The sequence below is a fragment of the Capra hircus genome, chromosome 16, assembly GCF_001704415.2.
Source record: "Capra hircus breed San Clemente chromosome 16, ASM170441v1, whole genome shotgun sequence".
NCBI classification, from domain to species: Eukaryota; Metazoa; Chordata; class Mammalia; order Artiodactyla; family Bovidae; genus Capra; species Capra hircus.
Window position 1 is genome coordinate 28,396,117 of NC_030823.1, and position 556,171 is coordinate 28,952,287.

At 40.9% G+C, this 556,171-nt stretch overlaps 4 protein-coding genes across 8 annotated transcripts; 2 read left to right on the forward strand and 2 right to left on the reverse strand.

Moving 5' to 3' along the window:
- PSEN2 (presenilin 2) lies at positions 8,319 to 34,729 on the forward strand. 5 transcript variants are annotated; one of them, XM_018060234.1, is made up of 14 exons: positions 8,319 to 8,417; positions 13,675 to 13,759; positions 14,291 to 14,327; positions 14,485 to 14,626; positions 19,199 to 19,359; positions 21,343 to 21,560; positions 22,789 to 22,930; positions 24,945 to 25,012; positions 25,698 to 25,918; positions 27,167 to 27,265; positions 28,000 to 28,083; positions 28,418 to 28,519; positions 32,395 to 32,513; positions 34,006 to 34,729. In XM_018060234.1, exons 5-14 carry the CDS (start codon positions 19,219 to 19,221, stop codon positions 34,159 to 34,161), a joined length of 1,350 nt encoding a protein of 449 aa, XP_017915723.1. In that variant the 5' UTR covers positions 8,319 to 8,417; positions 13,675 to 13,759; positions 14,291 to 14,327; positions 14,485 to 14,626; positions 19,199 to 19,218; the 3' UTR covers positions 34,162 to 34,729. The 5 variants fall into 5 exon arrangements, with proteins under 5 accessions (XP_017915723.1, XP_017915726.1, XP_017915724.1 ...); XM_018060237.1 differs by having other exon boundaries at positions 28,421 to 28,519; XM_018060235.1 differs by having other exon boundaries at positions 14,296 to 14,327.
- On the forward strand, positions 71,522 to 118,641 carry COQ8A (coenzyme Q8A). The gene is made up of 15 exons (XM_018060238.1): positions 71,522 to 71,671; positions 93,895 to 94,080; positions 98,308 to 98,718; positions 98,962 to 99,028; positions 109,703 to 109,777; positions 113,035 to 113,157; positions 113,824 to 113,909; positions 114,022 to 114,162; positions 114,654 to 114,735; positions 114,830 to 114,923; positions 115,166 to 115,307; positions 115,534 to 115,641; positions 115,779 to 115,844; positions 116,292 to 116,378; positions 117,210 to 118,641. Exons 2-15 carry the CDS (start codon positions 93,904 to 93,906, stop codon positions 117,495 to 117,497), a joined length of 1,947 nt encoding a protein of 648 aa, XP_017915727.1. The 5' UTR covers positions 71,522 to 71,671; positions 93,895 to 93,903; the 3' UTR covers positions 117,498 to 118,641.
- On the reverse strand, positions 119,230 to 423,782 carry CDC42BPA (CDC42 binding protein kinase alpha). The gene is given in 38 exon segments (XM_005690541.3): positions 119,230 to 123,704; positions 124,329 to 124,486; positions 126,745 to 126,862; positions 135,178 to 135,295; positions 135,961 to 136,084; positions 139,028 to 139,112; positions 141,590 to 141,687; positions 143,521 to 144,114; positions 145,344 to 145,406; positions 146,270 to 146,486; positions 148,283 to 148,364; positions 149,650 to 149,789; positions 150,479 to 150,615; positions 156,040 to 156,145; positions 158,992 to 159,029; positions 159,032 to 159,074; positions 170,591 to 170,629; positions 182,322 to 182,398; positions 184,645 to 184,736; positions 186,258 to 186,406; positions 186,820 to 186,925; positions 190,118 to 190,242; positions 202,951 to 203,056; positions 208,920 to 209,167; positions 221,819 to 221,929; positions 222,180 to 222,422; positions 228,029 to 228,162; positions 243,336 to 243,458; positions 259,655 to 259,821; positions 262,899 to 262,978; positions 263,536 to 263,784; positions 266,153 to 266,353; positions 279,279 to 279,372; positions 301,867 to 302,015; positions 319,282 to 319,377; positions 329,573 to 329,656; positions 374,706 to 374,797; positions 423,605 to 423,782. Coding segments are annotated over 38 exon segments (5,196 nt in total). The 3' UTR covers positions 119,230 to 123,572.
- LOC108637769 (52 kDa repressor of the inhibitor of the protein kinase-like) lies at positions 252,205 to 254,197 on the reverse strand. Its single transcript, XM_018060239.1, has 2 exons — positions 253,733 to 254,197; positions 252,205 to 253,637 (listed from the first exon to the last, which is right to left on the reverse strand). Exons 1-2 carry the CDS (start codon positions 253,940 to 253,942, stop codon positions 252,285 to 252,287), a joined length of 1,563 nt encoding a protein of 520 aa, XP_017915728.1. The 5' UTR covers positions 253,943 to 254,197; the 3' UTR covers positions 252,205 to 252,284.

A 556,171-nucleotide genomic window follows, 5' to 3' on the forward strand; every position in this document is an offset into this window, starting at 1 on the left:
GACATGAGAATTCTAGAAAACTTTTATCTGCCATAGGGACTTGAAGAGCCTCCCAGCTATTTTAGAGAAGACTACTGGTGATATTAAAATTTTGTATTTTTATATCATATAATGAAGAATGTCAACATTTGGAAGAGTTGCATAGTTCAGTGAATCAATGTTTTTCTAGACACTCAATATATGATGTTATAAAATCATGCATGGGTAAAAAGATCCATTAAAGTGCAAGAGAGATCAATGGATTTTAATGTAATGGATATGAAAAGTTCATTGATATCATTTCGGGCTCCATTCTGCAACTAACAATTAGGAAATTACAACTGTTAAATTTAGTGTAGTATCAGAATGATCCCCAGTGATCTGAGAAGGCTACTGAAGCTCTCTTACATTTTCCAACTTTAACAATACACAAGGCCAAATTTTCTTTATATACTTCAACCAAAGCATCATATCACAAAAGACTGAATGTAGAAGCAGATGTGAATATCCAATGGTCTTCTTAGAAGCTGGACATTAAAGAAATCTGCCAAAATGTTATGTTAGTTATCTCTTGATGTTATTAAAACAAAAACAAAAACCAACACAGTCACTTAACAACACACACTGCCTTACAGTTCCCCAGGGCAGAAGTCCAATACACCTCTTATGGGGCGAACATCAAGGTGTCAGAGGGCTGTGCTCCTTTCTCAAGGTTCTAATGAAGACTGTTTCTTCGCCTTTTCTAGCTTCTAGAGGCCACATGCTCTCCTTGGTTTGAGGTCTCTTTCCTCTCTATTCAAAGACAGAAAAACTACATTCCCCTCTGACTCTTCTTTAGTGGCTGCATCTCCTTTCAACCACAGCCAGGAAAGGTTCCACACTTTTAAGGATTCATGTAACTAAATCCACCTGGACAATCTAGGAAGATTCCCCATCTCAGGGTCCTTAACCCCAATCACATTCACATATCCCTTTTGTCATTTAAAGTCACATATTCACAGGTCCTAGGGAATAGGGTTTAGACGTTTTTGAGGGACATTATTCTGCCTACCACAAATGTAAAACAGTGTCACTTTCCTCACTAATTCTTTTAGGTAAAATACAGTTATTTTCATTAAAATGTTAACATATCACTGGTTGTTATTACTTTAAAATGAAAACATTTTTTAACTTTCTCAGTTTTAATTTCTAATGTGATAAATATTGATAGATACAATTCACATAAACAAAAGCTTTTTTGGAATTCTCAGTTTTAAGAGCATAAATTAAACTTTCAGCAAAAAAAAAAAAAAAAAAAAAAAACCTTTTAGTAAAACTCAAAATGGATTAAAGACTTAAACATAAGACCTAAACCATAGGTTTTAGGAAATCATAAAACTCCTAGAAGAAAACATTGGCAGTATGCTTTTCGACATTGGTCTTAACAATAATATTTTGCATCTATTTAAGCAAGGGAAACAAAAGCAAAAATAAACAAATAGGACTACATCAAACTAAAAAGCTTTTGCACAGCAAAGGAAATGATCAATAAAATGAAAAGGACACCTACTGAATGGGAGAAGGTATTTGCAAAAAATACATCTGATAAGGAGTTAATATACAAAATATTTGAATATAATATATCCAAAATAAACAATTCAACATTAAAAAGAAACCTAATTAGAAAACAAGCAGAGGAATTAAACACACATTTTCCCAAAGAAGATATACAGATGACCAACACACGTGAAAAGCTGCTCATCATTAATCATTAGGAAAATGCAAAGCAAAACCACAATGAGGTATCATCTCACACCTGTCAGAATGGCTGTCATCAAAAAGATAAGAAATAACAAGTGTTAGCAAGGATGTGGAGAAAGGGGAACCCTTGTGCATTAGTGGTAGCAATGCAAATTAGTGCAGCCACTATGGAAAACAGTATGCAGGTTCCTCAAAAAATTAAAAATTATTTACACTTAGGCTGCTTCCCTATCTTGGCTATTGTAAATAATAGTACAGTGAACACAGGCGTGTGTATTTGGAGTGTGTAGACCTCTTTGAAGTTGTGCTGTCATTTTCTTTGGATAAATAGCAGGATTGGATTTGCTGGATCACATGGTAGTTCTATTTTTAATTTTTTGAGGAAGCTTCAAGTCCCCTGAACAACAAAACCTGAAGCAGAAGCCATCCCTTACTGAACTGAGGTCAGGCTCAGAAAGGCGCTTACTCATCCTTCACAAACCAGCATGCGAAAAGCAGCTGAGAATGAGTCTCAAAGGAGAAGCATGAAGGGAATTAATTCATCAAAGATCATGCAGCCACAGCCCAGCCAATGCTCTGATGTGGAACCTTCTAGGTGGGCTAGAGTGGGCTTACGCATCAGGCCAGACACACTTGAGGTTCTCACTTAATTCTGCCCCTCGTTATCCATGCACATTTGGGAAACCAGTTTTTTCCCTGTCAACTTCCATTTCTCCACATAAAAGAGCAATAATGTTCCACCTCTCACAGGGCTGCTCTAACAGTTAAAATAAGATAGATAAAACGTAAAGCACATAAAAATGGGATCCAAGAACATCCACTCCCTATCCCTCTTTTTCTTGCCTTAAGGAAGTTGACCACATGGCAGGAACCTAAGAAATGTACAGGCCCTGCTCTAGAGGCGGTCACAGGGAGAGACGAAGAGAAGCCACTAGGCCTCTATAATCCCTTGCAGTAGGTGCTGTGCAGAGGGATGCTAGCAGTGACAGCTGCGTGTGCTTTAGCGCAGCCAGTGGGGCAATGGTGTAAGAGGAATAGGGCTGGAAGCATCTTGTGTATTAAGCAAACTTTGGTTTAGTTCCATCTGAGGGACTCACAAATAACAAGATAAAATTGCTTTTCCTCCCTAAGACAGAGTGTTAGTTGCCCAGTCATGTCTGAATCTTTGTGACCCTATGGACTGTAGCCTGCCAGGCTCCTCTGTCCACAGAATTCTCCAGGCAAGAATACTGGAGTGGGTTGCCATTCCCTTCTCCAGGGATCTTCCCGACCCATGGATGGATACCCAGTCTTCCATACTGCAGGCAGTCTCTTCACTGTCTGAGCCACCAGAGCAGCTTGAGACAGAGTAAGGAGGTAAGCAATTTTAAGCTAGTGGCTCCACAATTATCAAAGACACAGCTCCTTCCATTTTACTGATTCTCTATCCCCATGGTTGACATGGTCCAAGGTGGCTGCTTGAGCTCCAGCTATCACTACCATGTTCCAGATAGCAAGAAGAATGAGAATAAGGATGAACCCCTTCTCCTTCCAACCTATTAGCCAGAACTTTCTCACCCAGCTTCACCTAGAGTGATCTGTGGGATTTCTGAGTGGAGTGGTTCATGGACGGTGGTCCCCATGTCTGGGGCTCTGAGGAGAGGACTAAGTTGGAGATTCATCAACACAGAGGTGACAGCTTGGGTCATGGCTGGATTCCCCAAGAAGAGTGTGCACGGTGAGAACAGAACCCCACTGACACCCGGAAGCAAAAAAAGGGCAGAGGAGGAGAAGTTCACCATGAAGGAGGGAAACAGGAGAGCATGGCTTCAAGGAGAAAACTGTTCAATCAATAGTGTCCACTGGTAAAACTGAGGCTATTTAGGAATGATGTTATGGCAAATGACAGACAAGGAGCTTCAAGAATCAGTCCCTCCACTTAAGCAACCATTGGGCTTATAAAAACTGGCAGAACCAGCTTTTTTGGACTCTGGAATCTAAAAAAAAAGAAAAAAAAATTAGAACCACCAGAGGAGTGACTCATGAAGAAAGAGGCTGCTAAATTTCAGTAAGAAATTGTTGCAGTATTTTTGCTTACCTACCCACCATCTCCCATTCTCCCAGCAGCAGCCAGGAGGACAAACAGCCTGAATCCTTGCTGTGGCTTGCTGGTGCCAGACTGGGCTACACAGACCTTGTTCTCAAAAATGTGGTTTTCCATTGCGGCCCAGCTGGCAGTCCCCTGAGGCACTGGTACAGAGGCTGACCTTTGCTTCACTTCCCTCAGTCTAGAGTAGCTTCCCAAGGAGCATCTTTTGAAAGGACTTAAAAGACATACAGCAGGTTCCCTGGTGGCTCAGACAGTCAAGAATCCACCTTCAATGCAGGAACCCCAGGTTCGATCTCGCTGGGTCATGAAGATCTCCTGGAGAAGGGAACAGCAGCCCACTCCAGTAATCTTGCCTGGAGAATTCCATGGACAGAGGAGCCTGGTGGGCTACAGTCCATGAGGCAGCAAAGAGTCAGATAAGACTGAGCAGCTAACACATACAGGACCCATAGCTGTCTGCGGCAAGAGGCAGCAGATAGGTTAAGCAGCAGATCAACCAAAAAGTCTGGAAGGGGGAGGCTAAGGAGGAAGATACTGGAAGCAAAAAGGCTTTGAAGTGCCACCTCTTTTACCAGGGAGTCCAGACTGCAACACACAAGTCCAGGGCTAGACACAGGCTCAGAAAAGATCCAAGAGGACCCTAGGCTTGCACTTTTGGCTGACCTTCCACGCAAGCAGAAAGTAAAGAGTAAGGCAGAATTCAGGTGGCCTGGTTAAGCACAGCAGGAGTACCCAGTTCAGGACCAATCTATAAAGACCAGGAGAGGTTTCTTCTCACTTTGGGAGTGGGAGGAGTTGGCTCCAGGTGTTTAAGGAGATCTATGTCAAGTCAGTGGCTGACCAATGAGATAGTGGAACGGTAGCCTCAGTGATTACATGTGACAGGAATACAGTCTGCACATGGACTCTACTGAAATGTCCATCAACGGAGAAATGGATAAAGAAGATGTGGTACATATATATACAATGAAACATTACTTAGCCATAAAAAAGAATGAACTAATGCCATTTGCAACAACGTGGATGGACTTAGAGATTATCATACTAAATGAAGTAAATCAGACAGAGAAAAACAAATATCATATGATATCACTTACATGTGGAATCTAAAAAAATGATACAAATGAACTTATTTACAAAACAGAAACAGACTTACAGACTTTGAAAACAAATTTATGGTTATCAAATGACCAACCTAGGCAGCATAGGTTGGAAAAGCAGAGACACTACTTTGCCAACAAAGGTCCGTCTAGTCAAGGCTATGGTTTTTCCAGTGTTCATGTATGGATGTGAGAGTTGGACTGTAAAGAAAGCTGAGCACCGAAAATTGATGCTTTTGAACTGTGGTGTTGGAGAAGACTCTTGAGAGTCCCTTGGACTGCAAGGAGATCCAACCAGTCCATTCTGAAGGAGATCAGCCCTGGGATTTCTTTGGAGGGAATGATGCTAAAGCTGAAACTCCAGTACTTTGGCCACCTCATGAGAAGAGTTGACTCATTGGAAAAGACTTTGATGCTGGGAGGGATTGGGGGCAGGAGGAGAAGGGGACGACCAAGGATGAGATGGCTGGATGGCATCACCGACTCCACGGATGTGAGTTTGAGTGAACTCAGGGAGTTGGTGATGGACAGGGAGGCCTGGCGTGCTGCGATTCATGGGGTCGCAAAGAGTCCGACACGACTGAGCAACTGAACTGAACTGAAGTGAACTGAAAGGGGAAAAGTGGTGGCGGGAGGGATAAATTAGGAGCTTGGGATTAACATATGTACACTGCTTGTGTAGTTGGTAAATCGTGTCTGACTCTTTGGGACCCCATGGACTGTAGCCTGCCAGGCTCCTCTGTCCATGGAATTTTCCAGGCAAGAATACTGGAATATGTTGCCATTTGTTACTCCAGCTGGGGGGTGGGGGTGGGTACCACCGTGCCACCTGGGAAGCTCACATTACAATACTGAAAGTTCCCAAAATAAGAAATATGCCTGGGCAGTCCTTTCTTGGGGATTCTGCAGAGATGGTTCATACATCAGTTAGAGTTGCAGTTTGTGTCCCTTGAGGATCCTTATACTTTTAAGAACCTATTACTTAATAATTCTTTGTTACTTGTAATTAATTTCTCTAATTCATCAATGGTTATTCCTTGGATCATTATTTTGTCTGTCAAAATGCTGACTTGCCCCATTTTCATCTTGGACTAATTTCCATTTAAATAGCTCTTTTTAAAATTTGGATTTTTTCCCATTTATCTATAGCCCATTGATTTCTGACAAGGAGGCCAAGACCATTCACCAGAGGAAAGAACAGTCTCTTCAACAAATGGTGTTAGGACAATTAACCACATGCCTAAGAATGAAGCTGGACCTAGACCTCATACCATATACAATAATTAACTCAAAATGTATCAATAATCTAAATGCAAGTTCTAAAACCATAACACTCTTGGAAGAAACACAGCGGTAAATTTTAATGACTCTGGATTTGGCAATAGATTCTTAAATATGACACCAAATGCATAAGTAATAAAAGAAAAAACTGATAAACCAGACTCCATCAAAATTAAAGGCTTATGTACATTAAAGGGCTCCCCATGTGGCACAGTGGTAGAGAATCCATATGTTAACGCAGGAGATGTGGGTTCGATCCTTGGGTCAGGAAGATCCTCTGAAGGAAATGGCAACCCACTCCAGTATTTTCGCCTTGGAAATCCCATGTTCAGGCTCAGTGGTTGTGCCGGGTGGTTGCAGTCCACAGGGTTGCAAAAGAGTTAGACGTGACTGAGCAACTGAGCACGCATATACATGTGCATTAAAAGACATTATCAGAAAGTGAGAAGAGCCTACAAAATGGGAGAAAATATTTGCAAATCATGTATCTGACAGGAGTCTGATATAGAGCAAATATATATAGAACACTTATAACTCAGCAGCAAAAAGATAACCTGATTAAAAATGGGCAAAGGACTTGAATAGATATTCCTCCAAAGATATATAAATGGCCAGCAAATGCAGGATGCTCAACATCACCAATTAACAGGGAGATGCAAAACAAAACCTTTATACCCCTAGGAAGGCAACAACAACAATAGTAATAAATTTAATGGAAAATAACAAGTGACGAATGATGTAGAGAAACTGGAACCCTCTGTTCATTGCTGGTAGGAGTGTAAAATGGCTCAGCTTTATGGAGAGCAGTTTGACGGTGCCTCAAAAAGTTAAAAATAGAATTTCCATATGATCTAGCAATTCAGCTCCTAGAACTGAAATTCAACTAGAACAATTCAACTCCTAGTACCCCCAAAGAATTGAAAACAGGTACTCAGACAGATATATGTACACATATGTTTGTAGCAGCACCACTGACAATTGCCAAAAGGTGGAAACAGCACAAAGGCCCATCAGTGGAAGATCAGATAAACTGTGATAGACATGTAACTGAATATTGTCCAGTCTTAAAAAAGGAATGAAGTGCTGATCCACGCCACAATGTGGCTGAACCTTGAAAACACTTATGCTAAGTGCCAGAAGTCAGTTACAAAAAGTCACATACCCTATGATTTCATTTATATGAAATATCCAAAATAGGTCAATAAGCTGCCAGGGACTGAGGAGAGAAGAGGATGTGAAGAAAACATTTCAGTGGGTGGGAGGTTTTATTTTGGATTGATGGAGATGTTTTGGAAATAGATCAAGGTGGCTGGGATTGAACCACCTACATATCAAGTGAAGTCACTCATTCGTGTCCAACTCTTTGGGACCCCGTGGACTGTAGTCCACCAGGCTCCTCTGTCCATGGGATTCTCCAGGCAAGAATACTGGAGTGGGTTGCCATTTCCTTCTCCAGGAGATCTTCCCGACCCAGGGATGGAACCCAGGTCTCCTGCATTGCAGGCAGACGCTTTAACCCCTGAGCCACCAGGGACGCCCACCCTACATACCAGGAATGTATAAATGCCATTGAATCATACACTTTACATGGTTAATTTTACGTTACATGGATTTCCCCTTAATTTTTTAATTGAACCTACTCAGAAATATCAGATTACTGACCGACCATCTCAACTCACCCCATGGACCCCAAATCCTGGAAACAACTTAGGTCAATTCTCAGGGCATGGGTAGCAATTTCATCCATGCTTAATTTGATCTAGTGCTCCTGGTAGTTTGGAAGCTCTAGAAAATAGACCAGGAAAATTCTCAAGATGTTAGCTCACACCAGTCTCTAGCGCTCCCTTTTAAATCCTGGGGGTGGGAGGAGGTAGGGGGATGCCGGAACCTAAAACTGCAAGACAGGAGACTGTCCACGAAGCAAACGCACTACCGCCCCATGGTGCGCAAAGCCCTCTCACATTACAGGTGCGGCCTCCACTCCCTCTCAGGTCAGTGCCCAGTCCAACGCCAGGTTCATGCCCCAGTCCCTGCGGCTCACGGTGGGAAGCCCGGCCCCTCGCCTACGCGGTGCCCGGGCTCCAGTGCGGCCGGACGTGGACAGGAGAGCGTGGCGTCGCCGACGGGGCGGGGCCGGGGCGGGCTGGGGGCGGGGCCTGCGCCGGCACCGGGTCTGCCGGGCGCTCGGCCAGCCGCGTAAACACCGCTGGAGCGGCGCGGCGGAGCAGGTGAGCCGGCTGGATGCGGCGCGCGGGTGGGGGCCCGATCGCCCGCCGCTCGTAGGGCGCGAGGTGGAGCTGCACTCCGCAGGCGGGGCCCTGCCCTCCGCACGTCCCTCGCCGCGGCTGGTCGCGCCTCGGGGCGGTTCCGGGGAAGCGGCCCCAGCGGCTGGGGAGGGGAGGGCGCCGGGACCGCTGCGGTGGGGGCTGGCCCGGAACTGGCGACTGGAAGGAGCGCGGAGAGCGGCTCCAGGCCTTGGGCCTTCAGCGGGGCCGAGTTCTCCCCGCTGCCGGAGCCCCCGCCGGAGTGGGCGCGGTGCGATCTGTTAAAGGGCCGGGACATTTAAAGGAGCAGCGCACGTGGGTCTCAAAGGCGTGCGGACGCGGCACTGTGTTCCTCCCTCCTGGCTGGATGGGCGCCCAGTCCTGCCGGCCTGCGACACGCGGCCCCGGGCTCTGCTTGGCAGTGGCAGGAGGGGAGGCGGAGGTCTTTCCCCCGGCGTGAGGAACAGGACCTAAGGACGGGCCTGGAGCCCCTAGTTTCGTTGTCTGCGATGTTTAGCTGTTTTTTGACCAGGCATTTACAGCTCTGAGGACACTCCCAGAACTAGCTTTTGAAAAGCTGAATGAACCCGAAACAGGAGCTAATTCCCATCCCAAATTTTATCAATGAAGAAACTCAGCCCTCAAAGCTAAAGTGACTTTGTTCAAGGTCACGCAGGTAGGATATATGAGAGCCAGGCTTCGAACCTGTTGTTCTGGACTCTAGTTCTCGTGTCCAGACCTGGGACTAGAGCTCAGCCCTTGGACAGCTGGATGGAATGCCCCAGTCTGTGACTTAATGAGTGTTCCCTTTTGACGGTGTGAACTGTGGAGTGTTGCAGCAGCTGCATCCTCATTTCCAGATGGGGAGCCTGAGAGGCGGTTCCATCCAGAGCAATCGCAGAGCCGCGTTGACCCAAAATTGACAGCGTGGGTTACCAGTCTGTCTTGAGAGTAACTGATCATTATGGACTGGAGCTCTTCGCACATGGATGGCCCTCAGTCAACATAGCCCCTTCTGTAGACACCTGAGTCTCCAGGGACTTAGGCTAAGACCTTTGGTAGTAATTAAAGGCTTTGTATAAGCTGCTGCAGGTGTGTGAGCCTCAGGTTCCCCTCTGGGTGAATGTGGCTGTGTGGGGGCAGGAAAGTGTTTTAGCAGCTATGTTTTCTGGGCCCAGCTGGTGAAGGGGCCTGAAGTCCTGTCTTCAGCTCAAAGCTTCAGCTTCAGCCACTCATGAGGCAGGCCATCCAGGTTCTTGCCTTGGGTGAATGTGGGAGCATTCAGGGCAGAGGCTGGAGGTGGAGGACTTCGTGGGATGTTACTGTGGAGTGGGATGATGGTGCCTTGGGTTTTTAGGAAAAATTCTGTATCATTTGGTGTTGAAGTATTTATGTACCAAGAGTCTGATGTATGCAGGGTTGGGAGGTGATTGCTTTGAGCCTGTCTGTTTGAGGAAGAGGAGGACAAGGAACAGCCTGGCCAGAGGCCGCTGCTCAACTGTGCCTCGGGGCCCTTCGCCCCGCCCTCCCCACCCAGCTCCTCTGTGCCTACTCACAGCCCCTCTGCACACATGCACACAGGCTTTGCCAGAACGAGAGGTTCCACCTACCTTGGCCCCTCTCTTACGTCATTGATGGTAATAATGACAATAACGTCACTTATAAGTTTGTTATATACAAGAAAAAGCCATTTTGTACAGTGGTTGTCACAGTTATCTAAAGAGTTTCCATCACACTGAAGTGGAAAGGGGAAGCTAAGGTTTACAGAAGGGGAAACTAAGGTTCGGGGAATTAAGGACCTTGTCCTGTCTGTGGCTTCTGTGACTGTGAGTGCCAGCATTTGAACCCAGCTGGCTGTGTCTTCTGCATCTTTTGAGTTTTTGCTTGGGAGACCTCCCACTCTCACACCCCACCCATGTGCCTGCATGACTGCCCAGGACATTGCTGTGGGATCTCTGTTAGAACCTACTTGGCAAAGCCAAAAAAAAATTTTTTTTTAAAGAAACTAAAGCATTGTGTGTATAGGTCACCTTATGTTTCTATTGAAGACACATTCGGCTGTTTTTCAGCTGTTGATTTGACTTTTAGACACTGTTTAGTTGGTAAGACTGGCAAGGCAACAAATGTTTCTACAAATATTTCCACCTGTCCCTGGACTCCAGCAGCTGGGGGTGGGGCTGGGGGGTGGAAGGCAAAGGGCTCTGAGGTTGGCATACCCTCCATGTTGCCCCTGGCCAGGGCCTAGGGGTTTCTCCTCACCTTGAGCTGGCCACATCTGACCTGGCCTTCAAGCCTTGTAGAATCAGCGTTGGCTTCTTGACCAGGAGGTGGTGATGCTGCTGTGTGATTACAGTCTGGGCAGAAGTAGTTTCAAAGTGATCCTCAGTGAACACCGGATGTCTAGGAGGGGGATGATTACTGTCCATTCTTTCCATTGCCTGGGAGAATGGGTTGCTCATTTGTCTTGGCTAAAATACAGTCTTCTGGAACAATGGGAAGGAAAGTTTAAAGGGCACTCACTTTCTGCTGTACCTTAACCAGAAACTTTCTGACTTTTTAAAAATGAAAGCAATATGTGTTCACTCTAGAAAATTTGGGAAGCTTTTTTCTTCAAGTCATCTGTTAGCCCCTAGTCCAAAGAACCACTCTTAACATGAACTTCCTTACAGTACTTTATGCACATACCTGTATTCGTGTATTAAAATATCAGAAGTAGGAAACTGAAAGTGAAGTTTTGTATCCTGCTTTTTGTGTTAATATCTTATGCCTTCAGAATTTTCCCTTCATTGAGTGTTCTTGGAAATCCACTGAGTATGTGACCCTCTCAAGTACTCGGAGCAGCAGGGAAGAGCTCCTCAATGGAAGTTTGGAGACCTGAGCCGAAACTGTGGCTTCTGGTCATGGGCCCTTGTCCTTTCGTCCCTCTGGGCTTCAGTTTTCCCAAGTATGAAATGGGGTGCTGACTGGATGGCCCGGAAGGTTCTTGCCAGCTCTGACCTCAGTCTACGGACGTGCCCTTTTGTTTGGCAAAATGTTCATGTTGCCAGCATGCCCTGGGCTGGGACTGAAGAGGAAAACACCCAGGGCCTGAGTGAGGCGTGACCTTGGTACTCAACTCATGTTTGATGGTTTAGCATTTTTGTAGCTTTCCAAGGGGGCTGTCAACAGGCTTCTGTTGTCCGCTCTCACTGTGTCTCTGCCTTTATTTCAGTATAATTACCACTTATTGAACATCTACTCTGTGCTGGACACATTACACATTAGCTCTAGTTTTTACAGTCATCTTGCAAAGTGTGCCTATCTTACTTTTTACACAAGAGGAGGTGGGTCGTGTGAAGTTAAATTGTCCGAGTATGTGGTTCAGATCCATTGGCTAGCTGATTCAAACTCTGTCCATTTCTAAGGCTCAGCTTTTTGGCTGCTGTCTTGGTGCCTTTCATTGAAAGCAAAACCACAATTTATGGGAGGCTGCTCAAAGGTGGCTCGGTAGCGCACGGCCAGTGTGGCTAGCTTTGCAGCATCCCTCTGTCACTTCCAAACTGCCCCTTTTCCAGGCTCCTTCAGGAAGTGAGAGAAAACGTTTACTGAGCGCTTTTGAGTAGGAAAGGGCAGACAGAGGGAAATCTAGAGCCTGGGTCAAGGTTCAGGAGGCCCCAGAGGGTCACCTGGGGCTTATGACTCAGGAGAGTGGAGCGGTACTTCAGGGCCTCCCTGGGGGACGTGGGCCCCTGCTCCAGCTGAGGCCGCCTCCCTGTTCTGGGGAAAACCATCCAGCAAGTGATGTGCATCACATTATGGGCTGGATGGATGGACAGATGGGTGACGGTCAGCCAGGCCCATACATGGTCAGGTGCCTGGGCCAGGGGAAATAGGCCAGCAGGCAAGCTGTGGGAATTTCTAAGGGAATTTCCTCACCCCATATAAGGGAAGGCTGGGAACGCAGGAGTCGTGGGAGCTCTGTGAAGTAGCCATGTGACCATAGAAAGTGACCTTTTTAAAACCATTGCTGCCCTCTTTGAGGGAGCACTGAAAATTAAAATGAACAAACAAGACAAAACAGAAACAGATTCATGTTGATGTTTGGCAGAAGCCAACACAGTGCTATAAAGTGATTATCCTTCAATTAAAGATAAATTAATAAAAACAAAAAAGTAATGCTGCAATGAATATGGGGGTGCATATATATTTTTTTGATTTAGTAGTTTTGTTTTCCTTCAATAAATATCATAAGGAGAATTGAAAAAAAAAAAAAGCAAAAATAGACCAGCAGATCATGGTTACCAAGGGGGAGGTGCAAAATAAAAGAGGATTAAGAGGGACAAACAACCATGTATAAAATAAATGATACAAGAATGTAATGTATAGCGCAGGGAGTATAGCCAGTGTTTTACAGTAACCTTATATGCAATGTAAATCTGTAAAAAATTTTAAGTCACTATGTTGTACACCTGAAACTACTGTAATGTTGTAAGTCAACTGTACTTCAATACTGCAAGAAAGGAGTACTGTTAGGCCTGTGGAGACAAAGAAAGCAAGTACTCGGATCTAAGCCTTTCTCTTTGCCCCCCCGCTGTTGACTCCCAATTTTCTTTTGGAACCGAAATTTCCATGTTTTTCCTTGAGGCACTCTTGTTTACGATGGAATTTAAAAATCGATTTCCTACTTAGGTAGGAATCTGTTTCCTAGTTGGGTCCATTGGCCTTAAATTTTAAGGTGAAAACCTTTGCATTTTTCTGAAATGAAAATCAGGTTGAGGAAATTGGGTCACCAGGGTTCCATAATAATTGCAGGGACTGCTGACACAGGCAAGGTTGGGGAAATTCCCTGGGTCAGACTCCCTTGGCTTGGCTCATTCAGCATTTGGATCCCATTCAGCTGATTAATGGGAGTGAATGGTGGCTTCGTTGGATGTTTGGTTTTACATCCTAATCCAAGGAGTTTTCAGCCACAGTGCCTTGTTGTGGGAAGGGTTTCCAGGGTGTAGTCTGGGGCACCTGTTCCTCCCAGTGGCCTCTCTGCATTATCCTGTTGCTTCCTCGGAGAGAGTGGAGAGCTGGTTGCTATGGGGTTGATAGGATTTGACATCAGCAGGAGGAGAGTCGCCCAGCCCCACCCCCACCGGCCTGAGTCAGCCTCCCGGCGGGAGTTCTTGGCGTCACTAGTGCTCTGATGTGGACAAACATCTAGCAAGACTGTTTATCTGCGTTTTTTCCCTCCAAGGATTGCAGAGTACCTTCAGGCTTCGGTTCCAACTTAGAAGCCAGAGGAATCCATCCCAGCTGCTCTGTTCTCCTTCAGGAGCCAGGTAATAAGAGGGGTTAGGAGAAGGTGTGAAAGCGGCTTCCCAAGGTCCCCTGGGTCCAGTGAGAGGGGATGTGGGAGAAGGCAGCATGGAAGAAAATCTGCCTAAATGTTGATACTTGTTATTTCCCTTTTAAAAATTAATAGCTTTACAAAAAACAGCAGACACAATTCATGTTTTGTTATAGAAGTTTTAAAAAATGCAGAAAAATATCATGTGTCACCCGCAATCTCACTATCCAAAGATAAGCCCCTTTAATGTTGTATAATATTTCTTGCCAGTCCTTCATATATATATATACATTTTCTAAGAAAAATCAGATGGTTATATCTGTGGTTTTAAATCTACTAAATTTAGCATCTTGGGTTTTTTTTCATGTTAGTAAATATTATTTGAAGTAAGATTTTTATTAGTCATATATCGGATGGATATATTAACATACAAAGTCAGACATCTTAGTCATTTTCACTTAAAAAAAATTATAAATGACTGCAACAACCATGTTTTCAGATAAATCTTTTATTATTTTTGTAGAACAGATTCCGAGAAGTTAGCATTTCAGGATCAAAAGGTATGAATGTTTTTAAAGCTCTTGATGTTTACTGCCTTCAGAAAGGCTGGTGCACTTTGTACCAGGGATGCTTGAGACCCAGTTTTTCACACCCTCCTTCCAGGTGGGCATTGCATGCGTACATTGTCAGTCAGATCACTGCATTCTCCCCCTGCAGCTCTCCTAGTCCGAGAAAGCTCCTGTTGCTCTTCCTCCCCAGTGGATCTCAGCCCAACCACAGGATATTCAGGAGAAAGGACTGCTCTTCTTTCACGCCTGCATTCAGCGAGCAAGTTGTGCAGAGCAGCAGGTGTGCTAAGGTGAGTGAGGCCCTGCCCTTGCAACAAGGAGGTGAACTGTTACTGGGCACTTTCAGTACCAAGTTTGGGCCCAGGCTGGGGCATCTCATTACTTGGCAGGAGCAGCTCCAGGGAGGGTTTAACACCAGCCTAAGAATCGCCCAGGGACTGTCTCAAAATGCAGATCCCTGGACCTTTGGCCAGAATGATACTTAGGATCTGCATTTTAAGTAAGCACCCTAACGTAGTGTTTAAGAGCACAGAACTTGACCACCTCAGTCCAAGGATGACTTTGAACTTACCACTTTTAAAATCTTTTTCCTCATCTGTAAAATGAGGAATAACGGTAGCACAGTAAGTGCCCTGCATCGAACAAGTTCTGTTCCAAGAGGCCATAAATCCAATTTGTTTGTAAGTCCAACAAAGTTAGCCTAGGTACCCATCTAACAAAATCGGCTATATAGTACTATACTGTAAGAGATTTATAATACTTTTCACACAAATAATACATAAAAAGCAAACAAAATTTTTAATCTTACAGTACAGTACCTTGAAAAGTACGCCAGACACGTGAACTCACGCTACTGGCATGCAAACTCATGTTCGAATCTCTAAAAGTGTGCAGGTTGAAGGTTCATATGTAGGGGACTGACTGTATCTTGTTCCTGACTTGTGTTTAGTACACAGTGAGGGCTCAGCAGCTGCTCTGCCACCACCCTTCAGGTGGCCTGGGCCATGTTGAGAAATAGTATCTCCAGCATCTTACAGCTTTCTGAAAGTCCTAAGCCATGCCCTCAGATGCTGGGAGCCCCAGGAAGCACCTCCAGCTGTCCCCACCTCCTCCAGGCCCAGAGGGCTGTGATTAGGATGCCCTTGCTCCAACAGCCAAGACCAGCTCTTCCTGGCCGCAACCTCTCCATGCCCTGCTTTTCTGGGAGTCCTGGGCAGCATCCACGGAGGGAAGGAATCTGCTCAGGGAGCATTTGTTTTCTGGTGAGGAGGCCATGCATTACATGTGGTGGATGGCAGAGCATGTTTTATAGTTTTCTGACTTTCTCCCTCTGCAATGCAGTTTCACATGGAAGGGATATAGTCTGTTTTTAAACATGCTCTCCCTGGGTGTGTCCGCAGACTTTGGGAGGCAGACGTGTTTTCCTGAGATTTGGTGTCTGGCTGAAGAAATGGAAATTGGAAAGGACTTAACTCCTACTTGATCGTGGGTCCCCTGCTTTTCTCTCCCCACCTGCCCTGTGGCTCCCTTTCTCCTTTAAGAAGCATCTTAGCCTCTTATTTGTCCAGTCCCCTCATGCTTTGCTCCAGGGACTGAGGCAGCCTGGCTGCCGGCAGCTGTGGTTCTGAAGGGTGAGCTCGCCTCTTCCCTGGGGGCTGCAGCCCTGGCGTTTAGATGCAGGAACTCCTGATCCGCTCCTCCAGTCACTGTGAAGATAAATCCTAGGGCCTCTAAAGGCGTGGGAAGAACAGAAGGAGGGAGATGGTAACTAAATTATTAATTCATAGCCCAGACAAAACAAAGTATTGAAAGAGCCGCTACACTGTTCAAGATAGAATGTCCTAATTTAGCTTGAGGTGAAGCCAGCTCTGTGTTCCCTGTCGCTCTTTGAGTAAGAATGGACTCAGCGTTGCCACAGGGTCAGTGAGGGCATCTCCTGGGCCCCGGGCAGGTGTATGTTTAGGATTTATCTAGCGGGGCCCACCCTTGCAGAGGAGCACTTTAAAGTTTTTCTGCCTGGGTCTCTATTAGGTAATTTTTTTCATTACTGTTAGCATAGATGAAGGATGCTAAGAGCTTCCCAGCGTCCCAGCCCAGTCCCCTCTAATGGGGCTCTTAGGTAGACTCTGCTGGTCCCAAGGTCTGGGTGCTGAGGAGCAGATCCTCCTCCTGGGTCCTGGGCGGCACCGCTCCTAGGGACTCCGGGGAAGAGGCAGGAGGGCTCAGGCGGCCCTCTGCTCCCACCCAGCACACTCTGGTCACATCCCTCCTTAATTCAGAAACCTTGGCTGCTCCCTCCCCTGGCTAGCTTCAGCCTTCCTCCCCTGGCCAGGCCCCCACGCCCCTCCCTCGGATGGTCCCACCTCCCATCACTGCCTCCGTGGTCCCCACGCTTCAGCCACCTCAGCCTGCTGGGTGTTTCAGAATTTCAGTCAAGGCCCCCATCCCGCCATCTGTTTACGAGGCTGCTTCCAGGTGCCCCACCTACTTCAGCCTCTGCCTGGCAAGATATTCCTAACCTTGTGTCTCATCTCATGTCCCTCTTCCTCCTAAAGACTTGAGACGTCTACTCCCCGCCGTGGATAGATTGCACCCCCCACCCCAAGTCTTAACTCCAGTGGCACAGCGTCCTGTCACCTCTCCTGGATGTTACCTTATTCTGCTTCCTACGGATGTGACTACTGCTGTCGCTCCTATACTTGTTCCTCTGCTGAACCCAGGGGAGCTGAGCTTGCTCATTTCGAATTCCCTGTAAGAGCTAGGGAAAGCCTTCTGTAAGGGCCTGAGTTGGTGAGCAGGATCAGGCTCTGCCGTGGGCCTGGACTTGGGGATGGAGCTGAAGTCCAGCTGGGAGTAATGCAGGCGATGGCCTGGGACACTGTCTTCAAAACAAAGCAGCAGCCTCAGAGCCTCTGCCGAGATGAACAGAACTGGCTGCGTCGGTGGAAGGAACCTGCCTGCCTTCTCCACTTGAAAATCATAGGGACTTCCCTGGTGGTCCAGTGGTTAAGACTTAGCCTTCCAGCGCAGGGGATGTGGGTTTGATCCCTGGTTGGGGAACTAAGATCCCCAACCTAGTGGCCCCCTCCCCCAAAAAAACCCAAAACACAAAACAGAAGCAATATTGTAACAAATCCAATAAAGCCTTTAAAAATGGTCCATATATTAAAAAAAAGACACTGTAGAAATAGAATAAAAATGATCATAAATTCTGAGGGCCACTGACACGGAGATGAGCTTTAGACGAGAGCAGACCTGACCGTTCCTACTGGCGTGAGTGTCCCCAGGGTCCCAGGAGGCAGGTGATGGGGGAGCTGGCCCTGCTGGCGGCTCAGCTGACCTGCCCAGGGTGTTGGTAGGTGTTCGGGCTGCCCCAGCATCCACACGGTGCTGCTGGGTCCACACGCCACTCAGGGCAGCACAGCAGTGTCGAGGGGACAGGCTCCCTCCTCTGTGGCCCTTTCAGCTTTGGTTTTTCCTGTGGGTCCTGTCCTCAGCTATACTTCCCCAACACACACACACACATGCACGCTCCTCTCTTGTGGTCTCAGCTCACTGCTCCCGTGGCCACAGCATCTAAACCTATGATTCTCATCTCCCTCCCCTCCAGCTCAGACCCTGGCCCTCAGCTGCCTCCCAGTCAGCTCCCCACTTTCAACCATTTACATACAGCAGATTTCCTGACACCTTGTTCTCCCACATTCTCCATCCTACCCCCTGCCTGGTCATTGTCCTGGACTCTGTCCTGTTGTGTCCCCAACATCTTGTCTGTATGGATTCTCTCCCCTCACTCCCATCCATCTTGCTGCTACCTTAGGCCCTGTTCACGACCCATCATTGTCTCCAGGGAGGTCACCTTTCCTTCTTTTTACTCTTTTTTCAATCAGTGACCAGACTGAGATTTCTAACCAGAGATCTGATCTGTCACTGTGTCCTCAGGGGACAAAGCACACCTCCTTAGCATGGCGCTGGAGACCCTTCATTTGTCCACAGCAGCGCCCCCCTCCCCAGCCCTGGCAGTGCCAGGCTCGGGCTGAGACGCTCTTCACGCCCTCTGTCCTTCCCTGCCACCTGGGAGAATCTGTGTCCATCACAGGATGGTATCTTCTCCAGAAAACACTCCTGATCTCTGAGATTTAGTCCCTTCTGTTCCTTTTAGTGAACGCTTGGATTATAGAATTCGCCGCATTGGATTGGTTTTTCTTCTTTTAGGACAGACATGTCCGTGGCACATGATAGATGGTGGTCAGATATTTGTTGATTGAACGCATGAGCGTGCTGAGAGTTTAGAGAGGCCCTGATGTTTCCGGTTGGTAGTTTCGCCCCCATGGCCTGGATCCTCTCTAGCCAGTCCCTCTCAAGACTGCTGCAGCCTCAGTTGTGGCTCCTGGGGACTGTGCTTTTTTCTTAAATGTTTATTTATTTATGGCTGTGTTGGGTCTTCATTGCTGCTTAGGCTTTGCTCTAGCTGCAGAGAGCCGGGGCTCCTCTCGTTGCGGTGCACGGGCTTCTCATTGCAGTGACTTCTGTTTTGGAGCGTGGGCTCTAGGGCACGCGGGCTTCAGTAGTTGCAGTTTCCAGGCTCTAGAGCACAGGCTCAGTAGTCGCAACACATGGGCTTCATTGCTCCTCGGCATGTGGGGTCTTCCTGGATCAGGGATCGAACCCGTGTCTCCTGCATTGGCAGGTGGATTCTTTACCACCAAGCCACTCGGGAAGCCCTATAGCAGCCCTTTGACAAATGCATCCTGGATGGTCACCTGTGGGCAGGACCTGTGTCCAGGTTTTAAAGTCACCTCTCACTCTCCACTGCCTTTGCCTCTCAGGAAAGTGGCATGAAGACCCCTGTGCTCCTTTTCCAGGCATTTCTGGAGGCAGGGCCATGCTCACATTCATGGCCTCTGACAGCGAGGAAGAAGTGTGTGATGAGCGGACGTCCCTGATGTCAGCCGAGAGCCCCACGCCGCGCTCCTGCCAGGACGGCCGGCAGGGCCTGGAAGACGGAGAGAGTGCTGCCCAATGGGTAGGTTCCTGCAAGCAGCCGTGGTCTCCTGACAGGCCGCTGGCGTCCCATATCTCATGGATGGAAACCAGGCCTTCCCTGATGTGGGAGGGAGGGGAAGTGAAGGTGAGAACTGGCCAAAGGGGCGGGTGGCCCACCATGGTGGATCCTAGGTCTGCGAGGGCTTGATCGTGGATTCTGCACGTGCATGGCCTGTCATAGACCGACTAGTAGACTGCGTGATCCACCCCGGGCCTGCCCGTTCGGTTCACCTTCCTGAGCAGGCTACTGTTCCCACAGGAACCTGAGAGTGAGTAGATGCTGGGGCAGGCAGCACAGAGGCTGGAGGGAACCTTTTTTGGCAGATGCTGGAGATGGGAACCGAGAGATTAGCTGATTTCGTGTTTGACTTTTGAGCTGGGGATGTGTTTTAGTTCGTTCAGGCTGCCATAACAAAAATACCATAGACTGGGTGGCTTATAAAGAGCAGAAGTGTATTTTTCATTGCTCTGGAGGTTGGGAGGTCAAGGTCAAGGCGCTGGCAGATCTGGTGTCTGATGAGGGCCCACTTCCCGGTTCATAGGCAGCTGTGTTCCCTCTGTTGTCCTCACAAGGCAGAAGGGTTAGGGAGCTCTCTTAGACCCCTTTTATAAGGGTGCAAATGCCATTCTTGAGGGCTCCACTCTCGTGACCTAATCGCCTCCCAAAGCCTGTATCTCCAACACCATCATGTTGGGCATTAGGCTTCAACATGTGAATTTGGGGGTCACAAACATGCAGCCCATAGCAGAAGGGGTGTGCTGCACCGTGAGCTTGCCTCTGCAGCCCGAAAGCCAGGAGATTATAACAGTATGAAGTGGAGCGCGTACTTGGGAGAGTCACTTAGTCAAGCTACCTCCCTCCTCATCAGGGTAAAACAGCATCTGAATTTGCCTAAATCCTATTCTCTATTTTGCCCATTCTAGTATTTTTCTTTCTTCCAGCCAGCCTCATTCCCCTTTGCTGTAACTTGAACGCACTCCTTCTCCTGTCCTCCCCTGGCCTCCAAGAGAGATCTCAGCAGCTCAAGGCCACAGCCCTGCTGCTCCTTAGCCAGTTCTTGCTCGTTGTTTTGTCTTTCATCTCCTGGACTTTTTGTGCATTTCAGTTGTTTCAGTTCCTGTTCATTAACAGTTTTCCTTTCCTTCTCAGTTGAAAATCTAGATGGAATTCTCTCTGCAAAAAACTGATACCAAAGAGCAGTCCCTTTTGATTTCTGTTTCACTTGGCTTTGTCTTGGCTGTTACTGTAATTAACAAGGCAGCCAGTGATCCTGAACTGTCACAATTCTGAAACACATTCTTGAAGATCAGTGTATGTCAGTGTCTGGCAGGCATCCTAAATGCTGCCTCCTCATTTATACTCTCCCACTTTCCCTAACCTGGATCCTCCCACATGCTCAGTGCCTAGTTAGCCTCCGATTCAAAGCTGCAAAGTTTGCATGCTTGATTTTGGCGGGGGCAAAAATTTCAAAGTAATTTCTTTCTCTGCAAATTCCCAGTGCCTTATTTGTTAATACAATCAAAGAGAGTCCCCATGTGTGCTGACCATTCTGGTTTGTGATTTTTGAACCAAAAATGTTTAGTCTCTGCCTTCCTCCCGTCACCTGGCCTAGCTCCTTCCAAACTAGTATGGCCATGCGACCAGAACTGAGTCCCTTCACTGACGGAGGGGACAGATCTGCAGACCCATTCTGCAGACTGTCCTCGTCCACGGCCACCGTGGCCTCCCTTCCTGCATCTGTGGTGGCTAGTGCCAAGTCTCAATCTCTAGTTGTCCTCATAAACTTCTCAATGTCCTGGAATGCCACCACTCCCACATCTAAACTACAGCCCACAGACTGGTTCTTACATCTGAAAAGCGACATTCAAACTTCGTGTTTCCAGGTCACACACACCCTTGCTCTGTGTCGGTAGGCCTCCTCTGGGGGGTATTCCGTGATCCTCACAGCATGGTTTCCCACAGAGAAGCCAGGAGAGTGAGGAGGACCGTGAGGAGGAGGACCCTGACCGCTACGTCTGCAGTGGGGTTCCCGGGAGGCCGCCGGGCCTGGAGGAGGAGCTGACTCTCAAATACGGGGCAAAGCATGTGATCATGTTATTTGTGCCTGTCACACTGTGCATGATCGTGGTGGTGGCCACCATCAAGTCCGTGCGCTTCTACACAGAGAAGAATGGACAGCTGTGAGTTGGGGGCCGGGGGTGGGTGGGGGAGCGGGACTTGGGGAGGAGGGTGTAGCCTGTGTTGGCCACTGTACCTGCGGCCCCATGGCAGCCACAGCAAAGAGCAGGGGTGGGGAGCTGCCCGAGTCCCCACCCTGGTTCGTCCAGAGCCTCCTGGTTGTGTGACCTGCCAGGCACCTTCCTAACCGCCCTCGGCCTCAGTCTCCTCATCTGTATGATGGGTTTGATAGCAAGGTTACCAGGAGAACCTAGAGAGTTAATCCACGTGCAGTGGCCCTGCACCCTCACTGCAGGAGGCAGGTTCTCTGCTCCATCCCAGGTGTGACGGTGCCACCCGTCTTGCATGACCACGGACAAGTCTCTTTCTCTCTGGGGCTCTCATTTATACTCCCGTGAATGTAAAACTAAAGAGGACCACACGATTTCTGAGCTCACTCCCAGACTCACAAGGGAGATTTTGTTTATCTTAATAAAGAGAATCCAGGAAGAAGCAGCAGCCTGGGAAAATGGGAAGCTTCCCTCTGCTCCCTCCCCCAGCCTCCCATGGTATCACTGCTGAGTACCTTCTTGAAACCTTTTTTTTTAAAAGGGAGTTTTTGTTATATTTTGTTTATGATGTTGATAATGAAAGGAGTAGAGAAAGAAGCCCTCACCCTCAGGAAGCATATAGTCTGTTGGGGACTCAGAGCAGCTTAGGCAAAAAGCATTGAGACCTTGAGAACTTGGCAAGCAGTTTGCTTCCCTAAGAGTATGGGATTAATGAATTGCCTCCTGAGTTTATAGCTGCCGTGCTGTGATTCATGGGGTCACAAAGAGTTGGACACGACTGAGCAACTGAACTGAACTGTGCAGCTACTGGGCTACATTGGGTGTGGGTAGGGGTAGCAGTTGGGGTGAAGGCATCCTAGGCTTGATGGGGAAGTGGGTACAGAGCTGGGGAATGGGGTCAGCTGTTATAAGCACTTCCGGGAGAGGTTTCAGTTAGTATGGGGGCCCAGGAGGCTGTGGTAAAGACCAGTCAGGCCCTCCCGTGTGGCTGCATCAGCTCAGTTAGAAGCTGGAGTTAGGTGCCAGGGAGGCAGGACAGCTGGTGAGGATGGTGGGCAGCACTCACCAGGGCAGCCAGAGTGCTGTGCTGAGGGCTGGGGGTGCCCAGGATGCCTGCATCTCCCTGGGTTGGGGGGTGCAAGCCGGCCGGGTGCAGAGTTCCAGCCCTTGTCTCCTTCAGCATCTACACACCCTTCTCTGAGGACACGCCCTCAGTGGGCCAGCGGCTCCTCAACTCCGTGCTCAACACCCTCATCATGATCAGCGTCATTGTCACCATGACGATCTTCCTGGTCGTGCTCTACAAGTACCGCTGCTACAAGGTGAGCCGGTCTGCCTGCTCCCTGCCTCCTGCCTGCCTGCCACGCCTCAGGGCCTCTCATGCAGCAACCTAGGCTTTCATGCTTCAGGGCCTCTTAGAAGCAACCCTGGATTTCATGCCTCAGGGCCTCTTACGCAGCAACCCTGGATTTTTTTTTTAAACAGAGTTCCTTTTTTCCTGTAAAATAGACCTTGCGTTTTAGAGCAATACCCCATTTTATTGTGTTTCACAGATACTGTGGTTTTTTTTTTTCTTTTCACAAATTGAAGGTTTGTGGCAAACCTACATTGAGCAAGTCTGTTGGTGCCATTTTTGCAACAGCATTATTTTCTAATTAATGTTGTTTTTAACATTTTTTTTAGATATAATGCTATTGCACACTTAATTGACCTCAGTATAAGCATTAACTTTTGCATGAGGTGGGAGACCAAAAAATTTGCCTCTCTTTCATGTGATACTCACTTTATTGTGATCTGAAACTGAACCCGAATATCCCTGAGGTTTGCCTGTACTTTCTCCCACCCGACTCCTGCCCCACCACGGGTTATCCGATACTCCTGTGCTTACCACTTACACTTAATCCCACTTAACTGAGTTCCTCCTTGCTGTGTTCATAGGGTCACTTCTCATATTCAGAAGTTAATTTTATTTTGCCTCTCCTTCTGAAGAAGTCAGATTTTCTATTTTAGGCTCCTTTCAACATATACTTCCCTTCCAAGCTTATTTTTATTTTCCCATTTGCCTTTCAGCTGGGGGTGTACAACTGCTATACCGAGGTCTTCCAGCTCCCAGAGACCTTTGGGTGGGCCCTGCTCTGCAGAGCAGCTCTGGGGAGAAACAGGGGAGTTGAGCCCCACCTAGCCCAAATCGTTCACAGAGATCTATAGCTTTTAGGCACGAGTTTCAGGCTTTTCTCCCGAGGAAGGCTTTGAAGCCATGAGGACTGAAAGGAAATTGAACAAGACGTTACTGATTTTTAAACTGTTCACACGCAGGCGTGTGCAGCACTGGATATTCAGGCTGCTGGCGTCTGTGGAGCAGGTAGAGAGAGATGGAGAGCCTCAAATAGAGGGACTGGCTGGGGGTGAGCAGTGGGAGGGGCGTGTCCAGGAGCTGGAGCTGCCTGTGTTACCGAGGCAGAGTTTGTGATCGGGGCAGAGGTGGCCGTGGATGGTGGAAGTAGGGTGGAGGGCTTTTGTTGGGAGCAGAGGCTGCGGTGTGCATGAGGACAAGCCAGGAGCGGGGCCGGGGAGAGCTGGCAGTGCCGTGGTCAGCAGCTGTCACGTGACCACGCTGGGATCTGCTGGGAGGCCGCTGAGCCTCCATTCAGTCAGATTTACTCCACGACATGGACAAGAGGTGATGGTGGTCTGGGCAGGCTCGGGTGGGATGAGGAGGATCAGCACATACCAGCGTGCCCCTTCCGCTTTGAGCAGACAACCAGGTGGCCGCTGCGGTCCCCAGTGGCCCAAGCTGGTGACTGATGGGTCTGTCCTATGAGGAGGCAGGTTGCAGTGACACCCCCCCTCACCTTTGACCCTCCCTTATTTGGGCCAGGAGAGGAGGAGCCTGCCCTGAGCACACTGTCTAAAATAGAAGCACCCCGCAGGTCTCTTGTCACTTTGCCCAGCCAGTTTTTTTTCACAGCCCTTATCTCTTCCTGCTAGTGTGTGTCTGTGTCTGTTGTCTCACTGCCCACACCTGGGGACATAGCACGTGGGAGCAGAGACCCGGCCAGCTCTCTCTCTAGAGCCTGGAATGTGCCAAGCATGTTCTTTCCAGGTGAACAAGTAGAGAGCTAGGTGTTTAGGCATGAAGGATTTCCAGCTCCTTTGTATGCTTGCTGGGTTACCTGGAGAGAACACCTTGAATGTCTGTGCCCTCCTTACCTGTAAAACAGCCACCTTCCAGCATAGTCAGGCGGAGCCTAATGAGGAAGGGTTTCCAGGCTTGGGAGTCAGTCCCGAGGACCAGGGGCCTGGGGGCCTGCAGTCATGATGCCTGTTTCCACCCAGTTCATCCACGGTTGGCTGATCATGTCCTCTCTGATGCTGCTCTTCCTCTTCACCTATATCTACCTCGGGTGAGTGGCTGCTGGAGGGCAGCAGGACCTTGGGTGAGTGGCTGCCAGGGCCAGCAGGTCCCCCGAGACCCCTTCCCAGTGGCATGGATGGCTCTGAAGGACCCGGGAGGGAAGGGCTTCCCTCGGGCTCCATGCTTGCCCCTTGTTGCTGCTCCAGGAGCCTGGCCTCCTTGACACTGGAGTGGAGGGCCACACGTCTCCTTCTGGTTCCTGATTTAAAACAAAGACTCAGAGTCATCACAGAGAAGGCTGTGAACCCCAGCAGAGGCAGGGATCAGAAAGGCCTCAAAATTTACATTCCAATCTTTGGGCTGGGACTGGGTCCCTCCTAGTTTTGGGGGAAGGTGGTCTCTCTTGCCCTGGATTTAGGACATCAGCCTAACCCCGGGGCCCCAAAAGACTTGCAGGCACAGGAGAAAACACTTTTCCAAAGATCTTTTCCTCGGGCAGAGGGTCGTCCAGCCCAAGGACAAGATGTCGGTGTAATCCCCACCTTGTTTCAGAAAGTATTTCAAGGGGTTACCTGTAGGGTTCATGGAAATGGGGAAGGCGATGTTAATAAATGAGCCCAAGATTGGGAAAACCCAGGCTGGGACTTGATGATTGAGGGTGTTGGACTGCCTGCCTCTGGGCCTGACGTCTCCGGTGAGTGTCCCAGCCCCCGGGCTCCACTTTGGTCCCACAGGGAAGTGCTCAAGACCTACAATGTGGCCATGGACTACCCCACCCTGTTCCTGACCGTCTGGAACTTCGGGGCGGTGGGCATGGTGTGCATCCACTGGAAGGGCCCCCTGGTGCTGCAGCAGGCCTACCTCATCATGATCAGCGCGCTCATGGCCTTGGTGTTCATCAAGTACCTCCCGGAGTGGTCCGCCTGGGTCATCCTGGGCGCCATCTCCGTGTATGGTAGGTGGGCCACTGGCCTGGTGGGAGGCCGTGGAGTGACATCCAGGGCTGAGTCCTGACTGCTGGACAGGCTTGGTGGATGCTGAGACGTGCCCCCCCCCTTCCCTTCAACCCCCTAGGGAGGCCTGGATGGTCTCCCTTCTGAGAAGTTCACCTCCATAAAAAACAAACCGGGTCCTATGGAATCATGACTGTTGACATGATTACTCATGACAGCAAATGTTTGCTGAGCACTCACGCCCTTATGCACTTTGCACTACAGGTCATTTACTCCTCAGAACAACCCTGAGGCTGGGCACAGTACCAGTAAATAATGAGTAGCCCAGATGCGAGCTGCTCTTTAATTAGTGTAATCTTGCCTCGGTATCCTTGGGGGATTGGTTCCGGAATCCCCTGAGGTACCAAAATCCAAGGATGCTCAAATCTCTTACGTAAAATGACATAGGATTTGTATATAACTTATGTACATCCTCCCAAATACTGTATGTTCAAGATTTTTTTTTTATGTAGACCATTTTTAGTCTTTATTGAATTTGTTACAGTATTGTTTCTGTTTTATGTTTTGACCTGTTTTGGCTGTGAGGCATGTGGGATCTTAGCTACCCTACCAGGGATCAAACCCACACCCCCTGCATTGGAAGGGGAAGTCTTTACCACTGGGCCAGGGAAGTCCTCTCCCAAATATTATAAATTATCTCTAGATTACATATGTAGTACAACATAAGCGATATATAAATAGCTGTTAATAAAATGTAAATGACATTTGTAATTGCCAGTGTGCAGCAAATACTGGTTTGGGGAACTTGCTGGAATTATTTTCTGAAATTTTTGATCCACGGCTGGTTGAATCTATGGATAACAGAACCCAGAGATCTGGAAAGCCGACTGTATTAGTGAGATTACCATCACCAGTACTGCTTCTTACATTCTTAGGATAAGGAATTTGGGGCTCAGAGAAATGGGACTTCAAGCCCATCCTCTGGGTCTCTGAGCCGCAACAACAGCAGTCCCTGTTTGCAGTTAGCCCGCTCAGACCCCACCATGGGCTCCAGCCAGTGTAGGCTCTAGGGACTGAGGGTGAAACCCAAGGGTGGGGTTGCTGAAACAGAGGGGCATGGTTGGAGAGCCTTGCCCTGAGGTTCCAGGATACACTCACCGTGCCTGGTGTTAGAGCGCTGGCTCCTGTCTGGGGGCTGGCTGGGAATGAACGTCTTTCTTAACGTGCCAGGGATGACTTTGCTTTCTCAGATCTTGTGGCTGTGCTGTGCCCCAAAGGGCCACTGAGGATGCTGGTGGAAACCGCCCAGGAGAGAAATGAGCCCATTTTCCCTGCCCTCATATACTCATGTGAGTGACCCCCGTGCTTCCTTCAGATGTGGGAACCAGGGTTTGCATTGGCCTTGGCTTTCAGAGTTGATGGGGAGACAGTTAACCTTCTTCCTGACCAAAGGAGGGGAGGTAGCCTTGGTGATCCCAAGAGGGGTCCACCTTCCCGAGATGAAGGTAGGCTGCGTCCTGCTGTGGCTCAGGAAGAAGCTTGGACATTTAGAGCAGGAAGAGGGCTTCCAGGAGTATGGCCTTCCCGCAGTTGCATCTCACCCAGGCTCACGCAGTGGGCCTGGGCCACATTCCCATGAGCCTGAGGTCACCCATTCAGCCCTCCAGGCCCCTGGAAAGGGACTTTGGGGAGGGACTGTTCAGGGAAGGGGTCTGGGAAGGCGGGTGGCAGGATGCCTGCCTTTCCCTGGGCTTTCTCAACAACTGAAGTTCAGTCTCTAAAGAAGGGTTCTCGGGGTTGCTGCTGGACTCAGGGCCAGTGTGCAGGGATCTCTATTTATAAAAACATCAGCAAGCATGCCCTGACGGTGGGCATTTTGTGGTGGGCACTGTGCTGGGCGTTGCATGTGCAGCGGAGTCTGGACCCCCAGAGGCCCCATAACAGAGGCCATAAGCAAATACCCACAGGGATGAGGGTCCCATGCAGGCTTTCTGGGGACACAGACTATCCCACTTGCCTCCCAGGCCCCGGGGGCAGCCATAGTTAGTAGTGTCTGAGGCTGGACCCTTTTCTCCTTCCCCAGCTGCCATGGTGTGGACCGTAGGCATGGCCAAGCTGGACCCTTCCTCTCAGGGAGCCCTTCAGCTCCCCTACGACCCAGAGATGGGTGAGCATCAGGGGACTGACAGCCCGTCGTCACGGGGGGTGCTTTTCACTGCACCCCGCCCAGCCTGCCTGGCCTCTCTGGGAGGCACAAGGACAGGAAGGGCGGGGAAGACTGTCTCTGGGCACGCACACCCTGGGGATCGGGTGCAGGTGGAACTTCACTCCTCTGCCTCGGCCCCGCTTTTCTCCCTTCCCTTCCCTTGCTGTGTGGTCTGGAGAACCTTCTTTGTGTCGGGCTGGGCGTGGTGCGAGGTGGGGCAAGGAAGCCCTGGGCTCAGAGAACCCTCTGACCATCTCTTGTCTCTCTCCCTCCTCACCTGACAACGGACACCCAGAAGAAGACTCCTATGACAGTTTTGGGGAGCCCTCGTACCCTGACGTCTTTGAGCCCCCACTGCCTGGCTACCCAGGGGAAGAGCTGGAGGAAGAGGAGGAAAGTAAGGCGTCCAGATGGACGGTTTGCGTCGGCCTGGGGTAGGGCTCCCTGAGGTCAGGGAGGAGCCTGTTTGACATCAGAGATGCTTCACAGTCAGAGAGAAGCCTGCCAAGGCGCAGTCCTATGGGCAGGCCACGGGGACTTAATGCCCAGGCTATCTCATGTGTGGCAGACGCTGGCTGCATGCCCACTCTGCACCAGGGCGTGATTGTACAGGTACTGCTATGTGGACCTGGGCACTTACCACTCTCCGGAGCTGGGAGGACTGCACAGAAGAACATAGGGTGGTAGGGCCACTGACAAGGCTGTTGACCTGCTTGAGGGGGTCAGAGGAAGTCTCTTGAGGAAGTAACTTCTGAGCTGAGCTCCAGAGGCTGAGGACGCAGAGGGGGACACACAGTGCAGGGGCGTTCGGTTTCCAGCCGAGGGTGCCTTGGGAGCAGTGACCCTGGGGCTGACTTAGAGGAAGCGGAAGCAGGATACTGAGACCCAAGTGCAGAGATAGGGCCGGGAGACAGACAGGGGCTCCAGGGGCCTTCTGGATCAAGATGGGGGCTCTCGTCTGTGTCCTGTGAGCGGTGGGAGCTGTGGGAGGGGGAGGGGTTTGAGCTGTGCAGGAGGAGGGAGACGATGGGCAGGGCCAGGGCTGTGGCTGGTAGAGTGTGTGCTCGAGTAGCCTGAGGCCCTCCCAGTGCAGCCGTGGGGTCGCAGGCGTGGGCCCTGTGTTCTGGGGGTGAGCTGGGCTGCGCAGACCCGCACTGCTCCACACTGGGGCTGTGGAGGGTAAGACGGGCAGAGTTGGGATGCAGGCTTCCCCCAGGCAGAGCCCCGAGTGGCTGGGAGCAGAAGGAGCAGGTGTGGAGGACCATCTTGAAGACACGCCCAAAGACCTTCTGACACATGGTTGTTTCCAAGCGGATTAAAATAACCGGCCAGCACACGCATATGGACCACGAGCGTGTGCCAGGAGGCTCATGGGGCCAGGGAGATGCTGCTGCGTTAACACAGCTGCTGCCCTTGAGAAGTTCCCCGCGGAGCAGCCCGAGTCAGGGGAGGCTGGGTAAAAAGTACTCAGGATGGGTGTGGGGAAGGCAGTAGGCTGGAGGCTGGCCTGGAAGGACAAGTCAGCAGTCACCCAGTACACAGGCAGTGGGCCAGAGGCAGGCCTGGCGCTGAGCCTCTGCCCGAATCAGCATGGGTCCCACGTGGGCACCATCCCCACATGACCACCCACCTTTCACATGCCAGCCACAAGCTCTGGGGGTCTCCAGGCCACCCACACTTCTGACTGACTGGCTACAAATCTGGGGATTCTCACAACTCCATCAGGTTGGAAAATTTACTAGAATGACTCTCAGAACTCAGAAAATGTCTATACTTACTGTTACAGTTTTATTGATATTACAAAAGATACAAATGAGGACCAGCCGGCCAAATGAAGAACACGTCACATAGGGTGAGGTCTGGGAAGGTGCTCTCTGCCCCTGGGACCCGGGAGTCACCCCTACCCCTGCACATGGATGTGTGTATTGAGTTTCAGTGTCCAGAGTTTTTACTGGGGTCTCACTACACAGGCATAATGGACTGAGTCCTTGCTCATGACACTGGACTTCCTCTCCAGGCTGCCTCTCGCCAGACTCAGCCTAGCCTGGAGTCCCAACCTCCTTATCACATGGTTGGTCTTTCTGGTGACCAGTGGAAATGGCAACCCATTCCAGTGTTCTTGCCTGGAGAATCCCAGGGACAGAGGAGCCTGGTGGGCTGCCGTCTGTGGGGTCGCACAGAGTCGGACACGACTGAAGCGACTTAGCAGCAGCAGCAGCAGCAGCGCCATCCTCTCGTTTGCATAAATGATCCAAGGGGCTGCTGGACAATAAAGACTCTCCCATCACTGGGGAAATTCCAAGGATTTGGTCTTCCTCCCAGAATGAAGGACAAAGGCTGGTTAGAGTCTGTTCCACAACAGCACCGGCAAAGGCTCAGATGAGAGGCGAGGAAGCCATCTGGGAGCTCTGGGATGTTTGGTGGCCAGAGAAGCTGGGGGCCGGACCTTCAAGGGTGAGCGGTACTCGTGGGAGCGCAGGCTTCATCCTGGAGGCTACGGGGATCATTAGGGGTTTGTTGCGGGGAATTAAAGTGAGCAGAGCTGCATCCCAGGCAGATCCCGGGCAGCTACGGGAACATAGACTGCTGGAGGATTGGGTGAAGGAAGAGCCAGAAGGGCCGACTCGGGCACCACCACCTGCATGGGATGCACCGGGGGACCTGGCTGGACAAGGGATGGGCAGGGAGGCGGGGAGAGGGATGAGAGGAGGGGCCAGCAGGTGGGAGACTTTGGGGGACCTCAGGTGGAGAAGCCAGAGACACACGAGGGGGAGTAGTGCTCAGGAAGGTCAGGGTTCCAGGCCCGAGGAGTCACCAGGATATACTTGCTGTCAAAACCGTGGGTCCCCAGAAGGTACCCAGGAAGGGTGCAGGGTCAGAGTGGAGACCAGACGGCCCGCGTGGGCGATGTTAAGGGGATGAAGGGAAGGTCGCTTGTGGAAGATCCTGGGGAGTAGACAGGGCAGGGTGCTGAGATAGACAGCATAGGGGGTGTCCACAGGGCTGGGTGGTGGCCTTGCCTGAGCACATTGATTGGGGGATGTGGAACTTGCTGCCTCAGGTCTCTGAAGTGCATGTGAGGTGAGCTCAGTTCCTTTGAGAAAGAGCTGATTGAAAACGGAGAGAGAAGAGAGCAGGCAGAATAGGCAGGCAGGAGTGGGGGTGGTATCAAGAGACCCACAAAAGCAGTCCTCTCTGTAAGAGGGCAGAGCTTACATGCTTGCCAAAGTGAGGAAGTTGGGAGTGGTGGGGGGGTGAAGGAAGGGACAGACTTAAGGTGAGCTGCTTCTTGCTTGGAGCCCAGAGAGGAGAGAGGAGTGGGATCAGACGGGGCAGAGCATGTTTCCTTGATGCAGACCCACTCAATTCCTGTCTGTCTCATAAGCATTTTTATTGTCCATGATGAATGAAATTATCCTATAAGAAGGTGTACAGGGCAATTGTACTGAAGGAAACAAAACATTCTAGAAGCTCGTTTCCTAGAAGGTGTACAGGGCAGTTGTACTGAAGGAAACAAAACATTCTAGAAGCTTGTTTCCTTTTCAGTAATGGATACACTAGTTACAAGTTACGTTTAGCTTCGCTGGTGGCTCAGTGGTAAAGAATCTTCCGACAGTGTGGGAGAGTGGGTCTGATCCCTGGGTCAGGAAGATCCCCTGGAGAAGGAAATAGCAACCCACTCCAGTACTGTTGCCTGGGAAATTTCCATGGGGCTGAAAGGGTCGGACACGACTTAGCGACTACACCACAACAGAGTTGATTGACAATATACATTTACCTCTTTTAAAGAGACATTAGTCTCCAGAGGACCTCAGGTATCATATATGTTCTTAAAAGCAATGAAATTAAATTTCCTAAAAAGCATTTATAATTCATACTCAGCGCTCAGTTGGTAACTTCCCACCAGCTCTGGACAATGGATTTTATTCACTCTTGTCTTTACTCAGACCAAGTACCAAGCACCAGTTTTGCATGAATTATCAGAAATGCTGGCTTTGCACAGCTCAGAATGCAAATCAGCCAGACCACAGGTTTCCCCCTTTTCCCCACTGGCTGCTGTTTTTCTGAGACAGCTAATCCTTGTCCCAGAGTCCAGGTGAGGTGGGCTAGGCAGTGACACCACCCATCAGCCCTCTGAGGTCCCCAGCCTCTGGGCCCTGGGTCCCCTGGGCTGAGCCAAGTGCCTGGGCTGTTCGGCTGGGGTCAGCCTTCTCTGCTGCTTCCTCCAGGGGCTTCTGAGACCTATGGGTTCCCTCTCTCTCCACCACACAGGGGGCGTGAAGCTGGGCCTTGGAGACTTCATCTTCTACAGCGTGCTGGTGGGCAAGGCGGCCGCCACGGGCAGCGGGGACTGGAACACCACACTGGCCTGCTTTGTGGCGATCCTCATTGTGAGTGGGCCCGGGGTGCTCCCCACCGCCCCTGGGCAGTGGGGGTCTTCCTGGGGGACCCAGGGAGTTTTCAGATGCTGCTGTCCCTCGGAAGGGCTGGGCAGGGTTGACAGAAAGATCCTCAGGATGAGACCAAGGTTCACAGGAGGATCTGGTTGTCAGTAGGTGCAGGCACAGTGCAGGGAGGGTGACCAGGAGCTCTGGTGTTACCGAGTGTGCGTGCTGGGTGCCAAGGTCTTGGCTAACTCTGTGTGTTTGTCTCACCGCACCTGTGAGGTAGGAATGGTGACCTGAGATGTTTGGAAGATGGAGCAGGGTAAGGGCCTGGCCATGGGCACAAAGCTGCGAGGCCCAAGCTGTGATTTGAACTCGGGTCTCTGACTCCAGGGCTGTGTGTTTTCCCTCCAGAGCACCCAGACATCATGCAGTTTTGAGTCCCCATGGGATCTCTTGGGGCTTGAGAGGGGGCCCCTCACTTTGAACCCCAGCGGTGAAATTTGAAGGCCCCTGTCTTCACTTAGGGGCTTCCCAGGTGGCGCTAGTGATAAAAGAACCCACCTGCCAATGCAGGAGACACAAGAGACGCAGGTTCAATCCCTGGGTCAGGAAGATCCCCTGGAGGAGGAAATGGCAATCCACTCCAGTATTCTCCCCTGGGAAATCCCATGGACAGAGGAGCTCAGCGGACTACAGTCCATAGGGTCACAGAGTCGGACACGACTGCAGAGACCTAGCACACATGGTCGCTTATCATGATCAGGTACATGTACTGGGGACACATCCTGGGATGATTGGTGGAGGTGGAGGCCCTGAACGGCCTCAGTGCTTTGCCTGGTGAACCTTGGGCATCACGTGGCATGTTAGGACCAAGGCTCCAGTTCTTTGGACATTTCTATTTGCCCACAGTGTATGTCAAGGACCGGGTTGGGGACACCCAGGCTCCTCCACTTCCAGAATGTCCCTGAAGCCCTGCTCTCCCTGGGGAGAGGACAGGCACTCTAGGTCCCTGTCCCCACCTTGGCCCACTGCGTGCATCGGCTGGGGCAGGGACAGGACAGGCAACCACCACGCCTGCTTGTGGCAGGGGGCAGGGGAGGTGTCACTTGGCATCTTGGTTCCCTTGGTGTCTGCTGAGAACACTGGTGCCTTTCAGTCAGACCCGTCCAGTTCTTGTGTAAATACATGTCCCCTGGGGGAAGGCTTCATGCCGTCAGGTCACACGTCACACGTCACACGGCCAGGGGAGGTGGTCTGGTAGCAGCGGCCCAGTTCAGGAGGCCTGCTTGCTGGTTCATCCACTCGTGTGCAAGGCGTTGGTACTGGCTGAGAGCCTCTGCCCCCACGCACCTCGCAGAGCTGCCGAGAGGACCAGGGCAGATGCTGGGGTGTCAGGGCTCCTGAGCCCACGCCCTGGGCTGTCACTGAGTGCTCCCCTCCCCCATCCACACCGGTGGTCACCTCCTCCCGCTCCCCCCGCCTCTGTGTCCTGCAGGGTTTGTGTCTGACCCTCCTGCTGCTTGCCGTGTTCAAGAAGGCGCTGCCCGCCCTCCCCATCTCCATCACATTCGGGCTCATCTTCTACTTCTCCACGGACAACCTGGTGCGGCCTTTCATGGATACCCTGGCCTCCCATCAGCTCTACATCTGAGGGGACGTGGGCACCATGGCCTGGAAGCTGTAGGAAGCGGTGACTGGAGGCAGCTGTCTGATTTTACACTCTAGTGCCATATATTTTTAAGACTTCTTTCCTTTAAAAGAAAGTGAGAATGAAAAAGGCTTGTGTTAACTTCGTGAAGAGGAAGGGCCAGCTTTGTGGTGCTAGTGGTCTTGTCACTACGCCTGGTTCACCCCGTCATGAGCACTCGCTTCACCGACAGGAAACCCGGGAAGTTGGGCCAGAGGAGCTGAGGATGGTTCCGAGACGTGGGGGGCGCGGGGAAGGCCCCCTACTCTCACCCCCACAAGCCTGGCGTCCTCGGAGAAGGGCCCAGACGGAGGACGAGGCAAGGATGTCTGGGACCAGGAGGCCATGCCTGGGATGGCGCGAAGAGCCGATCACTCTGGAGAGGAAAAGCCGATTTTCTCTGCAAGGAATGTTCCCGATGCTTTGTCTATGATGTCATCATTATTTGATTACCTTTAGAGTCCTTGTCACAGCAGTCGTTGCTGGGAAGTGTCTTAATATTACCATCAATAAATAGCTGAATCCTGTCACAGTGCTGGAGTCTGTTTGTCAAGTGTGGGCCCTCTCCCTGCCTCTCCTGGGAGAACGTGTGTGCCCTGGCCATGGAAGGGAAGAGATCTGCCCAGTTGTGAAGGAGAGAGGCTTAAATGCCCCTCTTTCTGCATCGTCTTCTTGAACTAGGTTTCCTAAGCAGAGGCATGCTGGCTGGCAGCTGGGCAGGTGCCGGGCCGGCTGTCGTCCGAAACACTGCAAGGCTGTTGCCAAAACACCGGAGGAACGCGCAGTGCTGGTTCTCAGCCGTGGCTGCAGGGGGTGGGGAGGGGGCCGGGGGAGCCCAGGAACCCGCTCTCCCTTCCTTCTGTGGTCATATCTCTGGGCACTCCATGGGGCGAGGTGGGGGTGCAGATTGGTTTCCCCTTTTTCTTTCTTTTTTTTCCCAGATGGATCATTTTGAAAGTTTCTATTGAATTTGTTACAGTGCTGCTTTCTGTTTTTTGTTTTGCCCTTGAGGACTGTTAGGGTCTTAGCTCCCAGACCAGGGATGGAGCCCACACCTCCTGCACTGGGAGGCAAAGTCTTAACCACTGGATCACCAGAGAGTCCCTTTTTTTTTTCCTCTACATCACTCACAGGCTGCAAAGAGAATCTCACTCTCCTACCAGGACTTGAGCCCCTGGAGGCTTCACAGAGCAAGTCCCTGGGAGTGGGAAGCATGGCTGTCAGACTCCTGAGAAAGCACAGGTGCTGAGACTGCTGCTCAATCTGGAAGCGCTGTCTGCTGTCCCAGAAGCGCCGCGAGAGCCGCAAAGCTGGCTACCTATCACGAGGAGATGAAAGAACTGTATTTTGGTGTTGTGACATAGCTTCCTTTCCCTCCTGGGCTGGGAGATAGACGTGGAAGCCGAGAGGGCAGACTCGCTTGGCCCGGGAGTGGCAGTTCAATCTGGTTTGTCCCTGGCTTGGGACTCAGGGACTGCTGTGAAAGCCAAAAGTAGGGAGAATTTTAAGACGATGAGGGCTGGTGTGTGAGAGTAAAAGCTCCCTGGAGATTAAAAGGGAAGAGAAACTGGGGGAAAACTCATTCAGTTTGGCAAGTAGGGCGATGTTTATCTTTGATAGAGTAGTTTCAGGGTAGGGCTTCTGAAGAGGAGGTATGACAACTGCTTTGACTTGTTAGGCTTAGAAGGCCTTTGTCAAAGCCCTGACCTGGATGTTGGGAGAGAAGCCACATTTTGAGGCTAAAGCAGAAGGTGGATACTCTTGCCTGGAAAATCCCATGGATGGTGGAGCCTGGTAGGCTGCGGTCTATGGGGTCACACAGAGTCGGACATGACTGAAGTGACTTAGCAGCAGCAGCAGCAGAAGGTGAAAGTGAACAGTGAGGGGAGGAGAGGTGAGCGGTGCCCTGGTTAGATGTTAAGATTAATGTGAAAAGTGAAAGTTAGTTGCACAGTCATGTCCGACTGTAGCCTGCCTAGCTCCTCTGTCCATGGAATTCTCCAGGCAAGAATACTGGAGTGAGTTGCCATTTCCTTTGGGGATCTTCACGACCCTGGGATCAAACCTGGGTCTCCTGCATTGCAGACAGATTCTTTACCAGCTGAGTCCAAAGGGAAGCCTAGTGAAGACTGGGAAGAAACAAGTGTGAGAAGGCAAAAGGGCGAGAACCCTTGGAGAGAAAACAGAGATGCTTGAGCAGACTCTGTGTGGGGAAGCTTGGTCCCTGAGTAGCTGGGAGACGGGGGAACCCAGCAACTAATTGGAAGAGATGAAAAAAAATAACCCAGACATGCTGAGAAGAACAGAGAAGTGGTATGCAAACACCTCTGCCCCAACCTTACCAAGCCAGCCAATCGCGGTCCAACCCAAGCGCCGGCTTTCCCTCCGTGCCGTCCAGCACCGTGGGAATGAGGCTGCCAGGTGTGCGGTGAGGCTTGTCTGCGTTCTCTGCTCTCTGCGCCTCTTGCTGCTTCTGCTTTCTCCATCACATGCTTACCTGGCTTCTTGTTGGCCCCCCCTCGCCAGAGCTCATTAGTGCAGCCCCTTGTGCTGTGTCTCCTCTGTGAGGCCTCGAGATGGGGTAAATCCTGCTTTCCTGAGTTTCCTTATGGGCTCTGGAATAAAATGATCAGCATTCAAATTTTGGCTCTGCCAGGTACTTACTGTGTGACCTGAGGGACATCTTTGAAGCCTCCTGAGAATAGGATTAGGTTAAACTGTATATAACGAAAATAGCAGCGATTTAAACAAGATGGCTGTTGTTCTCTCACAAACAAGCAGCTCACGGAGGTCATGATAGCTTGACCTATACCATTATAGGTATCAGGGGTCAGGCTTCTATCTTCTTGTTCAGTGTCCTCAGTAGGTAGCTTTCACCTCATGGTCCAAATTGGCTGCCAGGCTCTAGTCATCAAGTCAACACTCCATCTGGCATAAAAGGAGGATAAGAAAAGGATGCACTTTCTCCTCTTAAAGTTGCCCACAGCACTTCTGCTTATATTCTGTGACCTTGCTACAAGGGAGACTGGGAAATATCTTTATTTCAAATTACTATATATCCATCTAAAGAGGATAAGGAAGTATGTGGCTATGGTGTATCTTCTGGTTCATCAACATAGATCTTGAAGTTAGCAATATAGTATGAGAGAACAAGGTCATGAAGGAGTGTGGACCACAGGGTGGTGTCTTCAAAGGTGGAAATGGGAGATGACAGATGACAGCCAGGGATTAAGGTAGATGGTCTCTTAGGATTTTTAAAATTTTTCTAGTTTTGCTTTTTTGAGACTTCAGTTCAGTTCAGTTGCTCAGTCGTGTCCGACTCTTTGCAACCCCATGAATCACAGCATGCCAGGCCTCCCTGTCCATCACCAACTCCTGGAGTTCACTCAGATTCACGTCCATCGAGTCAGTGATGCCATCCAGCCATCTCATCCTCGGTCGTCCCCTTCTCCTGCCCCAATCCCTCCCAGCATCAAAGTTTTTTCCAATGAGTCAGCTCTTCGCATGAGGTGGCCAAAGTACTGGAGTTTCAGCTTTAGCATCATTCCTTCCAAAGAAATCCCAGAGCTGATCTCCTTCAGAATGGACTGGTTGGATCTCCTTGCAGTCCAAGGGACTCTCAAGAGTCTTCTCCAACACCACAGTTCAAAAGCATCAATTCTTTGGCACTCAGCTTTCTTCACAGTCCAACTCTCACATCCATACATGACTACTGGAAAAACCATAGCCTTGACTAGACGGACCTTAGTCGGCAAAGTAATGTCTCTGCTTTTGAATATACTGTCTAGGTTGGTCATAACTTTTCTTCCAAGGAGTAAGTGTGTTTTAATTTCATGGCTGCAGTCACCATCTGCAGTGATTTTGGAGCCCCCAAAAATAAAGTCTGACACTGTTTCCACTGTTTCCCCATCTATTTCCCATGAAGTGATGCGACTGGATGCCATGGTCTTTGTTTTCTGAATGTTGAGCTTTAAGTCAACTTTTTCACTCTCCTCTTTCACTTTCATCAAGAGGCTTTTTAGTTCCTCTTCACTTTCTGCTATAATGGTGGTGTCGTCTGCATATCTGAGGTTATTGATATTTCTCCCGGCAATCTGGATTCCAGCTTATGTTTCTTCCAGTCCAGTGTTTGTTATTTTTTCTAAACTATTTTCTTGTGCTTTCTCTTTGTCTCTCTACCCATCCATATTCTAATTTATCTCTCAGCCTTCCAACGCTTGATTTTTTGGCAATCACATTTTTAAAAATTTAGATTAATTGACATATATTAGTTTCAGATGTACAACATAATGATTTGATATTAGTATTTTTTTTAATTTTTTATCTTTTTTAAAATTTATTTTTTAATTGAAGGTTAATTGCTTTACAGAATTCTGTTGTTTTCTGTCAAACATCAACATGAATCAGCCATAGGTATACATATGTCCCCTCCCTTTTGAGCCTCCCTCTCATCTCCCTCCCCATCCCACCCCTCTAGGTTGTTACAGAGCCCCTGTTTGAGTTCCCTGAGTCATACAGCAAACTCCCATTGGCTATCTATTTTACATATAGTAATGTAAGTTTCCATGTGACTCTCCATACGTCCCACACTCTCCTTCCCCCCAGCCCCCCTACCCCGTCCCACTATGTCTGTTCTCTATTGTTCTCTATTTGTATTCAAACAAATTCAGCTAAAGTAAATGTAAAGATCTAATTGGCTTTATTCAATGATTTATAAATCAGGCAGCATCCTATCTTGCAGATAGAAAGGAGCTCTGAATTGCTGTACAAAATGGAAGACTTTTATTGGCAGAACGAGTCAGGACAAGGAAGTTAAAAAAGAGTAGATTCTTTCAGGGAAGATCACCTGCCTTTGGGGGATGGCAGGGGTCTAGCTGGCAGATGACCTCACTAGTACCGACCAGGAAATTCCGGATGGGCAGGTTAAGATTACAATTCTGGACACACTGTAATTAGATAGTAAGTCTTGGTTTGGCAATGTGGATTTAGCACAAGTGACTCTATCTGGGGCCTGTTGTCTCTTTGTTAAGAGTATATATTATGAAATGATCACCGCAGTGAGCCTAGTTAACATCCGTCACCACACACAGTCAACAGAAGTGTGTGTGTGTGTGTGTGTGTGTGTGTGTGTGTGTGTGATGAATGGCACATTTTTAAACATTTCCCCAAAGTGTTCACCTCCGCATGTTCCTTTCTCACAGCTGATCTACTAATGTTTTGATAAAGATAATATCATCTCAGATCTCTCTGGAAAAACTAATTGTTTTAAAAAGTGTTCTACTCTGAATCCTCTCAGGTTTTCTCTAGGGTCATCTTTTTCTTCATCTGCCCATCCTTTTCTTTTTTATACCTGTTCTAAAGTGGCCGATGATTCTTGCTTGACGGTTCATATTTAGCGATGAAGAACTAGAAGGATCTGGGAGTGTGGGTTCGGGGTGGGCTGGGGAGCTGTTCAGTCGACACTCCTTGCCTCCTGTACGGGCCTCCATGTGAGGGGCCTGAGAGGCCTTGACCTGCTGCCTCCCTTGGCGCTGCCCTCAATCCCATCTTCCCCACATCCCCACCCTCCGTAGTGGAATCCCCTCCATGGTGCACAGGAGCTGCCTGTTCTCAATCCTTGGCTCAAGTCAGCTGCTGCTGCTGCTAAGTCACTTCAGTCGTGTCCGACTCTGTACGACCCCGTAGATGGCAGCCCACTAGGCTCCTCTGTCCCTGGGATTCTCCTGGCAAGAACACTGGAGTGGGTTGCCATTTCCTTCTCCAATGCAGGAAAGTGAAAAGTGAAAAATGACGTTTGTGCCCAACTCTTAGCGACCCCATGGACTGCAGCCTACCAGGCTCCTCCGTCCATGGGATTTTCCAGGCAAGAGTACTGGAGTGGGGTGCCATTGCCTTCTCTGAAGTCGGCTGCTAGGGGAGCCAAATTGCAACAAGACCTGCTTGAGTATAACCTGTGTCTCCCTCTACCTTCTCATTACTCTAAAAAAATTGTATCTCCCTAAAGGAAATATACATGGAATTCCTCTGTAGTCACAGCTTCCTGATGAGACTGTGTTACAATAAAAGGTGTGGTTCTTTGGTGCCTAGAAAGTCAGTTTATAATCAGCTACCCATAGCCACGGCCAGCTGCCCAATTTACCTCTCTGGATATCAGTTTTGCACATTTATAAGAGAAAGGTTTAAAACATTAGTGATCCCCAAATTAGTGATCTGAAGAGTAGTCAAGGTGATCCAAATTGTACTTTAAGTTTTTTAAGAAGCTATGGTGTAAGTGGGGCGTCCCAAGTGGCGCTAGAGGTGAAGAACCCACCTGCCAGTACAGGAGAAGCAAGAGACATGGGTTTGAGACCTGGGCCAGGAAGATCCCGTAGGGAAAGAAATGACAACCTGCTCCAGTGTTTTTCCCTGGAGAATTCCATGGACAGAGGAGCCTGGTGGGCTATAGTCCATGGGGTCACAAGAAGAGTCAGACACGACTGAGCGACTGAGCTCACACGTGCGTGGCATGAGTACGTGACTAGCTTTGCTTCCCATTTTGCAGTGTTGTCGAGCCCAAATAAATAATGATCATCAAAGCATGTGAAAAATCATAGTGTACTTTATAACCGGAAGCATGATTCTAAACTAGCAACAGTAATTATTAATGTTACAGTGGGACCTGAGTTTCCCACCTCATTTCCACTGATGTAGGAAGCCTCTTGAATATGTTATTTTAATGATTCTCTGAAGAAACATTTACATAGTAAAATGTGGCACCCTAAACAGTTTGGCGGTTCCTTAATAAGTTAAACATAAGATTGTCATATGACCGAACATTTCTACTCAAAAGAATTGAGGACAAGTGTTCAAATACTTGTACGAAATGTTGATACATCACTAGTCACAATAGCCAAAACTTGGATAAGTAAAATGGGTATATCCTTACAAGGGAATATTCAGCCATAAAGAGGAATGAAGCATTGATTCCTGCTACAACATAGATGAAGCTTGAAAACACTAGGATCAGTAAAAGATGCCAGATACCAAAAGCCACACATTATATGATACCATTTATATGAACTCTCCCAATATGAACTCTCCAGAAAAGGCAAACCACATAGACAGGATGGAGACTGGTGGCTGCCAGGGACCAGGGGGAGGGGGCAGTGGGAAACGACTGCTCATGGGCATGGGTTCCTTTTGGGGTGATGAAAACGTTCCAGGGCCAGACCGTGGTGATGTTTGTGTAACATTGTGAGTGTACTAAATGCCGCTAAATTACATGCTTTAAAATGTTCAAAATGGTAATTTTATGTTATATGTATCATACCACCATTCCTAAATTTTCTATTAAAAAAACAGAACTTCCTTAAAAACAAACAAACAAACAAAAAAAAACCAAAGTGCATGAAGGGACTTTCCTGGTGGTCCAGTGGCTAAGACTATTTGTTCCCAATGCAGCGGTCCAGGTTATATCTCTGGTCAGGGAACTGGATCCCACATGCCACAACTAAGACCCAGTGTAGCCAGATTAAAAAAAAAAAAAAAAGAATGCATGAAAAATAAAGCAAGTGAAGTTGTCTCTTAAAAATCTTATCTCTGAAGGGGAAAGAGGGAAACAGTGATTCAGTCAATATAATTCCCATCTTCTCTGTCTTACAAAAGTTCAGCTCTGTTAAACATAAAAGAAAAAAAAATGTGAAGACCTTACTACATGTTTCTGTGGATGTTTCCTCTTGGAGTAGAGGCCACCTAGGGTGCTTCCCTTCCCAGCTTCCCAAACATGGGCTCTTGAGCTGGGAGAGGAGGACTCTGAGTCAGGATTAGTTCTCAGAATGTGGTCCCGGGGAGACAACAAAGTCAAAACTATTTCATAATAATACAAAGATACTCTGCCTTTTTTCATGCTTCTCTCATGAATGTACACAGGAATTTTCTAGAAGCAATTGAATGCAAAAGAAATGAGGGTCTCGCTGTCTTCTATTGAAATATTGTATTCTGTCAAAAAGAATTGCAAAAATGCAATAATTGCTGCTCTTTTATTAACGTTTCTTTTTCCCTTGCAAAATAGTTTTTTACCTAAATATGTATGTTAACATGAAATGTTTAAAGAATTGCTATGTCAATATTTTAAATAGTTTCTCAGTTGTAATTTCTAAATGGAGAATCAATCCATCTGGGGTCTTCAATAATTTTTATGAGTGTAAAGAGAACGGGGACCGAAAAGTTGGAGCACCACTGGACCCCTAAGTCTGCTACTTTGACCAGGTCACTCAGTTCAACTGTCTTTCCCTGGCTTCTCAAGGGCCCGTTTGCCTTCAATTTTCCTTCAGTTAGTGCTGAGCCAGGATGGCCACACGAGGGCAGCAGACTCCACCTGGAGCCGCAGGGAGGCCCTCAAGCCCTGATGTTCAGGCTTCAGCCTGCAGCACTGAGTTCCTGTCGGATCTGGAGAAGCAAAGGTGATAAACCCAAGTCCCTTGCCTGCAGAAAGTGCTCCCTCCCAGTGAGCTGAGGAGCCAGGAGAGGACTAGACTTAATTCAGTTACAGGCCCAGGCCAGAGGCTGACCACACTTCAGGGGTTGACATGCTTGGGAATGAAAATGACCTTGATGTCAAGCTGAGTTAAGAAGCCCACTTTTCATGTTCTTAGCTTTAATCTGGATGTGCTTCTTCTCATCAGCATAGCCCATGAGGAAGGGGCATCTGGTCTTCTTACTGTTAAGTAGCGTGTAGTTATCATAGTAATGGGGTAAGCACGGCAAGAGAGGAAGCCAAGAAATTCCTCTGCCCTTTGATCTCATCTTGGATGAAGATAGAAAAGGCATATGTTGTGAAGGGCCTCATTTCTCAGCCGTGGAAACTCTACCAAAGGAAAAAACATCTCCTGGTCATTTAACACAGACAGTCCTCTCACTCCCCGGTAGTTAGTGGTTCCAATGACCTCACCGATAACCTTAAAGCAAACTGGCATGAATAGTTGGCTTGAATGCTGGTCAGTAGAAAGGGCATGGGATCTAAATTTGTAAGATAAGGCTTCACCTCCCAAGTCTCCTGGCTCCTGGACTGTCTTTTCTCCCTTTTCTTATAATGTCAACCCCACATTGTTTTCTTCCCCTAAATATACATCATCATATTTATACTGATACGTAAAAAATCAGCAGCTTCTGCTAAAGCATGGTCTAGCAGTTAAGAGCAGGGTTTTGAAGAGTAGGCAGGGTTGTATTCCTGGTTCCATCATGTGTTAGCTGTGTGAACTTGGGCAAACTGCTTAACCTCTCTGAGTCTCAATCTTAGCTGTAAAAAGAGGCTGATGAAATGTTAAATCATGTGACGTATCTAAAATGCTCAAATCAGTGCATGGCTCATAGTTAGTGCTCCATAAACAGGAGCTGTAAACATCACTGCATTTGCAGTTCACAACTTTCTCAGATGCCAGAGTCAGAAAGAATCTCAGAAATCATCTAACTCAATATTTCCTAAAATGTGTTCAAAACACTCCCTTCCCTCAAGATATTCTATGAAAAGGGTTCTGTGGCCAAATGTGATAGGAATTTAAACATCAGGGTAGTAACAGGGCTCAGCAATGGCTCAGTGGTAAAGAATCACCCTGTGACATGGGAGACCTAGGTGCAATCCCTGGGTTGGCAAGATCCCCTGGAGGAGGAAATGGCAACCCACTCCAGTATCCTTGCCTGGAAAATCCCATGGACAGAAGAGCCTGGAGGGCTACAGCCCAATGGGTTGATAAGAGTCAGACATGACTGAAGCGACTGAGGAAACGAGTGATATTAAAGGCTCAGAGAAGTCACAGAGGAAAGAGAGCTGTTGAATTTTGATTATTCCAGCACTTGTCAACTGATCTGACCACAGAACCCTTTTCCTACACCACCTCTTAAGTTCTAGGTTGGTAGTATCGGTACAATACATCCTAACCATCTACCAATGCAGTGCAGAAATCCATCCTATGATTCTCCCAACCAGTGATCCAGGAGGTCTGCTGGAACATTCAGAGGCAAGGAGCTTACACAAATCATAAGCAATAGGTAACACTGATGGAGGGTTTGGCATGTGCCAGGAGCTACAGTAAGCACTAGGCATGTACTAGTTTATTTAATTCTTATAATAACATTAAGAGTTATTATCTCCTTTTACAGGTGAAGAAACTGAGGCTTAGAAGAGTTAAGTAACTTGGCCTGAGGTCACATGGCTAGAAAGTACCAGGCACAAACTCAGGTTGGCCCTTTACCTGGCCCTCCCACCCCCCACCCCCATCCGATACCGCTTCCTGCAGCTGCTGTCTCACCTTTGACTGTCGGAAGTTCCTTCCTTGTATCAAACTAAGATTCAGTTCCCATCACTTCCCTTTCTACATGTGTCCACACAGCAGTTTCAGCTCCACATATCTTCTGTTGCTTTTGTTTTTAGAACTTAATCCTTTTTCTCTTGACTTGCTTAAGTAATCCAGCATCTCTTTTGGACCAAAATACTCAAAGTTGAAGACAATTGTGTCTGCTCCACTGTATAAAATACGATAGTTGCATTTGGGGGAAATCACACATTATCAAAAAACAACTTTGTTTAGAGACGTTCTTATCCAATGTAAGAACTATTTTAAGACAAGGTTAGGAATAAAAAAGAAGCAAGTATAGGGACTTCCCTGGGAGTCCAGTGGATAAGACTCCATATTTCTAATGTTAAGGGACATGAGTTCAATCCCTGGCTGAGGAACTAAGATCCCAATACCGTGTGTGGCTTAAAAAAAAAAAAAAAATCAGGACGAGGTTAGGAATAGAAAGTTTTAGATGTACAGTAACATAATTAATCTCTCTGCAAGTGGTTTGATAACAAAGCTGTTTTCATAGCTCTGTTGGATTGCTATTAACCCTTAAATGTCCTTGATTACCTCTGGCTTTTGCTGTAGGGTATTAGTCTTGGTTCTCTCTTTCTCTCCCCACACCAGCACCATGTTAATGCAATTTCTCACCAGCCTCACCACTTCTATTACCTGTATGGCTAATTACCTCATTGTTTACCAAACCAAACACAAAGCCACTAAAACCCAGTAGCTGGACTGTTCTTAACAGTCTTTTTTTCCCCCTCATATGCTGTGCTGGTTTCCAGTTTCCATCCACTTATAACCAACAGCAGTCTCAAGTGATGCAAACTACTTTTTGTATTTAATCAGTTTCATTCTGGCCAATTCTAGTTCTGAAAACACCACTGATGGAAAAACACTTGAATTCTCAGTGTAGTTTGACCAACATAGCTTGGAACTATCACTTTCTTGTCCTGAACTTCATTAATTCAACTCAAGAGTTCATATTTTGGTTTAGTTACATTATCTCACAGGTACATATGGAGTTTGTCTTCAACAAAAATTAATACCCCTCCCCCCATCCCCAGGGACTTCCGTGATGGTCCAGTGGTGGATGTCATGCCTAGAACTGTTCAGGTTCATCTGATTAGACCTGGCTCATTGTGCCAGCCTTTGGTAATCACCTGAGAGGCTGACTTTCCTTCAGCCTGGTGTGCTCTGTGAAGCTGATCATCATTACCCCAACATCAACACTTTCCAACAGAATGTTCTAGAATGATGGGCATGCTGTATATCTAAGCTGTACAATACAGTGGTCACTAGCCATGTGTGCCTACTGAACACTTAAAATGAGGCTAGTGCAACTGAGGGACTGAATTTTAAAGCACATTTAATTTTAGTTACTGAGATTTTGGGGCGGGGGTACTGTTTGCTTGTTTTTGGCGACGTGGCATGTGGGATCTTAGTTCCTTGACCAGGGATCCAACCCGGGCTCCCTGCAGCAGAAGCACAGAGTTTTAACCCCTGGACCACTAGGGAATTCCCCTAAATTGCATTTAATTGGATTAATTTAGAACCAATTATTCGCACATGGTTAGTGGATAGCATGTTGGACAGTGCAGATGTTCACCTGAGACTAGGGTAAAAGTGTTGAACAGGACAAAGCCTATTCCTGCCTCTGCAGACCTAAGTCTGGATTGGGGATGGATGGTCATTCAGTGATCAACAACCACCTATATTCATAATAACTGAGTCACAATTTTATCTATGAGTGCGGTGGATAGCATTGAAATTCTTTTTCAAATACCTTGTGGAATAATGATGTCCTATTTGTATGTGTGGTGGCCCTGCTCTATCAGCTTGGTGATTTTTTTTTTTCTTTTTCAACGAATAGGTTTTTTTCTCTTTTTGTGGAAGTCACATGCTCACTGTGGCAAAATATAGGGAAGTACATGAAGGAAATTAACAACGACCAATAATTCTGCCATCTGAGATAACTACTGTTAACATTTCTGCCTATTTTATTCATCATTTTTCTATGCTGATATTTTTCACATCACTGAGAGCATACATTCTGATATTTGCATCCCAATTTATCATTGACAGTATTTCATATATATTTTCTTATATCATTATTACTCTTCAAAAAACAGTTTTAAAGTCTGTACAATAGTTTATTGTGGAACTGAGCTGCAGGAGTTGCTTGTATATTTTTGAGATTAGTTGTTTGTCAGTTGCTTCAGCAACTCCTGCAGCTCAATTCCAGAAAAATAAATGACCCAATCAAAAAATGGGCCAAAGAACTAAGTAGACATTTCTCCAAAGAAGACATACAGATGGCTAAGAAACACATGAAAAGATGCTCAACATCACTCATTATCAGAGAAATGCAAATCAAAACCACAATGAGGTACCATTTCACACCAGTTGGAATGGCTGCGATCCAAGTCTTCAAGCAATAAATTCTGGAGAGAGTATGGAGAAAACGGAACCCTCTTACACTGTTGGTGGGAATGCAAACTAGTACAGCCACTATGGAGAACAGTGTGGAGATTCCTTAAAAAACTGAAAATAGAACTGCCTTATGACCCAGCAATCCCACTGCTGGGCATACACACTGAGGAAACCAGAATTGAAAGAGACACGTGTACCCCAGTGTTTATCGCAGCACCGTTTACAATAGCCAGGACATGGAAGCAACCTAGATGTCCATCAGCAGATGAATGGATAAGAAAGCTGTGGTACATATACACAATGGAGTATTACTCAGCCATTAAAAAGAATACGTTTGAATCAGTTCTAATGAGGTGGATGAAACTGGAGCCGATTATATAGAGTGAAGTAAGCCAGAAAGAAAAACACCAGTACAGTATACTAACGCATATACATGGAATTTAAAAGATGGTAACGATAACCCTGTATGCGAGATAGCAAAAGAGACACAGATGTATAGAACAGTCTTTTGGACTCTGTGGGAGAGGGAGAGGGTGGGATGATTTGGGAGAATGGCATTGAAACATGTATAATATCATATAAGAAACGAATTGCCAGTCTAGGTTCGGTGCAGGATACAGGATGCTTGGGGCTGGTGCACTGGGATGACCCAGAGAGATGGTATGGGGAGGGAGGTGGGAGAGGGGTTCAGGATTGGGAACACGTGTACACCTGTGGCGGATTCATGTTGATGTATGGCAAAACCAATACAGTTTTGTAAAGTAAAACAAAGTAAAAAAAAAATAGTTCATTGTATTAATGATTAATGATTTACATAACCATTCCCCTATTGCTGTACTTTTAGATCATATATAACTTTTTGCTATTATAATAAAATAGTGAGAGTTCCCTGCTGGTCCAGTGGTTAGGTCTTGGTTCTCTCACTGCCAGGGGCTCAAGTTCAATCCCTGGTCAGGAAACTAAGATTCTCCAAGTAACATGGTATAGCCAAAAATAAAATAAAATAAAAATAGTGACAATATCATTTTGTGCAAAATAAGTTTGTCCATAATTTGCATTGATTCCATAGCACAAACTTCCTGAAGGAGTATTATGAAGACTAAAGACACAAACATTATTAAAGATAATCCTCTCAAAAGAGAAAATGAGGTTAGCTGACTACATGCTGGCTCTTCATGGTCATTGCTTTCCTTCTCAATGTTCAAGGCCACCCATCTGACTATCTCTTTGAGCCACTCATCCTGTATTCATGTCAAGTTCATCACTGTGTACTTTCTAGATTCCAGTTTCTTAGTCTTTATAAATGTCGGGATGATAGTGCCTGTCTCTTCAGCCTTCCAGTAGCTCTCCTGGGGCATCAAGGTGCTGTCTTTCTATCTGCTTCCATATCCTCTAACTGATACTGTTCCTCAACTTTGCACACTTGATAAGGAAATTGAAGAAGTATGTGGCAGAGACTGCTACCTGCTGGGCGACACCTTGCTGTTGCCTTCGGGCTCTTCTGAGAGCCCACTTAGACTCCATTCCCACATTCCCCTGCAGGAGGTGTGACCACATGATCAGTGGAGGGAGTGTGGGCAGAAGTCTGTGTGCCACTGCTGGGCCAGGCCCACTGATCTCCCACAGGAGTGGAGAAGGTCCCCAGGGCAACCTTCAAGTCATGTGATGAAGATGCTGGAGCTCTTGTTGGCCAGTGCAGAAACACCCTGCTGACCCATTCACCTACCTGTGGGTGTATTTGACTGTGGAGCTGTTTTATCTTTTCCCCCAGGGGATCATTTGTAACAGGACCACTCAGTCCTACTTGAGCTGTCTTTCCTTTATTCTTGGATCACAAAATCAATCACACCTAACTTTTTTCCGAATACCATAGGAGTCTCCTTCCTGAGAGTTGGACCGTAAAGAAGGCTGAGTGCCAAAGAATTGATGCTTTCAAGTTGTGGTGCTGGAGAAGACTCGAGAGTCCTTTGGACTGCAAGGAGATCAATCCTAAAGGATTGATTCCAGTCAATCCTAAAAGAAATCAACCCTGAACATTCATTGGAAGGATTGATGCTAAAGCTCCAATACTCTGGCCACCTGATGCAAAGAGCCAATTCATTGGGAAAGATCCTGATGCTGGGAAAAGATTGAAAGCAGGAGGAGAAGGGGACAACAGAGGACGAGATGGTTGGATAGTATCACCGACTCAATGGACATGAGTTTGAGCAGACTCTGGGAAATAGTGAAGGACAGGGAAGCCTGGCGTGCTGCAGATCCCCCCGGGCATGGGGTCGCAACGAGTCAGACACAACTGAGCAACTGAACAACTCCTTCTTGAGTCTTGGCACACACTGGACCATCTAGCAGGCCTTCCCCACGGTCATACACTCCTGGGTGACAGTGAGATTTCTGTCATTTTCCCCTGATGAGCAAACTCCCCTGGTTGTGCAGAATTAGAACCGAAATGCTGGTCCTCTTTATTTTCTCTGCTTTCTAAGGAATGGAATTGTCATTTAAGCAAGAATTTAGCAGAAGCTGTATCACAGTTTTAATAAAGTGATAAAAAAAAACACTTATACCCCCAATTGCCTGGTACATAAGGACGGTTGATCTTGCTGTATTATTTCACACCTTGATTAGTTTGAAAGGCTGAGTTTGGCAGAAGGAATGGTAAAGAAATAAACGACTCCACAGAATACAGTAAGAAGCATTTGGAGTTCTGGAGGCAGTCTCAAAGAGAAGGGATAAGGGGAAAGCTAAGAAAGAAAGTGAAGCCACTCAGTCATGTCCTACTCTGCGATCCCATGGACTGTAGCTTACCAGGCTCCTTAGTCCATGGAATTTTCCAGGCAAGAGTACTGGAGTGGGTTGCCGTTTCCTTCTCCAGAGGATCTTCTCGAACCAGGGGTCGAACCCAGGTCTCCTACATTGCAGGCAGACGCTTTATCATCTGAGCCACCAACAGAGCCCTAGAGCCCTAGAGATGGGAAAGTGAAGGAGAGAAAAAAAATCCACTAACTGGAAACTCAGTTAGTGAGGCAATCAGCTAATAGAACTCCTCACAGAATGGAACAGCTAAAAGACTTTCAAGGACAGCGGTGTCTACTCTTTCGTCCGACGTCACGTAGATCCCTTTCATTCCCCAAAGGGGTCAGCACAGCTCTGCCTAGGGACGGTACACAGATGGTGAGACCGTCCACAAATCAGTGGACCGCAGCACTTTCAGGGACTCAGGGCCAGAGGTGACTGTGTACACAAGCCTTCTCCCACCTTCCACCCTGGCCTCCTGGGAATTGGTCAAATTTGAGGGGCAGGATTTTAGGCTTCCATAGCATGTGGAATGGATGTTTGAACCAATCTTATTCAGGGAGGCTTCAGCTGACATCTGAGTCACATAATAAACATGGTCATTGCTAAAAAGGAAAAAAAATAGTGGTAATATCACAAGATTAAATTAAGAATTAAGTAGGTAGCTCAGGTATTTGGCACCTTAGAACACTGAGGCCCAGAGAGGTTACGTAAGGTACCCAAGAGACCTACCTGATGTAATGGTAGAGTCCTGTTCTGTTCTCAAGTTCTCTGGCTCCTGGTCATTCGTTCTTGCTCCATGCCCGAGAGGAGAGAGCGATGCCGCAGGGCTAGAAGCAGGACAGCTCCTCAGGCACTGTGTGCTCCTAGTACCTCCTGAGCCAGCCCTTCCCTGAGCTGTTTGGGATCCATCAGTGACTAGTTCCGCCCCTGAGCTGAGCTTAGGACTATACCCGGTGGGAGTGAGGGAGAGGTTCCTTCTACTTGGGAGACACATTTTCCCTAATAAAGGCAGGGCTTCCCTGGTGGCTCAGAAAGTAAAGAGTCTGCATGAAATATAGGAGACCTGGGTTCAATCTCTGGGTCAGGAAGATCCTCTGGAGAAGGGAGTGTCTACCCACTCCAGTATTCTTGTCTGGGGAATCCCATGGATAGAGGAGCCTGGCAAGGTACAGGCCATGGGGTCAGAACAAGTCGGACAGGACTGAATGACTAACGTGGGCTTCCCAGGTGGTGCTGGGTGTAAAGAACCCACCTGCCAATGCAGGAGGCATAATTGACCCAGGTTCAATCCCTGGGCAGGGAAGCTCCCCTGGAGGAGAGCATGCAACCCACTCCCCTATTCTTGCCTGGAGAATCCCATGGACAGAGGAGCCTGGCAGGCTACAGTCCATAGGGTCACAAGGAGTTGGACACGACTGAAGCAACTTAGCACGCAAAGCATGAGTGACTAACACTAACACACTAAGGGGATGCATGTAAGAAATTCATCAACAGTCTCATCAGTGTTCATAAAGATATTTTATCTGAATGTCAGAAGGTTTTCTTTGTTCCCATAAAAGGATTTGGGCCCCCGAACAAGAGGAATGAACCAAAGGCAGAGAGACACTGGGGCCAGCTGGGTAGAGAGAAAGAGAGTGAAGAAAGAGAGTTTGTTTATCGCCCCACTGTTCTCTTCTCTAGATAAGGACGTGTGTTGACTGGTGAGGAGGGGCGGAAGTTTCTTGAGTGCAAAGTGCCAAGGCACAAACCCTGAGATAAAAAGTCATAAATAGACCACAGGCCTGACCCAGAGCCAGGCTCAGTGTCCTTGGGCTGTAGGACTTGCAGGCCAGGGCCCAGGTGGGGGGGCCAGGGCTGGGCAGCTGCTGTGGAAATTTCCATGGGCCATCCACCAGCGTTTGGGAAGCTCTAGAACTCCTCATGGCAGGAGGAAGACACAGGTTATGAAAGAGGCACAAGATGTGGTCCCAGGTCACAAGCAGCTAAGCCCCTAGAGAGGAGACTTAAGGATGATGCTTGCCAAGAAAGCAAGTGAACCAGCAGACTAGAAAACCTTAACGTTGTAAATAAGGTCAAGGCATGGAACCTTGACCAAGAAAAAGTCAAGATCGCCTTCCAATTATTCAAACCCTATTTCACCTTCTAAGAAAGATGTTGAAAGTACAAATTTCACAAAAAGCTAAAAGCTGATTTTATTACTCTAAGTACTGTTACAGAGTCCCAAACAGTACATGATTTTTTTTTAAGAAAAAAAATGTGTAGTTTACCAGTTGTTAGAGTCTGAGATATTCTTAAAAATTTAGGTTACAATTGCAAATTATTTTTAATACAGAAATTAGTTAAAACTTATCAAAAACATCAGTTCCATGTTGTGGTAATTATTCGCAAAAGCTTTAAAATGTGCAATTTTATAACCAGATGTTGCCCTCATCCCAGGAACTGGAGATGTGTATGTTTTTCCCTCTCCCTAGGAAGATTCAGGCTGAGGGGTGTGGTAGGGGGAGGTTTGTGCACACTCTGTACACACCACATATATGAACCTACAATGTTCACAGTAGGGCTGCCTTCCCGATGCACTGGCTAGGATGCTTTGGGTTGCAAGTAGGAGAAACCATGAAGAGAATTTATTAGTTCAGATGACTAAAGAGTTAAGTTAGGGAAGCCTTCTAAAATGGTTTAATCAGGGGTCTGGCTCCATCTCTGACTCTCTCTGCCCTGCCCACCTTTGTGGGCCCAATTCCTTTTTAGGCTGACTTTCTTGCTGGGTTCAAGATGCCTGTGAATAGCAGTCCAGTTGGAATTGAACAGCTCAGTCAAAATTTCTTGACAATTAGTCTAGGGAGAGAAAGACTACTGCTGCCTGTAGCCATTGTGGGGGAGTTCCATGCTTCGTTCTGATTGAATCACCCTAAGGAGCAATCACTATTCAGTTCAGTTCAGTTCAGTTGCTCAGTCGTGTCCGATTCTTTGTGACCCCATGAATCGCAGCACGCCAGGCCTCCCTGTTCATCACCATCTCCCGGAGTTCACTCAGACTCACGTCCATCGAGTACGTGATGCCATCCAGCCATCTCATCCTCTGTTGTCCCCTTCTCCTCCTGCCCCCAATCTCTCCCAACATCAGAGTCTTTTCCAATGAGTCAACTCTTCGCATGAGGTGGCCAAAGTACTGGAGTTTCAGCTTTAGCATCATTCCTTCCAAAGAAATCACAGGGCTGATCTCCTTCAGAATGGACTGGTTGGATCTCCTTGCAGTCCAAGGGACCCTCAAGAGTCTTCTCCAACACCACAGTTCAAACACATCAATTCTTCGGCGCTCAGCCTTCTTCACAGTCCAACTCTCACTTCCATACATGACCACAGGAAAAACCATAGCCTTGACTAGACGGACCTTAGTCGGTGAAATAATATCTCTGCTTTTGAATATACTATCTAGGTTGGTCATAACTTTTCTTCCAAGGAGTAAGTGTCTTTTAATTTCATGGCTGCAGTCACCATCTGCAGTGATTTTGGAGCCCCAAAAAATAAAGTCTGACACTGTTTCCACTGTTTCCCCATCTATTTCCCATGAAGTGATGGGACCAGATGCCATGATCTTCGTATTCTGAATGTTGAGCTTTAAGCCAACTTTTTCACTCTCCACTTTCACTTTCATCAAGAGGCTTTTTAGCTCCTCTTCACTTTCTGCCATAAGGGTGGTGTCATCTGCGTATCTGAGGTTATTGATATTTCTCCCGGCAATCTTGATTCCAGCTTGTGCTTCTTCCAGCCCAGCAATCACTATGGGCGTGCCATATACTGTCTGGCTCAGGCTCAAAAACCTATCACTTTGGCAAGTGTGTTGGAATTGGCATACACCACAAGGGACTGCCCCTGGAATTGGATAAGGTCAATCCCACTCACCAATAGTAATTACACAGTGGGGAGGGGGACAAGAGGTGTGGGAAAGACACTCTCAATGTCTACCAGAACTTGGTAGCAATTTAAATATATATTTTTTTAAATATAAGGACTACTTGCTAGGCACAAGGCACTATAGGAGGTATTAAGATATGCAGTTTACAATTTATTAGGTATAAAAAGACAAGATGAAAGAGGTATGCAAATGCTAAAACAAAGTACTAGAAAGGTAATGGAGAAGGTAAAGGAGAGAGTCAGACTGTTTCTGCGTGAGGTGGTCAGAAGAGTATCATGTAGAAAATCACACTGGAATTAGGTCTTAAAGAATAAGCAGCATTTTAGAGATTACAGGTAGGAAGGGAGGACATTGGAAGCAAGGCAACAGTTGGAGCACAAGTTCTAAGAGCTGCTGCAAAGCCAGGACGTTACCCCACTACAAAAAGATCTTGGAGTCCAGATGATACCTGAGTAAATAGGATGACCACCCCACAAAGTTAGGGTGCAAAACAAACCTTTTCTTTTTCTCCTGTAAAGAAAATTAATTAATTAATCAATTCCCCATTTGCATGGTTGGCAGGAACTTCAGAGTCTCCTCCATGGGGTTACTTCACCTGATCTTCTTCAAACCCAAAGGCTTACGCAGTCCAAGGCAGTGGGTGGGGTTGGTCTGACTTTCACGCATAAGCAAGGACTACTGGTCTCTGGCCAGTCTAGTGGCCATATGAGTCCCCAGGTCTCTGTGGCTCCCCAGGAAAGACAATCCCAGTCCTGTCACCTTGAGTTTGGGGAACAGCACTCCCCACCGGTGGTCCAGGACCATGATCTTGGAGCTCTGCCCCTCAGTTAAATTCCTGCCTCCTCCACCCTCCCAGGGACTCTGGGTAAGAGGTGGTTTGGGGTCTCCATGTGGATGCATAACTCCCATCTGCTATGCTTCCCTGGGGTCCGCGGCACCAGGAGGCAGGAATTTTTCCTTCTCAGCTACACCTGCCTTGTAACATTACAGCTTTCTGCACTCCCTTTTATGATTGCCTCCCTGCATACATTTCCCTACCACACACAGTCACTCCTGGGATCCTTGGGGTAGGGACAACTATGTGAGATGCTTTACCATGACCACAGTAACTGTCTGACACCTCTGTCATTGGCACAGAGAAAGAAAATAAAACCCAAAGTTCATTTGCCAGTGGGACCTGCTGCCCTACCCAGACTTGCAGGTTGACTGACACCTTAGTCTCTTCCACAGATTGTTTATTTCACCCATCAGAAGCAGCCCTCCTGCACTCTTACTGGAAGTTCACGTTGACTTTCAGCCTTCTTGGTCATTGGCAAAACGGAGCCCTGTGTGTGCCCTTGGTCTGTCCTCTCCTTTAGGTTGGGATTTTTTTTCTTGCAGCCCTCCTACCTGCCTTGATTGACATTCCTGCCTGTAGACAGCTCTTTCTGTTTGGGGGCACTCTGTTCCTCTCCTTTCTAACTTGCCCTCCACAGCTTCACTCTCTTAAACACCGACCCTGGAAAGCTCAGAAGGACCTGGTGTAAGAGGTTGACACACAAGCAGGCTCTGCTCCTGGTTCTCAGCTTCCAATGTGTTTGTTGCTGCTCTAGTCCGCAAACTTGGCCCTGAATCTGGAAACTACTCCTAAACTTAAGTGAATTTTTTAGAAGTTTTAAAAAAGTATTCAGTGGCTATTTGAAGGAGAACAAAGTAAAGTACATGTTGAGCGACTAGGATGGCTGCCCAGACCCACTCGCGAATTTAAGGACAAGTGAATGAATTACATACTCTTTTCAATTCAGAGGGTGCTCTTTCCCAATTCATGTCACATAACCAGTTATTTCTTCCTAAGAACATTAACTTAAAATCACAACGGGGGGTGGGGTTGGCCTGACTTTCACATGCAAACAACAGTTGCCTGGAGCAAGGTAGGGGGTGATGGAAAGAAGGGCATGAAGGACTTTTTGGAGGGAACAAATTCTCCTATATTTTAATTGGGGTGTTGGTTACATGACATATTCATTTATAAAATTGATAAACTACAGACTTAAGATCGGTGCATTGTACTGCATATAAATTTTTTTTGGCTACTTCTTATAGCTTGTGGGATCTTAATTCCTTGACTAGGGATTGAACCCAGGCCCCTGGCAGTGAAAGCACCGAGTCCTAGTCACTGGACTGCCAAGGAATTCTATATTTTAGCTTTAAAATAGAAAAATTTAACTGATGATTAGGCACATTTGGCTGATGTCCGTATGCGGGAGTATGTTGAAAAGAAACTAATATGGAAAAGAAAAATAATACCCCTACTGTGAGAGTAGACATGTGCTACAAGTATAGCCTAAGAAAACAGAGAGAAAAGCAGAAAAACTTTTAAGCTGGCCGCGCTGGAATGCTTCCAGCTGTGGGGATCTGAGCCTCTTCTATAATAGGTTTAATCACTTCTAATTGTGCAGTCAGCTAATTACAGTCATTAGTCTTGCCTTAGTGGAAAAGGCTTGGGAATCCCTTCCATTTATTCCCTTAGTGGACTGGGTTGGACTTTTCTGAGTCCGGTGACCTCCTCAGGTTGCGGCCTGTGATGGTGCATCCCTGGTGCTCCAGAGATGATCCATTTTCACCCTGGGGTGTCTGGGCTTACGTGACTAATCTTGGAGCCAGTGAGTCATGGTGTCAGGCCTCAGAGCACAGCGAGGGCACTTGTGGCCTCTGCACTGGCACTGCTCTCTTGGTGTGCCAACCCAGCTTTGCTTAGGCCCAAATTAATCACATTTTGAAAACAGGATTATTCACTGTAGCGCTGTTTGAAATAGCACAAGGACTGTAACAGTCTGCATGACCATCAGTAGGAGACTGGATAAATAAATTACAGTTCATGCACGTAACGTAATACTGGAAAAAGAATGAGGACGCTTCTCCGTGTACTAATTTGGAAAGAGCTTCAAGCTATACATAATCTTAAATGAAAAAAGAGAATGTAGTGTAGAGTGTGACCGTTAGTATAAAATATGAGGCTTTATGTTTGTATTTGCTTATATATGTCTAAAGAAATTTTGGAAAGAGAAAAAATCTTAATAAAAGTGGTTGCATTTGAGTGAGGAGGTTGTAGGGGTGTGGGGGCATTGGGTTGGGGAGTGGTTGGGAGAGACATGGAATAGGGGGAGAATTTTCACAGCAAACCTTTTCAAATAGTTTTTTAAAAAATCATGTGAGTGCATTTCACTGGTGGTAAAGAACCTGCTTGCAATGCAGGAGAAGCAGTTTCAATCTCTGGGTGGAGAAGATCCCCTGGAAAAGGAAATAACCCACTTCAGTATTCGTACCTGGGAAATCCCATGGACAGAGAGCCTGGTGGGCTACAGTTCATAGGGTCACAAAGAGTTGGACGTGACAGAGGTGACTTAGCATGCTCAGTGGAAGACTAATCTATTAAAATGTTCATAAGTTTATAAAAATAGGAAAAAGTTTTCACCTTATCCAGCATTCCCACACAGTAGTTTGAGAAGGTGTCCTCATGTACTTAAAAAAGAGTGGAATTTGTTTTAATTCCTACTTTGTTACAGCTAAGGAATAAAATAGATACTAAGTGATTGATTTCCTGTAATAGAACCCTGGGATGTGTGGGTCTGCAACCAGGGCAGCCTGTGGAGAGTGGTGTGCAGCCTGTGACCCAGTTGCTCAGGCATCTTCTCACTCCTCCTGAGTGGGTGGTTTTGACCATCACACAGTTATGAGCTGTTTTCACTCTTAACCACGTGTGGTTTAAAATAAATGTGAAATGGCCCAGGAATTGATGAAGATGCTTGCTTGACCAAACTTTAGTCAGGCTCCTGAATATTCTCCTAGGCCCATCTGTGTATTTCCTTGTAAAATCCAGTTTTATCAAGAACCCAGCTAAGTCAGTTTAGTAAGAACCCCCATCTTCCCTATCTGATCACTCTTGATATCTGATCAGGCTGCTCATCTGCCACTATCCCCCAGGTGTGCATTGATAACCGGGGCCCGCCTTCAGCAAGAATCCTTTTAGGTTAATTTAGCTAGAATCGCCTTTACCCTTCATGTTTCCTCTTAGTGATTTTCCATACACTGAGAACGTCCTACTCCAACCCCCAACCCTGCTTCTTGGCTATAAACTCCCGTTTGTCCATGCTGTATTCAGAGTTGAGCCCAGTCTCTCTTCCCTCTTCAAATTCCTACTGCAATGGTCCCGTACCTACAGCAATGGCCCTGAATGATGTCTGCTTTACCATCTTTAAACAAGTATCATAAATTCTTTTTTCTTTTACAGAATCAAAAATAAATACTGATGTTGAACACTACTAGGTAATGTAGAGCAAGAAAATAATAATTCCACAAATATGTCTCAGAATCTTTTCTCCAGGCCTGAAAGTTATGATTTATTAACTTCTTAGAAAATTAAGCTTTTTTACTTTAAAATCTAGTGTTAAAGAGAAAATACTGCAACGCGTATACAAATTAATTTTCTGGGTATTATCAATAAAGACTAAACTTTGACTTATTTAGAAATAAAGATGTAATTATTAAGTAAACTAGCTGATTTTTACTATGGGTTAGTAATACCAAGATGGTCTATGGAGTAGAAACACCATAGCTAATAAATTAGACGAAATTTCAGAAAATGTGGTCCTTTTAAATTTTTTTCATTTCAAAATCTAGCAGTGATTTTCAGGTTATGTATGATAGCAATTTAGAAAAAAAATTGATATCAATGCACTATCTTGCCAAATACATATTACAATGTTGGGTTTATCAATCATTTATTAAGTAAAAATAATAACTAAAATTATATAATGTGTACTACATGGTAGGCACCATATTATGCACTTTACATATATTAATTCATTGATCCTTAACAACTCTATTACATATAAATACTAGTATTATCTTCATTTTACAAAGGAGGGAACTGAGGCTCAGAAAAGTTTAGTAACTAACTCAGGTTCACAAGTAAGTAGCAGAGTGGGGATTCTAACCCAAACATTCTGGATCCAGGGTCAATGTTCTTAACCATAAATATTCATTGAGCATTTACTATTTGCCAGGAACTGTTCTAGGTTCTGGAGGTACAACGGTGAACTAAAGAAACAAAGATTTTGCTCTCTAAAACTTACATTCCAATTGGGGGATACAGACAAATAGATAATATGTTTAGTTCAGTTCAACTTAGTAGCTCAGTCATGTCCAACTCTTTGCGACTCCATGGATGCAAAAAGCAGCACGCCAGGCTTCTCTGCCCATCACTAACTCCCGGAGCTTACTCAAACTCATGTTCATCGAGTCAGTGATGCCATCCAACCATCTCATCCTCTGTCATCCCCTTCTCCTCCTGCCCTCAATCTTTCCCAGCATCAGGGTCTTTTCAAATGAGTCATTTGTTTGCATTAGGTGGCAAGAGTATTGGAGTTTCAGTTTCAGTACCAGTCCTTCCAATGAATATTGAAGACTGATTTCCTTTAGGATGGACTGGTTGGATCTCCTTGCAGTGCAAGGGACTCTCAAGAGTCTTCTCCAACACCACAGTTCAAAAGCATCAATTCTTCGGTGCTTAGCCTTCTTTATGGTCCAACTCTCACATCCATACATGACTACCGGAAAAACCACAGCTTTGACTAGATGGAACTTTGTTGGCAAAGTAATGTCTCTGCTTTTTAATATGCTGTCTAGGTTTGTCATAGCTTTTCTTTCAAGGAGCAAACGTCTTTTATTTATTTTTTACTTTTTATTTTTTTTTTTCAAACGTCTTTTAATTTCAGGGCTGCAGTTATCATCTGCAGTGATTTTGGAGCCTCCTAAAATAAAGTCTCTCACTGTTGCCATTGTTTCCCCATCTATTTGCCATGAAGTGATGGGACTGGATGCCATGATCTTAGTTTTCTGAATGTTGGGTTTTAAGCCAACTTCTTCACTCTCCTCTTTCTCTTTCATCAAGAGGCTCTTTAGTTCTTCTTTGCTTTCTGCCATAAGGGTGTTGTTATCTGCATATCTGAGGTTATTGATATTTCTCTTGGCAATCTTGATTCCAGCTTGTGCTTCATCCAGCCCGGCATTTCACATGATGTACTCTGCATATAAGTTAAAGATAAGGTGGTATGGTATTCCCATCTCCTGAAGAATTTTCCACAGTTTGTTGTGATCCACAGAGTCAAAGGCTTTGGCACAGTCAATAAAGCAGAAGTAGATGTTTTTCTGGAACCCTCTTGCTTTTTTGATGATCCAACATATGTTGGCATAATATGTTAGGTGATAAAAAAAGTTCTAGGAAGAACTAGAAAGCAAGATAAGGGACTAGAGAGTCCTTTTAGAACAAGTTAAGGAATAGGATGGGTCATATTTTGGTAGGATGATTAGGAAAGCACTCCCCAATGACATTTTGTCAGAGAACCCCATAAAGCATAGGAGTGAGCCAAGAGGATGTCTGTGGGATGAGCATTCCAGGCAAAGTGCAATGTCTCACATGGGACTGTTCTTGGGATGTTAGGAGAATGCTGAAAGAAAGCCTTTTTTGGTTGGAATAAAATTAGAGGAGAGGGCAGTTCAAAATAACATCTGAGGTGCTTTCCTGGTGGTTCAGTAGTAAAGAATCGACTTGCCAACGCAGAAGACACAGGTTTTGATCCCTGATCTGGGAAGATCCCATGTACCTCGGAGCAGCTAAGCCTGTGTGCCACAACTATTGAGCCTGTGCTCTAGAGCCCGGGAACTGCGGCTACTGGGCCCATGTGCTGCAACGACTGAAGCCTGAGTGCCCTAGAGCCTGGGCTCTGCAACAAGAGGAGCTATTGCAATGAGAAGCCCACACATCACAACAAAGAGTAGCCGCTGCTGGGGACTAGAGAGAAGTCTGGCAGCAATGAAGAGCTAGCACAGCCAAAAACAAACAAACGAAATGATTTTTTAAAAACTCCATAAATGTTTAAAAGATACCTGGCGGTAGGATCATGTTGGGTCTTGTAAAGCAATGCAATGATTTTGGATTTCATTCTGAGTGAGATGAGAAACCATCAGAGGAGTTTGAGTTTAGAAATAACATGATCTGACTTTTCCTTTCCAACAAAGAGACAAACAGAAAAGGATCACTGTAAGGGGATTTTTGGAAACAACACCAGTTCATTGGCTATTTAGAATAATTCAGGTGAAAAAATATGTTGGTTTGAACTAGGATGGCAGTGATACTGAGGCAAAAATTGGCTGATTCAGGGTGTATTTTGTAGACAGAGTAGAAGAATATGCTCATGGATTTGATGTGAGGTATGAAAGAAAGAGTGGAGATGGAGAATGCCAGGGTTTTGGGTCTGAGCACTGAATGAAGGTCATTTATTTGAGGCAGGGTCTTAAGGAAGGAGCAGGAATGGGGTGGTAGATCAAGGGTTCAGTTTTGGACACTCTTTTGAGTTTGTTACCTAGTGGACACCATAGTGAAGATCCTTATAGTATGAAAAAGAGGTCAATGCCTGAGATTACAAATTTGGAAGTTTTCAGGTTATGGGAAGTGGATGAGCTTCACTCAGAGAGTGGGTGTAGACAGAGAAGGGGGTATAAGAATTGAGTCCTGAGGCCCTCCAACATTTACAAGTTAAGATGATGAGGAAGAGCAGCAATTGCAATTGAGGCTAAAAGGCTGGTTCTCAGAAAGATAGACAGGAGAGTATAACGTTCCAGGGGCTAAACTGACAAAACTTTCAAGAGTGAGTGGAAATGGCAAAGGAAGGGCATTTGAGAATTCTGTCCTCCACAAAAAAAATTACAAAACTGGCAAAAATATTCAAAATCTTCTTTTCAGAACTCTGCAGGAGTGTTTACTAAAGAAAATGGCTGAACTAGGGAGTCGTTTGAAATATAACAGTTGACATTCCGGGTTCAAACTGGCTAAGGGAGCATAATAGAGCTGGAACTTTTCAAAGCCAGTTCTCAGAGAATTGTCATTATTCTACTTGTCTGGTATTCTCTGGAAAACACCACTTGCAAGGCTGTCTGTGACCTGACTCGAGCTTATTCAGTATGAAAAGCACTTTTTTCCTAAGAAGCATTTGTCCAAAAAAAAAAAAAAAAATTACAGACATGTGTTTTATCTTTGCAGCTGCCTGAGATAGTGGATCACAGTTGAGACAAATAATGGACTATCTAAAAAGCTTAAGGAGAGCTGAGGAATGAGATATCCACAGGGACTGTGAAAAACTGACCTATTCTTGGAACTCTAGAAGGCCACACACATGGCAGGGCTGGGCACATGCTTAGGGAAGGCCCTAAGATCTCACCTGTGACTGTGAGACTCTGCACAAGCAGGAAGTTAGATTGAGGAAGCATTGTCAACTGCCTGGTTGAGTGTTGAAAGCATGTCCCAACATGCACACCGAGTCTCTCAACAAACACTGGATGATTTATTAGTTCCAGGCATTTAAGGAAATCTGTCTTATCATTAGTTGACCTTAAGTTAACTGAGTAGAGACATCAGTGGCCATACACAACAAAATCGGACTTTTTAGAATTAGTTCAGGAAAATCACTAAACAAAGAACAATAAGCAGCAACAATAACAAACCCTGGGTTTATATGCAAATAATGTCTCACCAAATAAGGACTATAAAAAGATAGAAATTATAAAGAAAATAGTCAAACAGAAGCTTTAGAGTTGAAAAATATAATAACTAAAATGAAAAACTTACTACAGGAGCTCAACATAGGATGTGTACAGGCAAGAGAAAGAATCAATGGACTTGAAAACAAGAACCAATTCAGATGATCCAGTTTGAAGAAAAGAAAGAGAGAGAGAAAAAAGAATTTTTTTAAAAGTAGCAGAGCCTCAGAAATCTGTGGGATGTCATCAAATATAGCTTCATACATAGAGTGGGAGTTCTAGAAGGTAAAGAGAGAAAAGGGGAACAGAAAAAGTGTTTAGAGGAAATAATGGCAGAAAACTTCCCAATTTTGAGAAAAAAACCATTAGTCTATATGTCCAAAAAGCACACTGAACTCCACATAAATCCACACTAAACTCAAATAGGATAAACACAGGGCTTCCCTGAGGGTCAGATGGTAAAGAATCTGTCTGCAATACAGGGGACCCGGTTCGATCCCTGGGTTGGGAAGATCCCCTGAAGGAGGGCATGGCAACCCACTCCAGTATTCTTGCCTGGAGAATTCCATGGGCAGAGGAGCCTTGTGAGCTACAGTCCACGGTCTTTCAAAGAGCTGGGCATGACTGAGGGATGAACACACACACACACACAATAAACACCTAGACACATGATAATCAAACTGTTAAAAGAGAGAGAATCTTGAAAATAGCAAGAAAAAAGCAACTCACAGAGCATCAAGCACAAAGATCCTTAATAAGATTAACATCTCATTTCTCATCAGACGCATGGAAGACAGAAGGCTGTGGCATGATATATTTAAAGTATTGAAGGAAGAAAACCCTGCCAGTCCAACATTCTATATAAATAAACAAAACCACGGTCATTCATCACTAGTTTATACACTCTGTAAGAAACAGCGTCCATCAGGCAGAGATAAAAGAACAATAACTCAAATCCACATGGTGAAATATAGAAAATGGTGAAAGAAACTATACAGGTAAACATAAAAAGGGCAGCAAAAGTCTATTTCTGTTGGTAATTTCACATGATTTTTAAAAATCACTGCAGGGACTTCCCTGATGATCCAGTGGTTGAGAGTGTTCTTTGCAATTCAGGGGCATGGGTTTGACCCCTGGTAGGAGAACTAGGACCCCACACGCTGTGGAGCAACTGGGACCATGCATGACCACTGGAGAGCCCACATGGGACAACTAGAGAGTACAACTAGAAAGTACAACTAGAGAGCTTCCGGCAACGGAAGCTCCCACACGACTTGACGAAGATCCTGAGTGCTGCAACTGAGACCAGTGCAGCCAAATAAAATAAAGTAACTGCATAAAGCAACAATGATAAATCTGTGGGGGTGGGCATACCATGAACAGAGATATAACTTGTATGATAACAGCACAAAAGAAGGGGGAGAATGAGCCATATGTATGTGTGTGTATATATATATATAATATACAAAGTTTTTGTATATTATTGAAATTATATTTTTGAAATTATTATTGAAATTAAGTTAGAATTAATTTGAACTAGAGCATTATGTTAATTATACCTCAGGCAATGGCTAAGAAAAAAAGCAGGGAGTGATCAATTGTGTCAAATGCTGCTGATAGAGATCTAGCTATGATGAAATCTGAGGACTGACTGCTTGATTTGGCAACATGATGGTCACTGGTGAGCAGGGTGGGGCGTAAAGCAGACTAGATTGGTCCAAGTAGAATGGAAGAAAAGGAGGGGGAGAAAATTATTTTTTCTTAAAAAAGAAAAAGGTAATTCTTTCATGAGTTTGCTGAAAATGGGGAGAAGAGAAATGGAAGTGGGATGAAGAGTGAGAGATAGTTAATGGGTTTGTGTGCTGATAACAATAATCTAGCAGAGTGAGAAAAATTGATAATTGCCTTCTCTGTCACTGTTATTAAGGAAGAAATTTTGAGATCAGAAGGGAATTATTATAGCACCTTGCTTCTTACCCAAATGTCCCAGGAATTGGCATCTTTGGTTATTGAGAGAATATGTCTATATATACGGGTGTATGTATGTATACACATATTTATGTGTATTGAATAACACTGTATGAATATATTATGCCCACTAGAAAAGATAAAAATTGAATTTTTAGAGGTTTAAGATAAATTTGGGAAAAAAAGTCAATAAATAAGATGGTGTATCATATAATCACTAACACCTCAGGCACTCAGAGCAAGGTACATAGTGAATAAAATCCATGCTTCAATTGACTTTTTGCTAATTTTGAATTTTCTGGCTGTCTTTTTATCAGCTACAGTTGGATATTCATCCTTGCTCTTACTTTGTAGTGAGTTTATACCCAGAAGAGTAGTAATGATCTTTCTTTGTTTTCTTGTTTATTCTGCCTGCATTAGCATTATCTTCCAACTGGTTTTTTTTTTTTTTGGCCCAATTTCTTTTTTAACTTTTTTATGGAGAATTTCAAACAAACACAGCATACGAACCCTAATATATCCATCATTCTCCTTCTTCACTGATCAACTCATGACCTCTCAGCCCTGTAGTATTTTGTAGTATTTTGAAGCTAATCCCACATATTGCATGATTTCACCTGGAAATAATTCAGTGTGTATATCTAAAACACAAGGACTCTTTAAAAAAAAAAGAAAGAAAAAACCACCTAACTACCATGCCGCTAGCGTAACTAAGAAATAATTTGAAGGAATCTTTAACTTGAAGTAATGGAGGAATCTTGGCAATAAAAAATCAGGTCAGGAAAGAAATGTGTTTTTAGCATAAAAAGCTGAGGCCATTAATTCACAAGGAGTAAGATCGAAATAATATCAATCTGATGAAGATTCCTTCTTTGCATAAACTAGTTGGGGGTTACTTCTCCAGTAAACTAGAGTAGTGGTCTCTGATGAAAAACTAATGTTTGTGGTAGTGGATTATGCTGGTCTTCAGGTACTCTGTGTGTGCTAAGTTATTCACTAGTCACTCTTTGCGACCCCGTGGACTGTAGCCTGCCAGGCTCCTCTGTCCATGGGATTCTCCAGGCAAGAATACTGGAGTGGGTTGCCATGCCCTCCTCCAGGGGATCTTCCCTACCCAGGGATCCAAGCCTGTCTTGACTTCTGTATTGGAAGGCAGGTTTTTTGTTTTGTTTTGTTTTTTACCTCTAGTGCCACCTGGGAAGAGAGAAGTTAACCCTGGCATTGCTAGCAGAATGAGACTGATTTGGCCTGGAAGCAACCAATTCCCTCCCACAAGGAACCACATCCTCTCTCCACTTTCAAAGGCAGAAGCTGGAGCTGATGAAAATCACATCCTCATCCAAGTGAAGTCTGATGGAGGTAGGGTCTGTATTGAACATTACAGGAAGGGATGAACCAGGGACTCCACCATCCCATGGGCAATGATGGAGGGTCACTAAGCTGGCAGGAGTTGAAGGAACGTAGGTGGCCGGGAGGAGCAACCCGACCTCCAAGGAGCGGTGGCTGCGTGGGTGCAGGAGGGCCTAGAGGAGCTATCCCATGTTGAAGGTCAGGAAGGGCAGCGGTGAGGAGATACCCCTCGTCCAAGGTAAGGAGCAGTGGCTGTGCTTTGCTGGAGCAGCCGTGAAGAGATACCCCACGCCCAAGGTAAGAGAAACCCGAAGAAGACGGCAGGTGTTGCAAGAGGGCATCAGAGGGCAGACACACTGAAAACATATTCACAGAAAACTAGTCAATCTAATCACACTAGGACCACAGCCTTGTCTAACTCAATGAAACTAAGCCATGCCCGCGGGGCAACCCAAGCCAGGCGGGTCATGGTGGAGAGGTCTGACAGAATGTGGTACTGGAGAAGGGAATGGCAAACCACTTCAGTATTCTTGCCTTGAGAACCCCATGAACAGTATGAAGAGGCAAAATGATAGGTTACTGAAACAGGAACTCCCCAGGTCAGTAGGTGCCCAATATGCTACTGGAGATCAGTGGAGAAATAATTCCAGAAAGAATGAAGGGATGGAACCAAAGCAAACACAATACCCAGCTGTGGATGTGATTGGTGATAGAAGCAAGGTCTGATGCTGTAAAGAGCAATATTGCATAGGAACCTGGAATGTCAGGTCCATGAATCAAGGCAAATTGGAAGTGGTCAAACAAGAGATGGCAAGAGTGAACGTCGACATTCTAGGTATCAGCGAACTAAAATGGACTGGAATGGTTGAATTTAACTCAGATGACCATTATATCTACTACTGCGGGCAGGAATCCCTCAGAAGAAATGGAGTAGCCATCATGGTCAACAAAAGAGTCCAAAATGCAGTACTTGGATGCAATCTCAAAAACGACAGAATAATCTCTGTTTGTTTCCAAGGCAAACCATTCAATATCACAGTTATCCAAGTCTATGCCCCAACCAGTAACACTGAAGAAGCTGAAGTTGAACAGTTCTATGAAGACCTACAAGACCTTTTAGAACTAACACCCAAAAGCGATGTCCTTTTCACTATAGGGGAATGGAATGCAAAAGTAGGAAGTCAAGAAACACCTGGAGTAACAGGCAAATTTGGCCTTGGAATGTGGAATGAAGCAGGGCAAAGACTAACAGAGCTTTCCCAAGAAAATGCACTGGTCATAGCAAACACCCTCTTCCAACAACACAAAAGAAGACTCTACACATGGACATCACCAGATGGTCAACACTGAAATCAGATTGATTATATTCTTTGCAGCCAAAGATGGAGACGCTCTATACAGTCAACAAAAACAAGACCAGGAGCTGACTGTGGCTCAGATCATGAACTCCTTATTACCAAATTCAGACTGAAATTGAAGAAAGTAGGGAAAACCACTAGACCATTCAGGCATGACCTAAATCAAATCCCTTATGATTATACAGTGGAAGTGAGAAATAGATTTAAGGGCCTAGATCTGATAGATAGAGTGCCTGATGAACTATGGACGGAGGTTCGTGACATTGTACAGGAGACAGGGATCAAGACCATGCCCATGGAAAAGAAATGCAAAAAAGCAAAATGGCTATCTGGGGAAGCCTTACAAATAGCTGTGAAAAGAAGAGAGGCAAAAAGCCAAGGAGAAAAGGAAAGATACAAGCATCTGAATGCAGAGTTCCAGAGAATAGCAAGAAGAGATAAGAAAGCCTTCCTCAGCAATCAATGCAAAGAAATAGAGGAAAACAACAGAATGGGAAAGACTAGAAATCTCTTCAAGAAAATTAGAGATACCAAGGGAACATTTCATGCAAAGATGGGCTCAATAAAGGACAGAAATGGTATGGACCTAACAGAAGCAGAAGATATCAAGAAGAGGTGGCAAGAATACACAGAAGAACTATACAAAAAAGATCTTCACGACCCAGATAATCACGATGGTGTGATCACTCACCTAGAGCCAGACATCCTGGAATGTGAAGTCAAGTGGGCCTTAGAAAGCATCACTATGAACAAAGCTAGTGGAGGTGATGGAATTCCAATTGAGCTATTTCAAATCCTGAAAGATGATGCTGTGAAAGTGCTGCACTCAATATGCCAGCAAATTTGGAAAACTCAGCAGTGACCACAGGACTGGAAAAGGTCAGTTTTCATTCCAATCCCAAAGAAAGGCAATGCCAAAGAATGCTCAAACTACCGCACAATTGTACTCATCTCACATGCTAGTAAAGTAATGCTCAAAATTCTCCAAGCCAGGCTTCAGCAGTATGTGAACTGTGGACTTTCTGATGTTCAAGCTGATTTTAGAAAAGGCAGAGGAACCAGAGATCAAATTGCCAACATCCGCTGGATCATGGAAAAAGCAAGAGAGTTCCAGAAAAACATCTATTTCTGCTTTATTGACTATGCAAAGCCTTTGACTGTGTAGATCACAATCAACTGTGGAAAATTGTGAAAGAGATGGGAATACCAGACCACCTGACCTGCCTCTTGAGAAATCTGTATGCAGATCAGGAAGCAACAGTTAGAACTGGACATGGAACAACAGATTGGTTCCAATAGGAAAAGGAGTGCGTCAAGGCGGTATATTGTCACCCTGCTTATTTCACTTATATGCAGAGTACATCATGAGAAACGCTGGACTGAAGAAACACAAGCTGGAATCAAGATTGCCAGGAGAAATATCAATAACCTCAGATATGCAGATGACACCACCCTTATGGCAGAAAGTGAAGAGGAATTAAAAAGCCTTTTGATGAAAGTGAAAGAGGAGAGTGAAAAAGTTGGCTTAAAGCTCAACATTCAGAAAACGAAGATCATGGCATCTGGTCCCATCACTTCATGGGAAATAGATGGGGAAACAGTAGAAACAGTGTCAGATTTTATTTTTGGGGCTCCAAAATCACTGCAGATGGTGATTGCAGCCATGAAATTAAAAGACGCTTACTCCTTGGAAGAAAAGATGACCAACCTAGATAGTATATTCAAAAGCAGAGACATTACTTTGCCAACTAAGGTCCGTCTAGTCAAGGCTATGGTTTTTTCTGTGGTCACGTATGGATGTGAGAGTTGGACTGTGAAGAAGGCTGAGCGCCGAAGAATTGATGGTTTTGAACTGTGGTGTTGGAGAAGACCCTTGAGAGTCCCTTAGACTGCAAGGAGATCCAACCAGTCCATTCTGAAGGAGATCAGCTCTGGGATTTCTTTGGAAGGAATGATGCTGAAGCTGAAACTCCAATACTTTGGCCACCTCATGCGAAGAGTTGACTCACTGGAAAAGACTCTGATGCTGGGAGGGATTGGGGGCGGGAGCAGAAGGGAACCACAGAGGATGAGATGGCTGGATGGCATCACTGACTCAATGGACATGAGTCTGAGTGAACTCCGGGAATTGGTGCTGGACAGGGAGGCCTGGCATGCTGCAATTCATGGGGTCGCAAAGAGTCGGACACGACTAAGCGACTGAACTCAACTGAGGCAGTTAAGAGAACAGTTAGGAGGGAGCAATGAATACCCTTTGAAGCCCTAAATAGGGGCTGGAAGTTTCTCTTTAGTGTGCTAAAAGGGAGCCACTTTCCTATTCAAGGCAAGGTCCCTATTAGCCCTGTACTATTTGTGGCAGTTCCTTGAAACTTGTCAAAAACTCCTTAATTATCTCTCAAAAGAGTATGTTGTATTTTGTGTGGAGAAGATTGGGGGGTTGGGGCAGCAGAACTTGGACTGGCAAGAGAGTATATGAATGTTCCTGCAGAGGAGATCCAGCACCCTAATGATCAGGCCATGGAAATTCACAGTTCCCCCACGCAGGACCCGCAGGCTCTGTTCTGCCCTGCAGGGCACATGTTGCCACAGCTCTGGTCCAAACTGTGAAGTTAGGTTCACATCTGTATTCTGTTATTTTTAATACCTAGCCCCCCATTTCTTGCTTGGAAAATTTCATGGACAGAGGAGCCTGGTGGGCTCCATGGGGTGTGAAGAGTTGGACACAACTGAGGGACTAACACACTTCACACTTCTTTTTTTCACTTCTCCCCCTCCTTCGTTTCAGGCGTCAGCATACAATGGCTTTCAAGTTTTCTGACTAACAATAAAAATAAACCAGTTTCATTAGGAGGTTGAGATTAATATATACAGACTACTATATATAATCAACAAGGACCTACTATGTAGCATAGGGAAGTCTACTCAATACTCTATAATGACCTATAATGGAAAAGAATCTGAACACAACATGGTAAATCAACTATTCAGTTCAGTTCAGTTGCTCAGTTGTGTTTGACTCTTTGTGACCCCATGAACCGCAGCATGCCAGGCCTCCCTGTCCATCACCAACTCCCAGAGTCCACCCAAACCCATGTCCATTGTGTCGGTGATGCCTTCCACCCGTCTCATCCTCTGCCATCCCCTTCTCCTGCTGCCCTCAATCTTTCCCAGCATCAGGGTCTTTTCAAATGAGTCAGTTCTTTACATCAAGTGGTCAAAGTATCGGAGTTTCAGCTTCAACATCAGTCCCTCCAATGAACACCCAGGACTGATCTCCTTTAGGATGGACTGGTTGGATCTCCTTGCAGTCCAAGGGACAAGGGACTCTCAAGAGTCTTCTCCAACACCACAGTTCAAAAACATCAATTCTTCGGCACTCAGCTTTCTTTATAGTCCAACTCTCACATCCATATACGACTTCTGGAAAAACCATATCCTTGACTAGACCTTTGTTGGCAAAGCAATGTTTCTGCTTTTTAATATGCTGTCTAGTTTGGTCATAACTTTCCTTACAAGGAGCAAGTGTCTTTTAATTTCATGGCTGCAATTACCATCTGCAGTGATTTTGGAGCCCAGAAAAATAAAGTCAGCCACGGTTTCCACTGTTTCCCCATCTATTTGCCATGAAGTGATGGGACCGGATGCCATGATCTTCGTTTTCTGAATGTTGAGCTTTAAGCCAACTTTTTCACTCTCTTCTTTCACTCAACTATATTTCAATATAAAACTTTAAAAAATAAACTAGCTTGCATAATGTTATATTTTAATTCCTCAAAATCGGCTCAGCATAAAGGACAATGCTTTGACTTAATATTTCTCTTTATGATCAGGGAGTGGAAACTGTCAGTTGGGGCTCGGGTCTGAAACACTGGTTGACGCGGAGACTTGGGGCCACTCCGCTTCAGTCCACGCACTTCCTTCCGGGGTAGCTCCGAGTGGCCCGCGGGGTCCCCTCCAGCTCCTTCCACGTGCTGGTGGGGCCCCGCTACCTAGGGCCCCCTAGAGGACACAGGCAAATAACCCCAAACACTGCTAGGGCCACTGCTAGGGCGAGCCGGCCTGAGGCGTGGGAGGCCGGCCAACGCTGCCAGCCCAAAGCGAAACGCAAGTGGGCGGGGCCGGGCGCCGGAGGCGGACGTGCATTCTGCAGGCCCGCAAGGCTTCCCAGCTCTGTGAGTCCCTTCTGGGGAACCGGGAGAGGGCTCCTCTCCTCATTACATAACGGCCTGCGCGGAGCGGGCCCGCTGTAGTCGCGACGGCTCCTTCCTCCGCCTCTAGAAAGCCCGGGGAGTACCAGCCCGGGACAAGACAGCCGACAGCGGTCACCGCAGCTGCGTTTGCCGTCCCGTCTGGAGAAGGCAGAGGTCTCCGGGCACACGCGAGATGTCTCTCTAAACCCAAACGCGTGGTCCTCAGTCCGGCTTTTTCAACTAGGGGAGAGGGCAGCAGCGAGGGGGAAGAATGGGAGGGGCCCTGCTTGCTGAGGAGGTCTCCCATTGGCTCCTCTCTCTCCGCTCTCAGACCCCATTGGCCGCGGGTCGAGCGCACGGGCCGAGCACGCTGCCCCGCGACGCGCGGCGTTGGGCTGAGGCGGCGGCGCAGCCAATGGGAGTGGCCCGCGGGGCAGGGCTGAGGGCTCTGGGTCTCCGGGCGCGGGCGAGTTGGTAAACAGATCCGGAGCGCGTGCCGGGCGCCAGCGCTGAGGCGAGCGCGCGGAGGTTGCGCGAAGGTGACCGCGGATCCTAGCTTCCTGCAGCCGGGTAAGGCTGCTGCCCGCCGGCCGCCGCGTGCCCTGGGCGCCGCCTGCCTGAGGCCAGAGCAGGGCTAACCTCCCGCTTGGGCCCTTCTTGCATCCTCAAGTGACAGCGCGGCTTCCCCTTTGCGAGTTTCATTTGCCCCGAGTTCCGGGCCACGGCGCGGTGGGCGCGCTTCAGAGTGCAGGGTGGGCGCCTACGGCTGTCTGCTACCCCCGTTCCCACAGCCCATATCTGTCTCGGGGAGGGTGCGAAGGCTGCCTGCCAAAGCCTTGGGTCCTCGGAACTCGCCTAGCAGCCCTGGTGACCTGATGCCTTGTTTCTTGGTCGCCAGTACTGCTTTCCTGCCTCGCTTTCTTACGACATTTCTCTTCACGCCTAGACCCCTTTGCACTGTCTCAGGGGCGCTAATTGTCCCTGGCCTGAGGTTTGTGTCAGAACGTTGACGCCCTTGGTCCTAGCCAGCTGTTGGGTTTCACTGGTGAGGGTTTTGTATGAACATGGGAATGAGGGTCCTTTTTGGTTCTGTTCTCTGTTGGCTTTTCTTTGGCCCGTCCTCCTGCTTCTTCAAACACTGGGGTTCTTGTCAATGGTCGTGCCTTTCCCCAGTGCCTGCCCCTCTGCCAAACGGAGGCCGGTCCTCCCATGTACCTTGTGGGATGGGGAATGCTGCTGGGGGGGCAGGTCTGGATGCTGGAACTCTCCATTTGGATGACAGGTGCCAGTCCTCTGAAGGCTGAGCGGCTTCTGTGCAGCCTTTCATCCTGGGTAGGGCCTGCAGCCCATTGGGAAACTCATCTATGCTCAGTTGGGCCTTGGGTGTGCGTGACAGAAGACTGAAGAGTTGGACCTGCCAGGCCTAACTTGTTGTTAAAGGATTTGAGGGTGCATGATGCCAGCTTGCCAGCTGTTATGCTGGCAGGAGGGCCCATCTCTGGAGAAGGTACAAAGCAGGAGGGTGGGGGGGGGAACTGGTGATTCTCAGGGGAAACACCTTTATGATTGATGATGGCTTTGGGTATTTTCAACTTTGCAAATGATGCAGACAAAACAGGGTTATGATTTTGGGCCTGACCTTGGACAACTCAAAGGAAAAGTGAACCAAGGTGGTCTGAATGCTTCCCTGTGTGTCGCATAAGCCAGGGTTTCTCAATTTTCAGCAGCATCCCTGGCCTCTATCCATTAGATGCTAGTAGTACCCCGCTCATCTTCCCCCACTAGTTGTGACAACCAAAAGTGTCTCCACACACTGCCAGATGTCTCCTGGAGGACTCAGTCAACCTTGGTTGAGAACCACAGAGATAAAACTGTAAGAGTCTTCCTGTGCTGCCAGAGGCCCCCTGGGACCTGTCCCTGAGGAGCTGAGAAGTTTAGGTAGCAGATAGCATTGTGCTCTCTGTCCTAAACCAATGATAGAAGCCATGTTGGTTGGCCTTCAAGGGAATTTCCTTACCCCCTTCTCCATACCTGGGGGGATAGGAGTGAGATAGGAGGTTAGAAACCTATGGGCATTAGCTGAATGCATGGCAGAGACTGAATCCAGAATACAAAAGAAGTGGGGATGCATACTAAGTCGCTTCAGTCGTGTCCGACTCTTTTCGACCCTATGCACTGTAGCCTCCTCTGTCCATGGGATTCTCCAGGTAGGACTACTGGAATGGGTTGCCATGCCCTTCTCCAGGGGATCTTCCCAACCCAAGGATCCAGCCCAGGTCTCATGTCTCCTGCGTTGGCAGGTGGGTTCTTTACCACTAGTGCCACCTGGGAAGTCCAAAAGAACTGGGAGACTTGTGGTTTCTGTCTTTGGGGACTTTGCAAGACTGTGGGATATATGCATGTGAAATAACCATGGGGTGGTTTGTAAACCGTGAGCAAAGAAGTTTAAGCTGTCAGTGCTGACTGAAAGGCCAATTCAGTTTTCCATAAGTGGCTTTTGCAAAGGGATGCTTTGCTCATCCTCACTTATTTACTAAGACATCTATTACGTTTTATGATGTGAGAGGGGGCTAGGCCCATGTCTGCAGAGAGAAAGTGTCTGCATTTCAAACATATATGTGGGTGTATTTACTTGTACCGTGTACACCTCCAGAAAGAGGCTACCCAGAAGTGTACTGGTGCAGAATGGACACATGGACCATTTGTAGAGTGCTTTTCCAGTTGATTAAAGCATCAGAGACAGTGTCAGAGACAATGAGCCATTTGTTTTTGCAGGGAAAGTCATTTTACTTCTGAGTCTAGAGTTTGTCTTCACTTTAACCCAGAATTTATGCCCCAAATTCCAAAGTCCCAAACTGATGAGGATGCAGAAAAGTGAAGAAACAATGATTATTGGACAGGAAAAACACCCCAAGTCCCTATCGTGGATTTCCTTTTCTTGTCGTTGATTGGTCCTATGGGGATGTATCAGGATTTTCCCATAACACTCCTTGGTTTATTAGGGGGTCTTTTGGGTACCCTTTCTTGCCTGTAGAACAGAATCTGGACAAGGAGGTCAGTCTTCCTTTCTCAAAAAGAAGTTTAGAGAAGCTTATTATTGGGAAGCTCCAAACTCGACAGGATGATTTTCCATCAAGAGCTGTGGACACTGAGTCATTATCTTTGTCAGTTGAAACAAGAGCTGTGTGCAAAATTAGACAGGAATATTTAGAGAGTTGTCTTGATCTGACAGTGGCATCTGGAAATAGTTCCAGCATTCTTGCTAAACAACAGCCAGGAACTTGGGAGAGCCAGAGAAAGAAGAGCGGGTGGGAGGGGGGAATGTGAGGGTCCTGCTCCATTAGGAGTTGTGCCCATGCAGGGAGAGGGAATAGTGGGAATGGGGTCCGCTGACTCTGAAGCAGGGTCAGGACCCTGAGTGGGGTGCATCTGGGTGGGCTTCTCCCCACAACTTTCAAACCTGAGTGGTGTGTTAACAAGCATGTTGTTCATTGTGGGGTTATAGGCTCCTGAGCTCTTGACCTTTTTGCTTTGAGGTCATGGGCCTACAGTATATTTAAAGTTGGAAATGATCCTGAAAAAAATCTTTTTATTCTTCATACTTGAATATGATTTATTTTTTTTGTTCTGTCCATGCAGAGAAGGATTCATGAGAAAGTTGAGAGTTTTTCGCTCAACTTGCCGTTTCAGAGTATTGTAGATTCTCTTGTAGTGAATAGTGACTGAGTTCTTGTCTCCAGAGCCCTCAGCTTGCTTTCACAAACATTGTCCCATTTCCTTCTGGGTGGAGGGAGAGGGGCTGCGTTTGGTCCAAACCTGGGAAATCATGTGTACCCTAAGGGTTGGTGCCCCTCCATGTCCTGCCCTGAAGAAAAGCCCTCTGTGACATTGTGGGTGGGCTTCCCAGGGGGCACTAGTGGTAAAGAACCCACCTGTCAACGCAGGAGATGTAAGAGACGTGGGTTCGATCCCTGGATTGGGAAGATCCCTTGGAGGAGGGCCTGGCAACCCACTCTAGTATCCTTGCCTGGAGAATCCCATGGACAGAGGAGCCTGGTGGGCTACAGTCCATGGGGTTACAAAGAGTCGGACATGACTGTAGCGCTTTAGCAGCAACAGCAGCAGCTGGTTATTTACTCCTTGTTGAACAAGTATCAGTTGATTGTATGCCTTGAGTGTGGCATTGGAAATATAAAACTGAACAGTTCTCTGGGTCCCTGGCCTCTGGGAATTGTAATAAAGGGTATGCAGATACCACCTAAACACCCTTAGTGTGGTTTGGACTAGGGACTCGGAGTGAGACCACTTCTGGCTAGTGACTCTTGGAGAAGGCATAGTAACTGGGACACTGAGGATGAGCAGGATTTTAGCAGAAAGAGGCAGGAGTGTAGAGGAGTGAGGGGCCAGTGCTTCCCAGACTCTATGCTGAAGGCCAGGTTTTATTTTTTCCCAATTTGCTGCAGACCAGTACTTTTGTAAAACACACTAAAAGTGTCATCAGTTTAGTTCAGTCGCTCAGTCGTGTCCAATTCTTTGAGACCCCATGGACCACAGCATGCCAGGCTTCCCTGTCCTTCACCAACTCCTGGAGTTCACTCAGACTCACGTCCATCGAGTTGATGATGCCATCCAACCATCTCATCCTCTGTTGTCCCCTTCTCCTCCCACCTTCAATCTTTCCCAGCATCAGGGTCTTTTCCAGCGAGTCAGTTCTTCACATCATGGCAGTGCTAAATTGCTGTAAGGGTTTCTGGGTGCTTGTGCTTAGTCACTCAGTCATATCCGACTCTTTGCAACCCCATGGACTTCTTTGTCTATGGGGATTCTCCAGGCAAGAATACTGGAGTCAGTTGCCATGCCCTCCTCCAGGGAATCTTCCCAACCTAGGGATCGAACTCAGGTCTTCCACATTGCAAGCGAATTCTTGACCATCTCAACCACCACCAGGGAAGCCCAAGAATGCTGGAGTGGGTAGCCTGTCCCTTCTCCAGGGGAACTTCCTGATCCAGGAATCTAACTGGGGTCTCCTGCATTGCAGGCAGATTCTTTACCAGCTGAGCTACCAGGGAAGCCTTTCTAAGTGCTTACTCCTGTTATTTCATCAAGGATGACACCTTTAGTCCCAGGACCGTTCTTTGAGTGGCATCTGTCCAGGCAGTGGGCTCTTTGAGCAGAAGCCTTGGGGCCGGGGACTGCCTGGTGGGGGTGAGTGCAGCTTGGTAGGAGGGTCAGGAGTTGAAGGGGAGCGGTGGGGGCCTGAGCTAGGGAGTGGATGGGGTGAGTCCCTATTTCCTGTTGAAGTAGCCTGTGCAATCACCCTTAGGAGTTTAGGATAGTCCACTAATACTTCTGTTGTGGCATTTTATCTCAGCAGTGGGGTCAGGGGGCCAGGCAGGCTTGGCCTAGCCCTCCTACTTTTCAGCTGACAGTTCAGGCTGGAAAGGGTTCCCTGAGCGCCCACAGCTCAGCTGCAGCCAGAGGGTCCCTGACAGAGAGGGAGGTGCTCCCTGCCCTGGCTCATGTGCAGTGGGCGTGGGTATCCGAGGGCACTGGGCAGACTGTGCAGGACTGGGGGCTGTGGGGAGTGGGGGCGGCCCTCTGCTCTGGGAACCCAGGGTGCAGTGCTACTGGTTCTGTTGGGAGAGGGCTAACAAAATGGGTTCCTGTGCTGGGAGGCCTAGGAGCTGGGGCCTGAAGGGTGCCTGGGTTTCTGTGGGAGAGAAAGGAACCAAAGCTGAGGCCCGAGCAGGAAGGGGCAAAAGTGGATGCCACTATGGGGAGGGGAGGGCACTCAGTAGGCGAACTGTGCAGAATGGGGACTGGATGATGGTGGAGGGCTCAGGGTAGATGGAGGGGAGGCTAGTGAGGTGGCCTGTGAGAAGTGAGGGCGGCCTGAGTCCCACATGGCAGGCCTTGGGGAGATGGAATGAAAGCGTAGATTCCAGAGAGTGTAACTCTGTGCAGGTGGAATCTCTTAAGTGACTGCTTAACCTGGGCTGAGATGTCTAGTGGGGGGAGCACTGTTTGGGGTGGATGGTGGTATCAGTGCTGAAAACAGGGTCAGGCGAGGAGGAGCTGGACTGGCGGAAGGAAGATGGTGATCGTTTTAGAAGCAAAGGGGTCGAGGTGCCTTGTGGGACTTTCCCCTGTATTCTTTTGTTATTACGGTACAGCTTGCATACAGTAGGTTCACACTTTCTGGTGTGCAGTTGGGTGGTTTGGTAAATGCATAGAATGATGTAACCATTATCACAGTCAAGGTCTAGAACTGTTCCGTTCCCCCCTGGACCCTTTCATTGGTGTCTGTAGGACTTGGAGGGAGAGATGTCATGTATGTATAACTGGTTTGGTTCTAGAATTGATTCAGTGGTTGGGATGGCCTGCCCCAGCTGGGAATGGCCTGCACAGTCCTGGGGGAGCCGCCAGCCCATGGGGAGGCTGAAGCCTGTCCCCAGGGGACAGTGTAGGGAGCCGGGAGGAGAGGCTGGGGACCAGGCCTGGGGACACCTGTGCTGTGGGGATGAGGAGCTGGTGAAAGAAGCTGAGCTGAGGGGCTGAGAGTAAGTGATGGAAACCCAGGTCAGGATTTCCCAAGAGAGTGTGGGGCCAGCAGGAAAGGCTGAGGAGGATGGTGTTGGGGTAGCTTAGGTGGATGAAGCCATCAAGTGGCCATTGTGAGTGTCATGGTGTCGGGGGTGGTGGTGGTGAAGAGCTTGGGATCTGGGCCAGGCAGCCTGTGCTGAGGGAGAAGGAAGGACAAGACGGGAGGTGCCCTCTGTCCCTAGAGGCATTGGCAGGGGTGAAGCTGAAGGAGAGACAGAATCAACAGGAGGTTTTTTCATATTTGGTGCATGAAAGCTGAGAGCAGGTTTGTGGGCTTGAGAGGGGAAGCTTTTGTGGAAGGAGAGATTGAAGGCAAAACAAAAACTAGGTCAGAGGCAAGGTCCTAGAGGAGGAGGGAGAGGGAAGAATGGGGGGAGATGGGATGAGGAGATAGGACATGGGGGAGGCTGGGGGAGGGCTGAGGCCTGGACCAGGGCTTGAGGGCGAGCACAGCTGATTGCCTCTGTTTTAGGGAAGCAAGATGTCAGCTAGATGTGAGTGAGGCCCTCTGCTTGATGTGAGAGGGGAGACTGGTCTAGGGTGGTGCTCAAAGGGGAAATCAGGCTCCTGGAAGCTGCTGGGGAGGGACGGAGGGTGTGTGTGTGTGTGTTTGTGTGTAAGTAGGGCAGGAAAGTGTTTCCTGGTGTGTGTGTGTGTGTGTGTGTGTGTGTGTGTGTGTGTGTGTGTGTGTGTGTAAGTGGGGCAGGAAAGTGTTTCCTGGTGTGTGTGTGTAAGTGGGGCAGGAAAGTGTTTCCTGGTGTGTGTGTGTGTGTGTGTGTGTGTGTATGTAAGTGGGCAAGGAAGTGTTTCCTGGTTCTCTGAGAAGGGGCCCAAATCCCTTCCCTGCTCCCTGCCTCTCCTACTGGACTTTCCCAGAGATGTTGCCTGAAAGAGGTTATGGTCCCCACCTCTCCACCCCTGAGAAGCAAGTCTGCCCACCCCCGCCCCACCCCCACCACACACACACACGCTTGCTATTTTCATAGAGTGTCTAGAAGGGTTAGCACTCAGATTCTTTTGAGTGTGAAAATCTGTGTGTGTGTGTGTGTGTTTGCACGTGAAAGTTGCTTCAGTCATTTCCGATTCTTTGTGACCCCATGGACTGTAGTCGCCAGGCTCCTCTGTCCATGGGATTCTCCAGGCAAGAATACTGGAGTGGGTAGCCATGCCCTCCTCCAGGGGATCTTCCCTACTTCGGGATCAGACTCGGGTCTCTTATGCCTCCTGCATTGGCAAAAAAGTTCTTTACCACTCACGCCACTTGGGAAGCCTGTGATTCTCTCTGAAAGTGAAAGTGAAGTCGCTCAGTCATGTCCGACTCTTTGCGACCCCATGGACTGTAGCCTACCAGGCTCCTTGGTCCATGGGATTTTCCAGGCATGAATACTGGAGTGGGTTGCCATTGCCTTCTCCAGCAGATCTTCCCAACCCCGGGATCGAACCCGGGTCTCCCGCATTGTAGGCAGCCGCTTTACTGTCTGAGCTACCAGGGATGACTCTAGACCCTGTTAAATCCCAATTTTTACCACAGCCCTGGGTAATCCTGATCCGCTCAGGGGATAAAAGGCCATGACCTAATCTCAAATCTTGAGGTCATCTAGGTCAGTCTCAGCTTCTTATACACGAGGAAATGAGGAAGCTCAGCCCAAGGGAGAGCAAGAGTGCCCAGTGTCACATGTGGCTGGTGCCCAGAGTGGGCTTCGAACCTGGGTCTGGCTGGCCACAGAGGGTTCCTGCGATCTGCTGGGCGAGATGCGAGGTCCTGGGGATTGTTTACACACACAAAACTTTTACGTTAAACCCAGATCCTGGGGTTAAGCCTGGTTTGCTTTCTGCCTGGCACATTTTCTCTGTTTGGCACCAGGCCTGGCTCAGGGGAGGGTGAAGGTAAGAATAGGTTGCCCTGTGACCCACAAGTGGTTACTGTTTGACAGATTCTGGAGCAAACATCTCCCATCTGTGTGAGATCGAAAAAGCAGTTTGTGGCTCTTGCTCCCTGCTGTGTTTATAGCCAACATTTGCTAAAGCTGAGGGCTGGGTACCATGTATGGGTCACGCCTGCTATGCCCCTGTTGCAGCCCACATGAACTCACTGTTAGTGGGCCAGACCTGCTCTCTTTCCCCCTCTTCCCTCCTACTCTTCTTCTAAGGAGGGAGTGGGGCCGAATAGGGTATCGCAGGTGGGCCACACCACTCCCTCTGTGTCTGCGTGTCTGCATGCGCATAGGAGCAGGCTCCCAAATGTCCCCTTACGAATGTTCTTCCCTGGCTTCTCCCTCTTCTGCCTGTTAAAACACTGGGGTGCTGATCCTACTGCTGTGTCTCTGCCTCTGCATTGGGGGTGGTTCACAGTGATTGTGGACAGAAAGCGTTTCCCAGGTACTTAGCATCCCTGGGGTCACTTGAGTTCTGGGTTCAAAAGATGGAGCTTGAGAAGCTAGGGAGCCCCTGGGTGCCCATGGGTGTGACACTCCTGGTGAGGGTGTAGAGCAGTGCCTGCCCTCAGCAGGAGTCGGGGTCTGGGTAAGAGAGTCCCCTCTCCAGGAAGGCACCATGCAACCCCGGGAGACGGGATGGGTACATAAAGAGTCACACAGGGCATGGCAAGATGACCTTAGACCATTAAGAGATGAGGGACTTTAGAGGAAGAGAGGTGGCTTTAGGATGGAGCAGGGGGCTGCTATGGAGCGTCTAATGTTTCATGAGGATGAGTAGGACTTTGGCAGAGGAAAGGGTGTTCTGGGGAGGCAGAGGGCACAGCATGTGGAAGCAGGAAGATGTGTGAGTGTGTGTGTGGGGGGTGGGGGTATGTCCGTGTGTGTATTGGGGATGAGCCATTCTGGCTGAAGCCCTGGTGTGGGGGAGATAGTGGGAAATAAGCACTGGAAAGATGTCTTGTGGTCCACAGTGAAGAACCTTGAGGGCCAGGCCTGGGCCCATGGCCTTAGTTCTTCCAGCAAAGAAGAGTGGAGGTCAGGGAGGAGGCAGCCGCCTCGCCCTCTGTCTGCCCTTTTCTCATTCTCTTCCTGTGTACAGTCATCTGTCTAGAGTTGTCCCTTATAGGTTAACTCACTGGTTTTAAAAACTCTTGGGGTTTTGTGTACACTTCCTGCTGGCTCAGATGGTAAAGAATCCACCTACAATACGGGAGATCTGGGTTTGATCCCTGGGTTGGGAAGATCCCCTGGAGGAGGGCATGGCAACCCACTCCAGTATTCTTGCCTGGAGAATCGCCACGGGCAGAGGAGCCTGGTGGGCTACAGTCCATGGGGTCTCAAAGAGTCAGACACAACTGAGCAACTGAGCACAGCACACAGTGCCAAAGGGCTGCATGGGCTCTCTGCGGCAGGAGTCATTAATTTAGCCTTTATACCAGTGACATGCCCAAGTGTCTGTCTGGCCTGCATGTGGTGTTTGGAAGTGCTGCTGATGAAGGTTGGTACATGGTAGGACTGGGGCCACGTACCCAGTGGAGTGCACACCCAGAGTGGACCCAGTGTGAGGCTCCTGCCTCTTTCTCCCACCATGTCTGAGACACAACCAGGGTGGGATTGCTGGTGCTGAGAAGCCCGACACCCTCAGTCTGGTAGCTGAGCAACTTTCCAGTAAGGCAGTTTGGCCAGGTGGCGCTTGAGAGCCCAGCCAGCTTCTGGATTTTTATGACTCATAATTTTCTGCAACCAGCTGGATACTTTCCAAGGCATGAACTTTGTTGTGTTTCTGGGAGAGTGACTACTGATTTAAAAACATGTTTCTGACCGGGGTGCAGTTTTATTATTTGCTCTCACTTCCTAGGCCACAAGAGGAAAGGGCTGAGGGAGCCTGGGGTCAGGCAGGTGTCAATCGGCCAGCTCTTGACAGTGTTGGGACTAGAGTTCTCTTTACCGTGTGGAGCTCTGCCTCATCAGCAAGTCGAGACCGTAATTCCATACAGGGTTGTTGTAAGATGAAAGTGAAGTGAAGGTTGCTCAGTCATGTCTGAGTCTTGATGACCCCATGGACTATAGCCCACCAGGCTCCTCTGTCCTTGGGGATTCTCCAGGCAAGAATACTAGAGTGGGTTGCCATGTCCTCCTCCAGGGGATTTTTCCGACCCAGGGATCCAACCCAGGTCTCCCACATTCCAGGCAGATTCTTTACCATCTGAACCAGCAGGGAAGCCCTGGTTGTAAGATTAGGAGTAACACAAAGTGACGTATGCAGGCAGAAGGGGAATAATGACTGTTAGCTGTTCTTATTATTAATATTATTTAATTGAAATGTTTACTCTGCATTGAATGTTTTAAAAGGTTAAGAATATAAGTACTGAGAGCGTTTTGAGGGTGGGGGCTCTTACTTGGTGCGGGGCCCCACGCTGTGCAGTGCCTGGCAGGTAACACAGGTGCTCCGTGATGTTTTCAGTGTTGAACCGAGGCTGGTAGACAAATGGGGCATGTTTATACTGAACGCAAGCAGGACTCTGTCATCAGGAGCAGGAATGTGTCTCAAGCGGCCCACGGGACATGCCAGCACCCAGCACAGCCTCAGACGCTAGCTGGCACTCAGTGCCGCTTGTGGAGTGACCACACTAAGTTATTTTAGAGGAATGATCTCGAAATTATTCTAGAATACAGCCCTTCTTCCCAACCCAGCAATTTACCTTTGAAAAAATAGCCACTGCATTAGTTTCCTATTGTTGTTGTAAGAAATGACCACAAACTCAGTGACTTAAAACACTACCGATTTATTATCTTAACATTCTGGAGGTCAGCAGTCTGGTGTGGGTCTCACCTGGCCAAAACCAAGGAGTCAGCAGACTCCCTGGGGGCCCAAGGACAGAACCGCTCCCCTCCTCTTTCCACTTCTGAGAGCCGCCTGCCTCCCTAGGCCGTGCCTCTGTCTTCACAACCGCATCGCTCCCACCTCTGCCTCTCTCGCATCTCCCTCTCTGACTTGCGTCCTCCTGCCTCGCTCATAAGGACCCCTGATTACGCTGGGCCCAGGTGGATAGCCCTCCATCGCAAGTTCTTTAATTAATCACACCTGCAAAATCCCTGTCACCACATAAGATGACTTAGTCACAGATTCTGGGGATTAGAATATGTGTGTTCATCTGTGTGAACATGTCTGGGTGGCCATCATTCAGCCGGCCACAGCCACCCACAGTATTTTGGCCAGATTTACACAACCTTATAAATACCTGATTTTAGTTTAAGAGAAACTCCTCAACTACAGCACCAGGGTCCTTACTCACCTCTGTGTGACACTGCAGATGACCTTTGTGTTTGTGTGGCCTGTGTGTATGTCGGGGGGAGTGGGGGTGGAAAGAGTCATCGATGTGTGAGATGTGAGCCTCCCTCAAGAAGCTTATTATTGAAAAGACTTCTGTGTGCTAAAGGTAACTTACAAATGGGGCAGAATCTGACCAGAGCTGGATTGGTCAATCAATGGAAAGTCTTAAATTCATAAGCGCTGAGAAAAAATGAGGGCCCGATTTAGACATATGTCCTTGAATATATTCAAGGAATGTTGAACATTTTCGTACATTTCAAAGTACTTCTGTCTCTCTTATTTAGATTGGACTTAGGCCATCGTTAGTATCCAGGTGAGGTTATAGGAAGCAGGTTCCGGGACCTGGAGCATTCTGGCTTGTCGGAGCAGAGCTGATGCCCAGACCCAGAGGCTGGGATCATGCAGACAGTCTGCATGGGTGATGGGTGCATAGGTGAAGTGCGCAGGTGAAGGAGTAGGTGCGTGCATGTGTGTGTATGTGTGTGGTGGGGATGCATAGGTGTGAGTAGAGATTGGACGGGAGGCCTGGGTCCTGACTTCAGCCTCCACCTTCAGGCTCAGGAGTTAGGGGTTTATTCTGTAGAAAACTAGGAGCCATTTGAGCCGAGGGTGAATCGTGATGCAAAAGGCTTTGAGGATTAATTTGGCGGCAGATGGGCTGTAGGATGGAGCCAGGGAACTTGTGGGCGTCAGAGGGGTTTCCCTGCACTGTCCCTCCCTGAAAATACCTAGCGAAAGCCTCCCGTGCAGTTATCTTCTCTGAGAGTGGCATCGGCCGTGCTGAGGATTACCAGCGGTATTTTTATCCTGCTTGTCCTTGGCACTGGATGCGGGCTGCCAGCACGCCGGACTGCCTTTCCTGAGTAATGCCTCACATCACAGCCGTAGACGCCACACTGGTCCCCAGGAGAGGGTGAGTCTGCCCTCCCTGAGTCACATCTGGTACCATACGTGGCCCGGCTGCTGGGAGTGTAAATCAGTAAGAGGGTTGTCCACACTGGTCTCATTCATGCTCTCTCTGGTCTCACTCATTCCAGAGTGTCTGTGTGGTCTTAATAATGATCATCAACTAGCAGGTTCTGAGCACCTTCTGTGTGTGCCAGGCATTCGGGCTCCTAAGTACTATTATATGGATTATCTAACCCACTCCTCTTGAGAACAGATGAGGGAAACTCAGGTGCAAAGATGAGCTTAAATGACTACTTAGGTCAGCAGCAGAGTCAGAATTTTAACCGGAAGTACCCAACTCCAGAGCATCTTGACTGCTTCATCAGTATCACTTCCTGAACCAAATCTTTTTTAATCTTTTAAGCAGAATACGTTGGTTCATAATCAGACAGTGAGACTGCACTCAGGACCCCATGCTTGGCATGTTGGTGTTTGTAACCAGTTGCGTTTGCTCCCCAGTGAGAGGAAAGGTCACCTGGGGCCCCCTGAGGTACCCACCTGTGCTCTGGAGGCCTGGGCCGTGCAGGTTCATTCGTGGCCTGAGTTTCTCTCTGGATTGTCATTAGAGGCTGGAGCTTCTCCTGCTGCTGTTTTTTCGATTCCCTCCCGCTGCCCCCAGCCCGTTGTCCACTTTGGGGCAACATACCAGGGAGTCCTAAGAATATCTTAATTTCCCAGTGGGTGAAGATTGGAGGCTTGCCATCGAGGATATCACTCTTTTCTCCTTTTACCTGTTAAATGGTTGCCGGGCTCCTGAGCCATGATAGATTCGAGTTCTAGCTCTTATTTTGACTTTGGGCAAGTGGTATGACTTGTTGTATGACTTTGGGCAAGTTACTTAACCTCTCTCTGCTTTAGTTCCTTCACTGTACGATGGACATAATAGTAGTACTTCCTTGAGTGAGGGGACTTCCCTGGCAGTCCAGTGGTTAAAACTCCAGGCTTCTAATGCAGGGGTTGAGGGTTCAATCCCTGGTCAGGGAAGAAAGAAAAGTAAGTGAGGTAGTACACATAGAACACTTAGCACACAGCCTGGCATATAATAAACTCTCAGTAAATAAGAGAAGCTACAGTTATCATTATGCTGGTCTTCTGCTCCAGATGTTTGGGGAACCCGTGAAATTCACTGGAGAATGTCAGAGTGCCCGCTATGCAACAAGCTCCTGAGTGTGTTAGCATAAGGGTCTATACTTTTAAAATGGTTTCCAAAAAAATCCCTGTAGTCTGGAAATGGCTTTTGAAGGAACATGAAGTTCTTAGTGTAGGAGACAACTTGAGGCCCAGAAATAAACTTCTTTCCTTACAGGGGACAGTTCCACTGTGCCAGCCAAGGGCTGCGTCTTCAGCCCCGCGTGGAGTCTGTGGTGAGCAGCCTGGACCTGGGCAGGAGGCTGCCCTGTCCTGCAGCTGGGGGCCCAGTGGGCGGCTGAGGGTGGGAGTGGCAGTGGGCATCCTGTCTGCCTGGCTCTCCCCTCCCAGGCACACACTGGTGCTTGCCTGGCAGAGGGGGCCCCTGTTAGGGATATGGTGAAAGTTCTGGAATGGAGGACTAGATGATGGAGGTTAAGTGATGATGGATTTATAGCCATTCAGTCTCAAGCAGTGGACCGAGAGTGCACTGGTCATCTTAATGTGAGATGAGGAAACGCGGGAGGCAGCTGTATGGCTGAAAACCTTGGGAAAGGCAGGAGGAAGGAGAACAGGAAGTCGGCATCTGACCCCACCCCACCCCTGGCCTGACCCCTTCATTAGCAGCCCTCAGATCATCCTGTTCTGGGCAAGCCAGTACAGGACCTCAGAGCCCCTCCTCTGTTCAGCCCCTGCCTGGGGCCTCTGGGTAGTGGGCAGCTCTATGCCGGGGAAGGTGCCCAACTCGGGGTCAGGAGCAGAGCTCTACTGAGGTGTGCTCACCCCAGTGCCAGCTTTGGTGGACTATTCTAACTCCAGTGACCTTTCCAGATTTCCTGGGACAGTTGAGGTTATGTTTTACTCTGTTGCCCTAGAATCGGGGTCAACACGCTTCCCTGAAAGAACCAGATAAGGGGATATTTTAAGCTTTGTGAGCCATAGTTCTCACTTGCAACTACTCAGCTTCGTGTTATAGCTTAAAACCAAATCAAACTAAAAAACCCCAAACAGCCGTAGGTAAGACATATCAATGAGCTATTGACAATACCTAAAGGAATGAGCAGTAATCTGTGTTCTAGCAAATGCTTATTTAAAAAAACAGGCAGCAGGACTGGCTTTGTCCCCTTGGTTTGCTGACCCCTGATCTAGAAGGGCACCAGTCATATTACATCTCTTAACTTCTGGTTCAGAAAACTGTGATCACTGCACTGACTACATTATTCTAAACTAGGATCCTGTTTCTGGGGAAAGTACCCATTCATCGTTCCTGTCTTCTAACACAGGGCCAGCATTAGGCCTGCCTGTGCCAAGTGATTTTCTCACCACTTCCTGAGAAGGGCAGTTGAGCTTCTTTCCCGAAAGAGGGAGGGCCATGTTCCATCTTCCGGGTGGCCTGGTAGGGGCAGTTGTCTTCTGATGAAGGACAGTGGCTAAACGAGGGTGTGGAGAGGCCTTATTTATAGTTTTCTGATCTGCCATCCAGCCCTCTGCCCATCGCACCCAGGACAGACACTTGAGGGACGTGGGATAGTTCCTTTAAATCACACCTCTGTGTGCTTGCTTTATTTTTCATCTTAACAGTAGATATTGAAGGTTATTTTTTTGTAACTTATTTTCTGTTATAGGAGTAGTGTATGTTCTTTGTTGAAAACTTTAGGAAATAAAGCAAATGAAGAAAGTAAAAAGAATTTTATTACCCCACCACCCAGAGAAGGCCTGTTTTGCATGTTTGCTATCTATCACCCATCACCCTTCTTTCAAACTTCTTTCCTCCTCCTTCTATCCTTCCAAAACAAAGGATAATATTGTTGTGTAACCTGCTTCCTTCCTACGTGGGAATATATGGTAAACTTTCTTATTTGCCAATGAACACCTTTCATAGTGTCACTTTAAGTGGCTGCACAGCAGTCCGTCTGTGGGTGTACCACTATTTATGCAGCCAGCCTTAGTGTTGTGATTTATGTTCTTGTGGCTGAATTATCACACAGTCAATATTAAGGAAATGCAGTTTGACAGAATTTGGCAGGATGCTTGGATAACTCCCAGAAAGGATGGCCTGGGAGGGCGACAGGGAAGGGGGACTTTGTAGTAGACACTCAGGTTGGGGTATTCCAGAGGTCGCTTGTAGCTGTGGGGCATGAATGACCCTAGTAGCCCGTTCCCCATTGTGGAAGCTTGGCTCACCAGGTCTGGCTGGGACTGACTGAGAGTGGAGGGGTGGGTACGAGGTGGGGCTGGAGCGGGGCACAGGCTCTTTTTCTCTGTCTCTTTTCCTGGATTCTTCTTCCTGTTTTCAGTTGGCTTTGAAAATTGATGTGTGTAGGATATTTCTGAACCTGCTGATGAATGGGCCCTCAGGCTGGACCTCATTAGGGCCAGTCTGAGATACTGGCCCCTGGGGTGTGATTTTAAAGGCCGACATGAAGGGCACATCTACAGAAGTTCATGGATTTGGGCTTCAGAGGTTTAAGTCTTTTCTGTAACACATACACTCTTATCAGTCCTTGGAGGAAACAGTCCCCTGGTGTTTTCATTTTCTAAGAGGGAAAGCAAGAAGGAAAAATTTCAAGCATGTAAAGGAACTTTCCAGTGTCCATGCAGACTAAAAACTGTTCATGCCCAAAGTAAAAAAAGATTACCCTTGGCCACCTGTGAGCCCCCATCCCGGGCCTCCTGGAGGTCACTCAACGGTCTTTTCCCAGGAACACTAAGTTACAGTCTTGAGATTCCTTTGGTGGCTGTCTCCTTTTTCAGTTTCTTGAGGAAGAGGAATGGGGAAGGAAGGGGCAGTGGAAGGTTTCCACTTAGGGACAAAGCCAGACTTTTAGGGAGCAGCAGGGAGAAGCTTTGAGGAAAGGGTCTCTGTTTAGACTTCTGTCTGGCCTTGAGTGTGGGCCACCTTGGTTCCTTTTTCCCTAGTCTTCCAGGACAGGATTCTTAAGGTAAGTTTCCAGGACCAACAGCAGCAACAGGTGGGAATCTATTAGAAAGGTAGGTTTCCAGGTTCCATTTCAGACCTAGAGAATCAGAAACCTGGGGTTGGGGAGCAGCAAGCTATGTTTTAGTGAGTCTCCTGGGTGATTTCTGATGCCCCGCTAAAGTATGAGAACTCTACCTCAGACAAGGCTCCTAGGAGACCTTTGATTCCATGTGTAGATTAAAAGCTGCAAGGAGGTGTGAGCTTGTCCCAGAAATGGCAGGCTTTCTTAAATCTTGGGGGGACCAGCTGAGTTCATTTCTGTCTGCTCTGTGTCAATGTGGTGTGAGTTGCTGGCGACATGGAGAGGAGACCACAGGTGTGGTCTGTGCCCTCCTTTGGCTCACAGCTCAGTGTGGGGGACCCGCAGGAGATTTAGAGCATAGTCACTGCTACCTGGGGATGGAACAAGGAGCTGTGGAGGGACGTGGGTGGGCTTTGGGGATGGGACATGTTGGGGAGAACATCCTAGAAGAGGTGCTGTTTGCACTGAGGTCTGGTGAGAAGGAAAGACATGCATTCTTGCACAAGAAAGCGGGGGTTGGGGGGGCAGAGAGATCAGTTAGGGGCTGCTGTGGTTGCCCAGCTGGGAGCACCTGGGGAGGTTAGGAGAGGTGGTCGCAGTCCTCAGGATGGGGATCCTGGGTGGGTGGGTAAGGGGAGTGAAATCAGTTCCGGATGTGCTGAGCTTGATATCCGTGGGCCACTGGGTGACGTGCATGCAGCAGCCAAGGCTTGAAGCCTGTTCGGGAAGGCTTGTCAGTGAGCTTCACACACACTCCCCAAGACAAAGGGCTTGCTGTGCAGCTTGCTTTAGGGTCCTTACACCAGGCATCCCATGGCTTCCAGGCCAGCTCAGGATGGGAAGAGATCATAGGAGGGTGTGCTCGCTTTTAGAGAGACAGACTCTGGGGCTCTCCTTGGATGGGAGCTGGTCTGTCTTGTCACACTTCATACTTGCAGAGGGGATTGAACAGTGGCTGAATAAATTTATTCTCTGTCCCTGGCTTACTGTCATCTTGTGAGAAGAGACAGGTGACGGATTGTGAATTCTGGCAGTGAAGGGGGGGCTTGGGGATGCATATGGGAACCCTCCCCCCAAATAAAATTCTCCCATGTGGGTCCGGATGGAAAAATTTATGGTGACCTTCTTTGTCTAATGCTTGTCAGGATTGTCTGTTTTATGTAGGTATGTATTTTGTATCCCCGCATGGGGTATGTATCCCCGCATGGGGATACACCACGCGGCTTGTGAGATCTTAGTTCCCTGAACAGGGCTTGAACCCAGGCCACTGCAGTGGAAGCGCTGAGCCCTAACCACTGGACAGCCGGAGAAGTCCCATTTATTTTTAAAAAGAACACAGCTCATTGTCCTGCTGATACATCTTACTGTAACTGGCCAGGTAGGCATCACTTGGTGGACTTTTTTTTTTTTCAGTTCTGGAGGCTAGATTTGAAGGCCTTCACACCACAGGTAATTTCCAGCTAAAGGATCTCAGAGTCTGTTTTTCAGCGTGAATGAAGGCTCGTGGGGAAGGTCAGAGAGTGAAGGTTCAGCAGGAAGATTTCCTCTCGGAGCGTGAGGATTCTCATGTCAGGGGACGCTGGCTGTGCTTCTTTCTGTGTCTGCCCCTGGGGAGTGGTGAGCTGCATTTGTTCCAGTTCTTTCTCTCTAGACAACAACTTTGTTTACTTCCTTTATAGCCCATTAGCATGTTAGACCGGAAAAGGGGCCTGGAGACCCCCTCCCGGCCCCCACCCACCTGCAGCGCCCTCCTGCTGGGGAGGCGGGCAGTGCGCTGCTGTGTCCGTGGCTGGGCTGGCTGGGCTCCCTGGCTTTGCCGCTGCTCAGCTGCCTCCCCTGCACCTGATCCTCGCGTGTTAGTCTCAGTTGGCCTCTGGTTGTCGCCGTGGTGGCCGTGCCCATTATAGATGTGTGTGTGTGCCACTGCAGCTGTGAGCACTGGGGCCAAGGGCAGGTTCATCCGAGGACCTGCGCAGACTAGTCCAGAGCACCAGGGGGGAACTGTGTTGAGAAAATAGACCGAATGACTTTTTTTTAGTGCTGGTGCCTTAGTGGGCGCCCCTGAATGTGAGTGCCCACCCTCCACCCCCACTGCTATATTCACTGGTGCTCGCTCAGAGGAGAGCGGGCGGCGCCCAGGTTGTCTGGGTGCATGGTGCCAAGTGGGTGAGGAGCCTGAAAATACCCTTCATCCCTGTATTGTTCCTCAGCAAGGTCCCCCAAACCTATTTAAGAACCAGCAGGGTGAAGTGGGCTGGGGTGAGGGCTGTAATACTTGAAGCTGAAATCGTGATGAGGATAAGATTTGAAACTTGTGGTTAATGTGCTTTCGGGGCTTTTGATTTTATTTACCTAAGATCCTGATGAAAGTGCCTGCTGGTGTAGCTGAGTGCCTGGTGCCTGTGCATTCCTGCAGGGGTTTTGCACCAACATTCAGGATAGCTGAATTCTGAGTCACGTTGGGGTTCTGGTGTATTAGAAGTAGGATTTATGAGAGCCAATTTTTGAAAATCAGAAGGTGAACACAGTTCTGGAAAGGTATTTCCTCTGGCAGTTGTCCACCTTCCCATCCCTGCTCCTTGAGGGTAGACATTCCTTTGTCAAAAAATACCCGGTATTGACTAAGGTTTGAATGTTTCACTTTGTACTCAGCAGAGCAGCATGTGGGGAGGTTTGGGGGCAGTGGTCCCTGCACGTTGGATAAATAATCCTCAAGGGGGCTGGCATGGGCTGCGATTTTGAAATATGCGTCTACCTACGAATCTGTTCACGAGGCCAGACTGTTTATGAACAGCATCTGTTAACGTGAGAAGAGGCAGTATTGCCCCACAGTAGTGGGACGGTGTATTTCCGTGATGTCATTGCCATGTGGATGGAAGCTGCCTTCCCAGGGGACTGGCTCTAGTCCTTCTCCATGACGGCACTCGCTGTCCAGGGTGAGACAGGCACCCATGGAAAGTTCTCCGGTATGAGGATTCAACCATGCAGGCAAGAAATAAGGCATAGCTAATTAATTTTTCATGTGTACTTTTTAAAGATGACATATTTATTTGCCACTTTGAAAGTGGAATATGTGAACTAAAAGTTAATGAAATACAGTTAGGAAAATAGTGAAGGAGACTGTTATTACTTATATTTCCCAAATGCAGGAATTTAATTAAAAAAAAATGGTCAGTTTATTTAACATTTTTTTCCTCTTTTGAATTTTTAAAAAATCATCATTGTAATGTAGGTGTCATCCTGGCCCATAAGGTACTATGCTCAGGGCTGACATACTTAGAAACCGAAAGAGTTAGGACTGGACTCTGGTGGTTCCAGACCTGCCTCTTCAGAGTGCAGGACCATACCTGGGTATTTCACAGTGGGGCCATTCAAGCTAGGCAGGGGAAATTGGCCAAAAAACCCACTTATCTGCTTTGCTCTAGCAAAACTTTAGTTATGTGGTTATGATAACTTGGATGAGAAATTTAGTAGAATTAGTTTTAAGCCTAAAAACAGAATGAAATAGGTCTATCAGTTAGCAGACAAGGTGAGGTTTTGGACTTATTGAGGCTTGTGGCCTGTGAGGTGCTTCCCCGGTGGCTCAGTGGTAAAGAATCTGCCTGCAATGCAGAAGCCACAGGAGACGCGGGCAGATCCTGTGGAGGAGGGCATGGCAACCCACTCTGATATTCTTGGCTGGAGAATCCCATGGACAGACGAGCCTGGCGGGCTACAGTCCATGGGGTCCCAAAGAGTCGGACACAATTGAAGCGACTTAGCATGTGTGCACATGGCCTACGAGAGTCTCCTGCTTGGTTATCTGGATTGGATTTAGGGGTGAGCAAGGGGAAGATCTGTTTCTGGGGACTGCTGCAGCAGTGGGGTATGGTGGATGGTCCTGGGACCACCTGCAAGGGTCCTTCTGAACAGATGGGGCTGGGGCCCCGGCCTCTGCCATTGAGTGTCCCTGATGTCTCTTTCAAAACCTCTCTCTTTGTGAGTGAAATGTGTCATGGGTGGGACTGGGGGCAGGGCAGCTGTTGAGCGCTGGCACCAGCTGCATTTGAGCTGTGATTACGTGATCTTTTCCCAGTCCTGGACATTCGGTCTGTGGGGCTCACACTTGTTTATTGCCATAGGAGCAGGAGCCTAGAGTGGAGCCCTGGGTGTGAAATAGCACTGGGTGATGGGCAGGGCTAGCTTCCCCCCTCCTTCCCGTCTCCCTCAAGGGTATGGTCACCTTCCAGAAACCTCCTTGGCTGTGATTAGGGTACAGGAGGTTCATTTGTGTCTAATCAGTGCCTCCCTGTGGGAGTGCCTTGGTGTCTGTGGACTGAGCGTTTGGAGCTGAATGGCCTTAGCCAGTTCCTTAACGCCTCTGACTTTGGTTTTCTCCTTTGTGAAATGGGGGCAATAATATCCATGTCATTAGGTAGCTTATAAAGATTAAAAGGAGATGGAGTATGGAAAGCACCCCAGCCTAGTGTCTGGCAGCTGTCTTCCTATGAAGGTGAAGGGGTCTTTGAGGGCAGGTTAGGTGGGTCATCTTAACTTTCCAGGCTCCTGTGTGTTTGTGGGTTTCTCTTCTTTTAAGTAAAAGTAGCTGTGCCCATGCTTAGAAGCTGAGCGGATCCCTGCAGGTGTCTCTGGACTGACGGCTGCTTCCCCGTGAAGGGCGGACAGGAGCGAGCCTGCGTCTTTGAAGTCCCAAGGGTTCTGATTGAGATCCTTGTCAGTGCTCTGGCCTGACCTTCCCGTCTGCACTTCTGTTAATTAATCTGATGGGAATCCTGAAGGTGTCTCTGGGACGGTCCCCTCCCTCTTGCTGGCCCAGCCCTGCGTCCAGGGTATAGCTGCACTTCTGGGCCTCCTTGTGTTTGTTCCCAGGTTTGTTCCTGTGGGTCTCCTGCCCACTGTACCTTCACACTGATCCTCTTGTCTCTGGGACTCCTGGTGGATCCCAGCTCCTCCCTGCCCCCTGGCCAGAGTGCTCCTTCCCACCCTGGAGTCTCCAGCTCTTTTCTTTTTCCTGTTTTTTCTTCAGCGGCACCCCCTCATTTTAGCTTATCTTACCCTTCCTAGCAGCACAGCCCCAGGTAGGTCTTGAGCAATGCCTGGGAGATTGCCAGCACCGCCCCACCCTGTGAGGCATGCTGTGTGCACTGGCTTTCCACTTCTTCACTGCTGACATAAAGAAACGCGCTTTATGCTGCGACCCAGTAGAAAGGAGAGAACAGCCCGCACGCGCGTGGAGGGGACCCAGGTTTCAGGCCAGGCCCTGCCGGCCTTGTTCCTGCACAGTGTCCTATATCATGTTGCTGGTTTTTAATGCTGGTTAGGATTTTCCAAGAGCATTGCCTGAGTATGGGGAGGGATTGTGGCTGTCCCTTGGTGGGCGTCTTCAGAGGCTTCAGGGCAGAGCAAGAGTGCCTGGGCACGGACAGACAGCCCCTGAGGATTGGGGTTGAGGGCCCCAGAGCCCTGCAGGGAGGAGTTCCCTCCCCAACCTACAGTCTAAATCAGGGACTCCCAGATTCAAGTCCTAGTTCTGCCACTTGGTGGCTGAGCAGCTTTAGTTAAATCCCTTCACCGTGTGCCATGAGGTGAGGAAACATGGGCCTGGTGCACGGCCCCAACTCCACAGACCCTCTCTCTGCTCAGCGCCCTGCAGCGTGGGGAGCCACTCAGTCTGCCCTGAGCCCTGGGCCCTCCCTGCCTCTTTCTCTCAGTCAACCCAGAAGGGGAGGTCACTGGAAAAACCAAACAGCCAGAGTTTGGGGTAGAGGGGGTCCGTGTGAGTGTGACCCTGTGTGGGGCGTGAGCCCCCACCCTGACTTGGCCCACCCCACTCTCTTCCAGCCCTGAAGGATGGCTGCCATGTTGGGGGACGCCATCATGTTGGTCAAAGGCTTTGCCAAGCTGACCCAGGCGGCCGTGGAGACCTACCTGCAGCACCTGGGCCTCGGCGGGGAGCTCCTCGTGGCGGTCAGGGCCATGCAGTCCACCGCCGCAGAGCAGGTCGGCATGGTCTTTGGGCAGGTGCAGGTAAGGAGGCCACTTGGCGGTGGGAGGGGCCCTGGACTTGGAGGTCTTGGTGAAACCAGGGGGTGAGCCAGGACACCTCCAGGATGGCCGTCTCCTTGTGGCCAGGGCCAGACAGCCCAGTGTTTAGCGTAGCCCATGTCCTTCTGGGTGTGAGGGGGAGGCTGCTGCCGTGTGACTGGAGTTTCAGTTATAGGAAGCTTCACAGATCTGGGAAGAACCCTAGGAACATGAAGCCCAGCACGCTCTCCAGTCTGACCAGTAACTCACCAGCCCTTACCCTGTGCCTACTGGTGCCAGGCACGGGGCGCAGAGGGGAGAGCCAGGCCCCGCCCTGCCGGGGCTGCCTGTGGTTCGCTCTGTTCACTCTGCCTGGCCTGGGTTCAGTTCCTGGGCCTGTCCTCAAGGTACTGAAGAGAGGCCTTTTTAATTTGGGGAATTAAAAAATGCCACAAAGATGAAACTCACGGTCCCCTGTGTTCTTAGGAGAGGCAGCTGGAAGGATCCCAGTGTATCTGGAAGGCCAGATACCCTTCCTTCTCTGAAGCAAACAAGTACTTTATAAGACAGAGCACCTTCTGCCTGTCCCTCTGGCTTCCGTTAGTGTTTCTTTGTTGGGTCAGCTTTGTAAAGCGACGCGAGGTCTCCCATGTGTGGGTGGGTGGGGCAGGCACATGTTGCTGGACGTTGTGCCTCAGCATCAGTGTCACAGGGTCGAGTGTCAGCAGGTCTTCCGGGACTTCGAAACCCTTGCCCCTCCCTGCCCCCCACCCCACCCCTCCCGGCCGGGCTGGGGTCTCGGGAGCTGACTCGGGAGCCCTGCCGCTTTCCAGGGCAGCAGCCTCACCTCCCGCCTCACTCTCGTCCCTCCTGTTGTCTCGTGCTGAGACCTCGACACTTTACTGTCCAAGGGGAGGGCTGTAAGCAGAATGGAGCACTGGAGCCGTGGTGGTCAACAGGGTTGCTGTGGCAGAGCGCCGCCCACCGCGGCGTCACCCGCCTAGTCCACACCCCGTTCCTGACAGTCTGAGGGCGTGGGGAGGGTCTGCGTGTGCTTGCATGGACGTGTGTGCATTCACGTGTGCCTGGGCACGTGTGTGTTGGGAGCCGTGCTGTGAGGGAGCCCCGCTGCCGCTCCTCTTCCATCTCTGCCCTGTCCTTCTAGACAAGGACACGCACGCTCCTCCAGGCTCTGGGCCTCCCCTCTGGCCAGTCTCAGGTTAGGATTGCCAGCCTCCCCTCCTGCTCTCTGAGGTCCAGTGGTGATACCGTGTCTCTGTCTACACAGACGCCTTCACCTCGCAGAGGTCTTCACTCCTGTGGTCTCTTACGAGCCTCACCGTTGTCCTGGGAAGGGTGCAGGCCCAGGTGCTTACCCCCCTTTTCAGATGGGGAAACTGAGTCTCAGCAGTCTGATGCGGTCATTGATTGGCAGGACCGGAATCCTGTGTCCTCTTCACACGCTGTCTCTGCCCGCGCTCCCTCTGCTGAGGCGGGGCTGTGCCCAGGCTGCCTCGCTTGGTGCCCTGGCTAGTGAGGAGCCATCGCCTTCCTGTTGGGCGTTCGCCTGTGGAAGTTGTCCGACTCACTTGGGCCTCCTAGGAGCGAGGAGCGTGTAAGGTGTGGGCAGGCCTCCCTGAGAGGCGAGGGAGCCCTGGCTCCCCGCCCGCCCCTGCTCCCCTCGGACAGGCCGGTTCCTGGTCCTGGGAGGAGAGCAGGCCACGCGCCGGCACAGGCACTCGGCGGTAGGAGGGAGTGATGGTCCCCCGCCTGGAAGGAGGCGCTGTGCGGCAGTCTCCAGCGCGCTCCACTTTGCCTCTGCACACTAGGAGGGTGGAGGCATTTACCCCAGAAGCCGCTCTCCCTCTGCTTCCTCAGGGGGTTTGCTCACTGACTCATTCAGCAGGCACTCACTGAGCCTGGTCCCCTTGAGACGCTCAGGTCCCTTGACTTCCGCATAATCAGGTCATGGTAACGCAGGGCTGGTGGCCAGCAGGGGAGTTACAGGAGTTACGTGGCTCGTGGGACCCTGCCCCAGACTCCCTCTTTCCAGGGCCTCCCTGGCCACTTTGAGAGGTGCCTCTTGATTCCAAATACAGCTCATTTCTTCTCTGAGGGAGGTGCTGCCAGGTGGCCTTGGGGCAGCCGGTGGGGCCAGCCTTGGCTCCAGGTCCTTGCTCTGCCTGCTAGGCCATGACCAGGTTATTTCAGCTCTCTCAGCCTCAGTTTCTCACTTAGAAAGAGGACAATTCTGAAAGAGATGGGAATACCAGAGCACCTGACCTGCCTCTTGAGAAACCTGCATGCAGGTCAGGAAGCAACAGTTAGAACTGGACATGCAACAACAGACTGGTTCCAAATAGGAAAAGGAGTACGTCAAGGCTGTATATTGTCACCCTGCTTATTTAACTTCAATGCAGAGTACATCATGAGAAACGCTGGGTTGGAAGAAGCACAAGCTGAAATCAAGATTGCCGGGAGAAAGATCAATAACCTCAGATATGCAGATGACACCACCCTTATGGCAGAAAGTGAAGAGGAACTAAAAAGCCTCTTGATGAAAGTGAAAGAGGAGAGTGAAAAAGTTGGCTTAAAGCTCAACATTCAGAAAATGAAGATCATGGCATCTGGTCCCATCATTTCATGGGAAATAGATGGGGAAACAGTGGAAACAATGTCAGACTATTTTTGAGGGCTCCAAAATCACTGCAGATGGTGACTGCAGCCATGAAATTAAAAGACGCTTACTCTTTGGAAGAAAAGGTATGACCAACCTAGATAACATATTGAAAAGCAGAGACATTACGTTGCCAACAAAGGTCTGTCTAGTCAAGGCTATGGTTTTTTCTGTGGTCACGTATGGATGTGAGAGTTGGACTGTGAAGAAAGCTGAGCGCCAAAGAATTGATGCTTTTGAACTATGGTGTTGGAGAAGACTCTTGAGAGTCCCTTGGACTGCAAGGAGATCCAACCAGTCCATTCTGAAGATCAGCCCTGGGATTTCTTTGGAGGGAATGATGCTGAAGCTGAAACTCCAATACTTTGGCCACCTCATGTGAAGAGTGGACTCATTGGAAAAGACTCTGATGCTGGGAGGGATTGGGGGCAGGAGGAGAAGGGGACGACAGAGGATGAGCTGGCTGGATGGCATCACTGACTCGATGGACGTGAGTCTGAGTAAACTCCGGGAGATGGTGATGGACAGGGAGGCCTGGCATGCTGCGATTCACGGGGTCGCAAAGAGTCGGACACGACTGAGCGACTGAACTGAACTTTCTTCCACTGGTGGGCATGTCTTATCTTCTAGATCCCACAGTATCTTACCAAGCTGGGAGTGAGAAGGCTTTGGGGTCTGCTGCTGTTTCTGCAGGATGTACAGGCAATGCTCTGTGTGATGAATCCATTTCAGAGAATCCTGGATTCAGGGAATCCAGGCCACTGACCTCCCTTCAGGAGTTGGTGCTGTTCTAATTATAGCCTTCTCAGCACTGTTCTCTTGGCCCTGTCTGTGCCTCACGTAACTCTGTGACTGGGGGGAGCCCTGTTTTCAGAGAAGGAAGCGGCAGAGAGGGGTCAGGAACTCGCCAGGCCGCTAGGGGTTCAGAAATGGAAAGACCCCGGGCCTGAAGCTCAAGTCTCAGCAACTGTTAACAGGGAGACCTGGTGTGTCACCCTCCTTGCCTGCGCTGTGTGCCCCCGGCTTCAGGAAGAGCCGGGCCTGGTTCTGGCTGGGACAAGCCCTCTGGCGAGAGCCCCTGAGGGGGCGCCCAAGGCTGACTGGTGGAGATGCAGCAAGGCGCTGGCCTTGGGAGGCAGGGTGGGCCTACCTGTGTGCAGCCCTCCCCTCTGCTGGTCAATGGTCACGCTTTTACTTTGCAAAGCTTTCCCCATCTTTTGCCCTGGCTTGCCCTCTCCAAAGCCCCTGGTAGCCTCTCCTTAGTCCAGATTTGCAGGTGAGGCGCGTGCTCCAGGTTGGTGGTCACTCACATGGTCTGGTCTGGGCACCCAGCAGGGGCTACATGCGACTGGCTTGCCTGGCCCACAAGATGGGAGCTTGTGTGGAATTTGGTCCTCCTGGATCCAGGCTGCTGCTCACCTCTAGAATGGGCCATGGGGTGACACGGTAGAACCCTCTGGAGGGTGTGCTGTCCTGGGTGGAACAGGGCGCACACAGGGATTTGCTCCTGGCTGCCCTCTTGCTCCTCTCACGCCAGCTTTTGTTTCCTGCAGGGTCAGGAGAAGCCTGAAGACTATTACTCCGAGAGCCTCGATGACCCTGAAGGAGCATTCCACTTCTCAGGGATGAGGGCCGAGAGCACCTCTGAGGATGTCTCTGCAGCCTCCTCCCCGGAGCAGTCACCTCCGCCCTGGGCTCATGCCGCAGGCAGCGAGGGCCCTGCTCCTGCCTATGCTGCCAGCGGACCCTTTCGGGAAGGCGGGGTCCCGGGCCAGGCCGCCTCCCCTCTGGGCAGGGTAATTGGGAGGCTCTTCGCAAGTCCCAGAGACCCATTCTCTGCCTCGGGCCTTCAGCGGAGGGTCTACCACCAGGACCAGTCATCCATGGGCGGCCTCACGGCTGAGGACATTGAGAAGGCCCGGCAGGCCAAGGCTCGCCCCGAGAGCAAGCCTCACAAGCAGACAGTGCGTGCAGGAGGCCCCTGGGGTGGGGCTGGAGTGGTTCCCACAGTCCCGCTGTGTCAGGCGCAGCCTCTGGGGACACTGTCCAGGTCTGTGGCCTGGAGTTTCAGGCACACAGAGGCCTCTTGTGGGTGGAGTGTGCTGCTCTTGGGGTGGAGAGGGGCTGTGGGGGCAGCATGGACCCTGAAGGTTGGTCCTGTCTCTGGTCACTGATGCCATGAAGGGCTCTTTCTCTTCTCCCTCTAGCTCAGTGAGCATGCTCGCGAGCGGAAGGTACCAGTTACACGGATTGGGCGGCTGGCTAACTTTGGAGGTAAGGTGCCAGTCCTGGTGAGAGGAGCTGAGGTTGCCTTGGGCCTGCATGAGGCGGGAAGGATGGGGACCCAGGGGCGTCCTGGGGAGGGTGGTAGCTCCTGTGTTCGCCATTCTTGGATGTTTTCCATGAATGTGAAAACATTCATGGGATCCAATGTGATTGTGAGTGATCCAGTTGCTACCTCAGCTCACCCCTGGGGATCAGTGGGGTGTGGCTGATGCTGTGCTGTGACTGCGGCTTTGCTTCTTGGGGGGCAGCGTCTGCAGCATCAGCTTCTCACTCAGGCCTCTGGAGGCCCTGCAGAGAGGAGGCGGGACAGTGGGGCTGCTTGGCTCCTGGACACAGTAGTTTTGCCCAGTCCTTTGGGGAGCCATTTGCTGATTCCCACGGGGCTGCGGGCTCCAGTAGAATGGTATCAGGGTGTATTGACCCTGAGCTGCTGCTGTCCATTTTAATACACTGTAGAATTGTGAGTTTGTCCTTTCCTTTGGGAGTTTGTGTGCAGTACACTTGTGCTCTCTTTGTCCATATAGGAGGATCATCTTATAATGAAGATTCACAGCAGTTGTATCTGCTTTTGTGATGTGGTGTTGTCTATCTGGTGCTTATTTGATGAACGAAATATTTCTGTGGAAAGTGCCATCCTTTGCGATGGTTCTACTTGGAGATGGAATGACTTCTCTAGAGCCTGCTTGTCCTTAGTAGGTTCTCCATTCACACTGTAATGGAAGTATGGTACTAGTATGGCAGTCAGCTGTGGCAGCTTGATTGGCATACCCTCGCTGGGCAGGTGCAAGGCTGTGTGTGGCAGAGGCCTCCTTGGCTCCTGTCGATGCCCGTGCTGACTAGTCATGAAGGCCCACTCACCTGTCTGAGCTGTTACTGCCTGCCTTTTGCTTTCTCGGTCTGTACATCTCCCCTCCTGTGGACTGTACATCAGGCTCTTCTCCCTGGCTGCTCTTCTCTTTTGAAAACCCATCTTCCTCCTCGTTCACAATTGGCTCTGTGTTCCTGGCCCTCTGGGAGCTGGCCTGATGGGCCAGTGGGCTTTAGCACTGAACAATGGCTGGCTGTCCACCTTATGTTCAGAGCAGACCAGGTTAGTTGGATAGAATTATCTCAACTCTGAGGTTTTCTTCCATAACTATTATCTTAAAATTTGACATCTGCTGCTACTTATCTTTTCCAGAATCTGGCATCCAGTGTCATCTGAGTTTTAGTACAAAATTATTGCTTCATTTCACATTCATGGGCTAGCAGTTCCTCATAGAACATTGCACCCCCCTGGGGTGCCGCTACCAGAATGGGTTTGAGAGTCACTGCTCTGATGGTGTCCAGCGGTCCTCATGCCCAGAAGACACGGCACTTCCCTGCTTTGCTCAGCGGCTGTTAGTTGGGATGTTTATTATCATTCATATTGAGTGGAGGTTCTGTTCTCTCCTCCATGAGTCTGAGGGCAGGAACCGTTCTCTTCTTGCTCTGTAGTTTTTCTCTGTAACCTGTAATCCACTTCCCCTCACTCCAGACCAGAGCGCATCACAGAACCCTGTTGCCAGAAGGCTGAGTTTGACTAACATAGTCTAGAATGGGCGTAAGCCTCTCTTTCTCTCTCTTCTCTCTCTCTCTCTCTCTCTCTCTCTCTCTCTCTCTCTCGTCTTTGCAGGGGTGGAGTAGTAGAGGACCTGTTTGGGAAAGTGGTCAGGATGAATGTCGTGATGGCCGATTAGAATTTGATGGAAATCGTGGAGAAGCCAGAAAAAGTCAAGCCCTTTTGGGTGGTGGGTTAAGGACAGCAGACTGAAGTGAAAGCAGTGGTAGAGGAAGGTGTGTAGGACAGAAAGACAACTTCCTTCAAATCGGGTGCAGGGCTTCCCTCAGGGTGTGGGAGACATGGCCACCAGAGGGGGCTGGGGTTGGGTGAGCAGAGGCCCTGGTCTCTGTAGGGGCTTTGCACCCTCCGGAGCCTCCTGAGCCCTTGCTGACAGCTGCCTGGTGCCCACAGCCCTCCTTCAGAGTCTCTGCTGAAGATTTGCTCACAGCTGCGAGTTGCTCATGCTGTCCATGCAGTTGGCAGCTCATGTTTCAGGACTGGAGGGGGCAGGATGGGAGCAAAGAGAAGCCAGGTCTGGAAAGAATGTGCTGTTCTGGCCCCAGAGGTAAATTCTGGACCTTCTGTCCTATCCAGAGGTTTTCAAACTGTGGGTTATGACCCTTAAGTGAGTGTGAAATCAGTTTAGTGGGTCAGGACCAGTGTTTTTAAAAACAAGTAAATAGAATGAAATTGAAGAGAAAAGGATCAGAGTTAGTATCATAGATCCTGAGAACTTAGAACATTGCAAAAATATTTGTTTCAGATATGTTTATGCTATTGATCCATGTTCTTCATTGCATTGTACATGGCTTACTGGTGGGTCATTGTCTAAACAATTTGAAGTGACACCGGTTTACTTTCTTCTCCTAGAAAACACTTTGAAACTTCTTTCTCCTCACAAGGGTGAGATGTTTTGAGGTGGAGAGTAACAGACTTTAGGAAGTTTTGTGAGGGGTATGAAGGAAGGCAGTTGCTCTCAACCTCAGGGAGATAGGGTTGTGTTTGGGAATGTCAGCAGCAGGTATTCAGCTATATGGAGGCAGAGGCAGGGGCTTTCCAGTTGGGATGGCACATTTTGATGCCGAGATGGGGCAGGAACTCTAGGTCCGGTTTGGCCGTAGGATGTCATGGCTGTGATGCTGTGGGCATGGTGATCTGTACTTTTGTTCTCTACGTTTAGAATTTTCTTTTTGCTTTTGGTTTTCAGCAGTGTGACTGTGCCATGCTTGGGTGTGATTTACTTTGTTTTTATCCTGCTTGGGATTGCAGAGCTTCTTGAATCTGTGGCTTGATGTCTTTCATCAATTTTGGAAAATAACGGTCATTTCTTAACATATTGTTTCTGGCCTGTTCTCTTTCTCCTTTCTTTCTGAGACTCCTTACACATATGTTAGTTCTTTCCTTCTGTCCTATGTGTCACTTCTGCTCTTTTCTGTATTTTTCATTTGTGCCTCAATCTTACAGGTTCAGAGAGATGTCTTATCATCTCTCCTGCACCTACAAATAGAGAGAGAGCTGGATGATTATAGAAATGAGACTAACAGATAAAGTGAGCACTAAGGAAACTTGTTTCTCTGGTGGCTCAGTGGTAAAGAATCTGCCTGTCAGTGTAAGAGACATGAGATGTGGGTTCTTTCCCTGAGTTGGGAAGGTCCCCTCGAGAAGGAAATGACAACCTACTCCAGTATTCTTGCCTGGGAAATCCCATGGACAGAGGAGCCTGGTGGCGGGTGGGGGTTGCAAGAGTCAGACATGACTGAAGCAAATAAACAACAAGAGAAAACTTACCAAAAGGAGCTGAGCACTGTGTGCATAGCACTTTGCTGATCACTAGGACCTTCACTTAGGAATTTATAGTCCACATCATTAAGGCAGAAGGGAGAAGAATACTAAGTAAGAGAACTAGAAAGAGGAACAACAAGTGAAGAAGTAGGAAGCAATAAGGATATTTAGGTTCTGCGTGGAAAGGATTTTGAAATACGATGCATGAAAACAGAGTTCAGTCTGAGAAAACAGTGGGCCAGGAATGAAGAGTACAGGGAACGGACTCTCAGAAATCCTCTTATTTTTAAAAGGTAAAAGGTTAAGGACTCTTACTCCCAGAAAAATACATTGCTTTAAAAAATAGTTCCCAAGACACCATTGAATTTCCTCAGTGATTTTGTAAGAACAGTGTTCTCACTCATGTTAGAAAATCGGTGAATGCAAACTGATCGCCATGGCTGCTTAATTTCGTAAAGATTCTGATAACCCTAGGCGTCCTATTAATATGTCAGCAACAAAGCTCTCTCTGAGCTTGTTCGCCCCCTTTCCCACAAAGCTTTTGTGCCATTCCAGCATCTCGCTTGGTGCAGTAGTAACACTGAAAACAGAAGATTTTGGGATAAGTGGGCATAGTTTGGTGATTTTTAAATTTTGCTAAGTAAGAACATTTAAAACAAAACAAAACCTATCATCAACTATGAACATCATTTAATTTACACTTTTTTTGAAATTAATTTTTATTTTTAAAATTATAGAACATATCGTTATAGACAATATATATTCTTTCTTTCTTTCTTTTTTTTAAACTTTACAATATTGTATTGGTTTTGCCGTACATCTACATGAATCCGCCATGGGTGTACACGTGTTCCCCATCCTCAACCCCCCTCCCACCTCCTTCCCTGTACCATCCCTCTGGGTCATCCCAGTGCACCAGCCCCAAGCATCCTGTATCCTGCATTGAACCTGGACTGGCAGTTCGTTTCATATATGATATTATACATGTTTCAATGCCATTCTCCCAAATCATCCCACCCTCTCCCTCTCCCACAGAGTCCAAAAGACTGTTCTATACATCTATGTCTCTTTTGCTGTCTCGCATACAGGGTTATTGTTACCATCTTTCTAAATTCCATATATATGCGTTAGTATACTGTATAGGTGTTTTTCTTTCTGGCTTACTTCACTCTGTATAATCGACTCCAGTTTCATCCACCTCATTAGAACTGATTCAAATGTCAATTTATACTTTTAAAGGCCATTTAACAACATAAAAGTACAAAGGACATGCTTCCAAGATAAAGGATGGTAAATTGAGTAACTGAGTTTTGTTGGCGGCCTCATTCTGTCTTCTTTGTTTTCAGATGTAGACCCTGCTGTGTCTTGCCAGGGGCCTTGCTGAGCTGGTTCAGCAGTGGGGATGCCAGTGGACCCCTAGGCTGCGGTGGAGGGTGCAGCTCTGTAGGGGTGGGAGTGTTCACACCTCCTGCAGTAGGACTGTGTGTTCTGAGCTCCTGGCATGAAGCCCTGTGTTGACTTGTCTGAAGTCAGGCTTCCCCCACTAGCATTTATTGATAGGACACTTGATTTTCATTGAGGGTGTGGAGATCTGAGGTCCTGGTGTCGACAGGGGCTGCCCTGGTGTCCCTCGTTGGGTGGCACTCAGTGATGCCAGCTTTGCTGCCTGACTTCCCGAGGACGCACGCTGCGCGTGTGCTGTCCCTCTAAGCAGCTGGCGCTCCTCTGTGCCTCTGAGGTTGCAAGGCTGATGCCCCGTAAGTCCAAGAGAAGTTAGCAACCTTGGCAAGGGTGAGGGAAGATGGTTTCCTGCATTTCCCAGGAGCATATAACTTCAAAGGCACTTTGAATCTGGGTCTGTCACCCTTGAACTCGTCCCTTCTCCCTGATCCAGCAGAGGGGCCATCAGTTCTTCCCCCCACACCCTGGCCCAGTTCTGAGAACCAAGGAGAACACTCACCCTGCAGGGAACTTCCTCCACCGCTCCTTCCTGTTTGCCTTCCTCCCAGGCCTGGAGCTGGCATGGTGTGGAGGATGCAGGAGATGAGAGAGAAGGTGGAAGTACCAAGGGTTCCAGAGCGCCTTGAAGCAAAGGAAATTTCCTTGTCCACTGCCTTTTCTGTGGACTTTCTTGTTCTAAGAGATCAGAAGGACCGTGGGATGTGTTGATAAAAGTGAGGCCCCAGAGCAGTGCCTGGCACGTGGGTGGTGCAGTGTGAGTGAAGCTGTTTTTCCCTTAGGTTTGCCCCTCACCGCTGCAGGAAATCTCTGGCCAGCCTTGCTCAGTAAACATGCCTGGGGGTTCTGGCAGGTAAATGCGGAACATTTCCTCACTTCTTTCTGCTCTCAGGCACCTCTCACCAAGCCTCCTCACAAACACCGCTGTTTACTAGAAGGTGTTTTATTTTTACTTTTTCCTTGACGTCTGTGCCTGTGTGGGCGGAAGCCCAGTGGTTGCTCAGAGGGGACATATTTCTCTCTTGAGGACCTGCAGAGGGCCTCTGGGGCCTGGGCTTCCTGGTCACAAGGAACAGGCCCAATTCCCTGGGAAGCAGCCCACTGCTCCCAACTCCTCTAGGGAGAACCCTGCTCCCTGCAGCTACTTACTCCTTCCGTGTTTCTAGCTTGAAAAACCTCCTCTGGTGAGAGAAATGTAGGAACCTTCTTGAAAAGGGTTGGCGCCTTCTCACAGCCTAGGGTGGTGGCCAGGCTGCTGACAGTGGCCGTGGGGCTGCTGACCTGGATCTGTGGCAGGTCTCCTCTGGGACCTCTGAGCAGCCTATGTGGTCCAGGCCAGGGCTGCCTGTGGGTCAGGGGATGGATGGCGCTGCCCTGAGGGCTGGGGGGCTGGGTGTGGGTGGGGATAAAGGTGACACACAGAGAGTGAGCGAGCCTGGGCTCAGGGTGTCCTTACCAACTCGGGGGATCTGAGACAGAGGTGCCACCTGGCTCTGTGGGAAGAAGGAACCTGGCTGCACCCTGCCCTTCTCTCTCCACGAGGCTCTGAGAGTCCTTTAAATCAGCCGTGTTGGGGACTGGCAGGAGGGCCAGTCTATTCCTGGTTCAGTAGAGCAGGAGCTCTGAGGTCAAGGTCAGGGCTGGCTGGCTGGCGGGGCTGCTCACCTCCCGGGCCGCAGTGGGGAGCCTGTCTGTTGGCAGTTCTGCAGGCCTGGCACCAGACTGGTCCTGAGGGAGTTTGCGGGGCCAGAGGAGGAGCCTGCGGCCTCCTTTGCAGAATGTTCCCTCCGTGATTCAGTGTTCAGTGACATGTCCTTGGCTTGGAGAGCTTTGGCTCTGTCCCACAGCCTAGAAGTGGCCAGAGAAGAGTCTGAGGGGCCCAGCAGGAGGCGTGGGGGGCTCTGCAGAGGGAGGGGTGCGGCGTCTGCTCGCAGTGGCCAGGCTGGGTAGCCTTTGGTGCGTCTGCCTCTCTCGTAGGCTTCTCTTTGGATTTGATCTACCCAGAGAAAAATCTTGGGGCAGAGAGACACTGGTGAAGGTCATTGGGATTTGAAGGTTAACGTTCCCATTATCATTATTTTGCTAAGTCAGATAGTGTGATGAGTGGGGTGGGGATGGGCAAGCAGCAGGGAGTTAATATTTGACCAGAGACGCAGCTCCAGCTCTGTGCTCAGTGTCCCCTGGGGCTGGGTTGGGGTGTCAGAGGGAAACAGGTCACAGCATCTCCATTCAGCACACCAGGGTGTCCTTGGCATCTCCAGACGACTGTGGCCTCTTCCTGTGGCTGCCAGAACTTGGCTTATGCTTGGCATGTGCTGCTAGGCGCTTGAAATGTGGCTGGTCCAAGTTGAGATGTGCTCTGAGAGTAGAACACACCTTGGGTTTGAGGGCTGAGTGTAAGAAAAGAGTAATATATCTTTTTAACAACGTTTATATAGAGTACTTGTAAGGGATGATATGTTGAGTTGCTGTTGTTCAGTTGCTCAGTCATGTCTGACTATTTGCGACCTCATGGAGTATATAGCACACCAGGCTTCCCTGTCCTTCACCATCTCCTGGAGCTTCTAAAACTCATGTCCATTGAGTTGATGATGCCATTCAACCATCTCATCCTCTGTTGACCCTTTCTTCTGCCTTCAGTCTTTCCAGTATCAGGGTCTTTGCATCAGGCCAAAGTATTAGAGCTTCAGTTTCAACATCAGTCCTTCCAGTGAATATTCAAGATTAATTTCCTTTAGGGTTGATTGGTTTGATCTCCTTGCTGTCCAAGGGACTCTCAAGAGTCTTCTCCAACACAACAGTTCAAAAGAATCAATTCTTCAGCACTCAGCCTTCTTTATGGTCCAACTTTCACATCCATTCATTCCTGCTGGAAAAACCATAGCTTTGACTAGATGGACCTTTCTTGGCAAAGTAATGTCTCTGCTTTTTAATATGCTGTCTAGGTTTGTCATAGTTTTTCTTCCAAAGAGCAAGTGTCTTTTAATTTCATGGCTGTAGTTACCATCTGCAGTGATTTTGGAGCCCAAGAAAGTAAATTCTGTCATTGTTTCCATTGTCTCCCCATCTATTTGCCATGAAGTAAGTGATGGGACCGAATGCCGTGATCTTAGTTTTTTGAATGTTGAGTTTTAAGCCAGCTTTTTCACTTTCCCCTTTCACTTTGATCAAGAGGTTTTTTAGTTCTTCTTCACTTTCTGCCATAAGGGTGGTGTCACCTGCATACCTGAGGTTATTGATATTTCTCCTGGCAATCTTGATTCCAGATTGTGCTTCATCTAGCCCGCCTTTTCTCATGATGTACTCTGCATATAAGTTAAATAAGCAGGGTGACAATATACAGCCTTGACATACTCCTTTCCCAATTTGGAACCAGTGAATTTTTTCATATCCAGTTCTAACTGTTGCTTCTTGAGTTGCATACAGGTTTCACAGGAGGCAGGTAAGGTGGTCGGGTAATCCCATCTCTTTAAGAATTTTCCACAGTTTGTTGTGATTCACAGTCAAAGGCTTTAGCTCAGTCAATGAAGCAGAAGTAATTGTTTTTTTTCTGGAGTTCTCTTGCTTTTTCTGTGATCTGGTGGATGTTGGTAATTTGATCTGTGATTCCTCTGCCTTTTCTAAATCCAGCTTGAACATCTGGAACTTCTCGGTTCATGTACTGTTGAAGCCTAGCTTGGAGAATTTTGAGCATTACTTTGCTAGCATGTGAAATGAGTGCAATTGTGTGGTAGTTTGAACATTCTTTGGCATTGCCTTTCTTTGAGATTGGAGTGAAAACTGACCTTTTCCCATTCTGTGGCCACTACTGAGTTTTCCAAATTTGCTGGCGTTCTGAGTGTAGCACTTTCACAGCATCATCTTTTAGGATTTGAAATAACTCAGCTGGAATTCCATCACTTCCACTAGCTTTGTTCATAGTAATGCTTCCTAAGGCCCACTTGACTTCACATTCCAAGATGTCTGGCTTGAGGCGAGTGATCACAACATCATGATTATCTGTGTCATTAAGATCTTTTTTGTATAGTTCTTCTGTGTATTCTTGCCACCTCTTAATATCTTCTGCTTCTTTTAGGTCCATATCATTTCTGCCCTTTATTGTGCCCATCTTTGCATGAACTGTTCCCTTTGTATCTCTCGTTTTCTTGAAGAGATCTCTAGTCTTTCCCATTCTATTGTTTTCCTCTGAGGAGGCCTTAGAAATAGCTGAAAAAAGAAGAGAAGTGAAAGGCAAAGGAAAAGGAAAGATATACCCATCTGAATGCAGAGTTCCAGAGAATAGAGATAAAAAAGCCTTCCTAAGTGAACAATGCAAAGAAATAGAGGAAATATGTTGAGTACTTTGGGTTAAGTAAAATATACGATCAGAATTCGTTTCATATGCTTCTTTTTGCCTTTTTAATGTGGTCACGAGAAAATTAAAAATATCCGTGGCTGGCATTCTATTTGCTGGGCAGCACTGGTCTACCCTTTGAATAGGAGAAAGGACAGTAATAGCGAACATCTTTAAACAGTGTTGGGCTATGACTGCCCCTCCTGGGAGCGCTTCAGTCTTACTCCACTGTTTAATCCTCACACCGATGGAAGAGGCAGGAGCTGCCTTTACAGCTGACAAAGTGGGGGCTGCGCATTTGCCTAATGGTGGGTAAAGTGTATTCCAAAAGTACATATTTTTTAATTTGGTTATCTTTTTTGATTTTTAAAATTTATCTTCATTAAGTAGCTTTCTCAGTAAATGCAATAGGATTTCTCATAGAAGTAACACATAATCGTAGAAAATTTGGAAAATGTAGAAGCACGTGCGGGTTTCCTCGCCCGGTGTGCGCCCACAGGGCCTGGAGGGAAGCTGTTCCATCAACCTCCCCGCCCCCAGGACCGTGCTCACCAGCGCCGGCTGTTCTCGGGCCTCTTTGGCATCTTCCCCGGGTCACTGCTGTCCCGTCTGCTGTGGTCAGTGTCCTCCTCCACGTGCTCTTCACTCTCTCGGCTAACTGTGCTCCTGCCCCTAAGCCAGCCGGATCTGTGTTTGAAGTAGAGGAGATGGGCCCTGGGCCAGGCTCCTGGGCTTTCTTTCTGTGTGGGCTGAGTGGCACCTGCTGGGCTCCTCGGGCCTCTCCTGGACAGTTGGGATCATCCAGTACCAACCTCTGGACAAATGAGGTGTTAAGAAACCTTGATTTCAAACGTCGATGAAGGGAGAAAGTGGGCCTGATACCCCACCATCCTTAAACCCCTGTGCGTGTCTGTGGGGCCTTCCTTGAGTGAGAGCTGCGGTCTGCGCACCAGTAAGTCCCCATTGCTTTTGCAAAATGTTCCAACCCTACCAATGACTGCTGTATGTTATGGTGGTAATATGTCTCCTTGCAGCTGCAGTGAACTAGATCAGAGAGTTCTAGGGTGTTGAGACTCACTGCACACACTGTGAAGTGGGTGACTGTGTCCCGAAGGGTGGCCTGTGTTGTCCTTGGCCTGCAGCCATTCCTGGTTTATTTTCCATTTGTGCTGTGCCTCCCCGTGTGTTTTTCATTGTATGTTGTCTCGGGCGTGCGTGTGTGTCACGTGAGCATATAGCAAAGACGATGGGAGTGCGGGTAGAGGAGACTTTTCCACCAGCGTGCTCGTCTTGATCCAGGTGTTCTCTGGAAACAGTCACTGTGTATTTCCTACCTTTTCACAATGTCTGCAGTGTCAGCGGGGGTCCCTGGGGAGTGAGGTCCACAGTGTCAGTGGGGGTCCCTGGGGAGTGAGGTCCTTGTCTGCCTGGAGCTCCGGGGCTCATGGGGAAGGGCAGTGCGCAGCTCCTGAGCGAGTGCCCAGAACCCTCAACCTCCTCTTTGCAGGTCTGGCCGTAGGTCTGGGCTTTGGGGCCCTGGCCGAGGTTGCCAAGAAGAGCCTCCGCCCTGAGGACCCCTCAGGTGAGCTGGGCCCTTGACCAGGAGGGTAGGGTGGGCCCTGGGAGGTGGGCGTGTCAGCTCCGAGCTCCTGTCTGTGTTCCCCGAGGGTTGGCCTCCATGGGCACCCTGCACCTTGTGTTTGCGTAAATGGCAGCCCTGGAGTTTGGGACCTGAAGGCCGCTGTGCACCCGTCCCGGCCCATGTTGACTCACCCACCCTCCTGGCTCCTCCAGAGGGTGAAGAGGAGTTCACTTGCTCTCTCCTGACAGGAGTGTCGGGTTCCGTTGGGGCCCCGGGTCTGCTAGGCCAGCTGCCCAGGGCTCCCCATTTGGCTGTGGCTGAGGGATGTGGGAGCTGCTGGAGCTATGGGGCCTCCATCCCCCTGCTTCGTACCCTGGGGTGGCCATCTCCTCTCCAGCCTCAGACCCTTTGTCTCTGAGGCGAAGGTCATGACTCTCCTGTGATCCCAGGGTCAGCCTGGGGTCAGGTCAGAATGCCCAATTCCCCCTGGTCTGGGTGGCCAGCTGTGGGCAGCACCCCATGGAGAAAGTTCTCCAGACTGGCTGCTGGAACCTGGGTGTTTATGGTGCTGTGTTAGTGGGTCAGGGGGCAACTCCCCCCGCCTCCCACTTGTGGGGGTGCCCAGCCAGGGCCTGTCCCCCAAGCTTGTCCCGGCATGGGAGTGGGTTGGGTAGATGCAGAGAACTTTCCCTTTAATGGAATTCTGGTGGCCATTAAGGGCAGCCCTGCTAAAGCCGTCTGCTTGTGGATTTCTCAACGTGTACTTGATGTTCTGGGCTGAGTGCCCCCTGTCCCTATTCAGGGCTCATCAGCTCATTCCAGGGCCTGACACCTCCTCCTCCCATCGCTGGGGACCCTGAGTGGTCCCCACAGTCCGGCTGCGCTGTGGTCCCTGAGCCCTGGCTACAGCCCCGGGGCTGGCTCCCCTGGTGGCCTGCCGGCCACCTGGATGGCCCTGCTGCACCTGCAGGACCCTCTCAAGGGGACGAGAGTCCTCTCGGGGGAGATAGCACTAGCCCGTCCCACCAGCCCCTGAGCATGTATGTCCTTGGAAGGGGCCAGAGAACAGAGAGGATTAGGGAGGTATTTTTAGTGTTGGTGCTGAGGCTCCGGGAAGTGAAGCCTGACTCTGGAGTGAGAAGCCAGCCTTCCCCAGGCACAGATCCTCCCATCCTCCGCTCCAAAATTGGCGGCTCTCCATCCTGCCTTGTCCAAGCAGGGAAGAGGCAACCCCAGCTCCTAGGTTACAGCTGGTGTCCTTTGTCAGGGAAGCGGTGGCCTGGCTGGGGGTCAAGGCACCTGGGTGCCACCAGACTGGGAGCAGGACATGGGGCTCAGGCCAGAGGGTGTGCTCCCCCTTCCTGAGCAGCGCCTGGAGTGCTGGGCCTGGAGGGCGCCCACCAGCCCACCCCGCCCTCCCCAGGGAGCCTCTTCTGGCTGGGGGCCAGCCCACCATGCCCTTGGGCTCCCTGACTTCCCCATATTGTTCTCAGACCACCCTTGCCCAGGCTGTGGAGACTGGCCAGCTGTGAGGAGGGGCTGCCTAGAAATCTCAGGGGGCCAGGCCCTGTCTCTCAATGTCAGAGTCACTGTGTCACTCGGGGCGAAAGCACCCTCCTCCTGCCTGGGGCGGGGTCTTCTTCCTCCCCTGCCTCCTCAGGGACACGACCCAGGTCCCCCGCCCACAGGGCCCAGGGGCTGAGCAGCTGGGAAGGGCAGAGGGGACTTAGAGGTCTGCCAGGAACTCCTCTTGGCCCAGCCACCTTGGAGTGGCCCCGCTCAGGGGCTGTGGCTTCCTTGACGTTCAGCTGCTGGCCTCTTCCTGTGGAGCTTAACTCTCTCCCTTTTCTGGGACCCTGTCCTGATATCTGGTTCCCTGAGAGTGAGCCTGACCCTGTGTAGGCCTAACAGCTACCCTCAGATGCTGGCCTTCAGACTCACACCCTGCTTTAGCCCCTTGGCCCTGCTATATCAGAGGCCAGGCTGATAGAGCCCTGGGCAGAGGGCAGTGGCATGATGTCACCTCCCCTGGTCCCCCCATGGGGATCAGGCTCAGACCTGCTCTGAGTGCTGGACCAGGCCAGCAGGGATGCAGGCTGAGGAAAGTGCCAGGCGCAGTGGGGGCAGCCTGGGGAGTTTCTGGTCTAACTGGGCTCACAGGACAGAGGGCAGGACCACTGGGTGACCCCCTCCTCGTCACCTTGAGTCACCACCCTGTACCCTCCCACCCCTGAGTATTCTGCTCCACTGAGGTTCCTATACTTTCTCCCTGGGCCAGATGGCTGCAGGGCCTCTGTGGGGAGAGGGGAGAGGTGGGCACCCACCTGGTGAGGCTGTCTTTGACCCTTCACTCCCCCTACTGGAGGACCGCACTCTCACCTTGGCCAGCGGGCCCCGGGTGACTGTGCAGGGACTCCGGGGGTGCTGGTGGCCTTTGTCCAGGACACTGAGGGGCAGTGACTTCCCTGGTGGCTCAGACGGTAAAGCATCTGTCTACAATGCGGGAGGCCAGGGTTCAATCCCTGGGTTGGGAAGATCCCCTGGAGAAGGAAATGGCAACCCACTCCAGGACTATTGCCTGGAAAAGCCCATGGACGGAGGAGCCTGGTAGGCTACAGCCCATGGGGTCGCAAAGAGTCGGACGCGACTGAGCGACTTTGCTTTCACTTTTTTCAGTTTCACTTTCTGAGGGGCAAGGGACTGTCACTTGGCCGGGGCTGACATGGAGAGAGAGGCCCCATGGGCCAGCCCGTGTGTGTGTGTGTGTGTGTGTGTGTGTGTGTGTGCTGACATGGAGGGAGAGGCCCCATGGGCCAGCCCGTGTGTGTGTATGTGTGTGTGTGCTGACATGGAGGGAGAGGCCCCATGGGCCAGCCTGTGTGTGTGTGTGTGTTGGGAGGGTGCTGGGGGCACCCCTGGCCTGGGGAGACCTAGGGGGCCCTGGAGGGCCTTCCTCAGCGTCTAGGGGGCAAGTGTGAGATGTGGAGTTAAAACTGCACTGCCAGTTTTGTGGCGCCCCAGGAGGGAAGCCCTTGGTGTCAGGCTCTCTGCTGGGCTCTATTCCACCGCCCTTAAAACGTGTTAAACCCTGACATTTCGGTATTGTTCCTGTTTTTACTGGGAGAACCAGTGATTTGCCAAGACTCACAACCAGGGGCTGGTGGGCTGGGTTGTACTCAGTCTTGAGTGGGGGGGTGGGGGTCCCAGGTCTGGCAGCCCCGCCTGAGGAGCATCATGGTGGCTTTGCTCCCCTGCAGGGAGGAAGGCCGTGTTGGACTCCAGCCCCTTCCTGTCGGAGGCCAACGCGGAGCGCATCGTGCGCACGCTGTGCAAGGTGCGCGGGGCAGCGCTCAAGCTGGGCCAGATGCTGAGCATCCAGGGTGAGTGTGGCCGGCGGGGGGCGGGGCAGAGAGAGGGCATGGGTTTTGGCCCCACTGGGACGACGAGGGAGGGAGGTTTTCTGCTCACTGGCTTCTCTTGTTTGCGTCCTTGCTGTTAACCAACCTGGGATGTTTAAAAAACAATCTTAAAGAAGAGCCCCCGGTTGTTTTTTGGCTTCTTCTGAGTGTCCTGGCATATCCAAAAGTCCTGGCATCTCAAAAATTGACGAGAGTCAGGCTGATGGACCTAGGGTGCTGTGGGGGAGCTCACGGGCTGCAGTGCCGTGACATCGGGGCGTGAGGGGTGTGGTCCAGGGAAGGAAGGCTGGGGAAGACGCTGTGGCTGAGCAGGAGGCAGGCTCGGTGTAGCGCTGAGAGTGGAGCTTGGGTTCAGGGGAGCCTCAGGGCTTCTGATGGAGCCCCCCCAGGGCAGAGCAGCTCAGAGGCTGGTGTCCTGAGTGGGAGCAAAGCCAGTTCCCCTCAAGCAGGAGGAACCTGAGGCTGGGCCTGTGCCTCGGCTTCTCTGAACAGGGGCTCAGTGTGTGGAAGGGTGGAGCAGCACTGGGCCTCCTCTGAGGAGGCTGCACTGGGCAGGGTGATGGAGGTGGCCTGCGCACCCTCTTTTCGAGGGGTCAGCTCTCTGCTGTCTGCTCTGCTGCCTTCCAGATGATGCCTTCATCAACCCCCATCTGGCCAAGATCTTCGATCGGGTCAGGCAGAGTGCAGACTTCATGCCGCTGAAGCAAATGATGGTGAGGCCGGGGCTTCTTGGCTGGGGCACGGCAGCCCTGTGGGAGGGGATGGGGGGCCTCCTCAGGGTGTCCCCGGCTGTGCTCACAGCCCCTCCCTGGCCTCTCTCTCCAGAAAACTCTCAACAACGACCTGGGCCCCAACTGGCGGGACAAGCTGGAGTACTTCGAGGAGCGGCCCTTCGCCGCTGCCTCCATCGGGCAGGTGCACCTGGCCCGCTTGAAGGGGGGCCGCGAGGTGGCCATGAAGATCCAGGTAGGTGCCCAGGGTGTGTGCTCATGTCTTCAGGAGCTGCTCAGGGCAGAGCCGGGGCCTGTGGTGTGGAGGCCTCTGCACCCACATGCCCAGTGTGTCCCCGTGCCCAGGGTAGAGTGCGTGTCTCCTTGCTTCTGTCCCTAGCACCAGATCAGCGCTCGGTGCAGAGAAGTATTTGCGGAGTGACTGGGAGGGTTAGCAGCCTCCCGCAAGCTTGGTTCGAGTGGGGTGGGGACGGGGGCGAGTGACGGTCTGCCTGGGGGCCTGAGCTGGAGGGGTGGGGTGGCTGTCTCTGCATGGGCGTGGGGGTGTGGTAGGTGGAGTAGAATAGGTCATGGTGGGTCCGAGGGTTACAGCAGCATCGTGGGGTCTTGGTTCCGCCCTGGAGCTGTGGGGTCTGGGAGAGACACAGCTGGGAAGCTGATGGGCGGCAGGAGGGTGGGCCCGCAGGGCCGTGCTCTGAGTGCCTGGTGCCCCTCTGCTCCCCGCAGTACCCTGGCGTGGCCCAGAGCATCAACAGTGATGTCAACAACCTCATGACTGTGCTGAACATGAGCAACATGCTTCCAGAAGGTCTGAGGCTGCTGCTGGGCAAGGGCAGGCGTCGAGGGTGGGGTGCTGACTCGGGGAGCCCCTGGCCACCCTGACACCCTCCTCCCCCGCCCAGGCCTGTTCCCCGAACACCTGATCGAAGTGCTGCGGCGGGAGCTGGCCCTTGAGTGCGACTACCAGCGGGAGGCCGCTTGCGCCCGCAGGTTCAGGTGCGTCTCCAGCCTCGGGCCCTCGCCCACTGCTCCCGCTGCGGGGACAGAAGAGGTGGAAGCCCCTCCAACTCCGAGGGGCGGAAGACCGTGGTTGGGGCCTGGAGTCGGAGCCCCGTCCCCCACCAGCTGGAGGCAGGGCCCTCGGCCTGGAGGGTTCAGCCCCTTGCTGTCCTGTGTGTCGTCTCCAGGGTGGGGGTGGGAGGATCAGGGCAAACGGTGTGATCTCTCGACCCTGCCAGGGAGCTACTGAAGGACCACCCCTTCTTCTACGTGCCCGAGATCGTGGACGAGCTCTGCAGCCCCCACGTGCTGACCACAGAGCTGGTGTCTGGCTTCCCCCTGGACCAGGCCGAGGGGCTGAGCCAGGAGATTCGAAATGAGGTATGTCACTTGGTGACCCTAGAGTCCCCAGCACTTCCTGTGGGGGCAGGGACAAGAGCGCTTCATCATCTCCCTACCCGGTGATACACCTGGAATCAAAGTTGGCTGTGGGCGGGAGGTGGGGTGAGGTGGGTGATGAGAGGAGAGCAGGGGGCAGGCGTCCAGGTCTGGGTCTAGGAGGGGCCAGGCGGCCTGGCGCGGTGTGACTGGACCCACCGACCCCCAGATCTGCTACAACATCCTGGTACTGTGCCTGCGGGAGCTGTTCGAGTTCCACTTCATGCAGACAGACCCCAACTGGTCCAACTTCTTCTACGACCCTGAGCTGCACAAGGTGAGCACCCGGTGGGCTCCCACAGGGGCCCTGAGCTCTGCTGCACCAGGGCTCCACGATCCGGGGGTCTCAGCCCCCCGTTGCCCTGTCCCTCCACCCCACGAGGGCAAATCTTCCCTGGTATCGCCCATCCTCAGGTGGCTCTTCTGGACTTCGGGGCAACTCGGGAATTTGACAGATCCTTCACCGACCTCTACATCCAGGTAGAGGAGTGTGGGGGGCTGGCCTTGGCGGGTGCCCTTCTGGGGCCTGGAGGGAGGGTGGACTCCCGTCCACATGTCCGTCTGTTCTGGTGTTTGGTGACAGTGGAGGAGGTCATAGCCACCTGAGGCGCAGAGGAAAGTAAAAGTCACTCAGTTGTGTCTGACTTTGTGACACCGTGGACTGGAGCCACCCAGGCTCCTTTGTCCATAGGATTCTCTGGGCGAGAATACTAGAGTGGGTAGCCATTCCCTTCTCCAGGGGATCTTCCCAACTCAGGGAACCCTGGTCTCCTGCACTGCAGGCAGATTCTTTACTGTCTGAGCCACCAGGGAAACCCAAGTAAAGGGTAAAAGTGGATGTGCTGGCATGTGAGGGGAGGGGAGGGTGCCAGCCCCTGGACCCCCAGGATCTCCTCTCTACGTGCCACCCATGGTGCCTCTGTCCAGATCATCAGGGCTGCTGCTAACCAGGACAGGGAGGCTGTACTGAAGAAATCCATAGAGATGAAGTTCCTCACCGGCTACGAGGTCAAGGTGAGCTCTCTTGACTCTGGAGGTGCACCAGGCCTGCTGAGTCACATGCAGCCACCGGGCCAATTTTGGTGTTTGTGGGAAGGGTGGGACGTGGACTGCTTTTCCTGTGAAATCTGAAGGGTATCTCAGTTTGTAAGTGGATGAAATCAGAGTTGGTACGGCAGGTTGGGCAGGCCCTGTCCCAGCCGGTGGGCTGAGGTCCTCAGAATACCAGGGCTGGTCATGAAGCCCTTGTGTCCCGCCCCAGCCCATGTTGAGATCCTAGTCATTGGGCTCATTGTGGGCGCTCAGGGCCTGGGTGAGCAGGTGGGATGGCAAAACCCAGCCCCCACTTCCTGTGGCCTCACTGGGGAAGGGGTGAGGGGCACGCTGGAAGAGATCTTAGTAGCCTCTTAAATGAAGGAGTGACCGTGTTGGGGTCCTGTCGCCAGACAGCAGCACTGTCCTCTCCCGACAGGGGAAGGGTTGCGGACCCCAGGTGGTCTTGGGCCTACCGCCCAGGAGTGCAGAGGCTCACCTCAGCTCAGGCCTGTGGCTCTTTCGGGATTGACAGGCATTTTATAAAACCTCTGGATTTGAGTGCCCTCAGGCTGGGTCACACCTGGCATTCTGCCACAGATCTGCCAAGCTCCCTTTCTTCTTACCTGGAAGAAAGGTCACACAGGAGGTGGTTTGAGTTCATGCCCTGGATACCATGATTCAATCTGGGTGAAGCACTCACTACCCGCCCTGCCCTCAGGGAGCGCTCAGTCTAGCCCCTGGGGGGGGTGTGTGGGAGGAGCCCTGGGCTTGACGCCCCAGCCCTTCAGTCTCCCCTCCCGCTTCCTCCAGGCCATGGAGGACGCCCACTTGGATGCCATCCTCATCCTGGGGGAGGCCTTTGCCTCGGAGGAGCCCTTTGACTTTGGCACCCAGAGCACCACCGAGAAGATCCACAACCTGATCCCCATCATGCTGAGGCACCGGCTGGTCCCGCCGCCCGAGGAGACCTACTCCCTGCACAGGAAGATGGGCGGCTCCTTCCTCATCTGCTCGAAGCTGAAGGCCCGGTTCCCCTGCAAGGCCATGTTTGAGGAGGCCTACAGCAACTACTGCAGGAGGCAGGCCGAGCCGCAGTAGCAGGCCCCTCCGTCCTCGGTCCTTGAGCCGCTGAAGCTAGTGGGGAGCTGGTAGTGCCGCGCTGCATTTAAACTTCACCCGGTGGGAGAGGGCGGCCGGGCTGATGGGGCGACGCTGCTCGGAGCCTGTTGCCCGCGCTTATACATGGTTTTTTGCTAAGTGGCTGTGGGGTAAGCGGAGCAAGGATGAAAATGCAGCCCCACTACTGTCTGTCAGAATTTGCTTATTGTTTAGTAATCCTCTGAAATGGCTCTCGATAAAAAGACAATTCTATTTCCTCTTCCTTTTTGTAACAGGGGTTTTTTGCTAATGTGAATGTTAACCAGAAGATAAGAGTTCTTCCTTTGAATCCCTGCCACCAAAAACAAAAACAAAACACCAAAACCAGAAAAGCCTTTTTGGATTTTATTGAGTGTGTAATATCAGGTGTGTGTGTGTGTGTGTGTTTCTAGAATGAGATTTGTATTTTCTGCCTTTTCCTCTGTGGCCTGGATCTAGAAGTGCTGACCTGAGCAGTGCCAACAAGTACCACTTTGCCAAGCCAGGCCCACCCACACCTGCTCTCTGGCTGGTTGCTAGAGGCTTTCTTGAGAGCGGAGGTTTCCAGAGAACTGCCGCCTCCTACAAGGAGGACAGGAGCCACAGAAGGAGAGAGGGCCACACGCGCTGTCCCTGGGCTCCAAGAGAGGTGTGCGGGGGTCCTTCCTCCCGCCCCAGGCCCCTGGTCTTGATGTGCACATATTACCTGCTTGGACCCAAGGGGTCATCTCAGGCTGTGTTAATATTCCTACAATTCTTGTAATTGTCTGTACTTGTTTCAATTAAAAAAAAAAAAAACAAAACCCTAGCATTCTGGCATTAATTCTTTCACTTGCAAAGGCTTCTGAGCTGATGGTGATGAGCCCGAGGTCAACGTCACACCCTTTCCTGCCTCCAGATGCTTCTGCAAGGTTTGGCCCTGTTCCCACCACGAGGCTCTCCGTACCTGAACCCAGAAGGCTTAGCCCATATTCATCATCAGAGAAAGATGGCAGAGTTGAGTCGGAGCAGGAGACAAGTCTTGCAAAGCCGAGAGTATTTCTTCACTGGTCCTTTACAGATGTTTGCCAACCTCTGCACAGCTCCTGCCTCTAAAGCATGGTTTCAAACAGTGAACCAACAGCTAACAGAAAAGTCCATTACATGTGAAATGGAACAGGGTGGGCTCTCAGAATAATTATTCAGCTGCAGCCAATTTAAGATCTCCTTTGTTAAGACCACCCAGGCCTTCCTGAGCGTCCTCCGCTGTGACATTCTAACTCGAGCACAAGTTGTGGGCCGTGTCTGCTGCTTCTCTGCAGGTAGAAGATGGAGGAGCAAGCAGTCGCCACGTTCAGTCGGCGGTGGCACGGGTCGGGAAGCCAGGCTGGGAGTGGGGCAGGCCTCGTGTGGTAGGCTCCCTGTGGCAAGTGCACACAGCAGGGCGGCCCACAGATGTGCTGGCAGAGCCTGGCCTTGCAGACTGGGCACCAGGGGAGTTCGGACCAGAGAGTGGAGAGAGAGTCAAACACTGTTCTCACCTGAGCTATGGGAGGAACTAAGAAGAGGCCCAGATTAACTCCCCATCCTTCCAGTGTCACGAGGAAGCTGGCTGAGGGGGGAGACAGGCAGAAATCGGGGTTCAGAGATGAAGAGTCAGTCACCTTTTCGCCATTCCTCAGACTTCTTAATCAGGGGAAAAGAGACAAAATACTCAGTTCTAACAGTTCTCTGTTTTATTGCAATACATCAGAGTCTGGTTAATATTAAGTGATACCAACATAAAATATCGGCGAGGAGTCTTGTTATATTTTTGACTGTCCCACCTTAAATATTTCTGTGCAAAAGAATCCACACCATTGTTTGGTAGCAGAGAATCTCCTTATAAAGTTCCCTAAGACACTGAGGGGGTAAAACCAAACAAAATAAAGAGTGATCAGAGGCCAAAGCAGTTATCTTTTCCCCTTCCATACACACTTATTTGTCAGCATTATATTCTAAACAAAAAAATGATTACACCCAGGCCATGCAAAACTGTACAATAATATTACAATGAGAAAAAACCCTAAAAAATTTATAAAATAAATGATATTACACTATCAAATAAAAAGGCAGGTCATTTTGTTTTCATGAAATTTCAAGGCTGATTTGTTTTCATCAATTTCCCCCCATAAATGAAATGGTTTGTGTGTGTAACGGTCATCCCTGCGAAGGGAGAGGAGCGCCTGGCCTGCTGACCAGCGCTGAGACTCGAGGCAGAGCTCCAGCTGAAGTGAGGGCCCCTTTGGAGCAGGGCTCTGCAGAGGACGCTGGACTTGTCATAATGAAGTCATAACAGGGAAAGAGGTTTTTAAGATGGGCCCAATGAAATGCCGTGTGGCTTATCTAATGAATGCAGGGGCTGGGCCAGCGAGAGGAGGGGAGCGGGGGGCCTGGTCATTTCCCAACTGTGCCCAGCAGACTGGGGCAGTGGTGAAGCCTGGCCGCTGCTGAGAACGCTCCTCTGTCCCGAGAGTGGATGCTGAGCTTGACAGGGCTCCGCTGAGCTGGGAGACCACAGAGCTTGGGGACAAAGGCCAGTAAACAGCCCTGTTCTGCCTGGGGGTCAGGGATGTCTGCCCACCTCTACTCTGGCTTTTCTTTAACGATACCTGAGAGTCCATAGAAATGCAACTGGTCTTTCACAGAAGTAGATGTGGCCACTGAGAAACAAAATGATGCGACTCTAACCATACGGAAGGCAGAGGGAGGCTGAGAACCAGCTGGGGAATGACAGAATGCTGCTGTAAACAAAACAGGGATTTCAGATTCTTCCCTGAAGCTTGGGTACAAGCTCTGCTTGGAAAATTAAATAGATGGGCCCTTTTTAGTTGTGTTTCACAGCCTTAAAACTATGCTCCCTCAGAAAGAAGATTAAATCACTAAGTGTAGGTGTGTGTGCACACACATAACTAAAAAAGGTGCTTTAGCAATTATTTGACAAGGAGGAAGGCTTCTGTTTTTGGCAAAAAGATATATATATATGTGTGTGTGTGTGTATGTATGTATATATGTAATTTTATACACCCAAAGCACATAGCAAGATTAAAGTAGAATTCAAGAGTAGACAACAAATTGGCTGAATATAGATAGCACCAAATATCAACACATCTAGACTATGCCAGAAATGCCTCTTACTTTTCCTTTCTACTGAGAAATAAGCTCCTGCTTCCACGTTTCTTTGAATGTCCTGCTTGAAAACAAAGGACGAATGCAGACAGCAGCATCACATCTGTTCCGTAATCTTTGTTACTGATCCATTTCAGCGATCATTATGCTTTTTGTTTCTCTAGAATCCATTCCCCATCTTCCCAAATCATTCTTTTCAAGAACCTTCAGAAGGTAACTGCTTCATATTGGAGAATGGGGATAAACCCAGTTGAATGATCACTATCTTGGGAAAATAACCCCCAGATTACCACCCTTGGCAGTGTTTCTTCCCCAAGGCTCCTCCTATTGGACACGAATCACATTTGGGACTGCTCTCTTGCTACTGCTAAGACCGTTTCAGATTACTGGAGTATAATCTACTGGGTTAGTATTACACCTCCCAGTGAGTCCGAAAGCCAGGACAAGCCCTTATCTGCCCTGTATGGGGGCTACAGGGTATGACTCACTATACTGGTGTCCATACTTCAGATATGGTTATTATTTTGATCCTAAAAGCATCTGAAAGAAATAAGCACCTATAGGCAACAGAAACTTAGTTGTCAAAGCTATAAACTAATGGCTTAGTGTGGAGTCCAGTGAATCTCAGCTGGATCTGCCTCCGCTCAGAGGTGAAAAGGGGGCCAGGAAGAGGTGAGGGGAAAGCAAAGAAGAGGGTGGGAGGGTCTGAAGGGGACTGGGCCACAGACGCTCAGCAGTCGGCTGGCAGGTTCCCTCTCCTCCTGGGAAGTGCCAAACGTAAGGAGTGATTGGAGTCATGGCAGTAACCAGACTCAACGTTTGACTCTTGAAATCTAAATGCACAAAAGTACTTCCACATAACACTTCTCTTCCAAAAGCAAAGGATTTAGAAGGTTAGAATTGTGCAGTCATTTATGCCCATCCCAAGTTAAACATAAATCTGAGCAAGCGCCAAGTTCAGGATGTTTAAATGCCAAAACTCTTGTTATTTTAAAATTCTCTACTGTAATATTTCACAATATAATGCCCACACAGGACCCTTTCTTCCCTCCCTGAACCTCAGTGACTTCCTCCTGAGAGTGGCATCTTCTGGGAATAGTCCGGTTCCCTGTGGCCTGCGGTGGGAAGTGGAATGGCTGTGGTGGGGGTGTGTGTGTGTGTGGGTGTGGGTGTGGAGGTGGTTCTGGGTGGGTAAGACGTCAGTGCTCACACACCAAGATGCGGACAAGTAATGGCAGGAATGCTCTTCCATTTCAGCTGAATTTTAAGAAGACAGCAGAAAATCTGTTGGTACTTCTCAGGGAAATTTAGATAAAAAGTAAGAGAGGCAGATTCTCTGTATGACCGTCAGATATTTTTATTTCTATCTTTCTCTACTCATGTGCTTAACTGGTGAAATGACTCTGGAGAAATAAATTCCTGGTTCTGCATCTCTTTCCTTATGGCAATTAAAATAGCAGGAATCCAAATGGAAACGGGACTAACACAATATAGCTAGGAGGGAGGCAAAGCTTACCCGCTCAGGAAGGCCACGCTGGGTTGACTTCCTGTGTGCGGCAGGGATGAGCTGTCTGCTTCCTGCTCCGTGTGGGAAAGAGTATTTGGTTAAGGCTGTTCAAGTCCTTGCATTTGAGGTTTTACATTATTTGGTAATTAAACCCCTTTCCCAGGCTTATCTGAGGATGCTGACACCCCTCCCTCAAAACAGATCCCTCTCTGAAGAGAAGCTGGCTCAGCTGGGGACATAGGCCTCACTGCAAGGTGGGGAGGAGATCAGCCAAGGGAAAAAAGCACTCTGCTGAACCTTTTTATGGCCCTTCAGAAACTACGCCATTCCTTGTATCCTTTCAGATGGAAGGGATCCAGAAGGTGACAAAACTGCGTTTCTACATTCATCTGCAGAAGATACCAAAATATAATAACAGATGAGAAGTGCGGTTCAAATTCTACTGCTAGAAATAGAAATGTCTTTTGGATAGAAGTAAATCTGCCTTTTAATGATGCTGCTGAAGAGGCTTTAAATGTTACAAGTCTGGTTCCCAATTTACACTCCAAACCGATGAAACCAAAGCCTTGGAGCATCTCCTAAAGCTCGCAGGTGCCCGGGTCCAGCGTGAGAGACGCAGGTTCCCCTGCCCAGTGGGAGAGCTGGCGGTAAGGGGATGCTTGCTCCTCCCACCCTCCCTCTTCACACATCAGTGCCAGGCCTTTCTACCCTTTCATTTTTTAGGTGGAAAACAGACAGGAAACAACACAGTTCTTTAAATTAAATGATCTCTCATATATGCATCCAGTTTTTGTTGAATACAAGATGCTTCTTTTTACTATATACATTCAGTACTTAACCTCTACATTTGTGTATTTATTTAAACTCTGTTTTGTAGTAAAATATGCATCGTTTTAGTGATAAGGGATTTACTGGCAACGATCAGGTCGACATTCACTGTGGTGCTGAAGGGGCTTGGCGCGCGCCCGGGGCCCACTAGCGAGCCCCACGTGCTGTCTCAGGGCTACATGAGACTCTACTGTGAAAACAAGGTCTGCTTAATCTTATTCTTATCGCTTACATGTGTGGAATCTGTCTACTTAAGCTACCTTTTAGGGGAAGGGTGAAATAGTCTGGAAAGCAATGCTAAGTGTATGAAATGAAATCAGTATTCATCTAAGCTGCTCAATGAAAGTCTGCCTTTATGGTTGTTGCTGTTAAGTCGAGGAGGGCATGGATGAAAGTCCTAGAGGCAGAATTCCTGAACCCCCGCCTTGCTACTGCAGTTGGCCCTGGCGTTTTCAGGCAGAGGTTGGGGAAGAGATGACAGTGGGAGGAGGGGGGCAGTGGAGGGGAGCCCAGAGCGTCTAAGCGCGGAGGCTGCTCATGGTCCCAGCTCCCGCTCACGGGTCCCAGCTCCCGCGGTCCGTGCTCTCCAGAGATAGGCTCTTGGTCTTCCGGGGCGACACCGGGCTGGGAGGACTGCTCAGATTGGAACTGTTGGAAGCCGTGGAATGCCGTGGAGAATCAGAGTCCTGGGAGGCCAGAGGAAGACATCAGGGAGCAGCAGAGGGTCAGGAGGGGCTCAGGCCACCATGGGTCCTCTCCAGCCACCCTGGCCAATGACTGGACATGACTTTTCTACAACCCGTTTGCCAGTGCAGGAGACATAAGAGACTTGGGTTCGCTCCTCCTCCCTGGGGAAGATCCCCTGGAGGAGGGCACGGCAACCCCCTCCAGTATTCTTCCCTGGAGAATCTCATGGACAGAGGACCCTGGCAGGGTATGGTCTATAGGATCACAGAGAGCTGGACACGGCTGAAGTGACTTAGCACGCATGCATAACTTCTTTACTGTGGGTAGAAAGCACCTTTTCTGAGCTGAGTAAGAGGCACAGAGTATAACAAATTCTCCTAGTCCTTTCTGCAGGTCTTTGGAAATGTAGGCTATTTTCATACGAAAGCTAGAAGTCTGAACACCTTCAGGATAGCTGCAGCTTGCAACCCAAGTGACTGGCTCTGCCGCCCCTGCTGGAGCATGTGGCCAATCCCTGCTGCAGTCCAGGTGGCAGAACAGCTTCAAGAAATACATTCACCTGTCTGGTTCAGGACCTCTCTAGACCCTGTCCCCAGGCGGAGCTGCTCCCCACAGGCACTCACCTCTCCGTCATAGTCCCGCGCTGGGGCGTCGCTTCCCTGGTCCATGCCTCCCGAGGACAGCGAGCCCTCCGATGGGGAGGGCATGGGCTGCCGCTTTGCACTGTAGCTGCCTCCAGAGAATTCTCTCTTTAACGCACTGCCATTCTGTGCAGATGACCCTACGGCACATGGGTCAGGTAAAACTTCACACATGTAGAAGGGGACGACCCTCTAGACAGCACACAGACAGCTGAAGTGGGGAGCCCTCCTTCCTGCTTAAAGCAAACTGATGGACCGTGAGTCCGGCTACACTGAAGCGCACCCTGGAGCCCAGCCACTGGGGCTGCTGGATGAGTGGGCAGCACTTGCCAGGCCTCCAGGCTCTGCTCTCACTGGCTGTGCCCGGGCTGCCCTGCTTGCTAGGCGATTCCGCAGAATCAATGCCTCAAGTCTCCACCCATGTACTACTGTCTCAGTGAGTCTTTCCTGCTCCCTGGGGCTCCTACAGTACTTCTCATCATGTCTTTCATAGCACCTGGACATTAGGTTGGAATTATGTGCCTGCCATTCTTTTACTGGATGGTCCTTGCCTTTGGAGGCCCCTGACAAGAACGGGGCAAGCAGATGTTCGAAACACACATGCTGAACGTGAAGCCGAGGAGAACAGAGCTCAGAAAAATGAAGACCACACCACCTGATGATGCAGAACTGTCACTTAGCTTCTAGAGAGTTTTCATTAAAGACACAAAGGAACATAACAGAAGCATTTTCATTCCACAGGGCAAAACGCCACAGATTAAAAAAACACGGTGTGTTTCTTTAAACTCACCCTCTGCTTTGATTTTAGGGTTGGGACACATCAAAGGAGGACTGGCAACCACCCAGAGGAGGAAAGGGGATGACCAGAAAATTCTCGGAAATATTGGGGTACTGTTAGCACCTATATATGTTCAACTCTTAGCACTCCCTACTATTTTTTAGTTTTTAACCTAAACATTTTAATTCTGTTGAGCTTCAATATTAAGATCGCCATTCAAGAAAGACTGAGATTGTGTTGAGGCTTTAGCACAACTACAAGGTATTGATGGTTTTGAGTTTCTGCTAGTTTAACAAATCCCTAAAATTGAGTTATGTTACATTCAGAATTCAATGAAATGTCAAGAGGTGACTGGTCAAAGGATATGTACTTAATGATCACCCACATTCAGATGTCTTCAGAGACTGAACAGGAGCCTGCCTGCTGAAACCCTGTCCTTGGCGATCTGACAGCTTCTTTTCAGTTTCTTTCCTGAGCCCCTCAAATGTGTCACCATAATCTACTTACTGCAGAAGTTACCAGTGCTGAGTGTATGCTGCATATTATACTATGGAGCTTTAAAAATACCAGTGCCTGGGTCCCATCCCAGACCAACAAAAGCAGAATTCCCAACTGAACTTTTAAAAGCCCTTCTGATGATTCTAGAATGCATCTCAGGTTGAGAACCACTGACTCAGCCTTACTCCCTAGGAGATCTGCTCCCTCCCAACACTCCATCCTATTTCTAGAGGTGTCTGTCACTAGACATGTGCTGATTTTCATTTGTTGAAGTGTTTCTTTGGATGGGTACTCTTTACTTTTTTGTTGCCGATCTTCTCTGTCTTAGATTATAACCTAATTGAAGGCATAAATCATTTTTTTAAGATTTCTCTTCCAATTCCATGCCTAGTATAGTCCTCAATTTAACAAAAGCTGTAATGTGAAGTTACTGTTTTAAAAATTTTGTCCTTCTGAATAAAAAACCCAAACCACCATAGAGTTCTGCTGCTCTGCTTACTAACCTGTGTGATCTTAAGCAAGTTATCTTGTCGGAGTTTCAGTTTTCTTCATTTGTAAATAAGAAAATGAATTCTACCTTATGGGCGTCTTGTGGGAACTGAGCTCTCAATACACAGAGAATAAAATGTCAGAAAGACGGAGTCTGATGGGGCTGCCTAGTGCTTAGTATGTTCTTCCTGGGGTCCTTTCCTCCATGCTAGTGATCATTTATAGAACCTCACCTCTGTGATTTACACTTTTTCTTTTTAAGTCTGGAAAAATTCCTTTCAGAGAAAAATTACACTCAAACCACCCTAATCTTAAGAAACTGAGATGGGCTGTTTTGACTGAACAGCAAAGGGGACAATCTGAAAACTGTGGTCCTAGGCAGGGTCTCTTCCCAAAAGTTCTAGATGGTGATTTGGGAGGTTGGGCACTTCTCATTACGGTTTGTAGTATTACCTGTCTGTCTCCCAGATGGACTGCGACCTCTAGAGGGACCCCGTGATGACTTTCGTAACAGCTGCACTTGCGCCTGCAAGGCGCTGCCCAGCCGGCTCTGAGACACTGGCAGCTGGTGATGCCTGAGCGCACGGCTGCTGCTTTGCTAAGCATGTGTCTCCTGCAGCCCAGGCTACTTACTTGCTGACAGGCCACTGCTGGCGCTCATGGAGCGACCGGGTTCAGGGCGGGATTTGGTGATAGACGGAATACTGACCGAGCCACTGAATGCTGTCCGACTTTCCTGAGGCCGAGGGTTCTAAGATCAAAAGAGAAAGAAAAATTCTTCATCCAGAGAGAAACTGATTTTCAACAGACAGGCCTATTTTTCACCCTAATCTCAGGAAATAAAATTGTTTAGACTATAGTGATACAGAACATGAAACAGATTCTATAATCCCTCCCACCCACAAAGGCGCTAAAGCCCTAACAGGAACAGACCCCAGGCCAATCAAACGCAAGTGCTTATTCTTGTACTCACCGAAATACTTCTCAGTAAATAAGAATTTGTTGTTGTCGTGAGAACAGTAAGTGAAAGTTATATGGTTAGAAGTGACAGTGAAACGTAGAATTACATGGACATCTGCAGATAACAGAAGCAAAGCTTTTACTATGTCTGACATTTTTATTTCCTTAGGGAAACTCAAAAGCTGACTGGGCCTGTTGAGGAGAGAGTCGCCTAAAAGCATGCTCTTCTCACACACTCCTACTATCCTGATACCAAAAGGGCCACTTGCACGTTCCCGTCCTGGCTGCCAGGCAGCCTCCCCGCCTCACAGACAAAGCAGCGCGAGTCCTAACTATGGCGCCTGTGACCATCGCCGCCTGGGGGAGGCGGCTTAACTTGGCAACGCTGGGGGAAAAGCTCTCCATCTAATACTGAATGATTCTGGGGCCCAATGTAGGAGAATGAGCCACGGAATGCTTTGAAAGGTACAGACGCCTAGACAGGTGGGGTGTGGGTCCAGCCTTCTGAACGGCTCCTCCATGGCCCCAAACTTTTCAGACCAGAAGGGGTGTCGGGGCTGGCTGGTGCCTGAGAGAAGGTTACGACGACACAATTAATGCAGGGCCCCAGCAACCAGGAAAACATGCACTAATATACCTCTCGAAAAACTCCAACTCATACAGTTTAAAGAATCACACACATTGAAAGTTGGCAGGCTGGCTGCCTTTAAATACCACCACCGCCATTTTGGTTCATATATAAAATTTGCAAAGTCCATGTAATTCTTATTGCGTTATTTGTTTAAAGCAAATGTTTTACCTTTTTTTTTTTTCTCTCTAACAAAATACAAAGTTTAAAATGGAAACACTCAGTGCTAGCATTTCAACATCCACTCACAGGAGCCACTGTGAGGCCCCAGTGACATGCGTGCGCACGATGCCGCAGAGGAAAGCTCAAGAGAGACAGGGGTATCAGCTGAAACCTTTCCACTTTTATTGGTTTTGCTATGAACCTTAAGGTACCTTGCTGTTGTCCTGTTCTATAAAACAAACCTACTCTAGAAAAAATGGCAAAAATGAAGGCCTATAACAATACCAGTGGTTTACGTAACACTGAATATTGAAGTAATAAAGAATGACACACAGAAGATGTGCTCTGGAAAAATTTAAAAAACCCACAAATCCAACAGTTTTATCATTCATCCAGCTGAAGTTCAACTTCATTATAAAGTAACATGAAACTTAATCTGATGGTCCTCTCACAAATATGCTTAAGATTAGGGTGAAATGTCCACTAATAGCAGTGTTTCTCTTTATAGATGACTAACTTGAATAACATTTCCACCATCTTTTATATCAAAAATTCTTGACTGATTAGTTTATACAACCTCCTCTAGAATCCACTCACTGTAATCTGTTACCAAGCAAACAAACTAAGGCTTAGTTTATCATACGTAATCTTATGTCATCAAATATATAACATTACAGTTTAATGTCAGTGACAATGGCATTTAAAACATACTTTAGGATAATTTTATAATACAAGCAAAAATAGAAAAACAAACTCCCCCTACACATAGTTTTCTGATTGGAAAATGACTAAATATCCAAATAAAGAATGGATGCTATTTTTTTCTAAGTCACAGGAAATGGGTTTGCATGATGTAATAAATATTATCTGCAAGACAAACTTGAGAAAATGCCCCCATGAAGTACATATTTCTTGATGGAAATAAGGATATTCAGCTTGAATCGCTGCCAGCTCTCTGTCCCACTGCAGAGCTGCTGGTTACAAGGATGCGAGGCTGCATGGACCCAGGCCACGGTCCCCCAGAATGCAGCACACTCCGCTTTTCTGTCGTGTTAATTTACTTCTCTTATTTTGGATCCTGACTAGCATTAAAAGTGCATCAGCAACTCAAATATTAATAAGACTACCTCCTTTTGGCAATTTTTCCTGTTATTCACTGATACTGTTATACTTTATATTTTTAAGAATTGTGACCTCTTTGGAAGGGGGTTTATTGTAGATAAAAGGCCTCTAGACAGGCCTACTACAGACTTCATTAAATATTAAAAATTTCTCTGAACTGCACTGGTTAATGAGCTAATGAGCTATAAAGAATTCAGAAATTCTAGGACCTGTTTTTCGTTTGTTTTAACAGAATAAAGACTTACTCGGGGGCTATTTCTTACGGTATCTGTAATGAAATATATCATGATGGGATTATCTTATATTAAACATAGAAAAACCTCCAAACTGTTTTAGAAATAAAACTGAAATCTTCCCTAGTCCTTATCTTTTCCCTCAAAAGAAGAAACAAAGTAGAACTTGAAGAGGGAAGAGGAGGAAGAGGAAGGATGGAAGTCTGGCAGCAGAGAGACAGGCAAAGGGAAACGTACACAGAATGCAGCCCCGTGGCAGTGTTACTTATTGAAGCCAGGCAGAGATCCGCACGTGGTTAGTACAAGTTAACACCTAACTCAGCTTTCATACCCTCAGAGTCATAAAGCTCGGTGTACCGGGGACAGAGCGCAGAGACGGGGAATATTCAGGGTTTATGGAATCAGGAGAGAGAAATTTTTCAGCAGAATTAACAGTCATGTGATAGATGTGCTCAAAGTTGATCGGAGAGGAGATCAGACCGGAGTGATGATGAGGGGATGGATAAGGGAGACCCGGCTATCAAAACAACAGAAAGAAAAAAGGTAATGAGGTAATGAAAATGGATTCACCAGATACATGTGACATTTCAGACAACATGCAGATAGAAAACCATGAAGCATCAATAACTGAATCCATCACGAAATACTTTTAGGCGTTAGAAAGTTAAATTTTGTAATCTTCTTGCCAGTTACTTGAAGAGTTGATTTGCAAAAAGTCATTTGCCTTGTGAGATTATTCTCTTTTATTGCTGTCATCAAGATGAGTAGAAACTGGACTTTCAGAAATACAAGTAGATTTTTGAAATTTAGTTCAGTGTTCTCCTTTGATTGTGATATAATCAAAACATGGCAAAAAATTTAAACAAAAACATTAAGGATAGAAAAAGCAAGAAATAAAGAACAAGTGAACCTATTAATACAACCAGCCTCTCACCAGAAGCGTTATGAAAGTGTTCCTTGAGAAACTGAAATCAGTGTATTTATAGACTTGACATGTGTTTGCTTTTACTGATCTTATCTTCCTATAATGAGTAACTCTAGAATATACTGTATGCCTGGTGGTTCCTGCCTGCAATGTAGGAGACCTGGGCTCAATTCCTGGATCGGGAAGATCCCCTGGAGAAGGAAATGACAACCCACTCCAGTATTCTTGCTTGGAAAATCTCACGGACGGAGGAGCCTGGTGGGCTATACAGTCCATGGGGTCGCAAAGAGTCGGACATGACTGAGCGAGTAACTGAGTGAATGGAATGTACTAATTATCGGTTTACCTATAAGTAGCCCAAGCTTATCTCCACTTAGACACCTATAGTACATGTTTGTTTTTTAACAAGAGAACAACCTTTTCTTCAATGTTCAAGTGTAATTTTAAAAAAATGAAATAATGTAACACTAAAGACATAGACTAAGGTCTGTCTAGTCAAGGCTATGGTTTTTCCAGTAGTCATGTATGGATGTGAGAGTTGGACTGTGAGGAAGGCTGAGCGCCGAAGAATTGATGCTTTTGAACTGTGGTGTTGGAGAAGACTCTGAAGAGTCCCTTGGACTAAAAGGAGATCCAACCAGTCCATCCTAAAGGAGATCAGTCCTGAGATTTCTTTGGAGGGAATGATGCTAAAGCTGAAACTCCAGTACTTTGGCCACCTCATGCGAAGAGTTGACTCATTGGAAAAGACTCTGATGGTGGGAGGGATTGGGGGCAGGAGGAGAAGGGGACGACCGAGGATGAGCTGGCTGGATGGCATCACTGACTCAATGGACGTGAGTCTGAGTGAACTCCGGGAGTTGGTGATGGACAGGGAGGCCTGGCGTGCTGCGATTCATGGGGTTGCAAAGAGTCGGACACAACTGAGTGACTGAACTGAACTGAAAGACATAGAACAAAGTTTTTGAAAAAAAGCACTCTAGTTTTTCATGTAATATAATTTGTGGATATATGGAGACATCACTTAGCACCCAGTCACCTTCTCTTATGGGAATTTTCAAAGTTCAGTTCTTACGAACTATGTTTCAAGAAAACATCCTAAGATCACCTCATTAAGACAGAGATTGAATGACTTCCCAGAGAGATGCTGACTGATATTCTCATGAGTTGAGATGAGGTTGCTTTGTTAAAAAAAATCTGATAAATTAGGGAAGCTTAAAATTTAGAGATGTGTGTTAAATCAATACTTGCTAAGCTCTTTTCCAAAAGAAAAAACTATTCATGGGCATCTAACTATGACTTTAAGAAGTAAAATTACTTCTTAAAAGTCTAAAAGATCATTGATCTAGAAATGTTATTAACAATTTTAGGAACAGGTGAAAGACTAGGAGAAGTTTTATGTCCAAAAAAAAAAAAATCTTTTAGAGGTAAAATATTATTTTTTAATTCAGCTTGAGACAAATCTATTCTTTATTACCAGTATCCACTTATGAAAAAAGGTAGATGACAAAAAGGATTCCAGGAAACTACTACAGTATATACTTGTAAGACACACATGCTATTTTATATTAATTGCTTATATTCTCATGGTTCACTAAGCCACACATGAAAGATTCACCCTGATATAGGAGACAAAATAAAAAATGACTCCCTACCCTTACTATCTTTTCCACACTCGTGAGGCAAACCACTGTTTCAGTATCATTTTGGTACAAAGGAAACAGAATAATCTTCCAAAGACATTCAATAAACTTTCTAAGCTTATAAGCATTCCACAGGAAGGCAATACTGATTTGAATAAGTTAAACATAAAAATGTCTGGGGTACATGTTCTTTGCACAAATGACAACCTAACTTTGGTATTTGAAAGTGCTTCTTATATATGTTAACATTAGATGAATTTAATTCATCTTTTTTTGGGGGGGGAATAGTTCATTAAATATAGAAAACTACAGTGGAAGGAACATACTAAAATCTGAGATTAAAATATCACAAGGTTTCCAGTACATGTACACACACATATATACACACACACAGACACAGACATGCGTATTATCTTCTTTTCAGACATGCATGTTATTGTGCTGTTTACCAACGTTTACTCCAAGATAAGCACAGTCCTGGTAAGACAGTATATCAAAAGATATTTGTTAAGTGATTAAACGGATGCTTATGAAAAGCCCCAGCTTTTATGTTCTTAGCTGGTAAAAGGAAGAAAGTCAGGTGAAAATAAAGTCAGGCTGTGAAAAACAAGAGTTCAGACACATATCATTTTTGCTACAATAAATACTCCATGTACAGGTGAACAGGTTTCAAAAATTTACACCAATTTCTTGTCCTGGAAATTCAAAAGTGTTTATATGATAAGAAAACATGAAATGAACATTAAAAAAGGAATTGCACTGCTAGGGCAAAAAACCACTTTTGTTAATGACAAAAGAACCAGCGAGGCAGTCAATGGTTAACAAGATATCAGTGACCCAAATACTGAAAATCAACAGGTCTAATGGGAATAAGTAACCAGCAGAGAAGGCCATGTGTCATGGAGTGAGATCAGGGATGAATCTTTGGGAAATGCTATCTGAACTTATTTTGCACAGTAATTAAGACTGGATCTTATTTTGAACAGCAACAACAAAAATAGAGATTTCCTTTACTTTAAGTGGTGGGAAGGTAAAGGGAGGAAAAGGAGGGATACTGTGATACAAAAATTATTACTATGTTTGAAATTTGACATTTTGCTTCTGTATACATATTCAGGGTGTAGAAAGACCAAATCTTATTGTGTACGAAGGGCTAAAAGAATTCTGAAACATTAGCAAACTAATTTTTCACCTGGTCAAGCATTTCACCTGGTCATTTATTTTATTAAATCCTGAAACTATTTCACCTTAAGGAACAAACTGTGGGATAGAATAGAATTTACAGAAAAATTTTCCATAATTCTTTTTGCTATGTTGTTGGAATATAATGAGAGGAAAACTACATTCTTTTTTGTGCACAAATATGAAGCAAGTGTGAAAGAAAGCTTAATTTTGAAAGGATAATACCCCTTAAACCTTTGTTCACTACTGAAATAATTTTGTGTTTGTTGATATGTCGCTTTGTAACATATGGATGTATTTGAAATTTGTATTCCTCCTGGCAGGCTACAACCCATAGGGTTGCAAAGAGTTAAACACGACTGAAGTGACTTAGCACGCATGCACACATCCCTCCAAAATGCTAACTATGTAGCAAGTGTTAAAAACTATTTATTATTTAAATTTCAAAATGTTTCATTAAGATAGTATATAACACTTGTTCTATCAAATGTAAGCTATACATATATTCACATTTCAACTGTTTATCATAATGAAAAATTTCTCTCTCCTAAGGTACTTTGTATGTGACACTGTAGCTTCCGTAAAAAAAAAAGACAAGAGGCTTTGAACTGTATGGTTCCTTTACATTTACTTCTGAGAACAAAGGAAACCCAGACTGAGGGATTTCAGACTGGGGACTTAAACAAATGTTCAGAATGGGAAAGGAATAGAGAAAATTCTGAAATCTGATTCCCAGGCAAAAACTGAAAAAAACAGTGTAATAAATATGATAGATAAGTAAAACAGTTTGCGGCCTTTATTTATACTCAAAAGTTTTCGGCTTAACATTTATGTTCAGCCTTAAATTTCTTACTTTGTTTTAATTACTATATCAAGATTGGCTGTAATCTTTTTGCATACTTTATATCTACCCAGCACAGCTAATAAAAATCCCCACTTCAAAAGGATAAGCGACTATTGTGAATGATTTGAAAGGAAGGAATAGTACTGTAATCACATAATGTCTTGATAATTGGTAAAAAAAAATGACAGCAGGAATGTCATATTCATTCATAAACAGAACCAACTGCTTAATTGAGATATTTTTAATGTGGGACTCAGATTCAAATTAATGCAGATTTTTTTTGGTTCCTTCCTTGAAATGGATGCAAGACTACCCTTAAGAGTTTAATAAAAAAACCTTCATTGTACAAATTGTGTTACCTGTTATTTTTTCTGTCAGTGATAGAAACAAGTGTCTCTTCTATCACAATAGAGTTAGTAATGTGGGTATTTAACATAGACTTTCTTAGAAAGAGCTTTGGGTTAAGATTCACAAATCATCTCCCAGACTGCCAGTGTATATAAATTATGCCTAAAATTCTGTGCAAAATCTAGATGATCAAAAGAGGCACGTTAAAGTTTCAAAAGGAAATGGCAACCTACTCCAGCATTCGTGCCTGAAGAATTCCATAGATGGGCTACAGTCGATGGGGTTACAAAGAGTCGGATATGACTGAGTGACTAACACACATAGTTTGAGAATACCATAATACTGAAATGTTAAGTATAAATAAAGTTTGGCTAATTAGCTAATTCCAGATTAAGATTAATATTCTTAATCTCAATATATTAGGTCCAAGAATCCAATCTTCATGTTGTTAAAAAAAATATTTTCCAATTTGTACTTTTTTAATATAAGACTGACTAGGTAACATGTTTGTAATTAGGCAAATGAAAAAGATTTAATTTCATGATCAGATGAGAGGTGTGACCATTAGTGAACAAGCTAATATGGTTTCAATGGGAGGTGGGCCAAATATCTGTGTTGAATTGCTATAACTTAGTGAAATTTTAGTGATTTGATAACAAAGTTCTGAATCTTGGTATAGAACCTCTCCATATCTGGTTTATTTCTCCAAAATGGTAAATGTAGATATGGGAGAAGTTTATAGGAGATGCAACTAAGTAAGAATTGGTATGCTTGTTTTTTGATATGTAGCTAAATTTAACATTTTTTCATCAGTTATGTCATCATGCATCTTACATATATCATGATATTCTGAGATAAACATTTCCTCATTACACTAATATACCCTTTCAACTCATAAGTATTTAAACACACACATATATGAGTATACACACACACATTCACATTTATATATATATCTGCTCCCTCGCACCTTATTCTTAACCCCATCTATAGTCACATTCAGTCTTCATTTCTCTTACCATGGGCAGGTCTTTTAGGATCTGTATTCCATCTCCTGGACCCATATGTGCTATGTGGTTAAAATTAGTTGGGTTAGAAATTAATTTATTTCTCATTTCTGGATCTCGTAACATCTCCCTGTAAGAAAAAACATCTGTTTAGATACTTTTGTCCCATGACCAATCTAGATAATTTTAGAGAAAAGTATATTCAATTTTTTTCATACAAATTAACTGTGAAATCATGTTAATAAGGACAGAATTAAAATAACAGAATATACGAAATAAAATTTTAACTTAGAAGATTTTGTTTTAAATTCAAAAGATCTTATGCTTTTTGGTGGGAAAACAGAGTTAGTATTTAAATATGAAACAAGTTCTTACTCTACAGATAATTCTGACTATTTTATGTATGTCCTTTTAAATAATTGGTAATATATTAGAAATGTTTTTGTATGTAACTGGACATACTACAAGGCTACTTCTCATGAAGAAAACAGTTAATCTGCATAGATATGTTCTATGTTTTTTATAAAGGCCCACATTCTAAAACTTGTAACTATTACATATACATAGAGAAATGAATCAAAATATGGTACTTTAATCTAGTACCTACTCACAATTTGGAGGGTATTTATCAAAATTACACTGAGAAATACATTCATTATTGCAGTTTTTAAAATCACAGAGAATGACTGACAGGCTTTCAGAGATCAAATTTTCTTTCCAAATCAAACCCAGCATCATCAGCAAACAGTCCTGACGCTGCGAGCGTCTCTGGACGAGCACAGATGAAACACCGACCTCCTCTGCTGCATTCTCTCCTCTTCTGGAACTCTGAAAGAGTAACGCCTCTTATTGTTAATATTTCTAACCATCTGCTTCCGACTATTATCCGATGTTTCAGGAACTACCAGTTCATCCCCTTCTGTTAAAAAAAAAACAAAAGACAGAAAAGAACAATGATGTTCTTTAAAGTGCTAAAATGCATTTTATTCATTAATCCCCAAGATGGTACAAATCTCAAGCAATACAAGCATATGCAATTCTGATTTTAAAAGTTGTGTGCTGATAATCACAGTAAACAAGTAATAATTTTCAACAGAACATATGTAAACAAATATACGCTGAAATCAAACATAGCTTACAAAGTATATTTTCACTTTTATTTGATTATAAACATAAAATGGTACAATTTTACTAGGAGAGAAAAAGAGAAATGTAGCTGCCTTGGTGTCCCGTCACTTTGGTTACCCCATCGTCAATATCTCTATACCAACTTCTCCCTCCTTCCAAGTATTCATTTCAATGGCTTAAGATGTTAAAAAGTTCTTATTGTTAACCTGCACAGCAATCAGGCATAAACTGTGAATTATTCACAGAAATGATACCAATTAAACGTTTCTCTCATTGCAGGCGGATTCTTTACCATCCGGGCCATCAGGGAAGCCCATTACATATACTAAAATATTTTCTTTGAAGTTCCAATTTATAAGATGTGGAGTAAAGGAAAGGACTTGTGTTTCCTATACACTAGTTTCTTTATGCTAGTTTATATACTAGTTTTCCTATATACTAGTTTCTTTACTAAAGGTAAGAATCTTATTCCTATTCCTACTCTCCTGATCTTGGGGGGATACATAATCATATACACCTAGTCATCTAATGTCCATATCTTTCCATTTTAATACCTAGAAGTAAACAAAACTCTCAACCATGGGTGCTGGAATATGGTGAACATACTCTAAAATAGACAACTGTATCCATACAACATGAGGACTATAATTCTCTAAATAAGATAAGGAAAAAGAGAAAAGCCAACCTTTAGAGAAGTTTTTAATAGCCAGAAAGCTAAAGTGAGAAAAAGGAAGTGGGAGAAACCAAGGGGGCCTGTAAGCCAAGCCAAAGTAACATGGTCAGTAAAAGAGCAACAATCTCCTTGTAGCAAAATAAATAACTTAGTCAGATTGCTTTCCTAATACCAAAAATTAAAATGATAATTTTTAAAAAGTAGATGAGAATTTGAGAATTATGAAGGTAAAGCAGATCTTGGTGAGTAACAGTGGCAATGGGAGATTCTGGACAGCCAGAAGGCTACAAAAGCACTCTGAGCTCTTGAGAGATGAAAGAGAAATAGACAAAATAGGGAGAAGACAAGAAAGAAACAGAATCTCCAGGACAGAGGATTTCCTTTCCTTTGCAAAGGACAAAGACTACTATGTTGTTGAGTCTTCCTTCTCCAATCTCCACTTTTACTCCTGGCCTAGAGTAGAAAAGATCAAAGTATAAAAAGAGACAAAACGGAAAAGGTTTTGCTCTGTAGACACAAACTGGATAATGGACACATTTTAAGATTATCATGGTTACACACAGTGAGAACGGGGTAGATTTAATCTTACACAAATATTTAGAGTTCCTCTAAGAAACAGAGGGCTTCCCAGGTGGCGCTAGTGGTAAAGAACCTGCCTGCCAATGCTGGAGACAAAGGAGACTCAAGTTCAACCCCTGGGGTGAGAAGCTCCCTTGGAGAAGGAAATGGTCATCCACTCCAGTATTCTTGCCTGGAGAATTCCATGGACAGAGGACCCTGGTAGCAAAGAGTTGGACCTGACTGAGTGAGTGACTAAGAAACAGATACAAAATTAAGTATCGAGTCTCGGAGGGAGGGGCTGTAAAGCACAGGTTCATGGTGAATCCATCACTGAGAACTCATTTTTAACACTCGAATGTCCTTTCTCAAGTCAAACTGAATATCCTCTTAGCATAGGACTTCTCCTATAGTCACCTGTCTGTATCCCAAGGAGCCTTCAGTGCCAAGAGGATGTACCAGAGCACCAAATCTGAAGCTAAGCATCTGTGTGTATGTTAGTACTAAAAACAAACAACCAAAACAGAAACAACAAACTTTCGATGGTTTTTTGGTTGTTATTGTTAGACGATACAAATTTATTGGAAGAGTGTGGGGGAAAAAAAGAAAGGCATAAAGAATATAATTAATCCCAACTACCCAGAGATTAACAGCTAAGTATAAACATTTTAATGTGTTTTCTTAATGGCAATGTTTTCCTTATATTTAAGTCAATTTTAATTATTATTTTTCAGTACATAATGTACCACTAATTACATCTGCATTAACTAGCTCTACCACAAAAGATCATAAATTTATGATACCTCTGTTACGGAGAAATTTGTTGCTAAGACATGAGAATACTATATAGAAGACAAAATTATAATAATCTGTTAAAAATCAGATTTTAACTGTTCACAACTTGCTTATTTAATGAGATGTGTGCAGTCTCCCCCGGACAGGACTCACTCCACTACTTTGGACACGGCCCTCGCCCTGTCCGGGGCACTCAGGAGCCCATTCCCTCTCCTGACTCTGGGCCCTCCAGTGACTTTCCTCTTGTCCCTGCTTCTTCTGCTGCCCACGTTGTTGTCAGCACTTCAAAAGTTTTAAGCCCTATGCACTGGCAGAAGACGTACTCCAACAGTCCCGAATCAGTACTCTGGGTGAGTTTTCACAATTTTAGTGCTACCAATTTTGGTTAAGTTCTACAGTATTAGAAGCACAGAAGAGACATTCAGTTATACTTTTTCTATTAACCTCAGTAATCCACAGAAAAATAACAAGGTAGGTCAGAAACAAATATTTTGCTTATACAGTTATGTGAGCCTGAACAGAATGACTTTTTGTCAAGTAGTTTATCCCAGGATACTGAGGGTATGATGGTGGTCAACTGCACAGATCCTAGAGTAAGGTACACCTGAGTTTAAGCGGCTCTGCAGTCAGTTAAGTGGCTCTGTTTTTGGCAGTCAGCTTAGCGAGAATGTTTCTATGAAGCTCTCCTATTAATGCGTATTTTCTTACCTGCCATTTTATTTTTGAAATATATCAATCTAATCGTCTCCAAGCCTAAAAGATTTAATGATCCTTCACTGTTTAAGGGGCGAACCTAAAATAATAAAAAATAAAATTAATGTTTTAACAAGGTTCAAAAATTAAATCATAAAATTTTGACATACTTGTAAAGCACACATTCTTAAGACCTTTATCTTTCTTCTTCAAAATATAGCCTTCTCAGAAAATCAACAAAAAATTAAAAATTAATTCTAACTAGAAAGGTATAAAATTATCTAATTTGTAATGATAAAATTTTAAAGAAACAGTATTCTTGGCAAAAAAAAAAAAAGTGAAATATATTTAAACCCTAAATTTAACTTTTAAAGCCACTAGCAAGCAGATGATGATGCTAAGATATTAACACAGATACTTTAGGAATCTTATTTGAACTAAATGCACACACAGGACAGAGATAAAACTGTACATCTGTGAGGAAAGGAAGGCCTGCCAATAAATGGTGATGGAGCAATGGGTATCTACATGGAACAAATGAAACTGAATCCCTACTTCACACATTACACAGAAAATCAATTCCAAATGGATTACACATAAAGGTAGAGGGCGAAACTTTTGAAAGGAAATAAAGATCTTATCTTTAAGACCTAGAGGTAGGAAACAGTTTCTTAAGGGGGGAAAAAAAAACAACCAAAAACCATAAACAATAAGAATGATGTATTTAACTACATTAAAATTTATAACAATGAATTTTCAGCAATAATAATAAACATTCACAAAGTACACCATGAAAATTAATAGATAGGTCACAAACAGGAAAAAGATTCACCACACCTATCACTAACCCAGTATCTACAGTATATGAATAACTTCAATAAATCAATTAAAAACAATGATCAACTAAACAGAAATAGGGATAAAAAACATGACCAGGCGTTTCCCAGAAGAGGAAATATGAACGATGAAGAAGCATGAAAGATTATCAACAGCATAGCCAACAGAGGACATACAAATTAACACTTCATGAGGCAGCACTGGATAACCTCAAATACATTAGTCACAAAAGTTTGAATACTGACAAAGGCATGGGTCGTTAACGAAGTCATAAACACAGGGTAGGAGTGTCGACTGGTACAGTTACTTTGGAAAAAACTGTCTTGTAAAGCTGAACACGTGCATTCTCTGTGTCCCATCAATTTCGTTCCTTGGCATATGACTCAAAGGAAACTCCTGCACATACACACCTGAAGACATATGCTGCAATGTTCACAGTAGCAAAAAGCTGGGAAATAACTCACATGTCTGCTAATCAGAAGAACATGCAGTGATCTATTCACCCAAGAGACTACTTTATAGCAGTGAAAAGCAATGAAGAAAAATATAGTACAATGTAACATGGATAAATCTTAGAAACACAGTAAGTACATGAAGAAAGCAAGGCAAAAGATGATACATAACATTTTATTACCTCAAACACAAGCAAAACGAACAACATGTTGCCTAGAAACATTTAAATATATAAAAATTCTGTATTTTAAGAAAAGCAAGGGAATGATGAACACAACGTTCAGGAGAAAAAATACATAGGTAGATTCAGTGATATTTTGGTAATATTTTGGCTCTTAAGTTATTTCATAAAAGGTCAGTTTATTATTATGCTTCCTTTATACATATTTCAAAATTCACATGGTAAAAATAAAAGGGAAAATTAATTGTAACCAGTCCGAATTTATAAAATCAAGGACCATATTTAGTTGTTTTATAAAATGTGGCAGTATTTACAAGAGCTTTTTCCACTGTTAAGGTTTAAAATTGGGGCAGATTTTGAAATGAGATCTTGGTTAGTTTCTGTTACTTATCCCTCTAAATCCTGTCCCTCAACTAATGACACATGCTACATATATCAAGCTATCCTTCTTCACTCTTTGCAAAATAGACATTCTATAGCGGTAAAAATTTATGTTATCATGGGGGAATGTTAAAGGAAAATATAGTTTATTAGGAATATGTGAAACCTTTATTAACAGAGCTTTGGTTCTAATTTTAATCACTTTTCTAGCCCATGAAGTTTGTCCTCACAGGATTAAAACTGCATACCGTTATGTGAAAAACAGTAAAATTACAAATGAAATGCTCCTTCAGAGTTCCTTAAAGTGAAAAGTAACACTGGCATTTTAAGTTACAGAATGTATTATAGTTGTTCATTATGATAATAATCATACTTTATATAGTGAAACTAAATGCAATAAAAATAGTATGGTGCTGAGCTACCTATAAAATTAACCAGCTTGAGTTTTCTTTTTTCTCTTAGCAAAGTCCCAAATTCCCACTTATACTATTACATATGACAGAAAATGCTAAATTAGTGAAAAATAGCTAAATTGTCATATAGTGTTTCACTTATACTCATTTGTTCACTTAGCCCATATGCTTCTTTTCTTTTTCTGGCCACACCACACGGCATGCGGGATCTTAGTTCCCTGACCAGGGATTGAACCCATGCTGCAGTGGAAGTGCGTAGTCTTAACCATTGGGCTGCAAGGCGGTCCAGGCCATATTTTAATGTTAAATTACCTTTTTGAGTGGGAGAGTCTGAATCCATTCCATGGAGTTCACATCAAAGATATCAACTGCATTTTCACTGTACACTGAGAGATACGGTGCATTGTAACCTGAGAGACAGGAAGGAGAGAACAGAAGGCTGATTACCTGTAACTGTTAAATCCAAAACATTCTGAAAGATCTGTGCTAAGGAACTGTAGAGTGGAATCCCACCAGATTTCAGTATCAATACAGATTAGCCACAGCAAAACATTTTTGAAGTAAAAATCCCATCAATCATAAATGAAGAGGTTTTATGGCCATTATAATACAGAAGGAGTCTGTTAACACCAGGGCTATAATATTCCCTTGCCCAATACTAGTTCTATAAAGGGGTTTCATTACATTTAAAATAACTGATCCCTAAAGTAGTTAAGCTCTTGACAGTGAAACAAAGCTACCGAGCAGAGAAATCTTAAGAATTAGGTTCACATTTATGAATGCTTGGTAAAGCACCTGGCACAAAAAATGCTCCACATATACTTATGGATGAACTGAACATCAATAAATAGTGGCACAAACAAAGGGTAAATGAGTACCCAGGCTAAGATCATGAATTTTTGGCAGAGCTATTCATAAAAGCCAGATGTTCCAATTCTCATTCTAATTCCAATTCCCACAACACTCTGAATTATTTTCTGACCAGGATTCATTCTAAACATGATGCCACAGATAAGAGTATAAATTTCAGAAGAAACAAAACGTTAAGAATAGTTAAGCCTGGCTAGGTAGGATTACAAGTATTTTTCTTTTTAAATCTAGATTTCCCAATTTCTCTGTAGCCACATATGTGGCTCTCCTACATTTTCCTATACTGAACTTTTAAGCTTGACTGTCCTCATACCCAGCATTCCTCCTATCTTGCTGCAGTGGAAGAGAATTCCCATCCTGCTCCATATCCTTCTTCCTGTGTTCTGACTTCCAGCCTCTTTGGCCTTCTTGGGGATCTTACTCTGTTTCTTACATTTAGCACAAGGTCAACTTTTCCTGGCTCCCTAGCGGCTAGTTCCCTTCAGCATTTAAACGTGCTCCAAGTATCTTCCACTAAAAACAAAACCTGCCGGATTAGACACTCGTCCTGTGTGCCTCTACAGAACTTGTACTTTGGCTACCAGAGCACTGAGACCTTACTGCACCTTGTTCTGTCAGGAATCCCTTCTACTGCATTTTATGCTCTGTTGAGGGTGAGACTGTCTACTTTGCTTAATGTTACATCTCTTTCAGTAAAATAACACATAAGTTTTATGAGTTTTATGAGCTGTTAATCTTCACAAGCACTGTATCTGGGGGGGAACCATGAACATAACTCCTTAGGGTTATTTCAAAATAAAAGCATGCTGCTGCTGCTAAGTCACTTCAGTCGTGTCCGACTCTGTACGACCCTGTAGACGGTAGCCCACCAGGCTCCCCCGTCCCTGGGATTCTCCAGGCAAGAACACTGGAGTGGGTTGCGATTTCCTACTCCAGTGCATGAAAGTGAAAAGTGAAAGTGAAGTCGCTCAGCTGTGTCCGACTCTTAGCAACCCCATGGACTGCAGCCTACCAGGCTCCTCCGTCCATGGGATTTTCCAGGCAAGAGTACTGGGGTGGGGTGCCATTGCCTTCCTCAAAATAAAAGCATATGTGTTAAAAGTAAGATATTCCATAAGACAATTAGCTTCAATTATGTTCCTGTTAATGTTGACCCCACTGGCCTGCGTATGGTTTAACTAGGTATGATTAACTTAACCATACCTTAATGAGGTTAACTAGGCATGGTTATTTTCTGTACCAACATAATTAATGCCTAGGAAAAACCTCAAAGATGACTTTAAAAAACCCTGTTAATAATAATGAATACACATAGGAGATGAAGTAGAAGGAAAGAGATAGCAAGGCAAGACAGCCGAAAGTAAAACTCTTACAACAAGAGGAAGGATTCGCCGGCCACATCAGTTCCTGTTGTCTAGATCTTCGGCCCTGGCAGTCAGTGTATATCCCAATGCTGTTAAAACACAGCAGGTATTCTTTACTGGAGATTTCAACCGCACAGATGGCATCCATTGGTTGATGTGCAATAAATGAGAGTGTATGGTCATTTGAATGGAGCATACTATATGGACTTCCTTCTCCATTCAGGGGATATCTTAGAAATCCAGACTGGAATCCCACACAGAGTTGCTCACTGAAGACTGCCATCCACTGGACATTGTATGGGACTTGAATTTCCTTAAATTTTCTGTGACGCGTCTTGCTCTGAAATAGTTCATAACAGAGGACCTGCCTTTTCATAGCCACACACAAGCATGTAAGGGCTCCATGATGCACTTTTCCAGAAGTTATTGTTTGACAGCCTTTAGTTTCTGCCAGCTTATAAAAATCAGTCTCTCGCCCGTCCAGAGCTGACATAGGAAAAAGTCGGACGTGTCGATTTCGTCCTGAGATCACGGCAACAAGTTGATCATTTGGAATGAGTTCTATCTGATGAATCTTCTTATTGTCACCAACTCTAATAATTTCTGTGCAAAGAAAGAATAATGCATCAACTGCAAAATATGTTTTGTTTATTAATCACATCCCAATTATACTCAGAGGAATATGTTAATTTATAATAAAGACAGAGATACAGAAAAACTAAGATATCAGAAACCATACGGAGAAAGAGGAAGATAATTACACTCACTGAAAGATAATTTAACCTACCTACAGTAAGGTATTGAATTTAGCACTGAGATTTCTGGCAGCCATGGCAAAGAGTTCCTATGTGATAAAACATGACAGGTCTTTAAGGAAAACCTTTCACTCTCACCAAATTCTAGTCAAGTTTTACCATGGGGTTACTATTTTTAAAAACTGACTCACGTTTCACTAAAGGTATTTCTTTGGGTAACAAATTAATGAAGTTTAAATGCATTGTTTTCCCATGATCTTACTTGATATAGAGATCAAACCAGTCAATCCTAAAGGAAATCAGTCCTGAATGTTCACTGGAAGGACTGATGCTGAAGCTGAAGCTCCACTAGTTTGGCCACCTGATGCGAAGAACTGACTCATTGGAAAAGCCCTTGATGCTGGGAAAGACTGAAGGCAGGAGGAGAAGGGGACGACAGGACGAGATAGTTGGATGGCATCACTGACTCAATGGATATGAGTTTGAGCAAGTTCCAGGAGTTGGTGATGGACAGGGAAGCCTGGTGTGCTGCAGTTCGTGGGGTTGCAAAGAGCTGGACACGACTGAGCAACTGAAATGAACTAAACTGAACTGAACTTGATACAAAGACATAATTTAGAAGCATTCAAGAATGCTAAATTAAATGGGTTTCTTTTTTATTTCACCTAGTATTTAATTTCTCTCTAGAAAAAAATCTGTTGTATTAACTTTTGGAATAAAAGAATCCAACAATAAACACATTTTAATGACTGTTACCACTTCTAGTACCATTAGAACAATGGGAAAATCACGTTGTGTTTTTCTTTCATGTAATATCTTTAGAAATACAGTCTGAGTTTATACAGCAGAACTGTTAAACAAAATGACACAAGAAAGAAAATATACATAGAAATTTTAGAACTCAAGAGGATTATAGAGATTTGAAAAATTAACTTTTGACTTATAAATGTATCAAATTAGGTCTGGAAAATTTCAATTACAGAATAAATAAGAGCAAAGACTGTTTTTTTTAGAGTTTAAAATCTATAGTTTAGAATTTTCTATCAATAATATTTTCTCCACAATATTTCCTCTTACCATCTTTGGTGACATGCACAACAAATAACCCTTCTTCATTCCCCAAAGCTATTCTTTCATGATCTATACAAGACATAAATATGAAATATTTTTATTAGGTGAAAACCTATATAAAACTTACAGTATAAAACAGATAAAGAAATATGGTATAAAGAAACTGAAATAAAAATAATTAAAATATAGCAATAACTTATACTATTAAATTTCCTTTCAGATTACTGTAGTAAATATTATCTCATGTCTTTTTTAATAGAACAATCACTAAAAAATAATTTCTATCAATGCTTACAAAAATAAAGAAATGTTTATTCAATAAAAGGTGAAAAAAACCTCTAGTTTGTCAGCACCCTGGATCCAGTTCCATTTCTCATTTGGAGAGGGAAGAATTGTGAAAGGCATCTGAACTTTACTCATCAAACTTTTCATTATTTACTACAAAGTAACAAGAGTTGGCAGTATACATAAGAAGATGGCAAAAATTTAAACGTCCAGACACAGAAGCTGCCAATTTTGAGGGTATTTTATATATGGGCAGTCTGTTACAAATTCCATCTTACTTAAACTTCGCAATAACCTTTGCAAAGTAATTAGTACCTGTATTTTACCTAGGAAACTTATGCTTTATAAAACAGCTTACGCATTAAGAAGCAACTTTTTCTAAGTCACGCAAGGATAAAATAGATATGGTAACAGGTTAATCTTTAGCACTGTTGCTTTTTCAGAGGAAAGTACATTAGAAAAGTTTATTTATTTTTGTTTACTGAGAAATAAAGCTTTAATATGGTCTCATTCAGGCAATAAACATTTACTGAGCATCTGTGATATAACACATACTATGTCAGACATCAGGGATTCCTAATGAAAGCCAATCCCTGTTGACAAGGTATATAAACAATTATAACAAGATAAATGTCATATATCCATACCTATGATTGCAGCTGCCTGGGTTGTTTTAATGAGGGGCAGAGTGCTGTCATAAGCCTCTTTGGGAACATAGACTGAGCGGTCTCTGAATTTGTTTTTCTTCAAAATCTTGTGCAATTCACTCAGTACTCCCACCCACTTACTCTTCTCATTTTCACTATCAGCTAGCATCAGGATGGAACATTTGTTACTAGATGCTGAGAGCTGGGAAGCTGTGACCTAGAACAATTTAATCAAAATTCATGATATTAGAAACATCTTGACATCTTTTAAGCCAGCCATCTTTTAGGCCAGTTTTATGCTTATGCTAGTTTGCTTTGCATTAGCCAGAAAATGAGCACTCAATAAGTGATACCTTTAATAGAGTTTAGTTATTCATAATGTTAGTGTTGTTTGTATTTTCTTTGCTACAGAGTGCCAGAATACATCACAAAAAACTCATTACACAGTCATTTAACAACAGCCACTGACATTTATTGAGTAATAACTGAGCACTAGACACTGATCAAAGCATTTTGTAAGTATTAACTCATTAACTCTATCAATATCTTGCTCCAGGCAAGAATACTGGAGTGGGTATCCATTTCCTACTCCGCCGGATCTTCCTGACTCAGGGATTGAACCCCCATCTCCTGAATTGGCAGGTGAATTTTTTACCACTGTGCCACCTGGGAAGTTCATCAATATTTTTACAAGATAGGTATTAATGCAGAGAAATTAATTTCTCCAAGGGCACAGAACTAGACTGGAATCCTGTGTCCAGGCTCATAAGCACTACACGATACTGATTTTCAACTCATTTTAAAAAGGTAAAAAATGCTCAGAAATACTTAGATTCTGTTACTTCATAACAATAACTTAGAGAAGATTACTTGAACTAATATTTAAATGAAGGTTTATCACTTTACAATGACACTATAATCAGAATACTTAATTTATGTATATATGGATCCTTTATTAAAAGTAATTTAAGCAACAGAGACAATAAAATCCCACAATTAGAATCAGGTAAGATAAGTGCGCCTCTGTAGGTTCCCTTGGTAGCTGGAGAGAGAACAGTTTTTGGTCAGGAAACTGAGAGACTAAGTATGGTCTTAGATACAAGATACATACTTTTACTAAGTATATAGGCATACCATCAGGAGAATAGTCCTTTTTTAAAAAAACCTCCATTATCCTACTTAACTCATCAGTTTGAGATTGCACTGTGTTAGACAGCCTCCAAAGATGTCTACCAACAATTTTTCCTATGGAATTTCACTCTTTTTATCTAAAAATGCAGTCTATTTCCCCTTCTTTTACGTCTAGGATGACCTCATGACTTGCTTTGGCCAACAGAATGTAGAAGGGTTACTGTGCCTGTTTTGAGCCTAGTCCTTAAAAGGCCTGGCAGCTTCTTCTCCTCTCTTGGAAGCCAGTCACGGAGAGCTCAGCCAGACTAGTGAAAGATCAGAGGCCACATGGAGAGAGCCCACAAAGAGAACTGAGGTGGCCCAGAGACCAGCCAAGTACCAGGGCTAACAGCCGGAACCAAGGCCTCAGACGTGAAAGTAAGGTTGTTTCGGCTATTCCAGCCCCAAATGAGCTGAACGCAGCTATACGAGAGACTCTCCAGTCGACACCAGAAGAACTGGCCCATAGCACGGTGAAAAGTAAAGCCGCTAAGTTTTGGGGTGGTTATTACAGAGCAATAACACTAAAACATTCTGACTCGTAAACAAGATCTTTTATTTTTTTTTTTTAAATTGAGAAATCTCACACTTAGTCAATTCTTGTGGTAGTACTTATCTGAAAATTGAATGTGACTCAAAAATATTATCCAAGATGAAACCTATTTTAGAAGCCGTATATTCAAGCTTTCTATGGGTCTTTTACTAATTCAGTGTTTACTTTGCACAAATTGTCTGTAAGATTTGGTTATATTCCAAGTAAGTTTGTGATCTACAGAGAGAGGTAAAACATTTAGTTTTTAAAAGCAAATAATTCAGTGATCAAATTATAACACACAGACTTACTCTAAATATACAGGGTATATCTTTTCGACTTGCATGAATAACATCAGAAGCCAAGACTGAACTCACAGAAAATTCTTCATCCCTGAAGGAAAAGTGAGACATTAAAAGTTAGCGTATGTGGGTATGTGGTGTGGTTTTGGCTGTGCATCTAAATAACACATATGAAGCAATCCTCAAAATTTAATTGCACAGAACATCCAAACTGAATTTTTAAAATTTTTGAATTTTCTTTCTTGGTAACTAATAGTGCCAAAAGTAACTTATCAGGTGTAATTTGACAGTGCCACACTACACAAGAGTTAGAAATCATTTCTGGCTTACTACTCAGTGTCACAATGCCAGTAAGCACAGGACACGTGGATTTGGATCCTAGTAGGTCTGCTCTGATAATACACATCAAGTGCCCTCAACACAGCTCATCTGCCATTTTATTGTTCCTTCAACACAGCTCATCTGATGTTTTACTGTTCCTTAGGAAATCCTAAGACAGATCCCTTCCACAATCATCTCTTCCTTGTGATTTCTTTAATTTGGCTATTGGTACCATCATTCTCTTGATCTTGAAGATTTGACATCTTAGTCTTATCTTTGATTCTTCTCCCTATCTTTCTATATTTGGTCCCTTAGCAGGTTCTGTCAAATTTTCCTTGCTAATATTTTAAAGTTTCTTGCAAATAAAGAAATGTATTTCTTTATATTTCACATGTATGGGGAAGATGACAATGTGTTTTAGATGCTGGTATGAAATGCTTATGTGAGCCAGAACTGGAAATTTTAGTTTTGAGCACGGGTCTGGAGACATATGTTCGGGAGTCATCTCAATGCAGAGATGATGCTTCAAGCTACAGGAGTAAATAAGATCACTGAGGGAGAATGTCTGGAGTCACGAGAAGGGGTTAAGTAGAGGAGAGAGTTTGAAAATGAGACCAGAAACATTTAAGAGATGTACTTAACTTAAATGTTCACGGCTTCATTTTATATTCCAAGAACCTGTCTGATTTTGAGATTTTTATTTCCTTTCCTCACAATGAAATTATACTGAAGCCTTTGCTTTAAGTGATGATATAGACTTTACACATTAGGTCTCTAGTACCCCAGAAGCCTTTAACTGGTCTTTCGGTTTTCAAGCACTAACCTCTTTTCCCAGACTCCCAGACCCAACATGCATACACACGCACATCAACCTGTTCTATAACTATACCATATTTCCTATTTGTAATTATGTTGTGACTGCAGTATTAGTAAATGAGAAAATTACTGTGAAATTAGATTTAAATAAAAATATGGCAATATAATCAGAAGAAAAATCACACACTTTGTATTTCTGTGTTGCAGAGATACAAATATTTTCATCTCTGAAAACTTACCTCATGTCAATCACTTGACTGACTACAACACTGGGCTGAGATGCCTTTCCTTCGGCAATATCGTACAGAAAGAGCTTGAAGTCACAAACGACAGCCAGTGCTCTCTGCCATCCTTTCTTCACTCCAGCTGGCTTAGGGATCTTAGGCAAACAAACAAGCAAAACAACCAGAACTGAAATGTCAATCAGAACCCCTTTAATTACATATGTAACTGCAGGGTGAAAACCTAAAGACAACATACACATGTTGTAAGTCTGCCACTGTGGTTGGTAAAGTAGCAGATGGAACATATACATCATTAATAACATGAGCAAGTGTGACAACACATTCTTCAAACATGGAATGACATTTGATTCTGAAAAATTTTTAACAGTACCATTTTAATTTTCTCTAGTAATTCATTAAAATAACATTCACAGATTTCTAAGTGGCATAAAAGCCAAATTTGGTAATAGGATGAAAGGCAGTGTACACTTTAAATATTATTCAAGATTATAAATAAGATTACGTCTTGACAATAACTCATACTTCATAAGAATATACCACCTCTCCAGCAAGACTAAGTGCTACAGACTCCTTTAAGGAGATTTAAACATCTGAACATTATGCTGTAGGGACAGTACAGGCAATTTTGAGACACTCTGAAATTTATTCCAAGCAAAAACCAGGTTTTTGTTTTCCAATCATTTCTCTGAATGAAATAAAATTGTTAGGTGAATTTTATTTACCGAATTTTCGGTCAAGGACTATGTCTGTAAGGTAACTGACATTTCTTAATTCATTAATAAACCTTAAAAGATTAGTCTAAATCCAACCTAACCATACTTACCCTGACATGCCCTTCATATGCTGTTCCTATTCCTTTCTGTGGATCTATACCCAGAGGACCTTTTGTCTGTTCAGGAGGAACTGGACAAGCAGTTGGAGCTTTGTTGACACAAGTTATGTGACATGAAAATCCACACACTTTCGGAGGGGAAAAAAGAAACAGTGTTCAAGAAAAATTAATTTTTACAAAGAGAACATTCACTGAGCACTCATTATAGGCAAAGTGCCATGTTAGATGAATGATTATCTCTGGTTTTATTTTAAACCGTTTTTGTCATTTGGAGAGCTGATTCATTTGCTAATAGATAAGACTTGCAACGAGAAATAGTAAATACTTCTTTTCATTACTGTAATATTATTGTTCTGTGTTAACACTAGTGATCCAAATGAGAAGCAAATAAATGGTAACAAATCTAATCTTGAGACCAAAATGACCGTTTTAAACTGAATTCCTAAAAAAGCAGCTTCTGGAGTTTTAACTCTTCATCTCACTGCAGTTGGGTACTTATTCTGAAATTTCTCTTTCAGGAATCACTGATGGACATTAAATTACCTGACATTTCTGCAGTATCTGGCAAACTTTACCAGTCCCTCTCTTTGAAATTTAAATTGCTCAATGATTAAAAAGGTATTTAAATTTTAGGAGTTGTTGATATTATTATATATATTTAAACTACTAAGATAATAACAATAGTTAACTTTCTTGGGTATTTTAAAATTTTTGCAATAATATGCAAAAATGTAAGATAGGCAAAATGATAGGATACTGAAAGAGGAACTCCCCAGGTCAGTAGGTGCCCAATATGCTACTGGAAATCAGTCGAGAAATAACTCCAGAAAGAATGAAGGGGTAGAGCCAAAGCAAAAACAATACCCAGTTGTGGATGTGACTGGTGGCAGAAGCAAGATCCAATGCTGTAAAAAGTAATATTGCATAGGAACCTGGAAAGTCAGGTCCATGAATCAAGGCAAATTGGAAGTGGTCAAACAGGAGATGGCAAGAGTGAATGTCAACATTTTAGGAATCAGCAACTAAAATGGACTGGAATGGGTGAATTTAACTCAGATGACCATTATATCTACTACTGTGGGCAGGAATCCCTTAGAAGAAATGGAGTAGCCATCATGGTCAACAAAAGAGTCCGAAATGCAGTACTTGGATGCAATCTCAAAAACGACAGAATGATGTCTGTTGTTTCCAAGGCAAACCATTCAATATCACAGTAATCCAAGTCTATGCCCCAACCAGTAATGCTGAAGAAGCTGAAATTGAACGGTTTTATGAAGACCTACAAGACCTTTTAGAACTAACACTCAAAAAAGATGTCCTTTTCATTATAGGGGACTGGAATGCAAAAGTAGGAAGTCAAGAAACACCTGGAGTAACAGGCAAATTAGGCCTTGGAATACGGAACGAAGCAGGGCAAAGACTAACAGAGCTTTCCCAAGAAAATGCACTGGTCATAGCAAACACCCTCTTCCAACAACACAAGAGAAGACTCTATACATAGACATCACCAGATGGTCAACACTGAAATCAGATTGATTATATTCTTTGCAGCCAAAGATGGAGAAGCTCTATGCAGTCAGCAAAAACAAGACCAGGAGCTGACTTTGGCTCAGATCATGAACTCCTTATTGCCAAATTCAGACTGAAATTGAAGAAAGTAGGGAAAACCACTAGACCATTCAGGTATGACCTAAATCAAATCCCTTATGATTATACAGTGGAAGTGAGAAATAGATTTAAGGGACTAGATCTGATAGACAGAGCGCCTGACGAACTATGGACGGAGGTTCATGACATTGTACAGGAGACAGGGATCAAGACCATCCCCATGGAAAAGAAATGCAAAAAAGCAAAATGGCTGTCTGAGGAGGCCTTACAAATAGCTGTGAAAAGAAGAGAAGTGGAAAGCAAAGGAGAAAAGGAAAGATACAAGCATCTGAATGCAGAGTTGCAAAGAATAGCAAGAAGAGATAAGAAAGCCTTCCTCAGCGATCAATGCAAAGAAATAGAGGAAAACAACAGAATGGGAAAGACTAGAGATCTCTTCAAGAAAATTAGAGATACCAAGGGAATATTTCATGCGAAGATGGGCTTGATAAAGGACAGAAATGGTATAGACCTAACAGAAGCAGAAGATATCAAGAAGAGGTGGCAAGAATACACAGAAGAACTATACAAAAAAGATCTTCATGACCAAGATAACCATGATGGTGTGATCACTCACCTAGAGCCAGACATCTGGAATGTGAAGTCAAGTGGGCCTTAGAAACCATCACTACAAACAAAGCTAGTGGAGGAGATGGAATTCCAGTTGAGCTATTTCAGATCCTGAAAGATGATGCTGTGAAAGTGCTGCACTCAATATGCCAGCAAATTTGGAAAACTCAGCAGTGGCCACAGGACTGGAAAAGGTCAGTTTTCATTCCAATCCCAAAGAAAGGCAATGCAAAAGAATGCTCAAATTACCACACAATTGCACTCATCTCACACGCTAGTAAACTCATGCTCAAAATTCTCCAAGCCAGGCTTCAGCAGTATGTGAACCGTGAACTTTCGGACGTTTAAGCTGGTTTTAGAAAAGGCAGAGGAACCAGAGGTCAAATTGCCAACATCCGCTGGATCATGGAAAAAGCAAGAGAGTTCCAGAAAAACATCTATTTCTGCTTTATTGACTATGCCAAAGCCTTTCACTGTGTGGATCACAATAAACTGTGGAAAATTCTGAAAGAGATGGGAATATCAGAGCACCTGACCTGCCTCCTGAGAAACCTATATTCAGGTCAGGAAGCAACAGTTAGAATTGGACATGGAACAACAGACTGGTTCCAAATAGGAAAAGGAGTACGTCAAGGCTGTATATTGTCACCCTGCTTATTTAACTTCTATGCAGAGTACATCATGAGAAATGCTGGACTGGAAGAAACACAAGCTGGAATCAAGACTGCTGGGAGAAATATCAATAACCTCAGATATGCAGATGACACCACCCTTAGGGTAGAAAGTGAAGAGGAACTAAAAAGCCTCTTGATGAAAGTGAAAGAGGAGAGTGAAAAAGTTGGCTTAAAGTTCAACATTCAGAAAACAAAGATCATGGCATCTGGTCCCCTCACTTCGTGGGAAATAGATGGGGAAACAGCGGAAACATTGTCAGACTTTATTTTTTTGGGCTCCAAAATCACTGCAGATGGTGATTGCAGCCATGAAATTAAAAGATGCTTACTCCTTGGAAGAAAAGTTATGACCAATCTAGATAGCATATTCAAAAGCAGAGACATTACTTTGCCAACAAAGGTCCGTCTAGTCAAGGCTATGGTTTTTCCAGTGATCATGTACAGATGTGTGAGTTGGACTGTAAAGAAGGCTGAGCGCCGAAGAACTGATGCTTTTGAACTGTGGTGTTGGAGAAGACTCTTGAGAGTCCCTTGGACTGCAAGGAGATCCAACCAGTCCATTCTGAAGGAGATCAGCCCTGGGATTTCTTTGGAGGGAATGATGCTAAAGCTGAAACTCCAGTACTTTGGCCACCTCATGCAAAGAGTTGACTCATCGGAAAAGACCCTGATGCTGGGAAGGATTGGGGGCGGGAGCAGAAGGGGACGACAGAGGATGAGATGGCTGGATCGCATCACTGACTCTATGCATGTGGGTCTGAGTGAACTCCGGGAGATGGTGATAGACAGGGAGGCCTGACGTGCTGTGATTCACAGGGTCACAAAGAGTCGGACACGACTGAGCGACTGAACTGAACTGAACTGAAGATAGGTACAATACCACTATTTACATATGACTTTGCTTGGGTCACAGAACTCATAAGTAACACTGCTGGAATTCAAAACCAGGCAGTCTGGCTCAGAGCCTGCATACATTACTATTAACACTACGGCCATCAGACCTCTTGATACTTATATGATGAACCTGAGATAAATAAAAATAAACTCTCTTCCATTGAGACTTGGTTGGTTGAGAATTAAAGAATTAAATATCTAAAATGAACAAGCTGGTTTGGAGGGGTGACAGACTAAGAATATCTATGCAGACAATTCCTCCTCTAAGGGGGATCCTGGAGAATATTTTGAAAGAATAAAAGTGGAGCTGAAGCGATAGCATCATGGGAACACATGCACATGGGGAAATGAACTGAGTATCACAAATGGACATAAAACCAACAAAGAAGGAAGAGGGACTAGCATTAACTATCAAAAGCTATCCATCTTCTGTCACACAGCTCATTCACTTCTAAGTAGAGCATCTAACAAATTATAATTTGTTTTACTAAGCAAAAAAATCTTACTTTCATCAGGTAATGGAAACAACAAAATTATTGCCTTATACTGGATCTAATTTCAATCAACCAAGAAGACTTAAAACGACAGGAATCTTGAGAGGTTATAACCACATTATACATTTATGAAAGCCTGGGCATAGTCTAATGTGTCCCCACTGTTTCATAGGGTAGTTTCAAAGAGTCTGAAGAAAGACAGGCCCAATATCATGGCATGGGACCTAAGAAGGGAAGAGAGTTGGAAAGATCTCAAAAATTCCTACTACAGAATTGCAAAGGATTCTGATTCATAAAAAATGACAAAGGACCTGATGCCAAGTAGTTGCCCAGGATTCTTTCTGATCAACAGATTAAAAGAGTCACGTTTATAAGTACTGGCTAAGTTTCACAATGAGACAAGGCCTAAAAGCTATACAAATTCTTCCTGTAGACTTTAGACCCTTCCTATTCAATGACAGAGCTTATTCATTCTCAGATTGTTTTGTTATCTTTATCTTTTACCTCCCCTTAATTATGTTTCCCAAGGCTTGGTCCTCATATTTACTCTCTTTTTCACTCTTATGTTTTCTCTGGAAAACATCATTCATATTCATCACTTCACATATTCATACCTCAAATCTCTTATTTCTCATGTCTGCCCATTTTCTTTTGTTCTAAATCCAAGCATCTAAAAGACTAGTTAGGGTAATGCAATCTGGATCTTCTACGTGAGTTGTGAGAACTAGTCAAACATAGAACACTGTATCCCCAGTGCCTAAAAGCACAGAGCAGGCATTATGCAAGCATGTGATGGATGAATCAGTGACTGGTAGGGGAAAACCTCTGCTACTAACACTAGGAGTAAAATATCTTTTGAAGCATTATAGCAGACATGTAATATTTCTAAAAAGATACTGCATTGTTTACTTAATAATAACTTCTCTAACAAACTAAGCAAGAGTAAAATGAATAGATTCAAGAATAACCTCTCCTATTTTGCCATATAGGTTACCATTTGGGGGACCACAAATTCACCTCAATAATGAAACAAAGGTGAATGCAACATAAATATATCCCCCCTGGAACATTTTTCTAGAAACTATCTGTCTAGTTTCCAATATTCAACAGACTTTAGCAAGGTGCTCAGTTTATTATCCAGAGAAAAGCAAATGATTAAGTCAAACAAATAAACATTTATATACCTTCTAAAGAGAATAATGCTTTTTGATTACAATTTAGGGAGTAAACGTTAGGACTCTAAAGTCACATTTTCTTACTATTTAATTCTCACCTTCACAAGAACAGCCTTGTCTTATCAAACCCACCATCAAAGAGGTACACTGATGACACTTGGTAGGAGTAGTAAAAGATTTGACAAAAAACTGATGAGTCTTGCGCTGCAAAACAAATTGATAAAAATCATTTAAAGGATTCCCATAAGGTGAACCTCTGTGAACACATCAGCTGCTATGTTTTCTAATTCAAAATTAGAATGCTTTCTAATTCCTTTCTATAATTAATACGCTTCAAATATTTTTATTAGACAATATTGAGCTGGAGTATTCTAAAGATAATATAAGAAGTTAAATGATAATCAACTGCTCCTGAATGCCACTTGAAAAGTTATAAAATAAATTGTAGTGTCCCCCTCCCCCCCCACAAATTTTGACTTCAGGGCCTTCGTAATTCCTCAGATTGTTCTTTGGCAATGAGTTGGGTAAAAGTTTCCATATTTATACCTATATAAAAAAAACAAATGGGCTTTTATATCTTTTTATGAAAGACAAAGAGTAACTTAAAACTCTTGTCCCTACTATAAATCACGTATTTGATTTTCTGGGACCAAGAACAAGTAATATGTTTAACAAACATCTTTCCTCCTTTGGAAGCAGGCAGTATTACACTTGAGCAGATAAAAACACACATGTATTATTCCAGAGACAGACTGAAAACCCAGCATTTAAAGCAGTCATGAGCTCTGGTCCAGCCTCAAACCAATCTATTTTAGGAGTTCCTTGGGACCTAGTTTCAAAGCAGCACTGGGATTTGACTCTATTCTAAGTAGAATACAGACTGTCTTTCAATGGCTTTATAATTTTTGTATGTGGCTGATCAAGTCAAAGTGCAGACATTGTGCCAGTACTTCTTTATCATCTCATTTAATGGAGACAACGCCTCTGGGAAGATAGGTGTATTTCTTTTTACAGATGAAGAAAGTGAGACTGAGAGAGATTACATAAGTTCCTGATGAGTAGTTAGCTACTGGTAGAGTTAGAAGTCATGCCCAGATCTGATTCTGCCATCTTTCAAAGTCTGACTATTCAAAAACATGTAAATGAAAAATATGATCTTAAAAAAAAATCAGACTGCATAAGACATAGTTAGCTCAATATTAAGGGCCGCTATGCCCTTAACAATGAACAAATACCTAATTTGTTAACATCACATCAATTTTTGTTCAACATTTCTCCTGTATACTGATCTTATTCTTACTTTTTTGCACTTTTAGTAACTATTTAGAGTAAAATTTCTAGTGCTGATAACTTTTTCAGTTGTTCAAAATGAATTAATGAAACAATTCAGTTTGTTACTAACTTGTTCTGTAGGCTTTTAGTACAGTGAAAGAGTAGTCAACTGCTCAAGGTAAGTAACTCTGTCCTTTTTTTCCCTTTTCCAAAAGATAAGAAGACATGTTTGAAATGACAGTAATAATACAACTGTGCCAGCGACAAATTCAACAGTATTGCTTCACACTCTCCAAAAATTACTTACAAAACACATTTATTACATACTTTTTCTCCAGAGATCTACTGAGAATATTATAATTTTAACTGAGTATGCAGCAATAGGAAATATAAACAACGTTTTAGCAGAACATTAATTTTAAATGATCAAGTGGCAGGTGTTGGTTAAACTGTAAGATGTAGACATGATTTATTAATAAAGATTAAAAAGCCCATGTTTCACTAATTCCAACTGAGGATAGTATAATATATAACATGTGCTCGTGCTAAGTTGCTTCAGGGGTGTCTGACTCTAGACTAGGGTCTATTCAGTCCTAAGTTCTAGACCACTTGGCTTCTGGAGGTTTCTAAGATCCCCTCTCTTGTCTTCTGGTCAATATCTGATTTCTAATACTTCCATAAAAGGTAGCTGGAGGAAGAAAAAAAAAAAAGTCTAGTAAAAGGGCATTAAACCTAAAGCATGAACACATTAATTTTAGGTTATGCAGTAATTTGGAGTAAAATAAGAAATAACTATAACCTGAAAATTTAAAGAGGTGGATATGAAGAAGTGTTCTTTTCATTCCAATTTTGTCAGTGCCGCAGACTTCAAGCTACTCAATGGATGAGGTAAAATACTTTTAATAAAAGATGTGAGAACAAAGTAGAGCCAATCCTTTTTGAAAACTTACAAACTAGTGGTTGTACATAATTAGGATTCAACACTATACAAGACAAGTAAAGGTGACTTTATCTGGAGCAAACCTTTCTTAAATAATTTTTAAATAACATTTTTTGCCTTTTAAATACTTTTATATTGAGATAATTGTAGAGTCAATCTTTTAGAAACCATGAAGTAACCTTTATTTTGTGGAGAAGGACAACAGGTGTACAAAAATTAAGTTAATATTCAGTCCATGAAATGTTATCACCAGAGCTTCGTGGAGGCCCCTCTAATTTAATTTGGTCTTACTTTAAGAAAACATTCATCCTGAGGATCCACTGTCAATCTTTCCCCATGAAATCGATCACCCAATCTAATGTGATCTACACAGGTCCTTGGATATGTATATATCCTTAGGAATTAGATATATTTGGGTGTTGATAACTTATATAAATGTGATTTTGTTACACTTCAGCCATATTTTACCTATCTTTCTCCTATTGCCAACTCTGCTAACATAAACAGCAGTAAGCATCTCTTTATGGTTCTGTGTAAAATGTTTTTCTTCAGGAATGAGACGACTGGGTTAGATGGTATATGCTCATTCCATATTAACAGACTTCAAAACAGTGAATTTAAGAAGATGGAAATAAAGCAAAACAATTTGCATGTTTGCCCTACCTTTCTCAGTGGTGATTACTTCCATTCATATAGAATTTATTCTCTTTCTCAGCTTTTATGTTTGTAATTTTGAGGAAACCAGTAGTAAAAATCATGGCAAATACAAAAAGCAGAAGAAATCCATTCTCTCTCTCTGTTTTTTAGAACACACCATGCTTATAACTAGATTGAATACCTTCGGTGGAAAGCCAGTTGAACCAGGGCATCCCTTTTCCTTAAGGTTGGTGTATGAACTGGAAGTGGAGTAGAGTCTACAGTCTGAATCCAGGGGAAAAGAGGAAATAAATGTCATAAAACACTCCATCTACTTCAAACATCACTAAAAATAAATGTAAGTATAGCCAAACAAAATAGCAATAAGAAAAAATTATCTCAAGGAACTAAAGTTCTCACTGTTGGTAATTTAAATTCTGTCTGCAATATCTACAAATAAAACATTAGTATTTGTTCAATTTGTAAAAACTACTTCAATCTGGAAATTTAAAAATAAGTAAGTTGTAAAAGAGAATCTATAGACGAACATAAGAAAGTCACAGCATCTCATCTACATAAAAATGAGGATATTAAATTTTAATTTTCAAGTTCAACTGAAAATACCATATTAATTCTATAAAATATCTGAAAGAGTTTTTAATCAAGATTTATAATAAAATATTTAGAAGAATCCTTTAACTCCTTTGACTTCTATATACAGAATGCATATTACACATATGGAATACAATTCTGTGGATTTGTGTGTTTGTGTGCAGAGATTAAGAGAGAGTGAGTGAGCACCTGTGAGACAGATACAGAGATATACTGATTGATGGATTGATTAGTGGGATTTTGTGAAGAAAGTAATTTCTAAGAAGGTAGTTAGATTATTTAATATGATTGGAATTCAGAACTGACAGAAATTTAACTACAAGTTATATCTTTACTTTATTCAGTATTTCTATTAAGATATTTCTTTGAATGAAAGGATTTTACTGGATGCTATTGTGGTAAAAAGAGAGATCACTTATTAGCAAAGTGTAACAAAAATACACAAAGAATGACTTCCTTTAGGATGCTAAGCAAGCAAGAGGAAAAAGCTAGCTTTCTATAAAGTTACAGAATATTCTAAAATATTAAGAGAAAAAATGAATGGTCCCTTTTTGTGTCTGTTACTATATAAGCTCCAAAACCCAAATACTTTATACACATGATAGCCTTAAAATGGAATTTAGGTGGGCTTCTCAGAGTTTTCTATTTAATTGTGAGTTTAGTTCTAATTTCAAGCTTGAAAAAAATATTAAACTCAATTTAATATTTAAAAAAAACATGAAATAACAGAGTGGAATACAAAACCTTTTTGAAAGTTAATAAAGAAAAATTCACAGGAAACAGAATTGTCACTTGAATTTACACAGAAAGTCCAAGAGAAGTTTTCAGAATTAAAAGGAGTGAAGTAGGGGTGCTGAATTCAAGATCAACAGAATTCATAAAGAATAGCAACACCTAGTTTAGAAAACATTTTTAAAAGATCCCATTCACCATAGCAATGAAAACCTTAAGGTATCTAGGAATAATTCTAACAAGCAATTTGGAGCATATTCATGAAGAGAATAATGAAACTTCATTGAAGGATATAAAAGAGTACCTAGACATTGTTCATAGACCAAAAGGCCCAATACCACAAAGAGATGAATTCTCCTTAGATAATCTATAAATTTAAATCCAATCGAAAGCTTTACATGGAACCTACATACTGAACCTGAAAACCATATATAAAACTGAAGGGTCAAGAAGTAAAGGAACAAGGTACTTGCGAGTGGCTGATCATAATAGGCATCAGGAATTATTCTAAGGCTACAATAAGACAATGTGACATTGGTGCAGAAATACAAAAGGAACAATGAAAGAGAATAGAGAATCCCCAGACAGACCCATTTATATAAAAAGCAGAGATAACTTTACAAATCAATAGAGGAAAAACAGGAGAACTGGTTGTTCATATGAGAAAAATAGATTAGTAGCCCATTTCTCATAATACCTAATGACAAAGTTTAGTTTGTTTAAAGTCCTAAACACGTAAAAGCAAAGTTTACAAACTTTTAGAAGAAAATATGGAAGATAATCTTTATAACTGCTGCATAGGGAAGAAATGTTTTAAAAAGACAAAAAGCAGAAGTCATAAAAGAAAAAATTGATAATTATAACTACATTAAAATAAAAACTGTTGCAAGACAAAAAGATATAAAAAATAAAAATTTTAAATAAGCCACAGACTGGAAGAAAATATTTGCCACGCATATAGCCAGCTAGGCATTAGTATCCAGAATACATAGAGAACAATTACAAAACAAGAGGAAAAATAATTCAATAGAACAACGAACAAAAGACATGAACAGGCAAATCACCAATGGTCAATAACACATAAAAAGATGTTGAATAACACTCGAAATCAGAGAAATGCAAATTAAAACAAAAATGCCACTCAATACCCATCAAATAGATAAAAGTTAATGTCTGACAGTACGAAGGGTTGGAAGAATGTGGGGAAATAGAGGAACTCACTCACACACACTGCTGGTGGGAGTGAAAATTGGTCCAACCACTGTGGAAAATAATTTGACAAGATCTAGTTAAAGCTGAAATGCATATTCCACACAATCCAATAATTTCACTTCTAGGTATATAGGCTAAACAAACTCTGCACATATGCAAAAGCAGACAGCTGTTAGGATGTTCACTTCAGCATGAATTATAATAACAAACACTTGGCAACAACCTAAATATCCAACAACAGGAGAATGGATAAATAGTTGTGGTATATTCATACAATGAGATATAATGCAATAGTTGCAATGAATGAACTAAGTGGACATGTATCTTTATATAATGCAGATAACTTCTGTGTAAAATTTAAATATACAACAAACACGATTATATTATTGTTTATGAATACAAATAAAATAAACATGTAAAAGTAAGGAAGAAAAGGAGTACCTCGATTTCAGGTTATTCAGGTATGCCTGGGAAAGGGGAGGGGAAATGGTATAGGGTAGGATGTTTCAAACTGTTTGGAATATTTTCTTTCTTTTTAATAGAAATTTTGGAGCAAAATGTTTATACATCTTAAATGTGTGGATGGTGGTTATGTGGGTGGTTGTGATATTATTTTCTATATGCTTGAAATATTTTAACATTAAGATAAAAATGTATAAACTCAAAATATTAAAACAATGATAACCTAAAAAATCAGATGGTATCATCAACTTAACCTGTCTGAGGTAGTATACACCATAGGGTTGGAAAAAAATCAAGTTAGAATCTGACTACACCTCAAACTTCACTTCAGACAGCTTTCCAAAGGGGACTCTCTGCTTCACCTGGAATGCCAGACACAGCTCTGAAGACCAAGCAAAGGAGCTATGTCAGAACTGTCACGTTTGAGTAAATAATCAGAACTGGATCTGAGTCCGGAGAAGGCAATGGCACCCCACTCCAGTACTCTTGCTTGGAAAATCCCATGGACGGAGGAGCCTGATAGGCTGCAGTCCATGGGGTCGCTAAGAGTCAGGCACGACTGAGCGACTTCACTTTCACTTTTCACTTTCATGCATTGGAGAAGGAAATGGCAACCCACTCCAGTGTTCTTGCCTGGAGAATCCCAGGGACGGGGGAGCCTGGTGGGCTGCTGTCTCTGGGGTCGCACAGAGTCAGACACGACTGACGCGACTTAGCAGCAGCAGCATCTGAGTCAGGATGGCATTAACTGAGGAATAATATATCCTTCTGACTTGTTGAGAAAAAGATCTCTGTTGAGAAAATTGACTAACTGGCTGTTTAAAATCATATACTTACTTACGGTGCAAATACACTATTTTTGCAGTATTAAAAGGCATGGTTTAGTTGCATACCTGTTGCTGATTAACACTTAAAATAAACTACTGAGTTGCCAGCAGTGGCAGTTTTAAGTTCTGCTTATGAAGGAACAGTTATGTCGTATCTTCATTAGATTTATTAGAATTAAATTATGAGAATGACACCTGACATTGCCATGTATCTATAGCTTTTATCTGTCCTCTGTTCAATATAGCTCTCTACTTAAAATATAGATCACTTTAAAATTAAAAAGTTCTTATCTATTTCAGGTTGAAATTGGGGGGACCCTTTTTTACTTCAGTTTTACAGTCCTATCTATATTATCAGTCAAATGTAATGATCTCCAATATGCTGTGATTTATTACACAAAACATTTGTTAAAAGGAAGAGTGTCAGATTTCACTTGTTTTTGCAAGTCCCTCTTTCCTGACACAAGTGAAAAATTGAGGAGCAAGACTGCTCCAATGAGGCACCTTAACTGGCTCAGCTTCACTAGATGTGGAAGGAGAGGTGGACCTTGACTGGATGTAAAACTTGACGTTCGGATTCCGTACATATGTGTTCTCAACGGGATCAGTCTAGGAAAATAAGTCAGGAAAAACAAAAACCCAAGACATCACTTTTAAACAATGTGTAGCTCTTAGTAAATTTCTTCAAGGCATGATCATGGCAACATTCTCAAGAAAGGAGAATAACAAACTTCAGTCTGAATATTCACAATAGGGATGTGTCATCATACAGACGCATAACCACCAGCTTTACAGAAAGGTTAAGATAACAACATTTAACAAAATGCTCCAGTCTTCACCACTCATCTGTTACTTTGAGCTACTGTATGTTCTTTACTTGTATTTCACAAAATAAATCATGTAAGTGAAATAAATGCAGAGTACATAACAGAAATATGTTCTGCAGATTAGGAATAATTTTGTCCTTGGTAAGAATGAAACTTGGTTTGCTATAAGGCATTAGTTGAAAGGATAACTAACTTGTCAGCTTTGTCACTAAATTAAATCCTCTTTATTTTGCAGCAGTAGAAATATTCACACTTATATTCAGTTGCACCCTTTTAACCAAGTATTTTTAGTAGCTGAAGATGCTTTGGGTTAAAATTTAGCATAAATGGTCCTATGGAGAACACTGATTGATGATACATTCAGCTTTGCAATTTTCAGAATTACCAGGATTGGGTTTTTTAAATGAAAGGCAATTAAGATGACTTGGGAGGATTAGGAAACTGGTTTCAAATATGTTGTACAGCAAGAACAATGCTTAGATTAGCATTTGCTGTAAATCATCATTTATTATGGATCATAAGAGCAATCAGCTTAAGGATTAAATATATACTAAAAAGGTTTTTTTTTTTTTAAATTTCTTTGTTATTATTATGGTTCCTATTTCAGGGACTGGCTATCTGGCTGGCCAGTCCTGGAGTGGCCCTCTGCTGGTGCCCACATGTGGCCTCCCTTGGTAGTGGGCATGGGCAGGTATTCCGGCAAATTACAAGGAAAGACTTTGGTGGGGCCAACTAAGATGGCCACCAGCTGGGCCTTAAACCATTAGCTGTCAGATTAGGGAGAGGTGGGGAGAGGTGGGGTGCCCAGGAAGGGCACCCAGGGGACTGGGCGTAGCAGCCATGTACTAACAGCCAGGAGAGAACTTCGTATTTTAAAACTGAACTACTGGACTGAATACACCCCAGCTGTATGTTAGCTCAGTGTGTGAGATGTAGATAATTTCATAAAACTAGTATGCCTTAAAGGTGGGGAAGCCAGGCCCAAATTTCTTCTCTTGACTCCAAACTCAGTACTCTTTGTTGTACCAAGGAACCTCCACAGCAGACATATTTAAAACGATTTAAGATCACGGAGGCTGACAAGGAACTTTGACCAGGAACAGACAGTAAGGAAGCAAATGGAACTCCAGACAAATTTTGCCTAGCTCACAATTTCACAGAGGGACAACCATGGAGAAAGTTATCCATCTTACCTGCTAATCTGAAATATGACCCTAGGTTGGGAATAAGGCAAAAAAAAGTCTTTTATTTTCTAAAAATCTCCTTCTGGTTTCCCTAAGATTATATAAGTTGTAAGCTGATAAAAAGTTTATGGGTGAGTGGGTTCAATTAAAATGGAATTGATAAGCAAAGCACTACCGATAAATTTTATACTAATAAGAATTTTAAAACTGATTCAAATAATCAAGAGTTAATGATCTCATAAAGTTTCAAAGAAGTGTCCAAATAGAGGATTTGCTACTTGAAAAAAATTGGATTATTTTAAGAAAATGTAAGCTTCTGACCTGTCACACAGAAGCCTTTAGCTCACAGCTTAAAAGACATAAAATCAGAAGTTCCTATATGAAGGATAATGCTGTTTAAAAAAGGTGATAAAGAGAATTCAGAAATGATTTGGTTCTATTTAGATTGAAATAGATTTTAAAATAAGACAGTGAGTTAAGACCATAAAAATTTTCAGGGAGAAGAAAATTTAATACAGCTAATATAGTGGCTTTGATCCTCTGGGTCCAATTACTTTAAAAATCTTCAAAAATGAGAAAGGTAAGAGACTGCTGCTTCTAATAGTACTGGCTGAAACTTTAAAGCAGGCCTGCACTTTGTGCCATAGGGACACAAGCTGACAGAATTTGGACACACTGTTTTATATACTTTCTTGTGCTAAAATTGAGATATACCACTTTAAGCCATATGTGTTCTAATGAGAGGTTCACATCATGCCAACTGTCAAATCTAAAAATCAAGTTGGTAGCTAAAATATTTACTAATATACTTTATGACCCTATGAAAATGTGACATTATGACAGTTTAATATTGGCAAAGGAAAAAAAACCATCATCACAGCTTAATCCATAATTACATAAATCAGCGACTCTTAAGGAATGATTGAGGTTTTAAGCACATACCTCTTGGCCCTTCCGAAGAATTACTGTCATTTATAAATCTTTTTCTCCTAACACATTTTTGCTCATCAATAAAATGAAAAAACAACAGAAATGAGAACAGATTTTAAAATTATTTTCCTAGTTGAAAGAGATCAAAACTGGTTATTCAGGAGTGGAAAACATTAAAATTTTAAAAATAACTCATCCTAAATAGAGTAAAATTGAATAATGAAAATTTCCACACTAACTTTTTGGAGCTTTATGCTGTAAGAGTAAAAATAAATTCCAGAGATTAAGCAAAATCAAGTTAATTTTGTTTAACAAAATTCAAAGTAAGAAATACCGAAATAATATTTTGAAATGGCATTAACTGGCCAAATTAAAGCGGTGAACTATGCCATTTACAATGATACTGTGATTTAACAAAAAACATGCATATATAAGTGAAGTTTAAAAATTACCACTTTATTTTCCAAGTGTGTTTCTCATAAAAACAAGGACACAAAAGTTTGGTAAAGATGAATAAACTCACGGCAAAAAATATCAAACTTAAAAAAAAGATCAAACTTAAAATATCAAAATATCAAACTTAAAAAAAAAATTTCCCGTGTCTTTTAAAAGACTAATAAAAGCTAATAGCTAATTAGATTAGTAGGTTTTAATATTTTCTTTCCTTTCTGGATTACTACCAGTGTAAACAACATCTCTAAAGAGGTTACCATTAACAAGAAAAATACAATTCTGCCTACATATTCCCTTCAGCAAAATGTTAACCCCAACACAACTATGCTTTTAAGATGTTATTAATTTTATCTATAATTACATGCTACCAATGCCTTTATAATTAATGGCTGATTCTAGCTACTAAAAGCAATTAATTTTACTAAACTTTCAGAATACTCAATGATTATATGCCAGGATTTACAGATAGCCTAAAACTAATTTTAATAATTAATTGGCAATGATTTAGGTATAATATGACAGCAAAGCAATTGATTAATAGCATTTAGCTACTTTTACCTTTGAAACAAATATAATTAATATTCTATAAAACTAAGGAAGTTAAAAATTCTTTGTGCTATAAAAATAATTATAGCATTAAATGTAAGCAATGACTTAATAATGCAGGAAAAGCTAATAAATATGATATACCAAAATATAATAGCAGAGATATCTTAAATTGATAATTGAGTTTATGATTATAGAAAGAATGATAAAAGGGGGAAATAATAAGGAACAATAGATAGCTTATATTAATTGGACAATATATTGTGATATAATCCAAAGGAAGATTTTGGAAACAGATCTTAACTGAATGGTATAAGCAATCTTGGTTCGATCCCTGGGTCGGGAAGATCCCTTGGAGAAGGGCATGGTAACCCACTCCAGTATTCTTGCCTGGAGATTTTCATGCACCAAGGAGTCTGGTGGGCTATAGTCCATGGGGGTCGCAAAGAGTCGGACATGACTGAGCAACTAACACACTAACAATAATAAAGCAATTCACTCAATATTTTATAAGCTGTGATCTACTGAGAAACCTCTTTATGCAAAAGTAATTCTATTTTTTGATTAACTGATTCTTTTTTCCAAGTAAACATACTTTTAAGGAGTTATTCTGATGAATAAGTATTAGAAATATTTACTATACTTTAATGTCACTTTTACTTAATGTCCTACTGCTTGAAAAAAAAAGCAGAAAAGCCTAATATCAGCATATTATTCACAATGCATAATAAAGTCATGTAAAAAGTCCATAATGTTTCCTGAATTTATTAGGACTTCTCTGATGAATAACCCACAAAATGTGTTTTTAGAACAGTATGGTGAAATAGAAAATTTTTTCTGCTTTGGCTCAGATCTGATTTTTAGATGACCCACTATTCCAGATTTTCTCAAATTATGCAATATGGCCTCCTTATAAATAATAAAAAGATCAAAATGACTTTCTTGAATATGTATTAATGGGTCTTTTCTACTCCAAAAATAATTATAGATTTGAACAAGCAGCAAAACATTCACAGAAGAAACCTAGTTTTTAAAGAAAAAGATACCAAGACTTGATATGAATTTGATAAGAGATTTAAAAATAGCTTGCATCTAATACATTGTTTTGTATTGGTAAATATAAAACTCAAAGTTAACAGAAAAAAAATCCAAATTTTCATCAATTTTCTTTATCCTGTAGCTTGAAGTATTTTAGAAACAAAGAGGAAAGTAACCCAATTTTTACTATTCAGAAATGTGTTATAACCTCAAGCTTTCAGTGAAATAAGTTATTTCTTTTAATTGTGCTTATGATTTAAAGGGCTTCCCTGGTGGCTCAGATGGTAAAACCGTCTGCTCACAATGTGGGAGACCTGGGTTCGATCCCTGGGTCAGGAAGATCCCCTGGAGAAGGAAATGGCAACTCACTCCAGTACTCTTGCCTGGAAAATTTCATGGACAGAGGAGCCTGATGGGCTATATAGTCCATGGGGTCGCAAAGAGTCGGACATGACTGATCAACTTCACTTTCACTTTATGATTTAAACACCAGTATTGCATGTCATTTAGATAACAGTAAATACATTTTATCATTCTATCATTCTAAAAGAAATAATAAATTACTGAAGGTTATGACCTGTAAATGTAATCTTACTAGTTACAAATGATGTAACTTGTTTCTCTTTATGAAAATTTCTCCTTAAATTATTTTCAGCTTATTCATTTGAATATCTACTCTGGAGAATTTACACATGTTCTAAGAAAACACAGAATAAAGTCCAGTCATATGTTGGCTATTTACAGTCTCTGCTTTAATTTCTACAGGAATAATCCAAAAGATACTCAGTGTTTCTATTAATGAAAACATTATAAAACTTTTCATAATCATCTGTATTCAGACATTAATAATAATATTAATAACAAATCTTTTTAATACTATGATTAATTAAACTAAACCACATAAAAAGTACATAAATACCTAGGTTATAAATGAGGCTTTAGAGCACATGGGAAATAAAAATATATACCTCACTTATATAACATTTCAGTCACTTAAAGAATTTTAAATTTATGAAAATGTTATGTATTTCTTATCTAAAAACACAGTATGTAACATAAAATCTGTATGCCACAGTTAGATTCAAGGTCACTGTTAGAAATGGTAACTATTTGTGTCCTACTGTTTTCATGGATGTTTCCAGGGACTGTTAAGGTTACTCATTATTCTATGTTTCTATTTAACTGTTGAATCATTGGTAACTCTTTAATCATCTCCCTCATAGACACTACCTGACTTCTTATCTGTCAAATATTCAATAAGGAAAAACTAAAGGAAGCTGGAAAGGAAATTACCAAGCCTATCACATCTGCATTTTAAATAACCATATGCAATTATAAGCCAATAGGCTCTAGTAAAGTGTGACTTAATTATATCCTAAAATATAAACTAAAAAGCAGGGGCCTTATAACAGCTGTTTCCCTCAAAATTTTTTCCTTAAAGATTCACAAAAATATTCTGTGTGGTCAGAGATCTACAAGGCAAGAAACATTAGTAATGATAAATTTAACCAGAAAAACAAAATCTCTCTGAAGGGATAACCTTATTCAAAACCAAACAGTTAATAAAGCAGTCAATCCACAGACTAATTATTTGAACCAAACATAACTCAGCACACACATTTTGGTCTTTCCTTCTAATTAACATATATTCAGATTGGATAAATCCAAATACCCAAATATAAAAATAATCAATAAGTCAGTTAACCAGCAATCTTTTCATCAACTTCTTTAATTAATGAGATATCAGTTGAAGTCGCAGTTCTACTTGCCATACCACTGGGTCTGAACTGCTTATTCATTATTAAACAGCAGCTTGAAAACATACGTTATGCTACGGTTAATCATGTTTATTTTACAATCAACTGTCTCTCACACCTGAAGACAAGAGCACAGGAAGCAGTGGGTCTCTCCACAAGCTGTGGTCTGCTTGTGGACCCACTGCTGCCCATGCCCTCCATGAACCAGATAATTCCCTTCAGAACTTTCCCAGTCCAAAATATGGATTGATGGTGCTGATCAACACCAAAAGTCATGAAGCTGACAAGAGAAAGTTTGAAATTTGTATAGATCATAGATTTTCCTTTTGAATGTTGTTATTTACATTACCTATGAAAACCAGAGCAAACCGTGTCAGCTATCTTTTCAACTAGTGAGTCTGAAAGTGTGTATATCGGTGTTGGGGTGGAGGCTGGTTTAGAAAAATTTGAGACCTTTTCACAAACAGACTCCCCATTCGGGACATATCAGAACCTTATAGCATAGAGATAGCGGCTTGCCCATTTCAGGTTGAGAAACACTGGATTGGGTTTAGCATAGGAAGATGGTTATAGCTTGTAATCAATACATATATAAAGAAAGCTATAAATGTTTTTTTCAATCTTGGAAATATCTTAGAATATAAATTATTATCAATATCACTGCCTCAAATCTCTAAATACAAGGTATTTGGGAATATAGCTTTGAACTATGCTAAAAAAGCTATCAAAGATTTCTCCAGAATTGATTTATAAAAATTATAATCAGTAGGATCCATACCTTATACCAAATCTTTTTTGAATTTTGCATGATGTGAATTATCAAGCTTTCTTTCTACATAATTAAAATCTCTACGAATCTCTACATAACTGCTTACATTGGATTATTTAGGAACTCATTTACTTTGTATGTGGCCAATTTAGGGAGCATACTTTAGGATCACTTTTTCACCCAATCAAAATAAACAAGATACCTTCCAATTTTAGTATTTTGGTTATAGAAATTTATATGAACATTCCTAAAGCTTTGCGGCCAAAGCCAAAAAACAACAAAAAAAGAAAATACAGAAAAGCAGAGTAGCAATAGCAACAGCAGCAGCACAAAGCATGCAATAAATGTAATACACCACAAAAACATTAGCATGTACTGCAACCACAGGCAAAAAGGATAAAAGAGAGGGTAGAGGGCAACGGGATGGGCACACAAGTGCAGTAGTCTCTTACACGTCTGCCTTTGCTAGCTGGAGTACAGGATGGAGAGCGCTTCAACAAAGAAAGGAAAATACTACGTTACAAATATTTACACACATGACTCTCAATGACTAATACTGTATTAACAGACAAAGTATATAAACATACATATAAAGACATAGTTCTGATAGGTTGAAAGTACAGGCATTTTCAGAAAAAACTGGAAGACAAGAAAGTAAAGAAAGTTGTTCAGGCTCCATCTAAGAGTGGTAATCAAATTTTCACTGGACCTTGCACAGTCACCCACCAAGTAATGATCCATCAAGTTATGGCCAGTCTCTTTTCTGGAAAGGTTGGTGGTAGCAACTTGAAATAAGAGTACAAAAAGGATCTGAATAACTCTGATTTAGTGCTAGTAAGCATTTAAACAAAACATTTAATTAACTAGTTTTGCTTCAGGCATTTACTACCAAATTCTTACTCTTTTCAATGGTAAGTGCTAAATTAGGGCTTTAGAATTACTGATGTTGAATTAACACAAAAAGCTACTTCAACAATATTGTCCATCCTGACTAGAGGTTAGGCTTAATCAAAAGAAGGACCTTTGCCTTTCTGACATTAAAGAATTAAGTAATTCAGAAAAGGTAACAATAAGTAGACAATTACATAGAGACATTTTTAAAGTTTTTGAAATTTGTGATGCTCAAGCAATAGAGCTTCCAAATATGTATCAACTGACTCATTTTTCTATAATCAATTCAACCTGATGTTTATTGAGGGTTTATAGTAAGCCAGGCACTTGATAGAGAGCACTGCAGTTCACAGACTGGTGGGGGAGCATCACACCACCACCAACGTGACGAATGCTGTAATAAGGGCATGTACAAAACTTTTTGGGAACCTGGAGGGGCATGTACAAGATTTTTATGGGTACCTAGAGGAGTGAATTTATAAACTGAGTCTACAGGAGTTACAGAAGATTTAAGAGAAAACCTCAAGGATAAGAAACATCATTCAAGATTATCAGTTTTACTTGTACAATAACTGGCAGCTTGGTAAACAGGAATTATTATTTCTTTCTGTAGGAAACTTGAACAGTAGGCGACAAACACTGTAACCCAAGAGTTAACAGCAAACTAGGATTAGAAAGTCTACAGATTTCTAAACAGGTTCTTCTTAGTCCAGACAGCCTTCCATTGTAGTAGAAGCTAAAGTCTCAGGTTCAAACCAAGTTATATTCCTTCAGTTACTAATAGGAAGTACCTGTCTCCCTCCATACTCCCCAAAACCAAACAATCAAACATTAATAACTCAACCACCAGCCCCTTCTCTGGCAAACATTTAATCTCTCCTCTCTCTTCCTTAATAATGATAATAGCTAACATCTATCACATGTAAAATATATACAGGTACTTTTCAAAGAACTTTACATATATTAACTTTCCAAATCCTCATGGAAGAATTAATATAAGGTATTACAATCCCCATTTTAAATATGAAGAAAACAGATTAACTTGCAACAGGTCAAAAAACTGGCAAGTGGCAGTGGCAGGATTCAAACCTTCATAGTCAGACTTCGCAAAATGGTATACAATCACTGCCTCTACTTCTGAGCCTCTCAATTGCTTCTCCATACAGTACAATCTGGCTTCTGCTTTGACTGCTCTAATGAAATACTGTGAAGATTAGGGTCTCCTGCTTGTCTGATGGTACCAGACATCTTGGCTGTACCTGAGGCTGCTAACCATTCCCTCTTAAAACTGTACTCCCTTAGTTTTTGTGATGCAGCACTTTCCTGAGTCATCCCCTGTGACCACTGCTCCTCCTCTTACGTGGAGTCCTATTCCTCCACCCTTCTCAATGTGAGAGATCCTGGGTTTGTGTTCTTACTCATCACTTTTCTTTTGCTACTAAGTTGGTGCAAAAGTTATTGCAGTTTTGCATTGCTGAACTTTGCCATTTGATATTGAAATATATTCTTATAAATGTTGTTATGCTATATACCATTTTAAAGCACATTTCTGGCTTTATTTTCTTTTGCAAATGACATTATATGCTGTTTATTTTGTATGTATTTCAGACTACAGAAATGACGTTAGACAAAAAGTACACTCGAATGATTTTTTTTTTTTACTGGAGTTCAAAATGGGTTGGAAAGCAGTGGAGACAACTCACAACATCAACAACGCATTTGGCCTAAGAACTGCTAATGAACATACAGTGCAGGGGTGCTTCAAGAAGTTTTGCCAAGGAAACGAGAGCCTTGAAGATGAGGAGCGTAGTGACCAGCCACTGAGGTTGACAATGACCAACTGAGAGCCGTCATCAAAGCTGATCCTCTTACAAATACCCAAGAAGTTGCCTAAGAACTCCACAACAACCATTCTATGGTCATTCGGCATTTTGAAAATGCTCTACAAATGGGTGCCTCCTGGGCTGACCAAAAATAGAGAAACTGTCATTTTATTCTACACAACACCAATGAACCATTTCTCAATCGAATTGTGATGTGTGATGAAAAGTGGATTTTATGTGAAACCAGCAATGACCAGCTCAGTGGTTGGACCAAGAAGAAGTTCCAAAGCACTTCCCAAAGCCAAACTTGCACCCAACTGATCCACTACAGCTTTCTGAATCCTGGCGAAACCATTACATCTGAGAAGTAGGCTCGGCAACTTGATGAGATGCACTGAAAACTGCAATGCCTGCAGCCAGGACTGGTCTACAGAATGGGCCCAATTCTTCTCCATGACAATGCCTGACAGCACATCGCACAACCAACACTCCAAAAGTTGAGCAAATTGGGCTACAAACTTTTGCCTCATCTGCCACATTCACCTGACATCTTGTCAACCGACTACCACTTCTTCAAGCATCTCGACAATTTTTTGTAGGGAAAATGCTTCCACCACCAGCAGGAGGCAAAAAATGCTTCCCGAGAGTTCAGTCAGCCCTGAACCATGGATTTCTATGTTACAGGAATAAAAACTTATTTCTCATTGGTAGAAATGTGTTGATTGTAATGGTTGCTATTTTGATTAATAAAGATGGGTTTGAATCTAGTTACAATGAATTAAAATTCACAGTCCAAACCCACAATTACTTTTGTACCAACCTAATACAATCTCTCCCTGGCAGATCTCAATCTAGTTTCAACTATGTTGATCATTCCCAAATTTGTACTGCCAGTCCCTGTTCACTCCTTTTCCTGAAGCTGCTGACTCCTCTAGAAAACTATCTGCCGAACATTTCCACATGCCTGTCCCTCAGGCACCTCAAATTTAACTTGTCCAAAAGGAAGCTGCTCACCTTTCTCCTCTGTTAAGACTTTTAATAATTATTGCATATGGGACTGATTAAATATAAGCTCCTTAATATCTCCTTTCTACTCCCATGATATGCAGTCTGTATCTTTTATTATTGTACTTCTTCCACGGTGTTATAATTATTTAGATGTCTTTTCCATCAGATCAGATCCTTAAGGGCAGGAAATACTGTATTACGCTTAGCATAAAACTTATAAACTTAAAAATTCTTAATAAATATTGAATAAATCCTTCTGAAATTTTATGATATTTAACCTAAATATTTCTTATGGCATTCAACATTCTCTACTTCGCATAGTACAGAACAGTGTATTTATTTTTTCTAATAATAAGATGAGTATTTGAGGTCTACTTCTATGTCTGATTTATCTTAGTATCTACCACTGTGCACAGCAGAGTACCACACATGTAAAAAGTGCTAAAATATTTAACATAGAGAAACCTGTTACATGTTGGCTGTACATATCCTGAAAGTCCAGATTATGTTAAAATCATGAGAAAGAACATGGAATAGCTCAAATTATATTACCACTATATGCAAAACAAGTCAAAATGTCTCCTAAAACTATCTTTGCATATGAAGGACAAGAGGTTTTCCAAGCTAATAGTGATACTAAATCACCATTGTAATCATGTTCTTCCCCAAGTGACTATGTAGAAATCAGACCATTTTTACATTTTCAATAGAAAAGGGCAAGTTACACTTCTCCTGAAGGTACAATTAGAGGAAAACACACACACTCTTAAACCTCTTGAATATACCCATACATACCATGGTTTTCTATAAACATTGAAATTGGGTCTCATAGCAAGCACTGGAAACCAATACATTTTCTTAAGTGTGCAGTCATATACCATTTTATATCTAGATCTATAAATTGCCACCGGAACTTCAAGGCTGATTATGGGAGTAAGCATGATAAGCAGAAACGAAAAGAAGTAATCTGTCTTATGGACACAGAGTTTGGCTAATAGACTCTAAGGTTTCAGTTAATGTATTTCAGAGGTCTTATTTAAAAAAAAAAAAACCGAAGAGATAAAAGACTACATAGTCATGACTGTTTCCCTCTAGTTACCCAAATATATTATTGATATAATATATGATATATAATACATAATATAACATGCTGCCTAAAATAGAGAAGATTACATGTGACAATCTTCTGAAATGTGAGAATTTCAAGTCAGGTTGGACTTAATATGTGGAAGTTTTAAAAAAACAAGAATTAAAGGAGGAAATTATAGAAATTTTGTTATTTTTTAGAAGGATCTAGGCCTAGCTTCAATCATAGGATTAAAAACTCCTTACAATGCATGTTTCAGAATTTCAGCTTTCATTGACTCTCATGTGTGATCAACTTTTCCCAGAATCAGTTAAGCCATGCTGGCAAGTTGCAGATTTCTGTGGCTGCTTAATGACAGAATATGAGAGAAGCTGAGGGAAGAACAATGTTAAAAAGCAAAACATACATGAAGGAACCTACTAAGGAGTCAGGACTGAAATTAAATATTTTGGGACACCTTAATAAGCTTTTATAGGAGGCCAAAACCAAGAGTAGAACTCAGCTTGCCAATACTTTCAGGCTACTCTTCTCTTAATATGCCAGAATACAAGAAAAGAACACATTAGGAGTACTAGACAATTGGACTAAATGTTTGATCTTTATTCCTTTATGTCTGACCTTTATATTCTAGAGCATTAATTCCTTGATTAACTCTCTTCCTCAGTATACTAGAGTAAGACAACCTCCAAAGAACAAGATGCTACATTCTCATTTGCCAGATAAGTGGGCAATTTCCACATCTGTGAACTTCGCCTAAAAGAACAGAGTAGACTTGTAATTTAATAAAACTCAAAATTTACCTGGCATATACTTAATATATGACAATATGTTTATCTAATATAAATAGCAACTAATTCATTTATATAACTGTACTTAGTACTCCTTTAATAAAGTCAAGTATTTTGGGGGTTCACTTGAAAAGGAGAAAATGGGTTGAACAGAACGGGAAGTTTCTGTAAGCTTAGTCTGAAATGATTCCTTCATCTGCTACCATGGGAACAAAGGGAACAGAAGGGGGGAAAATTTGAGCTGGCAAGCTCCACTGCTCCTGACCTGTAACCTAGAGATGAGGCTGGACCTGATATGTGGTATCTCAGGCAGTCTATGATTGGGCAAGTGGGGCTGAGAGGAAAGATGAGGGTAAAAGAGGAAATCATTTCCACAGCAGGAGGGATCCTGGTGTCTGTCTGTCTGCTGTCGTACTGGCTCATATGGGAATACCTTACCGAAGAGACTACTTATTAAAATGGCCTCAGTTTCTTTCAAAATTAACTCACCTCCCTTTTATCTGCCCTAAAGAATGCCATACGTAATCCATTTATCAACACTTCCCTATTACTCCTAAGACTGAGAATCCTAGTCATTGTCACTAATGGGGGGGAAATAGATGGGGAAACAATGTCAGACTTTATTTTTGGGGGCTCCAAAATCACTGCAGATGGTGATTGCAGCCATGAAATTAAAAGACACTTACTCCTTGAAAGCAAAGTTATGACCAACTTAGATAGCATATTCAAAAGCAGAGACATTACTTTGCCAACAAAGGTCCGTCTAGTCAAGGCTATGGTTTTTCCCGTGGTCATGTACGGACGTGAGAGTTGGACTGTGAAGAAAGCTGAGCACCAAAGAATTGATGCTTTTGAACCGTGGTGTTGGAGAAGACTCTTGAGAGTCCCCTGGACTGCAAGGAGATCCAACCAGTCCATCCTAAAGGAGATCAGTGCTGGGTGTTCATTGGAAGGACTGATGCTAAAGCTAAAACTCTAATACTTTGGCTGCCTCATGCGAAGAGTTGACTCATCAGAAAAGACTCTGATCCTGGGAGGGATTGGGGGCAGGAGGAGAAGGGGATGATAGAGGATGAAATGGCTGAATGGCATCACCTACTCGATGCACATGGGTTTGGGTGAACTCTGGGAGTTGGTGATGGACAGGGAGGCCTGGCGTGCTGCGATTCATGGGGTCACAAAGAGTCGGACACAACTGAGTGACTGAACTGAACTGAACATATCTATTGGGCTTCCCAGATGGCTCAGTGGAACCTTCTTACAATGTTGGTGGGATGCAAACTAGTACAGCCACTATGGAGAACAGTGTGGAGATTCCTTAAAAAACCGGAAATAGAACTGCCATATGACCCAGCAATCCCACTGCTGGGCATACACACTGAGGAAACCAGAACTGAAAGAGACATGTGTATTCCAGTGTTCATCGCAGCACTATAACCCCTTTATCAATACTTCCCTATTACTCCTAAGACTGAGAATCCTAGTCACTGTCACTAATGGGGGGAAATAGATGGGGAAACAGTGTGGTATATAATGACTAAAATCACTGGGCTAAAGGTATAGTGTTGATGTAGTGCTTACAATAGCTAGGACATGGAAGCAACCTAGATTTCCATTGGCAGATGAATGGATAAGAAAGCTATGGTACATATACACAATGGAATATTACTCAGCTATTAAAAAGAATGCATTTGAATCAGTTCTAATGGGGTGGATGAAACTAGAACCTGTTATACAGAGTGAAGTAAGTCAGAAAGAAAAACACCAATACAGTATATTAATGCATATATATGGAATTTAGAAAGATGGTAACGATAACTCTGTATGCGAAATAGCAAGAGACACAGATGTAAAGAAGAGACTTTTGGACTCTGTGGGAGAGGGCGAGGGTGGGATGGTTTGAGAGAATAGCACTGAAACATGTATACTACCATATATGAAACCGATCACCAGTCCAGGTTCGATGCAAGAGACAGGGTTCTCAGGGCCAGTGCACTGGGATGACCCTGAGGGATGGGATGGGGAGGGAGGTGGGAGGAGGGTTCAGGATGGGGAACACATGTACACCCATGGCTGATTCATGTCAATATATAGCAAAAACCACTACAATACTGTAAAGTAATCAGTCTCCAATTAAAAGAAAAAAAAAAAAAGAATCAGCCTATAATGCAGGAGATGCAGGTTTGATCCTTGAATCAGGAAGATCCCATGGAAAAGGAAAATGACAACCCACACCAGTATTCTTGCCTGGGAAATCCTGTAGATAGAGGAACCTGGCAGGCTACAGTCCACTGAGTCGCAAAGAGTCAGACACGACCTAGCAACTCAACAACAACAACAACATACCTATCTACTAGCGAGAGTGCTGTGGTATATAATGACTAAAATCACTGGAAAGATTCTCTAGGGTTCTTTTCTCCTTCAAAAGTCTGTTATTCTACATGTAGAAAAGTCCAAATGCCTAAGCTCCTTTGAGTTATAGAAGTAGAGTGTGGAGAATGTATTCTGCTTTGTCTGAATCAGAGGGAAGGAAGACTGGTATTACAAATGCTCTTTTTCTTCCGTTAAGAGCTGTCTAAACAGTGTAACTTAAAAGGTAAGCAACTTGTTCCAAATGTCGTCCAAGACTGCCAGAAATTCTAGCATTCATCTAAATTTTGGATAACAGACAAAACATACTGAGAAAAAACTAGAGATAGGAAAGTGATTAGGTATACTATTTTGTGTAAAATGATTATAGTGTTAACAGGCTTGTGTGTGTGTCAGGGTATGAAGGATAAAGTCAGAAGGTAATTTTGGAGGAGGGGAGGCACCGCTAGTAAAGCACTGAAAAGTTGGAGGGCAGCATGAGGGTGCTAGGTTACTAGGAGAAGGTCCATGATGTGTGGACACAGAAGAAAACTGCACTTGTATAATTTTGCTTAAAACCCTCCTATACCTACAAATTCCAGCTGTAATTCAATTTTAGGTCTTCAGCACAACATTTTTCTTTTCTATAGCAATGAGACAGAAAACAGAAAAGAATGAGCAGAGGATGTTACCTATGGGCTAGTTAATAGGGTCTACTTAGTAACAGAGGCCAGTCACATACTATACACAAGATGCACAATGGCCTAACTAGTTTGGGCTCACAGAACAATCAAGATTTATTTTCATCCTTAAGAATACAAGCGTTTAAGAGTAATAAGGAAGTCAAGGAACCTGAGCTTTAAATCTTAATACTAAATACCTTCGATGCTGAACCTAAGCATGCCAAAGACTGAATACCATTATTCTATTATGACGTTGAAGATGAAATGGATGATAACGATGGGAAGGGCAGTCATAGTTACAAACTATGAGGAGAAATAAGAGGTTTATGCCATAAAATATGAATTAAGAATACAAAATATTTTTTTAAATGGCAGCTTACAGATAGTCTTCACCCTGACACGAAAAATCATTTCCAATAGTAATGCGATTCAATAGGAGGAAAGTATAGTGATTCATATTGGTGGTGACTGGAAGGCTGAGTGGTAAAGAGCTTAGAAAGTACTCAAGTGAAACTGAAATTGTGAACAAGAAAGGAAGCTAAAGAGAACACGGCAATGGAGGGGAACTGGCCTATTAAGAGTAATGAAATAATAACCAATATCATTGAGGGCATTAAATACACTGTCACTTTTTTTCAAACAAGCTTATGAGATTAGTACTATTATTATCCCTGTTTATCCAATAAGCAAACCAATGCATAGAAAGGTTGGATATCTTGCTCCAAATTATATACCAAGAAAGTGGCAGCGACTGGATTTGAATCAACTTAAGTGCTTCAGCAATAGATGGAAAGGAAAGTGCTCAGGAAGCAAATGAGAGAAAAACCATGCCCTTAAAGAGCTGGAGCCTGAATCAAAAAGACTCGGCAGTCTTTGTGAACTTAGCTCCTGCTTACTTTATAATAGGAGTTCCTTTGTAACGCTTTACAATTTAGATCTGAATTGAACTGAATTGAATCGATGAATCCATGCTGAGTAATCGTGGGGGAAGGATAAGAAAGGATATTCCTGGAGCATGAGTGAAAGTGGGAAACTTAGACACTACAGCGGGGTGGGGGTGGCAGACAGGATATGAGAGCAGAGATGAGACCGCCGTGGGCTGAAGTGTGCTTTTGTTGGGAGGAGCCAATCTATTTATCCAAATACATACTACTCCTGTGCTTTACATTCCGAGATTTTGGTGAGAGAAAAAGGGATGTAGAAAATAGTTTGTTAGAAAGAAAAATGAAAATGGTGTTCTAGGAGAAAGAGCAATTAAAATATTTGTTCAGATTTCCTTTCCATTCTTTTTAAGGTGAATGTTACCTATATGGAAATACCATACTGAATATTTTAGTAAAATATACATCAGATTATAATATCAAAATTTATTACATATCAAGAAAGTTCTCTTTTTAATCACACTTTAAAAAACCATAACTAGCATAATTATGTATCTCAAGAATAATAAAACAGTTTCCATTTAGAATGAAAAGGTGCACATTTTGGTATAAATATTTCAAGAAATAAAAAAAGAAACACTCAAAAATATAGATCAGGATTTTTGTTTAGTAAAAAATTATTCTTTCTGCTCTTTTCAATGTAAGAATTATATTTAACAAAACACAAAAAATAAAACATTAAAAGAGTTTCCCCTGATTTAAAAAAGTTATATGCACTGCATTTGCATCTGAACCCATTTTATTTCCTAATTTCTGGAAAGACAGAATGCTCAATAGGAAAATACAACGCTTTACAACAAGAATTACTGTGCCATTTAAAGCAGAATAGAGAATGTATATGTCAGGTATTTCTGTAAGAGAACAACAGACATTAGGAACTTCTAAATTATTAAATCTATAGAATTAATTTAGGAGAGAAAATGATAATGCAGTCAATTTACAGTGCATATGGTAACTAAAATCAATTTTCACATTAGAAGAGAAATTCTGTCAGCATTAAAAATTGATTTGCACTCAACTATTGTGTTATGTATGATAAACTCTATTGAAAGAGTTAATAAAACGTCACTTTTTATTATACCACCAGAGGCTTACTTTTAACTAACATATAAACCAAGTAGCAAACTGCTGGAAAGAAAAGCGAAATGTGAAATAGACACTGCCTTGAAACACAAAAATGAGCAATTATTTATATCTATTTAGCTATATAGTGACAATAATCAAATAAGCATTCCAGTCTTTAGAACTGTTGCAAAGAATGGAACTACAGAGATTCTCTGATGGCCAATGCATTTTTTTAAAGTACATTTTTATTTTATTATACTTAATAATGATAACTCTTCTTTGTATTTAAGGTAAGAAAGAAGCACATTTGGCTCACAAATTATCAAGTGTGATATTTCTAAAACTGACTGCATTACTAGGTAAATTCTTCATATCAATTCACTGATCTCTTTTACTGAAGGATGCATTTGTTTGAAAATCAAAGACTTACGTCATCCAAAAAATCAATCAGTGAAGATGAGGAAGAAGAAAAGGAATCCTATTTAACGAATACAGCAATAAAAAAATAGAAAATATGGATGAAGCAATATAATAAGAACAAATAATAAATCAAAAATTTTGTAGAACAATTGAAAGGCAAATGACATTAATTCAAATAAATAAATGAGAAAAGCAGTCATTGTCATTGTTTCTCAAGAAACTTAGAAATTCATTAACTATGTTTTAAAGAGTGATTCTTTTTCCCTTTCCCAAAAGAATGAAATACAATTCATATACTGTGCTCAAGGTGTAATAAATTGAAGCTCATGGCAAATCATTATTAATTAAATTAAATGAAAGCACTTTAAAAGGTAGCAACTAAAGGTAAGCAACAGAATCTCTGCCTTCTAACTGTTCCCGCTAAAACGTAAGGGTCCTGAGGGGCAGGACTTTGTTGATTCTGTCACTATTGCATCTCCAGCACTACAGCAGTGCCTTGCTCAGATATGTACAATTATCTGTTGATTAAGACATAATTACTAGCAATTTTTCTTTCTGAGATAAAAAGTTCAACCATAAGCTTTTTTCTAGCAAAGAATTTAAGTGCCAAAGAATGGCAGAGTCACACAGTCACTATTTCATTATTCTGGCGTGTGCCAAATAAACTCTATACGCAACACTTCTAACATAAAGCATTCCTTTGGTACACTTCTAAAAACCCGTATTGGTTTGGAATTGGAACCAGCATTGCCCTATGTGAGCTCTGGCATTTTCACTTGCTTTTTCATTGTGGCTCTTTGCTTTGGAGGAAAAAAAAATTAAAATTATTTAAAGTTAGGATCTGTTCTGAACTTACTGTTCCTCAGGGAAAGAGATGAAATTTCTTTTAAATCTTACAATGACTCTCTTATTTAGATCTTAGATTTCTCTTAAATACAAGAAAAGTTTACGATTAAAGTTTCCATAATATTGCAGGACATATATTTCTTTCATAATACATTTTTGTTTACATAAGATTCTAGGTCCTCTTATAGGGGATGCAATAAAAGTTTTATTGCAAATAAACTTTAAATCACAAAGTAAATTTTAAATCAACCACAGGGGATATCTGAAAGGTTTAATACTTACTTCAAATTGATCCAGAGCATCGGTAGGCGTATTCAAAAATGCCAAGAAAGAATGCTGTGAGTCTTGGTGCTCTATACCTAGAAGACAGCAGCAACTTTTCTTAAAACTAGAACAATTAACACTAATTTTCATGGATGACCTTTCCTGTCTGAATCTATTAAAAAGCTGCTTGCAAACTACCATATTTTAAAACCAATTAACATTATTAACTCCACATATTAAAAAAACTAAATTACATTAGTGTTTCTTGTACTATCACTCAATAGTTAAACTACATCAATCTCTAGGAAATACTTGTTTCTTGACTTACTTGAGTTCTTGAATTTCTTTTCCTGTACAGTACACCATAAAAAGCACATTAAATCTTTTGGTAGACTTGGGAAATTTTAAAAAATAGGACTCTGGTTAGGCCTGATTTTTCTAAGGTAATTTAGCACCAAACAAGGTTTCCTATCTGAAATACTTTCATCAAATATATAGTATACACCAATACAAATAACCTTTTATTTAAAAAATTCAGTGATAAATCAAACTTATTAAATTATGAATAAACTTTTGCTCAGGCTTCAATCTGATTTCATTTACTGTTTTATTGACAAATTGTATGACAAAAGTTTGTCTGAGAAAAACTAGGGCTGGAGAATGACAACTCCAAACCTGAGCTTTTCTCAGACAAATTAAAAAAAAATTGATGCATATCTTTTGGCTATGGTATTAACCCTAACTGCATAATTTCCAAAATAATTCTTAATCATATACATATAATGATAAATACTAGGGAGGAAAAAGGAGAAATACCAATACACACTTCTGATCTCCATATCATTAGGACTAAACTGACCCACTAAATTAGTATCAATTATGTGCTTTTTTGAATTATTCTCTAATAATAACCCATGGTTGCTGAACACGGCAGTGCAGAAATTTGTTCCATCAATAAATATTTGCTGAGAGGGTTTTTTGCCAAGCCCTGTCTAGTTACTGGAGATACAATAGTAAAGAAAGAGACAAACAAAATCCTTGCCCTCATTATATAAATATTACATCATATTATTTAAATAGGATATTATTTTATAACAGTGAAATTTTATTATTCTACAATGTTCAAAATTCAAATAAAAGCCATAGGCTAACATGCAATGTAATAAATTTAATTTCTTCTTTTGCAACTTTAGATCTATTATAAAATGAGGCAATCAGTGCCCACTGGTTAAGTCATACTCCCCACTGCTCTCTTTTCTATACAAATTGCTTTTTGGGCCACAGGTCCTCCATGTCATGTATACTTTTTCCTCTACTTGCTAAACAATTCAGCTCCCTCCATTCTTCACACATGAAAATTAAGCTTCTCATTTTAGCATGATGCCTTGTGCTCCTAATCTGAGTTCCTAATTCACTTTTTCTGGATTCCTTCCTTTCTCATTCATAACAAAAATTTATTGAACATCTACTACTTTTAATGGCTTTTTTCATGTTAACTCCTTTGTGTGATTACTCTCTTTCCTCCAGTTTTAAAAGCAGGTGGAGAGACCCAACCTTTGTCACTCTGTGTCATAGGACTGGGAAATAGAGGGCAGCACATAAGTACAACTTAGAGCCAATTAATTAGGTCAGTATTCAGCCAGGAATACTGTCAGGAAAATGAATTTCTAATAACTGTATATAAGCGATCCTTTCATTAAGAAAATAACATTCTGAATTTTTAAAAATTAAATCTTCATATTCTTAAAGCCCACATGAAGGAAAGAAAATTGAAGTTCATGTAATAAAGCTACCAAGCACTCTGAGTTACTTTCTACATTAACTATAATGTGCTCAAGTAATATTTTCAGGAAAATGGGAATAAACTCTGAGAAATCCCACAGGGCAAGCAATTTGAGTGTCAAACATGGAAGAAGACATCGAAATGTCAAAATAATTATTTGTCATTGAATTGCCTTTCTAATATTGGATTAATCTAGTTATTTCTACATTACTTCTTCAATTACCCTGAGAGCGAATCCTCTACAACATTTGAGAATAGTATAAAGTATATGAAAAGAACAAATGTTTCCAATCACAAAAATATTGTTCAAGATATAGTCCATGGCCCTGAAAAACAGCTGAATATATGGCAAAATGAGCTTTCTCTTATGAAATCTTTAACAATGTGTATCAGGTAAAACAAAATAACTCAGAGACTTTATCTACCAAATATGTGCATGTGTGTACCATATATTCAAGCATGTGAACAATTCTTCTGCCTACACATTAAGCTGATTCTTTTATAATAAAATGTATTCATAACATTACATCCTGATGGATGCAAAACACATTCCCATACCCTTTTCAGATCTAAGCTCTTCAGTGTCCTTTATCAGTTGTTCGATTTCTGATAGTAGTTCCAAGTTCTTCTTCTCTGAATCTTTTAGTTTACTTAAATAAGGGAACAAAAGGAAAAATGTCATTATTTATATTGTTTGTCAATGAGCCATCATGTATGTAGTTACTTGGTTTAAATGCCAGTCATGATGATGTAGGGAACTGAAAACCACTGCAGGAAGGACAAATCCAGCCTGTCATCTACTCTTGTGCAAAGAAAGATTTACTGGAACACACTCGGGCTCATTCATTTATATGCTGTCTGTGGCTGCTTTCATACTCAACAGCACAGCTGAGTAGATGGAAACTATGTGGCCTATAAACCCTAAAGTATTTACTATCTTGCCTTTTATTGAAAAAGTTGCTAGCCATGAGCTAAATTATTAAACTAAAAAAATGTATAAAATCAAACATTAACTTTAGAATTCTGTTAAATTTCTTTCATAGAGAACCATAAGACTAAGTTTATAATTTTCAGTTTGACTTGTATTCCTGATTTATAAACACTTGTGTAAGTTTATGTCCTAAGCTTAAGAAGAAAGATCTTACTAACTCCAAATTACAATACAGAGAATGACATTTAGTAGTTCTTCATGTTGGGCTCAATTCATATTCTCCAGAAAAAGTTGTTTTCCATTTTCAGTGTCACACTAGCACATTTGAGTAAAGCATATTTAATTTGTAATTGACTTATAATAAGAATTTATAATTCAATTGAGGAATTTATAATTCAATCAGAGATACATGGCATCTCTGATATAATTAAAAACATTAATGACTACAGTTTAAGGACTAAGGCTTCATACCACTAAAAATAATTTATGGGCCTCTATTTCCTTTTGTGACTCAATGACCTTGCAATCTTAAGTATTCTGAGCACTGAATGGATTTTTCTATTTGTATTTTGATTTGTGACATGAACTTTCCATTGTTCCTCCGTATCACCTACACTGACTTATTCTTAAACCAAACCAACTATGATTTTCCTTTTATCATTTATTCAGAATATTATTTGGTCTACTGCTGTGATAATAGTGGAGGGAATGTATTCATTAGCTAACTATCTTGAAGAGTGTGGAGGATATACTTTTTTTAAAAGTAGTAAGAAAAAATTATAATTTAAATATTTTATACCACTGTGAAATTCATCATCACTAGAACATTCATTTATAAAAAATCTTTGGTAAAGGCCAGAAATTACAGATGACTATATTTTATTCTGACTCTATGCTATATTTTTATACTAATGTAATATTCTGGACCAAGAGATAATTTTGAATTTAATACTATAAAATTTGAAAATGAACTAAATTTTACAAAAAAGGTAAAAGTAAATAATAGAATATTAATACTATTAATTCCACTTTAAGAACAAGTCAGATAGAAATAGAGCTGTATTAAAGTCCCATTACTGCATAAAGGCCTAAAAGAATCAATTCATTTTCAAACATTCACAGTTTTTTTGGGGTCATCATTAAAAAAAAAAGTGATAGGTAGGAAACTAAATATGTAATTTCTCTCCAGATACTTTTGGATCAAATCAGAAATCACTCTAGTGGGACTATAGAGTCTTACCATTCTGTTATGATGTTAGACGCTTTAACTTTATTCAGCTCTTCTTGGATGGCCTGTTTGGCTCTTATTTCTGCATCCAGAGCTGACTGTAACTCCAGTCTGGCTGACATATCCAGTTTTGCAAAACGTCGCATTTTCCAGGGCATATCCTATGAGACAACATGACTGTGCTTTTAGTTCAATTCTATTTTTACATTTAAGTTCAGTAATATAAGTGAATTCTGAAAGTACTTAAAATAACTATCTTGCCCTAATTATAGAATAAAAGAGATATATTACTTGTGAAAATACATTTTCATTAAATTCAGAAATAACTGTAGACTTATTATAAATACATTTTTTTATGGTTATTACCATTAATGGTTAGCCATACAAATGACAGCTAAGCAACTACGTATTTTAATTTCTTGAACTGGAGGAACTTAGAATGATTTCTTATGAAAAACTTTCCAGTAGGCAAAAACTAGAAAAACTGATATAATTACTCAGATTCATTACAGTGTTTTCTGAGCTTTACCCCCAACTAATATAATAAGCCTGTTGGCTAAATGGTAGCGCTTACTGTTGCTCGGGTACCCAAGCTGGAGTTTCTTAAAGCTTCCAATTCTTCAGTCATTTTAGAAGCTAAGGCTTGAAGATAACCTCGTGCATCCTTTTCATCACTGACCCTAGAATATATACAAATAAAGACAGAGATCAAGTAGCAAAGTAAAACAGAAAACTTCAGTGAGAAGTATATTATTTTAAAGCATCATTAAGAAATAAGAGAAAAGTGACAGAAATTTAAAGATGTTCTTAATATCATTTTTTAAAGGTCTACCACAGTACTACTATCTGTCAACAAGCAGGAAATGCTTTACTGAACTGTTTGGGAGTCAGCACATATGTTAGTAGTGATTAAGAACTTGATTCTTGAGTTAAGTAGACCTAGGTTCAATTTGTAGCTCACTGATTATCAGTTGTATGACTTTCCGTAAGTCATTTACCACCTCTAACTCTCTGCTATCTCAGTTAGAAGATGGGATAATAATTATACCACCTACCTCAAGGACTATTATGATAACTAAATGAGAATACATGTGAATTTTCAGCCTAATGGCTAGAACATGAGTGTGTTCTCAGTCGGTCAGACGTGTCTGACTCTTTGCAACCCCATGGATTGTAGCCTGCCAGGCTTCTCTGTCCATGGAATTTTCTAGGCAAGAATACTGGAACAGGTTGCCATTTCCACCTCCAGGGCATCTTCCTGATTCAGGGATCAAACCTGTGTCTCCTGCACCTCCTGCATTGGTGGGTGGATTCTTTACCATTGTGCCACCAGGGAAGCCCACCTAGAACATACTGTTTTATCACTACAAACTATTACTGCACATGAATGAAAATTGATGAATGAGGAGTGTTTCAAATAATATGAGTGAATTTAAACAAAAATAAATGTTTCATTACTGAAATCCTTTCCTGATTATTAAAACATTTTCCTGGTTATTTTATACTAGTCTTCTCTCCTTCTATTAATACTGTACACACTCACCGTTATCTTTCTTTTCCACTCAAAACAAACTCTACCTCAATGGCCTTATTTACTAGAAATTAAATTCCTAAATTCATATGTCTAATCTTAACCTATAAGTCATCTTTCTTCTAAAGCATACTGGAAATCTCCACTCCAGATATCTGAGAATGACCTCAGGCTCACCAACAAACAAAAGAACAACTAAAACTGATATCATTCTCCCCCAAAGTTGTTTCTTCTCCTGACCTTTCCCACTTCAATGATATCACCATTTTTCTTAATCTCTCCAACTCAGAATTTCAGAAATACTAATTCCTCCTCATTTCTTGCCCTTCATTTATATTTAAGTCCTATAGATCCTTCTTCCACAATGTCTTCTCCATTTGTTCAATTTTCCCCAAACTTTCAAGAGATACATATGAAAAATGAATTTTACGGGCCAGTCTGTCACTTCAACGCCTTTTTGTAGGATCATTTCAAAGAGAAAGAATGAAGTCTTCTGATGAATCTAGGGTGAGAAGAAAGGTCCCTGTTCCAATACAAGGTGACAAACAAGGTCTCTTTGCCCTAAAAGGTTTAAATTTTTTTTTCATATGAAAGAGATATTTCATAGGAAAAGGCAGAGGGAGCAGAGTAAGAGGACCATCAGAAATGCATTGAAATGAAGTCTTATATACAGCGTGTTTGTTTTATTTTTAAAATGTTAACTTGACCAATGGAAATATTTACAATTCTGCATACGACAAATTTCCAAAATCTTGTGTGAGCATTTTTTAATACACCAGATTAAAAAACCAGAAACAGCTTGAGACTTTTAACCTTTATAAGCTTGCAAAGTATATCATAGTCAACTTCCAAATAGTTGAGAACCCTGAGAACAGAGTTTATCTTTTACTTTTAGCCTATTAGATATTTAATAATTTGTTATCTAATGTATTAGTCCAACTAAATAACAGCTTTAATGCAGATTGACTTCCTGTATTCTTGATTTTTTCTGCATATTTCATTTGAATGTGAAATATGCAGAAATATTTCATCTTCATCCTTTCTACTAACCTTTTCCAGACAGTCCATAATTATAGCTTCTTTCCTTTACTGGAACCACTTCCCATTCCATCTCAATCCATCATGTAATCACTTGAAAGGATCAGTGGTCTAGGATTGCAGGCTTTGGCTAAATCAGTTTTGTCTTCTATAAAGTCATTTTCACTAACATCTTAGTTACAAATTTGATTACATAATGATGGAGTCACAAATGAAGAGTCATAATGTTTGATATATAAGCAAGGCTAAAGATTATAGCGATTTTGCTTCAAACTGCATTTTATGACAAGGATATCAATTAAATATTAAAGAACCATTAACTGTACTATTTGGAACACAACCAAACTTCACAATTTGGGCATTTTCCTTCAGATATGCAGTGAATAGTCACATTCATAAGCTAAAGCTGAGTTAACATAAGGGTTCTACAGATAAATCAGTATCAAAATACATGAGTCAACTGGGTAAGATTATTTTAAAAGACAGTATTTATTCACTTACGATTTCATTTAAGGACAGTATTAATCTAGTGTAAGTAGGGAAAAAATGCCTAGAGTACCAAAATAAGAGCATGATAAACTAAAATTCTCACCAAATTCTTGGTCTATATATATATGAAGAAATCAGTTGTTGTTTATGTAAATAAAACATCAATAATATGCTGAAAAAGTTATAAAGTTAAAAAGCATAAAAAGTTAAGCTACCTATTTTCATTAGAAAATATAATCCCTATTGGATTCAACTTTAAATATTATAAAAATACACAGACTTTTACAAATACCAGAACAATCATTTAATGAGTTAATTAATATGAAAGTCACTAAGTTAATTATCCCAAATTAAATCCTGTGGGCTAAAAGAACAGTTGATAAAACTAACTGTAAGCATTTAATGTCTTTAAAATGCCAGATGTGAATTAGTCTGTTTTAATTATGAAAAAGGTGAAAGCATAACATCTTTAGCTTCTAAAATTTTCTCCGGGCTTTCTGTTTCCTAAAATAATCACAAATACGGGAATTTTGGTCTTAGGAATATTGATGGCTAGCAAACGAGTTTCTTCAGTTCTGTAAGGACTAACTAACTCTCTTCAGAGAGAATAATATTTTCTTTCTTAGAAAGAAATATCAGCTTCTAATGAAACTGTAAAAGCTGATACAGAATATCCGACAAAGTTAAGGAAAAGCAGAAAAAACAGAAAACACAGAAGAAACACAGACTAATAATAAATATTCCTCCTGGAATTCATACCAATTTGACTATATGGCCAAAAATCAGCCACAAAACACATTTAAAGAGTACTCACCACTGAATTATTTCTGTGATCTGAGCCTCCCAATGCGCAACCGATTCCTTCTTATCTGCCAGATCTTTGACCTCTTCTTCTAACTGCTGGTTACGTGCACTTAAGTTCTCACACAAAGCGGTAAGCTGAAAGGCAGTGCCAAGATGCTTAAAGAAGTGTGACTTTTAGGAACAGGAATTCAAGATGCCTCAGATGCCTCTTGTTAAATCTCATAAGTCAAAAATGCTCATCTTCCTGATTTCCTATTGTGATGCACCCTCTGGTCACTGAATTTGGAAACATCAAGTACTCTGAATTCTCCTGCCTTTGCTTTCCCTTCACTCCCTATATTAATTGGTTCCCTTTGTGAACATTTTCCATTTGCCAGGAAGAACTCCCCAATTCTGCTGGTAACAATATCTCTCAGTTTTTTTGTTTTAAAATATCTCTATGTTATCTTGAAAAAAAAAAAAAAACCTTACAAGGAGTTTCAAGCATATACAAAAATGAACAGAATAGTATAAACAAATCCCCATGAACCCCTCATTAGCAACTTCAACAGTTATCACCACAATGTCAATCTTATTTCATTTGTACACCTGTCTTCTTACCCCCTCCTCCAGTATTATTCTGCAGCAAATATCAGACATCATATAGTTTTATCCATATATATTTCTGGTGTATCTCTAGAAAATACGGCTCTATATTCATAGCCACAATATCATTATTATATTTAACAAACTTTCTTATATCATCATATAGGTAGTCACTGTTCAAATTTCCAGTTGTCTCAAGATATCAAAAGACTTAACAGTCTGTTAAATTGAATCATACCAATAAGTACACACAACATAATGGTTGCTCTGTCTTTTAAGCCTCTCTTACTCACAGGTTCTGGAGTACTCCTCTTGGGCAGCTGTTAACAGAATACCATAGTCTGAGGGGCTTAAACAAGAACCATTTATTTCTCCCAGTTCTGGGGGCTGGGAGGTCCAAGATCAAGGCACCAGCAGATTCAGTGTCTGGCAAGGGCCCACTTCCTGATTCATAGATGGCCGTTGGATGAGGGAGTTCTGTGGGGTCTCTTGTTTAAGAGCACTCATCCTATTCATAAGGGCTCTACCCTGATTGCCTAATCATCTCCCAAAGGCTTTGTCTCCAAATAGCACTACATTGGTGACGAGGTTTCAACATCTGAGTGCTAGAGGAACACACTTAGGACACGGCGGCTCCCTTCCAACACTTTAAATTTTCATGTAATTTATTTGTTGAAAAAAGTAGGTTGTTTGTCCTGTAGAGTTTTCTATACTCTGAATTTTTGCCTTCATTTTTGAAAGACATTTTCTGCTGTATAAAATATTTCAGATTGGCAGTTATTTTCCTTCAGCATTCCTTTATTTCTGGGTTCTGCTTCTTTCCTGCTGGAAAGACAGCTTTAAGTTTAGCTGTTGCTCCTTTGAATATAACATGTCTTTCTTCTCTGGCTGCTTCTTGGATTTTCTTTGGTTGCTTTGTTGTTGTTCAGCTGCTCAGTCATGTCCGACTCTTTGCAACCCCATGGACTGCAGCATCCCACGCTTCCTGGTCCTTTACTATCTCCTGGAGTTTGCTCAAACTCATGCCCATTGAGTCAATGATGCCATCCAACCATCTCATCCTCTGTTGTCCCCTTCTCCTCCTGCCTTCAATCTTTCTCAGCATCAGGGTCTTTTCCAATGAGTTGGCTCTTCACATCAAGTGGCCAAAGTATTTGAGCTCCAGCTTCAGCATCAGTCCTTCCAATGAATATTGAGGGTTAATTTCCTTTAGGATTGACTGTAAGGATCTCCTTACTGTCCAGGGACTCTCAAGAGTCTTCTCCAGCACCACAGTTCAAAAGCATCAGTTCTTCATCAATCAGCCTTCTATATGGTTCAACTCTCACATCTGTACATGACTACTGGAAAAACCATAGCTTTTACTATACAGACCTTTGTCGGCAAAGTTATTATGTCTCTGCTTTTTAATATGTTGTCTAGGTTTTCAGTTCAGTTCAGTCACTCAGTCATGTCCGACTCTTTGCGACCCCATGAATCACAGCACGCCAGGCCTCCCTGTCCATCACCAACTCCCGGAGTTCACTCAGACTCACGTCCATCGAGTCAGTGATTCCATTCAGCCATCTCATCCTTGGTCGTCCCCTTCTCCTCCTGCCCACAATCCCTCCCAGCATCAGAGTCTTTTCCAATGAGTCAGGTCTTCACATGAGGTGGCCAAAGTACTGGAGTTTCAACTTTAGCATCATTCCTTCCAAAGAAATTCCAGGACTGATCTCCTTTAGAATGGACTGGTTGGATCTCCTTGCAGTCCAAGGGACTCTCAAGAGTCTTCTCCAATACCACAGTTCCAAAGCATCAATTCTTCGGCGCTCAGCTTTCTTCACAGTTCAACTCTCACATCCATACATGACCAGTGGAAAAACCATAGCCTTGACTAGATGGACCTTTGTTGGCAAAGTAATGTCTCTGCTTTTCAACATGCTATCTAGGTTGGTCATAACTTTTCTTCCAAGGAATAAGCGTCTTTTAATTTCATGGCTGCAGTCACCATCTACAGTGATTCTGGAGCCCAAAAAAGTAAAGTCTGACACTGTTTCCCCATCTATTTGCCATGAAGTGATGGGACCAGATGCCATGATCTTCGTTTTCTGAATGTTGAGCTTTAAGCCAACTTTTTCACTCTCCTCTTTCACTTTCATCAAGAGGCTTTTGGTGTCTAGGTTTAGTTGCTGGTTTTTGCAATTCTTCTGTAGTGTGCCTGATAGGGATTTAATTTCCCTTTAGGGTCTGTGACATTTCTTAAATTTGTAGCTAAATATTTCTCATAGGTTTTAGAAAATGGTGGGCTATTAACTTTGCAAATATTGCTTCTGCCACGATCGTTCGCCTCTCCTCCTGGGAAAGCAAATATTTTCTGTCAAATTTTGTCATCACATCCCCTATGTCTCGATATATACCTCTTTTATATATTTCTGTGCTTTAAAATGTATTGATATATCTTTACTTCAGCATGGAAAGTTTATTTACCCTTTCCTTTCTTTGCTCCTTTCTGATCTACTGTTAAAATTTTCTGTTAGGTGTTTCAATTATTTTATGTTTTACTCTTAAAGATTTATTTGACTTCTTTGTAAAGGTTCCAGGTGTCTGGTGAAATTCTACATGTCTTCTATTTTCTTGAATATACCATACAGTTATGCTAGAATTCAATTGAGGAAATTCCAATACTGGGAACTGTGTAGGTCTGTTTGACTGGTTTTCCTCTCATTTTTTATTTTCTGACTTAGTATTTGGTTGCTGTTTATTTTTATGTCTTGGTTTTATTAGGTTGTTTTTCTTGGTATGCACTGTAATTTCTTATTGCATGCCATGCACACTGAATGAAAATTTTAAAGATAATCTGAGACTCTATATAATATCTTCCTCCAGAGAGCGTTTACTTATACTTCTGGCAGGCAACTAAACAAAGACAGATGAAGGACTGAATTACTTAAAGGCTGGGTTTCAGTCACTGAGTGGGCTCATCTCTTTTTGGTTCATGCTTATGAAGAAAATGGAGTCTTTTCAATGACCTTAATTGAAAGCTTGAATTGATTATCAAGGATCCTGTACTGATATCTAGTTTTTAATCTCTCCAAACTTGTGATAATACTGTGGAATACTGTGCTCAACTTCCTGGATTCTCAGCGATAGCTTTCGTATCAGCAAATCCTCAAGAGGAAAAGTGGCACTGAATGCTGGGCTCATCTCTCAGTTCTACTCCTTTCTGTAGGATCTGGGTCAGTAAAGTCTAGGCTGCCTTCCTATTTTCCCAACACCTTATTGCAGATGAATACTGTAGGCAGTATTCCTACTGTATTAAAAAAAATTTTTTTTTAATCCATCCAGCTTTATAGTTCTTGGTGAGGTGGTAATGGAAGGTATGATGTAGGCTAATCTGTCGTAGAAGCAAAACTTCTTGCTTTATTAAGTGTTTAAAAATCCATGATAAAATATTTGCATATAATTTTTACTTCATGGCTACATTTTTCCAATAAATGGTCTCACTCTGCCATTAGCTATCACTATTCCTTTCTCCCTTTCTGGTATGTTTGTAGAGATACTGTGCTAGTTTATTTTTGATTACTCAGTTTGAAGGAGGTGAATTTATCCTAGAAGAATTATTAACAGGTTTGTGAAGATGAGAGGCCATGGGATGGTTAAATTTATGTCAACTTGACGAGGTCACAGGGTGCCTAGACATCTGCTTACACATTCTGCTGGTATCTCTGAAGGTGTCTCTGGGTGAGATTAACATTTGAATCAATTGACTGAATAAAGCAGATTACCCTTCCTAATGTGAGTGGACCCTATTCAATCAGTTGAAGGCCTGAAAAGAAAAAAAGGCTGACTCTAGTGAGTAAGAGGGAACCCCTCCTGCCTGATTGCCTTCAAGCTGCTTTCACTTGTCTTTGGTTTCTTACTGAAACACTGGCTCTTCCTGGGTTTGGAGCCTTCACTAGCTTTTGGACTAGAATTACATCACTGGTTATCTTGGTTCTTAAGCCCTTTGGACTTGGACTAAACTGTCTCTCCAGCTTACAAACTGCAGATCTTGGAACACAACTTAGCAACTAAACAACAATTATAAACAAGTGAGCCAATTCCTCACAGTAAACATTTTTATACATAATACATGTGCGTGATTATCTGAGTGTATGTATATAAGGGTGTGTATGTATATATAATCTCTTATTGGTTGTTTTTTTTTTTAAATAGTTTTATGTAGTTTCTGATGAAATCACATCAGCAATATGACTCAGATAAATCTATATCTATCTATAGAGCGAGAACCTTTCCATATTTCATTCCATTGTAGCTTATTACAAGATATTGATATTCCCTGTCCTGTACAGTAGAATCTTGCTGTTTATATATTTTATATATAGTAGTTTGTATCTGTTAATCCCCAATTCCAAATTTATCCCTCCCTTTGTCCTTTTCCCTTTGGTAACCCTAAGTTTGCTTTCAATGTCTATGAGTCACTTTCTGTTTCATAAATAAGCTCATTTGTATCATTTTTTAAGATTCCACATATAAGTGATATTAAATGATGTTTATCTTTCTCTGTATAACTTAACTTCACTTAGTACATAATCTCTAAGTTCATTCATGTTGTGGCAAATGACATTATTCCATTCTGTTTAATGGCTGAGTAATATTTCAGGAAAAAAGAATGAAATAATGTCATCTGCTACAACATGGATGGACTTAAAGATGAACACTAAGTGAAGTAAGACAGAGAAAGGCAAATATCATATGATGCCAATTATATATGGAATCTTAAAAAATGATACAAATGAACTTATTTACAAATTTTCTAATGGCTGAGTAGTATTCCACTCCCTTTCATGGATCACAGCCTTGTTGTGGTGAAGGGGTTTGCATAGCTCAAAGAAGCTATGAGCCGTGCTGTGCAGGGCCACCCAAGATGGGTATAATGAAGAGTTTTGTCAAAACATGGTCCACTGGAGGAGGAATGGCAAACCACTCCAGTATTCGTGCCTGGAGAACCCCATGAACAGTATGAAAAGGCAAAAAGATGTAGGGTAATTACTAATAGGTCCAGAAAGAATGAAATGGGTGTGCCAAAGTAGGAACAATGCTCAGCTGTGAATGTGTCTGCTGGTGAAATTAAAGCCCAATGCTGTAAAGAACAATATTAGATAGAAACCTGTAATGTTAGGTCTGTAAATCAAGGTAAATTGAACATAGTCAAGTAGGAGATGGCAAGACTGAACATGGATAGCTTAACAATCAGTGAACTAAAATGAACAGGAATGGGTGAATTTAATTAAGATGAACATTATATCTACTCCTGTGGGCAAGAATCCCATAGAAGAAATGGAGTAGCCCTCATAATCAGCAAGAGTCCAAAATGGAGTACTCGGGTGCAGTCTCAAGGCAAAGCATTCAACATCACAGTAATCCAATTCTATGCCCCTACAACCAATGCCAAAGAAGCTGAAGTTGAACAATTCTATGAAGACCTAGAAGACCTCCTAGAACTCACACCAAAAAAAAAAAAAAAAAAAAGATGCCCTATTCATCAGGAGATTAGAATGCAAAAGTAGGAAGTCAAGAGATACCTGCAGTAACTGGCAAGTTTAGCCTTAGAGTACAAAATGAAGCAGGGCAAAGGCTAACAGAATTCTTCCAAGAGAACACACTGGTCATAGGAAACACCAGCCAGACATCCTGGAGTGTGAAGTCAAGTGGGCCTTAGAAAGCATTATTATGAACAAAGCTGGTGCAGGTGATGGAATTCCAGTGAGCTATTTAAAATCCTTAAAAATGATGCTGTTAAAGTGCTGCACTCAATATGTCATCACATTTGGAAAACTCGGCAATGGCCACAGGATTGGAAAAGGTCAGTTTTCATACCAATCCCAAAGGAAGGCAATGCCAAAGAATGTTCAAACCACCATACAATGGCACTCATTTCCTATGCTAGCAAGGTAATTTGCAAAATCCTTCAGCAGTATGTGAACCAAGAACTTTCAGATGTATAAGCTGAGTTTTGAAGAGGCAGAGGAACTAGACATCAAACTGCTGACATTCACTGGATCACAAAAAAAGCAGGTGAATTTCAGAAAAATATCTACTTCTGTTTCATTGATTACTCTAAAGCCTGTGACTGTGTGGATCACAACAGACTGTGGGAAATTCTTAGAGAGATGGGTGTAACAGACCACCTTACCTGTCTCTTGAGACACCTGTATGTGCATCAGGAAGCAACAGTTAGAGCTAGACATGGCACAACACACTGGTTCCAAATTGGAAAAGGAGTAAAAGCCTATATATTGTCACCCTTATTTATGCACAGCTTACATATGTACTTCTCTGCATCGTACATCACACAAAATGCCAGGCTGGATGAATCACAAGCTGGAATCAAGACTGCTGGGAGAAATATCAACAACCTCAGATATGCAGATGATACCACTCTAATAGCACAAAGTGAAGAGGAACTAAACAGACTCTTATGAGGCTGAAAGAGGAGAGTGAAAAACCTGGCTTGAAACTCAACAGGAAAAAACTAAGATTATGGCCTCTGGTCCTATCACTGCATGGCAAACAGAAGGGGAAAAAGTAGAAATAGTGACATATTTTATTTTCTTGGGCTCCAATTTCATTGTGGACAGTGACTGCAGCCATGAAGTTAAAAGATGCTTGCTCCTTGGAAGGAAGGTTATGACTAACCTAGACAGCATATTAAAAAGCAGAGACATCACCTTGCTGACAAAGATCCATATAGTTAAAGCTATGGTTTTTCCAGTAGTCATGTACAGATGTGAAAGTTGGCCCATAAAGAAGACTGAGCACTGAAGAAGTGATGCTTTTGAATTGTGCTACTAGAGAAGACTCTCAAGAGTCCCTTGGACTGCAAGATCAAACCAGTTAATCCTAAAGGAAATCAACCCTGAATATTCATTGTAAGGACTGATGTTGAAACTGAAGCTCCAATACTTTGGTCATATGATACGAAGAGCCAACTCACTGGAAAAGACCCTGATGCTGGGAAAGATTGAGGGCAAGAGGGGAAGCAGGTGGCAGAGGATGAGATGGTTAAATAGTATCACCAATTCAATGGACTTAAATGTGAGCAAACTCTGCGAGATAGCAGAGAATAGAGAAGCCTGGCATGCTGCAGTCCATGGGGTTGCAAAGAGCTGAACAGGACTTAGTGGCTAAAGAACAACAAAGTATTCAATTTCATATATATCAATATATACCACATCTTCTTTAACTATTCATTTGTTGATGGACATTTAGGTTGCTTCCATATCTTGGCTACTGTGAATAGCACTGCTATGAACACGGAGGTACATTACCTTTTCAAATTTGAGTTTCTCCAGATGTATGTTCAGGAGTGGGATTGCTGGATTGTATGCTAATTCTATTTTTAGTTTTTTAAGAAGCCTCCATCCTGTTTCCCATAGTGCCTGCAACTGTCTACATTCCCTCTAACACTGTAGGAAGGTCCCCTTTCACCACATACTCTCCAGCATTTATTCTTTGTAGACTCTTTGATGGTCATTCTGACTGGTGTGAGGTGGTATCTCACTGTAGTTTTCACTTGCATTTTCTCTAATAATTGGCAGTGTTGGGCATCTTTTCATGTGTAACATTTTCTATGGAGAAATGTCTGTTTAGGTCTTCTGACCATTTTTTGATTGGGTTTGTTTTTGTTATTGAGTTATCTGAGCTGTTTGCATATTTTGGAAATTAAGCCCTTGCTGGTTGCATCATTTGCAAATATTTCTTTCCCAGTCCACAAGTTGTCTTTTCATTTTATTTATGGTCTTCTTTGCTGTGCAAAAGCGTTTAAGTTTAATTAGGTACCATTTGCTTATTTTTGCTTTTATTTCTATTGCTTTGGGAGACAGACCTAAGAAACTACTGCTATGATTTACATCATAGAATATTTTTCCTATGTTCTCTTCCAGGAGTTTTATAGTATCATGTCTCACATTTATTTTTTCCCCCATTTAATTTTCTTGGCACTTTTGCTGAAAATCAATCAACTATAAATATGACATCTTATTTTTGGACTCGACTCTCTTTCGTTATATCAAGGTTGTTGTTCAGTTGCTCAGTTGTGTCTGACTCTTTGCGACCCCATGGACAGCAGCACACCAGGCTTCCCTGTCCTTCACCATCACCCAGAGCTTGCTCAAACTCATGTCCATTGAGTCAGTGATGTCATCCAACCATCTCATCCTCTGTCGTCCCCTTCTCCTCCTGCCCTCAGTCCTTTACAGCATCAGGGTCTTTTCCAACTGGTTGGCTCTTTGCAGCAGGTGGCCAAAGTATTGGAGCTTCAGTTTCAACATCAGTCCTTCCAATGAATATTCAGAGTTGATTTCCTTTAGTAATCTTTTGATTACTGTAGATTTAAAGTAAGTTTCAAACTTTGGTAGTATAAACTCTTCAACTATTATACCCACTCCGTGAAATATTTTTGATCTTTTTGTATACCCATATACATTTAAGAATAAGCTTGTCACTTCTAACAAAAAAGCCTATATAATCTTTATAGGGACTTCCTTGAATCTACAGATTAGAGAACTGCAGTCCTAACAATACACAGTATCTCTCTCCATTTGTTTAGACATTCTTTAATTTAACTCAGCAATGTTTTGCATTTGTCTTCCTTGGCACGCCACTCCAGTGCTCTTGCCTGGAGAATCCCATGGACGGAAGAGCCTGGAAGGCTGCAGTCCATGGGGTTGCTGAGGGTCGGACACAACTGAGCGACTTCACTTTCACTTTTCACTTTCTTGCATTGGAGAAGGAAATGGCAACCCACTCCAGTGTTCTTGCCTGGAGAATCCCAGGGATGGGGGAGCCTGGTGGGCTTCTGTCTATGGGGTTGCACAGAGTCAGACATGACTGAAGTGACTTAGCAGTAGCAGTTTACTCTGGAAACTCTGAAATTACTATTTTTGATAACTGTGTCCACTATGAAACTTTTTTTTTTTCTTGGAGAGGATGCATCAATCTCTTGATGTTAACATACCCAGAGGTATACCAGCTGTTTTTGAGAATGATTTTGCAGATGTAGTGTCTTCACTAATTCCCATAACACATCATTTTTTGATCGCCATTGCTTTTGACAGCCCATCCAAATGATTTGTGGTTGGGGTTTCAGCTGGAGATTTGCAAGAAGAGGAGGAAATACAGATTTTTGCACTGTCATGTTACAATAGTTACACGTAGTCTCAAATAGATTTGTTTAGTATTTGTCAGAAAACGCTAATTTTTTCATTCTTACTAAACAAAAGCATGGGCTCTGGAGCCAGACTACCTGTGTTCTAATCCCATTCTGCCATCCCCTAGTTGTGAGATTAGTAGAGTAGCTTAACCTCCCTTTTGCCTCAGTATCTGTAAAATGCTAAGAAAAATAGGGTATACCTGAAAGATTTATTGTGAGGATTAAATGATTTATATAAAGTAAATTAGGAGGGTAAAAAGTAAACTTTACCTAAGTATTGGCTCATTTTGCATATTTGAGAATAAGATTTTACTATTTGTGAACTGACATATTTGGTTTATGATAATTATAAGACTACATAGGATATGGAAGAGTGCTCATGTTTTAAGCGAAAAGGCAGATTAGAAAATATAATGTATATATGACTGAAATTATGTAATAATATGTGTACCAACCAACAGAACCTGGAAAGGAACATATAGAAGTAAAATAGCTGCTTCAGGTTGATGAAATCATAGGTAACTTCTATGCTGAATATTTCCCATACTTTGTATAAGTTTGATTTTACTCAAACTAATTATTTAAAAACAAGATACAAATGATCATCTTTTCTCACTGGAAACCATTTACTTCCACTGCTTGGCACAGATGGCGATTTTACTTGTAATAAGTTACCTTTAATAGAAACTTTGAATACAGACTTCTGAAAATATCAATAAGGTTTTTTCTACTTAATTTTTATTTTTGAAGTTAAAAAGCCTGACTGTGAGAATCTACTAGTTATCCAAGTTTCAAAATTAACACACTAATTGCTCTTTGGTTTCTATATCTGAAGTTGGGTGAGAAGGAATTCGGTTATCTTCCAGCTGGGACAGCTGGTGTAGCGATGGCAAAGGTATTCTTTGGTTATTTCTCTTGGAGAAAATATTCAATGTAATCAAACAAACAAAAAATAAATAAATTGAAAGAAAGTGAAAATATGCAGTGGGCTGAGTAAGAAGCAGAAAGACAAATAAAACTAAATACAAGGAGCAAAAATAGAGAAGAGGTTCAAACAGGAGACCCAGATCCTCCCCTAATTCTCAAGGAACAAATATTTCCTTGTTATCATTTGTCATTGAATGCTCTCCAACCATTATGATTTGCTGTCAAAGTTCTACTCAAATTCTCTTTCATATCTTTCAATTTAGCAAGACAAGATAATGTTCTATTTTTTATAAAATTAGGAGATAGGTTTTTATCTTTCAGATCTCATCAAAATCAAGAGCATTGTTTAAAAATTATTTCTAAAGATGTGTTTCTGGTAAGCTCACCAGAACATTATGGTTAATCATGAAATAAAGCCAAGGGGTGAATACAAAATTTGATCTGTACTCAATCTGATTATATCACAAGTCAATTTTTCTTCAACTATAATACCATCTTTTACTAGGTAATTTGCTTAGAAATTCTATATGAAGCAGCCTTCTAGACTTTAATTATATTTCTTACCTCAAGATAACTCTTAACAGAATCTTAAAATTCTGTCTTGTAGACAAAAATGATGCTCAATTTTGCAGTCATATGATACAAGTCCATTCAATAACAATTATGTGACTTATTTGGATAAAGTTTAAATAATACTAGTTTTTAAGATATTTTACTTTTGGTTGCACTGTGTCTTCGTTGCTGTGTGCAGGCTTTCTCTAGTTGTGGGGAACGGGGGTTCTCTCCGTGTGGTGTGCAGGCTTCACATTGCAGTGACTTCTCTAGTTGTGGAGCTGGGGTTGTAAGTGCACGGGCTTCAGTAACTGTGACTTGGCGACCCTAGAGCAAACAGGCTTCAGCAGTTGTGACTCACGGACTCTAGAACGTGGGCTCGTTAGCTGTGGTGCACACACCTAGCTGCTCCACAGCATGTGGAATCTTTCTGGACCAGGGATCGAACCTGTGTCGCCTGCGTTGGCAGGTGGATTCTTATCCACTGAACCACCAGGGAAGCGTTATTAGTTTTATTTTAGTGGAAATAACTAACAGCTTTTCAATAATGTTCACACCATATTCATAGTCTAAAATAACTTATACTACTTAGTATTTGGTCATTTTCCAGTGTTTGTATGCATCAGCTTTGCAAGCACAAAATAAACTAACAGAGTTCTTTCTCAAGTGGCTTGCAACCAAACAAGCAAAGTCATTTTTAAAGGCTTACAAAGTTGAATAATCATGGGAAAAATAGTGAGAGAAACGAAAATAAACATGGAATATGTTGGAAATTAAGATAGAATGAAGTTTCTTTTTTTGTGTGATTATTTAGCCATTGTCTTTCAATCTGTTGTTGAAATGACTAATTAAACATAATACTTTGGAAAATATTAGAACTCATTATAAAGGACAATTATCCAAACCTTATTTATAAGTAAGTACAACCATTAAAATTGCAGATTAACATTAGGATTTCTCAGATGTTAACAAATCACACAAGAAATGCAGAATGATGGCAATTTAAGAAATCTGAGATACTAAATGGAAAAAGATTCCTTTAAGTATCTGAAATTTTGTTCATAAATCTAGTTGTAATCTAGGTTTAGTCTATGGTTCAGCCCTTTGTTTGTGCTATAGGTTTTAGACAGAGTTGGTTTCTTTGGCTTCTTACATACCAATGGTATTATTTCTAGCTATTATCAGTTCTCCATCATGAATAGGATCAGAATTGTCAAAATTTCTCTAGTTTGGCTTAATTGTTCCTGTACTTGCCAAAGGCAGGCCCTAACTTAGCTAGCCGTGACACTGTAAGTGATGAATTTGAAAGAAATGAGTAAAAGAGATGGAAAGTAAAACAAAGAACAAGGGCTCAAAAAATACTGGGATGAAGAACAAGACAAGGTGAGCCAAGTCCTTTCTCCAGAAGACTCCTGTAAAGATTGGTAAAATGAAACATTGGCTTTTCACAGAAGCAATCTTTGATATAAGGAGAAATATTAAAAAAAAAAGTATATCAAATATAAAATTATATCTACAACTACTATGGCAGTATTGAATATCTAGCATGTGTCAATAAACATAAATGAGATTGAATCACTCACCTTATCAAGCTCACTTGTCAGTTTTTTATTTTCTTCAGTTAGTAACACTTTTTCTCGTTCATACTGTTGCTTGAATTCATTTTCAAATTCTTCCCTTTCACTTTGACTAACACAATTCAAAATATGCAAGAAAAAAAGGAGTTGAATTAAAACTAAAATAATGGTATTGTATCATATGCTCTATGCTGAAAAACCACTATATCTCAATTGCTCCAAATCCCGATCCTTTCCCTTAAAATGAAGAAATCTCAATCATTTCCTTTTAATTAATAAATAGATTTGTCTGCTTAATAACATTTATTTTGTTGTTCATTTGAAAATCTGAGGAAGACATCCTGATTATGCTCACCTTATTTGTCTGTGTATATGCTAGGAAGTATGGGAACATAAGGAAGCAAGGGGAAAAGGAGGATACAGGGACCACAATATGATTCTACACTCGGGTCTAGATTGCATAGAAAATTCAAGAAAACTCGAATTATACTACCAACAGTTCTCTCAACACACTCAGGCCATCCTTCCCTAATTCCTTCTTTCCTTATTCCCTACGTACCTACCAATCTACATGTATATACATATAACACATTAAGTGTTATAAAACTTGTTTAGTTCTGGGGGACAGAACTGATTAACCCTTAGAGGTAAACACAATTCTAACTAACTTTTTAAAAACCTCCCTTTCACTTTCATGCATTGGGGAAGGAAATGGCAACCCACTCCAGTGTTCTTGCCTGGAGAATCCCAGGGATGGGGGAGCCTGGTGGGCTTCTGTCTATGGGGTCACACAGAGTCGGACACGACTGAAGTGACTTAGTAGCAGCAGCAGCAAGGGAGACAGGGGAATCAGTTTTTGAATACTGAATTGAAGTGTAGAGAAGAGCCTTATCTCTACTGCAGTTTGATGGAGAAAGTTGGTTAGCAGCAAATAAATTTCAAAGTGAAGTTCTGGATAATTCTATAATTGCTTCCAAGTCAACAAAGAACATAAATAATGGTTGATTTAAAAATGTAATCTTAAAAATCCCTTTATCACTAAATTATTGAATATAAATTAAATTATAATTAAATTATTAACTTCTAGGAAAATAAACATTTTGTGTCCAAGCAAATGTGTTACTTTATTATCTACAATCAAACTGTGAAATTCAGTTATGTTTAGAATCTTTCTAGATTCAGAAGCAACAAAAACAACAACTTAAAAAAATATGAAAAACTACAAAGATGCATTCTTTCAGAAATATAAGTGGATGAAAGTAAATTGAGTAAAATTTCTATAAAGGGCTTCCCTGGAGGCTCAGTGATAAAGAATATGCCTGCCAATGCATGAGACATAGATTTGATTTCTGGTCTGGGAAGATCCCACATGCCTCAGAGCAACTGAGCCCATGCACCACAACTACTGAGCCTGTGCTCTGGAACCTGGAAGCCACAGCTACTGGACCCACATGCTGCAACTACTGAAGTCCAAAGGCTCTAGAGTCTGTCCTTGGCAACAAGAGAAGCCACTGCAAGGAGAAACCCTCGCATTGCAACTAGAGAGTATCTTCTGCTCACCGCAACTAGAGAAAAGTCTGCACAGCAATGAAGACCCAGCACAGCCAAAAACATTTTTTCTATATGAAACCATTTTTGTTTTTTCCTATTAGCATTAAACATAAGTCTCTGCCATACTTAAACAAAAAAGAAAGTGAAAGTGTTACTCAGTCATATCCAACTCTTTTAGATCCCATGGACTGTAGCCAACCAGGCTCCTCTGTCCATGGAATTCTCCAAGCAAGAATACTAGAGCAGGTTACCAGTCCTTTCTCCAGGGAATCTTCCTGATCCAGGGATCGAACTCGCATTTACTGCATTGCAGGCAGATTCTTTACTGTCTGAGCCAATGTGCTGAGGGTCTACTATGGATGGCGGTGGTTTAGTCGCTCAGTTGTGTCTGACTCTTGCAATTGCATGGACTGTAACCCACCAGACTCCTCCATCCATGGAATTTCCCAGGCAAGAATACTAGAGTGGGTTGCCATTTCCTTCTCCAGGGGATCTTCCCAACCTGGGGAGTGAACCCAGGTCTCCTGCTTTGCAGGCAGTCCCTTGCATTGCAGGCAGATTCTTTACCAACTTAGCCACTTTCCTGGTCTTCCTGTTCACTGGCAACCACCCTGAAATCTTGAGAGACTGCCATATTCACTTAACTTCTTGCCTAATTTTTCCTCCCTGTGCCAAAATCTGGCTTCTGCTGTCATCACCAAAAAAAAAATGCTGTCTCAAACCTATTGTTCCAACTGTTATTATATCCAATCTACTGGCTACCTTTGACACTGTCCCCAGTTCCCTCTCCTGAAATGCAGTCTTCTCCTGGCTCCTGGGATGCCCACTCTCCTGATTTCTGCCTACATTTTGACTTTATAGCTGTCTTTGTGAGCCCCCGCCATCCCCTCTTTCCTGCACATAAATGCCAATACTCTCAGGTATTCTGTCTCAGGTGCTCAACTTTTCTTTACACGTTCTTCCTGAGCTACAGCATCTATTATATTACCTGATTTCAATTGTCATCTATTATGCTGAATTTACATCTCAATCTACATTGGAGATGAATTAGAACTAATTAAACTACTTCAGTCTACATTGGAGAAGGAAATGGCAACCCACTCCAGTATTCTTGCCTGGAGAATCCCATGGACAAAGGAGCCTAGCAGGCTACAGTTCATGGGTTTGCAAGAGTTGGACACGACTTAGCGACTAAACCACCACTACGTTGGAAGCTTTTCTGGGTTTCAAATTGTCGACTTGATATCTCCTCAAAATTGTCTCCTAAGCACCTCCAATTCAACATGCCCAACCCTAATAACAGATAATCAAGTTACCACCAACCCCACCTTCCTTGCCCTATAACCATATATTTGACTTACTCTTCTCTTACTATAGGAAAAAACATAGCTAAGGTCAACCTCTTTGCTTATGTGCCTGCTCAAGTACACTTTTTCCCTCTCTGTCTGAACCATCTACTGGGTACTTTCTACCAGATTACAAGCATGGTGTTATTTTTGAGATAAATTTCTCCTCCTATTATTATTTCAGTTTTCACTACTTCTTGTTCTTGCAATGAAAGACTTCCAATAATAACAGTGTTATCTATACCCTGTCTCTAAACACTCTCCTTTAAGTCTTCAGATCCATTAGGGGTTTTTTGGCCACTGAAATTGTTCTTATCAAAGTCACCAATGACCTTCATATTTGATTCAGACCTCATCTAATTTGACATGTAGACAGATTTGATACACATTTATCCTAACGTCAAATCTGGGCACCAAACTTGCCTGGCCTTCTTCCTATCATTCTTCCTGGCTCTTTCTTATCTACTTTGCTGTTTCTTCCTCATTTCCCAGCTTCTAAAGATTGGAGCTCCAGGGTACAGTCCGAGGACTTCTTTTTCATCCATATTCATTCACTAAGTGATCTCATATAGTCTCACCCCTTTTGATATCGTGGGAGTGATAGATACCCCCAGGATTTATTTCCAGCCCTGAAATCCAGACTTGTTTATATGAAGACCTATTAGACATTTCCACCTGTATGTCTAAAAAGCATCTCACACATAATTTGTATAAAATGAGCTTCTGATATTCTCATCCCAAACTTACTTCTTTTGTAGTCTTCCTCTCTAAATGGTAACTATATTCTCTTAATTGCTAAGGCCCCAAACTGTAGTATCACCCTTGATTTTTCTTCTTTCTCTCTTATCCATATCTAGTCTATTAGCAACTATCATTATCTTTACCTTTTCTGCCACCAACCTAGGCTCAAGCCACCTTCATCTTTTGCCTAGATTACTGCAATAGCCTTCTAAATGGCTTCCTTGCCTCTTCCCTTATCTAGTTCAGACTTTTCTTAAACTAGTCATCAGAGCAACCCTTTTAAGTCAGTTTTTGTCCATTTTCCACTCACTATCCTGCAATGCTTCCCTGCCATGTTTTGTTTTTTTTTTTTAAACTTTATTTTACAATACTGTATTGGTTTTGCCATACATTGACATGAGTCCACCACGGCTGTACATGCGTTTTGAAAGTGTAAGTGAAAGTCGCTTAGTCGTGTCTGACTCTTTGCGACCCCATGGACTACACGATCCATGGAATTCTCCAGGCCAGGATACTGGAGTCGGTAGCCTTTCCCTTCTCCAGAGGATCTTCCCAACCAGGGACTGAACCCAGGTCTCTCACATTGCAGGCAGATTCTTTACCAGCTGAGTCACAAGAGAAGCCTGCCATGGTTTTACTGTGAGTAAGTAATTGTAAGTCACTGAAAATGACTTATAAAACCTTACATGATCTGGCCCCCATTACCTCTCATACACATCTCTCACTATTCTTTCCCCTTAACTCTGTTTTATCTACATTGGCCTCGTTTTTAGTATTATTATTTTAATAGACTTTGTTTTTTCGAGTGGTTTTAAGTTCATAGCAATACTGAAAGGAAAGTACAGAGATTGCCCATATACTCAGAGTGGTGTGTTTGTTACTATTAATGGATCTACATTAGACACATCATTATTACTAAAACTGTACAATTTATATTAGGTTGTATAGTGACATATAGTTTCACTGTCCGAGAAATCCTCTGTACCCTGCATATTCTCCTTCCAACCCCTGCAACCACTGATCTTTTTACCATCTCAACAGACTTGTTCTTAATGTAAAATGCTCTTCTCATACATATGTAAGGACCCACTTTCTTTGGTCCTTACTGAGAAATCACCTTCTCAGTATAATTTTTCCCGGCTATCATGTGTATGTGTGTGTACAATTTAATTCTCACCCTAATGCTTCACAGTTCCCATCCTCTGCCTTACTTTTTGTTCTTGGACTTAATAATTATCTAACATATTCTGTATTTTACTTATTTTGTTTATATTTTATTTATAGTCTTTCACCATAACTAAAGGAAAGCTCCATAAGGACAGAGAATTTTTGTCTGTTCACTGCTATGTCCCCAGGGGCTATAACAGTGCTTTCACACAGCAGGTTCGAAAAAAACTGGTTGAATGAATGGACCAAACTCAAGCTGCCAATATAAGTTGAGAATGACAATAACATACATTTAGTTCCCTAAAACCTAGAAACTTGAGTATCACTGATAATTTCTTCTGCTTCTCATTTCTCATATCTGGTCATTATGTCCTCCAGGTTCTGTCTTCTCAGTAGACTTTCTGAGTTCATACGCCTTTCTCCATCTTCGCTGTCATACCTAAGGTCCCGGCACCTCATCTCTCATGGATAGATTCCTGTCTACAGTCTGCTTCTTTTAATCTACACAGTAATAAGAGTGATCTTTCGAAAATATAATCATGATATTTTTCTCCACTAGTTTTAGGATAAAGTCTAAATTCCTTACATTCCTTCATGATCTTGCCTCTATTTTCCTTTCCAGTTTCATTTCTTAACACTCATCTTTATTTTTACGCCTCCACCATAATGAACACCTTTCATTTTCTAAATGAGTCATTGCTACCCTTTTCCTATAGATCTTGGCAAATTCTACTAAACGTTGCCTGGACACTCTTCCACAGCTATCTATTTCTTATATCCTTGGTCTGAACTCAGAAATAATTTTTGTTCATTTGGGAATGCATGTAAGAATTAAAGATTTTAAAATTTAAAAAAATTAAAAAAAATACAAAAAAAACCCACAAAAAAACAAAAAACCCAGACACACCAAAGAAACATTTGAAAAAAAAAGAAATAAACAACAACAAAAAAAAAAACCCAAGCAGCAAAGTCACCTTTTGTGTCTCTTCTATAAGTGTTCCTATACTTCCCATTTGCTTTCCTATGATGCTGTAATATAATCTTCTATTTACCAATCTTGACTTTGCTCTTCTTGAGGACTAGACTGTATTTACTGCCTATGTTACTTCAATCCTTGACACCAAACAGGTATTCAACAAATAATTATTAGAGGAGTAAATAACTTCTTACCTCTCTCTCCTGTTTTTTTCCAATTTGTCTTTCAAAATCATAATTTCTTTGTTGAGAGCAAGTTGTTGGCCTTCTGAATCATGTAGTTCTTTCTTCAGATTTTTAATTTCATTTGCATGTATTCCTTCTCTCTTGGACAATTCTTCTTCATAAAAGATACTTTTCTTTTCCAAATCAGTCTTTAGTTTGGTTATTTCTTGCTGATGTTCTATGCTGCATACTCCTGGTGAATAACTAATTTGTTTTTGCTATAGAAGTAATAATACAAGATTAGTTAATTTGTAAGAATAATAAAATATCAAATAATAACTATAATACAAAGGACTGTTCATGGAAACGAATATTACTTTTGCATATTATTGTATAGACTAATACTTTATTAAGGCTGTTAACTTTCGTCTGCCATATGTTACTAATATTTTTCTACGTGTGTATTCCTTTATTGTTGTATTCTAGTCTCCTTCACACCAGGATTAAATATTTATCTATATTTCTAATGGTACTTATATAATCATTTGTTTTACATTTAAATTTCTAATTTATATATAACATTGTTTGTGTATGCTAGGGAAAAATCTAACTGCATCCTGTTTCTGATGTGAAACTAATAAAATGTTATAAACACTTTTGTGTCTTTAACAGAGTAAACTGGGGGAGAGGTGGTAGAGCTAGAATGCACAAAAAGAACCGGGAAAAGGATTCTGCAATAGTCCAAGGAGAAATGACAAAGGTCCAATCTAACATCTCTGTAGCCATTCTAGGAAAAAAATGACACAATTCTTTGCATTTAGGTAGGGTAGTAAGAAGGAGAAATTTGGTTGACAGCCATCTTTTTTAGAAATTAGGTTGAAATATACTCTTGGTATCAAAGAGAAAGGAAAATGTAAAGTCCAACGGCTCTTCCAAGTAGTGCTGAAGGTAAGCAGAAGCATACAGTCAAAGGTTATGACTATAAGATTTCCTGAGTTTTGTACCTTTTCTATTTTGTTATATGCAACTTTCCCAGATGATCCACAATAAAACTTTTAGAATCCAAAGAACCTTTGAGATTATACTTAGTGACAACAAGGAATCAAAATCTAGAGGGTAGTGCATTCTTTTTTTGAAGTCTGTATTAAGGGTAGGGACATATCCCGGAGTAGAAGGACATGCACTCATCTTCCTGACAGAACACCAAAATCGCAATTAGCTGCTCAACAACCATCAACAGGAGAATGTTGGACCCACCAAAAAAAGATACCCCACGTCCAAAGGCAAAAGAGAAGCTACAGCAAGATGATAGGAGGGGGACCATAAAGAAGACGCAGCACTGAAGGACTGACGCTTTTGAACTGTGGTGTGGGAGAAGACTCTTGAGAGTTCTCTAGATTGTAAGGAGATCCAACCAGTCAATCCTAAAGGAAATCAACCCTGAATATTCATTGGAAGGACTGATGCTGAAGCTTCAATACTTGGGCCACCTGATGTGAAGAGCTGACTCATTAGAAAAGACCCTGATGTTGAGAAAAATTGAAGGCAGGAGGAGAAGAGAAAAACAAAGATGGTTGGATGGCATCACCAACTCAATGGACATGAGTGTGAGCAAGCTTCGGGAGTTGGTGATAGACAGAGAGGCCTGACATGCTGCAGTCCATGGGGTCGCTAACAGTCAGACACGACTGAGCAAATGAACTGACTGACTGAGGAGTGTTAATAATTTTATGTTTCACATCTAAGTCTGTGATCTATTTTAAGTGAATTTTTGTGAAGGGTGTAAGTTCTATTTATAGATTTTTTTTTTTTTTTTGGTATGCGCCGTCTGGTTGTTCTAAACCATTTGTTAAAAAGAACATCTTTCCTCCGTTGCATTGCCTTTGTTTACTTTGTCCACAAAGGTCTGTCTAGTCAAGGCTATGGTTTTCCCAGTGGTCATGTATGGATGTGAGAGTTGGACTGTAAAGAAAGCTGAGTGCAGAAGAATTGATGCTTTTGAACTGTGGTGTTGGAGAAGACTCTTGAGAGTCCCTTGGACTGCAAGGAGATCCAACCAGTCCATCCTAAAGGAGATCAGTCCTGGGTGTTCATTGGAAGGACGGATGTTGAAGCTGAAACTCCAATACTTTGGCCACCTGATGCGAAGAGCTGACTCATTTGAAAAGACTCTGATGCTGGGAAAGATTGAGGGTAGGAGGAGAAGGGGGCGACAGAGGATGAGACAGTTGGATGGCATCACCAACTCAATTGACATGGGTTTGGGTAGACTCCAGCAGTTGGTAATGAACAGGGTGGTCTGGCGTGCTGCATTTCATGGGGTCACAAAGAGTCAGACACAACTGAGCGACTGAACTTTTCATAGATGCTGTACCTATATATTTTCTTGTCAATACCATACTGTCTTGATTACTGCAGCTTGATTTAAATCTTGAAGTCAATATTTCAACTGTGCTCTTTTCCTTCACTATTGTGTTGGCTATTTGGGGTCTTTTGCCTCTCCATTGAAGCTTCAGGCTTAATTGGTTGATATCCACAAAAGAACTTGCTGAAATTTTGACTTACGTTGCAATAAATCTATAATTGAAAGCAGGAAGAACTGACATCTTGATAATACTGAATCTTCCTGTCCATGAACATGGAATATCTCTTCATTTATGTAGTTCTTCTTTGATTTATTTCATTAGAGCTTTATAGTTTTCCCCATACAGATCTTAAGCATATTTTGTTACACTTATATTTCAGTATTTCATTTTTGTAGGTGCTAATACGAATAGAATTCAGTTTTAAATTTCAAATTCCATTATTCATGGTTAGTATATAAAGAAGTGACCAACCTTTGCATATTAATCTTGTACCTGCAACCTTGCTATAAATGCCTTATTAGTTCCAGGAGATTTTTGTTAATTTCTTTGATTCTCTACGTAGACAATCATATCATCTGTTAACCGAGATAGTTTTATGTCATCCTTCTCAATCTGGATACCTTTTTTATTTTATTTTCTTGTCTTACTGCACTAGCTAGGACATACAGTATGATGTTGAAAAGGAGTCGTGAGAGGAAAAAAATCTTTGTTTTCTTCTTGATCTTAGTGAAAATTTTCAAGCTTCTTTCATTAAATATCATGTTATCTGTAGGATTTTTGATAGATACTTTGTCAAGTTGAGTAGTCCCCCCCATCCCTAGTTTACTGAGTTTTTATCATGAATGGGTACTGGAGTTTGTCAGATGTTTTTTCTGTAGCTTCTGATATAGTCATGTGATTTTTTATCAAATCAATGATGCATTACATTAATTGACTTTTAAAGGTTGAAGCAGCCTTGCATACATATATGGGATAAAAGCCCATTTGGCTGTGGTGTATAATTATTTTTATATATTGTTGGATTCAACTTGCTAATATTTTGTTGAGGACTTCTCCATCTATGTCTATGACGCATGTTAGTCTGTGGCTTTGTTTTCTTGTACTTTGTCTGGTTTTGGTATTAATGTAATTCTGGTATCATAGAATGAGTTAGGAGGTATTTCCTCTAGTTCTATCTTCTGAAAGTGATTGTAGAGGATTGGTGTGATTTCTTCCTAAAATGTCTTGTATAATTCACCAGTGAACACATCTGGGCCTGATGCTTTCTGCTCTCGAAGGTTATTAATTATTGACTCAGTTTCTTTAACAAGCAGAGCCTTTTCATATTATTTACTTCTTCTTAGTCTAGTTATGGCAGCTGTGTCTTTCAAGGAGTTGGTCGATTTCTGCTAGGTTATCAAATTTGTAGGCAAATAATTAATTGTCCATAGTATTTCTTTATTAGCATTTTAATGTACATGAGTTGCATAGTGATGTCCTGTCTTTCATTTCTGGTATTAGTGTTCTCTCTCTCTTTTCTTTTTATCTTTCTATGTGTTTTATTTTACAACCAAAGTTTAAAAATCTAGCAAAAAGCACAGCAGGCAAAACATTGACTAAACATATTCTTTGCAAAAAATTTACCACAGAAAAGAAAAAATTTTTAAGGTAATTATAAGTATACAAAATGATGTAAGTTATACTGATAGGTAATTCCCCTTCTTTTCAAGTTTCCAGTGGAATTATTAAATTTATATAAGGTTTTCAAATTTCTGAAACAAAATCTGGACAAAAACCACAATAATAATATAATCAGACTCATCTCAATGCAAATTTAACATAAAAATTTTTAAACAAAATGTTAACATTTGTAACCTACTGCTGTACTGAAATTCAACTATTATATAAGCAACTTATTCCCAGAATATAAGAATACTTCATGCTAGAAAACTTAATATGATTTCTCTCAAATATAGATAAAGGGACCCCCCCTTTTAGTATCCTAAGGTAGAAGCTAAGATGATTAATGTTAGATCTTTCTTCTTTTCTAATATATGCATTCAATGCTACAAATTTCCCTCTAAGTACTGCTTCTACTACATCTGCCAAAGTTTGATAAGTTGTGCTTTCATTTTCATTTAGTTTAAAATATTTTTAAGTTTCTCATGAGATATTTTCTTTGACTCATTTTATTTATAAGGGTGGTGTCTTATTCCCAAGTATTTTGGAATTTTCCAGCTATCTTTTCGTTACTGACATCTAGTCTGATTCCACTGTGGTCTGAGAGCAGACAATGTATGATTCCTATTTTTTTTAAATATGTTAAAGATTTGTTATGGTATGGCTTAGAATGTGGTCCATCTTGGTGGATATCCCATGTAAGCTTGAGAAGAATGTGTATTCTGCTGTTGTTGATCTATAAAAGTGAAGTCGCTCAGTTGTGTCCAACTCTTTGCCATCCCATGGACTGTAGCCCACCAGGCTCCTCTGTCCATGGGATTCTCCAGGCAAGAGTATTGGAGTGGGTTGCCATTTCTTCCTCCAGGGGAACTTTCCAACCCAGGGATCGAACCCAGGTCTCCTGTGTTGCAGGCAGACGCTTTACCTTCTGAGCCACCAGGGAAGCCCCATCAGTTCAATTCAGTTCCGTTCAGTCGCTCAGTCGTGTCCGACTCTTTGCGACCCCATGAAGCGCAGCACGCCAGGCCTCCCTGTCCATCACCAACTCCCGGAGTTCACTCAAACTCATGTCCGTCGAGTTGGTGATGCCATCCAGCCATCTCATCCTCTGTCGTCCCCTTCTCCTCCTGCCCCCAATCCCTCCCAGCATCAGAGTCTTTTCCAATGAGTTAACTCTTTGCATGAGGTGGCCAAAGTATTGGAGTTTCAGCTTTAGCATCATTCCCTCCAAAGAATACCCAGGGCTGATCTCCTTCAGAATGGACTGGTGGGAAGCCCCATAGATGTCCTTATACCCATATGATTGATGATGATGTTGAATTCAGCTGTGTACTTACTGATTTTATACCTTCTGGATCTGTTAATTTCTGATAGAGGGGTGCTGAAGTTCCCAACTATGACAGTGAATTTATCTCTTTTTGAAGTTCTGCACTTCTGTTCATTTTTACCACATGCATTTTGATGCTATATTGTTACGCACGTACATGTTAAGTATGCCAGGTCTTCTTGGTGACAAACAATGCCTTTCTTTACTTCTAAAAACTTTCCCCTCTCCGAATATCACCCTGTTTGAAATTAATATAGCTACTCCCACTTTCTTTTGATTAACGTTATCATAGTTTCATTAAAGTCTTTTATCTTATCCATCAGAGCTGTTTTCAATTCCTGGTCTGACCATTTCAACAACCCTGAGTGTGGTTCTGATGTTTGCTCTATTGTAACTGTTTTTTGACTTTTGTGTGTAATTTTTCATTGTTAGGTCACCATGCTGTACTGAGTAAAAGGAACTGCTGTAAATAGGCTTAGTAATGTGGTGGAAGTTGTGTGGAGAGGGGAAGTGTTCTAGAACTCTAAGATTAGATATCAGTATGTTATTGAGCCTGGGCTTCTGGCCTGTGAACTAAAGACAACCTTGTCAGCTACTCTCCCCCATTTACCTGTTTGGACAGGGTGACTACAGTGGGCTGGGATGGGTTATTTCCCTTCTCTTAAGTTAGTTAGGTCTGATAAAACCTTAGCAAGTTAGGTTCTAGTTGAAGACACACCTTGTTAACAAGGACAGACTGCTCCAGTACATTTGACAACTGCTATCCCTATTGTTAGTACAAGGGGTATTTTCCTCTGACACTCACTGTAAAAACCTGGCAGAGCTCTAGGATGTAAAGCTGATGAAACCATGAGTGCTCCCCAGTGATGAGGGTCCCCTGGAGTTTTTGTATCTCAGACTTGTCTGCGCTGAGCCACCAGCAATTTTTCAAGTACAGTTCATGCTTCCCTGCACTGCACTGCTTTCCTACAAGGGTTCCTGCTCTCCTAAGTTGTGATTCTTTTGATCTGCGTGTCACTCTCTCCAACTTGCAGGGTAGGAGTTCATTCTGTGATACTACTTTTCTTACACAGTGTCAGAATTTATTTTGGGGGGCTCCAAAATCACTGCAGATGGTGACTGCAGCCATGAAATTAAACAATGCTTATTCCTTGGAAGATAAGTTATAACCAGCCTAGACAGCATATTGAAAAGCAGAGACATTACTTTGCCAACAAAGGTCTGTCTAGTCAAGGCTATGGTTTTTCCAGCAGTCATGTATGGATGTGAGAGTTGGACTGTGAAGAAGGCTGAGTGCTGATGAATTGATGCTTTTGAACTGTGGTGTTGGAGAAGACTCTTGAGAGTCCCTTGGACAGCAAGGAGATCCAACCAGTCCATTCTAAAGGAGATCAGTCCTGGGTGTTCTTTAGAAGGACTGATGCTAAAGCTGAAACTCCAGTACTTTGGCCACCTCATGTGAAGAGTTGACTCACTGGAAAAGACTCTGATGCTGGGAGGGATTGGGGGCAGGAGAAGGGGATGACAGAGGATGAGATGGCTGGGTGGCATCATCGACTCGATGGACATGAATTTGAGTGAACTCTGGGAGTTGGTGATAGACAGGAAGGCTTGGCATGCTGCAATTCATGGGGTCGCAAATAGTTGGACACGACTGAGGGACTGAACTGAACTGAATTGAACTTTTCTTTCAAGTCTAAGAACTGTTGATTTTTCAACTTGTTCAGCCTTTTACTTGGTATTAGAACAAAGTGGTGATTTCTAAAGTTCTTACACGCTAGATTGGAAACTGGTAGTATTCTCTAAAGTTTTAAAATATGGGATCCTATGATCTGCAAATAGTTTTACTTCTTCATTCCCAGGTTGGATGACTTCTATTTCTTTTTCTTGTCTAATTCCTCTGGCTAGAACCACTAGCATAATGTTAAATTGCAATGGTGAAAATGGGCATCCTTGTCTCATTCCTAATCTAAGGGAAAATTTTTTTTAATCATTCATCATTGAGTATGATGTTAGCTGTGGGTTTTTCATAAATGCCTTTTCTCATGTTAAGTACATTCCATACTATTCTTACCTTTCTGAGAGTTTTTATCAGGAAAGAGTGTTGCATTTTGTGAGATTAAGATAACCATGTGTTCCCCCTGCTCACTTTGTTTCTTTTAATGTGATTTATTATATTGATTTATTTTCTTACATTTAACCACTCTTGCATTCCTGGGATAAACCCCACTTTGCCATGGTTTATAAGCTTTTTAATATGACTTTGGATTCGGTCTATTGGTATCTTGTTGAGAATTCACGTATCTATATTCACTAGGAATACTGGTCTGTAATTTTCTTCTTACATTATTCATGTGGTTTTGGGATTACAGCAGTGTTGGCCTTAGGGAATGAATTAGGAAGTGTTCCTTATTCTTATATTTTGTGGAAGAGTTTAAGAGGAACTGGTATTAATTCTTCCTTAAAAGTTTGGTTCAGTTCACTAGTGAACTTATCTGGTCCTGAGCTTTTCTTTGACAGGAGGTTTCTTATTACCCAATTCATTCTCTTTGCCTGTTATAAGTCTGTTGAGACTTTATATTTTATCTTGCATTTAGATAATCTGCATGCTTCTCGATCTATCCATTTCATCTAGATTACTTTGTTGGCACAGAGTTGTTCAGAGTATTCTCTTATAATCCTTCTGCTTTTTGATGATAGGTAGCAACATCCACTTTCACTTCTGATGTTAGTTACTTGCTTCCTCCCTTCCTCCCTCTCTCTGTCAAGTCTAGTTAAAGGTTTGTCAACTTTGCTGATCTTTCAAAGAATCAACTTTGGTTTCATTCTCTTTATTATTGTTCTCTTCTCGTTTTATTGAACTCTGCTCTAATCTTTATTTCCTTCCTTCTGCTAGCTTTGTTTCCTTTGCTCTTCTTTTTCTAGTTCTGTAAGATATAAAGTTGGGTTACTGATTTGAGATTCTTACTTTTTAATAGAAGCATTTATAGCTACACATTTGCCTCTGAGCACTGCCTCTGCTGCATCCCACGTGGTATTTTCATTTTATTAGCATTTTCTAATTTTCCTTGTGATTTCTTCACTTGACCCAGGGGTTGGTTAAGAGTGCCTTGCTTAATTGGCACATATTTTAACATTCCAGTTTTCCTTATGATACTGATTTCTAGCTTCATTCTATGGTGAAATTGGAGTAGATACTTTGTGTGATTTCAGTCATTTTACATTTATTGAGATTTATTTTGTGGCCTAATATCTGATCTATCCTAGACAATGTGTCAATCACACTTGAGAAGAATATGTATTCTGCTGTTGTTGGGAGGAGGGTTCTATATATGTGTTGTTAGACATCTGTATCCTTATTTATCTTCTGTCCATTTTTGGAAATGGGGTGCTACAGTTTCTAACATTTACTCAAGAACTTTCTCTCTCTTCAATTCTATTGAAAAGTATTCTCAATGCAGTAAAGATTCCTATAACCTTTTAAAGGGGCCAAAGTAAGTTTCAAAATTTACATGTATATACCTTTAAATCAAGACATTTCCACTTTTAGAATATCTTAAAGAAATATCTTAAAGAAATGATAATAATCCTAAATATAATAATAATATCCTAAAATTATGATAATAATCATAGCTAACAATTACCGAGTCTTTACTTTGTCCCAGGCCATGGGCTAAGTATTTCGAACGTGTTAACTAATTTATTGGGTAGTTTTATTATTACCACAAATTTTTAAAAGATACAAGAGATTATGAGTGCTTGATCAGTAGGTTAGTATATGTGATTGGAAGTCTTCAATGCAGCAGTGATTAGTAAAGGAGAAAAAAAAGGAAACAAGCAGATAGAATGGTACTTAGAATTAGAAAACCTGGGTTTAAATTGTACTCTGTCATTTAAGACTGTAAATCCTGAACTCTTCTGAGTTTCACTTTTCTCAAATGCAAATAATCTCTAAGATTTCTTCTGGTTTGCACCTTCTGATCCTGGTTTTTAACAAAAGCATCTAAAATAGTGCTGGAAACAAAGCCATCCCTGACTGAAAGTTATTTGAGATGGTAATGTAATGACTTCAAATACACTAATTCTGTTCTAGAAGTCTAGATTTTTATGGAAGAAATATTTCTAATTTAGAAAGCTAAACAAGACCAGGGAATCACAGTTAATCAAAACAAAACAAGAGAAACCCATCCCCAAAGCAAGAAAAAAAATCTAGTTCATACTTGTATTTAAAGCAGAGAAAACTTATTTGCAACCACTATTATTCAGTTTTCAGAGAAAAAGCAAGTTCTAGCCAATTCTACCACATCATTCATACACTGATTTAACACACTTATTAAACAAGTATTAAAAATTTGGTCCTGTGCCAGGATAATAATATACCAGCCTATGCTTTCAATAAACTAAGTCATAGTTTAGATGGGGAGACATTTTGTGAATAAGTAATTATAATAAGAGCTATTGTAAATTTATTAACAAAATTCTAAAGCACCACAGAATAAGGAATACTTAAACTTCCTCAGATGACATTCAACTTAATTCTTTTATTTGTTGGATGAATAAGATACTAGACTAGGCATGCAAGGAGTATGTGGAGGTGGTGGCTGGCAGACAATGCTGAAGAAATGGGATATGCAAAGGTCAGAGTCAGGAAAAGGCAGATATCATATTCATATTATAATTTAGTGTTATAGAAATATGATATCCATTTGATACTAATTCTCTCACTTTGACATACATAACATTATTATAGCTATTAGTAACTGAGCACATGCAATGTAGAAGCTTACATACATATATATATACTCCTTGTGTAAAACCAATGATATAGGGTTTTACAAATGAGAAAATTAAAGTCCAAAGAGACTAAATGTTTTGCCCAGCATTAAACAGCAAGTAACTGATGAAGCCAGGCTTTAAAACCAGATAGTCCAGCTCTAGAACTGGCACAAGGATTTCCCTTCCTAAGCACTTCTGTTGAGATGTTTCAGTTCAGTTGAGTTGCTCAATTGTGTCTGACTGTTTACGACCCCGTGGGCTGCAGCATGCCAGGCTTTCCTGTCCATCACCAACTCCCAGAGCCTACTCAAACTCATGTCCATCAAGTTGGTGATGCCATCCAACCATCTCATCCTCTGTCATCCCCTTCTCTTCCCACCTTCAACCTTTCCCAGCATCAGGGTCTTTCCCAAGGAGTCAGTTCTTCACATCAGGTGGCCAAAGTATTGGAGTTTCAGCTTCAACATCAGTCCTTCCAATGAATATTCTGGACTGATTTCCTTTAGGGGGGACTGGTTGGATTTCCTTGCTGTCCAAGGGACTCTCAAGAGTCTTCTCCAACACCACAGTGTTCAAAAGCATCAATTCTGTGCTAGTTTTCTTCACAGTCCAACTCTCACATCCATTCATGACCACTGGAAAAACCATAGCTTTGACTAGACGGACCTTTGTTGATAAAGTAATGTTTCTGCTTTTTAATATGCTATCTAGGTTGGTCACAGCTTGTCCTCCAAGGGGCAAGCATCTTTTAATTTCATGGCTGCAGTCACCATCTGCAGTGATTTTGGAGCACAAAAACAAAGTCTCTCACTGTTTTCATTGTTTCCCCATATATTTGCCAAGAAGTGATGGGACCACACGCCATCTTAGTTTTCTGAATGTTGGGCTTTAAGCCAAGTTCTTCACTGTCCTCTTTCACTTTCATCAAGAGGTTCTTTAGTTCTTTACTTTCATAAGTGTGAAATTTCACCACTTTCATATGGTGAAAATGCCATAAGGGTGGTGTCATCTGCATATCTGAGGCTATTGATATTTCTCCTGGCAATCTTGATTCCAGCTTATGCTTCATCCAGATCTGCATTTCTCATGATGTACTCTGTATATAAGTTAAATAAGTAGGTGACAATATACAGCCTTGACGTACCCCTTTCCCTATCTGGAACCATTCTGTTGTTCCATGTCCAGTTCTAACTGTTGCTTGTTGACCTGCATACAGATTTCTCAGGAGGCAGATCAGGTGGTCTGGGATCACCATCTCTTTAAGAAATTTTCACAGTTTGTTGTGATCTACACAGTCAAAGCCTTTGGTGCCGTCAATAAAGCAAAAATAGATGTTTTTCTGGAACTCTCATGCTTTTCTGATGATCCAGCGCATGTCAGCAATTTGATCTCTGGTTCCTCTGCCTTTTCTAAATCCAGCTTGACCGTCTGGAAGTTCATGGTTCACATATGGTTAAAGCCTGGCTTGGAGAATTTTGAGCATTATTTTGCTACTGTGTGAGATGAGTGTAATTGTGCAGTAGTTTGAACATTCATTGGCATGGCCTTTCTTTGGGATTGGAATGAAAACTGACCTTTTCCAGTCCTGTGGCTACCGCTGAATTTTCCAAATTTGCTGGCATATTGAGTGAAGCACTTTCACAGCATCATCTTTTAGGATTTGCAATAGCTCAACTGGAATTCCATCACCTTCACTATTTTTGTTTGTAGTGATGCTTCCTAAGGCCCACGTGACTTCACATTTCAGGATGTCTGGCTCTAGGTAAATGATCACACCATCACGGTTATCTGGGTTGTGAAGATGCTTTTTTGTATCGTTCTTCTGTGTATTCTTGCCACCTCCTAATATCTTCTGCTTCTGTTAGGTCCATACTGTTTCTGTCCTTTGTTGTGCTCATCTTTGCATGAAATGTTCCCTTGGTATCTCTAATTTTCTTGAAGAGATCTCTAGTCTTTCCCATTCTATTGTTTTCCTCTATTTCTTTGCATTGATTACTAAGGAAGGCTTTCTTATCTCTCCTTGCTGTTCTTGGAACTCTACATTCAGTTGGGTATATCTTTCCTTTTCTCCTTTGCCTTTAGCTTCTCTTCTTTTCTCAGCTATTTGTAAGGCCTCATCAGACAACCATTTTGCCTTTTTACATTTCTTTTTCTTGGGGATGGTCTTGATTACTGCCTCCTGTATGTCACGAACCTCTGTCCATAGTTCTTTAGGCACTCTGTGTATCAGCGTTAATCCCTTGAATCTATTTGTCACTTCCACTGTACACTCTTAAGGTATTTGATTTAGGTCATGCCTGAATGGTCTAGTGGTTTTCCCTACTTTTTTCAATTTAAGTCTGTATCTGGCAATAAGGAGTTCATGATCTGAGCCTCAGTCAGCTCCCGGTCTTGTTTTTGCTGACTGTATAGAGCTTCTCTATCTTTGGCTGCAAACAATATAATCAATCTGATTTTGGTATTGACCATTTGGTGATGTCCATGTGTAGACAGGACAGAGGGTCTAAGACATCTAACCATGCCTCCCATGAGATTACGAATGTATCTCATCCAGGTATGCAGACCTTCATAAATATTTTAACTCCTTCCTAACAGATTTCCCCACTAAACACAGTCTTCCCTTTCCTTGCAGCATGATTATGAAGTCTACACCAGCTTCCTACTGATGAGAATTAAGAATACTATGTTTGAAGGATAACTAGTTTTTACTCCATACCAAAAGGAACACACGACTAGTAATCCTGTTAAGCATAAAGGGGAGAAATTTAATTCAACTTGATAAATATGAAATCAAAAGTTACCTTCAGTCCCTCTAGTTCATTCTCCAGTTGCTTAGAATAGTGCTCACTCTGTTCACGCAATTTCCTGTCTTTAGATGCTTCAGCAGCCACAGCTTCTGTACGAACTTCCAGCTTTTAAAGGAAAATGAAAAAAGCCGATTTCATGATTATAATTGTTTCTCTAATAAAATGTTTTCCCCACGAGAATTTACCTTGCAATACGGAGATAACTCAAATGTTGAAATTCATGTTAAATAACATTACCAAACTAAAAAAACCACTTTTTTCAAAAATTAAATGAAATATATATTATTTCACTAGTCTGAAAAAGCAGCTTTAATCACTACCCCATGGCCACTACAAAATTTGCCTGACTACTAACCTCTTTTTTGGCTCTTTCTGTTCTGCGCAGTTCTTGCCTTAAGCTTTCAACTTTTTGCATCACCAGGTCCACCTCTTCTTCCTTATCTCGGACATGGCGAGCAAGTTTCTGTTTTTGGGTGTGCAATTCTGTTAGCCGCTCATTGATCTCCATGAATTCCTGCATGGCCAGTTTCCTCTGACAGTGTGCGTCTTTCAGCTCTTTGGATTGGTTTTTTAATCGCTCACTAGCCTGGACTAGTTCCTACAGTTTTGTAAAAAGAATATAAGTTACCAATTCTGCAACCTAGGGACCAAATTTGGCCATCAAATTAGCTATCATGAAGCCAAGAAGAGCCAAAATTATTCACCTTGGAATAAAATTAAAAGAAATGAATTACTTTTGAACAGATACTAGTAGCATGGTGCTCTGTTCGTATTCTCAATTTCTTATGCTAACATTCTAACTGCAAAGATTTAACCTGATTTACCTTAGTTTCAATAAATAAATAAAATGGTACAGAAATAAAAGATACAATGGTCAAAATAAAGATTTTGTGAAATGTAATGGCTATCTGTAAGGTTTAAAAAATTATATCAAATGATTACAAATGATAAAAACAAGGGTTATATTTGATGTGGGGGACTAACTCTTGGGCCAGCAGCAAAGAGAAAAGCTAAACTCTCTAATTAAACTGAGAAACTTAGAAGGGGCTAAAATAGACTTGGGTCAGTAGAATCACTTGCCTCCCAACAAAAAGAAATGCAAATCTTCTTTGAGGAAAAGTGTCTCAATGAAATCTAGGGTATTTTTTTTTAAGAGCATACAAATATGAGCTCACAACCATAGATTACCCAAACACCCAAAGGGCAAACAACTATAAGCAAACATTACAAACAATGAAAATAAACCCCAATATATTTGGATATTAGAATTATCAGATACTAATATATTGCTATATATAAAATGAAGAAATGAAAGGAAATTATAAAAACATGAGAATGACAAAAGACTAAAATGATCAGGCAAAAAGACTATTGAAGTTGTTTATAAAACAATTTTATAGAGCATTTAGAAGTGAAAAAAGTAAGAGGTTATAATCACAAATCTAGAAGAAATCGAAAAAGGTAAAAGGATGCAATGAAACATTTTATGCCAATAAACTTTTCAACTTGTGAAATGAACAAATTCCTACAAAACTATATTTATCAAAACTGTTTCAAGAAGAAATAGAATGCTTGAATAGTTCTATAACAATTAAAGTAACCAAACCAATAGCTAACAAAATTTCCTCATCCCCCGCCCCCCCAGCTGAAAGAAATCTCCAGGCTCAGATGGTTTTACAGATGATTCCCAGTGTTTCAAGGAACAAAATGTTTCTCTTATACAAATTTTTCTAGAGAACAGAAAAAGAGGCAGTGCTACTCAGTGAATTCTATGAGACCAGTATAATCTTTATATATAAAATTTTTAAAAATATGATTTGTTTTCTTATTTGAAAACAAATTTAAAAATCCTAAAAAAAATGACATTAGCAAATAAGTTTAGTGATACATAAAGTGGATAAACATGAACTCTGGAACTCAACTCCCTGTGTTGAAATTCCAGTTTCCCCACTTTCTATCTCTATGATCTTGAACAAATGTACTTAGCTTGTTTGTGTGGGATCTCACCATTTATATAAATACTATAACTACTGCTGCTGCTGCTGCTGCTGCTACTATTACCAATACCTAAATCATAGGGTTCTGTAAAAGATTAAATGATCTAATGTATATATAAAGCACTTAATACAGTGCTATTAAAACAGATACAACATAACTGCTACCTGTATTATCATATTAATATTTAGCAGACAATATATGGGTAATATAGTTTTAACCCAGAAAAGCAAAAATGTTTTAACATTAGAAAAAGTCTATAAACATAAGTCAGAAAACCAATTGATTAAAGGAGAACAATTATATAATTCCATCAATGGGTATTAACAAATTCCTAGAAATCTGTTGCAGTACTGTGCAAAAAAAGAACATTTAATAAATTCAATACCCATTTTGATGAAAATGATTAGCAAAATAAGAAGATAACTTTCACCAAAAACTTAGAGAAAACATTATTATTAATGATAAAATAGTAAAGGTATTTTTGTGAAATCAGGAATAAGACAGTGATGGCTGCTATCATCACCTCTATTGAATGTCATATTTGAGGTCCTAGCTTATACAGTAAGACAAGGAAAGAAAAAACAGTAAACAAATGAACAAAATTGTCATTATTTTATAACACTTTAAAGAGTCTCAAATATATTACTACAATAAGAGTTTAGGAATGTTGCTAGGACAGAATCAGTAAGAAAGTAAATTTTTAAATGTACAATTTACTGGGGACTTCAACGGTGGCTCAGATGGTGAAGACTCTGCCTGTAATGCAGGAGACCCAGGTTTGATCCCTGCATCAGGAAGATTCCTGGAGAAGGGCATGGCAACCCAATCCAGTATTCTTGCCTGGAAAATCCCATGGACAGAGGAGCTTGACGGAGTGCAGTCCATGGGGTTGCAAAGAGTTGGACATGACGGAGCAACTAACACTTTCTTTTCACAATTTAATATATGAAAACTTAGGATAATAAATTTAAGGAGAGGCAAACAAGACCTGCATAGAACTTTATGGTGAAACATTTTAAAATATTTTAAAGATACACAGATATACAACGTTTGTGGATAAAATAATTTTATGTTTTTGTACAGTTAGGCCTTTCTAAGCAAATTTTACTGAAACTTAGGACATGAACAAGTCTTTATGACTAATTTAGACAGTGAGAAAACTGCAAAGAGATTCAACTCCTGGGCTGAGGTGTTTACATTTCAAGGAGGGGCTGAGAGAGAGATAAGAGCTAGAACCAAGGAGACACCCTCTTTTTAGAGCTGGAGAGTCGGACTTATCTTTTCACTGGAGTGACTCATTTATATTTCAAAGGGTCCTAGATTCTTTTCTTTAGGTTTCCAAGGAGACCCTCAAAAAGGTGGGTAGAGATAGAGGGCAAGCAGGAAGCATCTGCCTCTCTCTGTATAAACACCCTCATTCAGTTTTTTGGGACTCCTTCTCCTTGAGTTTTCTTTCTGAATGCAAATGGTAATAATCTTGCCTTGCTCTTGAAATCCTGTGAGCATATAGAGTGATATTAATAAATAATGGATAAGAACTTAAAGACTCAATATTATAATGATGTCAATTCTCCTGAAATTGCTCTATATAGATTTGATGCAATTTTAAACAAAATCCCATCACAGTCTTCAAGGACTAGAGAGTTGAATGAATGGAAATTTAATATACGAGAGAGGTGATACTGCACATCACTGAGGGAAGGAGGGCCTATTTAACAAATGAACAGCTGGCTAGCTATATGGGAAAAAGTGAAATTGGATCCTTACCTCATATGATACACAAAAATAAATTGCTGATGCATTAAAAACTTACATATGAAGACCAAACTTATAAAAGGTCATGATAAAAATTTAGGAGAATTGTTTTTTTACCTCAGACTTCTTAAGCCAGCAAATGCAATAATCATAAAAATAAAGATTGATGAATTTGGCTACTTAAAGACTAAAAACTTTTTGCTATTCAAAGGGTCCTATAAAGAAAATGAAAAGACAAGCCACTAGCTGGGAGACATCTGTAACATATATAATCGACAAAAGATTAGCATGCCAGAGAATTTCAAGAATTCTTACAGACCAATAAGGAAAAGACAAACAACCCAACAGAAAAATGTATGAAGGATATTAAAAAGTATTTCACAAAATAAGAAATAAAAATGATAAAAGGATATGTGTGGAGTTATTCAACCTTGTTAGTAATTAAAGAATGCAAATTAAGGCCATACTAAAATATCATTTTAGACCTAAAATGTCAATTTAGATTAGGTTTTTCAAGAATAACATTTCTAATATGAGGCAATGCTGAATATAAAAATTCTTATGCACTACTGGTGGGAGTATAAATTGGTACAACTAGTGGAAATGATTTGACATTATCATAAAAAATAGAATATTCACATTGCCTATGACCCAATTATTCTATTTGTGTTTGTGTGTGTGTCTGTGTGTGTATTTGGATATATGTTCAAGAATGTTCACAGCAGCATCATTTATAGTAGTTATCAATTATAAGCAACCTAAATGTCTGCAAACAAAAAATTAGACAAGTAAATTGTGGGTTTTGAAATAATGGTGTATATAGCAACTAAGTAAATGATCAACAGTTATATTGATGAATTATACTATTTTATAAGCTTGAAAACAAGCAACACTAATATACTGTTTTGAGATACACTAATATGTGATACAAATTTTTTAACTAATAGAATGATTAACATAAAATTCAAAACATTGCCAGGGAAGTGGAGAGAAAAGGAAGGAAATGACTACCCAGGGCTATGCCATAAAATAGGTAATGGTCTATTTCTTAAGCTAGATGTTAGGTTCATCTATTATTTATATCAAAACTTATATAATGTTATATAACATTATAACTTTATATATATGCATATTTATGTATATTTACATATATAATGTTACATTTATTTTGTATATGCCTGAAATGAAAAAAATCTTAAAAAGAATATCTGCTGCCTGTAGGGTATCAGACAACTCATTTAAAATTCTTTATCAATACATACTTCATTTTAGCACTACCCTCTTCTCAGAATATACTAAAGGATTTTTAATATCAAAACTTATTAAAAATTGACAAAGTAACCATAAATCTAGATATCAGATGCTCATCCTTATTATGTTAACTAAGTTTGGCTGAGTAATCCTACCTTTAAACACACAGTAATAACCACTAATAAAATAATATTATTAAAACAAATAGGACCTCTGCTATAAATTACAATTATTATTAAATTGACCATAAAAATATGTGAATTTGTACCAGACACTGTTTGAAAGTGATTCAAGAAAAACATAAAAATATACTAATGCAATTCACTTTGACCTTCCTGGCTTTCTCTGTTAATCTTTTTGACTAGCTTCATCAGCAAAAGGTTATTTGTTTTATTTTTAATTATCTCCATTTCTTTATGGGCAGCAAGACTTATGTCTTCCCCAGAAGTACTTTCTCTATATTATCAATGAATTATATACAACATCATTGAATACAATTTATACTATGTCATAAGCCACTCATTTCTTTTTTGTGTTGGCTTGTATTAGTTTCAACATTTTAAAATTTGTTAATGAAAGGCAAAATACACACAGTGTGTCATTTAATTATATTTCTCTAGTGTTCAAATATTATATACTCTATTGGATAGTGTTACAGTGTCCTAGCTATTAATAAATTTTGTAGATGTTTATAGTAATACTTATATGATCACAAAGTTCTTACAAAAATAACTTTAGCTTATTCATCCATGCTTTGAAAGATAAACTGACACCTAAAAAAATGATTAAAGAATTAAAGAAATCTTCTGTCACAATCTTTTAGGAATGTCCATAAGCAAGTCACAGTGAAAATACACCTATATTTTTCATTTTTCCATAGACACTAAGTTGATTTTTACTATTCTCTCATTTCCTCATGATATTTCTTTTTCAGTAACATTTACTTTTAATCAAGTCCTTTGATTACTAACTTTCCAAAAGAACAATAGATTCTGCACTTAGAAGCCTCAGGAATATAAAGGTTTCTTCGCAATTGCCATTCACAAAATGTCATACACCAAAATATTTCTTAAGTTTTTAAACCAATATTTTACAGATAAAATATAATTATTGTAATTCATTATGAATGCTTTCGGTATACAAAGTAAACAAGATTAAGAATTCAGAAAAGACGTTAACAGTATGTCTATTTATTTTTACCTTATTTAATTCTTCCCTTTCTTGTTGTAATGTCTTGATTTGTTTTTCATAAGCCTTGATTTGTCTAAAAGCATCATCTAATTCTCGCCTCACAGAATTAGCTTCTTCAAGTTGCTGTTCCAAGTGACTTGATTCTGAAAATAGGAGACAATGTTTCATTTACTATTTGCTTAAAGACAAACACTCAACACCAACCATTTACAATAAATCTTCAAAAACTATCACTGAGTTGCTTTAAATCAAGTAAATTAAGTATCTTGAAATTGGTATTTAGCTTACGGACACCACAGGTCACTGACTCATGACAATTAAATGCTTATCAGTTCACTGTAAAGATGGTGAGTAGGTAATGCCAGTGTGAAGAGTAAATTTCATGTGCAAAGATTTTGCACAAAATTTATGTGCAAAAATATCTTACAGATTTATTAGAAAAAAAGGCCATACTTTCAAAAAATAGTAACTTCAGAACCAATTAAAAACTTAAAACTTACAAAAAAGAACACAATCAATCAAACAAAACAGGTACATTTTCCTCTACTATTAGTTAGCATTCCTCTGTTGATAATCCTCAAATTACTGCATGATGCTTCAAATTCTAATGCTCCAAATCACCCTGTTTGGTTTCACTAGTGGTGAAAGAATAAACTCTGATTTCTACAAGTAAATATTTGAAATAGGCTCAGGGAATTGAGTAACTTGCCTAACGTGACATTGCTAAATGAGGATCACAGGCAACTACAGCCCACCAATCTTACATCAACCCTCCAACTAAAAAGGTAATGCGATTATAAATATTTAACCATTATCAGTTCAAAAGAGTTATTTTAAAAACAAAATTATTAATGTTAACATATGCTTACATAAAATTTAATTAAGTTGATATAAAATATCCCTGGCATTAAAAGTAAATTAGCAAATCAAAGAATTAAAGCCAGTGAAAACAGAAATATTAGCACATTCATTGTTAACTTTGTTCTAGATATTTTCTATTCTTTACAACCTTGTTACTTTGAGTGTCAACTCCATATAAGTAGTGTTAGCATCATCTGGGAGCCTTAGAAATGCAGAATCTCAGGCCCCACATCAAACCTACTGAATCAGAATCTATATTTAACAAGATTCCCAGGTGGCTCATTTGCAACTTAAAGGTCAGAAACAAATGCACAAAGCATTGCACATTGTTGAGTTTGATGTTTTCAATAAATGAAGAAGTGTTTATAATACATTAATCCTGTTGAAGAGCATTTCATTTGCATAAAAGTCCTGAAGTCAAGAAGTCAGCTAAATGTATTCACAAATTACAAACTAACTGGTTCTAGATTCCTTAGATTTATTAAAAGCCTATCTATATTAGGTATTATGAAGTCTAAATACATTTATAGATAGCACAGTTTTTAGCAATTTTGAAAATATCTGCAAAGTTACATTTAATTATTTTCATTTTGTCTTAATAGTATACAATAAGAAATGTTTTCCTTGAAGAACAATAGAAAATATCAATGGATGTTTAACCTTAAGGATCACAGATTTATATTCAGAAAATTACATTTTATCATTTTTTAAAATTTCAGCAGTTCATGTGGGAATTTTTTGTTTATACTAATTTCTTTCAAACATCTTTTTTTGTTATTTTAAGTTTTCAGCATTTTTAGAATTTTAACAATTTCTGAAGTAGGTATCAATTTAGTTATTTCTAATAACTTGGAGTCACAATTTAGTATGTGACAGCTGATTTCTGTCATTTTCGGTGTCATTTTAATAAAATTTTATGGGTAAGCTATATCAATCTAGAGTAGAAGCATGGTACATTTAGTAATGCCTTCTGAGAATGCTCACTTCTTTCTTCTATCTTGAAAAGCTCTTCCCTAGCATGCTAAAATCTTTTGCAAATTATTGAGTCATTCATTTATCAAAACTGCTCTTCGTTAGAAACAAAAAAAAAATCAGTATTTCATAAAATGTCTGTATCATATAACCTTTACAGCAAAATGTATTAAATGTGACCATTTCAATACTCTTTAAGGATATTTTTATTGTTTTATTTCAATACAGGTTAAATTTTAGTTTTATCCCAGCCATTTCATGTTAGAAGCTTTACAATGAAGTTGTTAAGGAGATATACAAAATACATGTCAAATTTTCATGATTCCTATTTCAGATACTTCAGAAATGCCTAAAGAATTAAAAATATTCATTTAAATATCAGATAAATTATGAGAAGTACATAAGGAAATGTACTGGATAAAGAAGTTGGAGAAGACAAACCTACCCAATTATTTATAAAATTCTCTAATATGGAGAGAAGTACAGTACCTGTAATTTGGAATACACGGAATTTTATATTGCCCCAAAGGGGAAAAAAAAAAATCAAGAAAAGTCCAGAATATACTGAACTTTGGCCAACTATTGTAAAATGGCTCAGGCAGAAGGACCTTCTCTTGCACTACAACAAAGAGCTCATTCAATTAAAATTTTGAAAGCAATCCTTAAAGATTAACAAAACTATGTATTAAATATATGTCAGCTTGATTTAGTTAAAACATTTAGATGAAATTGTTTAAAATCCGTTTTAGTGAATAAAGAGAAAAGCAATACTAGGGGAGTGAGATTAGCTCATACCAACCAAAAGGCTCTTAATTCACTGCTGCGAGTAGAATCCTGAAACTCAAGGATTAAATGAGGGCAAAATACACAGCAACTTTCTTTGCACTGTGTAGTATATCTCAATATAAAATATGGTCTCTGTCTTAAAGGAGATAGGAAGACAAGAGTAACACTCTTTAACAAGCAGAAAGTCAAATACAAATTGTGGGGCCAGTTATATGGATGACAGAATTAGGAGAAAGGCATGACTAAGGCATTGCTGGCGGACTACAGTACAATGGGGTCGCAAAGGGTCGGACACCACCAAGCAACTGAGCACACACAAAGTAGCGCTCACGGAGGAACACTGATAGTCTGCAGAGGGGCTCAAACTGGAGGCAGACGAAGGCGGGCAGAACAAAGCACCTCTTTCTGATACGTAAAAGCAGTGTCACAGCTTTTCCATTGTGGTCTTAACTGGTAACTCTTCTGATGTGAAGAGATTTTACTTCTAGACCACGATGAAGGAAAAGAGTCCCATATTATCTTCCCCTCCATTCACTATTTTTCTCCTGAACTTACACAATGTAGGACAGTATGTACATGTATGTGTGTGTGTGTGTGTGTGTGTGTGTGTGTGAGAGAGAGAGAGAGACAGAGAGAGAGAGACAGAGAGGGAGAGAGAGAGAGAAAGAAGGAGAAAATGGATACAGGGAGCCAGAGGAAGGGCAAAGGTGTTTTAGAGTTGGAGACCCAGACAGTAGTACACAAGCAGAGGCAGCTGCACATACCACCAACTTTGAGGCAATAAAAAGAACGGGGACATAAAGCACATTATAGGTCACAACAGATGTTTCATTTAGAAAACATACCTTTATTTTTCATATAAAAATATTAAATGAAAATATGAATTTTTATTTGTCTGTATATGGTCAATATATATTGTGTGTCTGTTACATGGTATCAGGAAACTCTGTCTAATGAAGAGTTTGGAGTGCAATGAGGAAAGCAAATATAAAAAAAATTGCAAATAATTATAAGTGTATTCAATTTCTTTAGGAGTTTTAAAATATTGGGTAACACTGCCATGGGGAAAAAAAGAGAAAAACATTAATATTGATTAAAGATCTTGCTCATGAGAAACACTGGGCTGGAAGAAGCACAAGCTGGAATCAAGACTGCCAGGAGAAATATCAATAACCTCAGATGTGCAGATGACAACACCCTTATGGCAGAAAGTGAAGAGGAACTAAAAAGCCTCTTGATAAAAGTGAAAGAGGAGAGTGAAAAAGTTGGCTTAAAGCTCAACATTCAGGAAACGAAGATTATGGCATCTGGTCCCATCACTTCATGGGAAACAGATGGGGAAACAGTGGAAACAGTGTCAGACGTTATTTTGGGGGGCTCCAAAATCACTGCAGATGGTGATTGCAGACATGAAATTAAAAGACCCTTACTCCTTGGGAGGAAAGTTATGACCAACCTAGATAGCATATTCAAAAGCAGAGACATTACTTTGCCAACAAAGGTCCTTCTAGTTAAGGCTATGGTTTTTCCAGTAGTCATGTATGGATGTGAGAGTTGGACCATGAAGAAAGCTGAGCGCCGAAGAATTAATGCTTTTGAACTGTGGTGTTGGAGAAGACTCTTGAGAGTCCCTTGGACTGCAAGGAGATCCAACCAGTCCATCCTAGAGGAGATCAGTCCTGGGATTTCTTTGGAAGGACTGATGCTGAAGCTGAAACTCCAGTACTTTGGCCACCTCATGGGAAGAGTTGACTCATTGGAAAAGACTCTGATGCTGGGAGGGATTGGCGGCAGGAGGAGAAGGGGACGACAGGGGATGAGATGGCTGGATGGCATCACGGACTCGAGGGACGTGAGTCTGAGTGAACTCTGGGAGTTGGTGATGGACAGGGAGCCCTGGCGTGCTGCAATTCATGGGGTCGCAAAGAGTTGGACACAACTGAACAACTGAACTGAACTGAACTGAAAGATCTTGCTTATGAGGTATGTAGAGACACAAGAGATTGAAGGTGACCTGGATACTTATTTTCCTTTCAAGCCAGGACTAAAGCCTCAAGGACTATTCATCAGATAGGTCCTTAGGGGCGCACTTGTTTTATCTCTTGCTCTTTTGATCAACAAACTGTTTAAGACAGCTTGGATACAATTATGAATGAAACAGATCTAACCTCAATTTTACCACTATGCCTCTAGTATCTAGTCTAATTCTTGGTACACAGAAGCAACTCAACATGTATGTCTACGGACTGAATTAAGAAAGAATAAATGTTTCTGGTAAGAATGTGTATGGCAATTCCTAAAAAATCAAACACAGAATTATCATATAATTCAGGAATTCCGCTTATTATACACCCAAAAAAGACTTTGTGCAGATATTTGCACACTCATCTTCACAGCAGTATAATTCACAACAAACACAAGATGGAAGCATCCCAAGGGTCCATCAGTAAATAGATGGATCAATGAAATGTGGTATATACATACTGTGGAATATCGTATTAAGGGAGGAAATTTTGACACATGCTGTAACATGGATAAATCTGGAATATAATACACTAAGTGAAATAAGTCAGTCACAAAAGGACAAATATTTGATGATTCCATTTATATGAGGTTCCCAAAGTAGTCAAATTCAAAGGAACAGAAAGTAGAATGGTGGATGCCAGGTATTAGTGGGTGGGAGGAACAGGAGTTACTGTTTAATGGATAAAGTGTTTCAGTTTGAGATAATGGAAGGTTTTGGAGATGGATGGTGTGGATGGTTGCACAGCATTGTGAATGTGCTTAATGTTACTGAACTGTACATTTAAAAATGGTTAAGATGGCCATTTTTATGTTATGTATTTTCTTACCACCACCAAAAAAAGAATGTTCAGTTGCCCAGTCGCATCCGACCCTTTGTGACTCTATGGACTGTAGCCCATGGGATTTTCCAGGCAAGAGTACTCGAGTGGATTGCCATTTCCTTCTCCCAAAAGGTTTAAAAAAATGAATGAATGATATTTCAGAGATGGAATAAAATTGAGAGTATCACTGAGACTGACACATGATCAAGAAATAAGTGCTTGGAAAGGAAGAATACTAAAAGGGATATAGCCTTTTTCATAGATTATATTCCAAAATAATGAGAATAGTCCTATAAGCACTGAACTTAAAGAGAAGGTAGGAGTAAAGGAAGGACATTATTCAACTAATAATTTAACGGCCATCAATTTCCCCAATTGGGTAATTCCAGGGACCATTTATTTGCATGTAAGGGATACAAGCATGTTGGGAATTGCCTACAATGCAGGAACACACATCAGGAAGTGCTCAGAAATTTCCAAGAATGAGATTTCATTTCATTTATTCACTCAGTCATCAACACGTATTGATTTAGGGATTTTTATGTGCCAAGCACTATTACAGGCACTTCAATATATCAAAGAATACAATACTCAAAGTCACTGTTTTCAAGGAGCTTACAGTCTAGTAGTGAGGTGAGGGAAGTAACGCAATATACAAATTTTTTAAAAATTGGTGGTGGTGAAGTTTCACAGTGTGTCAGGACACTGAAACTACACAGTGCTAAGTTCTCTGGCTTTTCCTTTTGGTTCTTATTTCATAGACTCGGAGCTGAAGAAACCAGCAACCCAGAAATTCTAACAGAAACAGAGAATAAAGGCCCAAACAAAGGTTACTCTTTATAGCCAAAGAACCAAGTAAGGGGCAAAATAGCAAGACAGAAAAGTTTTAGAAAATAACCACTCTGCTTAAACACAACAGAAAACACTGTGGCCCTATGCCCACCTATGTTATATGTTAGCCAAAGACAAGTGAGGAGCTATATTCCCAATCCAATTTCCAATTGGGTATGTGTCCAAACACACCATGAGGGTAATTAGAGAAGGGAGAGCAGGATTTTTCAACCCCCTTGGCTGGTAACAAGCCTCTTTCCACACAAGTGTCAGTGAAAACTACAGGGGGGAACCAGGACGTCCACCCCTCACCCAGCAGTAATGAGGATCTTCCCCTTCTCCCTACTGGGGCGCCATCAGAAAAGAACTTTCACCACTGCCAGCAGGAATAAGGCCACCCCTATCATAGTATTAGGCAGTGGGCTGGAACCTCCATTCCCTTCCAGGAATAACAAGGAGCCCTTCATCAGGTGTCAGAAGAAGCCAAGTGGGGAAATTGGATTTCTACCTCCACCTGGCAATAAGGAGATGGCAATCTCCTCTCCATTGCTGGAGTGGTATCCAGAAAACCCAGCTAAGTGGAAGGTTAAACAAGACCTGCTGTCATTAATCAAAACCACTCATCCTACCAAGAACTAGAAAAATCTCAACTTGAATAAGAAAAGAAAATCAATGGATGCTGACACCAAAATATTTAACAGAGATGTCAGAATAATCTGACAAGATATTAACACATCTATGATAAAAATGCTTCAGTAAGCAATTATACACATATTTGAAACAAAGGAATAAACGTAAGACCACAGCGAAGACAAAAAAATCTCAGCAAAGAAATGGAAGGTTAAAGAACAAAATGGAAATTTTAGAAATTAATAAAATAAAAATCTTGATAGGCAGATTCTGCAGCACAGAGGAGGTATCAAAGGGATCAGTGAACTTGAAGATAAAACAACAGAAATTGGCCAATCTGAATAACAGGGAAAAAAAAAATGAAAACAAAAATGAACAGAACCTCTGGGAGTTGTGGGATGATTAACAAAAGATCTTACACCTGTGTCATCAGTTTCAGAAGAAGAGAAAGTAGGCAGGTCTGTAAAAGTACTTAGAAAACTAGTCTAAAAAATTCTGAAAATTGGCAAGACTGATAAACCTAAAGATTCAAGAAGATGAACAAACACAAAATAGAATAAACCCAAAGAAATTCATGCCAAAACATATCATTAAACACAAGAAAACTAAAGAAAAAGAAAAACTTTGCAAGCAGTCAAGAGAAAAACACCTTGTGTAAAGGGAAAAAAATATTCAGAATGACAGTGACTGTCTCCTCAGAAAACAGGAAACCTAAAGGAAGTAGTACAGTATTCTTCAGATGCCTAAACAAACAAACAAACAAAAACTAGAAAACTTGCAATATAGACTATGTTCAGCAAAAATATTTTTTTGGAATAAAGGGAAAATCAGGACATTCTTTGATGAAGAAAAATGAAGAGAATTTGTTGGTAGCAGATCTTCCTTTAAAAAATAAAGGAAAGTCTCTAAATAGAAAGCAAACAACAAAACAAGGAATTCAACAATATCAGGAAAAAAGAAGAGCGTCATGTAAAAATATGGGTAAATACAATAGAATTTTTTTCTCACCTTAAGTTTTCTAAATTATACTTCATGGTTTAAGAAAACATTATAACCTTGTCTGATGTGCTTCTAAAATAGCTGAAGAGGAAATAATTAAAACAATTATATAATAAACCAAGAGAATAAATAGCTGTCAGTTCAGTTCAGTTCAGTTCAGTCGCTCAGTCGTGTCCAACTCTTTTCGACCCCATGAATGGCAGCACGCCAGGCCTCCCTGTCCATCACCATCTCCCGGAGTTCACTCAGACTCATGTCCATCGAGTCCGTGATGCCATCCAGCCATCTCATCCTCTGTTGTCCCCTTCTCCTCCTGCCCCCAGTCCCTCCCAGCATCAGAGTCTTTTCCAATAAGTCAACACTTCGCATGAGGTGGCCAAAGTACTGGAGCTTCAGCTTTAGCATCATTCCTTTCAAAGAAATCCCAGGGCTGATCTCCTTCAGAATGGACTGGTTGGATCTCCTTGCAGTCCAAGGGACTCTCAAGAGTCTTCTTCAACACCACAGTTCAAAAGCATCAATTCTTCAGTGCTCAGCCTTCTTCACAGTCCAACTCTCACATCTATACATGACCATAGGAAAAACCATAGCCTTGACTAGACGGACCTTAGTCGGCAAAGTAATGTCTCTGCTTTTGAATATACTATCTAGGTTGGTTATAACTTTTCTTCCAAGGAATCAACATAAAATAGATTGTAATATGATATTTTATGCATGCTTTATGGAAATCACAAAGCAAAAATCATCAGGAGATACATGAAAGAGAAAGAAAAGGAAATCAAAGCACCACTACGGAAAAATCATCAATTCACTGAGCGCCAAAGAATTGATGCTTTGGAACTGTGGTGCTAGAGAAGACTCTTGAGAGTCCCTTGGACAGTAAGGAGATCAAACCAGTCAATTCTAAAGGAAATGAATCCTGAATATTCATTGCAAGGACTGATGCTGAAGCTGAAGCTCCAATACTTTGGCCATGTGACGTGAAGAACTGACTCACTGGAAAAGACCCTGATGCTGGGAAAGGCTGATGGCAGGAGAAGGGGATGACAGAGCGTGAGATGGCTGGATGGCATCACTGACTCAATGGACATGAGCTTGAGCATACTGTGGGAGATGGTGAAGGACAGGGAAGCCTGGCGTGCTATAGTCCATGGGGTCACAAAGAGTTGGACACAACTGAGCAACAACAATAACAAATGAACTCAATAAGAGAGGAAGCATGGAACAAAGGAACTATAAAACTGTCAGAAAACCATAAGATGACATAAGTAAATCCATACCTACTCAATAATTACTTTAGATATAAATGGATTACACTCTCCTCTCTCTCCCTCTACCCCCTCCACTCCGCTCCTGCGAGCGTGCGCTCTTTCTCTCTCTCTGCTGCATGCAGGCGCGCTGCTCCACTCTCTTCTCTTCGCGTCTTTGGGTTGGCATGCCCTCATGCTTCGAGGATGGATTCTCCTGCTATCTTCTAAATAAAATAGAGCTGTAACACTGATTTGCCTAAGAGCTATAACACGGTTTGTCCAGGACCAGAGAGCTGTGACGCGCTGAGGGCTTTAATGTCCGTGGCTCCAAATCTTTGTTGTGGGCGAGACAGAACCGAGGAACATACACTCGCCTGACAGTTAGGGCTAAGTCTGGGGCTTCCCTAGTGGCTCAGATGGTAAAGCATCTGCCTGCAATGCCGGAGGCCCGGGTCCTTGGGTCGGGAAGATCCCCTGGAGAAGGAAATAGCAACCCACTCCTGTACTCGTGCCTGGAAAATCCCACGGACAGAGGAGCCTTGTAGGCTACAGTCCATGGGGTTACAAAGAGTCGGACATGACTGAGCGACTTCATTTCACTTCACTCGATAATTACTTTATATATAAATGGATTATACTCTCCAGTAAAGACTCACATGACTGAATGGATTAAAAACCAACACCCAACTACCTGCTGCCTATAAGACACACACAGGCTCAAAATGAAGGAATGGAAAAAGGTATTCCATGCAAATGGAAACCAAAAGAGAACAAGCGTAGCCACACTTTTGTCAGACAAAATGGAGTATAAGTCAAAAACAGTAACAAGAAACGAAAAAGTTATTATATAATAATAAAGAGGTCAACTCATCAACAGGATACAATAATTATAAGTTTTCATGACCCCAGTATTGTATTGCCTAAATATATTAGGCAAATACATAGATCTGAAGGGAGAAATAGACAATAGAATAACAGTAAGGGACTTCAATACTCTACTTTCAACCATGGATACATTATCTAGACAGAAAATCAGTGAGGAAACACTGGACACGGCTTATATTTCAGACCACTAGGACCTAACCGAAAAATTCCGACCAACAGCAGCACATATACAGTCTTCTTAAACACATGGAACATTTCTTCGGGGTACATCAAGTTAGGTTACAAAACAAGTCTTAACAAATTTAGAAAGACTGAAATCATACCAAGGACTTTTCCAACCACAAAGGTATATGACACTAGAAATTAGTAAAGAGAAAAACTGGAAAAATTCACAAAAATGTGGAAAGTAACACATTCCTGAGTAACCAGTGGGTCAAAAAGAAATTAAAAGAGGAACTTCAAAAAAAATCTGGAAACAAATCAAAACAGAAAAAATATATCAAAACTTATGGAATGCAGCAAAAGCAATTCTAAGAAGGAAGTTCACAGCATTAAACACAGCAAAACAAAACAAAACTCAAGACATCTAGCTTTACAGTTTAAGCCACTAGAGTAAGAATCCTGAATTAGTAATCAAAATCGTCCCAACAAAGAAAAATCTAGGACTTGATAACTTTACTGGTGAGTTCTACCAGACAGTTTAATAAGAATCAATGTCAATTCTTCTTAAAGTCTTTCAAAAAATAAAAGAAGGAGTAATCTCAAACTCATTTTACGAGGCCAGCAATACAATTACGCTGACACCACAGCCAAAAGCAAAAATCAATAAATGAGACTATATCAAACTAGAAAGCTTCTGCACAGCAAAGGAAACCATTAAAAAAAAAAAAAAAGCAACATACAGGATGGGAGAAAATGTTTGCAAATCAAATATCTGACAAGATGTCTGTGAAAATCAATAGAAGCCTCACTGAAATGGAGTTGGGAGGCCAGATGGGGGAAACTCAACACAGACCTCTCTACATCAATTACAGAAAGAACTGTCAATTATAGACCCCAAGAGAGGAAGCATCAATTACAGGCCCCAACAGAAAAGACAGTATATCACATCTCCTACGAAAAAATCAACTCAGCCAGTGAGAAACCATCATCACCCTAAACTCTCACTTTTCTCCAGTGAACTTCCATTCAAAACAATCTTTCTCAACTTTCTCATTTTTCTCTATAAAATAATGTTCCTCTACTTTGTTAGACTTGCCTATGGATTTTGCTGTGGCTTGCTTGCCCTGTTGCAATTTTCTGGTATTCCCAAATAAAACCATTATTTTTTCTGGAAAAATAACTGACTTTTATTTTTAAGGTCAACAAGTTAATAGAGACAAATAATCCCATCCAAAAAGGGGCAGAGGAGCTAGAAACATTTTTCTAAAAAAAAGACATACAGACAGCCAACATGAAAAGGTGTTCAACATCACCAATTATCGGGGAAATGTAAATCTAATCACAGTGAAAAATTATCTCACACCTGTCAGAATGGCTGTCTCTAAAAGATAAGAAATAAAAAGTGTTGGCAAAGATGTGGGGAAAAGGGAACCCTTTTGCAATACTGGTGGAAATGTAAATTGGGGCTCCTACTACAGAAAACAGTATGGAGAGTCTTCAAAAAAATTAAAAATGGAACTACCATATGATCCAGCAATACTACTTCTGGGTATTTATCAGAATGAAACAAAAACACTGACTTAAAAAGATGTGTGCACTCTCATATTCATTACAGCATTATTTAAAGTAGCCAAGACACAGAAGCAAACTAAGTGCCCACTGATGGATGAATTGATAAAATGTGTGTGTGTGTGTGTGTATGTATAACAGATTATTTTTCAGTTATAAAAAATAAGAGAAATTTTGCCATTTGTAACAATATGAATTGGACCTTGAGCACATTATGCTAACTGAAATAAATCAGAAAAAGACAAATATGGTAAAATCTCACTTATAGTTGGAATCTAAAACAACAACAGCAAACTGAACTCATGGATAAAAAGAATACTGGTGGTTCTAAGAGACAGGGGTGCAGGGTATGTTAAAGGAGGGAAGATGGTCGAAAGATACAAACTTCCAGTTATATAATAAATAAGCACTGGGGATGTAATATAAAACACTGTATATACACTACAGTGTACATAAAACACTGTAGACAGTAAATAATACCATACTGGAGAAGGCAATGGCACCCCACTCCAGTACTCTTGCCTGGAAAATCCCATGGATGGAGGAGACTAGTAGGCTGCCATCCATGGGGTCTCTAAGAGCGACTTCACTTTCACTTTTCACTTTCATGAATTGAAGAAGGAAATGGCAACCCACTCCAGTGTTCTTGCCTGGAGAATCCCAGGGACGGGGGAGCCTGGTGGGCTGCCATCTCTGGGGTCACACAGAGTCGGACACGACTTAAGTGATTTAGCAGCAGTAGTATATTTCAAAGTTAATAACAGACTAGATCTTATCTATTGATAAGATCTTATCTAACAGAATAGATCATATCTCATCACCAAAAAAAAAAAAAATTGAGACTATGTATGGTGATGGTAGCTCAGAGGTTAAAGCGTCTGCCTGCAATGCGGGTGACCCAGGTTCGATCCCTAGGTTGGGAAGATTCCCCTGGAGAAGGAAATGGCAACCCACTCCGGTATTCTTGCCTGGAGAATCCCATGGACGGAGGAACCTGGTGGGTTACAGTCCACGGGGTCGCAGAGTCGGACACGACTGAGCAACTTCACTTTACTTCACTTCATGGTGATGGAATTGAACTAAACTTCCTATTTCACAACATACACAAATACTGAATTTTTATGTTGTGCATCTGAAACTAACAATGTTACATGCCAATCATATTTCATTTAAAAAAAAAAAAAAGGAAAAGCAAACTGAAAACTCAGACAAAGGTAATAGAAAAAAGGAGAAAAAACACAACAAAGACCAGTATCTCTCATGTATACAGATTAAAAAATCCTTAACACAATACTGAAAATAGAATTTATAAAAATAAATATACACCATAACCAGGGATGTATATATTCCAGGAATATAAAGTTGATTTAATGTTTCAAAATCAACCAGTTTAATTCACCACAGTAAAAGTTTAACTAAGGGAAAAAATACATGCTTATATCAATCAATGCAAAAAATATATTTGACAAAGTTCAATATCCATTCATGAAAAACCCTTAGAAATGTAGAAATAGAGGAGAGTTTTTATAACATAAAAAGCTTGATAAAGAGTATCTATAAAAATCCTACACTAATATTACACTTAAAGGTGAAAGACTTAATGCTTTCCTCCTAAGACTGGAAAGAAAACCAGGACGTCTGTTCTCACCAATCTTCTGCAACAAAGTGCTGCAAGTCCTAGCCAGTAAAATAAGAAAAGAAAAAGCACCCAAATCAGAAAGGGCAAAAGAAAACTGTTGATATTTCCAGCTGCATAATGGTCAGCAAAGAAAACCCCAAGGAATCTTAACAAAACCAAAAAACCCTCCTAGAACATATTAGTGAGATGCGCTGTGCTATGCTTAGTTGCTCAGTCGTGTCCAACTCTTCACACCCCATGGACTGCAGCCCGCCAGGCTCCTCCATGGGGATTCTCCAGGTAAGAATACTGGAGCGGGTTGCTGTGCCCTCCTCCAGGGGATCTTCCCAACCCAGAGACTGAACCCAGATCTCCCGAGTTGTAGGCGGATTCTTTACCATCTGAGCCATCAGGTAAGCCCATTAGTGAGATAGTCTATGTAAATAAGTTTTCCAAATCCGTATCACCTCTTTGAAGATACTTTAGTAACCATACTATCTGGTGTCTTGTGTTCCGCTGCTTTTTTAGTGCCATAAAACTCAAATATATTAAGTGCTACATAATGTTTTGGTGTTGACATCGAAGTAAATTTTTCTATTTATCATATTCCAAATTTTACTCATTTTTAGAAAGATAAACCTACAGAAATTTGATGAAGATATCTTTCTTAAGAGTTACTTAAAAAAATAGAACAGCATAAATTATGCTCAAATTTTAAGTCTCCTTGTGTCTTAATATTGTATTTTAAATAGTCCTTTTTATAAAAGACACTGTCAGATTCCTTCTTTTCTTTACTTGTTTTAGCCTAAAACCACTTTTCTAGAGAGGTCTGACTTTCCTAGCTAAAAAGGTACCTTTTTTCTTCCGTCTACTCTCTCTCTCCCCCTATACTTACTGAGATCATGTGATGCCTTTAAATCCTGCAAAACGTTCACTCACAGAACAAACCGAAGACCGAAAGGTCAGTAAGACTCCATTGATCAGGCAATGAGCCCTCCTCACCTCTTTATTTCTCTATCCTCATCTCCACTCATTCCACCTGCTTGCTCATTCTGCTCTAGCCACGCTGTCTTCTTACGTTTAACTTGAACTCACAAGGCATAGTTTTGACTGTAGGGATTTTGCACTGGTTGAGCTGTCTTCGTGGATTATGTGTTTCCCATTTAACTGTATGGTTAATCCCCTTCACCTTTCTCAATATTTTGCTCACGTGGACTACCGTATTTAAAACAATAGAACTTTTCATTTTAGACTTGTGACCCACACTCCGTATTCACTTCTATTTGTAAGCGCCCATCAGCTTCCAGCCTACCATGTCATTCACAAAGGTGCATAGTTACTGTTTCACGTCTCATGTTTGCCCTCCACTCCAGTGAGAGTTTTTATTAGTTTGTTTAGTACTGCATCCCAAGAACATAAAATAATGCCTAGTACATAAATATTTATTGAATGGAATAAATGATGAATAGATATAATAGGTATATCAACAATTATCATAATTAATTTCAATTAACTTCAGCAATACACTGAAAAATGAACTACTCATTTAAATGCTTTGCCAGACAAGTTTCAACTAATTATTCCAAACTGATAGGTCTTCCCAAAAAGTCATGCTTTTTCACTTAAATCTGGGTAAGGTGCTCCTCTTTGTGCACTCTCCATGTACCTGCGTTTATTTTATCTTCTGACCTTTGCCCATGTACTGCAAAACACTATTTCTTTATCTTTGTGCAAGACCAAAACATGAGCCCCTTGACAGCAGAGCCATTCTTGTTTGCTTTTCCCTCACTGGCATATAGCTCACATCACATAACACATAACAGGTACTCAATAAATGTTTTTTTGTGTGAATAAAACACTTAAAAATATCTACTAAACTGAATTAATAATGAATCATAGGTATTTACCTCTTACTTGTTTCCTTAGTTTTTCAATTTCTTCTTTTAAGCTTTTTATTTCTAAATCTTTGCTTGCTGTTAGTGGACCATCAGCAGTTGAATACTGCAGAGCCTGGACAGTCTGCGTTGACTCTTTAAAAAAAGAAAGAATGAGAAATATACTCACATTCTAAAATTGAAAAACTAATGCCAATATATTTCTTTCTAGGGAAATCCTTATTTAATTTAACTAATCAAAGCATCTACCTACTGACAAAAAAAGCATGTAAACAGATTAAGTCACAAAACTCCTCTACAGTTTTAATGTCACTAGAATTATAACTATCTACCTTCTAATATGTGTGGTCTTCAGTTTTAAATACTGTTGGTACACTCTGCCAGTGAGTCGACTATTCAGTTCCCTTTCATCCTAGCACAAACTGTCATCAACATGTATGTCAGATGACATATGAAAACCTGAGTCTGGGGTATGAAGAGAGGTTTAAAGATGTTAATGCGAAATATGCAGAAGAGCTGGCCTTCCAAATGTCAAGGCCCACCTACAGATGACTTGGCTCATCAGCTTAGCTAAAATAGGGATAATTATTTTAACTTGTTGTTCTCATTGAAAGATAAAAAGTACTAGAGAAGCATTAAATCTAGCGGGGCATATTTCCAGACACCATCAAAACAGGTAGAAAAAAAGCAATGGTCCTAAAACAGTTCTTCTGCCAACTTATGGAAAGATCCCAAATAGAAAATTTCTACCTCACCATAATTTTTTGTTAGCACAAATCATTACTGATTGCTTTAGATTACTAATCTTATGCATACATTGTTTAATGTCATCTATTACTTATATACATATATCACTTATTTATATATATTTAAAACTCCAAGGGACTGTGACCTTCAGAAGATGGAGATTTTCTAATTTATATTCATCATCGGTATAGAGAACAGTATCATTATATTCACATGATGGTGGTCAATATTTGTTAATTTGAATTAAAGGTGTAAGATATACCATATTGTGCATTCAATCATGACCTTTCACATCCAGTATTTATTACACATTTCTTTTTCTTTGGGTTCAAAAACATGTTAAAAATTGGTACATTCTGTATTTATTATTTTTTAAAAACATCTTTTCTTTATTTTAAGACCTCTAAGTTGAGAGTAGAAAATGGGGAGGGATAAAAATATCCACTGGACGTTAGTCGCTTTTTTCCTTCTCCAACCCCCACGCTGCAGGGTATGGAGGTGCAGGAGGTATCCTTATTCCTCTTTGCCACCTCTGTCCTTCCTATAAATCCCAGATCTTCTAAAATGCCCATTACCTGTTTATCATAGTTACCTACTGTCCTTCTTTTCATTACAACTCTTTTTATTATTATCTTTGGTGACTTTAACAACAAAAGAGACAACCTATCCAGCTGGCTTCACAGGCACACAAATCTGCTATGCAACCACTGTTAGGGCTGTTTACCCAGCAGCTATTCCTCTCTCCAGGTGTTTTAATTAGTGGTCAGGATTTGGAAACAACTATTATTAATATGTTAAAGAAAACAAATGAAAAAGTAAACAATGGGGAATTTCAATGGAGAACTGAAAACTGTAAGAATAAAGCAAATGGATATTCCTGAACTAAAAGAGACTATCTGAAATTAAGACTCATTGAATGGGTTTCATATCAGAACAGATATAGCAGATGACAAGACAAATGAACCTAAAGGCAAGTCAGTAGGCAATTAAGCACAAAAAACCTAAGAATGGGAGAAATAAGACTTAGAATAAAGGGAATAAGGGACACAGTCTAAGATATATGTAACTGGAGTCCCAGAAGGAGAGAAGACTGTGAATAGGGCAAAAGAAATATTCAGAGATTATGAACGGAATTTTCTAAAATTGATGAAAGATATCTATCAAGTATTCAGAAGCTCAGTGAATCCCAAACACGATTTGAAATAATACAAAGAAACTTTACCAGGTAGATCATAGCCATCCTGCTTGAAATTGAAGGAGAAATACTTAAAAACAGCTGGAGTATACTCAAGAAACCAAGGCTAACAGCTGACTTTTCAAATATACTGGAAATCAGAAAACAATGCCATGAAATCTGTAGAGCATTGAAAGAAAAAAACCTTCCATGCTAGAATTCTAAACCAGCAAATATTCTTCAAAAATGAAGGTAAAATAGAGGCATCTCAGACAAACAACATCTGAGTGATTTAGTCACAACACATGTAATCATAAGAAACACTAAAGGAAATTTTTCAGACTAAAAAAAAAAGGTTCTGGATGGATACATGGATCACTAGGAGAAAATAAAGAATACAAAAAGAGTAAATATGTGGGTAAATAAAAAGATATTTTAAAAATAAATGAGTAGTAAATATTTAAAGCAAGAATAAAATAAAAGTATTGAAAGGTTTGCAACACAGAAACAGGTAAACTATAAAACAATGACATAAAGGGCTGTTAGAAGGGTCTGATACTGTTTGTGAAGTGGTAAAATAAAACTTATTTAAAAGACATGTAAAGATCTAATGGAAAAAAATGGGGTTGAATATTGACTGAATATTCAATAGTCAAATAGACAGTAAATATATGAAAAGATACTCAACTTATCTTGTAGATATTACCTATAAGGAAAATACAAATTTAAAGATATTACCTACAAGGAAAATACAAATTTAAAATCATAGCAAAACTCCAATATACAGATACCAGAATGGTTAAAATTTTGAAAAGCTGACAATATCTAGTTCTGATGGGAATATACAGTAAGTGAAACTCATTCATTATTAGTGAAACTATTGATGCAATTAATCACTTTTGAAAACTCTTTGCAATACTTTCTAAAGCTGAAAATACGCTATCCCATGACCCAGAAATCCTACTGCTAGGCAGATATCCAAGAGAAATAAGTACATATGACCATCAAAAGAAATACATAACAACATTCACAGAAACCATGTTTGTAACAGTCAGTATCTGGAAATAACTCAAATGTTCAACAACAACAGCTTGGATGAAACGGTCTGAATATCTGTGTCCCCCCCAAAAATTCCTATGTTAAAATCCTACTCAAAAATGATGTATTAAGGAGGTGGGGCTTTGGGAGGTGTTTAAGTTATAGTTACAAGAGTGGAGCCCTCAAAAATGGGATTAGTGCCTTATAAAAAAGAACTCAGGGCTCCCTAGCCATTTCCCTCAGGTGAGGACAGAGCGAGCAGGCACTGGCTATAAACCCTCCCTTGGCCATGCTGGCACTTTGATCTTGGACTTCAGCCTCCAGACCTCGGAGAAATAAATTTCTGGTGTTTATAAGCCATCCAATCTGTTTTATTTTTTAATAAAAGCCAGAAAAATCCAGACATTGGATAATTTTAGTATTTATGTACAATGTAATACTATACTAAGCAGCAGTTTTAAAAAAGGACAAACTACTGATTTACATATAACATGGAAATCTGTGTTATCAAAAAATAGACACAAATGACAATATACTGAATGAACATGCATACTGTATGAATGTAAATACTGTGTGGCTTCAAGAAAAGGTAAAATTAATGCTGAAAAATTCTGAATACTGTTTACTTCAGAGTTGTAAGTTAGAAACTGGGAAGAGAGCATGATGGAACTTTACACTATGCAAGAAATATTCTATATACTGACTGGGGTGGAGGTTACATAAAGCTACACTAATATAAACATTTATAGGGAGTACACCTTAGGATACTTGTCCACTTTATGGATATCACCGTTTAAAAGTCAAAACTGAGTGACATCAGTATCACGTCCCTGAGTCATTCCTTTTTCCTCCCCACTTCAGTGTACAATTAATTGGATATCCACAACTGAACAAAAGTGCTTCTGCACTGCACCCACATCTGAAAGTGGGTCGACTGGACCTTGGAGGAGGCTGCAGATCCAAGGTACTGGCAGCAGTGACCTCTCTAGCAGAGGAGGTAGAAAGTGAAAGTGATGAGCGAGAGCCAAGTGGGCTGTGATGAGCGAGAGCAAAGTGGGCTGTGATGAGGCTACAGCTGGAGGATTTCTGAAGGGGAGGGGGAGGGTACGAAAGGAAAGAAGGCAAGCAAAGAGAAATGAAGGAATGCATTTCTTGCTGTCTGTCCACAAATCTCTGAGTTCTTCCACAAAAAGGTCCAGGTACCAAGCATACACTTCCTAGACTCTGCCAACAGCTTTTACCATGCGCACACTCCAAACTAGTGGTGAGTCAGCTCCGGGAAGAGAAACCCAAAATTTGTGCTATAGCGCCACCTTTTGGAAAGCAAAAGAAAGGCTTCTGATTGTCACTGGTGAAGGAAAGTAAGTCACTTAATCCTGGCCGACTCTTTGCGACCCCACTGGAGCCACATGCAGCCACGGCGTCCCCTTTCGGAGAAGGCAATGGCACCCCACTCCAGTACTCTTGCCTGGAAAATCCCATGGACGGAGGAGCCTGGTAGGCTGCAGTCCATGAGGTCGCAAAGAGTTGGACACGACTGAGCGACTTCACTTTCACTTTTCACTTTCATGCATTGGAAAAGGAAATGGCAACGCAATCCAGGTTTCTTGCCTGGAGACTCCCAGGGATGGGGGAGCCTGGTGGGCTGCTGTCTATGGGGTCACACAGAGTTGGACACGACTGAAGCGACTTAGCAGTAGCAGGACCGTATAGTCCATGGAATTCTCCAGGCTAGAATACTGAAGTAGGCAGCCTTTCCTTTAACCTTACCTAAATAAGAAAGGTGTTTGCTACTTCAATGTTATGGCAGAGACACATTTCATGGAACACTATGAAAACCCACGTAATACAGTATCCAAAAAGGAAAATGACAATTTTCTAGGCAACCGTCTCAAAGATACAGAATACTGCAATCTAACTGATAAAGAATTCAAAACAACTATGAAGAAATTCAACAAGCGACAAGAAAACATAGAAAGGTGACTCAGTGAAGTCAGGAATAAAATTAATGAATAGAAAGACCACTTACTAGAGAGACTGACATCACAAAAAAGAACAAAACAAGAACTCTGGAGCTGAAGAACTCAGTAAGTGAGAGGAACACTGCGTGAGAAAGCACTGGCAGCAGAACAGGTCAGCGGGAAGAAAGAATAAGCCATATGCAGGACAGGAATGGAGAGACGATCTGGGCGTAAGGGGAGTGAGAACTACGACAAGAGTTATCAGACTGCATTTAAAAAGTAAAAATAAGAATACTGGGTATACCAGAAGGAGAAGAGATGGAGACGGGGGCAGAGGGTTTATCTGATGAAATAATAGCTGAGAACTTCCCAAACCTGGAGAAAGAACTGGACATCCAATTCTATGAAGCTAATAGAACACCTTGCTGTCCCAATGAAAAAAGACCTTTTCCAACACATTATAATGAAAACTGTCAAAAGTCAATACTAAAGAAAGAATTTTAAAGGCAGCAGGGGAAAAAAGAAAGTATCCTACAAAAGAATCTCCATTAGGTAATAAGCTGATTTCTCAGCAGAAACTCTACAGGCCAGGAGAGAGCACAATAACATACTCAAAGTATTGAAAGATAAAAGCTCCTAGTCAAGAATACTCTACCTGGAAAAGTTATTCTTCAGATATGAAAGAGAAATACAGGTTTTCCTAGACAAATAAAAGCTGAGAGTTCACCACCACTAGAAATGCTGAAAGGAGTTCTTCAAGCCGAAACAAAAAAGATGAAAGTACACAAGACTCTGATCAAGGTAACAAACAGTCAGAATTAGAAAACTGTAACTGTATTTTAGAATAGTATGTTAAACAATTAATTATAGCATAAATGTTAAAGGAAAAGAGCATTAAAACTTACTATAGCTACTACCATTTGGTAGCAAATTCACAGCATAAAAAGCGATCATTTGTGACATCAAAAATATAACAGGAGATGTAAACTGATGAAACCTCTATAGGTGAGTGTAGATGGGTTGCTATCAGCAGAAAAAGGACTAGTTTATCAATTAGTTATTTTATGTAAATGTCATGGTAAAGACAAAACAAAAATTTAGAGAGACATCACATAAAAGAAGAAGAAAACACCCAATGGAGATACAAAATAACCAGAAGGCAAAAGATCAATGGTAGTAATAAGTCCTTACATACCAATAATCACCCTAAATGGGTTGAATGGATTGAATTTACCAAACGAAAGGCACAAAGTGGATGACTGGGGAAAAAAAAGTCAAGTTTCAACTATATGCTGCCTACAAGAGATTCACTTCAGCTCTATCAACAAAAATAAGCTCAAACTGAAGGGATGGAAGATAATACTTCAGAAAGCAAAACAAAATGAGTATAGCTATACAGGAAGCCAAGAAACACCTGGAGTAACAGGCAAATTTGGCCTTGGAATGCGGAACGAAGCAGGGCAAAGACTAACAGAGTTTTGCCAAGAAAATGCACTGGTCATAGCAAACACCCTCTTCCAACAACGTAAGAGAAGACTCTACACATGGACATCACCAGATGGTCAACACCGAAATCAGATTGATTATATTTTTTGCAGCCAAAGATGGAGAAGCTCTATACAGGCAACAAAAATAAGACCAGGAGCTGACTGGCTCAGATCATGAACTCCTTATTGCCAAATTCAGACTCAAATTGAAGAAAGTAGGAAAAACCGCTAGACCATTCAGGTATGACCTAAATCAAATCCTTTACGATTATACAGTGGAAGTGAGAAACAGATTTAAGGGACTAGATCTGATAGATAGAGTGCCTGATGAACTATGGACTGAGGTTCGTGACATTGTACAGGAGACAGGGATCAAGACCATCCCCGTGGAAAAGAAATGCAAAAAAGCAAAATGGCTGTCTGTGGAAGACTTACAAATAGCTGTGAAAAGAAGAGAGGCGAAAAGCCAAGGAGAAAAGGAAAGATACAAGCATCTGAATGCAGAGTTCCAAAGAACAGCAAGAAGAGATAAGAAAGCCTTCCTCAGCGATCAATGCAAAGAAATAGAGGAAAACAACAGAATGGGAAAGACTAGAGATCTCTTTAAGAAAATTAGAGATACCAAGGGAACATTTCACGCAAAGATGGGCTCGATAAAGGACAGAAATGGTATAGACCTAACAGAAGCAGAAGATATTAAGAAGAGGTGGCAAGAATACACAGAAGAACTGTACAAAAAAGATCGTCATGACCCGGATAATCACGATGGTGTGATCACTCACCTAGAGCCAGACATCCTGGAATGTGAAGTCAAGCGGGCCTTAGAAAGCATCACTACGAACAAAGCTAGTGGAGGAGATGGAATTCCAGTTGAGCTATTTCAGATCCTGAAAGATGATGCTGTGAAAGTGCTGCACTCAATATGCCAGCAAATTTGGAAAACTCAGCAGTGGCCACAGGACTGGAAAAGGTCAGTTTTCATTCCAATCCCAAAGAAAGGCAATGCCAAAGAATGCTGAAACTACCGCACAATTGCACTCATCTCACATGCTAGTAAAGTAATGCTCAAAATTCTCCAAGCCAAGCTTCAGCAGTATGTGAACCATGGACTTCCTGATGTTCAAGCTGGTTTTAGAAAAGGCAGAGGAACCAGAGGTCAAATTGCCAACATCCGCTGGATCATGGAAAAAGCAAGAGAGTTCCAGAAAAACATCTATTTCTGCTTTATTGACTATGCCAAAGCCTTTGATGGTGTAGATCACAATAAACTGTGGAAAATTCTGAAAGAGAAGGGAATACCAGACCACCTGACCTGCCTCTTGAGAAATCTGTATGCTGGTCAGGAAGCAACAGTTAGAACTGGACATGGAACAACAGACTAGTTCCAAATAGGAAAAGGAATACGTTAAGGCTGTATATTGTCACCCTGCTTATTTAACTACTATGCAGAGTACATCATGAGAAACGTTGGACTGGAAGAAACACAAGCTGGAATCAAGATTGCCGGGAGAAATATCAATAACCTCAGATATGCAGATGACACCACCCTTATGGCAGAAAGTGAAGAGGAACTAAAAAGCCTCTTGATGAAAGTGAAAGAGGAGAGCGAAAAAGTTGGCCTAAAGCTCAACATTCAGAAAACGAAGATCATGGCATCCGGTCCCAGTGGAGACTGTCAGAGTATTCTTTTGGGCTCCAAAATCACTGCAGATGGTGATTGCAGCCATGAAATTAGAAGTTGCTTACTCCTTGGAAGAAAAGTTATAACCAACCTAGATAGCATATTGAAAAGCAGTGACATTACTTTGCCAACAAAGGTCCGTCTAGTCAAGGCTATGGTTTTTCCAGTAGTCATGTATGGATGTGAGAGCTGGACTGTGAAGAAGGCTGATTGCTGAAGAATTGATGCTTTTCAACTGTGGTGTTGGAGAAGACTCTTGAGAGTCCCTTGGACTGCAAAGAGATACAACCAGTCCATTCTGAAGGAGATCAGCCCTGGGATTTCTTTGGAGGGAATGATGCTGAAGCTGAAACTCCAATACTTTGGCCACCTGATGAGAAGAGTTAACTCATTGGAAAAGACTCTGATGCTGGGAGGGATTGGGGGCAGGAGGAGAAGGGGACAACAGAGGATGAGATGGCTGGATGGCATCACTGACTCGTTGGATGTAAGTTTGAGTGAACTCAGGGAGTTGGTGATAGACAGGGAGGCCTGGCATGCTGAGATTCATGGGGTCGCAGAGTCGGACATGACTGAGTGACCGAACTGAACTGAACTGATACTTAAATCAGTCAAAATATACTTCAGCCAAAAACGGTGACAAAGAGACAAAGAAGGTCATTATAATGATAAAGGGATCAATACATCAAGAAGATATAACAACTGTAAATATACAGGTTCCAAACAGCAGAGCACCAAAATATATTAAGTACAACAAACCCTAGGAGAGAAACAGACAACAGAATAATAGTAGGGGACTTCAGTATGCCACTCTCAGCAATGATAAATTGTACAAACAGAAAATCAACAAGGAAATGTTGGAAATGAACCATCTTAGAAAAATAGATTTAACAAACATATATAGAACATTGCATGTAACAGCAGCAGAATATACATTCTTCTCCCAAAAGCTCTTGTGAAAGATAAAACATTTTTAAGAACAACAATGGTAACAATGAAATCAAAATCTGTTACTGCACTACAGAGCACAAATGCTCGGCCAGCTATACAGTTATTCCATCTAACATTTGTGTCATTATTTATACCATCTAAACATAAAACAAGTGCTTGTAGGAGGTCCACTAAGATTTCAAAAGCATCATGCCTGCCTGTCCACTGAGAATGGCAAATTTCCTTCAGTTCTTTGCCCCTTTCTTCATTGTTCTGAAAGAGGACAGAAATTACACTTTCAAGCTCTAAAAGCAGTTGTGGTGATCGATGAAAGAAAGAACAAACTTCTTCAATTGTTCCTAATGCAACAGATACTCCCATAACAGGCACTGATTTTGCCAACCACATATTTAAGGCACAGGAAGAGCAGAGTGTGTAGATAGCTTGGGGATATTTCTCTAAAAGTCTAGAAGCAACAACTTTCATTTTGGATGAAAATCCACTAGATACAATGTAAGCCTGGCCGCGACAGTACTCCATGTTTAATCCCCATTTCTCAGTTATTGTAGTGTGAAATTTCACAGCCATAATTTCTGCATCAGCTTCATAAGGCAGGAAGCCTACGAATTCCTCTCTCAGGTTGTGAGCTTCGTCGACAAACCTCACCAACACAGGCAGGTGCTCTTCCCCTGCTATGTCCACCACATCATCAGTGATGATGGAAAAGAAGTGAGAATCTCTTACTTCCCTGAGGGTTTCTTCCCGAATGCAGCTCTCACAGATCTCCAGCATCTGTTTCTGCTGTGTTTTGGAACAGAACAATGTGTTAACTGCTGTTGTCTCAAAGCGCTTTCTCAGAACCTCTTCACCAGAATTGATCCGGCACTCTAGCAGTGCTTGAAAGTTATCAGGAGTAAAAAGACCTTCTGGGATTTCATCAGCTTCATGTCCATCCAGAGGTATGTTTCGTTTTCCCATAAGAATCAAAATTTCAAATAAAGATTTTAAATATTCTTTGTTTTTCTTCTCTTCAAGAGTTAAAGGTAAAATGTCTTCATCCTGCTCTTCACCCCCTTCTTCTGCACTGGGATTCTGAGCATTGCTGTTGTTTATTTCCTTATGTTTTGGTTCCTGTTCAGAAGTTTCATCAATTTTTTTCTGTTTCAGTGTCCTGATTTCATCTTCACTCAGTTCTTTTATTCTTTTTCTGTGTCTACTATGCGGATTATTCAAATGGCTGGTAAGATCGAATATTGTTGGTATGGCATTATCTCGGAGAACTGTCCTGTAAGGACTCTCCCAATGACTTCACAAGTATCTGCTTCAATTAATTTTGAGAAATAAAATAACCCAATCATTCTTTAGTTTTCTGATGCCTCTGCAAAATGTATAGTTCTGCAGATCATAGAAGTTTCAAAGTGTTTGGCACACAATCGATAATGTTTATTTAGTTGATCAGGTGTTTTATCTTCTAAGTCTGCTCTCCTACAGTTCTCCACCCACTTCTGGCATCTGGCCGGATCCCGGGGGAACCTAAAGAAGGCCAGGTCCGATTGCGTGCTCTTCCGCGTGCAGTTGGGGGCCGCGCAGAAGTTCGGCATCGTTGTCTGCCCGCCGGCCGACCCAGCCCTCCCCTCCCCGCCTCCTCAGGGCAGCCCGCCCGCCCGTCGGGGCCGGGGAGGGGAGCCAGGCCGGCCGGCCGGCCCGCGAGGGCCGGTTCGCCTGGGCGGGGGAGTGGCGGGCGAGAAGCCGCGAGGGGCAGGAGGGGCGCCGCGGTCCGAGGCCGGGCTGGGGACGCGGCTCCACAGTGCTGTGAGCGGCCGGGAGGATTTACCGCCGCCGCCGCCGCTGGTGCACCTCCCGCCCTATACATTCTTCTCAAGTGCACACAGAACATTCTCCAGAACAGATCATATGACAGGACAGAAAACGTATCTTTACAAACATCAAAAGACTGCAATCACACCAGTTATCTTTGCTGGTCACAATGGTATGAAAATAGAAATTGATAAAAAGAGGAAAGTGAGAGGATCTACAAACATGTGGAAACTAAACAACATACTTCTGAACAACCAAAGGGTGAAAGAAGAAATCAAGAGGAAAAAAAAAATCTCAAAACTAATGAAATTGGAAACATGACATTATCAAATTTCTGGGATGCAGCAAAACAGTTCTGAGAGGAAAGTTTATTGTAAAAAAGAATGCATATATTAAAAAATTAGAAATATCTCAAATAACCTAACTTTACATCTCAAGGAATTAAATAAGCATAAATTAAGCCCTTGGATGGCATCACTGACTTGATGGACATGAGTCTGAGCAATCTCCAGGAGTTGGTGATGGACAGAAAAGCCTGGCCTGCTGCAGTCCACGGGGTCGCAAAGAGTCAGACACGACTGAACTGAATTGAAAGTTAGTGGAAGGAAGGAAATATAAAGTTCAGGGCTGAAATGAATGAAATAGACCAGAAAAACTACAGGAAGGATCAATCAATTTAAAAGCTGGTTGTTTGAAAAGACAAACAAAAGTGACAAAACTTTCATCTAGACTAAGAAAGGAGAGAGAAGATTCAAATAGAATTAGAAATGAAAGAGGAGACATTACACGGGATGCTATAGGAATACAGAGGCTCATAAGAGGCTACTATGGATAACTGTATGCAAAGAAATTACATAACCTAGAAGAAGTGAACAGATTTCTAGAAACAAAACTGACCAAGACTGAATCATGAAAAACTAGAAAATCTGAACAGACCAATAATGAGTAAAGAGATTGAATCAATAATCAGAAACCTCCCAGAAAGAAAATCTCAGGACCAGATGGCTTCCTTGATGAATTTTACCAGTCATTTTAAGAAGAATTAACATCAATCCTCCTCTTTTCCAAAATATTGAGGAGGAGGGAACACCTCCAAACTCATTCTATGAAGCCAGCATTACCTTGACACCAAAACCAGACAAGGAGACCACAAGAAAGGCAGAGTTGTCCCTTGAGCAACACCACTTTGTACTGCACAGGCCCATTTACACCCAAACTTTTTCAGTAAATATGTACTACATGATCCCCAGGTGGTTGAATTTGCAGATGCAGAACCATGGTTACAGAGCAACAACTGTAAAGTTATACACAGATTTTTGACTGCACCAGGCTTGTGCCACACACCCCTGTGTTGTTCAAGGGCCAACTATATTAACCAATATCTCTGAAGAATATAGATGTAAAGTTTTCAGTAAAATATTAGCAAACCAAATTCAAGAACACATTAAAAGGATTATACACCATGATCAAATGAGAGCTTTCCCTGGCATGCAAGAATGGCTCAACACACACCAAACAATAAATGTAATGCATCACATCAATAAATTGAAATATAAAAATCACATGATCATTTCAATAGATGCAGAAAAAGCATCTTAAAAAATACAACATCCTTTCATGATGAAAACCCTTAAAAGGCTGGGTATAGAAGGAACACAACAACACAGTAAAGGCCATATACAACAAACCCACAGATAACTTTATACTCAATGGAGAAAAACTGAAAGATTTTCCTCTAAGATCCAGAACAAGAAAAGGATGGCCATTCTCATTATTCTTATTCAATATATAGTACTAAAATTCCTAGCTATAACAATTAAGCAAGAAAAAATATATAAAAGGCATTGAAATTATAAAGGAGTAAAATTGTCAGTATTTGTCAATGTGATTTTATAGGTATAAATCTCAAAGAGACAACCAGAAAAAAAAAAAAAAACTGTTAGAACTAATCAACTATTTTGGTAAAGTGTAGGATACAAAATTAACATATAGGAATTAGCTGCATTCCTTTACACTAATAATGAATATTTCAAAAAGAAATAAAGAAAACTATTCCATTCATAATAGCATCAAAAGCAAGAAAATACTCAGGAATAAACTTAACCAAGGATGTGAAAGATATGTACAATAAAAATGACAAGACTGCTAAAAGAAACTGAAGAAGATACAAACAGAAAGACATCCCATGCTCATGGATCAGAAGAATTAACACTGGTAAAATATACATACTACCAAACCCATCTACAGAATCAATACAACCTGCATCAAAATACCAAAAGCGTTCTTCATAAAATAGAAGAAACAATCCTAAATGCTTGTGGAATCATGAAAAACACTGAATATTGAAAGCAATTTTGAGAAAAAAGAACAAACCTGGAAGTATCCCGATTTCAAACTATATTACAAAGCCATAATGTTAAAAATAGTAGTGTACTGGCACAAAACAGACATAGACACCAATGGAGGAGACAGCCCAGAGTTAAATCCCAGTACATACAGTCAACTGATCCTTGACAAGGGAGTCAAGAACCTAAGGCGGAAAAGACAGTCTCTTCAACAAATGGTGCTGGGAAAACCAGAGAAACACATGCAGAACACTGAAACTGGACTTCTAACTCATACTCCTCACAAAAATTAACTCAAAATGTTTCAAAGACTTCTGTAAGATCCAATACCATATGTTTCACAGATGAAAATGTAGTGAAAAAAAAAAGCTCCTTAACACTGGCCTTGGCAATGATTTTTCTGGATATGTCATCAAGAATACAACAAAAGAAAAAAATCAGTAGACTACATCGAACTCAAGAGCGTCTGTATAGCAAAAAAAGAAAAAAAATACAGAATGGCAGAAAAATTTTGCAACTGTACATTGGATAAAGGGTTAATATCCAAAATATATATATAGAACTCATACAACTTTATAACAAAGCAAGCAAGCTGACTTCTTAAAGGGCAGAAAAACTAAACAGACATTTCTGCAAAGAGAACATTACAAATGAGCGACAAGGCACATGAAAAGATGCTTAACATCACTGATCATCTGAGAAATGCAAATCAAAACCACAAAGAGATATCACCTCACATCTGTTAAAATATCTAAGAAGAGACAACATGTGTAGGTAAGGATGTGGTGAAAAGGGAACCCTTATAGACTCTGGAAAACTATATGGAGGGTCCTCAGAAATTCAAAAATAAATGTACCTTAAAGATACAGCAATTCCACTTCTGGGTATACACATAAAGAAAACGAAAAAAGATGTTTGAAAGGTCTGAGTTCAGGACAAATCAGCAAATGAGACTGGAAACAGTTGGTTTATTAAGAAAAAGAAAACCAGGAGATAAAGTGCTCCAAAAGCCAAGAAAAAGTGCTATCAGGAGAGGGATATGATCAACTGGGTCATATTCTAATAGGCTAGAAGATGAAGACCGGGAAATAATCATTGGATTTTGCAACACAGTCAAGAGAAATGAACTAAGGAAAAAAAGTAGGATTGCTGGGCAGCATCAAGGTCTTAGTAAATTTGAGATTAGTTTTCAGGAATTTCAAGTGGGATTAGCTGGCATGTTGTGTGTTTTCAGTAAGCAACTTTTAGCCACATAGTTAAATGCAAAGTATTTAAACATGGTTGGGGTTCTGCCAAAGGAGTGTGACTAACAGAAAGAGGAGCAATAGATTTAAGAGTGTATGTAAGGGTATAATTAAGATTTACCAAGAATGAGACCTGAGGGTATAAGGGGAATAGGGAAAGGGTGATAGAATTATAGGTAATGGTGGAATTGAAGGACAACACATAAGACACCAGACAGAGTTAACTAGAAAATTACGAGCAGGAATATACAGAAGGTTTGCTGGAAATTGAGATTAATAAAGAATTTTAGACACTGTAATCTAATATATGTCTTACTACCACCAGAAGGAGTGGCAGAGATAGGGTGGAGAACAAGCTCACTGAAAGTGAAGAACCAACAAAGAAGTCAGAATATTAAAAGGTTCACTAACACGCACTTTAAAATCACCAAATATTACAACAGGAGTCACACTGTAGAGAATGACAGTTCGCTAGAAGCTAGAATTTTTAAGTACTGAGGAAATATGGTAGGGAGTCTTATATAAAGTGTTATGCAGATGACACCACCCTTATGACAGAAAGTGAAGAGGAACTAAAAAGCCTCTTGATGAAAGTGAAAGAGGAGAGTGAAAAAGTTGGCCTAAAGCTCAACATTCAGAAAACGAAGATCATGGCATCCGGTCCCATCACTTCATGGGAAATAGATGGGGAAACAGTGGAAACAGGGTGAGACTTTATTTTGGGGGGCTCCAAAATCACTGCAGATGGTGACTGCAGCCATGAAATTAAAAGGCGCTTACTCTTTGGAAGAAAAGTTATGACCAACCTAGACAGCATATTCAAAAGCAGAGACATTACTTTGCCGACTAAGGTCTGTCTAGTCAAGGCTACGGTTTTTCCTGTGGTCACGTATGGATGTGAGAGTTGGACTGTGAAGAAGGTTGAGCGCCGAAGAATTGATGCTTTTGAACTGTGGTGTTGGAGAAGACTCTTGAGAGTCCCTTGGACTGCAAGGAGATCCAACCAGTCCATTCTGAAGGAGATCAGCCCTGGGATTTCTTTGGAAGGACTGATGCTAAAGCTGAAACTCCACTACTTTGGCCATCTCATGCGAAGAGCTGACTCATTGGAAAAGACTCTGATGCTGGGAGGGATTCGGGGCAGGAGAAGAAGGGGATGACAGAGGATGAGATGGCTGGATGGCATCACTGACTCGATGGACGTGAGTCTGAATGAACTCCGGGAGTTGGTGATGGACAGGGAGGCCTGGCGTGCTGCGATTCATGGGGTTGCAAAAAGTCGGACACGACTGAGCGACTGAACTGAACTGAACTGATAGGATGAGATGGGCTCCATTTTCATTAGTAGTATTGAATACTACTTTCCACTCCCCAGAGGTATTTATTCCCACAGATTCATATACATAAATATGTACTTGTGGGAAACAAATGCTATTTTGTTGCTTACTGTTAGTTTTGTGAGTTTATGTGAGTGGTATTAAACTGTAGGAGCTTCCCTGGTGGCTCAGACGGTAAAGAATCTGCGTGCAATGCAGAAGACCTGGGTTCGATCCCTGGGTTGGGAAGATCCCCTAGAGGAGGGCATGGCAACCCACTCCAGTATTCTTGTCTGGACTTGTCAAATCTACTCCTGTCAAATCCCCCATGGGGATTTGTCCATCCCCATGGACAAAGCAGCCTGGTGGGCTACAGCCCATAGAGTCGCAAAGAGTTGGACATGACTGAGCAACTAAGCACAGCAACACAGCATTATACTGTATTTATACTGTATTCTGCATAAATTTCATTTTTCCATTTAATAAAAAAAAAGTTCTTTTCAAGATAAAACAATCACTTACAATAAACAGCTTCTACACTGTGAGTCCAATACAAAAAAGGGAAAACATTATCTTTAAAATATATTTACCTTGAAGCTTTCTACTAAGTTCAAGTTTTTCCTGCTCAAGGCGCTTAATTCTTCTTTCATAAGCTTCAGTTGCTAAGTTGTTATCTAGAGTCCTCTGCACATTAACATCGAGATCCAATGGCGTGGGACCAGCTGTAACTCTTAAACAGCTCCGATCAGAAAGAACACTGGGGAAAAACAAAGGGAAAATATGGGTTTACATTGAAATAATAAGTCTGAAGAGAAAAGATAACCTTTTGAAACTGTTCATTTAAAACATGGATCTGAACATCTAGTTACAGCTAGCCATCTGCAGTGATTACAAAATACTTTTTTTTTTTTTTTTTCAAAATCACCATAAACAACCTTTTGGAAGCAGGGGCTGTGCCACACAGCTTTCAGTACCTTAGTTTCCCAACCAGGGATCAAACCCAGGCTACTTGCACTGGAAGCACCAAGTCCTAAGCTCAGCAGAGAATTCCTTAGAAGCATTTTTGAAAATAAAAACTTAAATAGTCCTAATTATCTTGAATTTATTCTAGTAACCATAAATTATAAAATGAAGCTTGCTGAAGGGTTACTGGTAGCTTAAAACAATGTGACCACCTAAGTGAAACAGCAATCAAAAGTACCAACCACGGTCTTCTGTGGAATTATAAATTGCTTTCATAAGCTACTTATATTAAATGCTTCATAAGCAAAGATACACTGCTCAACACAAGGAATATAGCCAATATTTTATAATTATATAAGTGGAGTATAACTTTAACTAGTGTGAATTAGTATATTGTATATCTGTAACTTGTGTATCAACTATATACTTAGATTAAAAATGTTTACGTGAAATGCTTTAACTCAATACAATTTAATTAAAAACATTTGAAGTGTTGGACACTCAGCAGTGAACAGAACAGACAAAATGTGCCTATATAGAGGCTTTTATTCCAGTGGCAGAGACAAACAAACAAGGAAAATACTCAGTACATGGTAGTGTTATTAGGCTAGGAAGAAAACAAAAACCAGGAAAGGAAGGCAACTTCATTTCCCCTTTCTGCCTTTTGAAATGAAGTATTGAGAGGGAGGAAATTAAAGTATAAAGTGCTCAGGAAAGTCATCACTCAGAAAGTAACCTTGAAAAAGTCCAGAAAAAATAAGTGGCCCTGTCAAGGTAATATGGGAGGAAAGACATTCCCAGCAAATGGAACAGAAGTACAAACACACCATCAAGTGTACTTCAATAAAATAAACTTAATACAAGAAAAAAAGAAGTGCAAAAGTCCTGAGGTAAGAGTTCTCTGGCATGTTCAGAGGCCAGAAAGGAGACCTGGGGGGCTGCAAAGTGAGCAAGGACAAGAGCAGTAGGAAGCAAAATGAGAAAGGTAAAGTGAGCCTTGTTGGATCTCAGAAGAACTTTGTCTGGAGTTAAGATACGAAGCCACTGGAGGTAGGGGCAGCGAGGATTGGTCCTGCACAGGTTGAGTGACATACTATGACTTATCATTTAGCAGAATCAATCAGATAGGTTCAGAGAAATTTAAGAAATGACATTATGAACATCTGAAGTAGGTGAGTAAGAGAGATTTTAAGTAGAAGAGAGGCTTCAGCTGGAAATATACATTTTAGAAGTCATCAGCAAATACCACCTAGGGGAGCATCAGAGAGCATAAATGGAACAGATTCAAAGACAAAGCCACACGCCACAGGAAATTAGGAGGGATGTGGAGAATGAGTGGGAGTGGCCAGAAAGACAAGGAGAAATGAGGCAAGTGTCCTGGAAAGTGCTGTAATGGGAAGGAGCTGTGGCGAGGAGATGAGACTAGGCAAATAAGCATGACTAGGACCAAAGAAACGACCATCAAACTTAGCGCCAGGGAGGCCAGCGGTGACATCGATAAAAATCAGTTTGTGTCAAGTGACGGGAGCACAAACTTGACTGGAATGGTACCAAGAAAGAAGAGGATGAGAAAAATGGACAAAGTCAGGGCAACAGTTGGAAGTAATTTTGCTGTATTGAAGAGCATAAAAATGGTTGGTAGCAGGTAAAGAAAGCATGGATTAGGAGAGTTTTTCTATTTTGCTTTAAGATGAAAGAAAAACCTACATTTTGTAAGCTGATGGAAATGATCTGCTATGCAAATTACACACAGGGGAAATTTTATGATGTAACAGCAACGCACTAGAGTAGGCAAGAAGGAACAGAAGGGATGGGCGCTGGGTAGGGAGCTCACATGGCCATACACATGAAGAAGAGTGTGTGGGTCTAGAGGTATGTATGATGCGGCCTGCGGAAGCCGTCTGCTGATCGCTCCGATCTCTCTGTGAAAGGGGAAGTGAGGTCATCAGGTAAGAGTAAGAACGACAGAGGTTTCAGAGGCGAAGCATAAAGCAGGAACTAGGTACCTAGGAGAGTGAAGAGTGAAGACGCTAGGGTAATGCAGCATGTTTGCTGGGCAGCAATAAGGGGCACTTGGGATTGGTAATCATGAACTTAAAGTGAGAGCAGTAAGACACTCAGATATTTTCCTCTAGACAATCTGAACTGCACCGGTACAGGCAGAAAACTGAGCTGTAACAGGAATGGCAGCTTAGCAAGACCTACGTCATAGAATGAGATGGTCAGGAACTGAGAAGCTCCCAAGGAGTGACTGTAACCATTCTCAGTGAAAGTCAAGGAATGGTGAGGAGGAAACAGGGCTTCCCTTGTGGCTGCAGCTGGTAAAGAATCCACCTGCAACGCAGGAGATCTGTGTTCGATCCCTGGGTTGGGAAGACACCCTGAAGAAGGCAAAGGCTATCCTCTCCAGTATTCTGGCCTGAAGAATGCCATGGACTGTATAGTCCATGGGGTCACAAAGAGTTGGACATGACTGAGCGACTTTCACTTTCACAAGAAGGAAACAGAAGATACAAGTAGAATGAGGGTTAGTGGAAAGAGGGCTAAGATCGATAGGTTGAAAGACTGATGTTTGGAACCTAGAAAATGTTTCTTCGGTAGCCTAAGACTCTTCTAATTCCTGTTCCATTGCTAACAGATTCTGAGCTCTCTCTGTGTTCTATTTTTTCTCCCCCCAAAATGAATTAAGATTCTTATATTAATATGTTTTATTCACTTCGTAATGTCTAACTTTTCCTAGAAGCAGCTTCAACCTATTAAAAAAAATTTTTTTTTACTTACAAGGTTCTCTTATGCATTATAGTTTTAAAACCTCAATTCATTTTTAATTTGCTTTAAATTATCCAAATCACATTAACTTTTCAAACTTACCAGCTACTAGTATATGTAAAACCAACAAATGGCAGATGGTGACCAGAAAAGGCAGTGTGTGTTGGTGGGGGCATCGTTTCCTAAAGGAAGAAACATCCAGTATAACATGAATAACTATAACCTGCAGACTTGGCTATAAAAATTCACTGTCAACAATTTACAAACACTGATAAGTTTGGTCTAGACGTTTAGTGATAAAAAATTTAGACCAGAAACACTGCTACTGTAGAATTCTAATAAAAAGAAAAGAAAGATTTAAAGTCTGATGGGTATTGAGAGTACAATCATTATTCATGTATTCCATATATGTGAATTTGCCTAGTTGTTAAATTTTATTTGTAATCCCAAACCAATATTCACAAATACTTTTGTAGTTATTTTCAGATATTTGCAGAGCAAAGAAAAATTTGCACTGCCCTACACACGTTCCCAGCCAGAGCAGAACAAGGAGATGCTCTGCCCTCTTGTTTCAGATCTTACTTACTGTTTCAGTAAGTAAGCAGTCTTTTTCAAGGTCTACATGTGCCTTGACAACTGTTGAAGTGATAAATAGTAAAGTGGCCTATAAAATTTCTTTATAACCATATTTTTTTTTAAAAAGCAGAGAGACAGAACTTCTTTTAACAATCATACTCACAGAATTCTTTAAACAATCATCATCCACATCAAAATTCGATGTATCTGTTGGGCTACTAACTTCTGGAATATAAGGTGCTTCACAGTTTCGAATATTATCCCAATCAATTCCATTGAAAAATGGGTGCTTCTTAAAGTCTTCTATTCCATTTTGACCAAGTCGATGTTCTCTGCTACAGATGAGTCTTCGAATAAGATCCTTAGCATTTTCAGACACATCACTCACTTGCGGGGGAAACTGAAACCTCTCCTAAATAGAGAATAATAGAAACAAAATATAAATCACTAATTTCCTAAGTAGGTTGATGCTAACACTGACCTTCTTAAAAACATATATACTTTTAAAATATCTAATAAATATGTACTGGTACAAAGTACTGATACTAAAGGAGATTCAAGAATAAATTTAAAAGGATCATTTTCGTAAAAGAACTTTTCATATGTAACTTAGTCATACATGTACTACAGAAAGAATAAGTTAAATGTAAAAACACCTTAAATGTTGTCAAAGTAAAAAGAATTCACTAACTGTAATAGAATTTACATAATCAATAGTATATGTGATTGATTTATGATAACGATTATATTATATCATAATCAATATGATATTGATTATATGATAACGTTCATAGAAGTCACACACTAATGATTAATACTAAACATTTGTAAAGAATATAACATGTACTACTAGAAGTATGTTACTTGTTTAGCCCATTTAATCCTCAGAGCCACTGTATTACTCTAATTTTATAGAAAAGGAAACAAAGAAACAGTTAAAACAATTGCCAAAGGTTACATAATCAATGGTAGAGCTAGGATTTGAATTGAAACTGTCTGATTCCAGAATCTGTGCTCTCAACAACCATGTTACAGTACAATGACTTCTATCAGAAATGCTTTACATGCTATTGACAACTTTGGAGCTATTTCTTGTTTTCAAACTCTTGATAACTATTTAGCAGATTATCTTTGCAGCCAGACAGAAAAGCATCAACTTGGTAAAACTAACATATATTTGGGGCTTCCCTGGTGGCTCAGTAGTAAAGAATCCGCTTGCGATGCAAGAGACCTGGGTTCAATTCCTGGGTCAGGAAGATCCCCTGGAGAAGGAAATGGCAACCCACTCCAGTAGTCTTGGCTGGGAAACCCATGGACAGAGGAGCCTGGCGGATTACAGTCCATGGGGACACAAAACAGTCGGACATGACTTAGCAACTAACAACAACTATATATAGCAATTAATTATAATTGTACTACCACAACAAATTAAAAAGAACAGATTACCACTCCCTTTATGGGATATTCCTATTCATATTCTAAGTTTTTGCAATTACTCATAATCTTCTGAGACTGATAATCAAGAGTCTCCCTCTTCTCATACAATCTATTTCATTTGGTATTAAATGGATTAAAATTTTATTCTTTCCTGCTGTGTATCTGGACTGTTTCCAATGTTTGATGATCATAAATAATACTGGGATAAGTATTCTTACACATATAGCTTTGTTCTGTGAATATTTCCTTATGGTAGATTCTTAGTATTGAAGGTGCTCAACCAAAAGTTTTAACCATTTATTTCTAAGGTTGTTGATGAATACTTACAGACTTCTTGACAGAAAAATTATATCAATTTACACCCCTATCAATGATGTCTAACACTGTTCTTCTCAATGGATCATTTATAGTAAAGAGTACTATTTTCTTTTCATCTTTGCCAATTTGTCAGGGAGAAAAAGTATACCATTCTTATTTTAATTTGGATTTCATCTATCTATTATTATTAAGATCGAGAATTTTAAATGCATTCTAGTCATGATTATACTTATACTATAGTTCAGTTCAGTTGCTCAGTCGTGTCCGACTCTTTGCGACCCCATGAATCACAGCATGCCAGGCCTCCCTGTCCATCACCAATTCCCGGAGTTCACTCAGACTCGCGCCCATCGAGTCAGTGATGCCATCCAGCCATCTCATCCTCTGTCATCCCCTTCTCCTCCTGCCCCCAATCCCTCCCAGCAACAGAGCCTTTTCCAATGAGTCAACTCTTCGCATGAGGTGGCCAAAGTACTGGAGTTTCAGCTTTAGCATCAGTCCTTCCAAAGAAATCCCAGGGCTGATCTCCTTCAGAATGGACTGGTTGGATCTCCTTGTAGTCCAAGGGACTCTCAAGAGTCTTCTCCAACACCACAGTTCAAAAGCATCAATTCTTCGGTGCTCAGCCTTCTTCACAGTCCAACTCTCACATCCATACATGACCACAGGAAAAACCATAGCCTTGACTAGACGGACCTTCGTTGGCAAAGTAATGTCTCTGCTATAGTAGTAATGATAAATTGTCTGCTCATGATCTTTGTTACTCTACTGGAGAGATCATTTAACTGTCTTACTTATTAGCATCTCTGATAAATTACAAGATGAAGACTAACAATTTTATACATAATTTATAGATTAAAAAAATAATTTATGGACTTTGATTACTCATGTTGGTCATGTTCCCTACTAGCATAGAAATTAGATTATTGTTTTTGGAAAATTATTCTCTTTTTAAATATCACATTTTAATTTTATTATATGTATTATTTGCCACACTAATGTGAAAAATAGTAAAATATACTAACTTTGTGATTCATGATTTTTCCATATGTTTCCACCAGAGATTCTGCATAAAATGGTGTTTCTCCATAAAGCATTTCATACATACAGACCCCCAAAGACCACCAGTCACACTCAGGTCCATATCTGCCTTTTCCATCTTCCATGGCTTGAAGGATTTCAGGAGAGATATAATCTGGAGTTCCAACAGCCACTGAGGATTGGACCTGAAGAAGTTCACATTGTTAGTAATCAACCATAATATATTAGAAATAAATAATTATTTTAATTAGAAATTTTTATATTTATATAGAAACACAATAAGCACTATTTCATAACAACTTCAATTTTGTCATTATCTGAATTTAGTCTCCTTGTCCATATAACTTAAAATATATATAATTACCACACTGACAAGTTCTCCAGATTTTCAACACTATAGAATGTTTATTATAGCTGTTACTTAGTTGACTACACTTAGAGTAAAGATATATGATTTGAACACCACAGCCATGAACCACAAATTGAATATTTATTTTAGAACATTCTTATTTTTGATATTATCTGTCCAACATTGCCATATTTTAAGTGGAACTTTGAAAGTTTTACCATTAATTATGTGGGGAAAGAAATAGAAAAAAAACCTGGCTACTATTATAAGCAGCTTGGAGATTATTTTAAAACATTTTAATGATAATCTAACTAAATAAATGTTAATAATGTCCTGCAAACTATTATTTATTTAAAAAATTATAAAAGGGGAAAAATATTCTTCAAAACACTGAGTCTAAACAGAGAACATACAATTATGGCAATGTAGATATAACTTAGAAAACAACAGCTAAAAACAGATTCTGGGCACATATCTTTTAAGGTATTCCAAAATAAAAGAAAATTAGTTTTTTATATGTTTTTAGAGAACATACCAAGAAATGAACATTCTCAAGATAAAATAATGGTTAATACTCTGAATTTCCTAAAGTACCATTCTTAATAATTATAGAACAGACTTCTTTGGCAATACTGAGATTAAGTAACTTGAACATTCTTGATAACTCTCAAAAATACTAGATAAAATATAACAAACATTTTCTAAATGTATAAATGAGCCTATAAATAAAGAGACATTCTTAGATATATGTAATCAAGAAATGATTAGAAACCAGGGCAATAAGCATTAGAGCAGGAGTGCCGTTGGGAAACTGTTTCCATTTTCTAGGTACTCGACTTTTAACATATACATAAGGTCAAAAGGAAAGATCCTGCGCTTCCTTGAGTTTTGAAGTAAAAGTCTGCCCCATATAATCTTTATCCTAAAAGGTGTGCGTATGCGCATGTGTGTTAGTCAGCCAGCCATTCGCTTAGTCGTGTCTGACTCTTCGTAACCCCAAGAATTGTAGCCCGCCAGATTACTCTGCCCATGGAATTCTCCTGGCACAGATACTGGAGTGGGCAGCCATTCCCTTCTCCAGGCCTAAAGGGTATATTGTAAGTAAAAAGGTGAATTACAAAATCTGCCATTCAGCAGAGAAACACAGTGACATATGTGAAAAAAAATTTACTCCTTTAGAAATTTGTAACTTTTAGGTCACATAGTCCCACCACTTGGGATTCTAATGCACAGGACTTCTGGGGTTCAGAAATGCTCAAGCCAAGAAACTGGTAAAATACTGCCATCTGGTTAGGGGCGCCTAGAAAGCTTCTCATAACAGATTCAAAACTACCTGGAGGATACATGCTCAAACTTGGCCTCATATAATTCTCACACATAAAAATTCACTAAAAGATGAGTTCAAAATCCAATAATATAACTAAATGAGGAAACATTCCATTTATGAGCAAAAGCCAGAAATCCAAACAAACACCACAATCAGACCTCAAAAAATTATCAGTTCCACTTCATAAAATAAGTATGTTTAAAATTATTAGACGTTAAAAAATCTAAAGCATAAGAAAAAGCTGAAAAAAAATAAAGTCCTAAAATGGAAAAAACTAGTTGTTGAAATAAAAGATATGAAGAAATAAAATCAGATCCACATCTGTACACTTTGTTAAACTACAGAGCACTAAAGGTAAGAGATTTAAAAAACCCCTGAAATAAAGAGATTTTCTACGCAAGAAATGATAATTAGAATGACAGCTGAATTATTAATGCTAATGTAGCTGTTAGAAGAAAATGGAACTGTATTTTTCAAAGTGATGAAACAAAGTAATGGTCAGTATTATATTCCCTACCCACCTAAATTATAAAACGGAAATGGGGATTAAATAAAGATATTTTCATACAAAGAGTGAGTGAACTACCACATATAGACTCTTTTAGTTAAACAGGAGTACTAAGGGATATACTTCAAATCAAGAAACATAATCCAGAGGAAGAAATGTGACACTAGAAGCACCTGTGAACAAAGATGCTAGTCAGCTTTAGCATGCACCTAAACGGTGACTAACTGGATAAAATAACGATGAAGGAGAAATAGGGCAATAAAGAGTAACATGAAGATGAGCAGGAGCAATAATAGCGATAGGAGATGGGGGAGGAGGAGGAAGGAATAACTACTCAAACGATGGAAAATAGTATGGAACTAAAACACTGGAAGACAACCAGTTACTAAGGAAGTGATCAGGATTAAAATGTTCCGAGCTTCTTGGTTTTCTATTTTTTCATTTATTTTTTAATTATTACTTTTAATTGTGGTAAAATACCCATGACAAAATTTACCATCATAACCATTTCCAAGTGTATAGTTCAGTGGCATTAAGTACATTTACACTGCTGTGCAACCGTAACCACTGTCCATTTCTAAAACTCTTTTCATCTTACAAAACTGAAAATCTATTAAATAATAACTCCCCCATCCCCTTCTCCTCCCAGACCCTAGCAACCACCACTATATATGCTAAGAATTTGACTACTCTAGGTAGTTTATACAAGTGAAACTGCACAATAATGTGTTCGTTTGTGTCTGGTGTATATCACTTGGCATGTTTTTTAAAAGGTCTATCCATGTTGTAGGATGGATCAGGATGTTCTTTTAAAGCTGAATAATGTTCCAATGTATGGATATACCACATTTTTTTTCCCATTCACCCAAGAGTGGACACCTGAGTTGCTTACATCCCTTGACTTCTGTGAATAATGGTGCTGTGAACATGGGTGAACAAATATCTCTTTGAGACTCTGCTTTACCTTCTGTGGAATATGTACACAAACGTGGAACTGCTAGATCATATGGTAATTTTATTTTCAGCTTTTTGAACAACTGTTATACTATTTTCCACAGTGGCTACAGCATTTTACATCTCCATCAGTAGCGCACAAAGATTCCAATTTTCCCACAACTTTACCAAAACTTGTTATTACTGTTTTTTTTATAGTAGCCATCCTAATGGTATGAAGCAGTATCTCATTGCGGTTTTGATGTGCATTTCCGTATTGACTAGTGATGTGGAGTCATTCGTCTATCTTCTTAGGAGAAACATCACTTCAGATCCTTTGCGTATTTTGAAATGGGTTGTTAGTCTGCTATTGAGTTGCAGGAATTCTTTATACATTCTGGATAATAACCTCTTGTCAGACATACAATTTGCAACTACTTTCTCCCACTGTACAGGCTGCCGTTTCACTATAACAACTGTATGTTTTGATGCATAGAAGTTTTTAATGATGATGTAGTCTACTCATCTATTTTTGTTGTTGCATATTGTTTTCTGTCATATCCAAGAAATCACTACCAAATCCAATATCATAAAACTTCTCCCTCTGCCCCTTAAATGTAAGTTTTAACTCTTACATTTAGGGTTTTGATCCATTTTGAGCTAATTTTTGTATACAAGATAAACTGTTTTTTTCTTCAATTAGGAATATGGGGAAAACTAGATTTAACATAAATGATAAATGCTTAAATTTTTAAGATAAACATTAAAATATTTGAAATAGAATGTATAACTTCCAAAAAGGAAAAAAAAAAAAGAAATAAAAACAAATTTGACCCAGCCAACAAAAAGCAGGAAAGGGGGTGGGAAGCATGATATAAACAAACAAGCAAAACCTATAGTAAATAGTCCGAGATACTAGAAAGAAATACAAACAAATAATGAAATTCACAAATGATTAAGTTCACCTATCAAAAAGCACCATTATCACATTAGACGACAAAACCAAAATGAAAATTTTTTTGAAAAATCAGCAATAATCTGTTTAATGCACCTAGACATAGAACCTAAGAAACGTTTTTTAAGAAAAAGGATGGAAAAATATGCCAGGCATATGCTAAACAAATGAAAGCTAAGGGAGCTGTATTAATTATCAGTCAAACTAGATTCTAAGCCAAGATGATTATTATGATTTTTAATCATTTATTAACATAAATAGAAAATACCATGGAAGAGCAATCCTAAATAATATGTAACTAACAACACAGCTACAAAAGAGTTGTGAAAATTACAAGGGAAAATTAAGAAATTCAACATCATAGTAAAGATTTTTAAATAATAAATAGATGAGAAATAGAGGCAGTAAGAATATTAAAATTTTGAACAAAGTTTACAACTTTTATCTTATTACAGATATCTGCAACCAAAAGTTAGAAAAAGATTCATAATTTCAAACAAATATGTAATAGTTAAAAGAACTGGCCCATGCAAAATCAAAACATAATCTTGACAAATGCTAAAAACTGCTAACAAATAGATCCACTCTTCAGTAAAAGAAAACTTTCTATAAACACCAGATAAGTAAATATTGTACTATGAATACCAAAAGGCACACATCTAAATAATTAATGGTCCACAGAAGAATTCTAACTAAAGCTGGAAAATATTTACTAAAATGCTCTATGTCAAAACTTAGGAAGAAAAAGTTAAGCATAAATAAACCATATTAGGAATGAAGAAAGGGGTGAAATATGCATGTAATTGAGATTTTAAAACTAGAAAGAGTGCAATCTGAACAATTTTATACAAATAAAATTGAAAATGCAGAGAAAAGAGATAATTTTCATAGAAAAAAATGTAACTTACCAAAACTGACTCAGGAAGAAATAGAAAACCAAAGAGACCTATAACCATTAAAAAGTTTGAATCAATAGTATAAAATCTACCTGGAAAACAAACAAAATAAGAAGAAAACAAAACCTCACCGAAGCAAAGGTGATTTAAAGTGAGTTCCATCAATTACATAAGAAACAGATAACCCCAGTATTATAAGAACTGTTCTAGATCCAAAATGGGTAAGGCTGGGGGACATGGCTCCCCTGTTCATTTTATAAGGCTAAAACAACCTAAATACAGAACAAGGCAGACGAGAAAAATTTGAGAAGGAAAATTATACTGCAAACTCAGATATAATCAATGTCAGATATGAATCTCAGGTGACAATTCAATATAAAATTTTAGCATGGTCAATCTAGCAATTTGATCAAAGATAGCAAGCAATACAACTTGATGATAAAGTTACATTTACATTCAAAGAATGTATGCTTTAACACTGGACAATCTTTGTCACTCATCATGTAACAGGAAAAACACTCTGATATCCACTCAATAGTGCAGAAAAATTATTTGAATGTACAACATTAACAACCATAACATGGCAATCAGAAACAGAAATTTCCTTAATCTGATGAAGAATACATACCAAAAGCTTCCAGCAAATATACTACTTAATTTAAAACTGCAGGGAAAACACCAATAAAGCTATGAACAACGCAGAGAAGCAACCAATTCCTAAACATTAATCCTGTGCTGAAGATCACTAACTGCATGATAGGAAAAAAAATACAGCAAAGTAAAAATGTAAGGACTGGAAAGGACAAAACACAAAGCTGGTCATTATTTGCAGATTATAATATTGTCTATATAGAAAAATATACATATAGAATCTATAAATTGTTTTGAACTAATTAAAAAAAGCTTAGCAAGCTTGCTTGTTTCAGGATGTATACACAAACAAAAGTCAACTGTGGTCCTAAAGAATAGCAGCAAACTATTAAAATGCAAAATTTTAAGTTATCCATTTATAATAGCCCCAAAACAAAAAACTCCACAATGTATCTAGGAGCAAATCTAACAAATAAAGGTAATGAATTTACCTTTAAACAATTTACCTTTACCTGAACATAATTATAAAACTTTACACAAATAAGAGAAACCTACAACAATGAAGACAGAAACCATATTCACAGATGGGAAGATGGCAAGTTACAGACAAAGTTTTCCCAAAATTAATCTCTAAATTCAGTGAACGTCTACAAGCTTGCATATGTGAAGGGGTGTTTATATGTGTCTGTATGTATATAAACCAATAATATAATCCTAACAGTCATATGGAAAAACAAATGGCCAAGAACATCCAAAACAATTTCATAGAAAGAAAAAGAATTACAGCAAGACATCCCCACACAAAAACTGACTTCTTATAAATGTATAGTGATTTAAATTGTTTAATTTTGACTTCAATGTGAGAAACAAAAAGCAAGGTGAAAGTTAATATAGAAACTCACAAACTTTGGGAAAGGTTAAAATTGAAGCAACTATCCAGGTAATAATGATCCATACAAAATTATATAATTACAACATTTCAGAACAACAGAAATAAACATAACACGCTAAAGGCTTCCAAATAAGGGGGGAAGATTATAACAGAAGCTTTGATAATTAGGATGGCATCAGATGCCTCAACAGTAAATTAAAAAGACAATGCAGTGTCTTCTAAATTCTAAGAGTAAGTTCAAATCTATAATATTATGTCCAGTCTAGACAATTTATTCATCAAGTATAAGAATAGAAATGAAGGCATTTTTCAGACAGGCAAGATTATGAAATATTTACTTCCAATGGAACCTTTCTGAGGTTCAGTTCAGTTCAGTTCAGTCTCTGAGTCGTGTCCGACTCTTTGCGACCCCATGAATCGCAGCATGCCAGGCCTGCCTGTCCATCACCAACTCCCGGAGTTCACTCAGACTCACGTCCATCAAGCCGGTGATGCCATCCAACCATCTCATCCTCTGTTGTCCCCTTCTCCTGCCCCCAATCCCTCCCAGCATCAGAGCCTTTTCCAGTGAGTCAACTCTTCGCGTGAGGTGGCCAAAGTACTGGAGTTTGAGCTTTAGCATCATTCCTTCCAAAGAACACCCATGGCTGATCTCCTTTAGAATGGACTGGTTGGATCTCCTTGCAGTCCAAGGGACTCTCAGGAGTCTTCTCCAACACCACAGTTCAAAAGCATCAATTCTCCAGCGCTCAGCTCTCTTTATAATCCAACTCTCACATCCATACATGACCACAGGAAAAACCATAGCCTTGACTAGACGGACCTTAGTTGGCAAAGTAATGTCACTGCTTTTCAATATGCTATCTAGGTTGGTCATAACTTTTCTTCCAAGGAGTAAGTGACTTTTAATTTCATGGCTGCAGTCACCATCTGCCATGATTTTGGAGCCCAGAAAAATAAAGTCTGACACTGTTTCCACTGTTTCTCCATCTATTTCCCATGAGGTGATAGGACCAGATGCCATGATCTTCGTTTTCTGAATGTTGAACTTTAAGCCGACTTTTTCACTCTCCTCTTTCACTTTCACCAAGAGGCTTTTTAGTTCCTCTTCACTTTCTGCCATGAGTGGTGTCATCTGCATATCTGAGGTTATTGATATTTCTCCCGGCAATCTTGATTCCAGCTTGTGCTTCTTCCAATCCAGCATTTCTCATGATGTACTCTGCATAGAAGTTAAATAAGCAGCGTGACAATACACAGCCTTGACGTACTCCTTTTCCTATTTGGAACCCGTCTGTAGTTCCATGTCCAGTTCTAACTATTGTTTCCTGACGTGCATATAGGTTTCTCAAGAGGCAGGTCAGGTGGTCTGATATTCCCATCTCTTTCAGAATTTTCCACAGTTTATTGTGATTCACACAGTCAAAGGCTTTGGCATAGTCAATAAAGCAGAAATAGATGTTTTTCTGGAACTCTCTTGCTTGACTACCACTAAATTGAGAAGACACACACATATGGATCCAGGAAACAGAGGATCCAATACTAGAAAGCAACATATTAAATTCCATGATGATGAGGAAAGGTAATTTTAGGATGACAGTTGTACAGTAGGCCTATTGGACAGTGGGCCTACAGACTAGAATCAGAGTATGCAAACCTCCAGATGAGAGAGTCACTAAGTTATTCATTGTGTCTGAGAAAGAAAGAAATTGCTCAATTTCCTAAATGTAGTGGAGAGTTTGGGGATAAACTAGTGAGAAGGCTGAGTGCCAAAGAGCTGATGCTTTCAAACTGTGGTGCTGGAGAAGACTCTTGAGATTCCCTTAGACAGCAAGGATATCAAAAACCTGTCAATCCTAAAGGAAACAACCCTGAATATTCATTGAAAGGACTGATGCTGCAGCTCCAATACTTTGGCCACAAGATGTGAAGAGCCGACTCACTGGAAAAGACCGTGATACTGGGAAAGATTGAGGGCAAAAAGAGAAGGGGCTAATAGAGGATGAGATGGTTAGTAGCATCACCAACTCAATGGACATGAGCTTGAGTAAACTCAGGGAGATAGTAAAGGACAGGGAAGCCTGGCACTCTGCAGTCCATAGGGTCGCAAAGAGTTGGACACAGCAACAAAAGTGAGATTTACACAGAAAACTAAGCAAAGCAAATGAGTCACTTACTCCAAGGAAAACAAAGAGCTGTTTAAGAAAAGAAATGTAATTAAAACAAATAGCATGGCACAGTCATAAATAATATTTGTAAAAGTATGTTTGACTTAAAGCTCAACATTCAGAAAACTAAGATCATGGCATCCGGTCCCATCACTTCATGGCAAATAGATGGGGAAACAGTGGAAAGTGTCAGATTTCATTTTGGGGGGCTCCAAAATCACTGCAGATGGTGATTGCAGCCATGCAATTAAAAGACGCTTACTCCTTGGAAGGAAAGTTATGACCAACCTAAATAGCATATTGAAAAGCAGAGACATTACTTTGCCGACTAAGGTCCATCTAGTCAAGGCTATGGTTTTTCCAGTGGACATGTATGGATGTGAAAGTTGGACTGTGAAGAAGGCTGAGCGCTGAAGAATTGATACTTTTGAACTGTGGTGTTGGAGAAGACTCTTGAGAGTCCCTTGGACTGCAAAAGGAGATCCAACCAGTCCATTCTGAAGGAGATCAGCCCTGGGATTTCTTTGGAAGGAATGGTGCTGAAGCTGAAACTCCAGTACTTTGGCCACCTCATGTGAAGAGTTGACTCATTAGAAAAGACTCTGATGCTGGGAGGGATTGGGGGCAGGAGGAGAAGGGGACGACAGAGGATGAGATGGCTGGATGGCATCACTGACTCGATGGACATGAGTCTGAGTGAACTCCGGGAGTTGGTGATGGACAGGGAGGCCTGGCGTGCTGTGATTCATGGGGTTGCAAAGAGTTGGACACGACTGAGTGACTGAACTGAACTGAAGTATTTTTTAAACATTGAACAGGATTTAATGAAAGACTATGTGATAATTACAACATGGGGAAGATAGGATGTGTAAGGATTGGTTGAGATAGGTGTAAGAGATCTGAATCCTCATCTTTCATGGTGGGAAATTAGTAGATAATATCTGCAACTAAATAACAAGAGACAGTAGTATGAATATGATAATAAAAAATAAATAAAAGAAACAACAGAAGACAGAGCTGAAGGATTTGTATGTGTCTGTCTGTAGAAAAAGAGACTTGGAGATGAGAAGGACCTAGGACAAAGGAATGCTGCTTTTGTGATAAGTCTTCCTAAAATATGTAAACATCACTTGATAAAAATAAAATAAACAAGTAAAAAAGAAGATTCCTTCATTATAACTTTCTAAATGGAGGACCAACATGCTATTATGTCAAGAAAAACTATTTGGAGATGATTAATAAAAAATGAATGACTAGAAAGAACTTCTGACTCTACAGAATTTCAGGAATAAATCAGATCAAGGGAAACACAGACAGACAGAAATGGCACTCAGTGCTTTCTGGAATGCACAGGAATTTGGAGAGCTGAACATCAGACTCCAGAGGAGTCCCAGCTTTGAATCTAAGACGCTTATAACATGCAGGACTGGGCAAACACTACCTCTTCCCCTGGAATTCTGTTTCAGTGTATCTCTCTCCTCTCCAGAATTACAGACCACTTCTTTACGGTGCCACAGCCTCCCTGACTTTAATCTGTGTTTTCTCAACTCAGCAAGACCACCATGCTATTTCTCTCCCTCTTATGTCATACCCGGCACTATCCACTTCCCACTTTATACTTCACACACGTGCAGTTACCTTAGAGCAGAATAATTACATATACCAGTTTTACAGAGTTTGTGTGATATTGCCATATCTTTTATTTCCACCCATGTCATAAAACCCACACTACATTTATTTTTGTTTTTAATAATCAGATGTCTCTTATGCAAACTTAAAAAGAAAGATTAGTATAGTCTTTTTTCTTTATTCTTACCCTATAAATCTTATTTATCGTATCTGATATTCTTTATTATACAGATCTAAGCATCCAAATGGAATTGGCTTCTTTGTAGTGGACATCCTTTAGCATCCAGGCCTCTTTCATTTATCTGAAAAGGTCTTCATTTTGAAGAGTATTTTTATTCTATATAGAATTCTCGGTTTAGAGACTTTTTTTCTTCTTTCAGGACTTTAAAGATATCATGCTGTGATTTCTCACGAAAGGTCAATGGTTATTCTTCCCATTTTCCCACAGTATGTATGGCTTTCTCCTTCTAGCTGCTTCCCATTTTTATTTTTTAATCTTTAATTTTCAGTAGTTTAATTGTGATGTGGCCAGGCACGGTTCTTTTCACAACCTTGAAATATACCAGGATTCTTAAATCTCTTTTTCATCATACATAATAGCTTGAGCCATCAATTTTACTAATGTTTTCTATTACTATCTCATCTTTTTCTAGGCTTCTAATTGTATGCATCCCTAGGGCCCCTATATCAATTTTGCTTCAGTCTTTTTCTCTCTGTTCTTCAGATTGCTTGATCTCTCTTAATCTATCTTCAAATTCACTGGCTTTTTCTTTTTTCATTTCTAATCCACCATTAACTTCTTCCTACGAACTTTTTATTTCTATTAATATAATGATCAAATTCTAAAAAGATTCACTTGATTTATTTTTCTGCTGACATTCCTTGTCTGTGTAATTACCAAGACTAATATCTTCCTTTGAACGTATTTATGATAGTTTCATTAGTCTTCGTCTGGCAAATCCAACTTCTGTGCTACCCAGGTTTCTACTGACTACTTTTATTTTTAAATTCTGTATCACAATCACTTAAGTTACCCACTATTTATTTTTGGTCTAGTGATTTTTTATTGAATGCTGGTCACTGTCAATAAAACATTGTAGAGAATATGAATTCTTCTATCTTCCTCTAAAGAATATTAATTCTTCTTTAAGCAGTTAAAAAAAAATACTAACTTGAATATGGGATGGCTTACAGTTTACTCTTTAAGGGCAGATTTATAAAAAACCTAAGATTCATCTCCTGATTCCCAGGTGGCTGAGTATTAAAGAATCTGCCTGCCAATGCAGGAGATGTGGGTTCAACCTCTGGGTCAGAAAGACCCCCTGGAAGAGGAAATGGCACCCCACTCCAGTATTCTTGCCTGGAGAATCCCATGGACAGAGGAGCCTGGTGGCTACAGTCCATGGGGTTACAGAAGAGTCAGACATGACTTAGCGACTGAACAACAGCAACAAAGATTCATCTCAAGCCTCTTCATCTGGAGGACCACTTTCATACTCTGTTGATTTTACCAGGACTTGGATTTAGGCTGTTAGATAGGTTTAGGGTAAGACTTACATGTAACAAACATCTTAACTAGCTCTCCAGAGCTAATAGTCCCTAGCACTGTGTCTCCTCCAGCACTACTTGATTTCAAGTAATCTGTTTGATTTTCAAATGGATAGAATTTACTATTTGGTAATTCTCAGATGTTCTTATACAGTTGGCCCTCCATGTCTCCTGGTTACACATTTGCAGATTCAACCCATCAGGGATCAAAAATATTTTTTAAAAAAATTTCCAGAAAGTTCCAAAAGGCAAAATGAATTTGTTACATGCTGGCAATTAAGTAGGTATTATAAGTAATCTAGAAAGAAAAGTGAAGTCGCTCAGTCGTGTCCAACTCTTTGCAACCCGATGGATTGCAGCCTGCCAGGCTCCTCCATCCAGGGGATTTTTCCAGGCAAGAGTACTGGAGTGGGTTGCCAGTTTCTAAGTTATCTGCTTAGGGTAAATTCTCAAAAGTCAAATGACTGGTCCAGAATAATGGGATGTTTTTGTGGCCTTTGGAATGTATTATACCAAATTTCTTTTCAAAAAGTTCCTACCGATTAAAATGATGTATATTTGGACATCTACTATACAACCAGGAAATTAAGATAAATATTACTACTACTACAACAAACGTGGAATAAAATTGAGGCATGCAAACCATTAAGTAATTGAGAGAATATAATGGAGGGGTCTAGGAGACGACAGAGGATGAGATGGTTGGATGGCATCACTAACTTGATGGATGTGAGTTTCAGCAAGCTCCGGGAGTTGGTGATGGACAGGGAAGCCTTGTGTGCTGCAGTCCATGGGGTCTCAAAGAATGGGACATGACTGAGTGACTGAACTGAAGTGAGGGTTAGCAGAAATAAAGCAAATGGTAACATAAAACTTAGAGGATTTTCTGATAAAAAGCATTCACTTGTTATACACTGGGAAACCAGTTACCTCGGGAAAACTAGACAACTAGTAAAGAAAGAGAAAAGAAATGAAAGTGAAGGAGTCACATCTTTTCTTTTTCCCTCTGGGATTTATTTTCTTCAGTCCTCTGGAACTGTGAAAATAAGTTATGCTAAAGAAGAAACAAACAAGAGTCTCAAACAAGGCATAGTATATCAATCTTAAAATCATTAATATAAGCAGTAGAAAATGGTGCATGAATTTATAGACAAGCCTTATTATGAGTAAGCATGCCTAAGTGGAGGGAAGTTAAGCACAGAAAGACAAATGGATAGAAGGATATTTGATAGATAATATAAAGAGAAGGACTCTAAAACAGATAAAGGAAACAAGGAGGAAGGGTGTAACAGTTTAAAATTTATCTTCATTTACCGTTCCATCTTCCATCAGCTTCAGACATGAACCAAAATCCGCTAACCGAATATGTCCATTCATATCCATCAATATATTGTCAGGTTTGATGTCTCTGAAAAAAACAGACACATTCAATTTTTAGTTGGAAAAAATAAACACAATTAGTTACTTGGTAAGATGGAAAAGACTCTTAAAAATCCCCTGGACAGCAAGAAGATCAAACCAATTAATCCTAAAGGGAATCAACCCTGGATATTCATTTGAAGGACTGATGCTGAAGCTCCATTATTTCGGCCACCTGACACAGGCAAAGAGCTAACACATTGGAAAAGACTGGGAAAGACTGAGGGCAGGAGGAGATGAGGGAGACAGAAGATGAGATAGTTGGATGGCAACACCGACTCAATGGACATGAGTTTGAGCAAACTCCAGGAGAAAACAGTGAAGGACAAGCAAGGAAGCCTGGCGTGCTGCAGTTCACTGGGTTGCAAAGAGTTGGACACAACTTAGCGACTGAACAACAACAACTTGGTAAGATAACCATTTTTGTCTGAAAATCTCAACTTTTTTCAGAATTACCACTCTAGGAACACATATTTCTTTCATTACTTTATGGGTTCAAATCCTCTCTCTGGTTCGTATTAAAACGTTCTTAAACACACGCAGTTTCAGTGCTCCGGAGGTAAAAAGTGCTTGGTAATTCTCAGGTTACACTGGTCTTTCCCTGCTTCCTTTAGATACACAGTTTCCAGTGTGACCATGGTAGGCCTACTTTCTGCACACAAAGAAGGGTCATAATCACTTGATTCTAACCCATGAAATTGAATAGGAAAAAATGTACTTCCTAGACCCTGCACATAAATGTAGATAAACACTCAGTTACTGCAGGTCACGATACAAAAATAACTGTTTCATAAAAGTGATTTGGGAAACAACTGAAACAACTACTTACTAGTGATCTACATTATATAAAGCTATTTACAGATGTTAAGTCAAAGCCTTGTAAGATATCCAAATTTAATTAATAATAAGCTCTATCACTCCAGCTTTGGCATTTGTTTTTACAGTGTTGCAAAACTCTGTGGCAGGTATCCCACTACAAGGGCAGAGCTGAGCAGTTCTGATAGCCTATGGCCTTCCAAGCCTAAAATATTTCCTACCTAGCCCTTTATAGAAAAAATTTTCTGATCTCTGTATTGGCTGATTGCTTAATATAGACAGGCATATGGACAGGCTAAAAAACTACAAACTGTATGGGAAATGGGCTTCATAATCCTCAATATTTGAACTGACAACCTTGACTGTCAGAAATGCTATACTAAGAAAAGATTTTCTGCTGTTTGGAAACACTAAAAAAGTACACTTTAGTGCTAGAAGGAACCTTAGATATTACCTAAACCATTTTCTGATGCAGGGAAAACTGTACTTTATTCTTTATTTTTAAAAACATTAAAGCTATATAATCATTATGCTGCTACTGCTACTGCTAACTCGCTTCAGTCGTGTCCGACTCTGTGCGACCCCATAGATGATGGCAGCCCGCCAGGCTCCCCCATCCCTGGGATTCTCCAGGCAAGAACACTGCCATTTCCTTCTCCAGTGCATGAAAGTAAAAAGTGAAAGTGAAGTCGCTCAGTCGTGTCCGACTCCTAGCAACCCCATGGACTGCAGCCTACCAGGCTCCTCTGTCCAAGGGATTTGCCTGGCAAAAGTACTGGAGTGGGTTGCCATTGCCTTCTCCGATATAATCATTATACGTAACTGCTACTGGCAGATTTCTCAGATTTTAAAGAAGACAAAAGGAATCATAAAGACAGAATTTATAAACATCAATAATATTTTTCAGTTATCTGGAAAATAATCTAATACTATGTTTCTAAAATTTATCCATATTGACACATATTTGTTTTAGTTCATTATTTTAAATGCTATATGGAATATTTTCATACATGTAATTTACTTATCAATTCTCCAGATTATAGAATTTAAATTATTCCCAACAATTTTAGGTTGTTTTAGATTTTTATTTTGCTATTACACAAAATTCTAAGATGAATATTTTTTACAAATACCTCCTTGTACTCATATAGGAACATTTCACCACACTATCTGGAAGTGGAATTGCTATTAAAAGACAAGTATGTTTTTAACTTTACTAGCAGGATTACTATTAAAATTAAGACTCTTTTTTGTGATGAACAGGGAGGCCTGGTGTGCTGCAGTCCATAGGGTTGCAAAGAGCTGGACAAGACTGAGCGACTGAACTGAACTGAATGGTCATCTTAGATTTTTCTTCAATAAAATGCTAATTAAAATCTTGTGCCTTTTTTTATATTGTGTGTATGCTGTTTGTTTTTAGTTTATCTTCAGGAATTTTGTTTCCTCAAATTTACCTACATGTGTTAGAAATCTGTTCTCCCAGCATGTGGGCTTGCTCTCCTATACTGTTTAATGGATCTTTCTTATTCATAAAAAAGTATTTAATGATAATGTAGCCTTATAATTCATCATTTGTTTTTCTGTCTTTTGTCACTGTTTTCAGCTTTACGGGGACAGAATTGACAAGCAAAACTGCAATACATTTATAAGTGTACAAATGATAATTAATTCGATATACATAACATTATGAAAGGATCTTCACCATCTAGTTACCACATTCATCATCTCATTGAATATATTTACTTTTTGTGTGTGTGAACACATATGTTCTACTCTCTTAGCAAAAAGATATTATCAACTATCATCATCATGCTATACATTAGCTCCTTGGATCTCGTACATCCTAAAACTTAAAAGTTTGTACCCTTTTACCAAGTTCTCCCTGTTTCCCATACCCTCAGTCCCTGTCAATCACCATTCTACTCTCAAAATTTGCCTTTTCTGTCCTAAGGTAGCTCCCTTATCTTCTCCTCCCAGGAGTCATCAAGACAGTGTCCTATATATTCTTTTAAAAGTTTTATTTTTCATTTCAAGTCTTTATTCTCCCTGGAATTAATTTATGTTTTGTGTGAGATAAAGGCCACACTATATTTCTTTTTGTCCCAATACCATTTATTGAATGACATCCTTTTTTACCACTGATTCTTAATAGCACCTAGGTCATAAATCAAGTGCATCTATTTCAGGACTTCCCATGTAATTTCAATGAACAGTCTTTGGAACAAAAGGGAGCCTATTAACAGGACAACAGGCATGAATGAGAACTGTCATAGGCAAACAGAGGTAGGGCCACCCTATCTATATGCCTATACTTAGACTAATATCACAGTCTTTATTGTGACAACTCTATATGACCTCTTTATACCAGTAGATCATGTTTTTAAATTGCCATGGCTCTTCCAGATAAATGCTAGAATTAGCTTAGTAAGTTCTATAAAACATATTGAGATTTTGATGGGAATCACAATGACTTCGGGCTTCCGGGGTGGTGCAGTGGCAAAGAATCCACCCGTCAATGCAGGAGACACAGGTTCAATCCGGGAGACACAGGTTCAATCCCTGGGTCGGGAAGATCCCCTGGAGAAGGAAATGACAACCCACTCCCATATTCTTGCCTGGAAATTCCCATGGACAGGAGAGTCTAGCAGGCTACAGTCCATGGAGTTGCAAAGAGTCAGACACGACCTAGCAACTGAGCACAGCGCAATGACTTTACAGAGTAATCTGAAGAGAAATGGTATCTTTGCAATATGACTTTTCCCGTCCATGTATCAATTAACACTAAAGACACATTATATCTTAACTTAATATATATAGACACATTATATATTAGTTACAAGTCTTCTTTTATGTCCTTCAATAATAGTGAATATTTTTTCAGAGAGCTTACCCATCTTTTGTCATCAATAATCTTACGTACTTATTGTGAATAGGACTTTCTTCATAGAAGCATTCTCAATTTGCTTCCAATTTTAATGGGAATGTTTCTACTATTTCACCATTAAATATGATCTTTGATTTAGATTTTTAGTAGAACCTCAATATTAAGAGAATTTCCTTCTATTCTCAAACTGCTAAAAGTATCAGGAATGGATATTCAATTCTGTTGTCATTTTTGGTATTTTCTTTTATGCTTTTTCTTCTTTAACCTATTAATACAGTGTATTACACAAACAGATTTTTCTTCTTTTCATGGTCCTTCATTTTTAAAAAAATTTTTAATGGGAGGAAGATTGCTTTACAATGAATGTTGTGTTGGTTTCTGCTGTACGACAACACAAATCAGCCATAATCACAGTTATGTCTCCTCGCTCATGAGCCTCCCTCTGCTCAAATAGATTTTTTATTGAAACCTCCTTGCATCCTGGGATAAAACCTACATGGTCACACTTTTGTTTTTAATGTGCCATCAGTCACTGAGTCTAAAGTTCTATCATAAAGATACACTAGTAAATCATATGCCACTAAAAGAACATACTGACTACTATAATTTTAGAAGGGATTAAAAACTTTCAGAGAGATTAAGTTTGTCTTAGCACTGAAAATACATAATATGCATATTACTGAATCCAACTTGTATTTAAAACCTTACCTTCATATTCATAAGCGACATTGTTTCATATAACATTCTCTTCTTGTACTATCCTTGTCAAGTGTTGTTGTTAAGGTTTTACTATCTCCATAAATTAAGGTAAATGGCTTTTCAAATTTTCTAAAACAGTTTAAACAGGATTCAATTAAAAGTAAAGGACCACTCATCCGCAAAACCATGTGGAGTAAAAGACTGTTAATAGCAGCTATATACATTAACAGTTCAAAACTGGAAAAAACTCAAATGACAATCAGCAGGTAGGTGGATAAACTGTCAGAAAAATAAACTGTCAGTGGAAGGCTACTCAGAAAGAAGGAAAGATCAAATTGGATGAATCTCAAAAAACTTATGCTGATCAAAGGATATCAGACCAAAAAAAAATATGATGAATGACTCCATTTATAAGAAATTTCTTAATTTGAATATGAGTCATACCATTCATCATTAATTAAAGCTTCTGTAATTTATAATTTTCTTTATCTCCAAGGAAAAGCATTATTTGACTTAAAAAGAACATGACTTAAAACATTTATCTTACCCAGCAATCCCACTTCTGGGCATACACACCGAGGAAACCAGAATTGAAAGAGACACATGTACCCCAATGTTCATCGCAGCACTGTTTATAATAGCTAGGACATGGAAACAACCTAGATGTCCATCAGCAGATGAATGGATAAGAAAGCTGTGGTACATATACACAATGGAGTATTACTCAGCCGTAAAAAAGAATTCATTTGAATCAGTTCTGATGAGATGGATGAAACTGGAGCCGATTATACAGAGTGAAGTAAGCCAGAAAGAAAAACACCAATACAGTATACTAACACATATATATGGAATTTAGGAAGATGGCAATGACGACCCTGTATGCAAGACAGGGAAAGAGACACAGATGTGTATAATGGACTTTTGGACTCAGAGAGAGGGAGAGGGTGGGATGATTTGGGAGAATGACATTCTAACATGTATACTATCATGTAAGAATTGAATCGCCAGTCTATGTCTGATGCAGGATACAGCATGCTTGGAGCTGGTGCATGGGGATGACCCAGAGAGATGTTATGGGGAGGGAGGTGGGAGGGGGGTTCATGTTTGGGAACGCATGTAAGAATTAAAGATTTTAAAATTTAAAAAATAAATAAATAAATAAAATTTAAAAAAAAAGAACAATATTATTTAAAATTCTAAGTCAAAATTAATACTCATGATATACATTTTATGTATAACAATTACTTATATAACTGTTACATATATAATATTTAACAATTATTCTATATTATTCTTCTTTATAAGAATAAAAAAGCATCCCGAAACAATGACCATATTAAAAGGGAAATATTCTATAGGTCATTCTTATTTTAACATTTCACTAGAATATCAGTACCAGAGCATGATTATTATAAATATTATTCCTATAATAGTAAAATGTGGATATAATAACATTAGTTAACCTTCAAAGCTGCAGTTTTCAACTCTGGATGGACAACAAAATCAACTAGAGAGGTTGCACCTACATATACATCCGCCCCAGTCCAGAAACCACAGTTGGATTATTGCATAGTGGTTGATTACTGAGAACTAACTACTCATTTAGGACACATGTCTCTCCTTTCATCAACATCACGTCAGTGTCTCCCATCTGGTTCCTTGTCATCATTTACACAGGTTGAGGATGCAGGCTCTCACATATGAATGCTTTCATTTCCTGGTCTTCCTACTCCTCCTCTTTATATACCAATATAGAAAAAAATTAGCATACTGTATTAAAACATCACAACCAAAATGGTTATTAAAATTGTATCATAATTTTATCAAATACATATTACATCAGTAATACAGAAAAGGAAACCAACACTGGTAAAATTATGTCACAAACTGCCTCTTTGTTAGTCATACATTTGAATATTTTATAGGAATATTAATTTGAAGCTTACTTTACAACTGAAAAAAGTTATTCATAACATTCTGTTAATAACTTTTCTCAAACTTATCTTTCCCAACAGTGGCTGCCCAAACTCTAATCTTTTTATTGATACACATCCTTCAAGAAACCATCTAGATACAATTAACAAGAGGAAACAAGTGAAACTGACAACTCACACCTATAGTGTAACTCAAAGAAAGTCTACCATGAAATTAAAATCATTTCTAATTACAAAAATAAACATTCAGATCCAGCAGACCAAACTCTAATATGCATGTAGAAACAAGACATAGGAAAGAGACTATGGGAAAAAGAAGAAAAGAACAGGGAGTCCAGGGATGATAAAATGTAGATTAAACTACTACCTAGTGTATCATTGAAAGGAAAGTCCTAATAAGCATGATATGCGTGTGCATGCTAAGTTGCTTCTTCAGTCATGTCTGACTCTTCAAGATCCTACAGACCATAGCCTGCCAGGCTCCTCTATCCATGGGGATTCTCCAGGCAAGAATACTGGAGTGGGTTGCCATGCCCTCCTCCAGGGCATCTTCCAGACCCAGGGATCAAAAGCACGTCTCTTGTGTCTCCTGCACTGGCAGGTGGGTTTTTTACCACTAGCAATACCTGGGAAGCCCCTTATTAAGCATGGGGTAAGATGGAATAATGGAGAAGGCAACGGCACCCCACTCCAGTACTCTTGCCTGGAAAATCCCATGGATGGAGGAGCCTGCTAGGCTGCAGTCCATGGGGTCGCAGAGTCGGACACAACTGAGTGACTGCACTTTCACTTTTCACTTTCATGCATTGGAGAAGGAAATGGCAACCCACTCCAGTGTTCTTGCCTGGAGAATCCCAGGGACGGGGGACCCTGGTGGGCTGCTGTCTATGGGGTCGCACAGAGTCAGAAACGACTGAAGTGACTTAGCAGTAGCAGCAAGATGGAATAAAGGGGGAAAATGAGTAAAAGGTACATGAGATCTTTTTGAACTGAGTGCAATTTCCTGTGAATCTAAAATGGTGTTAAAATAAAAAGCTTTCTTTTTTAAGGCCCAACCCTGAAAACTACCTTGAGAAAATTTATAGGCTTATTATTTTATGCTCCTTATTGTTGTTATATTAAGATAATCTTTTTAACACATATTTATATTGTACTTAAACAATGTATCACTAAGGAGAAGAACTTAAAACTGTGTAACAGTCAATGGTATGTGATTTTCTTTCATCAGTGGACCTCCTATGTCCTTGTCCCTCCCAGCTCAGTCATTTCTCACATCCCCTTTTGCCCATGATCTTTACCTCCACTCCTCTGGTTAAAATCCCAACTGGCCAATCACCAACTCCTAAACTGCAGAATAACTGCTTTCTCTTCTGAGATCAGCCTTTGACACTACAGGTACACCTCAGAAATATTGCAGGTTAGGTTCCAGACCACTGCAATCAAGCTTATCAGCAATAAAGCAAGTCACATGAAGTTTCTGGTTTCCCAGTGCATATAAAATTATGTTTGCACTATAATGTAGTCTAGTGAGTCCAGCATTATGCTGTATGTCTTCAAAAACAATGTACATACTTGAATTTAAAAATGCTAAAAAAAATAAAAAATAAAAAAAAAATAAAAATGCTTTATTACTTAAAAATGATAACCATCATCTTCCAATGCAAGGTTGCCATAAAACTTCAATCTACAAAAAGCATAGTGTATTTGACGTATAATAAAGCAAAGCACAATTAAACGAGGTAGCTCTCCCTATATTCCCTCCACATGACCTCACTTGCTAAAGCTCTATAAAATCTGCCTTTCCTTTCTAAGGCAATGTCTAAGTCAGCTTGGGCTGCCATGATAAATACCATAAACTGGGTGGCTTAAACAAAAGAAATTTATTTTCTTGCAGTGAAAGAGGTTGGGAAGTCCAAGATCAACGTCCAACAGGGTTTGGCTTGCAGTTAGGACTATTTTCCTGGCATGCAGATGGCTGCCCTCCAGTTGTGTCCTCACACGGCCTTTCCTTGGTGTGCTCACAGACTTGGGGAGAGGGGAGCACACTCTGCTACCTTCTTTCACTAATCCCATCATGAGGACCCTATCTTAACGACATCATCTACCTAATCACTTCCTAAAGACATACTGGGAACTAAGAGCTTCATCATATGAACTGGGGGTGCGGGGAACACATCCTCATTCCATAACAAGCAGTATATTCCTTGAAAGCATCTCATGCCCTAGCACTATGAATAAAGGCTTATTTATGCTTAAAAGTGAAAGTGGCTCAGTCGTGTCCCACCCTCTGCAATCCCGTGGATTGTATGCAGCCTGGCAGGCTCCTCTGTCCATGGGATTTTCCAGGTAAGAACACTGGAGTGGGTAGCCTTTCCCTGCTCCAGGGGATCTTCCCAACCCAGGGATGGAACCCAGGTCTCCTGCAATGCAGGGGTATTCTTCACTGTCTGAGCCATCAGGGAAGCCCAAGAATACTGGAGTGAATAGACGATTCCTTCTACAGGGGATCTTCCTGACCCAGGAATTGAGCCAGGGTCTCCTGCATTGCAGGCAGATTTTTTACCAGCTGAGCTGCAGGGAAGCCCTAACATTTACCTAGTCAATGTTCTTCTACAGTTTTTATTAATCACTTAATCAGCTAACAACTGAATAATCACTATGTACCACAGATTGTGCTTGGTGCTAGGGTTACCGAATATATATCTCAGATTAACCGAAGTATTTCTACTGCTAAAATTAAATAATGAGAAATAGGTGGAAAATAGCAAGTTAATGGCCAAAACTGATCTATTTTAAAATACCACATAATTATTTACATAAGATGCTAATGAGTAATCAAATAGTTTGACAGACTTTTCTTTTTAATAAGTATATGATGATACTATATTTTTATATACACACAATAGTCACATTTGTTGATAACATAATGGTTCCTACTTTATATAATGTAGTAAGATATATCAATATTTCATGATATTCCACAAAGTTTACTTAACACCTATCAGAACTCTGTGTTGGTTTCAGATACCATGAAGCAGAAGTGAGACCAACTGAGCCAAAACCCAGCATGTTCTATTTTACAATGAAATCAGCCACCAACTTGCAAGAAAATGGCTAGCCATATTCTGCATTCTTCTGGCTGAAGTTTCTTCAAATAATTCTCAAACAGATGGTACTACTAAAATAATATAAAATTACTTTAAAATGTATTTATATACTGTTATGTTGTCTAGGCACTTCTGTCTTCATCAGAATCCATTTCAAAACTTACTGTTTTTATTAAATTCAAAAATCATATTGTAAAAATCAACACATTTCTTGAAACAAGTAATGAAAGCACAAAAATAATCACTAATGACAGTCATTGATTTTTTTTCCTGGATCAGCAAGTAGAACAACTAACTGCCATATACTAAAGAGAGGCTCAAAATGAAAAGCATAAAAACAAGATGCAAAAATTCAGAGGAATATGCCTACCAAAGCCTGGTATACTTGCATTTTACAATATAAAGTTAGTTTCAAGGCAAAACAAAAGCCTTCTTAGTGATAAAAAGAAAATTATTTCACCAGCAATACATAACAAGTAAATCTGTGATACCTCACTTTCTTAGGGGAAGAGGACATGAAGGAGGATGATGGTTCAGTTCAGTTCAGTCGCTCAGTCGTGTCTGACTCTTTGCGACCCCATGAACGGCAGCACGCAAGGCCTCTCTGTCCACCACCAACTCCGGAGTCCACCCAAACCCATGTCCATTGAGTCAGTGATGCCATCCAACCATCTCATCCTCTGTCGTCCCCTTCTCCTCCTGCCCTCAATCTTTCCCAGCATCAGGGTCTTTTCCAGTGAGTCAGTTCTTCGCATGAGGTGGCTAAAGTATTGGAGTCTCAGCTTCAGCATCAGTCTTTCCAATGAATATTCAGGACTGATTTCCTTTAGGATGGACTGGTTGGATCTCCTTGCAGTCCAAGGGACTCTCAAGAGTCTTCTCCAACAACACAGTTCAAAAGCATCAATTCTTCGGCACTCAGCTTTCCTTATAGTCCAACTCTCACATCCACACATGACCACTGGGAAAATCATAGCCTTGACTAAACGGACCTTTGTTGACAAAGTAATGTCTCTGCTTTTTAATACACTGTCTAGCGTTGATCATAGCTTTTCTCCCAAGGAGCAAGCATCTTTTAATTTCATGGCTCCAGTCACCATCTGCAGTGATTTTGGAGCCCAGGAAAATGAAGTCTCTCACTGTTTCCACTGTTTCCCATTTATTTGCCATGAAGTGATGAGACCAGATGCCATGATTTTAGTTTTCTGAATGTTGAATTTTAAGCCAACTTTTTCACTCTCCTCTTTCACTTTCATTAAGAGGCTCTTTAGTTCTTTGCTTTCTGCCATAAGGGTGTTGTTATCTGCATAACTGAGGTTATTGATATTTCTCCCAGCAATTTTGATTCCAGCTTGTGCTTCATCCAGCCCAGCATTTTGCATGATGTATTCTGCATATAAGTTCAATAAGCAGGGTGGTGATATACAGCCTTGACGTTCTCCTCTCCTGATTTGGAACCAGTCTGTTGTTCCACATCCAGTTCTAACTGTTGATTCTTGACCTGCATACAGATTTCTCAAGAGGCAGGTCAGGTGGTCTGAAGAATTTTCAGACCATCTCTTGAAGAATTTTCCACAGTTTGTTGTGATCCACACAGTCAAAGTCTTTGGCGTAGTCAATAAAGCAGAAACAGATGTTTTTCTGGAACTCTTTGCTTTTTTGATGATCCAACGAATGTTGGCAATTTATCTCTGGGTCCTCTGCCTTTTCTAAATCCAGCTTCAATATCTGGAAGTTCACGGTTCATGTACGGTTGAAGCCTGGCTTGAAGAATTTTAAGCGTTACTTTGCTAGTGTGTGAGATGAGTGCAATTGTACGGTAGTTTGAACATTCTTTGGCATTGCCTTTCCTTGAGATTGGAATGAAAACTGACCTTTTCCAGTCCTGTGGCCACTGATGAGTTTTCCAAATTTGCTGGCATATTGAATGCAGCACTTTCACAGCATGATCTTACAGGATTTCAAATAGCTCAAATGGAATCCATCACCTCCATTAGCTTTGTAGTGATGCTTCCTAAGGCCCTCTTAACTTCGCATTCCAGGATGTCTGGCTCCAGGTAGGTGATCACAGCATCGTGGTTATCTGGGTCACGAAGACCTTTCTTGTATAGTTCTTCTGTATATTCTTGCCACCACTTTTTAATAACCTCTACTTCTGTTAGGTCCATACCACTTGTTTTATTGAGCCCATCTTTGCATGAGATGTTCCCTTGGTGTCTCTAATTATCTTGAAGAGATGTCTAGTCTTTTCCATTCTATTATTTTCCTTTATTTCTTTGCATTGATCACTGAGGAAGGCTTTCTTATCTCTCTTTGCTTTCCTTCAGTTCAGTTCAGTCGCTCAGTCGTGTCCGACTCTTTGTGACCCCATGAATCGCAGCACGCCAGGCCTCCCTGTCCATCACCAACTCCCAGAGTTCACTCAGACTCACATCCATCGAGTCAGTGATGCCATCCAGCCATCTCATCCTCGGTCGTCCCCTTCTCCTCCTGCCCCCAATCCCTCCCAGCATCAGAGTCTTTTCCAATGAGTTAACTCTGCTCATCAGGTGGCCAAAGTACTGGAGTTTCAGCTTTAGCATCATTCCTCCCAAAGAAATCCCAGGGCTGATCTCCTTCAGAATGGACTGGTTGGATCTCCTTGCAGTCCAAGGGACTCTCAAGAGTCTTCTCCAACACCACAGTTCAAAAGCATCAATTCTTTGGTGCTCAGCTTTCTTCACAGTCCAACTCTCACATCCATATGTGACCACTGGAAAAACCATAGCCTTGACTAGACGGACCTTTGTTGGCAAAGTAATGTCTCTGCTTTTCAATATGCTATCTAGGTTGGTCATAACTTTTCTTCCAAGGAGTAAGTGACTTTTAATTGCATGGCTGCAATCACCATCTGCAGTGATTTTGGAGCCCAAAACAATAAAGTCTGACACTGTTTCCACTCTTTCCCCATCTCTTTCCCATGAAGTGATGGGACCAGATGCCATGATCTTCGTTTTCTGAATGTTGAGCTTTAAGCCAACTTTTTCACTCTCCTCTTTCACCTTCATCAAGAGGCTTTTTAGTTCCTCTTCACTTTCTGCCATAAGGGTGGTGTCATCTGCATATCTGAGGTTATTGATATTTCTCCTAGCAATGCTGATTCCAGCTTGTGCTTCTTCCAGCCCAGTGTTTCTCATGATGTACTCTGCATATACGTTAAATAAGCAGGGTGACAATATACAGCCTTGACGTACTCCTTTTCCTATTTGGAACCAGTCTGTTGTTCCATGTTGAGTTCTAACAGTTGCTTCCTGACGTGCATATAGGTTTCTCAAGAGGCAGGTCAGGTGGTCTGGTATTCCCATTTCTTTCAGAATTTTCCACAGTTTATGGTGATCCACACAGTCAAAGGCTTTGGGATAGTCAATAAAGCAGAAATAGATGTTTTTTCTGGAACTCTCTTGCTTTTTCCATGATCCAGCGGATGTTGGCAATTTGATCTCTGGTTCCTCTGCCTTTTCTAAAACCAGCTTGAACATTTGGAAGTCCACGGTTTATGTACTGCTGAAGCCTGGCTTGGAGAATTTTGAGCATTACTTTACTAGCATGTGAGGTGAGTACAACTGTGCGGTAGTTTGAGCATTCTTTGGCATTGCCTTTCTTTGGGATTGGAATGAAAACTGACCTTTTCCAGTCCTGTGGCCACTGGTGAGTTTTCCAAACTTGCTGGCATATTGAGTGCAACACTTTCACAGCATCATCGTTCAGGATTTGAAATAGCTTAACTGGAATTTCATCACCTCCACGAGCTTTGTTTGTAGTAATGCTTTCTAAGGCCCACTTGACTTCACATTCCAGGATGTCTGGCCCTAGGTGAGTGATCACACCATGGTGATTATCTGGGTCGTGAAAATCTTTTTTGTACAGTTCTTCTGTGTATTCTTGCCACTTCTTAATATCTTCTGCTTCTGTTAGGTCCATACCATTTCTGTCCTTTATTGAGCCCATCTTTGCATGAAATGTTCCCTTGGTATCTCTAATTTTCTTGAAGAGATCTCTAGTCTTTCCCATTCTGTTGTTTTCCTCTATTTCTTTGCATTGATTGCTGAGGAAGGCTTTCTTATCTCTTCTTGCTATTCTTTGGAACTCTGCATTCAGATGCTTATATCTTTCCTTTTCTGCTTTGCTTTTGGCTTCTCTTCTTTTCAAGGCTATTTGTAAGGCCTCCTCAGACAGCCATTTTGCTTTTTTGCATTTCTTTTCCATGGGGATGGTCTTGATCCCTGTCTCCTGTACAATGTCACGAACCTCATTCCATAATTCATCAGGCACTCTGTCTATCAGATCTAGTCCCTTAAATCTATTTCTCACCTCCACTGTATAATCATAAGGGATTTGATTTAGGTCATACCTGAATGGTCTAGTGGTTTTCCCTACTTTCTTCAATTTCAGTCTGAATTTGGCAATAAGGAGTTCATGATCTGAGCCAAAGTCAGCTCCTGGTCTTGTTTTTGCTGACTGCATAGAGCTTCTCCATCTTTGGCTGCAGAATATAATCAATATAATATAATCAATATAATATAATATAATATAATCAATCTGATTTCGGTGTTGACCATCTGGTGATGTCCATGTGTAGAGTCTTCTCTTGTGTTGTTGGAAGAGGGTGTTTGTTATGACCAGTGCATTTTCTTGGCAAAACTCTATTAGTCTTTGCCCTGCTTCATTCCACATTCCAAGGCCAAATTTGCCTGTTACTCCAGTTGTTTCTTGACTTCCTACTTTTGCATTCCAGTCCCCTATAGTGAAAAGGACATCGTTTTTGGGTGTTAGTTCTAAAAGGTCTTGTAGGTCTTCATAGAACCGTTCAACTTCAGCTTCTTCAGCATTACTGGTTGGGGCATAGACTTGGATTACTGTGATATTGAATGGTTTGCCTTGGAAACGAAGAGAGGTCATTCTGTCGTTTTTGAGATTGCATCCAAGTACTGCATTCGGACTCTTTGCTGACCATGATGGCTACTCCATTTCTTCTGAGGGATTCCTGCCCGCAGTAATAGATATAATGGTCATCTGAGTTAAATTCACTCATTCCAGTCCATTTTAGTCTGCTGATTCCTAGAATGTTGACGTTCACTCTTGCCATCTTCTGTTTGACCACTTCCAATTTGCCTTGATTCATGGACCTGACATTCCAGGTTCCTATGCAATACTGCTCTTTACAGCATCGGACCTTGCTTCTATCAACAGTCAATCCACAACTGGGTATTGTTTTTGTTTTGGCTCCATCCCTTCATGCTTTCTGGAGTTATTTCTCGACTGATCTCCAGTAGCATACTGGGCACCTACTGACCAGGGGAGTTCCTCTTTCAGTATCCTATTGCTTTCCCTGGAACTCTACAATCAACTGGTATATCTTTTCTTTTCCCTTTTGCCTTTAGCTTCTCTTCTTTTCTCAACTATTTGTAAGGCCTCCTCAGACAACCATTTTGCCTTTTTACATTTCTTTTTCTTGGGGATGTTCTTGATCACTGTCTCCCATACAATGTCACGAACCTCTGTCCATAAGATGATGGTATGACTGTATAATTCTTCCCTCCTCATCTCACCTTCCTACCAGATGCAGAGTCTCAGCACCAGGGCTGCAACTGTAGATGCCAAAAGCAAGGATAGTTCCTAAGAAGAAATTCTAGCCCTTAAACCTTAATGTCAGTATTCCCAAGGACTTGGTAGGGTGAATCATGCCATCTTCTCATCTGGTAAAATGGAGGCTGGCAGGGAATACTGTTGGGTTGCTTGGTCACTCAGATAGGTATTTCTGTATTTATGCAACCCTACACTGCATCAATGCATTGGTATAGAGGCACCTGCTAGTACTGCTGCTGCCAATCTGGACCAGCACAGGGTCAAACCTAACATTTTTCCCAAAGGACCAAAAGTTTGGGCAAGAATAAGTGACAGATGGAGAGAAGAAAAAGTAATAGCTAAGAATAAAAGTATAAATAAGATTATGTAATAAGGGGAATCCAATATTATATTGAAGCTCTGTGAGAGGCTTAGAGCAAGAGATGATATTGTCTCTTAGCTCAATTACACAAGATACCACAAGGGGTGAAGCCATATGTTGCTGAAACAACTTCCTGCTTTTGGCACCTGGCATCATCAAATGGAATTCTGCAAACCTGAGTGCCACTGTTCTGGGAGACAATTTAGTCATATGACATGATGATGGACTATAGGTTGCTAACTCAGTGGGACCCTGGTAATATGCCAGCATCTTCTGACTCACCATATGGTGTTAACACTGGCCTTGCTGGTAAGATTCAATTATATTATCTAGGTCTTTTGATAATACTGATATTAATAAATAAATGTATCAGAAGATTTAGTTAAAGCCTCCTCAGGACATAATAAAATGATCAGCTAGAGAAAGAACTCAATTTTGCTAACCCTCAACTAGATTCTATGCTAAACAGTTCTGCACAAGTTTATCATATGGTAAAAATAACAGATCAAAGGGGGAAAACAAGTAATTAACATAGTAGTACAAAAATATGAAGACCATCTAATATGGCCTTATTAGATGAATTACTGGTTTCTTTGAATTTATCCCTACTGAGCTCCTCCAAATGATAGACATACTCACACTGGAATTATTGCTCTGTTCATTATATAAACGTTACACTAAATCTAAGCACCCCACCCCACCAAATATGACCATTTTGTTGTAAAAAAGCCTTGGCTAAAGGCCAGGAAGTGGCCTGTGCAGTGAAGAACTAATCTTATCCAAAGAGATGTCTGGCTTTTGCTGCAGCTACTGGTAGGTGACCTCGAGGACCTTGGCACATTATACCCAATAGGGCATCTTTGTCTGGGGCCTTGGGCCACCAAACAGATTAACAATGTAATTCATGATGATGTAATTTGGTCCATGTAGTATCACTTTTATCTTTGAAAGGGACTGAAAAGTATCATCTCAACTGCAGGAAAGGGCTGAAGATGAAAGGTCAGTCGTGTAGGCAATATGTGATTGAGCAATCCCCGAAACTCTGGAAACCAAACGCTCAGGTGAGTTTCTGTGATTGGCAGTACTCCACTTGTACTGTTACATGGACGCCTGGGAAGTAATGTGATCCTCACTTCACAAGGAGGAGAGGACAGAAGCCCTGGGTTTGGTACTTCTGAGAGCTGCCCTGTGCACTTCTTTCTCCCAGCTGATTTTACTCTATACCCTTTCCATGCGTTAAACTGGAACTTTAAGTAGAAGAGCTTTCAGTGAGTTTTCTGAATCTTTCTTAAAAATTGTTAAAATTGAAAGTGGTTTTGGGAACCCCCCGAACTGTAATTGGTGCCAGAAGTAAGGGTGGTCTTTTGAGACTGGTCCCTTTAAGTTGTGAAGTTGGCCCAGATTGCTTGCAGTTACTGAAATACTAAAAGCACTGTAATACAATGACTATCTTTAAGTAAAATGATCTCTATAATGGCTGACATCCCAACTTCACCTACAACTCTAGTCTGACAATTTCTAACTATAAAACTATCTATTCTTTAGTAATTTTAAGGTATTATACAAATAACTCCTTCATTAGTAGTATCAAAAATTCTAGTTTTCAAATGAGACTCAGACCTGTAGGAGACTGAAGGGAGTTTTTTATTAGCCTTGGGCGTCAAAGTATTTCTATTTCATTATAAAAGTATAATGATTTTACATATACCAAGAGAATAACTGACAAATCATACTACATATCCATGCTGAAAAGAGAAGAAATCTGCCTGAAGCCCTGGTGGAGGCATGTACATACCTATCCTTCGTAAAATATTATGGGATAAGGGATGAAAAAACTTTTTTGAAACTGAATTCTGTGTTATTTCCCTCAAAAAATTCTATAGAAATAGGTATGACCCATTTCTTGTAATGTATCAGTATACTTTACCCTAGAGTTAACCATATTACATAAAACAGTATTAACATTACTAGGTGAGGTTTATAAAAACTATAGTCATGAATCTTGAATACTGAATAAATTCCATGAGGAAAAAGAAGTGATGAAGAAATCCATGAAAAATAAGGGAATTATTTTTTGCCTCTTGTTTTATTTTTGGACTAGAATAAGGACAGAGTACTTCAAAAAATACTTTCCACCCTAGGATTTGTTGAAGCCAGTACTTAATATTTAGAACAAACACAGGAAAGCACACACACTCCATTAGCTTCCACAAAACCAATCTAATTTGACCTCAGAGACAGAGTCTATCCAACAAAAAAATTGGTGTGCCTGAGACCTTAGGATTCTTGTCTGATATGAAATATGAGCATTTTTACATGAATAAGCAATATACCAAGTAAAACAAGTAAAGGCAAGCATGAAAAACACAAAAACATAGCAACAACTGCTGCTCATTGGTTATTTTTTCCTGATTTAGGTTCTTCATCTTTAATTATAAGTTCTATCTCATGATTCTTTACTCATACAAATATTCTGCCACTGTTTTATTGGATGCACTTTAAACTACCTAAATCCACTGTGGAATGATAGGAGAAAGAAAAGGAAAGAATAAACATGTAGATAAATTACTACACTGTGAGGAAATACAATCCAGTGGACATAACACAATCACTGATTTGTCTATTTTTTAAATTTATGTATAGTCTAAATAATAGATGCAATAGTAACTGTTCCTAAAATATGATTTGACAATGGGAATACTATATTGCAAAAACCAACTAACCCACATCCAGTAAGACGACTTTGAAACAAACACAAGGTTTCCTGTCTAGAGGAAGGAAACCTCCAGAGATACATGATAAAATTTATCTATTAAACACAATAAGGAAAACATCATAGTCTCTACCTCCAGAAGCTTAAAAACTATAGAGAAAAAGTATTAGTCACTTCCAATCATGTTCAACTCTTTGCAACCCCTATAGACTGTAACCTACCAGGCTCCTCTGTCCATGGAATTCTCCAGGCAAGCACAGTGGAGTGGGTTGCCATAAGGCAAATATTAAAGTAAATAATTTGATCAGTACACTATTCTATACTTTAACACAGCATACAACAAATTACCAAGTGATCATTCATTACATGTACTGTTTATATTAGCTCATTTGCATACACACACACATACACATATATATATATATAGTTCCTTTGGGCTTTCCTGGTGGTTCAGTGGTAAAGAATCTGACTGCTGACACAGGAGACACAGGTTTGATCTCTGATCTGGGAAGACCCACTGGAGAAGGAAATGGCAACCGAATCCACTATTCTTGCCTGGACATCACTAGGGACAGAGGAACCTTGTGTGCTACAGTCCATGAGGTCACAAAAGAGGTGGATATGATTAAACGAATGAACAACAACAACAGATCTTTTATGTTATCTATTTCACTGAAGAGATTCATTCATCTCAAATGTGTCTTCCTTTACTTCATACTATGTTTCCGCCATTGAACTGCTTTTGCAACTTGTCAGAATCAGCTGGGAGTGATTGGTGTCAGTCTGTGACTGGGTTCTCTATTCTATCTACTGATCTATGTGCTTATTCCTCCACCATTACCAGAGTCTTGCTTAAGACAACAATATAGTATGTCTTAATATCAGCTACAGTGATTCTTCTTACTTTATTCTCCCTCTTCAAAACCATTTTAGCTATTTTTGTTCTGTGGCCTTTCCATATACACTTTAAAATAAGCTTGGTTTTATCTTTAAAAATATCTTCACTAAATTTTATTTATCTTATATTTCGTGCTCCAAAATGGACAAGAAGCTTGTCTTCAGTGTCAGAACTGTATGCTATACTTACTTAAAATTTCACATATAAATAGTACAATGCTATTTGTAAAAGAGGACTCAACAAATATTTCCTCAGTAAACTACTTGCTGAAAACAGTCTATCAAGAAAATGAGAATAACATTTTAAGAAGAGCACTGACGTCCCTGAACATGTTCACTGCCAAGCAAAAAGAAAGACAAGAAGGGAGAGAGAAGAGGTATGGAAGTGGTCATAGGCTGATAAGAGAGAGAGTATGTGTGTGTATGTGTACATGTGTGAGACAGTGGGAAAGAGAATATGTAAATTTTGATAACAGAGACACTATAAATATTTAGATATTTAACCTAAAGAAGAGATGACTTCAGAAAGCATGATGACTATAAGATAAATTAGATTACTATATTTGACTCTAAAGGCAAAACTAGGACCAATGATTAGGAGAAAAAGAAATTGAGCTTACCATAAAGTAAAATTCTGTAACACTGGAGCTGTCCAATAATGGAATGAATAGGATTCATTTAACATTAAGTTGTTATTGTTCAGTAGCTAAGTCATGTCTGACTTTTTGTGACCCAATGGACTGCAGCATGCCAGGCTCCCCTGCCCTTCACTATCTCTCAGAATTTGCTCAAATTCATGTCTGTGGAGTCAGTGATGCTATCTAACCAACCCAGCCTCTGCCGTCCCCTACTCCTTTTGCCTTCAATCTTTACCAGCATCAGGGTCTTTCCAGTGAGTCCACTATTCACATCATGTGGCCAAAGTACTGGAGCTTCAGCATTAGTCCTTCCAACGAATACTCAGCATTGATTTCCTTTAGCATTGACTGGTTTGATCTCCTTGTTATCCAAGGAACGCTCAAGAGTCTTCTCCAGAACCACAATACGAAAACATCAATTTTTCAGTGCTCGGCCTTCTTTGTGATCCAACTCTCAAATCTGTAAATAACTACTGGAAAAACCATAGCTTTTCACTCTATGGGCCTTTGTCAGCAAATGATGTCTCTGTTTTTAATATGCTGTCTAGGTTGGACATAGTTTTCCTTCCAAGGAGAAAGGGTCTTTTAATTTCATGGTTGCAGTCACCGTCTGTGGTGATTTTGAAGCCCAAGAAAAAAAAATGTTACTCCTTCCACTTTTTCCCCTTCTATTTGCCAGGAAGTGATGAAACTGGATGCCATGATCTTAGTTTTTTGAACGCTGAGTTTTAAGCCAGCTTTTAAACTCTCCTCTTTCACCCTCATCAAGAGGCTCTTTAGTTCTTTGTTTTCTGCCATAAGGGTGGTGTCATCTGCATATCTGAGGTTATTGATATTTCTCCTGGCAATCTTGACTCCAGCTTGTGATTCATCCAGCCCAGGATTTTGCATGATGTACTCTGTACAGAAGTTAAATAAGAAGGGTGACAATATATAGCCTTGACATACTCCTTTCCCAATGTGGAACCAGTCTGTTGTTCCAGGTCTGATTCTAACTCTTGCTTCTTGACCTATATATAGGTTTCTCAGGAGACAGGTAACATGGAGTGTATTAACACCTCTTTAAAAATTTTCCACTGTTTGTTGTGATCCACACAGTCAAAGGCTTTAGAGTAGTCAATGAAACAGATGTAGATGTTTCTCTGGAATTCTCTTGCTTTCTCTATGATCCATCGAATGCTGGCAATGTGAACTCTGGTTTTCCTGCCTTTTCTAAACCCAGCCTGGTACTCAAGCAGCACTGAGGGTTGAAATGGATTTCAATCCAGATGTCAGTATCAGAAACATAGTTGATACCCAAAATGCTATGTTGAGAATAATTATAAGACTGCATATATAGTCAGTGGGAAAGGGTCCTATGATCAGTTAAGAATATCTGTCACAACCTGGCAGAAAGTAAGGTAACAGAAATACCTATACTTACTATCTCTGTATCTGGATGCATTATTTTCAGAAATGATCATTCCTTGTTGAAAATTTAGATGTGAGCCAAGTAAAGTTTCTCTAAACTCCACAAGTCTAAGACTAGCGTTCTTTAAATGTTCAATGAAATGATATCTTAAAGTATTTTTAAATGACAGTCCTTAGCCAAAATCTTGGATTACTGCTTAAGCAACAAAAAAGCACTTTGGGTTCTTATACTATAATTCACTCTGGAGATGACAGTACCATCTTAAAAACTGCATTGTGCTTTACCATTTTTAAAGTGTGCTCATGTTTTAGTTTTCAATAAAATTTGTGATTACCAGATATCAACAGAGAAAAGCATGTAAATAGGAAAAGTAAAATTGAGATCTGAAAAATACAAACATTTTTAACCAAAATATTATTTTAATGATGTCCTAAAACTTCATTACTAATTAAATCAATCATCATAAGATATCCACAACATAAGATACCCACATCAACATAAACACTGAGGCAGAAATAATTTTTTTCTTCCCCCAATCCTGTTCTTCACAGAGATTACACTTATCATTTGCCACTCAAAAGAAACACCCATTGCTATCTTTGCATAAGTTATCCAAAGTGAGGTCACTAGACCAGCAGCAGTATCAGTAGCATCATCTGAGAAGGTGTTAGTTAGTTAGTTTAGTCGCCAATCGGGTCCGACTTACGGGGTTGAAGAGTTGGACACAACTTAGTGACTAAAACTAACTAACTAACACCTTTTCAGGTGATGCTACTGATAACCGCTGCTGGTCTAGAGATGCCAATTCTCCAGCCCCATCCAACCTACTAGATCAGAAACTCTGGAGTTTTAACAGCACTCCACGTGACTCTGACGCATATCCTGAAGTTTTCAAGCCGCTGTCTTAGTGATGGTTGTTCTTTCTAACACGCCAAGATCCCTTTACCTGCCTCTCCTTAGTGACTTTGCTCTCCCACATTTCGCACAACTCAAAAGATTTTCTCATCTGAATGATTAATTCACCAATAACTCTGGGAGGATTTCCTACTTTCTTTCCTTTTTAAATGTGAGGCTGCCTTTTAAACCATCCAATAAGTTTTAACATTTTTTATTACACATAAATTATGAGATGTTTAAATAGAGATTTTTAACATCTGAAAACAGGCATAAAAACAGGCCTATACAAAAATCATTTTGTAAATGGCCTTTTTCTTTTCATTCCATCTTAAACTATATACAAAATAACACATTTGTAGGAAATTTTTAAAATAAATCATTATACCTGTCAAACAGTTTACAAAGAAGAAATCATCCCATGGCCATCAAAATGATCACTTTCTTACAAAAACATCTCTTCTGACATTTATATAATCCACTCCTTCACTGCATCTTACTCACCTGTGTACATAATGCAGCTGATGAACTGAATCAATTGCTATCACCATCTCAGCCAAGTAAAATCGAGCCATGTCTTCAGGCAATCTATCTTCAAATTTGCTGAGTAGAGTAAGCAAATCCCCACCAACATAATAATCCATAACCAGGTACTAGGAATGAAAATATAAAATGTACTCAATAAATACAAGTGAAAAATCAATGTACTTAACGTACAGCAAGGTCAAACAGCACCAGATTAAATACTTTTCTGTTAGTTAACAAGAAGCTATGTAAGATGACCAGCAGCACTCACAATAAGTCTTAAAAATTTCATAAAGTAGTAAATAAATCTTCTAACAACTTGAACAGGGAAAAACATGGGATTATCATTGCTTTGATGTTGTCTTTAAAAGTGAAAAATAACATCATTATTGTCAACCTACAGCAGACCACAGTTTTACCAACAATTCATATAAGACAGTCGTTTATGTTAAATAAATTCATCTTCATCATCACTATATTTTCCTTATTTCATCTTGAACCAGTAAAGACTTTTCTTAGGTATACATAAACAGAGGAGAACTAATTTTAGATACAAACTCTGATGGGTTTGTAATATTGTGATTTATAATAAGAAATATATATATTTGGGGATAGAACAGAGAGTTTCTTAAAACCATTGGAATTTAGAAAAATGGTAACGATAACCCTATATGCAAGACAGCAAAAGGACACAGATGTATAGAAGTCTTTTGGACTCTGTGGGAGAAGGCAAGGGTGGGATGATCTGAGAGAATAACACTGAAATATGTACTTTATCAGATGTGAAACAGATCGTCAGTCCAGACTCGATGCATGAGACAGGGTGCTCAGAGCTGGTGCACTGGGATGACTCAGAGGGATGGGTTAGGGAGGGAGGTTCAGGATGAGGAACACATGTACACCCATGGCTGATTTGTGTCAATGTATGGCAAAAACCACTACAATATTGTAAAGTAATTAGCCTCCAATTAAAATACAGAAGTTGAAAAAAAATTGGAATTTCCCAAATGACAAGATAAAGGTGTCTTTTGTTATTTATAGCAAGTTCCTTTCAGCCACACCAGAGTTTATAAGATGACTTTTGGAAAACCTCTAGGAAACCTAATGATGGGGGCTGGTTGCCTGGGGAACCAACCAAGAGTACAGTATCAGAACTTTCAGTCCCACACCCTCACCCCCAGAGCGCTCACTCGTGACCTCCAGGGAAAGGAACTGGAAATTGAATAAATCACCAACATCCATATCACCCAGCAACCCCACCCCTGGGCATATATCTGGGGGAAATGATGATCTGAAAAGATACATACACCCTCAGTGTTTATAGCACTACTGTTTCTAACTGTGGAAGCAACCTCAATGTCCACTGACAGCTGAAAGGACAAAGAAGATGCGGTATATATACATGATGGAATACTACTCAGCCCTTAAAAGCATGAAATAATATTTGCAGTAACATAGATGGATGTAGAGATTATCATATTAAGTGAAGCCAGTCAGACAGAGAAAGACAAACACCATATGGTATCGCTCATCTGTGGAATCCAAAATGTAACACAAATGAACTTATTTTCAAAGCAGAAACAGACTCACTCACATACACAGAAAACAAACGTAGGTATGGTTACCAAAGGGGAAAGGAGGTGGGAGAGGGATAAATTAGGAGTTTGGGAACAGCACATACAAACTATTGCATATAAAATAAACAATAAGGTCCTACTCCATATAGCACACAGAACTATATTCAATATTCTATAATAAAACATTATGGAAAAGAATATGTATATATATGTATGTGTGTGTATGTATGCGTATACCTAAATCACATTGCTATACACCAGCAACTAACACAGCATTGTAAATCAACTATGCTTCAATTAAAAAAAAAAATCAATGGCCAATTATTTAATCAATCTATGCAATCATGCTTAAGTTGTGAGGCCTTCATAAAAACTCAGCATGGGGTTTTACAGAGCACCTAGGCTGATGAACAAGTGGAGGTGCGGGGAGAGTGGTACATCCTGGGAGTAGGCATGACGCTCCATGCCTACCCTTCACATGTATTTCACCAGGCTGTTCCTGAGTTCTGTGAGCTGCTTTAGCAAAGAAACTGAATTTGAGGAGAGGGTGGTAGAAATCTCTCATCTACAGCCTGGAGGTCAGAAGCACAAGTAACAACATGGACTTTGCTTTGGGAAGTATATAGTGGGGACACCTTGAAGGACTAAACCCTTAACCTGTGAGATTTGATACCTTCTCCAGGTGGACAGTATCAGAATTGAGTTAAATTAGAGGACACCCAGCTGGTGTGGGAGAATTGCTAGATGTGTGGAAAATCCACACATCTAATGTCAGAAGTGAAGTAGTGTGCAACAATGTAAATAAAAACAACAGTGTCCCTTTACAGTGTATGTATATCAAAAAAGATAAAACAAGGAGTAGACAACAAAATGCAATCTGGGTTGTTAGATTATAGGCTATGTCTGTCATAACTTTTCGCTATTTTCTAGACTATTTCTTTGTTATTTTCTAGATATGTATTACATATACATGAGTATATTGTTATGTTACATAGTTATGTAATACAGTGAGTGAAAGCTAAACATAGTGGAAAGAAGGTTTTGTACTCAGAAAGACCTGTATTCAAATTCTAACTGTGGGTTACAAGTGGCTTTTGAAAAATTAATTCTCTTGGCACTTTACTTTCTTATCTATATAACTACAATAATGATACTTTCTCCAGAGTACAGCATTTAACAAGAAGGTTAGTAAACAGAATATATTTAAATGCCAGTTATAATGTCTTTAAGGTGATTTTATTATAGAAGACAGTTACTATTTCAAGTTTATTACCAAGCTGACATTAAGATTTAAAAGTCTTGAGAAAATTCACATTCTTATTATTATACATTAAAATTATAAGCATGGGCAATTTTGTTAAATAAAAGAAACATTTCATTTTGTTAATCCTTGAAAATCAGGAAAACAATGTATTTCAAATTATGGTCTATGGTTTAGTTGCTGTATTTACAAGGTCTAATGTTTAACAGACTGTCAAGAAGGTTAGAACAGAGTAATTTAATGTAGTAAAATTTTGTTCACCTAAACATGTTGCTAAAATTGGCAATGGATATGGAGAAGAAATCCATAGCTCTAACTTTAAAAAGAAGTACTCTGAGTACAGTAGCAAACAGAAACTTTTCAAATAAAAAAAAATCTATTAAAACTAGAATCTAATATTTATACATAGAAAGTCATAAAGCAAAACTTATTCTCCAATAAACATTTACTAGGTACCAATCAGGATTTTTTTTTGGTACCACACAGAGTATAAATAGATCAAAGGCTTTTACATCAAAAGCTCTCCTCTCTTGAAAGTGTACTCTATTCTTGCCATACCAGAATCCTAAAGTCTGAGTATATCATCTATCAATATCAGCTAAAAAATAATCATCCTAACATTTTTTCCACCCACCGTCACCATTTAAAACTTAGGTTCCAAGAGTCACCACTTATTTCTACGTTCATCCTCATATGCTTTGTGCTTCCCTTAACAAACCCAAAAATCCACGAACTCCTTCCCTTCCAATCTTCCAGTGTACATCACGTATCTCTTCTACACTATACAACCATCCTTGAGATAGAATAAAACATAGGTACTTAAGTGTTCCTTGCTTTCCTATGCTGCCTGCTTAGAGTGTTCTGCCTCCGACTATTCACATTTCCCCCCTGCCTTGTCCTCAGAGGTAGAGTAGGTGCAGTTAAGACAGAATTCAGCAACTGGGAAAAGCAAGAAGCAGAAAACACAAAAGGAGATTTGCTAGAGAAAATAAAATGAACTATACTTGCAATAGGGTTTGAGTGTTAGGAAGACAAAACGCATCCAAAAAGGCAGATAAGTAATATTCTCACGTAGGAAAAAAAGGCCCTTTTCTTCTACAGCATATCCCAGTGACTGTCTCTAAGTCATTCTTTTATGCTTTCTCCTTTATTGTTCACTACAACATTCAACTAAATCATCAGGGTTTTGTTGAGTCTGCTGCCGCTAAGTCGCTTCAGTCGTGTCTGACTCTGTGCGACCCCATAGACAGCAGCCCACCAGGCTCCCTCGTCCCTGGGATTCTCCAGGCAAGAACACTGGAGTGGGTTGCCATTTCCTTCTCCAATGCATGAAAGTGAAAAGTGAAAGTGAAGTCACTCAGTCATGTCCGACTCTTCGTGACCCCATGGACTGCAGCCTACCAGGCTCCTCCGTCCATGGGATTTTCCAGGCAAGAGTACTGGATTGGGGTGCCATTGCCTTCTCCATTGTTGAGTCTATTTCCTACTAAATCTGTGAAGTCCATCTACTTCTAACCCTACCAACTATCCTAATCCAGGCACCAGGCCTCTCTTGATTATATCACTACTGCAAGTTTACAGCCAAAGTGAACAGCTTTCTATAATACATTTTATTCTGTAGATAATTTTCTTGGGAGTGGAAAATAGAATACAGAACAAAAGAGGGACAAATTAAATCATTCACTAATTCCATATATATATATAAATAATATACTAGGTGCTAACATTACATGTATGCAGGGGAGATACAATTAACAAGACACAGTTCTTGCCTTTGTGGTATTTACAATCTAACGAAAACAAAATACAAATAAATGGGTATTTTTAATGTAATATAAATCTCTGACAAAGATAAGCAGAGGGTACTGCTATAGGAAGAGAAAAGGAAAAGAACCTATTTTTAATCTGGTTCACTTATTCATCTGAAATTTATTGAGTTTTTGTACAAGGTGTGAAGAGTATTTTCTCATATGCAGAGAGTCAATTATCTAAAACAAGTAGTTAAATACTCCATTCTTTCCTCCAATTTAATTGAAATGCCCCTTCATCATATTTTAAGAGGCTAAATACACTTGGGTCTGCTCTTGGGCACTCTATTCTGCTATAGTTGTCTATTTCTGTATCAGTATCATACTGTTCTCACTGACTAATCAGTAAAATTTAATATCCAGTAGGACAAGTATCTACTTCTTACAGGCTGACCACCTTTAAAATACTCAATATGCCAACAATGTCTTTAAACAAATTTAAGAAAATCAGAGACTGAGAGGCAACATTCAGATGACATGTTGAGGAGATGATAATCCTAACATAGAGAGGTCCTACCAACTGTCAAGGAGAGGGGAAGGAATCCAGCAAAACTAGGCTGCATCTATTAACAGGTAACTCACTTAAGAGGAAACACAATTAGCCAATTAATACATAATCAAAACCAAAGCAACAGTGAGATATCTTTTATCAATGCAACTAGCAAAAAGGTCACTACTGTTTTAGAGAAAGTGAGTTAAAAAACAAACACTGATTTTTTAAAAGATGAGTGACTACAACTATTTGGGAAAGTAATTTCACAGTATTTATTGAATTTTAAAAGATGCATACCCCTTGATCTAGCATTTCCACTCTTAGGAACATCAGTTCACTTCAGTCGCTCAGTCGTGTCTGACTCTTTGCGACCCCATAGACTGCAGCACACCAGGCCTCCCTGTCCAACACCAACTCCCAGAGTTTACTCAAATTCATGTCCATTGGTGCCATCCAACCATCTCACCCTCTGTTGTCCCCTTCTCCTCACGCCTTCAAATATAGTCAATTAAAATAAAAGCTCCAATGCGTAAGGCTTACAGGCAAGTACTTACTGCACAGCACTGTGGATAACTGGAGCAAATATGAAAATATGAATAGAGATCAACATCAAAACTTGTAATTGGATCTATTGAATATTTCATTCTGTGAAATAGTATACTGTTGCCCAAGAGAAAACTAAACATATATGCGGATGAGATATTTTAAGTGACAACAGCAAGCTGCAGTATAATATGTACTTTGTAATTCCATTTTTATAAAAAGGAAGAAAATATCATATACACACAAACATGCAATTCTACAAAGCATAAAAAATGGAAGGATACAACAAAGTTAACATCTGTTACCTTAAGAGGGTGAGACTATTAACTTTTTAATGTATACAGATCACTGTACAGAGATCACTGTATAGAAAGGAAAAAAATCTAGTCAAACTGAAGTTGACCACTGGAGTCAAATTCTGCTAAAGGTCAAAGGTGATGGAGTCAAAGGCAAAGGACAATAAGAATAATCCTAAATATAAAGATATACCTCATTCACATTGAGAGAAAAGAAGAGGTCCAAATATGGATAAATTTCTATACAGGGGAGAGATGAAGATGTTGAGGTCAGAGCATAGAAAGTTAAAGTTCATGCTGGAGTAGCCAGTGGCTTTCACTTTCCCCAGAAGTAGGAACTATAGAATGAAAGTACAGTAATTATAATTTATATAGTGTCCTATACTAGAGATGGGGATACGACTGTTTATTCCTATTTTATGGCTATGTAATAAAAGAGAATGAAGATAAATTATTTGTCCAAACATACATTCAAGAGTGGGAAAGTCAGAACTCAGGGTTCTTGATCCTCTGATCAGTTTCCATCTTACTGAAATTAAAGAGTCTCAGCATTCGGTAAAAAAGCTGCCAATATCCATGACATAAAGAGCATGTACTAAGCACCAGGATAACAAAAAAAGAAATTAAGGATACAGGCCGAGTCTTCAGAAATCTTGTATCCCTCCAAAATAAACAGGTCTTTAGATGTGAATGTACACATCAGAAAATTTCCAATTCTGAATTTCTAAAAAATCCTTAATTAAAAGTTTTGCTTTTTAAGGAACAACATTCCAAGGAAAGAATGCTCAAGTATGTGAAAACATACAATAAAAGAATGCTATGAAGGCATACAATAAGCCATGTGAAAACATACAATAAGAAACATTTCACAGAACAGATATGCTTTAGAAGTCTTCTTAGGGAGAACACCAAACTCCTTTAGTCATCTTGTAACATGAAGAGATTAGTAGTTAGTCCTTACAGTCCCACTTTTATTTATCCCTTCTAGCTTTTTGTTTTTTCACTCTTTACAAAAACACCTTTCTAACTATTCCTATCTTCAGTACAAACTGGACTCCTGTAAGAATTTGAAGTTCATATGGCTAAATACAACTCAATAAATATCTTTCACCCACTAATCAGTTTACAAATGTTAATTCAAAAAGTAAAACTTTTGCTTTAAATATCTTCCTGTTTTTTCCCTCAAACCAAAAAAAATAAAATAAATAACTAAATAGGAAAGAGTGGATAAAAAATATGAAGAAGAAAATTTTGTTGATTTGTAATATTCTAAATGATGTCTAAGTGAGTAAGTTTATGTGTCCATATACATGCAACCAAGTAGGCTTGTCTTTAGTGAGTTTTTCTTAAGGAAAAAAATGTTCTAATCACATCTTAATATCCTTTATTAAATTATCCAACTTCTTCCTAGTAAATAAAATGCACATATGCTATGATTATTATTTTATAAACTGACTATAGTGAATCTGAACTTATTACAAATGAAAGTCAAATTACTGAATATTTATCACAGCTTTCTTGAACTGTATAGCTCTGAAAATTCTATTACTTGTTTGACTGGTTTAGGGCTACTAGGGTTAAAAGTTATTCTGGAAAATAACTATGTGTAATAAAATTTCCTTTTGGGTATCTACAGTTAGGCTTGTCAATATTTTTAAACGATTTTATTTTCTTATATTTTATAAATATTCAAAAGAAAATCTTTGATGATAACTAAGATAATTTAGGACTTCTGACTCGTACCATGAAGGTTTCCGTAAGGAAAAACTGACACTTTACAGGAGATCTGAGTTCTAGAGTATTTCAGTCCTCCTCAGTTACTGTGAAACTTTAATTCTAATATAATTAATGACTGGCTACACACACAATTTCTTAGAAATGTCTCTGAAAAAGAAGTATTAATCCTAAGTCAAATACAAAAAGCAAAGACTCAATAACTCAGAGGAGAGAGAATCTCTGAACGATAAATCAGGCTTTTTAAATTTAAAATTAGGTAAAATTGTGCTATATAAAATTTGGTATTTGAACACTTTATTTCCATTCTATATATTTCTATATTTATAGCAAAATATAGATTTTAAGCAAACCATAAATATACAGTGTTATATCTATCCACAGTAGACTATATTGTCATAGAGGTCCATAGTCCTTATCTTAAAATTTTTGCAAAGCTATGATAAAACTGTTATAATTTTGCTAGGCAAATACTTGGCAGATGTTTGACTTACTTTTAAATTTGCTTATCTATGCAGATTATATTTGAAATGATACATTCATCTCTAAAATTTCATGTAAATATGGTCAATTCAACTCAAATATTCCATTCAATTTAACAACTAAGCAACTAAAATGTGCAAACCTCTATGTCATGACTTTTAGGCAATTCTGACTATAATTCACAATAAAAAATATGGTTTATATGAATATTCAGTAACTATAAAAGAAATAAATGTTATGAAATAATATTACTTGAACTCTCATTTGATATTCTATTTAATTTTTTAAGTGCTGGTTGTAACCTACTAAATTGATTTTATAACTCACTGCTAAGTCACTTCAGTCATGTCTGACTCTGTGCGACCCCACAGACGGCAGCCCACCAGGCTCCCTCGTCCCTGGGATTCTCCAGACAAGAACACTGGAGTGGGCTGCCATTTCCTTCTCCAATGCATGAAAGGAAAAGTGAAAGTGAAGTCGCTTAGTTGTCTCCAACTCTTCATGACCCCATGGGCTGCAGCCTACCAGGCTCCTCCATCCATGGGATTTTCCAGGCAAGAGTACTGGAGTGGGGTGCCATTGCCTTCTCCTTATAACTCACTAATGGGTCACAATTTGAAGTTTGAAAAACACTACTATACTCTGGAAGCATGTATGGAATATAAGGACAAGTAATGACCCTGCCTGAACACCTTGACCTGTCCTGATATCAGATAAACCCCACAACTATTAAGTTTCACTAATCTCTGATTATATTTTAGCTAAAGATAACAGGGTTCATGTCATTTATTCAAAAATTTTTAAGTTGTACCAAAAAAAATCAAAGACACACACACACACACACACACACACACACACACACAGAGGTTAATCATATAATAGCAGTACTAAAAATGTAAAGGTAAAATGAAATAGGAAAGATTAATTCAAATTGTGAATTCTGAATTACTTTAAGACTCAGAATTTGAGCACAGTTTTAAAGTACTGGCTAGACTTCAACAGGACTAGTGGCAGGAAGAAGAGGAGGAGTGACATAGTATGAAAGGTATTATGGAAAATAAAAATGAAGAAAAGTATAGAAGAGTACAGAGAATGTTCAAGAATGGAGGGTATTCCACTGAGGCTGAAACACAGGATTTGGGTGAGCACAGTATTTCCAGTCATCTCTTTTTTATTTAGCACCTTGGACTGCAAGGAGATCAAATCAGTCAATCCTAAAAGAACTCAATCCCGAATATTCATTGGAAGGACTGATGCTGAAGCTGAAGCTCTGATATTTTGGCCACCTGATGCAAAGGGCCAAATCATTAGAAAAGACCTGATGCTGGGAAAGATTGAAGGAAGGAGTAGAAGGGGACAGCAGAGGATAAGATGGTCAGATGGCATCACCAACTCAGTGGACGTGAGTTTGAGCAAGCTCTGGGAGATGGTGAAGGACAGGGAAGCCTGGTGTGCTGCAGTCCACGGTGTCGCAAAGAGTTGGACATGAATGAACAATAACAACAATACTACACTGTTAATGGTTTCCTCTACCAACTCTCCTTGCTTTAGCTTTCATGGTGCAGTATTTTGATTCTCTTTCTTGCTCGGATCATGTCCACAAGTTTTCTACTTCAGGTGTCCTATCTCCGTCTTCTCTAGGCACATCTGTTTTCTCATTTCACAAGCACTATTTATTGATTCTCATTCACTCCTTGTATTCACTGTTATCTGCAAAAGGTGCTGGCCAAGTTTTCTTGTAAAGGACTACATAGTAAATAGGGTTTAGGCTTGGCAGGCAAGAGGCAAAATCAAAATAACATATAGATACATATATAATAACAGAAAAAATTTCCACATATTTCATTAGCAAAATTCAAAATATAATGATAATTAGTACAATTTTGGTAATACAGACTACTAATGAGAAAATGTAATCCTTTTGTAAGCAGAGGGGAATATAAAAGTTTGCTTAACTGGGGCTCAAAGTTCGTGATCCCTATCATCAAAAGAAAGTTGAAGTGAAAGTCGCTCAGTCACGTTCAACTCTTTGCGACCCCATGGACTATACAGTCCATGGAATTCTCCAGGACTGGAGAATTAGAATACAGGAGTGGGTAGCTGTTCCCTTCTCTAGGGGATCTTCCTGACCCAGGAATTGTACCAGGGTCTCCTGAATTGCAGGCAGCTTCTTCACCAGCTGAACTAATAGGGAAGCCTCAAGTCATCAAAAATCTACTGCAAATGTAAATCTGTAAATGCTGATCTACAATGAGATTCTACACATCCCATCTGTGAAACTCTCTATTCACAAGAAAAGGTACTGGTGTCAGTTCATGAGTATATAATTTTGACTGAGCATATTCCTCAGCTGTAAGGCATTTATAGAATGCTATTAAATTTTTCTCCTGATACTTGGGTTTAAGCACGTCATTACTGCAGATTAACCACTTCTAAGTGAAAGTTAGATGGAAGTTCTTCACTGCCCAGTTAAACGGATTTTGAACTATGAACATTTTCTTTGCACTTGCATCAGGTGCCAAGAACTGATGTTAGAACTGTAGTTTGACCTCAAAAGATCTACCTGCTGCAAATCTATACGGAAATGGAGATCTCTCTCCTTTTCACTTTTGACAATATGGGAAGTAGATACAGCAACTTGACATTTCTTGTAATTGAAACATTAGCTGTCAAAATGACTTCACCACAGCATAGTTTTTCATATAAGTGTTGTTTTGTCTTGTAATCTTATATTAAATTTATTTTGAAAACATATCAAGTCTACAGGAAAAGCTAATTTCCAAGCCTACTCAATACTTTACAATAATGGTTGAAGGTGGGGTTTTGGATTCAGAAATATTTCAGCCAGCCCTTTGTTCAAAATACTGTAATAAAACGTTACCACTGTAAAATCAGTGAATGGGTGTATGGCATAGCAAGAATGTCTGGCTTTTGATTTGACCAAAAAAAAAAAAATCCATAGAAATGATTATAGTTGTTTTCAAAAAACTGAATGAAACACAACTTTGATACTACTGGTTCAATACATGACAGATTCAAATACTTGCAGCAAGCTGCCTGCTGATTAACACAAAAATGAACATCCACAAGCTTCAAGCACCTATTATTTTCACATAATTTATAAATCTGTCCAAATAAGCCTTTTTCTGTTTTACCACACTCCATTGACACATTTTAGCAGATTACAATTCAGATTGTATCAAAACAATATTTTCTCAACTTCTTTGAAAATACTAGGTTGGTGCAAAAGTAACTGCAGTTTTTGCATTATTGAAATTTGACTTTGATACTGGAATATATTCTTAAATAAATGTGGTTATGTTATGTATCATTTTAATGCACATTTCTCGCTTTATGGTTTGTTTGTTTTTTGCTACTGACTTATTACTTGCTGTTTACTTTATATTTATTTTAGACTAGGGAAATGATGTTAGACCAAAAAGTAAACTCAAGCAATTTTCTTCAGTTCAAAATGGCTCATAAAGCAGCAGAGACAACTCACAACATCAACAATGCATTTGGTCCAGGAACTGCTAAACAAGGTACAGTGGTGGTGCAAGAAGTTTTGCAAAGCAGACAAGAGCCTTGAAGCTGAGGAGCACAGTGGCCATACACTGAAAGTTTACAACGTCCACGACAGGAGCCATTACAGAAGCTGATCCTCTTACAACTACACAAGAAGTTGTCCAAGAATTCAATATTGGCATTCAATCTTCAATGCCATTCTACAGCCAGTTGGCATTTGAAGCAAATTGGAAAGGTGAAAAGGCTCAATAAGTGGGTGCCTTACGAGCTGACTGAAAAATCAAAAAAAATCATTGCTTTGAAGTGTCATCATCTTTTGTTTTACTCAACAGTGAACTATTTCTCCATCAAATTGTGATCTGTGACAAAAAGTGGATTTTATACGACAGTTGGTGATGACCAGCTCAATGGCTGGACCAAGAAGTTCCTCCAAAGCCCTTCCCAAAGCCAAACTTGCACCAAATAAAAGGACATGGTCACTGGTGGTCTGTTGCAAGTCTGATCTACTATACCTTTCCGAAGCCCAGCAAAATCATTACATCTGAGAAGCAGGCTCAGCAAATCGATGACATACATCGAAAACCGCAATGCCTGCAGCTAGCACTGATCAACGAAAGGACCCAATTCTCCATGATAATGCCCGATTGCACAACCAATGCTTCCAAAGTTGAAGGAATTAGGCTACGAAGTTTTGCCTCATATGCCATATTCACCTGCCCTCTTGCCAACCGACTACCATACTAGATACTTCTTCAAGTATCTAGACAACTTACTGCAAGGAAAATGCTTCCACAACCAGCAGGACGTAGAAAATACTTTCCAAGAGTTCATCAAATCCTAAAGCATGGATTTTTACACTACAGGAATAAACTTATTTCTCATTGGCAAAAATCTGTTGATTGTAATGGTTCCTATTTTGATTAATAAAGATATATTTGAGCCTAGTTATAATGATTTAAAATTCATGGTCAGAAACTGCAATTACGTTTGCGCCAACCTAATAATATGACAATAATGATTTCACAAAATGTTCAGAGAGGCTAATTCCTCAGATACTTCAAACTCAAACACTGATTCCTCAAATAACAAGGATTGAGCAGAATCAGCAACATCTTTCCACTCAAGAGTCAAAGAAAACCTCTCAATGTGATATGAAATGATTATCTCTCTCTGCTTTTATAATCCACCATTGATGCTCCTGATGTTCAAGCTGGTTTTAGAAAAGGCAGAGGAACCAGAGATCAAATTGTCAACATCCGCTGGATCATGGAAAAAGCAAGAGACTTCCAGCAAAACATCTATTTCTGCTTTATTGACTATGCCAAAGCCTTTGACTGTGTGGATCACAATAAACTGTGGAAAATTCTGAAAGAGATGGGAATACCAGACCATCTGACCTGCCTCTTGAGAAATCTGTATGCAGGACAGGAAGCAACAGTTAGAACTGGACATGGAACAACAGACTGGTTCTAAATAGGAAAAGGAGCACATCAAGGCTGTATATTGTCACCCTGCTTATTTAACGTATATGCAGAGTACATCATGAGAAATGCTGGACTGGGAGAAACACAAACTGGAATCAAGATTGCCGGGAGAAATATCAATAACCTCAGACATGCAGATGACACCACCCTTATGGCAGAAAGTGAAGAGGAACTAAAAAGCCTCTTGATGAAGGTGAAAGAGGAGAGTGAAAAAGTTGGCTTCAAGCTCAACATTCAGAAAACGAAGATCATGGCACCTGGTCCCATCACTTCATGGGAAATAGATGGGGAAACAGTGGAAACAGTGTCAGACTTTATTTTGGGGGGCTTCAAAATCACTGTAGATGGTGATTGCAGCCATGAAATTAAAAGACGCTTACTCCTTGGAAGGAAAGTTATGACCAACCTAGATAGTATATTCAAGAGCAGAGACATTACTTTGCCGACTAAGGTCCGTCTAGTCAAGGCTATGGTTTTTCCTGTGGTCATGTATGGATGTGAGAGTTGGACTGTGAAGAAGGCTGAGCGCCGAAGAATTGATGCTTTTGAACTGTGGTGTTGGAGAAGACTCTTGAGAGTCCCTTGGACTGCAAGGAGTCCAACCAGTCCATTCTGAAGGAGATCACCCTGGGATTTCTTTGGAAGGAATGATGCTAAAGCTGAAACTCCAGTACTTTGGCCACCTCATGCAAAGAGTTGACTCATTAGAAAAGACTCTGATGCTGGGAGGGATTGGGGGAAGGAGGAAAAGGGGATGACAGAGGATGAGATGGCTGGAGGGCATCACTGACTCGATGGACATGAGTCTGAGTGAACTCCAGGAGTTGGTGATGGACAGGGAGGCCTGGTGTGCTGCAGTTCATGGGGTCGCAAAGAGTCGGACACGACTGAGCGACTGAACTGAACTGAACTGACTGATGCTCCTTCCAATGTCCTCAATTCTTTGAGTAACTGTTCTCCTTAAGTCTTAGACAAGTTTATTTTCTGTGGACACATTTCTTTGGCTGGTACAATCGTATATGATTTCATTAACTCAATATTGGTCACTGGCTCTCCTTGCTTGATTAATAAATGAGACACTCAGGTACTATAGTTGCAGCCTCACTTTCATTTTTTATTTTGTGAGGAGATTCTGCTATGGTAAGATATTGGGTTACATTTTCTAACTCCTCTGACTGCTGCTTTCCTGTGAGTTAGGAATGTTGTGATGAGGGCTCAGTTTAGCCGTGTAGACATTTACTATATTCTATTAGGACAAGTGAAGCACAGTGGTGTAATGAACACCATGCTGTAATTTATTAATAAAATAATCCACAATCTTCTGTGCCTTTAAAGCATGATATTTGAAAAATCTACCTTTCTTATTTTGACATGAGGCATATGTGCTATTAATTTAAATAAAAAATGCCATGGTATAGCGAGATATATATATATATGTGTGTATATATATATATACACATATATACAGCACTTGAAATGTCACTGCAATTTATAGTCTGCTGAGCACAGCAGTGCAAAGCAATGAGTAACACATATTGTGTTACCCTCTGTCACAGTGCCAGTCTCCATCACAACTAGTCAACTTTGCCACCTAGGCACAAAAGCAGCCACAGGTAGTGTGCAAATCAATGGCATGGCTATGTCAGTAAAACTACAGACAGTGAAATCTGAACTTTAAAAGATTCACTCTTCTTTTGATTTTCTTTCAACTGTTTAAAAGTGTAAAATAATTCTTAGCTTGCAGCCTGTGTGAAAATAGGTGGTGGTCCAGATTTAAACCACAGGTCAGAGCTTACCAAAATCTGGTCTATAAGATAATAACTCCAAAATAAATGGTGCTATTTACCCTTAGAAACACCAGACTAATATCTAAACCCATTAAATAGATCACACTATAATTCAAACCCAACATATACCAAATTAAACTAACAACCATTTTCCCATCTACTCTAAATTTTCTCTTCCTTCCTATATTCCCCAACTCTGGAATCAACTACTGAGTACAGAACCCTGTAAGTCAGACACCAGAAAACTGGGAATCATTTTGATTCCTCTCTCCGCCCCTGACATTCACTCTAACACAAGTTCTAATTATTTTATTTCCTAAATAGTACCTAAATCCATCCCCTCCATCAGCTTTATTCAAATCTCATTATCTGTCACCTGAATATTGTCTCCTAACTTGTCTCTCTTGTCTGCTGCTGCTAAGTCGCTTCAGTCACGTCCAACTCTGTGCGACCCCAGAGATGGCAGCCCACCAGGCTCCCCCGCCCCTGGGATTCTCCAGGCAAGAACACTGGAGTGGGTTGCCATTTCCTTCTCCAATGCATGAAAGGAAAAGTGAAAGTGAAGTCGCTCAGTCGTGTCCGACTCTTAGCGACCCCATGGAGTGCAGCCTACCAGGCTCCTCCTTCCATGGGATTTTCCAGGAAAGAGTACTGGAGTGGGGTGCCATTGCCTTCTCTGCTCTAGTCTTGCCCTCTGAAATCCATCCTTCACACTGCTGCTAAGATGTTCTGTATAAAATACAGAACTGATTATCACACTGTCCTTAAAATCCTCCTTGAAATTAGAATAAAATTTGAACTCTTCTGCATGGCCTACATTCAGGAAGCCTCATTTTACCTATCTCTCTCCCCTCCTTATCATAACCCTATTAGCCTTCCTCTCATTCCTCTGACAACCCCATCCTTTCCTGCCACAAACCCTTCTAACAGTCCTAAAACAGCAGTTTTGCTCCAAGAAAGAACCCTGGAAAAGCATGACAGAAAGTAGGAGGAGGAAAGCTAAGATATCAATCAGTTCAGCTGCATTTCTATGTCCTTCACTGTCTAGGCTTTCAGATAGGAAAGTGAAAGTCGGAGCCACGCTGCCATGTTGTGGCCCCATGGACTATACAATTCTCCAGGCCAGAATACAGGAATAGGTAGCTGTTCCCTTCTCCAGGAGTTCCCAACCCAGGGATCGAACCCGGGTCTCCTGCATTGCAGGCGGATTCTTTACCAACTAAGCTGGCTTTCAGATATAATGGCATTTTAAAAATCACACACATGAGTTCTATGATTTAAAAAAATTTTGCCTTTGAAACTCATGGCTGTTAAAGTCTAATTTACATACCACAATGTATAAAGTGCTACACAGTGTGACTCATATATCTCTCCTCTCTCATCACCAAAGCCTCTTTATCCTCATCAAGAGGAACATAACAGGTGGCTTCAGATGTCCATGTTTACCAGCCCCTCTCTGCCTCTTCTCCCTTCTTGGTTTAGCCAACTTACACTTGTCTCAGAAGAGCCCTTACTGACTTTATATCTTTGAATAGATGTTATATTTTTCTTTATAAGAAACAATGTGAAAATATTATTTAATTGACTGTGAATTTCTTATCTGGCTTCCCTCACAAGAATGTAAGAATAAGATTTACTACCAAAATTATTTACTACCAAATTGCTAGAATCTAAAGAACAGTGCCAGGCACACAGGACATGTTCAATAAACGTTTATCAAACGAAAAATGTCTTATTAATTTTTATATACCAGTACATATATAGTGGCTGGCACAAAACAGTCACTAAGCATATGCATGCCAAAAAATAAACCTTGAAATAAAAATTGGGGTCAGAAAAAAGACCCCTGAGTAATAGCCCAGGAATCTGATGTTCAACTGTGGTAGATTCTGTCTTATTTTCCTATTCACTTGTTCATCTCTTCAATCTTCATTTGGCAGTGTTTCTAATAGTTTGATTTTCCTCCAAGCTCTTCCCCAACTTCTTTTGTCTAGTGGTCCATGATGTTAATATAAAATTAAACAAAGCCTACATTTAAAATATGGCTCTTCTTAAAGCAGCACATGACAACTTTGAAAAATATGTGAAATTCTAAATAGTTAATAGAATACTGTTACAATAGAAATAAAATACATTGACAGAATCCTGGGGAAAAAATCCTGACCATCTTTTACAGAATTTAAATGTTTGGATTTGACTTACTTACTAAACAACATTAAAAATTCCAATTGAAAGGTATTAAATTACCCAGGGAAACAAATCATATATCAAACTTATACTCTCTGAAATACAGTGGTTTTCTAAAGAACATTTACATTTAAACAATGCTTCACAGAAAATAATGCTAAATTTTGCCAATAAAAAGGTAATAAATATACAGAAACATATAACAATGATTCTTACTAAGTTATTGTCATCCTGGAAAGCATAATGTAAAGTTGTAATCCATTTATTGTCTCCATTCACTAACACATCCCTTTCTTCACGAAAACATGCTGTCTGAAAAGGAAAAAAAATAAATTTTTAGATAAAGAATACTTTATGTAAAACTAGGAAATATATTATGCAAACAACTACTCAAATATTTATTATATTTTCTGTTCTGAAAAAGGAATACATTATAGGAATGACTTTCCAACATTATTATATGACTTATAGTAACAATAAAGTCATATAATGTTATTTCCAACAACATTATATGACTTTCCAATAAGTTTCAAAGAATCCTCAAAAGCTGAACAACTGAATAGTAAACTTAAAAGTATTTTATATTTAAAATTATTGTCATAGTTCAAAAAATCAGAAAAGTACACAGAAGTATTTAACAATCATGGTTCAATCTACCACTTAGATAACATAAATGTCAACAATGTCACGTTTACTCCTATTTGCTTTTAAGAAAATAGAAGTTGTAGCCTTCCTATTTCTAGAGAAGTATCAGCAGTTCGTCCTCTAAGAAAAATGAATAATCTGAAGTTAGCATATATTCCTCCCATCACATGCTTTATTACACATGTATGTGTCCAAAAACAATAGAAATGCTTTGTGTCTTGAAAATTTCTGTGAATAGTGTAACTGTATCTATCCCTTTGCAATGTGATTACTTTTTAATCAATAATGGCTGTTTAATTTTTAATTGCTACAGTATTCCATTCTATGATCATAGCAGAATTGCCTCATGTAACCCCCCCATTATGAAAACATAGGCTATTCCCATTTTTGCATCATTTCAATATCACAATAAATATATTTGTACAAATGTACAAGAGTTTCTCTAGGGTATACACTTGGAAACAGAAATGCTAGACTTAAGCGTTTTCAACTTTATCAGACACAACCTAGTTTCTTTCTTAAGTGCCATACCAATTTCTACCTTTACCCCAGTGTATGAAATCACCCATTTTCCACAACATCCTGAATTCTACTTGGCACTTTTAAGCATGTTTCAATAAGACTTTTAAGCATGTTTCAATAAGATGGGTATGAAATAATATCTCATCATTCTTTTAATTAGCATATTCTTAATTACAGCTACAAATAAATAATTTTACCTATGCTTATTGGATATCTGAGTTTTCTCTTTGAAAAACTCCCTTTGCCCATTTTCTCTAAAGGATTATCTTTTTCTGATTTATAAAAGTTTTAATTTATTCTCAGGATATACTTCCATTATTATAAAGATACAGCCTGGAGAATCTTAGAAATATGTTACTAAAAATAAAAAACAACTTTGTATGATACAATTCTACAATATATTTTTAAAATTTTAATTAAAAAACCACTATGCCAGAAAGTTTCAAAAAGAACTGAAAGGTAAAGTAGAAACCGAAACTTTTCCCTCATAGATTCATTGTCCCCTTGATACATCCAATGATTAACACCGATAACTCAGTCGAATTTCTTTTCAGAAAATTTCTTTGTACATACACACATACAGACACACGCACATAGACACACACATCCTATATTCATGTGGTATCCCATCTGCCCTAACTTTTCTTTCTTTACACAAATGAGATCACAGTGCTCTATAAATCCTTTTTTCAAGGAACAACGTATCTGAACAGCCTTCCATACTGGTACTAGAAGGCTACCTAATTTTTCTCAATGGCTATACCACACTTCATACACATTTAAAAATCATCATGCAGTGTCCTACACATAGTAGGTACCTAGTAATTTATTTCCCACAAGATAAATTCACTAGTCATGATATACAAAACAACTCACCTTATCTAACCTAAGTAAGTGCCCTAATTTTTTTAATGTATTTCCATAAATTTTATTTGATGCAATAGAATTTCTTTTTTAAATTAATTAATTTATTTTAATTGGAGGCTAATTACTTTACAATATTGTGGTGGTTTCTGCTATACAGCAACATGAATCAACCACGGGTGTACATGTTGTCCCCCGATCCTGAACGCCCCCTTCCACTGCCCTCCCCACCCCATCCCTCTGGGTTCTCCCAGAGCACCACCGGCTTTGAGTGCCCTGCTTCATGCATCGAACTTGCACTCATCATCTATTTTACATATGGTAATGTACATGTTTCAGTACTAGACCCTCAAATCATCCCACTCTCGCCTTCTCCCACAGAGTCCAAAAGTCTGTTCTTTACATCTGTGTCTCTTTTTCTGTCTGATGCAACAGAATTTCTAAAGCCACTCATTAAATAGCATCACCAAGGAAAATCTTAAAAACAAAACTTAAACCAAATGAATGGGCAATTTACTCATAAATTCAATTATTAAAATCTACCATAATTATGCTTCTGTTCACTTTAGGGGGAAAATAGTATCATTTGACTTACTCACTACTAAATTCTGTCTTAGACTTTAACTGACCTGAGGTTATGGTTTGCTGCTAACATTTTAAAGAAGTAGTGAAGTTTATCAAGTCTAGGAGACTCCTTTCTCCTGACTTATCTCACCGGAAGAGCTGAAAATTTAAAGATATTTCCAGCTAAAATATGGAAATGTGACTTATTGCTAACTCTAAATAAAACTCCAAAGACTACCTGTTAACAGAATTAACTTTAGTAGATTCTGATCCACGCTAAACTATACAATGAAAAAAAATTTTCAACATAAAACGTAAACTATAAAACTTTAAACACATACAAAATAAAGTAATCCCCTGCTCTCAATGTACCCCTCAACCAATTTCAACAGTTATTTTATTTTTCAATCTTATTTCATCTACACTCTCATGCACTTAGGCTTCCCCAGTGACTCATCAGGTAAAGAATTCACCTGCCATGCAGGAGATGCAGGTTAGATTCCTGGGTCAGAAAGATCCTCTGGAGGAGGAAATGGCAACCCACTCCAGTATTCTTGCCTGGAAAACCCCATGGATGGAAGAGCTTGGTAGGCTACAGTCCATGGGGTTGCAAAGAGTCGGACAAGACTGAGCAACTTCACTTTCACTTTTCAATATAGTAAAATTTTCTATTAAGGATAAATAAGAAACTCTTATTTATAAGATGAAAATCTGGTTTTCCCACTACATTGTTTTCCTCACAAGTGAAATTAGTTAAGAAGAAATAAAAGGTATATAAAGATTACTAAGGAGAGCGAAGCTGTAACTCCAATACTTTGGCTACCTGATGCAAAGAGCTGACTTATTTGAGAAAACCCTGATGCTGGGAAAGATTCAGGGCAGGAGGAGAAGGGGACGACAGAGGATGAGATGGTTGGATGGCATCACCGACTCAATGGACATGAGTTTGGGTAAACTTCGGGAGTTGGTATTGGACAGGATGGCCTGGCGTGCTGCAGTTCATGGGGTTGCAAAGAGTCGGACACGCAAAGAGTGGACAACATGGATGCATAGAAAGAAATCACAAAAGAAAACAGATAAAGTAACAGAATGTAAAAGTTCAACATACATAATTTATATTCCTATATAATTGCAACAATTAGAAAATATCTTTTAAAATAGTATCATTTTCAAAAAAATATAAAGAAATAATACCATTTCCAAAAGCAAATTAAAAACACCAACTATCTCAGAGTAAACTCAGTAAAAGATAGGCAAGGCCTCTACAGAGAAAACTCTAAAATAATTGTGAGATTAAGTAACTAAATAAATGAGAGATGGAGGGGTGCAGTGTTTAAGGACTGCAAAATTCAATTAAAATCATAAGCCAACAGTTAGAAATAATTTTCGACATTTCATGATAGCAATCAATGTGAATAACAGTCCCAAACAGAAAAAGATGAAATAGAGGAAACAGAGACAAGGCAAGAAGGATGTATATACATAAATATATATAGACACACAAATATATATTTTAGAGATAAGAAAACATTGTAACCATGAAACAAGACATACAAAAAGGGAACATATTGCAGCTTGCCAGACCAGAGATGCCAGCGCAGAAAGAGCTGCAGAAACCAGAAATGCTGCTGCTGCGAGTAAGACAAACTCAACTGGGAATGATTCCTAGAGTCCGGACAACTCTGGGAGTTCAAAACTGCAGGTGACCCAGTCAGGGAGAATTACACAATTTTTCAGTCTCACCTCAAGGAGCTCAATCACACGATAACAGTAAGTAAAGGAGAAAAATCTCCTAGATCTTCCAGTAGGAAGAGAGGCAAGGAAACCATTTTGAAACTTGCCGCAGCACTCAGTTCTTAACAAGGCCTGCCCTTAGGAGGAACTAATTAACCAGATCCAAATCTGCTGGAGTACGATCAGAGCCTAATTGACCTTTTGACTGGTAGAAAGGAGAACACCTAACACCAGTCAGCTGGAGCATCCTGTCTTACCTAAAGAGGGAGGAAAAAAACTGAGAAATTCTTTAGTTTATAGTCCAGAGGCATAAGCTCACTAAAAAGGAACATGAAAAAAAAAAGATCAAAGGGAGGTGCTGCTGCTGCTGCTAAGTCGCTTCAGTCGTGTCCGACTCTGTGAGACCCTATAGACGGCAGCCCATCCCTGGGATTCTCCAGGCAAGAACACTGGAGTGGGCTGCCATTTCCTTCTCCAATGCATGAAAGTGAAAAGTGAAGTCGCTCAGTCTACTGAATACTAAAAGGGTGGTTGAAGAAATAAAACACCCAATTGAAGTATTACAGCAAAAGCCAACACAACCTCACTAGTAAAGAAATAAGGAGAAATTAGCTAACTGGTCCATTAAGGGTATATCCAAATAAAAGTTTCAGAAAGAGAGAGCAAAAGAAACAGAAGAAAGGAAATTACCAAAGAAGTAATACAAGAAAATTTCCTAGAACTGAACAGCATGTATTTCAAAACTGAAAGGGCCTACAGAGGGCCCAGCACTAACAAACCCCAAAAACCCCATGATAAATATTCATATCCCATGTATTTATATTTTCAATCCACTAAATCCTCATAAATTCACCATCTATTTTACTCAAAAATACCAACAAGGACAATTCTACGAATATGTTCAAAATTTTGTCCACTGCCAGGGAAAAAAAAAAAAAGTGCACTTCTGCATGGAAGTTTAGCCCTGTTTGGAACTAGCTCTAAATCACCTTAATGTTCACTGAGAATGGTCTTTGCCAAGGTAACTCACAACAGAAAGAACATTATACAACATGAATAGTATAAAATAAATATATATTTAGATAAATACATATTTATCTAAGAGAAAAAAGGATAAATAAGACTCTAAACTCTTAGTAATGATGTACTTTGAACAGAAAGACTGGTTATCTGAGGGAGAAGAAAAAGCTTTTATCTTTTTACTTATTTTCTACAGTGCTTGCATTTTCTTTTTTTATTACAGGTAACAGGTAGGGAAGGAGAGGCAATCCCAGTCTAATGAACTGAATTCATTACTACTATTACTACTGCTGCTACTGTTAACTACTACTATTGGCATGTTAATTATAAAAATAATAAAACAGGGCTAACAACAATAACAAAAATAGTAAGACAAGAGGCATAAACCAGTACTATCCCGGTTAAACTGAGATATATTATTCCTCCACTATATGGTACAGAGACAACTGAGCCTCAGAAAGATTTGACCCTTGAGTCGGTGAGCACTTCCGTAAACGATTCTGCATCTTTCAGTGAAATGAGTAACACATCTTACATGTGAGTGAAATCCTTAAGAGTTCAATAAATTTGAAGAGAAAGTAAAATTTACAGAATTGATTGGGGGAAGTTAACTTAAGACATTGTTGATATACTAACAAAGTTTGTAAATGATGAACCTATAGACATATTAATCTTTGTAACTGTAAGTGAAAGTCTCTCAGTCATGTCCAACTCTTTGGGACCCCATGGATTTCTCCAGGCCGGTATACTGGAGTGGGTAGCCTTTCCCTTCTTCAGGAGATCTTCCTAACCAGGGATCAAATCCAGGTCTCCTGCATTGCAGGCAGATTCTTTACCAGCTGAGCCACAAGGGAAGCTCCTGTAACTATAAGATTATTTACTAATTATTTATCTGCCAGGTACAGAAAGAGACAAGTTTCCTAGTACCTTCAAATAATATGTGTTGCACTAACTGTATATTTGTTACATAACAAAAACAGAAATAAATATGACAAACTGGAGGTAAATCTCTGAAAATTGTTTTAAAGTATCAACAATATACAGACTAAAATAAGAAACTTTGCTGTTCACTTGTAATTTATTAAGCATCACTGGTAGGACCAGTTTTCTAAAACTGGGTAAGTAATGATCAAAATTAGTTTCTTCTTAATTTTTTTAAAGAAGGATTTGACAATTCAAGTATAAAAATATAATTCCATTCTGCTTCAAAATGAATTCCTTTTAAAAGTTTCAATAGAGAACTGGTCAACCACTTGTAAAAGAATGAAACTAGATCACTTTCTAACACCCCACACAAAAATAAACTCAAAATGGATTAAAGATCTAAATGTAAGACCAGAAACTATAAAACTCCTAGAGGAGAACATAGGCAAAACACTCTCAGACATAAATCACAGCAGGATCCTCTATGATCCACCTCCCAGAATACTGGAAATAAAAGCAAAAATAAACAAATGGGATCTAATTAAAATTAAAAGCTTCTGCACAACAAAGGAAAATATAAGCAAGGTGAAAAGACAGCCTTCTGAATGGGAGAAAATAATAGCAAATGAAGCAACTGACAAACAACTAATCTCAAGAATATACAAGCAACTCCTGCAGCTCAATTCCAGAAAAATAAACGACCCAATCAAAAACTGGGCCAAAGAACTAAATAGACATTTCTCCAAAGAAGACATACAGATGACTAACAAACACATGAAAAGATGCTCAACATCACTCATTATTAGAGAAATGCAAATCAAAACCACAATGAGGTACCACTTCACACCAGTCAGAATGGCTGTGATCCAAAAATCTGCAAGCAATAAATGCTGGAGAGGGTGTGGAGAAAAGGGAACCCTCCTACACTGTTGGTGGGAATGCAAACTAGTACAGCCACTATGGAGAACAGTGTGGAGATTCCTTAAAAAATTTGCAAACTAGAACTACCTTATGACCCAGCAATCCCACTGCTGGGCATACACACTGAGGAAACCAGAATTGAAAGAGACACATGTACCCCAATGTTCATTGCAGCACTGTTTATAATAGCCAGGACATGGAAACAACCTAGATGTCCATCAGCAGATGAATGGATAAGAAAGCTGTGGTACATATACACAATGGAGTATTACTCAGCCGTTAAAAAGAATTCATTTGAATCAGTTCTGATGAGATGGATGAAACTGGAGCCAATTATACAGAGTGAAGTAAGCCAGAAAGAAAAACACCAATACAGTATACTAACACATATATATGGAATTTAGGAAGATGGCAATGACGACCCTGTATGCAAGACAGGAAAAAAGACACAGATGTGTAAAACGGACTTTTGGACTCAGAGGGAGAGGGAGAGGGTGGGATGATTTGGGAGAATGGGAATTCTAACATGTATACTGTCATGTAAGAATTGAATCGCCAGTCCATGTCTGACGTAGGGTGCAGCATGCTTGGGGCTGGTGCATGGGTATGACCCAGAGAGATGTTGTGGGGAGGGAGGTGGGAGGGGGGGTTCATGTTTGGGAACGCATGTAAGAATTAAAGATTTTAAAATTTAAAAATTAAAATTAAAAAAAAAAAGAGAAATTCCTCCTAAAAAAATGAAAGTTTCAAGTAGTTTGAGTCAAGTTCTTTTCAAATAATGAACCAGCCTTGTATCCCTCAAACAAATCACACTTGCTCACAGTGTATAATTCACTTTATATATTGCCGAATTCTATTTACTAGTATTTTGCTAAGGATATTGGCATCTATGTTCATGAGGCATACTGATCTTTAACTTTCTTTGTATGGTCCTTATCTGATTGTTCCTTCAGAATAATACAGACTTCACAGAATGAGTGATGTTCCTTGGGTTCCATGGCCCCTAGCTGGTCCTCATTCTTTCTGCCTTTCAGAGTCTTCAGATATTTGTTTTATACATAACATCCATGGTCTTTAACTGTATTTAATGGGAGAGATTAAAAGAAGCATGTCTATTCCATTTTGCCCCAGAAACAGACTATATGAATGAGTTTTTAATTCAACAAAATCATATTTAATTTTCAATTACTCCTGTTTTATCCTCAATTTTGCCACTTCCTCCAGTCAATCAGTAAAGCTAAACCAGTTACTCTTTCTTTTCAAAATTCTTCCCCAACAGCCAACATCATAAAAAGTAAGTACAAAGTTTAATTCAATCTTTTAAAAGTTCTTACCCTGGAACACTAACCCACTACAATTATGAATTCTGAAAAACAATTAAGAACATAATTATTTACTATTTTTTAATAATAAGACTTAATTGCTCCAACTGTCGTCAATGCCATCAGCCCCTCCTGGCTTTGTCGCAGCTACCAAAAGCCTACTAGTCCACATCCATGTCCTTCTGGAGGCAGCCCGTATCCAATGACTGACTAAGGCAAGTGCAAAGAGGTCAATCATTTGGTCTAAGGCAGGACAACTCTGACGGACCATTTCCGCTCCCCACTTCCCTGCTGGATCGACAGAGGCTCCTGGGACAGCCTGATGTCTCCCTGATAAATCATGTTTCACCTCCTTTCCCTTTGATCAAGGCCAATTTCAAAAGCACTCCCTAATAAACAGACTGCATACTGAACTCAATCTGACCAGTGACAGTAAGGGGAAATGCAAAAGTAAACACTGAAGTTATTGAATATAATAGGCACTGGCACATATGTCAGAGATATGACATGAAACTTTCCACATACTTTTTTAAACAGGATTTTATTAACTCCCTGTAATCACCTCTGGGAGGCAGAGAGGGGCTGGATTTGGGTGGGGTATAGTCAATGAGTACTTTAGCTTTATCTGTAATGTGACATTACAAAGAATTTATCTGTATTTCACTTGTGCAGCTTTTTCAGTAGACAAAAAAAAAAAGAAAAAGACTGAAAGCAAAACATGCCCAAAATGTTATTAATCCTAAGTGATGGAATACAAGGGATTATTATTTTCTTTTCTGAATTTTGTTATATTTTCCATATTTTCTAAAAGAAAGAAATACTGAAGTATTTGCTTTCACTACTGGGCTTCCTTGGTGGCTCAGTGGTGAAGAATCCACCTACCAATGCGGAAGATACAGGTTTGATCCCTGGATTCAGAATCCCGCTCCAATATTCTTGGCTGGGAAATCACATGGACAGAGGAGCTTGGCGGGCTACAGTCCACGGGGTCACAAAGAGTCAGATACGATGAGAAGCTGAGCACGCACGCACTTTCACTCCCATGGTATGTATCTATCATCATGGGAACCGTTTTTGCTTTTCCCTATGTGTTTATTGTTTTTTAGGTTGCTGCAAGTACTGATATATAAAGATTTCTAAGGGCTAATTTCTCATTATTCTCTTCTGTATCTTACTAACCTCCAGGGCTAATACTCACCTATTCAGCAGTATAATCCTTCTGCAAGTTAAAATATTTAAATACTTCCACACTAGTAAGTTCTGCATCCCTGAGGCCCCTGAATGCCCTACCTCATCCAGGAACTCACTATAACCCAGCACAACAGGAGACCACTAGAACCCCTCCCCAGAATTTACATACAATGTCAGTTTTGACCGTACCATACCAGCTATTAGACATTTTTAACATCACTCCAGTCAGTCTTTCTCTCAAATTAGTACCAAGATAAAAATGCTGACAATTCTTACAACAGAAGATTTTACTCTCATTCTCTCATAGAACATAGTGACTTAGCAGCAGCAGCAGCAACATAAATTTAACTGCATAGTCAGTTAATTATATTTATCAGCAATAATTAGAATTCTTATAGGCCATATTCAAAATTCCTGCTGGCTTTTGCTTACAGCAGAATAGAGATAAATACAAAATAATATAAACAAGTTACATCAAATTGGATACCAATCACTACAAAATTTCTTCCTATAAAAGAAACTGGTTTCCATACATCCTTTTAACATAAGGGTCAAACCCGACATTACAAGAGTTTCCATTTGGTTTTCAGACAACATTAAAATATCATCACTAATGTAACATTTATAATAACTATATCACAACTATGAATTCCTAAATTTGTTTCAGGCCTGAAAAACTGATGCCATCATAGATAAAAGGTTACTAAATGATACTTAAAGATCTATTGGCTCTCTATAATTTTATTTTTCTCTAAAAATATTTCTAAGATATTTAAATATTCTAATAATTAGAATCTTACCTCAGCTCTTTTCAGCATTTCCCATTTATTCAATATTTTCATGGCAAATACTTTATCTGCATTTTTTAGTTTCACTACAGCAACCTAGAAAAGGAAATACAACTTTTAAAATACAACAAATAATACTTTTTTCAGTCATCCATTTTCCTTTTTCCTCTCTGTAAAAAAAATAAATACCAAAATTATCAATGATTTCCATGCAGTTCAAACTCTAAGATCCTAAATCAAATAATACTGTCAGTTGAAAAAGTTACATTAGTGAACATGAGCCAAACAACTTTGTTTTTTGAACATGGTATCAGTTGGTGATTATATATTATATTCTCCTTTTCGAGTTTTCTTCCCTGGAATTTAAACTCAGTATCTACTATCTAAAAAATTGACCAAAATGTACCATATGAAATAACTAAAGCTTAGTAAACACTGCGGGCTTCCCAGATGGCTCAGTGGTAAAGAATCCGCCTGCCAGGCAGGAGACATGGGTTCAATCCCTGGGTTGGGAAGATCCCCTGAAGAAAGAAATGACAACCCACTCCAGTATTCTTGCCTGGGAAATCCCATAGCTGGAGGAGTATGGCGGGTTACAGTCTATGGGGTCACAAAGAATTGGACACACTTAGCAACTAAAGAGCATTAAAACTGCATGCCAAATTCTAACACAATGTTACAGATAAAGCCAGATGCCAAAACAAATACATTTCATGGGGATCAAACAGTATGACATAAACTGAAAATGATATTATTTTTCATGCCACACAGTCTTGCACACTAAACCAAACCCCACCCCCCACAACACACACAACCCCTAAAGATCAATTAAGGCTGATATCTCTACAAATCGTACACTTCACACATTCCTTCCCAACAACAAAAAAAAGAACAGACACTTCTGTATTTCGTATTTTAGTTGTGGATCCAAAAACTGTCAAATATAAATCCCCCCTTTTTTTTCCACTCTCAACAAAGTGATGACATTTCTGTTTCTACTTCTCTCCCTCAGTTTGACTAGGTAATGTGAAAGGGCCTTTGCAGCTCTCTGAGCATGCTACACAGCAGATGATGAACTATAGAAAAGAAGACAAACACTGTTATCAGCTGTTGGAGGCTGGAAAGGGAACACAAATACTACTCTAATATGAAGAAACAGAAAACAAACTATGTACAGCATATCTTCAAACAGTTTAAAGGGATATTTCCAAGAATAGAGAATTTTTTAATTTGAGGTTTAAACTCAAGTTCCAAACTTTTAAAAACCCTAACAGTAAATGTACATATCAGGGTCATTTAATAAATTCATTTTTGGATCAGAGTACAATAACAGTAATATGACCATGTGTAATGGAAATCAGTATATAATACTATAATGTTATCTGAACTAGAATATAGCTTGGTAAATGTCATAAACAATGGATATGAGTTTGAGTAAACTCAGGGAGTTGGTGATGGACAGGGAGGCCTGGCATGCTGCAGTCCATGGGGCGGCAAAGAATTGGACATGACTGAGCGACTGAACTGAACTGAACTGAAATGTCATAAATGGTTATACTAATGACTGTGACTACAGTTTTTCATCAATTATTAATAAAATGGTGGGAAGGAAGAAAAACTATCTCAATTTCAAGTGCAATCACTTCAGTCTTGAGTCATATCTGGTCATATCTGCAGAATGATGAGTCAGTTACGGAGCCACCATTTCTGCATCAGTTATAGATCTCTTAATGGGTTCCCATTTAAAGAGAAGGGGCTGTACAAGATATAGAAACAACCTAAATGCCCACTGACAAATGAATGGTTAAAGAAATAGAATATTATTCAGCCATTAAAAAGAAGGAAATCTGTCTTTTATGACAACATGGATAAACCTGGAGGGCATTATACTCAGTGAAACAAGCCAGAAACAGAAACACAAAAACTGTATGATCTCACTTATATGGAAAAATATAAAAAGGTAAACTCATATAAACAGAGAAATCTATTTCTAGAATTCTAATTCTAGAATGGTGGTGCCAGTGGCTGGGGGTTGAGGGAAAAGGGGAGATGATGGTCAAAGGGTGTGAGTTTTTCAGTTATATGATAAGTTCTGGAGATCTAATGTAGAGTATGTTGACGATAGTTAACAGTATCATATTATATTCTTGGAAATTGCCAAGAAAGTAGATCTTAAATGTTCTGATCACCAAAAAGGAGGAGGGGAGTACTGTAATAGAGAGCACAGAAAAACTTAAAACATTTTTTTCACTAAGATCTCTGATAGACTGAAAACACAAGTTACACTACTGTGTAGACTCAAATCATATACTGCACAAATGGATGGAAGGATAGGAGCACAGAGCTAGACATGCCTACACTGAGGACAGGGAAGAGATAAGGAAGGCTATCACTTAAGCCTTCTCCTCTTCTGATTTAGAGAAGAATTGCTGAAAGACTCCAGCACTTAGATTTGCCCTCTTCAGGTCATATGGAGTGAGAAGAACTCCTCCCAGCACGGTATGATTCACCAATTTTCTATGCATATGAATACAGAGGTACCTGAGGATACCCAACAGTGTAGTAGTAATCCACCAACACATATTGAGTGTGTACTAAATGCCAAGTACTCTTCTAAGAGTTTTATGCAGGTCCACAATCCTTTACCTGCAATTCTGCAAGATACAGGGTTTTCACAATTCATTTGGCAACATACACTGACATCAGGCTAATCACAGTTTGAGGGGAGTTTTTTTTTTTTTTAATCTCACTTAGTATAAAAATAAATGTGCTTCACTGCAGAAACAAATGCTTATGAGATTCTGCTCAAAATCCCATTAAGAGTGCAATACAGAATATATGTACTAAATTATCTTTCTAAAATCCAAAAACTACTGGAATCAAAACCAACTCTGGATTATAGAGATGTGCAGTAGAAATAAGCGAGCATTTACTGAACACTCAAACACTGAGCTAGCACTTACTGTTCAGGGTAGTGGTGATAACACAGTCTGTGCAGCCAGATTCAGGTTATACACAAGTATAAAGTGCATACAACAGGGTCTGGCACTTGGTAAGTGTTCAATGGGGCTTCCTTGGTACCTCAGCTGGTAAAGAATCTGCCTGTAAAGCAGGAGACCCCAGTTCGATTCCTGGATTGGGAAGATCCTCTGGAGAAGGGATAGGCTACCCCTTCCAGTACTCCTGGGCTTCCCTGGTTGCTCAGACAGTAAAGAATCCACCTGTAATGTAGGAGACCTGGGTTTGATCCCTGGGTTGGGAAGATCCCCTGGAGAAGAATACAGCAAACCACTCCAGTATTCTTGCCTAGAGAATCCCCATGGACAGAGGAGCCTGGCGGGCTACAGTCCATGGGGTTGCAAAGAGTCAGACACGACTGAGCAACTAAGTACACAGCACAAGTGCTCAATAACCACTAGCTATTATCACATGCCAGGTACTGCACTAAGCACCTTACAGCCCAGTCCCTTAACTGTTGCTTGCTCTATCACTATGATGTGGTAGACCTTATACATCCTAATTTCCTCAATTTCTTTAACTGGGAAATAAGCAGCTTTGGTCTCTTCAACACTCAACTTTATAAATTTTTATCCATGACACATACATATATATAGAAATATAGTTAGAAATATCCTCAAAGGAACATTCATACAGATAAAAACTAAGCTACAATATTTATGTGAAATAAATAGTGAAATAATTGAAATAGTGAAATATTGAAAATAAATACATTTTGAAAGGTAAAACTGACTGAATATATCACAAACATTAGAAAATGTTTTAAATTATTGAATATGTTGTTAAAGATTACTAATTAATAGGAGAAAGTTCACAATATACTGTTTAAAAGAATTCTATTAAACTTTATAAACTAAAATAAAATTTTCTATATATACACATAAAATACATACCTATACATTTCTATATGTATTCTGAGAAAGACAAGCATCAGACCCTTAAAAATCAGTTATTTCTAGGGGATATGATTTCTATCCTCCTTTCTGTATTTTCTATACAGGACATACAAAATGTGAAACATGGAGGGGCTAGTATAGAATACCATAATTCATCCTGAACATGAAATGACCACTAATTGTTGAGATATTATATTGTGGCTGATAAGGGCCAAAATTAGACCCACACTTCACATCTATGTGTTAATCAGGAATGTCAAGCTGCTGCAGGGTGAAAAACACTCTCAACACTGTCTTACAACAGTTTCATGAGCTGCCTAAAATCTTCTCTGGAATGAAGTGGGATGTGGTGAAATTAAATAGGTCAGTTCACACAGAAAACAAAATTATGGTTTCCAAAGGGGAAATAGGGTGAGGGAGGGACAAATCAGGAGTTTGGATTAGCAGATACAAAGTACTACATATAAAATAGATAAACAACAAAGTCCTGTTGTTTGCACCGGGAACTATATTTAATATCCAATCATAAACCATAATGGAAAAGAATATTTTAAAAAATGTGTGTGTGCATCACTTTGCTGTACACCAGAAACCAACACAACATTGTAAATCAACTACATTTCAATTTTTTAAAAGTGAATTCTGAAACAATTCTTAAATTATCAAATTGATGACATAATGAGACAAGAATAATGAAGTTGATGAAGCGATAAAACTGATCATGCTTTTCTCCTTTAACACTACAGCTCATTTTCATGTTCATTTCTGTAAACTTGAAGAAGAAGGGATTGTCCTAAAACTCTAGGTTCTAGACGTTTAAGAACCACAGCTAACTGATATACAAAAGAGCACTATGTTAAAATGTCCTTTCTCATCTAATTTGATCAAAATGTAAAGTACATTTAGTATGAACTGGAAAATTATAAATTTAATGCAGAACAAAGATGTAATATTAAAAGCACCAAATACAGAGATGTCTTATTAACAGCACTGTGATATCAGAAAAACAGCAAACGCTACAGAAAAATCAGTAGGTGACAAGTATAAATGAATGAGTTCTGAATTATCACTTATAGATACAGCATATAACTAAGAATGATCATACTATACTAAACAATTTCAATAATCAAGAAGCAGTTGCCATGCAGTTCCACAGATCTAGTCTACATTCAATATATCTAAAATTCACCATACCTCCTCTGGCCCATCCCATTCCTATCCACCAGTCTCGCATGGACTGTCCTCTATTACTTCTACTCTCTCTTACTGTCCTCTCTTACTTCTGCTCTTATCCCCCAAAATGTATTCTCAAAACAGCAGCCACAGTGGTTCTGTTTAAACTAGCTCTCATATCGTGACACTGCTCCAAAACTTTATGTTTCCTCTCTCCATGTAAAATTCAAAGTTCTAACTATAACTTGTAAGTATTATGGGTTCCAACACACCCTGGTCTTCCAGTCTCCCAGATCTCATACTACTCTCCTCCTAGCTCACTCTGCTCAAAACACACTGATCACCTTGTTCAAAGTCAACTTGGTGTTTGTGCACTTAAGTCTCAAACGGTCTTCCCCCTTCCCACACTCTGCCATAGTTAGATGGTTTGCTCTCTCACTCTCTCACTAAAATGTCATTCTGCCCTTCACACTTTCTATCCCATTTCCTTGCTTCTTTTTTCCCTTAGCTCTTATTATTTATCAAATTATATATTCTATTTCGGAGAAGGCAATGGCACCCCACTCCAGTACTCTTGCCTGGAAAATTCCATAGACGGAGGAGCCTGGTAGGCTGCAGTCCGTGGGGTCTCTAAGAGTCGGACATGACTGAGCGACTTCACTTTCACTTTTCACTTTCATGCATTGGAGAAGGAAATGACAACCCACTTCAGTGTTCTTGCCTGGAGAACCCCAGGGACGGCAGAGCCTGGTGGGCTGCCGTCCACGGGGTCTCACAGAGTCAGACACGACTGAAGCGACTTAGCAGCAGCAGCAGATTCTATTTACCTATTTTGCTTATTGTGTGCCTCACTCACTAGAACATAACCTCTACGAGGGCAGAAATTATTTTTTTCTCATTTGTTCACTAGTATGTGCCAGTGCTTGGGAATCAGTAGGTACACAATAAATATTTACTGAATAAATAACAAGTGATTTGTAGTCTATATGAACATATATACTTGGTACTACTGAAAACCATCTGTATGCTCAAGCTTCAAGTACACTACTAAACTGAGACTGAAACTAAAATAAAGAAAAGGCATTATGACAAGAGATACAATTCTCTATCTTAAGGTTTATTAAGTGTGTACCAGATTATTCCAGCTCATGCTGCTCTCTTAGTCATATGTATGGCTTTTAAACTCTCAACTTTGCAACTTAGCTTTCACTATCTTTTTTGCCTATGGTTACTGTTCACTCCTACTGTTTCCTGTCATTATCTCCTTCTTTCTCTACTGTATAATGTCTACCATCATTCATTATTAATAAGAATAAAATATTAAAAACAACTCAATTATAGAAAGCTTACTCTGTGCCTGGCACTGGGCTAGGCACAATCCATATTACTGCCATAATCAATTCTTATACCACGCTAAAGTAGTTTCTACAGTCCTCACTATGTGATTACAAAGCTAGTGTCATTTACTGCTATGAGTGCTAGACAGTTCTGTAGGTCTTTTATAGAGATCGTCCCATTCATCTCGCCTGTAGTCTTGCTTCCTGCTGCCATGTTAATGGTGATCGTGGTTAATATGTATGGAAATAACTGTATTTGTTTTTTATAAACTGTTCTGTTAGTGATCAGCTTGTATTCAAAATATTTAATAAAAAAATCAAGACACTTTAACAAACCAAAAACACTACAAAGAGTTAACTAAACTGGCTAGAGGTATCCCCTCTATGGAGATGCAATTTATATATCTACTAGTGATAGTCGAAATATTTAGAAATTGGTATAGCCTGGGCATTGACCACTTAGAGCAGACATTAGCTATAAAAATACAGTATGCCCATGCCAGAGTACTCCTATGGACTGAAGACTAGCCCTGTATATACAGAGGCTCTCAAAGGTGAATCATGCAACATAACTTCAAACTTCTTTTACTCCCCATAGAGCCAGGGAACAGAGTTTTTAAGGAAGAATGAATGGCTAAAAATAATTCTCCTTTCAAACTCTAGGACTAGGTTATGCAGACACATAAGGGCCTACTTATGGTAATTAGAGGAAGCAAGCTAATTAAAAGCTTTTGACACCTGAAGCAGGGGTAGCAGGCCAAAGCAGCAAGCTTTCACAACAAGCTCTGAAGCCCAGAAGCCTTGAAGCTGCCGGAGCAAGGCTGGAGCAGGCAGAAGCGGTGAGCCACCAGGAAACTGTGGACAGGCAACACCCAGGGCGTAAGTTAAAGGTTTTCCTGAAAGCAAAAAGGAAAACCCAGCGTTAAGTTAAGCAGTCACTGACAACAACTGAGTCGTAGAGAGAAGGTTCTTAACTCGTAGAGCTGTTGATTTTCAACTGTATCTTGCTCCTTTATTATTTCCCATAATTTATGCATTTCTTGTAGGAGTTATATAAATTATGCTTTTATTTTCATAGTTATATTTTTTTAAGAAAAAGCATAACTGAGAGAGGTGCTGTTCCTATTAGACATCTGTGCCAGAGATGAACCTATCCACTGGGTCTATATAATATCTACTGACAAATTCCTGATAGAAGACAAAATACTTTAGAGGAAAAAAATGATCTCTTTAGGGCAGTCTTTGAATTTTGAAATCTATTAGTTGATAAATACCACAAGGGTATGTAAGGCCATCAAAGATACTTTAATCAGGAATGAATAGCTAAGCAGCAAGAGCTCATAAACCAGTCAATACTACTTTTCTATACAAAATTCACTGTGTCTTAAAAGAGAGTAAATTATCTACAACCTATTGGTTGCTTTTATTTTATATACTTTAATTGATATATATATAGAGAGGAAGAATAAAGAGAGAGAGAGGGAGGAAGGGAGAGACAGAGAAAGGCACCTTTTCATACAAAATCTCAAATATTATCAGTCATGCATTAAATACTCTGAATTGACTCCAGGTCACACTGGCCTGTGACCCAGTAGGACTTATTCCTAGTCCACTAACAGCCAGACTACTGTCTGCCACAGCCCACTCCCCAGGCCCTGCATCCATGCTCCCAAACATTAGGACTATAGAGCAAATATCATTGTCCTTACCTATATGTCTCACTTAATCCTCATGAGTAACTTTAAACAATTCTTCAGTACCCTGTCCTTTCCTTCAGTCCTTTTTATGGAAAAAATATAAAACAACACATATGCAGTTACTTAAATATTTATGTTATTGCTTTATTTGTTCCTTAGTTGCATCTCAACTGCATCCTAAATCTATTTGCAGCCCCACCATTAACACTTTGTCCTTTACCAAGCTTCTAAAATAACCTATGTCACCCTGCCATCACCATCTATCCTAACCCTGAACTATCCAAACCCTACCCTGCAACTAATAACCTAATATTCGACTTCATAGAAAATAGATCCTTCACATTTCCTCATATCACCTTTAAATATTTCTATATTTCTACTTCTCCTTATTTCTTTTCCTTTTGAGACCAAGGAAGAAGTGTCCCCATCACCTGCAAGGATAACAGTATCATCTGAAATCTTAATGCCAGACTCTCCTTTCTTTCCTTCTTTCCCTTGTTTAATTAAAGATTTGTTTCTGAACTTCAAGCTTGCTTTCTTATGGCACCTGAACACCAACTGATCAACATTCCCATGACCATCTCCTATCCAAAACCAAATATAAAACAAAAACTTTATTGCTATCCTATCTTCCCCTCAAGAAAGTGATATCACATCCCTTTCCACATCCCTTTCCATAAAGCACATTTCTAAAGAATATTATACGCCTGCTTTCTCCACTCATTCATCATCAGTTTCTCAGCCTCTTATAATCACCTATCTCAATCTACTTGCTATTTCCCTCTATTGGACTGAAATTACTCTCTCAAAGATTAATAATGTCCTTCCAAATTCCAAATAAAATATATTGTCCTCAACTCTCATCTGTTTCAACCTCTCTTCATTACTGGAAATCGTGGACAATCAATATATTTTCCTACTTATTCTTTTTTTCATATCCTATTAAATGATTTTCTCCAAGGATCCCTACTCCACCTTTTTTAATATCTCCTCTCTTCCCTGACCTATATATGATCCTATTAATATCTATATGCTGATGACTCATAAATTCTTATCTCCTAATAGGTAGACCCATACTTCTAGTTGCCTACTAGTCATCTCTCTGAAATGTTCAGCATATATCTCAAATTTAACAAGTCAAAAACCTGCACATTAAACCCATTTACTCAGAGACTGCACACCTCAATCATCCATGATTTCTAACTTTATCAGTGACTATATAAAGTGATTCCTTTAACATTCTGTCTATCCTATCCACCCTTTTGCCCACTTCCACTGGCCAAGTTCAAGCCCTCATTTCATCTGAAAAAATGATAATAGGTTCCTTTTTGACCACCTTACTCTACGTCAAACATTATGCTAACTGCTGAGAGTACAAAGATAAATAAAAGAGCCCTCGCTCTCAAAAATCTCCAGTATGGGAAACATCACTAAACAGATAATTACAGTACAACATGAAAAGAAAGGTAAAAACAAGGTCCTATAAAAAGCAAAGAAAAGAGATTCCTAACCCAAAATGGGGGAGAAGGGAGGGATCTATGTAATTTGTGAATATATATGTTAAAGTTTCTTGAAAGAGGTGACTGACATATGAGTCTTACACAGCAAACCCCAGAAAAGGGGAACCAAGAGGATCTGATTAAAGAGGGGAATATTTTGGGAAATGGGGACAGCATGAGCAAGGCACAGAAACAAGTGATGTCTGTGAGGGGGAAAGGGGTGAAGATCATCAGGGATAATAAGCAGTTGTCTTTCTCAGGAAAGGGTTTCTTCCAGCAGGGAATAGCTAGAAATGAAACTGAAGGGTCCAAGTAATGCAAGAACTTGTATGTCATCTTAATCAGCTACAACCTTAAAATGAAGATAATACAGAACAACTCTTCATAATTGGTTACATCACTTTAATAGCTCTGTGGAGTCTGGGTCTGAGGCAAGGAAAAACATGAGTTTATAGCAGTAGCGGAAGTGAAAGATTTGATAACCTAACTAAGGAAGAGAGGAAGAAATTCAAGAAATACTTAGAATTTTGAAAAATCAATGATTAAATATAATGTGGCTGTTGGGAGTGAGATATCTAGGATCTCTCTCCCTTCTGGTCTCTTCTCTGCCAAATCCTTCATCAACACTATCGGTATTATCTTTCCTATCATTCTGATTATATCACTACTCTGCTTATTAACATTTGATAGGAGTTCCATTTCTATGAAATAATGTTCCTTACCATAGCATACCAAATCATTCACTGCATTGCCCAAGAGAACTTTCAATCCTCATCTTTCACCACCACCACCAAAAAATTAAAGTGTAAAAAAGAGCCACAGACAGCATTATTTCACAGACAAAACCACGAAATCATGTAAGTTGCCTATATCCTTTCAACCAGCAAAGTCCTCTTCTAGAAGTTTATTCTAAAGTAATTATTTAAGAAATCAGCTGAAATACAGCAAAAGCATTTTGTTCAAAAATGCTCTGGAGAGCATCATCTCTAATATAGAAAAAAATGGAACTTAAATAATTCATTTTTTTATGTTCTGAGTACCTACTATGTACTATTAGGTGCTGAGGAGTCACAGTGAACTGACAGGGAATAAAATCCTTATACTCATACAGCATACATTCTAGCTTAACATTACTGTTTGGAACCATTAGAACCATCAGGTTTAAAAGAAAATGTTTCAGCACATGGGGAAAAGACTTAAAATATTTGGTAAGAAGAGCCAGTTTGACATCAATGTTTACAAAACTAGCCCAATTTTATTACCTATGAGCAGAAATACAATTGGGGGAAAAAATGCCAGAAAATTAGAGAAGTAGATTTCAATTCTGTGTACCTTTTCCTCTTGTAGATTAGACTGTGATCCTAGTCATGGGCATGGAACATGTTTAGATTACAGTGTATGATTAGTAAGTTTTTTTTTTTTTATCAGTCAAACAGACAAGGATGAAAGAAAAAAAAAAAACTTCACTTTTCTGTTTTTAAGCTCCAATAAGGAAAATGATTATATTTAAAAGCACTGTGCTAAGTACTGAGTATAAGGTATAAAGAAATTCAGTCCTTGCCTTCACTTAGTTTATTGGTGAAGACAAATATTAAACACAGAAATAAGGAAACTTAGAAGTACAAGTGCTAGGAAGGAGTTATACAATGTTCTCACCTTCCCCAATAAAAAGATAAAAGTGTCTTACATCTGCACTCCCATTTTTCTGAACTCATTAATCCACTGATTTCATTTTCCCATTCATTTCTTTCATTGATTGCATTCTGCCATCAATTCTTTCTCCGATTTCAAAATATGTAATGATTTTAAAGAAGCCATAGTAATAACAAAATATATTTTGTTAGGCAGGATGATCTCCACTTCTTCTGGAAACACAATATCCGTTAATATTGGCCACAAATATAATGCAAGAGTCATTTTAAACTATCAGCAGGAACAGTATCAAAAGAGGTGAGCCTGGGCAAATTTACTCTGCTCTATTTCTAGCTTCTATAAAACTTTTCCTGCTGCCATTTTCTTCCTTGAGATCAAGTTTGGAGTGAATAAAAACAGTCTATCTTTAAAACAAGAAAGGTTCTACCCTCTCTGGGTCAAGAGACAAGTGTTGAAAAACCATAGTAATTCTCCTTCACTTCTGCCCACAATTAACAAATGGATTAAGCCTAAAAGCAATCAGCCTGGAAGCCCATATCTCAACATGACTCTATTCCACTAGCAAATGAGTTTTTAAGGCTGACTGGAAACTTCAATGCAGCTAGCTGGATATGCGTATTTTGAGTCTATTTTGCGATCCAAAGTGGGGAGCAAAGGTTTACATTTGGGGGAAGGTAGTTAAGTCTCCAAGCTGGTTCATGTCTTAATCTTTTTTCAACAGGGGATCCTGATAACTCTGAACCTGATATGGCTCCAACATATTGATTAAAACCCAATGAGGCAAAGAGAAGAGAGTGATTGGAACCTCATCTCCTTACACGGATACAGTATCTTACAGTCCAGAAATAAAAAATATAAAAAACAACCAGGATTCTAGAGTACAAGGACTACAGACATTCGTGAAGATATGCAGAGGCAGAACATGGAAGACTGGGATTCTCCAAGGATGAAAACACTGAAGTAATATAAAGAACCTCAGTCTGTGCAGAGCAGTCAAGAAATATTGAATTACTGAAGAACAAGAGCCAGGCATACTGACTCTTATTAATGATAACATTTTTTGTTAGTATTTAAAGTATTTTGAGATGGTAAATGATATTTACTTCTCTCTCACCCTCAATCTTATGAAATTATAGAAACTGTAAGTTGTTTAAAGGAATAAAATTACAATATCGGAAAATAAGAACATCAACTAATCAGATATTTTAAAGAACCCCTGAAATCTAGGATGGATAAAATGAGATTAGATAGAGACAAGAATGGTGAAAGGAAGAAAATTAAGGCACAGGTTAAGAGCAATGGCATAGGGAGTTAAAGCTCGAAATCAATAAACTCAAAGACTAAAGAGAACTCACAAAGAAACTGTCAGTCTTCATTCCAAATTTTATCATTTTTGATACAAGTCAGAATTGTATGCTTTAACATGAATAAAATAGTGAATGAACAGGAAACTACCAAAAACGACAAAGTACTTTGGTAAGGCAGCTGGTAAAAGAAGCTTTCCTGAGAAATCTGTATGTAGGTCAAGAAGCAACAGTTAGAACTGGACATGGGACAACAGACTGGTTCCAAATTGGGAAAGGAGTAGGTCAAGGCTGTATATCATCACCCTGCTTATTTAACTTATATGCAGAGTACATCGTGAGAAATGCTGGGCTGGATGAAGCACAAGCTGGAATCAAGATTGCCGGGAGAAATATCCATAACCTCAAATATACGGATGATACCACCCTTATGGTAGAAAGCAAAGAACTAAAGAGCCTCTTGACAAAGAAAGAGGAGAGTGAAAAAGTTGGCTTAAAACTCAACATTCAGAAAAACTAAGATCACGGCATCTGGTCCCATCACTTCATGGCAAATAGATGGGGAAATAATGCAAAGAGTGGCAGACTTTACTTTTGGGGGCTCCAAAATCACTGCAGATGGTGACTGCAGCCATGAAATTAAAAGATGCTTGCTCCTTGGAAGAAAAGCTATGACCAACCTAGACAGCATATTAAAAAGCAGAGACATTACTTTGCCAACAAAGGTCCGTCTAGTCAAAGATACGGATTTTCCAGTAGTCATGTATGGTTGTGAGAATTGGACTATAAAGAAAGCTGAGCACCGAAGAATTGATGCTTTTGAACTGTGGTGTTGGAGAAGACTCTTGAGAGTCCCTTGGACTGCAAAGAGATCAAACCCGTCAATCCTAATAGAAATCAGTCCTGAATATTCATTGAAAGGACTGATGCTGAAGTTGAAACTCCAATATTTTGGCCACCCGATGCAAAGAATGGACTCATTGGAAAAGACCCTGAGGCTAGGCAAGATTGAAGGTGGGAGGAGAAGGGGACAACAGAGGATGAGATGGTTGGATGGCATCACCAACTCAATGGACATGAGTCTGAGCAAGCTCCAGGAGTTGATGGTGGACAGAGAAGCCTGGTGTGCTGCTGTCCATGGGGTTGCAAAGAGTCGGACACAACTGAGTGACTGAACTGAACTGAAAAGAAGTAATATTAAAGAACTAATATACATTTTTAAAGTGACATTCATATTTTTCAAGAAAGAAATGAAAATATAATGGTAGAGAAATATCCCAATCGCAACAGAAGAAAAAATATGTAGTAAATGAGTCAATCTTTCTTCTTTAAATTTATAAATCATATTATAAGTTATATAAATCCCCAAAGAATACTGGGCATCAATTCTCCATTAATTAACCTATAAATTTAATATTATCTCAATGAAAGCAACACTTAAGTAGACAATTGAGTCTAAAGTTCATATAGGAAAATGAACACTTCTATTTTTGGTGGTATGTAAGGTTAGAAACTGTGAATGAGTTTTCTAAACATGTCAGGATGGCCAAAGGTTCATTCTGCTTTTCCAGTGATGGCTCTAGCAGTGCTTAGTTGTCTCTAACTTCATTCGAAACACTTGTTAGATTGTGTGGTGACAGCGGTCATATCAGTGTGCATTTTTAAAAAAATTTATCAAAATTGGTGAATGTTTGTGTAGCCATTTTAAGATTGAAGATGGAAGAAAAAAGTAACATTTTTAGCCTATTATGCTTTATTATTTCAAGAAAGGAAAAAATTCATCTATAATGGCAAAAAAAGTTTTGTGCAGAGTATATAGAGAAGGTGCTGTGACTGACCAAATGTGTCAAAAGTGGTTTGCGAAATTTTGTGCTGGAGACTGCTTGCTAGTAGAATAGGAAATGGCAACCTACTCCAGTATCCTTGCCTGGAAAATTCCACGGACAGTGGAGCCTGGCGGGCTACAGCCCATGGAGTCACAAAGAGTTGGACACAGCTGAGCAAGAGCACGGGCTGCTCGCTAGACAATGCTCCATGGTCAGGCAGACCAGCTAAAGTGGTCAGCGATCAAATTGAGACACTGACAACAATCAACACTATACCACGCAGAAGATAGCCAATATGCCCAAAATATCCAAATCAAGCATGGAAAATCATTTGCATGAGCTTGGTTATATTAAGGATGTTTGGGTTCCACACAAGAAAAAAAAAAAAAAAACCTTCTTGACTATATTTCCATATATGATTCTCTAAAACATAACAGAAATGTTCCATTTTTAAAACAAATTGTGATAGGGATGAAAAGTGGATACTGTACAATAATACAGAATGGAAAAGATCTTGGGGCAAGTGAAATGAACCACCAACAACCACAGCAAAGGCTGGTCTTCATCCAAAGACGGTGATGATGTTTATACGGTAGGATTTGAAGGGTTTCCCTGGTTGCTCAGACGATAAAGAATCTGCCTGCAATGCAGGAGACCTGGGTTCGATCTCTGGTTTGGGAAGATCCCCTGGAGAAAGACATGGCTACCCACTCCAGTATTCTTGCTTGGGCTTCCCAGGTGGTTCAGTGGTAAAGAATCCACCCTCAATGTAGGAGACACAGGAAACACAGGTTGGATGTCTGGGTCCGGAAGATCCCCTTGGAGGAGGGCATGGCAACATGCTCTAGCATTGCTGCCTAGAGAATCCTATGAACAGAGGAATCGAGTGGGCTACAGCCCATAAGTCGCAGAGTCTGAAGCAACTGAGCACACAAGCACACAAATAAAGAAGTGTTGAATAACCATCTCAATGACCTCCTCAAATCTACTTGGGAGGGCGGACCTGAATGATGGTTTTTGGATCTTCCCTGCTAGTTCAGCTGGTAAAGAACCCACGTGCAATGCGGGAAGCCCCAATTCGATTCCTGGGTTGGGGAGAGCCCCTGGAGAAGTGAAAGGCTACCCATTCCAGTATTCTTGGGCTTCCCTGGAGGCTCAGCTGGTAAAGAATCCACCCGCAATGTGTGACTTAGCAGCAACAATGTTGGAGACCTGGCTTGGATCACTGGGTTGGAAAGATCCCCTAGAGAAGGGAACGGCTTCCCACTCCAGTATTCTAGTATTCTAGCCTAAAGAATTCCATGAACTACATAGTCCATGGGGTTCAAAGAGTCGAACAGGACAGAGCAAGTTTCACTTTCACTTTCTTTCTGTACTAGGAGCTCCTTCCAGAAAAACAAAAGGACTCATTCCAACAAGTATTGCTCCCAATTAGACTAGCTGAAAGCAGCACTCAACAGAAAGGGCCATGAATTGGTTAACAGAAAATGCATAATCTTCCATCAGGATAACCCAAGACTGCACTGTTTCTTTGATGAACAGGCAAAAACTCTTTCACCTTGGCTGGGAAATTCTCATTCAGCTGCTATATTCACCAGATATTTTACCTTCAGATTTCCATTTATTTCGGTCTTTACAAAATTGCCTTAATGGAAAAAATTTCAATTCCCTGAAAGACTATAAAAGGCACCTGAACAGTTCTTTGTTCAAAAAGATAAAAAGTTTTGGAAGATAGAATTATGAAGTTGCCTGAAAAAAATGGCAGAAGGTAGTGGAACAAAACAATGAATACGTTGCTCAATAAAGACCTTGATGAAAATGAAAAATGTGTCATTTATTTTTACTTAAAAACTGAAGGAACCTTTTGGCTAACCCAACAGTAAACATGAAAAACTATTAAAATCACCTTTTAAGCAAATTTCAGAACTAGAATGAAAGAAAGTGGTATAGCATCAAAACTAAGCGCATCTATGAATACTATAACACAAGTGAGCATAGCTGGCTTTCACCGTGAAGGCAGAAACTTGACCCCATACTCCAGAGACTGAATGTTCTTGTTGGAAACTGTAAAGCAGGTGGGAAAAGGAAATAAACACTAGGCAGCACAGAAGGCAGATAACCTAACTGGCAGCCATATACACATATAAAACACCTCCTAAAACTAGTGAATGGATTTAGAACATGGTCACAGGATGCCAGGGCCATGCACCGAAATACCTACTGCATCTCGATACACTAACAAAGGGTAAATGCTCCATGTGCGCTAGATAAGAAATGAGCATTCATCAGCTGCTGAGCATAATGTACGGTATCAATTAAGTAGTCTGTTAATTGTTATCCATATCTTTTATTCCCTGTTGATTTTCATCTACTTGTATCAGCTATGAAAACAGTGTGTCAAAATTTCCTATTATGAAATTAATAGGTCTACCCTTTTAGTTTTGTCCATTTTTGTTCTACATACATAAAAACTGTCAATTAAGAAATATAATGGCTGTAGTATAATAAAAATAAATATTTGATCTTTGTCCCTGGCACACAGTTCCTAAAACCCTTTGAATTTGTGCAGTGATAAAATTCTTCTGTATGTTAATGAGATAAGTGGTGGCGCTAGGTAGTTCAGTATAGGGGGATGATTGCCAGAAAGACTAAGCCATTATTAGAAGCTTGTAATCTTCAGCCTTACACCCAAGCTACAGAGAAGGGGAGAGGGACCAGAGATCTTGTTAGTGGCCTACAATTTCATTAATAATGTCTAAGTAATGAAATCTCCATAAAAATATATAATTGAATGGGTACCTTCCAGGTTACTCAGCACATCAAGGTGCTGCATGGAGAAGGCAATGGCACCCCACTCCAGTACTCTTGCCTGGAAAATCCCATGGATGGAGGAGCCTGGTAGGTTGCAGTCCGTGGAGTCGCTAAGAGTCAGACACAACTGAAGTGACTTAGCATATAGCAAGGTGCTGCCACAGGGGTGCACTCAGAGAGGTCATGGAAGCTCCATGCCCTTCCTTCCATACATTACCCCATGTATGTCTTCCATTTGGCTCTTTCTGAGTTGTGTCTTTTACAATAAACCAGTAACACCAGGTTAACTTCCGGGAGGGGTTAAACAGAGCCCCATAGGAGGACCATAAACTTACCTCCTCCCCTTAACACAACATATTTACAGCTACATAAGGAGTAGTTCTCCTTTCTAAAGGACCTGAGAACTAGATGAACAGCATCTTGACAAGAAAAGATACAGGAGAAGTATGGGGAGAGGCAGGAAAGGCAGAGACATGGCTTCACATGGGACTCCACACCACGAGCAGTCACCCACAGTTGGGAGGGATTCAAAAAATACAAAACTTTTCCCCAAGGAGTGAGGAGACTGAGCAGCACATTAGGGACCCCAACCCTCAGGTCCAGCACAGGAAAGGGACCCCCTCAAAACATCTAATTTAGTGAATGAATGGGAATTAAACCCAGGAACACAGCAGAACTGAAGGGAAGGGAGAACCTACTATTAAAAGGCTCACATGCAGACCCACTCACCCTGAGATCCAGTGCAAAAGAAACAGTTTGAAAAGCACCTAGATCATACGCAAAGGAGACCCACATACTGATCCTAAAGTAGCTGCCAGAGAGACAGGAGCCAGCTGGAACATTCTCTGGGGACAGAAGCACTGGCAGGCTTTGCAATATCACTCTAACTTGCAGTATCATTCTTCACAATATCATTCTAGCTGGTGGTAGAGCTGATGGATGCCATTTTTGGTGTCCTCCCTCTAGCCTATTAGCACCAGGGGGATGCTCTACCTACCCCATGTCAAAACCCTGAATCCTCATTTACCTCATACAGCAGCCACGCTACAACTGGGCTGGGCAAACATCCCACACTCAACCAACCCCATGCAGCAGCCTAGCCAGGTACGTGCAACATACCCTCCCTCCCTGCAAAGCAGACACAGCCCTGCCATGGCCATCAGGTGCATACACCCCATACAAGTGCCACACGTTGACCGCCTAGCAGGGATGGCCAGGAAATGGCGCTTCAGGGCTCATCGGCCATCTACTACAGAAGATCACTCTTTCAAGAATGGAATCGGTAGCCATTTCACCCAATACACGAAGACAAACACAGAGAGTCAGGCACCCGAGGAGGCCTAAAAATATACCTTCCAAACTAAAGAACAAGACATCTCCAGAAAAAGACCTTAATGAAACGGAGACAAGCAACTTACATAATAGTTAGAAGTAATATTCATAAAGATGCTCCCTGAACTCGAGAAAACAATGAACACAGAACATCAACGAAGAGAAGGAATTCCTTGGCAGTTCAGTGGTTAGGAGTTGATGCTTTTACTGCCAAGGCCTGGGTTCCATCCCTGGTTGGGGAACTAAGATCCTGCAAGCCACACAGTCAAAACAAAAACAAAACAAAGAGATAGAAAATATAAGAAAGTACCAAACAAGATATAATTGAACTGGAAAATCTACTTGAGGCATTCAGAATCAGACTGGATGAACTACAAGAACAAATCAGTGAGCTGAAAAACAAAGCAATGGAAATCACCCAAACTGAGCAGCAAAATGGAAAAAGAATTTAAAAATATGGAAGACACCATAAGGGACCTCTGGAACAACATCAAGATGACTAACATTCATGTTATAGGGGCCCCAGAAGGAGAAGAGAGAAAGAAAGGGCCAGAAAAACTACTTGAAGAAATAATGGCTGAAAACTTCCCTATCTGGGGAAGGAAGCAGACATATAGGCTGAGGAACCCCACAGAGTTCCAAATAAGACCAACCCAAAGAGAAACACAGTGACACACATTATAATTAAAACAGGGAAAGTTAAGGGTAAAGAGAGCATCTTAAAAGCATAAAGAAAAAAAAATACCTATTACATACAAGGGAAACCTCATGAAGGTATAAGCAGCTTTTCAGCAGAAATTTTACAGACCTGAGAGAGTGGCATAACTTATTCAAGTGCTAAAAATAAAATTCCAACCAAGAACTCTCTAGTCATCAAGGTTATCATTCAGAATGCTATGGGAGTGGAGATTATCACCACTGTACCAGTCATATAAGAAATACTAAAGTGAAAAGATTCTAATTAATTGTAAGAGAACATACAAAAGGGAAAAGGTAAAAATACAGTAATGGTAGTGGATAAATCACTTACAAAGAAAGTATGAAAGCTAAAAGACAAAAGTAAACTAAAAGTATATAATAATTAGTTAAGGAAAACATAATATTAAAAGATGGAAAAGGTTTCATCAAAAATATAAAAGGTGACAGAGGAGTAATAATTCACAGCTTTCAAAAAAGTTACTATCAACTTAAAAAAGATCACTATATACTTAAGATTATATGTGAACCTCACAGTATCTGTCTGCGCGCACGCACACACACACACAAACTTATAATAAACACACAAAAGAAAGTGAGATTAAATAAAACACTAAGGAAGTGAGATAAATAAATAAAACACTAAAATAAAGCCAGCAAACAAGAGAGAAAAGGAAGAAGAAAGAACAGAGAGGAGCTACAAAGACACACAGAAAAGTACTAACAAAATGGCAATAAGTAAATACCAATCAGTAATTAATTTAAATGCAAATGAACTAAAACTCAAAAATCATACAGTTGTTGAATGAACAAAAAGAAGGCCCATCTCCAAGCTGTCTACAAGAGACTCAATTCATAAGTAGGAATACAGACTGTATGTGAGAGGATATAAGATATTTTACTCAAATGGAAATGAAAAAAGCTGGTGCAGCAATATTTATGTAAGACAAAGTAGACTTTAAAACAAAGACTGTAATAAAAGACTCCTTGTGACCCTATGGACTATAGCCCGCCAGGCTCCTCTCCCCATGGGATTCTCCAGGCAAGAATACTGGAGTGGGTTGCCATGCCCTCCTCTAGGGGATCTTCCTAACCCAGGGATCGAACCCAGGTCTCTTGCATCTCCTGCATTGACAGGTGGGTTCTTTACCACTAGTACCACCTGGGAAGCCCTGTAATAAAAGACAAGGGCACTATATAATGATAAATGGGGTCAATCTATCAAAAAGACATAACATTTATAGATATATGTGCATCCAATATAGGAGAACAAAAAATACATAAAGCAAATATTAATGGACCTAAGGGGGAAAAGTGAAAGCAGTACAATAAGAGTAGGGGATTTTTCACACCCCATTTACATCGATGAACATATCAATGGTCTTAAATGGAACATTATTCAATATGAACTTAATGGACATATAAAGAGTATGCCACTCCAAAGCAGCACAATACACATTCTTCACAAGTGTACATGTAACTTTCTCCCTCCCATGCAAAGATCACATGTTAAGCCACAGAACAAGTCTCAATAAATTCCAAAGAAAATTGAAGTCATAGCAAGCATCTTTTTTGACCACAATGGTATGAAACTAGACATCAATTACAAGAAGCAAACTGAAAAAAGAAATGTAGATTAAACAAAATGCTACTGAACACCCAGTGGGTCACTGAAGAAATCAATAGATATATCAAAAAATACCTAGGGACAAATGAAAACAGAAATAAAATGTACCAAAGTCTATGGGATGAAGCAAAAGTAGTCCTATGTGGGACATTCATAGCAATATAGGATTGTCTCAGATCAGAAGAAAAATCTCAAGTAAACAATATAATTTTACCTAAAGGAACTAGGAAGAAAAAGGAACAAAGCCCAAAGTTAGTAGGAGGAAGGAAATAATAAATAGGAGAAAATAATAAATAAACAAGTGATTTAAATAATTAAATAATAAATAAAACTGAGGGAAAAAAAAACAGCAGAAGAGATCAATGAAACTAAGAGCTGGTTCTCTGAGAAGATAAAAACAAAAGTCAATAAACCTCTAGGTAGACTAAGGAAAAGAGACAGTACTCAAATAAAATAAAAAATGAAAGAAGATAAGTTACAACTATTAATACAGAAATACAAAGGATTGTAAGAGAATATTAAGCACATATACACCAACAAACTGGACAACCTAGAGAAAAGAGATAAATTTCCAGAAATATACAGTCTACCAAGACTGAAAATTTAGGTAATAGAAAACCTGACTACACTAATTGCTAGGAAATGAAATTGAATCAGTATCAAAAAATTTCCAAGAAACAAAAGTCCAGAACTAGATACTTGCCTGGTGAATTGTTCCAAACATTCAGAGAACAGTTAATGCCTGTTTCTCTAAAACACTTCCAGAAAACCAAAGAGGAGGGAAGGCTTCCAAACACTTTTTATGAAGCGTGCATTACCCTGATACAAAAGCAGACAAGGACACCACACACACTCACAAACACACACACTCACATCTAAGAAAGGAAGGAAGGAAAGGAGGAAGTGAGGAAAGAAAGTTACAGGTCAATATCCACTATTAACACAATGTAAAAATCTTCAATAAAATATTAGCAAACTGAATTCAACAATATATTAAAAGGGTCATACACCATGAACAAGTAGAATTTATCCCAGGGGTGCAGTGATATCTAAATATCCACAAATCAAACAACGTGACCACCACACCACACCACAGTAACAAACCAAAGAATAAAAATCATATAGTCATCTCAATAAATGTAAGAAAAACATTTGATAAAATTCAACAACAATTTATGATAAAAACTCAACAAGTATGCACAAACGGACATGTACCTTAACATAGTAAAGGAAAAACATGATAAATCTACATCATACAACTCAACAGTGAAAAGCTGGAGGCTTTTCTTCCATTAGGAACAAGATAAGGATGCCCACTCTCACCACTTCTATTCAACATGGTATTGGAAATCTTAGCCACAGCTATCAGACAAGAAAAAGGACTCGAAATTGGGAAGTGAAATTGTCACTACTTGCAGAAGACAAATTGAATACAGAAAACCCTAAAGGCTCCATCAAAAAGCTAATAAAGGAATTAAGCAAAGTCACAGGATACAAAATAAATATCCATGGCATTTCTATATATTAATAGGGAACTACCAGAAAAAGAAATTAAGAAAACAATCCCATTTACAACTGCATCAGAAGAATATCTAAGATAAATTTATTGAAGTAGGTAAAAGATCTTACATTAAAAACTATAAGACAGTGATGAAAGAAACTGAAGAAGACCCTAATAAATAGAAAGTTTTTCAGTGCTCATGGGTTGTAAGTATTAGTATTGTTAAAATATCCATACTACCCAAAGCAATCTACAAATTCAATGCAATCCCTATCCAAAGTCCAATGGCATTCTAGTTCACAGGACTAGAACAAATAATTCTAAGATTTGCATGGAACAACAAAAGATCTGGAACACCCAAGACAAACTTGAAAAGAACAAAGCTGGAGGTATCAGGTTCCTGATTTCAAACTGTACTACAAAGCTATAGTCATCAGTCATGTGGTGTTGGCACAAAAACAGACATAGCAATCAATGGAAAAGAACTGAGATCCCAGAAATAAACCCACACATATATAGGCAATAAATTCACAATAAAGGTCCAAAGAACTTACAATGGAGAAAAACTGGATAGCCATGTACTAAAGAATAAAATTAGACCACCACTACCCTATATCATACACAAAAAGTAACTCAAAATAGATTAAAGAACTAAATGTTAAGACTTGAAACCATAAAATTCCTAGAAAAAAACATAGGCAATTACCTCAGTGAAATCAGCCTTAGCAATATTTTAGGGGATCTGACTCCAAAGGTAAAGGAAACAAAAGCAAAAATAACCAAATGGGACCACATCAAACTAAAAAGTGAAAAGTCAACCTACTGAGTAGGAGAATATATTTGCATATCATATATATATAACAAGGAGTTAATACTGAAATTATATAAAGAACTCATAAAACTCAACAACAAAAAACCCAAACAACCCATTTAAAAATAAGCAGAGGAGCTGAATAGACATTTTTCCAAAGACATACAGATGGCCAACAGACACACGAAAAGATGTTCAACATCACTAATTATTATAGAAATGCAAGTCAAAACCACAATGAGATAATACCTCATACCTATTAGACTGGCTATCATAAAACAGACAAAAAATAGCAAGTGCTGGAGAGAATGTGGAGAAGAAGAACACGCACACTGTTGGTGGGGCTGTAAATTGGTACAGTCACTATGGAAAACAGTGTGAAGACTTCTCAGAAGGTTAAAAATAGAACTACCACATGATCCAGCTATTCCACTTCTCGGTATTTAGCCAAAGAATATAAAAACACTAAATCAAAAAGACCTATGCACCCCTATATTCACCGTAACATTACTGACAATATCCAAGTTACAGAAACAACCTAAGTGTCAATCAATGGATGAAGGGATAAAGATGAGATAAAGTGTATATATATATATATATATATACACACACACACATACACAATGGAATAGTACTCAGCCATAAAAAGAATGAAATCTTGCCACTTGCAAAAAGACAGATGACTCTAGAAGCTACTATGCTAAGTGAAAAAAGTCAGAAGGAAAAAGACAAATACGGTATGATTTCATTCATACATGGAATCTAAAAATACACACAGAACGAAAGAGAAACAAACTTATCAATAAAGAGAACAGATCAGTGCTTACCAAAAAGGAAAGGGGCTGGAAAGTAGACAAAAGTGGTGAAGAGGGTCAACGATATGGTGATAGATGGTAACTAGATTTTTGGGAGGTCATCACTTTGTAGCATATGTAGATGACAAACTATAATGTTGTATACCTGAAACTTATATATTAATAAAAATACATATTGAGGATATTTCCTGAGTTCTGTGAGTCTACAGGAAAATTACTGAATTTGAAGAAGGAGCTATAGGAACCCTTAATTTATAGCTGGTTGGTCAAAAGTATGAGTGGCCTGGGACTTGCAAATGGCATTTGTAGTAGGGGCAGTCTTGTGGGATCTCTTGATAACTCCAGGGAGATAATATCAGAATTGAATTGAACTGCTGGGTGCCTAGATGGTATCCAAAGAGTTGGAGAACTGGTTGGTGTGAAAAAAAGAAAACCCACACATTTGGTGTCAGAATGTTGTAACTAAGAGAGCTTAATGAGTGTATGTATATTTTCCTTATACATTCATCTGCTAACGTGGCACTGCTTTTTTTATATGTGGCTAGATTACTTCCCTGGTGATGCCAGTGGCAAAGAACTGCCTGCCATGTCCCTTTCTTCTAACTATTATTAAAATTTTATCTTCATCTTTGGTTTTCAGAAGTTTTAATATTATGTGGCTGGATATATTATATGCCTAGATGTATCAATATTTATCCTGTCATGGAGTCAATGGAATTCTTGAATCTATGTACAGATTTATGTATTTAGTTGGCTCCAAAATTCTCAGCCATTATCTCTTCAAATATTGTTTTACCCCATTTTCTCTCTTTCATCTTCTGGAATTATAAACACAGAATGTTAATTTTTTTACTGTGTCTAATATGAACCTTAAATCATTTTTAAACTTTTGTTTCTTTTCCTTTTCATGTTTCAGCCTCAGTATTTCCTTTTGACCTATTTTCCAGTTCACTAATCCTCTCTTCATTTGCTGTGAAACCTATCAAGTTTTAATGTGAGTCACTGTATGTTTCATTTCTACACTAGGGTCCAGATTACTTTAGTCCAATCTGAGATTGACTTGATCAGAACTGAGTTTAAGTTTTGTGAGGGCATGCCTATTTCCATTTGTTCTTATACCAAATGATGTACCCTTTCAGATGTTCCAGTTAAGCACCTGAGCCCTCCCTCTTTAACAGAGCTCTCCCTCTTTATTGAGAACTGAACTCCAATTTCTGTTTCCCTTACCTATGTAAGATTTCTGAAAGTGAGCTGTAACTTCTCTATCTCCAGAAAACTGCTTACAAGAGAAAAGTAAAGCTGAAGGTTGGGGGTTCACCTCTCAAAAAACCTATTTCTGTGACTCTTAGTACCTTGAGTATTTAATGATTTTATAGCTCTAACACCTTCAAATAAATGAATTTATATTTTAATCAAGGTTTTCTGTTGTTTTCAGGAGAAGAGTTGGTGTGATATAAACAAGTGTGTTAGAATCAGAAGTTCTGTGCAAATTATTTCATATGTCAAATTTCTCAAAATATTTTACTAGATTTTGATTGGCATTTCACAAAATTTATAGATGAATTTAGGGAGACCTTATATCTTCAGAAATATTTTTGTTCGATATTTAGGCATGACATATCTGTTTTTTAAGGTCTTTTAAATCACATATTATAATAACAGTTTCAAGAATTTTCTCCATGTAGATCTTACATATTACTTGTCAGGTTAAATCCTACTTATTTTTTTGTTATATGAATGGTATCTTATATTATTTCCTCTAGCTAAGTATTTTGAATATAAAGGAATTCTACTGATTTCTGGAAAACAATTTTTTAATAGAGTTTACCTCTTTCTCCTATAGTTTTTTATACAGGTGAACTATAAATACTCACAGGTTTATCTCTTTTCTTTCAATCCCATTAACTCATCTCTATTTTCTTAATGCACTGGCCAGGAACTCCAGTAACATAAAAAATAGTGGTAACCATCTTTGTCTTATTCCTGATCTTAAATGGAATGCACATAAAGTTTTTCCGCTAAAGGTTTGCTTTAGGTTTCCGGCGCATATCCTTCATCAAGTTAAAGACATTCTCTTTTACTATTTTTGGGGCTTTTTAATAAATATATATTACTCTTACGCTTTTTCTGAAATTGAACAAACCATGTATCCAATAATTTTTAAATATATTAACTTTTAAAGAATCAATTTTGGATTTTGATAATATCTACTCTAACATATTTCTGGCCTTATTATTTCCTTCCTTCTTGTTTACTCTGTGGTTCTTTTTCCAGTTTCTGAAATATCTGGCTCACTATAGTAACTATAGTTACTATATTAGTTACTATATTAGTTACTATAGTTACTATATTAGTAACTATAGTTACTATATCAGTTACTATATTAGTTACTATAGTTACTATATTAGTTTGCTAGGGCTGCTGTAGTAAAGTATTACAGACTGAGCAGCTGTCAAATAGCAGAAATTTATCTTCTCTCACAGTTCTGGAAACTAGAAGTTCAAGATCAAGGTGTCAGCAGAGCTGATTCCTCCCAAGAGTCATGAAGGAAGGATCCGTTCCAGGCCCCTCTCTTCGGCTTGAGATGGACAACTTCTCACCATGTCTTCAAGTCATCTTCCCTCTGTCTCTGCCAACGTCCAAATTTCCCCTCTTATAAAGACACCAAATGATATTAGATTAGGGCCCACCCTATCGACCTCATTTTAACTTAGTTATCACTGAAAAGACCATTTCCAAATACAATCACATTTTGAAGTAGTGGAGGTTAGGACTTCAGCATGTCTGGGGTTTTGGTGTTTTTTTTTCTTTTTTTTTTTTTTTTTTGAGTAGGTGGAGAAGGAGACATAATTCAACTGATAACAATTACCAGTTTCTTGTTTAGTTGCTAAGTCACGCCTGACTCTTTCGCAACCCCATAGACTGTAGCCTGCCAGGCTCCTCTGTCCATGGGATTTCCCAGGCAAGAATACTGGAGTGGGTTGCCATTCCATTCACTAGGGTATCTTCCCACATCTCCTGCACTGGTAGGAGGATTCTTTACCACCAAGCTACCACGGAGGCGCCAAGAAAGATTTCAGTGCATACTGGACTACTGTTGTTTTGTTTAGTCGCTAAGTCGTGTCCATCTCTTCTGCAACCCCATGGACTGTAGCCTGCCAGGCTCCTCTGTCCTTATCATTCTCCAGGCAAAAATACTGGAGTGAGTTGCCATTTCCTTCTCCAGGGGATGTTCCCAGCGCAAGGATCTAACCCATGTCTTCTGCACTGGCGGGCAGATTTTTTACCACTGAGCCACCAGGGAAGCCCACCAGAGTTTCTTATTTCCTGGTAAATGTAAGTCTCTCTTTAAGTACTTTACAAACTGTGAAATGCAATATTTCCATTAATGTCTAATTATTTTATAATTTTTCCTATGATTTATGCTTTTAAGTCTGCAAACATGTCTAATTTTTTGTATCTGACTGATACTGATTGCATTTTATTAAGGTCAGATATCATGGTCTGCATAAAGACGATTTTTTTTTTAAGTTACTGAGGCAACTTTTGTGGGCTTCTCTGGTAGCTCAGATGGCAAAGAATCTGCCTGCAATGTGGGAGACCTGAGTTAGATCCCTAGGTTGGGAAGATCCCCTTGAAGAGGGCATGACAAACCACTCCAGTATTCTTGCCTGGAGAATCCCCACGGACAGAGGAGACTGGAAGTCCATGGGGTCGTAAAGAGTCGGACTCGCCTGAGTGACTAAGCAGCAGCAGAGGCACCTTTTGTGGCCTAAAACATGGTAGATTTTAAGCAGGTTCTTCATGTGCTAGAAGAAAAAAGTGTATTCTCTTATGGATGGAGAACTCTCTATGTATCTATTAGGTTCAGCATGACAATCATGTCATTAAAATACTTTATATTTTGTCCAAATGGCAACATGGTGGACTTGGGTTACAGACACCAGATACTGAGATTAGACATAGCAACTGCAGGCTTAGTCTCTACAACTTCCGTAAATCCAGGATCCAGATCCAAGGATGCGGTAGGCCCTAGCCATGCTTTTTGGCCTGATGGTGCTACTCAGTTTTGCAAGCAGACCCTATTTTTGCCCCTCTGCAGATGAACTGTTTAGGCTCCATAATGGGGATATGAGTTCAACAGGCTTTTTGAGCATTTCCTGGATAGACTCACGCTGCCTCAGAGAGGATAGCTCGCTAAGAAAATAGATCTGTCAAAAAAAAAATTGTGCTACCCACAAATAGTGGCTAAACTGCCTAAACACTAAAAGAGACATTAGCAGCAGAGGCCTGTGTTTCTTCCTGGGGCCCTGGGGTCACAGAAACCCCTTCTGATCATGTCTGTATTGACACAATAGGAATGCAAACAGAGATCCCTGTTGAAACTCTACTGTGAAGTATGGGGATGGCTATATGGGGGCTTTCCCTTTGAAACCTAGAATTTCTGGACCAAGGAAGGTCTCTGGTAGCCTCTATGACTCCCATGTAGGCTGCAGGCCCTATTCTACCTACCAATGTGAGCACCATCTCAATGGCTCTCGGCCACCACATGATGAAAGTGAAGAGAGACTCCTGAGGGCAGAAAGACCTGTGAACCTGGTCTACTCCTTCCTACAAAGACAACAAGCACTACAGCTGCAGTTTCCACAATGTTCTTGAAGATCACAGATGATATTTACAAGAATGGCCAGCCCATAGAAGGAACCTTCCCTGTGTATGCCAACTTTCAGCAGTCCAAGCCTAAAGTTCAACATGTCACCAATGAAATGAAGGGAAGTCACACCATCTGCCCCCTGGAGAATGCCACTCCCTAACGGCTGGCTATCAACCTCAGAAAACTGAACGCAGTGACAACTGTGTGTTCAAATTCTCTGAGAAAAGGACTACTGTGAGATCAAATCAGAGATAGTGGACAGAATCTCATGCACTGATCAATACAGAAAAAACGTTTAGCCTGCTGCAGCCTACCCAGCCATCCTTGCACAGTTTTTGCTTTTAATATGGCAGGTTGGGTTAAGGTGATTATGGGGATGGAAATTCTCTTTTTCAGTTAAGACTGAAGAGTTTAGACAGTGGCTATGAAAGACTTGGGACTTCCCAGGTGGCAGCTAGTGGTAAAGAACCCGCCTGCCAATGAGAAGACACAGGTTCAATCCGGGGTTGGGAAGATTCCCTGGAGGAGGAAATGGCACCCTACTCCATGACTCTTGCCCGGAAAATTCTATGGGCGGAGGAGCTTTGGTGGGCTTCAGGCCATGGGGCCACAGAGAGTTAGACACGACTGAGTGACTAAGCAGCGTGAAAGGCTAGACTAGGCCAATCCTGCGTACACAATTTGAGCTGATTCTTTCTGGATTAAACAGAGCTCTCCTACACAGAAAATAACTCCAAATCCTGGCTGCATCTCAGCCTCATCTCCTTACTGCTGACAAGGCAGAGCGCCCTTTAAATTTCCTAATAAGGACTTTCACAGAGACTAGTTCTACACAGAGCCTGCTGCCCTAAAGCCTGCTGCAACCAACCTCCAACCCTTCCCCCACCAGAACATCTCCAGGGAGCAGAACTCACTGAGAACCTGAAGGGTTTAAATGGAATATAGAATTCCTAACAAGTATTTAAAACCCTACATATATTTATTACCTCGTTCCAAGTAGTTATTTTCTAGGTTTGGAATAAGTTAGGAGAAATGGTACACAGCCCTTTAAGTTAAGAAAGCCATTTTTTCTTGGGAAAACTTGAACTTCCAGTGTTATATACCCTCTGTGTTCTGTAGCATGATTCTTTTTTCTTAACAGAAACTTTATTTGTAAAGTTTTTACGAAGACGTTATTTGTAAAGACTTCCCTGGTGGCTCAGACAGTAAAGCGTTTGCCTACAATGCAGGAGACCCCGGTTCGATCCCTGGGTCAGGAGGATCCCCTAGGGAAGAAAATGGCAACCCACTCCAGTATTCTTGCCTGGAAGATCCCATGGATGGAGGATCCTGGTAGGCTCCAGACCATGGGGTTGCAAAGAGTCAGACACGACTGAGCGACTTCACGTCACTTCACTTGGGCTGATCATAGTATGAGCAATCTAACACTGGCTAGAACTGCTGTGCTAGTTGCAGAGTATACATTCTAACCAGTTCAGTTCAGTTATTCAGTCGTGTCCGAGTCTGCGACACCATGAACTGCAGCATGCCAGGCTTCCTTGTCCATCACCACCTCCCAAAGCTTGCTCAAAGTAATGTCAATCAAGTTGGTGATGGTTGGTGAAGCCCAACCATCTCATCCTCTGTTGTCCCCTTCTCCTCCTGCCTTCACTCTTGCCCAGCATCAGGGTCTTTTCCGATGTGTGAGTTCTTCGCATCAGGTAGCCAAAATATTAGAGCTTCAGCTTCAGCATCAGTCCTTCCATAGAGTATTTAGGACTGATTTCCTTTAGGATTGACTGGTTTGATCTCCTTGCAGTCCAAGGGACTCTCAAGAGTCTTCTCCAACACCACAGTTCAAAAGCATCAATTCTTCGGTGCTCAGCTTTCTTTATGGTCCAACTCTCACATCCATACATGACTACAGGAAAAACCACAGCGTTGACTAGATGGACCTTTGTTGGCAAAGTAATGTCTCTGCTTTTTAATATGCTGCCGAGGTTGGTCATAGCTTTTCTCCCAAGGAGCAAGCATCTTTTAATTTCATGGCTGCAGTCACCATCTGCAGTGGTTTTAGAGCCCCCAAAATTAAAGTCTCTCACTGTTTCCATTGTTACCCCATCTATCCACCATGAAGTGACGGGACCAGATGCCATGATCTTAGTTTTATGAAAGTTGAGTTTTGAATGTTGAGTTTTAGGCCAGCTTTTTCACTCTCCTCTTTCATTTTCATCAAGAAAGCAAAGTTTCTCTTTGCTTTCTGACACAAGAATGGTGTCATCTGCATATCTGAGGTTATTGATATTTCTCCTGGCAATCTTGATTGCAGCTTGTACTTCATCCAGCCTGGCATGTCACATGATATATTCTGCAAAGAAGTTAAATAAGCAGGATGACGACATACAGCCTTGACATACTCCTTTCCCAATTTGGAACCAGTCCGTTTTTCCATGTCCGGTTCTAACTGTTGCTTCTTGACGTGCATACAAATTTCTCAGGAGGCAGGTCAGGTGGTCTGGTATTCCCGTCTCTTTAAGAATTTTCTGCAGTTTGTCGTGATCTACACAGTCAAAGGCTTTATAGCATAGTCAGTGAAGTAGAAGATTTTTTTTCTGGAATTCTCTTGCTTTTTCTATGATCCAATGGATGCTGGCAATTTAATCACTTGTTCCTCTGCCTTTTCTAAATCCAGCTTGAACATCTGGAAGTTCTCAGCTGACAATAGAAATAGCTTCAAACAGTACTTCCCTGGTGGCACAGTGGATAAGAATCCACCTGCCAGTGCAAGGGACACAGGTTTGAACCCTGGTGTGAGAAGATTCCCCATGCCACGGAGCAACTAAGCCCACGCGCCAGAACAACTGAGCCTGCACTCTAGAGCCTGCTTGCAGCAATTACTGAAACCCACACACCTAGAGCCTGTGCTCCCCAGCAAGAGAAGCTACCACAACGAGAAGCCCATGCACCACAACAAAGAGCAGGCCCCGTTCGCCACAAGTAGATAAAGCCTGAGCAAAGCAATGAAGACCTGGGACAGCCAAAAATAAATAAATAAATAAAATTAGCCTTTAAAAAAGAAATGTGTGTGTACTTCCTCCCTCATTCACGTCCAACTCTTCGCAACCCTGAGGGAGAAGCCCACCAGGCTCCTCTGTCCCCAGGGTTTCTCCAGGCAAGAATACTGGAGTGGGTTGCCGAAACTTAAAACAAAACTAGGTGTTGCCTACTAGGTACAGATTTAACTGACCTGTAACCCCCTTGTGAAACTAGTTTGGGAGAAAACAGTTTCTACCGTTTTTAAAAATCACTGCTCTGTCATATATTTAAACACACAATGGAATAACTATGTCATTAAAAAGTTCCACCTTCAAATAATAAATACTTTTAAGTCTTGATTTTTTTTACATGCTTAACTTGACGATTTCTGGGGAGAGTTAAAAGCTCTAAAACTGTTGAAAGTTCTTATAGTCCCTTATGCAAATTCTATCGGTTGTTACTTTATACATTTTAAAGCTAATTTGTTAGATGAACATATATTCCATGATTATTATAGCTTCTTTCATTATTTTATAACATTTGCAATTGATTATAAAACACATAAAGAAAATAAAGGTAGAGTCCAACACAATTATAAAGCGAACAAAACAGAACTAAAACTAAGATCAAGAAACAGAACCCCGGGGCAACCTTGAAATCCCTGATGTGTTCCACCTGCCCACAGTTTCTGCTTTCCCAGTAGAGATAACCATTACCCTGACATATGTGATAAACTCAAATCATATGCATTTTTTCCCTGTTGCCTCCTTCACTCAGTATACTGTCAAGAGTTCAGAAACAAGATTGTTCTAGCCTCATAGAAGGAACTGGGCAGTGGTCCCTCTTTTTCTATTATCTGAGGAAATTTAAATTTAGAATTGCTTCTTCCTTAAATGATTCACAGAACCTGCAAATTAATTCATCTCAATCTGGAAGAATTTTTTAGTGACTTTTAAAATAGATTACACACACACGCTTCAAAAATCAAAACACCATAAAAAGGTTTCCAGTTAGAAGTGTCACTCACACTTCTGCCTACCCCATTCCCTCTTGTCCCTTTAAAATGTTACTTTATGAAAACACAAGTATGAATCATAATATTTCTACCTCTTTTTAACAAAAGATAATATTCTAAATCCATTATCCTACCCCTGATTTTTTCACTTCACAATGTACCCTATAGATTTCTCCATAGAAGTATAGTGAACCTTTTCTTTGCTGCAGCTACACAGCATTGCATAGGTGGACAGACCATAGCTTAGTCAACCCATCGATGGGTACTTTTTATTACATTTATTTTATTTTTATACTTGAATACTTGATCCATTTGTACTTTCTCCTAATTTACGGTAAGAATTTTAACTGGATCCACAAATGGACTTTTCCAATTGGCTATCCAGTTGTCTCAAGACCATTTATTATGAATTCTACCTCTTTTGTAGTAATGGGAGGTCCTGTCTTTAGTAAATTTTAAATTCCTTTATGTAACTGACCCCATTTCTGGACTTCTTATTCATGCGTTATTTGTTGAGGCTTTATAACATGCTTCAATTATATAATGGGTCTGTCATCACTCTACTTTTTAAGAGTTCTTCTGATGATTCTTAATTATATTCCTAAACTTAGAGTCAGCCTAATAATTAGCATATATATTAGTTATTTAATCTATAATTAATTTAGAAAGAATTAACACTTTTAAGACGTGCATTATTTTCTTCCAGTATCTTTCAACTGTGGTTGTTTATACATATGAAAACTCATGACTTCTGTATAATTATTATCTCTTTAATTTACAGTAGCTTTCAGTTATTATCTTGGGTTTCTAAGATATATAATAATACTGGCAAATTAGAATTTTAACACTTTCCAGTTCTTATACCTGATTACTATACTTTTTGGCAGAAACTATGTGTATGTTTTTCTGGGTCACTGCAATTCACTTCTGTTTGGCTCTAATTCTTGGCAATTTATTTGCTACTCTCTGGCTTATGTACTAATATAAAAGAAGAAAGCAAGCAAAGTTATCAGCAAGAAGGAAACTGACATTGATGTTTCTGTGATAAATAAGAATATTGTGACACTTCTTCAAAGACACTTCTCGGAATGGGGGAAAAAGATCCATAATAAAGGGCAACCACTAAGAAAATAATACAGAGATGTGTGGTAAAAGAGTCAACAGAGAAATCATGAATAATAAATCACTAAAAAATGCTCAACTCAAAGGAAGGATCAATAGAATACTGATGAGACAAGGAGAAAACAAACAACAAATGACATAGCTAAATCTACTACATTTATAGATATATTAATTAAAAATAGTCCAAAGCAGGCTTCAGCAAACTGTGGCCTGAGGGTCAAATATGACACAACACTTGTTTTATAAATAAAACTGTCTTTGAACACAACCAAATCCATTCATTTGCAAATTGTCAAAGGCTACTTTCACACTACAGAGACAGAATAGAGTAGCTGCCACACAAACCATATGGTCTTCCTTCAAGATCTAAATATTTACGGTCTGGCACTTTACTGAAAAAGTCTGCTGACCATGGTCTAAACAGTGCAGAGATTATCATAGTGTATAAGGAAGGCAAAACCTAACTATATGGCATGCATGTGACATTCCCTTTAAATACAAATGCAAAAAGAAAAAGGCTATATTTATGTGAAACCAATTAGACTATAACACAAGGAATATTACCTTATCTAAAGTAAACATTCTATAATGCTAAAGGGTTGGTATATCAGGAAGACATAAAAATTGAAAAAGTGTATACCGCCATTAAGAGTTCCAAAATGTATAAAATAAACAGTGATAAATTACAGAAGGAGGAACAGGCATACTCACAATTACATCTGGAGACTTTAATACCCCTCCCTCAAAAACACTGAACAAATTTCAACAAATTATGTAAGATCAAATGACAACATCAACCATCTTGACCCAACTGACATTTATAAAGACTAAAAGCAACAAATGTAGAGTAAAAACTAATTTCAAGTACACATGGAGTGTTCATGAAGACAAGCCATATTCCAATCATATGGCAAATTTCAGTAAACCTTAAAACTTTTGAAAAATTAAGAGTGTGATGTCTGATGATAAAATGAATTAAAGTCAATAACAGTAAGATAGTTCACAAAGTCCAAAAATTACCAAAGTAAATGATGCACATAATGACTCACCAAAGAAGACATCAACATTAAATAGTATTTTGATATGAATGACAGTGAAAATATAACATCAATATATACACCTAACTCTGCTTAGAGGGAAATTTATAGCTTTAATGCTTAAACTGGAATGGAAATGAATCAAAGATCTAAGTTTCTGTCTAGAGAAGCATAAAGATGAACAAATTAAATCCAGAGAAATTAAAAGGAAAGAAATAACAAAGATTTTTTAAATGCTTAAAAAAAAAAAAGGTTTAAAGGTAAAAAGAGGCAAGTGAGTGAAAGTCGCTCAGTCGTGTCCGACTCTTTGAGACCCCATGGACTGTTCAGTCCGTGGAATTATCCAGGCAAGAATACTGGAGTGTGTAGCCATTCCCTTCTCCAGGTCTCTAGCATTGCAGGTGGATTCTTTACCAGCTGAGTCACCAGGGAAGCCCCAAAAGAGACAAAAGTATAGACAATTCACAAAGCCGAAGTAGCTTTGTTCAATTATAAACAACATTGAAAAACTTCTACACGACTGATCAAGAGAAATAAAACATGAATTATAAATATATGCAGTAAAAGAGAGAATATCATCTTGTATTCCACAGACATCAAGAAATAACAGATATTATGAACAACCTTATTCATTCAAAAATTTAAAAGAATTATCCAAATTCTATGAAACACAAAACTTACTGACGGCGACAAAAGATGAAATAGAAAATCTTACTAACTTTGTAAGCATCAAGAAGTTAAATTAGTAGGATTAAATGCCCCACAAAAAAATAGCCAAGTCCAGACGGCGTCACTGGTAAATATTAAAGAAAAATAAATACATAAATAAATAAACACATATTTTTTCTGAAAAAGATAAAACACTCCCCAATTCATAAGTCCAGCATAACCCGATGTCAATATTTGACATAGACGTGATTTAAAACAAGAAAATTATAGGTCAACATTTGGCTCAGACAGTAAAGAATCTGCCTGCAATACAGAGGACCTGGGTTAGATTCCTGGGTTGGAAAGATCCCCTGGAGAAGGAAATAGTAACCCACTCCAGTATTGTTGCCTGGAGAATTCCATGGACAAAGTAGCCCGGTGAGTTACAGACCATGGGGTTGCAAAGAGTTGGACACAACTGAGCAACTTTCACTTTCTTCCCCCTGAATATAAACATGGAAACAGTCAAGAAAATATCAAGGAAATGAATAAATCAATTATCTCAAAAGGACAGTAGTGAAAGTGAAAGTGGCTCAGTAGTGTCCTGGAGAAGTCCATGGAATTCTCCAGGCCAGAATACTGGAGTGGGTAGCTGTTCCCTTCTCCAGGGGATCTTCCCAGCCCAGAGATCGAACCCAGGTCTCCCATGTTGCAGGTAGGTTCTTTACTAGCTGAGGCACAGGGAAGCCACAAAGGACAGTAAATCATGACCAAATGGAATTTATCCTAGGGAGTAATTTAATATTTGAAAATCAATCTACATAACATCAAAGGCATAATTCATGAGAGAATTGATAAGCTGGGCTTCATTTAAAAACTTCTGCTCTGTGAAGGATACTGTCAAAAGCATGAGAAACATGCCTTGGGAAAAAACTATTTGCAAAAGATATCTGATGAAGGATTATCATCTAAAATGTAGCATAAAAAAATCTCTTAAAGTTCCACAATAAGAAAACAAACCATCCTGTTAAAAGATTAAAGATCTTAATATATGCTTTACCAAAGAAGATATACAGATGATAAATAAGCACATGAAAAGATGTTCAACATCCTCTAGGGAACTACAAATTAAAACAATAAGATGCCACTACACACCCATTAGAATGACCAAAATTCAAAATACTGACAGCTGCTAAATGATGGTGAGCATGTGGAGCAATAGGAACTCTCATTCACTGCTGGTGGGAATGCAAAATGGTACAACCACTTTGGTAGACTGTTTGGTGGTTTCTTACAAACTTAAATAATGCTCTTAAACATATGATTCAGCAATTCTGTTTCTTGGTATTTAGGCAAACGAATTGAAAGGTGATGTCCACATGGCTGTTTATAGCAGCTTTGTTCATAATTACCAAAACTTGGTAAAAAACAAAGATGTCCTTCAGTAGGTGAAACGATAAATAAGCAGTGGTACATTCAAACAATGAAATATTCCCTGGTGCTAAAAAGGAGTCATCAAGCAATATATGGACACAAAGGAAACTTAAAATGACTATTGTTACATGGAAGAAGCCAATCTGAAAAAGCTATATACTGTATAATTTGAAGTCAATGACATTTGGGAAAAGGCAAAACTATGACGGCAGGAAAAAGATCAGTGGTGATCAGAGGTTAGGAGAGGGAAGGGATGGATAGGCAGAGCACAGAGGATTTTTAAGGCAGTGAAAAACTATTACGTATTATACTAAAATGCTGGATAAATGTAACTATACATTTTTCTAATGTATAACACCAAGAGTGAAGCCTAATGTAAACTATAGACTACACCTTATGATATGTCAATGTAGATTCAACAGTTATAATAAATATATCACTCTTGTGTGGTAGGCTTGTGTACAAGGGAAAGGGGTATACAAAAATTCTTTGCACTTTGTGCTCAATCTTGCCATGGACCTAAAACTACTCTAAAATAACAAAGCCTATTTTAAAAATCCATCAAATTAATCCACCAAATTAACAATAAAAGAGTAAATCCGCATGACTACTAAATCCTCAGAAAACTAATAATAGAAGTTAATTTATTTAATCAGATAAAAGGTACCTACAAAAGCACATACAATTAATATTATACTTACTTGTCAAACACTAAATCCTATCTCCTTAAATTCAGGAATAAAGTAAGAACATGTACCCTCAAGATACCCATTCAATGTTACATTAGAGGTCCGAATTAGTATAAGTCAAAATAGAGAAATAGAACACAAACTTTAGAAAGTGAAAAGGATACTATTCCTATTCTCAGATAATATGGCTGTTTGCAGGGAACAACTAAGAAAGTAGCAACCAAAAAAACCAAGACTATTTAAAAAATAATCAATGAATTTAGAAAATAAAGTCAGATAAAAATGAAAATAAAGTCAGATAAAAAATGCTCTTACACACTAACAGCATACTATGTGAAATATAAATGTTTAAATATCATTTACATTAGCATCAAAACATATAAAAATTTTAGCAATAAATTTAACAAATTATGAACAAGATCTATACACTAAAATTACAAAATACTCTTTAAAAAAGTAAAAAGACAAAGAAAATTGCCATGTTCATGGACTAACTAGTAGACTCAAGATTAAGATGTCAGTCTTCCCAATATTAATCTACAAATTGAATGTAAACTCAATTTCAATACCAGTAAGTTTTTATGGAAACTGACATACTGATTTCTAAAATTTATATAATAATGGAGAAGTCCTCAGTTAAAACAAACACTCAACTCTACAGTATAAACCTACAAATCAAGATTGTGTGGTACTGACATAAGGATAGAAAAAGATATTGATGAAGTAGAACAGAAAGAGGAAAAAAAGATCAACATTCGTATGGTCAACTGACATTTTTGACAAAGGTACTGAAGTAATTCAAAAGAGGAGAAGCAGCCTTTTCAACAAATGGTGCTGAAACTGCCATGTGCCATGTGGATAGCCACAGGGAAAAAAATTAACCTCGATCCTTATCTCATATCAGACATGAATTAATCTGAAATGAATCACCAATCTAAACATAAGAGTTAAAACTACAACAGTTTTAGGGAAAGACATAAGTAAATATCTCTGTGACCTGGATATAAATAAGAATTTTGTACAAAGAACACAGGAAAAAAATAACCATTAAGGGAAAAAATTGATAAAATTAAACCTAACTTCTGCTCATCAAAAGACATTTTTAAGAAAATTAACAGGAAATTTATCCAGCCTTTGAGAAAATACTGACAAAATATTTATCTGACAAAAGACATCTATAAATATAAAATATAAAGAATTCTTACAACTTAATGACACAAATACTTCATTTTTTTCACTGAACAAAATATCTGAACATATACTTCACAAAGGAAGATATAACACAAAAATTCATCATTGTTTTTATATAACACAAATCCACATAACAATGCGATTTAGCCATAAGACACTATTATACATCCATTAGAATGACTAAAATTTAAAAGACCCAGAAGAAAAAAAATACTGGTGAGAACACAGAACTGACAGGAATACAAAATGGTACAACTCTATTAGAAAAAAAAAATGTAGTTTTTTTTCAATTTAAATATGCATCTACTACTTAGCAGTTCCAATCCATTACTTATCCAAGAAAAATGAATACACAGTTCCGTAAAACTTGTACACAAATATTCACTTCAGTTTTAATCCTAACAACCAAAAATGAGAAACTATGCAATTGTTTATCAATAGAAGAATAAACTATGGTATACTAAAAAAGCAGTGTACTAATCAGCAATAAAAAGTATTACTACATTTGATCACAAGAATGAATCTCACAGACATTATTCTGAGCAAAGGAAGCCAGACACAAAAGATTATGTATGGTATGATTTTCATTTACATGAAATTTTCAAATGGTCAACACTAATCCATGGTTAAAATACAGAACAGTGGTTGCCACTTGACAGAAGTTACGGGAAACTAACAGGAAAGGGAACTTCTTAGAGTGACAGAAACATTCTGTATCTTGAGAAAGGTGAATCCATTTGTCAAAACTCATAGAATTGTACATAATACAACTAGTGTATTTCAACATATATAAAATTTACCTCCAAAGATATAAACAAACAATCAAAAGAAACTGCACTCCCAGTCTAGATGGCTTCACCAATGAATACTTTCAAACATATAAAGAAACAGCAATAACCTTAAACAAACTCAGAAAATTGATAATATGTGAATAACTCCCAACTTGTCTTAAGAGATATGCATAGCATTTTTCAAATATAAGGAAATTAAAAGATAGATAAATTAAAGGCCAATCTTTTTCATGCACATAACAAAAAATGGTAAACAAAATATTAGCAAATCAAAACCAACAATATACTAAAAGAATACATCAGAAACAACCAGATTTATATAGCAATCCACTATTGGTATATTTAAAAATTAATCAATATTACTTCCACATTAACCAGATATAGAAGTTAAATCATGTAATCAAAACAGATATAGAAAACCTTTGGACAAAAGTTAATTCTGATGCATGATAAAAGCTCTCAGCAGACTAGGACTGCAAGGAAAACTTCCTTCACCTAAAAAAGAGTACATCCTTAACCTAAAAAGAGTAACAATTAAAAAAAAAAAGTTGTAGCAAACTTCGTACTTACCCCTGAATCACAAACCACACAAAAATTTGTTTTCAAAAACTGAATTCAATGTTTTAAGCAAAAAACTTCTCTATTGCAATAATATGGAAAAAGAAATAAAAGGAAAAATGAAAGAACGAAAAAAGCTGTCATTATTTGGAAATGGTATGACTATGCACATGAAATTTTTTTTTAATTTATAAATACACTATACTTAGTTAATACATCAAGATATTTAAATACAAGATCAATACACAAAAGTTAATTGTATTTCTAGTCTAGCAGCAGTTATAGGCTCATCAATAAACATCAGACCCAAAAATAAATTTAATGAAACCATGAACAAAAATTCTACATTGAAAACTATTAAAAATTAATAAAAGTGGTGAAAGTGAAAGTAAACTCACTCAGTCGTGTCTGACTCTTTGCGACCCCATGGACTGTACCCCACCAGACATGGGATTCTCCAGGCAAGAATACTGGAGTGGGTTGCCATTTCCTTCTCCAGGGGATCTTACTGACCCAGGGATCGAACCCAGGTCTCCCTCATGGCAGGCAGACGCTTTATCCTCTGAGCCACCAGGGAACTCAAAAATTAATAAAAGTAGCACACCTAACACCTGACCAACAGAAGTTCCTTTGCAATCAAATGTAGAAAAGTAGTCTTTAAATAAATGATGACATGAAATCCACAAAGAATAAAATGAACCTTGACTATACCTCACAAAACACAAAATAATACCAGATGGATCACAGACATAAATGAAAAAAGATTTTTTATAGATTATATAACAGGAAACATCTTCATGACTTTCAGGGTAGAAAAAATTTAACAAATACAAAAAAACACTAAAAATAAAGAAAAGCTTAATTAAATGCATTGCACCAAAATTAAAATCTTCTCTTCAATACAAGATCTATACAGAGAAAAGTCAAGCCACAGACAGGAAGAGATTTTGTTTAATACATGAGCATGCGTGCACACACGTGCACACATGCACACACCTCTAACAAAGAACTTGTATCCAGAATATACCAATAAGTTACCTGTTCCCACTCCCCCAGGCCCCAAATGTGGACTTTACAAAAAAGGATGTCCAAGTTACATGAAGTGATATGAAAATGGGCTCAACTTTAAATGTTATCAGGAAATATGAAATCACAATCAATACCACTACTCATGCACCAAAAAAATGTCTAGAGTCTAAAAATTGACCCAACTGCTGGTGAGGTTGTGAAGCAACTGGGACCTTCACACATTGTTAGCAGGAATATAATCTGACCTAACCAACCGGGATATTATTTGGCACTACCAACTAAATCTAAATATGCCTACCATATGACCGAAATTCTGCTAGGGTTATGGCAAACAGAGATGAATGCTTCTGTCTCCCAAAGACATGTATATGAACGTCCATAACAACATTATTTACAACAGTCAAAAATAAATTTGAGTACTTGTAGTATATTCATACAGAGGAATATTGTGGATCAATAAAAAACAAAAGTGAATTATACAAGCATAATACTAAGCAAAAGAAGCCAGAAACAAAAGAAATACACATATATATAATATAATTCCACTAGTACAGCATTCAAAAACAGGCAAAATAAATCTATAATTATAGAAGTCAGAATAGATGGTTATTGAGAAGGTGGTTATTCACAGAGAGGCGGGCAATGGAAGCCTATTTTGATCAACATAAAGGTTACAGAAGTTCATGCAAATGTACAAATTCACTGAGCTAAGCATGTATATGGATGTGAGAGTTGGACTGTGAAGAAGGCTGAATGCCGAAGAATCAATGCTTTTGAACTGTGGTGTTGAAGACTCTTGAGAGTCCCTTGGACTACAAGGAGATCCAACCAGTCCATCCTAAAGATCAGTCCTGGGTGCTCACTGGAAGGGCTGATGCTGAAGCTGAAACTCCAATACTTTGGCCACCTCATGCAAAGAGCTGACTCATTGGAAAAGACCCTGATGCTAGGAGGGATTGAGGGCAGGAGGAGAAGGGGACGACAGAGGATGAGATGGCTGGATGGCATCACCAACTCGATGGACTTGAGTTTGGGTAAACTCCGGGAGTTGGTGATGGACAGGGAGGCCTGGCGTGCTGTGGTTCATGGGGTTGCAAAGAGTCGGACACGACTGAGCAACAGAACTGAAGTGAACTGAAGTATGTATATTAACACAATTTTGTTAATACCTCAAAATAAATGTATTTTCAGACAAAAAACGGCAGATAATTTATCTCAGCAGACCTGGCAAAATATTACTAAAGGACACTTTTAAGTCAAAAGGAAAAGCCTATCAAAGAGAAATATATAAATGCAAATAAATATGTGAACGTGAAGAGTAAAAAACTGTAAATACACAGGTACATCTAAAATGAAGAGGGACAGTATAATCATATCTTTTGGGGTTTCAAATATATTCAGAGCTAAAAGACAATAATGACAAAAAAAAAAATGGAAATGGCAAAATAATGGATTGGCCAAAAGTTCATTCAGGTTTTTTTGTGAGATGTTCTGGAAAAACCCAAACAAACTTTTGGCCACTCAGTACAAATTTACTAAGAATAGAAGAAGCAGTCTCAGGAAACCAATAAAAGAAGGTGCATCTAAGAAATTAATAGAAGGGGGAAAGAATAATTTAAAATACTCAGTTAATCCAAGAATTGAGAGAAAGATAATACTAAATATGCAAGACAAATAGAAAACAAATAAGAATAATGTGATTATATTTAAATGCCAACTGACTATACTCCAATTAAAGATAAGAAATTTATCAGACTGAATTTAAAACCCAAAACTATATTCTATTAAATGGTAAACATGCAAAGTTATAGAAAACTGAAACTAAAAGGGTGGAATAAGATATTTCATGTAGAAGACTAATAATAAGAGCTGGAATCATTCAACTAATCTCAGATGAAGTAAAGGTTAACTTTATTACTTAGAGATAACAGGCATCATCACATCCTGATAAAAGAGTTAATAACTAGGGAGATATAATGATGTTATATCTGCTATCAGTAAAAACTGAAAGAAATAAAATAAAAAAGAAATAAGCAAATCCTCTCTCAGGAAATGAAGCAATAAGCAGGAAAAACACTAAGGATATGGGAGATTTAAACAAGATTAGTATCTTTCACCTAATTGATATTTACAGAACACCACACAGCAAATTTCAAAGATGGGAAAGCGCACAGTGCATACTCCCTGACAGCTCTAGAATTAAATTATCACTCAGAAGCAGAAGCATAACTAAAAATGCACCAAGCAGAGACTGAGAAATAAACTTCTAAAATCAAAGATGAAAAAGATCCACTAGAGAAATCTAAAATCACATTGGAAATTACACTGTATTTAAGGAAAACTATAATGAAAATATGACACATCAAAACTTGGCTATAGCTAAAGTTGCTTAGAGGACAAAGTATAGAAAAGAGCTAGAAATCAATGCTCTATCTCCACAAGTTAGGAAAAGAACAGCAAGTTAAAACCAAAGACAGAGAATATTTTAAGAGCAAAAACGAATGAAACAGAAAACAAATCTAGTATAGGAAAATTGAAAGGGCAAAAGTTAATTCACTGAAAAAAATAACAGAATTGATCAACCTCAAAGCATAACAAACAAAAAAAATGAGAAGAGTAAATGACCAATACAGCAATAAATTTGAAAAATTAGGTGACGTGGATGAACCTAGCAAAACTGACACACCTGTGCAGAAAATCCACATAGTCCAATTTCAATTGTTAAAAATAAATATAAAATTTAAAACTCTCTCTCTAGGAGGCTCAAATGCAATGTGGGAGACCTGGGTTCAATTCCTGGGTTGGGAGGATCCCCTGGAGAAGGAAATGGACCAGTGAAATCTTCTAAGCATTTAAGGAAGAAATAATAATCTTCTCAAACTCTTCTAGAGAACAATAAAAGAGGAGACACCTCCCTCTTTTTATGAGGCCAGTATAACCAAGATACCAAAATCTGATCAGGATGTGGTAAGGAGGAAAATGTCAGGCCAATTCCTGTTAAAGATTCAAAACACACACACAAATAGTAAACCAAGTCCAACAGTAAATTAAAAGGATAACATATCTCAAAAAAGCTGGCTTATTTTAGAAATGCAAAGTTAGTTTCACATTTGAAAATAAATCGGTGTAACTCAACTAATTAAGGAGAAAAGCCATGTCTCAAAAGATGCTAATAAAGCATTGATTAAAATCCAACACAATTCATGATTTTAAAAGTACAATTAGCTACGTTGCTGAATATGAAGTCAATACACAAAATTCAACTGTAGTTCTAACTACTAGTAAAAACAATTAGAAAATAAAACTTAACAAACAATCTAATTAAAACAGCATGAAGAATATAACATACCTAGGAATAAATCTGCTGAAAAATGCATAAATTATCTCTACTGAATGAAAACTACAAATAATTCATGGGTTAAATTTATAAGGCCCTAAATAAATGAAGGAACATACTATGTTCATGGATTGGTTGATTCAATATTATTAAGATGTAAATTAACTTCAAAGTAATCTCTAGTTAAGTGCAACCCTCATCAAAATTCCAGATACGTGAGTGCTGAGTATAGATGTGGGAGTAAGTACAAACTGAAACATTTATTCCAAATTACATGAAAATATAAAGGGTTAACAAGAGAGGCAAAGAGAAAAGAAGTTACAGTAAATATACTACCAGATATTAAGACTTCTCAAACTAAAGGTAATTTAAGGCAGTGTACTACTGACACAGGAGAGACAAATACACAAACAGAAGAGTCCACATACTCAAACTTCAATAACATACAAAAAATAGAAATATACTGGGAAAAAATCCAGGCAGGAAGATTTCATTCAAAATTTTAATCATTTCTGATCAATAATACCAATTACAAAAGCAAGTAAATATTTTAGTTAAATTCTTTTAAAGACTGTATAAAATAGCTTGCAAAACAAGTATCAGATCTCTATAAAATCTTTATCTCTTACCTCTCCAAAAGCCCCTCGACCAATCACCTTTAATATTTCAAAGTCTTCTCTATGTAATCGCATCTGTTTCACTTTAGAAGTAAATGGTTTAGCTGAAACAAAAACGTAATATCAATTATTGAAATGTGATACAAATTAGATATAAACAGTATTTCTTAAACATTATGATTAAGGATTAAGCTGAAGTATTTAATAGTCCCATGAAACTATACTGCAAAGAAATAGTTTTAATTTCCATGTTTCATTGATTTCTTACATATGAATTATATTTTTGGTGGAAAACATATTTTTAAAAGCCAAATAACATATAAAATAATGCAAAGTAGGAGTGACATACAAATGAGATCATTATATTCTTATGTTAAACATTCCATGTATTCTAACTCAATGCTAGATATATATTTTAACACAAAGATCCAAGGAGTAAAAGGAAGTATGTTGACACCAGAGAGATTCAGCAGTTCCCACACAGTAAATTAAAATTTCTGCCACGTTCATTCATTTATTTCTTCTTTTAACATGCCTTTAGCAAGAGCTGATATTATACAAAGCATGGTGACAATTACTGGAGTTTTAAACAAATATAATTACAATATGGTACCTTCATTCAAGAACTTCACAGTCTTTCTGAAAGACTGTTTACACAGTATGTAAACACATAACACAATAATGTGATCAAAGTTTCTAACAGAGATAGACACAAAGCGCTTCAGGGTCAGTGAGAATGGAACCCTAATTCTCTTATGTGAACACTAATGAGGGAGTAAGTTTGGACCTGGGCCTTGAGGACTAAGTAAACTTTGCTACTTTACCTGTTTGCACTGTAGATATTCCCAGCAAAGTGAAAGTGAAGTCACTCAGTTGTGTCCAACCCTTTGAGACCCCATGGACTGTAGCCTGCCAGGCTTCTCTGTCCATGGGATTCTCCAGGCAAGAAAACTGGAGTGGCTTGCCATTTCCTTCTCCAGGGGATCTTCCCAACCCAGGAATTGAACCCAGGTCTCCCACATTGCAGGCAGATGCTTTACCCTCTGAGCCGCCAGGGAAGCCCCATTCCCAGGAAAGGGAGAGATATTTGCATATTAAGGGAAGCAAGAAAGTGAAATTTGGGTGATAATGGTAAATAATTAATTGCTATAATAGAACTGTAACAATAAAAAAGAAATCAGGGCTAGAAAACGGAAAATGGAAATGGCCTTGGATGCCATGCAAGAAACTTAAACATTATTAACTTTAAAGAGTATATTGAAATTTAAAAAAAATTATAAAATAAATTATACGTTCTGCTGTCTCTGAGAGAAATTTAGACCTTTCACCTTTCCTCCCCTGATGTCGCTCCTTATTCTCACACAAAAAGTAGTTAATGATTAAAAGGTCTTTATATATGGGTACAGCTCTCTTCTGCTTCCTACCATGGACCAGAATGTAGAAGATTAAAGGTATGTATTTAAGCTCTAGAAGAGTGAAAGAAACACAGAATGCCTTACCACTTGTTTTGGTCTAAGATATTTAGCCCTAACTAGTTTAGAAAAGAGGGGTATTCCACATTGCAGAACACAGTCTATGGGAGATTTCTGCATTGGTTTAGAAGCTTCTGCAGTGGTTTAGATTTCTGCTTTAGATTGTCAGGAAAGGAAATACAGATTGAATCTCTATTTGGAATTCACATAACAGAAAAGATGAAGATCAAATAAACAGATCAAATCTGAATGAAGGTATAAAGGATCTCATAATGTGAGAGAGAGATGTAAAGCCAAGCAGTTAACATTTCAATAAAATAACCAAGACATCTTAGCCTTGAACAAACTGGACTGGACAAATGGTGAGACTGTGAAATCACTCAGGGTCCTAATAGAAATAAATTATTCCAATCTGAGGATAGTTTATCTACAAATAGATTATTTACAAAGAATGGCACCCCACTCCAGTACTCTTGCCTGGGAAATCCCATGGACAAAGGAGCCTGGTAGGCTACAGTCCATGGGGTCACGAAGAGTCGGACATGACTGAGCCACTTCACTTTCACTTTTCACTTTCATGCATTGGAGAAGGAAATGGCAACCCACTCCAGTGTTCTTGCCTGGAGAATCCCAGGGACGGGGGAGCCTGGTGGGCTGCCGTCTGTGGGGTCGCACGGTCGGACACGACTGGTGCGACTTAGCAGCAGCAACAGCAGGTGGGTTATAAGCCATGGCAAGAAACAGTGCAATAATCTTGAGACCAGTGTCCTTCTCTTTCCCTGCTTCTACACAAGTGTATCGGAAATACTTGGGTAAAATTGGTACACATAGAATGTGTAAATTAAAAATAAAGACCTGGAGCCAGCCAGGGGAGACTAGTATTACTCTAGTTGTCAGCTAGAGCTGGAAAATATCACAACACAGCTTACACTACATTGAACAGTTCTTTGTTTCTTCTACTTCTCTTTATAACCCTGCCCCCTCAAGATTTCCAAATATCTTAATCCAAGCAGAGGATACGTTCTATACCTCTGTTTCATTCTGACCCTAAATCCAAAGACAGCAAATTCAACACAGACAACTATGGCTAAAGAATAATTCTATACATGCCTTCCTCTGGGTAGCACTATCTAAAAGGTTAGAAATCTAAGTATTTCAATCCTCTAAAACACTATCATAAAACAGGAAAACTTTTTTTAAAAACTAAAGTATCTGAAATACAATTCAGGTAAGCAAATGGTTGCTGAAACAATCTTTAGCAAAGGTCCAAAGAGTAACAATACGTCAAAAAATAAATGATATTATCTTTCCACGCAACGGTATACATTCTGCAAGCACCAAGCAAATGAGTAGTTAAATCATGTATGATTAAGGATTCAGTCAGATATCCACATTTTATGGCACCTTGTAGTATTATTAACAACATGAATTAAAAGAATAATTCTGTCCATTCTCTATTTCCTGGAAACTGCTAGCAAAAATATCATTTCTTTGACACAACAAAACGATTCTATTTACAGACGTTCAAAAATGAGTTTCACAAATTTCTTCAGAAGTCTCACAGTTTACCAATATTTATTCACTCAAAAAGTATCTCTGATTACTCGCTATAGGCCAAGCATTTTATAAGATGTAAGAGGTATAAAGATAAATAAAATAGTGCTTTGTTCTCAAGCAAACAAACTATGCAATAAGCGTTACCCTCCCAATTTTTCAATGTGTTGAATGCAAATGGCTAATAAAGAGAAAATTATGTACACAATACAAGAATTAGAGAAATGCAAATAAACTTAGTAATATTCTATTATTTAACAACCAAATATGCCAAAAATAAAAGAATCTGAAACCACCAAGGCTTTCCAGAGTGTGAATAACAGGTATTTTCATACATAACTGGTAGGACTGTTAATTACAACCTCTGCGGACAAGATTTTGTTTTCTTTTCTATTCTCTTAACATGGCATTGTACTTTAAAAGATTTTAGAAGTTGATACATCTTTGTACACTTTGAGATAAATCTGCCTTGGTTATAATGTTTTTTTTTTAATTTTGTAATATTGTATTTATGATTTCTTTTTATATTTATTATTTATTTATTTTGGTTGTGCTGGGTCTTAGTTGCAGCATGCAGGATTGTTTGTTTGTCTAGTTTCAGCACGCAAACTCTCAGCTGTGGCATGTGGAATCATGCTCCCTGATCAGGGATTGAACTTGGCATCCCTGCATTGGGAGGGCACAGTCTTAGCCACTGGGCCACCAGGGAAGTCGCTGTAATGTATTTAAGAAAAAAAAAAGAAATTGGTTTGCTTTCATTTTACTTAGGTATTTTACATCTGTGGTTATAAACAATGTTGGTTTACAATTATATTTTTTCCTTACTATCTTGATCTGATTTAGTACCAATGATAAACTAGCCTCATGTAATATGTTGAGTAGCTTCTTCTCCTTTTCTCTAAAACGAAATAATTCCAGGTTGTTTGAAGATCTTACTGTGAAAGACAAGACTAAAGAAGTTTTAGAAGACAAAGGAGACTGTGACTGTACGGTCTGCTAAAACTTGCCAGCGAAACATCTTACATGCGTCATTATGTTGTACTTTTGATATTCTGATTTCTTTCAGACTGTCATTTTCATTTTTCTACTTCTACCTGTGACAACTGTATTAATTATATTCTTCTAAGAAATTATACACTGTACTGAAATTTTCACAAATTTACTGGAATAGAGTGACAAAATGCTCTTTTCTTTATAAAACCCTGCTATACAGGGGCTTCCCTGGTGGCTCAGTGGTAAAAAATTGCCTGCCAATGAAGGAGACATGGGTTTGATCTCCAATCCAGGAAGATCTCACACACGCCACAGAGCAACTAATCCTGTGCAACACAACTACTGAGCCTGCGCTCTACAGCCTGCAAGCCGCAATAATGAGTCCATGCACTGCGACTACTGAAGCTCACATGTCCTGGAGCCTGTGCTCCACAACAAGAGAAGCCACCACAATGAGAAGCCCATGCACTGACACTAGAGAGTAGCCTCCACTTGCCACAGCTGGAGAAAAGCCTGCAGAGCAACAAAGACCCAGCACAGCCAAAAAGAAATAAAACAAATTTTTTAAAATGAATAAACCCCACTATATGAATAGGTTTGATCCCTTTTCAGTTACTAATACATAGATTCAAGTCTATATTCGTTACTTTTCTTTACCAATATTGCTGGAAGTTTCCATATTTTGTAAGCATTTTTCCAAATATACAATATTTACATGTGATCATCCTTTCTAAAATTCTGTTTTAGTAGGTTCTTAACTAAATTTACATAAAATTTCAGAAAAAGTAAATAGAGGCTAATATTAACCATCTGTCCTCACCCCCAAAATCAATACAGAGATAAAAATTAAACAAAAGAGATACCAGGTAAGGAGGCACTAGTGGAGCAGAGATTTAAAGAAGTCATACCTAAGGATTAAAAAAAAAGAAAGAAAGACCAGCTGAACTTAACCAGGACATAATGAGCCTAAACACGTGTACACTCAGTAACATGACCACAAAATATGTAAAGCCAAACTGACAGCCGTAAGAGAACAAGCTCACCTTCCTGAAGGGGGATTTACTCTCTCTCTCAGTAACTGATAGCTCAAGCAGACCAAAAAAGGCTTTACTGTGCTTTCAGTGTGCCGAGTGGCATATATATAACACTCCACCTAAGAGTTGGAGGATTAATTTTCAAACACACACTGGACCTCTACCAATTTCTATAATATGCAAAACATAAAACTGTCTCCAACAAAAATTCAAAGTATTGGGAACATAAAAACAAAATTCTATGAATAATATGAAATAAGCAGAATTACACATCAACAACAAAAAGACCACAAGGAAAATCCACAAGCTCTGAAACCCAAAAACAATTTTGAAGCAGAAACTAATTAGGTAACTAGAAAATATTCAGAACTACTTAACAATAAAAATACTACACATCAAAACTTCTATAATATAACTGGGATGGGAAAGTGCTCAGTATTTATAATGAGAAAAGGAAAGCTGAAATTTAAGATGTTAAAACACAACACAAAAGGTCAGACCAAGAGAATAAAATCAAATTAGAAGAAAGAAAACAAAAATATAAAGAAGAAAAAAATAAAATTAATTTGAAAATAAGCATAAAAAAGAAAGGCTCAACAAAGCCAAAGGACAAATCACTGAACACAGTAAAATAAAAACATAAAAAAAGGAAAAAAATAGGAAGGTATAGAAAAGTCAACACTGGAAATGAAAAATTAGAGAAAACTACAGATGCTACCGATATTAGATAGTAAGAGAATGTCATAAACAACTCAGGGCGTAAATTTGAAAATGAAGTGAACAAGTTACTAAAAAGAGCAAATGATAAAAATTGAAAATATGAATTGTTCAACAAGTAACTGAATCAATAGTTTAAAATCTTTCACACATAAAATACCAATCCTGAACCACTTTACAAGCAAATTCAACCAAACATATAAGAGATAATCCCCACAGTAAAACAGATTTTTGAAACAATAAACAAAGGGGAGACGCTATCCAATTCATGTAATCCTAACCTCATGCCAAAGTACAGTCTTATTCATGAACATTCATGAGGACGAGATGGTTGGACTGCATCATCAGCTCAATGGACATGAGTTTGAGCGAACTCTGGGAGTTGGTGCTGGACAGGGAAGCCTGGCATGCTGCAGTTCATGGGGTCGCAAACAGTTGGACACAACTGATTAACTGAACTGAACTGATTCACAAACATAGATGCAAAAAGTCTCATCAAATTATCCAACTAAATGAATCAAGCAATGTATAAATAACATAACATGACATGACCAGGTTGGGCTTATACCAAGCATGCAAGGAATCTATAATATTAGAAAATTGACTAGCATAATTTATCACATAAAGAGATTTAAGGAAAATTAACATATCAATATTTATACAAACACATTTCAATTAAACAACCATTCATGCAACTTTAGAAACCACATTTATAACAAATGAGGAATAAAAGGAAATTCCTATGGCCTGATAAATGACAGCAATACCAGCAGCAGTTGCAAACAGCATATATAACTTACAGGTAAAATGTTAAAACTGTTCTCTTTAAAATTGGGAAATATGGCTTTCCTGGGGACTTACTGGTAAAGAACCCACCTGCTACTGCAGGGGACATGGGTTCAATCCCTGATTCACGAAGATCCGACACGCCATGGAGCAACTAGGTTCATGCAGCTGCTGAGCCTGTGCTCTAGAGCCCAGAAGCCGCAACTACTAAGCCCACGTGCCACAAATACTGCAGCCCATGCGCCTTCGAGCCTGTGCTCTGCAACAAGAGAAACCACTACAATGAGAAGCCCACACACCACAACCTCAGAGGAGCCCCTGCTTGCCACAACTAGAGGAAAGCTCGCACAGCAAAGAAGACTCAGCAGTCAAACATAAATGAATAAAATTATAAAATTAGGAAATAAAGGATGACTTCCACTAAAATAATTGTCAGTTTTATTTAAACACTGTAATAGTGGTCCAAGTCAGTGTAGTAAGAAATAACAGACAAAAGGATTGAGAAGACTGTTACAATCTGCAGACTGTGTGATTTATCTACATCAGTCAGTTCAGTCGCTCAGTCCTGTCCGAATCTTTGCGACTCCATGGACTGAAGCATGCCAGGCTTCCCTGTCCATCATCAACTCCTGCAGCTTGTTCAAACTCATGTCCATTGAGTCGGTGATGCCATCCAACCATCTCATCCTCTGTCGTCCCCTTCTCCTGCCCTCAATCTTTCCCAGCATCAGGGTCTTTATTAATGAGTCAGCTCTTTCCATCAGGTGGCCAAAGTATTGGAGTTTCAGCTTCAACATCAGTCCCAATGGATGTTCAGGACTGATTTCCTTTAGGATTGACTGGTTGGATCTCCTTGCAGTCCAAGGGACTTTCGTGAGTCTTCTCCAACACCACAGTTCAAAAGCATCAATTCTTTGGCACTCAACTTTTTTTATAGTCCAACTCTCACATCCATACATGACTACTGGAAAATCCATAGCTTGGACTACATGGACTTTTGTCAGCAAAGTAATGTCTGCTTTTTAATATGCTGTCTAGGATGGCCATAGCTTTTCTTCCAAGGAGCAAGCATCTTTTAATTTCATGGCTGCAGTCACCATCTGCAGCATATTGGAACCCAAGAAAATAAAGTCTCTCACTGTTTCCATTGTTTCCCCATCTATTTGCCATGACATGATAAAACCAGATGCCATGATCTTAGTGTTTTGAATGTTGAGTTTTAAGTCAGCTTTTTCACTCTCCTCTTTCACTTTCATCAAGAGTCTCTTTAGTTCTTCTTTGCTTTCTGCCATAACGGTGGCATCATCTGCACATTTGAGGTTACTGATATTTCTCCTGGCAATCCTGATTCAGGTTGTGCTTTGTCCAGCCCAGCATGTCGCATGTAGTACTCTTGCATATAAGTTAAATAAGCAGGGTGACAATATACAGGCATGACGTACTCCTTACCCAATTTGGAACCAGTCTGATGTTCCATGTCCAGTTCTAATTGTTGCTTCTTAACCTGCATACAGACTTCTCAGGAAGCAGGTAAGGTGATCTGGTATTTCCATCTCTTTAAGAATTGTCCACAGTTGTTGTGATCCACACAGTCAAAGGCTTTGGTGAGATGTTTTTCTGGAACTCTCTTGCTTTTTCAATGATCCAGTGGATGTTGGCAATTTGATCTCTGGTTCCTCTGCCTTTTCTAAATCCAGCTTGAACATCTGGAAGTTCACGCTTCATGTACTGTTGAAGCCTGGCTTGGAGAATTTTGAGCATTACTTTACAAAGATCAAAAAAAAAAAATCAGTATGAGTCATTATTATTAATGACTGAGTCAAGTAAGATGCTGGACAGAAACAATATTCACAAATCAACTTCATTCCTATACCTCAAAAAAGCTTCTGAAAAATCATCTAGAAAGATATCTAAAAGAGCACTTTATTTATTTACAATATTATAATAATTTCAGGTGTAGAGCATAGTGATTCACTTTTTTTTATAGGTTTTACTCCATTAAAAGTTATTACAAGATAATGCCTGCAATTAACTGTGCTATACAATACTTTCTTACTGTTTATCTACTTTATACACAGCAGTTTCTGTCTTTTAATCCCATACCCTTAATTTACTCCTCCTTTCTTCCCTATCTCCATTTGGTAACCAATAGCTTGTCTTCTGGAGAAGGCAATGGCACCCTACTCTAGTACTCTTGCCTGTAAAATCCCATGGACGGAGGAGCCTGGTAGGCTGCAGTCCATGGGGTCGTGAAGAGTCAGACACGACTGAGCAACTTCACTTTCACTTTTCACTTTCATGCATTGAAGAAGGAAATGGCAACCCACTCCAGTGTTCTTGCCTGGAGAATCCCAGGGACAGAGGAGCCTGGTGGGCTGCCGTCAATGGGGTCGCACAGAGTCGGACATGACTGATGCGACTTAGAAGCAGCAGCAGCAGCAGCTTGTTTTCTATAGCTGGTGTTTCTATTTTGCACATACATTTGTTTGCATTACTTTTAGTTTCCACATATGAATACCATACAGTATTTGTTTTTTTCCTGACATTTCACTAAGTATAATATTCTCTAGGTCCATTCACATTACTACAAATGGCAGAGTTTCATTCATTTTTATGGCTGATTAATCGAAAAAGCAAGAGAGTTCCAGAAAAAACATCTATTTCTGTTTTATTGACTATGCCAAAGCCTTTGACTGTGTAGATCACAATAAACTGTGGAAAATTGTGAAAGAGATGGGAATACCAGACCACCTGACCTGCCTCTTGAGAAACCTATATGCAGGTCAGGAAGCAGCAGTTAGAACTGGACATGGAACAACAGACTGGTTCCAAATAGGAAAAGGAGTACGTCAAGGCTGTATATTGTCACCCTGCTTATTTAACGTATATGCAGAGTACATCATGAGAAACGCTGGGCTGGAAGAAGCACAAGCTGGAATCAAGATTGCCAGGAGAAATATCAACAACCTCAGATATGCAGATGACACCACCCTTATGGCAGAAAGTGAAGAGGAACTAAAAAGCCTCTTGATGAAAGTTAAAGAGGAGAGTGAAAAAGTTGGTTTAAAGCTCAACATTCAGAAAACAAAGATCATGGCATCTGGTCCTATCGCTTCGTGGGAAATAGATGGGGAAACAGTGGAACAGTGTCAGACTTTATTTTGGGGGGCTCCAAAATCACTGCAGATGGTGATTGCAGCCATGAAATTAAAAGACACTTACTCCTTAGAAGGAAAGTTATGACCAACCTAGATAGTATATTCAAAAGCAGAGACATTGCTTTGCCAACAAAGGTCCGTCTAGTCAAGGCTATGGTTTTTCCAGTGGTCATGTATGGATGTGAGAGTTGGACTGTGAAGAAAGCTGAGCGCTGAAGAACTGATGCTTTTGAGCTGTGGTGTTGGAGAAGACTCTTGAGAGTCCCTTGGACTGCAAGGAGATCCAACCAGTCCATTCTAAAGGAGATCAGTCCTGGGTGTTCTTTGGAAGGAATGATGCTAAAGCTGAAACTCCAGTACTTTGGCCACCTCATGCGAAGAGTTGACTCACTGGAAAAGACTGATGCTGGGAGGGATTGGGAGCAGGAGGAGAAAGGGACAACAGAAGATGAGATGGCTGGATGGCATCACCGACTCGATGGACGTGAGTTTGAGTGAACTCCGGGAGTTGGTGATGGACAGGGAGGCCTGGCGTGCTGCAACTCATGGGGTCACAAAGAGTTGGACAAGACTGAGCGACTGAACTGAACTGAATACTCCATTGTGGGCTTCTCTGGCAACTCAGTGGTAAAAAATCTGCCTGCAATGCAGGAGACTCAGGTTCAATCCCTGGGTTGGGAAGCCCCCCTGGAGAAGGAAATGGCAACCCACTCCAGTATTCTTGCCTAGGAAATCCCAGGAAAGAAGAGCCTGCGGCAGTAAGAGTCAGAAACAACTCAGCAACTAAACAACAAGAGTACTCCATTGTACTACATCTTGTTAATCCAATCCAAGATACATTAAGTGAGGAAACAAGTTCAGCTCCGTTCAGTTGCTCAGTTGTGTCTGACTCATTGCGACCTCATGCACTGCAGCACGCCAGGCTTCCGTGTCTATCACCAACTCCCAGAGCTTGCTCAAACTCATGTCCATCGAGTTTATGATGCCATTAAACCATCTTATCCCCTGTTTTCCCCTTCTCCTCCTGCCTTCAATCTTTCCCAGCATCATCTTTACAATGAGTCAGTTCTTTGCATCAGGTGGCCAAAGTATTGGATACTTATGAAGTCTGCTACTATATTTTTAAAATGTCCTTACTTCTTCAAAAAGAAATTAAAAGTTAAAAGTATTGCCTACAAAGTGTGAGTAGGAATGAGGTGGAAGCGACAGGGTGGTAACAAGTGACAGTGACACTTTTCTGAGTATTCTGTTCTGTGTGTAATTTTAGCCTTCAAACAAATACATAACCACAAGAGAATTATTTAAAAAACCTTATCCAAGTAACTTTACAACAAAGTATTTTAAATATTTGTCTTCAGTCGAGTGGGAAAAAAAAAAGGAATACAAACAACTTCAACTCCACTTAGACTGGTTCCCTGAATCAGTAGGGAGCAATTATGAAACTATTTTACATGTCGTGTAGTTAATCAAACAAATCAATAATGTTTAACTGTTGCTGGAAGCCTTGGTTCCCAATGTGAGGAAATACAAACATGGAAACAAGGGGTGTCAAGAAAGAAATCTTTCAGTGTTAAGTTAGAATACGAAGAACCAGGACTGCCCTGGTGGTCCAGTGGTTAAGACTCCATCCTTCCACTGCAAGGGGCAGGAGTTTGATCCCTGATCAGGGAGCCAAGATCTCAAATGCCAAGCAGTGTGGTAAAAAAATAAATAAAAAATTAAAATGTTTAAAAAAGAATAATACACAGTATAAATATAAACTCATAGACACACACACAGCATAACATACTGAAGACACTGAAGCATGACATACAACTATCTCAGCAGCAATGAGCGTACGTAACATCCAGACATTGATTTCTATTTACCAGCCCTCACCAAAAGCAATCTAGGTTACTGGGCTGAATGTCTAACGTGCTCAACACAACACCATGACGATGGACAAAAGACGTTATGTGCCTTCTGGTATGATGTACTGAATGAACAGAGTATCACTTATTACTACACACCTGCCAAAGACAGATAAGGTGAAGGTGAAGGTGAAAGTTGCTTAGCCGTGTCTGACTCTTCGCGACCCCATGGACTATACAGTCCGTTGTATTCTCCAGGCCAGAATACTGGAGTAGGTAGCCTTTCCGTTCTCCAGGGGATCTTCCGAATTCAGGGCTCAAACCCAGGTCTCCTGCATTGCAGGCGGATTCTTTACCAGCTGAACAACAGGGGAAGCCCAAGAATACTGGAGTGGAAAGCTTATCCCTTCTCCAGCAGATCTTCCCAACCCAGGAATCGAACTGGGGTCTCCTGTATTGCAGGCAGATTCTTTACCAACTGAGCTGTCAGGGAAGCCCCAGAGACAGATACCTCGACTCTAATCACATGGAAATAATCAGAACTTAAATTGAGGAACAATCTATAAAATATCTGGCCTGTGGTATGACAAGTTTTAAGATACAACACAGACCCTAAAAGATAAAAAAAATATATATATATAGATATATATCTGAAGAACTGCTCCAGATTAAAAGATTTCAAAGAGACATTAAAACGAAATGCAGAATTCCCTGGTGGTCAGTGGTTAGGACTCCATGCTTTCACTACTAAGGGCTCAGGTTCGATCCCAGTCGGGGAACCAAGATCCTGCTAACTGCTCAGTGTGGCCAAAATATAAAATAAAATAAAAACTAAATGCAATGTGTAATAAAGGATTGGGACTCACAGCCAAAAATAAAAAATAAATATTGCTGTAAAGGAAATTATTGGGATAACTGGTGAAACTTCAATATTAAATTAATATTATATAATATATTATATATTAAATTAATATTATATATTATATATATTATATTATATTAATATTATATATTATATATTCAATTTAATATTGAAGTTTCAATAAATAAAAATTTTACTGTATCAGGGTTACATTTGCTAAATTAATCATTATATGGTAGAAAGATCTAAGAGCATGTTTTAATTTCTCAGAAAACAGACGTTGAAGTGGGTATAGGTAAGGGGGCAAGAGACCTACAATTTAGTCTCACTAATTCAGCAAAAGTAATAGGTATGCATGTGTGTACAGAGAAAGAACAGCACAAATGTGGCAAAACATTAAAGACAGAAAAATCTAGGATACATGGGAGTTCATTAAACTATTCTTCAAACTTCTGTAGGGCATTGTAATTTTCATAATAAACATTTTAAAACAAGATCTCAACATTAAAATGTGAAGAAACAAAAATTTTCTCCACAGTCAACAAATGATTCAAAATGGAAAAAAAAAGTCAGAAATGAAAACGTATTAGACTAATAATACCTAAATTCAAACTCGCTGTTTAAAGTTGTTGTTCAGTCATTAAGCCATGTGCAACTCTTTGCAACCCCATGGACTGCAGCATGCCAGGCTTCCCTGTTCTTCACTATCTCCTGGAGTTTGCTCAAATTCACATTCATTGAATCAGTGATGCTATCTAACCATTCCATCCTCTGTCCCCTTCTTCTCTGCCTGCCTTCAATCTTTCCCAGCATCAGTCTTTTCTGAAGAGTCAGTTTTTTGCATGAGGTAGCCAAAGTATCAGAGAGAGCTTCAGCTTTAGCATCAGTCCTTCCAGTGAATATTCAGGACTGATTTCCTTTAGGATTGACTTGACTGGTTTGATCTCCTTGCTGTCCAAGAGACTCTCAAGAGTCTTCTCCAGCACCACAATTCAAAAGCATCAATTCTTCGATGCTCAGCCTTCTCTTTGGTCCAACTCTCACATCCGTACATGACTATTGGAAAAACCATAACTTTGACTATATGGACCTTTGTCAGCAAAGTGATGCCTCTGCTTCTTAATACGCTCTAGATTTGTCATAGATTTTCTTCCAAAGAGCAAGCGTCTTTTAATTTCATGGCTGCAGTCACCATCTGCACTGATTTTGGAGCCCAAGAAAATAAAATTTGTCACTCTTTCCATTTTATTCCCACCTACTTGCCATGAAGTGATGGGACCAGATGCCATGATCTTAAGTTTTCTAAATGTTGAATTTTTTAAGCCAGCCTTTTCACTCTCCTCTTTCACCCTCAAGAGGCTCTTTAGTTCCTCATCGCTTTCTGCCATTAGAGTGCTATCATCTGCATATCTGAAGTTGTTATTTCTCCTGGCAATCTTTTTCAGCTTGTGAGTCATCCAGCCTGGCACTTCGCATGGTGTATTGTGTATAGAAGTTAAATAAGCAGCAGTGACAATATACAGACTTGACCTACTCCTTACCCAATTTGGAACCAGTCTGCTGTTTCATGTAAGGTTGTAACTGTTAAGCTTCTTGACCGGCATACAGGTTTCTCAAGAGGCAGGTAAGGTGGTCTGCTATCCCCATCAATTAAAGAATTTTCCACAGTTTGTTGTGATCCACACATTCAAAGGCTTTAGCATAGCCAATGAAGCAGAAATAGATGTTTTTTTGGAATTCCTTTGCTTTCTCTATGATCCAACAGATGTTAGCAATTTGATCTCTGGTTCCTCTGCTTTTTCTAAAGTCAGCTTTTACATTTGGAAGTTCTCAGTTCACGTACTGTTGAAGCATAGCTTGAAGGATTTTGAGCTAGCAATGTGAACTAAGTGCAACTGTACGGTAGTTTGAACATTCTTTGCCCTTGCCCTTCTTTGGGATTAGAACAAAAACTGACCTTTTCCAGTCCTGTGGCCATTGCTGAACTTTTGTGATGCATTGAGTGAACACTTTAACAACATCATCTTTTAGGATTTGATATAGCTCAGCTGGAATTCCATCACCTCCACTACCTTTGTTCATAGTAATGCTTTCTAAAGGCCCACTTAACTTCATACTCCAGGATGTCTGGCTCTAGGTGAGTGAGCACATCGATTCTTTTGCAACCCCATGGACTTGCAGCCAGCCAGGCTCCTCTGTCCAGAAGATTTCCCAGGCAAGAATACTGGAATGGGCTGCCATTTCTTCTTCCAGAGGATCTTCCTGACCCAGGGATCGAACCTGCAAGCTCCTGCCACATCTCCTACATTACAGGCAGATTTTTTACCACTGAGCCACCGGGAAGCCAAATAAGGCTATGAACTTCTCCCAAAAAAAAAAAGCACATATACCTCAAATTTTATATATCATATAAAAAGATTATTAGATATTGCATAATCCTAGATTAAGAAATCATGTTCTAAAAGACATTAAGTATGTAGATATACCAAATTATATGTCATCAGAGAAAATACCATCTGGTTTTAAAATATTAGCCTTTTAAGCCACAGGATAGGCTGAGAATGTCATTTTCCACACTCCAAGCCTCAGTGAATTCTATTTCCTATGACATACTTAGAGGGAACTAGGAACTAGTAAGGAACTTAGGATTGTGGTATTCAAATAACTGGGTAAACTTACTGCAAAGATTTAAAAACATCTTTCTTTACAAAATCTTTCCTTACAAAATAGTCTTTAAAATAAAAACAGGTGGTGAGTTAGATTTGTCCAATGGTGTCATAGTTTCCTGAACCCCAGAACAAAACAATTAAACAGAAATAAGTTCAGTAAAATGTCCATGAATATATGAAAATTTAGTGTAAAATCAAAGTGGTAATTCAAGTCAGTGGCTAAAAGATGGACTATTTGGGGGCAGGGGGCGGGGGATTAATCCAAACTCATTCAACTCCAATGAAAGAAATAAATGTTTGTAAAAACTACAGCACTACCAGAGGAAATAATGGAGCATATTCCTGTAATCTTGTTTCTTAGTAAACCATAGCCACATGGCCAGAAGCCATAAAAGAAAGAAGTGTTAGATTTATCCACATAAAAATTTAAGTCTTCTACCTACATAAAAACTTAAATCTAAGTTTAAAGATAAGTTTTTTAAAACAATGGGAAAATCTGCAATATATACTTAAAAGAATTAATATATAGAATAGTTTTTTACACATCAATGAAAAAGAAAAAATATTAGAGAAATGGGCAGAGCATAAAAAGGGGGTAATTTAAAATAAAAAAGAGGGCTGGTGCACGGTGATGACCCAGAGAGATGCTATGGGGAGGGAGGTGGGAGGGGGGTTCATGTTTGGGAACGCATGTACACCCGTGGTGGATTCATGTCAATGTATGGCAAAACCAATACAGTATTGTAAAGTAAAATAAAGTAAAAATAAAAATTAAAAAAAATAAAATAAAAAAGAGCATATGAAAAATATCAAAGACCTGGAAGCAAATCAGAATTTACATATTAAAGTCAAAATATCAATTACTGATATTGGGATAGGAAGAAAAAATGATTCATAATATCCTGTTTCTGGCAAACAGGTACACTCATACACCATTAAGGGGAGTTTAATAACCACTTTGGGGAAAGAAAACATTTCAGTAACTTTCAGTATTTTAAATGTGCATTGCATTTACCCCAAAATTTCACTTGTGATTATCTAATCCTGAATAGTACCAAGATATATATACAAGCCCTGTAACACTCTATGTAAAACAAATATCTAGAAACTGCCTAAGAAACAGGGAAATGGTATATCAATTATGGTAAACCCATACCATGAAACATTATGCAGTCAATAAAAAGAATGAAATAGACCTATATGAATAGGGAAACACCTCTTAGGTGTATTATCAAGAGAAAAAAGGCAGTGACAGAACAGTATGTTCAAAATTATCAGGTTCATTTTAAAAAAGGAAAAGTTGTACATATTTTTACATGCACACATATCCCACCTAAATGAATGCACAGAAAAAGGGTCTAAAGGGATACAGGCCAAAAAATTAATACAGATAATATTTGAAAGAGAATGGACATAGGGAGCAGAAAAGGAGGGACTTTCACTTTCATTACTGAAAGCAGAGAACCACTTGGTTAAAAATATGGAAGCTGAGGTTAGATCTGAGTTCAAGGCTAGGGTTTGTAACCTATTAGCTATATGATCTGCGAGAAGGCAATGGCACCCCACTCCAGTACTCTTGCCTGGAAAATCCTATGGACGGAGGAGCCTGGTAGGCTGCAGTCCATGGGGTTGCTAAGAGTCAGACACGACTGAGCGACTTCACTTTCACTTTTCACTTTCATGCATTGAAGAAGGAAATGGCAACCCACTCCAGTGCTCTTGCCTGGAGAATCCCAGGGACAGAGGAGCCTGGTGGGCTGCCATCTATGGGGTTGCACAGAGTCGGACATGACTGAAGAGACTTAGCAGCAGCAGCAGCAGCAGCTATATGATCTCATACTAGTTACTTATCTTTTCTGAACCTCACTGCAAAATGGAAATAATAGAACCTAAGTCAATGGGTTGGTTTTCACTTTTATTTTATGGTAAATATATATACTTAATATGCCATTTTAACCACTTTTGAGGGTACATACCAGCATTAATCACATTCACAATATTGTACAATCATCACTAATTTCTATTTTCAAAACGTTTTCATCACCCCACACAGAAACTCTGCAACTATTAGGCAACAATTCCCCATTCTCCTTTGGCCCCAACTTCTGCTAAACTCTATAATCTACTTTATTTCTCTGTGAATGTCCTTTTTCTAGATTCCTCATAAGTGAACCATTCAATAAGTGGTTTATTTCTGGCTTATATCACTTAGCATAACGTTGTCAAGGCTCATCCAGGTTATAGCAGTATCAGAACATCATTCCTTTTTATGGCTGAACCATACTCCATTGTGCACATGTGTATATCACATTCTTTTATCCATTCATCAATTATTGAACACTTGCATTATTATGATTATCACTATGAACATTGGTGTATAGTACCTTTGTGGTGGTGTTGTATTGTTTTATAATTAAATAATAAAATACTTAAAATGTATTTCACATATATAAAGGCTCAGTAACTGCCAATAGTTTAAATAAACTTGTGTTAATGTACAACATGTACATTTTTAAAAATAATTGCTTGTAAATCAGAGCAAGATCTGATGGTAAAATAATAATATAACTAAATTAGGAAAGAATGTGTCCAGGAGGAAGATACTGATCAGCAGAGAATATCTGTAAGTGAAAAACCTAAGTAGTAGCCTTTCATGCACAGTAGATGGGGATGCTGACAAATGAACAAAATATTAATCCATTTGATATGTCATTCCTGTTATGGGCTATCAGAACTTAAATCCATTAGAGTAACTATCCTTATTCCAACACCATTCTTCAGATAAACTTCTAATAAAATATTTTCTGCAAGAAAAAATAAGCACTGATAGGCTGACACAACTGACTCCGATGCTTGATAGACACATTCCTTATTATAAATCACTAAACTAGCTTTCTAAATTCACCTACTTTGCTTCCTACCAGTGAGATTAGTGAATATATGAGCATCCCTAACTTGATCAGTTCTATAAGGTTGAACTCATAAATTCTCCCAGAAGATGTCTTCATTAATCATTTAATTCTATGTTTAATTCTTTATCGAGTTCCTGTTCAGCACCAGCCACTGTGCTAGAAAGGACCAGTTGCTTAGTTTTCCCATAGTAACAATTTAATCTCATCACATACCTCTTTCATGTATCTTGTTATCACCACTACTAATAATGCATAAATAAATAACAGGTTCAAAGGCTACTTTATGTGAGAGTTTTATGGGAAGTAAATCTCAAAAAGACAAATTAAATACGATACTATATAAATTTATTTCCACTCAGCTGGTCAGAATACTGCAATCAAATGGTGGGGTTTTGTTTTTGTTTTTTTGGGCAGCGCCATGCAGCATGTGGGATTTTAGTTCCTTGACCAAGGATTGAACTCATTCCCCTTGCAGTAGAAGTAGGGACTCTTAACCACTGGACTCAAAATGATGTTTTAAAGTTACTCCATATGTATAAAATATGACAAAAGTAAAAAAAAATAGTTTGGCCATTCAGTTTATATTTCTTACATGTTTTTAAAACATTTAAAAAGAAACATGAAGGGTTTTGTCTTACCAGCTATTTAAAATGTGTTTTAAAAGTATCAGTCCAAATATAGGTAGATTATCTAAAAAACAATCTATGTATACCATAAATGTATTAGAAAAGGGTATTTTTATGTTCTTGGGATGAGGAATAACTTTTCTAATCAGATGCCAAAAGCAAAAACTCTAAAGGAAAAGATGGAAAGATTTAACAAAAATTTAGTTATGTTTTTATTTATTTTTTTGTTTTGTTTTAAATTTATTTAATTGGAGGCTAATTACTTCACAATATTGTACTGGTTTTGCCATACATCAACATGAATCCACCACGGGTGTACACGTGTTCCCAATCTTTTTAATTGAAGGGTAGTTGACTGACAATATTAGTATCAGGTGTACAGCATAGTGATTCGCTATTTTTGCAGATTATACTCCATTATAAGTTATTATACATAATGACTATAATTCCCATTGCTATCCAATATATCCTTATTGCTTATTTAAAAGTTATGAATTTAATTCTCTGAATAAATTTAAAAGAAAACTAAATTATTGGATAAGTTTCTTAAACTAATTCTCAGTTTCTTTATGGAGACTATTTATAACCGAAAAGTACTGGCAAGGTAAGTATTAATATTTTATAAACAGATAAGATGAAAACATAAAAGAATGCAAGACCAGGCTATAAGATGATTGATAAAAATGATAAGGAGCTCAAATGAAAATAATAATGGTCTGTGGAGAATTCAGAAGAATGTCTTTGCCTGCTAAAATGTTTGTGTTTGGGACGGTGCCAGATATATATATAAATATATATTCAGTCTTGAGCCTCCTTTAACTGTTAAGGTATAGTTCATTCTAATTGTGGAACACCTATGTCATATTCAAAGTTTCCTAGGAATTCTCAAGCAGATAAACACTAACAGAAAAGAAGGGAGAGAATAAGGAAAAAAACATAACTTAACCCAGGGCTTTTGAAACAGCTCAACCCTGAAAAGATGACCAGCTGGGGTGGGGAACTACCTTTGATAGGTTTCAAATATTCACATATACAAAAAGAAAAAGGAAAGGAAAGTGGAGGAGAAGAGAAAGAGGAACTGCTAAGAGGAGGAAAGGGAAATGGAAGGGTAGAGGGTAGAGGGATGAGAAAGAAGAGATTTCCCCACGCTGTGAGTTTGTGGGGAAAGAGAAGTCTTAGAGAAAGTGCATAGAATTAGATACATGTGCGTTTGCCGCAGTTCTGTGGTAGATAGCTCCTAAATGGCAGGTAAGCGGCAAGGTAATATATGGCACAGGGAAGGGAAGGAAAAGGAGGGGTGCTAAGAGGTAGAAGAGAGGAGCCCAGGGTCCATATCCCTGCTAAAATCCTCCTCTTCCCCTACACCTCACAATAGCTACTAGAGCTAGACACCGGATCCAAGCTATCTCAATTAGATTCTCTCTCTCTCCAGTAAAAGAAATAAGAGAGTAGGAATCATAGGAGAGCATCCTTGGGAGACACCTAAAAGAGGGTGATTAGCTTTATACTTTGATACTTACATTTGGAAGTTTTAACTGAGTAACCTCTAAAGGAAGAGAAATGGAATGTATGTTAGGCAAACAGGAGGGGAAATTGATTCAGGAAAATAAACTAATCCAAAAGATAAAGAGAACATATGGAAAATAAATATTTTTAAAGTTTTTTAAAAGGAAAAAATGGTAGAAATAAATCTAAATAATTCTGTATTTACAATAAATGTAAGTAGTCTATACATTACAATCAAAATACAAAGATTTCACACTGAGAGAGAAAAATTCAGTCAGATGCTTTCCCCAAAAAAATCCAAATACAAGAATACAGAATGTAAATAAAAGGATGGAAAAATAAACCACAAAAATAACCAAAATAAAGTCACACTATTTATATTAATAAAAGAAAAAATTGAAACTGTAGGGTGAAAGTCCTAACTAAAGATAATGATGGTCATTATATGAAAGATGCATTTCATCATGAAAATGTAATAATTCTATATTTTATGTACTTAATCTAGTACTACTCAAAGTATATAATCGGCAAAACCTGACAGTTACATGGAAAAATTGGAAAATATCCCATCAAGATAGGTAACATTAATACACATTAATTGATGGGTAAAGCAGACAAAAATCAGAAAATCTAAATAATAAGCTGAGTCTAGTGGACACATTCAACAACTGCAGGAGAAACATTACTTTGAAATACATGTGAAACATTTACATACATGGAACAAATACTGGGCCACAATGGAAATAAGTTGGAAATTTTTTTAAATAATAACTTTTTAAAGCATTTGGAAATTAAAACGTATCTCTAAACAACTGACAGTCCAAAGAAGAAAACAGAAATAGGAAATTAGAAAGCATATAAAATGGAACATTTGGAAGTTTTAACTTCCAAATTAGAGTAACCTCTAAAGTAAGAGAAATGGAATAAAAAGGCAACATATCAAAATGTGTGAGATGCACCTACGTGGTAGTTAGAAATTCAAAGCTTTAAAATTTATATTAGAAAAGAAGAATGCTGAGAATTAATGAACTAATCAAAGAATTTCAAAAGATGAGGAAAAGAACGAAAGTAAATGAAAGAAAATAACATAGATGAGGGTACAGATTAAAAGAAAATAGAGAACATTACAAAACTTGGTTCTTTCACAAGACGTCTAGAAAAGAGACCAAGAAAAGAGAAGACATAAACAAGCAATATTAGAAATGAAAAAATGTACACAATTACTGATATTAAGAGAATAAACAGAAAATCATTATTTTGAACAAGCTTATGCCAATAAATTTTAAAATTAAGCAGACAAATTCCTAAAAAAGCTTAACTTAGCAATATTAGAAATGAAAAAATGTACACAATTACTGATATTAAGAGAATAAACAGAAAATCATTATTTTGAACAAGCTTATGCCAATAAATTTTAAAATTAAGCAAATTCCTAAAAAAGCTTAACTTGTCAAATGACACAAGAAGTCACAGAAAACTTAAATAATTCTACAGCTAATAAAGAAACTACTTCATCAAACTTTATACTTTATAAAATTCTACTAATAAATAAACTACTAAATCCCTACTTTAAAATCTCTCCAAAAAGAAAACTCCAGGATAAGACAGATTTGTCACTGAATTCCGATGCCAAAACTTTACACCAAAACTTAAGAAAAGATTCTCTCTGTGTACACAATGTAAAAAATCGTAATCAAAGTTCTAGTAAATCAAATCCAAAAATATACATTAAGCATCACAATTAAGTTGGGTTTAACACAGGAATGTCAGATTGTTTCAATATTCAAACCTCAATGCTTATCACCATCAACAGAATGAAGATGAAAAATCAAATGATTATCTAAACAAATGCAAAAATGACAAAAACTTAATACCAATCTATATTAAAATGACAAAACACTTAAAATCTTTAGAAAATTAGGTGTATATATAGATGTGTGTGTGTGTATATATATATATATATCTCAGATAAAACTGTTGAGTAGTTTTTAAGTAAACTTCTGAAGTCATATTGCCAAGGACAAGATTCAAAGCTAGGGTACACATAATGACTCTAAAATCCAGCCATTCCCACAATACACTAGCAGTGGTCATGAAATTATTTTTATTCACATACTATCTCCATAAAGATTTTGAAAAATAACATACTCTTTTGAACAGTTCTACATTTTAACTCGAATAATTACAGGTTTAACAGTTGTCAATGATGCAATTTCCAGTGTATTTCCTATTGCATATATGCTTTAAATAGAATTCTATTAAAATCTGGAATTTATGAAAATTTATGGGAAATGTCTACTATATAATCCAATTAGCAAAGCAAAGCCTCACTGTCAAACCAATCTACAGAGACTTATTTTCTGTTAGAAAAGTTCGGACTTAAATTTTTGACTCAAATGTATGTTAATACATAGGCCAATATCAGCACTTTGCTTCAGAGTTTTCAGAAAGATGATGGATGACAGATAGAGTTTTGTCACTAGTTTGTAAACTAGTGAAATAAACACCTGCTTCGATACTTTTTATAGGTTTTTGTTTTGCCCTTCTTTGGGAGCTATGCATTCTCAAATAGTCCCTTTTGTTATGCACCCAACACATCTTCACAAGCTAAAGCATGCACCATAGCAAGAAGTGAGACACTATGTATGTGAGGTGTGAGAAGTATGCCTTTATTTTATAAAGTGGAAGATGAGCAATTATGTAACGGAAGCGGAAAAAGAAAAAGAGACTTGGTGTTCTGAAACAGATGGGTTTTAGGAAAGAATATTTAGGAAGTTGAGAATCTGGAATCCCATTAAACTATATATATCCACAGACCCCTTGGGATGCCTTCATGCACCACGGGTACAGATACTTCAGTCTGAACACTACTACACTAGATTATCATAATCTTGAGCTTTAGTAGCTGTTTACAAGTGAAATTCGCAATTTGCATTTTAACAAAAACATGTTAACCTGATGTTTAAAATTACTCTCAGGTGTAAGTGAATTAAAATGATTCTCAGGTGTAAGCGAATGAAGAAATCTTTAAAAAGGACTCCAAGCTGGGGGCTCTGTTTTCTCACAGGGAACATTAGCCATATGGGTGGAGAGGTGTTTTGGATAGGGACAGGGATCATTTTCTCAACCCTCTCCCTTTCCTCCTCACTGGAAGGTAAGCTTGCCAGCTAGGGATCCCAGTCCAGCAGTGCAGAGCGTCAGAACCATTTCTCAGGGCCAGAGCTGCCGCTGAAGTTCCCCGGGACACGACTGCTGGCACTGGTGGCCAAGGCTCCTTTTAATTATTAGAACTCATTTTCTTGACTGGCTGCTCTGGTTTTACCAAAAACCAGATGGGGATAGGTAGGTTCAAAGTCCTAAATCTTCAGGCTTTTCTTTCTGTCCCTGCTTCTGACACCCCAAGCATGCCTGGGGAATACCAAGGCTTCTCAGAACATAGCTCCAAAGGGTATCAATCAGCAGGCTGAGTTCCCCAATCTATGGGACAGAGGCAGTCAGCCAACAACAGGACTCCAGCTTCATCCCAGCCCCGGCAATTCTAAGTGAGGGTCCTGTCTTGGGTCCCAAGGCCCACTAGACATGAGGCCCTCAGAAGCAGCTATCCCAGGTCTCCCAAAAGCAGCCCAGAGCACACAGGCCTACCCACCTGCAGCCGGTGCGTCTACTGTGGCAGACACTCCATGCCTGCACTGAGCCAGAGGTAGTGGACCTAGAGCAGTATGTCTCTGAGCACCCTCATCCAGAGCTAGAGCTTTCACAAGTGCTCTGACTCCAACTGAGTGTGATAACAATGCCTCAGGCAAGGAACTGGAGTAGGACAGAGTACTACAGAGACTCAGAAGACCTGAACTTCTGTACTGGACATAATAACTCCCAAGGAATCCTAGGCAGGCTACACACATCCTTTAGTGTAAGACAAGAGAGAGAGAAAACCCACCTGGTCCTGGGTAAAACCAGAGCAGTCAGTCAGAAGAAGAAAAATTTAGAGTGAAGGAGTAAACATTGCCTAAGACTGTAATATTAATATTCTTCAGGCCAGAACAGCAATTTTCTGAAAATTATTTTTATGGCTCCTAAGCAGCACTTCCAGTGAGTAACTAAAATTAAACAGTTGTTTACAAAACACTCTAAAATATGTTAGAAAATAGCAGAATCACTTCTAGTGTTTACTTATGTGCATTATACATATGTGACATAAGAATTTTGATGCCAGCTGAGTGGAAAAAGACAACAGAATTTCTCTAGCACAACACTGTAACAGCAATGGGCTCTCTGTTATTACCTGCAGGCAGCTAAGTCTTTGCTTAATATAGCTTTTTTAAAACACAGATGATAAATTATTTAAGTATTTAAATTAAGTATTTAAAACACAGATGATAAATTATTTAAGTATTTAAAATACTAGTTGCTCAAGAGCAGGTAAAAAGCAAACAGCAGAAAGGCACACCTCTACCTCACTTTTTGCTAGTGGTTCTTACATTTACTCAAGTGTACAGCCAGCGAAATAAGCCAGTCGATAAAGGACAAATACTGCATGATTCCACTCCTATGAGATACTTAGTCAAATTCACAGACAGAAAGTAGAATGGTAACGGTCAGTGGTCAGGAGTAAATGAGGATCTGTTTTTAGTGGGTTCAGTTTAGTAAGATGAAAAAGCTGTTGATGGATGGTAGTGTTGGTTACACCACCATGTGAATATGCTTGATGACGCTGAACTGTATACTTAAAAATGGTTTAAAGGGAAAATTTTATGTATATTTTACCACAATATTTAAAATAAAATTTTTTTAATTCATAGAAGAATGAAAAACTCAAAACCTGAGAAACTGAGAAATTTCCATTCATTAACTTAATCTTTTCTGCAGTTAAATAAATTGTCCATTATTCTTTTATTAGCAGAATATCAGTGGTCTTAAGAATATGACTTAAAAGTCCATACACTGATGCAATACCAACGTCCTGAAAAGATACAGATAAGTCTCATAGGTATTTTTGCAAGCAGACATTTATGATTCTTTTGATATAAAATGATATAGAAATTCCTATATAGGTTTTCTAAATATACATAAACAAGAGAAATATAAATGAGTAAAAAGTATTTAACCCACAAAAAAATGATGTTTCATAAGCCATTGTAAAAATATCTACTAAGAGCTAATACAAATTTTGTCTTACCACTCTTTCTGCATGAAAAAATAATAGCAAACATATCTAAGAACCACAAAGTAACATCTATGAAAATGTTTGTAATACATTTACTTTCAAAATGCTTTACTAGCTTATTTTAAATAACTGTTGAACAATCCATAAACTCTTTCTTCTATAACAGGAAATGAATATAAAGTAATTAATGCTTTGTCTTACTATATCAGATATGATGGTGTAGTTTGATAGGGATTTAACAAAATGTTACAAGAATTACTTTGTAAAAAAAAAAGATTTACTTTTCTATATTTTATACTCAAAATGAGAAACTGAAGTTCAAGCAGTTTACGAGGTATGACCTAGTGATAATCCAGAAATTTATTTCCAAATAATTAATCTGAAACCTAGAATACAATATCTCATCAAAAGTGTTACAAATAGTGGTTAGTTTTCCAGCCCACTTAAGTGGGTAAGTTTAAACCTAAGAGTAAACAACTAATTATCAATTCTTTCATTCACCATCACTTTCAAGAGAGTGCCTGAACTTAATAGCACTGAAGATGTACTAATATTCTCAATCTACGATTCCTAAAGAAATACTAAATTGGTCCCTGGGTCTAGACTTCAAGGCAACATTTGGCTGAGCTTCTCTCTTACAAGACACCAAAGTTCTGCCAACTAGTAGAAATTAGGCAGGCTGACCAAAGGATTCAATTCCCTGGCACACATCTCCAGGTGGAGATACATGGTCCAATCAACACTCCCCATCTATCCAGCCAGACACACGGCCCAACAGGACCATGACAAAATTCTCCTGGTTTCTTGCCTTAAACAGGGAGCAAAACAAACTGCCTCGACGGTACTAACGGAGGAGCCAAACATTTTATAAAGAGTAAGCCGACACTCTCCAGTGTGAAGCTGTGATTCTTAAGCAGAAGTGCACATTAGAATCAACAGGAAAGCATTTTAAAAATTCACATACCATTTCCTCATCCTGAGGTAACTGAATCATAATCTCTGGAAGTGATTTAAAAATCACATATATTTTGAAAAAGCCACACGAGTTATTTGGACGTATACCCTAAGTTGAGGCTTCCCTGGGGGCTCAGACAGTAAAGAATCTACCTGCAATGCAGGTGATCCAGGTTGGATCCCTGGGTCAGGAAGATCCCCTAGAAAAGGGAATGCCTACCCACTCCAGTATTCTTGCCTGGAGAATGCCATGGATAGAGAAGCCTGGCAGGCTACAGACCAGAGGGTCCCAACAGTTGGATACAACTGAGGGACTGACTCTCTGTCTCTCTCTCTCTCTCTCTGTCTCTCTCTCTCACACACACACCCCCCCTACCCTAGTTAATAACCACTGCTTTTGAGGACTTTTACATCTTAAATAATTGTTCAATAGCCACATATACCTATGAAAGAAAAACCAAAATTCACTTTCTTGGTTTCATCTATCTGCTCCTGAAATAAAAGACCCAAATTCCATCCATCTAGTCCTAAAACAACTGGCCCAAACTAGGTAAAGGGACCCCATTAAAAAGTCACAATGAAGGCTTTTCAGGATTTGGTGCTGTTTTTCTTGAAGAGTGCCAGGTAATTCCATACAAATTCTAACCTCTAAGTCCCACATGCTCCTGTCATCTACCATGGAAATATCAATTGAGAATAAAATCTAAGAAACTCCATCTTTGTCTCTGTCTCAGACTGGTATGAGAAAGGAGCAATCTTATTTTTGCACTAGTCAAATGATTTTGGCACAGCCTAGTTAAAACTGCAGGCTTCCCTTGTAGCTCAGTCGGTAAAGAATCTGCCTGCAATGCAGGAAACCAGAGTTCAATCCCTGGGTCGGGATCCCCTGGAGGAGGGCATGGCATCCCACTCCAGTATTCTTGCCAGGAGAATCCCATGGAGGGAGGAGCCTGGTGGGCTACAGTCCATGGGGTCGTAAGAGTGAGACATGACTTGGCAACTAAACTACCACGATAAAACTGCAACATAGCCTGCTTCTGAGCAGCTGGATGTAGATACAGGGGGGTAAAAAAAACCCACAATCCCACTAGCTGATTAAACTTATCACCACGTGTGTCATGTGAACACAACATTCCTGACGATCTCTATACCTCTCGTTAGGATGGCATCACTGACTTGATGGACGTGAGTCTGAGTGAACTCCAGGAGTTGGTGATGGACAGGGAGGCCTGGCGTGCTGCGATTCATGGGGTCGCAAAGAGTCGGACACGACTGAGCGACTGAACTGAACTGAGCATGGTCACCTCATATCCTCTAAAATCACTATTTCATACTGTGCAGAAAAGAGGTGGCACTGCAGGCCTAAGGCTCCTATTCTTAGAAAGACCTGCTGGCAAGGCTGGTCCTTGCCTCAAGTCTGGGAACTCGGGTGTGGGCAGCGTCCCCTCAATCCTGACAGGAGTTAGTGGCTCAATGTGCTTAAACTGTGTAAACAATATGGCTTAGGCTGAATGCTTGTGTTCTGGGCATCTGGAATTTTGTACGTGCTAGTCAGAGTGAGCCCATGTTACCAAGCTCCAAGGAAAATCTTGGGCAGTAAGTTTTTCTGAGTTTCACTTATTAAACATTGTTGGTAGTCAACACTTCACACATGATGTCATAGTACACTGTTGAAGGGATTAATAGCATCTTAGGTGAACTATGGGAGAAGATTCTTGGAAGCTTCTGTTTGGTTTCCTCTGCCTTCGCCCCATGAGCTTTTTGTCTTTACTGATTTTGCTTTGCAGCTTTTTGTTACACTAATCATGACTATGACTACATGCTGAGTTCTGTGAGTCCTGCTAGTGAAGCACCTAATTGAGGGGTAATCTTGGGGACCCTGTCAAACACATCTCCTCTCTCCTGAAATTTCCAATAACTCCCACCACTCTCAGCTGATTACTCTGTCTTAAATATTAATGAAATAACAGAAGCAATCAGAAGTGAACTCCTTTATCCTCCCACAACCCTGTAACTGTACCCTTGTGCTCTGCCTCTCTACTATATATATATATATATATATATATATGTATATATAAGTGCCCTGCTTCAGTCAAAGACCAATCCCTGTATTTATTCTCCTCTTTCCTATATCATAAATCTCTGTCTCCTCAGTGGATCACTTTTATCAACCATAGATTTCCCCCATGCTTAAAAACCCTCCCTAATCCCATGTCCCCTCTAATTACCACCAAAATTCTTTGCCCCCTCCATCACAGCGAAAGCTTTGTAAAAACTGTCCATATAATTGTCTCCATTTTCTCACCTGACTCAATTTAGACTTGTGCCTGCATCCTAGCCACATTCACAACATGTGACAGTCCTTTCTTCTGAAGCTTTTCTTTTGACTTCCTGACAACATGTTCTCCTGGTTTCTTCTATCTCACTACCCACTCTCCATTTCTGGCTCCTCTACTGCTCAAGCTTTAAATTGTGAACGCTTCCAGAGTCAGCCCTTAATCTTTTTCTTTTTATCTACACATTAAAAATTCTCATCTAGTCCCATGGTTTTACCTATAAGCAGATGAATCTGAAGCTTGTGTCTCCAGTCCTAACCTCTGAAACAACTATGTTTCCAGACTAACATATCAACTACTGACTATTTCAAATGTGGCCAAAACAGAATTCTTAATCCTCACCCTACTCCACTTCTCAGGGATAACAGTCTGACTTCCTAGAGGACTCAGTGACAAAGAATCCCCACCTGCTAAGGCAGGAGACACAAAAGACGAGGGTTCAGTCCCTGGGTTGGTTAGAGTCCCTGGCACAGGAAAAGCCAATCCACTCCAATATTCTTGCCTGGACAGAGGAATCAGGTGAGCTACAGTCCATGGGGTCAAAAAGAGTCAGACACGACTGAACACAATGGCAGTGCAACTGAGTAGCTGTGATTAAGACTGTGAGCTCTAAAATCAGATTAAATGGTTTAGACCTTGACACCACCACTTAATACCCCAGTTTCCTCATCTATAAGAATAATGCTACCTTCTTCATAAGGTTGTGCTGATTATTATTAAATTGATACTGCTTAAACAGTACCTGGCACACAGTAAATAATCAATATTAGCTACTGTTATTCAGCTGGTTGCCCAGAGCAAAACCATGGGTCATTCCATGACTAATGATCTAAATTATGACCCAAAACACCCTGTCATGTCAAACTCTTATTTTCTTTAGCACTCCTAGAAATATCTAAAGTATTCCTATTTATTTACATGTTTATTTCCTGAATTCCCCCCAAATTTTGATGTAAGTTCCATGATAGCAGAGACCCTGCTTGCCTTGGTCATTGCTGGATGATACCTACCACATACCTGATATGCCATAAATACTTGTTAAAATGAATTAATGGGTGAACTCCAAAATCTTTCTATCATAACAAGAGACTACAAATCCTAAGGCTACTTATGCTTTGGTAGAAAGCAATTTCCAAGATTCCTTGCTTTAAAAACAAATACATATTCAATGGCTTCCTACTGTCCAGAGTCGAATTCAATTTATGTAGTAGTACTTCTCAAATGGCCCCAACCCACCATTCCAACTATATTTCCCACTATTCCCTCACTCTGCTTCAAAGCACATGCCTTTGAGCTTTCCTGCCTCCATACTCTAGCTCCACTGTTCCCTTCCATCTAAAATGCCCTTCCTCCTACCTCTAATTCACAAAATGCTATTCTAAGGATCAGCTTAACTGATCCGTTTTCACTTACTCTCCTTATCAAAAGTAATCCCTCTTGTGCCTCCTTTAATACATTTATATTCTGCTTAATTCCTTGAGGGTAGGAACCACATACTGTCCATCTTTATTGTTCCCATACTCTATATATATAATAATATATATTATTATTATTAATAATACTCTATATACATAACTCCTACACTCCATTATACATATAATATTTATTGTGTACAATAAATATTTATGAATTAACTTTAAACAGACCTTCTCCTAACCACACCATCTGGAGATATCATAACAATAAAGATACACTGGAATTTATTTGTATCAGAGATACAAGGAGAGCTGATTCTTGGTGTGACATATATAAAAAGACAATTAATAATCTAAGATTATTCATTTTAGTTGCCAAATGAGCACCACAAACAAATTTTACAGGCATTGAGAGGAATAAGCCAACAAAAGATGTCATGGCTTATGCTCCAATTAAAAATAAATTAAAAAAAAGATGGAATGGCTGAGAAAAGTATCATTTTAATGACCATCTGCAATCTTGAAGTTAAAATTTAATTGTATATATCTATAATGCATCCTTTTCTCTGTTCTATACAGCAACACTGGCTCAGAATCCTTAAATCAAAAGCACACATTAGAGAAGGCATTACTTAGAGGTGGTCAGGGAAAAGGCAAAGAACACCGTAAAACTTTACTGTGGCACTAATAATGCCTAAAGAAATTGCTATAAACTGCTCAAAACCACAGTGCCAACTGTAGTAGAGACTGCTTGTGGTTTACCCAGAACCCAGCCACCCTTTCTAAACAGAATCCTAGTATTGTTATCTATACTTCCCTTACATAGCCTAGGCATCCTCAATAATCTCACCAAAGTAACCACTAGTTCAAAAACAGACATGTTTTCTCATTCTGGCTATTCACACTAGAGGGGAGATTTCGGCGGTGTTTCTATGAAAGGTAGGCTTGTCCCTCTTGAAAGGGCTATAGGAAGCCACTTCTCTCTGTCTCCGTCTCTCAACTGCTCTCTTCTCCCACTTAAACAAGGGATCATGTTGCTCCAGTGCCATCAGTACCGCAGTCTCAAGGGAAAAGTGTTAAGAGAAGCCAATGCTACAGCCGTGGTGAGTACAAAGATACAGTAATACAGAAATGATATAGAATACAGTCTACATAGAATAATGTAGAAAAAAGATTATGATAATTCAATGTTAATGACAACTAATGCTGAGGGTGTTCTGTGTGCCAGGCACTGGTCTAGTACCATATGTGCAACATTTTAGTCAATCTTCACAACTCTGTGAAGTATATATAATAACTATCACCACTTTTAGAGATGAAGAAACTGAGGAACAAAGAGGTTCATCAAGATGCACCATGGCTTTGTCATGTTAAGTGGAAAAAGGAGAATATAAAAATACCAGAAGTGTTTCCATTTAGAAAGCTAAATGTGCATATAAAAAACCACCATAATAAGAAGGTACAAAAATGACAAAAGCTGCTATGTCATAGTGGCAAATTTTTTACTACTTTTTAAAAAATTGTAGTGGCCATTTATATATTAAGAACAAATAATTTTAAAGTGTAATTTACAAAACATATATATAAATTAATCCCCTCAAACATTGCACACAAAGAGAAACCAAAGTAATATAATTGGAAAGGCATATCAATTAAATTCAGATCTAGAAAACCAAAAATCTCAAGTTAACCTCAACTTAAACAAAATAAAAATGTATTTCTTCTTCAAACAAAAGAAGTCTGAAGGTAAACAGTCCAAGGCTGGTAGGGCAGTCTGACAAAGTTGTCAAGGGAATCAAGATGCTTTCACCTCCTACTACGTCATCCTTGGAGCATAGCCCTCATGCGTCCATCCTTAAGGTTCAAGCTCAGAAGATATCACCTGACATGTTCTCTGTATAGCAGAAGGGAGTAAGTGGGGAAAGTTCACCTTTTAATGAAGCTCCTGATAAAACATATCACTTTCACTTAATGTCTAATGTCCAAAACTAATCCTGTGTCCAAACCTAACTGCAAAGAAAGCTAGAAAATACAGTCAATTGAATATTATTAAAGAGGAGGAGCCCGCTCAAAATTCTAACAGCCTCTTTTAACAGAAATGGAAAAGCCAAACTTCAAATTCCCATGGAATTACAAGGGGCCCAGATTAATTAAAACAGTCTTGAAAAAGAAGAACAAAGTTGGAGGGCTCACTCTTCCTAATCTCAAACTTATTACAAAACTATAGTAATCAAGGTTCTGTGATACTGACATAAGAACCAACACACAGACCAATGGAATAGAACTGAAAAGTCCAGAAATAAACCCATACATTTATGGCCAACTGCTTTTTGAAAAGGGTTTAAAGTTCATTTGATGGATAAAGCATAATCTCTTTAAGGAATTATGTTGGGAAAATTGGATTTCCACATGTAAAACAATGAAGTTAGACTTCTACTTCACACCACATACAGAAATTAACTCCAAGTGGATCAAATTAAAAATAAGAGCTAAATGGCAACCCACTCCAGTATTCTTGCCTGGAAAATCCCATGGACGGAGGAGCCTGGTAGGCTACAGTCCATGGGGTTGCAAAGAGTTGGACACGACTGAGTGAATTCATTCACTCACTTGCAAACCGTAAAACTCTGGGAAGAAAATATAGAGAAAAATCTTCATGATATTGGACTTGGCAATGATTTCTCGGATATGGCACCACAGGCAGAGGAAACAAAAGACAAAATAAATAAACTGGACTTTGTGAAAACAAAAACTTTGTGCATCAAAAGACAATTATCAACAGAGTGAAAAAAGGCAAAGCACAGAATGGGAGAAAATGTTTGCAAGTCATATATCTGATAAGAGCTTAATATTCAGAATACATACAGAAGAACTCTTCAGCTTCTTCAGTACAGAAGAACTCTTCAATCTCAACAACAACAAAACAAACAACTCCATCTAAAATACTGGCAAATGACCTGAATAGACAACTTCTCTGAAGAAGATATGCAAATGGCCAAAAAGCACATGAAAATCCGCCACTAATCATTTGGGAAAGGCGAATTAAAACTACAATGAGATACCATTTCACACATACTAGAATGGATACAATAAAAAAATGTCAAGCTACCAAGTGTTGACAAAAATACAGAGAAACTGAAACGTTAGTAAATTTCTGGTAGGACTGTGCATGGTACAACTGCTTTGGAAAACAGTTTGGCAATTCCTCAAAAATGTTAAACATAGAATTACTGTATGACCCAAAAAATCCACTCCTGGATACACGTTCAAAAGAATTAAAAACAGGAAATCAAACAGATATCTATATACCCATGTTCGATGAAGTATTATTCATGATAGCCACAAAGCAGAAACAACCCAAATGTTCATTGAAAGATGGATGGATAAAAAAAATGTGATAATATACATACAATGGTATATTATTCAGCCTTGAATACAAATGAAATTGTGATATATGCTACAAAAAGGATGAATCTTGAAGACATTAAGTGAAATAAGCCAGATACAAAAGGATAAATACTGTATGATTCAACTTTTATGAAACATCCAGAATAGGCAAATTCATAGAGAAAGAAAATAGATTACAGGTTGCTGAGAGCTTGGGGGAGAGGAACATGGAAAGTATTGCTTTATTAGTACAGAGTTTCTGTTTGGGGTGATGAAAATTTTCAGAAACAGACAGCTGTGATGGTTACAAAACACTGTAAACATGTCACTGAATTATACATTTTTAAATGGTTAAAACAGAAATTTTTGACATATGTTTAGCCACCAAAAAAAACTGGTAAAAAAAAAAAAAAAAAGAACAAAGGGAGACAGGAAAATGGGGGAAACCAGAGAGATTACGGTGTTTTTCATCCATCTCAGAAACAAATACACACACACACACACACACACACACACACACTCATGTTTAGTAAGAATTTCAGGCAGCTACAATTTTCAAGGGTCCTTCCCTCCCCAGAGTTGTACCGTGACTCCAAATTCAAATATATTTCCAAAGCACTGGTAACAAGGAGCATTTAGAGCACATCCAAAACACATACACAAACACAAAATAATCACAAGTTTAATTATAATCAAACAGCACCAGAATTCAACCACTATAACTGCCTTTACTCACGCTGTATTATTTTTGTAGTAATAATCTAAAGTAACAACCTAATAACGTCTTTTTAGTTTTAATAATTTGGCCAAATATGTGAATAAACCAGATGGCATTCATATAGCCATATCTGCTATACCCTAAAAACTCAAAAGGAAAATTAATCAAAACTAAGCTGAGCTTTCCTTGGAAGAAAAGCTATAACAAACCTAAACAGCACATTAAAAAGAAGAGACATTACTTTACCGACAAAGGTCTGTCTAGTCAAAGCTACGGTTTTTCCAGTAGTCATGTATGGATATGAGAGTTGGACTCTAAAGAAAGCTGAGTGCTGAAGAACTGATGCTTCTGAACTGTGGCACTGGAAAAGACTCTTGAGAGTCCCTTGGACAGCAAGGAGATCAAACCAGTCAATCCTAAAGGAAATCAACCCAGAATATTCACAGGAAGGGCTGATGCTAAAGCTGAAGCTCCAATACTTTGGCAACCTGATGCCAAGAGCCAACTCATTGGAGAAGACCTTGATGCTGGGAAATATTGAAGGCAGGAGGAAAAGGGGTCGACAGAGGACAAGATGGTTGGATGGCATCACCAACTCAATGGACATGAGTTTGAGCAAGCTCCAGGAGATAGTGAAGGACAGGGGGGTCTGGCATGCCCCCATGGAGTCCATGGGGTCGTCCATGGGGTCGCAGAGAGTCAGACGCGATTGAGCGACTGAGCAACAAAGCTGAGCTAAACACGCTGGTCATCTGTAAAACTCCATATCCAATATGCTGGAATAGAGTCATATATAAAGGCATGTAAATACTAGCCTTTACATTTTGGAGGCTAGTATCTTTTAGAAATGGACAACCTTTAAAATAGAAGAAATATAAACCAGGTGAAACAGTTAATCATAGTGAAAACCCTTCTGTGAAAGGACAGTAGTAAACTGAATTAAACATTTTCTCGGTATTTTTTCAGAAAATTTTCCAAACTTTCAAAATGAGAAATTCTGACTCCAATATAATTTGAGTAACATGCAGAGAATTTTAGGGGAAAAAAATTTAGTCCAAACAGCTTTACCTGAAAATTCTTAGTATTGGGGCTTTTAAAAATCTAAGTAATTTCTATTTCAAAAACTACACACTCTTACAAAAATCATCTTTGTGTATTTCAGAATTGAAATGTAACGTAGATACTGCTACAAAGGAAATATTACTATTGCTACAGGAAAAATTCCTTCATTATTTCCAAACAGCAGCTATATGACATCATTTCCTTTTATCTCTGTTTTTTAAAAATGGGATGGTTGAAATTTTATTTTTTATAGCATACCTAGTTGAAAACAAAATGATACTAGGTTATTATAAATATTTCATTCTAACCCTGGGTAACTATTTTAAACTATGGACGCTGCTATCTAGGAATTCTGGTTAGAGCTACTTTCAATTATTTTGATTCTAAGTAAAAGCACTGTATCCAGAAACTGAAAAATGATCACCAACTTAAGATTTAAATTGTAGTTTACAGCAATACTATTTTTAATGTTTTTTTTTTCTCTTTTAGATGAAATGCAAGAATAAGTACAGAATGTTTTAAGTATACAATCACCAATAAAATAAGTTACTAACAGTCTGGAAAACAGTAAAAATGACCTTCAACAACAGCAATGCATTCAACAAAAAAATCAGGAGAATAATCTCTCATGTAAGGAAACAAAGTACTGAATAACTGTTTAGTCCTTTGGGCTGCTATAATAAAATACCACAGATCTATTTCTTAAATTCTGGAAGTTAGAACTCCAAGACCAAGGTGCCAGCACAGTGGCCTTCTGTGTCCTCACAAAGCGGAAGGGTTCGCAAGCTCTCTGGGGCCTCTTTTATTATAAAGGAAGGAATAATCCCATTCAGAGAGATTCCACAAAGGCCTCACTTCCTAATGTTATCATCTTTAGGGGTTTGGATTTTAACGTATGAATTCTGGAGGGACACTAACATTCAGACCTCAGCAGCAATTCAATAATAATTTGTTTTAGAGTGTGTTTTTCAAGTATCCTAGAGTTCAAATTAAACAAGGAAATCAACCCCTGAAAACCTGACCCAGGAGTAGTTAGAACACAGTCCAGTTTCCCACTAAGTCCTACTGCTCAGTAACTACCTGAAACAAACTTCTCATAACCCAGCCCTAAAACAGATATGAAAAGGATAACTCAAATTATTTAGGTTTAAAAAAATTCTCTCTGTGAAATATTAAAATTTATTTCAAAAAGATCTGATTTAATATGAGGCATTTCCTTGCATTTACAAGGTCCAACAGGAATTTCAGAAGACTCAAGAGAGGCTGTGTGCTTAGTTGCTCAGTAGTATCCAACTCTTTGTGACACCATGGACTATAGCCCATCAGGCTCCTCTATCCATGGATTTTCCAGGCAAGAACACTGGAGTGGGTTGCCATTTTCTCCTCCAGCGCATCTTCCCGACCCAGGAATCGAACCTACATCTCCTGCACTGGCAGGCAGGTTCTTACCCACTGAGCCACCAGGTAAGCCTACAAGAGAAGCTGAGTACTGTTAAAACAAAGCTGTCCTGCAGCTGAGTATCTGACAAGCATTCTGATGTCTGTTGTCATAATACCTGGTCGCTTACTACTTTATAGAAGTGATCATTTCATCCATCTTTCATATCATTTGTATAATTTAGTTTGTCTTTATTGATCTACTAGAGTTCTTTTGTTGTGTGTTCAATTCCATAAACATTGAGTAATATGTGTGCCTTATGTAACTTCATTAATGTAATTACATAGAATTTACCCTACCTTTTCCTAAGATAAAGACTATTCATAAAGTGCCATCTATAAGAACACAGCAATCACTAAAGAAGAAAAGAGACTATCTGCTCAAAAATAAACTGATAAACTTTAAATCTCCTATTTACCATATCCAGTTTTGAGCTCCCTGGTTAAGGACTTAGAAAAAAATTTGAAAATGAGATTAATGAGGAAGGATTAAAGGAACAGGGACTACATAACTCTTCAAAAACTATTTTTTAAGTATTCATGTTTATTAGTTATTCATAAACACAGATTCAATTGCCAATTAAGGTTCAAGAAAACCACCAGGCCCTAGTAAGTACCTTCACCCTCACCAAAAGCCTTTCCCTTTCTGTACCAACCTCCCAACACAGTTACAGCGTAACCTTATTCACTGTTTCCATTCCTGTAACATGATGTGTGACCATCTTCTACACAAATCTTTTTCTTAATAATTGCTTTCTCATTTGCTTCATTTTCCAAGCAACTCTAAGCTCTCCCCAGATTTCTGAATATCGTCTCAAGATATTCACTTGTATCAGATATTAAAGAAGTCTCTCAGGGAGATTTCTTTGCTGCCTCTTATCTGGGCTGACTGACCTCTGTGCCCCGTGCAACCACTCTGTATTCTCCCTTCACCATCATCCTAGGAAATCCTTTCTTCTCTCCCCTCTACTGGATCTCCTACTAGGAGATATCCTATATTTTCTCATCTTAATTTCCTCTCTCATTTAGTTGGGGCTAGAGCATCCAACTCATCACAGTTTATCTATGTCTCTCCTGGTTTCAGCACAAGTCGATATATTAAGAAAGTCCCTAGTCCCAGGTAAACCTGGATGGTGGGTTACCTTACTGGGAGTCCACGGGTTGCAGGCAAAACATTTTTTGAAGACCTGCAGCTCTTAACATGTCCTCATCCCACCTTCACACCTGATTGAGAAAATGGATGGCTACAGAATTTCAGTTTGGAAATCTTTTTCGTTCAGAACACTATCATCTAGCTTCCAGTGTTGCTCCTGAGAATTCCAGAGCCTTTCTGATTCCTGATCCTTTGTATTGATTAGTTTCTTTTTGGAAAACTTTTGAGTCTGTTTTTTGTCCCCAGAGACCTGGAAACTCCACAGTGAACTGGCTGTAAATCTTGGTATGAATCTATTTCCACCCCTTGTGCTGTACTTGGTGGGGCCTCTCTGTCTAGAAATTCATGTCCTTCAATTCTAGAATATTTTCCTAGAGGTTCCTCCCCTCCGTCCTCCCAATTGGAATTCCTATTATTCAGACCTCTTAAACTGGTCCTCCAGTGTTCTTCTCTTCTATCCCTTTGTGATTTTTGCTCTATTTTCCAAGAAACTCCTTGTTTTACCTTCCAGGTCTTGAACTGAGGTTTTAATTTTAGCTATCACATGTTTAATTTCAAAGGATTTTTTTTATTCCTTTTTAGGACATCCTGACTCATGACTTACTTCATGGTCCTTCTCTTATCTCTGAGAATATTGATAGCTTTTTTGAAATTATGCTTTCTCTGCAGATGCTGTTTCACGTAAGGTGTTTTTTCCCTGTTTTTCTGTTCATTTGCAGTTATACTTATTTCCTTACTTTCTTCAGATATTTGACAATCCTTGGTTTTCTATTAGGTTTGAGAAAATGAAAGAGCTAATCAAAGCTCTGAAGCCCTGGGTAAAGCCCACTGATAATGAACTGCACTGAAGTGTGATTGCCTAAGCCCTTTGCTGAGGAATCCCTGATATATCTATATCTTAATTCTTGATTTTGGAGCTGGTCAGATGCTCGAGACACTTCTCTAACCTCCTGCCTTTGTGATAAAGGCCTAGTTGTCCACATTCTGGTAGTCAAGCAAAAGTAAATAAACATGTATTTACTCTCCTGTTTTCAGTATGAAATGCCAATCCTAAACTATGCCTAACATCACTCAACACAAAAAAACCTGTTTTACTGAAAATGAACATCCAATCTTTGAGGAGGAAAGACAGGAGCCAGGTGGCATGGAGGAGGAGAGGGGCACTAAAGCTCCTACTGTTTATACAGCAGTTTCAATGGATCATCCACATTTTAGCTCCACCCCTACCTCAACTTTCACAGGTTCCTGACAATACCAACATCTAAGACTTTTGAGGATTCTGCCAAGTAAAAGGGATTGCTTTACACAATTAACAACTTAACACTGGTCGTTCTCAGATGTGCTAAGTCAGCAGTTATCACCCGTCTACCTGCTTTTTCAGCTTCCAATATTTCACTGTATCCTCCCGTTTTTCTCATCCTTGAAGATTCATGACTTTTTAAAAATTCCTTCACTGTAATTTTAATGGGGTTGCAGAAGAAAATGCAACTAATTTGTGTGTTCAACTCATTATCACCAGACTATGATAAATCTCGTGCAAATAAACACACACTCAATGTAAGAAAGTTTTATCTTCAAAAACTAGAGATTATTTGCATTTTATCTTCTTCCTTTAAATAGTAGCATCCTCTTCTCCTTACCTTTACCCTGATTAAATACTTATAGACTGTCAACTGCTAAGGGAGGGGATGATAAACCACTACTTGTAAGAAATCTCTTTTGAAATAAAACAGGATACATCAGTGAGAAAAGAAATCAATGGAATACTAACAGCTAAAAAATAAGCAAGTAAAAGATTTGATTTATAGAAGATTCAACACTTTATATATAAAATACAGTTTAGGGAACACTAGGGTATACTGTGAGTTTTCTTCGTGCTTACTATCAGTCCACAACATGCATTTATGGGTGCTACATAATCTTTACTCCACAAAACATCCTAAGTGAATGAATACCAATAATTTTTCAGGATTATTTTCTTCTTCTGAGTTGAGGTCTAGAACTCTACCACTGATGTGCAGGTTGGAGCTTTATAAATATAAAAATAAATCATAACTACCCATTTCATAATATTTGCTGTTGGTGATAAAAATATACATGAACTCAGTATTTACTGAAAAACAGTTCTGTTAATAACAATAAAATGTGACAATGCAAAATATCCTAAGAGAAGGAATAAGATGCTGTCTGCATAGTCAGACATCAGAAGGAAAGACACCTCTGATGCCAATATAATTCAATAAAACATTATCAGTAAGTTATGTTTGTCAACAGTATAATAAAGTTATTTACATCCCTGTATAACTATACATGCCAACTAAACTTTCAAAACTAGCGTTTTATCTTCCTTTATCATAAGGCCCAATAGAAACTTCAAAACCAGAATGAGAAAAAAGACAACATAATTTAACTATCAGTTCAGTTCAGTCGTGTCCAACTCTTTGTGACCCCATGAATTGCAGCACGCCAGGCCTCCCTGTCCATCACCAGCTCCCGGAGTTCACTCAGACTCACGTCCATTGAGTCAGTGATACCATCCAGCCATCTCATCCTCTATCGTCCCCTTCTCCTCCTGCCCCCAATCCCTCCCAGCATCAGAGTCTTTTCCAATGAGTCAACTCTTTGCATGAGGTGGCCAAAGTACTCGAGTTTCAGCTTCAGCATCATTCCCTCCAAAGAAATCCCAGGACTGATCTCCTTCAGAATGGACTGGTTGGATCTCCTTGCAGTCCAAGGGACTCTCAAGAGTCTTCTCTAACACCACAGTTCAAAACCACCAATTCTTCTGTAAATCACCAGAAAAAGAAAATTCTAAACCAACCTTCAACCTTTTGGAAGAATAAGCTATTATTATTCTCTCAATTTTCCACTGATGATAAAACAGACTTAGAGAAGTTAAGCAACTTGCTTAAATCAACCAGCCCATAACCAAGGGAGTCAGTCTGAAACCCAAGTCCCTGCTATTGTTTAGCATATAGGTTTAGAACAGAAATATTTCAGGGTGAGGTATTCCACTGTAGATCTTCACCATGGAAACTCTAAGTATTAAATTTGATTAAGCTTTTATCACTATGAATAGAACAAAGTGGATAGAAGTGTGTTTTTTTGTAGGTTAAGTCTACAGTGATGCGTAAGCAATCTGAAATAAAAATCGAAATTTAACAAATGACTGCATGACTGAACTCATGTATTCTTAAAAGACTGTTTTCAATCACATAGGTAGGTATTTTCAAACTTAATTAGATCAGGGTTGAGAGGAATAGCGTTGATGAGGAAGAATTAAAGAGAAAAATTAATGTATGTCGAAGTGAGTGGGAAAAAAGACTAATTGATCCTGTAAGTTATTTATCTTTAAAATCAAGTCAAATTACTCTCCAGTATTATTATCTACCACTCTATACTCAGAATAGAAGTTTACAGTAATCACAGAGTTCTACTTGCTCACAGAGTGTTGAAACAGCACCAATTATATATGGCTTCCTCTTTAATAAAAGTACTGTATATTCTGGCTTCTTTGCAATACACATAAATAGGTGCTGGCACTTGAAACCCATAGTTTCACAGATGCAAATAAACAGTAAAGTTCCCACACTAATCCTAAAGTCTGAAACCAACAGCTTAGCAAAAACATTATAACCTTAGAAAAAACAATACTTAAAACTATAATGAATCCTGAAATTGCATGTCCATGATCTTTTTCCTCTGAAATATCACAAAGTAATGAAAATAACTAAAGCTTCAAAAAGATACGGTGAGAACTTCCGAATTTGTTGTGAATGCCTATAGCTGAATAGCAAGTTGATATGAGAGCAAGAAAAGGTCATAAACACAGACCTATCAGTAATGTCTAGGACTTTAGACGCTAACAGCACTGATCCATTATTGTATTTAATTTCATTCTGCTTTATGGGGTACTTTTCCTGGACGCAAATGCTCGCCAGCCTCACTCATGTCCTACTCCACCATGATTAAGCTTATCTTTCAGTTCTTTTGACTATCACACAGGAGACAAAAGTTCACAACCACTAAGTAAAATCTAACTTACTCAGACGTGGATTTTCTCTCCGAACCATAGTGTTCCAAAATTTCCCTGAAAATTAACTCTTTCTCTCCCTGACACAAGGGACACCATGACTTCATACTCAAAAAGCATTTCCCAAAGGGTGTTCCATGGAACACTGGCTTTCGTCCATCTTCCCCAAAACATAAAAAATTTCAGGATAACCCACAATATTTCTAATGTTTAATTTTGTTCAAAATACTTTCCCGTATTTATTTAGCCACATAAACCTTCTCCCCTCCGAAAGCACCTATTCATATCCCAGATTTCCAGAACCCACTTAAAAACTAGGGAGGGGGCTAAAGAAACCCTAACTCCCAACAAAACAGTTCCTGTGAGGAAGAATTAATGGGCAAATAGTGAGACTGCAAAGTGGAGAGTCAGGTCTTTGAGCCCCCTATTAACTACTGAAAGCCGAAGTGCTACTTTCCTACAGCAGCAGATAAAGAAGCACTAGAATGGGAGGAGGGGTACTGGCCAATAGAGGCTCATAGCTGTTAACTGGAAGAAGTGGACAACGCAGAGGGGAAGTATGGAGCAACTAGCTGAGAAAAGCAATTCTGTTACTCTGGTCAGTATCAAAGGGGGAAAAAGGAAATCCCCTGGATCTGGAAAGGAGTTTTATAGGCAGTGATAACAAAAGACAGTCATTCATATGTCTGGGATGACCTGTATTTATAGTGCGGGTCATTCAAAGAAAAAAACCTTTATGGAAAGAAGTTCTTGACTCAAGACACGCAAAATCTGCTGAGCAATTCTTCGTATTAGCTACTGAAACTTGAAGGCAACCTCACTGGAAGTTTTGTGAGTAACAAGGGATGAGACCATGAGTAACAAGGGACCCAGCAAACCTTGCTCACCTGTATCCACTGTAACATGCATCTGGAGTACTGGGAAGGCATAAACAGAAACTACAGCCAACATCTGTAGGTCATATCCCTCACGTTTGACAAGTTATACAACTTTACAGTCAATGGAAGTCAACATCCAGGAGCCCAAAGTCAGAGAAGGAAAAATGTGAAAAGAAAGGAAATGAACCATCAAAGACAAAACAAATGAGTGAATTCACCTATTAATTTATAAATTAAAAGTACCCAGTTATTCACAAATCAGCCTGAAGTAGCAACCCAGGAAACCAGTATATTCATGCTCATTATCTCATTTTTCCTCTCTCCTATTCTCCCTCTCTCCTTCCAAGTATCTTATCCCTATCTAAGTTCCTTTTCTGTAAATTCTTCAGTCTGTCCCTAATTTAAACACGTGTGCTTTTTGAAAAGGATAACTATGTCCATAATCTTTTCACTGTTAAACAGCCAACATGCTTTAGTATCACTACCCTAGAATTCTAACTCTGCTCATTCCAATCTTCAGTAAAATATACAAGAAAATACAGGAATTCTGTATAATAGTTATTCTTTCAACACATGGCTACTTAGTATTTTCTATTCTAGTATATTTAATTTTTTAAATGCTAGCTGGACTTAGTAAACTGATTCTAAAACCTATCAAAACCAATAGGATGAAATCAGCAATATATACAATATACTGGCAATAAGTGAACATGTAGAGAAAAGGTTTGGGGAGAATTTTTTTTACTACCATAGAAGAGGAGTACAGTAAAATATTAATTTGCAACAAGCTCAGTTCTTTTACTTTAAAATAGCCTGAGCTTACTATCTAGTATTAGTCAAGTCCCAGGAATTATTTCATAAAATTTCCAAAATTATTTCATAAAATTTCCAACATATCATGCTGTTTGTGTTTACACCACTATGCTTAGGTATATCCTACATTTTCTTTTTTTTAATAGTTGATAGTATTTTTTTTCTTTTTTTAATTGTATTGGTTTTGCCATACATCAACATGAATCCACCATGGGTGTACACATGTTCCCCATCCTGAACCACCCTCCCACCTCCCTCCCCGTACCATCCCTCTGGGTCATCCCAGTGCACCAGCCCTGAGCATCCTGTATCCTGCATCAAACCTGGACTGGCGATTTGTTTCTTATATGATATTATACATGTTTCAATGCCATTCTCCCAAATCATCCCACCCTCTCCCTCTCCCACAGAGACCAAAAGACTGTTCTATACATCTGTGTCTCTTTTGTTCTCTCGCATACAGGGTTATCGTTACAGTCTTTCTAAATTCCATATATATGCGTTAGTATACTGTACTGGTGTTTTTCTTTCTGGCTTATTTCACTCTGTATAATAGGCTCCAGTTTCATCCACCTCATGAGAACTGATTCAAATGTATTCTTTTTAATGGCTGAGTAATACTCCATTGTGTATATGTACCACAGCTTTCTTACCCATTCATCTGCGGATGGACATCTAGGTTGCTTCCATGTGCTGGCTATTATAAACAGTGCTGCAATGAACACTGTGGTACACGTGTCTCTTTCTATTCTGGTTTCCTTGGTGTGTACGCCCAGCAGTTGAAATAAGTTCCTAAAATTATTATTGTTATTCTTGACATCCCTGTTCTCACTCATGGAGCAATGTATCCTTTTGAAAAGAAAGAAATAAAAGAGAAGTGGAAATATAATGGCCACCACTTATGAACATGCTTCTATCATGTGCCAGCATTGTGTGAGATCAAATAATTGTACTTATTATCACTCTTAGAAGAGACTAGATTATTAGGTGGCTAGTATAAAGGAAACTACCCAACCTATATTTCTGGTGACATTTATGATGATCCTAATTGAGGACTTAAATAAACCTAATTATGTGTATTAAATGAACTCTTTGATAATTTGGTATGATTAATAAACTCTACTTAGGAAAAGCTAACAATGAAAAACAGTATAAATGAAAAACAAAGAAAAGATTCAGATTTCTGTAATTAGGCCATCATCACCTCCCTTAACAGACCTACACATCAAAAAATGTGAATAAGCTTTAAAACTACTCTAACAAAATGAAAAGTTTAAACCACAGTACCTACTAATGTACTCTAGTAACAAGTTTATTAACCATTCAGGCTATTTTATGTGTGTGTGCATACACTGAATAAACCATAAAATTACTGTTGTTAAAGGATAATTTAAACGAAATATTGTAAACTCCAATATTCAGAAAGCATCAAAATACAGTTAGCCACATACAGTCTGGCTTTTTTTAATTTGAGTAGTATTATCTTTCCTCTATTTTTTAAGCAACTTGATTCAGAATTTCCTAAAATTTTAACTTTCCATTTCAAAGTAGAGGATAGCCAATTTAACGAATAACATATTCATTTAGTCACTACCAGCAAATTAGCTTATAATGTAAAAGCTATTTTTACAACTCTACTGTAGAGTTACACTACTGACATCAAAACTATTATTTTATAAACAAAACATATAAACCATAATCATTTTGACAAAAAATAAGGACAAAACATAATCTTTCAAATCTTACTGTGTCTAACTGGAAAATATAAATTTGACAGTGATCTATGGCATTAAGGTATAAAAGCACTCTTATCCCCTTGCTCTATTGCTTAATGGCTTAATCCCCTCTTCCTCTCTAGAACTCTACTTACTTCCTCCCTGAGGCCATCAGCACCAAATGCAAGGAGCACTATCCAAAAACAAAATCTGACTTTGAACTGTCCGTTTTCTCACTGTCATGATGCTGTAATGAACAAAACATTAACAGTATCAATATAAATATGAAATAGGTCATAACTAGGAATAAAGTGAAACTGATGGAAATGAAGCAAGTCAAACAGAATTTTGCTGACTCCATTTTTAAAAATAAGGCATATGTAAGAAGGAGAGTTTGGGGGAGAATGGATGTAAGTACACATATGGTTCAGTTCCTTTGCTGTTAACCTGAAACTATCACAATATTGTTAATCTGCTATACCTCAATACAAATTTAAAACTTTTTTTTAAAAAAAGATATTATCTAGATGACACTTTCATTAATACAGACAGCCCAACACAAATATACAGCATGTATTAACAGAGTATTTACTACTGCTCTCCTGCTGCAAATATTGGGTCTTTTAAAACTCAAACTAAAAACTGTATCATTTAAGGCAAATCTAAATTATCAAATTTAACCGCAAAAAATTCTTTCAGTCTCTATCACAGACCAAATAAATAATGTTAAAAAATTAAACTGAGGCCAATTCACTATCTGGAAACCTTAATCTAACTGCTTTTTATATAATGTTAGGTAGTGAGAATAACAGAGAAGGCAATGGCACCCCACTCCAGTATTCTTGCCTGGGAAACTCCATGGGTGGAGGAGGCTGGTAGGCTGCAGTCCACGGGGTCGCCAAGAGTCGGACACGACTGAGCGACTTCCCCTTCTCTTTTCCCTTTCATGCACTGGAGAAGGAAATGGCAACCCACTTCAGTGTTCTTCCCTGGAGAATCCCAGGGACGGGGGAGCCTGGTGGGCTGCCGTCTATGGAGCCGCACAGAGTCGAACGCGACTGAACTGACTAAGCAGCAGCAGCAGCAGCAGCAGCAGCAGCAGCAGCGAGAATAAAATAAGACATTTCCCCAAATGCGTAATCAAATCATACTCGAAGAACAACGGATCTATTTCAATAATTAAATGAGGAGACTTAAATTGTTAAATAAACCCAGTTTCTCAAATAACTTAAAAATAGTAAATACTACTACTCATGATGTACTTCTTGACAGCTTTTTCCATTCTTTTCTTCCTCCTTACCCAGACTTCTATGATTGGTATCTTCCACTTTCAGACCTCAAACACCAACTTAAAAATGCCTGAGACTTAATAGACAGTGCCTAGTCCCAAAGCCTGGCTTCCCAGGTGGCTCAGGGGTAAAGAATCTGCCTGCTAAGCAGGAGACACAAGTTCGATCCCTAGGTCAGGAAGATTCCCTGGAGAAGGGAATGGCAACTCACTCCAGTATTCTTGCCTGGGAAATCCCATGGACAGAGGAGCCTGGTGGGTTACAGCCCATGGGATCCCAAAAGAGTTGGATACCACTTAGCAACTAAATAACAACAACAAAAGTTCTAAAGCCTACAAAATAAATCCTAAAAATTCTAGTCCCTTGTTTCCTATTACAACAGGAGTGTACTTAAGAGACTGTATATATTATTTTTGTTACATCACACCAGACTTCTAAAAGACAAAATATGAAGGATCATACTAAAACTCAATTTACTTTAAAATTGTGAAAAGTCCCTGTTTTAAAATTATTTAAAGATCTACTATATTATAAAAATAAAATGTATTTGGCCAAACACTTCTTTGACTTTTTTGGCTTATGTGGTTTACATTAAATATATACAAACAAGTTTTTTTTAATACAGATAAAAGAAACAAGATCCAGGAAATAATAATTTAGTGGAAAATGTATATAAATTTTTCTGATAATACAGCAAAATATCTCATAACACAAATGTAAGTTCTTAACCAAAAGGCAATTGAGGATAGTTTTCTCTTTTTTCATAATTTTTACATTATATTTACAACTGGTACATACAAAGAGTTCTCCCATCATTTTACAGATGAGAAAGAATAGATATTAAATGACAACCATAATCATAGACTAGAGTATTGCTATGGAACCATAATTTAAGAACTGAAACTCTAACTCAAAGTATCAGAATCTTTTCGTTAAATTTTGAAAAAAGAACTAGAAAATTTCTAAATTTATGAAATATGAAGTGTAAAACTACACAGGCTTTATAAAATATTTTGCTCTACATATAAAATTAAAGGACATATACTCACTAATCCAGTATCAAAGTCAAAACTGTCTCATTCTTAACTCAGTGAGCTCTTGAAAGATGATTTAAAATTCTTACATTTCCAGTATGAGTTTAGTAATCTGTTTCTTAAAATCATTCATGTCTTATACACACACATACACATAAATTTAACCCTATGACATCAAGTTACTAGAAAATTCCTGATATTGACATATTGAATAATTAAAGTTATTATGTGCATGCAATTCTGAATACGTGGTTTACCTGGCAAATGAATTTTTAATAAATTTCAAGTCCAAAATATGGAATAATCACCAACTGACTTTTGCTTCAAAAAAAAATAAAGCTTTACTTGGGAACAAAGACATTTTAGTATAAAAACTTTCCAACAAACTCAAGTATCCTTATTCCATAGATACAAAATAACTTCTTTGGCTAATATCCTTCAAAAGTCAGTGTACCGACACAGATGCATTGATATGTACTATATCAACAGTATGATGTGTGATGATGTATACTCTTCTCTCAGTGAAGTGGCGGATGCTGGAACTTGCTCACAGGTAACACTGGAAGCAGAACTTAAGACTTCAAGCTAAAGGTCACGTGGAGCATTTGCTCTCATCATTGACCTACTCCAACATCTATGTCTTCTAAATCACATCTAGATTTCGGAGAATGAAGATAAAAAATGAACCAGTTTAGGTCTGAATTAAATTTGGAGTGAATCTAACTCTCAGGCAGGCAGGAGTTGCTCCCAAACATTCCCTAGCAAATAGTATCACAAAATTTTTAAACTATTTATGTCATCTTACAAACACGACAATTTTTGGCAAGTCCAAGTTTAGTCATTTCCTTGCCTTGTACTATATAGAGATGTAATAAAACCCAGTGATGACCACCTTCAAGTTCCTGTTGACCTAAGATATTTTAAAACCTCCTCCCATTTCCAGAGTGACTTCCAAAGCCTTGGAAGGAATGTTTCCACTAATAAATACCTTTCACTTAAATGCCTGTTAGACCACCACTTTTTAGGCAAAATGAGCAATAATCCATTTCCGCCCATCATAGAATTATTCAAAATTTGTCTGACCAAAAAAACGTAAGTTCTTCCCCTCAAGTTTCACATTAAATCAAGGCAACAACTGAGTACCATGCCTGCACTCTTGGGAAAATATTTAACGAAAACTACTGAAAAAAAAAAAAAAAAAAACCTTGAACTGGTGTCTACTCTTTTATTGTGTGTATACATACATATTTAAATACATAATACATACACAACAGATAGTATATGTTTATATACTCATTTACAGAGTAGAGAGTTTATCACTGTAGCTCTCTGTAACAAATCACAATGGCCAGCTAAAGAGTTTTTATTTTAAATACAAACTTACCCCATTCTAGGTATTCAAGAATGTTCTTCTCTCTTCTCAATGGAGAATTATTGCATTCATCGTAAAGGCAGATGAGGATATCCAGTAACGTTTCCACACTGAAGCACTGCCCATTGGTCTGAGCGGGCCCATCCAAAATAAACTGCTCCAACTGCCTCAAACGCACTTCTCCAGACATGTTTGCTTCAATCTCCGCTGGTTTTCCTTTCAATTACTGAAACGATTTTGACTATGATTACTGAAACCTAAATGTTAAAATGTGTGGTTTAAAAATAAACCACTTGTTATTCAAATAACTGTCATGCAATGCCGGCCGGTGCTGAATTCAACATCCAACACGCCAGTAACCTCACTTAACTGAAGCGTCTTCAATTCCGCACATATACATATATTTTTGAGGAAAAGTTACCATAAAATATATATTTAATACATTTTTTAAAAGAATAATACAATTAAATCGTATATTTAAATAAAATAATTAAAAAGTACAGCGAACCAGAGTCAACACTTCTTTAGGAAAAAAAAAAAAAAAGCTCTTCTCCTTCATTCAAAATTCAACTCGTGCAACAGAATCCTGAAACGAATCCGGCTGCATCATTTATGAATTAAGTCCCGATCTGCATCAGCAATTCACTTCCAGGCAGAAGGAAAATCGAAAGGGGAGGAAAAAGCCAGAATATATATAAGGGGGAGGGAAAACCAAAAATTCTGCTGCAAATCCTCCCAGCCACCACTTGGATAACGCATCAGAGGCAATTTCTCCAGCGGGAAAGGGAGGGGGGCGAGGTCCCTGAAGCAGCCCCTCGGCTCGGAGCACGCCAAGTCTTCCCTGGAGGAGGCTTTTCCTTTCTCCTTCCGAAGTCCTTCTTTTTTAAGGCTTTGCAGTTAGTCCTATTTCCAACCGATTCCGATGAAAACTCTTCATTTTTCTCCCCGCTTCTCCTAGGGGCCTGACTGACTGCGGGCGGCACTCGCCCCCGACTCCGGGAGCGGCGGCTACTTGGCGGCCCGAGCCCGCTCCATGTCGGTGGTCGCTGGGCCGCCGGCCTGGGCCGCGCCCGGCAGAGAGCCGGGTCTCCCCCACACCCGCACAGCGGCCGCCCGCCCGCCGACGCTCCCGATGCCCTGGCGAGGGGGTGCTTTTCTGGATTCAAAGGACACGAACGGCGGCAACTGCGGCGGTGAGGGCGCGGGCGGCTCCGGCAGCTAGATCTCCCCCTTCTTCACACCCCTGGCTTAAGGGCATCTTTCCCCGGCGAGGAGGGAAGCGGCCGAGGCGCAGGAGGAGGGGTTGGTGCCGCTGGTAAGGAGACCAGAGGCTGCCGCAGCCCGGCTCGCAGCCACTCCCTTCCTTTCCCTCCACCCCTCCCCCGCCTTCCCCGTTCTCTCGCGCTCGCGCCCTGGGCTCCGCGAGGCAGCTCCAGGGCCCACCGCACGCAGGCGGAGGCTGGCGGACGAGTCCAGATCCAATATGGCGGCCCGCGCCCCCGCCCCCCGACACGCGCGCGCCCGCCCTCTCTCCCCTCCCCGCCCCCGCCCCGCCCCCGCCCGAGCCCAGCCGGCCCGGCGGGGTCCGGTCCAGAGGCCGCGCAGAGCCGAGCCCGGGCCCCGGGGGCGGGGGGCGCGCGGGCGGGGGCCGGGGGCGCGACGGCTGCGCCAGCCCGAGGGGCGGGTGGGACGCATCGGCCGGCGAGGCTGCCGCCGCCGCAACGTGGAATGCAGGGATACGGGAGGACTGAGGGAGGCCGCGGCGGTCGGCGGCGGCCGGTCTGGAGGTGGGAGGACCCGGGCGCGGGCTGGGAACTGCGCCACCGCCTCGCCGCTGTGTTCCCGGTCCTCGAGGCTTCTCGTACGGATCGCAGAGCGGGTCTTCCTCCTGGGCCTCGGAGGCACCACCTGACTGGCACGTTTGCTAAGGAGGCCCAGAAGCAGACGGCTTTAGGCTCCCGACAGATCTCTAAAAACAGTGCCCTTCTCAGCGCCTCTTACCTGATCACCACAACCCGTCCCCCGTCCCCCCCTGCCCCCCGCCGCAAATTCAGTTCTCAAGCACTCCAAAGTAATAATTCCTTGGGTGTCTAATTACACCACTTCTTGTGTCACTTCCCAGGACGAATACAATGACACACTTGTACGCGCTACCTAAAAGCCCTGAGTGCGAGAAAAACAGACTTCCCCATGTCTATCCCCAAGTTTCCCTACGAAGAGCACTGTGTTTTCTTCTCCGGAACTATTCTAGCTGTTGCCTGTTTATCCCCAGCCAAGGTTACCACCTACACGGGATTCAGCCAGTGAAGGGGAGTCAAGACAGTTCACTATCCTCAAACCTCCATCCCCAGAGCGCGCTCGCGTGCGCGCGCACACACACGTAGCCCAGTGGCACAATGCAGAAACCTGGCAGCAAAGACGAGTCAGTGAATAGGTAAGGCCTCTGATGCATTTAGGGCCTTTCAGGCTGTTTTTTGTGGGGTTTTTTTGACCCTGTTTAGGAGAGCGCTCTACAGATTTCTCATGGAAGAGGCCACATTTAAATGTGTCACTAAACTGGGTCACTGCATTTCTGTCATTCCCTTTCAAAATGCCATCTCCTTTATAAAAACTTTCTGCAAAATAGTTATTTTATATTCTTTCCCCACATCCCTGAGGCAGTTATATTTTCTATGTTAATACGCACAATTGTGTTTTTCACATCTTACTAATATGGAAGCTAAGGAAGGTCTAGAAATGAAGGCTAAGATTAGGGTTCAAGATGCCGTCATTCACAAAATATTGTGAATCTTTTGTTAATTCTACACTTGCCTGATTTCAATAAGGACAAAACATTTCTAATGAGCTCTTGACACATGAGTGATACATAGGTTCAGACAAAAGATGGGTCATTATACCCATTACAACTTTGTGTGTGTGTGTATTGACTAATTATAAAAGTAATAGAAAAACAGAAAAGGTTAATACACAAATAATAATATTTTGGTGTTTACTATTGAGGTATTTTTCCTATGTATTTTACTAAAATGATCCATTAAAAAAAGACAGTTTTATAGCCTCCTGTTTTCACATGTTGTTCAGTCACTAAATTGTATGCGACTCTTTGCATCCCCCTGAACTGCAGCACACCAGTCTTCCCTGTCCTTGACTATCTGCTAGTGTTTGCTCAAACTCATGTCCATTGAGTCAGTGAGGCCATCCAACCATCTCATCCTCCGTCACTCCCTTCTCCTCCTGCCCTCAATCTTTGCCAACATCAAGGCCTTTTCCAATGAGTTGGCTCTTTGCATCAGGTGGCCAAAGTACTGGAGCTTCAGCTTCAGCATCCATCCTTCCAATGAATATTCTGGGTTGATTTCCTTTAGAGTTGACTGGTTTGATCTCCTTGCAGTCCAAGAGACTCTCAAGAGTCTTCTCAAGCACCACAATTCAAAAGCATCAATTCGTCAGTGCTCAGCCTTCTTTATGGTCCAACTCTCACATCCATCCATGACTGCTGGAAAAACCACAGCTTCCACTATATGGACCTTTGTCAGCAAGTTGATGTCTCTGCTTTTTAATACACTATCTGGGTTTGTCATAGCTTTTATTCCAAGGAGCAAGCATCTTTTAATTTCATGGCTGCAGTCACTGTCTGCAGTGATTTTGGAGCCCAAGAATATAAAATCTGCCACTTTTTCCCCATTTACAACTTTCCTGGTGGCTCAGATGGTAAAGAATCTGCCTGCAATGCAGGAGACCTGGGTTCAATCCCTGGGTTGGGAAGATGCGCTGCAGAAGGGAATGGCAAAGTACTCCAGTACTCTTGCCTGGAGAATCCCCATGGACAGAGGAGCCTGGGGGCTACAGTCCATGGGTTCACAAAGAATCCAACATGACTGAGCTACTGACAACACAACACAACATTTGCCATGAAATAATGGCAATATATTATAAACATGTTTTCAGGTCAACACATATTCAACAATACGGTTTTTAACAGTGAAGCCAAGACATTTTAACACTTTGAATTGACCATGAGGTGGGATAGCAAAGAAAATTTCCTCTGCTTTTATACCATAGAGCTGGTTCCAAGATAACCACGTATCCAACTTGTAAATAACTCTAAAAAAGAGGTTAAAAGAGAGAATCTAAAACATGTTGTCTCAATAAATGCTAATTAACAGTGGAAGTATGTGAGATACAGGTAGGTTTTTTAACAGAAGAGTCACGCTGCCAGTCCTCTCCCTACCTATTCTGTTAGCACTTGGGTGCCACCCACAGTCCAGGGTATTGATGATTGCTTAATAAGCTTTTCCATATTATTTAGAGAATAAAGAGGAGAACTCTTTTATTTAAAGAGTAATTTAAAGAGTAACACACACACACACACACACAAAGAGAAGGAAGAAGGGTGAACCCAATCAATTTTGCTTGAATAATTCAAGCTCAGAGACTTAATCATTAACTAGACCCTAAACATTGTGTGGGTGTTATTTTAAATGTTCCGGTTAAAGTGTGAACATGCTTGTTAATGAAACCAAAGCAAGGCGAAGCCCCAGCAGTCCCACAGTGCTTGAGTGATCCTACAAAACGTGAGTGCTAAAGGCTACATGGCAGGGTGTTTTTTGGATAAAGAACCTGGAGGAGGGCTTTGTGAAATTTTGCTGAGGGGACTGGAGATTAGATGTAACCCCAAACACAAATTATTTGAAATAATCAGGAAAAGCTTTACGAAGATGCTAGGAAGTATTCTGACCTTTCAGAAAAGAAATAGGACAGGAGAGGACAGAGATAGGAGAGTGAAAAGAATAAGACAGGATAGGAGTCATTAAGCCTAATCCAACGAATCCTCCAATTCTGGCCTACAAAGGGGAGAACTGATCCAACAATAACATTTATAACAACCAGCCCACTCTTACCTTGCTATATCTTACTCCAGAATAACTATAGGTTCAATAATGAAGAACAGAGCCCAAAAGCAAGGTGAGTGTCACAGCAGGGCTTCATGTATAGTAACACACAAGTATTATACTACATTACTTTTCAACCCAGTTAGCACATCCTGACCCTGAAAATGATTGACTTGGTTTAGTGCTTTCTGAGAATAAAATGCCACCAAATGCTTGTCCTCCCCTCAGGTCTGGCTCCTGACATGAGTAATAAGCTGCAAAAGCTGATGGTTTTTTTTTTTGTTTTTTTTTTTTAAAAAGGAGGGGCAAGGGGAGAACACTTTACAATATGACAACACTCTCATGAATACTTTGAGCATATATGAAGTAGACAAAGTATCATTTCCATATGTAAATAAGGAAACAGGTTTAGAGATACCTTGGATAACCTGTGAATGACTGCATAGCTAGCAATGACATAGAAGCTGGGAGTCAACACCAGGCCTGAGTCAATGATTTTAACCACTATACGAGAGGGGTCAGAAAGATCTGTAGAATTCTATAAACCCAACTCGTCATTCCTGTTGTAACCAGGAAGCAGTGGGCTATAGTTGCTAATTCACATATTTGGATGTTAGAAGTTGACATCAGGGCAGAAAAGATGGGTCAGGATCCAGCCAGAAAAAGAGAAATCATTCATGTATTTAAACCAGAAGAACTTTAGCTATGAGAAATGGTTACAGAGGTGATGGAAGAGCTGAGCTGAGGAGACAAATGGGAGAATGAGTTTGCCACCTCAGTTTGGTGGCAGTACCATCTACTACCCCAAGACTGGTGGGAGCTAAAACCAGGCCTGGAGGGAGCTGGAACCACAAAGGAGGTACAAAAAGGACAGAGAAGAAGGAGAATCCTCTTACCTAGAATCTTCCACCATTTGCAGCTGAAAGAGAGCTTGTGTTAGAGAGCCTGCAGGCATTGTCCGCAAAGATACAGAGCAGAGCAGGTGATGAAAGTGGACTGGCTATAAACTGGTCAAGGATTTACATGCATATCATTAATGCAGTTTCAGTTTTACCTAAACTATTTGAAAAATAAACAAAGCAAATGTCTTATCTCTGAATAATAATTAAGTGGATATTTAAGTGGCATGGTTTTAACCTAGGAGCAGTTTTTATTGCTCTCTTTTCAGATTTATTTTGCTTTGTTTTAATTTCTCAAAAAGCTAAAATCCCAACCAAACCAACCCTCCATGTCTAGGGCATGTTTACTTAGGTTCACAGACTAATATATCCCTCTTGCTTATCAGTGGATCTTGTCTGCTTTGCCCTACCTTTAAATCTTGCTTTTGAATTTCTCTTTAAAGCTCTGCATAAACAAGCTGTACTATAAATGGAATTTTCAAAAATAAGTTTAGAGTCAAACATTATGATGCAGATATTGCACCCCTATTACAGCAGTTTAGTAAATTTGAATATTGGGAAGATAGATGCCATTCTTTTAAAAATTCCATTAGCAGGAAACATTTGGCAAAAGGCTCCATGCCATGTGTGATGACAAAAACCAAGCCAGTTAAGCCAATGTGTTCTCAGTCCCAAAGTGGGGCTGGAGGTGACACTGCCAGGACCTAGGGGCTGGCAGCTGGAGAAATAAGTTGAAAAACCTGGTTATCCTTCTCTGGAAATCTCTCTGCCAAGGTTACCATGACTTACACATTATCAAAGCCAATGGTAAATCCTCAGTCCACATTTCACGTGAACTTTTAGCTCTTTTGACAGCACTGCTTAACCCCCTTAATTGAAATACTTTTCTTAATGTGCCTTCTATGCTCTCCTTACATTCTCTTCCTTCAGTCTTCCTTGCTAGGTCCTCCTGTATTCCTGATTTCTAAAAACCAGAGTGCCTCAGGGCTCAATCTTTGCACTTTTCTCTTTTTTATTTATGCCTAGTCTCTAGGTAACCTCAATTAGTCTTAAAGATTTAAATACTATATATGATGGTTTGAAAAAACACATGTCATGAATTCTTCAACACTTCTCTCAGTGAAGATTGGGTCTGCATCTTGAATCTAGGCCAATCTTAGAATTATTTGTAACAAATAGAATGTAACAGAAGTGACCATTTAACTTCCCAGGCTGGCCATGCAGCCTCCCCTTGTCCACTGGAATATTATCACTAGAACCCTTCACTGCCATTAAAGAAGTTCAATTATCATAAGATGTTCAACTGTCCCAAGGCTGCCATGCTAGCGGGGAGCCCAGATCATGTGAAAGAGCCACATGCAGGCACTCAGACAGCAGCTCTGGGCAGTAAAACTACCAGACGTATGATTGAAGATGCCAGGTGATTCTAGCCTGTATATGTCATCACCTCAACCAAGACTCCAGGTCTTCCCAGCTGACACCCTGGTCATTGTAGAGCAGAGACAAACTCTCATCACTGTAATGTTTCCAAATTTCTCAAGCATATCATCCATAAACCTAGTAAAATGATTGTGTTAAGCTACTAAGTTTTGAGTAGTTTGTTATGCAGAAATAGTAGCCAGAATAATTTATAAATGCTGATAACTCCAAATGTGTGTTTTTGAGCTGAGCCTTTAAACCCTGAATCCCAGACCTATTTTTCTTACTGTCTACTTGACACTTATTTTAAGGCAATATGTTTAAACAGAAGACTTTAACCTGTTACCTCCAAAAACAAAAGAACCCATGATCCTTCTCCAGAGTACTCCATCTTGGTAAATGGCACCTTCATTTACCCAGCTTCTTGGTATTAATCCAAATGTTTCACTTTCTCTCCCCCTCCATGACCAATCTAACAGTAAATCCTGTATCTTGAAAGCAGGTATATAATTCAAAATATTTAATAACCAGAATAATATGGCTCTTGATGAAAGTGAAAGAGGAGAGCGAAAAAGTTGGCTTCAACCTCAACATTCAGAAAACTAAGATCATGGCATCTAGTCCCATCACTTCATGGGAAATAGATGGGGAAACAGTGGAAACAGTGTCAGACTTTATTTTTTGGGACTCCAAAATCACTGCAGATGGTGATTGCAGCCATGAAATTAAAAGATGCTTACTCCTTGGAAGGAAAGTTATGACCAACCTAGATAGCACATTCAAAAGTAGAGACATTACTTTGCCAACAAAGGTCCATCTAGTCAAGGCTATGGTTTTTCCTGTGGTCATGTATGGATGTGAAAGTTGGACTGTGAAGAAGGCTGAGCACCGAAGAACTGATGCTTTCAAATTGTGGTGCTGGAGAAGACTCCTGAGAGTCCCTTGGACTGCAAGGAGATCCAACCAGTCCATTCTAAAGGAAATCAGTCCTGGGTGTTCTTTGAAAGGAGTGATGCTGGGGCTGAAACTCCCATACTTTGGCCACCTCATGTGAAGAACTGACTCATTTGAAAAGACTAATGTTAGGAGGGATTGGGGGCAGGAGGAAAAGGGGATGACAGAAGATGAGATGGCTGGATGGCATCACCGATTCGTTTGGGTGAACTCCGGGAGTTGGTGATAGACAGGGAGGCCTGACGTGCTGCAATTCATGGGGTCACAGAGTCGGACACAACTGAGCGACTGAACTGAACTGAACAAATCAGAACAGATCCCAATCTGAACATCAAAACAGATGTGTGTTACTGTTGCCTGCATACTCCAGCTCGAAATTTCCAGTTGCTACCCATTATAGAAAGAATGGGCTTCCCTGGCAGCTCAGACAGTAAAGAATCTGCCTGCAATACGGATGACCCAGGTTCCATCCCTGGGTTGGGAAGATCCTCTGGAGAAGGGAATGGCTACCCACTCCAGTATTGTTGCTTGGAGATTTTCAAGGACAGAGGAGCCTAGTGGGCTAAACCCCATAGGGTCACACAGAGTTGGACCGACTGAACACGCACACATGCATAATACAAAGAATAGAAACCAAGATCCTACCATAGCCTATAAGGCCCTCCATCATCAGGTCCCTGACTCTCTCTCTCATTTCATCTGTCATTCTCTGCCCTCAGTCTCATGTGTTCCAGCCATGCTATGCCCCATGCTGTTTCTCAACTACCACACACTCCTACCTCAGAGTCTTTGCAATTTGCCATTCCCTCCGTCTAGAACATTCTTCTGCCATATATCTACATATCTTATTCTCCCACTACATTCCAGTCAACATCACTTCATCAGAGAGACCTTTCCCGTACAAGCTATTATCAACAGCAGCCCTCCACCTTGCCTTTCTGTAGCCTCTTATCCTGCTTTTGTATAACATGTGTCTACACGGCATATGCTATGTTGTTGTTGTTGTTGTTTATTTGAATATTGCTTATTGCCTGGGTCTCTCCACTAAAATGTAAGCTCCACGAAGGTAGAAACGCTGTGTCATTCACCCACACTTAGTACTAGACACCATGCTCTACTTTCTCCTGGGCTTTGTCTGTATCCTGTAAACTGCCCCAAGAGCAGGCACTGCCTACCAAGCAGGAAATGGAGAGGACTTTTCCTAAGGAAAGAGGTTCCCTGTTGCACTGCCTACTAAGATTTTTTAATGCCACCGCTTCTCCAGGATCTTGTTGGTGACCAGTAAGTCAAGTGCCTTTAAGGAAGTAATCTCTAGGATCCTCTCATCCTAATACAACAAGCCTGCAAACACTTAAGGCAAAAAGTCACAGACACTTTTCTCTAAGAAAGGTGGATGATATGTGGGCAAAATTCAAACATTAGAGAAAGAAAAACTTAATGTGTGTTATTGAGGTTGGGAAAATGAGATGTGATGGCCATATCCTTTGTTGTATGGTGCCCATCAAGTACCACTGCTGCTACTGCTACTACTAAGTCGCTTCAGTCATGTCTGACTCTGTGCGACCCCATAGACACCAGCCCTCCAGGCTCCCCCGTCCCTGGGATTCTCCAAGCAAGAACACTGGAGTGGATTGCCATTTCCTTCTCCAATGCATGAAAGTAAAAAGTGAAAGGGAAGTCGCTCAGTCGTGTCCAACTCTTAGTGACCCCATGGACTGCACCCTACCAGGCTCCTCTGTCCACCAATAGCTGCTAATATTAATTAAGCATCTTCTATGTCAAGTACCTGGAGAAGGAAATGGCAACCCGCTCTAGTACTCTTGCCTAGGGAATTCCATGGACAGAGGAGCCTAGTGGGCTGCTGTCCATGGGGTTGCACAGAGTCAGACATGACCGAAGCAACTTAGCATGCATGCATGCACTGGAGAAGGAAATGGCAACCCACTCCAGTATTCTTGCCTGCAGAATCCCAGGGACAGAGGAACCTGGTGGGCTGCCGTCTATGGGGTCGCAAAGAGTTGGACACAACTGAAGCAACTTAGCAGCAGCAGCATGTCAAGTACCAAACTAAGGACTTTCCATTCATTGAATCCTCTTAACAACTCTATAGGACTGAAACTATTATTATTTCTTGCCTTAGTCAACTCAGGCTCCTATAGTAAATTACCATAGAATGGGTAGCTTAAACAACAAACTTTCATTTCCACACTTCTGGAGGCTGGAAATCCAAGATCAAGGTGCTGGACAAATTGGTTCCTGCTGAGAACACTCTTCCTAGTTTGCAGATGGCTGGCTTCTTGTTGAACCTTCACATGATGGAGAGCAGAGAGAAGAAGGAAGCTCTCCTGTGTGCCTTCTTGTAAGGGTACTGTCCCACCCATAAGGACTTCACCCCATGATCTATTTACTTCCCAAAGGCCCTACCTCCTAATATCATCACATTGAAGGTTAGGATTTCAACATATGAATTTTAGAAGGGATACAAACATTTGGTCCATAACATTTCCATATAGAAAAACAAAAGATGAATAGTTTAAGTAACTTTCCAAAGATTGTAAAGTTGATAGGTAGTAAGGTCAGGGTTTCAATCCAGGTGAGGTTCATTCTAAGGCCCATGTGCTGAAATGTTTTGCTAACCTGTCTCAGTACAAGTCAGAGAAACTAATAGGAGTTAACTGACTAATAATTAGACTATGCTCTCTTGTCTAATAGAAGAGAAAACTAATATGACTTGATTATAACCTCAAAACATAAAAGACATTCTCCGGCAGGAGTTTGATCGATTGTTTTCCATATAAAAAAGAGCAAAACCAGAGAGAACAGTATTGAAATAGGGTTTATGTCAGGCAGAGAAAAAGAGAAACTCTTAATTGTTAGGTTGGTAAAGCCCAAAATCAGACACAAAGAGAGATTGTGGAGTTGTAGTATCTGAGGATCTGTAAAATGATCATTTTCAATTCGATTTCAACAGCCATCTCTCTTAAACAGTTTGAAATCCACCTGCCAGAAGGTGAGGGAATCAGAACAGATGTGCTCTCCAGGCTCCAATCAGCAATAAGATCCTGTGTGGGAGACCAATTAAACCCACAGGCATACAGTGGAGCCAGCGATTCTGTTTTAGAACAGACTATGACCTCTCCCCGACCCAGAGGATAGCCGCATCAGCACTTACAAGCCAAATGAATTAAGGCCCTGTCAGCAGTGTTCCTTACAATAAAAAGTATAACAATAATAGTAATAAAAAGTATCAAGACATAAACCCACATATAGGATGGTATCTGGAGCACCCCTGGTATTCATGCAAATAAGGGAAATGAAAATTCAAGCAAATTAAATCTGAAATAGCAAGAGGGGCTTTCCTTGAATAAGAAAGGTTCCTAACACGACCAAGTACAAGCAGAAATCCCTGCAGAAGATAGGAAACAGTGTAAAACTCTTTGTAAGTATTAAAACTTGGGTCTTGTTTCAATCACTTCTTCAGATACTAGGGTGGTCAAGGTAAAAAGCTACAGAATAATATTAAGAAATGATGTTAGAAGAAACAAATTAAGTATTTTTATTTACTCTAACGTTAGATTTTCCTGTACCTTGAAACTTGGTTTCTTATAATGATAACATGTTATCCTGTTGATCTTTAGTGGATTTTTTTTTCATCAATGGTGCTGAATTTCTCTGAACCATCCATACCCTTTTGCTCACCCTGCCTTGTGAGAAAAGAATGATTTATTTAATGACAAGCCACAGTACAAAGTAGTACTGTGGAGCAAACACTTTCTCTATATAAAAATAAATAGTCCAGGCAGTGATAAAGCTAGAACATTGTCCTCATGAGTACTTCATTCTAAAAATAGAATTTACCATCTCATAAAACTATTAGCTAATCATTAACAAATACAAGAGCAATCATTCCCAATTTTTTCGAACCACTAACCTGTTCTTGTTTCTTCATTCATTCACTCACCATTTACCAAGCCCCCAATCTGCATTAGGAACAAAGTAAAAAGTATATGTGGATGTTGTTTAACCTTCATTGTGCAAATCCCCAAAGACACACTTATAAATTATAAGCAAAGGTATCACAATACTGTTAATATCCTTTTAACTGGAAGAGGAAGATTGGTTGGTAGCAGGTGATAAGGCAGAGAAGTTTCCCTGAGGAATTGAATTAGAGTATACCTTTTGGTAAGCTTTGGGTTACTCACAGAACAGAGCAGACAGGGATTTTTCCAAATAGGAAGAAAAGAAAAAGCCAACTTCAGCACCGTGGGAAACAAGCCAGGACAGAAGAAGCAGAGCCCTCCAGGAAGGGATGAGGTACAGACAATGAAATCTAAGTACAGCTAAATGAAATCTTATGTGGGTGATTCAATATTCAGGTGGCCATTTCCATGAGGACAGGGTTGAAAGAAGCAGTGATTGTTATCACATGGGTGCCAGTATAATGATGGTTCTTCTAGGCTAGTAAGAGAGGTGGGAAGAGGATCTATAGGCAGGAACCCAGGATGCTGGAACCCAGGACTCAGCCCACAAGGAATGGACTCATTTCAGAAGGAAATTGGAACAGAAACCCAAAACCAAGATGCAAAGCTTGACATACAAGGTGACCAAGTAGAATAGGGGTCAGGTAGAAGTTCTCTAAGGTGTTTGGGAGCTAAATGTTTCTTTGGACCCACTAGATCCAAGATGTAGAAGCTATGATGTAGAACCACTGCTGCCTAATGGTTAGAGTTGTCAATGTCTTATAAGGCCAGGCTTACCCTATTCAGGGCCTTTATGGGATGGAGCATGAAGGTCATCACTTCTGACATGCAGTTAGAACCAGAAGAGCCACAGACTGATGCCACCTGCCTGAAACTAGCTCTCTCCACATCCTACGTAATGCTTAACCCCTTCAGCAGTCTGACATGGCTTTGAGTTAAGGTCGAGTTGGGGGAACATCTTTTACAGGCTGGATACAATCTAGAGCTTTGTGCATACAATCCATGTACTGGAGCTAAAATTCAAATAATGCGTTCTCCTTTAACTGTCTGCTCTGACAATCCTATTCGGAGTGGAACCTCTGAAGGTTCAATAATAAACTGCTGTGGCGCTATGAACCAGCCTTGTAAACGAAAGTCATTAGAAGAAATAATGAAAGGAGAATATCCTCAGCTTACAGAGCAAGCAGATGGTGACAGTGTCCCTCTATGACCCAGTGTCTCAACATGTCTCTCTGGCATGCTAACTGTGCCAGGCAGTGTACTGGACGTGCCCCAGTCTCTGTGAAGGTTGACAATACAAAGAGCTCTCTCCGCAGCTCTCTCTTTTTCCCTCCCTCTGTTTCTACCTTTGAACCCCACTTCAGTCTCTGCTAACGTATCTTTCTGCAGCAATTTCCATTATCTACCTCTTCCCTGGTTTCCTCTAACTTCCCTCCCTTCCCCCTTTATGTGTTCTTTCTCTTTTCTAGTTTTCTTTCATTTCTCTTTCCTTTTCCTTCTGACTTCCTAACTATTTTCCTTTCCCTTAACTTCTCATAATACTAAATGAAAAATCATTTGTAAATACTTAGTAGAGTTAACCTGTCTCAATGGAGGAAAATATCCTTTCAAGAAGGCAAATGCATTACCAGGGACAAATAAAAAGAAGTTAGAGCTTACTTACACATTCATATAAATTTAGATGAGCTTACCTAGAAGAGACAGGGCTGAAGGAAGAGCATGCCAGGTGTAATTTTTCCTGGCAATTGGTGGCAGGTAGAGGGATGAAGGAAAGGCCTTTGCTGTGGGACACTCCATAAGGATAGTGAGCACTGGAGAAATCTGAGCAAACATTCAGTGGGGAGGTGGGTCTGTTCTGAACGTTTTTCTCACATCATGTCTTTGATCCTCACAACACCTCTGTGAATTAAGTAGCATTATCGATATTATCTCCAGATGTGGAAACAGGTTAGAAAGTAAGTGACAGAGGAAGAAGTGAGACCCAATCTGTCTGTCACCAAAGTCCACGGTGACAAAACAAAAAGAAACTTCACTAGCTTGATAGTTCTATCTGTTAGAACAGTAGTGAAAAGGAACAACAGAAAGATATTCTGAGGGCTCATGGTCCCACTGGGCTACTCCCATTTAGCTTCACATTTGTGGTCCCTACCAGCATGCTGGCACAGACCAGGGCGCTGAATAAATGATTACAGAACGCATGAACAGGATTCAAAGCAGCAAGCACTGGAGTTTCTGAACTGGAAAAATCATTATCGTACCCAATTCAGGGGTCATGCAGCCTCTGGGTAAACATTCCCAGGGACAATCCTCCTACAAAATAAGAGTCACCATTGAGGCACATTTTTGATACCACAGTGTAAGGCCTTAAACTCCCGTGTATGCAGAGGCTTTAAAATAACTGTCTGATACTCCCACTTTTATAACATTTCATCTGTCGTCAATTCTTTAAACATCGCCAGAATGTAATGTGAACAGATTTAATGATGCTGGACTGCTTAAAGATAGTTCTGTGCATTTTTCACAAGAAAAAATGTTAAAATCATCCTAATATGAACATGTATGTCTATAAAATATATATAATTTTGAAATATATAATCTTGCAAGTCGGTGGCATGGACAAGTAAGCTATTTGTTTTATTTTAGAAAAAAATTAAAATTCGAAGGATGACTAAGCAAGTCTATTTGTCTTGAGATTGAGGCCTAGCTGTTAACTGTGCTGAACACCATGTTAGTGCCACTCTTTCATCTATTCTTCTAGAAGTTTTAATAACTCATATTTCTCTTCAGCCTTCTGTATAAATGTATGTTTAAATTTTCTACAGTAGTTCAGTTCAGTTGCTCAGTTGTGTCCGACTCTTTGCCACCCCATGGACTGCAGCACACCAGGCCTCCCTGTCCATCACCAACTCCTGGAGTTCACTCAAAGTCACGTCCATCGAGTCTGTGATGCCATCCAAACATCTCATCCTCTGTTGTCCCCTTCTCCTCCTACCTTCAATCTTTCCCAGCATCAGGGTCTTTTCCAATGAGTCAGTTCTTCCATAGGTGGCCAAAGTATGGGAGTTTCAGCTTCAGCATCAGTTCTTCCAATGAATGTTCAGGACTGATTTCCTTTAGGATGGACTGGTTGGATCTCCTTGCAGTCCAAGGGACTCTCAAGAGTCTTCTCCAACACAACAGTTCAAAAGCATCAATTCTTCGGCACTCAGCTTTCATTATAATCCAACTCTCACATCCATACATGACTACTGGAAAAACCATAGCTTTGACTAGACGGACCTTTGTTGGCAAAGTAATGTCTTTGCTTTTTAATACGCTGTCTAGGTTGCTCTACAGTAGTTAGCATTTTACAGTTACAGCTGTCCCTCAGGATCTGACAGGGATTGGTTCCAGGATACGCCCCCTGCCTTGAATACCAAATCCATGGATGTTCAAGTTTCTTATATAAAGTGCTTAGTATCTGCATATAACCTATGCCTATCCTCCCATGTACTTTTTCTTGGGGGAGGGGATATTACTTTTTCAAATATATTTTTAAAATTTTTATTGGAGTGTAGTTGGTTTACCACATTGTGTTAGTTTCAGGTGGACAGCAAAGTGAATCAGTTATCCATATACATATATCCACTCACTTTTAGATTCTTTTTCCATTTAGGCCATTACAGAGTTCTGAGTAGAGTTCCCTATGCTTCACAACAGGTCTTTATTAGTTATCTATTTCTCTCTTATACTTTAAGTCATTTTTAGCTTACTTAGGTGGCGCACTGGTAAAGAATCTGCCTGCCAATGCAGTCACAAGAGATTCTGTTTCAACCCCTGTGTTAGGAAGATCGTCTTGAAAAGGGAATGGTAACCCACTCCTGGAAAATTCCATGGACAGAGGAGCCTGGTGAGCTACAGTCCACAGGGTTGCAAAGAGTTGGACGTGACTAAGCAACTGAGCACTCACACTCAGCTTACTTAAAATCATTAAAACAATGCAAAGTCTATGTTAATAGTCATGTATACAAAGTAACTGATATAATAACTGGAACTGTTATAATAACTGCAAATAATTCAAGTTTTCCTTATTGGAACTTTCTGAAATTTTAAAAAATATTTTGATTGCACGCGTAGATGTGGAACCCATGAATACTGAAGTGTCGGTCACTCAGCTGTGTCCAGCTCTCTGTGACTCTATGCACTGTAGCCCGCCAGGCTCCTCTGTCCATAGAATTCTCCAGGCTAAAATACTGGGGTGGGTAGCCATTTCCTTCTCTGGGGGATCTTCCCAAACCAGGGATGGAACCCCAGTCTCCTACCTAGCGGGCAGATTCTTTACCGTCTGAGCCATCAAGGAAGCCCTACAAATCCTGAAAAGCCCACTGTAATTCAGTTTGATCATTTGTATTCTAACCTAATTATTTCTTCAACGACAATTTTATTTGGGAATATTCACACATCCGGTGACATATTTGTTAGGATACTCTCATTTTGAGATCTATTCTCTGTATATCAGAGTGCTTCATATGTATACTTAATCTAACTTGGATTCTCAGCTGTATAGAAGGACTATACATGATTGGCTCATACCAAGTTTCACGACAGAGGAAAGATGATTGTGCCTATTTTATTGGTCATGAAACTAAAACTCAAAAGCATGAAGAATTTAGCTGAGGTGTTACAGCAACAGTGGGAAGATATTAAAGACATGATCATGACTTAGAAATTGATATGTGTGTTTCAGAATCCATCACTTCTCTTACACTGTCGTTACATGACCAACTGGTTGTTTTGAGTCCATGCTCAACAGATGTTTTATTAACCTGGGATATTTTAATGCTAACGTACAAGAGTTTCGCTTATGGAAAGAAGAGAGCAACATGATTTAAATTGTTTATTTGCAGTTAGAATGGGTTTCCCTGGTGGCTCAGATGATAAAGAATCTGCCTGCAGTGTAGGAGACCAGGATTCGATCCCTGGATGAGAAGATCCTCTGCAGAAGGGAATGGCTATCCACTCCAGTATTCTTGCCTGGAGAATTCCATGGACAGAGGAGCCTGGCGGGCATTCAGAATGAGGGAGAAATGAAACTATCATAACACAGAATTTTGGAATCATGCATTTGAAAATACTTCTTGGGATCTTGTCACAAGTCCAGTATAGGAATCATAAAGTCTCGGCTTAGAGATCCCAGACCACCTGACCTGCCTCCTCAGAAATCGATATGCAGGTCAAGAAGCAACACTTAGAACTGGACACGGAACAACAGACTGGTTCCAAATCGAGAAAGGAGTACGTCAAGGCTGTATATTATCATCCTGCTTATTTAACTTATATGCAGAGTACATCATGCAAAATGCCAGGCTGGATGAAGCGCAAGCTGGAATCAAGATTGCCAGAGAAATATCAATAACCTCAGATATGCAGATGACAACACATTTATGGTAGAAAGTGAAGAAGAACTAAAAAGCCTCTTGATGAAAATGAAAGACGAGAGTGAAAAAAGTTGACTTTAAACTCAACATTCAGAAAACTAAGATCATGGCATCTGGCCCCATCACTTTATGGCAAATAGATGGGGAAACAATGGAAGTGAGAGACTTTATTTGGGGGGCTCCAAAATCACTGCAGATGGTAACTGCAGCTATGAAATTAAAATATGCTTGCTCCTTGGAAGAAAAGCTATGACCAACCTAGATAGCACATTAAAAAGCAGAGACATTACTTTGCCAACAAAGGTCTGTCTAGTCAAAGCTGTGGTTTTTCCAGTGGTCATGTATGGATATGACAGTTGGACTACAAAAAAAGCTGAGCGCTGAAGAATAGATGCTTTTGAACTGTGATGTTGGAGAAGATCCCTGAGAGTCCCTTGCACTGCGAGGAGATCCAACCAGTCCATCCTAAAGGAAATCAGTCCTGAATATTCATTGGAAGAACTGATGCTGAAGCTGAAACTCCCATACTTTGGCCACCTGATGGAAGAACTGACTCATTGGAAAAGACCCTGATGCTGGGAAAGATTGAAGGTGGGAGGAGAAGGGGATGACAGAAGATGAGATGGTTGGATGGCATCATGGACTCAATGGACAGGAGTTTGAGTAAGCTCCGGGAGTTGGTGATGAACAGGGAAGTCTGGCGTGCTGCAGTCTATGGGGTCGCAAAGTCGGACACAACTGAGAGACTGAACTGAAGAGAGAGATCCCAGTGATAAGCATCTTATTGTTTTTCAAGGTTGTCTTTGAAAGTGAAAATGAATGTTGCTCAGTCATATGTGACTCTTTTTGATCCCATGGACTATGTAGTCCATGGAATTCTCTAGGCTAGGATACTGGAGTGGGTAGCCTTTTCCTTCTCCAGGGGCTCTTCCCAACCCAGGGATTGAACCCAGGTCTCTTGCATTGCAGGCAGATTCTTTATCAGCTGAGCCACCAGGGAAGCCCAAGGATACCTGAGTAGGTAGCATATCCCTTCTCCAGCGGATCTTCCCAACCCAGGAATTGAACTGGGGTTTCCTGCTTTGCAGGCAGATTCTTAACCAACTGAGCTTTCAGGGAAGCCCAGGGTTTTCTCTATTGCTAAATAATTCTACCTTTTACTATGAATAATAAGCAATATATTGCACTAGTTAGCGACTGATATTGTTGCATAACAAACCACTTCAGAATTTAGTGGCTTAACACAATCGTTTATAAAGTTCATGAAACTAGAGTTGGCAGTTCAAGCCCTACTTGGCAGTTCTTCAGCTAGGTCTCTTCATGCCCCTGTGGCCAACCCCAAAATGGGTTCTCTTACACTTGGGTGGATTCTCACACGTCTAGAGCCTTAGGTGGGACAACTGAGCCATCTCTGCTCTGATCCACATGGTCTCACATTCTCCAGCAGACTGGCATGGACTTGTTCCCATGGCAAAAGGCAGGAGTCCCAGTGGTGCAAATAGAAATACACAAGGCCTCTAAAAGCCTAGCGTTGGTATCAGCACACCATCATTCTGCCATACTATATTGGCCAAAGCAAATCACAAATCCAACCTAGATTCAGAGAATTGGGAAGTAGACTCTACCTCTGAATGGAAGAAGATACATTATAAAGAGTGTGGACATATGGAAGTAAGAATGATTGTGACCATTTTTGACACCTACCACATATATCATAACAATTGCATTTAGGGGCTTCCCCAGAGGCCCAGCTGTAAAGAATCCACTTGCAACCCAGGGGACACTGGAGATATGGGTTCAATCCCTGAGTAGGGAAGATCCTCTGGAGAAGGAAATGGCAACCCACTCCAGTATGCTTGCCTGGGAATTCCCTGGACAGAGGAGCCGGCTGGGCTATAGGCAACAGGGTCGCCAAGATTTGGACACAACTGAGAAACTTAAAAAAAAAAATTGCATTTAGGAGATGTTGGGTATGTTATTAAGGATATAAGAGATGACATGCAAAATGTCTAAAGGACAACCAGTATGAAATGAACAGTAAACATTCCAGAATGGATGACAACTGTAAACAACAGATAAAGCCACACTAATGTATACTCATTGTCTCGAAGGATGTGATACTCAAAACAAATACATACTCAAAAGACATAGCAAGTTACCTTATCATTGGCTGAAACTTTGAACTTCTAGCAAACTCAAGTTAAATCTGAAAAACTTCAAACTTAAGTTGACCCAAAGACCAACTTTGTGTTTTTCCACTGGAAGCCTGAACTTGATTCTCACATCCTTTCACTCTTCTGCACGGATAGGTCGTATCCAGTATACTTGGATGATTGAGAAATTCAGTAAATTTACATAACATGTTTGTTCTAAAAATATGAAGATAGGAAGCAAAAGATCCAAAAGGGACAGACAGCAAAGATTTGTCTACTTCATAGCTTCTTAGACAAGGGCAGAAACACAGTACTTCTCAGATTAGACACAGAACGGGTGGGGGCTCAAAGAGGGGAAGGACATCTAAAGAGAAGGATATAGTGAGTGTTTCTCACACCAGGTGCCTTACACTTTGGTGAGGGATGAGAGAGCCTTGGGTGAGTCTCCACTCTTAAGAAGGAGATTCAGGCTTTATCTCATTTGTCTAACTTTCTAGCGGGAGTCCAGAAGGGAATTTTCCCTTGTACACCAAATATTTCATCCCAGAGCAGTGATTCCATCCACTCATATAGACTGGCTAAAAAAGTTATCCTTAAACCTGAATATCTGTACCGAAGCCTGGTTTTTGGTTTAGAGAAACGGATGAAGGAAAAAGAGCAGAGAGAAGACTAGAAGCCAGTGCTATATGCTGTTTAACATTTTACAAAATACTTGTGCACACAAATCCTCTTAATACATCCTGAACTTTCAGAAATCACTGTGAATTTAATAGTCAACTTTGCACAAAGTATCTCTATTGACTGTATTCATAAGTAAGTTGGAATTCTGTGGTTGCAAGCAACAGAAACCAATGCTAACATGAGGAATTTCCTGGAAGATTATGAGATAGCTCACAAAATCAAAGAAAAGCCAGAGTCACCCAGACAGCTATTAGGATCTAGGCAGCAAGAAATAATGTCTTGTTTAGCACATGTCTTCCAGCTGCCAAGGATAGAATAAATCAGCTTCAACATTTTTGATCTTTGTATCATAAGATGTAAGAACCAAATTTTAGGAAAACAATGTTTAGCTGACCTAGCTTGATTGCATGTTCATCCCCTGGACAGAGAAAGTCATGGAACCTAATGAACTAATTTGAGTAGAGAGGACTCACTTCTCATCTTCCAAAGGAATAGGAAAGACTGCAGGGTCATCCAAGAGTCCGCTGCAATATCATAGCACAGTATCTTTAAAGTGCTGAGTGAGGACATGCAGTGAGGTTAAGGGGACTGTAATGTGTAATAGTCTAACAGACAATCTCAGAAGAATGTGTTGAGTTAGAACAGTCTATTTGAATGGTTGAGAAACTCAGTAAATCTACAAAACACAGTTGTTCTAAAAATGTACTTGGCACTTATTTTGAGCAGGAAAGTAAGACAAACAGGCATAAAAATGATTGCCTAGAGGAAGAAGTTTTTATTATACTGACAATCCTCTAGAAATAGGAGATTGTGCCATGCTATACCATGCTGTGCAGGGCCACAAAGGGAAGCACCAAATAAGATGAGACAGCAGAGGGGGTGGGGGGAACTGCAGGCAGGAGCTTTTATTTCAGTTACACAGAAAAGAATGACAGAAGCAAGCAGTACAGCCTTATGATTGGATAGTTCGAATAGTTTTAACAGGCTCTGCTCTGCAGGGATGGTTCCCAGTTGTCCAGTACCCAGTCCTGTTGTGATTAGGGCAGAAGACAGTGTCCCAGACTGAAGAAGCATGAGAAAAGGAAATTGGTGGACGATGTAGGTTGCATATCAAAAGCATGCTGGCAAGCAAGCTGTTGGTCTCTCTAGGAATCAGTTAACCCTGGGAAGGCAGTTCCCAGATCTGTAGGGCTCCCATTCTAGAGCCTTTACTGTTGTTGGTTTTCAGTTGCTGAGTGTCTAGGTCTTTTGTGAGCCGGTGGACTGTAGCCCACCAGGCTTCTCTGTCCATGAGATTTCCCGGGCAAGAATGCTGGAGTGGGTTGCCATTTCTTTCTGTAGGGGGGTCTTCCTGACCCAGGGATTGAATCTGTATCTCTTGCATCTCCTGCTTTGGCAGGCGAGTTCTTTACCACTGAGCCATCTGGGAAGCCCCAGAACCTCATTCTAAGTTCCATTTTCTGACCATCTGATATACTGTAGGCACAGTCTGTTGAATCTCCTTCCAATACTCCAGTTCCTCTTCCTCCAGCCTTATCATGCTCAGATTCTTGAGTTTATCAAAGTAGTTGCTGTAGCCACAATTATTGTCTGAATCTGCTTTTAAACATGTTATGATATATGCAATCATACATTAAAATCTATTTTAAGATATTAAAAATCTTGTTTATATATAGACTTATGAATATATGATCTTCCAACTTGATGCCAAAATATAATAAATCCTCAGTGATTTAAAATGTTTAGCATATGAAACTAGTCATTTTTTTTTCTACTGTGATGTTCCTGTCTTCACATTTGCTTCAATTTCTCTACTAGAATCACATTCTTATTTATTTTCTCTCTGTGCATTCTTGGGATATTTCTGCTCAGTAGAAATGCAATATCAAGCTTCACTGCTTTATTAAATATATCAAACATCAGACTCTCTGAATGGTGAGCCAAAAGTTGCCAAAGGACATATTTCTTTTGTCTGCTGTGAATTATGCCAGCAGGCTCAACAAAGTGGTAATGACTGTGTTTTATATTATTTACTGAATGTGTGAGAACTGATCTTTTAAGGACCTCAGTATCCTGTAGCTTTATGACATCATCAAGAGAAATTTAACTATTTTTTATTTTCTCCACAAATGAAGTGTATATTTTCTTTGGCTTTACTTCTACTGAGTTTGGTTAATCCTTTTCAAACCAGGGAATTCAGACTTAGTATATAGACTTTCCTTAACACAAAATCTTCAGTATTTTACATTGATTAACACACAGTTTGTCCGTCCTTTAATTGTATTCACCCAGACGATGCCGATTTATACTTTACCATACCAAATTTCATTTGTGATTCCAGTTTTGGTTTTTGATTTTCAAAAGCAGTTGAAAGTGAGTTAGCAGAATACTTTGAATGGTTTCTTTTGTAAAGAGTGATGATGTAATGCTCCCCCACAATTATTTCCTATAAAGTTATTTGGTTTTATGTTGATAGAAAAGGAAACACAGCTAATATTGACTCTCTGCATTTGAAATCAGTTCTCCAGTATCTTCACAAGACTATGCATATAGTGCTTAGTCGCTCAGTCGTGTCTGACTCTTTGCTGCCCCATGGACTATAGCCCACCAGGCTACTCTGTTCATAGGATTCTCCAAGCAAGAATCATGGCGTGAGTAGCCATTCCCTTCTCCAAGCAGTCTTCTCAACAGAGGGATCAAACCCAGGTCTCCGGCATTGTAGGTGGATTCTTTATTGTCTGAGTCACCAGGGAAGCCCTCGCATGACTATGTCTACCCCTACATGTCAAGCTTTTAAGTCTGACTTTTATTCACTGCATAAACCTGGAAAAATAGCTATTTTTTAAAAAATTTCCATTCCCTCATATATAAAAGTTAATAATTTAGCTACCACAGATTACATTGTGAAATTCCACTTAAGAAACCACCATGGGCAATATGCTGCTTTGAGAGAGAGAAGAACCTCCATGAATAGTGGGTTGCATCACTGTTCCTTTTAACACCTCTCCACAAACCCACAATTCTGATACACAGGTTTCTGCCCAGTTCTAGAATTTCACATTTTCTCCTTTTATGAAGTAGCAATTTCTCATGAAGTTTAGTAATATACCGCTCATTCTCTGTCTCTACTTCCTAAATAAACATATGGCATGGACTCAAATGCCTGAACTCTAGGAACTTCAATAAACTGAGATTGTTTAAACAAAACTGTTAGTGAATCATTATGCTATCCCTTTCCCATGAGGCTGTAGAATTTTAGCTTTGAAGCAAACATAAAGAATATCCAGGCCAATCTCTGCATTTTAGAGATGAGAAAAATTGAGCTTTGGGGAGCTCAAGAAATCTTGAAATTTGCCCAAAGCGGCAAGACTAGTGACATATCCGTATGTGTCTAGTTTTAAAAACATGTAATATTCATATTTACTTCTTTAAAAAAAAGTATTTAGTTATTGGGCTGCACTAGATCTTAGCTGTGGCACACATGATCTTTGTTTCATCACGTGGGATCTTTTGTTATAGCGTATGGATTCCCTAGTTGTGGCTTACAGGCTCATTAGCTGTGGTGCGTGGACTTAGACGCTTCACTGTATGTGGGATATTAGTTTCCTGACCAATGATCGAACCTGTTTCCCCTGTATTGCAAGGTGGATTCTTAATCCCTGGGCCACCAGGCAAGTCCCTTTATTTCATTTGCATTAGTTTCTTTTTTTAAAAAAATCTGAAGACTAATATAGCCTGGTTAAATTTTTGAAGTCTCCAAATACAACTAAGGGAGTTCCCTGGTGGCCTTGTGGTTAGGACTCTAGGCTTTGACTGCTGCAACCTGGATTCAATCCCTGGATGTGGAACTGAGATCCTGAAAGTCAAAAGACAAACAAGCCAACGCAACTGAAATAACCCGTAGTGTCTCATTTTTTTTTTTTAATCAAAGAATTCCTACTGGGCTTGTGCCTTTAAGAATGTTTCTAATAAAGCATTACTCAGAGGTGATATTCAGCGTATTTAACAACAGGATATCATAGACATTGCCCAACGATTGGTCTGTCTGTTCTGGTTCTGCCAGCTGCATATGACCTTGGGTATATTACTCAAAAATAGACAATGCCCCATGTTAGAAATTAAAAAAAAAAATCCTGAGAGGTTGTCACAACACAAGGAAAACAGTACCAAGTAACACTATAATATTTTCACTATCATGTTTGTTACGCACAATTTGTTCTTTCTCAAAAGTTTAAAAAGGAAACAAAGGACTTTTTTTCCCCCACAGGGTAATCCTACTGGACTAACTGTTAGATTTACCTGTTGGTAACGATAACAGAACTGAACTTCTGGAGCTGGTAAAATGGATTGCCTCCTCAAGTTAGAACTTTCTATGTATTATAAAGTAAACTCTGGATATAGCTATCCATGTATTTAGTTTGTAGTTGTTACACTGGGTTTGGGCAGTGAGGACATAATAATATACTTTGTTAGCAGACTTGAATAGGGGTTAAATTTGTGTTTGCTGATACACTACAAAACTTCATAAACAATGCTAAGTCGCTTCAGTCATGTCCGAAACGATGGCAGTGTGTATTTCCCAAAGTCAATGTGGGAATGCACTGTGGTGCTGGCTTCACTGCACAAGTCTGAATTTGTGGCAGGAACACATTTAGTTTTCCTGTATTTGTATTATTTGGAGGAATCAGACAGTGTGTTTTGTTGTTCTCTCACTTCCTTCAACCTAGAAGAAATTTTAGAGAAACATAAAATTTTAGTGTTATATTAGAAGGGAACCTAGAAGTGTAGTATAATTTTCCTACAATGCAAAACCCCTTCTGCCAGCATCCCTGAAAAATCTTCATCCAGATGCTTCCTGAATATTTTTGATGATGTAGTAGTTCAATGCTTCTTTTCCTTACTCAGGAGCTCTGGTTGTGTAAAGATCTGTGTTAACCCTTAACCTGTGTTTTTGAAAGTGTGCTCTCTGGATGAGCAGCATTAACATGGCCTAAATATTTGTTAGAAGCACAAATTCTCAGGCCTCCACTCCAGACTGATTGACTAAGAAAGTCTAAGAAAGGAGTCCAGTAGTTGTTTAGCAAGCCCTCCAGGTGATTTTGATGCACACTGAAGTTTAAGAACCACTGCCCTATATATCTGGAGAAGGCAACGGCACCCCACTCCAGTACTCTTGCCTGGAAAATCCTATAGACAGAGGAGCCTGGTAGGCTGCACTCCATGGGGTCGCTAAGAGTGGGATACGACTGAGCGACTTCACTTTCACTTTTCACTTTCATGTATTGGAGAGGGAAATGGCAACCCACTCCAGTGTTCTTGCCTGGAGAATCCCAGGAACGGTGGAGCCTGGTGGGCTGCCATCTATGGAGTTGCACAGAGTTGGACATGACTGAAGTGACTTAGCAGCAGCAGCAGCCCTATATACTGGAGAAGGCAATGGCACCCCACTCCAGTACTCTTGCCTGGAAAATCCCATGGATGGAGGAGCCTGGTAGGCTGTAGTCCATGGGGTCACTAAGAGTTGGACAGGACTGAATGACTTCACTTTCACTTTTCACTTTCATGCATTGGAGAAGGAAATGGCACCCCACTCCTGTACTCTTGCCTGGAGAATCCCAGGAATGGTGGAGCCTGGTGGGCTGCTGTCTACAGGGTCACACAGAGTCGGACACGACTGAAGTGACTTAGCAGAAGCAGCAGCAGCAGCCCTATATACAACCTCGTACAACAAAATTAACAAGGATACTGTGTTTTAGCCCTTTGGGTTGCAGATATCAGAAATCTAGCTATAAATTTAGCTTTAGCATAAGAGGACATATCCTAGTTCATCAGGCTTTTGATAAGGGAGTACTTCATAGGATCAAAAGAATTGATCCAGACCTACAGGATCTGAGCTTCTGGGACTGAAAAGAAGGCAAAAAACATCTTACTCTTGTCCATGCTCAGTACTGTGCAGCTTGGCTCCACTGCCTGCCCCCCGCCCCACCCTCAGCCCACAAGTTGCTCATTTCTATCTGCTTAATTTCATCCTCTACTACGGAAGGTTTCTGTTCACCCTGAAGATGTCAACCTTCTACCCTCCCACCCTTACAACATAACTTCATAAGCCTTGAGCACCTGACCTCAGGGGCAGGACTATTACTCCTCAGACTCCAAATCAAGAAATCCCAGAGAAGGACTCCTAGAGCAGGAAATGTTAACCAGAGAAAGTCTTGGAAAATCTTGCTGGGCCAACAAGCAACAATAGTTGCTGCTGTTTATTACTTAAACTATAGTCAATCTTACTTTGTTTTATGTACTTACTTGACTGTGCACAGGCTTTCATTGCTGCATGTGGGCTTTCTCTCATTGCAGCGAGCAGGGGCTGCTCTCTAATTGTGGTGCATGGACTTCCCATCTTGGTAGCTTCTTTCTTGTTGCAGATCAGAGACTCTGGAGCACGTGGGCTTCAGTAGTTGTGGCTCTTGGGCTCTAGAGCGCAGGCTTAGTAGTTGTGGGGCACGGATAGTTGCTGCATGGCCTGTGGGATCTTCACGGACCATGGATCGAACCTGTGTCCCCTGCATTGGCAGGCAGATTCTTAACCCCTGGATCACCAGGTCCCAATCTTATTTTAGTGAAGGAAGTTTAGAAAGACTAGTCACCTTGCTCAAATCAGTGAAATTGAAACCCTCAAAAGTTTAAGTAATAATATTTAAGACTACAGTGTTGTCACTCTTTTACTGAAGACTTCTCTTGAAAATTTATGTTTGGATTTTAAGTCAACATATTTGTACTGAACTTTCTTCCCCTCCATGAAAAAAATAATAATTTTATAAAAATAACTTCATGAGCCTGCAGTAAAACAATGGTGAAAGAAATACAGTTTTCCTATGGCAGACAGACGGTCGAGATTTTTTTGCATTTATGTCATTCAAAAATGATTGTTATAAACTTCCAACTTGGCAGGAGTATACTCCCAATGGAGGAAAAGAAAAAAATCAAGCCAATCTAAAGTCATAAAAATTTAAATAAAGTAGTTAAGAACAAGCACAAGAGAGGACATTTTACGGATTTTCACAAGAACTTTGACTTAAGGCTTCCTGATTCCAAAAAATTACAACTTAGGGGTTTGACTTTAGCAAAGTGATATTTTTTCTTTTGCTATACCTTCTACCTAAACTCAAAAAATATATATGGTAATGGAGCACAAGCATTAGGAACATACATTATCCAAGCATAAGGAATTCCAAAGTTTTCATAGCCATGTTCAGTTGACCTCTTTACCCATAAATTGATCTTCCCATTTTCCCCTTTGTATGGTATACCATAGCATAACACAGTATGGTTTATACTTTGAGGGCATGTTATAAACCGTATTGAATGTGCTCTATAGTTGAATCAACAGAAGAATTTGAACTCTGGAATTTCCTGGTACTTCAATGTGTAAATTCACAAGACTGTGGTAATACACTATTTATGGACAGTTTCATAAAAACAAGCACCATTCTAGGTTTTTTCTACTCTACCTAGAAAAAACTGATGCTTCCTTTCACCCATTAGGTCGCTGTGGCTTTCCACGGCAGCCTGGGACAAGGGACTCTGTCAGCCAAAGCAGAGCTGAGCTAGTGTGGCACTGGAGAATTCTGAAATTGAAGTTCTTATTAATATTTTTTAAAGATTAATATGAAGCAATCGTTTTTTAATTCTTAAAATCATTGACTCTTACTACAAATTTTTGTCAAACAAGCAGGACAGAAGCTGTTGGAAAAGCAAGGAAGTGTTAGTGGCTCTTATAGTAAAACATGAGCTCGCTGTTTTTCCGTGACCTCTTGTGCTAAATGCTCAATCTGAAGTGGTGGGTGAAGAGGGATTAGATTCAGTTTTTCCTTACTCACAATTTTGTTTTAGTAGACAAGTTATAAAAATAAAATCAGAGAACCTCATTCTGTTCTCTATTTTGGGCACCAAATAAGTCCATCCATACTATTTTGCCATAAGCAGATTACTCCAGAAATTCCAAATCTCGATATGACCATCCCCAAAGTCATCTGGTTCTACTGTCCCTTGTCACTTTCAACTGAAACTCAAAACTACCAGCATGCTAGAACCAGTTGTTATGTTAGCAGGAACATACTCGAAGTCTCTGGCTCAGATTGGAATCTTGTTTGAGGATGGTTTTTCCTTATCGTCCCTTATATGCTGGTTCTGTGAATGAACTTTATTCTGAATGCCTGATCAGGGAAAATTAACATATATGATGGTTATGTGATGATGAGTATGATGAGAATGATGTTGAAGATGACTTTGCAATAATTTAAGGAGCATCTACTATAAGGCAGCCATTAAGTTCAGTCTGTTCTGCTCCAGTGTCTATACATACAAGGCAAATTAGTTCACAACTCAAATAAGGAGATATCAATATAATCAAGATTACTTTGATTCATAAGTGATTTGCCCCCCAGCAAGCGAATATTTTGCAGCTCAATGCACACATGTTAATATGTTTCAGCTCAATGCACACCATTTAATAAGATTTTAAAAAAACACAGGAAGTCATGAAGTAATCCAGTCCGAACACAGTGCCCATTTACCCCACTTTCTTCCTCTTGGCTCTATCTTGGAAGTGCTTGCTGGGAGTTTTCCTGGATCTTAGTGCATTTTGCTCTCATCTCCATAACTTGGCAGCATCTGCCATTACTCATACCCTCTTCCATCAAGTAGCCATCACATTTTCTTAAAAGGAAAGTCTTAGATTTACTTAGCATTTTTTTTAAAGAGAACTTTAACTGTGATAGTATTTTATTAGTATATACGTTGTGATTGTCAGTGCTTTGGTTACAAAGTTGCACAGATTTTGAGCAACCTGCCCAACTCTGTTTTTTCCATAAATTGTGTGTGCATGTTTACAGAATGAATGGCTTGTGGCTTCTGCATTTATTACAGAAATGTCTGTCCTTTACCTATGTAGTCCTATTCAGTTCTTGTCACTATTTTATTGATAGGAGTTATCCCCATTAACTGAAGAAAGGAAAGCAAGGCTCAGAGAATTTATAACTCATCCAGAATCTCACTGTAATGAGAGGGCAAGATGACTTTGAATCATTATATACTCCCCACTTATTATTGGACTTCCCTGGTGGCTCAATTGGTAAAGAATCTGCCTGCAGTGTAGGAGACCTGGGTTCGATCCTTGAGTTGTGAAGATCCCCTGGAAAAGGGAATGGCAACCCACTCCAGTATTCTTGCCTGGAGAATCGCATGGACAGAGGAGTCTTGTGGGCTACAGTCCATGGGGTTGCACAGAGTTGGACACGACTGAGGGGCTAACACACACTTAATATTAATAGCTGGCCTCATAAACTTCTACTCAGCAACACGTTCCAGTCAGAACCAAAGTGAAGGCAGAAGCAGGAAGGACACAGACCCCGTGAAACAGAGTTGTGGGGAAAGCAGCTCCTGCCCTGCCATTCTCCCAGACTGACAGCACTTCCTCTGCATTTCTTGTGGAAGATATCCCAGAATACCTTTTTTTTATTATTCCAGAAAAAGCCTCCATAAAAATAAATTAAATATATGGGTCAGCTTCAGCAAGCTACTGATAACATCACATGAGGCAGGCTGTGTATTTCTGCAGAGGGAAAAAGCCAGGCTGAGCTTACCCTGGCCCTGGCTTCATGGTACCATGATATAGCACATTCCAGAAGATGAAAATAGGATGTTGAGCATTCAAATAAAAAAATAATAATCCCAGAAGAGATTTCCTATTGTCCGTTGAGTTCCTTTCAGAAATTGAATATGATTTGAGGGAAGCACTATTGTTCGTCTCACAGATGAAAATAATGCATTTTTAAAAGAAATTGTCTGACACAGCATGATCCTGTTTTTATTAAAATAGAATACAGACACACAAACCCTTTGAAGAGTAAGCATCAAATTATTCATGGTATTAAACTCTGAGTGGTAAAATTATGGGTTTTTTTTTACTAGCTTACATTTTTACAAAATGTCTAAAATGAATAAGCATAATTTTTCTAAAAAGTGATGAAAATTACTTTTGAAAACAAATTCTTAGGATAATTTTGTGATTTTCTTTCCTGAGAAAAACTGATTTTTGTATTGAGGAAAGGCATTAATATTTTTGAGGCTGATCAGTCTTTTGGTGTCACTCAGCTTTGCTGTCCTTATAGATGTCACAGACTTGCTGCTTTTTTTTCCCCTAGTCTTTCATTTCAGCTTTTCATGACTTTGCTTCTCCCTCGTTCCCAGGCATTTTACCTCATCCACATTTAAGGACCGTTTTTCAGCCTCACTTCATGCCGCTGCGTCTCCCTTCTTTCCTTCTCTCCGGCATGTCTGCTTCCCTGGGATACCCAGCCACCCCTGTGCTGATTCTAGCATTCTCTTCCAGAAACAGTGGCAGCGTTCACATTTGATTGCACACTCCTATTGTTTTGGAGGGATTTTTTTGCATTTTTTTTTCCCTCTTATTTTTCCCAACAATAGCAGTGACTATTTGTTTACTTCTAAGAAACCCATGTCATTTGGATTTCCTGGCAGCATCAGCAAGAAGAGGGATTCCTTCTAGAACACCTATGCACAAAACAGCAACGACAATAAATCTCTACTTCTAAGGCTTTTCATTACTTCCTTAGTTGAAGCAGAAAAATGGTCATAACTAAAAACCGGGAGGCTTGGTCGACACACGAGAGGTTATTGTAAACTCCTGTCTCAAAACCTTTTCCTTTAATTGTCTACTATGAGTGAGGTACAGTAATTAATGTTGTCCAGTCACTCAGTCCTGTCTGACTCTTTGCCACCACATGGACTGCAGCATGCCAGAATTCTCTGTCTTTTCCTATCTCCTGGAATTTTCTCAAACTCATGTTAACAATAATGTCTCACTGGTAGTTTCATCACCTCTGGGGAAAATTGCCCAGAAGCTGCCTATGCGCGCCTATCTGCAACTATGTCTACTTCCATCCATGAATGGCTCTTTGCATCAGGTGACCATAGTATTGGAGCTTCAGCTCCACTCGGACACAAGGGACTCAAAACACCAACACAATCCTCCATTAATCGGCGAATCTTCTGGAATACAGGTAATAAATGGAATTGTGTCCAAGTTCATCTCCTGGTGGGTCTACTGAGTCTGCAGACCCATCTATGGTTATTGACCCAGTTCCCAGGGGCATCACTGGGATACATATACTTAACAGGAAGCAGGCGCCTTACACTGAATACCTGATCTATGGCATAAGAGCTATTACGGTAGAAAGACCCAAGGGGAGGTGTCTTATGATTGTATCATTCCCTGCTCCCTGAATCGGAATGAGCATAAAGTCATTAATTCAATTGATCAGCCTGATGTACTGATGATCAATCATCCGGGTTCCACAGATGATTGAGATGGCCAAGGTCTCTGTTGGGTTTTGTTGTCATGGAAAGAAGACGTGTTAACACAGATCTGTGGCAAGACAGTGATGGTCTCTTGATGCCTTATAAAAGGAAATGGGTTTTTAATTTTCCTTACTGATCACATTCATGGCATCAATAGTGGCACTTCAAGTGCCAGAGACTTTTTGAATATATTCCAGTAAAGATCCGACATCTGGTACAACTGTTGCAACTGGGCAGCCCCGGTTACTACCTGCCTTGATCTATCTAGTTTTCACGAGGGCCAGAGAGGCAAATTGAATGGGGATTTAATGGAGGTTGCTACCCTTGCATTCTTGTGCTTATCACTACAGTTTTTCTTGGGATACATGACAGCTTCTGATTTACTGTCTTGGCCAGAGGAAGGCAGTTTCAAGGACCTCCACTTGGGTCTTTCTACCATAATAGCCCTTATGCCATAGATTAGGCATTCAATGTAAGGCGCCTGCTTCCTGTTAAGTATATGTATCCCAGTGATGCCCCTGGGAACTGGGTCAATAACCATAGATGGGTCTGCAGCCTCAGTAGACCCACCAGCAGATGGATTTGGACAGAATTCCACTTATCACCTGGACTCCATAAGATTTGCCTGTAATTGGAGGATTGTGTTAATGTTTTGAGTCCCCTATGGCCAACAGGAGCTGAAGCTCCAATACTATGGCCACCTGATGCGAAGAGCCAACTCATTGGAAAAGACCCTGATGCTGGGAAAGACTGAGGGCAGGAGGATAAGGGGGAGACAGAGAATAGGGTGGTTGGATGGCATCACTGACTCAATGGACATGAGTTTGGGAAAACTCCAGGAGATAGTGAAGATAGGGAAGCCTGGCGTGCTGCAGCAACTGAACTGTTGGACAAAACAATGTCCAACAGCCTTCAGAAGGCATGGTCCCTTATCCCTCTGTATACTTAGTTTAATTGCTGTTGTAGTGTAGCTGTATATTCCTATAGTGGCGTTGTGGGGTCCTTTCTGAAGTGGATCTAGCCTCTCCTTCAATCAATGGCCTCTGGGAGTGAGAACTGGCTCAGATATAGAAACTAGGTGAGGGGTTGTGATTTTCCGCTTCTGCAGTTAATGTTAACTTTCTCTTCACTATGCTCTAGTGTTTTTCTGGTTATATAAGTGAAGTAATATCTTAGTTAGCTGCCCATTTATCTTGCCTCCCTAGCATCACTGGTCTGTTTGTTAACCGTTGCCATAAAACTTTGTGTGACAAAGCACCCTGTTTGAGTTTCTGACTTACTGCTTGTTTCTGTTACATTTACCTTGCTCTCATCTGTTTAGTGCTAGTATCTGGACTTTGCTATCCCAGAATTCTCTCACCTGTGCTAACACTAAATTGCCCAGTCCAAGGCAGGATCTCCTATAGTAGTTGTTGCTGTTAGTTGCTCAGTCGTGTCCAACCCTTTTGTAACCCCGTGGACTGAAGCCCTCCAGGCTCCTCTGACAATGAGATTCTCCAGGCAAGAATACTGGAGTGGGTCGCCATGGGATCTTCCTGACCCAGGGATCCAACCTGCGTCTCCTGAATCTGCAGGTGGGTTCTTTACCACTGAGCCCCCAGAGAAGCCCACGGCTACAGTAACCAGTGAGGATAAGCATCACCGGGCTTCTCAAAGGTGCTGGTGCTCTGCTCACTGGCACATCCTTAGTGCTTCGATGGAAGGCATGTTCTTTGTACAATGTGGGGCTCAGTAACAGGTTCTCTTTATCACATAATAAAAATTCTTATATTTTCATCTCCCCAGTATTTATAATGTCCTCCTCTATATTCTATAAGACAGTTCCAACATCTCAACCTTGTTTACTGCAGGTCATTGCTATGTTAACTTCTTTGGAGCAATTCCAGCACATATTAGGACTGATTTTGGATTTTATTGCCAGCACATGAAACTCCTAAGTTTAGGGAGCTCTTCTATCAATGAATTCTCACCTACACAGTCTTAGATCCTGCCCTTCCTAGCCCAGCACCCTCAAGACCCATCCCTGGATGTAGCTTCCTATTTCCTGCCAGTACATATTAGCCAGATCTTTGGGCAATGAAGGGAGGTAGGAGCAGACCCAGAGAAGGACACTCATCCATGAGGCAACTGCTCCAAGTCAGTTCTCTTTTTAAAATGTATCTCTTTTTGGCTGCATTGAGTCTTCACTGTGGCATGTGGCACCTTTTGTTGGGGTGCTTGCACTCTGCGTTATAGCATGAGGGCTTCTCTCTAGTCGCCATGCCCAGGCTCAGTGGTTGCACTGCAGCATGTGGGATCTCAGATTCCCGATCAAGGATTGAATCCACATCCCCTACATTGGAAGGCAGCTTGTTAAACCCTGGACCACCAGGGAAGTCACTCAAGTGAGGTCTTTGCAGGATCTCCAGAAGGGGAGAGGCTTCTTTCCTCCACCCTGAGATAAGTGAGCCACGTTTGCCAACCTGGAGTGTCCAGTGGAACCAAGATCTTGGGTGTCCAAATTCTTTAGTTCATCCACCCCACTATTCCCATCCCACGTGCCAGAGCCTCCCTCATTCCACCTCAGGGCCCTAACGTAGAAAACTTGACAAGGCTTCACATTCACTCTTTGTTGTAGGTCTTCTACCCTTAAAATTAAATCCTGGGTCTGAGGTAAGAAAGACAAGATCCTTTTAAAATGCTGCTGTGAAGGTTTGCTGACTTTCACAGCATACTTCAGTTGATATTTGATTCATCTGAGCCTGCCGTCTTCTTTCTCCTGAATTGTGATGCTGTTCATAAGACCCAGCCAACTCCACATGCCTGTAACACACATCATTCCCGTACCCTTCAGATGCCATTACTGCGGTATAAGACCATGTTCCAGTGTTTGCCTGCATCTCACGCCAGCCCATCACTGGTGAAATTCTCCATGATTAGGATGCTGCTGCAAGCCAGTGGTTGTTATCACCTCACTTAACACCAGTCAGAGGCCCTTGCTTGGTGGAAGAGCCAGACTCCTCTCTGAAAGTTTCCTTTCTATGCTGCTTCTGGCTCTGACTGCCTTAGCCTGGGTTTCCCTAGAAAGTAGAGCCTAAGAGAAAGGTTTGCATGCAGATTTTTCATTTTGGGATGTGATCTCGAGGAACAGAAATGAGGCAGAGAGGAGTAAAATAAGGAAGGAGGGAAAACAAACCAAAGGTGTGTTATTAAGCTGTTATCGAGCTCAGTCCTGGTGAGGACTTTCTAAAGGATCATGTAAAATGTGCCTCAGAATCAGGAGCATCAGAGCCTCTAACACAGGTCAAGGGAATATCTGCCCCAGGAGACGAAACTCCCTGCCAGGTCCGCATGGCCACTGTGTCAGAATGGCTGAATGGGTTCCTCTAGGGGTCCAAGAGAGTACAAAGTGAGAGAAGCTGAGAGAAATGTGATACAGGGTTGAGGTGGGTTCCGTCCGGTTATACCTGCACACTGTTGGTGACATTCTGACTGATTAGGGTGCAAGCCTGCTTGCAAGCCTACCCCATTTAGCCCCACATAACGCCAGTCACCTCAGTGACTAGAACAGAGATGGGTCAAGGGGCTTCCCTGGTGACTCAGTGGTAAAGAATCTGCCTGCCAATGCAAGAGACACCCTTTCGATCCCCGATCTGGAAAGATCCCACATGCGGCGGAACAGCTAAGCCCGTGTGCCGCAACTATTGAGCCTGTACTCTAGAGGCCAGGAGGGGCCACTGCTGAACCCACATGCTGCAGCCTCTGAAGGCCACGTGCCCAAGAGCTTGTGCTCTGCAACAAGAGAAGCCACCTCAATGAGAAACCCATGCACCGCAGCTAGAGAGTAGCACTGCTTGCCACAGCTAGAGAAAGCCCACTTGCAGCAGTGAGAACCCAGCACAGCCAAAAATAAACAAAAAAATAAAATTATTAAAAAGAAAGAAGATAGGTCAAAATGTTGTATGATAAGATGCAAGAGTCTCTGATATGCCTCTTCTCCAAGAACATTGCCTAATATTATTCTTTTTGCCCAAACCTTCTATTTCATTTATCATCACTCGGACTTCTCTCCCAGAAACAATCTCAACAGGGAGTCCCTCCCCATCTGTAAAGCTTAACCCAACAACACTCTTATTATCTAATAGCAGTATTCATCCAGTTCCTCCGTGTAATTTCCTTGGTGAATTATCAGATAGTGACTTTCCTCAGGTTGTTTCCATATTATTTAACTGCCCCTGGTCATAAATTGCAATAGATTTGTGACAAAGATTTCTGAGGTCATATCCTCTGAGATATCCACTTTAAGACTGGTTTGTTCGCTGGATGTTTATTGGGGAATGCCTTCAGGATCAGCACCAATAAGAAGGGAAGGAAGTAGAATTAGGCAGAAAGAGAAGCTGAAACCTCACAAAAACCAGGCTGCCAGCAAAGGGGAGGTTGTTGTTCAGTCGCGCAGTCAGTCCAACTCTTTGAGACCCCATGGACTACAGCACACCAGGCTTCCCTGTCCATCACCATCTCCCAGAATCAATGATGCCATCCAACCATCTCATCCTCTGTCACCCCCTTCTCCTCCTCCTCCTCTGGTCCCACCTTGACACAAAGAGGATAGACCTTTGTATCCTACACCCATCAGTCTTTGGCTGAGGACTGGCCCCAGGGAGGGTGTGTTCTTGGGCGAGGGACTGAGAGCATTTCCTGGAGAGTGACTCAGCTGAGAGCTTTCAGCTGGGAACACTCCCCACAGCTGGGGAGATGATATCTCAGTTCTGAAGGGAAAATCTGGGCAGTGTATCACAGTGTTAATTAATGTCACCCTTTCTGCTGCTTGGGTTATTTTCTTTGTAAGTCAAGCTCTACAGATAGTCCTTCCAGGATTCTGACTGGTTCTTCTTGTGGGAAATTTAAAAGAGGAACTTTAGCAGGAAAAAAACCCACAACTTCCGTCACTGAGGCAACAGAGCTTGAAGCTCCAGCTAACCATCTCCCCCTTAACTGCCTATTCTATGTTCCTCCCACCCTTGGCTAGCACCTCTGATGGTCTCGGTGCCTTTATCTGGTAGGGTGACCTAGACTCTCATCCCTGACAGACCTGAGACCCTGGTTGCCATGCCCTTCTCAGGCGGTGACTGTGGCAACTTGCCCACTTACTGTCAAAATTGAGAGAGTACCAGGGAACTCTCCTGTAGATGGCTGAGTGCCAAAAATGTTTTCCCCTAGTGCCACCTCCTCCTGGTGACCAGAGCCAATCACCCCTATTGTTTTCCCAATATAACTCAATCCCAGAAGGATAATTCCTTTTTCCCCCTTGTCTCTTACTACAAGGAACCTGAAGCAGTTGGGCAGCAGCTGTAGCTTATTGCCTAATGGAAAGATTACTGTATCCCTGGTGGAAGGGTTTCCCTCTAGGATTGTTGTTTACTTGCTCAGTCGTGTCTGATTCTTTGCATCCCCATGGACTCTAGCCCACCAGGCTCATCTGTCCATGGGATTCTCCAGGCAAGAATACTAGAGTGGGCTGCTAGCTCCTACTCCAGGGGATCTTCCCCACCCAGGGATCAAACCCATGTCTCCTACATTGCAGGCGGATTCTTTACTGCTGAGCCACCTAGGATACAGGATCTCTAAAACCACAGAGTCCAGAGATCTAAAGACAGAAGGCACAAATGCCCAACAGTCACCGACAAACACACCCATTCCTACTTCACCTCCTTTCTCAGGCCCATGTGTTCTTCCTGCTGGGGATAGAGCACCACATAGCTGTTTTGGGGTGTGTCCTGTCTCATCCTCACAGGTTATCTGCAAACCTGAGCCTCGGGGACTCCTTCAAATTCCATTCCATTCCTGTGGCAGGTTGGCAGGGTTCAGTTGATACTACAGTCATGAGCCCATATTTACACTCATGTGCTATTTTTACACTCCATTGACTGATAACAGAGTCACGTAGGATTCCATGTTTGTGGGTGAAACACTCTGTAATCCCTCAGAAGGTGGTGCTGGCAGAGATCATGTAGGCAAGAAAGGCAAAACCGCATCTGTAGGTATTGATTTCTGTCAAGATTAATTGCTGTCCCTTTCAGGGTAGAAAGGATCCAGTGTAGTCAACTTGCCACCAAACAGTTAATGGGATTTCTTGAGAGATGGTTGCTGGCAGGTTGGACAGGCGGCAGTTGCAGGAGCTGGACCAGCCTTGGTAAGTGGGCGTCCATGCCCTTGATCCATGTGTAGCCTCCATTCCTGCCACCATATCTACCCTGTTCATTCTGCCAACACTGGGTTGACTGATGATAGGGACTGGCTGATGACTACCAGTTGAGTCATTCTCTCCATTTGATTCGAGTGCCCCTTCCCTTGTGGGTGCTCTCTGATGAGCTAATTAACAATGGGGTTCAAAAACCTGCACACTTTGGACCACACTCTTAGGTCTATCAATACCTCTCCTTCAAATGTCTTTACCCCAGTCCTCTAATATTTCTGCTTCTAGCCTCCTGAGGAATCATCAAAGCTAATCACCAAGAGTAGATGACCAGGTGCACTGCCCAGATCTGCCAGCTGGTAGGATTTCTTTCCCTTTCTTTCAGGGTCTTACACTGTGGGGCTACAATAGAGCTGTTGTGCAGGCACAGTTCATTTTTATCTTGCATCCAAACACCAAGCTGATGTGAGCATGCCAAGTCACATCAGTCATGTCCAACTCTTCACAACCCTGTGGACTGTGGACTGTGCCTGGCTCCTCTGTCCATGGGATTCTCCAGGCCAGGATGCTGCAGTGGGTTGCCATTCCCTCTTCCAGGGGATCTTCCTGACCCAGGGATCGAACCCGAGTCTCCTGTGGCTCCTGCATTGCAGACAGATTCTTTACCACTGAGGCACCAGGGAAGCCTGACTGTGGGTAATCCAGCTCCAAAATCCATTTCTGAGTCAGCTTGGTCAGACCAGTCCTGGAGCCAGCTATCCTAGGTCCAAGAGACAGACTGAGATGAGGCTTAGCATACAGTGAATTTAGGAGGGGAGGGGTGTCATCAGATCATCGTGAATATGAGATGAAGAAAGAAGGATTTAGAAGAGGGAGAAGATGAACTGTGCTGCAGTCACAACAAAAAACCTTGGCTGATCTTCTAGGGAGTTCTGGGGTGAGATGTGGGTCACCTCCAGGGAGAAGGTGACTTGTCAAAGTGGCTCTTTTGGGCTGATGGGAATTCACACAAATGTGTGCACACACAAACACACACACACATTCAAAGGAGAGTAGTCTAATGTGAATACTCTTAGCAATCAGTTCAGCTCAGTTCAGTCGCTCAGTCATGTCTGACTCTTTGCAACACCATGAACCGCAGCACGCCAGGCCTCTCTGACCATCACCAACTCCCGGAGTCTACCCAAACCCATAACAGTTAGGTGAATGAGAGCCTCAGTCTTGAAGGGGCCTATGGACACCAGGCCATAGCATACACTATGTGAAGCCAATTCTTTCTCCAATGAAGAGAACTAATAAGCATATAACTTATTCCATTATAAGGGAGGATACTTAGCCCAGTAAATCAGGCCTAAAAACAGCAGCAAGATTAATAACATGGTATTAATAACTGTGGGTGACTTCGTTTAATCCCAAGGTCTAAAAGGCAAAAATGCATCTTCTCTCACCCCAAGGATGTCCTCTGCATATTTTGTAGATCCTTCCCTGTGTCAATCCTGCGGCAGAGAAGCACCATCTATCTTCTGTACTTCCCATAAACTTTTAATATCACCCATCTATAAAGAGGAGACAAAGTGTGTCCAGGTTTTGAAAAACCAACCCTTCTTAAATCTATTTTCTGACAAAGTAATTCTGGCAGAGTTGAAGATAGGATAACCTTTCTAAATTGCTCTTCTTCGGATGAGTGATGCTGCTTTCACACCTGGGTACCTTTGCAAATTCATTCTTTCTGCCAGAGTGCTTTTTCTTACCCCTGTCTTCCCCCAGGATTCTATTCATTCATAGGGTTGCCAGATTTAGTAAATAAAAGTACAGGATGTCCAGTTAAATTTGAATTTCAAGTAAAACAGCAAATATTTTTAGTATAACTCTGTCCAACTATTCCATGGGACATACTGATACTAAAAAATCACTTGTTGATGTGAAATTCAAATTTAGATTGATATCCTGTACTTTATTTAGCAAGCCTATTCATTCTTCACACGTTGACTGAACACTTACCACATGCCAGAAACTATTCCAAGTATTGGGAATAGAGCACCAAACAAAAGTAACTCCAATTCTGGCTCTCATGAGGTTTATATTCTAATGGAGGAAACCAGGCCATAAACAAACTTTACACAAGTAAATACGCAAAGATACTGTTAGAGTATAAATAAATGTCATGAAGATGACGTTGTATGATGTTCTTGCTGATTAGGTAAAATTTCTCAGTATAAAGCCAGCCATATGAAGATTTCGAGGGGGTGTACACTTCAGGCTTCCCAGGTAGGTCAGTGGTAAAGAATCCACCCGCCAATGCAGGAGATGCAAGAGATGTGGGTTCAATCCCTGGGTGGAGAAGATCCCCAGGAGCAGGAAATGGCAACCCACTCCAGTATTCTTGCCTGGAGAATTCCATGGACAGAGGAGCCTGGAGAGCTACAGCCCATGGGGTGGCAAAGAGTCAGATGTGATTGATCATGCAGGTACATGTATGTGGGCACATGCACACATACACGCATGCACACACACACACACACACAAATACACTCCAAGCAAAATGAGCCCCAAGTACAAAGTCCTAGAGGTGGAGGAACAGCAAGGAGGCTGGTGTGGCTAGATCACAGTGCACAAGAGGGGTCCGCTAGGAAATGAGGTCAAAGGAGCAAGGGGAACACCGTTTTTAGTCTTTTGGCCACAGTTAGGGCTTTGGCATTGCTTCTAGAGAGACGGAGCAGACACTTGATGGGATCTCACATGTCAGACAGAGCAGATGTCCAGTTGATACATATTTGTTAAATAAATGGCTTCCAAGTCCAGTTAACTCCTCTTGCTGGGGCAGGGAGGTGAGGCAGAAACAAGGAGATCAATCAGTTCAGTTCAGTTCAGTTGCTCAGTCGTGTCCAACTCTTTGTGACCCCATGAATCGCAGCATGCCAGGCCTCCCTGTCCATCACCACAAGGCCAATTCAAGAATCCAGGAGAGAGGTAACGAGCGTTTGGACCACAGTGGCAGCAGTAGAGACGCTAAGTGCTTGGATCTTGAACATACTATGAAGGTGATAGCATTTGCAAGGAGAAGAGTCAAGGCTGAGTTGAATCTCTAGAAAGATGGAGTTGCAATTCATGTGTTAGTCACTCAGTCGTGTCTGACTCTTTTGCCCATGGACTGTAGCCCACCAGGCTCCTCCGTCCATGGGATTCTCCAGACAAGAACACTGGAGTGGGGTGCCACTTCCTTCTCCAGTTGCCGTTCACAGAATTTGGGAAACATGCAGAAGAAGCAGGTTTGATGGCATTCTGTGGGGGGAAACATGGAAACCTGGGGTTCAGCTTCAGACTTGTTGATCTTGACATGTTATTAGAAATCCAAGTGAATATGTTTAGGCAGCAATTAGATGTTAAAGTGTGGAGTTCAAAAGGGAGCTCTGGGCCATCTGGAAGATATAAATGTGGGCGCAGTCACCTACATAAAGCCACGGCTCTGGATGAGACTCCTTTGGAGTGGGTATAGACACAGAAGAGAGTTCTAAGAACTGAGCTTTGGGGTCTCTAAGTGTTTAGAGATTGAGAAGAAAAGTGGAAAAGGAGTCATCAGCTTGGGAGGAGGAGCACCAAGAAAGAATGACCCAGAAACTAAGTAGGGAAAAAAAGTGTTTCAGGAAAGAAGACGTGATCATTCATGTCAAATGTCTCTGAAATGTGAAGTTAGATGGGGCCTGACCATTGGGCTTAGCACCCTCGAATTACTGACTCTTCGATAAGAGTCATTCTGGGGACTTCCCTGGTGGTTCAGAACCCGCCTTCCAATGCAGGGCATGTGGGTTCCATCCCTGGTGGGGAAACGAAGACCCCATGTGCCCCAAAGCAACTAAGCCTACAAGCTGCAACTAGAGAGACGCCTGCGCACTCCAACAAAAGACCCCGCATGACACAATGAAGATCCCGAGTGCCGGAGCTAAGGCAAAATCAATAAATATTAAAAGAAAACAAAGACCTATTTCAGTAAGATGGTGGGAAAGACAGCTTGATGAGAGTAGGTTAAAGAGAGAATGGAAGTGGGACTTCCCTGGTGGTCCTGTGGTGAAGCCTCTGAGCTCCCAATCTAGGGGGCCCAGGTTCCATCCCTGGTTAGGGAACTAGGTCCCACACACTGCAACTATGAGTTCACAGGCAGCCAAAGATCCTGCGTGCCACAACTAAGACCTGGTACCCCCAAATACATAAATACATACACCCTTAAAAATAATTTTAAAAAAAAAGAGGGAGAGAGAATTGGAGGAGGAAAATAGTGATAGCAATGATAGGCAAGTCTTATAAGGAGTTTGGCTATAACAAGGGGCTGATCCAAAAATGGAGGGGAAAGATAATGACATTGGAGATGAGGGAAGCTGTATCAGGAGCAGTGTTTTCTTAACTGAAGAGCCTCAGAAAGAGATGGGAACTAGCAGATGAATGAGAAATTGGCCCGAAACAGGAGCACAGGGAGTTCATCTAAGATCACAAGAGTAACAGTGTGTAGTGGTAGGGATGCAGGAAGGTGGGCAAGAGGGGTGGGAGGGCAAGGTGCTGAGTGGGAAGGCAAGGGAAGGAATGAGTGGACTCTGAAAGTGCGATAGGATGGCTGGGCAGCACGAGGGCTACTGGAGATTAGTGATTGTTTAATTTAGAACCAACAGCACGGTTATGTGTTTTTCTTCAGCTGTCCAAGTGCAGGCAAGGAGTAGGCAGAAAGCTGGCTATGAGCAGGGGTGGAATTTTGGCAAGCAAGTACATCAAAATGAGAGAGAGGCGAGGGAGGCTAGAGTGTGGGCAAGGGAATGTTTACAATGACTGCCCAAGAAATCTAAATCGGGTTAGGAGGGAAACCAGGACATCAGTGGGTGAAGGACAGTGAACAGATGGTAGGATCAGTAGACTGGAGGATCCAGTGGGATTGAAGGATTACTGGAATCAGGGCAGTTGAGAGAGCGCTGGAAACATAGGAAGTGATGGTCAAAGTGAGATCTTAGAAAGTGAAAGTTATAGAAGGCTTGAAATTATTAGTAACATTAAAACTAGGCTATCACCGAGTGAGTGAGTGACAAGCAGGATAGAAATCACTGAAAGAAATCACTGAACAAAGAGGTCTGAGAACTTGGAAGAGAGCAGGCAGTGAACCAATACATTAGTTTCCTATTGGTGCCATTTGCAAACTACTGCAAACTTAGTGGGTTTAAAAAATGTAGATTTATTGTCCTACAGGTTTAGAGGTTGGGCAATGGCACCCCATTCCAGTACTCTTGCCTGGAAAGTCCCATGGAGCCTGGAAGGCTGCAGTCCATGGAGTCGCTAGGAGTAGGACACGACTGAGCGACTTCACTTTCACTTTTCACTTTCATGCATTGGAGAAGGAAATGGCAACCCACTCCAGTGTTCTTGCCTGGAGAATCCCAGGGACGGGGGAGCCTGGTGGGCTGCGGTCTATGGGATCGCACAGAGTCGGACACGACTGAAGCAACTTAGCAGCAGCAGCAGTCTAAAATCAGTCTTATAAACCTTGAGCCAAAGAGTTAGCAGGGTGGATTCTCTCTGGGGTTCAAAAGCAGAACCTTCCCCTCTCTTTCCAGCCTCCAGGGGCTGCCTGCCTCCCTTGCCCATGGCTCCTTTCTCACAACTGCATCACTCCAACCTCTGCCTCTCTTCTCTCTCCCTCTTCTGACCCTGATCCTCCTGCCTCTCTCTCATAAGGACCCCTAATTATATTGAGCCCAGCTGGACAATCCCTCCTCTGCCCTCATCTCAAGATCTTTAACGTCTAAGGTTTTAACGTTCATCATCTGCAAAGTCCCTTCCATTGCTTACATAGGCACATGTACTGGAGATGAGGACATGGAGATCTTTGGGGGAGATGTTATTCAGCTGACCACATCAGCAATATATATTTTCTCTTCTGCGAAAACTTTCCTGATTCTGGCTTTCCCACCCCACCCCAGGCTGAGTTGATAAATATTCCTTTTGATTCATCATTCTACCTTCTTAGCTTCCCTGGTGGCTCAGCTGGTAAAGAATCTACCTGCAATGCAAGAGACCAAGGTTCGAGCCCTGGGTTGGGAAGATCCCCTGGAGAAGGCAATAGTTACCCACTCCAGTATTCTCTCCTGGGGAATTCCATGGACAGAGGAGCCTGGTAGGCTATGGTCCATGGGGTCGCAGAGAGTAGGACGTGACTGAGCGACTAACACACTCCCACCCCTTTTTAGAACATTCATGTATTAGAGAATATGCCTTCTTCATTTGGGCATGTACTAGGCTAGATTCTGGGTTAATCACCCGTTACCACAAATGTGAAGCATCTTAAAAATTCTCACCGTAATTGCCACTGTTTGCTTATTTGTCTATCTCCCCAGGTAGACAGTGGCCACACCAGGACAGGATCTACTCACACTCATCTCTTTATCTTCAGTGCCTGTCATAGCATGTGATATATACCATGGACTTGGAGGTTCTTTTTGTTATTTATTTATTTTTGGCTGTGATGGGTCTTCTTTGCTGCTCGGGCTTCATCTCTAGTTGTGATGTAAAGGTTTCTCATTGCCGTGGCTTCTCTTGTTGCAGAGCACAGACTCTAGAGCAAGGGCTTCAGTAGTTGTGGTTCATAGGCTTAGTTGCTCCACAGCATGTGGGATCCTCCCGGACCAGGGATCAAACCCATGTCTCCTGTGTTGGCAGGTGGATTTTTTTACCACCGAGTTACCAGGGATAGTCCTGGAAGATCTTTTTAAATGAGTCAATGAACTCTGGTTACAGTTAGTAAAAGAAACATCTTCTCTAAGTGACCACGTGCACATGACCTGACAACAGTAAATTAGTAGGCCTTAATGTACACATGTATCATCCTACTAATCTGCAAGCTAATCCCTTAGATGTTTGGAAACAAATGCTAGTCTTCTGAATTGTGAATTTTTAAACAGCTACCAGCTACCATCTTAATTTAGAAGCATTTGGACATCAAAGTTTGTAACGATTCTGCCAAATGTGTTTATTCAGAGAATTTACATTGGGTTACTTAGCCACCAGGCTTCCCTAGTGGCTCAGCTGGTAAAGAATCTGCCTGCATTGGAGGAGATCCCGGTTTGATTCCTGGGTTGGGAAGATCCCCTGGAGAAGGGATCCCCTGGAGAAGGCTACCCACTCCAGTATTCTTGGGCTTCCCTGATAGGTCAGATTGTAAAGAATCCGCCTGCAATGCTGGAAACCTGGGTTTGATCTCTGGGTTGGGAAGATCCCCTAGAAGAGGGCATGGCAACCCACTCCAGTATTCTTGACTGGAGAATCCCCATGGACAGAGAAGTCTGGTGAGCTACCATCCATGGGATCGCAGAGAGTCAGACATGACTGAGCGACTAAGCACAGCATATAATCTCCAGGGAAATTGCCTGAAATAAAAAAGAAAGTATCATCCATCTCTTATTCAATCATGATTAGAGACTGACGAAAACACATCAGCAATCATATTAAAAAGAACTGAATTTCCCAAAAGCAGCCTGACAAATAATATCCTGTAATAAATAATATCCTGTGCAAAAATCAACTGTAGACACATTAAATTAATATTGTTTTATGATTATTACCTCAAAGAACTAGACAATAACAGAATCCAGTGAAGATTTTTATATCTACAGTTACATAATGGTGAAATTAGATTTGGGACACTGAGTCCATTGTAACTCTTTTGTAAATGGAATTATCAAAGCATAAATCATTTTTAACCAGACAACTTGCTTTCTTCAGCTGTGCAATTCGACAAAGGTGGGTACATATTTTGTAGATTATAGAGACCTACATTATAACTCCATCATAATGGCTGATCAGCTACTCAATTGGAAAAGCCCCAGAAGAGTTCTGTCATCAAAATTATTTAGATACTGTCTTGATTTGTGAATGCCAGTCCTTGCCAAACTATTATCCCTGTGAACAGTAGGCGTATTTTCCGTCAGAATGTAGACAGAGGTTTGTCCATTCCATTTTCAGAAAATACTCATGCTTTAAACTAGTAGATCATCAATTTCTTCAAAACTCCAGACCTGTTTCTTTTTGACAAATTATTGGGTCATAGTTTCTCAGTTGAGACTTCATGTAAAGAATAAACAAACCTCAGGCAATGGAGAGGCGCTGGTCACAGTTAGTCTGCTTTAGTTCAAAAGAATGCAAAACAACTTAAAGCTATTAGCAGCATTTATCAATCATTCATAAGTCCTTGATTTCCTAGATAAAAGTCATCCAGAGACCAAGTCATACAGTCCTAATACAGACGCAAGGCACTCATGTTTCTGTGGAGTATCCTCCTCCTGTGAAAATCAGAGTGGGTCCACATACAACCCTAGAGAAAAACATGCATTTGTGAGTAAAGGGACACAGACAAATATATTCATCGGAGCGTTGCAGTGAAGAGTGAAAATGAAAGACGGCAGATTCTATTTACCTTAAGGATAAAGTGGTGACTGGACGGAGCACAACGTGGGCCTCTGGGGTGCTGGCAGTGTTTTAATTTTTGATCTGGGGACTGGTTTATACAGGCGTGTTCACTTTTTGGAAATACACTGAACTCCGATGCTTCGTGCTTATTTCTGTATGCATGTGATTCTTCAACAGAAAGTTTTTGGTTATTTTCCTTTTAAAGATCAAGAAGAGAGTTTTCCCAGCTCTCAAGGGGTTGACCTTGTAATGAAAGTGCATTCCACGGGGCTAGCAGCGTGGACTTCTAGGAGGATAACAGAAACATAGATTCTCCAGCCGCACCCCAAACCTACTGAACCAGAATCTGGATTTTAACAAGATTCCCAGGTGATGTGAATACACATTTAAGTTTGAGAAGCACTGATCTAAAGTATAAAATTAGAAGCAGAAAAGCACAGGGGCTTCCCTAGTGGTTCAGTGGCTAAGTCTCTGTGTTCCCAATGCAGGGGGGGCCTGGGTACGATCCCTGGTCTCGGAACTCGATTCCACATGCTGCAACTAAGACTAGACACAGCCAATAAGAAAATAAATAAATATTTTATTAAACAAGGAAGAAAAGAAAAGCACAACATGACAGTATAATAAATGATGTCATGGAAGGAAGCACAGGGCGCTATGGAGGCCAGAAGAGGCACCCCTCACTGAGACCAGCTCTTCTGCCCCACAGAGTTTGCTCCCAAGCTCAGTAATTCTGAGAGGACCTAACTGCCTGATACACTGATTTAGAACCTCAGGTTTGCTCCCTCCCTTACTTTTGGTTTATCATTTTTAGTGAAGAGCAGTAATTGGCTAGAATTAATACAAAAGAAGCTTGGGTTTCAGGCCAAGAAAGTGCTGCTGTGCTTCCGCAGTTGTTTAAAAAAGATAAATGGTCTCTATAGCTAGGGACAAAGAAAAGTAGGACAAACACGAGGAGAGCCTGATGGAGGAGTGCTTTGCAAATAATTAGTGGCTAATTTTAGCCCACCAGTTACCTATTTTTTCATTATTTAGTAATACTGAGTTCCAAAGTCAAAAACTGACCCTGCAGAAAGACCCCCAAACAATATTTAAGATCCAATGATCCTATCTCACGTAATAGACACTGAAGGCAGGGCCTTATCAGCATCTCAAGTGCGAAGAGTCATTACCTCTCTATTTCTTCTATTTGTCATTCCTATGATCATTGTTATTATATTTCGCCAAAGTATTTGCTCTTTCACAAATGGGATCATAAAAAATGAACACCAAATGTAGTGCTGTTAAACACCATGGAGAGATGATTTCTTGTCTTGTATGGCATACTCCCTTTAATTTATCTTTGAATCACAATAAATCATTTTAATTATACTACTACACTGCCAACTCATGTAGTATGTGGTCTACTCTTGGTGGCTCAAACGGTAAAGAATCCAATTGCAATGCAGAAGACTCACGTTGGATCCCTGGGTCAAGAAGATCCCCTGGAGAAGGAAATGGCAAGCCACTCCAGTATTCTCGCCTGGGAAATCCCATGGACAGAGGAGCCTGGCGGGCTACAGTCCATGGGGTTGCAAAGAGTTGGACACGACTGAACAACTAACACTGGCATGGAAACGCTTTCTACTCAGTTTGTGACTCTTTAGACTTAAGCCTCTTTGAGTCTATATTTCTGACTCCTCAAGATTATAACATGCATTCGTCTCTGCTGAGACTGAAAGCAAATTTTAGTTTTAATAGACACATTTTCTGATTTTTCAGTCATGTTACATTCTATTTCTAATATTCAAGTTGATAGCATCTCTTCCCTGCAAATGAGTGCCCTCTTCACATTTAGTGAATACTTTCAGTATCTTCATCTAAATTACTGATAAAGAACTAGCCCCGGAGAATGTCATTAAGTTAATAAGGAGCCACTGATAATCACTGACTGTTAAGGAATTTTTAGTAGGCTAATAGTATCTCAGCATCTGACTTAGAAAATCATGTGAAATAGAATCAGCTGCTTTATTCATATTCACATGGGCTCCTTCTCTCTACCCCACCGTCCACTCTCCACCACCCACCACCATGTATCCTGCCCCTGAAGCACAAAAGGAAATAACATTGGTTTGGCATAATCTTCTTTTCACCAACCCATGCTTTGGCATTAAAAATGTAAGGAAATAAGACCGTTTTCTTTGCATCATAGCCAAAGCACTCTGCAGCAAACCCAGTGTGGTTTCTGAGTAGCATTTAATAAGTGGAACAGAGAACAGGCTGGATCACTTGATGCCCGGAAAGACACACAGGATCAGTTATTTATTAGTAAAAGTGGTAGGAATGACTCAAGATCCAAGACCTCAAGGAATGATTTGAGGTCACCAGGGTCTGGGAACGACCCATCAGGAGGACAAGCAGCCACTCCGGATAAGATCAGACCTCCTTCCATACTCCCATTCAGCATCTTGAACAGACTACAGTCACAGCCAAGGGAAGCTCCCAATCTTTTTTTTTAAATCTAAAATAGACATGCAGACAATCACCTAGCAAAGACAACTACATACTGTGTGATAGGAAAACATACACTGATCTGTGTTAAATGATACCTTAGCCAAGCTCAGGCAGGCCCCATAGAGGTCTACTCCTCTGCTTTAACTTGTCCTGCTTATTTGCTTTTCGAATAAAATCCCTGCCATTTCCATGGGTCTCCCTAGGAAATTATTTTCAGAGAAGTAATCCTCATTCTTCTTTTCCTTGTTCTAACTTGACCGTAGAATATGCAAAATTTATTCAGGGTCAAATATCTGCTCTTTGCATATCAGGTTCCTTTTCAGTGTCAGAACCTTTGTTTCAATTGTAAGCAGCTAGATAGCAAGGACTATATAGGGGTGTGTGTCTGTCTGTCTGTCTGTAGATTCTTTTCTTAATACAAGTATTCCTCATCCCGTGGCAAAAAAGAAAAAGTTTGCCAGATTTTAGCACTAGAATGTAAATAAAGCAAGGAATTAAATCCCTAATAATGGCCTGAAGACTCTGAATTTCAGGATTTAAAAATTCCTTTCTCATTGAATTCAGTGGGTTGAAATTGCTATGCTAAAATGTTGACAGGGAAGGAACTTCCTTGGCGGTCCAGTGGTTAGGACTCTGTGCTCCCAATGCAGGGGGCCTGGGTTCGATTCCTGATCAAGGAATTAGATCTCACATGCTGCAACCAAGACCCGACACAGTTAAAAGAAAGTTGACCTGGGATGGCATGCACTTCTGGCTGAAAGAGCTGCAGAGAGGCCAGTGCTCAGGAGCACCTGGTCACACCCGTGATGCCCCTACCAACACCAGTACAAGTGCTTCTAGACCAGGTCTCAAGGGCCTAACACAATCACTTCTTTTCTCATGATCTGACAAATGCCTGGGAATCAAGTCTCCAATTCGGAAGGCTCCCTACCTCCCAGACTCCCTTCCCTCTCCCTTATTTCCCCATATGGCTTCACCAGGCCTCAGCCCCACTCTCTTAACTCCAGATCTCAACCCCAGTGGGTCAAAGGCTTAATCTCCCCTCTCTTCTGCCTAATACTCCTCTATTTGGCTCTGTGTCCTAACCTATCCTCCCTCCACTCTACTGCCTCCAGAACTCAACTCCCCAAAATAGTGTTCATGATACAGAATCTCACTTTACACCCAACTTAGCTGGTATATCTGGTTTTCCAAACTGAGCACCACGTGCAATGTGATCTAAGTCACTTTTAACACCCACAGGTGATAACTGGCTACGCTCAGAGGAGGGGACTTTTAGCCCCACAGCAGAACCACTGAATTTCTCTGTGCCCAATGATGTATTTGTTCTTGCAGAGCTGATTTATACATACATATGCTCATGCAGCTCTAAGGTGGGGTTAATGGCAACCTCCTCCATGAGGGCTTATCCCAAACCCAAGTCTGCTGCACCCAGAGCCCCTGTCCCTGCAGCAGTCCACTGCAGACCCATACTTCCTTAGGAGACACTCAAACACAGTTCTGTCTCAGTCTCTGTGGGGTCTCTGGGTCCTGATACGCACAAGGTTTGTTTGAGGCCTCTGAGCATCTCTGGAGGGTATGGGGTTTGATTCTAAACATGATTTTGCCCCTCCTACCATCTTGCTGGGGCTTCTCCTTTGCCCCTGGACGTGAGGTATCTCCAGTGTCATGCAGCCGCCGCTCCAGTGCCTATTATCTTGCTGGGGCTTCTCTGCCCTTGGGTATGGGGTACCTGACCTGATACCTCACAAGACCCCTGAGACCACTTGACCTGCCTCTTGAGAAATCTGTATGCAGGTCAGGAAGCAACAGTTAGAAGTGGACATGGAACAATAGACTGGTTCCAAGTAGGGAAAGGAGTACATCAAGGCTATATGTGTAACCCTGCTTATTTAACTTATATGCAGAGTACATCATGAGAAATGCTGAACTGGATGAAGCACAAGCTGGAATCAAGATTGCCAGGAGAAATGCCAATAACCTCAGACAAACAGATGGCACCACCCTTATCGTGAAGAAGAACAAAAGAGCCTCTTGATGAAAGCGAAAGAGGAGAGTGAAAAAGTTGGCTTACAGCTCAACATTCAGAAAACGAAGATCATGACATCTTGGTCCCATCACTTCATGGCAAATAGATGGGGAAACAGTGACAGACTTTATTTTGGGGGCTCTAAAATCACTGCAGATGGTGACTGCAGCTAAGAAATTAAAATATGCTTGCTCCTTGGAAGAAAAGTTATGACCAACATAGACAGCATATTAAAAAGCAGAGACATTGCTTTACCAACAAAGGTCTGTCTAGTCAAAGCTGTAGTTTTTCCAGTAGTCATGTATGGATGTGAGAGTTGGACTATATAGAAAGCTGAGCGCCAAAGAATTGATTCTATTAAACTGTGGTGTTGGAGAAGACTCTTGAGAGTCCCTTGGACTGCAAGGAGATCAAACCAGTCCACCTAACGGAAATTAGTCCTGAATATTCACTGGAAGGACTGATGCTAAAGCTCAAACTCCCATACTTTGGCCACCTGATGCGAAGAACTGACTCATTTGAAAAGACTCTGATGCTGGGAAAGACTGAACGTGAGAGGAGAAGGGGACAACAGAGGATGAGATGGTTGGATGGCATCACCAGCTCAATGGACATGAATTTGGGTAAACTCCGGGAGCTGGTGATGGGCAGGGAGGCCTGGTATGCTGCAGTCCATGGGGTCACAGAGTCAGACACGACTGAGCGACTAAACTGAACTGACTGATGTTCATACATTTAACCAAGGAAAGGAAAGGAAAGGATGAATTGAGAAAGTAGCATTGAAGTATATACACTACCATGTGTAAGACAGATAACTTGTGCGAAGCTGCTTTATAACACAGGGAGTCCCATCTGGCGTTCTGTGACAACCTAGAGAGGTGGGATGGGAGGGCGGCGGTGCTCAAGAGGGAGATGATATATATATATATATATATATATATATATATATATATATATATATGACTGATTCATCTTGCTGTGCAGCAGAAACCAACACAACATTGTAAAGCAATTATCCTTCAATTTCTAAAAAAAAAAAGGCAAAAAAATGCATTTGTTAAATATCTGCCATGTGCCAAGCAAGGAAGAAATAAACAATATAATATTGTTATCCTCAAGAAACTAACAATATAGTAGTAGAGTCAGATAAATAAAGATAATGATGGTATGAAACAGTAAGAAAAAAATCAGTAATAGTGAAATGCAGAGGGTATTATTTTGGAAGCTTGAGAAGAGGTATCCTAACCAGCTTGGAGAAGGAAATGGCAACCCACTCTAGCATTCTTGCCTGGGAAATCCCATGAGTGGAGGAGCCTGTAGATTACAGCCCACAGGGTTGCAAAGTCAGACATGACTGCGCAACTAACACCTTCACTTTTCACTTTCAACCAGCTTGGAAGGGTTAGGGAAGACTTTTTGGAGAAGGCCGGGGTATAATCTAATTTATTGCTTTCTGGGCGGGAAACACAGAAGTAAGGCAGCAAGTAAAACAGAATTACATTTCAGAAAATCAAACCATGGGCCCATAAAGCTTCAGTCAACATATGGAAAAATTTGTATCATGCCCTTGACCAAATATATCCAATCTCAGTAGGCAGTTTCTTGCTGTGAGCACAATTAGATGGTACAAAGATGTCAGTTTGAGGTAGTCATGAAATCCCTGGACAATGTTTTGAGGATTCCAAGTTCACTTTCTCTGCGCCGACTCATTAACGATTTTCATAATAGATCTTCAGAGGGGCCAACATATAGGAAACTCAGCTGTTTCTGAAAGATGACCTCTAAAATCGGAAAAGTTGAACATAGACTAAAAGAAGGTTTGTGCTCAACTCTGCTGACAGAATTGCATCCAGAATCTTTCATATTTAAAAATACCTTAAAAAAAATTCAGCTGCCCATATGTATACAAGCCACAGTGCTGATCTACTTAAGGCCTGCTGCTTCCTGCAAATAGAGAAGGAAAAAACACCTTCCAGTCAAAATGAGATCAACTCATTTGACCCAAAAAGAAAAAAAAAAAAATCCAATTACTCTACAATAAGACCATTACAGCAATTCCCATGGAATAAGCTAGCTTGGGCTTTTAGCTAATCCTGGGTGAAGCTTGGAAGCCAAGTTGATTTTAAAAAGTGATCTAAACATTTACATGCTTATTTGGAGTTTGGCTCTCTTAAATTCCTAAGAAAGAACGGTCTGCATTTTTCTGCATAGTAAAAAGGTCTTCTTATATTTTCCTAAGTTTTGTCATTACCAAGCCGCCAACATGCAGCAAGATGTCTTGTATTTTGTATCCCCAGTGTGTAACAATTAGCAAATGGGAAAAAATTTAATGAATGTTGATGAATAAATTAAAAACTCCAAATTTGGAGACAGGGTGGATAGATAGGGAGGAAAGAATCCGATCTCTGTTCGCCCGGGGGAGTGAATCCTGCACCCCTGGACTGGCTCCAACCATCTTAACAGAGAACAGAAGAACAAGGACTAATCCCTTTTCAGAATGTCAGTATTTCAAATTATGTTTATTTGCTGGATAGGGTCTCTGTGTATGTTTTTCCCAGTGTCACGCAGCTCTGTTTGTCTGCCCTTTGATGTGTTTGTGCACCCTGACGGAAAGCTTAGACAGAGTGGAAACGATGCCTGTTGTAATGGCTTCATGGCACTTAAGTGGGCACTTAAAGATGCTATTCTGAATGGCGGCTTTGGGAGACCCTAATGAGTGACACCATTCTAAACGAGCTGAAATACCGAAAGAACAGTCTCTCTCTTTGGAAGAAGAATACTGAATGACATCACTGTGTTTCCAAAGGACAACACCATCATTTAGAAAACATTGCTCATTCCTTCAGAAGCCTCTCCTGCTGTGCCCCAGGGCCCATTTCCCTAAAGGGGCATTTCTGGGGTTCGCAGAGGAAGGGAACATAGAAGTGAAGGAGCCACTGCTTTGCTGCTTCTTTCTTAGGCTGAGGTGCCCTATATACATACAAATGTCCTGCATATAAAAGGCTACCACGTTTCTACCCACCACCGCCAGCAAACCATCCTTTCACAAGTGACTCTCAAGCTGGGGCCAAAAGGGGGATTTCCAGCTCACCCAGGCTTCCGCCCTAATATAAACCAGCACCATAGAAAGATGGAATCGGAGGCCTGGGAGCACCTGTTAGACCCACAGCATCCCTAGCTCCTCCTCCGGAGGCTCTGATCCAGTGGGTCTGGGGTGCATGTGTGCATGCTAAGTTGCTTCAGTAGTGTCCAACTCTGTGCGACCCTATGGACTGTAATCCACCAGGTTCCCCTGTCCATGGGATTCTCCAGGCAAGAAGACTGGAGTGGGTTGCCATGCCCTCCTCCAGGGGATCTTCCCAACCCAGGGACTGAACCCATGTCTCATGTCTCCTGCATTGGCAGGTGGGTTCTTTACCACTAGCGCCACATGGGGTAGGGCCTGGAATTTATATAATTAATAAGAACCGCAGGAGATGCTGGTCATCAAGTAAACTAAAGAGGCACTGGTTCTTATTTAACTACTTGATTATATAGGTGACGAGATTGAGAATAGAAAGTTGCAATGACTTGGCCAAGGTCACCCAGCAAATCTGTGTTTAAGTCTAGCTTAGGCCACAAGGAGCCACATTTTTTAAAAATTTCATCCCCAAATGGTGCTATATTAATACCATCATAGGTTAGTCTTCTGGAAATAAACCTTAAGCAAATTGGTCACGCTGATCTTCAGGAAGCACGTGAAGCAGTGTTGGCATATCTCATCTGGTGGAGTTCATTCCCACGTGAGTGGCTACATGAGACAAAATACCTCCATGGGTGGCATCTGTCTCCAAGCTGCGCATAATTAAAGGTTATACAAGCCAGGTCCCCAAGTGCAGAGGGATTTGCAAGGAGACAGCAGAAAAAGGAGTGGAGAAACAATTAGCTGAATGTTAACAACAAAAAAATAATTCTTTACCGTATTTCAATGTCTATGTTATTATTCTTATTCTAACAAAATGAACTTCAAGCAGGAGAGGTTCTGTAAACTTTCAAGGGCATTTTTGGCTGACAGCATTCTCAAACAATTTAAAGAAAGTGACTGCTTGCTTATCATTGAAGATCTGTATAACATAGCCAAAAATTCAAAACATGACTTAAAGAAGACCAACTCTAGGCAAGATCATAGAGACAGCAAGTGTGCTCCTACTGACTTCCTCACTTGGCTTTGGTTACCGTTTGATCCACAGCAGCAATTACTCACCTCCGCTGGTGCTAATCCCCTTCTGCTCCCAGTCTCCCCTGTCTTGATCAATTCAATACCCATTTTTTGGTATGTTCTCAGCCTCCTTTCTCTCTCTCTCTCTCTCTGTTTATAATTTGGTTGTACTGGGTCTTAGTTGCAGCATGTGGGATCTAGTTCCCTGACCAGAGATTGGACCCAGGCCACCTCCATCGGGAGTGTGGAGTCTTAGCCACTGGACCACCAGGAAAATCCCTCAGTCTCCTTCCTTTCTTCCTCTTTGCTTTCCCCAGGGCTGGCTCCAAACCCTCCTTCAGGTTTTCACACCACTCGTCCCTCCTGTCTCATCTTCTTCCTCCTCTGCCTCTCTTGCCAGCTCTTCTCCTCTGCCTGCATCTTAAATGGGCCCCATGCTAAGGCCCCTCTCGCTTTGACACTATATACTTCCCTTGGACAATTCATCCACCTACAGACTTAAAGATGCCCTAATCTGTGTCTTAGCCCAGATAGCTCTCCCGAGCTCTAGACACATATTTCCAACCGTCTGGACACTCCACCTGGATGTCCTGTAGGCACCTGAAGCGTACATAACATGTTCAAAATCGAACACTTTTCCTCCTGCCAAACCTGCTTTCACTCACGTTTGTATTACAGAGAATTGTGTCTCCAGCCATTTTGCCTTTAACATTAGACTCTCCAGCATCAGCTCAGAATCCTCCATCACTCTCATCTGAATAATCCTCATCACTCTACATATTCTGGCAATCTATCTCAAGAATGCTTCTTGAGCACAGTCCAGCTAACCTTCCTGGTGTTACCACCCTTATCGTTTTGGGTAAGAGCCTCTGAACTGGTTTCCCTCCCCCAACCTCTCCTTGCTCAGCTCCTCCAGCACTGTTTGCAGAGTTACTGTCTCTTTTGCCTGCCTTTCCTTTGCCTGTAAAATAATATCGTGATTTCTTAAAATGCCATAAAGTTTCCTTCAGCCTAGCTTTCTTTGTCATTCTTACTAATTTCTCACCATTCTCCTAGAAATGCACCCTATTGCCAAATGAATTTACAATTCCCCAAATACCCTGAGTACTCCAGTGATTTTGTGCCTTTATATATACTGTTCTTCTTTCATTGTCCTACTTGCCCATAGTATCTCAGTTTAAAAATCACCTCTGAAAAATTCCCTTCAATTCTGGGCACGACAATGAAGGAAACTATAAGCAAGGTGAAAAGACAGCCCTCAGAATAGGAGAAAATAACAGCATATGAAACAACTGACAAGGAATTAACCTCCAAAATATACAAGTAGCTCATGCAGCTCAATACCAGAAAAATGAACAACCCAGTCAAAAAGTGGGCAAAAGACCTAAGCAGACATTTCCCCAAAGAAGACATACAGATCACTAAATAAACACATGAAATGATGCTCAACATCATGCGTTATTAGAGAAAAGCAAATCAAAACCATAGCGAGGTATCATCTCATGCCAGTCAAAACGGTCATCATCAAAATGTCTACAAACAATAAACGCTGGAGAGGGTATAGAGAAAAGGGAACCCTCTTACACTGTTGGTGGAAATGTAAACTGGTTCAGCCTCGATGGAGAACAGTGTGGAGATTTCTTAAAAAACTGGAAACAGAACTTCCATACAACCCAACAACCCCACTGCTGGGCATACACTATAAGGAAACCAGAACTGAAAGAGACGCGTGTACCCCAGTGTTCATTGCAGCACTGTTTACAATAGCCAGGACATGGAAGCAACCTAGATGTCAATTGGCAGATGAATGGATAAAGAAGTTATGGTACATACACACAATGGAATATTACTCAGCTATAAAAAGGAATGCATTTGATTCAGTTCTAATGAGGTGGATGAAGCTGGAGCCTATTACACAGAGTGGAGTAAGTCAGAAAAAGAAAGACAAATACTGTATATTAATGCATATATATATATGGAATTTAGAAAGATGGTACTGATGGTCCTACATGCAGGGCACCAGAGGGGACACTCATATAAAGAACAGACTTTCGGACTCAGTGGAGAAAGCAAGGGTGGGATGATCTGAGAGAATAGCATCGAAACACGTATATTACCATATGTAAAACAGATGACCCGTACCAGTTCAATGCATGAGGCAGAGCACCCAAATCCAGTGCTCTGGGACAACCTAGAGGAATGGGGAAGGAAGGGAGGTTGGAGGGGGCTTCAGGAGGTGGGGGAACCCATGTAAATCTGTGGCTGATTCATGTTGTCTATAGCAACAACCATCACAATATTGTAATTACCCTCCAATCAAAATAAATTAATTAAAAAAAATACTGGGCACGGGGGCTTATTCTGCCTTCCTGGACCCTGCAGTGCTTTGAATTTCAATTTTTTTTAATTTATGTATTTATTTTTGGCTGTGCTGGGTCTTCGTTGCTGCCTGCGGGCTTTCTCTAGTTGTGGCAAGCAGGGGGGGCTACTCTTTAGCTGCAGTGCATTAGACTCCCCTTACTGTGGCTTCTCACTGTAGGGCACAGGCTCTAGATGCTTGGGCTTCAGTACTTATAGCTCATGGGCTTAGTTGTCCTATGGCATGTGGGATCTTCCTGGACAAGGGATTAAACCCATGTCCCCTGCATTAACAGGTGTATTCCTAACCACTGGACCACCAGGAAATCCCTTCAATTGGATTTTGTTGGATCCCTTGTTTGGATTTTTTACCTAGCTGTGAGTTAAGGTGTTCAAGGGAGCATTATGTTTTATCTATAACTCACACAACATACAATTACTCTTGTATACAATTCCATGGCTTTAGTAAGTTCACAGGGCTGTGCAACAATCATAGCAATCTAATTTTAAAACTTTTTCTTCCCCTGGAAGAAACCCCCATATCCTTTAGCTATCACTTCCCCAGTCCCCAGTACTTCTGACCCTAGGCAATCACTAATCTAGTTTCTTTCTATATAGATTTGCCTACCCTGGACATTTCACATAAATGGAATTATACAATACATGGTCTTTTGTGACTGGTTCCTTTTATTTAGCTTAATGTTTTCAGGACTCACTCAGGTTGAGGCATGTACAACTACTTCATTCCTTTTACATGGGTGAATAATATTCCACTGCATGGATATACTACATTTTTTAATCCATTCATTAGTTGATCATTTGAGTTGTTTTCACTTTTTGGATATTATGAATAACATTGCTTTAAACATTCACATACAAGTTTTTGTGTGGACATATGTAAACTACCACACAATTGCACTCATCTCACATGCTAGTAAAGTAATGCTCAAAATTCTCCAAGCCAGGCTTCAGCAATACGTGAACCGTGAACTCCCTGATGTTCAAGCCGGTTTTAGAAAAAGCAGAAGAACCAGAGATCAAATTGCCAACATCTGCTGGATCATGGAGAAAGCAAGAGAGTTCCAGAAAACATCTATTTCTGCTTTATTGACTATGCCAATGCCTTTGACTGTGTGGATCACAATAAACTGTGTGGAAAATTCTGAAAGAGATGGGAATACCAGACCACCTAACCTGTCTCTTGAGAAATCTGTATGCAGGTCAGGAAGCAGCAGTTAGAACTGGACATGGAACAACAGACTGGTTCCAAATAGGAAAAGGAGTAAGTCAAGGCTGTGTATTGTCACCCTGCTTATTTAACTTATATGCAGGGTACATCATGAGAAATGCTGGACTGGAAGAAACACAAGCTGGAATCAAGATTGCTGGGAGAAATATCAATAACCTCAGACATGCAGATGACACCACCCTTATGGCAGAAAGTGAAAAGGAACTAAGAAGGCTCTTGATGAAAGTGAAAGAGGAGAGTGAAAGAGTTGGCCTAAAGCTCAACATTCAGAAAACGAAGATCATGGCATCCAGTCCCATCACTTCATGGCAAATAGATGGCGGAACAGTGGAAATAGTGTCAGACTTTATTTTTCTGGGTTCCAAAATCACTGCAGATGGTGACTGCAGCCATGAAATTAAAAGACGTTTACTCCTTGGAAGAAAAGTTGTGACCAACCTAGATAGCATATTCAAAAGCAGAGACACTACTTTGCCGACTAAGGTCCGTCTAGTCAAGGCTATATGGTTTTTCCAGTGGTCATGCATGGATGTGAGAGCTGGACTGTGAAGAAGGCTGAGCTCCGAAAAATTGATGCTTTTGAACTGTGGTGTTGGAGAAGACTCTTGAGGGTCCCTTGGACTGCAAGGAGATCCAACCAGTCCTTTCTGAAGGAGATCAGCCCTGGGATTTCTTTGGGAAGAACCAAGCTGCGAGTGCAGGAGTCCTAAGAGACAAGAGTTTGATCCCTGGGCCGGGAAGATTCCTCTGGAGGAGGGCACAGCAACCTACTCCAGTATTCCTGCCTGGAGAATCCCCATGAACAGAGAAGCCTGATGGGCTGCAGTCTATAGGGTCACAAAAAGTTGGACACAACTGAAGTGACTTAGCATGCAGGCACATGTGTTACATTTAGATCTGTGATTCATTTTGAGTTAATTTTTGTGAATGGTTTGAGATAGGGGTCCAGCTTCACTCTTTTGCATGAGAATATCCAGTTTTTCCACCACCACTTGTCAGAAAGACTGTTCGTTTCCCACTCTATTGCCCCGGCATGCTAGAAAACCAACTGCCCATAAATGTAACTGTTTGTGGACTCTCAGTCTTATTCCACTGAGTTATATGTCTGTTCTCATGTTAAAACCTTTTATCTTTAATTTAATTTGAAAGACATCATCCCTGTCAATAACTACATAGGAGGCAATACAATTTGAAGTTCAGAAGGCCCCCTAAAATTACCCTAAGCTCAAGATCCTGAGATAGCTCTTGCCCTAGAGGAAAGCAATGAACTTCAGCTGCTATAGATCTATTCTTGGATTCTGTTTAGGTGAGGGAATTGTGCAGGGGTCAACATTCCTGGGAACTGGCTGTGTCTTGCTCAGTAGGCCTCTTCTCTCCATGTGGTCCCTCTGAAGTCCTCCCTTCTTCTTTTGCTTAAAAACAAGCTCCAACCTGTCCCGATCTTACTCTCTCCCTTATCCTCAAATCCATATTTGGAGTTTCTCAGGATATTAGGTATAGTTCTTAGTAACACGTAATTCATTGAGCATCTGCTCTATGCCAGACATTGCTCTTGACGTGGGGAATACAGTGGTAAACACAACAGAACTCATAAACCTCAAAGAACTTACATTTTAGAGGCACAAAGAAGCAGAAAACAAACAATCAAATAAAGTAGTTTCAGGCAGTGATAAATGCAATGAGGTAAAGAGAGGTCATGAAATTGCAGATGAAAGGGGGGACCCAATTTAAATAGACTGGTATAAGGGAGCTCCCCAAGAGGTGGTATTTGAGCAGTCTTCAGTGTTAAGTGAGCCGTATGAAGACCTAAGAGGAAAGTAATCCAGGCAAGGGTGCAGCAAGTAAAAGGGCTCCAGGAGGGTATGTGGTGGGCCACCGTCTCTGGGGTCGCACAGAGTCGGACACGACGGAAGCGACTCAGCAGCAGCAGCAGCAGCAGCAGCAGCAGCAGCAGCAGCAGCAGCAGCAGCAGCAGCAGCAGCAGCAGCAGCAGCAGCAGCAGCAGCAGCAGCAGCAGCAGCAGCAGCAGCAGCAGCAGCAGCAGCAGCAGCGTATGCGGAACAGTAAGAAACAAATGCGGTTGGAGCAGAGTGAACAGTGGAGAAAAGAGGAGGAGGCAAAGGTCAAAGAAGAAGCCTAAGGCCAGACCATGCAAGCCTTTGTAGACTAAAATCTGGAGTTTAGATTTTATTTTAAATGTGAGGGAAAACCCTTGGAGAGTTTTAAGCAAAGGAGTGATGTGATCTAATTTACACTTTAAAAAAATTACTCTGCTAGAAGAAAACAGATGAAAATCTTTGTGACCTTGAATTAGGCAAAGATCTCTTAGATACAACACACAACAGCTTGATCCATTAAAGAAAATATTGAAAAATTGGACTTCATTAAAATTAAGGATTTCTGCTGTCTGAGAAACACAACTTAGAGGATTAAAAACAGAGCACAACCAGTCCAGTGGGTAAGGAGCTTGGAAGTCGCTGCTCCAGCCTAAGAAGGAGACGGCTGACCAACTGAAAACTCAACCACTCTCCTTAGATCTATAAGAGCAGTGAGGTCACACGGCAAACTGCTGCCCGCAAATTGAAGAAATGGACAGACAAAGAGAGGGAAGCACAACTTGCCAGAGCAGAAACCGGCAAGCAAAAACCTCCATGGGAACCAGTGCAGGATAGAGAGACCTGGATTGTCAATGACAAATTACTGTAGGCTGAGGGAAACACTACAGGAAGATCCCCCTGTTACGCGGAGGGCGTCACATTTTTGTGGGTTTTCCCTCTAAGAACTCAATCAGGTGCTCGAGTGCATATCAGAGAAAAATCCCATTGTGCTTCTGGCCAGGGAAGGAAAAAAGAAATCATTTTGAAGCACAATAGAACATTCTATTCTTAACAAGGCCTGTCCTCAGCAGAAACTATTTAACTAGAACCTAACCTGCTGGTGTTTTATCAGAGCCTAACTGACCTTGGGGAAGGAAATACCCAACTCCAGCCCCTTCTAGCCTTCTGGTAGGACCTAAGGGAAGTTGGCGGGTGGGAGGGGGAGGGGTGCAGTTCATGAACTGATAAGCGCTTGTGTCCAGAAGCACAGGTTCACTAAAAGCCTAAAATGTAATCACAGGGTTACAGCATGCTTTCCCTCCCCCATCACGCTTTACCACATTCAGTTCAGTTCAGTTCAGTCACTCAGTCATGTCCGACTCTTTGCGACCCCATGAATCGCAGCACGCCAAGCCTCCCTGTCCATCACCATCTCCCAGAGTTCACTTAGACTCACATCCACCGAGTCCGTGATGCCATCCAGCCATCTCATCCTCGCTCGTCGCCTTCTCCTCCTGCCCCCAATCCTTCCCAGCATCAGAGTCTTTTCCAATGAGTCAACTCTTCGCATGAGGTGGCCAAAGTACTGGAGTTTCAGCTTTAGCATCATTCCTTCCAAAGAAATCCCAAGGTTGATATCATTCAGAATGGACTGGTTGGATCTCCTTGCAGTCCAAGGGACTCTCAAGAGTCTTCTCCAACACCACCGTTCAAAAGCATCAATTCTTCGGCGCTCAGCCTTCTTCACAGTCAAACTCTCACATCCATACATGACCACTGAAAAAGCCTTGACTAAACGGACCTTAGTTGGCAAGGTAACGTCTCTGCCTTTGAATATACTATCTAGGTTGGTCATAACTTTTCTTCCAAGGAGTAAGCGTCTTTTAATTTCATGGCTGCAGTCACCATCTGCAGTGATTTTGGAACCCAGAAAAATAAAGTCTGACACTGTTTCCACTGTTTCCCCATCTATTTCCCATGAAGTGATGGGACCGGATTCCATGATCTTCGTTTTCTGAATGTTGAGCTTTAAACCAACTTTTTCGCTCTCCACTTTCACTTTCATCAAGAGGCTTTTTAGCTCCTCTCCACTTTCTGCCATAAGGGTGGTGTCATCTGCATATCTGAGGTTATTGATATTTCTCCCAGCAATCTTGATTCCAGCTTGTGTTTCTTCCAGCCCAGCGTTTCTCATGATGTACTCTGCATAGAAGTGAAATAAGCAGGGTGACAACATACAGCCTTGATGTACTCCTTTTCCTATTTGGAACCAGTCTGTTGTTCCATGTCCAGTTCTAACTGTTGCTTCCTGACCTGCATACAGATTTCTCAAGAGGCAGGTCAGGTGGTCTGGTATGCCCATCTCTTTCAGAATTTTCCACAGTTTATTGTGATCCACACAGTCAAAGGCATTGGCATAGTCAATAAAGCAGAAATCGATGTTTTTCTGGAACTCTCTTGCTTTTTCCATGATCCAGCGGATGTTGGCAATTTGATCTCTGGTTCTTCTGCCTTTTCTAAAACCGGCTTGAACATCAGGGAGTTCACGGTTCACGTATTGCTGAAGCCTGGCCTGGAGAATTTTGAGCATTACTTTACTAGCATGTGAGATGAGTGCAATTGTGTGGTAGTTTGAGCATTCTTTTGCATTGCCTTTCTTTGGGATTGGAATGAAAACTGATCTTTTCCAGTCCTGTGGCCACTGCTGAGTTTTCCAAATGTGCTGGCATATTGAGTGCAGCACTATCACAGCATCATCTTTCAGGATTTGAAACAGCTCAACTGGAATTCCATCACCTCCACTAGCTTTGTTTGTAGTGATGCTTTCTAAGGCCCACTTGACTTCACATTCCAAGATGTCTGGCTCTAGATTTACTAAAGGCCTATTTACAGTACTTCTTTTTACTTAATGCATCATGTCCAGCTATCAGCGAAACAATTACAAGGCATAATGAAAAGCAAAAAACATAGTTTGATGAGATAGAGCAAGTCTCAGAACCAAACTCAGATATGGCAGGGGTGTTGGAATTATTAGATCAGGAATTGTAGGAACTACGATTAATATGCTAAGGAATCTAACGATAAAGTAGACAATCTACAAGAGTAGATGGGCAAATTAAGCAAAGAGATGGAAATTCTATGAAAGAACCGAAAAGAAACGGTTGTGATTAAAACGAACACTGTAACCAAAAGGAAAAATGCCTTTGATGGGCTTATAAGTAGACTGGACACTGCTGAGGGAAAAAAAAAAAAATCTCTGAATTTGAAGTTATCTCAATAGAAAGTAGTGCTTAGTGGGGAATTTATAGCATTGAATGCATATATTAGAACAGAAGAAAGATCTAAAATCATAATCTAAGCTTCTACATTAGAAAATTAGAAAAAGAAGAAATTAAATTCAAAGTCAGCAGATCTCATGGATATTAAAAAGATAATAAAGAAATACTATGAACAGCTTGATGGCCACAAATTTTATAATCTAGATGACATAAAATATTTCCTTGAAGGATGCAATCAGCCAAAACTCACAGAAGAAGAAATCAAACAGTCCAAGTAGATGTATATCTTTCAAAAATCTTAATCAATAATTAATAACTTTCCAAAAGAGAGCACCAGACCCAGATGGGTTCACTGGTGAATTCTACTAACCTTGTAGGAAAGAAATTATACCAATTCACTACAGTTTCTTTTAGAAATGAGAGGCAGAGGAAATACTTCTAACTCATCCTATGAGGCCAGCATTTTCTGACTACCAAAGGATATTACAAGAAGTTTACAAACCACTATCTCTCATGAAATAGAGGCAAAAATCCTCAACAAAATAATAACACATTGAATTCAACAATGCATAAAAAGAATTATACACTGTGACCATATGTGATTAATCCTAGTTATGCAAGCCTGGTTCAACATTGAAAATCCATTAATGTAATCCATCACATCAACAAGCTAAGGAAGAAAAAACACATGATCATACCAATAGATGCAGAGACAGTGTTTGACAAAATCCAATACCCATTCATGACAAAAATCCTCAGTAAACTAGAAATAGATGGAAACTTCAACTTGATAGAGAGTATCTGTAAAAAATACCCTACAGATAACATCATAATTAGGAACAAGGCAAGGATGTCCCATCTCAGCACTCCTTTTCAACATTGTACTGTATGTCTTAGTTAATGCAACAGGACAAGAAAAGAAAAGTGTACCAATTGGGAAGAAAGACATAGGACTGTCTTTGTTTGCAGGTGACATGATTCTGTATGTAGAAAAGCCAAAAGAATTAACAAATAAACAAACAAAAATTCCTAAGCAATGATAGCAAAGTTGTAGGATAAAAGGTTAATAAACAAAAGTTGGCTGTTTTCCTATATACCAGTCATGAACAAATGGAACTTGAAATTACAAACACAATAGCACTCCCCTAAATTAAATACTTAGGTATAAATCTAATATACTATGTATAAGATCTATATAAAGAAAACTACAAGACTCTGATGAAAGGTATCAAAATAAAATCAGGTTGAGATACAGTCTATATTTGTGGACAGAAGGACCCAGTATTGTCAAGATATCAGTTCTTCCCAAACTGGTTTATAGATTCAAAGCAATCCCAATCGAAATCCCAGAAAATTGTGAGACTATTAAACTGACTCTCCCTGGTGGTTCAGTGGTTAAGACTCTGTGCTTCCAATGCAGGGGGCATGGGTTCAATCCCTGGTCAGGGAACAAAGATTCCACGTGCTGCATGGCATGGCAAAATAAAATAAAGTATATATGGAAAGGCAAAACCACCAGAATAGCCGACACAGTATTGAAGGACAAAGTTGGAGGACTGACAGTATCCAACTTTAAGACTTTAAGCTGCAGTAATCAAGACAGTGTGGTTTTAATGAAAGAACAGATAAATAGATTAATGGAACAAATACAGAGACCAGAAACAGACCCACATAAATATAGTCAACTGATCTTTGACAAAGGAGCAAAAGAAATGCAATGGAGAATAGTCTTTTCAACAGATGATGCTGGAACAACTGGCCATCCACATGCAAAAATAAATCTGGACATAGAGCTTACACCCTCTACAAAAATAACTTTAAGAGGATCACAGTCTTAAATGTAAAATGCAAAACCATAAAACTCCTAGAAGACAACATATAGGAAAAAAACCTAGACTTGGGTATGGCAATGACTTTTTACATACAACACAAAAGGCATGATCTATGAAAGAAACAATTGAGAAACTGGACTTCATTAACACTGAAAAAAATTTGCTCTACAAAAGACAATGTCAAAAAAATGAGAAGACAAGTCACACACTAGGAGAAAATACTTGCAAAAGGCACATCTAATAAAACACTGTTATTCAAAATATACAAAGAGCTTTTAAAACTCAACAGTAAGAAAAAATTTAAAAAATAGTCCAAAGACCCTAACAGATAACTCACCAAAGAAGATAACAGAGGGCAAATAAGCACATGAAAAGATGTTCTACATCATACGTCATCATGGAAATACGAGTTAAAGCAACAATGACAAACCGCTCAACATGTAAAATGTTGAACATTGAAAACACCAAATGCTAGTGAGGATGTGAAGCAACATGAATTCTCTCATTTATTGCTGGTGAGGAATGCAAAATGGTACAGCCACTTTGGAACAGTTTGGCAGTTTCTTACAAATTTATGTGCATATAAAACCCTGCATACAGATGTTTATGGAAGCTTTATTCAGATTGTCAAAACCTGGAAACAACCAAGATGTCCTTCCGTGAGCAAATGGGTAAACAGAGCTAAATTCATTCAATGCATTATTATTCAGCCCTAAAAAGAGATGAGCTATCAAGCCATTAAAAGACATGGAAAAAAATCTTAAAGGTGTATTACAAAGTGAAAAAAGCCAATTAGAGAAGGCTAGATCTCATATGATTCCAACTATAGGACAGTTCTAGAAAAGGCAAAACCATGGAGACAGTAAAAAGATCAGTGATGGTCCAGTGTTAGGGAAGAAGAATGAAGAGGTGGAGCACTGTTTTTAGGATTTTTAGGGCTTCTCAGGTGGCGCTAGTGGTAAAGAACTCATCTGCCAATGGAGGTTAGAGTAAAAGATGCAGGTTCCATCTCTGGGTCGGGAAGATCCCCTGGAGGAGGACACAGCATATCATTACACATTTGCCCAAACCCATAGAATGTACAACACCAAGAGTGTACCCGATTGTAAACTATGTACTTTGGATGATTATGATGTATCAGTGTAAGCTCATTAATTGTAACAAATGTTCCACTCTGGTGGTCGACATAGAAGAAGCTGTGTGTGTGTAAAAGAAGCTGTGCACGTAGGGGGCACAGGGAGTACATGGGAAATCTCTGTACCTTCTGTTCGATTTTGCTGTGAACCTAAAACTGCTCTAAAAAAAAAAACCTAACCCTAAAAATATAACCAACAAAGTACTTATATTCAGATTATTTTTAAAAACTTTCTGAACTCAGCAGTTAGAAAATAATCTAATTAGAAAATAGCAAGGTAATTCCCTGGCAGTCCAGTGGTTAAGACTTGGTGTTTTCACTGCCAAGGGGAGGGAATTAATCCATGGTCAGGAATTTAAAACTCTGAGAGCCAAAAAAAAAAAAAAAAAGAAGAAGAAGAAAGGCAAAAGATTTGGATTCTTCAATAAGACAGTATAGCTTCAGAGAGTATATAGATGGCAAATAAGCATATGAAAAAATGGTTGGCATCTTTAACTATAAGGAAAATGCAAATTAAAACCACAAAAGCTATCACTGCATATCTACCAGACCAGTTAAAATAAAAACTAATGTCAATACAAATGCTGGTGAGCTCAGGGAGAAATGAATCTCTCATACATCACTGCATGCTAAGTCACTTCAGTCATGTCTGACTTTGTGACACTGTGGACTGTAACCTACCAACTCCTCTGTCCATGGGGTTCTCCTAGCAAGAACACTGGTTGTCATTCCCTTCTTCAAGGGATCTTCCTGACACAGGGATCAAACCCATGTCTCTTTATCTCCTGCACTGGCAGACAAGTTCTTTACCACTAGTGTAACCTGGGAAGTTATCACTGGTGGGAGAATAAAATGGTGCAACTATGCTGAAAAACAGTTTGTCAGTTTCTTCTAAAGTTAAATATATACATTAAATATATACTTACCATACAACTTAGTGATGCCACTCCTGAGTATTTACCCAGAAAGAAATGAAAATGTATGTTCATTCAAAAGTACACATATGAAGGTTTACAGCAGCTCTATTTATAATCACCAGGAACAACCTAAATGTTCTTCATTGAAACTATTCTATATCTTCTCTGTGGTAGTGTTTACAGGAATATATACATGTGTCAAAACTTGTAGAATGACCAACCAGGTGAATAAAGATGCTGTTAACTGAATTGGGGATGGTTGGGGAAACAGCAAGTTCCAGGAGTATGGGAGTCAAGAGTTGTTTTTCAGACATGTTAAGTTTGAGAAGACTATTTGACACTAAGTTGAAATGGTATGTATGACCTTGGAATTAAGGAGAGTAGTGAGAAATGGGAGTATAATTTAGGATTCATCAGCATTTTGGTGGAATATTTAGATCAGAAGCACACCATCAATAATCACCAGATCAATGTGATCTTATTTAGACACTGGGCACTGTGGGCACATGCTACCAACTGTATTTTTTTCATTAATCTCGACATGAATGGGAATGAGACAAAAGTTATTTCCTCCATGTTACTTATAACTAAATCTAGATATATCTGTCAAAGGACTTTTAACCAAACTTTTACCTTTGAGCCACCTATTTTGTGAGTATCAAGTTAACTCAAATAGGGCTAAGGTCTTGAAATCTTGAACCATAGTAAGCTACAAAAGAGTGCCAGATTTGAAGGGAGTTTCGGGGAGAATGGATACATGCATACCTATGGCTAAGTCCTTTTGCTGTTCACTTGAAACTATCACAATGTTTTTGTTAATTGGCTATACTCAAATACAAAATCAAAAGTTAAAAAAAAGCAAACAAACATAACAGCTGACTCAAAAGTAACAACCTCAAAGCAAAAAAAAAAAGAATGCCAGATTTAATAGATCCTATAAAAATGATTTATTGTACATATGCATGTGTGCATATGATTCATAAGTATTCTCAGCAAATTGTAAACATTTTAAATGTATGAAAATTAGCAGAAATAAAAATGAACAATAGACAGAAAGGGGAATAAGATACTTGATTTGCTGCTTCACAGGGTAAAAGACAAATTGCTTAAACAAATCCATTCTATGCAATTAAGAAGGTAAAAGGAAAAAAGTGGAAATGTTAGTCACTCAGTCATGCCCAACTCTTTGTAACCCATGGACTATAGCCCCCAGATGCCTCTGTCCCTGAAATTCTCCAGGCAAGAATACTGTTGTGGGTTGCCATTCCCTTCTCCAGAGGATCTTCCTGACCCAGGTTTCGAACCAGGGTCTCTGGCATAGAAGGCAGATTCTTTACAGTCTGAGCCACCAGCGAAGCCCTGAAAGGAAAAGTCAGCTCCAACTTACTCTATATTTACACCCTTGTAGTCCAGTGGTCATGTATGGATGTGAGAGTTGGACTGTGAAGAAAGCTGAGCGCTGAAGAATTAATGCTTTTGAACTGTGGTGTTGGAGAAGACTCTTGAGAGTCCCTTGGACTGCAAGGAGATCCAACCAGTCCATCCTAAAGCAGATCAGTCCTGGGTGTTCATTGGAAGGACTGATGCTGAAGCTGAAACTCCAATCCTTTGGCCACCTGATGCGAAGAGCTGACTCATTTGAAAAGACCCTGATGCTGGGAAAGATTGAGGGCAGGAGAAGAAGGGGATGACAGAGGATAAGATGGTTGGATGGCATCACCGACTCGATGGACATGGGTTTGGGTGGACTCCGGGAGTTGGTGATGGACAGGGAGGCCTGGCGTGCTGCAGTTCATGGTGTCGGACACGACTGAGCAACTGAACTGACTGACTGAGTCACAGCATTTAATTGTTTGGTCTTGGAATTGGTTCCCTTATATAACACATGTCAAAAGAGCTGGCAAAATGTGATTAACAATTGCCAGCTGAAATTCCTGTCCCACAAGGACAACTCCCTCCTGGCTTCCTTATTTTCTTCTCATATTTTGGGTACCGGGAGCTAGTGGTTGGAGCACAGGCAGGCAGGCAGTGTGGCTCTGCAGGAGAGAGAATTCCAGGGTTGGGCCTTCTAACTTTGCAGCTATCATTCATTTCCTAAATCCTCTTGCCAGAGCCCCTTACAGTCTCACTGTGGTCTCACACAGGGTGTGGTCAGCAGGAATTTTGCCATTATCTGGATTCCTACAAGAGCCCAATCTTGCTAAACATATAATTTAGGTGCTTAAGAAAGAGGGAAAGGTGAACCAACCCTAACGCCTTGGCCTGGATTTCCTCCTCCACCAAGAAGCATAGCCTTGTACACGATCAAGACCATCTAAGGGAGGTTTTTAAACAAACATACAGTGAAATTCTAATTTTGGTTCCACCAAATGTACTGTTATGCACATCTAGCAACCTCTCCATTTCCCAGTAAATACTCTAAAATGCAGCTCATAAATGTGGTTAGAAAGTTCCTTTGATAGGAGACCCTATTAGAAGGGAATACATTCAAAATGGATAGCATAGTTTTTGCCACATGGGTACTCAGAAAAAAATTTCTCTGAATTTTTTTTTTTTTTTTGAGTTGAGCTCCTTAGATGACTGGAAAATAGTACTAAGTGGCATTTGCAAAAACAGTTATGGGAATAAAAAAATAATTTCTAAAATCCTTTAGTTTTTAGTGCGTGCATGCATGCAGGCACGTATGCTTAGTCACTCATCATGTCCAACTCTTTTTGACCCCATGGACTATATAACCTGCCAGGCTCTTCTGTCCATAGAATTTTCCAAGCAAGACTACTGGGGCGGTTGCCGTTTCTTACTCCAGAGCATCAAACCTGGATCAAACCCACGTCTCCTGCTTCAGCAGGCAGGTTGTTTACCATAGCACCAGAAATTGACAAGCCTTCTTCCCTGTGTCTCAGACACTGTCCTTTGTTGCTTATCAAATCCCCTTTCGCTACCTTCAACTGATCAATATTTATAGATATTTGCGATATAACTGACAGCATACTTAGCACCAGGAGGATCCAGAAGATATGGAATGCATGGTCTTTGCCCTCAAGTAGTTTATAATCTATTTTAGACATACTAAAATTCAAAACAGCAGTAAATGACATATACCATCTACGCATTACATCTATTCTTTAGCAATGGAGTCAGAATCTGAGGCAAGGGAGGTCCCTGAAGTTTGGAGTACTCAGGAAAGTTTTATTAATCTCATCTTTCTCCTGGGGAGAGAAGTGGGGAAGGGGGAAGGTCAGGTGTGGAATCTTGGCACTCAGAGCCTGGACACAACAACAATACCATTTCTCACAAAGCAGACAATTGTGTAACAAAGTTCAAAGGGACAGCACAAGTAGATTTATCAAAATGGGGTGCCAAGGTAATCTAAAACTGTGTTGACTGTTATGCACCAAGCCCGTATCTCCAAACCGACGGAGAGAGCGAACAAGTCCACCTCAGTAATGCAAAGGCAAGAAGGGAATTTTTTATTTCTAGCGTGCTAGGGCTCAAGCCTCATCCAACGCAGCAGAATCAGACGAGAGCCCCGAACAAAGCAGTATGGCGGTTTATATACAGTCAGCTCTTTGTCTCAGTTACAGGGTACTTGGCGATACCTGATTGGACAGGCAGAATTAGCTCATGCAACACTTTCCTTATGCTATCACGTATAGAAATTTTTCCTTATTTGGTTGGGAATGTTCTTCAAGAAAACAGGAAACATGACTCAGGTCCCCGGTGCTGTTATGCACCTCATTGAGCCGACCAGCCTGCCTAACATTCCCCCCTGTTCTTAGATCATACAGAGGAATCCTCCTCTGCGTCCTGAGATACTGTTTGATATTGCTGCCGAAGCACGAACAGCTGTACTGTATTAATGCGCTCTTTTACAAAGGCTACAAGTTTATTGATAATACAAGGGCCAAACATAAGCATTATTAGAAGGATTATCAGGGGGTCCTAGCAGGGTAGAGATTAAAGTAGTCAGCCAGGGGGATTGTTGAAACCAGGACTCAAACCATCCCTGTTGAGCCTCACGCTCTCATTTACGCTGGGCTAGCCCCTCTCTCACTTTGGCCATGGATTCCCTAACTATTCCAGTATGGTGTGCATAAAAACAACATTCTTCTCCTAGGGCGGCACAAAGTCCCCCCTGTTACAGAAATAGCAGATCTAGCCCTCTTCTATTCTGCAAAACTACTTCAGACAGGGAAGTTAAAGATGACTCTAAATGACTAATAGACTGTTCTGTACGAGTGATGTCTTCATCGATAGCTGCTCTTAAAGAGTTAAATCCTTGACTTTGCATGGACAAAGCTGTTATTCCAGTTCCGGCCCGGCTATTCTCAGACCGAACATAGTTGCTATGGTTATGGCAGTAATGGGCTCTCTCTTAACTTTATAACCTCTTTCTTGTTGATTAAGAGTCAATTTGTGAGCCCAATAATCATATACAGCTTCTTCTGGTCGATACAGTATCTTTGGTATCACAGCCACCATAACACAAAATTCTTTTTTAGGATCAAAAATGGAGCTATGTACACAGGGAGTCAACCCAGTGTGAGAGCACACCCACCATCCTCCCATCTGTGGAACTAACCACCTGGCTACAGGCAGACTCACGAGGTCAACAGTAAGGGTACACAATGAGGATCTGTCTGGCGGCACTTTGCCCATACATAGTCCCTTTCCCCACACTTCTTTCATTGTAAGTCCTACCTTCCGGCCCCCCCACTGACATTGGGGAGGGTCAGTGTTGTTACCCAAGTCATAAGAAGCGTTGAGGCCTATTGCCTCATAGTACGGGGGAGCTAGATTATAACATAACCAACAAGATTTAGTTACTTCTGGATGGGTTTGATTTAAAGCTGCAAAGGCTGCCTGATTCACAAATGCTAGCATAACTGCTGCTCGAGACTCATCTGCTTGTGGGTCCATAGGAGTATACTGTCTAAAAGCTTCCATTATCCTTTCAAGGAAGGCTGCCGGGCTCTCATTTGGCTCTTGCCTCACTGAATTTACCTTGGCCAAATTAGTTGGCTTTCTGGCAGCCGCTCTAAGGCCAGCCATGAGAGTCTGACGGTACACTCAGAGATGCTCCCTACCTTCAGCTCGTCCAAAGTCCCAGTTGGGTCACACCAAGGGGAACCCCTCTTCAATAAGGTGAGGCTGTATTGTGGGCCTCCCATCCACCCCTGGCACATTTTTCCGGGCTTCTGACAGGATCCGTTCACGCTCTTCTGTAGTAAAAAGTACCTGTAACAGTTGCTGACAATCATCCCAAGTGGGATTGTGAGTAAAGAGGATAGATTCTAAAAGATCAATAAGACCCTGCGGTTTCTCAGAGAAAGAGGGAGTTTGAGTCTTCCAATTGTACAAATCACTAGTGGAAAAGGGCCAATACTGATATGTCCGTTCCCCACCCTCTCTGGCTGGCCCCGCCCAGACCGGAAACGCGTGAACAATGGAGGAGGGAATTTCCGGGCCTTCTTCTTCCGCTGCGCTGGCCATTTCCCTTGCTCTTCCCCGAGTTCCCTGGGTGGGGCCCCCTTCCTTAGGAGGAGCTGAGGGTTTGGCTCTCCTCCGGGCTTCTCCCGATGAAACCTGTGGAACCTGTGGAAGCAAGGGCGGATGTGGATCCGCGTACGGGGGTGGGAACAACTCGGTTTCCAGGTCAATCAGATTAGGATACAGAGAAGAAGATTCCTGGAACACCGGCTTAGGTCGTTTTTCTTCTTTTTCTTCAGAAGCTTTCATGACTAGCACCTGTGGGTTTAGCGAGGTTGGAGTTGGGGAAGAGGGACAGGCAGGTTTAGGAGGTTTAGAAGGAGCAAGAACCAAGGGTTTAAGCCATTCCAGCAGGTTTCTCACTAGATCCTGCCAGACCAGGATGTAGGGAGTCTGGTCTGGGTGTCCAGCAGGACTAGGGGTAAGCACCCTCTCTTTAACTGCCTGGATAATTTGGGGATTGAAGGTTCCCTCTTGTGGCCATCCGACGTCAAAGGTGGGCCACTCGGCAGAACAGAAAGTCACCAGGTTGCTCTTCTTCACCAGTAACGAAAAATTCTGAGCTCTAGACTTAAAATCAGAAAAATGGTCAGTCATCAGAGACAGCGGAGTAGAAGTAGATTGCTCCACGGGTACAGAGAACACGGACAATGACAAGACTCACACGGACAGTGCCGGCACACAGAGTCACAGAAACGACACAACAAACAGATTCCAACTCTCAATATTACTTTCAGTCTCCTTTATAGCACTAGAGACCCCTTCTCTACTTGCAAGTGTCTTACCGTCAGGACGTCCTCAGTGCCAGCTGCCCTCCCGGTTCGCTACCGGGGACCCGGCCTTACGCTGGGCTTGCCTCTTCACTTTACACCTAGATGCCTCCCCAGTACGATACCGGGCCCCGGACTTAATCTAGGCCTCTGCACTGCTAGCACCGGTGCTCAGAGCTCTCAACTCCTAACGAGATTATTCCCTTCTACCAGGAGAGTTGTCCTCCCCGGTAGGCGGAGATCCCGGATGAGCCCCCAAATGTTATGCACCGAGCCCGTATCTCCGAACCGACCGAGAGAGCGAACAAGTCCACCTCAGTAATGCAAAGGCAAGAAGGGAATTTTTTATTTCTAGCGCGCTAGGGCTCAAGCCTCATCCGACGCAGCGGAATCAGACGAGAGGCCCGAACGAAGCAGTATAGCGGTTTATATACAGTCAGCTCTTTGTCTCAGTTACAGGGTACTTGGAGATACCTGATTGGACAGGCAGAATGAGCTCATGCAACGCTTTCCTTATGCTATCGCGTATAGAAATTTTTCCTTATTTGGTTAAGGAATGTTCTTCAAGAAAACAGGAAACATGACGCAGGTCCCTGGCGCTGTTATGCACCTCATTGAGCCGACCAGCCTGCCTAACATTGACTAGTATGGTAACATGTAGCTCTCTAAATATAACTTAATTAAAATTAAATAAAATTAACATTTCAATCTCACTAGACATTCAAATGCTCAATGGCTATACGTGGCTAGTGTTACCATATTGGACAGTACAAATATAAAGCATTCTCATCATTCCAGAAAGTTCTTTTGGGCACTGCAGGTCTAGAATCACTGAAGTGTGAAGAAAGCCTGGATTCCCCAAGCCACTGGCATATTGCTGCAGCTGCTTTCTATATCCTGTCACAAGTTTCCAGTGCCCAAAAGAAGTTTAATTATTTTAACGAATATACATTGAGCACCTACTATTAATAATACAAGTCTGGGTAATATGATAGACACAAAAGTGAAATCAAGCAGATTCCAGTCCTCAAAGAATTAGATATCCGGAGGGGAAAGTGAGCACAAACAACTGTCATACAATATTTAAAGTGATAACTATCCATAGGGGTTTAAAATTAAACATTTAGGATCTCAAGGAAGGGACCCATTACTTCTATTTGAAGATTTCAACAAAGCTTCAGAAATAAAGCATTATTTGAGTGGAACCTTGAAAAGGCAGTGGGTGTGGTAGACAAAAATCCCTGGGAATCAAGAGTCCAGAGGTGACTTTAGGCTCAGTTATGACCTTACTAACCTCAGATATGCAGATGACACCACCCTTATGGCAGAAAGTGAAGAGGAACTAAAGAGCCTCTTGATGAAAGTGAAAGAGGAGAGTAAAAAGTTGGCTTAAAGCTCAACATTCAGAAAACTACAATCATGGCATCCGGTCCCATCACTTCATGGCAAACAGATGGGGAAACAGTGGAAACAGTGTCAGACTTAATTTTTCTGGTCTCCAAAATCACTGCAGATGGTGATTGCAGCCATGAAATGAAAAGATGCTTACTTCTTGGAAGGAAAGTTATGACCAACCTAGATAGCATATTAAAAAGCAGAGACATTACTTTGTCAACAAAGGTCCATCTGGTCAAGGCTATGATTTTCCCAGTAGTCATGTATGGATGTGAGAGTTGGACTATAAAGAAAGCTGAACACTGAAGAATTGATGTTTTTGAACTGTGATGTTAGAGAAGACTCTTGAGAGTCCCTTGGACTGTAAGGACATCCACCCAGTCCATGCTAAAGGAAATCAGTCCTGGGTGTTCATTGGAAGGACTGATGTTGAAGCTGAAACTCCAATACTTTGGCCACCTCATGTGAAGAGCTGACTCATTTGAAAAGACTCTGATGCCAGGAAAGATGGAGGGCAGGAGAAGAAGGGGACGACAGAGGATGAGATGGTTGGATGGCATCACCGACTCAATGGACATGGGTTTGGGTGAACTCTGGGAGTTGGTGATGGACAGGGAGGCCTGGTGTGCTGTGGTTCATGGGGTCGCAAAGATTCGGACACGACTGAGTGACTGAAATGAACTGAACTGAACTGAACTATGTGACTTTGGGTGAGTCAAGCTCCAAGCTCAGTTTCTTTACCAGTTGGGTAATGGTAGCAAAAGAGAAACAAAATATCCAGATGGAGTGTGACCACTGCAAGCAAAGGCATAGGGATAGATGGTTGTGTATAAGAAATCTAATAATTTAATTAATATTCAGGTGCAACCACAATACAATGTATATATTGTATCATATATAATAGTTATTATATATGTTGTATGTGTTTTATATACATTAATATATCAATAATATGTTATATATTTGAGGATTTTATAATATAATTACAAAATTATATATTATTATATACTGTATAATAAATATATTAATATATAATAATATATAAATAATATGTTATATAATATATTCCTGGGCATTACATAATTCTGAGACAACTCAAAAATTTTTTTTCAACAATTAAAAACCACCATCATGAAAACAAAAGCTAGATTTTGGTAATGCTTCTCCCTGACTCCATTTTATTGACACACAACACTGTGTACATTTAAGGTATACAAAATGGTGATTTGATACACTCAAATATTGCAAAATGATTGCCGTTACAGCATTAGCTAACACCTCCATCACATGACATAATTACCACTCCCTTGTGGTGAGAACATTTTAAATCTATTCTCTTAGCAAATTTCTAGTATAATCAGCAGTCCCCATCTGTACACTAGATTCCCAGAACTTATTCATTTTATATCTAGAAGTTTGTCCCTTTTGACCAACTTTTGCCCATTTCCCCCACTCTGTTGTAAGTGTGTATATATGTATCCCACGTCTTCTTTATCCATTCATCTGTTCATGGGCACTTAGGTTGTCTCCATATCTTGGCTATTGTGAGTAATGCTGCAATAAACATGGGAGTGCAGATATCTCTTTAAGATCCTGTTTTCATTTCCTATGTGTATGTATATCCAGGAGTGGGATTGCTAGATCATATGGTGGTTCTATTTAGGATGTTTGAAGAACCCCTATACTGTTTTCAATAGTGACTGTATACATTTGCATTCCTACCAAGAGTGTCTCCATAGACAGCTTCACCAACACTTGTGTTTCTTGTCATTTAATAATAGCCATTCTAATAGATAGCAAATAGCAAACTCCAGGAGATAGTGAAGGACAGGGATGCCTAGGGCGCTGCAGTCCATGGGGTCGAAAAGAGTCAGACACGACTTAGTAACTAAGCAATAACATTCCAATAAATGTAAGATAATATCTCACAGAAGTTTTAATTTACATTTCCCTGACAGTTAGGGACAGTAAATCATTTTGATCACCCATATATCTTCTTTGGGAAAATATCTATTTAGCACATTGGTGCATTTTAAAATCTGATTGTTTAACAGTTTTGCTTTTGAGTTGCATGAGTTCTTCATATATTTTGAATTTTAACCCCTTATCAAATACATGATTTGCAAAAATTTTCTCCCAGTCTATAGGTTGCTTTTTATTTATTTATTTATTTATTTATTTTTGCTTGCTTCTTTTGCTCTGAGAAGCTTTGTAGTTTGATGTAGCGTACTTTTTAACCCTGGCTTTTGCTGCTGTGCTTTTGGCATCACGTTCAAAAAATCATTTCCAAGACCAACATTAGGGAGCTTTCCCCCTATGTTTTCTTCTGAGATTTTTATAGTTTCAGAGATCATGTTTAAGTCTTAAGTCCACTTTGAGTTAACTTTGGTGAGTGCTGTAAGATAGAGGCCCAATTTCACTCTTTGCATGTGGTTATCCAGTTTCCCAACACCATTTATTGAAGAGGCCATCCTTCCCCTGTCGAGTATTCTTGGCTCACTTTTCAAATCTTAGTTGACCATATATGCAAGGGTTTATTTCTGGGCTCTGGGTTCTTTTCCATTGGTCTATATCTGTTTTTATGCCAGTGCCCTACTGCTTTGATGACTATAGCTTCATAGTATAATTTGAAATTAGGGAGCATGATGCCTTCAGCTTTGTTCTTTCCCAGGATTGTTTTGCCTATTCAGAGTCTTCTGCGGTTTCGTTTGGTAATGTCTCAATAGTCTAGATTAAATATGAGAAGCAAAGCTAAACAAATGGGAGCAATTATATTTGCGTTTAAACACAGTTTTTAAGTGGAGCTAGAGGATGGCTCCCTCTGGGAAAAGGTTGTTATTCATGGAAAATATGAGTGACAGCCACGCTTTGGGAAACAAGAAATAAAATTACAGGACATTTCTGAAGGGGAAGAAAAGCAAGTCAGAGTCTGAAGCTGAGAATCACTATTAAAGCATAGTGAATTAAAGGACGCTTAAAAGATAAATCTGACATGACAAGAACAAAGCCAAGAACATGGTAGTTAAAATAAATGTAGATCATATGTGGAATGCGGAGTCCCTTGTTAAGAAGGAGACAGAAAATAGTGCATAAGTGAAATACCAGCTCAGCAGGTTTATAGATCTCTATCTCTAGAGTGATTATGAATATATAGAGAGAAATATTTTCATTTTGCAGCTGTACCAAAGCATCTGTCAGTAGCTCCATTATCATTTTCTTGTATATTTATTTTTATATCCACACAGAAAGATTAGACTAGGTAAAAATATATGCTCTGTGTATACAAATATGCTAAAGTATTTATTTAATGGATAAAATTAAATCTTACCAGAAACTGTTTTTTGAACACTATAGCTCCCTGCTGGCTAAGGGCACATTTCTCAGTCCCTTATTTTTCACCTAAAAATCTGAAAATAAGGCCCAATATAAGCCCAAGGAAGAGACATAGCTATTACAAATAGAGATATTATGTGATCATCTACCCATCCAAGTTTTAAAAATAGATTGAAGTGCTACTCTATCCAAGATTTATAGAAACTGTTTTAAAAATAAGTGTGAATTGTATATTAAGTATTTGACTGAAATTCATGCCCATATTTGTTCAAGAGCCCTTTAATTCAGACTTTTTCTATTGCTATAGATGACTGTCATTACTGTATGAAATTAACCAGGTAAGGTTAATTGTTAGGTACTACAATTAAGTGAGTGTAATTAGCTTTTGCTTGATAAATTTCTGATTTAATCACGTGTTCTTTTTTCCTTTTGCTTTATTTTCTTTTCTCTAAAATATGAACTCCAGAAGGTAAAGTTAACATCTAGTCAGGATCAGTTTTAAGTGAAAGACTGCTATAACATGTGCCTTTTCCCCCTCGAAGAGCCTTGTTAAAGACTGTGTATCCACCTTAGATTTTTTTTCTAAGAACTAACTTTTGGTTGTACTTCTTTATTACAACTTTGCTTTCTATTCAGCCATTCTGCTCTTATTTTCATTCATGCTTTCTGTTATGGGCCAAATTGTGTCCCCCTACCTCCAAAAGCTGTTGAAGTCCTTACCACTGGTACTTGACAATGTGACCTTAGTTGGAAATAGGGTCATTGCACATGAGTTTAGTTAAGTTGTCACGAGGTCATACTAGAGTAGAAAGGTCTCTAATCCAACATGACTAAGGCCTTTTTAAGAGGAGGGGGATCTGGCCACAGACGCAGGTACAGAGGGACGACAATGTGAAGATGCGCAGGAAGAATGGCAGGTGAAGACAGGATTAGAACAATGCGTCTATAAAACAAAGGCTTCCCAGGTGGCGCTAGTGGTAAAGAACCCAGCTGCCAGTGCAGGAGACCTAAGAGACAAGGGTTCGATCCCTGGGCCGGGAAGATCCCCTGGAGGAGGGAAAGGCAACTCACTCTAGTATTCTTGCCTGGAGAATCCCATGGACAGAGGAGCCTGACCGGCTATAATCCATGAGGTCACAAAGAGTCAGACACGACTGAAGAGACTTAGCACCCACGCACACCTCTAAGCCAAAGGACACCTGAGGTTCCAGAATCTAGTAGAGAGCCCTGGACAGTTCTTGCCCTTCACATCTTACCTACATCTTGATTTCAGACTTCTGGCCTCCAGAACTGTGAGACAATAAATTTCTGTTGTTTTAAGCCAACCAGTCTCTGGTACTTTGCTATGGCGGCTTTAGGAAACAAATGTTTCCTTCCTTTTGCACTCTTTATCACTCTATCATTTTTCCAGTTTCTATTTTAAATGGTTAGCTCATTTGCTTTCAATCTTTTTCTTAATTAAAAAAAAAGGATATAGGTTTATCTCTAGATATGACTTTATTCATTTTTGTAATTTTCATTGTGATTTTCTTTTTAATCCTGAGTTATTTGGTTATACATTTTTAAGTCTGAAAACACATGGAAATTTAAATATGTTTAGTGTTGATTTCCAATTTAAATAATCATAAGACTGTAGTCTGTATGATATTGATTTTCTTAAATTTGTCTTGACTACTTTTTAACCTAGTAGGTGATAAATTTCATTTTTAGAAGTTAGATGACCCTGAAAAAGAATCCACTGTCCATATTCCCTATTTGCTTGGTTCAGAGTATTACATGTATTTGATTTATGTATTAGATCAAACTTTTAAATTTGGTATTCAAATATTCTGAGGAGTTGCTAATTTTATTTTATTTTTAACTGGAAGATAATTACTTTGCAATATTGTGATGGTTTCTGCCATACATCAACATGAATCAGCATAGGTATACATGCGTCCCCTTCCTCTTGAACCTCCCTTCCTCTTCCCACTCCATCCCACCCATCTAGGTTGTCACAAAGCACCAGATTTGGGTCCCCTGCATCATACAGTGAATTCCCACTGATTACCTATTTCACATATGGTGTGCGCATGTGTTGGTTCAGTAGTGTCTGTCGCTTTGTGACCCTATGGACTGTAGCCCGCCAGGCTCCTCTCTCCGTGAAGTTCTCCCGGGGAGAAGACTGGAGTGGGTTGCCATGATCTCCTCTAGAGGATCTTCCCAACCCAGGAATCAAACGTGTATCTCTTCTGTCTCCTGCATTGGCAGGCGGGTTCTTTAGCGTTAGCATCACCTGGGAAGCCCTTACAAATATAACGTATCTATTTCAGTGCTGCTCCTTCAAATCACCCCTTGCAAGCCAGTTGCTAGTTTGTAAAGTTCTGCTTGATCTGTCAATGGTGTGTTAAAATTCTTTACCATGATACTGGACTAGTAAATCTCTGTATAATATGGTCAGTGTTGCTTTACATATTTTGAGATATTTACAGGTTTGTGATTGTTATATATATATCATGTTATTGTATAGCGTACCTCTATATACTGGCTCAGAGGTTAAAGGGTCTGCCTGCAAGGCGGGAGACCTGGGTTCAATCCCTGGGTCGGGAAGATCCCCTGGAGAAGGAAATGGCAACCCACTCCAGTATTCTTGCCTGGAGAATTCCATGGACAGAGGAGCCTGGTAGGTTACAGTCCACGGGGTTGCAAAGAGTCGGACATGACTAAGCGAGTTCACTTTCACTATATACTTATTAATTTCTGTGTTTTTAAATTCTATTGCATCTGGTATTAAGATTTCTATACCAACTTTCTTTTTGTTATTATTTTTACTGTGAACCATTTCCTATATTTTTTATTTTTCCAAATGACTGTTTTAGATATGTCTGTTGTGTATAGTATGTAACTGATTTTGGCATTTTATGTATTCTGGTAATATTCTTGTTTTAAATCAATTTTTAACACATTTGTGGTCGCAGAAGTTAATGAGTATTTGAACTTATTTTTAACTCTTTTTATTTTATTTTTACCATCTTTTGCTCTTTTCCCCCCACTTTTCCTGCCTTCTCTTGCATTAAAAACATTTTGTACATTCCCTTTTTCCTATTCTGCTGGCTTAGGAGCCAGACATGGTATTTTATTTTAGTAGGAATTTTTAAATTGTTAACATACATACTTAACTATTCCATTTTCTGAAAACATCTAAGATTATTCAGTATTTTTATCTTTTCCCCTGACATGAAACTGATCTTAGCATATATATAAACCTCCCATTGAGTAATTCTCATTTTCTTTACCCTTCCTTTACCCCCTTTGGCTTTTTCACTTTTGTTTAGAGTTTTATCTAGAGTTCATCCTTTTAATAAATGCAAAAATGGTGAGTTTTTTAAGAAAACTAAATTTGCTAATCTAATTTATCAATTTCTCTATTTATTGTTATCAATCTCTGTTTCTTTTTGTTTTTCCTGAAATGCATTCTTACTAGTTATGTTCATGAGAGTCTCTGAGTGGAAATATTTTAATCACTGTCTTTTTAAAAATGTCTTTGACCCTCACTGTTAATAATAGTTTCAAGAGATATAAGATTTTTGCACTCTCAGCTATTTTGCCTTAGGACTTATAAAGATACTATTTAATTGTCTTCTGGCATAGATTTCTACATATGAAAAGTAAGCTATCAGTCAAATTTTCATTCCTATGAAGGTAATACATCTTTTCTAACAGCTTTTAAGTTCTCTATGTATCTTTGATGTTACACAGTTTCGCTAGGATGTGTGAATATATGTTTTTCCTCCTTGGCGGTTTATACAACTCTTCAAATCTAAGATAGAAGATCTTTTTTAACTGTGGAAAATTCTTAGCTATAACCTCTTCAAATAGTGGTTTCCCACCATTCTGTTCATCCTCAAGTCCTAGAACTCCTTGGAGATGTTATGTTGAAGACTCGCTTGACCTCTCTTTCTCCTAATTAACTAGAGTTTCCCAGGTGGCACTACCAGTGAAGAACCCACCTGCTAGTGCAAGAAACTCAAGAGACGCAGGTTCAATCCCTGAGTCAGGAAGATCCCTTGGAGGAGGAAATGACAACCCACTCCAGTGTTCTTGCCTGGAAAATTCCATGGACAGAGGAGCCTGGCAGGCTGCAGTCCATGGGGCTGCAAAGAGTCAGACACGACTGAGCACGCACGCACTCGCTTAACATTTCGCTCACGTTTTTTTAATCTGTCTTCCTGCCTTGTTTCTTGGGTGAAATCTTCAGCACTATCTTTAATTCATTCATTTTCTTTTAAACTATTTCTGGTGTAGAGCTTATCTCATCTGTTGGATTTTTATTTTAATGACTCTGCTTTTCATTTCTAAGATTTCTAGTTGTTCTTTTCAGCCTCCATCCATTCTAATTTCCTTTATGCTGGCAGTTTTTCTCACAATGTCTTGCTCTTTTTCTAATGGAAGTTATTCCTTCACATATCTCTTTGAACATTCTAAATATAGTTAAACCTTTTCTCAGATTGTTCCATAAAGTAGTTTCAACAGTAATAAATTCATCTTCTTTTGTCTAGTCGGTTCTTACTTATCATTGGATTTTGGCTGAGTTGCTCATTTTGAGACTAGGCTTGCCTTCCTTCCATCTCTCTTTCCCTCCACTCCCAATGTGTTTTCTCCTTCCTGTCTAGTGGTTTTATGATTGCCCTCATGCTGCTCTTGGCTCTGTGGACCCCAGTTCAGACCCAGATCTACTAACAGATCTTCAGAGATCCAGCCCACAGGGATTGAAGACAGATCCAGGCACCAAGCCAGGTGATGGACTGCTCCCTGTCCTAGTCACAGGGGTAATATCTGTGTCTTCTCTTTCCTCTAAGACCACAGTTTGCTAAAAGCTGTAGCCCCAGGCAGGAACAACTTCTTTTCCGACCTCCTTTCAAGAATAGGAGGAGCCTGCGTCTGCCTCTGGCTTCAAGCAGTGAACCTGGCTTCAGTCTCCCATCTCTGCATGGAATGCTTTTAATTTACCCTGGAAGAGCCAAACTCTAGCTAGCATTGCCTGGTTCCAGACCTAGAGCCCTGTAAGCTTGTGGCTTCCGCTCGGCTTGAGTTTTGTATGTCTATCCCAATTCTGGGCCACAGAAGTGTTTATTTAGTTTTTAAGCTTGATACATTTCATTTATCATTGCTAGGTTTTTGGAGTAAAGATGCATCAAGTACAAACTTTCAGAGCGGCCTGGATTAGGTTTGCATGCCAGCTTCTTCAGTGAACTGAAGACTGTGTAATGCATTCAGCTCAATCCTTAGTTCACTTTTAGGTGAGAACAGGATTTAGCTTGTGGCTAGATGTCACAACTGAAATAATGTCAAAAACGTAGCTCTTTAAACGATTTCATCTTAACATCTGTTTATTTAATAACTAGCTTGATTATCTAATAATCTAATTCGTCATGATACTGAACATATCAAACTTTCCAACTTCCAGTTACTTTTCTTGTCAACATTTTCATAGACTCACAAGCATTTTTTTGAAATGGAAAAGAAAGATGGGAGAAATATCATCTCTCAGCCCTTGGATTCTGGAATCTTCTAATGATTATTTTTACCAAGTAAATAAACCCAGGAGTAAATGAAATGTGGTTTACTGTTATGTTTCCCAGAATTTCTTGCAGCCAACTCAGAATTATAGCATCCTTAGACACGGAAGAATTTCTTCCTATGAGCACACGGAATATTTTTTTTCCTGTTGGTCTGCATCCCATTTGCAAAGTTTAATGACTAAAATGCAAAGACTTTATTTAGAAGGTCCTGTGCAAAGGTAAAAATCCATTTCAAAGGAAGTTCAGACATTCAGCTGCTTTCTTTGAAGGGAACTCATTTCCATGAAAAATGTTCTGAAAACTTTCTGATGGGACCAGAGAAAGCAGAGAAGGCTGTTTCACCCTTCATTTTGCTATAAATGGAGTTGCGTTGCCGGTGGCATGTTGGTACATGTTTAATAACTAGCTCTCAAGGGGAAAAAAAAAAATCATAGTGTTTGTCAACTTCCATGTTGTAAATACTCCCACTGTGGCTCTTTTCAAACTAACAGTGTGTCATTGCTAAACACAGAACTGAAAGGAGATGCTCACAATAGGTTTCCTGGGCAGGTAGGGCTCAGCTTCAGCACCATAGAGTGCTAATGCCAAATCCAATAGATTCTTTCCAGATCTCAGCTTGACCTCTCTGCAGCACTCAGCACAGTTGCTTGTACTATTATTGAAACACATTACCCTTGCCCTCTCTGCCAGCAGTGCTGCCTCATCTCCCCTAAGCTTGGGTTAATATAAGTATCACTGTCAGCAACTCCTTCTCTCTGCTTCTATTACTAGAGACACTCGGCCCTCCTGGAGCTGTTGTTTATTTCTCTCTACATTCCCCCCACCCCCCACCCCGGGTGATCTCATCCAGTCCCATAGCTTTAAATATCACCGAAATGCTGTTAACTCCCATATTTTTATCTCCAGCCCAGACCTTTTCTTTGCTATCCAAGCTTGATACCCAACTGCCTACTCAGATATCTCAGTGGCAACTCAAACTTAAATTGTCCAAAAACTGAATTCTTAACCCTCCTCCTCCCATCTTTCCTATCTCAGTAGATGAAACTACCGTCTGTTCATTCTCTAAAACCACAAACCTAGGCGTCATCCAGGCAAGCTCCCTCCCCTTTGCTCATAACAAGCAATCCATTCCGAATACTACTGAAGCCACTTTTGAAATATTTCTCGAATCTCTCTGTATCTCTCCATGTCCAAGCTCTCACCATTGCCAATGAACTACACCAGCTGAACTCCTAAAGCACTATCCCATCTTCTCTTGCCCCTTCCTCCTGTGCTCACCACAGTGGGTAGAGAGATTGTTTAAACATCTTTAAAACCTTTATTGCTTTTTCCATTGCATTTAGTAGAAAATGAAACATCCTTACATGGCCTACAGTGCTTGCATGATCAGATTTCATTTAATTCTCCAACCTCATTTCCTACCACTCTCCTCCTCACTACCACAACTTGGCCCCACAAGTTGCTTAAGAGTCTTAACACACATAATTCTGAGTATTGAACTGTTTGCCAGTTTTATGTCTATCTTCTCCCATTAAACTGTAAGCTACATGAGTACAAGGACCATGTCTATTACACTCATTGTATACCTAAGGCCTAGCCCATAGTAAGTGCTCAATAGATATTTGTTGAAAAAAAAGTAATAAGTAAATGAATGAACACAAGATCAGATTTTCAAATGGACTTTTTAAGGGTATACATTTTGGACATATGCAAAGAGGCACTGGAGTGGCTATTGCCATTGAAGCTTCTAGAATGCTGTGACTGAAAAAAATTCACAGTTCCTTTGATGACAATATAAAGTTGGGAGAATTTTCTGGAAAGAAAGCATAGAAAACAAACCAAGGAAATGTATGAACCTCCCAGAATATGATTAAAATGCAAAATAAAGCAACATCATCACCAGGTATATTTACTTTTATGAAAAAAAGTGTTAAAAGACGAGAGTCTAGCATAGAGGTCAGACCACAAGTGGCAGTTCAGGAGGTAAAGAACCTGCCTGCAGTGCAGGAGACCTGTGTTTGATCCCTGGGTCAGGAAGATCCCCTGGAGAAGGGAATGGCAGCCCACTCCAGTGTTCTTGTCTGGAGAATTCCATGGACAGAGGAGCCTGGCAGGCTACAGTCCATAGGGTCACAAAAGAATTGGACATGACTTAGCGACTAAACAACAGCAACTTATACTTCATTAGGATGGGAGTTGTATCCACCCCTATTTATCTACTTTTTAATGGACTTTATTTTTTAGAACAGTTTTAGCTTCACAGCAAAACTGAGCAAAGCATACAGAGATTTCCCATAATACCCCCTTTACCTACCCCCCCACACAGCCTTTACCATTATCAATATCCCCCACCAGAATGGGACAGTTTTTACAACTGATAAGCCCAAACTGACACATTATAATTACCCAAAGTCCGTAGTTTACATTAGGGTTTATTCTTGTACATGCTTTGCTGCTGCTGCTGCTAAGTCGCTTCAGTCGTGTCCGACTCTGTGCGACCCCATAGACAGCAGCCAACTAGGCTCTCCCATCCCTGGGATTCTCCAGACAAGAACACTGGAGTGGGTTGCCATTTCCTTCTCCAATGCATGAAAGTGAAGAGTGAAAGTGAAGTCGCTCAGTCGTGTCCGACTCTTGGCGACTCCATGGACTGCAGCCTACCAGGCTCCTCCGTCCATGGGATTTTCCAGGCAAGGGTACTGGAGTGGGGTGTCATTGCTTTCTCCATGTACATGCTTTGGGTTTTGACAAATGTAAAACTGCATAATGACATGTACCCACCATTATAAGATCATACAAAATAAATAGCTCACTGTCCTAAAAATCCACTGTGTTCTGCCTACTCACCCTTCACTTAACCCTTGGCCACCATTGATCTTTTTTCTGTCTCCATAGTTTTTCATTTCCCAGAACTGTCATACAATTGAAATCATACTGGCCAGTTCATTTCTTTTCAGCGCTGAATAGTATTCCATTATCTGGATTTATTACTGTCGTGAGAAATGCTGGGCTGGATGAAGCACAAGCTGGAAACAAAATCGCCAGGAGAAATCTCAATAACCTCAGATATGCAGATGACAACACACTTATGGCAGAAAGTGAAGAAGAACTAAAGAGCCTCTTGATGAAAATGAAGGAGGAGAGTGAAAAAGTTGGCTTAAAACTCAACAGTCAGAAAACTAAGATCATGGCATCCGGTCCCATCACTTTATGGCAAATAGATGGGGAAACAGTACAGACAGTGAGAGACTATTTGGGGGGCTCCAAAATCACTGCAGATGGTGACTGCAGCCATGAAATTAAAAGACGCTTTCTCCTTGGGAGACAAGTTATGATCAACCTAGACAGCATATTTAAAAGCAGAGATATTACTTTACCAATAAATGTCCGTCTAGTCAAGGCTATCGTTTTTCTAGTAGTCATGTATGGATGTGAGAGTTGGACTGTGAAGAAAGCTGAGCACCAAAGAATTGATGATTTTTAACTGTGGTGTTGGGGAAGACTCTTGAGAATCCCTTGGACTGCAAGGAGATCCAACCCATTCATCCTAAAGGAAATCAGTCCTGAATATTCATTGGAAGGACTGATGCTGAAGCTGGAACTCCAATACTTTGGCCACCTGATGTGAAGAACTGAGTCATTTGAAAAGACCCTGATGCTGGGAAAGATTGAAGGCAGGAAGAGAAGGGGATGACAGAGGATGAGACGGTTGGATGGCATCACCAACTCAATGGACATGAGTTTGGGTAAACTCTGGGAGTTGGTGATGGACAGGGAGGCCTGGCATGCTGCAGTCCATGGCGTCGCAAAGATTCAGACACGACTGAGCAACTGAACTGAACTGACCTGACCTGATTACTGTTTATGTATCCATTCACCTACCGAAGGACATCTTAGTTGTAACCAAGTCTTAGCAATTATGAATAAAGTTGCTATAAACATCTGTGTGTAGGTTTTTGTATGTACATAAGTTTTCAATACCAAGGAGTGTGATTGCTGGATTTTTTGGTAAGAATATATTTAGTTTTATAATAAATTGCCAAATTGTCTTCCAAAAGGATCATACCATTCTGTATTCTCACCAGCAATGAATGAGATTTCCTATTGCTCCATATACTCACCAGCATTTTGTGTCAATATTCTGGCCTTGACAGTTCTAATAGGTGTGTAGTGGTATGTTACCAGTGTTTTAGACTGGCATTTCTCTTTGACTTTTGAGAAGATGTAGAGCATTTTTTTCATGTGCTTATTTGACATCTACATATCTTCTTTGGTAGAGTGCCTGTTAAGGTTAATAAGCCATTTTTTTGAAAACCCAGTTGTTCATGCTCTAATTGTTGACTTTTAATCTTTATATTTATCCAAGTTATGCTTGCATATATTTTTTTAATCAAGTTATCTATAAGTATTGCTATTCAAATCAGCATTTTCTTGAACCCAGTCTTGTTACCTATGCCTCAGTGACAGTGCTGGCAACTGATTCTCCTAGTAATTATTTCTAAATTTCTAAAAGCTACTCTTATATTGGTACTTTTTGATTTTTCAGTTCCCGGCATTATCTATTAACTTCTTACAGTGGAAGATGAGGGTTTAGTGCTCTCTCACCTTCACAGTTCTCCCCCTGTATTGTACCTCATATCCACTCTCTCCTCAACTCTCATTCTACAATACAGTTGCAACAAATTTTATTTTTATATTTAGTGTTTATACTATTTTGACTATATGATATGATTAACAGCTAAGCAATGTAGTATACTGTCTTGATTTTTTCTTTCCCAAACATTTTATTTTATATAGTCTTGTTTTGTTTTTAAAATGTGTTTACTTTTAATGTACTTATGGCCAAGTCATCTCCAAATCCTTCCCCAGTTGTGCAAATATCTTCTCAATAAAGTGATTCCCATTGTTGCTGTCATTCAGTCGCTAAGTCATGTCCAACTCTTTGAGACCCCATGGACCACAGCACGCCAGGCTTCCCTGTCCTTCACAATCTCCCAGGTCATTTCATTAAAGGACACCCCCTTGGCCCACCTATGTCAATATAAATAGATCTTTTCTCAAGGGCTGGACAGATGCCCCAGAGAAGACTTCCAATCTTCTACTTAGATGAAAAGCCTAAGCTTGGCTGCCAGTAGACCAGGAACTGATTAAGGAAAGAAGTAATACAGGTGCCAACATTGGGTGAGTAAAATTTCACCTAATACCTCTGGTTTTAGTATGGTATTCCCATCCTCAATTAAGTCTGGTGTTCCCTGGTTCGGAAAACATTCCTGGGTGGGAGAGATAATATGGACATCAAACTGTTTTGATCTGTTTTTTAAAAGCAGACTTATTGAAATATAATTCACTTACCATATAATTTCATCCAATTAAAGTGCACAATTCAATGATTTTTACTATATTCACTGAGTTGAGCATCCATCACCACAAGCAGTCTTAGAATGTTTTATTACCACCAAACAAAATTCATTTCCGTCAGACAAAACTCCAGTTTTACCTCCCACTAGCTCTGCTGCTGCTGCTAAGTCACTTCAGTCGTGTCTGACTCTGTGCAACCCCATAGACGGCAGCCCACCAGGCTCCCCCATCCCTGGGATTCTCCAGGCAAAAGTACTGGAGTGGGTTGCCATTGCCGAGGCAACCATTAATCTACTTTCTATTTCTATACATTTGTCTATTCTAGGCGGTTCATATAAATGGAGCCAGGCAGTATGTGGTCCTTTGTACTTAGCTTCTCTCACTTAGCATGATGTTTCAAAGCTCACCCTTGTTTTATACTAAATCAGAACTTCATTTCTTTTTTTGGTAAATAATATTCCACGGTGCGGATATATCACATTTCATATATCCATTTATCCATCTAACTGCTTTGTAAGTAGACTTTTATCCAATCTGCTGACTGTAGCCCTGCTTCAATATCAGTTCAAAAAGAACCTCCAGTCCCCACTTCCTCAGCCTTTTGCAGGTTCTTGAGTGTAAACTGGGTCGCTTCTCAGTTTCCCAGCCACTGTCATAAACCTGGCATTCTCCAGTTTTCCAAGCAGCTGTCACTAGACCAGGTGTTTTCTAGCAGCCCAAACTTTGTCTTTGTTTCTCTTGTTCTAGTTTCTGTCATTATGGTTTATTGCCTTCCCCTCTCAACCCCAATCCTTCTGTTTATACTTTAGAACAGCTTAGAAGGGACTGCAGGCTAATGCATACATTTAATCTGCCATCTTCAACTAAAGTACCTAATATCAATATTTATTAATATAAGAAGAGATGGCTTTAATCTAGATTTTTCAAAATCTGAAATCGGCAGAAAGAGCATAAAATGCATCAGCATCGTAAAACAACCATAAATAAGTATCTTAGACATACGCATGCATGCAATAAGCTAGTATATGGTGTGGCTCTGGGTTTCATTTTAGACGAATATAACCAAAGGAAACATACCTGCCCTGGTCCTTACTGATCCTTCCATCATCCCTGGTTCTTGTTCATCTACTGACCCTTTTCTGCATCCCACACTGTCCCACATCCCATGCCCTCCTCTATCAACAAAACTTCCTGATGTCAGGAAGCATTTTATACTAATTACAGAACATTCTCAGTCTCTCAGTCCACCATTGCTCTTTTAAGTAGATTCTTCATGTTCTCTGGTTCTAGCTATGTACATTCTGGTCTATATAACACCAGAGCATAAAGACATCTGCTTGCTTCAAAGATCCAGTGAAAATGATTTCAGCATGTGCCCTTTCCCTGGAAACAGCTTTTTCAGTGGAAACAGCTGCTATATAATATGGTAGCTTACACAGACTACCTGGGTTTCCCTGGTGGCTCAGGGTTAAAGAATCTGCCTGCAGTGCAGGAGAAGAGAGTCTGATCCCTGGGTCAGGAAGATCCCCTGGAGAAGGAAATGGCAAACCATTCTATATTCTTGCCTGGGGAATCCCATGGACAGAGGAGCCTTACAGGCTATATAGTCCATGCGGTTGCAAAGAGTTGGACACGACTAAGTGACTGAACAACAATAAAATTTCATATCTAGTCACTCTGCATAGTACTACTAGTTTGAAGTCTCACTTTATATCTATGGATCAGTATGCACCAGGGAATCTCAATGTCTTAGAAAAACTGAGCCTAGTGGATCAGGTTGACAGACCTGGGTGGACAAGGAAATTCTAAGTTTTAATTCAAAACCTTCTTCCAACTTGCTGTGTGGCTTGCATGAATCATTTTACACTCTCAGTTTTCAGCATGCAATAGTGCCTATTAGCTTCTCAAGGACATTGCAAGAAAGGGCATAGTGGTGGTCAAAAGAGAAAATGAACCGAAAATACAATATGAAGAGCCCCTCAGGGCCTCTCCTGAAGGTCCAGTGGTTAAGAATCTGCCTCCCAATGTAGGGGACGCAGGTTCAATCCCTGATTGAGAAACTAAGATCCCACATGCTATGGGGTAAGTACTGAGCCCAGGCACTTTAGAGTCCTTGCCGAAACAAAGAACCCACATGCTGCAACTAAGACTGACATGGCCAAATAAATAAATGCATATTTGATTTAAAAAAAGAACTCCTCAATAGTTCCAACCTGTAGCAAGAAAAGAAACAAGGCCTCACTGGAAAACCCAGCACGAACACAGCCAAACCAAAGGCTTGTGAAAAAGAAAAGGGAACAATGTCTGATTTTAACATTCACACATTCCAAACCACAGTCATCCAAGCCTTTCTCCTGCAGCCAAGCCCGTTGATGGGAGCCAGGTCTAGAGGAAAATTTCCAGAAATCAAATTTTGGCAAAGTTTTGCCACTAAACCTGCAAAGAATACAGTTCCGTTTTCGGGGATTTTTTTTAAAGAACATATTCATTCCTCTTAGCCACAGGCTTTCATGGGCTATGTTTATTTTTCCTTTTCAGGTTATAGTACATGGATTTTTTCATCGTCCGATGTGAGAAACACACATTTCTTTCCTTTCTTCGTTCCTTCCTCACACAATTCTTTCAACTTGTGGGTGGTTAGCCAAAGTGTAAGATTGTATTTTAGAGAATCCATTTCCTTATATTATCATTAAATTATTTCTGAGAAAGAATGAGTTAATAAGTCCACTTTCTGAGGGCTTTGAGAAGAAGCGAACACACGTCCAGCGCAAGGTATGGTTACAGATTTTAAGTACAATTCCTGGACGAGTGGTCTAAGTGGCCCAGAGTTCTGCACCCAGAGAGGACAGCAGGCCCTGGATCTGCTTTGGATGGTTTCATAAACCAAAAACAATCACTGCAAGTGCACTGGTTTGAGAGGAATGTCTAAGAAAATTGCCTTCCTTCTTCTCACAACGTGTCATTACAGAAAAATAGGAACCCGTACATTCCAATCTGATTTCCATTTAACTCTGCAAGCTTGTAAATTTTGCCATGAGGTAAGGGGCTGATTCAGACCTCTAGAATCCTTGTGGTTCCACAGACACTATTTTAAAATGGATATTCCTTTGAGTTTCTTAATGTTATTCTGCGAGAGTCATGGAATAAATGGAGCTCTGTCTGATGAGAACTCCCAGTCCTGGTAAACAAGAACGGGGATGCCTGGTAGCCAAGTAGCTGCCTTGTATTTTAAAGGTTAGGAGTTCAAATCTTGTGGGTTTGCACTTGGCCTCAAGCGTGCACATATCTTGGTTGAAGAAGCAATAACATTACACGATGGAATCTGGCCTACCCCCAGCTGAGTTCTGGCTACAATTAATCAAACAAATACTTCTTATGGAATGCTTTACCTCCTAGATCCTGAACAAAGGCTCTACATTCCAGGAGACATAGGAAAGCCTTATTTTCAAGTGTCCTGCCCCCTACAGTGTATAGATACTTGAATTCCATCACATAGACTAGAGTTCATACTTGACACATTCTTTAAATTTTGATATACCTGTAGCCCCAGGTCTCGTTTCCCCTCTTCATTTTCTTTCCTTCTGATTTTCCAGGGAGATAATAATTTACAGATTTAAAGTCATGCTTCTTGTGCCATTGACCCATTGGAAATAGATGCCATTGGCAGAAAACATAACCGGAACTAGGGGCTATAATTTTAGTGGTTCATCAGCTTCATAATAGCATTTTACTGTTAATAAAGCACTTTACAAATATGAGCTTTTTTATTTATTCGCATGTGGGTATACATGCTCAGTTGCTCAGCTGTGTCTGACTCTTTGCCACCCTATAGACTGTAGCCGGCTAGGCTCCTCTGTCCATGGAACTTTCCAGGCAAGAGTACTGGAATGGGTTACCATTTCCTCCTCCAGGGGATCTTACGACCCAGGGATCAAACCCTGATCTCCTGCACTGCAGGCAGATTCTTTACCGCTGAACCACCAGGGAAAGCCATTGGTTACAGTAAATATTTTTGTGCCTGTTTTGCAGACAAAAAAGAGAGATAAAGACTCAGATTAAGAGTTTTACTCTAAATCACTCAGCAAGTTACTGTCAGAGTTGGTACTCCAGCCCAGACCTTTATAACTCTAAATGTTTTCATCACTATAGCAGAATTGCTTTTAATAGCAAAAAACTCTATTTGTTGTTAAGTCACTAAGTCACATCTGACTCTTTGTGACCCCACGGACTGCAGCATGCCAGGCTTCCCTGTCCTTCACTGTCTCCCAGAGTTTGCTCAAACTCATGTCCATTGAGTCAGTGATGCCATCCAACTATTTCATCCTCTGCCATCCCCTTCTCCTCCTGCCTTCAATCTTTCCCAGCATCAGGGCCCTTTCCAGTGAGTCGGCTCTTCACATCAGGTGGCCAAAGTATTGGAGCTTCAATTTCATTATCAGTCCTTCCAGTGAATATTCAGGACTGATTTCCTTTAGGATTGACTGGTTTGATCTCCTTGCTGTCCAAGGGACTCTCAACAGTCCATTTATGTTCCAGAGTCTGTTGCTAGTCCTATTTTATTGAACTGTGCTTGGTGATGCCACTACAATCATGGAAGGAAAACAAACGCAGAAGCTCCCTGTAGACGCTGAACACAGAATACCAACAGTTAAATTGATTTAATTAAATTATCTGCTACCTCATTCCCTATACACCCACAATAAAGGGAAATAGCTAATGCTTTATGCTCCCTTGCTTCAAGAATGCCTGAAATTAGAAATATTCCAGCACTGTGACCTGAAGTTGCCTCAACAGGAAGTTCTGTTTTTTAAATCAATACACCAGTCATTTTCTTTCTGGTTGTTTTTATTGCCAGTGGGACTTTGGACAAATAATTCCCAGGAAAGCTATCAACATACGTGTGAGAAGAAGACTGTAACAATACCTGTTCCCTACCTTGCTGGCAAAGGTGTTGGGGAAAACAATCAGATAATGTGTATCGTGTGCTTTGAAAGCCTAGAAAGAAAGTTTACACTCAAAGGTATAATTATATAGAGTTAGCCGTGATACCACCATCTATATTTTACATGTGTGGTTTTTACCTAAGATACTGATGAATATAATTTGGTGCTCATTTTGATGTTTAAGGTTATGATCATATTACAATAAAATAGTAAAAGAGCCTAAGTTGAGAAAATGAGGCATCCTCTTCTTTTAAAAATTTCTGAATGACAGAGACATTTTTGTCTATCTTCTCCACCTGGTTCTGCAGTTAGGACCACCTTCTTCCACTTCTTTATCAGTCATGTGATTCCCCCTCTAAAAGGGTGAGGGTACTGTAGCAAGGGGTAGCTGGAGAGGAGAATAAACTGTGTCCAGTTGTACTGAGGGGTTACCATAATGTGAAACCCCAGTTTGAGGGTTTCTATGAGCATGCCTCTAGAAAGCCTATACTCATCAAGCCTATGCCCACAGAGCAATATCCTGTCCACAGTTGGTAGAATCAAACTAGATGACCTTCCCCCACCCCCTGGCACCATTTGAATTTGTTCAAAAGAATAATTTTAAAAAATTATTTATTTGGCTGTGCTGGGTCTTAGCTGTAGAACACAGGGTCTTCATTGTGGCATGCAAGATCTTTTATTAATAGTTGCAGCTTGAGAACTCTTAGTTGCCGCATGTGGGATCCAGTTCCCTGACCGGGGATTGAACCCAGGCCCCTTGCATTGTGAGTGCAGAGTGTTAGCCACTGGACCACCAGGGAAGTCCTAAGAACAATTCTAAAATCTACAACCATAGCGTGTAATCCTACTGAATCTCTTTTAGTGTGCCAGGCATCATCCAGCCTGCCACACCATCACTATCTGAATCATGAGGTCTCCAATACAGACCTTTTAAATACTGTTCCTCAGAGAAATGGGCATCCAGTAAGGAGACAGACAAGCACTCAAGACCAACAACCAGAGCAGGACCTGACACAGAGTAGGACTCACAGGAGACTTGCTGCACAAATGGGCAGCCTCTGCTGTGTGGTGACGAGGACCTTAAGAAAGGAAGCACGAGGGGCCGTGGGAACACACACCAGGGCGCCTGACCACACTGAGCAGGAGAGAGAGACTGAAAGAAAGACCTTGTGTGGGGGCTGTGTGTGGGAAGGTGGGAGGGCACGTGGTTTACAGAGGCAAGAGCATTAGGTGTCAGGCTTTTCATCTCCCCCAGTTGACTTTTTCAAAAAATATGCTGTTCACAGCCCAGTAAGGTCTCAACCCTCAGTGTGAAAAATGCTACATTTGAAAAAGAATTTTCTCTTCTACATAATTGTTGACCTTGCAGTCAAGAACTAGGCAAAAGAACTGAAAGGTTTGCTTGGGAGTCTTACGTTTCTGCTGGGGAGCACAATTCATTTACATCCCAGGTCATCGTATTCAATCTGCAGTCGTACCAACCAGCTGTATTAGCCTCTCGTTGCTGCTGTGACAAAGTGCCACCAACTTGGCTCAAAACAACAGAAATCTAATTTCTCTCACAGTTCTGGAGGCCAGAAGCTTGAATTAGTCTCTCTGGGCTCTGAAATCAGGGTGTTGGGTCAGCAGCACTTTCTCCTGAAGCTCTAGTGGAGAATCTATTCCTGGCCTCTTCTTCCAGGTTCTTGCGGCTGCTGGCATTCATTGACTCATGGCAATATCACTCCAATCTCTGCTTCCCTGGTCACACTGCCTCATTCTCTTCTGTCTATTGTCAGTCTCCCTCTGCCTGCCTTTAATGATGATGCTCACGACTGCATTTAGGGCCCACCTGGATAGTCAGAAAACTCTCCCCATCTCAAGATCTGTAAAGTCTGTTTTGCCATAGGAAGGCAGTATTCACAGGTTACAGACGTTGGCTCATGGCAATTTTTTTTTAAGGTGGGGGAAGGGTACATTATTCAGCCAACCACACCATCACTATCTCAATCACTGGGTTTCCAGTACAAACTTGCTAAATATCTCAGTTCAGTTTCTCGTTACTTTCCTTCATGAAGACAGAATAACCATTCTCTCCTTTCTTTGGAGGAGAAGTAAAATAGGCAAAAAGATGGGAGATAATTTTTACTGAGCCCCTATTATATGTTAAATAATTTCTATGCACTCTTCATGACAAGATTAGTAGCTATTGTCACCATTTTACAGATGAGAAAAGTGAGGCTCAGAGAGGCCAGGTAACTTGTCTAAGGTATCCCAGTGAATAAACTGTAGAGACATAGTTTGAAAATGGATCTATGTGATTTCAAAGCCCACGTCTTTTCCACTATACCAGCATTCCTCGAATTTCATTATTACTCTGAAATCTCATTAAGAAAAAAATTTCTTACAGACCCTAGTTGGAGAAACAAAGTTATGTTCTATGAAAACATAAAATTTAAAATTGTCAAGTTCTCCCCAAATCCTGAGGACCTCCCTGGAAGAAATACTACCAGAAACCACAGTTTCCCTAACCCCTCATAAGAACTTCATTTCCAAAGATCCTAATATTAAGGTCCAGAAGGGCTGCATTTTAACCACATTGTTCTCTCAACAAAGAAAGGCTTCAATGAAACAAAATATTTGCTACAAATAAAATTTATTTTAATTGAGGTATAGTTGCTTTACAATGTTGTACAGGAGACTGAATTAGGAAGATTTTAATGCTAGCAATTTGTTACTATTACAAATGCAAGTTAACTATTTCCACTATAGAGACACTTGATGAACACGTCAAAGTAAGTGGCTGTAGCATTGTTTTAGTTTCATCAAATGAAAGCTTACCTGGATGTCTTACACAAGTTTTGAGGTTTAAAGATGTCATCCTTCTTCTGGCACATGCTGACCCACTATAATAATATGAAGCACATCCATATCAGTTCAACAACAAAGGGATTTTTCTCATCTTTTCATCACTGATTTCTAGTTCCACTCTTAAGACTCCAAACTCTGAAGTGGTCAACCCCACCAGTTTTGTCTTATACAGTCCAATATGGGGTCTGTGTCTGGCATCGAAGAATTTCACAGCAGTCAGAGCAGCAGAAATTCTGCCCCAGGAACTCATCTTTTGGTCTCTGTGCTCAATTCCAATGTTTGGACAGTCGCACACAGAAAGATACATTCTCAAATAAGGAAGTCAATAAAAGATCCTCGTTTACACTTTCCACTCCTTTCTCATTCCCGGTACGTACAGGGCCTTTCTCTGAGGTAATATCAACTATTATATTTAATCAGTCAGCTTCCTTATCCTGAAAGTTCTTCAGAGGAAAAAAAAAATTCTTCTGATACCTTGTGCTCCTTCACTTCTCTTGGTCAGTGTGGTACAGACAATGCATGTGCCTGACACACAGAGTAAGCCACAAATTGTAGCCCTCCCAGCCACCTGGACACTTCACATGAACCTCCTGGTTCTACTGGAAAATGGTTATTCTTATTTTATTATTTAGTGCGGTTTTTATTAGGAGAGGTCAGTTATTTAGAGGGGCAGATTTTTCTACCAACTGATCAAGAAACCGAGGGGAAGTTTTCCCATCTTAGGAGCCCAGTTTGATAGGAAAGCTTGCAGGACTTCCCTGGTGGTCCAGTGGGTAAGAATCCACCCGCCAGTGCAGGGGACACAGGTCCCATCCCTGGTCAGGGAGCTAAGATCCCACATAACACGGAGCAGCTAATCCTCTGCACCACAACTGCTGAAGCCTGCATGCCCTGGTGCCTGTTCTCCACAACTGCAGAGAAGCCCCAGCTCTCTGGAACTAGAGAAAGCCCATGTGCAGAAGCAAAGAGCTTGTGAACCACAGTGAAGACCCAGCACACTCAAAAAATAAAATACATTTGTAAAAATATTTCAAAAAAGAAAGGAAAGCTTGCATTAGGTAGCTGTGGGAGGGTGGGTTCTCCTCTGACCATGACTGGCCTCGATTTGCCCCCTGCATCATCCTAGCAGGCCCTCTGACAGAGTACCTATGCCTATTTGTCATTCTGGCTACCCAGCCTTTAAGCATCCCATCCACCTGGGAAGAACTCCAGAGGAAAGGAAATACAAGACTCTACTTCCTACTTTAGAAGCCAAAGAGGGCAGAGAGTCTCTATGCACACAATGAGGAAACGAGGATCTCACCTGGGCTCGGCAGATGGAAGGTCCCATCCGGGACACGCAGTCTATGGGGAGGCAGTAGTCTTTGGCAGGGGCAGAGCTGGGTTTGAGTGTCCAGCAGCTTGGTGACAAATGCCCAGGGGTGGCAGAGCCCGATAGCCCCAGAGGTAGCATTTTATGCAGATTACCCATGTGGAAGCAAGATCTCAGCTGTGTCTTGCCTCCTTTGATTTCTTTTTAATTAATTTTTTTGGTGCATAGTGTTCTACATGTTGTGCTGGTTTCTACTGTATAGCAAAATGAATCAGCCATACATATACACATACTCCTCTTTTTTTGGATTTCCTCCCCATTCAGGCCACCACAGTGCAAGAAGCAGAGTTCCCTGGGGTATACAGTGTTCTCATTGGCTATCTATTTTATACATAGTATCAATAGTATATCTGCATCAATCCTAGTCCTCCCAACTGCCCACCCCAGCCCCCTTGGTATCCATATGTTTGTTTTCTTCATCTGTGTTTGCCTCCCTTGACTTTTACTCATTTCCGTAGCTGGATTCTCTAGCCTTCTCACTGATTCTCTGAGCTGCACGTATTCCTCCAGTAAATTCGTCTTATGCTCCAGTCAACTAGAAGAGATTTTCGTGGGTTGCAAACAAGAATTTTGACCAATATGCCAATCTCTCCTTCATGGACACGTGGTCCAACAACAAATGAGTATGGCAGGCTTGACTGGATCATTTCCGTCTCTTGGGTCAACCTTCCAATCATGTGAACTGCTTTGCTTCATCTTAAATCAGAAGGAGCTGTTTGAACTCCAAAGACAGGTACATGGGACCTTAGAAGACAAGTGCCACAGAGCCCCCCAAAAAACTAGGAGAATTGACTGGGGATGGAGGATGTTCATCTGACATCTTCTCTGCAGAGAGGTACGGTCACTTTAAGAACAAATGGAAAGAACTTTGTATATTGACTCTTTTTGTAAAAAATGAAGTTTATTTTGCTTTTCACCCCAAATATAGAATGAATTCATGTTCATTGTAGAAGAATGTGAAAGAAGGAAAAAAAAATTACCTGTCATTCTACTGGCCACCAAGGGCCACAGTTGAAGTTTTGGTGTGTCTTTCTAGTATTTTTTTCTATAAAAATGTTTTCATAGCTATGAACATCCTAGTCTATGCTTATTAAAATTTGGAAAAGAGTTGGAAATTACCTGGTGGTCCAGTGACTAGGAAAGCATGCTTTCACTGCTGAGAGCATGGATTTGATCCCTGGTGGGGGAACGAAGATCCTGTGAGTCACAAGGCCAAAACAAAAACAAATGTGGAAAAGAACATTTCCATTACACATTGATAGATAGATAGTAGATAGTAGATGGAAGATAGATAAATAATAGAAGATAGAGAGACATATTCCCAGCTGTTAAATGCAGGACAGAGAACTCTTTTATTTGGTTGAAGGAAGCATTTTTCAAAATGTGTCCCATGGAACACATGGGACAGCTGTTATAATATAAAAGGAAACGTCCTCGATCAGGTAAGTTTGGGAAATGTGGAGTTAAAGTTGAACACATTGCTTTATTGCATTAATTTTTAGAGCTTCTAACACATTAGGGTACAGTGTGATTCTTTTGCTTTCTTTTTCTTTTTTGGCTGCACTGGGTCTTAGTTGAGGCATGCAGGACCTTGATTCCTGACCAGGGATTGAACCCTGGCCCCCTGCATTGGGAGCTCGGAGCTTTAGCCGCTGGACCACCAGGGAAGTCCCTGCAGTGTGAGTCTTAAAGAGAGTAGCATTTCCCGAACATATGTAACCATGGAACTCCCCTTTGAAAACACATTTCCCAGGACCAGTGTTCTAAGGAGTACTGACCCAGAAAGGTTAGATCTTCATATTGTTTTACCTTCCTTCCACTTCATTGTTGAAACACCAGTCCAGTATCAGTCAGGAAAATGGAGAATGTATTTCAGATACATATAAGCAAACTTTGGAAAAGAAATGACAGAATGAGATCTTGGAAGTAAAATTTCTTTGCTGATTTATTTACCTGTAAGATGGCACCCCACTCCAGTCCTCTTGCCTGGAAAATCCCATGGATGGACGAGCCTGGTGGGCTATAGTCCATGGGGTCGCTAAGAGTCGGACACGACTGAGTGACTTCACTTTCACTTTTCACTTTCATGCATTGGAGAAGGAAATGGCAACCCACTCCAGTGTTCTTGCCTGGAGAATCCCAGGGACAGGGGAGCCTGGTGGGCTGCCATCTATGGGGTTGCACAGAGTCGGACACGACTGAAGCGACTTAGCAGCAGCAGCAGCAGCAGCAAGAACATGTTCTAGGGAATAAAGTTTATAGGCCAACATCAAATCCATAGCTGAGAGAACTGAGAATAGAGCAATGGTGAATTCTAAGGGAACAATCTTATCTTGGGAAATGTTGCTGCGTAAATGAGTTTATCCACATTTAAGTAGAAAATCCAATTAACCTATTAGACTAGAATGCTGCATTGCTAGACTAAGGAGATTAGCTTCATGTTGCTCAATATCATCTTAGTACCTCCCCCCTAAAAAGCACAGTTCCATATGACCAAAAAAATTTTTAATGATGCAAACAAGGATAAATGGGAAAATGAAGAACCCAAGAAGTATAGTTTAGGAAATGAGAATGTCCTCACCAGAAGGAAGCATGATTGACAGAAGAAACTTCAGTGAGAAATCCTGCTCTTGTCTCATCTCTTTCCCAGCCAACCTAACGTCTGGTTGGACTCCGAGTAAAGAACCTACCGCAGAGGCTGTAGTTCCAGGGGCAGAGTAAGTATGAAAAAGTGGCTTCTTCCATTAATCCAACAAGTTTGAATGTCCATTTGACATTTGCAGGAGTTGAGGTGAGCAGGAAGTAAAAAAGAATCTTGAGATGGGTGCTGTCTCCTAACACACACCTTATTTACCACCTTGGGGTCAGCTCAGTGACCTCGCCTGGTGCCAAAACCAGCCCCAAGACTCTGCAGTATTCCTGAGTCTGGTGTCTGTCACTTTAGGAATAAACTAAATGTTTAGGAAAGTCTGGGAATTACCAAAGTTCAAAAGTACCTTTATTCTTTTGTGAAGGAGCCTGAAGTATATTCTAGGACAACTTCCTAATTTTTTCGCCTAAAGATTTCATCCTGCTTCTGTTCGGTAAGCCACCAGGCAAGACCCCCGACACCAAGCTAGACAACTCAAGCTGCAGGTGATCCTTGAGAGGGAAACAGAATCTGAGAACATCAGAGCTGGAGGGGACCTTGATGAGACTCTCTTCTAACCCAACCCCCTCCATTTATAGATCCAAAAATATGAAGCCAGAAACCCACCCAGAAGCCTGAGAGTCAATGTGCTTTCCTCCCTTCGTCTATTTTTGTGCACTTTTCCCACGGCGTCTGGCCAGAGCATCTACATCAGTAATGTCTGGAGGATTTATGAGGCCAAGCAATCCTTCGGGTTTCTACACAGACCTAAACAGGAAACCCACACAAGGAAATGCCCTTTCTGTTTGCCGGCCGAATTCCCAGGATGCCTTCCCCAGAGTGCCCTGGCTAGAACAAAACAAAGCTGGCACAACCAATGCCCTCAGCTCCAGAGGCAGAGGTGCCCTCCCCACCATCGCCACCCCCTCCCCAGTCCTGTGCTAATTTAACAGCTCCTCTCAGGCCTCCACTAGAGGTTGTGCCATCGGCCTAGATGCTGAGTAGGGGTCAGGCTGGAGACCCCCCACCCCTCGGCTCTCTGACTGAGTTCAAAGCTTGACTCCTGCTTTTTTTACCTGTGTGAAATTAATTACCTGGGGAAACCAGGCATCCCTCTCACACCTCTTCTGGTCGGTCCTTCTGTATGTCGCATTTTGCTTCCAGAGGATGACTTGGGGCTGAAAGAATGTGTGCACTTCCCAGCTGAGGAGGACCTCTGAGCCACCCTGGTACAGTGTGACAGCCTCTTGATGGGGCACAGCTCTGCTCCCCTTTGCTGGAACCCCAACCCCCAGTGTCCTGCCAATCTTCTCTCCCTGCAACAACAGTTCATCTGCCCTCCCGTCCAGCCATTCTGGATGGGCATGGCCTGTTTAAATCTCTTCAGTTCTCCTTGCAAGATTTAAAACTGCAGAAAGAGACTGTTGCTCAGGGCTGGACAGGAAGGAAGCCTGCATTCCTGGCTCAGCGAACAGAACAGCGGTGCCGCTGACCCTTCGCCCCCTCCTCAAGGCATCCTCTCAGGCTGACACTAAAAATAGACTGTCTCCTCCTTGGTTGCCTGCCCCCACCTCCCCTCGGGAAAGAAGACAGAGGCAGCTAGTGAGCCAACAGTATTATCAGGGCCTGACTGTCTTTCAGGAATTACCAGATGTTGGGAAGAGGATAATGTGTCATTTCCTTGGACAAGCAGTCTGGGCATTTGTGCATTTCCTGTTGAGCCAGCTCTTTAGGAGAATGTGATGCACCACTCTCAGGTACTGAGGGGCCTCTCCAAAGCCTTCAGTTCCAATCCTCCCTTAAGAAAGTAGCTCTGTCCTCTGTAGGCACACGTGACACACGAGGGATCAACACAAGTTAAAACCAAGGCTTTGGGGACTTCCCTGCTGGTACAGTGGGTAGAAGTCAGCCTGCAAATGCAGGGGACAGGGGTTCGATCCCTGGTCTGGGAAGATTCCACTTGCTGCAGGCAACTAAGCCCATGGGCCACAGTTACAGAGCCCATGCAAGTACAGCTCATGTACCGCAACTGCAAAGTAGCCCCTGCTCGCCACAACTAGAGAGAGCCTGCATGCAGCAATGTAGACCCAACACAGCCAAAAATATAGATACGAAATAAAGCAAGGCATTGGAAGCAAGATGAAGGCTCAAAGGGAAAAGGACAAGGAGCCAAGGAATGACGGGAGAGGGCTTGGAGTAATCAAACTGTCCCTCCATCTTCCCATATCATCCAGCTCAGTGGTGAACCAACAGAGGCCACATCCCCCAGGATCCTCCCACCCCCCAGCCATCCCTACCAACATGAAATTCTGGTGCTGAAGCCCAGTGCTCTTTTTTGAGCCTTCCAGGTGATTTTGATGGTGCCTTCAAGTTTGAGAACCTTTGACCAAGACAGAGATGCAGGTTAAGGGTCCTCAGAAGGCAAAAGAAGAAGAGATGGTGTGAGATGGTTACCTGAGAAAATGCTTTACAGACCTTGTGAAAGTGGGAGGGAAGGATGGGACCTCTGGATGAGGTTATCTTGGCAAGAGAAACATTCTAGAAATAAAAAATGAAATGACAGTGGATGAAATGGAGCTACATCTCTTTATTCAGGCTGCAACTAGTTTGTGGCGCTTCCAGAACGTGATTCAAGGATATAAGAGCATATGCACAGAGTATTTTTCAGTTCAAGTAAGATGTGCAATGTGGGCCCAATTATGTAAACTTTGTGTGCATATTAATTGATATATAGAAAAAAATATTGGGAAAATATACATCAAAATGTGTTCATTCCTGGGTGATGGGTGATGGACAATTTTTATTTCATCCATTATACTTTTCTGGGTTTCCCCCAATTTTTCCATGATAAATAGGTATTTTTACAACCAAAAAAATCTTAATAAAGTGACAAGCTTGTTGGGTCAAAATGGTCATTTAAACAAATTCTCTAGCACTCTCCAGAGGCCAGCTCTCCAAGAATTTATGTCACACAGATAATTAGCACCACCTGTTACACTCGTGCTAAAACAGGGCATGAGGAACATTGGATTCAGAATGCATAAAGAGATTGTTAAAGTCATCAGCTCCAGTTCAAACCAGCACAGCAGGGAGAGCTCCAGAAAAATGAGCCAGAGCCCACCCTGGGGCACCCTGGCCTCACTGGGGCCCAGCCCCACACCCTGGCCTCCTCCCCTGCCTACTGGGTGCCTCCAAGCGGGATCTGAGTGCCCTGAGTGCTGCAGCCCATGGGGATGGGCCATCCCTCTGGACGGCTTTGTTCAGAAACCTCGGCAGCCTCTCTGTTTTTACACCCCTTTTTCCTAGCAGGGAGAGGCTGGAGGCTAAAACAGAATAAAACCACTGAAAAAGCCCTTAAAAGCCTGGAAAGGAAGAAAGGACAATGGAACGTGATGTAAGGGCAAGCAAACAGCCAGTGACTCAGCGCTTCTGCGCCATCAACACCAGCTGCAGTCCGAGGTGGCAGCCGCAGTGGCAGCTCACACAACAGCCACACACACACACACACACACACACACACACACACACACACACAGTGCAAACATCGCCTGGAGAGCAAAAATTCTGGCTCTTAGACTGTGCTGCTGACAAGACACAGAATCAAAGGTTTCTGGAGCTGCAGACTTGGCAGGATGTATAAGGATTTCGCATGTTCATTCGGCTTTCCACTAACATTTTTTATCAAGACTCTCTCTCTCTAAGGAGCTGGACATGTGTCCCTGGGGTCAAATTCTCCAAACCAGAACCGGTATCCACCTGCAAGCACAGCTATTTCTCACAGTTATGACTCCGTGAAACATCCCAAGATGAAGTTCGGTTAGCATGGTAGGTTTCAGTATTGGCTTCTCAAGAGGACTGTGTGTGGGTGGGGTGGGCATACAATTCCCACCCTTCATGAGTCATGGAAGGGGCTGGGAAACTACAAATGGGAGTGAGACTGTCCCACAGAATTCTGACTCAGGCAATAACTCTGTCTGCAGAAGTATCATTTTATTGACAGATGCATTTCTTAACTCAGCCATTACCACAGTTCACAGTGGGCTTCGGCTGGCCCCCACACCTTGCAGGTGGCTCTGTAACCACAGGGCCCACTCCCAGGAACCCTGCGGATCAGTGGCCCTAGAGGCCTGGCGCTTACAGCTTACCACCAAATCCACACATGTGATCAGTACCACTCATGGGATGGGATCCAGAAGCAAGTTTTTCTCGCCCACTGCTCCTTCAAAATATATTCCATGAGCTCTTTCCTGCCATTAGACTAAACTCTGTGGACTCCAGAATTTTTATGTTCATGCTGAGATACTGGATCATTCTATGGACAGATGTTTAAATCACAAAACACAGTTTCACTTCAGAAATTAGGTGTCTGGGCCAAGTATCCAGAATATTAACACTGTGATATTCATTTTGAGGTGGGGCTTCACAGCCCTTCCCACGCCTAGCCTGTAGGTAGGAGCAGAGGTCAGGGGACAGCACAGCTCTTAACAGGCTCTCTGAGGCCCTGGCAGATGGTGAAGACGACCCTCTTCCCTAGGTCTGACTTTTGTTTCAGTCTCATGTTGGCACCTTGATGCCTCATTCTGCCTGCTGCTCCTCCCACACAAATTCTCTCTCCCTGTGATAATCCCCTCACCCCCTTACCTTCTCAGGCCAACTCATTTCAAATGTCTTTGGCCTGCTCTCTTTATCATGAGGCCCATGTTGGTTGGTCCTTGCTTTTTGTGAAAGAACAGGTCTTTCCTTTTTAAAAAATCTTTTATTTATTTATATTTTGTGTGTGTGTGTTTCTTGGGCAGTTCTTTCTTAAATGAAGCCCTATTTTTTTTTTTCCTCTCTCTCTCTCTGCCTATTCCCATGCCCATGCCAGGCTGGATGAATCACAAGCTGGAATCAAGATGGGCAGGACAAATATCAAGAACCTCAGATATGCAGATGACACCACCCTTATGGCAGAAAGTAAAGAGGAACTAAAGGGCTTCTTGATGAAGGTGAAAGAGGAGAGTGAAAAAGCTGGCTGAATCAACATTCAAAAAAATGAAGAACACAGCGTCTGGTTCCATCACTTCATGACAAATAGATGGGGGAAAAGTGGAAACAGTGACAGACTTTGTTTTCTTGGGCTCCAAAATTACTGCGAAATTAAAAGACATTTGCTCCTTGGAAGGAAAGCTATGACAAATCTAGACAGCATATTAAAAAGCAGAGGCATCACTTTACTGACAAAGGTCTGTATAGTCAAAGCTATTTTTTTCCAGCAGTCATGGATGGATGTGAAAGTTGGACCATAAAGAGAGTGCCAAAGAATTGATGCTTTTGTATTGTGGTGCTGGAGAAGACTCTTGGGAGTCCCTTGGAGATCAAACCAGTGAATCCTAAAGGAAATCAACCCTGAATATTCATTGGAAGGACTGATGCTGAAGCTGAAGCTCCAATACTTTGGCCACCTGATGTGAAGAGCTGACTCATTGGAAAAGACCCTGATGCTGGGAAAGATTGAGGGCAAGAGGAGAAGGGGACGACAGAGGACAAGATGGCTGGGTATGAGTTTGAGCAAACTCCGGGAGAAAGTGGCGGACAGGGAGGCCTGGCATGCTACTGTCCATGGGGTCACAAAGAGTCAGACATGACTTTGTGACTGAACAATAGCAACCTATTCCCATGGCCGCAGCAGCTGTAGCCTCCGCAGGAGTTCCCCAAGGCAGGTCTCAGTCTGGTTCTCCTCTTGTAACTTGATGTGTAGGAGGCAATACTCCCAGCCCCACACCTCTTATGGAGCGCTGTCAATCATAACTTTCCTCACACATTCTCCTCTCTCCATTTTCTTGATCCTTCTCTATTCCTTCATGGATGGGGGTTTTTAAGGGTTGTATAAAACAGTGTTGAGATATTTCATTTGAAAAGTATGTATGGTCTGTTGCATACATGCCCCAAATGAACCAACCAACCACCTGTGTAGACACATAAGAGTTGTCATCTATAAAAATGAGAATAATATCTGCCCTTCTTACCTCGCAGAAGTAGTGTCAGGATTAGGACAGGAACAGACAGGAAGTTCTGGAAATGCATGCCATCAGTGGTGTGCAAGGCTGGTCCATCTGCTCTGAGAGCTGTTGCGATCACCTTTGGAAACCCAGTCACCATGTTCTGTGATATCATATGAGTAGGTTGAAATCAGCCATGGTGAGAATATTTACACCATGGAAATGAGCAAGTGTTACATGTTAGAGCTTTCTCCCATCTCTCCATCCAAGGGTGGCTTTAAACAGTTACCTGCATCTTCTTGTTATACATGGTTTATATCTGGAGCCCTCACGTGACATGGCTGGAAGAGAAAGCTCCCAGTTACAACCATGACAAAGAAGAGGGCAGGTAAGTGAATCCTGCATTCCACATAGGAATATCCTTGGGAGTGGCCAGCAAAGATGTGCCGAAGGGAAGGGACAATTGAGTCCTCAGGGCCTGAGGAAGCACCTATTTTCTAGGAAAAGTAATTTGCTAACAGATGGGATAGAGGAGGGAGGGCTCCTTGCAGTGGCTATGCAGGTTGGAGCAACTGCAGAGTGGCCCACCAGGCTGGGCCACCCCCTTCTCAGGCCTGGAGGAATCTCAGCTCCCACATGCCTTCCCCAGGGCCCAGGAGCAGAGAGGTGCACTCTGGCCCCACAAGCAATGTGGCCTTCATGGTCCCTGAGCTGTGCTCAACCTTCTGACCTTTGAAGGCTGCAGAATTGAGGATCATGAAGGCCACTCACATTAGAAGGGAACAGAGGGGCTTGGGTAGCAATGGGGGATGGTGGAAGCCTTCTTGGGAGGTGGAAAGGCCAGGAGGGCCTTGGCAGTCTGCCCCTGGCAGGTGTGCAGGCATCTGGCTTGACATCTTTTCCCATGGTGTGAGGATGGGCCAGACTCGGAGATGGTGGGGGCAGGGGGGTCAGTCAGGGCCCAGGCTTGGGGTGTGGAGGGTCAGCTCCTGGCTGTGACAATTACAATATTCCCTGGAGACGGCATGCCATTAGAGAAAAACCTAAATTTCAACAGTGAAATAGCTGTGGCAATGACCTAATGAATGAATGGTGGTTAAGGTCAGGTTCCTAAAGGAGCATCAGGTTCTGGGGCTGAGGACATTGAGCCCTACCCTGGTAAACTGCCCTATTTGCAAATCTCTCTACCACCTTGATTCTGAAGCAAAGAAAACCTTTACAAATCAAATTCACTCTGTTTTCTCATTTCTCCTGGTTTGTTTTCTTCTTGGACTCTTTATCGTTCCTGAAACTAGGTCTAATTGGATGTTTTCTTTCTCTACTAGCCATGGATAGCCCCATTAGCTTTCTAATACTGTTAGAGAGTCTTTCAATTATGTTGGAAATTAAGCCAAACTTGCCATTCTTAAAAATGTTTAAATTTCCTTGGAAGTCCCCTTAACCTGGTTTCCTTCGCCCCCTTGGGCACAGAATCCTGATCTTGACACCTTATAACTCACTGCAGAAGACAGGAAGACACCAGTGTCAAAGGGCAGAGGACTCCTGAAACAGAGGAGGGATAGAACCTGAGAAGAGCCATTTCTTTCTGCCCCAGGTCATGAGTGACCGAGGAGAGAAGCTGCCAAACACTAAGCTTGCTTCTTTTCAAAATACCAGTTTAGGAGCTCGGAGACATGAGGGGTTGAAAGTTATATTCTAATGTAAAGACATGCATTGGATTTTATGTTGGAAAAATGACAGCTCTATCAGAGAGTAATGATAAATTATATATGATAGCATCCAAATTTAGAAAAGTAGAGAAGCTGAAAGCTCTGCTAAGGAGTCTCTGAACAACTTTCAACTCCAATCAAGTATTCTTAGGCTTAAATGATAATTATCCTCGATCCAAAGCTAACAGAGCTAAAAGTAAGTTCTGTTACCAGGGTGGCTTTCCATGGATTCTTATTTAGGACAGAGGTCCCAGGCCCAGACCTACCCTGTTGGGGCTGCCCAGGACCTGATGGCTCTACTAGACCAACCAAGACCTCTCTGAGCGTATTTAAATGGGTGAAGAGATTGTCCCTCTGCCCCCAACTACTATGCCTATTACTATACTACCATCTAATGGTGAGGTGCATTAAAACATAAATGTAACCTAGTTCAAGGACCACTGGCAAATAGTTAGAATGTGTCTCTCTGTCTTTCTAGATAAGTCACCAAATGGTCCCATAGTTCATAAAACATGGCCCCAGATCTAAGATTCCTGGTAAGGAGAAGGTAATGAAGTCTAATTTGCCTATCTAAAAAAAGATTGTGCCAGCATCAGGGAGAACAGCAAGGCTTCTAAAACACTCCCAAAGTGTGCAAGGTAAGAGAAACTTATTTTAAGATAGATGTTGCTTAAACTTTCCTATATATGAAAATTTAATAATAATGAAAGGATTTGTACAATATCATATGTGTACAATGAGTTACTGTGTTACAGAGAGGATAAAAAATTAGACTATACCCATATGCAAAGACAATGCTCTAAAAATAAAGCCCCACAGCAAAAATCAAGGTTTAATTGCTCTATAAGAAAACAGTAATATATTATCAACCCTTCAACCTCTGCTCCTGTTGGTCAAGATTTTAGATTATTAAAAATCCACTTTGGGGATTTTCCTTCAGTGCTAAATGTTGGAAGTGGAGATTGTTTGGGGAAATTTACTGAGCCATGAAAACAAAGACTACTCCCCTCCCCCGCTCTCCCCTTTCTCCAAACACACAAGACACACACATCAGGGATTTTTCCACTTCCTGAGTTAGCACCACCAATAACTCAACTCTAAATAAACATCAGAAGACAGACCGAACCTCAAGAATTCCTGGGATGCAGCTAGCTAGCGGGTCCACAGTGCATCAAGACTGGCTGCAGAAACCCCAGAGCTGGGTCCTTCGTGGGGCTGGGAGACTGGCCTGGACAGATGACAACCAAATACTCAGCCAGCTTGTGAGGGATGAGCTGCCATGGGAACAGCAGGCAGGATGGGTAGGTAGAATTAGGATATCCTGAAACATAGCTTCAAATGCTCATTATGCTGTGAACATTTGAGAAACATCATTAGTAAACTTAGCACAACCTAGAAACACAAATTGCAAGTTGGCTTCAAACCAGGAAAGTGGGCAGGTGGGTCACCATAAGACCAGAGAAAATCCTTTCTGGTTGAGGTCCACCTGGATGTGCCTCTTCCCAAACAGCACCCCTCCCCAACGTCTGGAGCTCAGAAGAGTGGAGATGGATGTGCTGCTGTCAAAAGCACACTTAGAAGCACTGAGCTGTGCAAAACCACCGCAGCTCTTCCTCTCCTGACCTTGGTCTCACCCCAGCACAGAGATAAGATAAAACCACCAGTCCTATCTCTTAAATCATTGGTCCTCTGAGGGTTGTTCCTCAGCCAACAGCATCACCTCAGAACTGATTAGAAATGCAAATTCTTGGGTTCCACCCCAATCCTATGGACCAGAAACTCAGAGTCTGGACTTTTAACAAGTTCTCTTGTGGGACTTGTTGATTCTGATGTCACATAAGCTGGAGAACTGTGGTTGTAAATGGAGACACTGCAGGGAACATACAGAGATGCAGTTTGTTGGTTGTGTGCATGCTCAGTCGCTTCCGTCGTGTCTGACTCTCTGCGACCCTGGGGTCTGTAGCCCGCCAGGCTCCTCTGTCCTTGGGAATCTCTAGGCAAGAGTGCTGAAGTGGATTGCCATGCCCTCCTTCAAGGGATCTTCCCGACCCAGGGATCAAACCCACATCTCTTATGTCTCCTGCATTGGCAGGTGGGTTCTTTTCCACTCGGGCCACCTGGGAAGCCCCAGTTTGTTGGTTAACCAAAGGCAAACGAGGGTGCGATCAGTTGAGCTAAAACTGTAGCTTGGAGTCAGTAGCTTCATTCTGTACCCTCAGCTCCCTTGAGGGTCAAGCACTGTGTCATCTTGGTCCAGACTCCCCCACCTCCAGTAGCTTTAGAGGGTCTGCCCACCTCCTTTCCCTGGGAACTGGAGCAAAGCACAAGACAAGGCTAGTAATCCATGGTAGAGTCAAGCAGAGACGTCCCCAGGGGACACTATAGCTCCTTATTTTGTTTGTTAATCTTTGGGATCAGTGGTTCACTTCCAGGTCCGGCAAGAATGGTTGGCAAGCGGTGGTTGTTAGGTGGGAGAAACACCAGCCTGGAACACTAAGATCTCACTGTTCTCAGAGGAAACGGCGTGGCCCTGCTGGCAGCTTGGGAACTGAGATAGCAACCAAGCCACTAACAGAACCGAGGGCAAGAGGGTGCAAAGCAATTGATTTCAGGGGTTTTCTTTTTCTTTGATAAATATAAACGTTACGTAAAAGTCTAAATAATCCTTTAACTAAAACCCACACTGTTAGCATTGTGTCAACTGAGAAGGCAGTGTCTGAAAACTAAAACGACTGCATGTGGCATTGAGCTGGGAGAGGGTAGGGGTGCAGGGGCGAGAGAACAGGGAGAACCAGACAAAGTATCTCTGAATGATTTTTTAACCAAGGATGGCCCTGTTCTTTTATCAGAAAATATTCGGACTATGAGGTTTTCCACATAGCTACTAATAATAACTTGTCAATTTGCCTAGCTGGAGGCTGGAGAGTTGGAATTTACAAATAATGAAGAGCAGAAAAAGAGCCGAAGAGGAAGCCAGTTCTTTTCCTTGGGAATAAACAGAACATGCTTTTGGACAACCACCCCATGGGAGGAAAGCAATTGGGCTAGTCCAAGAGAAATTAGGCTATAGATCAGTATGGAGTAAGGCTTTCCCATCTCTGTTTATAGAGCTGGAACCAACCCCGGAAGCCCCAGAATAGAGAGTCATCACCAAGAGCACTCCCCTCCCTGGCTGACCTTGAACTGCGGCTCGGTGCTCTCATCAAGGCTGAGAGGCAGTGACAACATGTGCTGAAGCAAAGTCCATGAGCCTCCAGGGCTCGACCCCAGGGTGGGGACAGATTGGATGTCTCTAGGCTATACCGTTGGTCGCCAAAGAGAACAAAGCCCCACAGTGTTGAGATGACCCTGGAGCAGGTGGAGGGGCTGTCATCTTTGCTCTGAGCCAGCCAGTCTCACAGCCACCAGAGCAACACGTAGAACCTCCGAAATGAAATCACCTGTGGCACTGAGGCTCTGTTTCTGCTCTTTGATAAGCTCATTCCCTCAGTAAAGGGAAACAGTCTATTAAAATACACATGTTCCTCCCTCAACCCCTCCTGTGAATCTCATCCTTGCTTAAACAAACCCATTTCTCCTACAGGCAAGACAAAGATCAGGGGTGGGGGGAGGGGGTGATAGGGGCAGGGAAGTTCTTTTGGACAGAGGAAGGGAAACTTCCTCGATGACTTGATAACTACCAGGGACTCCCTTTTGTGTGCATGCATGCTAAGTCCTTCAGTCATATCCGACTCTTTGTAACCCTATGGGCTGTAGCCTGCCAGGCTCCTCTGTCCATGGGGATTCTCCAAGCAAGAATACTGGAGTGGGTTACCATGCCCTCCTCCAGCGGATCTTCCCGATCCAGGGATTGAAACTGTGTCTCCTGTGGCTCCTGCATTGCAGGAAGATTCTTTACCACTAAGCCATGGAGAAGCCCCTCCACCCTCGCCTTTTTGTGTACCTATTGGTGAACTGAATACACTCATTGGAGAGTTCACACTGCCCACTCCCACCCTCCACACTCACCAGCCTGTGCTTCTTCCCAGACTCTTCAGAACCTCAAGCCATGCAATGGAAGTATGTCGGCTGCTGCCAGAGCAAACTGCCAAGGAAGCCTGCAGAAGCGTTCAGGCTCATTAAAAGCCAATAACAAGAAATGAATTTTTCACCTGGTTTCCTATGGAAAAAAATAATACCAGGGAGAAAAAAAAATGTGTGTACAATACATGTGTGAGTGCATGTGTGTGTGTGTGTGTGTGTGCTCCTCTCTCTCTTCTCAGATATTTATTCTTTCAGCCAATAAACATTTTTGATACCTACTATGCGCAAAGCTCTGTGCTAGATTCTGTTAACAAACAGGAATGAGACACAGTCCCTGACTTCCAGGAGCTCACAGTCTAGAGGAGACATAAAAACTAGGAAATCGCATTAAAAGTTCTGTAATAAAGGCTCATTCATCTGTCCAACAAAGATTTACTGTGCACGATGTGCCAGCCTCAAGTATGAACAAATAATTTTAAAAGCACAGAGGCCACATATAACTACCACTCCTCTTTCAAATAGGAAAGATAGGATAAGAGAGCTCCCATGTCTACATTCTGAAAGGATAGGGCCCAGATCTTTTCACAGACTCATCATATGTGGTGTGTGACAAACACTGAATGAACAATGTCTCCTTAAGAATGAATTTCCTGCCCTGTTATTCACCATGCAATTTCAACCTAACCTTTCTTTGCCAATCATTCATCAATTCTATAAACATTTATTGAACAGCTACAATGTGCTGGGAACAGGGGCTGCAGAAACAAGAAGTTCTCTGGTTGTTCACATTTCAGAGGGGAGAACAAGCAAATAACCACCAGATAGCATGGTGAACAGTCTTTCGTGAGCATCGGATCCCTGTGGAGTGGCTACAGAGGAGGGGACTGTTATCCAGCCTGGGACAGGAGGGAAAGGTCTGCAAAGGCTCTCTGAAGTGAAGCCTGAGTCTCAAAGAAGGATGCATAGGAATGAAACCAAGTTGTGTCTGTCCTAGGGATGACCTTTCAGACAGAGATTTCAACTTAAAAAGACTAAGAGGAGAGAGGCAGCCAGGGCTCATGGGGATCTGCAGCAGTTCAATATCTGGGGCTTTGTACTTCCAAAAACTCAATTTTGTCAGAGTTGTTTGGCATCCAGTTAGCTTCCTTCAGCTAACCAAATTCTTGAGAAGATGCGTAGCAAGTAGAATGCCAATTTTTCAAGTTAGAGTGACTCTGTCTGGTGGGCCAGATGTTTGTGTGGGCCCTGGAATCCAGATGCATGCAGAAGGATGCTGAGTGAGCATGAAATTGGAGCAAGTTGCAAAGTCAATGATCTTGTCATCAACTTCTCATGGCATTGTATCTGTCTCCAGTACCAGCTCCTCTCCCCCTCCCTTCGCAGCCAAGCTTCCGGGATGCACTTTTCTCACCATCCTCTGCCCATAAACTCCCCACCACACTGTAATTTGGATTCTACCCCAACTTCTCTCCTGAAACTGCCTTCACCTTGGTCACAAATGCTCTTTGTTGCTAAATGCAGGATCCCTTTTAGTCCCCCTCCTTAGCATCTCTTGGTGAAGGAAATGGCAACCCATTCCAGAATTCTTGCCTGGAGAATCCCATGGATAGAGGAGCTTGGCAGGCTACAGTCCATGAGGTTGCAAGAATTGGACAACTTAGCGACTAAACCACCATTAGCATCTCTATAGCTTCTGCGCCTGAGACCTGCTCTCATTCCTTCACATCTGTACACCATTCCTCCAGTTTTCCCTCTGATGCTTCAAGCTGCTACTTCTCAGGTCCCTCGGTGTCAGGTTCCTTTTCCTTCCTGCAACTGGTAGCTTCCCTCTCTATCCTACTCTAGGTGAGATCGCGGCTTCAGTTGCTATCTATATACTCTGTTGCGGCTGCTGCTGCTACTAAATCGCTTCAGTTGTGTCTGACTTTGTGCAACCCCATAGATGGCAGCCCACCAGGCTCCCCCGTCCCTGGGATTCTCCAAGCAAAAACACTGGAGTGGGTTGCCATTTCCTTCTCCAATGCATGAAAGTGAAAAGTGAAAGTGAAGTCGCTCAGTTGTGTCCGACTCTTCACGACCCCATGGACTGCAGCCCACCAGGCTCCTCCATCCATGGGATTTTCCAGGCAAGAGTACTGGAGTGGGTTGCCATTGCCTTCTCCAATCTATATACTCTAAAGATTCCCAAATCACTATCTGTGAATCAAATGGATTTTTTTTTTCAATTCTGGTAAAATACACATAAATGAACCATCATAACCATCCTTTGGGTTCTTTTTTATCATAACTATTTTTAAGTTCAGTACTGTTAAGTACATTCACATTGTTGTACAACCATAACTATGGCTCTTCCCCGGAATTCTGTCTCATCCTGCAAGATTTAACTTATATGCAGAGTACATCATGAGAAACGCTGGGCTGGATGAAGCACAAGCTGGAATCAAGATTGCCAGGAGAAATATCAATAACCTCAGATATGCAGATGATACCACCCATATGGCAGAAAGCGAAGAATTAAACAGCCTCTTGATTAAAGTGAAAGAGGAGAGTGAAAAAGGTGGCTTAAAACTCAACATTGAGAAAACTAAAATCATAGCATCCGGTCCCATCACTTCATGGCAAATAAATGGGGAAACAGTGGAAATAGTGGCAGACTTTATTTTGGGGGGCTCCCAAATCACTGCAGATGGTGAATGCAACCTTGAAATTAAAAGACATTTACTCCTTGGAAGGAAAGTTATGACCAACCTAGACAGCATATTAAAAAGCAGAGACATTACTTTGCCAACAAAGGTCCGCCTAGTCAAGGCTATGGTTTTTCCAGTGGTCATGTTCGGATGTGAGAGTTGGACTATAAAGAAAGCTGAGCGCTGAAGAACTGATGCTTTGTTGGAGAAGACTCTTGAGAGACCCTTGAACTGCAAGGAGATCCAACCAGTCCATTCTAAAGGAGATCAGTCCTGAGTGTTCATTGGAAGAACTGATGTTGAAGCTGAAACTCCAATACTTTGGCCACCTGATGTGAGGAACTGAGTCACTGGAAAAGACTCTGATGCTGGGAAAGATTGAGGGCAGGAGAAGGGGACGACAGAGGATGAGATGGTTGGATGGCATCACCGACTCAGTGGAGAAAAGTTTGAGCAAGCTCCGGGAGTTGATGATAGACAGGAAAGCCTGGTGCGCTGCAGTCCATGGGGTCACAAACAGTCGGACACGACTGAGTGACTGATCTGACTGAACTGATCTTACTGGGTATAAGATTCAAATGAGTTTCGTCAACTCTAGACTTGTATAGCCAGCTGCTTACTGGACATCTCAGTCCGAATATCTTAGAGAACCTTGGACTCAACTCGCCCAAAGCAAAAACTTTTGCCCCAAACCTCATCCCCCGTGGTGTTCTCTGCTTTTCCAAACCCTCCCACCATTCATCCAAGTGCCAAAGCTAGAGACCTAGATGGCTTTCTTGTCAGCTTCAACAATTCTAGCTCCCTGCTACTCCTGAATTTTTTCACTTCTCCACATCTGGCCCCAACACTATCATCTCAGTTCAGGCCAGGGTCATCTGACATCTGAATGGCCACCAGAGTCCCTGCCTCCTGCCTTGTTCCAGCTGATATAATCTTCTCACTTCAGTCATTTATCTCTTTAAAATGCAGATTTGATCCCATCTTCCCCTGTTTAAAATCCTTCAGAGGCTCCACAATGTTTTGGCCATAAAGCTAATGTCCTTAGAAGGAAAAATTCTGCAGTGTGGCCCTTTATGATCTGGTCATATGACCTTCTGATTCAAGCCTAATTTCTTGTCACTTCCTGGTTTTGTCTTTCGAGCTCATTTGGAATCACTAGCCATTGCCCAGATGTGTTACAATTACAACTCCTCTCCTCAGGAATTCTCAATCTGGAACATCCCTCCCCTCCCCAGCTTCCTCTCTTGCCTAACTCTATTGAAATGTCACATTCTCTGGGATCCTTCCACCCTCCCTGAGCTGGGTGTTTTTTCCAGTGTTCCATAATACTCACCCCTAGACTATGAGCGCTTTCAGGTTCTGGACTCTAATTTGTTTATCTTTGGATCCCCAGAATCTAGCACAGAGCTTGACACACACTAAGTGCCTGTTGGGTGGTCAAGGAAGGCTTCCTGGAGGAGATGACAACTAACCTGAGTCCTAATTAACGGCTAAGAATTGACCAGATGAAAACAGGTCAGGGAATATCTTGAGCAGTTGAGGCAACAAGCAAAGATGCAGTAGAAAATAAGACAATAGAGAATAGTAGGTTATTCAAGGTGGCTATAGAATATGACATGTGAGTTACCAGAGACAAGCCTGGGGCACTTTCACCAACAGACTCAGAGGAGAATCTATCAGGCAACCCTGGCCAGGGTGCCGAAGTATGGAACTATTTACATAAAATGAGCTAGGGGTGACTCCTGAGCACCAGGGCTTCCCTTGTGGCTCAGCTGCTAAAGAATTTGTCTGCCATGCAGGAGACCTGGGTTCAATCCCTGGGTTGGGAAGATCCCCTGGAGAAGGGAAAGGCTACCCACTCCAGTATTCTGGCCTGGACAATTCCATGGACTATAGTCCATGGGGTCACAGAGCTGGACACAACTGAACCACTTTCACTTCACTTCACCTGAGCACCAACATTCAAAATTAAAGAGCAAGTGACAGATAAATGTGTTTTCCTCCCAGAGTATACATGTTTGAATTAAGTGATGGATGTGTCATTTACCAAGTAGCTCCTCATCACGTATTTGTTAAACTCAACTGACTAAAGCATTAAGATAAAAAAAAATACTGACAATAATAATAAAATACATAATATACACTACTGCTGCTGCTGCTAAGTCGCTTTAGTCATGTCTGACTCTGTGCAACCCCACAGACGGCAGCTCACCAGGCTCCGCCGTCCCTGGGATTCTCCAAGCAAGAACCCTGGAGTGGGTTGCCATTTCCTTCTCCAATGCATGAAAGTGAAAAGTGAAAGTGAAGTCACTCAATCATGTCTGACTCTTAGTGACCCCATGGACTGCAGCCTACCAGGCTCCACCATCCATGGGATTTTCCAGGCAAGAGTACTGGAGTGGGGTGTCAATGCCTTCTCCGATAACATACACTAAAGTATAATAAGATAATGAAAATACATTAAATAAAATGTAATAAACAAATATAGTAAAAATAATATCAATAATGTTATAAAATGAAATATAACACTTCAGGAAATGAGTCAGAGGTTGAGGGACACATGCATGAAATCAGGAGAGCTCGAGCTCCCTGAAATTAGGAACCGCTAGTTCTTTATAGTCTCGAAAGATCAAGAAGTCAGAAGAGAAAGGAGTAGAAGCAGAAAGGGTGGAAACAAGAGAAAAGAGGTTGAAAGGGGTTTGAAGGTGAGCATTTGGCACAGGAGAGCATTAGTAGGGTTGCTGGTGATTTATTTGAGGAGGAAAGGCCTTCACACTTGCTCTGTCAATGATGGAAGAACCTGAGCAATGGGAGAGAAGTCCTGTAGCCACAGACCTTTTGCCTTTAATGTACAGGAACCTACCCAGCCCTGAGTGAGATTTTCGGGATTCTGGCTTGTGTCCTTCCTGGCAATGTGTCCCCCTAAACTGACCTTCAACTTACTATGTCCATCACCGGGCCCTTGTTCTTTATGCTTTTCACGTCCTTCCTCCCTTGCCACTCAACCCCCATCTTTCTTGTTCTTAACTCAGTTATGTTTGCTTGATAAATCAAGCTTTATGTTTAACTTGATGAATCAAGAGTTGTGTTTACTGATAAATAGGTCCTGTCACATACATCCTTGGGGTAATTTCAGCCTGTTCCCACTGGCCTTTCAGCCTGGCTATTCCTTCTCTGCCCTGCATTCTGGTTTTCCTTTCCTGGATCAAACCCACCTGATCGCCCCCTCTCCTGCCCCCGACATAACTGAGAAGGGCTCGCTTAGACTACCTGGTGTTTGATGCCCAGCCTGGAGCAACAGGAAGGGGAAGAAATTCTCCTTTGGCGCTATCAGCTTGTCCTGAGAGCTCTGTGAAAGGCGGGAATGCTGACAAGAGACGCCTGTGCAAAACCACTGCAGCTGAAAATATAGAAGCTCTGGCCACAGAATCACCGAGTAAATTCAGGCCTTGTCCCCCACATGAAAAGTTCCCCGGCTAAGTCACACCCTCCAGTGAGGCAGCTCGGAAAGGCTAGGGAGTGCTCTCTTTTCTGGGAACTGGGAATGTGGGAAACTCCCAAAGGGAGTCAAAATCGCAGGCTGCAGGAAACAAATTCCGGGCACGGAAACTGTGATCGGTTATGTTTTCGTGTGCTGCCACCTCCCGGGAGACTTAGGAACTGCAGAACTGCCGGCCCGTGGAAGAGAGACGCTTACTCATTCATTCTCCAGGTACACCTGGAGTTGGGAGCATGCATTCACTTCCTCAACCTTGAAGAGGTTACAATTTAGGTAATTTGTTGTAAATGCAGTGGAGAGAAGTGTGCAAGCCAGAATCCTGGGAACACTCTCCACCTCCAATCTATTTTCAAGTTCTTTCAGTTCCAAGTCGAAAATGCTTCTTAGATCCATCCACATCTCTCCACTTGCGCTTTCATCTATCCTGAGCCAAACCACCCTTTGCCAAGCCTTAATATTCTCTTTCTTCCCATCAATGCACTCCTGCAATTCATAGCAGCCTGCTTAAAACCATTTAATGTTTTATGGTTGCTCTTAGGAGTAAGGGCTTCCCAGATGGCTCAGATGATAAAAGAATCTGCCTGCAATGCAAGAGACCTGGGTTTGATCCCTGGGTTGGGAAGAACCCCTGGAGGAGGAAATGACAATCCACTCCAGAACTCTTGCCTGGAGAATCCCATGGGCAGAGGAGCTTGGAGGGCTACAGTGCATGGGGTCACAGAGAATCGGATAAGACTGAACGATGAACACTTTTGCTTTAGGAATAAGAGCAAGCCCCTGCCACAACCCGGGGGGCTGAGTGGCTGCAGCACCTCATCTGGTGCTCACTCCTCCTGACCCTCTCATATCTGCACATAGATCTTCTTTTGATTCTCCAAATCAGACAAGTTTGCTTTTGCCTTCACGTCTTCGCTTCTCCGTGCCTTCTGTCAAGCACAGTCTTTCTTAGTTAATTCCCCCTCTGATTAATTCCTTTCACCCTCCAGATGGCAGCTCAGACATCATTTCTTCAGATAACAGGTCCTTTTGTGATCTAGTCTAGATTTCGTGTGCTTTTTCCTCATGGCAAACATCAGAATTTAATTTTCTATGTGCACATTCAGTTGATTAATGTCTCCTTCCAACCCCGCCCTCCCCCCAGCCTGTCAATTCAGCCGTGTATCACTAGCATCTAGCATGGTACCTGGCATGTGGTAAATGCTGAATAAAAATTTGTGGAATGGATTCGAATGGGCCTGTGGCCTTACATTGAAAAAGGGAACAATTTGGCTTTCTCAATGAATATAAACATATACTCCCCACCACAGGAATAGGATCAGGACCGGAATTTCCCCTGCCACCTGGTGGGATGCTCTAACCACAGTGGCATCTTCCTCTGAACATTTCTGGAAGGCTTAGCATAGTTCTGTCCTGGGTGGATGGTCCCTAAAGTGGGTCATTGGTGGAGGGTGGTGAGGCTAATGACAGAGGGTGGGTGTGAATGGAGCAAAGAGCAGGGAAAAGGAGTACAAAGAGACCATTAAATTCCACATATAAGCCATAACAAATGATATTTGTCTTTCCCTAGCTTACTTATTTCACTTACTATGATAATCTCCAGGTCCATCCATGTTGCTGCAAATAGCATTATTTCATTCTTTTTAATGGCTGAGTAATATTCCATTGTATATATATATATGTATATGTATATATATACACACACACACACACCACATTTTCTTTATCCATTCATCTGTCAACGGACATTTAGGTTGCCTCCATGTCTTGACTATCGTAAACAGTGCTGTAATGAACACTGATTGTTTTTCATGTATTATTTGTGTGAAAAGTGTTACAAACCTATTACAATATAGGACTATATAGCAGATTGTGTTAGCTGGGAAGCCAAGCTAACTTTGTTGGATTTATGAACAAACTGGACTCACAAATGTGCTCTTTATACCCCTTTTCCCTGCTCTTTGCTCCATTCACACCCACCTTCTGTCATTTAGCCTCACCACCCTCCACCAACGATCCACTTTAGGGACCATCCACCCAGGACAGAACAATGCTAAGCCTTCCGGAAATGTTCAGAGGAAGGTGCTGCTGTGGTTAGAGCATCCCACCAGGTGGCAGGGGAAATCCCGGTCCTGTTCTGTAATAGGTTTGTAACACTTTTCACACAAATAATACATAAAAAACAATCAAATACAGAAAATAAAGAAAACATTCTAAACTTAGAGAACAGTACCTTGAAAAGTACAGTGGTATAGTCCAACAACTGGTATACAGGGGCACGTTCACGTCTGTGACAGTTTGCAACTTGAAGGTTTCTATGTAGGGGACTTGGTGTTGAAGTTGAAGCTCCAATACTTTGGCCACCTAATGCGAAGAGCTGATTCGTTGGAAAGAATCCTGATGCTGGGGAAAACTGAGGGCAGGAGAAGAGGGCGACAGAGGATGAGATGGTTAGATAGCATCACCAACTCACAGGACGTAAGTCTGAGCAAACTCCAGGAAATAGTGAAGGACAGGGAAGCCTGGGGGCATGCTGCAATCTATGCGGTTGCAAAGAGTCGGACACAACTTAGCGACTGAACAACATGTAGGGGACTTCTTGTCCTTCAGGAAGGTATACAGCCCTTGGCCCCTAGAGGGCACCCTGGAGGCACTTCCGGGCAGCCTGTCCTGAACTCAGGTCTGCGGAGCCTGATGGGAAAGCTGCTGAGGTGGAAGCCATCTTGTTATGAAGCCTTTCGGGGAGGGCTCCTCGGGGTAGTTTCTGCAGTGGTGAGGTGGGTTGATTGGTCATGTGTTTGGTAGAACATGCAGCAACAGAGCTACGTATAGTAGCCATTAGTTGTTTGTCTTTTTAATTGCCAGCATTCGTTTCCCCTTTATTGGAAATAGCACCCCAGCTTTAGTTTGTGGAGTTAACCCTCTCTCCAGTGTGCACTCTGGGTGGGATAGTGAATCAGGGGACTCTCCTACAGCCAAGAGGTGGGAGCACAATGCAGGCCAGGCGACTCAGACTCTCCTGAGATTTTGAGTCTGGTGTTTTTTTTTTTGGCAGAGCCACATGGCTTGTGGGATCCCAGACCGGTAGGGAATTACCATGAGACTGTGATTCTTGAAGAGAACAAGGCATCATCAGCAACGAACACTTGGAGCATACCCATCAGTGACTCTCAGGTCCAACACTTGACCAGTTTCTATTGGTTCCTGTCCCATTTCAAGGCTGGGTACCCAGTCTCCTGTCTACCCTGTGAGCTACCTGTGTTTCAACAAGCTGCTCCTTTTGTCCGATTCGCTGAAGTTGTTTTTTCTTGCTTACAACCAAAGAACTGTGATGCATCATCAGCTTGTTCATAACTTGCATTTGGCTGACTACAGATGGTGGGCAATAGTGTAGAGGCTTGGATAGGAGTTGCCAAAAGAAGAGGTAATGGGAATGCCTGAAGTGTGGTCCATCAGGGTCCTTGGAGGATAAACAGGCTGACACTAGTTGGTGGGGGTAGGGGGAATATTAAGTGACTGTCTTGCTGACAGTATCTGTTACCACTGGGAATGAGCCAGCCAAGGGTATACAAGCACAGAAGGTCAGAGATAGAGCCCAGAGAACATATATTCCAGGGACAGTTGGGATTGGGAAATGTGCAATGATCCTCAGATGTCCCCAGGCACAGAAGCCAGAAATGATGTCACAATATGGGATGTCATCAAGCAGACAAATATCGCTTTCTGAAAAGGATATCTGCCTCTTACTGCTACCAGATTCAGAGAAAAACAGGCATAAGATGGCCCCATCCTCTGATGGAGAAGTCATTCATTCTCAGCAGTGAGAGGCTGGTCAAGATAAACTGGGACTCTGCAGAGGTGGTAGGTAGGAGTCTGTAGTGGAACGAGAATTTGGAGTCCTCGAGGGGATGGATCCTGTTTTATACGAGCTGGGGCGGGGGTGATGACAGTAAGTTGGACATGCTTGTCATAAGCAGCCGGGGGGGCGGGGAGAGCTTAGGAGTCACATGCCCTCCTCAGAGCATATATGTTGGCAGTGTCTATCTCGGCACAGGTGACCCTGGGTTGTGTTGGAAGCCAGCTCTGTCGGACCAAGGCTTGCTCCATAAAGTCTCCTTGTGCTCTGAGTCCATAAATGCTCTGACCTGAAGGCAGAACCCAGCGCTTCCCGTGCCTCCTCCCTGCCCTCAGAATGCCAGCAGGCTGTGGAACCCTCTCCTGGGGCTGGGGCCTGGTGACAGGAGTCAGGGACCAGGCCACTGGCATTGGGCCCATCCTCGCCTCGGTAGTCCTGAGGGTGGGGGTGTTGGGGGCTCTGCAGCACGGCCCTGAGAGGGTGTGCATCAGGAATCTTGGTCATAAGCAACAGAAATCAGTAGGTTAGAGTGGAAAACAAGTATACTGAAAAGATACTGGGTAGCTCAGAGAAGGGCTAGGACTAGAAAATCCGACCTGGAGGAGACAGGGATAAACAATACAGGGCAGCGCTGCTTGTGCTGCCCGCTCTGGACCGTGGGCACTGCAGCCACCACGCCCACACTCGTGACACTGCGGGCGAGCGTGACTGTCGTTCTGTCACAGCTGGGAAGGGTCCTTTGTTTGTTTGTTTCATTAACTCTCAGGTCTGACTCTAGGGCAGTGCTTTTGATTAGGCTGAGTCTAAAAGATAAAACGAGAGAGAGAAAGATATCTAGAGAACTCTTCTCTACCTCGACTTAATCTCCTTCTTTGACTTCTATCATCTGAATTTTTCCCACACATTTTATTTATTTATTTTTTGGCTGCACTGCTCGGCATGTGGCATCTTAGTTCCCCAACCAGGGATTGAACCCTCACCCCCCGTGGCTTCCACACACACTTTATAAAGAAGAGATCTGAACTGTCACCATAGTGGAAGCTGTGGTGCCCACCCAGATCCCCAGCCAGTCGCTGGGTGCTGGCGGCTAACACGTACATCATGGCTGCGCCTTTTCCTCCCCTTCTCAGGACAACTGCCCTTGACTGACAAGAGCTGCCTGCTGGGACGTTACAAGCTCTTTTCCCTAGGAGGAGCGGGCAGCTCCAGCCACTGACTGACTGATAACGGGACTACAAACTGGCCCCCGTGCCTCAGAGTAGGTTACATTCCAGAGTCCCCCTCAGCCCTTACCTGAGACCACAACCTTCACCTGAGTTAGTACTTACCTTACACACACCCTTACTTGGAGCTTCCATTCCCCGTACCTGTTTTGCCTCCTTTTCTCACTTGCCGGTTTTTCTTAAAAACAACCTCTCAATAAATTACAAGCACCCAGTACCTTGTCTGAGGCGCTACGTCCCCAGTCCCACCTGCAATATCATTTCTCTTCGAGCCCTGCAGTCTAAGATGTCTTCTCTTCTGCTTCCTGGGCAGACAAGTTACAGTGATGAGGGGCAGGCAGGAGAGAGAAGTCAGGCTCTCCAGCCAGAGACAGGTCTTAACCCAGTAATCACGCCCATAGCTGTAGGATAGTGATTGAGACAAATCTTGTGAAGGAAAGGCTGTATGAGAGGATCCATCCCAGTCAAGATGTCGGGAAGGCTTCCCTGAGGAAGTGAAGAAATTCTCCGTTGGGGCTATCAGCTTGGCCTGAGAGCTCTGTGAAGTGAAGTGGAGTAAAAGTGTAAAGCGGGTAAACAGAGCCTTCCTACACAAAGGCCCCGAGCCAGGAGGGGATACGGGATGAAACAAGGCCGTTGAGATTGGAGCCGAGAAAGGCGGTGGCACTGAGGATGTGGGGGCAGAGGGGGCTGACTCAGCTTTTTAGGGAATCTGGTCTTCATCCTAAAACAAAACAAGTGTTGGAGGGTATCCCGCTCCTGGGAGAGGGGTAAAGGGACACGGTCCGTCTGTGGCTGGGAAGATCTCTCTGGCTGCAACACAGAGAAAGGGTAGGAAAGGGGCAGCTGGGTGAGTTGGTGAGGGGCTCCACAGAAGAGTGAGGAGAGCTCTTGGGGTGCAGGGCTGGCAGTGGGGAGGGGCCACAGATCTGGAAGATCTTTAGGAGTGATGTTAGCAAGATTTGGTGATGGGTTTTACGGGGCGGAGGCAGGAGAGGGAATTGTCAAGGATGACATCTGAGTTTCTGGTTTTAGTATCTGGAGGGATTGTAGGAAAAGCTGGGAGAGCCGAGGGCAGGCGGCCACAGACCTCTGCATTCCTCTGAAGTAAAGGAAAGAGAAGAGAAACCAAATGCAGATGCCTTTCATCTGTGTCCCCCGCCCTCAATAGGGTCACCTACACACTATCTCTCAGGCAAGGTGGCTGGCTGTCCAATGGGGTTTTGTATACTGGGGAAGTATCCCAACCAGTGGTCTCAGATGACAAAGGGTGTCCTTCCACTCCTTATTTTTAAAAAGAAAGTAAATATGTGTATAACCGAGTCACTTTGTTGTACAGCAGAGACTGGCACAACATTGTAAATCAACTGTACTTCAGCAAAATTAAAAGGATAGGAATAAAAGGAATATACATTTCCTCAGTCAGTCCATCATTACCTTGAACAAACTCCTACTACGTTTATGATAAAGATAATGCAATTATTTTTTTTAAAAAACCAGCCTTCCAAATTTTTATGGACCTTAAAAAATAATAAATGCATTCACCACGGCATAGTCAAAAGTTACAAAAAATAAGAACCCCTGCTCTAAAGCTTTCTTGGTTCAGGGATTTTTGCCAGATAAAAAACAAATGCCTTCAGGATAGTTAGTGCTCTAAAATGTCACTGTCACTTTTATTTTGGTGTCTGTTCAGATCGTTTTATGAAAATGAGTCCCTGTGAAAGGAAATGGGAGACTGTGAGAGCACTAGTCACCTGAGAAAGATCAGGAGGCACCAGATTGGGAAAGGAGGCTGGAGAGTGGAGGACCAAGGACATCTCAGCTTTCCCAGTGACAAGCTGTAGGAGAATTGGTCTGTCATCAAGGGCAGGGCCCGAGTCAGGTGTCTGATCCTTTGTGGCATCTCTGTGGCCCAGGTCATACAGCGCGTGTCCTAGTGCATTGCAGAAATCAGTGGGCCCCTTTTCTCCTTCAGATCTCTTTTCCCACCTGCAACCCCATTCATTAACTCAGCAAGTACATATGGAGTTAAAACGTGTACCAGGAAACACACTAAGTGTAAGCAAGGACTCTGCATGCATGGAAGTTACATTCTCTTCTGGAATGGATGTGAAGATAGACAATAAACAATAAACAAAACCAAGATCATTGCATATCTTGTTGAGTGTGGCCAAGAAATAAACAGGAAATGGGAGAAAGTGCTCAGGAGTGTTTTAGATAGAGTTACCAGGGAAGTCAGCTCTGAGTGAGTAACATCTGAGCTCTACTCGATGAAGATGAAGTCATAGGTGAGAAGGGTCTGGCCTCATTAAATAATGAAAATGAAGTCATAGATGAGAAGGGCTTAGCCTCATTAAATTCCAGGGGGAGAACATTCCAAGCAGAGGAGAATAATACTCAAAGCCCAGGAGATAGGAAAGAGGTTCCTCATAAAAATTAGGCTGGTGCAGCTGAAGAACATGGATTGAGGAGGAGAGTTGTGTGAGATGAGATTGGTAAATTAGGTGAAGCAGATCACTTAGGACCTTAGGTGATCAGGGCTTAGTCGGGAAAGAGAGAAATCAAACCAGTTATTTTAAAAGAGAGAATTCTATGTAAACAATTGTTAACTAGGTAACTGAAAAGGCTAAAAACATAGAGTTAAGGTATCATGAAACTACAGGTTCAGGAAGCAGCTAACGTCCCTAGAGCTGAAGGAACAAAGGGAAAGTATGCTTTTGTTAGAACTCACAAACTTGGAGGCGGGGCCCCTCAGAGCTGAATTTCTGGACCTTAGAGAAGGGGATGTGGCTGAGCTTCTGTTAATGTTTCTAAGTTCAGAGGAGGGGGCCTCTCAAGCCTGGACCCAGAACTCAGAGAAGAAGGAGGCACTAGCCAACTAGTGCTGATATTTCTGTGGGTCATGATAAGGCTGGTTTTGTGTGCATCAGAAAAACTGAAAACTAGACTTGACTGTTGCTAAGAAGAGGGGCAGTCACTGACGGAATGAAGAAAAGGTGATGTGTTCAGAAAAAGGAAGCAGACAGGAGGCAGTGAGGAATAGCTCCCTTCTTCCTCCTCTGAATTTACAGTCTCATTCTACCACCCTATTGGCAAGGGACTAAAAAAGAAAAAAGCTGTCAAAAACAAAAATAGAATTTTTAGACCCTCAGATCCAGAAAAACAAATTTAGAATAAAAGGATGAGTTTAGACCTGAGAGGCAATAGACGAATAATCGACACAGACCGTGTGTCCCACAAAAAATAGGAATTTGGGTTTTAAGAGCAGTGGGAAGACACTGGTTGGTTTTAAGTGCAAGTCGGTATGATGAGATTTTTCCTTTGAGAATATCTCTCAGGCTACTGTGTAGGAAGCAGAGCAGAGACAAGCAGAATCAGAATCAAGATGACCAGTTAAGAAGCTCTAGCAGTTTCTATATTATGCATTCAAGTTTTTTAATAATTACAGAGTATTTAAATGATTTTTATTGGGTGAAATGTGTTTTGGGGGAAACTGTGCAATATTTATCTAAGTTGTCAAAATTTCTCCAGGCAAGAATACTGGAGTGGGTAGCCATTCCCTTCTCCAGGGGCTCTTCCCCACCCAGGGATTGAACCCAGGTCTCCTGCATTGGCAGGCAGATTCTTTACCATCTCAGCCTCCAGGCAAAATAGTAGATGCTTGCTTTGTGGGATATTTTCATTATAAAACTACACGTGTTATGTAGGTTTTTTGAGATGCAACTAACAAATGTTCACTAGAATAAACTCAGATATTCAGGCCCTATTATTATCATGCCCATGAAAATAAAGATGGGAACTTTCCTAATAGCCTGACTTAGGGTCAGCCAAAGAGCCACATTACTTTAATGTAGTTTTGAGGAAATTTCAGTGGGTGTATGCTCCATGGAATCCAATGACCCTAACTAAACTATGATTATTTCTTATAACACTATTTGGCTTAGGACATAGAACACAATGCTAGCCCATGACTCACTGTGAAGGGGCAAAGGCATATATCAATTTGAAAGTCTGGCTTAAATGAAAGAACAATTTTAGATTATGTAGGAAAATGAGTTGACTACATATTCTTCAGACCATCATTCATACATATTATTTTTGTAACCAAACTTTTGATATGTAGTCATGCCGTTATACTCCCAAACCATATCTGAAGAGCCTGGCATATAGTAGTTGCTCACTAAATATTATTTAAATGAATGAGAGCCATTTTATGTTGCTGATTAAGAACATGCTTTAATTAGAGATAGGTCACTTGACTGAATAAAAGCCCAATGTGCAAAGAAGGGCCAAGGGAGTATTCATAAGGAAAGCACATTTTATATTAGAGAACAGTTCTGAGATTATTCCAGCACAGAACAGATGGGTGACTAAAGTCCAAATTTCTGTGCCATGAAACACAATTTTTTATATGTAAGTATTAACAAATGCTCAAAACAACCACTATGAAATTTCAATAAAGCAGTAATAGAATATCTAATGCCAAGAAAACAATTAGCTATATATATATATTTATATGTGTGTGTGTATGTGTGAATTTCTAGGCTGTATTCTGTTTCATTGGTCAGTATATCATTATATTAATATACCAATATCATACTGTCTTAATGAATATAACTTTATAGTAAATATTAAAATCATGGAATATAAGTCTTCCAACTTATTTGTATTTCAACTTTTGGTTAATTCTAAGATTTTGCCTTTCCTCATAAATTTTAGTATAAGTTTGTCTGTTGGGATTTTAATTAGGATCCCATTGACTCTGTAATTTGGACAAATTGACATGTTACTGTTGAGTCTTCTAATTGAAGAACAAATGATATCTTTTCGTTTATTTAGATCTCCTTTAACTTCTTTCAGCAGTGTTTTGCTTCAGAGGTAATCCCATATTTTATGTTTATACAGCAGAGTGCTGGTGAGCCAACTCTTCCAGCAAGTTGGGAGGTCACAGAGCCCTAATGTGTTTTGTTTGCAAGGTTCTGTGGTGTGAATACTCAAACCATGATCAGCTTCAAGCTCTCAATGTGACCTCACCCAACATGGAGTTCTGAAGAGATGGGAGAATGAGCTGTTGTGTGAGCTGATTCCAACACACATTGGATATATCTGTAAATATTTCATAGTTTTGGTGCCATTTTAAATTCCTGACATTGTAAATGTTCTGTTGTTGAGTGATGGGATTTTCTTGTCTTCCTTTAAAGAGAGTTAAAGTCTGTTTTCTTGGGGCAATTAAGTTACTTGCAGATCAGGCTGATCTTTTTGAATTACAGCTTTATTTTACAGCCTTTACTTTAGGCTTAGTTTAGCTCTTCTGTTGATACTAAGGCATGACCCTTCTGAGGTCTTTACTCAGTACACCAAGTGTTCAACAAGCACTTTTCACTCTGCACAGTAAGAACTCAAGTCTCTCAGTCCTGTGTTAGCTTTGGGGATTGCTTAGCTTAGAGATTCCCATCAGCTGTTCTTTGCTAGGCCTTCAGGGTTTCATCAAAAATATGCCCAGATTAGTAGTTACACAAAGTCTCAAGGGAGTCCCCATGCAGATTTTTGAAGCACTTCATTATTTTTTTAATTTTTAATATTTCATATTGGGCTGTAGTTGATTTATAATGTGTTAGTTTCAGGTTTACAGCAAAGCGATTCAGTTATACAAATACGTATGTCTATTCCTTTTCAAATTCTTTTCCCACTTAGGTTCTTATAGAATATTGAGCAGAGTTCCCTGTAATATATAGTAAGTCCTTGTTGTTTATTTTAAATATAGTAGTGTGTATATGTCCATTCCAAATTCCCAGTTTATCCCTCCCCACCACCTTTCCCCTTTGATAACCATAGGTTTCCTTTCTATGTCTGTGAGTCTGTTTCTGTTCTGTAAATACGTTCCTTTGTATCATTTTAAAAATATTCCACATATAAGCAATATCATATGATATTTGTGAAACACTTTCTTTATATAGTGTCTCTTTAATACTACTCCCCCTGCCCTCACCACACTCCCCCTTCAGCCTCCAACAACTCCAGTCTTTGTCTCTTTAATTCAACAAGATCTCATGGGTTTTGACTGGGTTCCCAGCCCCTGAGCAGCAATTTAATAGCTAGAGTGATTATGGGGCTCAATTATTTGTTTCCCTCATCTCCGAGGGCACATTCTTCACTCCCTATTGTCCCAATATCTGAATAGTTGTTTCATTGATTTTGTCCCGTTTTCTAGTTGTTTATACCGGAAGGGCAAGTTCCATTTCAATTACTCCTTCACAGCCAGAACAAAAGTTATTAGGTTGTTTTTTAATCTGAGTCAATACATGCTTAATGGAGACTTTTTGTGTTAAAAGGGCTGCTTTGTGTACTAAGGGCTCTGAGAGCAGTAGAAACCAGTTTAGGGGAAAACCAATGTGCATATTCTAGGTGAAGAGAGAGAACTGGGGAGGCTTTTAGGAGAAGAAACTCAGAAGAAGTTCAGATGTTTCAAATCCAAACCAGAACTCCTAATCTTTGCCCCAGACCTGCTCCTCCAAGTATGCCCTATCTCAGTTAATGGCAACTCCTTCCTTAGAGTTGATCAGACTAAAAACTTTGATGACATCCTTGTGCCCTTTCTTTCTCTCTCTTATCCGACATGCAATCCGTCAGCAAACTCCATCAGACCTATCTTTAAGCTAGATGTAGAATTCAACCCCTGTCTCATGGCCTCCACTGTCCCCACTCTGGCTCAAGCCATTAGCAGAATCTCCTGCTTTCACCCTTGTTTTCCTACAACCTATTCTCAATTCAGCAGCCAGAGAGATCCTTCCATTGTGTAACTTCCCAATTCAAACCCTCCAATAAGCTCCTCATCTCCCTTAGAATGCAATGGGGACTTCCCTGGCAATCCAAGTGTTAAGAATCTGCTGGGCAATATAGGGGATGTGGGTTCGATTCCTGGTTGGGGAACTAAGATCCCACAAGCCGAGGAGCAGCTAAGCCTGCAAGCTGCAATTTCTGAGCCTATGCACCACAATTAAAGGATCCATGTGCTGCAACGAAAGATCCTGCATGACGCAAGGAAGATTCTGCATGCCACAGCTAAGACCCGACACAGCCAAGTAAACATTTTTAAAAAGCTTTGCAGTGGTCTACAAGGTCTCCCCTTACCCTTCTCCCTTTGACCTTTACTCTTCTCCCTCATGCTCACTCTCCTCAGACCACAGTGGTCTCCTTCCAGTTCCCATTTTCGAGGGCTGCCTCGACCTCAGGATCTTTGGCCCTGCTCTTCACTTTTCCCTTAATACTTTTCCCCCAGATACTCACATGGCTTGCTCCTTCATTTCCTTAAGTCTCTGCTCAAATGTCCCTTCTCAGTGAGGCCTTCCCTGACCACTCCATTTAAAATTGCTGTGACCTGACCTCCACCCCTGCTCTGGCATCCCCACCACATCCTTCTTCCCTGCTTAATATTTTTCCATAGCACTTACCCCTCCTAGTCTGTGATATAATTTATTTGTTTTGTTCATTGTCTGTCCTCTCCCACCACCACTGTCACCACCACTATAACGTAAATTCTGTAAGTCAGGAAGTTTTGTCTGTATTAGTCATTGATGCTCAGCACCTAAAAGAGTATCAGGCACAGTCAGCCTCAGTAAGCATTTCGTGAATAGATGAATGCCAAGGCAATGGTAGGGGAGGTAATCAGTGAAGGATCATTTCAGGATGAGGGGATGGCACAAAACAGCAATGAAAGTTTAAAGACAGAGATGGTGGTGAAACTGAAATGAGATGTATATAGCTGGAATGAAGGGCCTGTGGAAATACAGCCAAGAGGCAGGGGATGGTTTGCCATGCTAAGGTCTTTGAACTTCAGCCTAAAGCAACAAGGTGTCGTTGAAAGATTTTTAAGCTCAGTGGAGAGAGCTATGAAACCCGATCATGTCAGTAGTTTAGAAAGATCGCTCTGCCAGAGATATCAGTTTAGAAGTGGTGAGGCCAGACCCAAGGAGACCACTTGTTTCTAATTGCAGCAGATCTGATGACAAATGATGAGGACTCTAAATCAATGGCCAGAGGTATTAACACAGAAAGGGAGTGAATTCGAAGGATAGTTAGGAAGGTAAATCTTCAGGACTCTGTAGACAAATCAGTTGTGAGTTGTGAGACAGAGCAAGAATTCAGGATGACAACCAGATTTCTCGCTTGGGTAACTTGAGAGGTGATGGTTCCATTCACTGAACACAGA

Excerpts from the sequence above, each read along its gene's own strand:
- PSEN2 (XM_018060234.1), top strand. The coding sequence starts at position 19,219 with ATGCTCACATTCATGGCCTCTGACAGCGAGGAAGAAGTGTGTGATGAG. Across the intron at positions 25,013-25,697 it reads TTCACCTATATCTACCTCGG|GGAAGTGCTCAAGACCTACA; the intron begins GTGAGTGGCTGC and ends TTGGTCCCACAG. Across the intron at positions 28,084-28,417 it reads CCCCTACGACCCAGAGATGG|AAGAAGACTCCTATGACAGT; the intron begins GTGAGCATCAGG and ends ACGGACACCCAG.
- COQ8A (XM_018060238.1), top strand. The coding sequence starts at position 93,904 with ATGGCTGCCATGTTGGGGGACGCCATCATGTTGGTCAAAGGCTTTGCC. Across the intron at positions 98,719-98,961 it reads GCAAGCCTCACAAGCAGACA|CTCAGTGAGCATGCTCGCGA; the intron begins GTGCGTGCAGGA and ends TTCTCCCTCTAG. Across the intron at positions 115,845-116,291 it reads TCACCGACCTCTACATCCAG|ATCATCAGGGCTGCTGCTAA; the intron begins GTAGAGGAGTGT and ends GCCTCTGTCCAG.
- LOC108637769 (XM_018060239.1), bottom strand. The coding sequence starts at position 253,942 with ATGCCGAACTTCTGCGCGGCCCCCAACTGCACGCGGAAGAGCACGCAA. Across the intron at positions 253,638-253,732 it reads CTTCTATGATCTGCAGAACT|AGTCCTTACAGGACAGTTCT; the intron begins ATACATTTTGCA and ends AGTCATTGGGAG.